At 40.6% G+C, this 576,716-nt stretch overlaps 3 protein-coding genes across 10 annotated transcripts in view; all 3 read left to right on the forward strand.

Annotated features, from left to right (window-relative positions):
* Nucleotides 1–46,724: 46,724 nt before the first annotated feature.
* TNIK (TRAF2 and NCK interacting kinase) lies at nucleotides 46,725–457,145 on the forward strand (the record flags this gene model as incomplete). Of its 8 annotated transcripts, XM_079704808.1 has the most annotated exons (33): nucleotides 46,725–46,781; nucleotides 140,823–140,888; nucleotides 292,587–292,643; nucleotides 309,492–309,617; nucleotides 323,962–324,072; nucleotides 327,516–327,606; nucleotides 330,194–330,324; nucleotides 345,143–345,197; nucleotides 347,156–347,234; nucleotides 355,424–355,599; nucleotides 359,913–359,979; nucleotides 363,280–363,484; nucleotides 382,447–382,557; nucleotides 383,403–383,489; nucleotides 384,573–384,761; nucleotides 394,197–394,361; nucleotides 403,011–403,250; nucleotides 405,902–406,008; nucleotides 412,621–412,784; nucleotides 414,807–414,904; nucleotides 415,774–415,797; nucleotides 421,362–421,546; nucleotides 431,963–432,092; nucleotides 437,755–437,919; nucleotides 440,031–440,142; nucleotides 440,932–441,102; nucleotides 443,231–443,374; nucleotides 445,967–446,101; nucleotides 449,314–449,414; nucleotides 451,683–451,832; nucleotides 454,119–454,278; nucleotides 454,517–454,656; nucleotides 457,062–457,145. In XM_079704808.1, 33 exons carry the CDS (start codon nucleotides 46,725–46,727, stop codon nucleotides 457,143–457,145), a joined length of 4,083 nt encoding a protein of 1,360 aa, XP_079560934.1. The 8 variants fall into 8 exon arrangements, with proteins under 8 accessions (XP_079560934.1, XP_079560935.1, XP_079560938.1 ...); XM_079704809.1 differs by lacking the exon at nucleotides 415,774–415,797; XM_079704812.1 differs by lacking the exon at nucleotides 394,197–394,361.
* Nucleotides 457,146–498,894: 41,749 nt separating this feature from the next.
* SLC2A2 (solute carrier family 2 member 2) lies at nucleotides 498,895–508,603 on the forward strand (the record flags this gene model as incomplete). Its single annotated transcript, XM_079704784.1, has 7 exons — nucleotides 498,895–498,987; nucleotides 499,892–500,054; nucleotides 500,541–500,728; nucleotides 503,173–503,277; nucleotides 507,343–507,444; nucleotides 508,112–508,315; nucleotides 508,403–508,603. 7 exons carry the CDS (start codon nucleotides 498,895–498,897, stop codon nucleotides 508,601–508,603), a joined length of 1,056 nt encoding a protein of 351 aa, XP_079560910.1.
* A 59,708-nt stretch (nucleotides 508,604–568,311) lies between these two features.
* Nucleotides 568,312–576,716, forward strand: part of EIF5A2 (eukaryotic translation initiation factor 5A2) — a gene marked incomplete at both ends in the record, with an annotated part of 12,039 nt that continues 3,634 nt past the window's right edge. The window contains 2 exons of the mRNA XM_079704292.1: nucleotides 568,312–568,476; nucleotides 569,025–569,129. Of these exons, the coding sequence (XP_079560418.1) occupies nucleotides 568,312–568,476; nucleotides 569,025–569,129 (270 nt within the window). The remainder of the gene's footprint in view (nucleotides 568,477–569,024; nucleotides 569,130–576,716) is intronic.

The following is a 576,716-nucleotide window of genomic DNA, read 5'->3' on the forward strand; positions in this document are numbered from 1 at the left end:
TCAACCGATGTGGGAGGTTAGGGGAGCTCATTTTAGGCCCTGGGTGCTCATCATTCAGCAGTGAACTGTGTATTGCAGCTATGAGAAAAGCCCATAGAGCAGCAGGCTCTCCCTCTGGGTCTCCCCATCATTTCTCCTTGGCCTAGTGCTCTCTAAGGTGACAACTAGACCCATTCCAAATGCCAAACCAGGAGCCAGCCCAAGTTTACTGAGACTACCACACGAGTAAAGATTACAACATTCTCAACAACATGCAACATGTTTGCCAGCCCAGGCGAATTTTTAGCTACTCCTTCCTCTCCTTTGGAAGTATTTTGGACATAAAATGAATGCAAGTAACAATCTCTTATATTTGTGGGACATAAATACTAAACCTGGTGGTAGAGCCTATTGGTTATTTTCAAAGCCCCACCACATTCTCTCTCTTTTTTTTTTTTTTTTTTTGCGATACGCGGGCCTCTCACTCTTGTGGCCTCTCCCGTTGCGGAGCACAGCCTCCGGACGTGCAGGCGCAGCAGCCATGGCTCACGGGCCCAGCCACTCCGCGGCATGTGGGATCTTCCCGGACCGGGGCACAAACCCGTGTCCCCTGCATCGGCAGACGGACTCTCAACCACTGCGCCACCAGGGAAGCCCCACATTCTCTTTTGAACTTTAAGTATTCTTCACATGTCCCTTGTATAGATCTTGAACGAACTTGGGGGTTTGCACTATCTGTTCTACAGTGTTGGGAACTCAACCAAAGAAAGGCTAGCAACAGAGTGGTAGATGCTGGGTCACTGGGACATGAGTAGACTTAAATCCTAAGCCATCTTAAATGACAAAGTCCTCCCCCTCTAAGGATAAACTCCTTCCAATGGTCTTTAAGGTGTACCAATAGGACAGAATAGGTCCCATCACTCATGCTAAAAATGGCAGCATTTCAGACAGTTTAGCTCTCTTAAGAGGAATCCTGGGATGTTCTTCTCCCCACTTTGCTGTCATTAATTCCTATGCATCTTGTAGCGTTCCACTTCGACAATGTGAACTCAGGACCGTGGCCGTCTGGCTCCCTGCTTTATCACTAAGTTCTAACACTTAAGTGGTGCTTAGTGATTATTAGCCGAATGAATATATGAATGAATATTGGAGCCAAACACAGCACTCACCTGTGTCACTTTCCTGTTGTGTTTTCGTGGGCAGGTTACTTGCTTAGCCTTCCTAAGCCTCAGATTTATCACATGTAAAGTGGTGTTAAGAGGCTCTAACTCAGAGTTTTCAGGGAAGAAAGTAGCTACATAGGATCAGCGACATAGCGGATGCTCGTTAAGTAAAAGATGAGAAAGGCAAGTTGGAGAAAGAGACAGCCCAAAATTCTGGCAAGGTGGAGTTCTCTCTAAAATGTGCAGAAGGAGACATATGGAGCAAACTAATTCGATTTATCTGCAGCTGGCAGGAAGGTGTCATGAGACCACTCTAGCTTTTTGGGTTCCTGCCATCTCAGCAGAGCCATTCCCTTCCTCATCTGGAGGGGGGCTTTTTTTTTTTTTTTTTTTTTTGCGGTACGCGGGCCTATCACTGTTGTGGCCTCTCCCGTTGCGGAGCACAGGCTCCGGATGCGCAGGCTCAGCAGCCATGGCTCACGGGCCCAGCCGCTCCACGGCATGTGGGATCCTCCCAGACCGGGGCACGAACCCATATCCCCTGCATCGGCAGGCGGACTCTCAACCACTGCGCCACCAGGGAGGCCCTGGAGGGGGGCTTTTAAAGTGCAGTCCATATGTCAGACGACAGCATGTTGTGGACCAAGCGTGAACTCCCATTACTAAGTACAGCTAATACATACTGCATGGGGTTCCATTATGCACCCCCCAAAAGATCTATCCAAGTCTTAACCCCTGGCACCTGAGAATGTGACCTTGCTTGGAAATGGGGTCTTTGCAGATGTAATCAAGTTAAGACAAGGTCGTACTGGATTAAGATGGGCCCTAAATCCAGTGACTGGTGTCTTTATAAGGGAAAGGAGAGGGAGATTTGGACGCAGAGACACACACAGGGAAGAAGTCCATGTGACCGCAGAGATAGAAATTGGACTGATGTACCTGGAAGCCAAAGAATGCCAAGGATTGCTGGCAACTACCAGAAGCTGGAAGAGGCAAGGAAGGATTCTCCCCTAGAGCTTAGAGCCAAAACCTTAATTTCAGACGTCTAAGCCTCCAGAACTGTGAGAGAATACATTTCTGTTGCTTTAAGCTGCCCAATTTGTGGCAATTTGTTATGGCAGTCCTAGTAAACTAATACACATACAAGTAGCTTTTTATTCTAGTCTCCAGGATTTGTTCCCAGCCTTTCCTGGAAAAAATTTCATATCCAGAACAAAATACTTCTGGGCAACAGGACATTTTCAGACATGTGAAATTAGTAGTCATAGGAGTAAACAAGGGTAACAGAGGAGTCATGTCATCATGAGGAAGCAGCAAAGGAGAGAGAGGCAAAAGGAACATCATCAAGGCAAACGGGGGCATAAGCAGGGTGACAGCAGGCAGTGTCAGCCAGAGCCGGCTTCCAGCTGAGAGGGGCCAGGTGGGGCTGGCCTTGACAGTTGCTGCAAAAGACAGGTGTCATGAAGTCAGCCTGACCAGGACAATTGCAAAGGTCACACAAGGTCAGGCCAGAAGCCAGGCCTGGAAATGTCGATGTCAGGCATTTGATCATTCTTTCCATCCTACGTCACAGGGGCTCTGGGTTTGCTTACACTTACAAAGGGTTCGTTTGGCACACCTGTGGAATTTTGACGTAAATCATTCCTGGAAAGCTGTGTTTCCTGTGAGTTTATGGTCTCAATCTATAATGGACCATTCACCAGCCACTAGGGTATCCCCTTCTATGGATATTACCTACAGGGCCTTGGGTCATCCCATCCTTCTCACCTCCTGTATCCTAAGATTGGAATCCAAACCCCCATGAGTGGGCTGAACTCACCAGGGCTCAGGGCCAGATAAAGGGAGCAGCATCGTGGGAGGGCCACTGGCCCCTCACAGAGACACACAGCAGACTGGTGCGTGGCCTGTTGTAACAAATGACCATGGCTCCTTCCCCGTTACCTCCAGTAAGGGAGAGAAAACTGTGCACCACACGTAACGTTAACTAGAGTTTCAACTCACACGGCTATTTTTGAAAGACACCAAGTCGATGGTTGATGGTAAATTTTATTTAAAAATTATTCTTGAGGGCCATCTCTGCACGGGTCTCTGGACTAAGGCTGTGGAACTTGTGAGTCAGAGATCATGACTGTTGGAGGCTCATAATTCTGTGTGGAAGAAGGAGCCATGTGAACATGTTGGAGGTGGAGCCGGATGAAGGGACAGGCAAAGGCCAGTGGGAAGGCGGGTGGAGGAAGGATCACTCCCATGGACGCACGGGCGTTCTGAGCGCCTACTCTGTGCCAGGGGCTGGAGACACTGAGAATAAGCGAGGGCCTTGCCTTGGGGAGATTGAAGGCAAAATATGTTCAACATAAGCAACCAATTTCTGGCCACTTGTCTCTCTCCGTCCCGCTCCCTGCACTTCCCTGTCCAGGTCACTCTGGCCTACTTTCTTCACAGCCTTCATCACTCTCTGAAACAATCTTGCTGGTTTATCTGTTACTTGTTCATTGTCTTTCTCCCTCTCTGGACTGTGTGCCCAGTGAGAGCTTACAGTATGCTCTCCCCAAACCCTAGAATGGTGCCTGGCACTTAATAGTTGCCCAACGAGGGCTTCCCTGGTAGCGCAGCGGTTGAGAATCTGCCTGCCAATGCAGGGGACACGGGTTAGAGCCCTGGTCTGGGAAGATCCCACATTCCACAGAGCAACTGGCCCGTGAGCCACAATTACTGAGCCTGTGCGTCTGGAGCCTGTGCTCTGCAACAAGAGAGGCCGCAACAGTGAGAGGCCCGCGCACGGCGATGAAGAGTGGCCCCTGCTCGCCGCAACTAGAGAAAGCCCTCGCACAGAAACGAAGACCCAACACAGCCAAAAAAAAAAAAAAAAGGTTGCCCAGCGAATATTTGTTGAGTGAATGAAATACAGCCCAACAGGAGTAAAAGAGGCCAGTAATGAAAAGAGATTAAGATTATTGTCTTTGAATCCAGACTCCCTGAGCTGCTCCCTCTACTCACTCTTTGACCTTGATCTAGTTACTTGACCTTCGTATGCCTCAGTTTCCTCAACTGCAAAATGGGATCACTAAAACAACCTGCCTCATAGGATTGTTAGGAGGATTAAGTGAGTTCATATATACAAAAAGCACACCAAGCAAGGATTAGCAAACATTTTTTTAACATCTTTATTGGAGTATAATTGCTTTACAATGGTGTGTTAATTTCTGCTTTATAACAAAGTGAATCAGTTATACATATACATATGTTCCCATATCTCTTCCCTCTTGCATCTCCCTCCCTCCCACCCTCCCTATCCCACCCCTCTAGGTGGTCACAAAGTAAATACTGCAGGCTTTGCAGGCCATAGGGTTCCTTTACAATGACTCAACTCTGCCCTTTAGCACAAAAGCAGCCACAGACAGTACATAAAGGAGTGTGGCTGTATTTCAATTAACATTAAGAATTATAGCACAACATATAACATAAGAATTATAACCCCAAATAATAATTTATTGGCTGGGGAACTCAAAGTCTTTCTTTTGCAACAAATTCACTGTGTGATTTCAAAACTCCCTAAGTCACAGTCTAGTCATCTGTAAATGGGGATAATAACTACTCTTTCCTAACTTGCTGGGTTATTTGGTGATCACATCAGATAAAAGATGAAATGAAAGTACAAAACCTACTATGTACAAGTAATGCAAAGCACAGTACAAATATGGTTCTCAAGCACTGTTTGTATCCCAGGTTGCCATGCAATAGGTTGGTCAGATACTATTATACTTGTTTTACAGGTGAGGAAACCAGAGATATTAAATGATTCATCTGAGGTCACACAGCTGATAAATGGGGGACCTAAATTTGAACCTAGAAAAATTTTATTGTAGCACAATGTTCGTCAGCAATAGCACAACACAACTCCCCATATATAACATGAACCTTACGCATAGAGTTTCTCTTGAGTTTTTCTCCTTCACCTTTCTTAAGTATCCCATTTCCCTAGGCTCATCTCAGGCCAAAGAGTTCCAGAAGAATTGTAGCAGTTCCTTCCTGTCCTGGTAGTTATCAAGAAATCATCATAAACTCAGCCCACACTTTTTGTCAAACCAAAAAAAAAAAAAAAAAGTAAGAAACAAAAAGAAAAATTCAGTGGTATGACTGTTCCTTAATTAGCTTTAATGCAAAAGAGAAGATTTCACAACATAATTCCAACCCTATCCCCTACTCCCAATCACACATTTTCAAGAGGTGCAAATAATCTATTCTAGTCAGTTTTTATGTAAGTTGAGTTGCATATGTTGTGTTATTGTAAGACACTTACTCAGCCTAAGTTTATAGTAACAAGGAGATGAAGCTTTTGGTAGATGATGGAAGACTTACCTTACTTTGATTAGAATTCTAGAGTCTGTGATTATGAAAACTCAAAACCCCAGCTTTCAGCTACTGTGTGAGTGGAGCTCACAACCGTGCTACCTGCCAGCTAAATGCCTGTGAGTGAATTGTCCAAGGGCTATGTATTTTTCACCCACTAGAGTAGCTAAAATGAAAAAGACTGACAATACCAAGTTTTGCTAAGAATGTGGGGAAACTAGAACGCTCTTACATTGCTCATAGGGATGCAAAATGTTATAGCCACTTGAGAAAACAGGTTGGTAGTTTCTTAAAAATTAAACTTACACTTCATATATGAACCAGCAATTCCACTTCTAGGTATCTACCTGAGCAAACTAAAAGTATATGTACACACAAAGATTTGCATGCAGACGTTCATAGTAGCATTATTCATAAGAGCCAAAGCCTGGAAGCAATTCAAATATTCATCATCTGATGAATGAATAAGCAAAATATTGTGTTTCCATGCAGTAGAATATTACTTGGGAATAAAAAGGAATGAACGGGCTTCCCTGGTGGCACAGTGGTTGAGAGTCTGCCTGCTGATGCAGGGGACATGGGTTCGTGCCCCGGTCCGGGAAGATCCCATATGCCGCGGAGCGGCTGGGCCCGTGAGCCATGGCCACTGAGCCTGCCTGTCCGGAGCCTGTGCTCTGCAACGGGAGAGGCCACAACAGTGAGAGGCCCGCGTACCACAAAAAAAAAAAAAAAAAAAAAAAGGAATGAACTACTGATACATGTAACTATATGAATGCATCTCAGAAAGAAATGAAAGAAGACAGACATAAAAGACTGTATACTTCCATTCATATGAAATATCTAGCAAAAGCAAAACTAAATAGCAGCAGAAAATAGATTGAGGAGCTGGGGGTCAGGGGAGCAGGGATAGACCATAAGGGGACATGAGGGGCTTTGAAAGTATTCTACATTTTGATTGTGGTGATGGTTACATGACTATAAATTTTCTAAAGCTCATATAACTACACAGTTCAAGTGGGTGAATGTTAAGGTATATAAGTTACACTTCAATAAAGCTATGAAACAGAAGTGTTATGTATTTTTTAAGTTCAGCTATATTATTCTTTTTCAGAGTTGCATATTTATTTTAGGTATAAAAATGCAAAACAAAAACCTTGATCCCACCCACCAGACATAACCACTATTAAATTTTTAATGAGTTAAGATTGAAAAAAATATTATACCCTGAGAGTTTTCACTTAATATTATATCTTGAGCATTTAAAAAAATTCTTCAAAAATCTATTCTTCAAAATATAAATTCTTCAAAAACTCTTCAAAAATATAATTTTGGGTGACTACAAAATGGTCTGTTGTGTGTGCTACAGTAGTAGACTTACTGACCAGCTCCCCTTTGTTAGACAGTTATATGTTTCCATATTTTACTCTTGGAAAGTTAGATTCTTTTTTTTTTTTTTGAGAGAGAGAGACTGCCTTTTTTTTTTTTTTTTTAATTTATTTACTTTTGGCTGTTTTGGGCCTTTGGTGCTGCGCAAGGGCTTTCTCTAGTTGCAGCGAGCAGGGGTTACTCTTCATTGCTGTGCGCAGGCTTCTCATTGTGGTGGCTTCTCTTGTTGTGGAGCACGGGCTCTAGGCACACGGACTTCAGTAGTTGTAGCACGGGGTCTCAGCAGTTGTGGCTCGCGGGCTCTAGAGCGCAGGCTCAGTAGTTGTGGCGCACGGGCTTAGCTGCTCGGCGGCATGTGAGATCTTCCCAGACCAGGGCTCGAACCTGTGTCCCCTGCATTGGCAGGCAGATTCTTAAACACTGTGCCACCAGGGAAGTCCCGTAAAGTTAGATTCTGAAAGTGTAATTTAGTTCCAAAGGTTATGAATAGATTTTGAGGCTTTTGATAGATATTTTAAAGTATCTATCTAGAATCTTTCAGAACTATCGTGTAATCAGTGTAAGAGAGTGACCATATATCACTGCTACTCTGGCACCACTGAGTGTTTTCTTCTTTCTCTGTTTCTTCAGAGATTTTAGACTTCTTTGATTTCTGGTGAGGTTGATTTTTTCTTAAGTGCTGTGGCCGTCCCTGGGGTTGTTCACACGCAGTCCAGTCCTTCTCCCACTGGGAACAGGATAGGTTTTCATTTCTCCCCCTTTGAAGATAGGCTCACTTTGGCCATATGACTTGCTTTGGCCAGTGAAATATGAGTGACGTGACATGTCGCTTCTGGCAAGGAGATTTAAGGGCCTTTGCAAAACTTGCCACAGCCCCTCTTCCCTGCCTGGATAACCATGGAAGCATGAGTCAAGATGACGCCTCTGCCAGTCGAGGTCCTTGAGTGACCCTGTTGACCAGAGGTCCCCACCCGACTCACATTGGGAGGTAGCATGAGTGAGAAATAAACCTTATTAAATCACTGAAATTCAGGGTTAGTTGTTACTACGTCATAACTGAGATTATCCTGTCTCATGTATTTTTGTATGATAATAAGGTGAAACTTTGATCCGTGTCCTTCCACTTTAGGAAAATGCATAAATTGGTACTAGGATTGTGTCATTATGAAACAAAGAAAACCATATGTCTTCATGGCCAATGATGTTTCAATTTGAAAGTAATTTCCTAATGCATTTCTATAAATAGAGCGAAGAAAGGAAGTTATTTGGTTCATAGGAATAAAGTAAACCATGGGTTTTTATGGAAATGGCACCAAAAATTCAGTAAGGAAGGGAAAAGTCAATTCTGGGACTCTGAATTGATCTATATTTAATTTGTTTTGTGTGTTTCTACTATTGTTACCCAGACAACATTGTGATCATTGTGATTTAATGAAAGCACCCCATGCTGCTTTGATGAGAAGTGTTTAGAGGGGGTACACAGGACATGTTGTAACAGTCATGCTGCTGCCCATGGATGGAGCATTTTGTGTTTGGATCTCAAACAGGAAGTCATTTTTCTTGTCAAAGGAAAGATAATAAATGATCTTTCCCAAGGCCACACAAGCAGAAACACACACAGGATGCAGAAGGTCAGGTAGAGCTCCAGTGGCAGGGAAGCAGAGCCTCACATGAATGGCAAGGAGATAATATCTTGCAAATAATATCAGTAGATAGATCAGAAATGTTCTGCCATAGGTATCAAGGGCCCCAAAGAAGTGGCCTCACAGTACAAGTAAGCCTGAGATTTAGAGCCAGAATCCACACAGAATCCACAGAGCTCATAAAATGTAAGAAGAAAAGAAATCACGCCAAATGCCACTGGCTAAGTATTTTCACCCTACAAAGTGCTAAAGCTCTCCTACATAGTATTTTTTGTTGTTGTACACAACATGTCGTGTGTGTGTGTGTGTGTATACGTATGTATTCATAGTCTAAGTACAATCATTCTCAAAAATCATTTTGCCATCCTTAAAAAGTCCCAAGTTTCAGAACTCTCTGGGCATTGCTATAGAGAGATATCTGGGCTGGTGGACTCTTTACATGACTATTACAGTCAAGATTCTGGTGCCCAGAATGGGAAAAACAATAAATAAACAGCACCTATACATCCCATTGTCCCTGCTAAACAATGTATTGCTTTGTGGGTTTTTTGTTTGTTTGCTTGCTTGTTTGCTTGTTGAGAAGAGCTATTGGTAAAGCATGAGTGATTTTTTCATTTACTATTGAAATATTTATAGTGACCTTGATGTGACTGATATAGGGGAAAAAATAACAAGTAGCAAAGAAATAGTAGGAAAATGATAGCTGGAAACAAGGATTTATAATGAACTTAGGTTAAAATCACAAAAATCAACAAACAATTTTTATGTTTGGAAGAATCATTAATGATTTTTGTTAATGATTCATGTTAAACATTAATTAATGATTAATCTTAATCATTAATTAATGATTCATGTTAATCATTAATTAATGATTAATCTTAATCATTAATATTCAGATTTAAAATTTTGATTTCAAAGCCATTTTTAGTGAGAATATAGGAGAATTTTTACTTTTTCAAAATCAGTATATTAGACCACATCTTTGCTGGATTTAAATAATCACAAACCATCTATTAAGCAGCACGACTGAGCACAAAGGAAAAAAAAAAACTACAGAACTACTTCTGCTAGAGAAGATGATAATAAAGAGATAAGAAAGCAGGTTAATTTCCTTCCCCTGTATATTTATAAGTAAAATAGGAATAATCCTTATGGTCATGGGGATTGATTTTGAAGGTCGTTACATCTTAATAATAACAACTAATATTTATTGAGTATCTACCACGTGGCAGACAATTTAGTCTTCACAAAAACCCAGTCAAATCAGCTGTGGTAGATGCTTACATCATGGTCCCCAATTAGCCACACCTCCCAGTATTCACACCCTTATGTATTCTTTCTGTGAGGACTCTGAGCTTGGCCATATGACTTGCTTTGGCTAATGAGACACTGGCAAGCATGATATAAGCAGAGGCTGGATAAGTGCTTAAACATTGGATTTGTCCTCTTGAGAACTAGTTGCAACCTAAAAAGCTCAGGCTAAATTACTAAATGATGAGAGGCCACATGGAATGAGGCTCTGGAGCCTGAGAGGTCATCTTAGATTATTCTAGCCCTAGCCAAGCTCCCTGAATGCAGCTGTATAAGGTATTCAAGCAAAACCAAAGGAAGAACCACCCAGCTGAGCCCCACCCCACAGAATAAAAAAAAAAAGTAATAAATAACTGTTGTTTTAAGCCACTATATTTTGGGGTGATTTGTTACAAAGCAATAAGCAACGGAAATATGGGTAATGTAATTTACAATCAACAGATATGGAAGCTAGAGCTCAGAGAGGTTAAATATATTGTCAAAGTCTTATAATATGATTGTAATTCCAAATGTACCCCATAAAATCTCAAGTCCTTTTCATTATACTCTCCTCTAAATTCCAAATTGAATATCTAAATCTCTCCTTAGCTAGATAATAGACACCTCAAACATAAAATGTCCCAAACCAACTCTTAAGTTCCCCCATCTCCTCTCTCTGGGTTCCCTACTTCAGTAAATGGCACTGGTACCCATCTAATTGCTCAGGCCAAAAATGTGGAGTTATCACTGACCTCTTTCATCCACTGACACCCCTCAACCAATCTCTTAGCAAATCCTTTCTACTCTGACTTCACAGGATCCTCTGAATCTGACCCTACTGCTCATCACCTCCTCCTCAGCTACCCCAGTGCAGGTTACCATCATGCCTTACTTGAACTGCCTCCATAGCATTTGGGTTGGAGGGGGTCGATGGGGGAAATGGCACCAGAGAGAGCCAAAGGCAGAGGGAAAAGGGGCAATAGAGCAACACCTTCTGAGTTAACAGCTCTTGCTGTCAACTGCCCCACCCTGCCCCATCCCTAGCACTCTTGGTTATCTTCAAGGAAATGAGGCTGGAATCTGGCAGCCAGAGAGGTCTGCTACCTCTCTCTCCCCTTGCTACAGAGGCTTTAGCTCATTTCTAGAAAAGCATAGCAACTGAATGTTTGTGTAACACACCCCCTGCAACTGATTTGGGAATAAGTTTCTACCTCTGACTTCAGGGAGATTACAAGGGTAGGGGATTAAGGTCTCCAGCAGGTGTTACCCTTCCTCTGCACACTAAAATGTTGCTTTGGATTTTGAAGATTTATTCCTCAAGGGAGGAGATTTGGACAGGGGAAGGTTAATTGACTAAGCAAGACCAGGACTTCCCATAGAGAATGTTCTTCAAAAAAAAAAAAAAAAAAAAAAGCACCAGGATGTGTTAGCCCAATAAATAATTCATCAAACTGCCTATTCACAGACTAATAGAAAAATATTGCAGAATGCCTACATGTCCATCAGTGTGCAGTTAAATAAACACTATGCAGATGTTACTTGTAAATATAGATTTATACATTAATTGTATGCCTTACACAGGCAAAAACATAATATCTAGTAACTTTACTTCAAATTCTATTAAAATCTCATGGCCTTGAAAAGGTGACCTGACATCTTGTAGGCCAGATCCAGGGCTGAATAGACACGTCCCCTGCCACTGAGTGTACAATAGCCAAACGCTCAAGTGACACTTGCTGCCCATACAGAGAAACATTGAGGGCTGTGATCCTCTGGGCCTGCTGGAATTCTCCTGACTTCAGGGTGCACAGCTGCAGCAGCAAATGCAAAGGCAGAATGTGTCTGCAGATGCCCCAAACCCAGTTCTATCAGCAATTCCCATTTTTATCTAAACAATTTCCTAATTGTTTGATATGCTTTTAAAAGAAAAAGGATGATGAAGTACTACTACTACTACTACTACTACAAGTCCTACTATGTTCCAGGAGTTAAGTGCTTTATATGCTATTTTCCCCCTATTTAATCCTTACAACAACCCTGTGAAGCAGGTTCTATTTTTACCCTTTTTTTTTTAGATAAAATGTCTGGAACATGAAAAAACACAGAATAAACAAAGTTAGCTCACAGATAATGCGACAACAAATTGACACCATGTAGCTCCTAATGAGCCGCACTCAGAGGGAAATAAAATCACTTCTATGGTTTTCTTGCTAAAAGTGCATAGCCTGAATTCAATCAAGGTCAGACAAACCCAAATTGAGAGACATTCTAAAAAATAGCTGGACAGTACTCTTCAAATGTGTCGAGGTCATGGAAGACAAAGATGTTGAAAATCTGTTCCATATTAAGGGAGACAAAACAAGACAACTACATGCAGCATGTGGACCTGGACTGGATTCTGGACCAGAAAAAGAACATTAATGGGGACAACTGATGAACTTAAGGACTGTGGATCAGATAATAGTATTTTGCTAATGTTAACCTTCTGATTTTTATCATTTCACTGTGGCATGAAAAATGATAACATTTGGGTAAACTAGGTGATGGGTATTCAAGAATTCTTTGTGCTATTTTTCTCACTTTTTTTTTTTTGCAAGTCAAAAGTTATTTCAAAATTAAAAGTTGAAAAATGGAAAAAAGGAAAAAAAGTTTTAAAAAATCCCCATGAAGTATGGCATCCCAGCAGGGAATCTCAGGAGACATAGGAGGTGGTACCAAATAAGGAATGGAAAATGAGAATGTTTCTCTTCCCACACCTCTTGATACCATTTGAGGTTTGTTCTTGGAGTGGTTCATCCAGAAGATAAATTTCTCTAGTGTAAAATTCTTGTGAATGACAGGCTGTTAGATTTGGAAGATAACTTAGAGGTATTCTTAGGGGCTTGGTTTTGCAAAAAAGACACCTGAAGCTCAGAAATGCATGGGGATGATGGACCTGAAGTCACACAACAGGAGAGCCAAGATTAGCGCCCAAAAAGTTCTTCTGGGTCATGGGATACTATTTCTGTTCCACCACTCATTTCTGAAAGAGGACACCTCTGTGCCAGATGAAACTCAAGCCCAGAATCCATGGTTTAGGGGCCTCATCCATAGCTCTGTGACTCTTTCTACCTACCCGCTAGAGGTTTACTTCTGCAAGCCAGATAGTCATTCATTCAGCATATATCTTTTGAGTCCCTCAACTGTCTGGTGCTGCTTTAAGGGCTACAGATAAAGCAACTATCAAAAACAAAGTTCCCAAATTCTAGTGGACCGGCCTGGGTACTGATCCATTTTCCACCACTAATGACCTGCATGACCTTGGGCACACTCATTTACAGTTTTCTGCAACATAGAGAAGATAGAATTACTGAAAGGTTGGTTGTTCCAAGTATTAAATATCACACCTAAGTTCTTAGGAGAATTGTCTGGCATGGAAATAGTCAATAAATGTTAAATATTACTGTTATTTTTTTCTCTCCAACTTGAAACCTTGTCAGTTATGTTAGTTGGTGGGGATACCCGGGAGTGCTCAGAAATTCTATAGAATATTTCTAAATGCATTGAAAACTCACATTTGGGAAGGTGAGTTTTTCCAACAGAGTGATTTTCCATTTCTCACTCCATTTCTTTGTTATTTTCAAAGGTAGATAAACAATAAAAAGAAAGGGCGAGAAAAGCCAGCTGAGAAAATTGGTGCTGAGCGAGGAATTCAAAAGGGAGTTGTAATATGCAGAATATCTGATAGGTTTTGTCTACATTCAGATGAGACAGTTCTTGGAGGCTGGTTGCATCTAGCCTCTTCATGGGCATAATTTTTTTTTTTTTTTTTTTTTTTTTTGCGGTACGTGGGCCTCTCACTGTTGTGGCCTCTCCCGTTGTGGAGCACAGGCTCCAGACGCACAGGCTCAGCGGCCATGGCTCACGGGCCCAGCCACTCCACGGCATGTGGGATCTTCCCAGACCGGGGCACGAACCCGCGTCCCCTGCATCGGCAGGCGGACTCTCAACCACTGCGCCACCAGGGAAGCCCCATGGGCATAATTTGAATGCCACTTTAGCCAACCCTTGATTATTTTCACAAATGGAAAGAATAATAGATACTGTACATAAAATGAGACAAGCAGAACCCACTAATGCTGCTTGGAACAAGCTTCTGGGGCTTGCTATATCCTGAGAACGTGACCATTGATCCTCTGGCACATTCCTTGTCACCTGCCTCCCCAGGATCAGGTCCATCTAGGTATCCACCTTCTTCCCCTGCCCCACCTTTTCCCATAGCACCCAGCAGAGGACCTCAAACAAAGAATGTGTTCAACAAATGTATGTGAAATAAATAAATAAATCCATTTGGGGGAGTCAAGCAATCAGAAAATAAAGTCTAATTGTAGTGAAAGTTCCTTCAATTCATTCAAAATTCTGTCTGTCCACACAGAGATGGTTGGAACTCAAGTGAATAGAATGTATTTCAGTTTCACAGGCTACCTATAGAACAATTTTCAAAGAGAGGGTATGGTCTTATAGTCTCAGTCACAAACTCTTTAGAGAAATGACACTAAATAAATCTAATCAATAGATCTATTTGGCTATATATCCTATAGACCTGTGAGCAGAATTCATTGGTATTACAGTATGTGTATCTTCATCTTCCTTGATAAGCAGGGATGAATCAGTATTTTTTAGAAGTGCCCCTGGTGACGCTACGGAGCAACCAGTGTTGAGACTCAATGCCATAGATGCATTACGTGGTCACGTACCCAGCCCAGCAGATCATGGCATTTGTCAAATCCCAATTTCAAATTTTTGGAGGAAAGAATCTGTGTAACTCAGCTTGGGTCAGGTAGCTACCTCAATTCCAGTCAAGTTGGCCAGGCAGGCAGAAACACATAGTGCAAACAGGTTTTCTAAGGACCCCATTCTTGTGATAGTCCAGGCAGTTCTTAAAGAAAATGGGGGAGTGCTACTGCAGGTTGGGCAGATACCTAAAAATGTGATGTGGTAAATATATACAGTTGTTTCTACTTGTTTCAGAATAATTTAAAGTAGCTTACAAAGACCAAAGCAATGTAAACACCTTTTAAAGCATCATTTGAATGAAGAGACCTAGTGGATAAGAAAAGAAGTTGTAGGAGGAATCAGATGACAAAGAGGTAAGGTTGGTGCTCCAAGCTATGACATGAGGCCCAGCACACTCAACTAGAAGTGAATCCCAAATTTGGCTGCGAGTTTCTTTGCAGCAAACACAAAGAAAGTAAATCGGGGGCTTCCCTGGTGGCGCAGTGGTTGAGAGTCTGCCTGCCGATGCAGAGGACACGGGTTCGTGCCCCGGTCCGGGAAGATCCCACATGCCACGGAGTGGCTGGGCCTGTGAGCCGTGGCCTCTGAGCCTGCGTGTCCAGAGCCTGTGCTCCTCAACGGGAGAGGCCACAGCAGTGAGAGGCCCGCGCACCGCAAAAAAAAAAAAAAAAGAAAGTAAATCGGCGACATGATTCATAAGATAAGACATACCAGTCAATAGTAAAAGGGCAGCTTTCCCTGAACAGAGATCTTAGAAGAATTTCTCTTGTGTGATTTAGTAAGCCCTATCCTCAATGATCTTCCTGTAGGAAATAGGGCAATGAATGGTTATGACATCATTCTCTGTAGGTCTATGACCTAAGGCCAAGGGCAGAGGGCAGGGCAAGTGTAGAGAGCAGAGTGTAGCATGTGGTCCGTGTAGAGTGTTTGAGGATGGGTCCCAACTGGTGGAACAGAGAACAACTTTTTTTGAAGCAAGACTTCATTTTCTTTTTTGAAGTGAAACCTCCTGCTTCAAATTTCCCTCAAGCCTGCCCTGTTTCCCTGTAACCTCAACCCCCAGCCCAGCCACAAACTTTCTGTTATCAAAGTTGGGTTGTTTACTTAACAAGAACCTAGTAGTTAGCTAGACAGAAACCACATTTGGGTTGGTCCCCTTAAAAAAGCTGTGAGGAAGTTCTTTGAGGTTCTCTATGTCACTGACATTAGTTGGTTTACAGAGGACAGATGAGCATTTGTGAAATGGGGACATGAAATGAAAAGGAAATAAAGTTCAACAGGGCACTGCCATTTTGGGTTCAGTTTTCAGAAAACCCACCCTATCATTTATCCTCCACCTACACTTGTTTCTGCAACAGACTTCATTCTGAGTTCCATTTTTTCTTATCCAAGCAGAAGAATTTCTATCTCCATGAATTGAGTAGGGTCAACATATTAAAAAGCAAAACAAAACAAAACAACTGTGGCAAAGAATGTCTGTTGTGTGGGCAAACAACATGAGGATGGGAGAGAGTCAGCCATGGGCCATTTGGAGATCATTTAGATAGTTGTCCATGCCTGCGTGCATCCAGAAATGGACTCCTAATCTGTGCTCTTCTTTTTTCTATAGATGTCTACTGGGTCCACTGAGAAAGCCTGGACCATCCTGGGGCACAGAGAAGGAGGCAGTGGCCTTGGAAGGGGCATGGGCCTTAGAGTCAGACAGGCCTGGGTTCTACTCCTGCTCTCTTTGATAACTCAACCTGTCCCAGCCTGTTTTACAACCTCTGAAATGGAATAATAATTCCTTCCTCTGGAGGTTAACCATAATGTAACAATGCCAAAGTTTAGAAGTCATACAGCACATAAATCAGGATCTGGCAAGTAAATAGGAGGTGCTCTATCAATGAAGGTACTTCATCTATCCATCCATCTACTTATTTTTATTCCCTTTTCCTGCTCTTTGCCAGATTTGAGTAACAGCTACACAGTCAAGCTAGAAACAAGACATGGAGTAGCCATGAGAGATTTTGTGGTAAAGAATCAGCCTCCTTCAGAAAGAATCAGTTCCAGAGGAATATTCCATGCCTCCAGTGAAGTGAATTCAGAGGTGCATAGCTTAGTATTTCCCAATCCTTTAGATGTTAAGAGCAATGGAAAGTGGGAAGGGAGCTGACTTTCTCCTCCCAGTAATGGGTGGTTCTCACTGCTTCGTTCACCCTGAATGTTTGTCTTGTGGCCCATGCACTGGCTCTTAGGTATCCACCTGTCCATCTGCCCTTGCCATCCTGTAGCATGGTTCTGGTCAAATACCTACTTCTATAGATACAGTCTTCTCACTCCCTACCCTTCAGAAAAGAGACTCCTAATGCTATTTGTCTCTATACTCTTGAAATGGGCCTATCTGACCTTCCTAGGATGCTTTTAATCCTTTATTTATAATATTAATTTCTTTCTGATTATCAAAGTAATATTTTATTATTATAAAAATCTGAAAAGTACAAACAAACCAAAAACAAACAAACAAAACTCAAGGAGGAAAGGAGCAAGTCCTGCTAATTGCCCCACCTAGAGATGTCAGGCCTGCTAGCATCTCCCTAGCCGTTTTGTACCCAGCACACAGGCATTCTCTTTTTTTCCCCTCAAAAGAATCACATAATGCATATCACGGTATGTGCTTTATTTACACAGCAATATATTGTAAGCATTTCCACCATGCCATTAAATATTTTGCTTTCTTCTTATTTGAGTCTTTTTTATTTTTCTCAGAACCATAGTGAGAGCACCAAATCAGGAAGTCAGGAAACCAGGGTCCCACTTGGCTGGGTGACTGGGCAAATTATCCAGTCTTCATCTGGATGATCTATACACTCTGTCTCAGCATCAAAGTTTTATGGTTCCAAGCAGAATAGTAATCTTTTCTTAAAAAACAAATGGATTCTGGGGACTTCCCTGATGGTGCAGTGGTTAAGACTCCGTGCTTCCACTGCAGGGGGTGCTGGTTTGATCCCCAGTCGGGGAACTAAGATCCTACATGAAGCCCCCTGGCAAAAAAAAAAAAAAAAAAAATTGATTCTGGATTTTAAAAACACAGACCTTCTGTAAAGCCCAGGTTTTCATAAGTTCAAATATATATAATCTTTGTGGGGGGAAAGATTGAGGACCATCAGGGGTCTTCCATGCATGCCAGAAGTTATTCAGAAAGGGAGGAAGAAGTGCTTAAAATGCATCAGTGAGGTATGGACCTCTCCCACTGCTGGCCTTGGTCACTGGTGTAAGTCTCTCCAGTTGCTGCTTCTGTGGCTTGTTGAATCTGAACTCTGGTCTCTACCCAACCTTGAGATCTTTATAGTTTACTGAGGCAAATTATTGTGGCTATAGAGGGAGCTGATGATGCCTCTCCTGTTACTTTAGCACTGTGACTACCCTCATAGAAGTCCTTCCGTGTGTTATTTGTGAAAAATGTTTCAAGAAGCTCCAGAACTTTGTTTCCTTGATTAAAAAAAAAAAAAATCAAGATAGATCCTGTGGCCAACTGAATGCTCTTTTCACCAAGCAGAGTTTTCACCATTGAACCTATATTTTTTAGTCATTCCATCAAGTCACAAATTCCCACTGTTCTAAAACCTAGTATTTCAAGGATTATTTCCACCAAAAATACTTTCTAACCTCTTTGATTAGGTTATAGGTGGTTAAATGGAAACAAATCAAGACAAATAATTAAAAAAAGATGAAATAAACAAGTAGTATTGCCAAGAGAAAATAAGGAAATAAAATCATATAAAACACACACACATACACACATACATATACTACATATATAATCACCATGTTTGGTGAAAACAATTTTTTCACATAAATATTTGGTGGAGTTCAGTGCAGAAGGTTTGGAATCTAAGGACCTACAGGATGTGTCATCCTGAGTAAGCTAATGAACACCTCATTTGTAAAATGGGACAGAAATACTGCCCATGAGGGTTAAGTGAGAAGGTGAAAGTAAAAGCAAATCTAACCTGTAAAGTGATATGCAAATGTGAAAAAAGCAAAGTTTCTTGCCGCTCACAATAGGCAGATGCAAAAGATGCCAATTCTCCAAATGATTTTACTTTCCTTAACAGAGGTTCCCCAGAATGAAGCTGCTGCGTTCTTTGGGTTTGCACTGCAGACTGCGCCAGCCTCAGCAGAGTCATCCCCGAGGCTGACTCACACATGGTCTAGTAGGCAGAACAGGAGTTCATGAGCCTGACCGTCTGACCTCACTTTTACCAGCTGCCCTTGCTCAGCTAGGTTACATACTTAGCTTCTTAGTGAGTCATTCTCTAAGATTCCAAACTGGGACAATCAGCTTTGTCCTCTACTTTACTCAGTGGTCAAGAGGAAGTCGGGATGACAACGGGGAGAGGAGGGATTTTTTGACCCTGGGAGACACTTCCTCTGAACTGGAGTGGCAGGGTGGTGCAGTGGAGAGTGTGCAAGAGTCGGGCCTGGGCTGCTTCAGCTGGTACAATCTCTGCCTGCTGTATCTCAGTTTTGTTATCTGGAAAATGACAATATTTTTGGCTCTAAATGAGTTGTTGGTTTTTTTTCAGCTTTATTGAGGCATAATTGACAAATATAAATGAGTTGATTATAATACTTATCCCTGATATTATACAATGTTTTAAATTTATATACATAATAGTGCTTGGTTTATTCTCAAAAGAATCCTGAGTAATAGATAGTGTGATAGTTATTAGTCTCGTACATTAAAGGTGAAGAAAGATGGGCTGTGATGGTTAATTTTGCACATGAACCTCACTGGGTAAGGGACGCCCAGAGAGCTGGTAAAACATTATTTCTGGTTATATCCATGAGCCTGTCTTCAGAAGAGATTAGCATTTGAATCAAAAGACTGAGTAGGGCTTCCCTGGTGGTGCAGTGGTTGAGAGTCCGCCTGCCGATGCAGGGGACACGGGTTCGTGCCCCAGTCCGGGAAGATCCCACATGCCGCGGAGCGGCTGGGCCCGTGAGCCATGGCCGCTGAGCCTGCGCGTTCGGAGCCTGTGCTCCAAAGCGGAGAGGCCACAACAGTGAGAGGCCCACGTACCGCAAAAAAAAAAAAAAAGACTGAGTAAAGAGTGTCCTTACCAATGCAGGGAGGCATCATCCAATCTTTTGAGGTCCTGAATAGAACAAGGTAGAGGAAGGGTGAATTCCTTCTCTTTGCTCGAGATGCCTCAGCCATCTACTCTTACCCCTGGACTCAGTATTCCTGGTTTTCAGGTGTTGAGACTCAGATTGAGACATCTGAGTCTCTATATCAGACTCAGATGAGCCCCCCGATTCTCAGGACTTCAGACTTAGACTGAACTACACCACTGGCTTCCCTGGTTCTCCAAGTGATAGCAGATCTCAGGACTTCCTGGCTTCCACGATTTTGTGAGCCAATTCCTATAACAGCTCTCCTCTTATATAAATATATTTGTATATATTCCATCAGTTCAGTTTCTCTGAAGACCTCTAATATATGGGCTAAGAGAGACTGAGCACTGAAGTGCTCTAGTGGTTAAAACTCTTCAGTAGTTCCATGTTGGCTTCATAATGTAATCCCAACTCCTCAGCATGGTCACTATTCTAACCCCTGATCATTTCTTCAGCTCCAACTCTACTCAAAACACCTGCAGTTTCTCCAAGGCAGTGGTTCTCAAAGTGCAGTTCCTGAACCAGCAGCATCACTTCGGCACTTGTTAGAAATGAAACTCTTGGGGCCCACCCAGATGCACTGAATTAGACATTGTAAGGGTGGAGCCTGGCAATGTGTGCTTTAACAAGCCCTCCAGGCGATGGTGAAGCATGCTCACTGTTAGAGAATCCCACTAAGGCATCCCACCCTCTCTCTCTTACCTCTAGGCTTTACCTCCTGCTGTCCCACCTGCCTGGAACACCCTCCAATCCTGTCTCAAGCTCCAACTCTGGCCTTCTCCTCACACTGTTCTCTGAGATCAAGGAGTATACTTTATTTACTCCTGTATCCCCAGGGCCTAGCGTAGTGTCTGGAACACAGTCAGTATCTAACAAAGTTTCGTTGAACGGAGAAATAAATGATTAAATGAATGAGTCATTGTGTGATACAACTACAACTTGCATCTGTGTCAAAAACTCAAACACTGAATAAAGACAATGCTCTATTTTGATTGATTAACTGAAGAAATGTGAAGAGTGGTTTCCAGCCATCTACATCTACCTACATGTCATGGTTTCCAAGAACATCACCACACTCAAAACTATGCTCTGCCATCATCAAAAATAATTTATTGTTGACTACTTAGAAAAGATCAATTTTCCTTTCTTCTCAATTATTTTTCATTTCAAACTTCTTTAAATAAAAATCTAAGATATTTTGGACATTTGAAAGATTAGCACCTGCACCATGATAGTCCATATATCCAGGGGTCCCCAACCCCCGGGTCTCGGACCTGTACTGGTCTGCGGTCTGTTAGGAAGCAGACCGCACAGCAGGAGGTGAGTGGCCGTGAGTGAGGGAAGCTTCATCTGCCTTCCCCATCGCTCCCCATCGCTCACATTACCGCCTGAACAATCCCCCGCCCCTTTCACCCCCCCATGCCTCCCCCCCACCTCCGTCTGTGGAAAAGTTGTCTTCCACGAAACCGGTCCCTGGTGCCAAAAAGGTTGGGGACTGCTGCATGTATCTACTACCTGGAAAAGGGTTTCTCAGACTCGAGACTAGGACATTTGCGTACAGATAATTTTTTGTTGTCAGAGGCTGTCCTGTGCATTGTAAGTTGTTTAGCAGGATTCCTGGCTTCCACCCACTAGATGCCAGTAGCACCATTACCCCTAACTTGTGACAGCCAGAAATGTCTCCAAACATTGCCAAGTATTTCTTAGGAAGTAAAAGCATTCCGCCTCCCCCATTAAGAATCACTTAGATCAAACAGCATTTTGCTATATTTGCTTTATTACACAATTTTTTAAAAAGTCTTTTGAAAATAAGTTGCATATATGCTGGCAGTTCACCTCCATATACTTTAGCAAGCATCTCCTAAAAGTAAGAATCTTGACCTACATAATTATACCATTATACATACAAGAATGTTTAGCAATCTCCAATATTATCTAATACCCAGTCCACAGACTACTTGTACAAAGTAATATTGGTATTTGAGTCTGGGAAAGGAAAATATAATTTACTGATTAATTCTGGTCCTATATCTGAGAAATGAATGATTATACAGTTGTCTTTGCTGTTAGGTTGGGTCAAGGAATTTGATTTCAAATGGCTTCTCTTAGCTTCAGTGTTCTGGTCAAGTTTTCATGGTCAAACTATGGCACAGTTGCATTAAGACACTTGGTGATTTTAAAAAAATAACAAAAATGAAAATAAAAGTCTTTTTAAAAAATGAACCACGGACCACAGGAATTGGCTGGCTGTATGCTTTGGTACTTTCGATCCCTAGATATTTGCATTTTCTCCTCCCATCATCTCCTCCCTGACCTCACTTTTTTTTCTATACAGCTTTGACAACTGATACATCATCCTATGGTTAATTCTTATTTGACTCCTCATTTCCTTTGCCCTCCCCCCCATCCTTTACTCTCAATTCTTGGCAAATCTATAGCCTTCAAAGAATTGAACTGTTACCTTCCTCTCACTTGCACCAAGGATCCTGTGATTTGCTGCAGAAAAATCATCCAGATTGATACCACTATAAATCCTGGTCCCCATATTCAGCTGGGCTTCCACAGCCTAGAAATCCTGTGGTGTCTCCCCTAATCTCTGCAGTGACCATTTCACAGACCTCAGACCTCTGCACACTCTCATTATAGATGACATCACCTCTTACTCCCTGAGTCCAGAGAAGTTATCTGAAAAGAAAGCCTTCAACTTCCAGGCATGCAACCCACAAATTCAGGTGCATTCAATTCTAGTCTTTACTCCTAGTTTCCTGCCTTTAAAAAGTTCTTTCTACTTCTGCCTAACACCCATGCCTTTTGCTCTGTTATGGAGTCTCTTTGTCCCTTTCTAGGGACTTGGTCTTCTCCTTATTCCTCCTCTCTCCTGTTTCTTTAATCACTTCCTTGCTTCTCCTTTATCTGAATATGCCCAGGTCTCTCTCAGCTGAAAAAGAACTCTTTCTTGATCCCATGACAGCCCTCAACTACACCCTGATTACTTTCATCCTCTTAACAGCCAAATTCTTTGAAGATATTTCTGGAAAAAAACATTCATAGAGTTCATCAGGTTCTCACTCCTTCACTTCCAAGGAAACCGAAAACCTCTTCTCTACCTATTTTCCTTGGGCAATCTTATCTACTCTTATGGCTTCAGTTGCCCTCCATGTGCTGCTGACTTCTGATCCTTCTTCTGAGTTTTCCATTTCCTGGATTTCCAATTGCACAAGCACCTCAAACTCATCAGGTCCCAGGGTCAACTTGTTACTTTCCCCCACTCTCAAACAAGCTCCTACATGCTTCCTATCTCAATGACTGACACAAGCCCCTCTTGATTGTCCAAGGCTAAAACCAGGAGACAACCTACATAGTTCTCAGTCTTACTCTCAGTATCCAATTGATACCAAGTGCTACAAGAATTCTACTTTCTAGAAGTGTCTCAGGCTCACACACTCAATGCCCACTGTGACCATCCGCATCCACATGCCTGTGTGATTCCAACAGCCTTGTAATCAAACTCTCTGTCTCCATTCTTGCTTCTGTCTAGTCCATTTGACAGGATGCAATCACCATAATCCTCCTAATCTGCTGATCTAATGACATCACTGGCTTACAACACATTAATGGTTTTCTGGTATCCTTAGGATAAAGTCCAAACTCTAATTTGGTCACCTGTCCTTTTGTTAGCTGTCTACCTCTCCAGACTCATATCAAGCCCCTTGCTCTCAACACCACACACTCATAGACTTAGTGCTCCAAACATTATTACTTTATTTATTTATTTTTAACATCTTTATTGGAGTACAACTGCTTTACAATGTTGTGTTAGTTTCTGCTGTATAACAAAGTGAATCAGCTATATGCATACATATATCCCCATATCCCCTCCCTCTCGCATCTCCCTCCCTATCCCACCCCTCTAGGTGGTCACAAAGCACTGAGCTGATCTCCCTATGCTATGTGGATGCTTCCCACTAGCTATCTATTTTACATTTGGTAGTGTATATATGTCCGTGACACTCTCTCACTTTGTCCCAGCTTCCCCTTCCCCTTCCCCATGTCCTCAAGTCCATTCTGTATGTCTGCATCTTTATTCCTGTCCTGCCCCTAGGTTCTTCAGAACCATTTTTTTTTTTAGATTCCATATATATGTGTTAGCATACAGTATTTGTTTTTCTCTTTCTGACTTACTTCACTCTGTATGACAGTCTCTGGGTCCATCGACCTCACTACAAATAACTCAATTTCATTTATTTTTATGGCTGAGTAATATTCCATTGTATATATGTGCCACATCTTCTTTATCCATTCATCTGTCAATGGACACTTAGGTTGCTTCCATGTCCTGGCTATTGTAAATAGAGCTGCAATGAACATTGTGGTACATGACTCTTTTTGAATTATGGTTTTCTCAGGGTATATGCTCAGTAGCATATACTGGGTCATATGGTAGTTCTATTTTTACTTTTAAAGGAACCTCCATACTGTTCTCCATAGTGGCTGAATCAATTTACATTCCCACCAACAGTGCAAGAGTGTTCCCTTTTCTCCACACCCTCTCCAGCATTTGTTGTTTGTAGATTTTCTGATGATGTCCATTCTAACTGGTGTGAGGTGATACCTCATTGTAGTTTTGATCTGCATTTCTCTAATAATTAGTGATGTTGAGCATCCTTTCATGTGTTTGTTTGCAATCTGTATGTCTTCTTTGGAGAACAGTCTATTTAGGTCTTCTGCCCATTTTTGGATTGGGTTGTTTGTTTTTTTGATATTGAGCTGCATGAGCTGCCTGTATATCTTGGAGATTAATCCTTTGTCAGTTGCTTCATTTGCAAATATTTTCTCCCATTCTGAGAGTTGTCTTTTCGTCTTGTTTATGGTTTCCTTTGCTGTGCAAAAGCTTTTAAGTTTCATTAGGTCCTATTTGTTTATTTTTGTTTTTATTTCCATTTCTCTAGGAGGGTCAAAAAGGGTCTTGCTGTGATTTATGTCATAGAGTGGTCTGCCTATGTTTTCCTCTAAGAGTTTTATAGTGTCTGGCCTTACATTTAGGTCATTTTGAGTTTATTTTTGTGTATGGTGTTAGGGAGTGCTCTAATTTCATTCTTTTACATGTAGCTGTCCAGTTTTCCCAGCACCACTTATTGAAGAGGCTGTCTTTTCTCCATTGTATATTCTTGCCTCCTTTATCAAAGATAAGGTGACCACATGTGCGTGGGTTTATCTCTGGGCTTTCTATCCTGTTCCATTGATCTGTATTTCTGTTTTTGTGCCATTACCATACTGTCTTGATTACCGTAGCTTTGTAGTATAGCAAACATAATGACTTTATTTAAGTGCTTCAAATGAGCTATCTGGTCTATCACTTTTTGAACTTTGCATATACAATTTTCTCTGCCTACAGATTAAAGTCAAGCACTGTCTTGAAACTGTTGGAAACTATTGAATACTCTGCACTATGATAGGCCAAAGCCTTTATATTAATAATAGAAGGTCCTTATAGTTTTTATAGTACCTCATACTTTTATTTTTTATTTTTATTTTTTTATTTTTTTGCGGTATGCGGGCCTCTCACTGTTGTGGCCTCTCCCGTTGTGGAGCACAGGCTCCGGATGCGCAGGCTCAGCGGCCATGGCTCACGGGCCCAGCCGCTCCGCGGCATATGGGATCCTCCCAGACCGGGGCACGAACCCATATCCCCTGCATCGGCAGGCGGACTCTCAACCACTGCGCCACCAGGGAGGCCCGTACCTCATACTTTTAAAAAAAATTTTTGGCTGCTCCATGCAGGTTGTGGGATCCTAGTTCCCTGAGCAGGGATCGAACCTGGGCCCTTGGCAGTAAAAGTGCAGAGTCCCAACCACTGGGCCCCCAGGAAATTCTCAATACCTCATACTTCTTTTGTAAGTAAAGTTTTGGTGTAGGAGCAATGTATACTCATCCCAGAAAATTTAGAAAGAGCAAGTATGCATGTAGTGTGTATATATAGAGATATAAATATATATAGACATAGATAAAGATAGATTTAAAGAATAGGGTCATCCTGTACATGCATATATTTTAAAACCAAACACTTTTCCTTGTTTTGAAAATTGTAGTAAATAATTTAACAGAACATCCAATTATATGCCCCTCATAATTAGAACAGTAGCAAACTGTAAGAAACCACCATAGCTTCTCATGAGAATTGTTTTTGACTTTCGAAGAACTTCCTGCAACTTTCCAGCTACCTTATTTTTTTTTATTGTGGTAAAATATACATGACATAACATTTACCATTTTAACCACTTCTAAGTGTACAATTCAGTGCCATTAAATACAGTTACAATGTAGCGTAACCATCACTACTGTCCATTTCCAGAACCTTTCATCATCCTAAACAGAAACTTTGTACACATTAAACAGTGACTTCTCATTCCTCCCTTTCCCTGGTGCTTGGTAACCTCTACTTGTACACATTGTTTGTAATTTTTTTCACTCAATTTTCCGATACCTTTAACTATTCTGCAACATAATTTTTAATGGATGCAAATATTCTGTTGATTATACCGTAATTTATTTAACTGGGTTTCTGTGTTTAGATTTTTAGATTAAGCCCAATTCTAATTTTTCACTCTCAGAACAACACTACACTGAACTTTCTTGCCTTATTGTTCGTTAAGCAGTTTTTATCTTCTCAAACCCTGCGAGGATTCAGAATCAATCATGTTATTGCCACATTTAAGATGAAATACTACGATGGTGAAACTACTCTGTATGATACCATAATGATGGATATGTTATTATATATGTGTCCAAATCCATAGGATGGACAACACCAAGGATGAACTGTAATGTTAACTATGGACTTTGAGTGATTATGATGTGTCAGTGGACATTCATCAGTTGTAATAAATGTACCACTCTGATGGGGGATGTTGATAATAGGAGAGGTTAGCATGTGTGAGGGTAGAAGGTATATAGGAAATCTCTGTACTTTCTCCTCAATTTTCCTGTAAGCCTAAAACTGCTCTAAAAAATTATCTTAATTATAAAAAAAAAAAAGGAAATAGAGTTCAAAGAGAGATTCTGAGTGGTCCAGTGTCTCAGGGCTGGGGAGGGGAGAGCTGGGCCTGGCACCCAGGGTTTCTAAGTGCATGCCACTGTTCTAGCCTGTCTCAGTCTCGTCATTTCTCAGCTTAGCAGAGATGGCAGTTTGGACAGAATGGAGTATCAAGGGATGACAAGTACGTGTGGAGATACAGCTGAACAGAGTTGCCAAGGCTGGGTTAAGTGGGAAGAGTGCAGGCTTCAGATAACATAGGCAGGGGAGTTGTGAAAGGCTCATGGCCAGCAAGTCAAACTGGGAAACCACAAGTCAAAGCAAGGGCAGCTAGTGATAGGGCTGCAACAAGCTCTGAAGGCAGCTAGGATGTAAGGATGGGCAGCACCCTGCTCCCCAGTCCTCAAAATCCTCCATGTGAACTACTTGCCAGCATGGAATTCTTAGCATCTGGAGTCCACCCCTGTACTATGTGCCAATTTGATCATGACTACAGTAGTAATAATCCTATTTTGGGAACTGTTTTGAACAAATCTAACACCACACATATTTAGCCACAATAAGGTTAAGTGGGCTTAGTTAAAATTCCAGTCTTCTTTGCTTTTTGGCCAAAATGATGTTATCTTGGTGGGAAAAAACTGGTATTTAAAGCAGATTGTCTTTGACCTTCAAACAAATAACTTTTATTATTACTTCATAAATACAATTTTTGTGTGGGGAAAAAAAAGTAAAACGTTAGATCCACAGTGGAAAAATAACAAGGGACTCTTCAAAACAAATAGTTTCTAACTTTTCAACCAGTTAATGCTGACTTTTAGCCATTTTTCATTTATATAATTTTGATTAATTTGGGCTTCCCTGAAACCAGAGACTGGGATGAGGACTTGTGAGCAGGGAGCTTATTTGCGAGGTGATCCTGGGAAGCAGAAGTGTGGGAGTCGGGAAAGAAGAAACGCCAATTAAATGCTTGTTAAGGAGTTGGTGGCTCACTACTGCTGAGCGTTTCTAAGGACCGAGTAGACCATGCCCTGGAATTGTCCCATCAGGGCACGGGAGGCTGGAGAGTTTGTCCATCCACTTCCAGCCCTATGGACTGAAGGTTCTACCTTCTTACTCTCTCCTTCCCTTGCACTTCTGAGCTCTAGGATCTGACTCAGCAGCTTCTGTGGCTGTGGAAAAACCCCCGAGGCTCAAAACAGATCCTGCAAAGCGTGTACACTCAAGGTGGGCACAGGAAATACGTACATGGAACTGGCCAACTCAGTTGCCCTGAAGTCAAGTGGGCTGAGGGCGTGTGATTCAGAGAGCACAAGTGTCTGTACATATTACTTTTTTTTGTGTGTGTGTGGTACGCGGGCCGCTCACTGTTGTGGCCTCTCCCGTTGCGGAGCACAGGCTCCAGACGCGCAGGCTCAGAGGCCATGGCTCACAGGCCCAGCCGCTCCGTGGCATGTGGGATCTTCCCGGACCGGGGCACGAACCCGTGTCCCCTGCATTGGCAGGTGGACTCTCAACCACTGCTCCACCAGGGAAGCCCTCAATAAAATAAATTTTAAAAAACCAACAGCGAATACTTAGAAGATTTAAAGTAACTTTCCAAAGGTTGTACAGCTAGGAAGTGGCGGTGTCACCATCCAAACCCAGGTCAATCTAAATCCGCATCGTGCGCTTTACAAGGAAAGGAGGATACCAAAGAGGAGGCAGAAATGAACACAAAGGTGAATCTTGAGGAGGACTGGAGTTCAGCTGTGGGCTTTCCTTTGAATGGCCTCATCCGGGACAGTGACTTTGCATACCTCTGGGCTTCGTTCACACTGTGTTCCCTGTGCAGGGCCTTCACTTACATAGAACACATTGTGAGTGGTGGAAGCCAGCTGCCTCCTCCAGACTGCCAGGTGACTGTGTGTGGTGAGGCTGGAAGGCAGGAAAGCGCTGGGACCAGAAGCTGGGGAATGTGATCAGGAGCGAATTAGAAATAAATGAAAGGGCAGACTGCAGCAGCCAGTTGAGGTAAGGAGCAGGAAAAGATGGGGGTTGGCATTGTCAGAAAAGGAAGGAAAGGGTAATTTTGGCTCTGTATACTTTAAGGAAGAGTAGCCTTGGGGAGCAAAATGTCCTACAAGTCCACAGGCTCAGAATACCTGGGAGGAGCTGGGAGTTCCACAAGGTGGGAGACAAGGAGAGGAAGGGAGAAGAAAGTCATAGAAGAACCTTGCCTACTTTGCAGTTCATCAAACACTATTTCTGAGTTGTTGATTTTGCTGTAGACGGTGAAGTGGAAAAGAAAATAGGTTAGCAATTGGTCTTTTCACTTAAAAAAGCAAGACTCAGGAAGTCTCGATGACTCAGTTATGAAAGTGATAATCGTTTTGAACTGTAACACATACAAGGGGAATTTTCTTTTTGTAGTTGTTTTGTTCACCGTTTGTCCAAAAAAAAAAATTTGGAAAAGGGAGCATATATATCTCATTTATGGAAGATGTGATTTCTACCCACAAGTTAGCTCAGCAATAACGTGGTAGATTTCTCCTTTGATTTTGGATGCCTGGGCTTTAAATGTTTCAACAGAATTCTGGGGGCCATTCTCCTGTTACAGGCATCACAGTGTGGTCTGACAAGTTTTCACTGAGTCACCAGGTAAATGAGTAGCAGATAGGGCCAGTCTCGAAATCCCAGATATTAAGGTTCAGTCCCAATGAAAGTTATAATAATATTTTTAAATTATGATAAACCCAAAATCATATGTGAAAGTATTCAGAAATTCTAAATAACCTTTTAAAAAAGATTTTAAATGGAATATAGATCAATTCAAAGACATTTGAGAAGATGTATTCATGGTAGTTTAAAATCTAATTATGCAGTTAATAGTGTATTAATAATTAGACATTCAAAAATGTATAGAGACATCACCCTTTACATACAGATGTCAAATCTAAGCTAGTGCCTCCAAACCATTTGAAAGCCATCATGCTTTCCAGGTGCATGAAACATGCCACCAAGGTTGCGGGTTGATTGTAGTAAATTTTTTTTTTTTTTTCTTGCGGTACGCGGGCCTCTCACTGTTGTGGCCTCTCCCATTGCGGAGCACAGGCTCCGGATGCGCAGGCTCATGGCTCACGGGCCCAGCCGCTCCGCGGCATGTGGGATCTTCCCAGACCAGGGCACGAACCCGTGTCCCCTGCATCGGCAGGCGGACTCTCAACCACTGCGCCACCAGGGAAGCCCTGTAGTAAATATTTTTAAGGAGAAAAACGCTCTACTTCGTTGTCGTACAGTAATTGCACTAATATTTCCCATCTGAACAATGCCTAGACATTTACACAGCTGTTTCACATGGATCTTCTTACTTACCCCTCATAGTAAAAATAGATATTAACATTATGCCTCTTTTACAGATTTTGGGATTGAACAGTAGAGTGAAATGAAGTGGTTTCCAAATATTTTGGCAGCCTAGCAAATTCTAATTAAGAAATCATATATATATAGCCAATGGGCCAAAGGTATCCCTCACCCCACACTGCTAGGGCCAACCATACCCAGGAGGTTCTCTCATTCACAGTCTGAAGATCACCAGCGTAATTTGGGAAAAAACTGTGAGTTTTAAATTCAGACAAGCCTCATGTTGAAACCTGACTAAATAGATACAAGCTGAATATTTCTTCGGATGCATTATTTAACTTTCTAATTCTCGGTTTCCAATTTGTAAAATTGAAATGATAATATTGTAGTGTTCCTTGCACTATAAGTTCCTAGGCTTAAACTTGACCTATCTTTGTCTCCCTAAAGTGATTCGCTCGAAGTATTGAAAGAGCAACTTGGAGAATCTAGGTCTTTTGCTACCAAATCTATGGCATTTTCTACTCTATCATGTGATTACAGATTGTATTGTCAGTCGAGTTTGGAGGCCTTGACAGTGGCAGTGTCCTCTTGCAAGGAAACATAGTAATGTGCACGTCCTGTTGTAGTAAGAGCAGCAGGGTGACAAATCAGTAGGCAACATTTAAAGCATGTTCTTAACCAGGTCTGAGACCCCTTGGATGAGCTCAAGAGCCGCATGAACTCCCCTGAAAATTTTAGATGTGTGCAGATGTGCATTTTTCTAGGGAGATGGTCCATAGCTTCAAATTATCAAAAGCATCTAAAATGTAAGAAAAGTTCAGAACGTGTGGACTCCGGTGTCATACCTTGATCATGGACTTTGCTGTTTCTTTTACAAAGAAAGCCAGAGGTTGTTTTCAGCTCTTCCAGTCTGTCAAACAGGGGCCCATGATTCCCAAACATTAGTGAGCTTAAGAATCATCTGAAAGTAATACAAATATGACTGGGTATTAGATGATATTAGAGACTGTTATTTTTGTTAGGTGCTATTCAAGAAAACTTTCCAAATAATTTAATTAATTTTCAATTAATGAATTAATTTTCGAATAATTTATTACCATAAAATGTTGCCACCATTCAAGGAAAAAGGTCCTACCAAGTTCATTCAATGATTCACTCTTATTTTATAGAAAAAGAGATTGATAACATATTCAATACAGAACAAATTAAAAAGAAAAACTATCTAAAGTTCACTGGACCTTTAACTAGCAGCCAGCTGGATGGGTCAGTAACTATTTCCAGAACAAGTTTTAATTTCATTAAAGTCCATCAGAAAAGTGCTTAAGAATTTTATCATGAATGTAAGTATTTTTGCAGAAGGTGGCTATGAATTACATTATGCAAATATGTCTGTCTCTGCCCTGGTTTGAGACAAGTTTTCTTTCTGATGTGATAGTGGCATTGTTGCTCTGCCCCCCCCTTTTTTTAAACTAAGATTTTTGTAAGTATTTATTGAAAGGAACAGATGTTTGTTCCCAAAAGTTACTGTAAATTTAAAATGAGAATGAGAAAAATCACAAGAGATTGGAATTACGTATTTTACTTTTTATTTTGATTAATTTCTATTTTTATTATTTTCCAGCTTTATTGAGATATAATAGATATATAACATTGTGTAAGTTTAAAATATACAATGTGATGATTTGATACATAAGTTTATATTGTGAAATGACTACCACAAAAGGTTAGTTAAAACCTCCGTCATCTCTTATAATTACCTTTTTGTGTGTGTGTGGTGAGAACCTTTAGGATTTACTCTATTAACAACTTTCAAGTATATAACACAGTATTGTTCTAGTCACCATTTTGTACATTAGATCCCCAGAACTTATTCATTTTATAACTGGAAGTTTATACCCTTTGACCAGCATCTCCCCATTTCCTCACCCCGCAGCCCCTGGCAACCATATTCTACTCTCTGTTTCTGTGAGTTTGCCTTTTTTAGATTCCACACATACATGAGATCATATAGCGTTTGTCTTTCTCTATCTGACATATTTCACTTAGCATAATGCCCTGAAGGCCCATCCATGTTGTCACAAATGACAGGATTTCCTTCTTTCTTATGGCTGAATGATACTTCATTTTTCTTTATCCATTCATCTGAAGATGGACACTTAGGTTGTTTCTGTATCTTGGTTATTGTGCGATGAACACAGAAGTGCAGAAATTTCATTTCCTTTAATCACATTGTTATTTTTTGTTTTGTTTTGTTTTTTGCTATTGAGTTGCGTGAGTTTCTTTTATATTAGGTTGGCCAAAAAGTTCGTTCATTCCATAACATCTCATGGAAAAACCCAAATGAACTTTTTGGCCAACCCAATATTTTGGATATTAACCCCTTATCAGATAGATAGTTTGCAAATATTTTCTCCCACTCCATAAGTTGCCTTTTCATTTTGTTGATCATTTCCTTTGCTGTGCAGAAGCTTTTTAGTGTGATGTAGTCCTATTTGTTTAGTTTTGCTCTTTTTGCTTGTGCTTATGATGTTATATCCAAAAATCATTGCCAAGATCAATGCCAAGGAGCTTTTTCCTCTGTATTTTTTTTCTAGGAGTTTTATGATTTCAGGCCTATGTTTAAGTCTTTAATTCATTTTGAGTTAGTTTTTGTGAGTAGTATAGGATAGGGTCCAATTTCATTCTTTTGCATGTGATATCCAGTTTTTCCAGCATCACTTATTGAAAAGACTATCATTTTCCCATTCTCGATTCTGTTTCATAGGTCTGTGTGCCTGTTTTTATGACAGTACCTACCGTTTTAAGTAATAAAGCTTAGTAACATAGTTTGAAATCAGGAAGTGTGATGCCTCCAGCTTTGTTCTTTCTCAAGACTGCTTTGGCTATTCAGGGTCTTTTGTTGTTCCATTTAAATTTTAGGATTTTATTTTCAATTTCTATAAAAAATGTCATTGGAATTTTGATGGGGGTTGCAATGAACCTATAGATGACTTTGAGTAGTATGGACATTTTACCAATATTAATTCTTCTGATGCATGAACACAGGATATCTTTCCATTTAGTTGTGTCTTCTTCAATTTCTTTCATTAAAGTCAATAGTGTTCAGTGTTCAGATCTTTCATCTCCTTGGTTAAACTTATTTCTAAGTATTTTATTGTTTTTCACGCTATTGTAAATAGGATTATTTTATTTCTTTTTCAGATATTTTCAGGTATCAGTGCTAGAAACACAATTGATTTCTGTATGTTCATTTTTTACCCTAAAATTTTTGTATCCTGCAATTTTACTGAATTTGTTGATTAGCTCTAACACATTTTTTGGTGGAGTCCTTAGGATTTTCTATATAAAAGATTATATCATCTTCAAACAGAGACAATTTTGCTTCTTCCTTTTAGATTTGGATGCCTTCTATTTCTTTTTATTGCCTAATTGCTCTGTACTATGTTGAATAGGAGTGGTAAGAGTGGGCACACTTGTCCTGATCCTGATCTTAGAGGAAGAGTTTTCAAATATTCACTGTTGAATATGATGTTAACTGTGGGCTTGCCATATTTGGCATTTATTATGTTGGGGTATGCTCCTTCTATACCTAATTTGTTGAGAGTTTTTATCATAAAAGAATGTTGTATTTTGTCAAGTGCTTTTTCTTCATCTCTTGAGGTGATCATATGATTTTTATCCTTCATTTTGTTAATGTTGTGTATCACATTTATTGATTTGGGTATGTTGAACCATCTTTGCATTCCAGGAGTAAATCTCACTTGATCATGGTATGATGGTATGATTGTTTCAGTGTGCTGTTGAGTTTGGTTTGCTAATACCAGCAAACTGAACTTTTGTATTTATATATGTCAAGAATGTTGGTCTGTAGTTTTCTTTTCTTGTGGTGCCCTTATCTGGCTTTGGAATCAGAGTAATGATATAAAATGAGTTTGAGTGTTCTCCCCTCAGTTTTTTGGAAGGGTTTGAAAAGGACTGCTATTAATTCTTCCTTAAAGGTTTGGTAGAATTCACTGCTGAAACAATTGGGCCCTGGACTTTTCTTTGTTGGGAGGTTTTTGATTAGGGACACAATCTCCTTACTCATATTGATCTCTTCAGATTTTCTTCTTCATGAATTAATCTTGTATGTTTCTAGGAATTTATTAATTTCTTCTAGGTTATTCAATTTGTTATACTCCTCCCCCTTTTTTATAATAAACTTAAAATTTTACAATAGTTTTAGATTTACCAAAAAGTTGTAAAGATAGTACATAGTTCCTATATACCCCATACCAAGTTTCCCCTATTGTGAACATCTTATATTATTCTGATACCTTTATCACAACTAAAGAACAAATATCCGCACATTACTATTAACTAAACAACACACTTTATTAAAATTTTACTAGTGCCTTTCTCATTATATCTTGTCAGGTGTGCATTCTATCAATAAGACTTATCACTGATCATGCTAACCTTGATTACTTGGCCAAGGCAGTGTTTCCGGTTTGCTAAATTTCTCTGCTGTAAAGTTACTTTTGCCCCCTTTCATATTTTATGCTTTGGAAGCACATCACTAAGCTCAACCCACACTCAAATCCCCCCCTTTTTTTTGAGATACATATTGAAATATTTAGAGGTGAAATGAAATGATGTCAAAGATTTGTTTTAAAATATTTTAGCAAAGAAAAAAAAAGCATGGGGGAGGGGCAGAGAGATAAGTAACTATGGTGATATACTGTTGACTGTAGAAGCTGGTGATGTATATACTAGAAGCTGCAAAGAATTCTATGTAACTTTTCTGGGCCATTTTCACTGAGAGATCACCAACAGCATCTATAAATGTCTAGAACCTCTGCCCAACCAGCTTTAGGATACTATTTCTTTTCTTCATAAACTGGAGTCTGTCCTGAATTCCTTCCACCCCTCTCAGCTTTTCTGACATCTGTACATTTAACCTAAGTTTCATTATGTTCATTTTGAAGTTGGATTTTGTCTCATGTTGATATGGACTGAATGTTTGGGTTTACTGCCCCAAAGATTCCTATGTTGAAACCCTAATCTGCAAGGTGATGGGACCTTTGGGAGGTGATTAAGTCATAAGGGCAGAGCTCTCATGATTGAGATTAGTGCCCTTTATAGATGAGACCCCAGAAAGCTAGCTTGCCCTTTCTGCCATTTGAGGACACAAATGAGAAGATGGCTTTCTATGAGGAAGCAGACCCTGACTCTGCCAGCACTTGGATCTTGGACTTTCCAGACTCTAAAACTGTCAGAAATAAATTTCCGTTGTTATAAGCTAACTAATCTATGGTATTTTGTTATAGTAGCCCAAACAGACTAAGATACTTACAGAGGTATAATCAATACTCACTATTCCTTTGGTCTAAGCAAAGACCTTACCCATCAAAGATGCTCAATAAATATTTGGGAATGGGAAAAAAAAATAATCTGGGAGGGTGCTTGTTTAAAAGTGAAGATTCCTGAGCCTTGTTCCCTCAATATTCTGGGAATCTACATGTTAATTAAGCCCTACTTCTCTTTTTGATACAAATGCCCATGGACCACAGTTTTAGAAACAATGCTTAAATTATAAAAGCAGGGACCATTTTGATGATCCCTGTATTCAATACACGTTTTTGATGAATAGATATATTAAGTGAATGAATCTATACTCTTTGTGAATAGATGCGAAAGGTGGATCCACAACTGATTTTTATTATCAGCTTTTGACACAGTCATAGCCATGGGACTCTTGGTTTGTTCTCAGAGTCAACTAGCTACGTAAAATCTAACAAATATAAAAATGTTGACACCTAAAGGGCTCAAAAGACTTGTCCAAATTTTTCTGTATTCAAAGGGCCAGTTCTGTCCACCTTTATCAGCTACTTCTTTACACTGATTTATTGATTAATCTTATAAGCACCACTTTATTGCAGGCATTATGCTAGGTACTAGAGAAATAGAGCTGAACAAGAGAAGTTGCTTGTGTTCAACAGCTGAATGGTGGAAAAGAAAACCAACAAAACACAATATAGTATCTTAAGTGTTATAAGAGAGATAACACATATTCCAGTGTAGACCACACAAGTCATCCATGTAATTGCATGAATCTCTATTAAATTAGAGATTTCTATTTTAATAGAAAAAATTAAAATTTTAAATTAGAGAATCTCTATTAGATTAAATCTCTATTAAATCTCTAGAGAGGTCTGGCCTCTGCCTTCTTTGGCCAAGTGACCAAAACAATTCCTCATTCCTTGTTTTGTCTCCTGGGTTCTCTGCCTTAAAGAACCCACTTGAGCAAACTTCTAGGCTCCATTTTTGGCACTTCTTCCCCCACTAGAGGCAATACCAGGCATGGCACACCCACTCCTTTAGCTTGGAGATCTCAGGCAGCCCACACATTAAGGGAAATATGATTAGTTGTGTACTTTACAGTTTCTTTTAGATAAAAAGCACAGCACAAGTGGATGGTATCTGGGGTGCAATATGGTGTAGTAGAAGGAACAGTGGATTGGAATCTCAGGGAAAACAATAACAGTAAATACAGTCTTTTTTTAAACACAAAGCTTTTAGTTCCCAAAGCTTTTTCCTGTGTTAACTCTGTGACATTGAGCAAGTCACATACTGTCTCTGGACCTTGGTTTCCTTATCTATAAAATGAGAGGGTTGGACTCGTTATCTCAAAGGTTCCTTCCAGCTTTAAAAGTCTGATAGAAACGTTTATGTACCTTATGACTTCATGTAAAGATCCAGCTGGGCTACTTCTCCCCTCTCCCAGCTCCGGGCTAACCTGTGGGCCTACGCCATTCAAATATATGGACATGAATTAAAAAGCTGAAAATTATTTTGTGTATGGTGGGGTAAGGGAGGCTTATAATCTAAAATTAAACAGGATACAGTTTTGTAGAAAAGTTCTGTAGAAAAACTGGGAACTAATTGAGATAGCCAGCAGGAAGCAACATACCACAGGCTTTTGACATGGTCCAGACAGGCCCTGGTGGTCAGAATAGATGTCCTTTTATCATTTCTATTAAAGTATGTTTGGTCATTGACCAGACATGTATGGAATGCTAACTGTTGCAAGACACTAGGTTAGGTCCTAAAAATATTAAGGAAAAATCAAGCTGGAAACTCCATTATTCGGCTAGAATATAATTCAACTTAAAACTGCTTTAAGATTTAAGAAGACCAAGTACTTCCAAAAAAATTATAAACAAACTTTTACAGTAAATATTGAAAGCTTACAGCTGCATATTAAAATTTCTATACATATTTGTTGCCAGAAATTTCTCAAAAAATGAAAACAGAAAATGCTGATTTGAAAGGGCTTGCCACATTTTTAGTAAAAATAGTTTTCTGTATTTGGGGAAAGTGTAATACTGGTATTTTAGATCAAGTGTTGTGTTTGTCTTTTAGATTAAAAGGTGCTAGATAATTAGGAAAATTGCTCTGAACCCATTTAATACAAAAAAGATATAGTCACTTGGCATTATTATTCTGAGGTAACTAGGTTAAAAAAAATCTATCTATCTATCTGGAACAAGAAATGAGAACTATAAAATAACTGTATTATTTTTCTTTTTTATTTTGGGATTTGATCTCAGTCAGTTCAACTCCAGGGATCATGCTTTTCACCTCAGATCATACTATATGGAACACAGTATATGGAATTTCAGCCTCCTAAACACTTTGAGGTCCATCATAGAAAGGGAAGGAAGAAAGGGTAAGAGAGAAAACCAACTAGAAAAGAAGAAAGAATGCCACCAAAGGGCAGATATGGGGTTTCTGTGAGGCTAAAAACAGTGGTAATATTAGCAAAGGCTACCAGGAAGCTCAAAGGATAGGGTGTGTAGTTGGACAATAGGAAGTTGGAGTTTTATTCTCTAAGGCAGAGCTGTTTAAGATGATGATAAATTTCTGATTGGATCCCTAGGAGTAAGTTTAACTGCCCAGAGAGATAAAAGTGATTCTAGTGAAGGAGGTCCAAGAATTGTGAATCTATTTAGATAGATCTGTGACATGAATATTGATATCTCTTAGTAATGTGGTCTGAGAATGTGGTATCCATAACTGCTGCCTTTTGGAAATTATGAAACCTTGTGCCTTGTAGCCTGGTCAAATTTTATCAATTTCCTATGGCAGATTTGTGTATTCTTGGGTTATTGGTGTTGTTTTGCTTTGCTTTTACACACTCTGATTCTAATAAGGCAATTTAAATATTTCTTCTTATTGTGATATGTTTGTGCTTACACCTGATACATTATTCTTGGGTTGAAAGCAACAGCATAAACCAACTCTGGTTAACATGAACAAAAGGCAAAGATATTGAGGTCAGAGAATTGATTGTATGGCTGGAAGGATGTGCTAGGCTTTAGTTTCCAAAATTACTGCAACAATTTCTTCTGTCCTACATGCTTTTCTACAATGTGACTTAGACACTCCTCCCATCTAAAGGTGGGATGTTTGTGTCTTCCTCTTGAATCTTCAGAGATGTGTGACAATGGTGGAAATGAAGTCATATGACTGCTGACGCTAGGCAGTCATGACGCTAGGTGATAGAGCTTCTGTCTGGTTCTCATGGGACGCTTGTTCTTGTAACTCAGCCACCATGCCATAAAGAAGCCTCAACAGCCCATGGAGAGACCAACGTGGAGAGGAACCAAACCTTCCAGCCACCAGCCTTGGTGGCCTCAGTGCATAGCCCAGGACCAAATCTGCTAGTTACATGAGTGAGCCATTTCAGAAATGGGTTCTCCAGCTGTAGCCGATGCTCTGTGGAGCAAATGAAACTTTCCCATCAAACCCTGCCCAGATTACAGATGTGTGAGCAAAAGGAAGAACTTGTTTTATTCACTAAGTTTTGAGGTGGTTTGTTACACAGCAATAGATAACTAGCACAGAGACCATGCTTGAAAATGGATTGGAAAAAGGCAACTTCTGAGAAATAGGAAGGAGGAAAGGACTCTAGTAAACACCTTATGGGTAGGGCACCACAATTGGAATGAATGGTCACTAACCATTTTCAGTCTGTTGCCATTCTTCTCAACTTCCAAGTTTCTGTGAAGGGGCCTTCTACTGTTCTGATTTCAGACACCTATCACCCTTTGGATACCAATGGGCAGAAAACCCAAGGAAGAGCTCCAATATCTGTAACCAAGGGGAAAGAGACAATTATTCAAAAGGAAATATGGATACAGGAATTTTTTTTTTTAAATCACTACTGTGGCAAATTACCACAAACTTAGTGGCTTTAAACAGCACAAATTTATTGTCTTACAGTCTGGAGGTATGAAGTCAAAAGGGGTCTTACTGGGCTAAAATTATGGTGTCTGCAGGGTCATATTCCTTTCTGATGGCTCTAGAGGGGAACCCACTTCTTTGCCTTTCCAGCTTCTAGAGCCTGCCCATATTCCTTGGCTTCTGGCCCCCTTCCTTCATTTTCAAAGCCAGCGATGTTGCATTTCTCTGTGTCTTTCTTCCATTTCATCTATTCCTCTAATTTTGATTCCTCTTCTGCCTCCCTCTTTCACTGTTAAAGACCTCTGTGATTATATTGGACCCACTTTGCTTAATTCAGGATAATTTCCCCATCTCAAATTCCTTAATTTAAGCACACATGCAAAGACCCTCTTGCCATGTAAGGTAACATACTCACAGGTTCTGGGGATTGGAACATGAACATCTTTGGCAGGGGGAGGGCATTAGTCTACCTACTGCAGGATACAAAAGCAGGATGGATGCTGAGTGGGCCCCACCACTCCACAAGCATGCCCTTTACACTACATATTCTGGTTTATATTTTTTCTTTTCTTCATTTAACTTGAATTCATCAAGTTATCCTTGTTTCTTTTTTTTTCGATTCAAGTAGTTTATAAGTTACACGTCTAATTTATATTTATCTATATGGTGACACATATTTATCTTGCATAATTGACTTACATTTTTTCTGTGTTTAGAGAAAGTATATATATACATCTCCAAATAAGACAAAAATCTTAACATGCTTTTCTCTCTCTCCTTTCCCTTTATCATGGTGATAAGATTATATTAGTTTTAGATTATCATTTTTTCTTTTTACTTTATGAATCAGCAATAAAACTTATTAAAACTTATTAAAAGTTTTAATTTTTATTTTCCATAACAGGAAGTGTTTGGTTGCACATAACAAAATATGCAACTAGAGAGAGCTTAAATAAAGAGAGAAAAACGTATGTCACGTAAAAAGAAGTTCAGAGGTTGTTCCTGGATTAATTTAGTGGCTCAGTGATGTGATTAAGGATCCAAGTGCTTTTCATATTTTGCTTTTTTTCTTAAGCTCATGCTAACCTGGTGATGGTTAGGAAGATGGCTGCTCCAGCTCCAGCTATTACATATCTACTGCTGCATAACAAATCAAGTGGCTTATAACAACAATAACATTTATTATTTATCATGGTTTCTGTGAGGCAGGGATATGGGAGCAGCTTGGTTGGATGGATCTAACTCAGGATCTCTCATGAGGTTGCAGTTAGGGCTAGCAGGGATTGTAGTCATCTGAAAGCTTGACTGTGCTGGAGGATCCACTCCAAGGAAGCTTACATGGCTGGCAAGTTGCATGAATGTCTGCAGGACACGGTAGCTGGCTTCCCCTAGAGCAGTGGTTCTCAACTGGGGGTGATTTTGCTTTCTAAGGGACATTTGGCAATGTCTGGAGACATTTTTGGTTTTCCCAAATGGAAAGTGTTATTGGCATCTGGTAAGTAGGGACCAGGGATGCTTCTAAACATCCAACACTGCACATGACAGCCCCCTACAACATGAGTTCTCAGGCCCAAAATGTCAATAGTGCTGAGGCTGAGAAACCGTGCCTTAGAGCAAGTGACCCAAGAAAGCAAGGTAAAAGCTGAAATGCCTTTTATTACCCAGTTTTTATTACCCAGTTTTGGAATTCAATGTCAATAGTGCTGAGGCTGAGAAACCATGCCTTAGAGCAAGTGACCCAAGAAAACAAGGTAAAAGCTGAAATGCCTTTTATTACCCAGTTTTGGAATTCCTCTGTATTCTATGTTGGATGGAACTACACAAGAGCACACACCAGGAGGTGAGGCTCATTGGGAGCCACTTTGGAGGATGGCTGCCACAGGCAGCAGGCTTTTCCTGGTCTTCCTCTCTTCTCTTGCTTCCTTCTTCTTCTTCTTCTTTTTTTTTTTTTTTCAGTTTTTTAAGAGGAAAACCATTCTTATACCCCCCTTTTATTTACTTAGTGTTGCATGATATATCCATGTCTAAACCAAGAATTAGGAGAGAGAATAGATAACTATGATGCGTGTAGACTAGTTAACATTCATTCTTTCTCTGGGGCTGGGGAGAGCCCATATTCCTGAAACACATGGAGGATAAATTCTCAAAATCAGAATTTTGCCGGTAAGGAAGAATGAGAATGACTTTGAGTGGGTAACAAACAGAGTTTGCTACTTTTGCTTACCATTGACTTTTGTATTGCATGTTTTCTTTTTTGATTCAGTTTTCCCTTTGGTGGAATACACTTTTCAATAATAATTTAAGAGATGATCAACCATTTGAATCCTTATGTATCTGAAAATATGTCATTATTTTGTATTCTCTCTGAAATGATAGTTTAGTTGGGTAGAGAATTCTGAGTTAAAAACAAGTCCCTTAGAATACTTTGTTCCATTTTCTACTAGCATCCATTGTTGCTGATGAGAAGTAGGTGATCTGGTGAGAATTTCCTTTGTATCCTTGATGCTCTGAAATTCCTTAATGGTGTGTTCAAGTGTGATGCTTTTTACTTATACACTAAACGAGAGCTTTTAACCTGAAGATATTGTAACATTTTGTCTCATGTCTTTGAGTATTTCCTTCCATCCATTCTCTAGCTCTCTTGTTAGAGAAATGTTGAAACTTCTGGATTTATTCTCCATATTACTTAAATTTTTGCTCATTGCTTTATCCTTTCTCCTGCAATCTAGGAGAAAACTGGGCCCAATCTTCTAGGTTACTAATTTACCCTTCAGTTCAGCCTAAGTCAGTATAGCATGGTGAGTAAGAGCCTGAGTTCAAATTCTGGTTCAACCATTTATTACTGTGTTGCCTTCAGTAAGTTAATTAACCTTTCTATTTTTTGGTTTACTCATCCGTAAAATGAATATTCTAATAATATTGCCTATTTTGTAAGATTATAAAGATTAAATAAGTTAATACATGAATGCTTATAAGAGTATCTGAAGCACAGTATTAGTTATTACTGTCCAACTCATTAAAAAATTTCAATAAATAAATTCTTAATTAGTCCTCTAACTAGTTTGTTTTCATAATAATCTGGTTGTTTTATGAATGTAAGATTCTGTATTATCCATCTGAGGGTAAAAAATATATATATAATAAAACCTATTTTTGCTCCATTAAAAATAACTTGAAGCTTTCAATTTGTTTATTGACTGAAATCAGTTTCTGTCTTGGACTTCCCTGGTGGCGCAGTGGTTAAGAATCTGCCTGCCAATGCAGGGGACACGGGTTCGATCCCTGGTCTAGGAAGATCCCACACGTCATGGAGCAACTAAGCCTGTGTGCCACAACTACTGAGCCCACGTGCCATAACTACTGAAGCCCACGAGCCTACAGCCCATGCTCCACAACAAGAGAAGCCACCGCAATGAGAAGCTCATGCACCACAATGAAGAGCAGCCCTTGCTCGCCACAACCAGAGAAAGCCTGCATGCAGCAATGAAGATCCAACACAGCCAAAAATAAATAAATTTAAAAAAAAAAGAAAGAAATTAGTGCCTGTCTTTCATAGTAATAGATTTCCACGAATGATTGGTAATTGGTCTACTTAGTGTTTGGAAATCTCACTTGCCTATCTGTGGTACCACTTCTAAGTCTGAGTGCTTGCTTTGCTGATTGAGGTAGGAAGAGGGGCAGGACAGGGCATGGTGGAGGTCAGGCAATGTAAGTATGTATAGTTTACCTTCAGCATGTGTGTGTGTGTGGTCTCATTTCTCCTGGAAATTGGTAGTAGTCCCTTGGGATGATACCTTGTTTCCTTGGCCCAAGTACCCATTAGTAACAATCCAAACTGAATGATTCCAAACATTTAGCAATATTTGCTTAAGATCTCTTTTTTAAAATAAATTTATTTATTTTATTTTTGGCTGTGTTGGGTCTTTGTTGCTGTGCGCGGGCTTTCTCTAGTTTTGGCGAGGAGGAGCTACTCTTCTTTGTGGTGCATGGGCTTCTCATTGCGGTGACTGCTCTTGTTGCGGAGCACATGCTCTAGGCCCACGGGCTTCAGTAGTTGTGGCATGCATATTTAATAGTTGTGGCTCACGGGCTCTAGAGCGCAGGCTCAGTAGTTGTGGTGCACGGGCTTTGTTGCTCCGCGGCATGTGGGATCTTCCCGGACCAGGGCTCGAACCTGTGTCCCCTGCATTGGCAGACGTATTCTTAACCACTGCGCCAGCAGGGAAGCCCTAAGATCTTTTCAAAAAAATTAAATTAGATACCATTGTTGGAGCCTCCTTTGTGCTTTCCCATCCTCTTTCTCTTCTTCCCTTCTCACTGCCCCGAAGTTCATGTTCTGTATGCTTCCTATGTCCTTGCTTTTTATAGTTATCTACATATTTAGACAGACATAAACAGCGTATCATATTGTTTTGCAGGCTTTCAAACTGCACATAAATGATAACAATTCTTTCAACCCTTCAGATTACACCAGGAAGAAAATCTCACTTTGGTCAAGTTTTGAATGCCTTTTCTGGCATTTGCTAATCTCTCTTTTAACAAATTAAAGACTCAGGATAGGTAGTTACTTAGAATTTAATAATATTGTTTTATTTTCCATTGTATTTATTGTAATGATTTCCTTCTATTTTTTAGCAGGTGTTGCTAGCTTTCCATCCACAGTAGTGACTTATGTTTCCTTTTAAGTTAAATATGAGAAAAAAAGAAAAGTGTTGATTTAAAGAAAAATGTTAAGTAAATAACAACTGTCCAGGAGGTTTACAGATATGGCAAAACATTAGGAGTTTTTACAGAAATGGCTGAAATTTGATATACACTCGACCTAAAAAATAAAGTTCAGTTTCCTTAAATGGGTATGCAAAGCTCTACCTGATCTGACCTCTACTTTCCTCCTCAGCCCAGTCACCACAATTACTTCACCTCCAGCACAAACTGCCTGGAGTTTCCTCCTTCCATTACCAGCTGGAGGGACCTTGGCTATTGTAATCTCTCCTTTTATGGTATTTCCTGCAACCAGCATCCCTGCCTCCACCTGACTCTCTTATCACCCTCTCAGGCTCCTAGGAAGCCCTCCCCCACTTAGTACACATCGCTGTACCGAATATACGGTTTTCTAATCGGATTCTAAACCCAAGGGTAGAATTTAGTGCCAGTACCATGACATCCTTACGTCCTGAATAGCTGATTAACGCTAAAAGAAATGACCTATTTGTGATGTTTCAAATAAAATTGGGGGTATAAAATGAAGGTTCCCCTTGAAAAAAATGTTTACCTCATTTTTCATATGTTTGGAGTTTTAAAAATAGTTCTGTTCATAGATATCAATACCTGATCCTAATTATTTTCTTTCAATACTGAGACAATACATTAACTTGTCATCTAGATTAAGGGTAAAAAAGGCACAGAGAAAGGAAAAATAAGGACGATGAGAAATGATAGGTTTTTACGTCACTTCGACATTACTTGGTGGCTCAGTTACTACCTCGAGCTGGATGATTTTATTAGAAAATGTGAGATCAAATCAAATGTTTTAAATATGACACATTTAAACGTTTGACGTTTTAATGGCAAAAGCTCCTAAACTGTTATGGCCACTGAGATGTTGGAACAATTTTCAAGTTTCATGATGCACGATGCATATAAATAAATACAATATTATTAACAAAAACAGCAGACCGCATACAGAATGCTGTTTGGAAGTCTTCTAACGTCTGCAGTCCTGAAGAACTAACTACATTGGGTTCTGTTCATTCATTCAAAAGCATTGCTCTGAAGCTGATATTCATACCACACGACTAAAAAACCCTCAGGACACTTGGCCAGAAGAAAATTCTCATCTTAACAGAGGTGCAGATAATGCTTTCGAAGCTACTGCTGTATTGGGAGAAAAGTTCAATTTTAGCGTTTCATCCTATGTATTTCGCGTGGCCAAGGCCGGACAGGAAGGGCTGTGCGAGGAGGCTGGGGGAAGTGACTTGACACTCCAGATTACAGAATGTCAGGTTTACCACTGTAAACGTACGGCCTATAAATGAGAATGCGGGTGGAGTGAAATCGCTCTCACGCCGTACATCTTCTGGGTTACATCTTATCCGCCAGCCAAACTTTCTCTATCAATCTGGGTAGGTCAGTAGCAGAAACACAGCCGGAAAGGACGATGCAGGGTCCTGAGGCGGCGTGTGCTGCCTTATCCAGTATTGCCTTCTGAATTACCTGAAGCATTCAAGCCATTGCACCCAGAGAACAATCCTCGTTTCAGTTCGGTCGTTTCCGTGGGGGAATTGCGGTACGGGTAGGTCCTGGGTGTGGCGAGGCCAAGAGGGAGCTCAGAGCTCCCAGCTTTCCCGCTTTTCGCAAACCTTCCCAGCCCGGAGGCGGCGAGTGACCGGCCCTCTAGAACTGCCATGCGGGGTCCCGGGGGCCGCAGGAGGACCCGACCCAGCGGCAGCTGCAAATTGCCGAAGCGGGGGTCTGGGCGCCCGGCGCGAGTGCGCTTCTCCCTCATTCGTTCCGTGGCTGGAGGCGGACCCCCTTCCTTGCACACAAGTCCTTATATGCACCGGTTGCAGCAGCCCGCGCTACTCCAGCCCCACAAATAATTAATGGGGGAGGGAGGGCGTCGCTCTTTTTCTTTTTCCCTCCGGATTTTTTTTCAACGTTGGAGGATTTGAACCCTGCCGAGAACCCCTCAAAATACGACTGAAGGGCCATTTTGCTGCAGCGCACGAATTGGACACACAAAAATAAAGTCCCCTTGTCCCTACGATAAGCACGGCAGGGTTCAGGAACAGCTCTTTAGATCCAGCCCGATTAGCCCGCAAAACCTGGGCTGAAAGGGTGCGCGCCCCTCCCCCATCCACGTTGGTGCAGAGGGACCGGGTCAGGAAGCGCGGCCTCTCCCCAGTAGGAGACCACGCCTCCTCCGCCTCTTCCCCCCCGCCCTCTTTACTCCTCCCAGGAAGCGGTGATAGACAGTTCTGTGTGGTTCTCCACCCCCACCCCCCCAGCTGAGTGGAGGAGTTGATGTGTCTCATTATAACAGCCAATGCAGCCGCCATCCACGCACAAGCAAAGAAGCATGTCCCATTTAAATACACCCACGCAGCCCCAGCGCCCTTAGCTGCTCAGGGCGCGCAGCCCACACGCACCGCGACTCCGGGCTTGGAGATCCGCGCAGCCTGGGCTCCCGGAGCCGGCGGACTGACGCGCGGAGGATCGCGATCAGGCGCTGTGGGGCCGGGGTGGGCGGGGGAGGCTGGGCCCCGGGCCTCTGGCGCGACACCCGCATGAGGACGCGAGTGAAGTAGACCGAGGTGGAATTTTCAACGGGGAATCTTCGGGGTGGTTTTGGTCCATTTCTCCCGCGAAGAAGTCGACATGGCGAGCGACTCTCCGGCTCGCAGCCTGGATGAAATCGATCTCTCGGCTTTGAGGGTGAGCGGAACATGTTTTCTGATTTCTTTCCAGTGTTTTGGGTCAGGGTGAATGGGCTCGGTGCGTGGAACTGGGGCTCGGGCTGGTGGGCAGAGGCGGGCGAATGCGACGCGAGGGAACCTTAGATTCGGGGGTTGCTGAGGTGCTCTTGGCTAAGCACCCGCAGCAGGGGCTGTGCAGTACGTGTCCTCCTTTGGTGGCAGCCAAAGCTCCCCTGAGAACTCGTGGAGCTTATGCCAGTTTCATCGTAGACCCGTGTAAGAGCATTAAAATGAAAGGCTCGTGTGTGTGTGCGTGCGTGTGTGTGTACACAAGCCCCGGGCAGTCGTCTAGTGCCAAGGCTCTAGACCCCACTGTCCCTTTCTGCAAAAAGAATAACAGCAGCGCGAATAAAGGCACTGGTCCCTCACGTTTTCCAGCTACCTGCTAGATGACATTGTGAGCCTGGCTGTCCCCGAGAAGCCTAACCTGCCGCTCCAAGGGGGCAGCTATTGCTATGCTGGTCTTGTAGCTGGCAACTGCCTCCCCTGCCCCCCCTTTTCTGCCGTCGGCGCCCCGACTCCCTCTCAGCGCTCTCTTAAACGCAGGTCTGCCGCTCACCTTTATTTATCGTTGTAACTCAGCCCTGCCTGTGCTTGCTGACTTTGTGGCTGTGACATTTCAGTTTTATGGCTGAACTTAAGCAGGTGAAAGGGATGTGTTCTCTGCTTTTCCCCAATCAGACCGGAACTCCTGGGAGTGTGAGTGAGTGTGTGTGTGTGTGAGAGTGTGTGTGTGTGTTTTCTCTGGGTCTGTGGCTAGTCCTTTGTAAAGCACCTACCCCCACCCCCCTCCAGACCCCCTGGTTTGCATTTACCCTCACGTGAATTGCCTCAGACGCCGTTTCATTGTATTGACTAAGACATCACTGATATAGAATCCATTTTGCTGTTGTTTTGAGATCGGAATACCAGGAATCCTAGTGCAGCCTCGACGCCTCCCCACCCCCCCAAGCCCAACACACTCCTTCGGGGAAGGGGGCAGAGCTTTCTTGCGATGTTAATTAGATGCTGCCTGCCTGGAAGGGGGGGAGGGGTGTGGGTGGCAGCAGCAGCGGGGGTCTGAGAAGGATGGGCTACCAATCTTAGCAAGGCTTTTTCCTCTCTTGAACTAAAAATAAATTAAAAAAAAAAGCGATTGTATATACATGAGGCAGGGAGGGTCGGTGAGACCGAATTGATGGTGGCTCTCAACACAGAGACAGGCAGGATAGGGGAAGCTTGGAAGTTCCCACGCCCTCCTGAAGAATACATTGTTAGATGCTAAATCTTGGGGTTGTATACCTGAATCTTCAGTAGTTGCCTTGACATTGCCTTCTCCACTGTTATTTTAAAGAACTACCTTTATGGTCAAAGTGGTACTTTTTCTTTAGTCTCGTTAATCCTCTCTCTCCTGACCTACCCTCCCCTTCTCCTTAATCCTTCCATCTCAGAGGTGAGGTTTCTGGGAGGCAGCCAAGGGGCTGAGAAGGAGCAGAGATGCCATTTGAAATGGCTTTTTTTGATAGTTGGGTAGCAAAAGCTCATTCATGTGTTATTACAGTAAGCTATTTCCCTGGCGCCGAAAGGCCACATTCAGAACCCGCTGCCCCCTGGGCAGCTGGGGGTGGAGGTTGGTAACGGGGTGGGTGCTTTGGTCAAGTCTGTGGCTTCCTGCTTTACAGACTGTGTGTGTTCATTTGCCCTACTTTCTGCGCTGGGAGTTTCTGCCAGCGGGTTAATCAGGTGGATGGATGGCCCAGACTTCAGGGTAGAGGAAAGTGGCAAAGCTGGGGAGGAGGACGGGGCGGGGGGATGGGAGTCTGAACAATGGGCAAGTCTTGCGATTTCCCTGAGCCGGAATCTCAACGTTGCTTCTCTAATGGACAGCGCTCTGATACGATTGTAAGTTGGGCTTGGTCTGGAGGTGTCCCTTGTGGGCTTTTTTCCTGGGGAAGGTTTTCAGAGATACCCAGAGCTTGCAAGCTTATGAGCAACCACAAGGGCTCCTCGGCCGACCTGGAGTTCGATTCACACCTGCGCTTGCGAGATCAGTATTTTGAAAAGATATCTTTGCACAATTCACTGAAATTGCTCTTTGTGGCTTGGGCTTTAGTGCTTTGCCACTGTATTTCTGCCTGTAGGAGGTGTGGAAAGAGGGAGGGCTACAGCCTCCAGCTAGCCCAGGAGATGGGGAACTGCTAGCAGGAGGACTTAAGTGCAGATGTGGGGACAATTGCTTCCCGGAGGTCAGGGGTCTGCGACCAGTCTTGTGGTGGGTAAGTTGTGCAGGCTTGGAGCTGAGTCCAAAGGCCACAGAGGTAATCTCCACAAATCAGAGGGCAGATGATCTTTTTCTGTTTTCTCAGATTAAGAGAGATGGGCTCATGTAGATGAGAGGTCTCATTTGTTCCTAAACCCTCAGGAAAGCCTGCCTGCTGAGAACTTCCTGGGGAATGCCTGACCCCTGAAATGCAGCCAAGGTCAGTGGCATCTAGGAGAATTTACTGCAGCCTTACCAGTCCCTTGCTGTTTTGGTGGCTCTTTACACAATCAATGCCCTTTTTGTAAACTCTGTGCTCAATGCATTAAAAGCAGATCCTGTCTGGAGAGGCCTTTATCCTTTCTCACTTTGGGGGCTTATTGTTCTCAGCCAGTGATCCCAGACTGGACCCAGTCTAAATTTTCCCCAAATAGCAACAATGCATAATTTAAACCAGAGCAACCAGGGAAGCACTGATCACTTAAATTATGTAAGATTTGGATGGTTTTAAAAAGTAAGAAAAGAGAGGATGGTTAGAAAAGAGGTGATCTGAATCCAGTTTTATTAGTCCTGATTTTTAGAGCTGTGGAGATAAACTAAGTCTTGAGGGAGAGGAATGATTTCATAGATGTAGAGCTGGAAGAGAATTGTAGAACACTTAGCCACTCCTTTCATTTAATACCTGGGAAGCTGTAGCCCAGAGAGGTCAAGTCTATTGCCCAAGGTCACACAGCCCCCTCCCTGCTTGGAGGTGGGGTGAGTAGGGGAGGGGAGAAGGGTGGTTTGGGGAGAGGATATAGGTTTCCTGACTTCTCATTCAGTGCTCTAAGTCACATTGTCTGTGGCTAAATCAGTTTTCAATAATACATTTTCTGCCTGAGCACAAAAAAAAATGGCAGAGAGGAATTATTTCACCCGGGTCATGGAATTTTATTTATCAAAAATAGAGAAACTGCTTCATGCAGGTAAGCTCATAAAACATTAAACCATGGAGCTTTAAAGTATCTTTGGAATTCATCTTGTCCAACCCCTTCAATTCCTCCTCTGCAGGCAAATGACTGTCTGAATCATCTAGGACAGATGGTTGTCCTGCATGGTAACCTCTCTCTCCGTAACCCTTTTCCATCTAAACATATCTCAAGGGGTTGGTCTAGACATACACATTATTCAGATGTCTCTGCATGCAAGGTTTATAGAGTTCTATGTATGTTTTGTATAACCTATGTGGATACTTATATTCTACATAGTTTTACGGATATAAACTATCCATGTGGGTGTATGAAATGTATGTATACATACATAGGCTATAGAAAACAATCTACTCATTCAGATGCAGGGCTTGAGTCATTCTTCCTTCAAGATATGACAGTATTAAAAGAAATGAAATGTGCCACCAGTATGCTTTATTGCATAGGAGGTGAGGTCAGCCCAGAAAGCTTTTTGGAGATTAGCATACACCTGAATCTGAGCACCATGGCTGTCCTTAGCTTGGCCCGCAGAGTAAGGCAGTCAAGGCCAAGTTTGGCCGCTGCTGACTTCATACTCTTAAGTTTCTGCCAGGACTCACACTCACTTTTCTATTTGAACAGAATTGGATGACCTCTGCTTGTCTTTCTCCCTCTACCCCTCACTCCCTGGTGGGCCTAGATATTTCTTTCTCCACTGAAACCTAGGTTTAAGAATTGACCTCATCTGGAAGACTTGCATGCATTCTTCCTGCTATGCTTTTTACGTTTGTATTATAAACGGTATGGGGTTTTCTTTCTACCTGCTCACTAAACTGTGGGCTCCTTGGGGCCAGAGGCTAGGTCTCGTTCATCTCTGAGTCCATAGTCCCAGTTAGTTGAATAAATGAATGAGTTAATGGAGTGGACTGAGCACTGGGTTCTGTGTCCATGTCTTATTAATTCTATGACTTTGGATCAGTCTTTTGTCCATAATTAACTCAAAAATGGGAATGATCACAACTGCTTGCCTTCCTCATACACAGGTTTCAAAAATCAATACGTATTTATGGCAGTGCTTTGAAAACTGTAAAGCACTACACAGATATGCTATTCCATGATTAAATAGAATTTTATGGGAAACTTGATTCCACCAACACTTGATCCCAATGATTGTGTGTAACAGAAAATGATCCTGAGAAAAAGATATCAGAAGGTCTTGCATCTTTTTAATAGTACTTTTTCCTTTGAATGTATATCAGTATGGCCTTATGTTGACCTCTCATGGTCTCTGTCTGACCCTCTGATGGCCTGGGTTGACCTTTGCTCGAGGTGAGTTCAGCCCAGAAACTTTTTGGAGAGTAGCATATTTCTAAACCAGTATCAAGTATCAGCATTATTCATTAAAAACTTTTTCTTTTCTTTTTTTTAAGACTTTTTCTCCTTTTTATGGATTAACCATTATGCAAATTAAAACACATTTATTGTGGCTGTGCCTTTTCAAAGTTTGTGTGTGGGGCAGGGAGTGGGTGCCTGAAATGATACACTATAAGTCCAGTATTTAAAACCTTCTGGTCAGAGGTCTCATGGGCTTCAAGAAATCTTGAAACATTAGTAATTCATTACCCCGGAGCAATTAATTAAATTTGGTCTTAAATGAGAATTTAGTAATGTTGCATGAATGGCTAAGATAACGGTATCTTAAAATGATAATAGCATAACAGTTTTTTAATTAGATACGTATGCTGTTTTTTAGAGATATTAAACAGGTGTTTTCTTTGCCATGATGTTGCCTCATAATAAAATAGGGTGTAGTGGTAGTTATCAGAACATCAGAGAAATATGTGTAATCATTTTCATTGTTCATTATTAACTGGAGTAATCTTTGTACAAAAACTAATATAAGTCACGGTTTGCTGTTTGCCAAATTATTGACTTAGGAGGTCATGCAATATTTTGTTGATTAAAGAATACCCAACACTTTTCTTTTATGGGTATATCATATTTTCCCCAGTTATCAGTAAGGCTCTTTGAGATCTCGTAATTTTGAGTCTTGCTGGTTGACCCTTTCTTCTTTCTGTGTCTCTGTCTGCCCTGGAATTAATCTTCCGTGCCCTTCTTGTTCTACGCCATTCCTTCTTTCAGTGATAGTGGTTCTAAAGCCCACCCAGCTTTGAGCTACTATGATCTAATCATGGCAGCCCTGACCAATCAGTCTGAGTCTGCGTTTCTCATAGAATTTGGGATAACTTGTGTCTGAAAGATGCTTTCATGTTCAGTCGGTTCTTCCATTTCTGTGGTGGGCAGGGGGGAGTAGCTCTGTGAGAAAAGGGCCTGAACTAGCAGCGTGCTGAGAATTCCCAGAAAATCTGGGTGATAGTTTTGAAAGAAATGTTATTCTGCACATAGAAATATAAGGTTCCTAGCGGAGAGTGAGGGGGGACTTAAATAGAAAATGTTGGATGAATTCTGCTTATAATTTCTTCCATTCTGGTTGGAAGCTGATTTCCCTCTAGAGAAAGATGATTCTCCATCCACTTTTTTTACATGCCCAGGATGCCTCTAGTTATCTCAAGGGGGTGCCTGGAAATTCTCAAAACACATTTTATTTTACCCCAACCTTAAACATCTTTCCTTAATATCTATTGCCTGGGTCCCCTTGTCTCCAGCCTTCTCCTGGCCAGTTTCCCTTGGGCACTGCAGCCACGTTAGTCTTCCTAAAGCACAGTTTCAGTCTGGGTTTTTTTTTTTTTTTAATTAATTAATTAATTAATTTATTTTTGGCTGTGTTGGGTCTTCCTTTCTGTGTGAGGGTTTTCTCCAGTTGTGGCAAGCGGGGGCCACTCTTCATCGCGGTGCGCGGGCCTCTCACTATCGCGGCCTCTCCTGCTGCGGAGCACCAGCAGGCTCAGTAGTTGTGGCTCACGGGCCCAGTTGCTCCGCGGCATGTGGGATCTTCCTAGACCAGGGCTCGAACCCGTGTCCCCTGCATCGGGGGGCAGATTCTCAACCACTGCGCCACCAGGGAAGCCCAGTCTGGGTATTGTTAATTCTCGGCCTTCCCCGCCTCCTCACAGTCTACAGAACAAAGACTAAACTCTTTACTTCAAGACCAGTTAAAATTCAGCTGGGCCCCACACCATCCCCTGCAGTTAACGACCGTTCCTTCTCACCTGCCATAGGGAACAGCTTCCTTCTCCCCATGGATGCTCTTTAGGGGGTGACCTGCCTTATTCTCTTTTTCTGTACCTACTGCCCCAGCACTCAGCATTCCAATGCCACCTTTTCCACCAAATTTGCCCTGATCCTTTCAGATAGAAATTAGCCCTCTCACTTGTAAATCCTCTCCGAACTGATCTCATAACTTTTTTTTTAGACCTCAGAACTTTCTGTCTTGGCTTATATTTACTACTAGACAGCAAGCTTCATGAAGGCAATGTGTATTTTTTTTTTTTAATTAATTAATTTATTTATTTATTTGGCTGTGTTGGGTCTTCATTTCTGTGCGAGGGCTTTCTCTAGTTGTGGTGAGCGGGGGCCACTCTTCATCGCGGTGCGCGGGCCTCTCACTGTCGCGGCCTCTCTCGTTGCGGAGCACAGGCTCCAGAAATGCAGGCTCAGTAGTTGTGGCTCATGGGCCCAGTTGCTCTGCGGCATGTGGGATCTTCCCAGACCAGGGCTCGAACCCATGTCCCCTGCATTGGCAGGCAGACTCTCAACCACTGCGCCACCAGGGAAGCCCGGCAATGTGTACTTTTGATTTTCTTAGGAATCCCACCAGGATGACCTCTGGGCCTCCAGGGTCCGGAAAATGTAGGTTGGGAATGGGAGCAAAGACTGCTGAATTGTTAAAAGTATGTTTAAATTTAAAAAAGCTTTTTGTTGTTCTCATTATAAAAGCAATGCATGATCATTGCAGAAAACTTGGAAAATGGAGAAAAAAAGAAAAGAATTCATGATTCCCAATGATAACCACATATATATTTTGGTATATGGCTTAGTAGTTTTTTCTACACATAGCTAAATGGATAGTTTTAAAAAATTAAGATTATGTTGTATATATTATCTACAACCTTTTTAAAAAAACTTAATAATCAGCCATTTTGCATACTATTAATGTCTATGGCAAAATTTTTAAAAATTCTTTATCATGGGGAGCTTAAAACTTACGGAAAAGTAGAAAGATTGCTGGAATGCTCTTACATTGCTGGTGGGAATGTAAAATGGTGCAGCCACTTAGGAAAACAGGTCGGCATCTCCTCAAAGTGTTAACTAGAGAGTTACCATGTGCCCCAGCAATTCCAGTCCTAGGTATATACCAAAGAGAATTGAAAACATATATCCACACAAAAACTTGTACACCAATATTTTTAGTTGCATTATTCATAATAGCCAAAGATAGGAAACAACCTAAACATCCATCAGCTGATGAATGAATGAACAAAATGCATTATATTCATAAGATGGCATATTGTTCAGTAATGAAAGGAAGTGCTGATACACGCTATACCATGGATGAACATTATGCTAAGTGAAAGAAGCCAGACACAAAAGGCCACATGTTATATAATTCCATTTATATGAAATGTCCAGAATAGGCAAATGCATAGAGACAGGAAGTAGATTAGGGGTTGCTGGCGCTGGAGGAGAGAGGGTATAGGAAGAGACTGCTTGTGTCCTGGTCGTGGTGATGGTCGCTCAACTCTGTGCATTTACTAAAAATCACTTGTATACTTCAAAAGGGTGAATTTATGGAATGTCAATTAAATCTAAATAAAATTATTTTTAAAAGTAGAGTAGTGTAATGAGCCCCCAAATTAACAATTTTCCACTTGTACCCAATCTTATTTTATCTACACCCCCATCCTCTTCCTCTCCCATATTATTTTGAAGCATCATATCTTTTCACTTGTAAATATTTCAGTATTTCTAAAAGATAAACAATCTTAAAAATCACATAACCACAATACCATAATCATGCCTAAGAAATGTAATTTTTAATTTCTTCATTCAGTCAGTGTTCAAATTTCTAATCATATGTTTTAAGGACCACTTAGCATTTTACTGTGGGGATGCATCATAATATATTTAACCAGTTCCTACTGATGAAACTTTTGGCTATTTCCAACTTTTCACCTCATGCAAATAGTGCTTTGATAATCAAACATTCTTATATATAAGTCTTTGTACACATTATTTTTATACATTATTTATCCTTATACATAAGTCTTTGTATACATCTCTGTTTCCTTAGAATAACTTCTTAGAAGTTCAATTTACAGTGAAAGTTATAAATGATCTTTAAGGCTCTTGACATTGTCAAATTATCTCCCAGTTTCCTGTGAGGTAAGTGTACAGATGAATGCATGGGGCTTGGAAAGATCAATTAATTTACCAAAGGTCATAAAGCTTCTAAATGGCCCAACTTACGATTGACCTACCCTAAAGCCAGTGCCCATAGTAACTCACATGGCCAGTATTTGACTCACGGCCCTTGTCATGACATCAGAATTATCTGATGTATTATCTCCCTGGGTTCACAGATTTCCCAGAAGACTTTCGTTTGGGGCATAGGATCTCTTTGATGAGCATAGTTGTGTCTTAAGTGTTATTTCCAAAATATTTCTTCCCTTGTGATTTTGTTTTTTAATTAACCAAGGTCAGCTTAGAACATGTTAATTGTTCTTTTTCTTGTCTAAAAACCTGAAAGCATAAAATATGAACCATTTTGCGATTAGCAGTGATTTCCTTTTACATTGTATATAAGGTACGTTTATGTTTAATCTGCCCTTCTCTTTGGAGAACTATCCAACAAGTGTGTTTGGAAGGCATGTGGAATCAGGCTCAAAGGTTTCCATTTTTTAAGAATTGAAGACCACTGAGTTTGCGATTATCACAGAAGATAGCAAGATGAGAAGACATGTTAGAAAAGGAGCCATTCTCAAGCTTTTATCTGCCAGATAATTATTAAAATCAAAATCTGGAGTTACACTTTTTTTCAGACAGATATAGATATTTTAAGATTGGAATGGAGAAAATGGAAGACGGAGTTGGCAGCCAAAAGAGTAAAGAGCCCTGTGTTTTTGACCACAGTCTACTTTCCACCTGGTTTATAAGTAAGAAACTTATAAAATCAACATAACTTTGTGGTTTTCAGTCTTGTGGAGGCCAACTGCCTTGATCTCACTAGATTTTACAACCTAACCCTCCATTTAAAATGCCTATGAATTATTTATACCTAGGGGAAAAATCTGAGCTTCACATGCACATGGTTTCATCATTTCTACTTCTAGGTGGTTTTTTTTTGGGGGGGGGTGCTTCCTGTAATCAAATTATAGCAGTGTGGTGGGTGGAATAGGTTGTAAGCAGTAATTGCAAACTGTATTTAAATAATAATATTTAGCATTTATAGAGCACTTTATATCTCAAAGTACTTGCAAACAATATCTAATTAAATACACTTTCTGATTATAATCTGGATATAAATGCACTTAAATCCAGAACAGGGTCATGAGAAAAGTATGCATTTGAAGTTAATGCTTTAAAAACCTATGCAATAATTGGAGAGTTAGAGCTTGGGATTCTGTTGGATTGTTTGCGTGCATCCTTTTGTTCAGCCTGATGGCAAGTTTAGATTATATCTGCACCTTATCAATGCCTCTGCTTGATTTCTGACCATTAAGAACTGAGGGTTGATCATGGCTTTGGTCCTTACAGACACTAAAATATTAATAATATATATAAGCTTTAAAATGGGCTCCTTCACCACATTTTGTGCCCTGGCCTCAGATGAAACTCCCATTAGTAAGTGAAATGAAGTGGGGTAGTGAGAGGGAGAATGGCTATGCATTGTGGTTTAGTAATTTCTATCTGAGAAAAATACATTAAACTGCGCAGTAGGATGCATCATAAAGAAATGCACTGGAGAAATGAAACATCTTTAGTCTCACCATAGTAATGATTTCTTGCCGTTTTGGGCATGTGTCTGTGTATTGTCCTCTTGCATGTACGTCCTGTGTTGGCAATTTTGAGAGTGTTTGGAGCAAGGACTAGCATGGCTTATCCATAGATAGAAGAGGATTCTGCGGCTGGTTGATTCTCAGTAAATGTGATCCTGTGCATTGTGATTTTCTAAGAGCTGGTTGACAGGTTAATTGCCTAAACAGTGGTTCTCAAAGTGAGATCCTCGGTTTCAGCAGCTTCAACATTGCCTGACAATGTTGCAGAGTAGGAAATAGTCATTTATGTAAGGTAACTGCAACTTTTTCTTAAGGCTTATGGCTTCAAATTGTGGAAGGCACATACTTTTAAGAATGTGGACTTTAAAACTTCACACTAATATTTTGTGTGTATGAATTGTTTGTAAGAAAGGGGAATACTTGAAATCGTATCGAGTATCACCTGATACCATTTCAGCTGATAATCCTGGACTGTTCTTTGCATTGCCTTTTTTTTTTTTTTTATTATTAGCAAGTTTATTCAGGGGCCAGAAAAAGCCCCATCTCCATGATCAAGAAGATGCATCCTTCTGGTGTTAATTTCCTGTTTTTCCCTATGGATCTGTAAGGATTCAGTTTAAAGCCCCAGGAGGTGCTGACATTTGCCTAGAAGCTGAAAAAAAGAGTTGTATTCACAAACTCTTTCATCCCTTCTTTTGTTTGCAGTCTGAAATCTTTGGGTTGTTTATTTTTTGAGGCTTGGAAAATGGAATGGACGTTTGGAATCTAGACAGCAGGTTAGAGGATTTCCTTACAGAGAAATCCCACAGACATTTCTTGTAACAACAATCCATAAACATCTCTGACCTAGCCACAAAGATGCCCTATGTTGTTATTTAATCTACAGTTCTTAGATAAACACACTGCTTATATTGCATGTCTTTTTATTTGGGGGAAGGTTGATGACGATTAAGGTTGTTAAGGCAGCTTTGTACACAACTTGATAATGAGCATGTATCAACATTTTATTTCATACTCACTGCTGGGGTAGATGCTTTTGAAAAACTGAATTCAAGGGCTTCCCTGGTGGCGCAGTGGTTGAGAGTCCGCCTGCCGATGCAGGGGACACGGGTTCGTGCCCCGGTCTGGGAAGATCCCACATGCCGCGGAGCGGCTGGGCCCGTGAGCCATGGCCACTGAGCCTGTGCTCCGGAGCCTGTGCTCCGCAAGGGGAGAGGCCACAACAGTGAGAGGCCCGCCTACCGCAAAAAAAAAAAAAAAAAAAAAACTGAATTCAAAGACCCCTCTTGGAACATCTATTTTAAAGGAGAAAGATATGGTTAGATAATAATCGGTAGAGTGGATATAAAAAATATCTGGGGCTTCCCTGGTGGCGCAGTGGTTGAGAGCCTGCCTGCCGATGCAGGGAACACGGTTCGTGCCCCGGTCCGGGAAGATCCCACATGCCGCGGAGCAGATTGGCCCGTGAGCCATGGCCGCTGAGCCTGCGCGTCTGGAGCCTGTGCTCCGCAACGGGAGAGGCCACAGCAGTGAGAGGCCTGCGTACCGCAAAAAAAAAAAAAAAAATTCTGGTTGAAGATGATTATGTTTTTTGCAGTATTGACAATTAGGGGGACATATCCAACTTTCTCAGGAGAGGTTTTAATATTATTAAAATATCAGGGAATTGTACAGCATTTAAATCAGAAATGTTAGTTACTCTTTAGATGGGGGAGTGAATTAATTGCATTTTTCAAGGTGTTCTGTGTGGGACCAAGTTTGGGACAGTTTCATTTCTAGTACCGGTGGTGTCTTAGGTTCTGGGGAAACTGTGAACTTGAATTGGCTTCTTTGCAGCCATTTGCACGGTTGAAAGTGTCCTTTGAGTTTGGAAATGCTGTGGTTTTCTATTTGAACCCCTAAGACTCTCTTAGAGGCCAGAGACTGAGTAGTCTTATGTTTCATAAGGTCAAAGCCAAGTGTTTGCTGTTCCTAAAAGGCCACCCCCTCTTCTGTTTTCTTTAACTGGTAATTCTAGCACCCGTCAGAGAGAATACAGTTTTCTTTCTGTGCAATCGAATAAATAAAAGCACTGCTGAGCTCTCCTGCAGTTTTATCCCCAGGTGCTGCTCTGGGAAGAAACTGCACACACTCTTTGGTGGGAACAATATGTATGTTCTCTCTGTGAGTGTTTCAAAGATGTAACTCATGCTGGTATTGTAGTCAGCATTTCTTGAATATAAACAGCTTTTATTTTTGGAGAAGAACAGATGTAAAAGTGTGAAATACAGAAGTCTACACATCTTGGCAGGGGGAAGGGAAGGAGGAACGGGGTTTCTTTAAAATCATGGTAACCCAATCTTAGTTACTCCTTTGTTTTCCTGAATGACTGAAAATTAGCAGGGGAAATCTCCTGGAACCTGACCAGCTGGGTACCTAAACCTCCACTTAGCTGATTGCACCAGAAAGAGTGCTAGCGGGTAATTAGCATAGGTCCTCCTAGGTCTTCATCTCTAGCAACAAAAAGAGTTCCTCCAAAGGAGGAAACCTGTAGGTGAAGAGAGGAGATCGTACACATTCAGTGAAATTTATATGACACTTTAAGTAAAATGTTAGAGAGTCAGAGATCCAAGCTCCAGTTAGGGTGGGGGGTTGTTTTCTAGATAGGAAAAGTGTGTGTGGAAAGTGTTTGGTGTCCCTCTGTGGTCTCTGAACCAAAGCTCTTGCCAGTCCTCTGGGTGCCCACCCCCTCTTTTATTTTGTGAGTACAGTATGTTTGTAAGAGGTACCTGGGGTTTTCAAAGCAGCAGGGGCATTCCTGTGACTCTTCTGTGTTCCCTTTAGGCCAGGTCTGTTTCTTTTCTTTTCTGGAAGCAGGGTCTCATCTTTGCAGCTCATCACTTGATATAATGCAAGTTGCATCAGATTTAAAGAAATAGTTCCCTGACTTTCTTTCGGGTTCCTGGCTGTGATTGCTGCCTTCTGCAAGTTTCTGCTAGTTTGTAGGATTCATAGTTAAGATTTTGTCCCCTGGGAAACTCTGTTTAGTGTGGGAAACACATGCTCGTTTGTCATGGTTCTTGATAACTCCCCTTTGACAAATATTTTTGTCAAATGTTCTATGATTAGGTCTATATAGTTTTTTTTGGTATTGCGTTTTGATACTAAATGATTTCAAGCATGTTTCAAAAGAACATCTCTGAGAATTTCTTTTCTAAATTTCAGTGAAATTTGGAATGTGAATAAATTACAAGGCCACAGGAACTCCCCAGTTCACAGAGATGCTAGTTCCAACCTTATTCAGGCTCTGCTTCATGCTGTAATAAATGTGAATCTGGATTTTAGAATATACTTGAGAATGTGGATAAACTGGAATGCTCATATGTTGCTGGTGGGAATGTAAAATGGTTAAGCCATGTTGGAAAACAGTTTGGCTGTTCTTGAAAAAGTTAAACATAAATTTATTATATGACCTAGTAATTCCACTTCTGAATACCCACCCAAGAGAAATGAAAACATATGTCCAGGCAAAAAAACTGTACATAGCAGCATTAATCATAATAGCCAAAAAGTAGAAATGACCCAAATGTCTAGCAACTGATGAAGAGGTAAACAAAATGTGGTGGAAGATGATGGAATACTCTTGAGCAGCAAGAAGGAATTGCTTCATGCTACAACATAGATGTGAAAGAAGCCAGACACAAAAGATCATATACTGTATAATTCCATTTAGATGAAATGCCCAGAAAAGGTAAATCTATAGAGACAGAAAGTAGATTACTGGTTGGTTAGGGCCGGAGAAGAAAGCAGGGAGTGATTGCAAATGGGCATGTGGGATCTTTTTGAAGAAACAGAATATGTTCTAAAATTGGATGGTGGTAACATGAGTGAATTATACCTCAATAAAGCTGTTAAAATGTAATATGCCTGAGACATTACTTCATAGTTGGACCAGCTCCATACACTATGAGGGCAAATTCCCCAGTCTGGTCACTCTGGTATTTCTAGGAAGGCCTTCTCTTCAATACCTTGAGGGATGGGGACTCTGGTCCTATCTTCTGCTTTCTGCTTACCTTCATGTCATTCCTTCTAGAACTTTATAATTCTTACTGTAATAATTTCCTTCAAGATAAAGTAGATGAGGCCCAGATAACTTATCTCTCCTTCCAAAGAAAGGAGAGCTTTGGAGCCAGGACTAGGGTCACTACAGTAGTTCTCTCTTATCAACGGGGGATACATTCCAAGACCTCCAGTGGATGCTTGAAACAGCAGGTAGTACCGAACCCTATGTATACTATCTTTTTGCCTATACACACCTACATATGACAAGTTTTATTTATAAATTAGGCATATAAGAGATTAACTACAATAAGTCATAATAGGCTCAAAGTGAGAGATTGGTTCAAGATGGCGGAGTAGAAGGACGTGCACTCACTCCCTCTTGTGAGAGCACTGGAATCACAACTAACTGCTGAACAACATCAACAGGAAGACACTGGAACTCACCAGAAAAGATACCCCACATCCAAAGACAAAGGAGAAGCCACAATGAGACGGTAGGAGGGGCGCAGTCGCAATAAAATCAAATCCCATAACTGCTGGGTGGGTGACTCACAAACTGGAGAACACTTATACCACAGAGGTCCCATCCACTCACTGGAGTGAAGGTTCTGAGCCCCACGTCAGGCTTCCCAACCTGGGGGTCCGGCAACGGGAGGAGGAATTCCTAGAGAATCAGACTTTGAAGGCTAGTGGGATTTGATTGCAGGACTTCGACAGGACTGGGGGAAACAGAGACTCCACTCTTGGAGGGCACACACAAAGTAGTGTGCTCATTGGAACCCAGGGAAAGGAGCAGTGACCCCATAGGAGACTGAACCAGACCTACCTGCTAGTGTTGGAGGGTCTTCTGCAGAGGCGGGGGGTGGCTGTGGCTCACCATGGGGACAAGGAGACTGGTAGCAGAAGTTCTGGGAAGTACTCCTTGGTGTGATCCCTCCCAGAGTCCACTCTTAGCCCCACCAAAGAGCTGGGTAGGCTCCAGTGCTGGGTCGCCTCAGGCCAAACAACCAACAAGGAGGGAACCCAGCCCCACCCATCAGCAGACAAATGGATTAAAGTTTTACTGAGCTCTGCCCACCAGAGCAACACCCAGCTCTACCCACCACCAGTCCCTCCCATCAGGAAGCTTGCACAAGCCTCTTAGATAGCCTCATCCACCAGAGGGCAGACAGCAGAAGCAAGAAGAACTATAGTTCTGCAGCCTGTGGAAGAAAGACCACATTCACAGAAAGACAGACAAAATGAAAAGGTAGAGAACTTTGTACCAGATGAAGGAACAAGGTAAGACCCCAGAAAAACAACTAAATGAAGTGGAGATAGGCCACCTTCCAGAAAAAGAATTCAGAGTAATGATAGTGAAGATGATCTAGGACCTCATTCTGGAAAAAGAATGGAGGCAAAGGTCAAGAAGATGCAAGAAATTTTTAACAAAGACCTAGAAGAATTAAAGAACAAACAAACAGAGATGAGCAATACAATTACTGAAATGAAAAATACACTGGAAGGAATCAATAGCAGAATAACTGAGGCAGAAGAACGGATACGTGACCTGGAAGACAGAATGGTGGAATTCACTGCCACAGAACAGAATAAAAAAAAAGAATGAAAAGAAATGAAGAGAGCCTAAGAGACCTCTGGGACAACATTAAATGCAACAACATTCACATTATAGTGGTCACAGAAGGAGAAGAGAGAGAGAAAGGACCCAAGAAAATATTTGAAAAGATTATAGTTGAAAAGTTCCATAACATGGGAAAGAAAATAGACACCCAAGTCCAGGAAGCACAGAGAGTCCCAGGCAGGATAAATCCAAGGAGAAACATGCTGAGACACATAGTAATCAAACTGACAAAAATTAAAGACAAAGAAAAATTATTGAATGCAGCAAGGGAAAAACGACAAATAACATACAAGGGAACTCCCATAAGGTTAACAGCTGATTTCTCAGCAGAAACTCTACAAGCCAGAAGAGAGGGGCACAATACATTTTAAATGATGGAAGGGAAGAACCTACAACCAAGATTACTCTACCAGCAAGGATCTCATTCAGATTTGATGGAGAAATCAAAAGCTTTACAGACAAGCAAAAACTAAGAGAATTCAGCACCACTGAACCAGCTCTACAACAAATGATAAAGGAACTTTTCTAAGTGGGAAACACAAGAGAAGAAAAGGACCTACAAAAACAAACCCATAACAATTAAGAAAATGGTAATAGGAACATACATATCGATAATTACCTTAAACATGAATGGATTAAATGCTCCAACCAAAGGACACAGGCTTGCTGAATGGATACAAAAACAAGACCCATATATATGCTGTCTACAAGAGACGCACTTCAGACCTAGGGACACGAGCAGACTGAAAGTGAGGGGATGGAAAAAGATATTTTATGCAAATGGAAATCAAAAGAAAGCTGGAGTAGCAATACTCATAGAAGATAAAACAGACTTTAAAATAAAGAATGTTACAAGAAATAAGGAAGGACACTACATAATGATCAAGGGATCAGTCCAAGAAGAAGATATAACAATTATAAATATATATGCACCCAACATAGGAGCACCTCAATACATAAGGCAACTGCTAACAGCTATAAAAGAGGAAATCGACAATAACCCAATAATAGTGGGGGACTTTAACACCTCCCTTACACCAATGGACAGATCATCCAGACAGAAAATTAATAAGGAAACACAAGATTTAAATGACGCAATAGACCAGGTAGATTTAATTGATATTTATAGAACATTCCATCCAAAAACAGCAGATTACACTTTCTTCTCAAGTGCGCACGGAACATTCTCCAGGACAGATCACATCTTGGGTCACAAATCAAGCCTCGGTAAATTTAAGAAAATTGAAATCATATCAAGTATCTTTTCCTACCACAACGCTATGAGATTAGAAATCAATTACAGGGAAAAAAATGTAAAAAACACAAACACACGAAGGCTAAACAATACGTTACTAAATAACCAAGAGATCACTGAAGAAATCAAAGAGGAAATCCAAAAATACCTAGAGACAAATTACAATGAAAACTCGACAACCCAAATCTTACGGGATGCAGCCAAATCAGTTCAAAGAGGGAAGTTTATAGCAATACAATCCTACCTCAAGAAACAAGAAAAATCTCAAATAAACAATCTAACCTTACACCTAAAGGAACTAGAGAAAGAAGAACAAACAAACCCAAAGTTAGTAGCAGGAAAGAAATCATAAAGATCAGAGCAGAAATAAATGAAATAGAAACAAAGAAAACAATTGCAAAGATCAATAAAACTAAAAGCTGGTTCTTTGGGAGGATAAACAAAATTGATAGGGCTTCCCTTGTGGCACGGTGGTTGAGAGTTCGCCTGCCAATGCAGGGGACACGGGTTCGTGCCCTGGTCCGGGAAGATCCCACGTGCCGCGGAGCAGCTGGGCCCGTGAGCCATGGTCGCTGAGCCTGTACGTCTGGAGCCTGTGCTCCACAACGGGAGAGGCCACAACAGTGAGAGGCCCGCGTACCGCAAAAATAAATACATAAATAAATAAAAATTGATAAACCTTTAGCCAGACTCATCAAGAAAAAGAGAGAGAGGACTTAAATCAATAAAATTAGAAATGAAAAAGGACAAGTCACAACAGACAGTGCAGAAATACAAGGCATCCTAAGAGACTACTACAAGCAACTCTATGCCAATGAAACGGACAACCTGGAAGAAATGGACAAATTCTTAGAAAGGTATGACCTTGCAAGACTGAACCAGGAAGAAATAGAAGATATGAACAGACCAATCACAAGTAATGAAATTGAAACTGTGATTAAAAATCTTCCAAAAAAAAGTAGCTGCTGCTGTTAATTTTTACGTGTCATCCTTGCGCAGGGACCATGCTAATCTTCTCTGTATCGTTCCAATTTTAGTATATGTGCTGCCGAAGTGAGCACTGCTGTTAATTTTTAAATAAGCATATATATGTGTGTGTGTGTAACTGAATCATTTTGCTGTACACTTGAAACTAACACAACATCTTTAATTAACTATACTTCAATTTAAAAAAAAGAAACTAAAAAAAAAAAAATCATCTATATTTTGAACCTAATGGGTTGAAACTGCAGAAGGGGTACTGGAAGGCCTCTGCCAGGGATTCGTGTTGGCCATAACATGTTTATTTTGAAGGTGTAGCTTTGGTTGTAACCGTTTTTAAGAAGGCACCTGGGGACTTCCCTGGTGACACAGTGGTTAAGAATCCGTCTGCCAATGCAGGGGACACGGATTCGAGCCCTGGTCTGGGAAGATCCCACATGCCGCAGAGCAACTAAGCCTACGAGCCACGACTGCTGAGCCCACATGCCACAGCTACTGAAGCCCACGTGCCTAGAGCCCATGCTCTGCAACAGGAGAAGCCACCTCAATGAGAAACCCGTGCACTGCTATGAAGAGTAGCCCCTGCTCGCTGCAACTAAAGAAAGCCCGCGCGCAACAATGAAGACCCAATGCAGCTAAAAATAAATAAATAAATAAATAAATAAATTTTTAAAGAAAGAAAGAGAAAAAAAAGTCATAATAAAATAGAACAATTATAACAATATACTGAAACAAAAATTACGTGAATGCGGTCTCTCTCTCAAGATATCTTGTTGTAGAAATTTAATGCCTTTTCCATCTCAACTAAGCACTTATCACACACTGTGGCCATAACTTTTGCAGTCTGAGGTGCAACAGCAAAACTAGTATGAATTTCTTTTTCCTTCTTTACAGTTTCACAGGTAGAAGATTTGTTCTTACCATAGATCTTAGCAACCTCTGCATACAATTTTTTTTCTTTCCTTATTAAGTTGAGGACTTTCACCTTCTCACTTAAAGTAAGCACTTTATGGCTTCTCTTTGGCAGATGTGAATGACCACCATGACTAATCTTGCATTGTGGGGCTATTATTAAGTAGAAAGGGTAACTTGAACACAAACACTGTGATAATGTGACAGTTGATTTGATAAAGAGGTGGCTACCAAGTGACTAAGGGGCAGATACACTGGACAAAGGGATGATTCAGGCCTCAGCAAGATGAAGCAGGACAGCGAGATTTCATCACACTACTCAGAGGGTGCACAATTTAAAACTTATGAATTGTTTATTTCTGGAATGTTCCGTTTGATATTTTCAAACCATGGTAGACTGCAGGTAACTGAAACCACAGAAACTGAAACTGTGGAGAAGTGGGGACTACTGTATTCCTGTCTGAAACCGTTCCGTACTGAACGACTTTCAAAATGTTTCAGGCTGCGCCTCGTCCCTGTGCTGGTCCCTCTGCCTGACTTCTCCTCCAGTCCCTACTGTTGACAGATAATTTGTCTTCCCACCCCTCCCCGAGAGGAGACTGTAATCTCTACAAAGACAGGACCTAGGTTTTGTTTTTCCTCATATTTAATTCTCAATGAAATGATTTCTCATGACTTACAGCCCAAGGCCAAAGTCTTTAATTTAGGAAGGCCTTCTATGATCTGACCATTCCTCACTTCTTTACAATATTAGCAGTCACCACTCCCTCTCTACACACTAACCCAGTGATTTTCAAATTGTAATGAGTTGTGGAGTCACTTCAATGGGTTACAGCCAGCTTTGGAAAAAAATGTATTAAAATGGAGTAGACAAATATTACTGTGCATGTACTGTATTGTGTATGTGTGTATTTGGTCACAATGTAGAATTGTAGAATGTATTTCTTACAGGGTACCAGGACCAGAAGTTTGAAGTTCACTGCTCCAGCTCAGTCCATAGGAATGCATGAGACCTATTAGAGGGATTTTCATTTACAGGTTCTAGTTCAGTAGTTAAGCCGGGGGCCCACAGATCTGTACCTCTGTGGCCCTCCCATAATTCAGATGTGTGTGGTCTGCATTCTAAGAAACTGTAACAGACCGCAGTTGCTAGTTGCTAGCTGATTCAGACCTCTTGTTCATTTATTAAACGCCCACTAGGAGATAGGATCAATGCCATGGCCCTGGACACAGTGGTGGGACACAAGAGCTACAGTCCAGCTGAAAGACAAAGAGTGTAGGCTGTGGCTTCTTCTGCTTGGGAACCCCCATCCCCCATCTTTGCTCCATCAACTCTGTGATTTTTTTAAATGCATTTATTTATTTATTTATTGGCTGCGTTGGGTCTTCGTTGGTGCGCGTGGGCTTTCTCTAGTTGCGGCGAGTGGGGGCTACTCTTCATTGCGGTGCATGGGCTCTAGGCCCACGGGCTTCAGTAGTTGTGGCATGCAGGCTCAGTAGTTGTGGCTCATGGGCTCTAGAGTGCAGGCTCAGTAGTTGTGGCGCACGGGCTTAGTTGCTCTGTGGCATGTAGGATCATCCCGGACCAGGGCTCAAACCTGTGTCCCCCGCATTGGCAGGTGGATTCTTAACCACTACGCCACCAGGGAAGTCCCTAACTCTGTGATTAACAGCAATTTGTCTTTCAAATTTCAACTCAGAAGAGTTAAACATGACTTCTGCTACTTTTTATTAAGTTCAATGACATTGGTATCTGGGTAGAGATTTAAGGAAGATGAGAAGCCGAAAGGAGCTATGATCACTTGAGAAAAGGGATCCGTGAGACCAGAGAAGCTGAGCTCTAGGGGTGACAGTGGGGGACTGAAAGGGTCAGTTGTCACAGAGGAATGAGTTGCTGGAAATGACAGTAGCCACCATAGCCATGGAACAGCCTCTGGGAGATGTGGGAAAGGAAAGAGGCTTGGGAATGTCCCAGAAATAGCAGAACTGGGAGGGGGCTCAGAGCCAATTATCATTGTGGTCATCCCCCAGGCTGGCATGACCTTGATCTCAAACAGAGACAGAGGAGGAGCCATGGACACAGTCATATTCTGCATAGGAAACCTGTAAGGAGCAGCGTACAGTCTTGTGCCATCTGATGTGCGCCAGTGAGGTTGGGGAGAGTATGATCCCTCCTTCTGAGCAGCTGGGATACAGGCTGGAACGGCCATGAAACCAGTGGAAACTGAGCGGAGGTTTAGCGTTTGGTGGCTGCTTGTGCCAGGTGTTGAGCCGGGGGCTGGCAGGCAGGTGGCACAGGCTGGTGGCTCATGCTGGCCTTGGTTAGGGCAGAGATTTGGTCCTCAGCTTTGCAGTTCCCAGACGTGATGTAGTCAGGGTACCAAGTTCCAAGTCACACAAACACATGGATGCATCTGACACTGATGTGGAACACGATTTATGTAATAATAATAATAATAGTAATACCAATATTAAGATCTAATACCTTTTTAGACCACTTGCCATGTATGAGGCATGGGCTAATTATTATAAAAGTCTGGTCTTATTGATGCTTTTTGTGATATGTACTATATTATTCTTCTAATTTTACAGATGTGGAAACTGAGGCTTAGGTTAAAAGACTTGTTGAAAATGATGGAGCCTGGTTTTGAACTCAGGGTGGTCTGATTTTGAAAAAAATTAATTAATTGGTTTACATTTGTATCCTTTATTATACCTATCACATAATTCATTGATGGGCACGCTCTTGGGGTTAGCCTGTTTGGATCCTGCAGCTTCACTGTGCACCAAATAGACAGGGGACTTGTTTTACCATTTCGTGTTTTTAGCCTGTAAGAGGAGAAATTGTGATACTGGGAAATGAAACCTTAAGAAAGTGCAGTGGGGGCTTCCCTGGTGGCGCAGTGGTTGAGAGTCTGCCTGCCGATGCAGGGGACACGGTTTCGTGCCCCGGTCTGGGAAGATCCCACATGCCGCGGAGTGGCTGGGCCAGTGAGCCATGGCCGCTGAGCCTGTGCGTCCGGAGCCTGTGCTCCGCAACGGGAGAGGCCACAGAAGTGAGAGGCCCGCGTACCGCAAAAAAAAAAAAGAAAGTGCAGTGGCTCCAAAGATATTGAAAAACCCATGTACCAGGCAGCTGTGAGACCTAATGTTGCCATTATTTGAACCCTCCTAGGGTCTTAGGAAGTTCAGTGGGAAGAAGCAGAGAGGGGTTTTGAGATGGTGAAATGGCCTTTAATTATTGCTTTTCTGTCTCCTCTCAGACTTTAAAGTGGTTCATTAACACAGCAGACTATAAACCTCTTTATAAGCACAGGCCCAGTAAATGAGACACCAGTGAATTTTTATTGGTGACAAGTCACAGTGAATGTACAGCAATTATATTCCCAATTTTGTGCCATGGACTTTAAAAGGCACTTCATGTGGGGCAGCTTCACCAACGACTAGCAGGAAGACAGGGTAAAGGACATTGTGTTACATCGTGGTACTGGATAGCTAGCTCCTAATCAGCTGGGTGTCCATCCCCTGGATTTCCTCAGCACCTGTCATTTGTGGCACGTTGTGGGCACTCGGATATCTGCTGAATGAAGTCATCTGAAACCTTCTAAGCTTACTTTGGAGAAGTGTATGAAAGAGAAAGATTCTCTCCCCAACCGAGGGGCATCGGATGAAGTTCCAGGATTGCCTCTTGGTGTGGTCAGCAGATGAGGGGTTTCAGTTACCTAATAAGAGCTGGGAATGATGGGGCCAGCCCTGGCAGTAGACTCACTGACTGCTGTGGGAGAGAGTTCTGCCCTTGGCTGGTCTGCTCCGGGACAGAAGGAAGGACTGAGCTATTCTTCGTTGGCTAAGGTGCTTGAGTATCTCATGCAGCTATAAATCCCAGAACATCCCAGAAGCAGAGAGGTATTAGCCAAGAACTAAGTCTTGGGGGCATAAGAAAAAAGCTCTTTTCCTTTGTCTATGCTGAAATCTGTCTATTTTGTTTGTTTTATTTTCAACTTCTAAATATTGATTAGCTTTAGTGAGTGCTTTCTGGATCTTGTGGTCCCTTTCTTACAGATGTAGGGGGATAAGGCCCATGGCAGTTAACTGGCATTCAGGGAACAGAGCAAGCTAGAGGGGGAGCTTTTCCCATCAGGTCTGCAGATTACAGTTCAGCAACAAGCCTATCGCCATGTCTCCATGTTCTCTACCGGGTATTGCCTGTTAAGCTTGGATACTTGTTTCTTTTACAAATGCAGACTGCTGCACTTCACAGTAATTAGCCGATATGACTGTAATGGAGTCTGGCTTCATTGGATAGAATCTTTGAAATCAAGTGTATTAAATTGACTCTTTCTTTCTCGGGTGATAATGAGTAGAAATTCCTGCTATAAACATAGAATTAATAGATTCTAAGCTTTTATAGGCTTTGGGGCAGTAATAAAAGGAGAGGGGAGGGACTTCCCTGGCGGTCCAGTGGTTAAGACTTCGCCTTCCAATGCAGGGGGTGCAGGTTTGATCCCTGGTCGGGGAGCTAAGATCCCACATGTCTCGTGGCCAAAACATAAAACAGAAGCAATATTGTAACCAATCAATAAAGACTTTAAAAATGGTCCGTATCAAAAAATAAATTAATTTAAAAAAAAAAGGAGAGGGGAAATGGCGTGTATACAGCCGCACTTGATTTCATTCTTTTTGAGATGTGTTGAGATTCTTGAGAACCTGGCCGAGTGATCCCAAGGGGGCAGATGTACCAAGGGCTCTGTGTGAGGATGGGAAAGGGTAGAGAAGTGGATCCCCTGCTTATTCCGATGCAGATGTGTGCTGGAAAGGTCAAATCTTCAACTTGTTCTCAGTCCTTCTAAAATCAGGGAGTGTCAATGAATGATGGTGGCCCCTGGCATCCGGTTGGGATTCTCCAGATGACACCTTGGCAGTGAATTCAACCAGAACATTTTTGGCAGTTCCACGGAGAGTAACCTGTATGAGAGGTGACCAAGACATAATTTGGGCTTATCTCATTTGTTTTCAGAGTCACAAGAAGCAGAATGGCTTAGAGGTTACATCAGGGATCTGACTCTGGATTTGAGTCCCGGCCCTACAGCTTAAAAGCTTTGCAACTTGGGGCAAGTTGTGTAAATTCTCTAGGCTTTCTCCACACCTGTTAAATGCAGATAATAATAGTATACCTAGGGATATTGTAAGAATTTAAAAAACATATTTCATTACAGCAGAAGTTAACACTACATTGTAAATCAACTATACTTGAATAAAATAAATTTAAAAATAAAAAAATCCGTATTTCATATAAAGTACTTAGGACAGTGCTTGCCATATTACAAATGCATGATAAAGTGTTCAACACACTCAATACCAGCATCATTTTTTCAAATAATTGGAAAGCCCGCTATGAATCTGGAGCAGAGAAAGCAACTGGGTGTATCTACGTAGGTAGGTTCACAAGGTATAGGTTCTGCTCTCAAGAAGCCCAAAGTGAGAGTTAGAGACAGATAGAAAAATAGATATATTCATTAGGAGCACTGGGGTGGATGGTTAGTTGTATAGAGGCAAGGAATGTGGGGGAAGTGGACTAAGATGGGTGCTGAGATGTCCAGGGAGCTGAAATACTTTGAAGAAGTTCACAAGGATTCTGTGGTGGGAGTGCCAGTGATACAAAACATTGATGTGGATGAAGTATGGGTTGTTCCTTAGAAGTAGGCTTTGCATCTTTCCTGTGCTCTTCTGCCTTGCTCTCCCCACCCCAGAACAAGCTTTCTCTCCTGCTTGCCACCCTCTGACTCCAGCCTTTCTGTCTTCAATTTTTCTGTTATAGGATATGAAAAAAATCATACGTGTACGAAGAGTTGTTTATTAGTAAGCAGCAGTGTATGTGTCCTGCTTTGTATGAGAAAGTCTAAAAATTGCTAATCAGTATGGAACTGAAAACTTTAAAAAAATAATTAATTAATTTGGCTGTGCTGTATGGCATGTGGGATCTTAGTTCCCCAACCAGGGATTGAACCCGTGCCCCCAGTAGTGGAACCACTGAATCTTAACCTCTGGACCACCAGGGAAGTCCCTGGAACTAAAAACTTTTAAGCTTTAAAATACCCTTGCTTCTGTTTCAGGAAATCTGTGAATACAGCATATTAGTAGGCCAAAGGATATTAACTCTGGAATTATTTCAACTGCCATCAAAGATATGGGTAAAATTTAGTAGTCATTCTTGATTTAAAGACAAAACAAAACAAAAAACACTACTCTTATTAAACTAACTCTTACTTTCCCTATTACTCTTATTAATAGGGGGGTTCTTCTTAACTTAGTAGAGAATGTGTCTGAAACCAACAGCCCACCTCATATCTAGTTGTTAAAAACCAGAAACTCTGTGGGCAACACTGTTGATTACCAGCCTATCAGCCATTCCCATCTCCTTTCTTGCTGTCAAAGCTCTGAGTTTGTTTCGGTTTTTACCCCTCCCATGTTCTCAGGGGAGTGGACCTCCTCCCCAGCCCCAGCATAGAGGGGGTGGAATAGATTAAGCCAGTCCCTTGGCTTCTGTTTTTTTGTTGTTGATGATGAGTTTAGGCAAGTCATGTGACACAACCCTGGCCAGTGAGGGGCCTGGGGGAATCCTTCCTGGGAGCTCCTGGGAAGGCTTTCCTCACTTTTACAAATGGGTTTGTACAAATGAGACTTTCCCTGTCCTGGACTTGGAAATCGTCTATAAGACTGTGATGCTTAGATTTGCTGGAGCCATCTGGTAACCATGAGGGGAGAGCTTGGAGAGTCACAGAAAAACGGACTCAGGTCCCTACCTTGTTGGGCAGCTGAATTAATCAACCCTGGAACTGGCCTGATTCCAGACGTCATATTATACTAGCTAACAATTTCCTCATTGTTTAAGCCACTTGTAGTTGTGTATTCTTTTACTTGCAGTTGCAAACATCCTAATTGATATATATTTCTTTTGAAATCAGGGACCACAGAAGGACGTTAGGGTTAAGATAAGGATCAATAATTACATAAAATCTGGAAATTCTAGCCATTTGAAATAAGGCAAGGCATAGAAGAAACAAGAGTTATAAGTATTAGATGATAGGGACAATATCGTTATTTTATACAAATGGTGCCTTTAAAACTTAGGAGAGTCAACTGAAAAAAATTATTAGAACAGTAATAATTCAGTGTGGTTGGTTACAAAATAAGTATACATAAATCAGTAGCATTCTTATTAGCCAGACAAAATAACCAATTAGAAAATACATTTGAAAAAAATGATTGCTTTAATAACAAAAATGGCAAAATATATGGGAATAAATTTATCAAGAGCTCTGCAGGACCTATTTGAAGGAAAATTTAAATCACAGCAAGGAGTATACTGAAGACTTGAGTCAATGCAGAGATACCCCATGTTCCAGGATAGCAGACTTAGTAATGTAAAGGTATCTATTCTTCTCATGTGAATATGGGATTTCAATAAAAATATCAAGCAGGAATTTGTTTTAGGACTTGGCAAAATGATTCTAAATGTCATCTGAAAGAATTATCAGACAAGAACAGCTTCCGAGCCTCCCGGTAAAACTTGTTTCTGTCATTTGTGTTTGTGTGTGTTATAAATGTCTACATTGTATTATTTGCTGTATAAAAGTTTTAACAGTTATAACTTCATAGTAGATTAAGATTTTTATTAATATAAAAACACTCTGAGGGCTTCCCTGGTGGCGCAGTGGTTGGGAGTCTGCCTGCCGATGCAGGGGACACGGGCTTGCACCCCGGTCCAGGAAGATCCTACATGCCGCAGAGCGGCTAGGCCCGTGAGCCATGGCCGCTGAGCCTGTGCGTCCGGAGCCTGTGCAACGGGAGAGGCCACAGCAGTGAGGGGCCCGCGTACCGCAAAAAAAACCACAAAAAACAAAAAAAACACTCTGTCCCAGGTAATGACTTTTTCTAGGAATTATTTTTGGTTTCTTGACTTTTTCTTTGTGTTTTTGCTTGATGTAGTTGATCTTCCTTTTTATTTCTAGACTTTGTCTTGATTTATTTTACTGTAGACAACATACAGTAAGATTTTGTTTTTGAACCTAATCTAAGGGTTTTCTTTTGTTTCTTTTTGGTTTTTTTTTTTTTTGAGTTTTCAAGAGAGTTAAACCATTTGGTTTTATTGATATGTTTGATCTTCTCTTATGTTTTTAATTCCACCTTCCTTAGTGTCTGCTTTGTTTTTCTATGTAAACTGTTTTCAAACATACAATTTAAATATATACTTAAACCTGTAGTTCTCTAATTATGCAAATTAATAGTAAAGTGAGATCCTTTAATGTCCTTGTTGCATAATAAAGAGTGAAACCTTATTTCTCCTACTCTGATCCATGCTTCTCCTGCACTTCCCAGTGTTTAATTCAACCTGATATTACAGATTGAGATCTTCTTTGATCTCAACTTAATACTATATCCTTCTTATTTTTAAAAGATTACATTTTAAATTAATATTTGAATATATTAAAACAATGTATTGTTTTTCAAGGATGCTTTTTGTGATTTGCATTAGATTGGTTACACTAAATTGGTTGTTTTTTTCTCTATTATATTCTTGTGTTCCGAATTATGATTTATCAGTTAGCTGGAATGTACACTTTCCTTTTATTTTTAAGGAATATTATGTATGTTTGATATTTTATGAATTCTGGCATAGCTTAAAATTTTTCTTTTCCCTTTCTTCATACACAGTAATTTGGGAATACAGTTATTTTATCACAACACTTGCCTCACAAAACTTTGGAGATGGATCACTGGCTTGTGGTGTTAAATATTGTGAAAGAGAGGTTTGGGGCTGGTGATATTACTTTATAGTTAACCTGATTTTCTGCCTGATTAGTTGTATGAGTTTTAAAAAGTACTTGAAATTACTTTTTTGGGGCACAGGTGGGGTCTGTTTTCAGTTATTTTGCTTGGAACTGAGTGCATTTTTGCTTCTGGGAACTGGTTTTGGTCCATGCATAAATATTTACCTTTACCATTTTTATTATTCTCTGTTGAATTTCTTCCTGTGGAATAAATATCTATTTGCTTTGTTTGGATCTCTGTCCCCTGTGGTCCCTTTATGTCTCCTTTCCTATCTTCATTTTTTAAATCTGCCTTATAAAACTGCATCTGGTAGTGTTTCATGTTTGTCTTTCACAGCATGGCTGTTATTTCCACAGTGGTAGTTCTGTCTGTACTACCTCTACTTTTCCATTTGCATTTTAGGCTTCCTTGTGTTCTTATTTCACTTCTGTCCTCATCTCAGGCTTTTCTTCCCTTTGGCTGCTTGCTTCAGTCTTAAGGAGACCATCTCCTCTTGCAGTTCTACATTTTGAGGACACCATGAAGGTGCATTCTAAAATTTTTATATGTCATATGTTTTTTATGTTTTCTTTTGAGTCATCAGGATGTAATGCAGACTAAGAGAAGTGGACTAATATCCCAGTGTCACAGAGTTATTATTGCTGTTGTATTTTCTGTTCATACATTCCCTAAAAGAGGTGATGAACCAGTCCCAGGATTTGCCAAAAGGCAAGGTGGAAGTTGCCAGCCTGAGTGGCAGCTTCCCGGTGTGTGACTTTAGTGAACTTGAATGGCAGTTTGCATGTGCTTGAATCCTGTGTACAATATACTTATTTTCTCTGTGACTCAGTTTTCTTATCTGTAAAATGGGGATAATGACTTTACCTATCTCAGGGCTATTTGGAGGGTTAAATGAGATGATAGATATAAAAATACTAATAAAAAATTAGCCTAAATGTAGAAATAAGCTACTGTACTATTGCTTACATAAAATAAAAATATGTCCTTAAAAGTTTTTTTTAGATTTTAAAGTTAATATATGCAGATTGAAACAAATGGGTGTTACAAAAATAATAAAGAAGGAGTGAAAAAATTATGTGTAATCCTCTCTGAGATGTAACTCCTCTTACTATTTTGGCATTGCCTTTTCCAGTCTTTCTGTTCATTTAAAAAACATGTATATATATATATTATATAGTATATATATAATATATATTATATAGTATATATATAATATATATAGTGTGTATATATATAGTATATATATATATAGTATATATAATATATATATAGTATATATATTATATATATACTATATATATATATATACGTGTGTGTGTGTGTGTGTGTGTGTGTGTGTGTGTATACATACACTAAAAAGATTGTACTGGTATGGAACCCTGGACTTTTTGGCAATAAAACTCCAAAGAGACTAGATGTACAAAAATATGCTAAGATCTAATACCACGGTTCACAGTAGACATGAATAAAAGAGTATTTTTTTAGGGATTAAATTGAACATATTGTAATATTCCAAGATATTTTTTACTGTTATTCATTTTTTTTTTTCCAGGAGAAAAAAAAGTTCATTCTGGGCCCTTTTAATTTAATTGTTCTTAAATATGGTTGTCTAAATAGCCAAAACAAGTAGGGTAGACCAATCAAATAAGTGTAACTCATTATTACTGAATTTCCTGAAAGCATATTAAACCTGGTTCAATTTGACTTGGTTCTACTTTTCATCTTATCTAACATACAAATTGTTTAAAATTACGGTTTGATCATCTTGTGGCAGGTATTTTTTATTTAGCTACCTTTTCCTGTATTCACCATTAAAGTACAACCTCAGGCCTTTGGAACTATTTTTCCAAAGTTGATATATAAAAGAAGATTCTCTGTTTATTTACTTAATATTAAAATATTTAGTGTTAGATAAAATAATTTATTTTCGTGTTATTTAATATTAAATTTAAAATATTTAAATAAGCTCTTGAGTAAAGCAACATTAATTTATTTTCTTGGCTCATGTTGACAACTTGCACACTTTGGTTTTTTTTTTTTTTTTTTTTTTTAAAGGAGGAAAGAAAGACAGTTTTTTTTTTTTTACAGGAGACAATCTAGTTATTTATTTATTTATGTTTTTGCTGTGTTGGGTCTTTGTTTCTCTGCGAGGGCTTTCTCTAGTTGCGGCAAGCGGGGGCCACTCTTCATCGCGGTGCGCGGGCCTCTCACTATCGCGGCCTCTCTTGTTGCGGAGCACAGGCTCCAGACGCGCAGGCTCAGTAGTTGTGGCGCACAGGCTTAGTTGCTCTGCGGCATGTGGGATCTTCCCAGACCAGGGCTCGAACTCGTGTCCCCTGCATTGGCAGGCAGATTCTCAACCACTGCGCCACCAGGGAAACCCACACTTTGGTTTTTTAGTCTAAATTTTTCCCCTAAAATTAGGGGGTGGGAGCAAAATTCACCTGATATTTAATGGGACGATACTTCTAAAACAGTATTGCAAACTCAAGTTTCTCGAGAGACAGCTATACACTAGATAGTGTCCTTGGTATTTTGCATAACATTTAGTTGGTAAAATAAAATAATGTAAGGCAGTATTTTATAAGTCAGTGGTTCTCAAATTTCAGCCTGCATTAGCCTCACCTGGAGGGCTTGGTAAAGCAGATTGCTGGACACTAGCTCTAGAGATTCTGATTCAGTAAGTCTGGGGTGATGCCCAAGAATTTGCATTTTAACAAGGTGACGCTGATTCTACTGGTGCCAGGGCTACACTTTGAGAACCAGTGTTATAAGTGACATAGGAGTGGTAAGGTCAGTAAATTCTAGGGGAGGACTATTGCAGACTGTTCTTGGTTGGGATGTGTGTGTGCAGTTCTAGGGCAAGATAAGGTAGATATGAGCAGGACCTTGATGGGTGTATATGAGAGTCTGCCCTCTGTGTCTGCTTGTTCCCTACCTGTGGATTCAACCAACTTCTGATGGAAAATACTTGGGGATGGAAATCCCAGAAAGTTACAGAAAGCAAAACTTGAATTTGCCCCATGCTGGCAACTATTTACATAGCATTTGCATTATATACATGGATTTTGGTGTCTAAGGGTGGAGTGGGGTGTCCTGGAACCAATCCCTCCCCTCAGATACCAAGGGTTGATTGTACAGGGTACAGAAGAGAAGCTGGAGGAGAGAACAACCAGAGAGTGAACTATGTGAGCAGTGGTGCAGAGGTGAGAATGGGTAAGGTTTGCCTGAGGGGTAGACAGACCATCTGAAAGGAGAAAGTGTTTTTTGCTGGACATTTGTAAAAATGATAGTAATAATAATAATAGGAATAAAATTGGACAACTCGGTAGAGACTGGATTTTTTAAAGTCTTTAATATTTTTTATATAACTTTATTTTATTTTATTCTATTTTTAGCAGATATTCATTTTTAAAAATTTATTTATTTATTTATTTATTTATTTATTTATGTTTTGGCTGTGTTGGGTCTTCGTTTCTGTGCGAGGGCTTTCTCCAGTTGGTGCGAGCGGGAGCCACTCTTCATCGCGGTACGCGGGCCTCTCACTATCGTGGCCTCTCTTGTTCCGGAGCACAGGCTCCAGACGCGCAGGCTCAATAGTTGCGGCTCACGGGCCTAGTTGCTCCGCGGCATGTGGGATCTTCCCAGACCAGGGCTCGAACCCGTGTCCCCTGCATTGGCAGGCAGATTCTCAACCACTGCGCCACCAGGGAAGCCCCTATTTATTTTATTTATTTATTTTTGGCTGCGTTGGGTCCTCTTGCTGCACTCGGGCTTTCTGTGGTTGTGGCGAGCGGGGACTACTCTTCCTTTTGCGGTGCGCAGGCTTCTTACTGTGGTGGCTTCTCTTGTTGCAGAGCACGGGCTCTAGGCACACGGGCTTCAGTAGTTGTGGCTCGCGGGCTCTAGAGCACAGGCTCAGTAGTTGTGGTGCACGGGCTTAGTTGCTCCGCAGCATGTGGGATCTTCCCGGACCAGAGCTCGAACCCATTGGCAGGCAGATTCTTAACCACTGCACCACCAGGGAAATCCAAAAGTTTCTTTTAAAAGAAAAGCAAAAATAACCAAAATCAGGCCTCCCTCATATACTCTTGTGCTCCCCCCTCCTTCTTCCTTCCTTTCTCTTTCCCTCTTAACTTCTGAAGTAATGTGGAGCCAGTAAATATCATTGATCAGATCAGCAGCATGATGCTAACTGTTTAAGAGAATTAAGCTGGTGGCCTTGTAAAATGAATTGAAGAGGGGAGAAGGGAGGATCCTGTAGAAATTCTAGGCTTAGGAAATAAAAGTTTTTATGCTGGGACTGTTAGATACTTAAAGTGAACAGGGCAGTTAGAATAAGGTGGAGTGTTTGGTTTGGGCCTGGGGAATTTGACGGGGCAGCCTGACTTCTAGCAGGAATGTGCAGTTCCTGGCTCTGGATACAGCGCTGGAGCTTAGGAGACAGGTGAAAACTAAATATAGAGATAAGACAATTGATGGATGGATTGATTGATTCATTTGTCTAATCACCAGTGTTCCAGGCACGGAACTGGGACGGTCTGAATGGCTATAAGTGTAAGGTCCCAGTAGTGTGGCTTCAGAGGGACAGAGAAAAGTCAGAGGCTGTAACATCTGAGAGAAGTAAAAGGAGGAGACAGTCAGAGAGAAAGGGGAGAATGTGGAAGGAAGATCACAGCCACCACAGTAAATCAGGATACAGCATCTTCCCGAGGTGAGCATCTGAGGAAGGAGGGGGTTAGGCAGTGCCAGATGCTGCAGCTGTAAAGGAATTGCAGCTGCTGGACTGGATGCTTGGAATGTCCTGGTGACCCTGCAGGAGTGTTGTAAGGAAGGGGAGAGGCGGTGTCTTTTGTGGGAGAGGAGGGAGAGTCCTTAAGGGAAGGCAGTGTTTACAGTTCAATTGTGCAGGAAATGTAGGGTCCAGCATTAGGACAGCAGAAAGCTAATGTGCTTTCTTTCCTCTTCTTAAAGTGAGGAAGACCTTTGGGTGGTTGATGACAGGGGCCAGGAAGCAATGGTAGGGCAGAGATAAAGGCGTGATCTAGCTGTCTCGCCCATTTCAGTAAAGGGCCACTCTGTCCTTCCTTGGGAGTCATCACTGGCTCTTCGCTTTTCCTACACCACACATCGGATCTATCAGAAAATTCTTTTGGTACTACATTCCCTTCAGAAGGGTATCCAGAATTGCAACCTTTCATAACTACTGACCACCAGCCACTGTCGTCTTTCTCCTGAATTGCTGAGATAGTCTCCTAACTGATCTCCCAGCCGCTTCCTTGACCTTGAGTCTGTCCTCGACACAGTGTCTGGAGTGATCCTAATGACCATTACGTTGGTCATGCCACTACACAGATTTCACCTGGGGTTTCTTCTCTTTTACTAGATCAGAGTAAATGCTGATTTCCTTACAACGGCCTACAGGGCCCTGGCACCTCCCACCCTGCACCCCCGTACACACCTCCCTCATTGTTGTGCTCTCATCTGCTGCCTTCCCGTCACGGGTGTCAGCCACACTGGCGTCTTTGCTATCCCTCAACCCTTCCAGGAATGCTCTTTTCCAAGTATCTGCTTGGCATCTCGCCTCTTTGAGGTCTTTGCTTACACACATGCCATCTTTTAAGTGAGGGCTCCAAGGACCTGCTTTCATAAATTGCACCTCTGTGGGGCTTAGCATCTTCTAACTCATGTAATTTACTTCTGTGTTTTATTTATTGACTGTCTCTGCCTACTTGGCTGTAAACTCCATGAGGGCAAGGATTTGTCCCTTGGTGTGGTTCATTGCTATATTCCCAGTGGCTAGAATGCCTCTTCGAAAGTTGGCTCTAAGTGAATTTTTAATTAATATGAGAGAACGTGTGCGTGGTAATTGAGGGAGATAGGCCTTAGAGGATAATGATAACAGCTACTATTTGTTAAGCACCTGACTCTGTTGATGTGTTATTGTATTTAAATTTTACAACTGCCTTACACAGTGGGCATTATATTCCATTTTAAAGCCAAGAAAGCTGAATATTGGAGAGATTAATAAACTTTCATAAGGTTAGTAAACTTGTACAAGTTCTTAGGTTGTGGAGGTACTCTAATATACCTGACTAAGAAAAGAGGATCAAAGGCAGAGGATTTAGTCTTAGAAATCAGGAAGAATTTTTCTCAGATGAGGAAGAAAGGTAGAGAAGATAGGTGAAGAAATTTAAGAGCTGAGATTGAAAGGAGAGTGTGTGAGCAATCTCTTTTCTGATGACCTTGATTTTTCTTAGTAAAGAAGGAAACCAGCTTATCTATTGAGATACAGAGGAGGTGACTGGGGATTTCAGGAGGGTAGGGAAGGTATGAAAATACATCTATCTGGGCAGTCTGCTGAAGGATCTACAGGAGATCAAACAGTAGGATTCTTGAGATGTATTTAGGGCCCAGTTAGAATAACCAATCAGTCAACAAAAGGATGTTAGCAGTGAATGGTGTCTTTGAGATCATTTAAGGTAGCTCCCGAATTTTATACTTTATCACTCTGTATCCCTTTTGTCTGCTATCTACCAAGACCAATGGTCACTTCGACTCATCTTTGAAGATCTTACGTCAATCGGTTTTCCTTTTTTTTTTGGTTTGTTTATTATCTTCATCATTCTTTATTTTTATTGAGTTATTATAACTGATATAACATTGTATTAGTTTCAGGTGTACAACATAATGATTCAACACTTGTATATATGCAAAATGATCACCACAATAAGTCTAGTTAACACCTGTCACCATGCATGGTTACAGTTTCTTTTTTCTTATGATGAGAACTTTTAAGATTTACTCTCTTAACTTTCAAATATGCAATACAGTACCATTAACTGTAGCTACCATGCTGTACATTACATCCTCATGACAATTATTTTATAAGTGGAAGTTTGTATCTTTTGACCACCTTTACCCACCCCTTCACCCCCTGCCTCTGGTAATCCCCAGTCTATTCTTTGTATCTGTGAACTTGTTTTTTGTTGTTTGTTTGTTTTTTAAGATAACACATACAAGTGAGATCATACAGTATTTGTCTCTGACATTTCACTTAGCATAATGCCTTCAAGGTCCATCCATTTCATTGCAAATGGCATGATTTCTTTTTTATTGTGCAGTAATATTCCATTGTGTATATATCCATTAATCCATTGATGGATACTTAGGTTGTTGCCATGTCTTGGCTATTGCAAATAATGCTGCTATGAACAAGGGGTTGCAGATATCTTTTCAAATTAGTGTTTTTGTTTTCTTTGAATAAATACTCAGAGGTGGAATTGTTGGATCACATGGTCGTCCTATTTTTAATTTTTTGAGGAAACTCCATACTGTTTTCCATAGTGGCCACCACTATCGTCATCATTCTTGAGTAATTTTTTGTCCAGGTCGACTACCATTCGACACCTGGATCTTGCTCTTCATTGCCCTGCCCAGCTCCAGTGACCATAACTTTTCCCCTCCTCAGTCACTGGTATCTGTGGCTGGACTTGAATAGTCTATGGCCTTATAAGGAAAGCAGTGAATGGTTGACAGTAGTCAGGTGTTGTGAGAAGGGGTCGACAGATATATACCAAGGAGACGAGTAAGATTTGGAGGGTCTAGAGAGAATGGTGCTCCAGTTAAAGTGGGGAGAGATTTGAGGCCAGATAGAACTGAATAAAACTTATTCCTGCTTAAAATACGTTTATATGTATTCCAAGATGATTTTTTTTTTTTTTTTTTTTTTTTTTTTTTCAGTACACGGGCCTCTCACTGCTGTGGCCTCTCCCGTTGTGGAGCACAGGCTCCAGACGCGCAGGCTCAGCGGCCATGGCTCACGGGCCCAGCCGCTCCGCGGCATGTGGGATCTTCCCGGACCGGGGCACGAACCCGTGTCCCCTGCATCGGCAGGCGGACTCTCAACCACTGTGCCACCAGGGAAGCCCCAAGATGATTTTGATGTTTAAAAAATATGCATTTTTACATTTATGGTGCTGTCATTTCTTATCTTTTTGATAAGTAGAACCCATTGTTCACATTAAAACTTTTTTGTTTAAAAATGGAAAAAGTTACCAATGAGATGTTTTCTGCATAGAATTAAGGGTTAATATTTACTCTGTAGGTCTGGGTAATAAATATAGCATGAGTGTTAAATATTAATTTCTTAAAATTAGAATTTGTAGATAAATTATGCATACTTATCTATATTTAGCCAAAGAGATGCTAAAAAGTTGGCATTTATATTTGTGTGAATTAGTGTTACTATATATAACATTTTGAACATCTATTTGAGAAAAATTGTTCATTTGTATAACCATGTTTCGTTATTTGGCAGGTTGCTTAAATTGTGGTTTTCATGGAAGTTAGTACATGCACATTAAAACCAAATATTAACTTCATTGCCTTCTTCTAGAGCACACAAATCAATCATATATAATTGAATGAGAGTACACATAAATGCAATATACCAGTTTGTATGAATTCAGATTAAGTTTTAATATAAAGAGTTTGGTTTTAAAGGATTTACGTAATTGTAGTCATTTCCTCTATTTAGTAACAGGTGCACAGGTTTATATAGCTGTGCAATAAAAAACTATTCACATATTGACAGGATGCCATGCATTGACTGATTTGCCCATTGGCCAAAATGTCTGCAGCTTTAGCCATGGAAAACAGATGGAAACTTCAACCTGGTTTAAAATGGCAGTTAGAATCACATATTCTCATTGGCAGTTAGAATCACATATTCTCATGGGATGTGATTAGCTTCTTAGTCTGCCTTCTCATTTATGCAGAGGAGGATTCCAAAGTTCTGAAGATTTCAAGTACTCAAAGCCAACCCATTTGGGAAGTGTTAGAGCACTAACAAGAACTCATTATTATGTCAATGAAGAGAATAGTTTCGTTAAGAAATTTTTTTTCTGGGACTGAGTGGTGGGAGAAGTGAAGAGATGTTGGTCAAAGGGTATAGAGTTCCAGTTAGAAGATGATTAAGGTCTGGGGACCTAATGTACAGCATTATCATATTTGAAATACAATAATGTATTTGAAAGTTGTTAACGGAATAGATCTTAAATGTTCTCACCACAAAAAAGAAATGGTAATTATATGACTTGATGGAGGTGTTGGCTAATGTTACAGTGGTAATCATTTTGCAGTATGTAAGTGTATTAAATCAACAGGTTGTACACCTTAAACTTGCACAATGTTATATGTCAATTATATCTCAATAAAGCTGAAAAAATACTACTAATTGAAAAAAAATTTTTTTATCACGGTTTCACCAGACTGTGAGCTCTTCAAGGGTTAAAGCTAACTAGGGTCCTTATTACTTATTCATCTTTGTATCTCAGTGTGCAGTACAGTTTCTGGTCCATATTAGGTATTTGATGAATGGATAACTACCAAAAATAAGTTGATTTTCCTTGTTTTTAATTTGAATTTTATTTAATTTATTTATTTTTTACACAACAGGTTCTTATTAGTTATCTATTTTATACATATTAGTGTATATATGTCAGTCCCAATCTCCCAATTCATCCCACCACCACTCCCGCACCCCCGCCTTCCCCCCTTGGTATTTTCCTTTTTTCTGACAACAGTGCTTTTAAAAAAGTAATAAAACAAAAGAAGATATTCCGAGAAAGTAGAGATTTTGAAAAACAGTGAAGAATTATTGAATTAAAGCAGACACCAGGGCTTCCCTGGTGGCGCAGTGGTTGAGAATCTGCCTGCCAATGCAGGGGACACGGGTTCAAGCCCTGGTCTGGGAAGATCCCACATGCCGCGGAGCAACTAGGCCCGTGAGCCACAACTACTGAGCCTGCGCGTCTGAAGCCTGTGCCCCGCAACAAGAGGCTGCAATAGTGAAAGGCCCGCGCACTGCGATGAAGAGTGGCCCCCGCTTGCCGCAACTAGAGAAAGCCCTCGCACAGAAACGAAGACCCAACACAGCCAAAAATAAATAAATAAATAAATAAATAAATAAATAAATAAATAAATAGGAACAATCATTAAAAAAAAAAAAAAAAAAGCAGACACCATTTAGCTGGTTTTTAAAAGCTATATAAATATTGTTTTCATGTTTATAATCTAATTTACTAATTCACAGAAGTAAATGGCCCGACTGTAAACAATGTGTGTATATGATTGCATGTATATAAGCACATACGTATTTGTGTGTACAATCAAATGGTGGGTGGGGCGGTGCCTATTTGTGGTGTATGACCATGGGCACTGAAAGGCTGATAAAACTATGACCTCTGACAGAGAAATGTGTCAAAGTTGAACCCATAGCATCACTTTATACACAGTACCATGCAAGGGCCATGGAAAGAAGTGTGTGTTTTCTAGGTGATAGCCTGGTAGGCTGTCTCCTGAGAGGACTCGCCTCACATGGGTGAAATTACCATGATGGGTCATTTCTGCCATTCAGGCTCAGGAATCTCACTTTGTGTTTTCTGGTGTGTGTGTGTGTGTGTGTGTGTGTGTGTGTGTGTGTGGTGGAATGTTCCGCATCTTGTACAGGATATTGTACCAATTTATTAATTTATACTGAGAACTAGAATGGTCACTGGTGCTCAGTTTATGTACAACTAGTGATGGACGTGTTAACTAACCTTACTGTAATCACTTTGCAATATATACATGTCAATTCATAATAAACACCTTAACTTATATACCTTAAACTTGTGCAATGTTATATATCAATTATATCTCAATAAAGCTGGAAAAATGTATGTGCAATAGTATAAGCATTTTTTTGACCTAAGTGGTGGAGATACTTAGTTTACTGTCTAGGCTAGGCCCTTTGTATTTTAGTGAGGGAAACAGGCACAAAGGCTGAAGTGGTTTGGACTCATGGCCCTTCCATGGTGGACCTGGGAGCTGGGGATTGATCTCTGACCTCTCACCTCCTGGTGTGGAATTCTTTCCTCTGGGTTCGCAGTGGAACTAGGCCTCTATGCTTGGAAAGCTGGGCACCACCTTGAGTGTTGCTGCCCTTTTTGCTACCTGCTTTTGTATAATAAGCAGTCTTACTGTTTTTTGTATGGAGAGCTGGAATAGTGGCAAAATTAAAGTGAAAGTAAATTTGTAAATTAGTTTGGGACTGAATGCTAGAATGCAAACTGCCTGAAGGCAGGGACCTGCTCTCCTCCTTCTTTGTTGCCCCAGAGGCCAGCACCGGGCCTGTCTTACCAACACTTATTAAATGCTGGTGGAAATAAAAATGTTCACAAGTCAGGCATGAATAAGTCAGTCAGCAAATGTGGGGCAATGAGTTCTGGGCATAAATCATTGAAGTATTTTGACCAACTGGAAATTTGTTGTTATTCCCCATTGGAACTACCTATGCTAAGGGTCATTTTGATTTTACTGATGTGCCTCTTCTTGAGTCACAGATGCACTCATAGGATGGTCAGCTTACGGGTAAGTGGCACTGATTACTGTTGTCAGACAATGGAAAATGAGTGTTTCTACTTATGCACGAGCTGCTAAAAACTTACAGGCACATTTAGTGCCCAAGCTTTGAAATAAATTTATTTCAAAACATAGATAGCCTGGTCTTCTACTGATGAAATCATAATAAAATCTACAACAGCCATCATTTATTAAGTGCTTGGTGTATGTTGGACACTGTGTATCACCTCATTTAATTCTCATGCCAACTGAGAATAACTGCAGTGCTTTCCCCCACTTCACAGATTAAGGGAACTGGGGGTTATAAGACTGGCCCAAGGCCACACAGCTATTGAGTGAGAGTGGTGGGGTTTAAACCCAGGGCTTTCAAAAAGTCTTTATTCTTTCATCTTTAAGTAGTAATCTGGGGCCATGATTGTTTATTTTTTTAAAAGAGTCTTATTGGGATATAATTCACATAACATACAATTTATCCATTTGAAGTGTATAATTCAGTGGATTTTAGTATATTCACAGAGTTGTATAGCCATCATCACCACCAATTTTAGAACATTTTCATCACCCCAAAAAGAAACCTCTTACTCATTATAGTCACTCCCCATTTCCCTCCAACTCCCTCCTCACTCCAGCCCTAGGCAACCATTAATTTTCTTTCTGTGTCTATAGGTTTGCCTATTATGGGCCTTTCATAAAAATAGCTTTATATAATATGTGGTTCTTTGTGACTGGCTTCTTTAGCATAATAGTTTCAATATCCGTCCATTGTTGTAGCACATATCAGTATTCCATTCCTTTTTGAATAATATACCGTTGTACATGTATACCACATTTTGTGTATCCATTCATCAGTTGATGGACATTTGTCTTGTTGTCCCTTTTTGCCTAGTATGAATAATGCTGCTATGAACATTTGTGTGCAAGTTTTGTGTGGACATATGTTTTCATTTCCCTTGGTTATAGACCTGAGGGTGGAATTGCTGGATCATATGGTTTGGGCCACGTTTTAACCTCTAAGGTTATGTGTAGATCATTTTGGAAGTTGCCAGAGTACCCAAGATGCATTCAGGTAACAAAATACGGAAGAGCTACCCAAAGGTTTATGCGGTATTTTTGAAGTTTGATAATCATGTTCCCTTCTCTGTCCCACATAGGAACACTCAATGGAATTACGGAATCTTAGAATTGGCAAGCAAGTGAGAGGTGACCTAGTCTAATCACTTTACTATAAAGATGAGGAAGCTGAAGCTCAGAGACTCACTTCTCAAGATTATGCAGCTGGCTAGACCCAGACCAAACACAGTCTCTTTTTCTCCCAGGGCTTGATTTCCACTGGGTTAGCCTCTCAAAGAGGGATTGGTTCTTAGAAATGAGGCTCAGTTGCCGAAGGAAAGATGCTTCATATATAGTTTGCCACTGGCCGAAATCTATCTGGAGTGACATTCTAGAACTAGGTCATTGTAATTCTTTGGGATATGCTATGTGGCCTTGGAGAAAGCTTGTCTTGCAAAGCATTTTGATTATAGGAAGGGGGTGCATGAGGCCCCAGCAAAGGTCTTGGAGGTTGACAGAAAAGAGTGTTAGTAAGTATAAAAGACATATAATTGTTGAAGTTCAGTGAGCAGTCTGATTTCAGTGAAGTAGGATGTGAATGTCTCAGAGCCTGATGATCCAAGAAATTTACAAATGTCAAGATTCACAAATGGAAATGGAAATTAAAAAAGCAAGGTGTGAGATGAAAAGCAGAAGGTTAAATGATTTTTAAATGTTATAACACCTTTCATAATACTGGAATCAATTCAATACGTACTAAAGAAATAAGCAACTGTAAAATTTCTCATTGAAGAGGGTGAGTGAAGATGCAGTTGATGTGAATGGAGAAGGTGTATAAATCATGATGTGAGGATGATTTGGTGAAACAAGCCTTGTTAGCAGAGTATTCAAAAGAACATACTAAATATTCCTAATGCCATCTCAATTTGAAATAAGATGTGATACTGACTTACTGAGTCACTTATTGAATTTTTTATACATGGAAAGAATGTCTTGATTTTCCAGTTTCTTCAAAAAACATTTTTTTGAGATGTGAAGAATAGTTTTATTGTTAAACATTTCATGAAATATATAAGAGGCTTGGCAATTGAATGTAAGCTGCAAAATATGAACGATGTATTAGTTCCTCAGTACCTTTTGTAGCACAGAGAGATTCAGGGTCATTTAAAAATTCAAGCAAATAAACAGTCATTACACAATCTAAATTCAAGAATATTAGTTAAAAATTTCAACAACCTATGTACCTATGAGCTATGTACTCCATGTGAGGCATTGTGTTAGCCTCAAGGAATGCCAAGATTAACCAGGTATCACTTCTACTCAAGGAATTTACAATTTAATGGTTGAAGTAGTATTTAACGAGAAGTATACTAAATGTTAATGGTGAGAGAGACAGAGAGAGAGAGAGAAATACACAAAAAGAATGATAGAAGTACAAAAGGCAGACAGGCTTAGGAAATACATGTTTCATAATCATCTTGTAAATAAGGATTTACAAGCCCTGTCTCCTCCAATTAACATTAAAGATGCCCTATGGAGTCTAAGCCCTGTTGAGCTCAGGATATAGATCTTATTGTGACCAGATGTATGTGACTGGAGAAGGACATGATGTATGTGGAAAATACATAATAATTACTTGTGGGTGACTAATGATAAATTGTATCTTGACTTTAAATAAAGCAAATAGGTGTACCTGATAAAGCTTTTGTAACCTATGCAGTCCGTATTCAACTTTTCAGTTCCTCAGTTTTATATATATTTTCCCAATCCAGGATCCAACCTAGTTTTTTTTTTTTTTTTTTTTTTATTGGAGTATAGTTGATTTACAGTGTTGTGTCAGTTTCAGGTGTACAGCAAAGTGAATCAGTTATACATATACGTATATCCACTCTTTTTTAGATTCTTTTCCCATATAGGCCATTACAGAGTATTAAATAGAGTTTCCTGTACTATATAGTAGGTTCTTATTAGTTACCTATTTTATATAGAGTAGTGTGTATATGTGAATCCCAATCTTCCAATTTATCTCTCCCCTCCTTACCACCTGGTAACCATAAGTTTGTTTTCTACATCTGTAACTCTATTTCTGTTTTGTAGATAAGTTCACTTATACCCTTTTTTTAGATTCCACATATAAGTGATATCATATGATATTTGTCTTTTTCTGCCTGACTTACTTCACTCAGTATGACAATCTCTAGGTCCATTCGTGTTGCTGCAAATGTTGCTGCAAATATTTTGTCCTTTTTTATGGCTGAGTAATATGCCATTGTACCACATCTTTATCCATTCCTCTGTTGATGGATGTTTAGGTTGCTTCCATGTCCTGGCTATTGTAAATAGTGCTGCAATGAACATTGGGATGCATGTATCTTTTCGAATTATGGTTTTCTCCTGATATATGCCCAGGAGTGGGATCGCTGGATCACATGGTAGCTGTATTTTTAGTTTTTTAAGGAACCTCCATACTGTTCTCCATAGTGGCTGTACCAATTTACATTCCCACCAACAGTGTAAGAGGGTTCCCTTTTCTCCACACCCTCTCCAGCATTTACTGTGTGTAGACTTTTTGATGATGGCCATTCTGACTGGTATGAGATGATACCTCGTTGCAGGTTTGATTTGCATTTTTTTTTAATCTAGAAGAATCTTCCTGTCTTTTTTGATTTTCCTGACATTAATTTTTTTGGGATTCCTGACCAGTTGTCTTGTGGGACGTCCCGCATTCTGGACATGTGATGATTTTCTCATAATTCCATTCAGGTTAAATACTTTTAGCAAGAGTACTTCATGGCCTATGTTGAGTAGTTCTTTTTTTTTTTTTTTAAATCAATCTTACTTTTTCTTTTTTTTAAAAAGATGTTGGGGGTAGGAGTTTATTAATTAATTAATTTATTTTTGCTGTGTTGGGTCTTCGTTTCTGCTCGAGGGCTTTCTCTAGTTGTGGCAAGCGGGGGCCACTCTTCATCGCGGTGCACGGGCCTCTCACTATCGCGGCCTCTCTTGTTGCAGAGCACAGGCTCCAGAAGTGCAGGCTCAGTAGTTGTGGCTCACGGGCCTAGTTGCTCCGCAGCATGTGGGATCCTCCCAGACCAGGGCTTGAACCCGTGTCCCCTGCATTAGCAGGCAGACTCTCAACCACTGCGCCACCAGGGAAGCCCCTGTTGAGTAGTTCTTATTGCATCAGATTGGAGCTTGTGATGTCACGTTGTTCTCCTCTCACTTGATGAATGTCAGCTTACTGTCATACATGCAAAACCCAAGAAATACCTTGGCCCTCTTTCCAGAAGGATAGCCTGAGGCATGTGATATTGCCTAAGGCACTTCTGAGAGCCCAGTTGGCTGGGGTGGGAGAGGTATGTAAGTCATTAACCTGTTCTTATCAACTGAATGGCATTAGCTCCAGTGATGTAACCTGTTTGTAACAGTTGAAATTGTGGTTGTTCTGGTACCAGGGATTCTGCCTCCTTGTGCTGTGTCCCATGCATAGCACTCATTGTTCTTTGCATTTATCCTAGTTGTGAGATTGGGTTTTGTTCTTTTGGTTTCATGGATAAGAATCTTTTCAAATTGGAAGAAGTAGAGGTTTTAAACAGGGAAGTTTATAGGCTGCATTCCTTTATTCAACACATTTTTATTGGGAACTTCCTATTGTCAGGCACCATTCTAAGTGCTGGTGAACTATACAAAGATCTGCCATCACGGGAGCTTACATTCTAGTGGAGACTACTGATAAACACAGGAGAAAAAATTTGTCAAATGTCACATAGTGTTAAATACCATGATGAAACGTTACAGAAAGTGTTAACAGAGTATGTGGGGGGGATGCTGATGAGATAAGATGGGCTGAAGGCCTTTTTGAGGTGACATTTATGCAGAGGTGTGAATGAAGTAAGGCAGCACGCCATGCAGTGGGGTGGTCCCTGAACAGGTACTCACATGGAGCATCCTCTGTATGTCTGAGGAGAGCCAGGAGACTGGCTGGGCAGCTGGAGGGCAGTGAGTGTGGGGAGCCTGGTAGAAAACTGGATGTAGGAAGAGTATTTAAATGCAGTCCCTGCTGAGTATGGTAACAGGAACCTCCTGCAGGTTGGAGCTGTATGCACCTACTTTACTGCAAGAAGAACAAGTATGGAAGACCCTGAAAATGGCTAGTGTAAAAATAGACTTTAACTGAGGTCCCCCACTTAGTCCCATGTGGTATAAAACTGCATTAAATAGCATTTGACAATTTTGCTTTTCATTCCTATCTCCAAGGTGATAGTACAAGTACTTTAGCCAAAATACAGTTACCAGTGGGTTCTGCTCTTTCCAGCTGGGCATCTCTTTGTAAAGATGTGCAAATAGTTTTAAATCCTGTGGTGCCATAAAAGGAGCATTGAACTAGGAGTTGGAAGATTTGAACCAACAAACTGGCATGAGGGAAAGCTCTCGAACCTTCTCTAGCATTCCCATTTATCACACTAAGATAAGCCCTCTGGGTGTCTGATGGGGCTGCTGGAAAGATGGAAGGGGATGATGGATTGGATGTGCTTTATAAACTGTGGTGCACTCTGCAAGTCTAGGGTATTATTATCATTTAGACCTTTATTATAGTTTTGCTAAACAGCAGCAGTCTATTATCTACCTCTCATTTGAAAGGGGAATGACAAATAGTTACTTCAAGGTAAAATGCTTCTCAAAGAGCAGAGTCTGATCAGTGCACCTTAAAGGACATAATGAATTATTCAGCTGTTCTTCAAACTGGCATATCTGAAGTAAGGAAATGATCACTTTTCACTCCCTTTTCAACCTCCTGGAAATCAGCATGCTCAGTATGAGATCCTATCTGGAGAATCTTCTTGAGTTTCAATGCCAGATTAATACACTAGAAACAGCTTTGTGCTTCTTGGAGAAATGGAAATTTGAGAAGGATTTGTGCATCTAACTGAGGCAATTGGCAAACATGCATTGAGTGTCTAACATAGATAGATGCAAAGATGGATGGATGGATGGATGGACGGATGGATGGATGGATGGATAGATAGGTAGGTAGACAGAGAAATAGATTAGATGGTTGATGCCCTGGGGGATAGAAAAAATGTGTGAGAAATGGATATTGATAATAATTGTAGCAGACATTATTAAGCAGTTATATGTACCTGCATGAATCCTCCCCCAAGCCATAGAAGGTAACTAATATTATTATCCTGTTTTACAGGGGAGGAAAATACTATTTAGAGAGGTTAATTTGCTTGCTCAAGGTCATAGAGCTAGAAAATTGGAGAGCTGGGATTTGACTTCAGATTTGCCTGTTATAAACCTATACCCTTAGCCATATATGCTCTCTCAAGCTGCATATGGTAGCACTGGGGAGAGAAGAATTTTCTCTAAGGGAAGTTACATAACAATACTGAACCATGCATATATGCAGTGGAGAGGAGAAGGCCACACATGTAGGACTTTAGAGGAAGAAGAGAATAGATTACTGGGAGCTGAACTGGTCATGGGAGGTGCCTTAGTTTGTTCAGGCTGCTATAACAAAATACCACAGGCTGAGTAGCTTATAAACAACAGAAATTCATTATTTTGAGATCAGGATACCAGTATGGTTGAGTGAGGGTCCCCTTCCGAGTCACAGACTTCTAGCATCTTTAGGTGGCGAAAGGGACAAGGGAGCTTTCTGGACTTTTATTTTCCCCCCTTTTAATTAATTAATTAATTAATTAATTAACTAACTAACATCTTTAGTGGAGTATAATTGCTTTACAATGGTGTGTTAGTTTCTGCTGTATAACAAAGTGAATCAGCTTTACATATACATATATCCCCATATCTCCTCCCTCTTGCGTCTCCCTCCCACCTTCCCTATCCCACCCCTCTAGGTGTACACAAAGCACCGAGCTGATCTCCCTGTGCTATGCGGCTGCTTCCCACTAGCTATCTGTTTTACATCTGGTAATGTATATATGTCTGTGCCACTCTCTTAGTGGGCTTTCTTTTTATAAGAACACTAATCCCATTAGTGAGGCCCACTCTCTTGACCTAATCACTTCCCAAAGGCCCACTTCCTAATACTATCATCTTAGGAGTTAGGATGTCAACATATGAATTTTGGGAAGGACGCAACCATTCAGACCATATCAGGAGGACTGACGGAAGAAGAAGCCCTTTAGCAGACACTTAAAAGATTGAGGGGACTGGAATGGGAGAAAATGAACAGGAGCTGGTGCTCAGGGGAACGGACCGGTGCAGATACAGAAGTGGGAAGGAGCAAGGTATATACAGCCAGGGACAAGTGGGCTGAGGGGCCCCATCCTTCCTAAAAGGAGAATTCCATATGAGGCATTAGGAGAGATAGGACTAGAACATAAGCCTGCATCTCTGCTGTGAGGTATAGAGGTGGCCAGGCAGCAGAGCCTGGGTTTTACTCCATTAACATTAGAGATCCTTTCACAGCCCTGAAGCCAGCTAGTGATTTAATGAGAGCTGTGTCTGAAGAGGACTTCATTTGGAATCAGATGTAAGAACCTACTAGAGTTGAAAAGTTTGGATATGAGTAAAAATATATTTTTGTATGATGTTATTACATATTTATGTATCTCTAAGGAAAAGGAAAAGGAAAATGTGTACTGATTCCTTGCGCTATGAACACAGGCTATACAGTCTCTCTCAGAGTTATACTCAGTCCATGTTTAAAACGAGGTCAAGGCTGTAGAGAGGGAGGCCTGTCTAAGGTACAATCTCCCTGCTGGGCTTGGCAAGGGGTGTTCGTGTTCCTGATGATTCTAGGTTTCCTTCTCTTTCTTGTGATTCATTTGTGTGAGCCTAATCATTTTCCCTCTGGTCTGCATAATAAAAATAGCTATTATTTGTTGAAAACTTATGTTCTGAGAATTCACAGCAACTGAAAGAATTAAGTGTTCTCTGTTTTGCTGATTAGGAACTGAGGCCCAGAGAGGTTAAAAACTAAAGTCACATAAGCAGCACAGTAATTGGTGGCGTTGGGAATGATACTAGCTTTATGTAGTCAGAAAACTCCTGTGTCTTCTTCCATCTTTGTGGTAGTTAAGAGTATGAACTTGGGCTTCCCTGGTGGCGCAGTGGTTGAGAGTCCGCCTGCCGAGGCAGGGGACACGGGTTTGTGCCCCTGTCCGGGAGGATCCCACATGTTGAGGAGCGGCTGGGCCCATGAGCCATGGCTGCTGAGCCTGCGCATCCGGAGCCTGTGCTCCGCAACGGGAGAGGCCACAACAGTGAGAGGCCCGCGTACGGCAAAAAAAAAAAAAAAAAAGAGTATGAACTTAATTGTTGACCATCCCCGCCCCCTTGCTTGCTAAGTGCTCTAGGGCAGGTTATTAAATGTATTTGCGCCTCATTTTCCTAATCTGTAAAATGAGGATAGTCTTAGTATCTACCTGGCATGTTATAAGGGCTCAAGTAATAGCTCTTTTATGATTAATTTTTAAGTATTATTTTCTATCACCAAATCCTTGTGTTGGCTGTAACTCTCTGGTGCTCAGACAAAGGCTCCAATTCTGGCACAAAGGGAAAAGGAACATCTTTGAAAATTCATTCCAGTTTGTATGTATTAATTTGAAAACTCTAATTAGCTGTCTATTTTTTCCCCGGGATTTTCTTAACCCAGTTTCCATGTCGATGCTGCACACCCTCTTCTCTGTACCCATCACAGGGATCGTCAGCTGCTGCTCCATGTTGGACTCTGGATACTTAAAGTTGGTGAAGCAAGAGGGAACTTGATGTTGCCTCACTGTCAGTCTTGCCTTGTCCTCAACAGGGAAGAACTGCCTCTCCCCAAAGTGAAAAGATTTATTCCAGTCCTACCTTATTTGGACCTTGTGGGGCAAGGACGAACTCAGGTGCCTTCAGGATGGTTTGAGATTTCTAGAGAAGTCACTCAGCAAATTTCTGGCTATTATGTAACCAGCCAAGCCAGGCAAAAAAGCTACCTACTTGGTAGCAGTTATCAGGAGAGGGGGAAGACAAAAGATTCAGAGAGAACCAATTCCCACAGGGCTTACTAGTCATCTAAAACTGAAAACTCCTCTCCTTGTCCTTTGTGTGTTCTTCTAGGGCCTAGAAGGCCAGAGATATTCATTAATGAGTCACTGGTAGGGATTAGCTTTGGTGTAATTACTAAGTTGGCCTTTCCAGGAGTTACTTCTTTCTTGCCTGACTTTAATGAGCAGTTTTATATACAGATATATTCTCCAGTACTGGTAGTATTGATTTCTGGGTCTAATTTAAAATAACCCGAAGTATGCCTGCTCATCTCAATGACTGTTCAAAACAGGAATTCAAACACAAGTTTGCATTGCTAATGGTCTGAAAATCTGTCCAGTACTAATTATCCATTCATTTCCACTTGGAAGACCAGCAGAAGAAGATGAGCAGTGAAATCTTAACAGCAATCAAAATTTTAAATTAGGGCTTCCCTGGTGGCACAGTGGTTAAGAATCCTCCTGCCAATGCAGGGGACACTGGTTTGAGCCCTGGTCCGGGAAGATCCCACATGCAGCGGAGCAACTCAGCCTGTGCTCCACAACTACAGAGCCTGCACTCTAGAGCCCGCGAGCCACAACTACTGAAGCCCATGCGCCTGGAGCCCATGCTCTGCAACAAAAGAAGCCACTGCACCGCGATGAAGAGTAGCCCCCGCTCGCCGCAACTAGAGAAAGCCCGCGTGCAGCAGCGAAGACCCAACGCAGCCAAGAATAAATAAAAAAGTAAATAAATTCTTTAAAAAATTTTGAAATTAAACCTATTGCAGCTCCATGAAAATACTAATGGTATTTTTTTTCCCCAGAAGACATGATAACACTTGCAAGAGGTATGTAAATTTGATGATTGTCAGTGATTAGAGCCAACTCTTTTACTTCTCTTTCTTTCTGATAACTTGCCCAGCCTTGGAGATCGGCAGTGAAATGAAAACACTGTAAATAGGTAACTCGCGTAATTCACCAATACCTCTTTTTATTTCCCAGCAACAAGATTGTGATAACCTGGGGGTGTGGGTATTCACATGTGCAGAAATCTGATCCACTGGAGCTCACTCTGCCATCAACCCTTTGTTTGTGATGGAGACCATGCAAGACTGAGTGTAGTGTGTTAATGCTGGCTTCAGTTCTCCTTTTGAGAAGTAGGGTCTATACCTCCTTCCCTTTGAATTTGGGTGGGTTTGATGACTGCTTTGCCATGTAAAATATGGCAGAAGTGACTCTGTGTCAGTTTTCTAGGCAACGGCTTCAAGAGAATGCAGCCTCCACTTTCTGTGTATTGGAACACTTGCTCCATGTAAGAAGTCTGAGTACTCTGAGACTGCCATGCTGTGAGGAAGCTCAGGATACTTGTTTGGAGAGGTTGCGTGGAACAGAGGTGCCAATCAACCATCTCAGCAAGGTGCCAGACATGTGGGTGAAAAGTCTTCAGATGATTCCAGCTTTAGCTGGGAAGTGAGAGCCCCTAGAACCATTGAAGATAATAAAAAGTGTTATTTTAAGCCATTAAGTTTTGGGGTGGTTAGTTATCCAGCATTAGATAACCAGAACAGGGGGATGTTTTATTCTTTACTGTCAGAGGAGAAAAGATGCTTTTGATGGTCTAGAATTGAGTATTTCTGTTTCTATAATCAGATGCTGGGACCTCTTTAGACTGATGTTATCAGGGTTCTTTTGAGTTTCCTAGAGGACCAAAGAACCCTGTATAAATTTCTGCTCCTTATTGCTGGATTCTAATTTCTTTCTTTTTCTTTCTTTTTTTTTTTTTTTTTTTTGCGGTACGCGGGCCTCTCACTGTTGTGGCCTCTCCCGTTGCGGAGCACAGGCTCCGGACGCACAGGCTCAGCAGCCATGGCTCATGGGCCCAGCCGCTCCGCGGCATGTGGGATCCTCCCGGACCGGGGCACGAACCCGTGTCCCCTGCATCGGCAGGCGGACCCCCAACCACTGCGCCACCAGGGAAGCCCTCTAATTTCTTTTTATTTAACTTCACCTTACTTGTTTGTACAAAGTTGTGGTGAATATAAGTTTCTATTCCTCTGGCATAATATCCGTGAAAAGCTAGTGTTGCACTGGCCAGAAAAAACACTGGGACAGGTAAGAAGAGCCTAGAAATTGGCAGAAAGGAGAGAGTAAAAATCATTGAAAATGCTGCTTGTACTAAAAAATGGAGAGAGAGAGAGAAAACTCCAGAAGTTTTGGGTTTGACTTTTTGTAACATTTGGCATGAATGAAAAGACAATTCAAAGTGACTGGTTCCTCTGAAACCCCATGTGGCGTGTATGGTGTTTAGGGGACCAGAAGATAAGGTCCCATCCTAAGCTTTGTGTGTGTCCATCCAGTTCATCATCTTCTCAACTATATGGGTAATGAGGGTCGTGGAGACCTTTGTTTGGTCTGTTTATTTTCAACAGCTTGGAATTGAAGACTATATATTATATCTAAAGTTTATATGTGGCCCTTCTATGAATCAGTTAGTCAGTGGAAATACATATCAGTAAAATAATGTTAGTGCTTTTCAGATTTAGTGTTTAGCTTTTTCTTTTCACTCATAGGTGATGGTAGATTGAAATCATGTTTTCCTCCAGATAGAGAAAGTGCCAAGCACTTTGCTAGGGATTGAGGATTCTAAGGCAAGTTTCACTCCAGAGGAACTCACAGTGCTTTTGTTTTTGACTCTTGTTTTTAATTCCACTATCTGTTTTCCAAATATCTAACTCCTTTTGAACGTTGGTGTAAGGATAAACAAATATCAAGTTGCTTGCTGCTAATATTTGTCTTTAGCATTTCAAATTCAGGTTTTCCCAAATTTTACCCCAGAGTATGAGCACAGAAATAAAAGCATTAATTAACAGCACAAAATGAAAATGAAAATAGCTACAAAGCGCAGTTTAGTTCCCCTTGGGGGATACTAATATAAAAGTATATCAATATGTAACAGTAAACAGTGGGGTAGAAAGATGCTTCTTATCCTTATTCCATGAAATTCAGTTGTGTGGGAGAAGTACTGATTGGTGCTAATAACTGTATTTCTTAATATTTGTATATCAGTTTAAAGCTTTCACATACATTAGCCTTTGTCAGTTTGCAGTCAAGAAAAGTGAAATTTAGAGATGTTTTGCTGGGCATACTACTGGTCTGGGGCTCAGCCAGACGGGAAGTTAAGAGAGCGTGGAAGAGGCCTCATAAGTGTTCTATGTCTGGTGCATACCAGAATCTTTAATATGTCGTTTCATTTAATTATCACGACAACCCGCTGAAGTAGGTACTGTTATTGCCATTCTCATCTGACCATCGAAGGAACTAGGGATCATGTAGATGAACACAACTGAGGCAGCTAATGAGGGCCAGAGCCTGGGTTTGATCCAGATCTGCCTGCTTTCTAGTGTCTTCTGTCCCAAGAGTAGAGAATCTCTGTCTTGGGACACTTAGAGGCAGAATGAGTCTGACACTCCTTTCCCCAAGCTCCCCTGTTGTAGAGGTCTCCTTGGTCTCCTTGTCAAAACTTCCTTTCATGGCTAAATGAGCCACTGTGGTCTTCTTCCTTCCTTGAAGCTAAAGCTTTCCTTATTAAATAATATGAGAAAGATTAGGGCTTCCTTAAATAAATGATCCACTTTTGCAAAATTTTCCAAATTGAGTGGGGGAAGAAAAACCCCTACTGTAGGATTTTAGTTCTCTATGTAGACTTTTTCTCTCCCTTCTGTCTAATGAAGAAATTGAATTTATACCAGGTACAGAACAAAAACATAATGTGAGAGATGTTATGTTCACCTTGTCCTTTTTTTTAGAAGAAGCTGCCACCAAAAGGATTTTAATGGAAATTGTATCTTGTTGTGATTCTTATCATACTGTTAGGATTTTCTCTTTCATGTTTAGTGGTTCCTGGGCATTGTTGTATCAGAATGAGTGCTTCAGAGTAGGTGTGTCCTTCACTGCAGGTTGTGAAAGCTGACTCAGAACCATAGTGGATGAAGGGGTTGGAGACAGGAAGCAGCCGTGAGGCACCTGAACTGCTTCCTTTCGGAATGGTCAGATGACACTGTGGATGCTCCCATGGGCCTCATGAGGCGGGTGGGTGCAGCTCAGGGCTCTGGGATGCTCATATGTGTCCCATACTGGGAGATGCGGGTGTCTCAGCGTGCACACTTAGGGGAGCTGAGGCACAGCAGGAACCACACAATACTTGTGAGAGTAAAGTTAAAAACATTAAACCTTTGGATGTTTCTGTTCCCTGGAAAATGGAGATAAAAGTTCTGCTCTTCTGCTGAAAGGCATTTACTGAGTGCTGATTTGCAGAGCGGAGGCGCTGCTTCCCTGCCTGCCTTCTCTCTTCTGCCAACGGAGAACAGAGTTTGGGGGAGTATCTATCTCCCAGCCTGTTTAAGAGGCTATGAACCCAGTAAAAATGGCTGTATTTATAATGGTGGCCAATTGTCCCCCTAACTGCACTGCATTAAAAATGAGGGAAAGTGGACCAAAGCAACAAGGCAATTTTCATTTTACAAGTAAAAGAGTTTCTAAATTTGGAACAGAACTGTGGAAAGTTAATAGAATCTTAGTGGTGTTGAAGGTCATCTGGATGGATGCTTGCTTTTTTTTTTTTTTTTTTTTTTTTTTGTGGTATGCGGGCCTCTCACTGTTGTGGCCTCTCCCGTTGCGGAGCACAGGCTCCGGATGCGCAGGCTCAGCAGCCATGGCTCACGGGCCCAGCCGCTCCGCGGCATATGGGATCCTCCCAGACCGGGGCACGAACCCGCATCCCCTGCATCGGCAGGCGGACTCTCAACCACTGCGCCACCAGGGAGGCCCTGCTTGCTTTTTTTTTTTAAACTTTTTATTTTATATTGGAGTAGAATTGATTAACAATGTTGTGTTAGTTTCAGATATACAATAAAGTGATTCAGTTATACATATACATGGATCTATTCTTTTTTTCCCCTTTATTGGAGTATAATTGCTTTACAATGGTGTGTTAGTTTCTGCTTTATAACAAAGTGAATCAGCTGTATGTATACATATATCCCCATATCTCCTCCCTCTTGCATCTCCCTCCCACCCTCCCTATCCCACCCCTCTAGGTGGTCACAAAGCACCGAGCTGATCTCCCTGTGCTATGCGGCTGCTTCCCACTAGCTATCTATTTTACGTTTGGTAGTGTATATATGTCCATGCCACTCTCTCACTTTGTCCCAGCTTACCCTTCCCCCTCCCCGTGTCCTCAAGTGCATTCTCTACCTCTGCATCTTTATTCCTGTCCTGCCCCTAGGTTCTTCAGAACCATTTTTGTATTTTTTTTTTTAGATTCCATATATATGTGTTAGCATACGCTATTTGTTTTTCTCTTTCTCACTTACTTCACTCTGTATGACAGTCTCTAGGTCCATCCACCTCACTACAAATAACTCAACTTTGTTTCTTTTTATGGCTGAGTAATATTCCATTGTATATATGTGCCACATCTTCTTTATCCATTCATCTGTCAGTGGATACTTAGGTTGCTTCCATGTCCTGGCTATTGTAAATAGAGCTGCAATGAACATTGTGGCACATGACTCTTTTTGAATCATGTTTTTCTCAGGATTTAATGCCCAGTAGTGGGATTGCTGGGTCGTATGGTAGTTCTATTTTTAGTTTTTTAAGGAACCTCCATAGTGTTCTCCATAGTGGCTGTATCAATTTACATTCCCACCAACAGTGCAAGAGAGTTCCCTTTTCTCCACACCCTCTCCAGCATTTATTGTTTGTAGATTTTTTGATGATGGCCATTCTGACGGGTGTGAGGTGATACCCCACTGTAGTTTTGATTTGGATTTCTCTAATGATTAGTGATGTTGAGCATCCTTTCGTGTGTTTGTTGGCAATCTGTATATCTCACACACATATGGTCACCTTATTTTTGATAAAGGCGGCAAGAATATACAATGGAGAAAAGACAGCCTCTTCAATAAGTGGTGCTGGGAAAACGGGACAGCTACATGTAAAAGAATGAAATTAGAACACTACCTAACACCATACACAAAAGTAAACTCAAAATGGATTAAAGACCTAAATGTAAGGCCAGACACTGTAAAACTCTTAGAGGAAAACATAGGCAGAACACTGTATGACATAAATCACAGCAAGATCCTTTCTGACCCACCTCCTAGAGAAATGGAAATAAAAGCAAAAATAAACAAATGGAACCTAATGAAACTTATAAGCTTTTGCACAGCAAAGGAAACCATAAACAAGACGAAAAGACAACTCTCAGAATGGGAGAAAATATTTGCAAATGAAGCAACTGACAAAGGATTAATCTCCAAACTTTACAAGCAGCTCATGCAGCTCAATATCAAAGAAACAAACAACCCAATCCAAAAATGGGCAGAAGACCTAAATAGACCTAAATAGACATTTCTCCATGTATCTGTTTTTCAAATTCTTTTCCCAGTTAGGTTGTTACAGAATGTTGAGCAGAGTTCCCTGTGCTCTACAGTAGGTCGTTGTTGGTTATCTGTTTTAAATATGATGCTTGCTTTCTTTTTATGACATTGCTGCGAAGATAGTCATCATCCCCTGTGCCCACCTTCCCCCCTTTTCATGTCTGGCCACTGTAGACAGCCCCCCTAGTTCTCTTTGACTTCTTTCACCCACTTTCTTCAGCTCAACGACTCTTTCTACTTTTCTACTTTTCCTTACCCCCTTTCACCGCCTAAACACCAGTGGAGACCCCTTCCCCCAGTCAGGAGGTCAGGCCTCCTGACCTTTCCTCCCCGACCCGTCCTGGAGGGGCCTCTCCCTCTCCTCTTTTACTTCTCCCCACTTCCATCCCCTCCACTGAGCGTGACTGGGAGGCCCCCTCCACTCCCATTCTGCCTCTCTCCCCGGCTTTGCTCTAGGTAAAATCTTATGCTCTCTATTATGATCCTTGTCAGCAATCACTGTGCTATCTAATGTGTTCAGTACAGACTCAGTGAATTGAGGACTATCGCACTTCTGAATGCTTCCATTTTCCGTCTGTAAAATGGGGACGTGGTCACTTACTCTGGCCAGTTAATTGGTGGGATGTTTTCTAGAGAGTCTTTGGCCCACGATTGCTCTGTGTGCAATGTCTGCTGCATGCCTCAGAGCTCTGGGTTCTGTTCAACCCCCGACTCTCTGGTCATCTTGCTCCAGATCCCTGCCAGGTACTCACCCTGGCATCTGATTTCTGTCATCTAGGGAGGCACTGTAATGGAATAGCCATAACATTCTGCGATGAAGGACAGTCTGCTGGCAGCAGGGACCACCGCTGAACCAATAGCAAGTGCCTGCTGTGTTTTTTTCTTCTAGCTCTTCTTTGGTCATCCACCATTGAATACCTAATTATTAACTTGGCTGTGTGTTTGTGATCCGGTATTATATACCCCAATATACTTGTCAACCTATGTTGTAGCATCAAACATATAAATTACCACAAAGTTTAGGCCACACAGTTTTACTAACCGCTGCATTTTCTCCAGCCCTTTATAGTCTTAGCTCTGTAGAGCTATGGTTCTTCTGAGGAGTCAGATGAATGATTTCTTGGCTATAGCTCAGGGTTTTCCTTAAATTCTTACTTACCCTCAACTTGGCCTGTTTTTTTCAGCATGAGCATGACTCTTGCGGTGTTCTACTAAACTAGTGCTATGTGACAACTGTGAATTTTTATTTTAAGTAGTGTTTTCTAGCAGGGTATCATACTCTTACTTCTGGAGATTAAAATTGGTTTTAAAAAATAGAATTTTGGGATGCTCTGTGGAAGTTGCAGGGGAGAAAATCTATGAGTCGTCTGCACTGGTTATCAGTCATGGCCAATGTAATCTGCTACATGGAGTAGAATAGAGTCAGCTTCTCCATTTTCTATTTTGAGTTGTTTGAATTAAATGGATCTATTTTCTCCAGATTGCTGTTTTACCCAGTGGTTGCCTGTATATCAGTGTTGCTCTGATCTTTCACCAAATTGGTATTTGGGAGTTCTTTGTACATTTACTTCTTTAGTCTTTTCAAGATATACACTGGTAAACTAAGAGTAGAAAAATTTTAAGACCGTCACGCCATCCAAACAAGATGGTCAAGTGTCTTATATGATTATTTCAGGGTTACTTTGTTTCCACAGAAAACAAGGGGTAGAAAATTGATAACTTATTAAATGCCCCTTACTTGAGTTATTAAAGTACTGGTTAGTTCGGCAAAGGACTAGTTATAGGATTGTTTCTATACTGTGAGATCACTTTTACAAATCAACAAAACAGTTATATGAGGGATGCTGACTTATATGTTATTTACAAAGCTAAAGAGAACATTTCTTTGTTTATCTAAAGCATTCCACCTACTGGTTTTTCAGGTGATTTATCTCTTTTTTCATGATTTATCTTTTAATTTAATTGATTATAAGTTTTTCCTACAAAGTTAGACTGCCTGCATTCAAATCCCCACACTTACCAATGTGTAACCTTTAACACATTGCTTACCCCTTTCTCTGTCTCTATTTCCTCATGTGTAAAATGGAATAATGACTCTACCTGCCTCTACCAACCAGTGTGGGCTTATAAAGTCAGCTTTATTGATTTTTTTTTAATTGTACTGTTCTGAGGACCATTATATCTGATCTAATGATTTAAAAAGAAGATGCTGAGGGCCTCCCTGGTGGCGCAGTGGTTGAGAGTCCGCCTGCCGATGCAGGGGATACGGGTTCGTGCCCCGGTCTGGGAGGATCCCATATGCCGCGGAGCGGCTGGGCCCGTGAGCCATGGCTGCTGAGCCTGCGCATCCGGAGCCTGTGCTCCGCAACGGGAGAGGCCACAACAGTGAGAGGCCCGCGTACCACAAAAAAAAAAAAAAAAAAAAAAAAAAGAAGATGCTGAGTTTCACATTTCTAATTGTGTTAAAGGTTTGAATTGAGCTGATATGTTATAGGCTTGGCATAGAGGAAATACTATCTAGAGTAAGTACTTAGCTGAGTGGAGAAACTGCCAGCCTGGCAACCAAAAAGTCCTGGTCTCCACCCTAAGTTCTGTCAATTAATGTGCTTGGAAAAAATCACTGCTCTGAGCCTTAGACTCCTTGTCTGTGCAAATGGGGAAAATAGTATTTTCCTTGCCAAGCTTACAGGACTCATAAGAGAATTAATTAGCATAATCAATGAGAGAACATATATGAACTCTCTTTTTTTAAATTAAACTGTGCACTCTGCAGTTGTGAAGTAGATTTGACTGAAGGCTGGCAGGAATTCGAGATTCCTCAGATTTTCTTTAGCTCATTTAAAAAAAAAATAAACTCAAGACTCAAACTATCTTTAGTAACAGCCAAACATGTGTGAGATCAGATTGCTCATGATTTCTTAATGAATGTGTTATGAAGATTCATTAAATTAATGAACTGATGAAAATTAGTTGCAGTGATAGGAAATAAAGTTGGCAAGTTTTCATTTTTATTCTTTTTACTTATTCCTTGTTCCTGAGAACAGTGGTTCTCAGAGGCTTTTGGAAATATGGCATGTGGGAGGGGGTAATTTTTGTTGTCATAATGAATGGGGCATCATAATGGCATTTGATGGGCAGTGGCTAAGGATGCTAACCTCCATGCAATGAGCAGGGCAGTCCAGCTTAACAAAGAATTGCCCTGCTTAAAATTCTAATAGTGCCCCCATCAAAAACAACTTGTTACCTGATTTCTTAAAAAAAATTTTTTTTTATTAAAAAAAAATTTTAAACTTTTTTTAATTTTTAAAAAAATTAAAAAAATTTTTTTGTTTTTCTTTGTTTATTTTGGCTGCATTGGGTCTTTGTTGCTGTGTGCAGGCTTTCTATAGTTGCGGCGAGCAGGGGCTACTCTTCGTTGCGGTGCGCGGGCTTCTCATTGAGGTAACTTCCCTTGTTGCAGAGCACGGGCTCTAGGCGTGCAGGCTTCAGTAGTTGCTGCACGCAGGCTCTAGAGTGTGCAGGCTTCAGTTGTTGCGGTGTATGGGCTCAGTAGTAGTGCGGCATGGGATCTAGGGTGCGAGGGCTTCAGCAGTTGTGGCACGCGGGCTCAGTAATTGTGGAACATGGCTTAGTTGCTCTGCGGCATGTGGGATCTTCCCCGACCAGGGGTCAAACCTGTTCCCCTGCATTGGCAGGTGGATTCTTAACCGCTGCGCAACCAGGGAAGTCCCTACTTGATTTCTGTATCCTTACATAGGTCCTACGTGTGACCTTTTAAAGTAGTACCCAGCCAGTGCCACTTTACAGAAAACAGGTGGCTGCACTTCATGTTTTCATTAATTGGAAATGCTTCTCTCACTTCTCTCATCCTCACTGATTTCATTTTCATTGCTGTAGTCATGTCCCGGGACGTTTTACCTTTGAGTCTCTGTAGGTGTGCACAGTATGAAGGCCAGGTATAGGTCAACAATTGTTGCTGTGAAAAACAAGACCAAGTAAAGCTACTGGCCTATCAATACCTTTTAAAAAATATTTAGAATTTACTTTCTGTTATTTTTGAGTAGGTAATACACTCCCATGGTTCAAAAATGATAACAACATAAAAGGTATACTTTAAAAAATCTCACTCCTATTCTTGTCCTAATCCACCCATTGTTTTCATCCACCTCCTATAAGAAGCCATTTTTATTAGTTTCTTACTGTGCTTCCATTGTTTCTTTACTTGAGCAAATGTGAATATATAGTAATTTACCTCTCTTTCTAACGCAAAGCTCTTATCTGTTTGTTTCCTTAGTTTCTTATGTGCTCATCCCTAGTGTATCCCTTTATTCTTGCTCATGTGAGAACTGCCAGTATATTTAGCTACAGCAGGTGTTTAGCTCCTCCATCGGCTTGGAGTCACTTCTTTTGGAGCCTTGAATCACCTCCAGTCTGGATGGCCTGTTGTCCTGCCGTCCTGGGCTTTCCTTTCCCCTTCATCCTTTGGCCCTCTCTGTTGGATCTCCTTTCCTCGATTCCATGTCTACTTTTTCTTAGTTTACTCCCTTATTTTCAAGGTGAGCATCTTTCAGGAGGTTTCAGAGAAGGGGTGGAAAATTTCAGACACTGCGTACCTGAGTATGTCTTTATCATGTTCTCATGTTTTCTGGATAGTTTTGCTTGGTAAAGAGTTTTATTTGTACTTTATTTGTACTTTATTTGTAGATGTGTGAATATATGGGTCATGTGTAAGTGTGTGACTTTATTTCCTCTAAAAGGTGGGAACATTAATTGATTTGAGCTGGATATATTTCAGTGTGATTCTGCCTACCCTGGAACAAAAAAGACTAATGAACAATATAGAAAAAATTCTGAATTTCAGGGAGCTAGCCTTTGATTCTAGTACCTTATCTCTCCTACTAGGAATTAAGGGTGTTTTTTGAGCATGAAAGAAGGATACTTTTAATTAGGTGATTAAGTGTTGCTGTAAGGATGTTATTGTACACATTGTTCATTGTATTACTGTCAATTTATGAAGGAAAAAAATGTTCATGCTTCAGTCACAGCAATACCAGTATTTCCCCTTAGTTTTGGAAACCATCAGTTATTCTGCGGATCCTGTTTCACTCTTTGCATTCACGGCTGTGTGATCACAGCCAAATTTGAGACCCACTACTAGGATTAAGAAAAGGGACCTGTTTGCATGTCCATTCATTTCCATTGGGCACCAAATAAATTTTCCCCTACCCTTTAGTTCTCTTTAGACTGATTGCCTCACTTTCTTATTTTTGGTCTGTTGTCTTTGCCAACCTCCACAAATCCTTTTCAAATGAGGTGGGAGCAGCAGTAATGGAACACACAGGCTCAGAATGTCTTACCCTAAAACAGCCTCACGTGGGCTTTCTAAAGGGAGCATTATTTTCCATTCTTTTATTTTAAGTCTTTTGGCAGTAGCCGTATTTATAGTAAAAATGGTACCAGTTATCTTTAGTCATTATCCCAAGAACGCTCAACCACCAACTATTCAAAAGTATGAATGGAAACCTATAGAAATATATGGTCGTTAGCATCTCTTGTTTGGGAGCTTTAACACCCAACATAGTTTGTGAATTTTCCTTTTAATTGAGCACTAACTTCTGACTTAGATTTCACTCATTCCTAAGAAACAGGGGTCACTTCACTTGTTTCCAGAAATAAATAACAACAGCAGTAGCAGCAACAACAATAACAGCTAATTTATTGAGCTCTTGTTTTGTGTGAGACACTGGGCTACGTTTACATGCATTACTTAATTCTTCCAACTGCCCTATGAGGTTGATATTAAATTGCTTCTTTCCTCTTTCATGCCAATTTCTCCTTAACTTCCTCCATTTATATTCATCTGACCATCTGCTTCTCAGTGGTCTCTGCGCTACTGAGCCCGATGGGGGAAAACGATTCCAGGGTGGACATTGGTGTTCCTAGATGTTCCATAAAATGGTGGTCCCCACCTCTTGCCCTCAGATGCCTTGCTCTGAGCGGCGCCCAGAGACCACGCTAAGACTTCACTGCTCCTAAATTTAGTCCTCTGCTCTTGCCTTCTCTCTCGGCATGACCTTATCCTCTAATTAAGAGAACTTTGAACTCTTTCCTCCTTCAGTTTCCTGCCCTTATGTCTATGAATGTGTTTTCTTCTGTACTCAGCATCCCCTCCTTTCAAACTAGTGATTCTTTTTTTTTTTGCGGTACACGGGCCTCTTACTGTTGTGGCCTCTCCCATTGCAGAGCACAGGCTCCTGATGCGCAGGCTCAGCGGCCATGGCTCACGGGCCCAGCCGCTCCACGGCATGTGGGATCTTCCCGGACCGGGGCATGAACCCGTGTCCCCTGCATTGGCAGGCGGACTCCCAACCACTGCGCCACCAGGGAAGCCCCTAACTAGTGATTCTTAACCAGCACGGTGCACCTGAATCAGTTGGAAACTTAAAAAAAACAAACAAACTCAGCCTGGCCCGTGTCCCCGAAGATGATGGTGTAACAGATCTTGTGGGGTTCAGGTGTGTGGTGGTTGTAATATCTTCTCGGGAGATTGTGATGTGCTCCCTGGGTAAGAATCAGTGGGCCGGGCTCCCCATGATGGAGTGACTCTTCTGTTTGACGGTGGTCCCCACTCAGGTTTTTGTTCCTAATCCCTCCTTCTGTTCTTCTAGAACTAGACCTGCTCCACTCATGTTCCCTTCTGTCTTGAATTTTCCTTGACCCCCCCACCCTTCCTTATATCCCTCACTGTAACTTCAAACACAGATTGGATTCTTCTCTTCACGCTTTGATGACTGGCCTGTGTCTCTCCTGCCATTCTCAGATAAGCCCTTAAAGAGTAGTTTATATTTTTTACCCTATGTGGTTCTGACTTCGGTCCAACCTAAATCATTCTGATAAGGAACATCAGTGCTCACTAGAAGCCAGATCCAGGGGGCAATTTTGGGATCTGTCCCATAGCAGCTTCCTTGGGGCATGTGATGCTCAGAAGACTCTCTTCCTTTGCCTTTTGTGACACCATCCACTCCTAGTTCTCCTAATTCTCTTGCTCAATCTCTTCCTTGTTTTTAGTGTTTCTAAAAGAAATAATTTTTTCAGAAAGACTAAGAATAAAATAGAATTTTACTTTATTTACAGAATGGGGTAGTGGAAGAGCGTTGTTGGGTAGGAACAGTCTTTCTGGCAGGGGTCTGGATCTGGCATTTTTTTGTGAGGAAAATGAGGACAGTAGGGGATGAATTTGGCATTATTTCTTAAAACCCCTCTAAATCAAATTCAGAAAACTTAAAGTTTTAGGTTTTTGGTTTAATCCTAGGATGACAAGAGAATTGTGGGTACAGAGGTTGGTTTCTACAATTCATGAAAACCAGTCAATCCTTAGATCATTTTTGAGTCTGGTGAATTTACTGGAAGCTAAGTTAGATCTAGGGCACCCTTGTGTGTATATGTGTTCTGGGACCCCGACAGTGGACCTGCTTCACAGAAACCTGTTGCGCAGTTACGTGTAGCCCAGAGCAGGACAACCCATCAATCAGCACTCTTCACTTCCTTATGCTTTGATTTTTGTTGCTGTTCCTTCCCTCTCCCCTCCACACAAAAGTAAAGCATGCTTCCTGTAGAAAACTTAGAAAATATTGAAAAAAGGATGGAGAATAAAATAAATTTTATTATCACCCATTATTTCATCACTCAGATATAGACACCTCTATACATTTTGGTATATTTCCTTCCATTATTCTTACTTATGCAAATACTCATATACATGTTTTTATCGATTAAATTTGGATCATACTCTATAGAGTGTTGTTTATTCTGTTTTTTGATAATGATCTTTATTATGTCATAAAAAATTCTTATCAACATGATTCTTTTCATGGCTGCCTAGTATTCTAGCATTGAGATGTTCATAATTTATTTAAGTAATCTCCTGTTGTTGAACATTTAGGCTGTTTCCAATTTGTGCTCTTATAAATAATGCTACACTTAATAACCTTGAACATAATTGCTCGTGCACTGCTGATTATTTCTTTAGGATACCGTTCTAGATGCTGAATGCTGCTGGGTTTCAGGGTAGGACCAGCACTCTTACGATTGATTGGCCTCCAGCTAAACCAGCCTCCAAGAGGGAGGGAGGTTCAGGGGCCGAGGGAATTTGCCTGCTGCTTAAATTTGTTCACATTTGCTTGAGGGCTTCTAGACTGCATGCTGGATTTCAAAATAAAGAATTTTTTCAGGAATCCATAAATGGCAATTTCTTCAGGAATCCATTAATGGTAAGCTTTGTCACAGGTGAAATTGAATACATAGGCTTCAGAATAAATTCCTATTTGCTAGAGACTGGTTCTGAATTTTCTCTGTTCTTTGCGTGCTCTGGGTGAGTTCTAAGCTATTTCAAAGAAGAGCAATGGAGCATCTAATGTTTGTCAGCCAATGTGCTTACCTCCAGGGATACAAAAGTAACTAAGCCCTCAAGGGGCTTACTCGCTGTGCAGGGCCAGACAGGGCCAGACAGGGCAAAGGCTTATTGTGGGTAAGAATCGCCGTGGGAGCACAGAAAAGTCTCTGATTTGGGGGGGCTAACAGGGCCAGGAAAGCCAGCAAGGGCCTGGAGTGCAAAAGTGATGCCTGAGCTGAATCTTGATGAATGAGAAATGTTTCTTTTTGCAGAGAAGGTAGATGCTCCAAGGGGAGGGAAGGGCATGTGCAAAACCATGGAACTATGTTGGTGACATGACAAGGCAAGGGAACCGTGCGTACATTCCCTTAGGTGGCATCTAAGCAGAACTTCCCAACCTTTGTGCCACACGAGGCAACAGGTCTGCATAGACAGTGATCCCGTCAGTCTCAGGGCTGAGCCCCTAGGCCCTGAGCAGGTTCACCCATTTACCTCAGTGCACATCATTGTGCATTGTGAAAAAGCTTAGGTAACATGATTTGGGCACATGGTACAAGGATAGTGGGGGATAGGCTAGAAAGTTGGGCTGGGAACAGATTGTGAAGGGCTGTGTGGGCTGTGCAAGGAGGAGTTTGGATTCCTTTGTCAGCTATTTCGGGATGTCCGTCTATTACAGGCCACTGTGGAGGTAGAAGATACGGGTCCTCAAGTCGCTTAACAGCTGGCATCCTTTTTTGCTATCTTAGCAATTCCACAATATGCATCCTTTCCCCCAAATAACAATTTGATGCTATTAGCTCTGCACACTGACCTGTTTCACGCCTCTTTGGGGAAAATATTGCAGTGTTGGAACTACACGGTGGAAATTTGCAGTTGTGAAGTCTGTTTTGAGCTGGCAAAAGGTGAGAGTCTAAGGAGGAATGATTTGAAAAGTGCTAATAGTAAAACATCAGTTATTTTTGTATCTCCCAAAGTTCTGTGCTATTTACTGTGACTGGTGTGAAAAGAATCAGTAAATGGGAAAATTGTGTTTTGGCCAACATATATTAAAGCTCCACATATCACTGCTGCATTTTCTTTTTCCAGCATTTCCTATTCATTACATCACACTTCGTATCTGAGGTCTAAGAATTCCTCAGCAGTGAGGTTGAGAAAAAAAAAAGTTAAGATTCCTAAAGGGATATTAGATAGCCCTTTGCTTTACTATATTTTTGTTTTGTAGATATTGTGAATCTAGACCATAGAACTAAGCAGAAAAGAAAAAAAATGTGCTTATGTCATGTAATAGAAATAGTTTCAATAAATAGTTTGATAAACTCTACACACTAGTGTCTGGTGTACATGGATCATCTGAATGAATTTGGATTTTAGGAAATTATATAAGTCTTTGTATATGTATTTTCTTTGAGGTATAAATATATGACAGTGATACCTCTGTTTTTAAAAGTAAATATAATTTTCTTGTAAGTTGTCATTTTGCACGTTTAATTGTTTCTGCATGGAGGGATTTCATTTTTTTTCTCCTGTTCTTAACTAATTGCACTTCAAGATTAGGGGCGTATGGAGTTCCCATGAGTAGCTGAGCAGTCAGCATATTTTCATGGCACTTGCCATGGGGTATTTAGAATCCTTGCTTTGTGGGACCGACCCCACATCATTCTGAGCAGCGGTACGACGTGAGTCTGAGACACTCAGAAATACCACATTAAAATTCAGAGGCACTTCTGTACTGGCCTACCTCTTAACCCGCTCAACATAGATAACATAGAGGTAAGTAATGTATTCCTTGGTCTGTCACCTCTCTGTGTCCATCATTCTGGCCATGATCACAGAAGAGGCGTGCGGTAGACCGTGGAAAACAAGGCAGGCGTTCAGTAGGAAAACCAGAAACAGGTGCCCTTAGCACTCTTGTATCGAAGGCTTTAGAGACTGACACATCAGACCCACACTGATTGTTGAGGGTGTGAATAGATTTTCCAGATGCCACATTTCAGGGACTCTGAGATGAAGCTTCTGCACGTTAATCTCTCTCCTGCCCCCCCGCCCCCGCCCCCGCCCACTTTCTGGTCATCATATGATGACATCATACAATGTCAGCATATTCCTGGCAATACAGACTCTTGGTGGGAAGTAGATTTATCTTAATTTTTATAAACATACTTGCTGGAAAATAAGTCTGAAAAGATAGACTATGCCTAATGGGTTGAGATTTCTGTAGGTCTTCAATATTGGTCCACTTTTATATTCCACCTTTAGTGGTTTCATTATTAAAATTACAAAAATTGTGGACGGGATCTAAAAGAAAAATGCTTTTAAAAGGATGTTTTGGGAGTCCAAGGAGTGAACCAAGAATGGTTAGGAAGTGGGGACGGCTTGATTCTGTTAAGTTCAGATCCTGACCAAAAAAAAAAAAAGACTGTAGTGATGGTTGCACACATCTGTGAATATACCAAAACCCCCTGAATTATACACTTCGAACGAGTGATTGTATGGTTTGTGAATTATATCTGAAGAAAATGGTTTTTTGAAAAAGGTAAGAAATGATAAGGAACATGAAATTCACGGTAGCGGTTGCCGTGGGCAATGGGAGGAGCATACGTCAAGGAGGGTGATTTCACAGAGTGGTCGTGTTCTGTTTCCGTAGCTGGGCAGTGGCTACATGGATGTTCACTGTGTCCAATTTATTTTATATATATATATATATATTTTTTTTTTTTTTTTTTTTGCGGTACGCGGGCCTCTCACTGTTGTGGCCTCTCCCGTTGCGGAGCACAGGCTCCGGACGCGCAGGCTTAGCGGCCGTGGCTCACGGGCCCAGCCGCTCCGCGTCATGTGGGATCTTCCCGGACCGGGGCACGAACCCGTGTCCCCTGCATCGGCAGGCGGACTCTCAACCACTGCGCCACCAGGGAAGCCCTATAATTTTTATTTAAACTATACACAGGTATCATAAGCACTCCTGGCATCTATTATATTTCATAAATAAAAAACTCTCTGATGCAAAAAAGCTGGTAACTCATAGAAAAGATCTCTTTTCAATATATAATTTAAAAAAATCAAACGTCATTCCATGGATACTTACTGCTTCATTCGACTGCCATCATCATCATTGTCATCATCACCATCACCGTCTTCCAGTTTCTTGAGTAGCTGGTGCATCTCCAGTGTCCTATGCAATGTAATGGAGCATGTAATGAGATCTCTGTGATTGGAGAAAGAGATATTAGTAATGCTGGTTGTAATAATAGAGACCATTTATTAGGGGCCTGTTAAATGCCAAGCACTGTTAGAGGAGCTTTATATGCAATCTTTAATTTAATTCCTAGAATGACCCTAGAAGATGTGTATGCTAATCCCTATTTTACTGATGTCAAAACTAAGGCTGGGAGAGATTAAGTAAAGTGTTCAGAATCACAGAGCTAGTTAAGTAGGAGAAAGATTTGGAATTTTAACCCAAAGTAATACCAGAGTCTGTACTCTTAACGACCATGCCATGTTAGCCTTTACACCAGTGTTCTGTGAGCTTCTAAAACCCATGCTCCACTTTATGAAAATATCATGCCCTCTCTTCCATTGAGAATCACTATCTTTTTTCTTTCTCCATCTGCCAAGATCCCTTTGTCAAATCTTATATTCTTTAGTTCAGTGAAAGAAGGAGAGTATTTGTTTTCTAGATATAAAATTATACTGAATATGCATTTTCAAATGACACATTTCCCCTGGACTTTTAGGCATGCCCTCTCCCCCCAACACACAACCTTGAAAGTTTTGAGCACAAGGCTCTTTTGCTAATCTCAGAATCCATTTTCACACTGGAAAGTAGTACTGGATCAGGGCCAGATATTAGAATAGCAGGTAGCTTTCACTGGAGAGTAAATAACAGAATTGTAGATTGTAAGAGAACTTAGAGATCAGCAGTCTAAAATTTTCATTTTTCGGACAAGGGGGACCTGAGACTTTAGGAGTAACCAAGAAGACGTGAAATCCTATCTGACTACTGATGACCTAGAAAATCATGAACTTTGTGAACTCGTGAGTCACCCTGTAAACTGAGGAAGAGAATGTCATGAGGTTCATCCATCCTTTCAATAATTTTGTTTTGATCTCAACCCCATACTGGGCAGCGTCCCAAGGGCTTTGTATCAGAAACATGCAAGATGCAGCCTTTGCCTTCACAGAAATCATGGTCTATTGGAGGATATAGAGAAAGAACTCCAAATTATGGATTGATAATGCTATAATAAAGCAAGGAGGTTGTGGGACATCAGAAGATGGACATTTATTTCAGCCCTGGAGAAGGGGAGTTATCAGAGAAAGAGATTTTAGGTAGTCGATACTTGAGCTGAATCCTGAAAGTTATATGGAATTGAGAGAAATTTGGTACATTGAGGAAAATGCTCGTAATTTGGCAGGAGGCAAGAGGAGATGATGCTGAGAAAGTAGCTCTGGGACATGTCATGGGCCTCTTACTCCTTCCTTACCCACAGCTAAAGGGAATTCATCGGCTCATTTAAATTACGGGAAGGGTCACATGACCAGAGAGATCGCTCTGATGGCAGTGTCCCAGGATGCTTTGGGGAGGAAGGACAGATTCAAGGGGAAAGATGGTTTTACTCTTGAGAAGTATTAAACAGTTCTGCGTGGTGCATATAATTGATTGTCAGATGCTATTTTATGTCCTAAAAGAAGAAAAACAGTATTTTAATTTTCAGCTGCATTTCAGTTCCAGAGATGATACAATGTGAAAACAAAAAAATGTATTTTAGAATTGATGAAAGGCAGTCTTAAGTACTTAATATATATTTGTCAAAGAATGGCTGAATGATTTTTTTTCCATCAGTGTCCTGTGTAGACTTGGAATAAAATAAAATACCTGAGAAATGAGCAGTACATTTGGCACATGAATTGACACATTAAAATTATTAAAGAAATGACTGATTCTTTTCCTTGAACACTTGTCCTCTTGTGGGTGTAACAGTCACTCTTGATAGAATATTTTGGAAAAGAGATTTCAGAATTGGCTGAATGAGGAAGTGCTCTTGGTGGTGGTGGGGGGTGACATTATTCCATTTAGATTTCAGGTCAAATAGTGAAGCTGTGTGTGTGGACCTACAACTGTCTCCCTAGGGGACCATCATATGGTTCAAGAGGCGGTGTTTAAAAATCAGTGATAAGGGGCTTCCCTGGTGGTGCAGTGGTTGAGAGTCCGCCTGCCGATTCAGGGGACTCGGGTTCGTGCCCCGGTCCGGGAAGATCCCACATGCCGCGGAGCGGCTGGGCCCGTGAGCCATGGCCGCTGAGCCTGCGCGTCCAGAGCCTGTGCTCCGCAACGGGAGAGGCCACAACAGTGAGAGGCCCGCATACCGAAAAAAAAAAAAAATCAGTGATAAGGTCCTGGCGTGATTAAAAAGAAGTACCCAAGGATAATTTACAGGTCTGCCCTTGGGGGCCCTCCTGGCGGGAAATTGCTGTTTGTATGCTTAGCTTATGTTTTTCGATGATTGTTCTCTCTTGCTGCAGCTGGGTGTTTCCTGATCCTCGGGTCCATCGTGTCTGCTCTTCCCCCACATTTGCTCAGTGGGATTCCAGCCAGGAATATCTAAGAGACAAGGGCAGCTGGGTCTGCACTGACCTCGAGATTGCATTTTGCTTCTGTTGCTGTTTCGGCTCGGTTCACACCATTTGGGGGCTCTTCTCCAGGCAGAATGCAGCAAGGCTGCCAAACTTGGATACATTCTTCACATTCTCCATGTGTTTGTACTTGTGCAACCCGAGAAAGCACACTGAGCCTGGAGAGAAGGGGTGAGGGAGGTGGTGGAAATGCTGTCCGCCCTTGATATACTGATAAGGGGGCCCTTTTATGATGGTTCCTAGAAATGTGACTTATATGGGCATGCCGCACCGTGTAGAAGCAGTGAGGACACTGTTTATTGGAAAAGAAGACAGAAAGGTTGTGGAACCTCTTTCTTTGGGACAGACTAGGATGGCTATTCTTGTGCCCAGTGAAAGGGTTGAAAGTTTCCTCTCTTAGGAGACTAAAGAATGCTTTTAAAAGATCCTTGTGTAGGACAACTGTATTTTCTTAACAAGGAGTTAGAATAATTGCTGACTGTCTTCGGGCAGATCAAGGATGTTCTCTTTTCATATACTGAAAATGCCGCACGTTAATATGTCAATATGCCTTTCCCTTAGGTGGAGCCCCGTGGACCTTTTGTGGGCGTTTCTGTCGCTACCTTTCATCTGGTCTTGCCTACACCAGCCCTCTCCTCCCTTTGCTCACAGCCACCCGTTTGGATATTGTGACTAGAGCTTGCTTTAAATGTCCAGCTCTCCACCAGGTCCCTTCATGTGTCCTTCATCTACCCCTGACCTGAACCTTCCTGCCCAGTCTTTAGTCCTGCCAGGTGACTCCTACCATTTGCCTTTGTCCAAATGCTGCCTTTCAGCATCTGGGCCCAAACTCAGGCCCCTAAACAAAATATTCCTTGCTTCTTGCCTATTGGAAGGAATTTCTCCTTGCTCTGAACTGCCATGGCTTCGTTTGTGCTTTTTTTGTGTGCTCCTTAATTAGTTTCTGCCTTGCATGATGGATACAGGCATTAATTTTTCCTGGAAGCCAGACATTCTGTTGAAAAACTACCTGGGGCAGATTTCCCTTTCTTTAAAAAAATGAGAAAAATGATAATATGTTAACTCCAAAACCCCAACCAATTTCCTAAAGTGTAAATAAAACACAGTAGAAATATCTGTAACTAAGCTCCTTTGTTAGGATATAAAATGCTTAAACCTCACTAAGGATTGTTTTGTACATAGATATGCAGTCAGCAGCCATCCCAGACCACTCTTTGTGCTGACTGAGTTTGGCACTTTCCAAAATCTTCTACATGTCACTCTGATGTTTCACCAGTTGAGTTTGAAGTATAAGTTCATACTTATCTCAGATCATATTTTGTTTAAAATATTCTTTTGAGTTTTGCAGTAAAAAAATTTTTGTATGTATGCATTGGCCAAGATATTGTTTATTGAGGTGTGTATAGTCTCTGAGGCTTTAGAATTGAAAATCAAGAGGCATCTAGACATTTAGGTTGCTTCCATGTCTTGGCTGTTGTAAATAGTGCTGCAACGTAAATGTCCACTGACAGATGAATGGATAAGAAGATGTGGTGTGTGTGTGTGTGTGTGCGTGTGCGCACACACACACACAAAATGGAATATTACTCAGCCATAAAAAGAATGAAATAATGCCATTTGCAGCAACATGGATGGACCTAGAGATTATCATACTAAGTGAAGTAAGTCAGACAGAGAAAGACAAATATCATATGATATCACTTTTATGATATGTGGAATCTAAAAAAAATTACAAGACAGAAACAGACTCACAGACATAGAAAACAAACTTATGGTTACCAAAGGGGAAAGGTGTGTGAGGAGGGATAAATTAGGAGTTTGGGATTAACATACACACACACTACTATATATAAAATAGATAATCAATAAGGACATATTGTATAGCACAGGGAACTCTACTTAATATTCTGTAAAAACCTGTATGGGAAAAGAATCTGAAAAAGAATAGATATATGTATATGTATAACTGAATCACTTTGCTGTACACCTGAAACTAAGAAAACATTGTAAATCAACTATACTCCAATATAAAATAAAAATTAAAAAAAAAACTTACTCTAAAAAAAAAGAGGCATCTGGGAAGCTGTTAAGGAGGGAGATGGTCTGCAGGTATGTCTGTTATTGTGTCTCAGTTTTCTCTCCCTCTGTAGTCCCTAAGCTCACTGAGGGCAGGAGGCACACCCGATTGATCTTTGTGTTTTCTGTAAGACCAAGCACAACTACCCTGGGTAGTTGCTTACCATATTTTGGAATGAATTCGTTGACTTTGAACAGACTTGAAGGGACATTTTGAGCTGTTACTTTGTTAGAATTTTAGTCAGTTATCTTCAGCAGTTATGAAGTGTTGGGAACTTTTGGATCTTGAAGTTCTTTTCTCTCAGTCATCGAGCAGATTTTTCTTGGTGTCTGCTATAAGTTTGTCAAAGTCTTGTTGCCCCACATCTTATGGCCTTATATACAGACATTAAAAAGTTGTCTTACAAGATTCTTGTGACAGAAAACAGAAATAGATAGTTATGAAATGGAAGGTGCTTTCTTTCAGTTGACTGATCATGGTTATTGTTATATACAAACACCCCACCCCCTAATACACGCACATAGATAATACAAGACAGATAAAAAAGATAAAAATAGTTTCTGTCCTTAGGACTTAGAGTCTAGGTGAGAGTGAGTCATCCAAGCCAAGGTGATCTGTGCGAGATGAGTCTTAGAGATTGTGGCTGCATCCTGTGGAAAGTTGTGGCTAAGGAGCAGGAAGGCCCCCATACCTCTTCTCAGGTGACTCAGGCGTGTAGGCAGCTCAGAGTTTGTTCTTCTCTTATGAGATGTGGGTGAGTGTACCACTAGCCCAGTTCGTGTTGAAGGATTATTGAAGGGTCAACCAAGATTCTGGATATTAGAGCCCTTTCAAATGATCAAATGTTTGGATTTTCTTCCTTTAAAAATGCATGTGCTGGGCTTCCCTGGTGGCGCAGTGGTTGAGAGTCCGCCTGCCGATGCAGGGGACAGGGGTTCGTGCCCCGGTCCGGGAAGATCCCACATGCTGCGGAGCGGCTGGGCCTGTGAGCCATGGCCGCTGAGCCTGCGCGTCCAGAGCCTGTGCTCCGCGACGGGAGAGGCCACAACAGTGAGAGGCCTGCGTACCACAAAAAATAAGAAAAAAATGCACGTGCACAAAACATGGCCTCTGGTTCCAGGAGGTTCACAGGCTCTAATGGACACAGGTTAAGATCTGTTTGATAGATTATAGGGTAGAGGAGGAAAAATAATTTGTTTCCTCTACCCATCTTAGGTCTGTTGGTGGGACCCTACAGATTAGATTGACAAGAGAGATTAACAAGACAAAAACATTTTTTTTTAAAAAAACATGTACATCATGCATACATTCGGGAGAACTCAATGATGAGTAACTCAAAGGGGTGGTTATAACTTGGGTTTATATGGCTTATTAACAAAAAAGCAGTACATTTGTAGAGAAGAGAAAAGACAAAGAAAATGGGTTTTAGGCTTCCAAGAGCTGCAAACTCTGGGAAGGTAAATATACAGGGCAAGCCAATGGAAGTCAAGGGTCTGTTAGTTAGATTTGTTATTTAAATTCCTCTGGTGCCATCTCTGGGCCAAAAGAATCTAGAGTTGTTTCTGGGGATTAATAAGAATCACACTGCCCCTTCCTGGAGAGGGCAGAGTGTGTGTGTGTGTGTGTGTGTGTGTGTGCGCGCGTGCGTGCCTGCTTCTTCAGTTATCTTCAGCTCAAAATAAACCTCATGTCAAAGTGGCATATTTTGGGGTGGCATATTCTGAACCCCACGAAGCAGCTACAAACTAGCATACTCATGAAGGGCGGGTGTTAGGTTAACATGCGTCTACTCAGCTAGTTAGGGAAGCAGGTTGATGGTCTTGGACTTTCACCTGAAAGATGTTGGGGTCACCAACATCACCCAGCATCAAGTGCTTCGTTGGAAGCAGAGACCAAATGCAGTGCGGCAGTTTGTTGGCAGCTTCTGCGAACCTAACCAAGGCATCTAGTTTTATTAATTGAGTGGCTATGTGGGAGACCCTGTGAAATAGGGGCTGTTCAGAGGGGTGTGTGAACCATAATTGCTCAGCCCAAGAGGGAATGATGGTGAGAACTGAAGGCCTAGAAAAGAGATCACATGTGGTTACGGTGACACAAAACATAAAATGAGGCTGTGATCTTGCTCCATTATTATTTATTATCCACTTTCAATCCTATTTGTGTTGCTTTCAAAGACGGTGTGGCAACTCTTAACATGGAGTTAACACCGAGTGGGGATCTGACAAGAGTATATTCAGTTGGGTGGCGTTTTAATTAAAGTGCTGAGAATAATTCCTCTTATATGTGGCTGATTGTGTGCACTTTTGGGCAGGAAGAGAGGCACCTTGATCATCAGGCTTTGCTTGACCTTGGTCAGTCAGTGCCAGAAGGGGACAGTTAACTTCTCACATGTTGCATGAAAGTTGGATTTGCCAGTCATGGCTTGGCCATGGAAGGTGCACGGAAACCTTAACTCCCTTGGTAGTGAGGACCACTTCTGTTGCACACCATTCACGCTGTATTCCTGTTATGTTGTGTTGTGCTGCGGTGCCGTTCACATAGGACGCCAAGTGAATGGTGCCTTTTGGGGTTGTGAGCAGAGGTGCACCAGGTTACCAGTCTCAAGATGGACATAATGCGTTGGTGGAAACAAGAGGTTCCTCCAGGGAGGGGTTGGCGGGACATGTGTAATGAAGTCTCAGTGATGGGTGACTTTGATGTCTTGATGCTCACTGCTTTGCTGGATGGCAGTCATATTGCTGTTTCATTGGAAACCCTGAGCAGCTCTCTAAGGACTCATTTCAGTACCCTGGGAGGTAGGAGTCCACATGTGGGCTGCTCTTCAGTTGTAGCACGAACATTACGTTTGTAAAAGAATCTTCTGCGGCCACATATGTGGCACAGAGCAGGCTGCTCAGTGTTCCATTAAATGATTCATAGGTCCCCTAATGACAGACTTAATGGGTGTGCAACATCTGCCCATTAAGAATATGTGCTTGGAGACACTCAGAAGTACCCACTGCTGGTGCTCTACAAATGCCGCCACCTCCCGGTGTCTGTTCCTGGAAGACTGGGATCGTGACTTTTCATCCATGGCTCTCCCAGTGCACAGTACAGAGCTGGCGTAGAGCAGGCACTCGGGAAATATTTGGGGAATGATTTTTTCCAATGTGCCATTGAAAAAATTGTTCATGAGTGCTGATGCAGAATTTGTTGAAATGAGCTTTCTGTTTCAAATTTCCTAAGTTACAGCGCTGACCAACAGGAGTGAACTTAGTTTCTGATACTGCCTTCCATGACTGCAGTCACATCCTCTTTGTTGTCTGAGCAAAAGGAAGGAAGATGCCACTTTCTGAGGCCCTAAAAAGCGCTAGGTATTCTGCTAGATTCTTTGTAGGCAGGTTGTAGGTCAGTCCAGTCCTGACTTTAGTCACTTGTTTGCTGTGTTTGGGCTTCAGTTTTCTCATCTGTAAAACTGAAATACTCAGGTCCACCTTGTAGAATTCTTGCCAGGATTACAGATAATACATGTAAGTGCCTTTAGCACATAGTAAGTGCTCAAGAAATGAAAACTATCATTCATTCAACACTTACTGAGGAGCTCCTGTGAGTTTTGACACTGTTAGAAGTTAGAGATACCAATAGGACTCAGAACTGTTTCAAGTAGCTCACTCACAGTTTAGAAGGGGGAGTCAGACGCTTGAGCACATAATTACAATACATGGCAGGTGCTGTAGTCATTTTCTAGAACAAATACTGTGAGAACAGAGAGGAGGAGCACCTAAGCTCTTCTGGGGAAAGGAAGTGGGTTTTAGGGAGGGCTTGGCGGACATGATGCTTCATCTGATTTGAGGGTGGAAACCAGCTGGTGAGGAAGATGCTTGTGAACAGACTAATTGAAGCTGGTTAAAGTAGAGCAAGGGGGTGGTGTATGTGTGAGGGTGTGTGTGTGTGTGCAGAAGTGGTAGGGGAAGGAGTGTCTTCTGTGGTAGACACACTTTCTTCCCAAGAAATTTAGGAAACTCAACAAAATAAAATAGCACGCTGAAACTCACATGGGTAGCAAGTAGCCTGGCCTAAAATTGGAACTGAAATGATTTGTGCAATGCCACTACTCCTTCCTCCTTTTCATACCTAATTCTAAATATATGTAAATTACATTCTTAAATGTGTTTCATATTACTTCTTAGAGCCCCAGCCTTTTCAGGAGGAGAGTATCTCTAGTTAATAATGTGTGTCAATGGCAAGTCCTCTGTTATAAAGACGAGGTTCTAAGCCAGACCTTTCAGCAGTGGTTGTTTGGGTGAGTGAGATCTGCTGGGCTTCTCCAGCAAGCCAAGCAGCCACCTTGTGAGGAGGAAATGAAGACCTGGCCTTGTGGTCAGGAGAGATGAGATGGTACTAAGAGATGGAGGCTAAGGGCAGGTTTACCAGCTCCGCCCCGGCCAGTATTTCCATTGAGTACTTTAGGGCATACAGAAATCACAGAAATGCACACAGGCTGTTTATTTATGTTATATTATTCCTGGAGAGGGTTAAAGTAAGTAAACATATTAAATACCCACGTCGTTCTCTGGTAGGAACCCTTTCTCTGCGTTGGAATGATCTGCCCCATCCCCCAGTCCTCTGCCATCATTATTGATTAATAATGATTGTACAGTCATTGCTTTGGTTCTCCTGGAGTCCAAGTTCTGAACTACTAAGCCATGTTAACTGTACATTTTGCCTATGGAGAACTTGCACCTATAAGATGCAACTAGTACAAGAATTAGTGTCTTCTTGCCAGTTCTAGCTAGAACTTCACATGCCTCATTCTTAGTGGTTAGAATCTCCTAGTACTACAGTGGCTTTGGTACAAGTCAGATGGTTCTACTCAAGAGGGAAAGTTTAATGACATGTAGATTTTTCAGTTGTTTTCATTTTAAATTCATTGTTTGACTTAATAATCAACTGCACAAAATTCTACTTCTTTCTAAAAATATCTTCAGCCACGTATTCCCCAAGTCTCTTGTCTCAAATAAGCATTTGAATATAGTGGCTGAGAAGGGCACATGAGAAGGCTGTTTGAAAGAACTATCCCTAGAAAGATTTGGAACAAGTGTGGAAGATGTGAGAGAGAGCTTATATCAGGTTTTGGGGATGTTACCACAGGCTCGTTTTAGGTACACATTCACTGGCAAACAGTATGTCAATGAAGTGGATACTTTGTCTACAAATATTATATGCTTAGCATTGTGCTGTATGGTATGGTCACCTACTGAGTGGAATTCTGTGTCAGGGTGAGAATTTCTGCAGTAACAAAGGATGCTTACCTACTGGGTTTCAAGTAAGCCTTAGTTTACTGATCTCTGAAGCACTCCTTGGACAGGGAACTGGTATTTTAATTGTTGGATGGCTGCTTATTCTTCAGAATTGAATCTGCATTCTTCTTGATTAAATTACTTTAAGCCTTTTAATTGTGAAATATATACTGAAAAGTGCAGAGAACAAAAATGTTTAGCTCATTTAATAAACACCTGTGTGATCATCTTTCTGTTTGAGAACTAGAATCATCCTATTTGCCTGACAGAACAACCTCACTAATCCAAAGGATTGGGAGGAGCAGGGGGCATTTTTATATTGGTGAAAAGTAAGACAATAATAATTTGTAGAGTCTTAATCCCTTTTAAGTTTAGATGATACCTGTGAGGTACTAGAATGGCAGTGTTAACACAGGTTGTGGAGTCCCGGCTTTAGTAGAGATGTCTGATTGCAATTAGCCAGTGATCGGATGTGAATGGCACTTGACTGCAATGTTTTTTAAAAAAATAAGTATTCCTTTTATTATTTTTTAAATGTATTACTTTCTTAAACCCTATTCTGTATGAGCAATAGAAAATTAAACTGCTGTCCAGCTGTAACTTAAGTAATTGCAAGTTCTGAATGAATAGAGGTGAAATAAAGGGCATTGACTCTATTAGAAAATTAGGGATATGGGTAGTATAGGTGAACAGTATACTTCCAAATACTGCATACCAAAACATCCCTGTAAGTGAAAGAGAGTAAATTTGAGCCCCTAGAGATGCTGGTGGGCTGACTGAAGTACCTCCACTGGAAACCTGAAATTTATTAGAAGCTTTCTGCTTTATCTTTAACATGGACACAAACTTATCCATTTTTTATTTCATATATTAAAATAAATACGTAAGTCCTCAGGGAAAATAGGCTTTCCAGGAAGATGCATCGTATTCGAATGTGGATTCACAGATTCTCTGGCACCTAGCTGTGTACTCCTGAGGAATGCATATCCGTATCTTCATGATATATAAAGTCTGCCTTACTTACTCTTTATTTCACCAATGAAAAAAGTAAATAACAGCTTATATATGTTATCTTATTGTGAGTCTTGGTAAAATTATTTATTTACCTAACCAACATTTATTAAGTGCCCTCTGTGGCCTGGATACTGTGTGAGTTGCTAAGAATATTAATAGGAAGAGAGCCTGGCCCCTGCTTTTTGGGAAGAGGGAGCATGGTTGAGTGTGGAGGGACGATGAATGTAAACAAATTACTACAGCAGTGTAACTTATATATTTGTTCCTTTGTTGCCTGGGAGAAATAAGGCTTCAAACATGGCATTTTGTTTAAAAAAATACTGGCTTTTTATTCGTTATCCCATGTGTGTCTGCCACTTTGTGATAGCTATGTGGGTTCAGTGCTTGAAATCTGTTTGCCTCATGAAATGCGTATGGACCCAAGGTTTCTAGAAATAATCGAAATCATGCTGAATGAGGGTGCGGTCCTATGAGTGACGTTTCCAGGTTCGGATTATTTCTGACGGAAGTGATACATGCAATTAACGTGTATCCTTTTAAAACAATACCATTAGGGGGCTTCCCTGGTGGTGCAGTGGTTGAGAATCTGCCTGCCAATGCAGGGGACACGGGTTCGAGCCCTGGTCTGGGAAGATCCCACATGCCACGGAGCAACTGGGCCCGTGAGCCACAACTACTGAGCCTGCGCGTCTGGAGCCTGTGCTCCGCAACAAGAGAGACCATGATAGCGAGAGACCCGCGCACCGCGATGACGAGTGGCCCCCGCTCGCCACAACTAGTGAAAGCCCTCACACAGAAATGAAGACCCAACACAGCAAAAATAAATAAATAAATAAATTAAAAAAATACCATTAGAAAAGAGATTTCTTCCCTCTGCTAATCTTTCCTTGCTTGTGCACATCCTGTGTGTACTTCCAAGTCCAGCCTGGTGCCCACCTTTTCTTTTCAGACTTCCTTGACTGTGTTGTTTGTATCCATCTCCCCCCTCCTCCCCGCATCTGAACTCTCTTGGCATTTGCATTGTGTTCTGCTAAACTCCATCGTGTCTCCTTGAGTCGGGTCCTTGACAAATGGGTTCCAGCAAATGCTGCCTCCTTATTCCTCCGACCCCACAGTACCCTCCAGTCTCAGGCTCCTGCCCCAGTAGACCTGCCTGGCAAACTGGAATCCTCAGGACCCCCTTAATTGTTCTTTCCTAAGCTCTGGAGCTGAGAAAGCCCCAGGTCTGCTATGAATACCTTCTCTTGCGGCTCATGCTGGCGGCCCCTCCCATGCCTTCCTCAGCATTTTCCAAGCCGTAGGTACCCTCAGCTTAGGTACCTTACCATGACCACTGCCTGAGCAGACAGAGCCAGCTGCCCCCTTTATCTCTCTCCTCATTCCTTCCATTAAAACTCCATCCTCAAATCCTATAAAATGGAATAAGCTGAACATTATTTTGTAGTGGCCCTAACATGCAGTTTTGTCCTTCAAGGGTGGCCACCCTTGAGAGTGGGTTCAGGAGTGGAAAATTTGTGATGGGCATGTTTTATTTTTGTACTAATGGATAACAACCCAACTTCACCCTGGCAAAATTCTTTCATGCTTGTGTTTCATTTCAACTTTAGTACAACCCTGAAAGGCAGGCAGGGAAATGGTATTCTTATTTCTACTTTATAGGAGAAAAAACCAAGAACTAGAGAATTTCAGTGGATTTGGTCAAGGTCAGAAAAAACTGTAAATGATGAAGTCAAGTTCAGAACTATGATCTTCTAAACCACAGTCCTTTCATTTCTCTTCATTTCTGTTACATTTGTTTTCCTCTGTTATTACTAATTAGACATGCTCCTTGAAGGAAGCTCATGTCATGATATCTGAATCCTCCATAACACCAGACAACTCAATTTTCATTCCATTTTATATTAGGGAATTATTAGTATATTAGTAAATTATTAAACGTTAGTATACTCTTATCGTTAGTAATAGTTTCCTCATTTAGTGAGGATCTGTTAGGCATCATGCTCCTTGCTGGGTATTTTCCACAAACTTTCCCTCATTCTCACCATAATTCTGCTAAGTAGGTTTGATCAGTACTTTTGTAACATCAATCTTCACTCGAATCACTTGGGATCTCATTAAAATGTTAATTTTGATTCAGTAGTTTTGGGCAGAGCCCAAGATTCTGTATTTCTAACCCCTCCCAGGTGCAGCGGACCCTGCTGGTCATGGACCACACTTTGAGTAGCATCTGGTTGCTAGGTGAAGAAACTGTGGCTGAAAGAGATTAAGTAATTTTTCAAAGATTACACACCAGGAAGTGGCAAAGCCCCACTCAAACCCTGATCGGTTGGTACACAAATTACTACTCATGCTCCCATGTCATACTACTGATGTGTCAGGCATCACTGTTAAACATCTTGGGAGATCAGAGATAATGAAGACATAGACCTTGCTCCCTGAAGAGTTGCCTTCCAGGGCAGTAAGACAGACACATTTCAGGCAGCTTTGGGGATGCAGTTTAATGTGTTTACACTAATGTAATGTTGGGAGGGTCTTAGGTGTGAAATATGACTTGAGTTGGACCTCAAAGGACAAATAAGACTTTGACAGAAATGGGAACAAAGGACTTTCTTGACAGCAAGAACAAGGACACAGAACGTAAGAGCATCTTCTGGGCCTGGTGAGCAGTTGGCTGTAGCTGATGCATGGAGACAGGCTGCCTGTGCTTTAAAGATACAGCCTGGGGTTGGATGGTGAAATAGAATAGGCCAGGGGAGCCACTGGGGTTTGGGGGAGGGGTCTACAACAGGACATTGTATGTACCCAGGAGATGGGCCCTGGTCAATTTAATGTGATCTAGTTGTTAGTAATCCACTGCCCATACTATGCTGTTGACATCTCCATAGAATTCTGTGGCCAGTTACAGGTCACTTACTCCACGGTGGCCTTTACTGTTGTTTATATAGAGCCATCTTAATAAAATCTCTTTGCTGGTGGCAATAAAGGATATATTACTTTTTCCCCCCATTCCAAATTTTTCTAGGCTATGAAAATGCTGTTTTTCCACAGACCAGTAATAAACATTCTTCTTAAAAGAAGCACTGTTCCTTCGGTAGCAACTTGTAATGGGAAAAGTGGAATATAGACAAAATGCAATCCTGGTCTGAATGGAGACAGGTTTTCCTTTGTGTGAATAACCAGCATTCCTGTCAGGTTGCCACGGTGATGCTGAGATTATAACTGTTCATGCCAGCAGTCAGAGAATGTTGCCCAATTAGTTATTCTCAACTGCTAGGTTACCTTGACAGTGGCTCAAAAAGCAGGTTTTGAGTTTAAGGCACTCAAATGAGCAACAGAGGACTCGTAGTTCTGCTGTTCTCAGTGTGGTACTAGGACTACAAGCCCCAGCATGCCCTGGTTTAGTCCATACAGGATGTGGTCAGCCACGAGAGCGCAAACTCCATTTTTCAATTCGGTTCCCCCCACCCTCCTTAGTAACAAAGGGTTCCAAGGATTCCTGTGTCACCAGTCAGCTTTGTAAGGGTTTTCATTGTTTCCAGGGCTGCCTTCAGATGTTTCAGGTTGGAGACAGTGGGGAGAATGTGCGTTTTGGCATTGGACATTGATCTTATGTAGGTTACTCTCTTAACCTCAGTTTTCTCTCTTGTGAACAATCTACCTTACAGGATCAATGCAGAGATCAAATAAAATAATTTTTGCAAAATGCTCTGTACAATGTCTGTGGTATAGGAGATACCTAGTAAAAAGTGATTCTTCTGAAATATTGTTTCAGAAATCGTAAAACATTATACAGTGAGATTATTATCACCATCTTTGGGTCATTTCTGTCAGCCAGAACAGGCTAAGACGTGCTGTGATAACAAATAATCTTAGAGACTTAATACAACTAAAGTTTATTTCTTGACCATGCCACATGTCCAGAGCCCGTCAGGAGAGACTCTGTTCATCAGCTACCCAAGGATACAGACTAGAGGAGGCTTCATGTCCACACATGCTTCCATAGTTATCAAAATATCTCACACTAACAATCAAATATTCCCTCTGAAAGTGGCACATCACTTACACTCACATTGCATTGGCCAAAGCAAATCATGTGGCCACACCCAACTTAAAGAGGGGTGAGGAAGTGCCATCCTGTAATGTGCCAGTGGAAGGAGAACAGGAATATCTGTTGAACAACTATAATATCTGCAACCTCTACCAAAACAAAGGCTGATGAAGAAGAGTACTTTAAAGAAGGACTGTTAGTTTAACATAAATAAATAAAAATATCTGAACAGTAAACTTCAAAGTAAATGAATAAGAATTCAGCTGTATTGGACAGAAAACCCTAAATATTAGAGAGTTTAGGAAGGTATAAGTTTATTTCTCTCTCAATTTAAAGAAGTCCAGATATAGGCAGTCCAGTGGTGGTACGGTAGTTCCATGGCCATCAGAGACTTAGAATCATTTTATTGTTCTGCCATAACAACCTAGCGTGAGGCTTCCATTTGTAAATTCACCTCAGGGTCAGAAATGGCTACAGGGCTCCAGCCATCGCATCTACATTCCAGGGAGCTGGAAGGAGGAGGTTGGAGGACAAAAGAGTGCTTCTCTCAGCTAAGTCAGCTCCATTTGAGCAACCCTTCTGAAAGTCCCACACAATAATTCTGCTTACTCATCACTGACCAGAACTTAGTCACATATTCACCCCTAGGTTCAAGGAAGCTAGGGCATGTAGTTTTTGATCTGGGTGCTTTGTCTCCCAAATAAAATTGGGAGTTTTTGTTACTAAGGACCAAAGGGAGAATGGACATTGGATGGCACTGGGCAGTTCCTGCTCTAGTAACTTAAGATGGAAGCTTTGCTTAAGCATGAATGAGAAGGGAAAGATTGCTGTGTACCCTATCATTTTCTAACCTGTGATCCACAGAACACCAGTGCTTAGAGAGACACAAGGGTCCCTTAAAAAGTGTTCTACAGCCAGACAGGTTTGGGAATGTGGAAAGCTTGGCCCTCTCTTGGAGATTTCCAGGGCATATTAATACATTAAAGGCTCTGAGAGGCCCTGCAATAAAGAAAGAGCTAAATTGCTAACCTTTTAAACTCAGTGTTCCCAAACCTCTTTGACAATGGAAATTCATCGCCTTTGGAAGTCTGGAGGGACACAGAGAAGTTTAGTTTGAGCTTCTTGGATTTGCAAAACTATTTAGACCCTTGAAAAGATGGTCTAAAGCCCCCATTCAAAAAAGTATCCACCCTGTAAAACAAACAAACTTGTATATCCTTAGTGCTAGCCTAGTCATAGGGACAAAAGCCTTGAAGAAAAAAAATAGACCAGATGCCAGTGAAGCCTTGTCAAAAACAATCTGTTTAAGGGTTGTTGTTAACCAGCCATCTGTGCCATTAGTGGCGACACCAAATGATGCACTGGGATGGGCTCACACTGCCGTCTTCCAGATGACAGACCCCTGCCCCAGGCTGATGTTGATGGGCTCCTGGCTGTTTCTCCATGGCTCTTAGCTGTGCTGCCGCTCTCTGGAAGTGAGAGTCATAGGGGATCCAGCCAGCCAATACTAACCTCCTCATCCCACAGAGAGGGCCTGTTGTCCACTGCATGGGTGCTTATAAGTGTGAGGAGAAAGGCTCAAAATGCTTTCAAGCAAATGTGTGCCATTGGTCTGTTGGAAGCAGGCGGTAAATGAGTACCTTTGGGGGAAGGGTTAAGGCTCCTTTTTCCAAAATGGAACCTTGGATGCTTTCCTAATCTTTCTTACTTAATTATTTAGGTAATCAGTTCTTGTCTTTAAAGTCCATCTGCTGCAGTTGCTCTCTTTTTTCTTCATCTAAGCATCTTTGAAAAGGCAAAATGCCAAAATCTTTGCTAGTCTGGTTCCCATCATTTCGACCTCGTGTTGCTGGAAATGCTGGAAAGTTACCTTGTCCTGACAGGCCTAGAGAGATCCCATCTTTGCATATCTGTAAACTGTATGATACCTTTCCCCAAACAGCTGTATAATCTCTGAGACAACCTGATGGTGGGAGGGAAGGGGCCGGGGTGGGAGGCCTTTATGTACATATTGACCTTTAGAGCAACTTAAATGTTCGAGCTGGAACAGACTGTGGGAGAGTTGAGGCAAGTCCTGGATGGTGGAGATCCCTTCCTTGTCCAAAATCTGCCATGTGACCTAGTATCCTGGAGAATTCTCTCCGGTTGCTTCATGGAGTTATGTGCCTTTCCCTAACTGCAGTTGTGTTGGAAATTGTCCCTGAAGAGAGTGGTGGGTTCTGTTTATTCCACATGTGCACAGGCAGGTTTGTGGCCACAGCTCAGGGACTCCAGGTCAGGAAGGGTGAGACGGGCTGTCTGGGAATCCCAAGAGTTGACAAAGGATTACAGTACCCAAGTCAGAATAAATTTCCAAGTTACATTATAAGCCTTTCTCAGCTCTCTTTTTAATTTTTTGTTCCTAATTATGCATGCCCATTTTCCCGATATAAGCCAGCAAACAACCATCAACAATTATGTAGAATTCTTTGTTTTCTCTTCTCTTGTAAGGAAATACAGTTGATCCTTGAACATCCTGGGTTTTAACTGTACAGGTCGACTTCTAAGCAGATTCTTTTCAATAAATACCTACTGTAGTACTACACCATCCATGGCTGGTTGAATCCATGGATGCAGAACTGTGGCTACACAGGGCCAACTGTAAAGTCATATGAAGATTTTCAGCACCCCTAACCCCTGCATCGTTCAAGGGTCAACTGTAATTTGGAGCTAAGCTAAATATGAGTGTGAATATACAAGGTCTGTAAACTGAGAAAAGTATATTTTGAAAAATCCCATTCATCTATGCTGATATGTACTTGTGAACAAGTAAATTCATTGTTTCAATGATATCAACTTGGCGATGTGTGATAAATCTTGTTACATCGTTTCTGGGTGTGAAATAAATTCACTTTTCAACACAAGTACCTGGAATTTACACCTGAATACTGGTGCCTACATTCTCCCTCCCCCCAGCGCCAGTTCCTGCTCTCTTCCCTTCTAGGTCCACTGTTTGAAAGACAGTGAGGGATTACTTTGGTTTCTCAAAGGATTTTATTGAACACAGAGAAAGACTAAAAGTCAAAGGACTTGGGGTCTTGACCTTAATCTGCTACTAACTAGTTGAGACCTTGGACACACCACCTAGACTCTTGTTGGAAAAACCTATGATTTTATGAGTATATAGGACTTGCCTGCGCCTCACTTTGTTCTTCTGTAAAAAAAATGAGGAGAGGGATTTTACTGATACAATCTCAGAAGTCCCTGCTCCAGATGTCAGAGATCTTATCGTAAGGTGGCTTTTGGTGGTGGAACTGGTGACACCAGTGGGGACATGATTCATCCAGCAGCTATTTATTAAGTCTATAATTTATTAGGTCTATATTATATATTTATATTAAATCTATATTTATGAGGTCTGTAATGTCCCAGTCACTGATCTAAGTAGTGGGGGCACTGCAGTGAACCAAACCAGTATAAGTCTTTCCTTCTTAGAATTTGCATTCTACGATAAGGAATTATTAACAAACACTTTTGAGTACTTACATTATGCCAGACATTGCTTTAAATGTTTTCTATATATTAATTATTTTGTAGTAATCCTTGGAAGTAAGTACTACTATTATCACTCTTTTACAGTTGAATGATACAGATACAGTTGAGGCACAGAGAGATTAAATAATCTGTTCAAGGTCACAGCTAGTAAAGGGGAAAGCTGGGATCAGAGTCAGGCTTTCTGGCTGTAGTCTATGGTCGTAACTACTATAGTTTACTGCTTCTCACTGGCAATTGATTGGTTAACTTAAAGTAGTCAGTATTCATCCTAGCTGATGGCAAAGTAAGAAAAAAAGAAACGGAAGCTTTGGATGGAAATCTCAGCGCCCACTTGGTCTCCGTGTCTGGGACTCCAGGCTCTGATGGGAAGGAGGGGCGTCGAGCAGCTGTGGTACATTTTACTTCCGGGTTCCCAGCCACTTGCCTGGTTGCCTCTGCCTGGTTTGAGGTTGTTGGCGCTTCTCCGGCTCCATGGTTAAACTGCAAGGCCTTCATCAACCCCACAGCCTCAAGGTAATTTCAGCATTGGCCATTTGTAGAGAAGTGAGAAATAGTGATGGGCTTGGATTAAAAATATCTGGATTTGGGCTTCCCTGGTGGTGCAGTGGTTGAGTCCGCCTGCCGATGCAGGGGACACGGGTTCGTGCCCCGGTCCGGGAAGATCCCAGATGCCGTGGAGCGGCTGGGCCCGTGAGCCATGGCCGCTGAGCCTGCGCGTCCGGAGCCTGTGCTCCGCAACGGGAGAGGCCGCAGCAGTGAGAGGCCCGCGTACCGAAAAAAAAAAAAAAAAATCTGGATTTGAATTCTGCCTCTACTACTGACAATACTGTCATCGTGGGCAACTTTTTTTTTTTTTTTTTGCGGTACGCGAGCCTCTCACTGCTGCGGCCTCTCCCGTTGCGGAGCACAGGCTCCGGACGCGCAGGCTCAGCGGCCATGGCTCACGGGCCCAGCCGCTCCGCGGCATGTGGGATCTTCCCGCACCGGGGCACGAACCCGTGTGCCCTGCATCGGCAGGCGGACTCTCAACCACTGCGCCACCAGGGAAGCCCCGTGGGCAACTTTTAATGATACCAGCAGCAAGGGCAATAATAGCAGTAGCTTTTTTGTTAAGCACTACTGTGCATCGTGCTAAATGCTTTATATATGTTGTTTCTGATCCTCCGAACAATCCTCATGGGATGTATGTTTTTCCTCACTTTGCAGTCTGGCCTTGGCTGCTGTTTCTACCACATACTATTTAACCTTGAGCAAGTTAATTCCTTGAAGCTTTTGTTTCATCATCTGGAAATTGGGGTTAGTAATATCTACTTCCCACAGTCGCTATGAAAATTAAATATGAAAATGTATATGAAGCATTTAGGCCATTGTCTATCCCAGAGACGGTGATAATGACCATTATAGCTTAAGGTCTCACCCCTATTAATCTGAAGAGCCAGGTTTCAGATCTCATTCTAGAGGCTGCTTCTTGAGGACAGGCGGGAGATGCAGCATCCCGAGTGGAGCAGGTAAGCCGTGGCAGGCGTGGGGAAGCTGGTCCACTGCCGCTGGCTGCTGAGTATGAGTAGCCGGTGGAACTGGGACCCAAACAGGAAGTGGGGAGGCTCCGGTCCCCCTGACCCGAGGGCTAGCAGCTACCAGCATTGAGGGCCGTGTCCCTTGAGGTTTGGCCGGGACCATGTCCAGAACCTGTCAGAGTTAGTATTGGTAAAATGACGCCAATACTTTCTAGCCAAGCACAGCCGTAAGGGGCAGTGGGCATCCTGGAGTCAGCCTGCACTTAGCACCGCCCTTCCCAGAGGACAGCCAAGGACCTGTGGCATTGGGGAGGTGCCCAGCTTGTGTGGGATACAGCCTTGCAAAGACCGCAGGCCAAGCGGGACTCTCCCATTTTACAGATGGGGAAATCAGAATATGAGAGGTCAGATAACACTAGCAAGGAGCAGAATCCCGACGTGAAACCTGACATTTTTGCACCAATCCTCTGATAGCTCTGCAGAGCTTAATTTATATAGATGATCAAGTGAGAAAATTCAGCAACCAGTGTTTTAGCTTTATGTTATTTTTGTATGTATTTTTTACTTGAATTATCTGTCCCATTTGAGAGGCATGGCTTGGGCAGTATGTTTATGAAGAGAAATCTGGGCTGTTTTCTAGATCCCCCAGGAATATGCTCTCAGAGCACCTTTAATTTTTCCTGCATGTCGCTTGTCATTGTAATTTAATGACTGTGTACGTGTAGTTATCTGCTCATGTCTATTCCTTCATCAGACTGGAAGCACCAGGAGACAGGGCCAGTGTACCGCCTGCTTCCACCCCAGACAGTAGGTGCGTGGGAGGGTGCCGGTAGTGCCCAGGGACTGAATAAACCCCATTGTTCAAGACCGTTCGCTCCTCAGACCCTCACGTTAGTAGGGAAGGTCAGTGAAAAATGATTCGAGGGACCTGGCCTGGCTGTGAGTGCAGCACGGACTAGAACTGGGGGTGCTGTGTCGAGTCAGCACAATGGTTCCCAGTGCTGTACTTGCTTTGGAATAACGATGGTGTTGAAAAGCCTGAAGGCTCAAGATAAATATGGAGAGTTCTCCTACTGTTCCTGTTTTCTTTGTCCTGTTTTGCTTTTGTAAGCATATGCTTGTCAGTTAGGGCTGAAACCGAACAAATCAGCTGCTAAATATGGTTCTAAGAGAAATAACATTTTGGTCTTTTTAAGGCCCATGCATTTGGAGTAAGCACAGGCTTTTAGCAGATGTCAGTAGGGAATCTGCGGGTAGGCAGTCATTCTGGGAGCCGTATCAGCCGTCCATATTCTGCGAGGGTTTATTTCACCCTGACACAGAACTGGTGACCTCAAGTGAAAGATCTGTCACAGAATGGCCATGTCTTGAAGAAGAGGAGTTTGGGAGAAGGGTTGTCTAGAGTCTGTACAAGCTCCCAATTTCTCTCTTGATTTCATTTTCAGAGAAGGGGGAAAGGGCTGGGAAGAATATGTATCATCTTTTATGATACTAAGGAAGTAGTCATCCTAGTTATATATTTAGGTTTGGCTTTTCCAATCTTTGGGATTTAGTCCAGAGATGTTATTTAGTATTCTGATAAATCCAGTGTCATTCAGGGGACCTGGAAGAATAAAAGTATAACTCAGTGACTGGGAATATTAACTCCTAGATCTTAAATCACTCCACCCTGCTGAGAAGTCAGATTTGAGCCTGCCAATGCCACCTGAATTTCATCAGCTGATAGACAAGAGAATTTATTCCAGCATCCCAGGAGCCCTGAAAAGTTAATGCGTCTTTCCAAATGTCTCACTGATTTCTAAAGAGACACTTGTTTGTCCATAAATATCTGGCTCTGTTTGTTAAGCATGTGGCGATCTTGGTTAATAAACAATCGGTGTTCTTTTACTGCCTTTATGAATTGAAAATATTTGAAACACACGCTGAATTTTTCTGCAGCATATTCCTTGTGTATTAAATGAATTCTTTTTTCAAAGGGAAAAAGAAAAGGAAGGAAAGAGGTTAATATTTATTGAAGTCCTATTAAGTATCAGGCCCTGAGCTAGTCTACACACTTTCACAGTCTTCACAGTAACCCTGCCTGGCACATACTATTGTTCCCTTTTTAGAGATGGAGAAACTGAGACTCAGGGCAGTTTTGAAACTTGCCCAGGGCTGGAGAGCTAGCAAGTGGAAAATCAAGGGCCGGGAATTCTGATTCTGTGAAGCTGATGGGGTGGTGAGTGGTTAAGGGCCTGGGGTTTGCAGTCTGACCCATCCTGGCTCAGCCACCCATTGTTGGTGTGACCTCGGCTTAGTGCTTACTTTCTCTGAACCTCCGTTTCCTCCTCTGTAAAACAAAGACAAGGACAGCAACCACTTGAAAGAGTTGTGATAATTAAATAATCTATCCATGGAAAGTGCTTAGAATAGTACCTAGCACATAAGTGCTCATGAAATGTTAGTGATTATTGTGATTTTTATTATTATGACTAATCAAATTTGCCTTCATAAGTAACTTGCTGAAAAGTTACATTTTCTTTCATGGAACAGCATGTCTTTTGATATGTCGTTATATTTCATTATGAAATAATGTAACCTGCTCTATCTTAGAATTAAATTTTCTTTTCAGCCTCCCAGCAAAGGTTAAGATCTGAATAAAGGCATGTGTAGCCAACAGGGATTCCTGACTTTGGTAAATGTCAATGATTTGCTCATTTCTCCTTGGTGTATGTAACCTTCTTCCATGCTGCCCATCCTGGCTTTACCAGCCTCTAAGCAAATATGAGAGGGAGGATTAAGCTGATTCTTTTCTCTTACCCTTCCTGTCTTTGTAACATGATCATTAGGCACAGCGTCTTCTCCTTGTTGCATTGCACGTGGCCGCATCCTGACAGCCTGTCTTCTCCACGTACCTGAGGCACAGCTTACAACAATGGCCCTTATGAATTTTCTTTAGAGCTGGAAAGACCATAGGAGCTTATGCATGTGACAGTTTTGTGCAGTTGGGAGCCGGGTCAGGGGTGTGTGGAAGGGGCAGTGGCTGGCACAGCTATGTCTAGATGGAAAAAGAAATGACGTAAGCTTGTTAGACCTTTGGCTCTACGTTCTGATCCCATTTTTTGTGACTTCCTCTACTTATATTGTGGAGCATTGTGGGACATCAACCTTAGTGAGTAAACAGTTATGTCTAGCAGTTGTGTGTTGGACACCATGCTAAGTGCTGGAAACACTAAGATAAATATGCTCTGTGCTTGCTCTCAGGCCATTTGTAATTCATCAAGAGAGAGAAATGGAAGAGGGGACCTCACTGTGTGAGAGTGGTTATAATGGAGCCATGCACAACGTGCTATGGGGGCAGAGAGGCGGGGGCACTCATTTGAGACAGGCTTCACAGAGGAGGTGTCACACTGGACCTTCAAGGATGGGCTTTGCCTCATAGAGAATAGTAGAAGGAATAATCGTGGCAGGCAGACAGTATGAACCGAGGCAGAGAGACATGGCTAAGTGTGATGTGTCAGGGAAGTGAGGTTTGAAGTGGTTGGCTGTACCACAAAATGATGGAACATGAAGCTGGGAATGAAAGCTGGGCCTAAGAATGACAGGACCTTGACTTTCAATTTGAACCACCTTGTGTAGGATTTTAAAGCGTGGTGTGTTGTGTTTAGGAATGTCTATTTTAGAAAGATTGGTGTGAAGGATAGGTTGAAAGGAGGAGAGAATTGATTGAAATAAACAGTCCCAGCAAGAGATGGTGAGGGCTGTTGTATGAAGAGGGTGGAGTAGACGGATATGGTGGACTTCTGGAGATAAAATCCTTAGCACTTAGTGAACAACAGGAGCATGGAACCTTGGGGTCAGCCAACCTTTAAGGTATGGGCAGGAGAAAAAAAATCTCTCTGAGAGACTGAATGACGGACTAGAAAGGAGGGGGTGGATTTCACCAAGAGTGGCAATGCTCAGCAGTGGCAGTGCCTCAGAGGGAACAACCAGGACAGACTGAGAAGAGACCATGACAAACGAGAGATCGAGGTCACTGGTGAGCCAGGAGAAATTACTTTAGAGTCCTGCAAGAATGGAGCACACAGCTGAATGCTTACAACATTCAAGCTGTATCAGTATTCCCCAAGAAAGTCTCTGACAGTTATATGCATTTGTGTAAGGGAATATTCACAAACATCCAGCTGTCCAGGTACTTGGATTGGGGGAGAGGGAATAGGCAAGCTTAGAGTCAGTGCTAAGTTCAAGTGTCCCTGAACAATAGCTCTGCCTTGTGCTTTCTAGGGTCTCAGAGAGCCCCCTCCTTGCAAACACCATGACTCTAATTGTGTCGTTCTGTCTTATTACTATCTGCATACTGTAGAAGGTAGATGCTTGGAGACTTCTCTTCCAGTTCCAAGTGGGTCCTCATTTCTAGCCAGGATGCTTGTAGTGGATGCCATGGTGTGTCACCCCGATTCCCTGTCCACTGTTGAAGTGCTCATTATCCACCTGCTGGGAGTGTAGGCGGCTAGCGATGGTTCTCACCTGGGAATTGTCCTCGGCTGAAGAGTGTTCCTTCACCCAAGATCATAACCTCTGGGACGGGGATGGGGGACAGCCTGCACGCAATGACTAGTCAATGGAGGTGGGGTACAGAGGCCCCCATGCCTCAAGGTAGGGTAATTCTGAAGAGTCATCCCAACTCCAGAGCTCCTGTGGGAGCAGATGAAGTCTTTGTTCCACTGCATTGCATTGAGTTCCTTCATCTGCTCAGTCCAGGCCTTCTTCAGTCACTCCCCACTGGCGTTGATTATGAGGCACATCCCAGTTAACCCTCTGTGTAAATCTCGGTGGTTCTCAGAGTCTGTTACCTGGGGAACCACCCTAATTTGACGACTGTTTCCGGTTTGGTTGCTTACCCAAGGCAGGATGCCAATCAAACTCTGTAGTCCCTCTGACTTTTGCTTCTGAGCCCGTTGATGTGTCCAGTGGGAAGAGCCTCTCTCCCAGCACCTGGAATGAAAGTCTTGGCATTGAACCTTCTTGGCTCCGACTAGCTGGACCAATATGCCTATGAATGGACTATTTGAGGAGAGGAAGGAACCTAGGAGTCAGCTGCCTGGCTCATATTGAGACCTGCCCATTACACCCCAGCCCTGAGGAGAGGTCTGTGAGGTGGGACAACCCCTGGGTGTAGAAGTGGGTCCCGCTCTGCACCTCCCTCTCCTGCCACCCTCCTTACACTTCCCGGGCTCCTTACGGCAGCTGGTACTCACCATCCTACGTCTCCTTTCTTTTGTTCATGTTTTTTTTTAAGTCAAGAAAAATGAATATTGAAAACACAATTGAGGGGCTTCCCTGGTGGTACAGTGGTTAAGAATCTGCCTGCCGATGCAGGGGACATGGGTTTGAGCCCTGGTCCGGGAAGATCCCACATGCCGCGGAGCAACTAAGCCCGTGCACCACAACTGCCGAGCCCGCGCTCTAGAGCCCGCGAGCCACAACTGCTGAGCCCTGTGTCACAACTACTGAAGCCCGCGTGCCTAGAGCCCGTGCTCCTCAACAAGAGAAGCCACCGCAATGAGAAGCCCGCGCACCGCAAGGAAGAGTAGCCCCTGCTCACCGCAACTAGAGAAAGCCCGTGTGCAACAACGAAACCCAATGCAGCCAAAGATAAATAAATAAATAAATATTAAAAAAAAGAAAACAACACACAATTGAGATATTTCAAGCAAATGTAGGACCTCTCTTGAAATTTGTTGCAGAAACACCACTGCGCAAACTACTGGGAAGCACAGCTTAGAAACAAACAGCAGCTTCCACCATTTGTGGGCTACTTCTCCCCCTTTTCCTCATTTCTTTCTAATTCCATTCATAATAAAACCTGCTGCTCTAATGGCCTAGTAGTTTAACAAACACGATTTTTCTTTCCCATCTTGAGGCACCTCCCAGGTGGCCTTGACAGTGACTTTTAGCTCTGGGATCTCCGTCTGCAGAGCTCTAGGTCCTTTTCCCATGTTCTCCTGTCTCATGGTTCCATCTGGGATGATGTCCACACCTCCCTGACCAGGTGGGGCATAGCTGGAACTTCTGGACTTCTCCATCTGTCGAGACATGAGTCTGGAGTGGGGTTTCTTGCCTTCCTGGCTTTATAACAATGGATAATGCTAATTGCAGTCTTTGTGAGTGACTAAGTGCTTCAGCTGTTGCTGTTTTGTCTTATTTTTTTCTTTTTAAATTTGTTTTCTATGTGAGATCTTTGAAGACACATCACAAAGGGCTCTTCTTGGGCCTGATTTGCTGAAGACTGTCACTTTAAAGAGCTCTAACTTGTCACCTCCAACTCATTTGTCCCCTTCCCTGTGAATAGCAGCCCCTCTCCTTTAAATGCTACTAGAGGTGTGGGATTCCTCAGCTTAAAAATGATTCCTGTCAGATATTAGGTTTGCCGACTACGTGCAGGTGTGGTGCTAGGCCCTCACTTACTCTTCCCCAGAGCTCTGCTGGGTAGATGTCCTCCCCGTTTTATCTGCGTGGAGACTGAGTTGCTCTCCCAGGGGAGAGATCTGGGATCACGCCGCCAGACAAGGCAGAGCTGGGGCTCAGCCCAGGCCTGTCTGAAGCTAAAATCCAGGCTTTCCCCGCCTGCTTCTCAGTCACTGTCACACCATATGGCAGTGCTCGTAAACCTGTTGACTGGAGAGGGGAAATGCTTTTTAGGCCAGAGGCTGACGTTTTTTTCATTTGTCCCCCAGAGTTCTTTTCAAAGTGAGTCCGTGCCTAACATTTAAAAATGAGATCTCACATGAAACAAAATGTTCAGTTTTTCTTCAAAAAAATCTTCAGACCTGGCAAGACTGTGCTCATAGGTTGACATGACAACGATTGGTTCCAGCTGGCCCCCCTGCCCCCCAAAGGGGACGTGACTTCCTCAGTTTGTCCCAGGCCCCTGCGGCCCCCTCACTCTTTTCCGTTACTTGCCTGGCCTCTGTGGACATGTATGTTTGGGATTCGTGAGCTAGGCCTTTCAAGAAATCATTTCTGTCCAGTTAGGAATCAGAGGAGGCCAAAGGCACTTTCTGTCTCTGAGTTGAATCTTATAGGCTTTGATTTTTCTTTTCGACTTTTGGGGATGGTAATTCGGTAATAATATCCACGATTATTGGATATTTATTGAGCGCTCTAACACAGCTGACTCTGAGGGTTAGCAGACACCTGTTCGGTGCTAAGAACTTGCATAGTTCTCCAGTTTCGTTTGCATTCTAGATCCTGCCCGGGACTCTCCAGGTCCTGCAGGAACTGGAGGCCAGCCGCAAAAGCGTATTTTGCAGAGGCAGCATTGTCGAGAGGGGAGATGAATCCAGAGAAATACTTTCTGAGAGAGGAAGTTAGGTTGATTCCATTTTCTCTTGGAAACTGTTGACTTCTGCAGGGAAGATTGCCCCACAACACAGGAGCACTCCTTTCTGAACTGCCAGTGTTCCAACACAATGAGCAGCTCAGAAATGTCAAACAGAAGGATCTTCAAAATTAGAACCCCTTCAGGATGGTGAGCCTTTCAGTTTAGCCCAATGTACCTACAAGTGTATTTCCATTTGACAGTGAAAAATGAATTAATTCTTTTTTTTTATTGTTTCAACGAAGTCTTGTTTCCTTCTGTCTGATTTAAACACATCTCATAGAAATGTAAAATAGAAACAAATAGATTTTGACTCATTTCATAGCTGCAGCTGAATTAAATTTTAATGCTCTTTCATATTAACATATGAGAGCCCCCCCAAAGCTTAAGTTGTTATTTATTTGCTTATTTTAAATGCGTATTTGCTTTTGATTAAGACAATGGCTAGAATATCGTTTTGACTTTTTATTGTTTATTTTCTTTCAGGACCCTGCAGGGATCTTTGAATTGGTGGAACTTGTTGGCAATGGAACATACGGACAAGTGTATAAGGTAAGTTCCTTGAGCTTGAACATGGCTTATGTGTGGTTTTGGTTCATGAATGCTGAATAGTAGTGCTGTCTGTTCTCACTCATACATGTCTCATAACAGATTTAAAATGAAATAATATACTTGTTAATTGACTCTCCATCTTTTTAAATGTATCTGTAGTCCCACTGCCTAAACCGGATTCTGGGATTTGGGCATTTCCCTTCATTATATATTATAGAGCTTATTGCTGACACATGCATTCTGATGGTGCATATCTGAAGCTCTTTAAATGTTTTGTTTCTTTACTTTAATCACTGCCAGAACTGGTTTTCAAAGGCGCGAAGGATGCTATTTACTTTAGAAATTTAAGCTATTAAAGTATCACAGCTGGAAAAGTAGATTTGTTACTGGCCTAGGGCATGAGTTAAATGAATTTAGTGAACAGTGTTAGGAGAAAACTGGCCACCTCATAAAGAAAGGCCTAATGGCAGCAATGACTCTTACAAGATAGGAAATACTTAAAAGTTAAACTTGAGCTGAGATTGAGCTGAGGAATGAAAAGTTCTTCTTTCCCTTTTACTAAATTTTTGCTTACAAATTCACTCCAAACATGCTTTTCAGAAAATGATCTGAAAAAGTGATTGTTTAGAAAAGTGGGTTGATTCTCCTGATTATCAAAATAAAATGGAAATTAACTTTTTGGACTAAAGGTCAGGGGGTTTTAGTGAATGAGCTATTGAAATAAATGCCTTCAAAACAAACCAATTGTTTCCGCATGATTATTTCAAGGGAAATATCAGTCAATTCCTGAGTGGTAGTGATATGGGATGGTGTTTCACTACAAATTCTCTCTTGTTGTTCTGTTTAAAAAAAATTACTTCTTTGAGTCCTAAACTTCTCTTAGTTGATTAAAATTATTGTAGAAGTCATCCAGATTGTAATATTTCCTATTCTACAGAATGTCAAAAGTATATGTGTGTGTATATATATACTTATATACTTTTATATATATATATATATATATATATATATATATATATATATTTTTAAGCCTTTATTTACCAGGAGGTACCCATTGGTGTCCACTCCAGGGGAAAATTTCTGTCTGGCAAGAAATGATTATTTCCTAAAATGTCAACCCCCTTCAATTAGACAGAATGTAGTCTCCTCCAGCTGTTCACTTGACACTGATCCTGTCTGACATAAGAAAGAAAGGTGTCTCAGCAAATGCTTTTAAATACTTTCAGTGAAGATAATCAGGTTGGAAGATTGTGCTATTGCATTTTGAGAAGTTGGATCGAACTTGTGAATTAATGTGAGCTTATGAATTAAGCCCTGGTTTAGGTAGAGAATTACTTCTGATTTGCTGTCAATTTGGAGAAGCAACTCTGTGTAATGCTATTGGTTTTATAGTGCCATTCCATTGTCCTGTGCTTCCCACCTGTAGAATACACATCTGGGAGATGATTCACAGCTTTGTCCACTAATCTAAGAGGTGGACTGTACCCTCTTGCAAGGGAGGATAACAAAGAGATAGGATTCTCAATTAAGGATGAGAATGTTTGGAAAATCTAAAATTAGCCCTAATTTCTTGTTACTTGAAAAAAAAAAGAAAAGGAAACAAGTCCCAAGAGGTCTCAGATCTTCAGAGAGGAAAGAAATTCACCAACTAAGTTGTTAACACTATTGTTCTAAAGGGTGCCCTTCTCATAGAGGTTGATACAGAAATTTGGCCTCTCTCAAGCTGAGGGGAGACTGCAAAGATGGCCATGGTGATCACACTGGACTTTGAGACGGGAGGCTTGGTTTCTTTTACCAGCCCTATGTATTGTTTTGTGGCACAGCAGCTTTTCTGTGCATTAGTCAAGTGAGGGTGTTTGCTATAAATGTTTTGGGGACTTGGAATGATTTACCTGAAGGATTAATCCTCCATGCCCAGTTAAGGGTTTTGTTTCTAGACAACCCAGATGATATTAGGTGGCACCCCCTCAAGAACAGAGACACCTGGGTTTTCTGGGTCACTAATCCAGTCCTGCTGTTACTCTGAGCCCTGAAGGATTAAAGCTTAATAAACTGCAAAACCTGAACTCAAATACACGTGAACCCAAAGAGAAATAATTTAGGAAGTGATTGTCCACATTATAGGTTATATTTAACTTTTATGGAATAGGTATATTTCTAAAATAGTGTAAACATAAATATAAATTTTAAAGCCCTAGGAACAGATTTCTATACCAAAAAAGTCTGTGATAAATACTTTCTTTACATTAAATATTAAACCTTTGATTTTAATTTTTTGTAACCCTGGCTTTTGTTGTTCCTGGATTTCATAAAATGAGGTATAATTTTATGAACAATTATACAGATGTAGCCTTTCTTTTCTGGAAAGATTCTTATAAGTTTCTTTTAATAAGCTGTCCTAAGAGAGTCATAATATAATTTTATTTACAAGTAGTTTTTAAGAAGTAGACTTAATTCAATAAACAAAAGTATACATAGATATTAAGAGAGTATTTCTTGAAGTGTATCTCATATAAGCCACTTAAATCTAGATGTGGAAACATATTTTATATAAAGGTCATTAATAACATTTAGCTTTTCAAAGTTGCTTCTAGCCTTACTCCCAAGTCTAGCTTGGTCTGTCTCTCCTTGGAAGGTTAGATTTGTTTATTATTTTGGTCCCAGGTGGTCAAGTGGTAGTTCAGTATCTGTTTTTTGCTTTATTTACTAGACAGATTGCATAAATAGTGAAGAGTAAAGAGGCTCTGTCAGGGTTTTTAATGAGGAAATCATCTTCTTGGGCCTATGGCTCCCATGAAAAAAATGAACCAACCAAAGGCCACATACCCATTTGCTAAAGGCTTTGGCTGTTTATTGGCATGCCACTTATTGGGACCTAATGGAATCCAGACACATTTTTGTTAAAATAGAGTAATTATTTTAATAGGTCCAAATAATTGTTTAATGTTTATTGCTAAAACACCATTAAATCTTAGCCACAGATTTCAAAAATGAATGTTAGTCTATCCTGTTTCTTAATTTGCCCTTTGGAACTGTATATTGGTTATTGCAGAGATGGAGATGTACTTTATTCTGGGGTGATAGTGTGAATTGGGAATATGGTGGATTCCTCTGTATCTCTCAGGTTTCTCTTAAAACCTCCTCTAGGTTGTAAAGTATGAAGTAAAGAGGCCATATTGATGTTTATAGTACTTGTTGAGAGAGAACACTGTGACTGAGTGTGTGTGTGTGTGTGTGTGTGTTTTCAAAGGGTTGCAAAGGTCCTTGTAGGTCATCTAGCCCAGTCATGCCTCTGCCAGCGTCTGTTCAGCCCATCCTTGATCACCTCCACTTGTGTGGAATCCACTACCTCCCAGTCATTCCATTTGCCTTCAGTTCCCTTTGAATGTTCATTATCATGTTGAGCCAAGATTCTCCCTTCCTAAAATGTTTAACCAGTTCAAGCTCCTTTCACTCCCTCGGAGCTATTTAAAAAAATAAATGTAATCTTCTGCCACAAGAACATAGTCCTTCAGATATTTGAAGAAGACTTCTCCCTTCTTCCCCCAAACACATACTTTTGTCTCCTCATCTCCAGGCAGTGTAGCCACAGTTGCTGAATTAATTCTTCGTATGACTTAGACTTGAGGTCCTTCATTATCCTGGCTTCTGCCCTGAAACGATTCTAACATATTAATAAAAATAATACTTCATACCTTAAAATAGTTTTCTATGTCATGAAATATTTTGTATGTATTATCTGATTTCTGATTTAATTTCAATAATAATTTCATGAGAACCTTTTTCTCACCTCAGGGTCTTTCTAGTAATAGTTTCTTCTGTCTAGAGCACTTGCCCCTCAACCCTCTCATGACTAGCTTTCTCTCCTTCAGGTCCCAGCTCAAATGTTACCTGCTCAAGGCAACCACTTTTCATCCTTGTATCTAATAGAGCCAGCCACTGCCACTGCCTCCCTCCTCCCAATGACTTTCTCTGTCAACTTGTTTTTTTGTCTTCATGGCATTGCCACTCTCTGAAATTATTATACTTCTTTGTTTATGTATATATTAAACAATTTAAATGCATAATAAGGAAAAAATAAGAGTAGGGACCTAGTCCGTCTAGCCATCACTGTATCCCCCATCTGGTACATAGTAGATGGTGACCTGTGTGTGGCCCAGAATTGAGCTCTGTTTTCCTTGATAATTCTATGTATATTCATTCCCAGTTTTTTCAGCATTTCCCATAAAATATCAGTCTGCTTACTTCAGATGTACACATTTGGACAAAAGTCATCAGCAGAATTCTCTCCCTGTTTTTTATGGTAAGGGTGTGGATTTTATGTTAAATTAATTATTGATAGTCTGTAGAAGCAAGACATATGCTGGAAATTTACAAATGAGGCAAATCAATTTTCTGGGGTTCACCCTCCTGGCAGAGGTTCCCAGAGTTTACTATGCAAAACAAATATTTGAGAAATGATTTAAAATGTAATTTTCCAGGCCTAACCTTTCAAATTTTGATTCAGTAGGTCTGTCTGGGGTCCAGGAATCTGTACTTCTGATAAGTGTATGGGTTCATTCTGACGTTCAGGGCCCTGGGGCCACACCTCCAGAAACTCTGCAAAAATGGTTATAGATTATCCTGTTGTAGGGCCACTTGAGTGAATGTTAATCCTAATGTTTTTTTGTTATCATTTACTTTAGGGTTTTTGTGCCGACTCTAACATGCATAAACTGAGAAAGGTAAAAAAAACGCAAAATCTGGACCTGAGATGTGATGCCAGCCAGTTCTGACATACTCATTCTGAGATTTGACTTTTGCTCTTTTTATTTGACATGTTTGTGATTACAGTTTAAGGTGGTTTCTGAGTAATTCAACTCAAGACCTGACAATTGATACGGTCAAAACTGAACTGGTATAGATAGAAGAATCTGAGCCTGTTGCATGAGATTTCCTTAAATCTATATATTGCGATCTCTTAATAAATTTTCTGTTGAAGTGAGACAAAACATTTTAATAGTAGGCTTATTAATAGTCTTGCTATGGAGGTGATTCTATGACATACTCAGGATGCAATGTAGCTTTTCATATTCTGTTCTAATGAATCATGAATTATACTATTCACTTCTTGTTTGGTAAGGAGTGAGTATGGGAGAATGTTGTGTTTCTTAAATAATAGTGGCATTTGTTTTTTAAACAAAAATTCAAATATAAAGAATATATTATTTCACATTTGTTGAGTGCCCGTGACAAAAGCCCTGTGCTTTGTGTGGGAAGAATGCAGAGTCCACCAAGGTGGTTCCTACTCTAAAAAGTGTGCAGTCAGATTAACTAATTAGGACTCTGAATGCTTACTGTGTGCTAAAGCTTTTCATATATGGTGTCTTAGTTACTCCTCATGATTTTATAGGGGAGGAAACTAAAGCACATTTATTAAACCACATTATCCCTTCAAGGCAGGGTTTCTCAGCCTTGGCACTGGGTTGAGAAACATTGGGGTCAGATAGCTGTTTGTTGTGGAGGAGCTGTCCTGTGCATTGTAGGATGTTTAGCAGCATCCTTGGCCTCCACCCATGAGATGCCAGTGCACCCCAAAGTCCTGACAATCAGAAATGTCTCCAGACATTGTCAGCTGTCTCCTGAGGGGCAAAGTTCTCCGCAGCTGAGGACCACTTCTCTAAGCGTAAGAGAAAATAGCAAAAACTCTTAAAATTGATGTGCGAACAGAGACAGTGAGAGTGTAGAATATAGAGCAATATGAGTCAGAGTGGGGACCTGAATGAATTGTGGGAAGGGGATTTGGAAAAAGCTTAGAGGCCTTGGCATGTGCATATGTTGGGGTATAATTTAACATTTTCGTAAGTGGAAAGGAGTGTAATGGAAAGGACTTAGGAGCAGGACTGAGCTGGCGTCCAGTCTGTTTCTGCCTCGTTCTAGTTTTGTGAAGATGGCCAACTTGCTCTCTGAGTAACTGTACTGTTAGTAATAGTACAGTGTAGGGTTGTTATGAAAACTAAAGCGTAATGTGTGTGGAATCCCTAGCCTAGTGCCTGACACATAGTAGGCACTCAGCAACCTTTTCTTCTTCCCAAACACATGCACCAGGGGGAGCCTAGCTTACCAGCTCTTTCCTTGGTCTTGGTTTTGCAGAAGAGTTTCTGATGTGCAAGAAGCATTCATAGAAGATGAGGTCAGAAACACACACATCTTTGTGCTTCACCTTCTACCTTTGAGTTCTTGGTTTTTTTTTTTTTTTTCAAATTTAAAAAAAAATTAATTTATTATTTATTTTGGCTGTGTTGGGTCTTCGTTTCTGCGCGAGGGCTTTCTCCAGTCGTGGCAAGCGGGGGCCACTCTTCATCGCGGTGCGCGGGCCTCTCACTATTGCGGCCTCTCCCGTCACGGAGCACAGGCTCTAGACGCGCAGGCTCAGTAGTTGTGGCTCACGGGCCCAGTCGCTCCGCGGCACATGGGATCCTCCCAGACCAGGGCTCGAACCCGTGTCCCCTGCATTAGCAGGCAGATTCTCAACCCCTGCGCCACCAGGGAAGCCCGAGCTCTTGGTTTTTTTATGTATGTTCAGAATTGCATTATTTACATTAAGTCCAATTCTTAATTCTTCTTTATGGCATTTGATGATATAATTGCCATTCAGATACTATCGTTGGTCTTTGTTTAAAGAATGCCAATTTCTCAATAATTTGTAAGAAGAAGTAGATTATAATTGGTCTTTGTTTAAAGAAAGCCAATTTCTTAATAATTTGTAAGAAGAAGTAGGTTATTAGAGGACGTAAGAAGAATTGGGTGTAGCTCTCTGGGATTTTAGTGAGGTGAGAGTGATTTTTAAATAATTATATATTTTACAAATTTGGGGGGAAGAATCAACAGTTTTTCCCCTTAAGATAGTACAAGATCTAAGTAGAGAGCCCTTTTTATGAGATTCGTAAGGAGAGTGGGGTGGTAAGGACCTCAGTTAGGAACTGAGGATCTCTCTTTATGGGTTTGGCTCTGCCTCTAACTTGCTGTAGCTTTGAGCTTGCCATATCACCACTTAGAGCTTCAGGTTTTCTCATCTGTAAAATGAGGATAAAAATGCCTTTCCTGGGCTTCCCTGGTGGCGCAGTGGTTGAGAATCTGCCTGCCGATTCAGGGGACACGGGTTCGTGCCCCGGTCCAGGAAGATCCCACATGCTGCGGAGCGGCTGGGCCCGTGAGCCATGGCCACTGAGCCTGTGCGTCCGGAGCCTGTGCTCCGCAATGGGAGAGGCCACAACAGTGAGAGGTCCATATACCGCCAAAAAAAAAAAAAAAAAAGCCTTTCCTGATATATCCCATCAGGTTACTGTGAGATTGAAATGAATTAGGGGCTATGAAAGTATTTTGTTAAATTTAAACTGCTGTGTACACTTAAGGTTTGATTCTTGCTATTGTCTTTTATTTTATTACAAGGTAGGGGGCAGAGTCCTGTATACAGGGACTAAGGAAGCTTAATCCTGAGTCAACCTTTCTCTTCTTCATCCTTATGCCCATTAAGCTGTGTGTTACCAAGTACATGAAAGTCCCCTCTGGGTGGCCTGACTCCAGCTACAGATTCATTCTTGCACCCCTTCTGTTTTGTGATCTTCAGGCAAACAGGGTCATTGGATTGAGTGGAGGTCTCTCTGGCTTTGCCTTTGCCTCACTGACATTTGTTAGCTAGACAGTCACATTTCTCAAAGTGTGTTCAGTAGAGCCCCAAGATCAGCTCTGTGAAAAAAGAATAGAGTGACTAAAGAGGTTTCATTGTGCTCCTAACCATCCCTTACTCTTGAATATTAGCATTTATAGTACTTGGTTCTACCCAATATTTCCCCAATTTATTTAACTGTGGAATCTCCCCTTTCCTCTCACTACCCAAGTAACTGCTTTTAATGCCTCTTGGAACTATTCCATAGAACACAGAAAATCAGGATGGCTTATGTCCGGGTACCGTAGCTGAGTGCCCATCTCCCCATTGCCGCAGCCTCCGTATCATCCTTTGCATCAGGGGCATTTTATATAAAACATGGCTGCAGGTCTATCTTTCCTGTTTCCCTATAAACCAGGCTCTTGGGCCAGGTCTAGTATGTCGATCACCTTTAAAAATAATTTTCATACTGTTTATAGTAACAGATTATCTATTAAAATTGATATAGCCCAAGGGTACTAGTTGGTTCCATTCAATTAAAAAAAGTTGTACCTGCCAAAAATACCCAAGCACTATTTTCCTAGGAGCGCAGAAATTGTGATTTTTGACATCAAATAGACATGTCTCTAAGATGCTGTAGCACATACAAAGCATTGTTCTTAGTCATAGGTTCATTTGACTATAGCTAAGACTTTAGGATTATTTAGTTATTATTATTTAGTCTCAGAAGGTACTTTCATTGCAGTTGGCCAGAATTATAGGTAACAATTTTACTCCTGCCCCATAAGTAGAACCATTTACCCTTGAAATGGGTTGGCTTGATGAGCTTTTCATAAATCCCCATGTTCTTTGCATCTAATTTGGCTCAAGATGATGTCACCTCATGCTGTGATCGTTGGGTGTAATGAATTAGATGGCTGCCATATAAGCACAGAGGGAAGACCTTTGTGAGCCTGTGTGCCATATACATAAGGAAGGTCACTTTCTCTGCTGGGTGGCCAGACCTCCGGAGTTGCCACTAAAACTTGCCACAGGGGACTTTGTAGGATTTCTTTTTGCTACTAGTGTTTCTCAGCCCTCACTGTTTATGGAAATCATCTGGATAGCTTTGAAAAACTAAACATATCTGGGCCCTTCTCTAGAGATTTGGTTCTAGTAGGTCTGGTGTAGGACTGTGTAAAGCTGGTTTCCAGCACTTCCCAGATGCTTCTAATGCAAAGCCAGAATTGAGATACACTGGGCTAAGGTCTTGCCTCTCAGGTAGCTTACAGGATCTTTTTGGTGTCTTTGCCTTTGGGGAGGAGTCTCTTCCACTCTTTTTTTTTTTTTTTTGTGGTACGCGGGCCTCTCACTGCTGTGGCCTCTCCCGTTGCGGGGCACAGGCTCTGGACGCACAGGCTCAGCAGCCATGGCTCACAGGCCCAGCCGTTCTGCGGCATGTGGGATCCTCCCGGAGCAGGGCACGAACCCGTGTCCCTTGCGTTGGCAGGCGGACTCTCAACCACTGAGCCACCAGGGAAGCCCTCTTCCACTCTTATCTCTATCCTGGGGTTTTGTTTACCTTGTTTGTTCATTTATTCAACATCAGCCTTTAGAATAAGCATCTATTATTGGCTTGGCACATGTGTGCCACCTTTCCTTAGAAGTGTTTAGATTATGTTAGTTCAAAATTCTTCCCTTCCATCTCATATCAGTGAATTACCAAATAACTTGGTGCACAGCACCCTGGTGACTTGTAGTTTTTAGATCTCATAACACCCTTAATGATTTGGTGATTATAAGGCAGTCTCAAGTAATTAAACAATCAATAGTAACTATGTAATTATTATTTGGGGTTTTTTTGTAACCTGTGAAATGAAACTCCATCAGGATTACAGGCACAGAATTTAGGGCCATGCACAGTTTTAACTCTTTAGACATGGGAAACATTTGAGACTCTCTTAAAAAGAATAATTAATTGGGGCCCTGGATTAAATTTCTTATCTTTGTGGTTTAACCTCAAATATAATTTTATTAAGTCCACTTGGATATTTTGCATGTGCAAAAATAAGTATGTACTGTTTGGCAAGCAAGTATGTGTTCTCTATTAAGTAGGAGCCCTGCTCGGTGGTGAGGATCTGGAATGGGGGAGTGAAGCCTTGCCCGGGCCTCCAAATTGGGCAGAGTACAGCCTCTTCTGTCGAGTGCTGTGGCCTTGGGCATTGCTTCTGATTTTGGTCCTGTTGCTTACTTTCCCAGGCAATGCACAGAACTGCTGTGTGTCTTGTTCCCATCTACAACAAAGGAAGAGAGGATAGCAGCTGGCTCACTGAGAACTCTTAATAAATACAAAATAGCTACCATAATAATAATGGTAATAATGAGATCATCTTTCTAGACTGCAGGGAAGAGTTATGAACTAAATTATGTGAAGAGCTCAGTCTCCTTTAGGGGGAAGGTGCTCTATTGTTTTAGAAAACTTGCCCATGATTACATAATATAGCCCGTTGGGACATATAGTCTTTGGCAGGCCACTAGCATGTTCCAGATGATGCTTTTCTTTAGAGTATTTCTTGAGAAATTCAGTTTTGTTCTGTGCATCACGTTCAGGAAGGCAGTAGGAGGCTCTCAGTTGAATTAACTAGAAATCTTACTACTTTTTAGTTTTGCCTCGTACTTTCTCTCTCCCTCTCTCCTTCCCCCACCCTCTCTTATTGTGGCAAAATATCCATGGCATAAAATATTGTTCAGTAGCATTAAGTACATTCACATTGTTGTGCAACCATCACCCCTATCCAAATCCAGAACTTTTCACCATCCCAAACTGAAACTCTGTACTCAGTAAACAGTAATTCCCTACTGCCCGCCCCCGCTCTTTCCCCCAGCCTCCAGTCTTCCTTTTAAAAAGTATTCCCAGTAAACTTAATTGTAGAAGTGATGGTTTCCTGGAGAGTTTCTTGTAACACCTGCTCTCCAACAAGGCCGGAAGGGTCCTGCATATCTGCGTGTCCGTGTGTGTGTTCCTCAGGATGACTCACTGGCTGCTTTATCCTCCAGGTGACTGACTGCCCAGCATCTGCAGAGCAGCATCTTGTTCCAGGAAGCTGAAACCGGCTGAAGCTCTTGACTTTTTTTTTTTTTTTTTTTTTTTTTCGGTACGCGGGCCTCTCACTGTTGTGGCCTCTCCCGCTTTGGAGCACAGGCTCCGGACGCGCAGGCCCAGTGGCCATGGCTCACGGGCCCAGCCGCTCTGCAGCATGTGGGATCTTCCCGGACCGGGGCACAAACCTGTGTCCCCTGCATTGGCAGGCGGACTCTTAACCACTGCGCCACCAGGGAAGCCCAGCCCTTGACTTTTTTAGCCTGTTTATGTCTAAATAAAATGATCCTTCTCGGGTGGAGGTAGAAGTAGAGGTAGAGGTCAATCAATGTGCAAGCATTTTCTATGAATCCTAACAGAGTGTGGTTAATGTTTTCTCTATTAAACTGGGCTGTGATTATTTTTATCACACTTTAATAATGAGATTCCCCTTTACCTTTAAATGTAGCACCTGTTTTCTTTTTTAGTAAGTACATTTTTTTCTTCCACATGAAACTCCAGTATTTCATATGACAGCAGAATGTTCTGGAAGGAGGTGGTCAGGGTGTCCCCGATGCAGCTGTCCTTTCTCCAGTGCGCTACTCCCCTGAACACCCCTCCTGCATCCATCCACAGAGCAGCACTGCACTGAGGTCCCCAGGCCCAGATTCCTCAGGACGCGACCTCTGTCTCCCTGTCCAGCCTTGTCTCGGGCGGATCCTGACTCACCCGTGCGCAGTGCTGTCACAGTGCTAGCAGTTTCTGTTTATCTGTGCCACCTACCCGACAGCCTTAACCCTTGGCTCAGCAGCAGCCCTCCTTCTCTGCACCCTGGGACACTTGCTGACCTCTCCTCATCATCCTGCCCTCACTGTTTTGTAATGTTCTGTCTGGCTGTTTCCACTCTAAACTCTGAGCTCCTTGAGTTCTGGAACATTACTTTACTTTTTCTCTAGCGCCAATACAGAGTAGATGGTTAAAAATATCAACTTAAAAAAAAAGGATACCACTTTCACGTTTTGCTGAGCTTGGAATGCCCTATCTCAGTGGAATATGTGTCATTTTTGCTTAATCTCAACTGTTGAAGCATATACATCAAGGGGACTGACCCTCAATATAATATTTAATACTAGCCAACAGCTGCTAAATACTGATAAGTTACATCAAAACAGTGTCCACCTACCATGCATTATAACAGAAAAAAATAGGGTAAGGAAAAAACTGTTTCGCCTTCTTTTTGAAACTAGTTTCATGGACATGATCTAAAACTGTCCCTGTGGCTAAATGGCTACAGGCCGTTTAAACTTGTAAAGACCCTGTTACACACTTCTGGGAACAGAGGTGGGTTTTCTTAGGTTTTCCTTTTGCTCCCCTGTCTCCAGGACTGTGGAATTGAACATCAATATTGATGATTATAACAGTTTTTATAAAACCTTCATCTTCATTATTCTATTTGGCCTCGTAAGTGAGATAGAAGAGATATGATTATCCCTGTTTTAAAGTTGAAAAAGTTAGGTCTCAGTTTATAAATGACTTTCCTGAGGTCAACAAGTAGGCGATAGAGCCTGACTCGTGGTCACATAGCCTAAATTCTCTCAGCTCCACACACAAGTTCCCCAGAAGGAAATCTGGGGCGGGAGCAGGGGATGGAGAATCCCCCTAGATGTCTGGCAGGGATTGGTTTTGCCCTGCTCTTGCACTGCATGTTTAGAATTCATTTCAAGTAGATCCCTGATAAGTGTGAATATATAATATAAAGCAGTGATGACATAACTTGTTTCAATATATAGTTGGTCTAATCTTTATATCCAGAATACTGAAAGGTGATTGATGGTTGGGTGATTAATCACTGGTTTCTTACACTATGTTTTTATACACAAGCAAAATTGCTATTTCCGCAGAAATATAGGAAGGGAATTCTTTTCCATCTACAAAAAGGAACTTGGGCTTGTTACATTTTACAATGTAAAATGCTGCTGTGCTGGTCATCTGAGGGAGTTGGTTGCTTCTTTTTTCATGACTTGTTTTTGGTGGGAGGGGGCAGGAATAGCATATTTCTAGACTTCTTCAAAAATCAGCTCCAATATCCAGGTGCGTGATTTTTCCTCCAAAAGACTCTGCAATCAGACTGGAGCTTGATAAATGTTTGTTGAATTGAATTGATTTATTCTCTCAGCTGCAGTCATGTACTTTTGTGAGCAAATGGATGAATCTTACTGCTCTGGAGACCAGGCAAATATTTGCCAGTGCATAATCTGTACTCTTCTCTCCAGTTAGCTGTAACCTGGTGTGGCATTGTGGTAGATTGTTTACTCTTTGCCTTTGTGTTTTCCCCTTTTAGGGGGGCCTAGGTTTGTGTGTTTGGGGTTGAGGATGGGGAGAGAGAGTCAAACACGATAAAAGGACAGAATTTCTGGGTAATGTAGTTGAGAGTGATCTGGCAACAGTATCAAGATACAAACTATTTGTTGAATAATTATCATGACTGCAGGTTGGGAATCTCTCTGTGGAGACTCTCCATTTCTGTTTCCATTAAGGACCACACTAGTCACGTTTTTTTTTTTTTCTTTTCCTGCAGATTTTAAGTAGGTAGTGCCCATGATCCAAGAACTCCAGCAATGCCTCTAAAGGCTATTATCAGCTGCTTCAATGAGAAGTTTGACCTGTATTCACCTCATTCTTTCTCTTTATGTGTCAAAAGAGTGAAAGTTAGTGAAAACCAAAGACAATGAGTCTTTTTGTTTGGATGGAGGCAGAGTTGATTGTATATTCTCTTAAAAGGAGTTTCAAATTAAACGGATTCTGATTTCCCCCAGCTAACCCTTCTGATGATTTTAGCAGAAGAGGAATGTTTTGTCACCTAAATGTTTAGTACTTTGGGTTCTACAATTTTGTACCCACTTACCCATGTTGAGAGATCCTTCAGAACTTTCAAAACCTTTCATTCCCTGAAGAAACCTATCACGGAAGCTAAGCACCCAAGCTGCCCCCCTCCCCATAAGGATGTGCCCGTCTGTGAGTGCTGAAAGGAGGAGGTGATGGGCACCCAGCCTGAATGGTCTGCAGCAGGATGGGGATGGGGTGGGATGAGGAGATGCCTGATGAGGAGCGGAGGCTGCCCTCTTCCTTGGGTCTCCAGCTTACCCGTTGCTCAGGACAAGACTTGCTTGAACAAGACTAATGACTACAGTGAATCATCTGAGTAAATATGTTCTAAATTTAAGGTGTGTCCAAGAAGCCAGTGTTGGAGTGTTGGTAGGGGATAAGGAAAAACACAAAATAGGGAGGAAAAAACAACAACAAGGCTGCTAGCAAAACCCAAAACAAAAATAGCAGCGTCCAGAACAAAAAGCTCGTTATTTGACCATTCTTTTCCAGTCCAGAAGCAAAGGAGATTTATGAATACCGGTTCAGCTGATGAGTAATACCATGGTCAGTTGTGGTCTTTGAAGTTTGTCCTAAATACTACATATCGTGGTGTTTGTTCTCCTTCAAATCCATATATTTGTGAACATGTAAAAGTAAGACAGGTACTGATCGTGCTTCCCATAGCACTCCAGTCACAACTTCCATCACCCTCAGCATTCTGCCATCTGCATGATCAGTGTTGAAGAGATTCTTTATTCGTGCATTGGTCTCCAGGGAGCGTCTTGGCATTTCCAAGTCTGTGGTCCTCATGTTGTTGTTCTAACACTTGAATCCAGAGATTGGCTGGGATTATGATACCCATTTGCTGACTGAGACCATGAACATCCAGAGGTTTCAACGTCTTACTCAGGATCTTGCCTCTCAGGAAGGGTGTGACCCACAGAGCTCACAAGCCCACAGAGCTCTGCTAAGGAGCCCTCCTCTCTGCTCTCTGAGGTCCTGGTTAAAGCCCAGAGGTTTTCTTTCCAGATTTCCTTGAGGAACACAGCTCAAGGAGCTAACCACCTCACGTCTGTGGGCACATGAGGTTTAACTGACTTCTCTGTGGCTGGGGTCTCTTCCAGCGTAAATATGGGGGAGAAAATCCCCTCTTCACAGTTTGTGTTTTGGGTTAAAATAGAAGCAGTTAAGTGCCTAGTGTTGAATATTCGTTAAAAAAAATGAGTAGATGTACAAGGGTATGTATATCTATTTGGTGTTGGTGTTGACAGGGTTCTATGCTTTATTGGAATTGGATTTCTCCCTAAGAAGAGGTAGCAGTTGAGGACAGTTCCTGGTGGTGCAGTGTCACCCTATGATATATATGTGGCCAGAAAAGCTGATTTTGTTAGAATAATGGCTCTTCATACTAACATACACTTTTGGAAGGGATTTGGAGCGTGGAGGATATTTACAAAAAATTCTCCAGAATAAAAGTTGTAAGAACTAACAAATATCAGCTTTGCTTGGATGAAGGACTGGAGCATCTCGATGAAATGCTCAAAGCCTAAGAACTGACTTACAGGTAAAAACACAGCCCAGTGACCTGTGTGCCGTGGAAGGTCACATTGAGGAAGAATGTTTCTATCTTTCTAGATTTGAACCTTAGAGGTTAAGATGCATTTAGAACTCTTGGTAGTTTGTTAAAGAACAGTCTCCTTATATCTGTTGCCCTGGGTCCTCTCTTGTGGTTAGGAGTTTCATAGATTTAATTTGTGCTTTAGGTGGCAGTATGTTTTTTTAATTGAAATATAGTTGGTGTACAATGTTATGTTAGTTTCAGGTATACTACATAATAGTTTGACATTTGCATATATCATGAAATGATCACCGCCATAAGTCTAGTAACCAATTGTCCCATGCAAAGTTATTACATTATTATTGACCATATTCCTTATGCTGTATCCCTGTGACTTATTTATTATATAAGTGGAGGTTTGGACCTCTTTATCCCCTTCACCTATGTCCCCTCTCCCTCTCTCTGGCAACCACCCGTTTATTCTCTGTATCTATGAGTCTGTCTTTGTTTTGTTTGTTTGTTTTGTTTTTAAGATTCCACATATAAGTGAGATCCTGTGGTATTTGTCTTTCTCTGTGTGACTTATTTCACTTAATACCCTCCAAGTCCATCCATGTCGTTGCAAATGGCAAGATTTCATTCTTTTTTATGGCTGAGTGATATTGAATTATATATATGTATGTACCATATCTTTATCCATTTGTCTATTCATGGACACTTAGGTTGCCTCCATATCTTAGCTATTATAAATAATGCCTCAATGAACATTGGAATGCATATATCTTTTTGAATTAGTGTTTTTGTTTTCTTTGAGTAAATACTCAGAAGTGAAATTGCTGGATCTTATAGCAGTTCTATTTTTAACTTTCTGAGGAGCCTCTATATTGTTTTCCATGGTGGCTTCACCAATGTGCCGTCCCAACAACAGTGCACACCTCACCAACACTTGTTATTTGTTGTCTGTTTGATGATAGCCATTCTGACAGGTGTGCAGTGGTATCTCATTGTGGTTTTAAGTGGAAGTTCTTGACTTTTCTTGTGGTTCATGTGTCTCTTTAAAGCTCAAGGACTGACTTTGTTCTCATAACAATAGAAGCAGTACTGGTATGTAAATATATATGTATAGTGTATATATATAGTACTTATGCCCATTATAGGAAAGGCTCCATTCCACAGCGTCATGAGGTAGATAACTTAATACTTATGACCCCTGCTCTTCAGATGAAGAGTCTGGCCTTAGACAGCTTGACTTGCCCTAGGTCACTCCGATAACTGGAAGTTGAACCCACCTACAACCTTTTGACACCAAAGACTTAAGCAGATATAATTCATTGGAAGAATGAAAGCAAGGTGGGTCTGAACTCAAGCATTCAGTGATTTAACTTGTAATTAAAAAATTTCTGGCTTAACAGAGATCTATGGTCCCCAGTTCTTAGGGTCCCTTTTAAAGTGGAGAGATAACACTAGCCAGCCATTATTCCTCAGCATTGTTTATATACTTTATTTCTCCTCTTTGACCATTTTAAAAAGGTTAAAGAGAATTATTTTGCTGCTTACAAGTGACCTAGTAATTCTGCTAATATGTCAAAATAAGTGTACTTTAAAATATCCCACTTAAGAGGACAAATGACTTAATGGTAGAAACCCAGCCAAAACATGTTGCTATTCTAGAAGGTTCTTTGTCTTGGGTCAATCAAGTAAGCTTGACATCACTTCTGCATCTCTGAGTACATTAAAAACTTATTAATTTTCAAAGAGGAGATGTGGGCTGAACCTGACCTTTTAAAGTGTCTTACGAGGAAGAGTTTTCCAAGTAGTTTCAAACTATAAACAGAAATTTAAGAAGTTTGTTGAAAAACCTGTCCTTAACACAGAGATAAGTCACACACTTGGATCAGTGAAGGGGAGAAGGCAGATCTTCTTAGCTCTGGCGATAACCATGATGACGGAGCCTTATAATCTTCAAGTGCAGACTACATACAGATTGGCTGAGTATGTACAGAGACATTTGGCTGCTACTATGCCTTGGAGGTTTTCCTTGGAACTTTTATAAATTCAGTGATAGTCGTAAAATTCTGTCCTTTAAGATATTGCAGAACTTTCTCTGGTGCTGTTATATTTCATATTAAAATAAAATAAAAAGAAAAAGACCATGAGAGTAAATGAATTCTATTCTTCTCAAAATAAAGATTCAATCAAATCACCTACTGGAAATATGAAAAGGTGATGCATAATGCAGTTTTTGTGTGAATACTTCATATGATTAATCACAGAGTATCTAAGATGGCTTTCTTTCAAGAGAGATTTGTCACATGTTTTAGGGTGATGGGATAGAAGCTAGAATCATTCACAGGCACATATACACACACAAATATACACACACCTACTTCTATATCTGCATGCATATATACAATGTACATACAAACACTCTTCCTATGGTTCTTGGGAATAGTAAATGAGATAATGTACATAAAGCATATACGGCATGTAATAAAGTATCCAGTAAGTGGTAATTATTATTATAAGAAGCAGCAGAGCAAAGTGGTTCAGAGCATAGGCTTTGGCATTAGATCCCTTGAGTGTAGAATCTTGACTCTGCCACTTACTGGCTGTTCGACCTAGAGTTAATTGCTTAACCTTGCTGTACCTTGGTTTCATCTGCTGAAAAATAGGAATAATAATAGTACCTATTATTCATAAAGTTCATATAGTTCATAAAGATTAAATGAGATGATACATGAAATGCATTTAGAAGAATTTAAAAATAAAATGAGTACTCAAAAAAAAAAAAGTGGGGCTTCCCTGGTGGCGCAGTGGTTGAGAGTCCGCCTGCCGATGCAGGGGACATGGGTTCGTGCCCTGGTCCGGGAGGATCCCACATGCCGCGGAGCGGCTGGACCCGTGAGGCTGGACCCGTGAGCCATGGCCGCTGGGCCTGCGCGTCCGGAGCCTGTGCTCCACAACGGGAGAGGCCGCAACAGTGAGAGGCCCATGTACCGCAAAAAAAAAAAAAAAGTGTTATCTACTTTCTATATACAGTACATACAGTCTGTTATCTGGAGTCCCAGTTAAAGGATTGAGTTTCTTTAGACATTTTTTTTTTTTAAGGAACAGAACTTTAAGCTTTTTACATGGAAATCTTTCACTTTCTCCTGCTTATTTAATTGTAATAGTTAATTTTTCTCATCCCAATTGGATTTCAACAAGGGATAAAATCAAATATGATCTTGGGTGGCCTCGGCCTGCAGTGGCTTGAAGCAGGGTTTCCGTTGCTGGCCAGAGATTGAGGTTGGGCCACGGCAGTGAGAGCGCTGAATCCTAGCCACTAGACCACCAGGACCAGTGGCCAGTGACAAGACCCTGGCCCTTCGTCTTTGCAGAAAAAAATTCCTACAAAGACGGAAAGTAGTGAAGCACGTAAAGTGTTTATTTGGAGGAAAAGTAGTACGTGTGGATAGACGCACGGGTGAACTCGGAGAGAGAGAGCCGTACCCTTGTGGTAGTTTGAATCACTTATATGGGGCATTTCTTCTGGGCTTCTTTTGGCCAATAGTCTTGCTTTGTCTGGTTCTGAGTCCATATTTGGTTCATCTCAGGCTCCTTCCATGTGTGCACGTGCATCTCTTAGCCACGATGGATTCTAGTGAAGAGGCCTGTGGGTAGGTTGACATCACCTACTATGGGGTGGCACCCCCTCGCTTTTTGACCTTCAAGGAGCCTTTCTGTGTGTGTGTAGTTGGGAAGGCCTCCTTGACTTCGAGAATGAGGAATATATGGTCTTTTTTATCTCTTACCTGGGCAAGGCTCAGCTTCTCCTCCCTCCTTGCTATTTTGGAGTATCTGTCCACAAGGGACGAACTCCAGCTGCTCGGCCTGGGGCCCATCTATCTGCTGCCTCAAATCCCCCTTGAGAGACGTGAACCCCAAGAAATCTTTATTGGGAGGAAGAAGGGTGGAGGTCTGTCTTTTGTAGCTTCTTTAGACTGGTATGGGGCTCGTACACCCTACCTAGTGGGATCACAGAGCTCTCTCCCTGTCCCATTAAAGGGCCCCGGGTGACTTCTGTGTTGCTGTTCCAGTAGGATCTGTTCCGAGGTGTGGCTAGAATCTCTGCATCACTGTCATCTTGTCTGGGAAACCGTTCCTTAGAAAGAATACTTGAATCTGGTATTATTTAATCTCTTCAGATGTTTTACGGAACTCCTTCATTCTGGGAGTTGAGATTAGCTGTAAAGTAGCTCCAGAAAATACTTCAGCATCCTGGGTCAAAAAGACCAGTTCCCTTATCTAGATTCAGATTCAAAAATATGTACTGACTACCAGCTTTGTTCCGGGGGTTAAGAACATGACTTTGGGTCTAAGCAGACCTGAGTTCAAATCCTGATTCTTTTTATTACTAGCTACAATATTTTTGTCCAAATACTAGGTGAGGATGATGGTATAGCTAATATTGGCAGAGCTGAATGAAACAACTGAGAATCTTATTTACTCTCCTCAAAAATGTTTGCAGTAGTGTTGTGTTCTATGTCTTATTTGTTTTGCAGTTCTGTAAATGTTCATGAGAAATATATAGAATTTTCTCTGGGCAGCCCTCTTGCAGATCCCTGGGAAAAATTTCATTGGCCATTAAAAACAACATAAGGCCTTCTTGCTTTGAGAGTAGGTAAGTCCCTTCCCTCTAAGTTAACAACTCGAAGACATACAAGAGAAAAAAGAAGCCCTAGAATACTACTTTTCGAAGGTCCTGGATGCCACTGGCTGCTTCGAATTCAGCAATGGGTCTATGCTGTGGGGAGCTAAAGCATGCAAGAATGGATTGATTTCAAGTACTAGTGGGGAAAATATCCTTCCCTACCTCCAAAACATGACCGAAATGGAATGGATTTTTGGAATGTTAGACATTACTAGGCCAGAAAATGATTCTGACTTTCCATCATCGTATTTTGACAGGGCCCCCGACAGGTAGTTTTGGGAAAAATGTGTCAAATTTGTGTTGAGCAAGTGTAAACAATCTAGTCATGTGATACTGCCTCTTGGGAATCAGGAGGTGGCTTCCTCCAGACCCCGGAATGATTAGTTTATGCCCCAAAGCTGTCTGACCCTTGTAAAATGATCCCAGCTGGATGGACTGGACTTGCTGATCTCATTTTTACATGAATGTCTTATTCTTGTGAGGAATCTTTATCACTTATCTGCCTCTGTCTGTACAATGCAAGACTTATGTAGGCCCATTTCATGTGCCAGTAAAAGGAGATGCTTTCTTCCAACCAACAAATATTTCTTGCTCTCAACATTGTGACCTACTAATTCTGAAAAACAATTATGATATATGATTTAAAATGGAATTAAGCAATCAGACCATTATCCGAATTTCTAATTTTCCAAAAAGGAAACTTTATTGCTACCATGAATGGGAACTCCATTATTTTTAATTACACTTTAATATGTAATACATACTTTTCAAATTAAAAATGTTAACCATCGTCCCATCACATCATGGTGTTATTTGGACCACCATACTTTAAGAAATATTATTGTCACCTGTGTTTTGAGGTTTACCAGCACAGCAATACCAACTACCCAGGGTCACAGTGTGATTCTCATGGACCTAGGCTCTTACTTTTGCCTTCGTGGTCTCCTGACTCCATAAAAAACATTTTAAGTTAGATTTTACAATTTCCTTGGCATAAAGACAAACATATTAATATTATATATTAAAACATTTACTTTGACCTAAGAGTTAATTGTTTTCTTCTGATTTTAAAATTTGTAGGACATTTTTGTCAGCTGCAAAAGCATTGTGGGTCCCAGGTGCTGTACCCACAGTGCCCTGTGGAGGAGTCGGCCTGTAACTATGCATCTCCTGATATCAAGAGGTCTGGGGGCTTCCTTCAAGGTGGCGGTGGGGAAACCACAAAAATGAAATATATTTGAAATCTTGTGTTTTAGCTTAAATTCGGGTGGATTTTGCCTTTTATACATCGGAATAGTTATTGCTTCAACTTAAAATTATCTGAACTTAATTCTTATAGAAAGGTAAATTTAAGGGCCTCCCTGGTGGCGCAGTGGTTGAGAGTCCGCCTGCCGATGCAGGGGATACGGGTTCGTGCCCCGGTCTGGGAGGATCCCACATGCCGCGGAGCGGCTGGGCCCGTGAGCCATGGCCGCTGAGCCTGCGCGTCCAGAGCCTGTGCTCCGCAGCGGGAGAGGCCACAACAGTGAGAGGCCCGCGTACCGCAAAAAAAAAAAAAAAAAAAAAGTAGTTTCCCACCCCTGCTGGGCATAGCATTACCAAACCAGGTTCATTTGCCCAACATGCAGCAAACCAAATGCAGAGATGCTGAGGTTTGCAGCAGAGAAAGGCTTTATTCACGAGGTAGCCAAGTGAGGAGACAAGTCTCAGGTCCGCCTCCCAGAAGGTGAGGGGCTCCGGATATTTATGAGATAAAGAAGCACGGTGGCCTGAGGCGTGGGGAGCATGGGGAAAGGTGAATGGAGATAAGAAAAAAGTGAGGTAATCGTCGTCTGCACAGGCACAACTAAGCTAGCTACTGGCTTCGTCGTGGGACGCATGTTCAGAATATGGTGGCCTTAGCACGCTCTGAGGGTACAGTTTTTGTCCCTCTGACCTCAGAAAGTCACCTAGTGGATACTGGTGCTTGCCCAGTTAGAGGGTCAATGGTCCTAACCAGTCTTAACCAAATGGCCTGAGCTCAAACTGGACACAGTTGACTCAAAATTTCTGAAAAACAACTTGGGCAAACGTTTTATTGTTTAGGCTATGTGAATATGCTTGAAGGACTTGCACATTTTTGTAAGAGCAATTAAGGCAAGTTTGATCAGCAAAGGCAGATTACAGTTTATTATTTATTAATGGCTGACTGATGACTACCCTCATCAGTTTCTATAGGATGATGTGCCCCCTGGGAGTACATTGTCTCTGGTTTGGAAACCCAGGCATAAGACATTTAAGGCTTAGAAAGCTTTTTTTAAAAAAACAAAACAAAAAAAACCTATGGTCAAGGGTAGGAATTGGGTTTATGATGGATTTATGTCAGAAACAAACTACAGGTATTATCCTAATCTGTTGTGACCATAATCGGGTGATCTTAAGGTGAATAAAGTCCATTAGGATTCTTAGACGAGCCTAGAAGAATCTATAAAGCACTGTTTGGCTTCAAGCTCATTTGTAAGCACCTCCTTTCTTAGGGCCTCATGAGTGATTTAGACTCAGCTATTTCTGGCAAAGAGGAAGAACAGTCACTCCTGATGACACTAAAATTCTTCTTTTCACCTGCTCCTTTTTAAGAAGTCACTTCCCTAGGTTTCCTTGGTATTTAGAGGAGGACGGTTTTTCTCTTTGTCCTCTCATTACTGTCTTATCCAGGACAGGCTATTATAAAAGCTTTTTGTTTGTGAGATCAGTTCTCTGATTTCTAACTTCCTCTCTCAAACCTAAATTCCACACTTGAAGTTCTCCCAAACTGCTGCTTCTGCTGCTCAGATGTCTTTGTATTGTATGCTAAATGCAAGGGTCTTTATTTAGGTACTTTGCTCTCTGGAAAGAAAATCCTAATGGGTCACCCAGTTTGCTGATTTCTCTGTAGGTGTGACCAGCTAAGTGCCACCATGATGGAGTTGAAACAGAGTCATTTGGATCAGGAGCTCATTTGTCCCGAGTCTAACGTAGCCTACAGGCTTCTCTTCTAATTTGTTTTGTGATAGCCCCTTCTTAGCCAAAGGCCAGCTTTGGGGCCACTGAGGACTTGATTACCAGGGATCTAGATACTACTTAGAACCAGCCTGACTGCCAAAGAGAAGAGACATACTGTGCTCTGTGTGATTGGTGCCTGAGATAGGATGTCTTGTTCTTTTTTTTTTCTCCAGCAAGTGAACCAATGAATGAAGGGCATTATTATGACTCCATAAACCAACTATGAGTCACCCATAACATCTTAATCTCCTGAATTTGATTTCATCACCAAGCTCGGCTGACTCTCCTTTCTTATTTCTTCTCAATTCCCTCTTCTGTTTTCTGTCTCTACCACCCCTCTCCAGGTCCAGGCAATGCATATCCTCTCATCCAAGTGCCTGCAGTGGATTTTCCCCTGGAGTTATCCCTGCAGCCCTGCATTCCCACCGTGCAGCCAGAGAGGTCATATGAAAATGTTTACTTGACTCTGTCTCTCTCCACCTAAAAGCCTTCAAATGGTTTCCCTTTTGATCAAAACCAAACTTAGTCTACAAGGCCCAGCATGATGTGACTACAGCTTCTTCTCCAAACTCAGTTTTCATTGCTTTAATTAATTAATTTTTGGCTGCATTGGGTCTTCGTTGCTGCGCGCAGGCTTTCTCTAGTTGCAGCTAGCAGGGACTACTCTTCCTTGCGGTGCGCGGGCTTCTCATTGCGGTGGCTTCTCTTGTTGTGGAGCATGGGCTCTAGGCACACGGGCTTCAGTAGTTGTGGCTCGTGGGCTCAGTAGCTGTGGCTCGCGGGCTCTAGAGCGCGGGCTCAGTAGTTGTGGCACACAGGCTTAGTTGCTCCGCGGCATGTGGGATCTTCTTGGACCACGGCTCGAACCCGTGTCCCCTGCATTGGCAGGCGGATTCTTAACCACTGCACCACCAGGGATGTCCCTCATTGCTCTCTTTTAATACAGCAAACCCAATTTGTTCCTGCCCATCTCAAGGCCTTTGCATATGCTGTTCCTTCTTCCTGGAATGCTCCTTCTCCTCTTATTAACTCCTTCATGTCACTTCCTCACAAAAACCTTTCCTTATCCTCCAGAAGATCCCAGTCCCTGTTTTCGGTTCTCATGCCCCACCCCCCCCAAATCCTTCAGGGCGCTACACTCAGATTACGTGGCATGTATAGTGGAATAATGCCTTTCTCCTTTATCTGACTGCAAGCTCTGTGAGGACAGGGACGTATCTACTTTGCTCATCATATTATTCCCAGTAACTAGCACAGTACCTCGTAAAGACTAGATGTTTAATCAATAAAAGAATAAGTAGAATGTAGTGCATAGATTATGTGCTTTGTATGTCCATGAATAAAGTGTGACACTTACATATTGGAGTCATCTGAAAAGATTTAATTATGGACCATATCTCTTACAGGGCAGAGGGTTATATGACATATTTTCAATGATTTTGCTTCATAAATGGTAAAAATCAATGTTTTGGGGCTTAAAAGAGTGGTTATTTATCTACAGTGGCTCGATTCTGCAGAGATTGTTAAGCTTTTAGAGGAATTAGTGATCAACCGTGTCAAGCGTGGGCTGACTGCAGTGCCTTTGTGCCTGCTGTCCCATCTGCCTGGAATCTTCTCCTCCAGATACCCCTGCTGCTTGCTCCTTCACTTCCTCCAGGTCTCTGCTCAAATTTTTATTAGGGGCCTTCCAGACCACCTCTTAGAAAGTAACACCTCACACTCTGGACCTCCTATCCGTTGTTCTCCTCACTGTGTTTAATTTTTTCTTCCATAGCAATCATCATTAATCTGCCATTCATTCATTCATTCATTTCAGTTTCTGTCGACTAAACTCTTCCTTGAGGATAAGGACTCTGTTTAATGAGTACTCTATCTCAGCATCTAGATCAATGCTAGATACCTAGAAGACATCGAAAACATATTTTTTGAATACGTGAATGATCATGGTAAAGAAAACCTCAAAATTTTATTCCTTTGTTTCTAAGGAATAAGGAAGGAAAAAAAGTCCACTTTCATTATTGATCTCTTTATGCCCTTCACGAAAAGCTGCGTCTTCTGGGTTTTCTCTTTGCTGATACAGGAAAAGCAACTCTGGGTTTTCAGGTGGGCGCAGAGGTCGAGTTCCCCCCCACCAGATTGTGTGCCCCATTTCATCTCCTGGCAGTCTGTTAGAAATCGCTAACTCTTAAAGACTTTTGTTTCTCAGATTTTTTCATGAGCCTCAGATACAACTATAAACACACACTTTTGCCTTGTGGCTAGAGTAAAAGAACTTAGGATATTTTCACCTAAAAAATAGCAGCTTGCTCTTCATTAAGCGGCAGCCTACTGCCTGCTTCTGTATTCAGTCCTTCTCCCGGCAAGAAATATAACAAAGGAGGAGGCTGGTGGTCACAAGCCAGGACATTGCAGGGTTCATTAATTACTTGGAAAATGGTGCCTGGGTTGCAGCCAGAATCCCAAACAAAGAAAGGAAATAGCTCCTGTTCTCCAGTTGACAAGTTGTTGAGTGAGGTAAGAATGAAAATCATTTGGGTAAGTTAAGAAGGGAAAAAATCAGATGGAAGCAGTATTTTTGTTCAAGAACAAGGATACAATTAAGACATATTCCCAACCCCAAGGGGTTGATTCATATCAGTCGAGACCATGGAAATCATTATCTGCTCCTGGTCATGAGACGAATTCATTATCTCTAATAAAGGGATTGGGAACTCCAATTTAGGAAAAGTGTTGATGGTGTCAGAGCTGGGGCCCGAGTACATGATATCTGTACAAATGAGTTATTCATCTCAGCAGCTTCTGTGTTGGTTGGATCCTTATGGCAACTATGTTGTAAATATACAGAGTTAAATATTCTTACATAAAATAGTATCTATAATTTTGGTAAGGCTAATAATCCTAAACCATCTTAGCAAATTTGTTGTTATAAAATGGGGATAGTTTCAAGTAGGAGTCAGTTAAGAAAAATGAGAATTTCTTAATGTTGACATGGAAAGAGATGATTAAGAAAAATATATTTAGTGGGTTAAGTAGTGGAATTTTGTTGTGATTATATTTGGGGGCAATGTTCACAAAACTCAGGCGTTGGCTTTTATAATTCTGAGCTGTGCAAAATACAAAGGAAGGTCTGATCATCTAGTACTTGCCTGAAATGAGGCCATCAGTAATTCCTTTCTTGGGTGTGATTTACACAGTTTTTAGTACTGATTGGCCATAATATAAAACCGTTGCATTAGAAAAAAAGGAAAATGAACACACACACACACACACACACACACACACACACACACACACACACACACACACCCCACCACCACCACTATCACCACAAAACCCCTACACCTTCTTGTGGCTGTTTCATAACCTACAAAGAATATAAAGAATACTTGTTTATTCAAAGAGGGAGCTACTTTTGGAGTTTGCAGGCAATCTCAAGGTCAAGCCCTTTGGGAGGAGTTTACGAAAACTGCCCACTGAAGGGTCATATGTTTAACTTCCCTGACATGTGAATGCAAAGTGAAAATTAAAATTGTGCTGTAGTCATGCAGAGAGAAATGCAAACAGTCAAGATTCAGGCATTAAAGGAGAATTGTTTGGTTTGGGGGATCTTTTTTTGCATTGGGGGCTTGGAGGAGTTGAGAAATGAAATAGTACTATTTCTAGGAAGAGGCAAAGACTGAGAACTGAATTGAGTAATGGGAGAGGAAGGAAGAAACACACTTAGTTTGAAATGTTGATTTCTGCTCAGACCAGGCATGTTGAAAGCTTGGTCTGAAAATTGGTTGGGCAGATTCATGTGACAAAGGGGCTGCCCTTTTCATTTTACTGAAACGAGTGAGGCATTTAAGCTCATTTGTGCCTTTTGAGTAAACTACCAAACAATTCTTAAATAGCTGACTTGGTTGTGATGAGATACTGGGTCTGAGATACAATCAGAATAATCATTGAAGAAAAAGACTAGATGAGCTTCCCTGGTGGCGCAGTGGTGGAGGGTCCGCCTGCTGATGCAGGGGACACGGGTTCGTGCCCCGGTCCGGGAAGATCCCACATGCCACTGAGCGGCTGGGCCTGTGAGCCATGGCCGCTGAGCCTGTGCGTCCAGAGCCTGTGCTCCGCAACGGGAGAGACCACAACAGTGAGAGGCCCGCGTACCGCAAAAAAAAAGAAAAGAAAAAGACTAGAAATCCCGATTATGATACATAACTCTAGGCGACCCTTGGAGAAGCAGGAGAAAATAGGTGCAGTATAAATGATCTCTAATGGAAACCATGTGGCATGCACAGTCACGGTGCCCATCAATCTACAGGTTGACTCCGAAGAATCTGCTGAACAAGGCTTAAGTGAAACAAGGCTTTGTTTCAAAAGGGTGGAAAGCAGGTGTGGTGATAGTCATTACTACTGTTCATCCCCCCATTCTGGGTATGCGGTGGTTCTCACATGTCCTCATCACCTTGTCGGTGGTTGGGGCTATGTGACTAGTTAATGACCAATGAGTTGTGGGCAAAAGTGATGGAGTGGAGCATTTAATTACTGGTCTCAGTGCCTTCAGACTTCTCTTTCCCTTGGTCAAGGTGACCAACAACCTTAGAGATGGTGGATGCTCAGTGAGCCTCAGTGTTTTGCTTTTTAATTAAATGAAGTTGGTATTTTATTCAGTTTTCATTAGTTTTCCCCTAATGTCCATTTTCTGTTCCAGGATCCCAGGCAGGATACCACATTACATTCAGATGTTATGTCTCCTTAGGCTCTTCTTGACTATGACAGTGTCTCAGAGTCTCCTTGTTTTTGATGCCCTTGACAGCTTTGAGGAGTGCTGGTTAAGCAGTTCATAAGATGCCCCTCAATGGTCTGATGTTTTTTCCATGATTAGATTGGGTTTGGGGTGGGAAGATCACAGAAGTAAAGTACTCATCACATCATCTGAAGGGCACACACAATCAAAATGACTTGTCCCTGTTGCTGTTCACTGTCATCACCTGGTTGAGCTTCCTCCACTGTACATTTACTCCCTTTGTTTCCATGTTGTCCTTTTTGGAAGGACATCACAATGCCCAGCCCGCACTTAAGAAATGGGGACTTATACTTATCCTTGAGCACAGAGTATCTGCATACATTATTTAGAGTTATTCTGCACAGGGGATTTGCCTTTCCCCCTGACAGTTATGTATTTGTTCATTTATTTAGCTCAGTATTGACACACGGATATTTTTATATTTTGAGTTATACGCAAATACAACCTTATCTATTTTGTTGCTCAAATTGTTCCAGCTTTGGCCATTGGAAGCTCTCAGTAGTCTGCTGTGTCTCTTTGGCACAAGACACCATTTTTTAGGAGGGGAGCACTTCCTTTCTTTTTGGCACCACAAGATACTTCAGAGCGACTGCAGTATGCAAAGCCTTTCTGTCAACCTGTAAAAAAAGCCATGTATTCTCATTAAGAAAACAAAACTCTATCAAGCTAATGAGATTCTAGAGTTGTTTGTTTCAAAGTGTAATGTAGATCAGTGGTTCTCAAACACTCAGGTGTTTCTGGGTCCAGCAGCATCAGTATCAGTTGCAAGCTTGTTAGATATGCATATTCTCTGGTTCACCCCTTGATATAATGAACAGAAACAGATGGGGACCCAACAGTCTGTGTTTCACAAACCCTCCAGTGTATTCTGATGCACTCTGAAGTTCAAGAACCTCTGATCCAGACTACATGAATTTTGTGACTGGCAACATAAAAGACACAAACTCAGTGAATCTTTTGGTTGTCTTAGATTATTGTATGTTGTTCCAAAGCAAACCTTAAAAAACTACTCTAAACCAAGGTGGTTGGTTTTCTTCATATGGAAGATGTAAGAAATCTTGAAAATATACTGATGTGAAGGAATATTTCTTAGAGATGGGGTACCAGAGCTTGCTGGGCACTGTGTCCATTTTATAGACCTCAGAAGCAGCTCTGTTAACTTCAGGAATTCCTCCATTAGGGTCAAATAAGATGGTGGATTCAACAGTGCTTGGTGAACCAGAATGAATATCTGGGATTATTTTTGTGTTGGGCCTCTCCTCCACTAGATTTTAAGCACCATAAGGATAAAGACTTTATTTGGGTTGTAGCAATCGCTAGTGCCTAGAACAATGCCTGGTCTATACATGGATGAACTCATTGAATGTTTGTGGAATAATCACATTATTTTTCAGTCTTTTGTTTCCACATTGTACCTTAGGACTCCTACCTCATCTGCACACCACCTGTACTGTTCTATTAAGTTTTTTAAGAATTGAGAGAGAATTTACATACAATGAAATATACAGTTCTTCAGTGTACACTTTAATGAGGTTTGACAGATTCATCTATAGTATACTAATTTTCTTGAAGTTGACAATTTTATTCAATTTACAACGATATCAATAGCCATGAACTTGTGGTTTTGTAATCTTTGTTATATATTTTCTAGTCAACATTAAAATCAGTGCATATTTATTAAAAGAGAAATATTCATCCTAATATTACCCAAAGTGCTCACTCACCTAAGCTATTTTGAGTAGCATTGCAGAGAAAGGATTGTCTACTGCAATGTGAAACTGCAAGCACCGGTTAGTGGGTGGGGAACGTTTGAGTGCAGTGTGGCGTCATGGCAGATTGGGCTCCTGCAATCCCCTTGGCATAGCCTGAATTATCAGAGAAATGTCTGAGTCTGTTGTCTCAGTGAAACAACATGTTTGATACACCGGACTGGAGATACCTCACGCACTTCCATCTGCCTCTTAAACAGCTTTCTTCATTCATCCATCTATCCTTCTTCGTCCAACTTTTGTTCTGCCTTAGAAGAGGAGGACAACTTTTGTTTCTGAATTTATAGTTGTTTTTTATTTTAAAAGACCACGGGTCTTTATGCCATTGTGATGAGAGGGACAGGGGAGGGACTTTTGGACCAAAGAAGGGATTGTTTCCATTGGACTGCCTGGTTATTTCTTCCATGATACCTTTGGAAGAAGTTGACTGCTTTGGAACAGTTTGGCACATTCTGAAAATTAGTTTTGCTCCATAGGCATCTTTGGTACACCAGTTACATGTAGGCTCTGTACAGGTACTCCAGGACTGTCCTTAGGCAGCTGATAGCCTTTTGGGAGAAAGGAGTAGGGTCTGCAAGTAAGTATAATTAACAGAGCATAACATCAGGCATTCCAGAAGACTTGAGCTGTGTGCCATGTGATCAGGCTGTACTCTGTTCACTAGCTTGAAATAAGATGGGAGTAAATTAAAATTCGAATAGTATTCATCTTGTTTTATTAAATTAGGCTTACTGGTAACCACAGGCTAGTAATTCAGACCCCAGTGGCTGAAAAACTTGAGACAAGTGCTGTCAAGATGCAGTTGTGTCTGCTTTAGTATGTGTTTGCAACAAGAAATTTACTGAGTTTTCATATTATAAAAGTAATATATGCTTGTTGGTGATATGTTAGAAATTTAGAAATATGCAGAAAAATGTTCATGAAAAACCTTAATCATTCATAATTCAACTGTTATTGCTGGTATTTTTTTTAAAAATGTGTTTTCCCATAGTTAGAATCATACTGTGTGTAAATCTTATAACTTTGTAAATATTATAAGCATTTTCTTATGCCGTCAGTATTCTTTATAGTATTTTGATGGCAGAATGCAAGCCCATTGTGTGTATCTGCCATACTTTATCTAACAGTTTTATTATTCATTCCAATTTCTTGCTGTCACATCTTTGAACATAAATCTCTATGAATTTTACATGACTTTTGTATATAATTATATAAAAATATTTCTAGATAAAACCAGGGAAAGACCAATTAATACTGCCAAGCAAGGCAAGCTGGGAGGGTCTGGAATTCATCCCATGAGCTGGTGTGTGCCAACAAACATACCTTGCAGGTGCTGCCAGGAAGCTTAAGTCTGGTGGTCAAGGCATACAATCTGAAAGTTACAACAGACCTGATTCTGGTTGTCACCTGGCATTAGGGGATCCAGAAAGCTTGCAGACTATCCCAAGTCCTCTTAGATGGTCTTAAGACTGGGCAAGAGGGAGTAAGTATCAGGAGGTCAAGTGGGAAGCAACGTGGCCATCAGTCAGCCTGGGATTCAGCTGAAGGACCTCAGTCTCATCAACCGACAAACATTATCCAGGGCCTGCTGTGGACCAGGCACTGTGCTGGGAGCTTGGGAAACCTCAGTGAACAGACAGACACCAATCTCTGCCTTCATGAAACTTACATTCTAGCGAGGAAAATCTTCCTTGGACAGGCACTGGCAAAAGCAAGGTGGAACTCTGGTTCTTGAGGAACTAGAATATTGAGTGTATTCCAAGGGAGTCTCAAGTACGGGGAAGGAACAGAGCTGATTATCAGAATGCACAAGGCCACAGCCAAACTCACAGCAAGGGTGACTTATCATTGAGTCACAGAAGAGGCACCTGAAAGTGCACCTTTCTGGTGTAAGGTCACATTGGACTAAACAATGAGCACCTGCCTCAGCCTGTGAATGGGGGTCCAGTGCTGGCATCTGGATGCCAAAAGCTGGTTATGGGAGATGGAAGTTAGTGCCAATGACTAAAGTGGAGAATTCAGAACTGTGTTACAGCATCTAGCTTCCTGCCTGGCGTGTATCATAGTAGGTTTTGAATGAAGTGTTGTTGTAGCAAATACGTGAATTTAGGAAAAAAGAAAGATTAGCATTATGGGCGAGGCATGGAAGAAAGAAAATAAGACTAAAAGATAGTCGTTAGGAGTCTGGGTTCCAGAGCCAGACAATCCTAGTTTCAATTCTTAACTCTTCCATTTTCAAGGTCTTTGAGATTTGAACTCATTACTTAATATCTCTGAGTCTCAGTTGCCTCATCTGTCAATTGGGCTAGTAATAGTAATACTAACCACACTTTAGGGTTGTGAGGCAGTTCTTACAAAGAGCCAAGCATATTTCTTGGCACACAGTAAGTGTTCAATAAATGTTAGCTACTAAAAACAACAGTAATAATTTTTTAAATGAATGTTTTTTGAGGGGATATTATGAATATATTACACATTCTGTGGTGAGGTCCAACTTTCTTTTTGATCAGTATCCTGACCTTAGAAGATGGAGAAACGTTATTGTTTCTGTAGAGAAGATGAACTATGATGGAATTTGATACACACACACCTCTGTACCTCACCTGTTATTCCTACTGAAATGAGGGCTTCTCCCAGCTTAGAGATGAGGCAAGGAAAAGTAGAAGGATTAGCATGTGTGATATTATTCAAAAATTAATTGTTGGTTGACTGAACATAAAAGACTTGGAGGGGGAAGCCACATGATACATGTATCTTCCTTCAATCACATTATGATAATAATTACAGAAAAATGGGTCCATATAGGAGAACCTGGTTGAAAAGGCAGATTAAGCTGCTAAATGGCTTTATTGTTCTCTTTTATGGGAACAACATCTCTCCCATCTGATCAGGCTAGGATGGTATAAAAGAAAAGAAGACCCAGAGCTAGGGTCACTATTTATTAATGTTGTATTTTGGTTTGGATTCCGCTCGTTGAAACAGTGTTGATCCTGAGGGCATTTTTAAGTTATCACATTGGGAAGAGTCTAGGAATCTTTGTTTGCACAGAATATCTTGAGAAAATATTTCTAGAAGTGAATTAAATAGCCAGGCATTTCCTTTGAGCAGGTGATCTTCTACCTTTGACTACTGAGGAACTTGGGCCTGGATAAGAATTCTGTTAGGAATGATGCTATCACAGAAGATGCATTAAGGCAGGGTGAGAGGTATATGTAATTGGCATCTGTTTTTATGGGTAGGGAACACTTAGGTGGGAATAGGGAGCTGAAGTTTCACTGAAAGTTTTGCCCACGCCAAACTCCTGATTGACATATGCGTTGTACCATTCACAGCAACATGGATGGACCTAGAGATTATCATACTAAGTGAAGTAAGCAAGACAGAGAAAGACAAATGTACGATATCAATTATATGTGGAATCTGAAAGAAAAAGATATGAACTTATCTTTAAGACAATGAACTTATTTACGAAATAAATTTATTTACGAATAACTTATTTACGAAAAACTTATTTACGAAATAAGACAATGAACTTATTTACGAAACAGAAATAGACTCATAGACATAGAAAACAAAGTTATGGTTACCAAAGGGGATAGTGGGGTGGGGAGAGATAAATTAGGAGTTTGGGATTAGCATGTACACACTACTATATATAAAATAGGTAACCAACAAGGACCCACTGTATAGCACGGGGAACTATACTCAATATTTTGTAATAAACCATAAGGGAAAAGAATCTGAAAAAGAATATATATACACACACATATATGTGTTTGTGTGTGTGTGTGTGTGTGTGTATTTATATAACTGAATCACTGTGCTATACGCCTGAAACTAACCTGACATTGTAAGCACCTATACTTCAATTAAAAAAAAAAAACAAGAAATATGGCATTGTAGCTGTCTCTGCATCAATAGGATGCCTAGATTTAAACTGTTTGTACATACATGTATGCCCCTGTGCCCGGTGTTGCTGTGTCTTCATTCATCCTTTGGACTCCGTGTCCCTTCCTCACACTTACGTATCGGCGGTCTCTTGCTGCCTCCCAGCTCAAAACCTGTTTCTATTTCTCCCCCTTCCTAGGACTTCCTCCATGTAGGCAGCATGGTGTGTCCCTCTGTTCTCACCATGAGGCTGTCATCCTTCTCTCCATCCAGTTGAAGGGGTATTTGTGTCTTTGTTGTTGTTTTTCTTCTTAGGAGCCTTCTGCCTTGGCATGAGATTATCGTGGATGGACTCCTGATAAGTCAGGCTCCCCCTGGAGCTGTAATAACACTGGTCTCCTGTAGTCATATTAACCTTTATGCAGTGCTGGCACATTCTCTTTCCTGTTTGACTGGCACAAAGTGCTCTGAGGTGGGCAGTACGTACTTTATTATTCCCATTTTATAGAACAGGAAACTGTCTTAGAGCAGTGAGGTCACGACTGCTGGAAGGGATGGAGCTGCTTTAGAACCGGAGGCTCTCCCAGGCAGGGAGGGAGGGGGCCCATGCTCCTCATCCCTGTGAGGGTTTCAGTGAGCATGAGGCCATTAGAAAGAATCAACAAAAAGGAATTCTGGGGACTTATTTTGATACACTGCCCTGGAGCACAATCTCTATTCTTGCCCCAATTTGCTGTCCTTAAACATGATAATATGTTCAGGCACACCTCATTTTATTGCACTTCTCAGATATTGTGTATTTTACAAATTGAAGGTTTGTGACAACCCTGCATTGAGCACCATCTTCCCAACAGCACTTGCTCACTTTGTGTCTCTGTGTCATATTTTGGAAATTGTCTCAATATTTCAAACTTTTTCGTTATTGTTATATTATGATGATCTGTGATCAGTGATCTTTGATGTTACTATTGCAAAAAGATTACGACTCACTGAAGGCCCAGTGAGTTGATGGTTAGCATTTTTAAGCAATGAAATATTTTTTAATTATGGTATGTACTTTTTTTAGACATAAAACTATTACATACTTAATCGACTAAAGTATAGTGTAAATATAACTTTTATATGCACTGAGAAACTAAAAAATTCATGTGACTCGCTCTATTTTGTTATTTGCTTTATTGCGGTTGTCTGGAACCAAACCCACAACATCTCTGAGGTATGCTTGTGTTTTGGTATTGTTTATGGCTGTAGAACTAGAAAAATTGACTCAGAGATGCATCAGAGTTGGTTGGTAAGTCCCCTCAAACTTTCTGTGTGTCTGGAAATCCCAGGGACATTTATTAACTGACTCTGCCTATCTCTAATGCAGAGCCCTGACCTGAAAATAAATCATAAAATGTATGTCATCAGGTCCCTTGGAGAAGCCTACAGGCTTGATTCTTGGAGAGTCTTTCAGGCCTGTACTCAGAGCCATATGCTTTTTTTTTTTTTTTTTTTTTGCGGTACGCAGGCCTCTCACTGCTGTGGCCTCTCCCGTTCCGGAGCACAGGCTCCGGATGCGCAGGCTCAGCGGCCATGGCTCACGGGCCCAGCCGCTCCACGGCATGTGGGATCTTCCCGGACCGGGGCACGAACCCGTGTTCCCTGCATGGGCAGGCGGACTCTCAACCACTGCGCCACCAGGGAAGCCCTTCCTTCCAGTTCTTAAAACCCTTCTCATTTTGGAAATCCAAGCCCTGCTGTGGGTCCTCCAGTTCAATCCCTGTCCCTCTTCCTCACCAGCACCTGCTGCATTAGTTATGCTAAACTACTTGTATCTTCTCAAAAGCACCTTGACACTGTCTCTTTGTTTGCATGGAGGGCCTTCTGTCTGAAATGCATCTCTTCTTTTTGTCTTCTAGATGAATTTCCAGTCGGCCTTGAGGTGAAACTTAAACCTCTCCTTTTCTTCCCTGACCTCTTGGGCCTCTTTCCTGAGGAGGTAGTCAGTCACCTTCCCTTCCCTGAGCTCCGCTGTGTATCTCTGATACAGGATTTATTAGACTCAGCGCTAATGGTGTGCTTATATGCTTTTGTCACTATTCTTTGATTTTCTTGAAGTTGTCATTTTGTTCAAGACATCACTGAATAAACAATGATAAAGGAAATGAACCCATCTGACATCAGAAGTTACAGGAAGGAGCTAATAATACCCTGTACCCAGGGACAGATAAGACAACTGATACTTTATTTTCCCAGGTGCAGCTGTCCAGACAGGACATGTTACCCTGGGTGCAGAGGAAGTAAAATCATACTATTAACTAACTTCACCTTCGCCTAACATTTACCAAGCTTGTGCTGCATGCCAGGACCCATGAAGGACATTTTCACATTCAAGATCTCATTACAACCTCCTGGTAAGCTTGTGAAAGATGTCTTGTTATCCCCATTTTACAGATAGGGAAACTAGGACTTAGAGGGCCTAGGTGACAAGGCCAAAGCCAAAAGAGAGGTAAAAGCTGAGTCTGGACCAGAGGTTGTGGATCTGTCAGGATCGACTTCTTTGGCAGAGTTTTTAATGCTATATATGCCTTCTTTTTTCTTGGCCCTGTGCTGGGCTAAGGCTTTTGGGTTTGGAGCTTCTGATGGACCTTGTGAAGTTCCTCTCCAGTTTGTGGAGGTGGGGTGGGATTCTTTGTGGAGGAGGCACTGATGCTTGAGTAGTCCAGGGAGTGATGATGGTTGTAATGGTGGAGATGGTGTGGGGGAAGAAACAAGACCATGGCACTGGAAGACTTGCTCTCAGGCTCCAGGAGGACTTCTGGGTTGTCCGGCTCAGTCAGCCAGGGAGGGAAAGGGGATGGCAATTAAAAGACAAACACACTACCCCAGGGTAAAAATTACCTTTGGCAGGAGAAGTTCCCTGTGTCATACCTCTCTTGTAACTGAGCATTGGTGCAAGGGGGAAGGGCACTACATGGGGCCTTTCTAGAATTTCCCATCTAGAGAATTGAGGAAACCTTTGAAAGACCTTGCAGTAGGATGGGGCTTGGATTAAAAAAAAAAAAGATGGGGCTTGCCAGGCAGGTAGTTCTTTTTCTTTTTTTTTTTTTTTGCGGTATGCGGGCCTCTCACTGTTGTGGCCTCTCCCGTTGCGGAGCACAGGCTCCGGATGCGCAGGCCCAGCGGCCATGGCTCACGGGCCCAGCCGCTCCGCGGCATATGGGATCCTCCCGGACCGGGGCACGAACCCATATCCCCTGCATCGGCAGGCGGACTCTCAACCACTGCGCCACCAGGGAGGCCCCAGGCAGGTAATTCTAATAAGTAAAACCCGTCAGTCCTCTCAGTCAAAGGGGGCTTGGCTACTCATCTTCCACTAGTTATTGCTGTGGGAATTTCGGCACAGCGTTGTCAGATCTTACGATTTTTTTGAGAGAAGCCAGATTTCATGTTAAATTTCCAAATGATTAAATTTGAATTTAAAATTAAAAAGCACAGGGAACTCTACTCAATATTCTGTAATAACCTATATGGGAAAAGAATCTGAAAAAGAATGGATATATGTATAACTGAATCACTTTGTTGTACACCTGAAGCTAACACAACATTGTAGATCGACTATACTCCAATATAAAGTAAAAATAAATTAAAAGTTAAATTACATTAAAAAGAGACTCCATCCTCCTCCCTACCCTCCCTCTTGTCAAACAAAATGTCTTCAAGAATGTCACTGCTGAACGATTCTTATTTCTATGGAACTCACCTGCATATCACAGATTACCAGCACTACATCCCCCCCATCCAATATTGCTTTCCTGTCATTCTGCCCAATAAAATGCCCTCAACTTTGCAAATGACTCCTAGGGAAACAAAAACCCCAGCTGAGGTTTTTCCAGTATCATCATAGACAATATCCAGGTATCTCTGTGTGTGTTTCTTTTGCTGGGAACAGTCTTGGGCCAAACTCTTGGTAAACTCTTTCTTCGTCTCAGCCATCTCGCCCCTATTACTCCAATTTCAGTGGGTTTTGTTTGAATACATGCACCTGGCTTTTGGTTTAGCTGAATCAGGAGGTGGTTTGGCGGGCAGAAGGATTACCCGGAGACATTTGGGCATCTCACACCTTTCTTTGGCTCTAGCAGCCCTGATTCACAGTAGATATTCAGTCCTGAGGCGCTTTCCAGGAAGAGCCATAGCATGTGAAACTGGCAGGGTTCCAGCCACTGTGGAAGGTTGTCATATGTGGCGGCAGCGCTTGGAGCTGAGGTTGGGTGATGCTTGCTCTTCAAGAGTAAGTTAATTTTTTGGAAAGCAGTTTGGCCGTGTCTAAAAATGTGCATCCATCTCTGAAGAAATGATCAGAAATATGCACAATTATATTGCTTGTAAAACTAATTCCGGTAGCTAAAAATAGTAAACAAATTAAATGATTCACAGTAGGAAAATGATTTTAAAAATTTGGGCTTAGCCATATGATAAGTAGCCCTTTAAAACAGTGTTTATGAGGAATTTTTTTTTTTTTCCGGTACGCGGGCCTCTCACTGTTGTGGCCTCTCCCGTTGCGGAGCACAGGCTCTGGACGCGTAGGCTCAGCGGCCATGGCTCACGGGCCCAGCCGCTCCGCGGCACGTGGGATCTTCCTGGACCGGGGCACGAACCCGTGTCCACTGCATCGGCAGGCGGACTCTCAACCACTGCGCCACCAGGGAAGCCCTATGAGGAATTTTTAATGACATGGGAAAATGCCATATTAATCCAAAGAAAACAGGATATGAAACTACATATACACACAAATTTAGATATAGGTATATGTATACCTATTTTCATAGCTGTTTTTCTTTTCTATAATTTTTTGTATTTTCCCTAATATTCCACAGTTTTAAAAAACTTTTAAAGTATTACTTTTTTAAAAATAAACTTTTTATTTTAGAATAGCTTTTCTTTTTCAAAGAAAAGATAGTATAGAGTTCCAGTATACCTTACCCATTTTCCCCTATACTCTTTATAAAATTAGAATAAAAGTTATTTTTTAAATGATAAAAAAGAGCTTTCTGTGGCTTATATTATCACAAGCCACATAATTATTTACTTTAAAGGAGGTTTTTAAGGGAAAAAAATTAATGTTCTTCATTAAAAGGCATGTGGGACCACCACTTATTTATAATGCTACATTTAACTGAGATCTCAAGCATTTCATAGGTACTAGATGGAATGTTAGAACATTCAGAGACCCTCTTTGACTTTGCTATCTGTCCTGAAGTGATTTAAAAGAATCTGTTGCTTATCATTGACTTACTTTTGGATTTGATTCCAAAATAGACTTGTATTTAAGACAAAAGAAGTTATTCATCCTGCCTCTTTGAGTTAAGTATTTATTATTTCTTCTCAAACTTCCTTAGTCCTATAACAGTCAGTTTTGTATGGGTCTGTAATGGATATGAGTTTAAGATCCAGTCATCTGAAATTGAATTTACCAAGTGGGTGCTATTTTCATACTTTGTTTTGACTGATCAACTCACCAAAGCTGAAAGCTAAAAATAATAAACCCTGTCATTTTAGCAAGTCATCAGAGGAAACATTAAGAAATGACAGCAGTTGGTATTGAGTAGGTTTTCTTTGCTATGTTGTTCCTGAATGGAAGCTCTTTAGGAAAGGGCTGGGAGAGGCCCTAGATCTGGGGCAGCCCCTTTCTTCACTCAGAAAGGGGAGGATCTGGTTCACTCAAGGGTTTGGGAACTAGTTAATGATCCCTAGTGCTTTGCTCTCAGTCAGGCCCTAGAACATGTACTGCAGTTTCAGAAGATCACAAAATCTTGTTTTCATGTCGCAGTTTCAAAGGCTTATATTATTCAATTCAAGAATTTTGTCACAACTGGTACCTGCATAGCTTGAATTTTTCTGTTATTTTGTGGGACGATTGTTTATGTCTTTTGTCCCTATATTTTGAAGTGAGGCCAGACAGACCCATCCCACCTACTCACCTGCATTTACTCTTCTTTGGGTAGGAGACTTGTGGGTGTTTTATCGCAGGGGTCTGTTCAGGTAGGAAGAGGGTGTTGTGATGAATCATTCGTTGTCATCATAATTGGGATGGTAGGTCTGAAGGACAGAGCAGTGAAGGTTCTCCTTTGGGTTAGGTTTGGAGAATATAATGGCAATATCATTTATCAGATTCTCCCAAGAAGATTTTGTCCCCCACGTTCTCCACCTGCAGGTTAAAAATACCCTAATTATGAAATGTCCCCATCGCTCCTCCAGTTTATAAGGCAGAATCCCTGGCATGTCAAAAACAAAACCAAAAACCCACTCTTTGTTTTTAGAATACTGGTGCCTTCTCCGTTAACATTCTTAACTAATGGAAAATCTATACATTCTATCTCTAGAAGGCCAGCTGGAGAGGGAGAAGAATAGAAAATTAAGAAACAATTTGGTTGGTTATCATTAATCCTCGTTTAGCTCTGTGGGAAAATAAGCTTTTCTTCTTCCATCTTTGTTAGTGGGTAGATTAAATTGGTTAAGAATACTGCAGCCTGTGAAAGAAAAAACAGTGGCACTTTACAAAGATACTCCAAAGCAGCTGAAAATATTTTTTCCTTCAGCTGCTGTCTAAGATTAAATGGCCCTTAAGTGATTTGGGGTCAGTATCTAATAAGCATATTTTGGTCCCAAATGAAAAACCAGCACAACTAGGCCTTCTCCACAGAGCATAAACCTAGGTGTATCTACTGGTACTTCTTAGGAAAAGAAGATCATTCAGTGTTTTATTTTTGCAAACCTTCAGTTGCTAAGATCTGAATCATCTATTTGGGGCACTCAGAGCTGCCTAATGGAAGCTGCATACTTGAGGGGAATTAAAAACCACTTTCCTTCCAGCCTCCGCATCCCTCCCCCGTCTGCAACAACCTTTGACACTGCATAGATTTTGAAAGTAACACTGTAAGATTAGTGTCAGGGGTCTTTCAAAGGATGCTTGTAACTGAAAATCTGTTTTCTTATCCCTCAAAGCTGAAAGCCATAAAGAAAAGGAAAGAAAATGCTTTTAATGAACAGTCTTTGCAGAATCAGCTCCTTGTAACTTCCATGGTTCACGTGAATCAAAAATAGCTGAAAGTAGGTCATATTGTAAAAATGAATTAGGCTTCGCTTCACATTTTATTGACTTTACTAGACTTTTTTTCATTCACAGTGGCTGATTGTTAGCTAATGACTGACCCAAATAAAAAGGGATTGATTCTCTTATTTTCTTTATTTTGCCATCTCCTCCTTCAGAGTATCAGTGGAACCCACTATGTGCTAGGGGTTTTTCCTTTTTTTGTTTCTCATGCTCACGACAACCCTGAAAGTTGGAATTTTTATCCTCATTTTATCTATGAGGGAACCGAAACTCATAGAGTTCAAGGTAAATGGCCCAAGGACACAGCTCATTAGTAAAAGATCTGAAAACTGGACACATTTCTTTGTCCAGAAGCCCTGATGTTTTCAACTACATTCTCTTTATTTAAAAAATTTTTATATTAGATATTTATTAGTGAGAAATAAACTGAAATAAAATTGCCAATCTTAACGCCTCATAAAACAATGAAAAATGTTTACCGTAATATTAAATAATTTTTGAAAATGACAATAACACAACATTTATTTGAATTGAGCCTTAGTTTGGTCCAGGCACTGTTTAACTTTCACAGTGACCCAGAGATTGGGTTCCATGTTCTTGCCATTTTACTGATGAGTCTCAAAAAAGTTAAGATGCTTGTCCAAGGTCACAAAGTCAGTAAATGGCAGAGCCGAGACTCACACCCTGCTGTTGTTGCCAAAGTCTTGGCTCTCTGTGCACCAATGCCAAACAGAAATACGGAGGCAGAGTTATGGAGGAGAAAGAAAGAGTGGCTTTATTTCTTTGCCAGGCAAAGGGGAAACACAGTAGGCTAGCGCCTCAAGAACTGTGCCCCCCTCCCTGGGGAATAGGGAGAGGTTTATATAGTCAGGACTCATGGTCAGCGGTATGTGATAAGGATCAAGGCAGTAACAGTCTTGCATTCTTCTTTCTTCTGCAAGGTTTCAAAAGGGTGGGGTTGCTGACAAGATTAGGGTGTGTGCAGGGTCTCAGGTGGTCTCCTAATCTTGATGAGCTTCCCTGATCCTTTTAATCTTGCCTCAGGTGGTTTCCTGGCTGCTCCTCCCTTGAAAGCAACTGTTCATATATACACTAATATGTATAAAATAGATAACTAGTAAGAACCTGATATATATCAAAATAAATAAATAAAATTCAGAAAAAAAAGAAAGCAACGGTTTGAATCTGCCCTTTGGAACTCAGGGGCAGTCATGGAGGCTGGAGTCTTGCCTACGAGAAATGGGGGACAAAAAGCCTCCATGCCCGGGACACCCACAGGGCCCTGCTCAGCATCACTGTCTTCATAGTCCAAGGGCTTTATCTCACTACAGCAACTTGAGTTTAACATAAAAAGTGGTCAGGATAAATGGAAATGAAATGAAATATTAGTCTTGTGAGTTCATGTCCTTATAATATTTTATCATAGAAAAATAATATTTGGGGACTTAAGTATCAATAATTTTCATGGGCAAATCATTACAGAATGTGTTTTTCTTCTAACCCTCTTATTGTGAACAAATTTTAAAGTGGTCTTGAAGGGTTACCCTTTCTCCCTCTGAAAGACTGGTTGAGGATGAAGTTGGGCTCTTGCAGAGTGGGGACTAAGTTCCCTCCCTGCAGGGGTTGAGACTGTGGCCTCAGAAGAGATTAGAAAGATCCTGGTAAAACACTGAAGGCAAACCTAGACTTTCTCTGCTTACAGCCAGTCCTGCACTGAGCTAATAGGAGAAGGGTGACCCTCTCAACCTTCTCCTCCTGCTTAGGACATGCTTTCCCATGTCATGTGCTCGTGATTTGGTGGTGGGGAGGGGTTGCTTCTGTAGGCACCCCACCAGAGTGAACTGGCCACCATACCACTTTATAACATCCCTTTGAGGGGAAGCAGGCCCTGAGTTACATGTTTTTAGAACACAGCTCCTATGCAAGCTCCAGGCTTCCTATATATATGGTATTTTAATCTATAAATTTGCAAATAAAAGACAAAGTATTCAGTTCAAGTATATTTTTCTGAACATGAGAAATTAAACATTTTCAGGGCAACTCTTTTACTGCATCTTTACTTTGGTGGCAGATTCACCCAGAATGAAGCAAAACACCAAGCAGTATGAAATAAAAACTGTCCAATCCGAAGAAAACCCTCTCTTATTTGTGTAACCAAGATATCAGGGCCCAGTCCATACCCACCTTTTATGTAAGGCCCCCCAAATACTCAGGTTATTTAAATTCACTAATCTTTGAGAAGATGGGATTGGTCATTTATTCATTTAAAATATTTATTTAGCACCCACTTATGTGTCAGGTTCTAAACCCTAGGGATACATGGATTTCATATGAGTGAGATAAATAGACAATATACAAATAGACAAGTAATTTTTAACAAGTCAGATGGTGAAGCTGCTATAGAGAAAAATTAAATAGGGCATAAGGAGTGTTGTGTGTGTGTGTGTGTGTATGTGTGTGTGTAGTAAGGGGTTCTTGCTTCACTGAAGGCCTCAAGAATAGTGTAACATTTGAGCATATACATAAGGGACTTGAAGGAGCAAGACTTCAGGCTATCTTGAGAAAGGCTGTGGTAGAAATAGCAAGTGCAAAGGCCCTCAGGTAGAGTGGTGGTATTGTATTGAGAATCAACAGGGAAGTGGCAGTCTCAGACAACTCAGATGGGGCTCTTCTGCTCTGACTGAGAGAGGATCCTCAGGCTGGGCTTCCTCAGTGACTTCCTGTGACAGCCCAAGTCCACCCTATGACTGCCTCTATCCTCAAGGGGCAAAATAACTCCTTTAAAGGGGTTGGGGAAAGGTCAACAGAAGCTATACCCAAGCTGGAGAGGGTGGGAAGCCAATCCATTTACATATTTAAATACTCCCTTCACAACCCATAAAATGCATATCATTTTAATTGAGCATTTAAATCTTTCTCACTGGTAGGTATTTCAAGCATTTCAGGCTTTATGCCAATTATTGCATCATCTTAAAAGAGAAGCTTTTAAATTAATTAAACCCATTACACTTGAATATCTGATTCTTGCCAATACATAATTTAAAATCCTCACTTCAAAGTAATTTGGTAAAGTTTACTAACCCTATCAAAATGTCCTAAACTATGCACCTGGAGTAACATTACCCAGTTTCTGGATAGGAGCCAAATGGCCCTGTGAAAGGACTTTTCATTGTAGCCCCAGGAAGGCAAGTCTGAGGTGTGGTCTGGCCTCGGTCTTAGAGATTCTGATTCAGTGAGTCTGGAAAGGGCACAGGATTCTTTTTCCAAACAAGTGATTTTCTTAATGAGCCAAGTTTGAGAGCCACTGATCTGGGGTAAAGAGCATATGGATTCTATGTTGTACAGAAGAACACTGTGGGCCATCAATCTGGTCTGGCTCAGATGAGGAAGGGGCTATCATTGCAACTTCTTTTATGTAGCTGTATTAGTTAGGGAAGGCTCAGCTATGCCGCAGTAACAAATAACCCGCAAATCTCAGTGGCTTAATGCTCTAAAGTCTATTTCTTGATCTTGCAAAGTCCAGGGTCATTGTTTTGATGGGTGACTCTCTTCCAAGCAGTGCACACTGGTGACTTTGATCCAGTCACACTGTCCCCTAGGGCCTCCTCAGAGACTCCTGCAGAGACAGCTGAGGAAGGAGAGTGTCCATCCTGTGGGTCATTTTAGGGACCAGGCCTGGAACTGTCTAGCCCTTCTGTTCATATTCTATTAAGCAGAACTTGAGCCCTCCTAGATGAAAGGGGCCAGGAAAGGTAGCTTATGTGCTCAGTAGTCAAGAGAAATAGTTGATGTTGGCCATGGCAACACACATAGCATTGGGTCTGCAGCCACAATCTATAGTCCTCTCCCTGATGCAGTTTGCTACATGTTCCCAGTGTTTTTCCACCCAGGTCTGCTGGATACTCCAATCCATTATCTGGATTATTGACCTCTCCGCCCTCAACCCTAGTTTGATGTAGCATGAAGAAGAACCCACCCTGGTTCAAACAAATCCCACTGAGATATAATTGCATAACAGGACTTCCCTCTCCCAACCCCAACCATTCCAGACATCATTTCTGCCTTGAAGTAGGAGTCTCATCCCAGGGATAGCACAGGTTCTTTCCTTTCTTTACCAAAGATTCTCTAAAAATTCATCATTTTTACAATGCTTCTTGTGTTTTTGGTGGCAGGGATGTTTACGGTCCAGAGCAGACATACTGTAGGAGTGGATGAGTCTAAGTATGGTGTTTGTGAGTTGAGGACTTTCTAGACAGTCTAAAAATATAAGCAGATGAGATATGAATCCTAGTAAGGGCTCATTCAAGGGCAGAGATGGTTTGCCTCTATGGTATGACAAAGCATAAGTACTCAATATGAACTAATGAATTAAACGATATCATTACCTATAGTTCCACAGATTTGGGTTTCTCAAAGGATGGTTAGAACTGGAAGCATCAGCATCACCTGGGAACTTTTAAGAAATGCACATTCTTAGGCCCTATCCCAGACCCACAGAATTAGACATTCTGGGCACAGAGGGCAGCAACCTGTGTTTTGACAGCCCTCCAGGTGATGTTGATGCACATCAGTGTTTGCAAATCACTGGCATAGATTTTACCTGTTGATTGCAGTTTTATCTAAATCTAAGTAGTAATTAAGTAGTCTGAATGGGATTTCTTTTCCTGTGGGAGAAAGAGATGGACATAAGCCTTTTAAGACTCTTGTTAGAGAAACTGCTACTCTTTTAGATTAGGTGCCTGCTTCTTTTGTATGTCTGCCTACAATACTCTGTAGTGAGAATCAATATCTAGAAAGGTAGCTTGAGGCAGTTCAAGTGCCTAAGATTATCCATTATTTTTTATGTGTACTACATAATCAAGCAGAAGAAACAGGATAACAAATTTAAAAAACATTTAAAAAGCAAACTGATTCAAAACGCCTTTGTATTGGGTTGGCCAAAAAGTTCATTTGGTTTTTTCCGTAGGATGGCTCCAGTAGCTCTTAGTTGTCTTTAACTTCATCTGAAACAATTTTGTTAGATTGTATTGTGACAGCTGTCATATCAGCGTGCATTTTTTAAGAAAAACTTATCAATTGGTGAATTTTTGTGTAGCCATTTTAATATTGAAGATGGAAGAAAAAAAGCAACATTTTCGGCATATTATGTTTTATTATTTTAAGAAAGGTAAAAACACACAAAAAAGATTTGTGCAGCGTGTGGAGGAGGTGCTGTGACTGATCGAACGTGTCAAAAGTGGTTTGCGAAGTTTCGTGCTGGAGATTTCTCGCTGGATGATGCTCCACGGTCGGGTAGACCAGTTGAAGTTTATAGCGATCAAATCGAGACATTAACTGAGAACAATCAACGTTATAGCACGTGGGAGATAGCTGACATACTCAAAATATTCAAATCAAGTATTGAAAATCATTTGCACCACCTCGGTCATGTTAATCGCTTTGGGTTTGAGTTCCCCATAAGTTAAGTGGAAAAAAAACCCTTCTGGACCGTATTTCCATATGCTATTCTCTACGTAAATGTAATGAAAATGTAAACAAATTGTGATGGGTGATGAAAAGTGGACACTGTACAATAAAGTGGAACGGAAGAGATCGTGGGGCAAGCGAAATGAACCACCACCAACCACACCAAAGGCCAGTCTTCATCCAAAGAAGGGGATGTTGTGTATATGGTGGGATTGGAAAGGAGTCCTCTATTATGAGCTCCTTCCGGAAAACCAAACAATTAATTCCAACAAGTACTGCTCCCAATTAGACCAACTGAAAGCAGCACTGGATGAAAAGCGTCCGGAATTAGTCAACAGAAATCACATAATCTTCCATCAGGATAACGCAAGACTGCATGTTTCTTTGATGACCAGGCAAAAACAGTTACAGTTTGTCTGGGAAGTTCTGATTCATCCGCCATATTCACCAGATATTGCGCCTTCAGGTTTCCACTTATTTTGGTCTTTACAAAATTCTCTTAATAGAAAAAATTTCAGTTCCCAGGAAAGACTGTAAAAGGCACCTGGAAAAGTTCTTTGCTCAAAAAGATAAAACATTTTGGGAAGATGGAATTATTGCCTGAAAAATGACAGAAGTAGTGGAACAAAACGGTGAATGCATTGTTCAGTAAGGTTCTTGGTGTAAGTGAAAGATGTGTCTTTTTACTTTAAAAGCTGAAAGAACTTTTTGGCCAACCTTAGTTTTCCTCTTGCTTTTTACTGATTACTTTTGGCCACTCTTCTCTTTGTCGATCCCAAACTCTGGTCATGATGACTTTTTAGGGCCCTGAAATGTGTAATCCTATTTATTGGAAGCATTTCCAACTCTCCTCCTCTCCTGCCCCATAATATGCCATCCTAGATGAACAGTACCAGGGGGACCCTAGGACGCGATTATGGACCTCAGTCATTGTGATGTCTGGAGGATGGAGGGGATGAGGCTTGGGAACAGAGTGGACCCAACCCTGCAGGGCTCTGGGAATTGCTCTGGGAATTGCTTTCTGGCACAAGTCCCTGATGTCAGCAAGGTTTGCTTCTTTTTCATACAAGTGGTGGAAGCAGATTTAAAATAAAAATGCCTGACCTCCTGGCCCTTCTGCAAACATCAACTAATGAATGAATCAAACCTCAAAATAAGCCCCTTCCAAAGTGGTCTTCTGGCATGTTAGAGAACTGTTGTCTGCTTCCCTGAATCTTTAAAATGCCACTAACCTTGGCTGTTTTTGTGGGCCACAACTAAAGCTGCCAAATAAAATACAGGACACTCAGTTAAATTTAAATTTCAGAAAAACAAAAATAACATTTTAGTGTAAGTATGTCTCATAGCCAGTAAGTATGAAATATTTGAATGTGGACTACTTGAATATAGAATGTGTGAACATTTGAATTTTAGGTAAACAACTAGTTTTTTTCTAGTCTTAAGTATATTCCACATTGCATACTTAGTTATGGGACATACTTATACTAAGGAATTAATTTATCTGAAATTTAAATCTACCCAGGCATCCAGAAGTATTACTTGTTAAATATTTTTTATTAGCCACAACCCATGGCAAAGAAGTACTTGGAGGCCACTAAGATGTCCAGGGCTTCTTACCAATCCCTAGACATAGCCCCAAGTCAGCAAAGGCATTTGGCCTTTGGACTCTTTGTTTATGAAGCCATTGTTACTTTATCACTGCCCCTGTGGTTTTGGGCAACCTCTCCTTTCTCCTCTCTTAGTGTTCAACTTCCTGGTCTCTGCCTTGTTTGCAGAGAAAGGCTGACCTATTAGAAACAGCACCAGCCAATCTGAGTTCTTCCCTTTAACCAACTAGTCTTGCCCTGAAAACTAGGTTAATCTTTCCATTTTGGAGCTAGGTACTATCTGGATAGTTGTGGGTCAAAAAATCTGGTGTTTCTGAAAGCTTAGCTAACTCCAGTTCATTTTTATGATTTTTATCTTTGGTAAATCACAGAACCTCTCTTAACTCTCAAACCGGGTCTTTGTGTAGGTGAAGGTGGCCATCTAATTACCATCAATTAGATGAATGGAACACCTGGCCCCCACCAGCTCAGGTCCTAATGAGAGAACCCGTGTAGATAGTGTCAGATACAAATTGCTGAATGGGACTGTCAGCCTTCTAAGTGAAAACAGAGACCTAGCAGCAGCCATGTAAAGTCATTTTGTTCTTTCTGTCCTAGATTTCAGTTGCTGCTTCTCTCCAGAGACTTTTTAGGCTTGCTTAGTTCTCTATCAAGTCAACAGGAACATAGGACACTGAGGAAGCCTGGAAGAGTGAGAGACTCTGACCCAATTTGAATGTCCCCATAGTTCAGTTACTCAAAAGAATTCAAGCCTTAAAGGCACAGAACCTTGAAGTCACTAGAGCTTCACCCAAAGTCCTCCCAACACAGGGACTGCAGAATACTGCTGAAATCATCATTTTCCTGTTCCTCTCCTTCCCTTTCACTTTGTGTGTATGGGAATTTCAAGCGTATAAAAACCATAATGTGGATTTATTTTATTTGGACACGGAGTCTTTGCTATCTGGGTGGAGTTCTGCTGACCAGCTGTCACTGCCAATGGCTGCTAGGATTGCCTTGTGGAATTATGCAGGGTGGTGTTTTGCTTTTAGTTTTAAATGCCATTGTATGGTTACTAGATGGGTAGTAGTCTCGTTTCTGTTTTCCATGGAGGGGTCCTAGTTTTGGTTACACTAAAACCAAATTAGATTAGATACACTAAAAAAAGAGAAATTTGCACTCACAATCTGTTGATGGTGCCCAGCACTCACACTTTGACATTAGTCATAAACTGGATCGAGATCTCATCAGAGGCTCAAATGCTCCCTTTGCTCTAAATCACAGCTTATAAAGAACAGAGTGTGAGAACACAGAGATAGTGAGGTGGTGGCAGTTTTTCTCATTGCTGCTTGATTTTGGGGGTGGACAGCAACTACACACTGTTTTAAGAGTTTTCAACATGATGATACTGAAATTATTTCAAATCTTTTCTAATCCCACCCTACCCCTCAGACCGTGTTTAGTCCTCCAATCTATACTTTTGTAATTTCTTACAGTGGTAACGAATATATTGGACTGGGAATCCCTGAGGGCAGAGTTGATGTCCACCTGTTGACTTTGGAATCATCATTGCCCAGCACTGACCGGGAACACAGATGCTCAATAGAAAGATGAATGAATTAGACTTTAGAGCAATGTAATCCATGGCACCCTGACTTCAATAGCAGATTGTAATACGCAGTGTTTTAGGACTAATCAAGTTTTAGAATGTCACAAAAGAGAAGCTGGAACTTGGTCCACATGGAAATTACCTATTTCCTGGTTAAGAGACCATTTTCTACTCCTGCCTCCCTTCCAACTTCTGGTCATCTTTACCCCCTGAAAGAGGGTCCACATGACATATAAAAAAATCTTTCATAAGTAAGATATTGGGAATATAAATCTCACATACTAAAAGAGAGGTTGGCAAGCTTTTTTTGTAAATAGCCAAATAGTCAATATTTCAGGCTTTGTGGAAATGGGGTTTTTGTCAAACCTACTCAATTACTGCCCTTGTAACATGAGAGCAGCTATAGACAATAGGCAGAGGAATGAGCATGGCTGCGTTGCAGTCAGACTGCATCTATGGACACTGAGATGTGAATTTTGTATAACTTTCACATGTCATGAAATGTTACTCTTTAAGAAAAATTTCCCCCAAACATTTAACAATGTGAGATCATTTTGAACTCACTGGCTATTACAAAAAACAGGTGGTAGATTGGATATGGCCTGCTGGCCAGAGTTCGGCGACCCCTGCACTAAAAACAAACAGTACCAAAGTCGAAGCTTTGCTGGGAAAAAGGGACATTTTTGCTCTACCTGCCATATAGCTTTCCTACATAGCTAATCGCTGAAATGAGACACAAAGGAGCTTTTTCCTACTGTCTTATTTTTGTATCACTTTTTGTTTAAGTATGCACGCATGCATGCTTGCCTCTGTGCCCATGTATGTGTGTGGTAGAAAGACCAAGTTTTCATATTGCATTCGATATATTTCCTGAGCCATTTGGGATGGTGAAAGGGAATTGTGGAAAATACAGTACGATCCCAGTTTTTTTTTAAAAGCACATTATGCAAAAAATGATGTATTTTATATATGCTTGTAAAAAGTTCTGGAAGGTATTTACTAAATGATAACAGTGGTTACCTGTGAGAATTGAGAGCAGGACTGGTGAAGGGGCGGTACTTGACCTTTTTCTGAATTGTTTACATAAAAATGATCCTTGCATTGTTTGTGGAATTAAAATTAGGTGTTTAATTTAAAATATGTATTCATGGAAAAGTAAATGCTGCCTGCTTCTGTGACACTGTAGTCTTTTCATATTGATCCTTCTTGAAATATAACTTTTCGGAAGTCCCTTCATCTAGGAGAGATTTGATAAATAGAACTGTTTAGATTTCGTAGGAGCAAGACTATCTTCTCAAGGGATGCTAATAATTAAAATAACATGAAAGTACAATAAAATCCCACAATCTACTATACTGTGGATCCAGTGCGTATACTCAGAGTTTCAGAATGCATTTCTTACTAACACACAAAAGGCCTTTAAAGCAGGTGGTGTCTTTGTCCCCTGATACCAATGTGTTTTAATAAGCTTCCTCTAGATTTTCAAAGTCTTTGGTCAAATTGGAACTGACATTTATGCTAATTAGCTGGGTTTGGGAGCCGAAAACAGGTAAAATTGAATTACAGCGGGCTCCAAATTATGTTTATTTTCAAAATGATGGCTCTGAAGAATATTTGGTTCCATTTGTCAGTTATTTCCTATCTTGCTACTTCTACCATCCTTTCCCTGCCTCGTGTGTTAATCTGGGAATCTGAAATCTTTTTGTCTGCCTGTAATGTGATAGGCTGTTTTCCTGTGGTCCATCTGTCTCCTACAGGAGGTGAAAGTACTTTTCAGAAACGTCTTGGGTTGATGTTATTAATCTTTATAAGCAGAGAGATTCCCTGAATAATTTAATAGCCAAATGGCATGAGGGGGACTTGGTATGAAAATGAATTTTTCTGTCAGCTTTAAAAATCACAGCATGGCCAGCCTTTCATCCATGCAACTCAAATATCAAAACACTGGATGTTTATTCTCTTTTATGCAGGTTTTTCTATTTTGCAACACCTAAGCTGAGGAGGAAACATTTAGCAAATTTGAGTTTACTTTTTTTCTGTTAAAAAAAAGAATCACAACAAACTAACCAGCAAGAAGAAAGGCTTTCTTGTTCTCTGAAGCAACAGATGCTGCCTTTGACCTTGGGATTTAAGGGCAAATCTATTCTGTTTACATGTCTTGAATTTCTTGGATTTGCCAGTATGAAGGCAGCAGTTGGGAATGAGTGCTTTTGAAAGTATATGAATGATTAAAAAAAAAATTAGTCTGCACAGCTGTTGTTAAAGGAATGGTTGTTCTCCCCTCTCCTTCTAGTTCACTAAGATACAATTTTAAAAATTATTGTTATTATTTTGTCTTCTTTTCTACTTTTAATTGGAATGATCCTACTTATAGGTGTCACAGCCTCTGGGTATCTGGTCTTGCATCTGACACCCTGCTTCCTAATGAAGGTGTCTATGGAGTCAGACACATGTGATTTACAGCGTCCCCTTGGTCCTCCATGTTGGATAAGGACATACAGCCAGTCCTGTTTAGGCAAGCCAGCAGGAGTGGGAGTATTAATAACCAAATATGTTTTTTTCTCCCTGACACAGCCTCTTTAGAATGCCATTTGTTTGCCTTCTCTTTTGGAAAGTCATTTACAAAGGTGGCAAAAGCTTTAGAAAAAAATATGAGGACCAGGTAAAATTACTCTGCATGAGGTATGCCCACTTGGGATTAATATTATTTCATTAGAAGACCATTAGCAAGTTTGTTGTTGTAGTTGTTGTTTGAATCAAAACCAATAGATATGCATTAAATATTTTTGCTTCATTTTTCATGAATCATATATTTGAGAAGGAAATCTTGATGATGAGAAACTCTTACTTTTGAGCCACAAAGAATTAGTGTCTTTATGCTTTCAGATAGTACTGAGACCAGAAATACTTTTTCCCTCTAAGTGTCATAAAACTCAATCACATCTCTTTCCACATTACCTTTTCAACCTAAGGAAACTGACAGTGACATAGATAAATCAATTTCTTTGTTTCCCTTCATAGATAATTTTACTGAGTTTTTTTAAAAAATAATCTTCTAGATTTAACCTTTTATTTGTGGACCATTACAGTGAAGTCCCTAATAGCAGTTTATATAATTTTATTAGTCACTCTATAGACAGAGGACAAGACATATTAGAATGTCATCATAGATATTTAGCTAGCAAATTTAAATCAAAACATCTTTGTTCTATTAACTCTGCCTGCTAATTAAAGAACAGGTAAGCTGCTTAGGTATAACAGGTCAATGTGGAAGAAGCCAGGGGGCTCATGGAAGGCCCCCTTTTCTCTGGCTTGATCAGTAGTAAGAGAGCAAATATACCAGGGAGGTCAACTTCCTCTGGGAATGAGGTTCTTTTGCAGGCACTGGGTGTCAAATACTTAGTGAGTAGCCACAGGGTTGACTGTCCTTTCCGATGCTTTCAGAGTCATTTTATTCTTAAACTTCTCAGAATCCCTACAAATTTTGGTAAGAATAGATGTTTGAAATTTCAGTGTTTAGAATACTGATTGTCCTTATAAGGAGATACTTGTCACCTTGCCTTCTCAAATTGATGCTTCTGGAAGGCAGCATCAGAATATCTATTAGGGTAGTTGGCATATATGTACAGCAAGGTGGTTATAACCTTCTGGAGAATTTCTTTTCTTTCTTTTTTAAAAGGTTTATTATTTATTTATTTATTTATTTAATTTACTTTTGGTTGCGTCGGGTCTTAGTTGTGGCATGCGGGATCTTCGTTGTGGTGCACGGGCTTCTCTCTAGTTGTGGGGTGTGGGTTTTCTCTCTCTAGTTGAGGTGCAAGCTCAGTAGTTGTGGCATGCGAGCTGAGTTGCCCTGCGGCATGTGGGATCTTAGTTCCCTGACCAGGGATTGAACCCGTGTCCCCTGCATTGTAAGGCGGATTCTTTACCACTGGACCACCAGGGAAGTCCCTGGAGGATTTCTTAATGATCTTTTTAGGGCATTTTCCTTGTTAACTTCTGGTACCTTAAGAAGGTCCCAGTGCATTTCACTTAATGCCTTGAGAAACTGAAGCTATAAAGGAGCTTTAAGAAACTTGATTCTCTAATCAACTGTTCAGAATTCCATTTTATTGGTTCAGGAATCCAAGATGGGTGCTTAAAATTTGTTTATCCAACCAACCAATTACCTAGTCAACCAGCCAACCAGCCAACCAACCAAGCTTACTGAATATCTTGCCTTGGAATTCTTTCCTAAAACCTTCCCAAATCTTTTCAACAGTTCCAAGGAAAGATGATAAATGTGTGTTTTACAAACTGTAACATTTAGACTTGTTAATTTATCAATAATGGGAAAAACAACCCTAACTGTCATTTTAACATGTCTTCATGCTTAATTTTTTCCAGACTATGGTTAGAGATCAGCTGGGGAGAATTCTTGCCCAATAGTGAGATAACATTTTCTTAAAAATTATAGAATGTTGCCCATTCTGTAAAACTCTAAAGTAAAAAGTATAAAGCATTCCTCAAGACAGAATTTATTTCCTGATGTTTTTTACATGTAATTTTTAACATTATGGGTCTAGTATAAATTTTCTTTTACACTCGTATTATTGGGATATTTGTAGGTACAATGTTAATTTTTGGAGCCCACGAGAATGAAATATATTGCATAAGTTCCTAAACTAAGATGTCTTAATTTGAGAGTTTATAAAAGAAGTCTAGTGCATTTTAGAAGTTGCTTTTTTCAGTTAAAAATTATTTTGGTCTTTTGGCAAAAGGATAAAGTTCATAGGCCATGGGAGAAACTGCAGTTTAAAAATAATTAGCTTTGAAGATTTATTCTAATCTGTCTTTGTTTGAGTAAGAACATGGCTGGGAGTTTTAGGAGAATGGGTTAAAAGAGGAAATTTATAATATTTCCTAATAAGAACTAGATTATACATAAAATAGGAATTGACTTTAAACATTTTTTGCTTTGGGGCTTCCCTGGTGGTGCAGTGGTTAAGAATCTGTCTGCCAGTGCAGGGGACACGGGTTCGAGCTCTGGTCTGGGAAGATCCCACATGCTGTGGAACAGCTAAGCCTGTGGGCCACAACTACTGAGCCTGCACTCTAGAGCCCACAAGCCACAACTACTGAGCCCGCATGACACAACTACTGAAGCCCACGCGCCTAGAGCCCGTGCTCTGCAGCAAGAGGAGCCACTGCAATGAGAAGCCCGCACACCGCAACGAAGAGTAGCCCCCGCTCGCCACAACGATAGAAAGCCCGCGCAGAGCAACGAAGACCCAACGCAGCCAAAAACATAAATAACTAACTAAATAAAAATTTTTTTTTTTGCTTTGAATTTCTCTAAAACTTTCTATGTCCACCTAAACTTATGTGGTTTTTTTTTTTTTTTTTGGCCACTCCGTGTGGCTTGCAAGATCTTAGTTCCCCGACCAGGGATTGAATCTGCACCCCCTTCAGTGGAAGCACAGAGTCCTAACCACTGGACCGCCAGGGAGTTCCCTAAACTTATCCTTCTTAAACAGAAATTTAGGAGCATTAGTACCTAAAAATCTATATTTTGGAAAATGATTTCTTGGACTCTGTTTGGGATGTATTTGTTTTTGCATATGTTTAAATTGTGCTATGCTTGTATTTTGACTAGACATTAAATAATTGAAATACTCATAGTAGATAATTATACAGATTGTCTTACCAGGTTGGAGTACAATGGCTAACCTGTTTCCAAAGATATCTTTTTTTTTTTTTTTTTTTTTGCGGTACGCGGGCCTCTCACTGTTGTGGCCTCTCCCGTTGCGGAGCACAGGCTCTGGACGCGCAGACTCAGCGGCCATGGCTCACGGGCCCAGCCGCTCCGCGGCATGTGGGATCTTCCCGGACCGGGGCATGAACCCGTATCCCCTGCATCAGCAGGCGGACTCTCAACCACTGCGCCACCAGGGAAGCCCTCCAAAAATGTCTTAATCCTTTCGTGTGGCCAGGTTTAGGCCAAACAATGTAGTAGGAAAAAACATAGGTTTTAGGTGGAGACAGACCTAGCTCAAACCTAAGCCTCTTGTTAATTAGCTATTTAACTTCGTGTAAGTTATCTAAGCCCACTGAAGCTCAAGAATTATATACTTTCTAAATGTCAGACACTGTACTAGGAATAAGCAAGCACTTTTTCTTTTCTTTGGGAGGTTACTGTCCAGTGGGAGAGGTAGAATCATAGGCATAATTTTAATATATGTACTGGGTATGCGCAAGGTCAGAGAAATGTGCTCAGAGTACCATGGAGTTGGGACCCTCCTGCCTGACAGCTCACATTTATTGAACATCTAACTATGTGCTAGCATAGTGCTAAGACTTAAATACCAGCATGAGACAGATAAACACAGTCCTGACCCTGTCTTGGAGCCTAAATAACAAAGAGATGACTGTAAATTAGAAATTCTGGGGCGTACCTTGTAGGGTTTGAGGATGAAATGAGTTGTCTTTCTCCTTCGTGCCATCTCCATCCTGCTCACGAGACCCCCTGCACGCACCCGGTGCCCCATTTGCTTAAGCAGAACTTGCTGGCTGGGGCAGATTCTCTGTGGGTAGCTGTTTCTCTTGGTTAACAGTTCCATATCATGAATTCCTTTATAGGTGAATGGTTGAATACTTCTATCTAAGAATGTTTGCATTATTACCAAAGACCTTTAGAGGCAGCAAGACCATAAATAAATATCTCTTCATTTGGCAGAGTTTCAGCCGCTGAACAGATCTCCATGGGTAACTGGGGTGTCTCCTTCAGGTCCCACTGTAATGGTGCCTGGCTGCTCTCCAGATGTCACTGGTAAGATGTGGGGTCCCTGGTGCTTCGTGGAGAGAACAACAGATGGTAACCCCACTCCGTCTCAAATGTGAATGTTATTGGTCTGTGGGCTTGCCAAGCTCAAATGCAAACCAAAGGAAAAAAATCAGTCTTGATTCAGAAGTTGGAAAGCTTTGCTACAGGCGAAAGGTCTTCTTACTGCTTTGATAGAAAAATCCATCTTCACCTGGGCTTTCAATTCCAGGTTACTGTCCTGAGAAGAGGTTTAGGATCTGTGACATCACCCTATTTAAGTACTTCTCAGATATGATCTTTTGATTATAAAAGATATATAATTGTATAGTTTATATAATAAAATAATATAAATGATATAAGTAATTAATAACTATAAAATGTAATCACTTATGTATAACTCTTAGTTCTTTAGGCAAATAAATATGTAGTAGATTCACAGTTAAATATAAAATACTCCTTGTAGTAATATAAGAACTATCACTTAGGCAGGAGGATAAAGAAAGAATATAAGCATGAATCATATCTATATATTTTTTCCTTTTGAAGCACAGGTAGGATTGCATCATTTCCTTTTTAACAAAGACCAGTGGCACCTTATTGCACTCAGAACAGCCTGTGCTCAGAGGCCTCTATGAGCTGCCTTTCATCTGCTTTTCATCCCAAGTACTTTCACATCCTTTAGGTACCCTTTGCTTCAGCTTATCTGGTCTATCAGCTGTTCCCCTGAAGACCATGCTTTATATCTCGAGGCCTTTGCTCATACTGTTTGGTCGTAGAGAATAAATTTTACTCCTTATCCATTTATGAGATTCTACTAATCCCACAAGACTGAGTTTAAATGCCTTCTCTTTCATGAAACCTTCTGCAGTCCTACTAATCAGAATCAATGATTTCTTCCTTTCTGTTCCTCATTGTGGGCCTATTGTGTGTCTCACTGTTACCTGTATAGGCTTCTGTCATTCCTGCTTGTATTTAATTAATTCATTCACCCATCCATCCGTTCATTCAACAATTATTTCCTGAATGCTTACTGGAACTGTGCAAGGAGATGGGAATGTAATGGAGAGCAGAAAATAGACGTGGTGCCTGTGCTCTGGGAGCTTACAGTGTTAAGGCAGAGATGGGCAGTAAGGACACAGTGAAACTCACAGAGCTAAAACTGCACCTGTGATAAGAGCAAGGGAGATAGAGAGATTTGTATATCTCGGTCTCTCTAGACTGTAATCTCCTTAACCTCAGTGACAGCCTCTTGCTTGGTAGAGAAGGCAATAAGATAAGCCAGCTATGACCCTGTAGTGGGGTACACGCTCTCTGTTGTGGTTGAATTGTGTCTCCCCAAAAGATGCGTGGACGTTCTACCCCCCAGTACCTATGAATATGACTTTATTAGGAAATAGGGTCTTTGCAGATGTAATCAAGCTAAGTTGCGGTCATACCTGATAAGGTTGGGCCATAATCCAGTATGATTGGTGTCCAATAAGAAGAGGAGAAAAGACACAGATGCAGAGGAGAATACCATATGAAGACAGAGGCAGAGATTGGAGTGATGAGTTTACAAGCCAAAGAATGCCAAGGAGTGGTGGCAGCCACCTGAAGCTGCAAGAGAGGCAGGGAACAGATTCTCCTTCAGAAGCTCCAGCAGGAACCAGTTCTGGTGACACCTAGATTTTGGACTTCTAGCCTCTAGAACTGTGAGAGGATAAATTTCTGTTGTTTTAGGCCACCCAGTTTGTGTTAAGTTGTTATGGCAGCCCAAGAAAATGAATGTGCTCTCATAGAGGGAAGTTCATATGAACTAGGGCCCAATGCAGTCATGTTGGGTAAACGAATGAATTTGGATGAATGATTGAATGAATGAATAGAGTATTGTGTTTGCTCTGTTCAATGCTGAAAGACCAGGGTGAGTTCAGGATATTTTTTCTGTTCCACCTCTCTTTTAGGAGTAAAAAATGTGAATTCACAGTTAACAACATCATCATCAGTTGAGGAGGCTGAACTGAATTACTTAATTGCCCACAGGGCTCTGTCTTTAGAAATAAAGTTGTGTGTTTTGTCACTGTGGCTAGTGAGGGAATTTATTTATTTTATTTTATTTTTTAATAAACTCTATTATTCAGAACAGTTTTATTTATTTATTTATTTATTTATAATATTTATTTTATTTACTTATTTTATTTATTTGGTTGTTCTGGGTCTTGGTTGTGGCAGGCATGCTCCTTAGTTGTGGCACGTGTGCTCCTTAGTTGCAGCAGGCAGGCTCCTTAGTTGCAGCTTATGGGCTCCTTAGTTGTGGCATGCAAACTCTTAGTTGCGGCATGCATGTGGGATCTAGTTCCCTGACCAGGGATCGAACCTGGGCCCCCTGCGTTGGGAGTGTGGAATCTTAACCACTGCACCACGAGAGAAGTCCCTGGTGAGGGAATAAAAAAAGCTAAAATCATTATATGTTGAAATAGTAACTCTACCCCTTCTCCCTCTAAAGTAGAATCTTAGTCCTTATGTCTCCATCCCCTGCTTCCTCAGGCAATTTGTGTTTGTCCCTCCAGTTGAATGGCTCACTTTAGGATAAAGCAGCAATTATACTTTTTTTTTTTGGTTGTTATTAATGAGTTGTTCGAATTTGTGTTTCATTTTATATTTTCAGAGCATTTTACAGTTGTTGTTTAAATTCCGTAGTCCTCAGGAATTCATGATATTTTAATTTTGTTTTATTTGTGAAGGAAGAACAATGAAAGGAACAAGATGTTCAGTGACAATTGAAAGCTATACTAATCAGATGTTCATTAATCTGAAGTACTATCCCACCTTCTTCTGCCTGGAGGCCCTTCAACTCCTTCTGCCTCCTGAATCCTTCTAACTCTTGATTCATCACAACGCCAAGTCTGTAAAGCTTCCATGACCTTCTCAAGTCTCACACATCTCCATTTTACTTACTTACTTATTTATTTATTTTTAATTTTGGCTGCATTGGGTCTTCATTGCTGCGCACGGGCTTTCTCTAGTTGCGGCGAGTGGGGGCTACTCTTCATTACGGAGCACGGGCTTCTCATTGCAGTGGCTTCTCTTGTTGTGAAGCATGGGCTCTAGGAGCGTGGGCTTCAGTAGTTGTGGCACGCAGGCTCAGTAGTTGTGGCTCATGGGCTCTAGAGCGCAGGCTCAGTAGTTGTGGTGCACAGGCTTAGTTGCTCCGCAACATGTGGGATCTTCCCCGACCAGGGATCGAACCCGTGTCCCCTGCGTTGGCAGGCAGATTCTAACCACTGCGCCACCAGGGAAGTCCCTCCATTTCACTTTATTATATGAAATTTTGTCTGTGTATGTTTTCCCAAGTAGATTTTGAGTCCTGGGAGGACAGGTAACCAAACTCTCCCAGTAGGCATGCAGGAACCATCTCTTTCATGAGTGATCAAATAAATGAGTCAATGAATGAGTGAAATTCCTAGAAATTCCTGAGTTAGGCCAGGAATCCCCTGACTTTTAGCAGCCACTTCCCTTTTTATATATCTAGGACCATAACCATGGAACTCTGCGGTGAGTCCCCATGCAAGTCACACAGGGGCAGGAACAGGATGTCAGTGCCAGCCTGGAGAACTTCCAGGTCAGCCTTTAGCTCTACATGGATCTCCTAGTCTTGTTGTCCATGAAGAATTGAGTCAGATATTTTCATAGGCTCTTCTCTTGAGACCATTGCTCAGAGGTGCCAGCCGAAGGTCGCAGGGTCGTATCCAGATGGGGCAAGACTGGTCACCGTTGTGGTTCTTCGAACAGGGGGATAAGGCTGAAGTCGAGTCTCCTAATCTGGAAATCCCTGATGCCCGGAGCTTACAGGCTGCATCAAGGGGTAGGGTTGTCAGGTGACTCCAGCAACAGAGAACGCAGTGGTCCCTTACTCTGGAGAGTGTGGCTCATTTTCCTTATGTTCTTTACTTCTCATCTCCACATCTGCAAGATGATGAAAATACTGTGATATGACACGAAGTGTTCAGCATTTATTGAGCGCCTGAAACATTCAGGATAGGATGTTTAAGTTAACTTGCAGCCAGGTTCTCCCTCCACGTACCCCACTCCCACCCCAGCACCTCCTATGCAGCCTCCCACATGTCAGATGATAGTACACATATCAAATGAAGACCAGTTCTCGGGACCACGGTACAGCACCAACAGAAAGGAATGGTCCTTGAGCAGTTAATTTCGTACAATAAATGATTTATCGGAGGGAATACATTTTCAAGAGAGAATTTCTATCACGTTTATTCTCAAGATTCGGGTGGTGGGATTGCAGCTCTCAAGGGGATGGATCTGCTCTTCGTGTATTTCCTCATTGTTTAAATGTTGGTACCCTTTCTCTCCCACTTCTCCCTGAAGCCAGAGCCCTGCTTTGAGGAAGCATGGCTACATCTTTATTATTTCACAATACACTAATTTTTTTTTTTTTTTCGGTACGTGGGCCTCTCACTGTTGTGGCCTCTCCCGTTGCGGAGCACAGGCTCCGGACGCACAGGCCCAGCAGCCATGGCTCACGGGCCCAGCCGCTCCGCGGCATGTGGGATCTTCCCGGACTGGGGCACGAACCCGTGTCCCCTGCATCGGCAGGCGGACTCTCAACCACTGCGCCACCAGGGAAGCCCCACAATACACTAATCTTTTATTATTATTAGTGAACATCATGCTGTTGGGATTATTTTTACGTGGAAGAATACTCTCTTATGGCATATCCCTCCAATGACAAAAGGAGCAATTATAGATTTTACTTTCTAGGATTGGTAGATAAGGAAAACAGCAGTAAGCTGTTTCTGGGACCCTCTCTGCCACTCAGTCTGTGTGTCCTTCATCAAGTCACCTAATCTCTCCACATTTTTTAATCCACAATTTTCCTAATCTTTAAAACGAGCCGGTTGAATTTGAGGGTCTCTGAATTCCCTTCCAGCTCTACTGTTCTGTGATTTTTTAGCTATGTGTAATTCTAGCCTTTTTCTTTTCTTTTTTTTTGGTGGGGGGGGGGAAGCTAAAAGTTGGTAAACAGCACCACAAATAATGACAAAGATAAATTTCAAAATTGAACAAGCTGAAATCTTTAGAGGCAATATTCCTGGTTTTGAATTTATAAACTACCTGCTGGTAAAAATCTCTTGAGTAGTTTCTAAACATTTGTATTCTTACTTCCTTCATTTTCAAAACAGTCTCCGTGATTGCAAAGTGAGTTTCCTGGAATGTAATCTCTTATTCTGTGTAGCATGCTGGGAGCATTCAGGATAGACTCGGAGAAGTTAAGCACACAAGATCTTGAAGGTCAGAAGTACATTTAATGACACACTGTGGTCCAATACCCTCGTCTTTAAGCATTAGTAATTGCCATGGATACTCAAGGAAGTGTCCCACATGGGAGCTGCTGGACTTGGGCCACAAACCAGAATTCAGGAATATGCATCTTGTGAAAGCCAAAGTAGTTTGTATTGTCAGAGACACATCGGTGATGCTGCAGAATGAATGAACTGGGCATTGCACCATTCCTGCTGGAAAAAAGTGGGGCAGTTTATTAAGTTTCAATACCATAGAGGAAGGAAACTGGTAAGTTTACTGGATATATTTTAGAAATGTGAAAATTGACAGTGAAACAGAAAGGAGACCTCCAGTAAAGGAAGAGTCCTGGGACAAAAGGTTGGAAGCATTCAGTTAAGAAGATCTTCTGACCTATTGGATACCCACCAAGAAAAGTGCAGTTTGGGCAAACACATCCTAGGTGGTTTGTGTCTGTAGCAGTTAAATCCTCTGATTAACTTCAGTTTTCTGGGACCCATCACAGAGCAGCTGTTCTGGATAGTCAAGCTACCACCTTCTAGTTCCAGTGTTTTTTAAAATTTGAAAATAGAAATATTTAAAATGCTATACCACATATAGTTACATAGATTTTCCTTGTTATAAAAAATAACATTTTCTGATAATTTTGGAAGAAGAAGAAAAATACAGAAGGAACTCACCATTGGTAATCCCAATATCCTGGTATAACCTTTTGATGTATTTCCTTCTAGTCTTTTTTTTTTAACCCATACTTTAAACATAGCAGATATACAATTGTGCACACAATTTAAAAATCATATATGCCAAGCATTATCTGGCGTTTTTTGATCAGGAGTGGCCTCTAGGGACAGCTGAGGGCATGCAGATCAGTGCCACAAAATGCCTCCCCTCCCTCTTCCTTTCCCCTCAGCCCAGCAGGTGGTGTGTGGGCGGGTAGCTTCCTGAGGAAGGGCTGCACTCTCGGAGACACCCTGCCCACGGTGTGCGGGCACCTTCCCTCTCCATCCTCTGGGGGAAATCACATGTACTCTTGGGGGCTTTGGCACTTTCTGGACTTGCATGTAGGTTAGTTCCTGAAATTTTTCCTGCCCCTTCCAACCCAGCTATAAAAATTGAGGTGGCTAAGCTTTTGCTTATCTAAATTGCAGCAGAGATGATGAGGAAAGAGCACAATATAAATGATGGGTTTTGTTCTCTAAATTCCTTTGTAAAGAAAAGGTATTATTTGATGTGTTGTTCCACTTAACAGAACTTGTTAAAATCACAGGGAAAGCCAGGGGGAAAAATGCTTGGAGAACCTTTACAATCACTATTTCTGGGTCAACTGGTGTCAAGTGACACATGTTTGGTTGTTGGTGTCGACTGAAAAAAAAAACCGCCCAACGTGATTGTTATGAATTAAGTTTTATTTGGGGCAAAATGAGGACTATAGCCTGGGAGACAGCCTCTCAGATAGCTCTGAGGAACTGCTACAAAGAGATAATGTGGGAGGTCAGTATATATGTGATTTTAGTGAAGGGGATATATGTGCAGTCAGGCACATATTTTGGCAGAAGCTTGCTCTAGTCTCGAGGAGCAGGTGTCTCCGTTAATGATTTTAGTGCTTTTCTAGATATGAGAAGATACAAGAAATTGGGCTCATAAAATCTTCTCCTGAAAATATCTATCTATCTGAAGTCCTCTTCTGCAAGTTTTTCCTAGAGCACAAAGTGCCTCATTCCTGATCTCCACCCTGAACTCCTTTCAGGGTGTGTTGAAGGTCAGAGACTACAGTGGCTAGTGACTTTATTCTTGTAGAACCAGATGGCCAGTGACAATTTTTAGTTGGGACTGGGAAGGTTCTTGATGTTAAGAGGTAGCTCTCAGGAAGCAGCGTAGTATGGAGGAGCCAGCACGAGTCTTGGAATCAGATAGACCTGGAATTGAATGCTGGTTTCCCTTTGCTTCTCTGTATGATCTTGAGTGTGTTATCTAACTATTATGACCATCATTTTCTTCATCTATGGACCACAGATGGTGAGGCATACTTCCCAGATGGTTAGGGAGCGGAAATGACAATATGTGTGGAGTTCCTAGCACATAGTAGTTACTTACTTCGGGAACTTGTTTCTTCTGTTTTCCCTGGAGGTTTCTGGGAAGTGTGCAGAAGGAATACATTTCATCTTCAAGGCAGTGAATGATGATAATAAAATGCCACATAAACACCTTGCACAAAATATTAATCAGCAGAAAGGTTCTCATCATATATTATGATATGAGTTTTCTTTTTCTCATATTACAAAGATTTGGGTGAGAAATTCACTGAATTGAAAAATATTTTTCTCTGCTGTCAGAACGTGCTTTTATATTTGTGAATAAAGCTTGCAGTGTACCTTTCTATTACATTCTCACCACTACCGTCCTTCCAAAATTTTCATGAGTGGGAGTGGTGAGTGGATATTGGGATTTGGGGGGTCACTTTGAGTAGAAAGATATACACATTTGGGGAAACATCATGATAGTTGGATGATATGGGTAGAACACGTGTTTCATAAGAGCTTGATATATTCCTGGAAGGAAATAAAAAGGTAAATATTTTTGCTTCGTGCTTGTAGCAACCATTCCAAAGAGCAGCATCAGCCTTTTTTCCCTCTGCTTATCAACATATAAGATGAGGGACTACCATATGACCCAGCAATCCCACTACTGGTCATATACCCTGAGAAAACCATAATTCCAGAAGAGTCATGTACCACAATGTTCATTGCAGCTCTATTTACAATAGCCAGGACATGGAAGCAACCTAAGTGTCCATCGACAGATGAATGGATAAAGAAGATGTGGTACATATATACAATGGAATATTACTCAGCCATAAAAAGAAACGAAATTGAGTTATTTGCAATGAGGTGGATGGACCTAGAGTCAGTCATACAGAGTGAAGTAAGTCAGAAAGAGAAAAACAGATACCGTATGCTAACACATATATATGGAATCTAAAAAATAAAAAAAAAAGGTCATGAAGAACCTAGGGGCAAGACGGGAATAAAGACACAGACCTACTAGAGAATGGACTTGAGGATACAGGGAGGGGGAAGGGTAAGCTGGGACAAAGTGAGAGAGTAGCATGGACATATATACACTACCAAATGTAAAATAGATAGCTAGTGGGAAGCAGCCGCATAGCACAGGGAGATCAGCTCGGTGCTTTGTGACCACCTAGAGGGGTGGGATAGGGAGGGTGGGAGGGAGACGCAAGAGGGAGGAGAAATGTATATGTATAGCTGATTCACTTTGTTATACAGCAGAAACTAACACACCATTGTAAAGCAATTATACTCCAATAAAGATGTTAAAAAAAAGTGGGTACTTAACAATTACAATAAAATGGCAAGTCATGCTCATAAACAACAACAGAAGAGATGAGGGACTAGTAGATTTTTATCATAATCTTGAAAAGACAAGCTTTATTTAAGTAATAAATATTAATGTTACCTGAGATTGCTTAATAATAGTGTATAACAGGAAAAGGAATTGAGAAAATTTCTCAGAAAAAAAGTTAAAGAAATTAAGCAAAATTCCTTATTTTCCATCCTAGCTATTTATCTCACTTTTCTAAGCTCCATGCATTTCCTCTCAATAAACTTAAGTATGTCTTATTTCCCTTGGTGAAGTAACTTTATTTTTATCATTAAACTCATCCTGAAGGGAAAGACAGAAGTTGTAATACGGAAAGTCCAAAGTTCAATTCCGTCTTTAGAAATGGGTGACAGAGGTTCCTTCAGAAGTCCCACCTGCCCTGCGGAGCATCTTTAGTGATACTCAATGTATCATTGAACAGAAAATTCAAATTTTGTCCCTTGAGAAGAGGCATCAGTTTACGAGGAGTGATTATTAAACGCTATTCTACTAGATGGGGTAGTGGAACAGATAAAGTCAAATCCTTATTTTCTTTTCTCTCTTAGCCTTCAGGAAGGTCAGAACCAGATTTAATGCCGTATAAGTAGTAATTGTAGCTTTATTATTTTGCTCATTTGCTTCCCCTTTTCTCTCTCTCAGATTTTTAATTTCTAAATTTACAGTCCTATATTCATTAACTGATTCAGTCATCAAACATATTTTCTGTGCTAATTATAAGGGAAAGAAAAAGACCTATAAATCTCAAAATCATGGTGGGTTGAAACCCTGTATGTAAACAAAAACTAAGTTCAACAGAGTCTGTATTCCATCAAGCCCTGACCCACCATCTGTCGAGGGAGAAGAAGCATACCAGACCTAACACAGGGCTGCACAGGGGAACCTTTTAGTTTGCCAGGCAGAGAGCTATGGGAAAGACATTATAGGAGAAGCAGTAATGTGTATCTTTTGTGATAGATCACTTAACATTTTAAAAAGAGCAGATAAATTGTAAATAATCGTGAAAAATGAGTAAAGAAGTAAAGGTGATCATTACAATGGGGACAAGTTAAGTAATAGGCAAGGAGGTATGTGACTACGAGCTTCAGTGAATGACCATGTAGATAGCATTTCAGAAAAGAATTTATTTGTAAGAACAGAATGGAGGAACAGTGGACGGTGAATTAGATGAATGCCTTCTCCCCAAGAGGAGAAAAAGCAGTTCCAGGCAAGGAAAAAGCCAAATAGTGGTAAGAGCTAGAGATCGCTGGAATTCTACCACTTAAAGGAAAAAAGTTCAAGGATGTTTACGTTTTTTTTTTTTTTTTTTTTTTTTTTTTTTTGCGGTACGCGGGCTTCTCACTGCTGTGGCCTCTCCCGTTGCGGAGCACAGGCTCCGGACGCGCAGGCTCAGCGGCCATGGCTCACGGGCCCAGCCGCTCCGCGGCATGTGGGATCTTCCCAGACCGGGGCACGAACCCACGTCCCCTACATCGGCAGGCGGACTCGCAACCACTGCGCCACCAGGGAAGCCCTACGTTTTTTATTTTTAAACACCCAGCTGCTTGTGTGACACCATGTTACAAAGTTATTAGATTCTGAATGAAAGGGCTCTCTTAATAAGACTTTTACCCCTTATAAAATTTGGTTTCAGAATCCCTTTACATTCTTAAAAATTATTGAGGACTCCGAAAAGCTTTTGTTTATGTGGGTTATACCTGTCAATGTTTATTGTATTATCAAAAAATGGGAATTTATATCTGTCTTTTTTTTTTTTTTTTTTGCGGTACGCGGGCCTCTCACTGTTGTGGCCTCTCCCGTTGCGGAGCCGCGCAGGCTCAGCGGCCATGGCTCACCGGCCCAGCCGCTCCGCGGCATGTGGGATCCTCCCGGACCAGGGCACGAACCCGTGTCCCCTGCATCAGCAGGCGGACTCTCAACCACTGCGCCACCAGGGAAGCCAAAAAATGGGAATTTATAAAATACAATGAGGAGTTTTAAAGTACAAGAATATGCAGGCAGCCATTTCAAACAAGGTCCTGTATAGCACAGGGAACTATATTCAATATCCTGTGATAAACCGTAATGGAAAAGAATATAAAAAAAAAGAATGTCTATATGTGTATAACTGAGTCTCTTTGCTGCACAGCAGAGATTGGCACATCATTGTAAACCAATTCTACTTCAAAAAATTTTTTTAAATAATAAATCATTACTTGTTATGAATTATTTATTATAGAGTGATGGTATCATCTGGAGGGATGTAGCCTCTGAAAAACTCCATTGTACAATCATGGAAGATGAGAGCGAAAAAGGCAAGTTACACCATAGATAGTTTGACTTCATGGACCCTCCTTCCCCGCTGCCGCTCCACCCCAGAAAGGAAAGGTTCTCAGAGACCCTCACAGGTCCCCAAACCACTTTGAGAACCGCTCTACACCATCGACATAATAGCCATTTATACTCAATTTGAGGTGACTGTACTAATTCAGTAAACTATCATTCACTTGTTTTTCCAAAATGAATAACTTTGTATGAAGGGTTAAAAATAAAGAAGGTTGAATTTCACAGATTGCTTTGTGGTCCGGCATTGGAACTGCTGGTAGTAAAAAAGGAAGAAAACTACAATAACAACAACAACAACAACAAAATTACATGGTTTCTAACTTTTCAATTGTTTTTAAACATGTTAAATTAGATTTATAAGCCAACTGAGTGGAGAGAATGTATTTTCGTCATATACCATAAGCAACTTCTTGACCCTGGGAGTAAGTGAACATGGAATGTGTGTGTGGTCCCCAGACTGGGGAGTATTTAAGAAGAGGCCTTCCCTCCAAGTCCTGGTTTATGTGGATGAGCCTGGAGGCAGGGTTTGGATTGATCACCGTGGCCTGCCAAGCTCTTCCAGCTTTCCAGGTTCTCCCCAGAGAGGTAGCGCGGAATAGTAAGTCTGTCCCCACTGCACCCTCGCCCCAGCACCACGCATAGACTTCTGTGTCTGAAGAGTTCAAAGGCCAAAAGAATGAATTAGGAAACAGGGTTTGGAGGCTTATGCAAAGGAAGGTTTGGCATTAGGGCAGATTTTGTTTTAAGTATTTTAACATCTTTATTGCAGTATAATTGCTTTACAATGGTGTGTTAGTTTCTGCTTTATAACAAAGTGAATCAGCTAGCTATACATATATCCCCATATCTCCTCCCTCTTGCGTCTCCCTCCCACCCTCCCTATCCCGCCCCAAGGCAGATGTTTTTGACACTAGCTGCCCTTTTTCTAGTCGACCTCTGACTGTGACCGTGAATCCCACTGTCAGTCTTTCTTCTGAAGATGCACAGATGAATCTCCCTAAAACATGAAGCACACTGTTGACTTTGTTCTTAGGGCCTGTGTCTGCTAAATCTGCCCAGTCAGTTCCCATTGCTGCTGGCCGAGATTTCCCCATCACCACGACAGCAGAGCACACATGCCTTCCCTCTTTAAAGAGTTTGTTATTTCAAGAAAAGCTGAGTATGGAATTGCTGGGAATCACTGCTGCTGGGTCTAACCACCGAGAGCAAATTTTCCCTACTGGTTGTTTTTCTTTCTAGTTTCCTGGGCTTTGGTGATATTTACATTTAGGCCCTGTCATTTCACTGTTTCATGAAAATCCACTTGAGCGAGACACTTGGCATCCAAAAATAATTTTTTTTTTTTTTGGTTCAAGTTGAGTCCAAATGTCTAACAGTCTCACCATTGATCACTGAAATGGAAAGATTTTAAAATTTTCATCTGCTTATTTTTTCTGCTTTAAATCCGATAACAAGTCATTTAGCATGCCCTGAGGGGCATGGCTGGCATCTATAACCTATCTTCTTAATTTAACGTTGCTTTCTACTCCACACTATCAGATCTGTGATGCAAAGCTATTGAAAGAGTTCCAGATGAATTTCCAAATTTCCACTCAGTGTGGCCTTTTTCTTCGTGGTCTGGTTGAACAGAAAGAAGGAAAACAAGAAAACCATATGTGCTGTATAATGGCCTCACTAAAGCAAGGTCACGTTTAGCTCTCTAAGACCGCCGTTAACCTAAGTTGTCTTAACCTAAGTTAAGACGCTGTTAAGTGTTTGTTAATGTTGTTCCAAGCCCCTTTCTTACTTAAGCTTGCCCATGGCCCCATCCTTCTTAGCCCCACTGTCGTGCATACTCCTTTGCTTTCCCAGTAGGGCTATCATATGGAGCAAGGATTTTTCTCCCACTCCTGCATGCTCATCCAACTGGGCTTGCCTCCTCCCTGTGGACATCCACGCTGTGTTCTTTCTGTCTCACCTTTTACATAATTCCTCTCACCTCGATTCCCCTCTGGATTTCCCTCCTGCAATGTCCAGCTTAGGCTCCACTTCCTCCTGGGGCTTCCTCAACTAAAATGTGAGTCCATATTGCTTGACTCTTCCAGGTCCTCTGCATAAATCCAGTCTACCTTCTACATTATCCTGCAAGTCCTGGTGCCTTCCTCCTGGGGACAAGACCACAGGCTAGCAATGACATTCTGCTTTACCAGACTCAGGTGGAGCCAGGAAACCACGCATAGAGTGTTTACTCACACATGCTAGCTTTTGAAGAGTTGGTCTTAGCAGAATAGTTCCATACACATGTTTGACAGACAGGAGACAGCAAAGGAAAAATGTGTGAGTTGGACCTTGGGGTGCCTAGTTCTAAGCTTTTTGTATGAAGTTTGTGCCATATAAAGCCCCAAATTTTTGATGGAAAGACAAGCATTTAGTCCTATAATCTGAATGTTTTGAAATGTTATATATTCTATATTTCTATATAGAAACATATTCTATTTACATATATATATAATGTATTTATGTATTTAGAAAAGTAAGGATATGTGTTGGGCTGTTGAAAAAATATTTTTCCTTATGTTGATTGAAAGGATACATTCTAGTCCTACAGTGATATCAGATACTTTGATACCTGAAATGTGTTTCATAATGTTGAGTAAAACATCACAGATTATTCATTTAAAAAATGCTAAAGCCATACATTAGGCCAAATAGAGTCTGGAATTTTGGTGTGGGAAAATGAAGGAGGAGGGCTGACTGTCTCCAGTTTCACATTTTTTCCCAGTAGGAACTACCTTTTTCTTTTTATTATTGGACAATAAAAGATGAGGGAAGGGTCATTTTGATTCTGCTCAATTTTAATAGGAATATTCCTTTTGAGCTGTGTGATAAACAGAAACTTTGACTTTATGAATTTGGTGTTGATTGGTGTTAGCTCCACTACCTTTGTTATAAAGGCATTTTTTATAATGTTAGTACTAGACAATCTGTAAAGAAAAACAATCACTTCATAAGCTGAATCTGATTTTGCATTATGTAGCTGCAACTGGAAAGACTGGTTGATAATGAGAAGGAAACCAGATGACCTGAGCAAGAGAGGTTTGGGCCTGATGTGGAGCAGATGGTGGAGGAGATCGAGACCGTAGGGTAGAAATATCTCGGTGTCTTCTGCAGGTGTAAAGGGCTTTATGAAAGGGCAGAGAAAGGGTGGAAGGTGGGATCCTGAGTTGTCATTCCTTTATGTACACATCACACAAAATCTTTCGATTTTTCTCTTTAGGTACCGAAAGATTATTTACAAAGAATTCATGACTTTCCTTTGAAACATGTAATGTATTCATTCCTATGTGGACTTCTGCCAGCATTTCTTATTGACTATTCAGCAGAGAATTCATAATTGAAAAGAAATTTTTTTTTTTTTTTTTGCGGTACGCGGGCCTCTCACTGTTGTGGCTCCTCCCGCTGCGGAGCACAGGCTCCGGACGCGCAGGCTCAGTGGCCATGGCTCACGGGCCCAGCCGCTCCGCGGCACGTGGGATCTTCCCGGACTGGGGCACAAACCCGTGTCCCCTGCTTCGGCAGGCAGACTCTCAACCACTGTGCCACCAGGGAAGCCCTTGAAAAGAAAATTTTAAAGTCTAATGTTTAGGTTCCTACCTCAGCCAGGGCTTGGTTGGGAGCATGTTTGAGGGCATAGGCACACTCACCCACATTGTCCCAAAGCTCAACCAACACTGTCCTCGAAGTGAGTTACTGAGCATTTCACACTATTTGGTTGGGGAATTTGTGCAACTTTTCATTGGCCTAGATAAGTGAGAAGTTGTCCATTTTCTGAAGCATACTTGTTTTAAGTCTGTAGGTATAGTAAAACAGATGACTCTCTTCAGGTATGGCACTTGAAGCATCTTTCAAAGTAGGAATGCACCTGGGGACTGTCCCATCGTTCAGGTGAGGCCCACGTGTCACAGAGGAGCTTGTGAGGCCAAGAGCACAGGCTTCATCCAATTGGCCCCTTAGCCTTTCTGATTTCTGTGACCCACAACTGTAACCCAAGCTCAGCAAGCTGCTGTTTTTTACATTTTTCTCCTACTTTATTTATTTATTTTAAAATACATATTTATTTATTTATTTTTATTTTTAGCTGCATTGGGTCTTTGTTGCTGTGCGCGCGCTTCTCATTGTGGTGGCTTCTCTTGCTGTGGAGCACGGGCTCTAGGTGCGCCGGCTTCAGTAGTTGTGGCATGCAGGCTCAGTAGTTGTGGCTCATGGGCTCTAGAGAGCAGGCTCAATAGTTGTAGCGCTCAGGCTTAGTTGCTCTGCGGCACATGGGATCTTCCCGAACCAGGGCTCAAACCCATATCCCCTGCATTGGCAGGCAGATTCTTAACCACTGTGCCACCAGGGAAGCCCCCTACTTTATTTTTAATGGAAACTTTCAAATTAAGCAGAAGAACTGTGAACATAGTACAATGCACACCCACATAATTTTCATTTTAATTTATCAATTTTGCTTTGTGTCTCTTCTCACATATAATTATGTATATTCACACTTTTTTTTTCCCTGAACCATTTGAAAGTAAGTTGTAGACACCATGCTCCTTTAACCCCCTTAGTGCTTCAGCATTATCATCGAAGAACAAGGACCTATCCCTGTGTAATCACGAAATCATCAAGTGCCAAGGAATTTGACACCAATATATATCGCCATTTAATACACAGTCCTTATTTAGATTTCCCAAGTGGTTCAAATAATTATCTGTACAACTGTTTGGTTTGCTCAAGGATCGTGCATTGCCTGTAGTTGTTCTCTTGCTTTAGTCTTCTTTAATCTGGAATAGTTCTCCACTTTTTTTGTCTTTTATATCACTGCAGTGCAGTGTTGAAAAAGTTTTCACCAGTTGTTTGGTGCAATGTCCCACAATCTGGATTTATCTGCTTTCTTCCTTATGATTAGATTCAAGTTAATTAATTTTGTGAGAGTAACATGTAGACAATATTTTGTCCTTCCTGTTGCATCATATCAGGAGCCACATAATGCTTGTCCCATTACTGGTGGTGCTGAGTTTGATCCCTTGGCTAAACTGGTACCCACTAGATTTCCCCATTGCAGAGATTTTTCCTTTTCCTTTTTGTAATTAATAAGTAACCTGTGGGGTAATACTTTGAGAACCGTGCGACTCACTTGTTCCCTTCCAAACTTTGACCCAATGGTTTTGACATCCATTAAGAATCCTTGCCTGAATCAATTATTATTTCAATGGCTGCTGAAGTCCAGAACCTTTTAACTAAGCACTACTGGTTACTGTAAGAATCAAGGAAGCTCCAAGGAAATAGAGCTTTAAGGCATTAAAAGCGCCAAGGCACTGATTGACCAAACATATACCTATTCGTCCTCATACGCTTTCTGCCTAGCATCATGCATGGCACAGAGAGAGACCTAGCTGAACCTTCGTGGTTGAGAGAATAATAAGAAGGATGGCACTTTACTATTTCTTTATTTTTTTTTTTTTTGCGGTACGCGGGCCTCTCACTGTTGTGGCCTCTCCCGTTGTGGAGCACAGGCTCCGGACGCGCAGGCTCAGCGGCCACGGTTCATGGGCCCAGCCGCTCCGCGGCATGTGGGATCTTCCCGGACCGGGGCATGAACCCATGTCCCCTGCATTGGCAGGCGGACTCTCAACCACTGCACCACCAGGGAAGCCCCTACTATTTCTTTTTAATTAAATATAACATTTTCTGCTTAGAACACTAGTTATTTCTTTCAGAAAAACATGGATATTTGAGTGCTTTGTCAATGTGCTCTGTGGTTTTTACCAGCCTGCAGCATTTCTTCCACCACCATCATTTTCACTAAAAGTACAGATTTCTCCTCACCATTCTTCTCCCAGGATCATCTTTAAAACAACATATTTCCAAGTCCCATAAGGAAATAATGTGTCTCTTCCAGAAATAATGTGAGATATTTCCCCCCTTTCTCTTCCTGAGAAAATCTCTCCCTTACAACCATCAAAATATGTCATGTTGAGTTTTACTCCCAATAGGATATTTGTAAACTTGAGAGGAGCAGAACTATACTACCATTTTCTGTGGTACCACAGGGCATGGCTATACTGTGTAATTGCCAACAGAGAATGCTGTGCATGGTTGCACCATTTTAATAAGTACAATAGGTTTACCAGTCACAAAGTTACTATAAATCTCCTCGTATCCAAGGGCTCAAGCCAGGGTGTGTTTCTGGATCTCACTGCCAAGTCAGAAATATTGCCTGTCTTGTAGACCTTTTGGTTTACATCTAAAGATGGAATCCTGTTTCTCTTTGTAGACCCTCTTTCTCACGCAGTTCCTGTTGCTTAGTAGTTAATAAAAGAATTTGTGTTCTATTCAGGTTATTAATATTCAGGAAATTTAGTGTTATCTGATTGTTTAATTTGAAAGAAATGATTCATCCTTGTGATATATGTTTCTGGCTCATCAGAATGGTAAAAATATGAAATGCCACAAATTGTCCCTTTGCTCATGAGGTAGTGTACTGACTTTCTTTTATGGACTTTTCACCGAAGTCTGTGGCCACCACTCAGCACACTTCAGACTCTGTCACCTTGTGTTGCCACCAAACATCTGAAGCTGGACCTGGGTTGTTGGAGCTTTCTAACTTTTGTAAATCTTATGCTAACTTTATTAAAATGTTGAAGAGGCTAAAGTGATGGGAAATCAACCTGGCTCATTTGTTCTCTAACTTCAAGTTGGAAAGCTATTTTATAGTTCTGCGTGAAGCCCCATTTCATTCTTTCAAACAGGAGAGAGATGTCCCCCAGCACACAACTGTCTGAAGCTGAGCAGCAACTAGTTTTCATAAAAGCTACCTTTAAATGTGTTAAGTGGTCAAGCAGTCCCCAAGCAGCAGTGTCGCGGCTAGTAGGGCAGTTACTGCACTGGATCACCACACTTCCATAGATTTGGCTCCTAAGGACACAAGGAGCTCAAATGGCTTCAGACATGTATCCCTTAGACAGTGAAAGTGAGATCAGCGTGGTGTCAGCGCCCTGCCTCCCTGGTCCCATACACAGGATGACACTGAACTGGAGGGACCAGATGACAGGTGGCACGGGCAGTGGGTCGTTCTGTCCTAGAGGAGCCATCTCTAAATTACAGCCAAGTAGTGTTACAGACACGGAAGCCTGCAGCTGTGCCCTCCCTGCAGGGTAGGGGCATGAGGTGGAAAGTCCTGTATTCAATTGAAATGAGGGAGAGGGTTGGGAGACGGCCTTGTGGCAGGCTTCCACCCGACTGGGAGGTGGATGAGGACCTGCCGTGTGACAGCCCCCCACAAGGCTGCTTATCTCCCTTCATTTCAGCAGGAATTGCAGGGCATCCTACCAAGGCTTGGGTCAGACAGCAGATAAGCTTTGCCCCCCGTGGCCGGTTGGAGACGTGCTCGGTTGCCAGGGTGCCGTGATGGAGCCATTCCCTACACATTGCCCTCCTTCTCATCTCTCATTGTGGGAGGAAGTTGCAGAAGTAAAGCATCTGGAGTTCTGTGAAGCTGGTTAGGTGAACATTTTAAGGTTTTTGGACTTGGAACATTATTTTATTCAGGATAGGAGAGATGGGCTGCAGGAACAAATAATCCCGTCTTCCCGTGGCTTAACACACAAAGATTTGGTTTTTGTTCACTTTACACATCCAGCAAGAGTTGTCGGTGGTGTCGTACCCCATACAGTCATTCAGGGGTCGCTGCTGGTGGCAGCAGCTTTACCACCTTGTACCTCTAGTGTCTCAAACCTTCAGTCCCCACAACAAGAAGAAGGCACAGTCAGAAAATCTCGTACCAGCTCTTCTACACTTTGGCCTAAAAGTGACACAAGTCACTTCTGCCCACAGCTTATAGGTCAGAAGTATCACATGGCCCAACCTAACCGCAAAGAGGCTGGGAAGCATGGGGACAGACAGATGGAGAATTTGGTGAGCACACTGTCTTTACCACAGGCACCCATCTCCCCAGAGGCAACCCACCAGCCTGGCTTAGAGCTTTAACAGGTAGATATTGACCCATAGAAGTTCCGTGAGTGTATGCTTTACATTTTACAAAGTGTTTTCACAATAAATGCCCAAAGAAAGAGGCAAAGAATGAGAGATTCAGAGAAAGGGGCTTGCCCAAGACCCAGACAGTGAAAGATGGTGTTCCTGCCCTCAGAAAATACCCTTGGTCCATGCGTACTGCTTGGATGGAAACCAACACACACTTTAGCCTGTACTGATTTTGGTAGAGGCTAGGAAGTTAATTCTGTACTTGTTCATATTGAATGGAAATTAAGAGGTAGATGAACACCATCCTGAATCATCAGAGACACTGCTACTGTTGAAACAGTTTGCATTCACCAGGCTGACCCTGGTCTAAAGTATAAGGAGGTAAACCTCTCTCTGTAGGTGAAGGAAATGAAACGGTATCTGTATGGCAGGTGCAGAACACTTTCTTCTCCACATAAGTCTAAGTAGAGAATTAACTGCTGCTCTTCAGAAGTGCAAAACAAGAGAATGTAATCATTAGAACTGTCATTATATACTTTCTCTTCTTCTGATGCTGATATTAGCTGGTTTAAATGTATTTTTAACCTTTACTTCAGTGATCATTATTAAATTTTTAACATAAAATTCAAACTGATTTCATTTTTTTTTTTTTTTTTTTTGCGGTACGCGGGCCTCTCACTGTTGTGGCCTCTCCCATTGTGGACCACAGACCCCGGACGCGCAGGCTCAGCGGCCATGGCTCACGGGCCCAGCTGCTCCGCGGCATGGGGGATCTTCCCAGACCGGGACACGAACCCACGTCCCCTGCATCGGCAGGTGGACTCTCAACCACTGCGCCACCAGGGAAGCCCCTGATTTCATTTTTTTACACTTAAAATAATTTTTTAAAAAAATATATTTATTTATTTTGGCTGTGTTGGGTCTTCGTTTCTGTGCGAGGGCTTTCTCTATTTGCGGCGAGCGGGGGCCCCTCTTCATCGCGGTGCGCGGGCCTTTCACTATCATGGCCTCTCTTGTTGCGGAGCACAGGCTCCAGACGCGCAGGCTCAGTAGCTGTGGCTCACGGGCCCAGTTGCTCCGTGGCATGTGGGATCTTCCCAGACCAGGGCTCGAACCCATGTCCCCTGCATTGGCAGGCAGATTTTCAACCACTGCACCATCAGGGAAGCCCTACACTTAAAATAATTTAAAAGAACAAATCCAGGTTAATTTAGCTGATGAAGACATATGAAACAAGTAATAAAATTATATTCAGAGTTCATTTTTTCTCGAAGACATGATGGAAAACAGTCTGAATTTTATATGATCTGTCAGTAATAAAAGAGATGTCCAGATTTTGTTGGGATACAAGTAAAAATGATAATTTGGGGAAAGTGTTTCAAATAGCCTTTCCCTGATATACACAATTTTGACATTATCATATTCAGCCCTGACAGAGATCACCCGTGAGTCAGTTATATTAATATAACTCAGGGGGAACCAGCAGTTTATGTTGGCACTCTTGGAGCTCCAGTGGGAAACCATCTTTTTTTCTCAGTGCATTACTTACATGTGAAAGGTGAGGTGAGGATGAAAAAGAAAAGTATATGCTGAACCAACACATCACCTTCCTAGTCTCCTCTCTTTGTGGGCGTGGCATCTGTGTTTTGATCACTCCAGATGTTGAAGAGTCAATGGGAGAAAAACACAGCTGTGTGTTGGTGCTTGAAATGGAATGCGGTACATCCCTTCCCTTGTCCTCTCCTCCTCTAGCCTCCAATCGCTCCCCTTTTGGAAAGAGGAGGTATCGAGGGGCTGGCATCTCAGAGCAAACACTGAGAATGACACCAAATTATAGCTATGTCCAGACACCTAGGACCTCGACTGGCCTGTAAGAGGCAAGGACTGCAGTGAAATACACGTCAGGGAATTTGATTTCTTCCTAGGTCTGAACAGCTGAATGGTAGAAGGGAAAAAAAGGTAAAGTCCTTCTTGTTATATTACTAACATCTGAGAACAGGGAAGCTGAAAAGAAATTGTGCTGCAAAATAAGGACAGAATTCCCAATGTGTCCTCTACCATTTATCTCTGGAATAGAAGAGAAAATTGTTCTGTAAAAGGACTTGGCAAATTATTTATGCTCTAGATAATAAACAGTGTCCTTTGAAAATTAGTTTTAAAAATTTCAAACAGGGCTTCCCCGGTGGCGCAGTGGTTGGGAGTCCGCCTGCCGATGCAGGGGACGCGGGTTCGTGCCCTGGTCCGGGAGGATCCCACATGCCGCGGAGCGGCTGGGCCCGTGAGCCATGGCCCCTGGGCCTGCGTGTCTGGAGCATGTGCTCTGCAACGGGAGAGGCCACAGCAGTGAGAGGCCCGGGTTCAGCCAAAAAAAAAAAAAAAAAAAATCAGACAAATATGAAAGTAGATAGAATGAATTACTTATATCTTAACCATCTTCAATAAATCATCAATATTTTGGCCATCCTGTTTCACCTACTCTGTCACCACCCCTGCTTCCCTTTTATTCTTTGGGTAGAGAATTTTAAAGCAAATTCTAAATATTATGTAAAGTGACTTACTCCAAATCTCATAGCTAGAAAGTGGTGAATCCAGGACTCAAACCTCTGGCTCCAGCACCTCGATCGTGCTCTGCAGGAATAGACAAGGCAGCTGAGAAGACCACTTAGATGGTGTTGTTCTTAAAATCAATGTAACAAACAAACAAAGCGTTGTGGGGAACCTCCAAACTGTCTGAATCTAGGTGCTCCACATATTTTCTTAAAAGGGTGTGAGTGTGTGGAGCGTGGATTTAAGATTCAGTATCAGAAGGCCACTGGATAGCATTTTATTGATACACTCATGAAAGACTTGTTTATTGCAGGGGCTGCTTCTCTTCTGAAGCATATTTATAGAAATTAATGCCTGCTGATGCACTCTGCCAACAGTTCGCGAGTTTAAGATAGCGGGTGTCAAGCATCGGTCACGTGCGAGTGAAGGCCAGCGCCCATGGGTGCCTTCCACTGTGCTCTGAGAAGTGTGAGGAGTTGACTGTTTAATTACAGCATTTTGGGAATGAACAAAGTTTTGACACTTATTATTCTTGATTGTTTAAAAATATACTGTTTTTAAGGAAGATGTAGGACACAATTTAAATCACTGCTAATGTCTCAGTGGTGATGAATCAGTCATTTGAATTTGATTCAGTTACATTTACTGAGCCCAAACAGACAAGTCAGACCCTGAATTTAGTCCTCTGTGATCTGTAGATGTCAAAGAAAAATCCTGGAGAGGGGTATGTCCTGCTTTTAAAAAGCTGGCACCCTTTCTTGCATGAGGGAGTAGCCAAATCAGAACAGGCCAGATACCCAAGAAGAGGGGTTGGTGTAGCGACAGCCATCCCATCAGGAAGGTCCCACCCTCCCTGTTGGTCTCCCTCCCTCCCTGGTCGGAGGTGGTCCAGGCAGGAGCCACAGTTGTAGCATCTTACTAGGCCACAATGGAAACAACATCGTGAGCTCCAGGAAGCCACTGTGTAAAATGTTCTTAATTTCCCTGGAGGGAAGGGAGGAAGAGCTTTCAATTACCTTGAACACTGGTTACTTTCTCAGGTTAGCTAATTGGACTCTTCAATAGCAAAGACTTTGTGGAGAGGGTGAGAGGCAAGATTGGTAAATGGTGATTACCAAACTGCTAGGAAGGAAATGGGGGGACGTGAGCCTTGAGCACTGTGGAGCTGGAGTGAGCACCCCAGGTTCCTGTGTGGGGAGAAGTCTGCTGAAGTGGAGAGAACAGTTCTCAGGATGGCCTGTCTGTCTCTGCATTTCTTGGGTGGAAGCCTAATACTGGGGGCTAGAAGGTGAACAGGAAGCAGAGACACTAATATCCAGAGTCATCCTTACAAAAGGGAGGTTTCTGAGACAGAATGGCTCCTTCCTCCCCTCTGCTTTGAAGGGACATAACCTAGTACAGAGCTTCCCAGATTTTAGTGCAGTTTCCCGAACTTTATGCTCACCAAAACCCCAGACTCTCTTTCTCCTGGGCATAGAATTAGACCCATTTCCTGGCTTCTGAGAGTTAAGTGTGGTCATAGTCTGAGTTCTAGCCAGTGTAATGTGGGCAGATGGATCTACATTTTTTCTAAGCCTGGCCAATAAAAACCTGCCATACTCTATGACATGTGTGTTCTCTCTCTTCCCTGACTGCTGGCCAGACATGCTCAAAGTGATCTTAGAATTCATGTGTTGAACTTGGTAGAGACTTTGTCATTCCTAGTCTCTGAACGAACATGTGGACAACTATGATAGATCAGAACATCCAGTTGGAATTTTCATGAGCAAGAATTAAGTTCTGTTGTGTTGAGCTACAGAGATTTGGGAAATGGGGGATATCTCTTATAGCAACTAGAATTATCCAGTCTACTACAAATCTTTTTCCTATTCTTATCTGTATATGACCAATACTGTCATTTATTATTTTATAATCAATTCACTTTTTGTGAATTTGACTTTTAAATTAAACTTCATATGATTATCACAAATGGAAAACAGTTATCACTACAAATAGAAGGTAACTCTAAAAATACACCAAGTGTAAACAAAATAATGTTATTCATTTCTAGCTAGATGCTATTGCCTGGAGAAGGTTCTTCACATGAGACCTGCTGTCTGTATGTTTGAAAAGGGGGAAATTAGCCACTATTAGAGGTGTTAAAGGCATATTAGCACCAAACTGAGATTTATTCCTTGACAGAATCAGAAGAGTTGTGATTCAGTGTTATTTAATGTTGTGTCTCAGCCACCTGATGTCATCTGGTTTACCAGCAATGCACACCCTGCTCTTAGGAAACAAAGACCTACTAAGCAGAGATCGGATATAAATGAAGGCTTGAGGGTGAGCTGAAATGCACAATAGAAAATGCTCATTGGCCATCATAAGTAGACCCAACACGATGTGACTCTTGTAAAGGGTTGGGTAAAATGAGATTAAAGTGGGTAAAGAAAGACTTGGCAGCCTGTGGTTCACCATTTAAAGTTTGATTATATACGTATATTGTTTTTTGAGATTTTTTAAAAATTGAGATATTTGTGGTTTCCACTCCTTGTATGATAGAATGAGCTTTGAACTAACCTTCCACAGATAACAACTATGACTCAGGACAAAATATTACAAAGTAGCTCCCTGAAAGTTCTTGAGAGTGAAAAAAGGCAAGCAGGTTTTGTAGAGCAGTGGGGCATCTGAAAGAAGGGCATATTAGTTGTCTGTTTTTGTAGCTTTGACTTCAAAGCATTCTTCGGTTGTTGCCTGGCCCAGAACAGCTGAAGCTCTGATGAAACGTGCTATCTTTCTTGCCTGGGTTACAAAAGGACGGAGGCTGGAGTGACCATAGCTACCTGAAAGTAAGGGGGGTGGGTACCAGAAAGAAGAGAGTCAGACAAGGAAAGCCCCAGTTGTATGTGACTTTGCCCAGGTCTCTGGTTGACAAGCATTGGACAGACACAAAGCAGCACAGTGAAAGTAAAAGAACTTAACTGAGATTTGATCTGTTACCTACAGCAGGCAAGACAAAGTTTGCAGTTTAACAAAGTTAATTACCATTAACATAAACATCAATACTGTTCACAGGAATATAACAAAATGAAGAGTCTTCACAAAGTAGTATTCACAGTGTTCAGTATACAATCCAGAATTACTTGGCCTACAAAGAAGCAGGAAACTATGACCCATTCTCAAGAGAAAATGGTCAGAAGCCAACCCTGAGATGATCTGGTTGTTGGAATTATCAGACAGTGATTTTAAAGCAACTATTTTAATTGAGATAAAGGAAAATATTCTTGTAACAAATGAATGGAAGTATAGGGAATGTCAGCAAGAAAGTAGGAAACATAGAAAAGCACAAATGGGAAATTTCAGAACAAAAAAATACAATATCTGAAACAAAAATATCCTCCATATGGACTTAATAACAGAATGGAAGTAAGAGGGGAACGATTCAGTAAACTTAAAGATAAATCAGTAGAAACTATCCCTGAAGAAAAAAAGAAAAAAGGGATTAAAGAGTGAACAGAACCCTAAGGGACAATATTAAAGTCTAAAATATGTTTAATATCCCAGAAGGAAAGGAGAAAGAGAATGGGGCCAAAAAAAGGTTGAAGAGATAATAGCCAAATTTTTTTCAAATTTCATGGAAGACATAAATTTATAGATTCAAAAAGCTCAGTGAAACCCAAACAAGATAAATACAAAAAAAAAAAAAAATACACCAAAGCACACTATAGTCAAGTTGCTGAAAACTAAATATAAGAAGAAAATCTTGAGGGCAGTCAGAGGAAAATGGCACACTACATACAGGATAACTGATTCAAATGACTGTGGACTTCCCGTCCAAAGCTGTGAAGGCTGAACGAGAGTGGAACAGTGTATCTTTAAAGTTCTAGGGAGGGGGGACTTCCCTGGTGGCGCAGTGGTTAAGAATCTGCCTGCCAATGCAGGGGACCCGGGTTCGAGCCCTGGTCCAGGAAGATCCCACATGCCACGGAGCAACTAAGCCCGTGTGCCACAACTACTGAGCCTGCGCTCTAGAGCCCACGAGCCACAACTACTGAAGCCCGCACGCCTAGAGCCCGTGCTCTGCAACAAGAGAAGCCTCCGCAACAAGAGAAGCCGCGCGCACTGAAACGAAGAGTAGCCTCCACTTGCCGCAACTAGAGAAAGCCATGCACAGCAACGAAGACCCAATGAGGCCAAAAATAAATAATAAAATAAATTTATTAAAAAAAATAAAAAAGTTCTAGGGAGGGGAAAAAAACCCTGTCAAACCAGAAATCTACGTCTAGTGAAAATATTCTTTGAGAATAGAGGCAAAGATATTTTTAAATAAACAGAAACATAAGAGACTTCATTGCCAGCAGATCTGTATTATAAGAAATGCTGAAGAAAGTTCTTTAATCGGTAGAGAAATATTATGAGAAGGAAACTTGAATTTTACAGGAAGTAATGTAAAACATCAGAAATGGTAGATACCTGTATAAATAAAAAAGACTATGTTTCTTCTCAATTTGATTAAAATACATAAGACTATTTACAGCAAAAATTGTATCATTATCTGGTGGGCCTTTTAATATATGTAGATGTAATACATTTGACAACCATAGCATGAAGTACAGTGCATTGGGGGAGGGGACTTTAAATGGAATATATGGTTGCAGGGTTTCTGTATTTTCTGTGAAATTGGTACTGTATTAACCCTAAATAGATGGTGAAAGTTTAAGGATTATATTCTCTAGAGCAACACTGAAAAAAAATAGTGCAGAGAGCATAGCTAAAACCCCTCCAATGGGTATATTAAAAAGGAATTCAAAAAATTAATTGAAGTGTTTGTTTTATGGATAGACTAACATGGTTAGAGAGCAGGTCTTTTTTGATTCTGTGGGCTTGTCATAGAATCATCATATTTGATTTACCATTCCTTCCTTCTGCTTCTGTGGCTGCTTTCATTGAATTAACTCTTCCCATAGAGGTACTGCACTTTGTCACCGTGTTTCCCCATTCCCTATTAATGTGTGAGCTTCAGAGTTACAGTGCTGTTCCTTCAACACTTAAGGTGATGAGGATTAGGAAGTTTCAGATGAAGAAAAATATTTAACACATGTCTTCTGTAGCATACAGATTGTCCTCTCTTAAAGATAACCTGCTGGCAAGTTACAAGCCAAAGATTACTATGGGGGGCTGAGAGGTAGCTCATAATATTATTAGTAGTGGATAACTGAGATCTGATATCCAGAATATTTGAGTTTTCTTAATTAAGTCGATTTTGTTACATAATAATCACTGCCATTTATCACGTACCGGTTATGTGCCAGGTACTATACGGGACTTTTTACCTGTCATATATCATTTAAGGTTCAAAATAATGCCAATGAGAAAAAATTATAATTGCACTATTTTACAGATGGGGGAATAGATGTAGGGAGGTCAGGTAACTTGTCTTAGACCATGTAGTTAATGATGATTGGCTGGGATTTAAACTTACCCTTCACACACATCGCATTTCCTCCCATTTGAAGTTTTCAGATTTAAATGTTGACATCTGCTTTGTCATCATCATTCATCCACAGATATTTTTGAGGACTTGAGAATAACAAGTTGCAACAAGTTACATGATCCAGTGGTGATGGTAGATGGTACATGCCTTCCCAAGAGCCCAAGATGCTAGAAGCTCTTTTTCCCATATTCCTCTACTTCTATCTTAAAATATTAGCCTACTTAAATCTCATAGCATTTGTAAAATTACTTGTTATTTTCTACTATACAGAGGAATAAACTGAGGCCCAAATGAATGGTAATGTAAGAGCTAGGTGTGAAATCATATATCTGGGCTCAAATCTAAACTGAAGCCTTCTCTTATACTTTAATTTTGAATCCCTATTCTAGAACTTCAGTGGTAAGGACATGTTTTTTGAAGTGTTCCAGGATTGAGCTGGCTCCTGGCAAAGTCAGGGTAGTGAGAGGATGGGAATAGCATTTATATAAGCCTGTCACATTTTCTCCTGTCTCATGTCTGGACTGCCATGGCAGGATATCAGACCGGTAGTGACATTTATAGGAGATGGCACATTTTTAATTGGAAAGACGAAGAGTTTTTAAGACCTTACTAAAACCAAATTCCAAGTTTACTTAGAAGTCTAGTCTTTTAAAGGTGTGAAGTAATCTTAGAGAAAGCCATTCTCATACTCTCTTTGTACAGGTGCTTTCAAGACCAAGAGAGGTTTAATGTCCACTTCAGAGGGAGGGACAATTAGTCATCCTAGAACCAGAGCTACCATTCAGATGTCCTAACTCCCAATTTAGGGCAATCCTAACCACATTTTATTTCCACTTCCCCTTAACCATTCTTGAAGTAATGAGCTCTTCGAGAGGTTTCCCTTTATTCTTCTTGAACTACCTCTGAAAGGGCACTTATAATGAAAATGTACATGTTACAACTTAAATTTTTTAACCCACCTTGGAACAAGTTATCATTTGAAGGAGATTCATAAGTTTAAAGAGGGGAAGAACTGTAAAGGAGGAAGTTCACTGACTTTGGTAATCTTGAATGTTTTTATCAGTACTGGCAACACTAACCTTGAATGAAACACTCAACAACATTTAAGACCTTATTTGACCTGCTGTTGCCTTAGATTTGATTAGAATCAAAACTTGTAATCTTTTAAAGCCATATCACTGTGAAATATAGTAAAATTTCTAGTAAGTTTCCAAAATACATCATTTTCACTTAAGTGGAAATTTTTAGAAGAGATGGTTGTCACCAAGCCAATCGTTAAAGCCAATAGGCACATAATCCTGTTAGATTCAGGTTCTGTACAACTGGGGTGACCTTCTTAGAGTTTGCGTTAAAAACAAAGGAAAATTCATAAAGTGAATTGATTAGATATACTAAGGCTATTTTTTAGATATAATGAATTTAAAGTTTAGCTATATTGAATTTGAAAAACGTCAATGATAAAAATAGGATTTGACATTATATACTAAGGTAATAGAGTTGAAAACTTTCTCAACAATTAAAGTGAGAATTTTAATCTAGTTTTTGCTAGGAAAAAAGAAAGATTTGCAACAGCATATAATATCCGGGATTATCCTGATTTGGCTTGAGGACCGTAGAGGATGCCCCTACATCTGCCTTAGCATATTCCTGGAAACAATAGCACTGAGTGATTTATCCTAAAGCAGATATGTTTTTCTGTGAGAACAATATTATGAAGAGGAGCAGCTTTTCTGAATAAAGACTTGGCATCGTATAAACCATCTTACCAACAATAAGCTATAAAAACAGATATGAAATATAGAGTACAACTCTAGTGTCATAAAGCTTCTACAGTAATTGATTATTACAAGAGATCTCCCTGTACTAGAAAATGGTACACAGCCCTACAAATGACAGCATTGTGTCATAAGTGAGACTGTGTAAATGGAAGTACTTTGCATGGCTGTGGCTTGTATTTGGTATCAGGTAATGTTCCTTGAGTCAGAACACATATTAAAACATCTGTTTGCTTTCCAAGGTGATGTTTCTGCCTTTAAAATTTTATGTCTCAATTTACAATGTATACTTTGTTGTTGTTGTTGTTGTTGTTGTTTTGCGGTATGCGGGCCTCTCACTGTTGCGGCCTCTCCCGTTGCGGGGCACAGGCTCCGGACACGCAGGCTCAGCGGCCATGGCTCATGGGCCCAGCTGCTCCGCGGCATGTGGTATCTTCCCAGACCGGGACACGAACCAGTGTCCCCTGCATCGGCAGGCGGACTCTCAACCACTGCGCCACCAGGGAAGCCCATACAATGTATACTTTTGATATGAAAGATTATAAAAGAATTACATATGATTATGAAAGAATGACATAGACTTTCTGGAAGACGTAGGCTTCTTCCAGAGATGTCGGAATAGGTTCCCCACCTCTCTTTAATTTCCAGGTAATGAGTCAAGGCACTCGTGAGTTACCTCTTACTCTCAGTTTGTGTTCTAAGTACTTACTACAGGAGGGCCTCCTTAGGTATCGGTTATGGTGCTGATGATGGTGATGATGGAGAAGGAAGAACATTTCTGAGAATAACAGATAACTCGGATCTCCGACTTTCCCTTTACCATCTTAGTTAATCCAGATGCGCTATTTCAATGGCTCACCGTCAGCATATTCCCCTCTCCTCCCACCAAAGGGTAACCAGGAAATATTGAATTAAGTGTTTTTTTCTCCTTCCTAACCATAGGGTATATTTGAGATCTCCCAGGAAACCTAAGGCGAATAAGACTATGTCCTATTCCTGATTCTTTGGGAATGGAGTGGACCAGTCCACTCAATGACCAAGTCCCCAAATAGCCAATTTGTCTCAAACTGATTTTCATAAAGAATTCTCCTAGAGCAGTGTTTGTCAAGCCTCATGAAGCACCAGAGCCACCAATACCCAGGCCTCATCCCCAGACATTGTGGTCCAGTTGTTCTGTGGTGGGGATGGCAGGGTTTTTTTTAAAGCTCTCCAGGAGAGTCTAATGTACAGCCAGGGCTGAGAACTGCTGCGATACGCCTTCTTGTCTGCCAAATGGAAGAATAAGGATTAATTTTATTAACATCTGACAAATAGATTGAAAATGAAAATGGGTGCTTCTTAATAATTATTATTATTTATTCATCACCTACTCTATTACATTATCTCTACACTCTTGCTTTCTCATCAACTTTTTTCTTTGAGTAAATGCAGTTAAAATTAGGCAGCTAGGACTTCCCTGGTGGTGCAGTGGTTAAGAATCCGCCTGCCAATGCAGGGCATATGGGTTCGAGCCCTGGTCCGGGAAGATCCCACATGCCGCGGAGCAACTAAGCCCGTGCACCACAACTACTGAGCCTGCACTCTACAGCCTGCATGCCACAGCTACTGAACCCACGTGCCTAGAGCCCGTGCTCCGCAACAAGAGAAGCCACCACAGTGAGAAGCCCGGGCACTGCGACGACGGGTAGCCCCCGCTCGCCACAACTAGAGAAAGCCCGCGTGCAGCAACGAAGACCCAACGCAGCCAAAATAAATAAATTTATTAAAAAAAAAATCAGGCAGGCTAGTATATTAGCTACTGCTAACAAATCCAGCAGCCTGAATATTGCTGAGGAATTTCAATGGCTGATGTGTTTGTCCCAGCCTTGGGTATAAATGATACATTATTAACAGCTTATAAAGATAACAGTTTTATCAAAAATTTATCTGCTTGAATTTTATCATTGAAGACAGGTAATTCCTGTCTATAGAAGATAAATAGTCTATATCCTTTAAATAATTTAAGGCATATTTCATGCTAATATTCTGTGTTTGCCGAACGTTTTTTCAATGAAAAAGTGTTTACCTAATATCTTAAAGCAGGGCTATTATTAACTTAGTTCTCAAGGAAAGAAGGTTTTAAAAATACTTTTCCCTACTCTACATTTTTCTTACTGTAAGCGTGTGACAAAACCTTGGCATCTATTCAGAATAACTTTTCTGCTTCCTTTCTGCCTCTTAGTCAATGCGTATTTTATCTGAATTCGCCCCCTTCCACCTCCTCACCCTTTGGTAATCTATAGGAAACCAGACCTTACTAATTTGAGTGTTTGCTCCCCAAATTACTTATTATTTTATTAGTTCATATTAGCTAGAGCTTGTGGAGGATTTGTATGACTCTATGGGTTATAAAAAATGTGTAAAAGACAGGCCTCTTAAATAATGTGCAATTTTGAGAGAAACTGCAAAGATAGGGGAATTTTTTAAAGACTGGCTATTGGCAATAGATTGCTCATTATAAAAGGCTGCATGTGAGGGGACATTTTTGGCAAAGGGGAACAATTAAGTAAAATAATTCGGGAATGGAAACCAACTGTGGACAGAGAGGGTTTCTTCTATTCATGTACCTATCTATTGCCCAACATCCATCCAGATGTTGTTTTCAAAGCTAAGTTTTGTGATGCTCTAGGATGCTCAGGGGCTCTGAAACTTCAGTGTGCGTCGGAATCTCTTGGAGAACTTGTTAGTACAGAAATTGCTGGGCCCCTTCCAGAAAGTCTCAGTCATAGGTCCGGTATGGGGCCAAGACTTTGCATTCATGAACGAGTTCCCAGGTGATGCTGATATTTCTGATTGAATAATGAGCAAATATTAGTGAAACCCCGAAAGTTTGGGTCTGAGAGATGAGATATTGATACCATTCCATTGAATGAAGTTGTGCCACAACTCTGTCCTGCAAGTAACCCAAATTATGTCCACCTGAAGGAACCTTTGGGGGTTGTGGGAGACCCGAAGATGGCGGAGAGGCAGTTCCCATGTTAATTCTGGGGAGATGGGTCTCCTTGCGTCCCCATGCAGCGCCATATCTGCCTGGCTTCCTCTAGTCCCTGTCATTTGAGGAACTTCTGGGAACCAATTACTGGTGTTGCAGTGCCTGGCAGTTTACCAAGCCTTCCAGAACCCTATTTGGGTGGTGGGAATTCCTGTTCCTCAGCTGCCGTCCCCATGGCCCTGTATCTATAACGTTTCTTCCCAGCTACACAGAATTCTACTTCCTCCTCTCCTTGGTTTACAGAGGACAAGAGTTATGGTTTCTCCTGAATGTCCAGCTTTGTCTGGCTGCCAAAAGCCTCTCTTTTTCAGAGTCTTTAATTGGTAGTCAGCAAGACTGAACTCCTCAGCAACTTGGTGAGAGAGAGCATTCAGTGATGGTGATGGTTATTATTTTGAAGCATTAGCACCAAAGTTTGAAATTCTCCTAAGTGAATAATTTTGGGGGATCTACTTCCTGTAGTTATACAATTGGCTTTCTCATATGTGCATTGAGGTTGCCAAATCTCATATATAATCCTCATCTCCCATCAAAAAAGAAAAAAGGGTAGTTCTATTTTTGTGGAAAAAGAGGAAAGAATCCAGGAAACATTTCAGAAGACTGTTTTCTTAGCTCCTTTTCCTGGTACATATGAAATTCAAGGAGAATTTGGTCAGTTGCTAACATTACATGAGATTTTTAAAAAGTATAAAATTTAGCTTCCCTCCACTCCTCCACATGACACTAAAAAACTTCCAGTTTACACAGTTTAGATAAAATTATTCTTCTATAAAGTCCTCTATTTTCTTATTCATAAGAGTTTCCATAAGAAGGTAGTGTGGAAGGGGACCTGTGTGTGCTAGGGTCCCACTCTCGTTGTCAGTTGACATAAGCTGGGTCCCAGTGTCTGAGGAGCCCACCTACACCATTCCCCTGGAATAATTAAGAACAGCATTTGTCCAAGTCTGTTAGAAGATGAGGGTTCTATTCACCTCCAGGTGCTGTCTCTCCTCTTCCCTCTCTTTCATGGAGTTTGACATTCTAAGTTTCTGCTTTGAATCTTACAGAAAGAAAGTAGTTTGTCTTTTTCCTGAGATTTTTACATCATTTGTCATGAGCTTCAGAGAATAGTTTGGTATAGCTGTTTTGATATCTCTATTTTTCTTTTCAGTTTCATTTGTTATTTTAAAAAGCTTCAAGATACCATTAGGAGAATCCACAGATAGTTCCTTTGGCAGAGATGGTGGTTAAAAAAATACTTTTGGCCCTGCCTCAAGTCAGTGACCTATAAATACTCCTGCTGGCTCTTCTTTCTCTTCTTTGTGACTCACTGGGATGGAGATCTTGGCCTGATGCTGTGAGCAAAATGTTATTTTGATGATAACCAAAGATTGTAATATGTACCAGAATTGAAGACACTGATTGTGGCCTGGATGATTTCTTGTAGCCCAGACACTCATTGTCTAGATCACATCTCAAGCCTGTGCTATGAGTGGGGCACAGCATGCCAGTTCACATAATCACAGTTTTTTAATTGTACTGTACAATGGCAGTGAACATTGCCCTTACTGACCTTCAGGTATGGAAGATCCAGAGGGCTGTCTGAGATGTATATAAATGTGTATATGTATGTGTGAGAGAGCGAAGTAATGTATAGTTTGTACAGTTTTAGAGTTAACTGTTGAGATATCAGAAATATTAATGATATTTAAAGTGAATTGTTTGCTCATTTGGACTAGGCACTGTGTTAAGCACTTTATGTGTATTAACTTATTTAATCCTCACAACAGGCCTATGAGGTAGATTCTGTTACTATCCCCATTTGCAGATTAAGAAACTGAGACTGAAAGAAGATAAAGAACTTTTTCATTATTTCACACAGGGTAAATAGCAACATCAGAATGTGAACCCGTATCTATCTGGCTTGAAAGCAAAGTTCTTCTGCACTTTGCTACCCTGAGGAAATTTCTGTTTGTGGTCTAACATGATCAAAGCTTGTTGACTGTGTAATGCCATTCCTCTTCCTCGCCAACTTTGGATTTTTCATATGAGAAAGGGCATGGGAGGCTGCTTCCTGCCTTTTTTCCCTCTGTTCTAGTGTTTCACCTTCAGAGTACTTTTATTTTTTTAAGGCACAAGAGAAATAGAAAGTAGCTCCCATCCAAGCAAAATTGGGGGACTAGATCTCATCCTTCTCAGTTTAACCAGAATATTATATTTCCCAATAATAGATAGGAACTATTTGTATTTAATGCTATGCATTCTATGAGGGTATTATTAATCCCTTGCTTCTTCATAGGGATACTTCCTGGAAGTGTGGCTGAGACTGTTTATTCAGTAGGTTCCCAGCACCATCTGTTTTACTGACTGTTCTAGATGTCATCAGGTATTTCTGTAGAGCTGTAGTCAGCATTATAGTAACATGAAATATCTATCTCTCTATTGTTATTACAGTAATTATTGTATGTGATTACATTAATATTAATTATTATAATTAGTTGACTGCATTAATATTAATACATAGTATATTAATGTTGATACTTCATATTTATTGGGTAACAAGTATTAAAATATTAGCCCTAATTTATAGTAACAGCATTTAAGCTGAAGTTTATAGATACCTGATATTAAGAAAATTTTATATAATATTATGCATTAATATTGATTTCTTTTAAGGTGAAGAATGCTTTTATTTCATCTTTTGATACATCTCTGAAGAATTGTTCTTTTGGAGGCAGTTTTAATTTAGAGACAGTTTGGACTATATAGCATCATGATAATTCTCAAGGTGGGATCAAAAGGAATAACAAAAAGGAGCTAACATTTGAAATGTCTGGAAATAACAATAATTGCTATTTATCAAGAATTTACTGTGTGTCAGGCATAGTGCTAAACATTTTATAAACCTCTTTTCGTATAAACTCTATGAGCTATAATTATTTTTATCCTTACTTACAGAAAATTGACATTCAGAGATTAAGCATCTGGTCCAAGGGCACAAGGGCACACAGCTTCTAAGTGGTGGACCCTGGAAGCTGGGACCTTGCACATGATGCTCAATTGCTTCTTAAAACCCAAGAGTCTGTTACCCTGTACAAAAGTCTCATCTACAGTGATCAGATAGAACCACAGCAGTTGTAAGAGCTCTTGAGGCTCAGTTGATGCTTCATGTGATTATCTGGATATTGGGCAGGGGCAAGACCGTCCAAGAGGTGCAAGGCTGAGGGATGTGACCCACTGGTGCGAATGATATGGAGAGTTAGTGCCTTTCTATTCGTGAGTGTCCTGTATCCAGGCAGGAACAGGCAGGCCATAGGTTCTGATTTAAAAGGGAAGAGAATCCAGATGGGAAGGTACTTGGCTAGTTGTATTTAAGTAAGCTCACATCTGTAAAACTGTAGAAACTGTAACTGTTTTCCCAAAGGTAGGAATGGATGGTGATCTCTCTAGTTTCGTGAATCTTTTTCCATGTGGTGGATGGGTTATAAGCAGGTATATATTAATACCTGGAAAGGCAAGGTTGATTCTCAAGGACTCTAGCACCAGACTGCATGGGCATGAATCCAAATTCTACCTCTTATTAGCTTTGTGGGCTTGGGCAATTTATATCATCTCTCTATGCCTTAGTTTCCTCATCTGTAAAATGGAGAGGATAATAATAGTATCCCATCATAAAGTTGTTTGTTGTATCAATTAAATTAGATAACATGTGAAATGCTTAGAACAAAGCTATTGTTCTAAATGTTAGTGGCTCTTACCACCACCACCACCATCATCATTGTTGCTGATGAGAAAGATGTTAAGTGCTTGGATAAAGCAGCTCAGACAAAGCCCTGACCAAATTATGAACCATTTTGAGAGTCATGAAAACAGCAGTTATGGAAATGAATGCCAGTAGCTAGAATTGCCAAAAGGGTGACTGTCTGGCACAGTCGTATACTGGTAGTGGGAGGGCAAATTGATATAATTCTTGGGAAGTCAGGAAATCTGTTATCAAAGGTTCTAAAAAGGCGCAAGCCCTTCAACCTAGTTTTGCTTTTAGAAATAATTTGACATGTGTCTAAACTGAGTACAAGGATATTAATTGAAGATATTAAAGATAGAGATTTATGTTTATGGACATGGAAAGATGTAATAATAATAAAGTGAAGAAAAGCAAGGTACAAATACTATATATAGGAGTCTCCTATTAAAAACATATGTCTTAGTAGATACCTTCAAATGAGTTTGTTTTTTAGTTTATTTAAAGCCAGAGGTAATAAGTTAACATCCTATTCTCAGAATTGGCTTACCCTTTTTTTTTTTTTGCTAGTTATACACAGTTTTGTCCATAAATGTCTACATATAAACTTTTCATCCAAATACTAAGAATGATGAGATCCTGCTTTTTTTTATGAGTCTTTTTTTCTCCTGTGGAGGAGAATTATGTAGTACTATCTTTTTCATCGACATTCCTGAGGGATGCTGCCAATTCTAATCAATACAGTAATATTTCTCACCAACTTGGGGAAGTGCAATTTTAAAAGACTCCTCCTACCCTGAAATTTTGATGCAATTCTAAGGGAATGAATCCTACATATTCTATCATCGCACATCCATTGAGAATCGCTGATATGGAATAAAGATTTTTGTCACAAATGTAAGTTCTTTTGAAGGTCAAATGAGTTCTATGCAGAAAGACCTCCTATAATACTGAAGAGGTATGACTGTTTGATGTTCACTTTAAATACACAATTTAGGTAAAGTCAGCCCTTGTCATTTAGAAGGAATACTGCTATTTTTTAAATGTTTTTATTAGCAGACCATTACTTTATTTCCTATTTTCTCTTCTGATAATTTGGATTTATGTCCATGCAATATGGCAACTTAAAGGACTGTGATGAAAAATTCCAAGGACATGGCATTCAGACCACTGTATCTTTAAAAAAAAAATCTATAGTATGTATTTTGATGCCCAGCTGCTGCGTCTTTGATCTAGAATGCTGACTGCTTGTGTTAGTTGATGTTGATAGGCTTCATTCTAATACCTACTTTGAGATACAGGCAGAAATTCATTTTTATGTGTGCATGTAAAGGTTGCTGTTTTTTTGACAGGTAATGTCCAGCATGTAGCAATAAAAATGCAAGAGCCAGGTTCTTACTGTTATCTGAAAGGTCAGGAGAATTACAATGTGATGACAGACTCTTCCCATTGCTGTATAATGGAGACAGGGATCTTTAACATGCCCCAAATGAGAAAACATTGGTCATCAAGTCTTGGGACATGATTTCTATTAGGTGAGCTATGCTCATAAGAGAGGCAGCCCCCAACTTAGAAACTGACTCTTCTCTAAAAATCGAGTTGACTGTAGATAGCATTTTCCCAGAAAATCAGTGTTACAAGTCAGGGATCAGTGAAAGTTTTCTGTAAAGGGCCAGATTGTAAATAGTTTAGGTTTTGTGGGCTATGCAGTCTCTGTTGCAACTACTTACCTCTGCTGTGGTAGCAGAAAGCAGCTCTAGACAATGTGTAAATAAATGGGTGTGTGATTGTGTTCCAATAAAACTTTATTTATAAACACAGGCAATGAACCAGATTTAGTTTGTCAACACTTGTTATAAATGACCATTCATTTCCCAGACCAGATCACAGAAATTTATTTATCTTGTAAGTTGTCAATACATTGTACATATACAACAATACTATTTTTTTAAATTAATTTTTTAGTTATAATAATGCTAGTACACTCACAACAAACAAAAGTTCAGGACCAGATGGCTTCACTGGTGAATTCTACGAAACATTTAAAGAAGAATTGATACTAATCCTTCTCAAACTCTTCCCAAAAATTAAAGAGGAGGGAATACTTCCAAACTCATTTTACGAGGCCAATATTACCCTGCAACCAAAACCAGACAAGGACAGCACAAGAAAGGAAAATTACAAGCCAGCATTTGTGATGAACAGAGTTGCAAAAATCCTCAACAAAATATTAGCCAACCGAATTCAGCACTATCATACACAATGATCAAGAGTCATTTATTCCAGGGATGCAAGGATGGTTCAACATCTGCAAATCAATTAATGTGATACTTACATTAAAAAAATGAAGGATTAAAATCATATGATCATCTCAATAGATGCAGAACACACTTTTGACAAAATTCAACATCCATTTGAGATTAAAAATCTCAACAAAGTGGGTATAGAGGGAACATAGCGTAACATAATAAAGGCAATATATGACAAGCCCACAGTTGACATCATTCATACTCAATGGTGAAAAGCTAAAAGCTAACCCTCTAAGATCAGGAACAAAACAGGATTCCTTATCCTGCCACTTGTTTTCATCATAGTATTGGAAGTCCTAACCAGAAAAATAAATAAAAGGCATCCAAGTTGGAAAGGAAGGGAAACAGTCACTATTTGTGGATGACATTGATTTTATATATAGAAAACCCTAAAGACTTCACTAAAAAACTATTAGAACTAATAAATGAATTCAGTAAAGTTGTAGGGCACAAAATCAGTATGTGGAAATCTGTCGTGTTTCTATACACTAATACTGAACTATCAGAAACAGAAATTAAGAAAATAATCCCATTTACAATTGCATGAAAAAGAATGAAATACCAAGGAATAAATTTAACCAAGGAGATGAAAGACTTGTACACTGAAAACTATAAGACACTGATGAAAGAAATTGAAGAAGACATAAATAAATGAAAAGATATTCTGTGCTTATGGATTGGAAGAATTAATATTATTAAAATATCCATATGACACAGAACAATCTACAGATTCAATGCAATCCCTATGAAAATTCCAATGGAACTTTTCACAGACATAGAACAAGTAATTTTAAAATTTGCGTGGAACCACAAAAGACCTTGAGTAGCCAAAGCAATCTTGAATAAAAAGAACAAAGCTGGAGGCATTATGCTCTCTGATGTCAAAATATATTACAAACCTATAGTAATCAAGACAGCATAGTATTGACATAAAACCAGACACATAGATCAGAGGAACAGAACTGAGAGCCCAGAAATAAATCCATACATATAGTCAATTAATTTATGACAAAGGAGCCAAGAATATACAATGGGGAAAGACAATCTCTTCAATAAATGGTGATGGAGAAACTGGACTTTAACATAATAAAGGCCTTATATGACAAGCCCACTCAATGGTGAAAAGCTGAAAGCTTTTCCTCTAAGATCTGGAACAAGACAAGGATGGCCACTCTCACCACTTTTATATGCCCAGTCTTGCCACATGCAAAAGAATGAAACCAGACCACTATCTTACACCATACACAACAATTAACTTAAAATGGATTAAAGGCTTGACTATAAGACCTGAAAGTATAAAACTTCTAGAAGAAAGCATAGGCAGTAAGCTCCTTGACATCATTCTTGGTTTTGATTTTTTGGATTTGACCCCAAAAGGAAAGGCAAGGAAAGCAAAAGTAAGCAACTGGAACTACATCAGGCTAAAAAGATTCTGCACAGTAAAGGAAACCATCAACAAAATGAAAAGACAACTTGCTGAATGGGAGAAAATATTTGTAAATCATATATCTGGTAAGGGGTTAATATCCAAAATATATAAATATCTCATATAACTCAACAACAACAACAAAAAAACTACCCCATTTAAAAATGGGCAGAGGACCTGAATTGACATTTTTCCTAAGAAGATGTTCAGATGGCCAATAGGTACATGAAAAGATGCTCAAAATGACCAATCATCAGGTAAGTGAAAATCAAAACCACAATGACATATCACCTCACAACTGTTAAAATAGCTAATATCAAAAATACAAGAAATAGGGCCTCCCTGGTGGCGCAGTGGTTGAGAGTCCGCCTGCCGATGCAGGGGATACGGGTTTGTGCCCCGGTCTGGGAGGATCCCATATGCCGCGGAGCGGCTGGGCCCGTGAGCCATGGCTGCTGAGCCTGTGCATCCGGAGCCTGTGCTCCGCAACGGGAGAGGCCACAACAGTGAGAGGCCCGCGTACCACAAAAAAAAAAAAAAAAAAAAAAAAAAATACAAGAAATAACCAGTGTTGCTGAGGATGTGGCAAAAAGGGAACCCTGTGCACTGTTGAGAGCAATGTATTGATAAATTGGTGCAGTCACCATAGAAAACAGTATGGAAGCTCTTTAAAAAATGAAAAATAGAACTACCATATGATCCAGTATTTCCACTTCTGAATATTAATCCGAAGAAAAGGAAACCACTAACTCAAAAAGATAGATGCACTTCCATGTACATTGTACCATTATTTACAACTGCCAAGATATGGAAACAACCTAAGTGGCCATCAATGGATGAATGGATAAAGATGTTGTACACGTATACAATGGAAAACTATTCAGTCACAAAAAAAAAAAAAAAGAAAACTGCCATCCATCAATATGGATGGACCTAGAGGGCATTATACTAAGTGAAATAAGTCAGACAGAGAAAGATAAATACCATATGATCTCACTTATATGTGGAATCTGAAAAAAAAAGAAAAAAGGAAAAAGAAAAAAACCAAGATCATAGATACAGAGAAAGACCGGTGGTTGCCAAGGATAGGGGGCTTGGGTAGACAAAATGGGTGAAAGGGGTCTAAAGGTACAAACTTTAGTTATAAAATAAATATGTCATGGGGATGTAATGTACAACATGGCAACTATAGTTAATAATACGGTATGGGATATTTGAAAGTTGCTAAGAAAGTAGATCTTAAAATTCTCATCACAAGAAAAAAATTCTGTAATTATGTATGGTGATGAATGTTAACTAGACTTATTGCGGTGATCATTTCACAATATATACAAACGTCAAATCATTATGTTGTATACCTGAAACTAATATAATGTTTTATGTCATTTATACCTGAAAAAATGCCAGTATGCATCTAAAAGCAACGAACTTCTACTTACTACTTCCTAGACTTGTACCCTAATATAACTGCTTATTTCTCCTTTAGATATTTTTTCTGCATATTGCCTTCAAATCTCAACGTCACAGCTTTTATTGTTGTTTCCTAATTTATTAGTTTTAGACATCCATTGCCTTTCTGCTAAGATAGGTGAGAATTTAGTTCAGTGATATTCTCATGTGCCCATTCTTCCATACACACAATGTAATTGTTATTTTTTGTTTCTCTACTTGTTACTGAAATAAATATTCATACCAAGAAGTTCACTTCTTAAGTACACAGCTTGATGACTTTTTACTAACAGACTCTTTTAGATTCCCTATTTTGTAAAATTAGGACCTTAACTCACCTGCATTCCCCACCTCTTTTTATTTTTGTGTAACAAGGCTCATAGAATTTCATTTCTGTAGCTTTCTATTTTCATGGAATTTCCAAATGCTATTTTTTCTCCTGCCCTTTCGCCCTTTAATCACAACTTCTGTTTTGTGATTCCCACAACAGGGTTTACTTCTGTGTAAAGTAAACTGTGCCCTTTTTCCCCAGGTCCTCCTCCCCAGGGTCCTTCATCCCTCTGCTCTTTAGGCTTGCTGCTCACCTGTCCTTTGGGTGTTTCCTGCTTCATATCTACTGGTTCAACAAAATCATCCTGTCTTCATTCAATGGCCACTCCGTCGTTCTGGTTGTACATATCTTCACTTACCTTTCTATAAAAAGGTGTCAAGGGCCTAACTTCGTGTTCGAAGATGTTTTTATTCTATTCTTATATTGGATTGATTATCAGGATGAATATAGAATTCTAAGATGAATGTCATTTTCCTTTGGCTCCGTTCTTAGGGATTGGGAGGGTGACTGGTAAGAATGGGGTAGAGGGAAAGAGTGACTTTTCAGTGGGAATGTGATTTTTCTTCAGTCTTCCAGCCTCCCGAAAAGTCTAATTCTTACTCCTCTGTGATTTCTGTTCCCCTTAGAGGACCAGTTTTCCTCTTTTCTTCTTTTTATATGAAGGCACATTTTGTGATGACTTCAAATTCTGAAATTACATCATGATTTTATGAGAAATGAGAATATTTTCTGATTCATCCTCTAATTTTTAATTTAAAAGTAATTTTTAATTAACAGGATTTTTTTCTTGCTTGCTCATTCTCTTTCTGTAGCATTCTTTTCTTATTTTATGGATATATTTTCTTGACTCTCATTGGGATATTTGAGGTTCTTTTCTATTGCCTGTTTTATTTGTATTTTCTTTAAGACCATTTTTCTCCCATTTATTTATCTTGTTTGTGTTCTTCTGTGTTGGAGGTTTGCCTCATTTATCATGTTTATCCATTCATATTGAAGAGTGACGCCATTATCCAGTGGCTTTGTGATTCTCTATGTGAGCTTTATGTGGAGTCTTTTTCTCTGAGGCATTCCAATTTCTTCACTGAAGATTGCTATGAATTTCTTTTTTGGGCGGGGATGGGGTGGGGAGCAGGGGCAAGGTCTGGCATGAGGGAAAGAGAATGTTAGCTGGCAGGATGGAGGGGCCACATGGTTGGGGTAAGTGATTGGTTGTTGCATATACAGGCTTTCAAATAATTTCTTTTTCCTGCCCCTCATCTCACTCTCATCCTTTGTCCTACAAGGAATCTCAGGTGTTGCCAAGTTCTGCAAGGTCAGTTGGGTCCTTTCCATGGATTTCCTCATTGTGGACTATTCTGCCATATTTCATTATCACTCTTCCATCTTTTTTCTGACTTCTAGGCTTGTTTGGATCTCTTACCTTCGCAGGGCCCTTTGCATTTAAAAAAATGTTGTGGATTTATGTGATTTTTAATCTTTTAACTCTCATTCTAGTGGGGTTGATTGAGAGAGAGACAACCAACTTGTGTGGTCAATCAGAAGTCACAATATTGTTTTCTACACCTGTAGTTTGAATTGCTTTTAGACAATATTTTATTCTATTGTCCATTTAATATCTGTATATGGATTGGCCTGCCAACTTGGCCTTCATCCGTGTGAGAATTAATTGGAACTCAGGATTCTAGGACCATATTTCTAGACTACATTATAACGTTCCCCCTTCTACTTCCCTCTTCTTAATCCCTCCTCTTATCTCGTGTGATGCTTGGCAGAAACTCAGGGGGGTGGAGGAGGTCGCTCCTTATTCATTAGTCAGCCAAAAGCTGTCGGTCGCTTCTGAGATGATTTCTACTCCTTCCTTGGCCCCTATCCCTACACTCAAGCTGAGAGAGAGAATGGGTTTATCCATAGCTTTGATAATAAATTGTATTTTGATACATTAGAGTGGCCTACACATGATTGTGTCTTGCTTTTTGGTCCTGAAAATTCCAAACACCCCAAATTAACTGGAGAAGTACAGAAAATTAGAATGAGGATGTTCATGTGTCTTCTGTGCTTTTCCCTCTGCTAAGGCTTTTCCCTGCATGCTAAAGAATGTTCGCTGGCTGGTCTCCCTGTGGGATATAGGACTTTGGGCTGCTTATTTCACCTTAAACACAGAGTGCGGCATTGCTGATACAGAGCCTGCTAACTCACTCCCTTTCTCCCATTTTCTATCGGGCCGTTATGAATATACATGTCTATGTTTTGCAAGAGGATGGAGAGAAATCGGGGGTCTGGGGTGTCAGTGCTCAGCTCCTTAGGAAGACTTATGTCTTATTGATGTTCCAGGCTTCTTCATGAAAGTTTAAAGTAAATCAAGCTGTTAATTCACAGATTTTCTTACTCCAGTTTCCCTCCTGAGAAAACTAAACATTACAAATAGTTTCTGTGGTTCATTGTCAGTTGTCAGAAAGTCTCTATCATTCCCATGCCAATTTCTTTAGGTTCTAGTCACATTTTTTATTACATCAAATCACATTAAATAACAAGTTTTTGGTTTGTTTGTTTTTTTAAGTAACACATACCCAAGTGGTAAATTTTGAGCTTCTAGGGTAAAAAAGTTATTAAAAAGCTGTAGACTTTTGCTTTTTTAACTGAAGGTAATTTTCTAAGGCTTTTTACAAACTCAGAAATTGTCAGACCCAAGGTTCCCATGAGGCTTCTCAGATGTAGTCCTGGTGGTGGCCTGTCACATGGAATTTGAGGCTCCATCTAATTCCACTTGAACCCTTTACTCCCTGTGTGGGTGTGGGCTGGTCTTCATACTTCACTACATCCACATCCCTTATTTGGATAAGTGTCCATGTGAGCACTGCACATCATCCCCTTCTAAGTGCTTGTGGATTTTCCAGGAAGCTTGTCCAGACTCATCTTCAGAAACCTGCAACATATTTGCTGTTATGGGAAAGCATCTAAGTGGTGACCCATGTCCAGACTGTGATGGTCTTTCCAGTCCATCCCTCTGGACAGAACACTTCTGTCTGAAATGAGAGAATCTCTTTGAGCACAAAGTAGGCTACTGTGTATATTAAACCAAAATGTAATGAGAACTGCATGGTTGAACTACATGGTTTTAACCTTGGGGAATGGTTAAAAGGGAGGCAGAGGCTATCAAGTCGAAATACGCATAATTCTGTTGACTACATGCTACTCTTGTCCCATGATCTAGCACTCAAATTTGACCTCCGTAAATAGATGCTGGGGACTCCTCTTGGAGATGGCTTCCTATGGCAGCCCTGGCCTTAGCAGGTCCCAATTGTGTGCATTCAGGACCACTTGTGTGGATTTAAAAAGGAAGAGGGACTCATCAGACATTTAAAAAGGGATTACTGCTAATGAAAATCCAAACGAGTCCCTGGAAAATTACTTTTCCTGTGTATTTACTCATGCATCCCACACTGTTGTGCCCACCATAGAATGGCACTGTGTGAGATGCAGTAGGTAGCTTAGATATGGGTCACAATCCCTGCCCATCAGGGCACTGACGAGCTAGGGCTGACAGCAAGGCAGGTTTTGAAAATAACTAAATAGATTTAAAGTGCAAATATAATATATTCGAATATAATATGGTATAATATTATAGTATTTATTATATTATGATTTTATATTAAGGTTAAGTTGTCAGACCAACCCCTATGCAAATATAATAAAATATTTAATATACTCTAAATATATAATAACTTTAATTTAGTGCAAAAGGGGACACATTTAAATTGAGTGAGTAGACTCATGTGTTACCACTGCTTTCTCATAATTATGTAAACAAATACAAACTGATTTTTGGATAAGGTTTGGCAGCATTCAAAATACAACTTTTAAAAATCTTTAATAGGCTTCCCTGGTGGTGCAGTGGTTGGGAGTCCGCCTGCTGATGCAGGGGACACGGGTTCGTGCCCCGGTCTGGGAGGATCCCACATGCCGCGGAGCGGCTGGGCCCGTGGGCCATGGCCACTGGGCCTGTGCGTCCGGAGTCTGTGCTCTGCAATGGAAGAGGCCACGGCAGTGAGAGGCCCACGTACCGGGGGGAAAAAAATCTTTAATAGACATTTCCAGCTTGTGAAAATGACATAGGCATAGTTTAAAATATGTTGTTGTTTTATTCACTTTTAACTATCACTTTTTATCTGAGCATATGTGCATGTGTTTAAATGCAAACAAATTGTAGAGAAGGTACAGTGTAATCAGCGAGGCATGGAACATTGCTCTGATTCACTTGACCTTCTCAAAATCTTTTCTGATTTCTTCTTCCTATCCTCATGTAGAGTAGTTAGTGTGAAAGTCAATCTTTAAAAGAAACAAACAAAATACCAACAATAAAAATCTCTCAGCAAGGGCTCAAATTGTAGCCAAGTCAAAATGAACAGAGTGCATTTTGTGAATCAAGAGCCTTGGACTCTTTTAAATTCTTCTTTAGCTGTGCCTGGAAATTTTTTTCCCAGAGTATTCATGATCCCCAGTAGGGACACAGGATCATGGCAGGTATTGCCACATGTACTGGTTAACATTAGCTGCTAAGCAAACAAACCCTTAGATGGCTCATATATAATAGAAGCTTATTTCTTGCTTAAGAAAGGTCAAAAACAGGTGCTCCTTGGAAGAAGAGCAGCTATTTTTCCAAAGGTGATTCAGGGACCCGGACTCCTTCCATTTTGTGATTCTGCCACTTAAAAAATATATCTTGCAGTGTCTGTCTGCTTCAAGCCAGTGGAAGAGAAAATACTTGGGTGGGGAGAAAGAGACTATATTGGTAGGATATTACAGCCAAACCTGGAAAGATTGTACATCACTTTTGTTCACATTTGATTGATTAGAAATATGTGTCTAGGCTTAACAGCAAGGACACAGGGTATTGTAGCCAGCTATGCTTCCGAGTTTGGAACACCTAACCAATCTCTGTCTCACCAAGTTTTGTGTGTTTTCAGGCTGTGTACACAAAAGTGGATGGCTCTGAAGCCTTTGGTATTAATTCACAGCTGGCTCTTACCTCAAATTTCCTCTTCCCTTGGAATGTGAGTATGTGTGGTAAAGGTATACTGCCCTCCATAATAAAAATAGAGCTTAGTACCAGCAAAGTTTGTGCTGAAGGAGAATCTTTTGCTGATATAGGTCCTTCACTGACTTTGATACTGCTGCGGGGAAGAGGTGAAGAGTGTTCTAGCCAGGTGGTACTGCCTGGAGCTGATGGTGTGTGTCTCCTCCGGAGCTGATGGTGTGTGTCTCCTCCCAACTCTGAGTTTATTGACAGCACATTGGTTGCTTGAAATTGGCCATGGCAATAGCATTTACACCACAGAAATTGGCAAGCACTAGGGGTGTTTCCCCTAGAGAGCTGGTTGTAAACGTTTACCATCACACCACTGTTCATGCTTTAAGACGGCTGGAATGGCTAAAGGACACTTTACTGAAGACTGGAAGGGAGCATCAATCAACACAAGATTAAACAAATTAGGTAAACTTAAGGTAAAAGCAAGAGAATAGTCTGGCTTCTCCCTCCTCAGCCTGAGAGCAGCCTCTTCAAGAACTGTTTCTTCTTGGCTCCCCAGCTGTCTCCATGTGTAGGGTGCCATCTTAGGAGAGGCCCCTTAGCGACTCGTAGCTAAGGAACTCTGACCCATGATTGAGATGTGGAAATCCTTTTCCCATTTGCTAAAGGCCTGGCTTCTGGGTCCTGGACTTCCTCAGAGGTTGACACTACAATTACCTTCTCTGTCAGTGAAGCCCTTGGTGCTCACATCTTGCCTACAGACCCTCAACAGGAGGACTTTGGCAATCCCAACACTAGCCATGGCTCCAGTAGGGTGGAATGAGGGAAAGTAATGGGCAGTTCTTTAAGTCATGCATGTGCTTGCATGGCAACCAGGGACCAGCAAAGGGAGCTAGTTTGTCTTTTCTTTCCTCTTGATGTCATCACGCAGCACCCTTACCATAACTAGATGGCGGCTGTAATCTTGTGGACTCCTTCTTTTGACACATTTGCCTGAATTTTCCAGGGAGAAACAATTCAACAATTAAATTCAACACATGTTTTGAGTGCCAGTTTTGTACAAGCTGCTTCAGAGCATACAAAGGAGACTTTGAGTCTTATAATTGAATAGTGGGGTTCAGGCAAGTATCTAACACTCAAGGGTAATTCTGAGAACGAAACTTAATTGGAACTTAATTAAAAAATTTAAATTTGCTTGTAAGCAGATGTGAGTATTAGCATCCCAGGCATCAATTACATTTTTTCCTTTTTAATTCAATTTAAAAACTATATACAGTAGGTTGTGGAACACTGTTCTAGGCACATTCCTGGATACAAACATGATTAAGACATGGTCTCTGTTTTCTAAGAACTTAATATATACATAAATAACTAAAGTCAAAACAGTCACAAGCACTTTAATAAAAACAGCCTTCCTGTAAAGAGTGCTTTGAAACTATATGGGAAGTAGAGATTAATTTTGGAAAGAATTTTTATGGAGGAATTGTTATTTGGTTTTGATCATGGAGAATAATATTTTAACAGATGGACATGAGTGTTTCCAGAATGAAGGTCGAGTTTGAGCTCAGGCTTGGAGACAGGAAATGGAAGGTGAGTTAGGGGGTGTATATAGGGCAGGTCGTGGGAAATGACCTTGAAAAGCTAAGTCAGGGTCTTATTGTAAAGGAGTCTTAGTGCCAGGCAAGGGAACTTAAACTTGATGTTCATGATCTGAATGAAGCCAGTAACCATTTTCTTTTTTAAAATAATAACCAGATTGGCTTTTACAAAGATTAGTCAGATGACAGGATAAGAGGATGAAGAAGGCAAATGATAAGAATAATGCAAACATGCAAGTGATGTGTAAATGCCAAAACTATTAGAGTAGGCAACACAGTGGGAAGGGAACACATTTAGAAGCAGAGTCATTACAGGACTTGAAGACAGGCTTTGAAACCAGACACGGTGAGGATAAGATTGTCCTTAGGGGAAGCTAGAACCCAACCCGTCCCTGCTACATGTAGTGTGTCTTGATCTTGTCTCAGGAGCCATGCTCAGAGGATGCAGGGGAAGTGACAAATAGTCTCTGAATTCATCTTAGTAGAGGAGGCAGAAAGGTGAACGAATGAGTGTTGTATTAAGAACATTTACAGGGTCCAGCTGTGGAATGAAATAACAGAAAAATGAGGACCATCACTCCAAATCCACCTATGAATGTGCCATTGTCTATTGAAATCATTTTATACCTGTTAACTCAATTAACCTTCCTGATAGCCCTATGAAGCAGGATCTTTTATCACCTCTATTACATAGATGAAGAAACTGAGGCACTGAGCATGAAAAAACTTCCCCGGGATCACCCAACGAGGTGATGGTAGAGACAGGGTTCAAATCCAACTCCATGCTCTTGGGTTCAAACCCAAGAAGCAGGATTCAAACCCAGGTGTAACCACTGCACCCTGTCAGGAGTTTGTGTGGTGGGCAGCTGTAAGAGGAGCCAGCAAAGTTGGGGAAGGGTATTTCAGGAAGTGAAATTAACATGTGAAAAGGCAGAGAGAGAGTTCAAGGATGAGGTTGAAGATTAGAGATGAGTTTTATTTGGGGCATCTTTTGACTGCCATTGTGATATTTAGATGGGATGCTCTCACTAAGGAGATGGGTGGTTTTGGAGAAGTTACCAGGCGTCTTCCCTTTGGCCTCTCTCCTGTCCGTGTTGGCAGACGTTCTCTAGTGCATTCCATATATGTTTCATCTCTATGTGGGCAGGGAAGTAGATCTCAAGGAGGAAGATGTAGTACACCTGCTAGCTCTTTCCTAAGGGGTTCAATTGTTCAGTGAGAATCCACTCCAATTTAATAATTGCACAGTATTTTCAATAACAGTGGATGCTGTGGGAGTGCTGCCATGACCCACTTGCCCCCAACCCTTGAGGAACTCACAATTTGGTGGGTGTCCAGCCCAACTGTGGCAGTACCTGAGTAGCTCCTTCCAAACTTGGAGAGGTAGGGTTAACTAAGAAAAAAAACCTTATCTTCTCAGTTTCCAGGACAGAATTGAACTCCTTAAAATGAGTGTGAATGTGAGTGTGTGCCTGTGTGTGTGGTTGTGAGTGTATTTTCTATTGAGGTATAGGAATCAGCATAGATGATAGATCTCATAGGTGAAGAAGTGAAGATCCTTCTAGATGTTCATTATTTTCGAAGTTCTCTGAAACATACAAAACACATGGAACTCTTTGTGGCCCCTGTCTTAGAACAGTTGCTTTATCTGCGCCTCCTTTAAAATGTTTTCACTCTGATCTTAATACAGGAGTGAGAAAAAACCATTTCAGCGGTGATTGTCATACACACCACCTTCTTGCTGAAGATGAAAGAAAGTGGAACTCCAGTCTCTCCAGCATAGGTCATTCAGTGGTCTTCTTGTAGGAAGTAATAAAAGAACACCAGCCATGGCTGTGGTTTGTGGAGTGACTATCCCCTAATAAGAGAGAAATCATATTTTGAGACAACCAAAAAAAAAAAAATTGCCATTGTACCCATGGTTTTGTTCAAAGTGCTACCACTGAATTAAAGCTCTCCAAGAAAATTAAGTATTGAGGCGGAGAGGGGGCATTGTGTGATGTATGTTAGCTAAAATACTAAACACTCCAATATAACATCAATATATAATTTGTATGGTTACAAATATTACTGGCATAAATAATTCATGCTGTTGCTTGTTATTCACTTGATTCACAGCGTCTTTGTCATTTTTATCAGTCATGATCCATTGCAATCTTGCACATTGTGTTTAAAGAATACTTGGGGAAATGTTTCAACTGTGTGTCTGGATGGTGCAATGTATTTATTCATTTAGTCAGATGAAATGAAATAGTGTTTAATATGCATGTCTGCATTATACTAGATACTCTAAATAAATTACAGACAGTATTACTTTCATTGTAAGAAAAATTATAGTTTGATTTTTTTCAAGAAGCCAAATGCAGCCATTTTGTACTTTTAATTACAATTTTTTGAAGCTTTTCAAATAAGCATTGAGTAATCCTGAAAAGTTTTGTATTGAGTTGTCAATACGAAAACTTTGGTACCTTGAGTGGGCTATATCAAATGAGTTGAATTAGTCTGAAAAAATAGAAAAGTTTTTTATGCATGGGGTTAATATGCTGGAAAGTGGAAATTGCTGTGACATAGGCGTGCCTTTGTATTTGCGGTGCTCCTTGTAGCAGCTGTTATTCTGGCCACAGAAGCATTCCTGAGAGCTGCCAGCTCTCGTCACTGGCACAGTGCATTTGGTCCCCTTCCTGCTTTCCTCTTCCAGTCCTCTCTGCAGCTCTCTGGAGCTCTGATCTTCAGCCTGTCCAGTTCCTCCTCTTGTGACACGCCACCCAGGTCTTCTCACTACAATTACCTTCCCCCTCACCTTCTCCCAAAAGAAAACTCCAGTTCTTTCCCACAGCTGGTCTCTGCCTAAGCTTATATCTCAGGGGGTGATTGAAGTAATTTATGTTCGGGTTTGGGTGACTGGTGTCAGAGAAAACCAGAACTGGACAGTAGTGAAAGCAGTAAAAACAGATTATATTCAGGACTATGGCAGTAAGGGAAAAGAGCCCTCAGTATAGAACTGGGCTCCCCTCCAAGTACCACAAAAATAAGTGGCGATTTATAGTCGAGGAGCAAAGTAGTGAGTCTTTGGATGGAAAATTACTCAAAGGGTAGGGTGATTCTCGCTAACTGACCTAACAGGATTCTTGCAGACTGCAGTTCAGGGTCATCAGTTATTAGCTGGGGGACGGTGGTGGGTGAGGAAGGTGATCATATATCAAGGGTAGGGGATTCTGGCTAAATCACTGATAGAATTCTTGCTAAAACTGGGCAAAGATGGACATGAAAGTCCGAAAGTTGAGATCTAGTTGGAAAAAGGATATAGAAGAGCTGGACTAAACTTTAGTCAAGGAGATACTCATTGTCACTGGTAAGCATATTATTCTTAAAAGAGGGGTTGTATATTAAATGAGGAGCATATCAACTCGACATCAGGCTCAAGTTTGAGACAGTCTTCTGAGAGGACTCTTCCGAGTGCAGTCCTGACTAATGCCGTGCAGTGGGAGAGTTATGTTAGGCTTCTTCTGATGAAGAGGGAAAGGGGAGATGAGGGTTCAGGGCCATTGTCAAGGTTTGCAATTGGCAGAGACTGGCTGTGCAGTCTATGTCTATCTTGCATATTGTGGAATCCTCAGCCCCCAGGGACAAATAGGGAGAGCTCAGTAAATTTGTTAAATGAATTAATTTCACAGGGCAGGAAACTGGCACATAGAGAGGTTGGAAAACCTTGCTCTGTTCTCTTACACATTTCAGTTCTATGAAAAATTACCTTTATTTTTCCTGCCCTCTCCAAAGGTTATGGTCACTAGATAATTGTCAGTACCTTTCTCATGGGTGGCACTGTATGTAATTCCTCCGTACGAGGAGATAGGTTGATTGTCATGTATTTAGTCTCTGGAATCAGAAGGATGAAGACAAAGCATTTTACTGTCATATTAATTTATTGTAGCCCAGAGAGCTGCCTTGAGAGGAAGATTTTTTGAACTCATGACCATCTCCCATGACTGGAACATTCAGGCTGTAAACATTTAGCCAGCGGAGGAGGGATAAATTAGACCTGGGATTATCTGACTCTGATTTCAGGCTCCTGTCTGCCCTGCCACACTTCTTTTCTAAATTAAGTGTACTCCCTTTACCGGATCTTATTTCACTTCGGAAGAGCTTGGCCCCTCATCTTCTGTTGGAATCTGCTGAGCCAGGAATCCTTTGGTACTGTATCGAACCAAGCCAGGTGAAGAGAGTGCCCCGCCCCGGCAGCCTTGGCTGCCTTTCTGAGAACCTTCTGGCTCCTCTAAGCAAGATGTCAATTCTGTATTTACCGACTCTCACATGGTGACTCATCCCTGCTGCAGAGAGTGAATACCACTGTAACACCAAGATGGATTGATCCCAAACTCTCCTTTAATATACACCCTGAATAATATTTTTCCCTATTAACCCTTAAAAATGAAAAAAATAAAATTAAGTTGCATCCCAAGAAATATAACATGGATTATCTGTGCCAGCTTCTTATCACTAGAAAAAGTCTAGTAAAGCTGAAAATGCCGTTTGCCGTGTCTAGGCTTGCCATTCTAAGAGAGGCATTTTAAACAGCAATCTGAGAGTGAAATGTTTTTGGATTTTGCACTGGCCAGGCTGTTCTGAACAGATTCTGGGTGAGAATAGTCAAATATGACAATCATCTGCTTTGGAGAACAGAACGAAGCCCGTTTCACTTAAGCTGCAACTGAGTTTTCAGCTTGGAAGCCAGTGGCTTCTGGTTTCTCAAAGGCCAGGGGAAGGAAGTGTTTTCAAGGCATTCTCTAAATTTTTTCAGGTTTTTTCCAAATTTCTATTCAGTTCCCTTTGTGTAAAATGTACCCTTTTCCAGCTAAGATCCAGATTTTCCCATGTAACCATCCAGATTTCACAACTCGGTTGGATTAGACTCTTGGCAAATCTCAAAGTGTGGTAGAGCAGGGCTGCATTCTCAATTAGCAGGAGGACAGAATAATGAGCGCTGAGAACCCCAGACAGGGATTTCAGATAAAGAGGAGTCCAGCCCTTGTTCCGTGTGCTTAGGTGACGGCTTTGGGGGTGACCTTAGCAAAACCCATTCCTCCTTTCTGTGGGAGAAGATGGAAGGACACGAGAGGGGGAGATGCTCCCAGAAGCTTGGTAGTGGTGGTTGTTCTTTAATGCTCCCAAGTATTAGACCCTAATGTAGGCTTTAATAGCATTTCAAAATATTTATGAATCCTCTACGTCCTGAGCAGGTACGCCCTGAGAAGGGTGGTGAAATGACAATTCCTAGAAACGTGAGCAGCTTACATTATTTTTGTGTCCACTTGGTAAAATTCATGTCCATGGTCCTTTGTCAACAATGGTCAGATGTGTGGAATAGGAAGCCCCTTCTTTGCCTCCTTCCTTCCTTCCCCTTTCCTTTTCTCCATTCTCTTATCCTCTCTCCATCCTTTCTTCCTCCTTCCTGCTCTCTTTCCCCTTCTTGCCTTCCTCGCTTTCTTTTTCTCTCTCAACTCTGATAGCTCTCCGGGATCCTGTCCCATTTGCACCTCTTGATTCTAGACTGCATTTGGAGGTATGCTAAACCAGGAAGTATGTTAAATTCAAGCTGCCAGGACAAGCTGGCTGCCTCTGGAGGCCCCCGGGAGTTGCAGGGTTACTGAACAGGCAACTGTAGCTCCTTATCTGATAGTTCTTGCCCTTTTCGAGACTTTACAAAGGAAAAATGCTTCTTTACAACAAACACCTAGTGATTCAGGCCAGTCTTTCATAAGACTCAACCACTGCCCAGTCTCTTTTTTAAAGTCTCCCTTTCCTCCTGTTTTCTAATTAACCTTGATTAAATTAACATTGGCTTGCTGAGTCAGTGGTAGCATATTCACAAATGAATCACCTTATGAGGATGATTTTAATTACCATTTTCCTGCAACCTTTAGCCATTCTTGCATATGTGTTGGTTGGGAGCATGTGCTGGAATTGAAAATGCAAAGAAATTAAACACTTGAAGAGTGGCACTCTTCCAATTTTTTTTTTTTTTTTCACAAGACAGTTTTGAAATCTGTGTTTCTACCAGGATGAATGCAGATCTGAGACTGCACAGTTCTCGGAAATACCTGTTGTGTCATTAAAAACAAAAGCATCAAGTTCGACTAAGGAAGCTCTTCTAGCCTGTGGCTTTTCTGAAAAGAAGTCAATATAGGTTTTGAAAATGAGCATCCACACATCTGAGCATTCACTGCTTAAAAATCCTATCCAAATTGGTCCTAAGTCACAATTCCTCCAGATTTTCTTTTATTATTTGAAATATTTTCAGTATTTGATTCTTCAAATGGCAAGCAGCTGTCCAATTTCCTTGGATTCTGTCATTTGCCAGCTTTCCCTTTCAAAAATACACTTCGTGCACCATATTCTGCTTCTTGGTGCCCGCATTTTGGGAGAACCGGGGTTCACTTGCACGTTCTCACGTTACGTGAGGAACAGCAGCAGGGGCCTCCCTTCCTCTAGTAAATGTTTAACGGGCACATATTTTGTGTGCCCTGCCATAGTAGGCACTGACAAGGTTCCTGGCCTCACAGAGCTTGTGGCCCAGGTGTTTAGGAAGGTAAGAGCGGCTGTTCTCAGTAGTTGGCAGCCCCTAGGGCCTCAGTCCACAGCCTCTGAAGGGAACCCCACCACCACCCCCCAAAAGCGTCTCCGCTGTCTCATGGCAGAGCTCTGAATGCTGTGGGTGAGCCTGGGGACCATTCCACAGCATTTCTGCCCCTGTTTCCTCACCTGTAAATTGAGTTGACCTAAACTTACCTCTAAGATAGATCTCTGTAATCTCTAAAATGTAGCTTCATTCCTCTGTGTATGCAATTGTACTTTAAGCTGCACTCATTCATTTATCCCACAGTGTAAGCTAGTTTTTAGGGTCTCCTTCCAATTTGAGAGCCTCCTGAGGTGAGATTTGCATAAGGAATGGGGGTTGGGGGGCTTGGGCATAGGGGAGGGAGAACACTATTGCAGACAAACTGCCTTTTGTTTCACAGTCTTCCCGAGTGCTAATAAGAGCTCCCATACTCCTTAACATGTCTCATGTGATCTGGCCCTAGCTTTCGCCTCCACCTTCACAGCTCTCTGCCTCACACCCAACATCCAGCCTCACTTAAACACTGTGTTCCCACATGCACCAGGCCTCCTCTCACCCCTCACATCAGGCCCTTCTACTTCAAGTCTCAGCTTCAGGGTTGCTTCCATCAGGAAGCCCTCCCTGTACCACTTGCTCCAGGCCAGGGTAACAGCCCCATATCTGCCCTCTCTTAATCCTTCGGGCTTTCTCCTAATAATGGCTCGTCAGAAATGTTGTAATATCTTTTTACTTCTCTGTGACCTTCACTGTACTGTTTGCTCCCTGAGGAAAAGAATTGTGCTTTACTACATCATTGCATATAGACAATGCCTGCCAGACACTAGGTACTCCATACATGTTTATTGAACAGGTAAATGAGTAAGTGGAGGTTTTAAAAAAATGAACATTTTTGAAATTATTTGTTTCTGAAATTATTTTTAAGTCATTGAAATATGAAAGCCATACTCTTTATTTTCTCCTCAAAAGTGTTTTGCTCTATTAACAGAAATGCAATCTGGCACAGTCAGTACTTGTATTTGTCCTAACTAAGGCCCTTTCTCTTAAACCCCTCTAGTTTTTGATTCATTCCAAAAATTAGATTTTGAAAGCTTTCAGGCATACAAATCTCAATTTGCATCCCCCAACAAACAAAAACCTCTCTGGTCACCTGGCAGAGTTTTTGCAGGGAGCGTCACATACATCATGGCTCTACTACCTAAAACAGTGCTTCATGTGCCTTCCTGAGAATCCCACACTTCTTTGAGCTAGAAAGGACTTTAAGACTTACATGACACAACTCACTTGTTTTTGAGTCTGGGAGTAGCATGGTGACTTTTCAAGGTGACAGAGCTTATGAATTGGAAGGCTTTCAGCTTGTCTGTAGGCTGGTTTACTTGGAGGCTCAGCATGGCTGTTCAAGTTCAGTGTGTCACATGTAGTTGCGATGACGTCCACAACCTAAGAGGGGCTGTTTCTTTCTATGGGTGTTTCATCAGCAAGGCATCTTTTCCCAGAAAGCCTTCAGCAGATTTTGCCTCCTTTCTCATTGGCCAGAAGCGGTCACACCCACTCCTAAGCCAGTCAGTTGCAAGAGGGCTAGGATTATCAAGATAGGTCAGGATTCATACCTTTACTTGGAATAGTGCCGTTTCACTGAGGGGTAGATACTAGAACAAAATTGGGGTTCCCTTATCCAGAAAGTAAGGGAGAATAATTTGGTTTTGGTAGACAAGCAACTGCTTAGCAGCAGACCTGGAGCTTGAATTCGTTTGTAATTCTCCATAGATGTATTCGTATAACTGCTTTCCACAGTGCTTCAACCACAGGGCTTGGCAAATGCTACTCCCCTTGGAATGCCGGGTAGAATAACTTCAAGGTTAGGATTGGGTGACTTCCATTCTCACTTGTCAATTCTGCCTGGAGCTCGAGAGAAGCTGCCTCCAGACATTGATCTTTCATCTTCCGGAGTATTTTTAAGAGTTGGGTTAGAATTTTTTGTTTTACTTATGGGCTCTGGGGGGCAAGCAGATAAATTGAGATGTGGGATGCCAGCTTTTGTTCTTTCTGTCAGTGTCCAGATGCATGTGATGAAGAATGGCATTCAGGCTCATCTCAGGAGGTGGAGTGAGGTGGGGTGGGGTGTGATCGGGGGGTACATGAGGAAGACAGGCAGAAGCTGAACCTGCTTGTTTTATTAAAAGGTCAGGGAAGTCGAACAGAGCAGACAGTTTTTACAAGCAGAACTAAGGAAATGGAAACCTCTGGGTCAGTCTGCTCTTGCTCTAGGATGGTTAATCAGCAGCGTGGTGACACATCCCTCCGAGAGGCCTATGGTGAGCAGAGTTAGGCCATGCTCCCGCTGTCTCCAGGATGGTCTACCACAGACCCCACTGCTGCATTAGGATCGAAAAGGTTACAAACAGGAATACTCATGTTTTATCCCAGTTATTCATACTGTGTTACCCAGGAATCAGCTCAAATGTTACCTCTTCAGAGAGACGTTTTTGTACCCAAACCAATCTAAAGTTGTGTGTCCCCTCCCTCCAAACCATCTTGCCTCTGTGTTTTGACTCCAATTTTATTTTCTGAATACCACGTATGTTGATCTGGAACGATCTTCATTTATGTATTTACTTGTGTAACTTCATTAGAACGAGGACCTTGTCTGTCTCACCTGCTGCTCCTGGAACAATGACCCGTAGGATAAGTGCTCAGTTGTTCAATAGATGAGTCATGCTTTATACAAGGAGGTCATACTTTATCCAATGAAGGCAGGAAATTAAAATAGATTTCTTTACCTTTGGTATTATAACATGGCCATTTTCCTTGATTTTTGCAAAAATGATATTTGTTTACCCATCCACCTAACAAACGTTTCTTGACTACTAACCGGGAACTATCATTGGTGCTGGGGCCCTTGTTCGAAAGTAGACTGACATTTAGTAGGGAAGACAGACATTTACATGTAAATATGAAGATATCATGATTAAAATTATATACAAGGAAAGGAGGAAACAACTGATTGTCCCTGGGAGGAAGTGTGAGGAAGACACCAAAAATAATACTTGGGCTGGGTCATGAAATATATATGACTGTTTACCAAACAAAAGTAGGGAGAGCAATCCTGGCAGGGAAATCAGCACGAGCTAAGGTGGCATGGCCTGGAAGGATGGGAGAAATGCTATAGCCCTAAATGGCCAGAGAGGAGCCTTGCAAGTGTGAAGGTTGGGGGGAGGGGACATGGTACCAAAGCTGAGATTTGAGAGCCTGGCAAAGGCCCTATGGGGATAGCTTTGTATATTACACTAAGGATTTTGACTCTAATCTGTAAAATGCATAAGAATAGAATATGAAGAGCTATCAAGAAATTTTAAACTATGCAATGTACTTATCAGTGTTGTGTCTTGAGACATCATTTATGAAAATATACTGGTTAGATAAGAGTAGAGCTGGCTTGATTTATGACTTCTCACACAGGCCTGTGCTGATTTGTGGGCCATCATCTATCTGGTAGGAGGTTTCTAATGGCAGCCATCCTCTCCTCTCCTCTTCTCCCCTCCCCTCCCTTCCCCTCCTCTCTTTGCTCCTTTGCTTTCCTTTTTAAAATCAGTGCCTTTAATAAAGACATTGGAAGCCTAAATATGGAATTTATAGATAAGACAAAGGTGGTGAGGATCACTAATCTAGGGGTTGATAAAACCAAAATGATCTAATTGGGCGGAGGTACTGTGAAGCAAGGTGACATTGTATAGGGCCAAATGCAACACCCTGAAATAAACCTGAGCAAGTCAGGAGGAGGAGAAGGGGCAGCCTTACAACTAAATCTTCTTAGAACTGCCTGGGTGCCCTTCATCTCAGGAGAATGACGAGCCCTGCTTGTCTCTGCCCAGCACTAAGATTGTGTTTGGGTCTCCAAATCTTAGCAGGGATATTGACCATTTGGGGGTACTTCCAGTGAAGGAAAACAGCCAAAATGGTGAAGAGTCTGGGATTCATATGATATATAATAATAGTTACAGAAACTAGGGATCATTATTTGGGGAAAATATCATCTGAAACATGAGATCAATCTCTGAAATGTTTGAAAGACTGTCATGTGTGAGAGGGCTTGGAAAAGCGTTAGGAGGACTTAGCAAGTCAGTAAAAAGGCACCAAGTGTCTGCTATGTGTCAGGTGTTCTGCTATGGAGACTGGTAAGAATCATTCCCTGGTGTTAAGGTACCCCACATCTCTTGGTGTTTGTTGGGTGTTTGTAAGTGTGTTTCGGTGTGCCTGTTGAATGAAGGAAGTAAGAGAAGAGGAGAGTGGACAAATTTGGGGGCTATGTTGTAAAAGATCGCTCATGCCATGGTTGGGACCTAATCCCAAATGCCTCAGCTCTGCTGGGTTTAATGAACTAAGTTTCCTTTGTATGTTTACTTTGGAATATAGGGAACATAGTCCTAATTCTGAGTCTCTATATAACGTTGGAAATGGTGATGAAGGAAATATTATTTATGGTGTAAGATCTTATTAGCATTTGCTACAGAGATAAGATTGTATGTTGGATATATATCAAGTCCTATATTGTATGTATGCAAGAGATTATATGAAAATCTTTGTTAGTTTTGAGTATTGCCATGAGAAGAGCTGCATTTATGCAGTACAGAAATGCTGAATACCTCCAATATGGGTATGATTATTTGCATGTGATGACTTAGAAAAAAAGAAGAATTCATTTACTTTAAAGTAATTGGGCCATGTAAATAATATATTTTCATGTTTGCTTGGAATAACTATGCTCCCCTCATCACACCTAAAACTTTAAAATGAAAATACCACAATAAAAACACATATATGACCATTGGTGGAATTGGTACACAAGAATAAGTAAGTTAACTTCTTTAACATCTCCTTAAAATGTACCTGTCACTATTCTGGGTCCTTTATATGTGCTACTCATTTCATGAACATAGAAGCCCTAAGAAATAAGTACAGGTGAGGGTCTGATGCTCATGGAAGTGGAGTATCTTCCCAGAGTCACATGGCTTAGTGCCTAGCAGACCAGGAACTTCAGAGCCTTTGTATTTTCCATTGCAATCAGGAAAGCTTTAGGGATGCAACTGGGATGACCAAGGCTGCACCTGGACCTACTGGAAGCTCTTGAGGTATACAATGTTAGTGAAAACAGTCAGCAGAATTATAGTCCAGAATTTTTTCCGTTATGTGTCTAGCTATCCTTTGCATTAGCACCGTTTCAAAGAGATAAAAAGATTAATAGATAGACAGATAGATGACAGGCAAATGGATGGGTTTATGTGTGGCTGGACAGATTGGCAGAAAGTTGTAAGTATCAGTAGTCGTGGGATGTTAGGTTAAAGTTAAAATTATATATGCTAACTTCCCAAGCTTATTGCCACCTTTGCTTCTCTTCAGCATTGTGTAGAAGGCAATTTGTGAAACGGACATGTAATCTTTCTTGTATATCGTATATTCTTCTGTGAAACTGTATTATAAAGATGTTTTGATTTAAATCCATCAGTCCCCTCCCTATCCCTTTATGAAATATAGTAGGTTAAAGGGCAAGCTGGTCTATTCCTTTATGAAATATGTTAAGTTAAAAGGCAGGCTGGTCTATTCCTTTATGAAATATGGGAAGTTAAAAGGCAGGCCGGTCATCTCCAAGCATTTTCATTCAAAATAGCAGTGTTGAGGAAAATAGTGGTAAATACTACTGATATTCTTTTTTAAAAAAGAATTAATTAATTTATTTATTTTTGGCTGCGTTGGGTCTTCGTTGCTGCACACGGGCTTTCTCTAGTTGCGGTGAGCGGGGGCTACTCTTTCTTGCGGTGCGCAGGCTTCTCATTGCAGTGGCTTCTCTTGTTGCAGAGCACGGGCTCTAGGCGCATGGGCTTCAGTAGTTGTGGCACGCGGGCTCAGTAGTTGTGACACCCGGGCTTAGTTGCTCCGCGGCATGTGGGTTCTTCCTGGACTGGGGCCCAAAGCCATGTCCCCTGCGTTGGCAGGTGGATTCTTAACCACTGCGCCACCAGGGAAGTCCCACTACTGTTATTCTTACTCCTACCATTACCTGTCCCACCCACACTAGAGAAAGGGCTTCTGCATCAATCCTTATTTAAATCTCACAAAACCCAAAAGTGGCCAGGTTTACCTTTGGTTTGCAAAAATTAAGCAGGCTGCTCAAGGACATGCACTGGGGGCAGAGCAGACCTTAGACAGAGGCTCTGAGGTCCAGGGCTCTGCTTGCCTCTCCACTCCACAACACTAAAGTGGACTGACCGTGTCTTTCTATCTGGTGAGTCTCCATCACTTAACATTGTGTCTTGTGCACAGTAGGCCTTTGATGGTGGAAGAAAGGAAAGCAGACAAAATCTCTATAAAATATGATTCATATGCTTTAAAATAATCTAGTATTAGTGGTCCTAGATTTTTATTAAACACTTAATGTAAAATAAACCCTTAGTCTAGGAAAAGATTTAAAAGTAAGAATCTGCAATATTTCAGTAGTAACCCTAGTTATACTTAAAGCAGTTGGTTTTGGAAAAACACCTCAATTGACCCAAAGGGATTTTGTAAAGCATTTTAGCCATTAAAGGAAAGGAAAGTTCTACTGAGTTTTTTAAATGCTGTGTGAGCCCATTTGTTTAAACTAAACCCTGAAGTGTCTTAGATTTTAATGAAACTAGCTGAACATTTAGCTAAAAACAACTCATTGGGAACCAGATGGTGCAGCTGCCATTGTGAGCCAAGCTCAACTCTCTTGTTTTCTGAAGTGCATGTCAATTTAGCTGCACAGAACTCACAGGACAAAGACACTATTAATTCTGGGAGCCTCTGTACCCTAGTCACCCTCTCTACCCCATCCCTTCCAAATCAACACATCCTTCCCCTCTTGGAAAGAGCATTGGGTGAAGGACGAGGGGAATGAAACAGGCAATGACAGAGTTCAGAACGATGACTCCATGACATGATAAAGAGCGCCTGGCTAAACAGTGCAAGGAGTGAGTGCTATTCAGTTGTGGCTGCCACTTTTCAGTGTTTGACTCAATTTCTGCAAACTCTTGACCTTTAGCCATTTGGTTAGACAGGTGGTTTGTTTTCTTTCCACTCTTTCTATACAGTAATCTACTGGGTTCTTCCTTTATATTTATGGGTACTTGGGTCTTCCCAGCACTTGAGGGGAGCAAACTGCAAAGCACAAGAATTATTTCAACCCTCTTTGTTCAGGGGCTTAGTGTTAGAGACTCATCACATCTTCGATGGTCATGGCTAGACTCCTGTGAGGGTCAGCTTCTAGGCCACCGGGCAGAGCTTTCAGAGGTGGTTATCAACTGCCATATGACAACTACCAATTCTTCCTTCATCCTAAAACCTAAGGCTTCTTCCATCATCCATGAGATAAGTCCCTAATGGTGGCCCGTAAAAGCACAACATGACCGAGTCCTGCTTAAAGGTGTCAGCACTGTGCCTGAATGTTAGGCCTTGTCTAAACTTTATTCCCTAAATATTTCTTAAGCACCCACACTATGTGCCAGGTACACACATACACACTTAAAGCACATAGTCATTTGCAAGACATAAGCTGTGCTCGTGGAAATCACAAACACAGGTCATTACAAGGCTGACAGACTCATGGACATTTGTAGGGAGAAATCAAACTTCAGTGGTGTGTGTGTGTGAGAGAGAGAGAGAGAGAGAGAGAGAGAGAGAGAAAGTGAACTGAGCAGTCCAAGGAGTAGGCAAGGATCATTGGTTACTGCATTTGTAAGGAGACCACCATCAAAGAAATTGTCTCTGCTTATACTTCACAGGGAAGATAAACACCACTCCCACAGTTTCTGAGAGGACCAGGTGAACAGAAAGTAAAAATCCTGGGAACTAGGCTGAAAGGGCAGAGAAGGGGCAGGACAAGGCATGGTGTCCCTGGAAGAAATGGAGAGAAGCCCTAAATGGGGTTGGTGTGAAAGAACTTCCCTTTCATCTGTTGTAAGTTGGAACTTGGCTGACCTTCACCAAGAGGAGCCTGAGCGGTGCTTTCCTTTCCCAGCTCCACGGGCAGCTGGTGCCGTGGCTGCAGGCAGTTGTTTTGAGCCCTGGCTCCCCATTGGCTCTCCTTTCTTTGACTGACAGGGGGCCCTGGAAATAGGTGAGGGGAATTAGAAAACAGCTAGAGGGAGAAATAAATGAGTCATCTTCGCCTCTCCTAGGCCTTTATTATTTGCATTTTCTCCCTGAAAATTGATTTGGGTCAGCTGGGAAATCACGAGCGGCATAGTGTGGCTCTTCAAGGGTTCCATATTTATCGATGCCAAGGGCTCTTTGGAATGTGCCTTTCCTTTGTTCTGTTCCTCCATAGTGGTGGGAGTTCTAGATAAAATATTAACCTTAAAGGTTTTTTTTTTAAAATCATTTCCAGTTACACAGAAATATTAAGAGTTATGTCCACGAAGCCTTGGTACAGCTATATTTTACTGCCCACGTGTCTTCCCTGAGGTGACACATATGCTTTTCACTTTGCTGCCATTATTCCTCATGAGATCTTGGGGGCATCAGTCATCTCTGTGGTGGAAAAATGAAGACTAGGGAAAAAAGCACCGGTCCGTAAGCACGGATGATGTGTTTGTCTGCATTGGTAAGGGACAATCTCCGAATGCAAAAACCAAAAAAGGCTCTGACCTGTACCTCTGGAATGAGATTCATCAGCAGTGAAACCAGAACCCTGACCAGCAGTTGGTACTGCAGAGGTGTTTGGAGAAGCTGTGCTGCTGTCAGCATACGCAGAATTCAATCCCCAGGGGCAGTGTAGTGCGATCACAGAGTCTGGGCTGCGATGAAAGAGTAGGGATGCCTGCCCTCCAGAGCATCACATGAAGTGCGGCTTAGTTTATGGCAAAGGTGAATGGGGTGCTAATGTTCCCAGAGAAGACGCTCTGGGCAAATGGCCTCCCTGGCTCTCTTGGGTACCTGTGAGAACCCAGGCTGGGCTTTACAGGCGGCATGGGTTCTCAAGTACCTGAGATGCCCAGCTTGCTTTTATTGTCATCAAAGTGTTATTTTCCATTCTGAGAAGCCAGATCACAAGGACAGGGTGCTGTGATGAGCATACATACAATTAAATTAGGTCTATGGTAATAACAATTGTCATCATATCTTGAGGAGCTGCTTTGTATTTTACATGGACCATCTCCAAGCGCCTATCTGAGATGGGAGATGCTATTATTCTGAGAAGAGGAGACTGAGGGTCACATAACTGGTAGAGGTAGAACTGGGATTTGCATGCCTGCAATGCTGAATAAATTCACTTGCTGCCATAATGTGGACAGGTATATGTAATGGCTTAAATTCCTTTGTTGTTGAGCATGTGGAAGGTGAACTGCCAGTCCTACAGCAGCATGTGCCCTGGTCCTCCCCACACACAATTCCCTGATTCTTCAAACACTCCAGACCTCCACAGAGTGCCACACAGCGGTGAGCAGCATCTTCATTTGAGACGGAACAGGTCTAGAGCTGCCTCTTTCATGGCTTCATTCTCCTCCTGACCATTTCAAGGCAGCCGTTCATTATGTCCTCCCCACTTTAGAGATAGAATAAATAGTTTCTTGTGGGTGCTGTTCAAGTTTAAAGAAAGATGGAAAGGATGTTCAGACCTGGGGAAGTGGAAGTATCTCTTAGCGGTAGAGTTATTATTTTTTTTTTTTTAATTTTTTTTTTTTGTGGTACTTGGACCTCTCACTGTTGTGGCCTCTCCCGTTGCGGAGCACAGGCTCCGGATGCGCAGGCTCAGCGGCCGTGGCTCACGGGCCCAGCCGCTCCGCGGCATGTGGGATCCTCCCGGACCAGGGCACGAACCCGTGTACCCTGCATCGGCAGGCGGACTCTCAACCACTGCGCCACGAGGGAAGCCCGGTAGAGTTATTTTTTTCCTGATTTTTCACACCAAACTGGAAACATGCACCGTCACACACCCATTCCTTGGTGAAGTGCAGCAGACTCTCTCTGCACGAAGGAGGCCAAAGGTATTGTACTGTCCTGCATAAGCATTTAGTTTGTTTTGATCCTTGGCCTCAAACTCCAGTCTTCATCCCAGGTAGCCTTCTTCCATATGCCCTTCTGGTGTCATATAGAAGCCCAGGCATCAGAATGGGATGGGTTCCGAATCCATCCATCCCCACTAGTAGAAATAAATGGCTTCTCTTTTGTATCAGTAGGAAGTAAATCAGATGGCCCTTCAGCTCTCCACCCTCTTTAAAGTGGTATCTGACCTTGAAGCTTAGAGGAAATCAGCTAGAGGTGAATATAGTATTTCCTGAGGTTTCATGGACTAGCTCCCCAAGAGCCCTTTGTCCTTCCCGTCTGTGGCTTTGGTTTCTGAGTGTTTGTGAAGTATCGCAGAGAGGAGCTCCCCAAACATCTCACTTAGTTAAGAAACTAGAGTCTCCCCAGGGGGACGCCCTGGCTGTTTCCCAGCAAAATGCTCCGCCTCCCTGGACTGTAGTACATAAGCTAATCAACCTCTTGATAGATTTTTTTCCTTCTCCTTATTTTAATTCTCAGCTGGTATTTCTCTAGGCCCTGGGCCTTGGGAATTGTAGAGTCATTTGTTGAATTTCTGGCAGTGTGAGAATTTCTAATAGTCGGCTTTTGGTTCTCATGCATGGTGAAGTAGAGAAAATAACTGAGGAAGGAAACAAGACTTGGAAACATCCTGAAACAACAACCATGCTTCAAACAGGCAAGGCGGTGAGGCTGTGGACACTTTTCCTTTTTGCCTTGTGGGGTTTATGTTTTCCTTCTCTTTTCCCTGCATGGCAATGTAGTGAATACCTGTCTTACGGGCTGCTCAGAATACTTTGTTGTCTACTCCTTACTGTGGTTCTACAGAACCACCTTCCTGCTTGTTCCACCTGGGGAACTAGATAACCCTGTATCCACTCTAAATATGAACCCAAGGAGATGTGACAGATTTCAAACCATCGAGGGCTCAGAAAAGGCAGAGCAAACTCTTCTGGTGTTTATGACTTTTCAGTGTCCTTTTAACAGAAGGACATTTCTGAAGCACTAAGCCACAGCCCCACCTGTGGTGTCTAAAGGTACCCGGGGATGTGAGCCACGACACCTAAGGATATACAACAAAATCAGCTTTGTTCCTTTGGGCCTGTGACACAAACTATTCCTTTGCCCATATTCAGGCTCCTCAGCTTGAATTCATCTCATCGTCTGACTTATCAGACAACTTTGTATTTCCTCTCTGCTGCTTTTGAAGAGTCAGTAGAGTGGATAAGTGGTTAGGCTACCTGTGAACACCTTCTTTGGAAATTTGCCACTGCAAGGTATCTTACAGTCTGTTGATGAGCAGGTGATGTCTAGGTAGTGAATAGAAAAATAGCTAAAGCTTGTATCTGGAGCTTGCAAAACAGGGAACTTTCAAAATGATTTGTAGTTTGTTTCTGAAACTGCCTTGGCTCTACCTAAGCTGGGGGGAGCATTGCTTATCACCAGACAGCATTTGTCACCCAGATTGCTTTAGAAAAATCTACTGTTTCTTCATGGAGAGTTAGGGGATAGAAGTTGAGGGATCTTTTAGGTTTATTTGAACCTGGGATTTTCCATAAGCCAAAGGAGTGATTAATAGCATCTCCATCAGTATCACAGGTGTTGTTGGCCAGATGTTTCTTTCAAGAACTTCACTCCTTTATTTTCTAAATTGAATTGGCAATAAATAAAACACATTGCAACTTCAAAATCAGCTCCAGCCCGGCAGAATAAGATGTAGTTACAAACCAAAATTAGGGGATGAGGCTGAGGTGGGACGGGTGTTGCAAATTCAAAGTGATCTTTAGATACATTAAAATGGCTTTCTCATTTGGAATCTTTGGAAAAGCCATATCATTAATCTACATACTAAATCCCTTTTCATTTTGCTTCTTAGAACACAATTGTTAAAGCCATTACCATACTTCAAATGAGAAAGTACTTATCTTGCTTATTTGAAAACAGTGAAGAATCATAAATATTTTCCATAAATAACATTTCTGTGCTTATATTTTGCATATCACATTCTGATTCTGAAATAGAATTAAAACAATGGGTCTCTTTGGTGTGTTATCTGCCCACAAACTTTATCACAAAATGATGGATTAATGTTATAAAACTAAGATTTTCATTTAGCCCTTAAATCTTAGTTGGAAAAGGATGGATAGATTATGTGTCTCTATTGGTTAGCAGTTGAAAGTCTTCATCCAGTAGTAGAAATTTGATTCGTAATAATATTGTTTGTTTTCCACCAAAAAGAGAGGCTTGTGGGTTTATTAATATCAACACAGTGTGAAACTTCTGGGTGATGCTTGTATCTAACTTAATTTATTTTGGTGCTGTATATCCAGAAACTGAATTTACAGTTGCAGGGAGTCTGGGTTTATAAGAGGAAGTTGTGAGCAAATGTTAAAACCCTAAGAATTGAGTTCTCCGGTAGTCTGGGTAAAGCCTGAAATTCTGTAAATTGATTAATCACCCCTTCATCTTGTGGCAGCCTGATAGGGGAAGAGTGTGGGTAGTTTTTGGGGTCAGAAGAATTGGAGAATGGACTTTAAGAAAGTCAATTCATCTTTCAAAGACTATTTGGGGATTTTATTCTATAAAATGCCTTTAATAATGGATAGCCTACATTAAGAAGATCAGTGTTAATGAGCTACAGAATGTCTTTGTTGTGTTGTTATACAAGTGCTAGAAGTTACTATCATTTCTTGCTAAAATGAACGTATCCTTATGAAAGAGGATACTTAACGTAGTTACTAGTCATTTGTATTTTGGTGTGAATTGAGGATTTAAGAGCAGATTTTTTTTTTAAAGTGAAATATGAAGAGAGATTGAGATGGCTGGCTGGCTGAGCCATGTCCAGATCCTGAAAGTTATGAAGCATTTCATAAGTTTGCCAGTTGTGTGTTTTTATTTTTTTTTAATTTTTAAAATTATTATTATATTTTGGCTGTGTTGGGTCTTCATTGCTGTGCACGGGCTTTCTGTAGTTGCGGCGAGCAGGGGCTACTCTTCGTTGCGATGTGCAGGCTTCTCATTGCGGTGGCTTGTCTTGTTGCGGAGCACGGGCTCTAGGTGTGCGGGCTTCAGTAGTTGCAGCATGCGGGCTCAGTAGTTGCAGCACACGGGCCCTAGAGCACGCGGGCTTCAGTAGTTGCAGCGTGTGGGCTCAGTAGTTGCAGCGTACAGGCACTAGGGTGCGCGGGCTTCAGTAGTTGTGACACACAGGCTCAGTTGTTGTGGCTCGCGGGCTCTAGAGCACGGGCTCAGTAGTTGTGGTGCACGGGCTTAGTTGCTCCCCGGCATGTAGGATCTTCCCAGACCAGGGATCAAACCTGTGTCCCCTGCGTTGGCAGATGGATTCTTAACCACTGCACCACCAGGGAAGTCCCCAGTTGTGTTTTTTTATAAAGAGGTTATTTAAACAATGGAAGGCCAGCTGGTTACATCTTTTGTTCTGTTGAATTCTCCGGAAGTACTTATTAGTAGAATAAAGACATTTCCTGCCATTTTCCAATCTTCGGTAACTAGTTTTAAACTTAATTTTGTGGATTTTGTTCTTTAACGGAGAAGGTGGCTGGATTCATTGCTCAGATTTCCCTGTGGGGAGGATGGTGGAGAAGGTTTGTCACTCGCCTTTACTCTAGGGTTTTGGTGGCCCTGCCAGCCTACATTTCTTCCTAGTTGTGACATTTGACAGAATTTTAAAAAATAACTGCCCTTTGGTATCTTATATTCTTGAAATCAGATCTAAAAGAAGGAGGGTTAAAACACCCATATGGTCCCAAGCTCGAGCTCAAGGTTGGGGTAACAGAGAAGCATGCCGAGGCTTCGTGGCAGATTTTGCTTTTAGCTTGATTTACCAGACAAACCAAATCCGAAGGTGGAAGAATGGAGCCTGAGTGAGGGACCTGGAATGAGAGGCCTTCGCAGCCTCCTACAGGCTGCCAGAAGGGCTGCTCTAAAGTCCTGGCTTAATATTCCCAGATACTTTTGCTAATTCAAAAAGTGAAGGAGAGTGGCTTACTTCTGCCCTGGTAAAACCATGCATTCTAAAGTATGAAATGCTTCACTACCCCCTCCTTCCATTTAAATTTTCTTTAAATGCCCATTTTCTCTCTCTGACTTGGTGAAATCCCGGCTGTTGATTTTCACGTTCTAAGGGAACTGGATGGTGTCACTTGGACCTAGTGTTCCTCCCAACCCACCACCCTTATCCCTTTTTCACTTTCTTACAAAACCCAGATTTGTTTTCTCTCTCCTAAAGAGATAAACTAACCAAACTGCTTTCTTACATCAAAGTTACATTATGAATGCCAAAGAACCAATTCTACGCAATGATAGACAATATTGCTCTGATTGAATTCACACTGGCAGGCCACATGCTGGCTTTAGTACTTTCCCTTCTAAGTGGGGAGAGCAGTGCAGTGCTACCACCATTATATTTTAATATGCAGGCTACCTACCTTGAATTATCAGAAGACAAATGGAAATTTATGACACTTTCAGGGACAATATAGTACAAGATGCTGGTTCTTTTCATGAGTTTGTTTCCATCTTCTCCTCTTACCCCACCCCCATTGTTTAATATCATCTGTTCATATAAATGAATGCGTAAATTTTCTACCAGCTGCGCAAATCCCTTTGGTTTTCTAGTTCTTATGTTCAGAGTATTTATGTAGAGTTAAAATTTGAAGCCTATTCAGTCATTTCTTCAATACCTACCGTATGCCCGGCACTAGGCTGGAGCCAGGTGGCGAGCATAGGAAAGGTATAGAGGCATTCTCTCTCCATATACTGCTTACAGTGAAGAAATTTATGTAAACAAACACACACGCAAACTAGAGAGTAACACAAGAGGTTTTACAGGTGACCAATTAAGTAAAGAGAAGACATGCAGACCCCAAAATTTAACTGTGCAAATCAATGTCCTCCCTTCAGAGTAGAGGACTATACCTTTTTCTTTCAAAAATAATGCAATTGCCTTATGTAGTTGAGGGCTACCTTCTTTTGGAGATGAGGTGCACAAACTACCAAGTAGCTTTTTGGTCACTTATCATTTTAGCTTTACAGTGCGTTTTTTTTTTTTTTTTTGGCGGTACGCGGGCTTCTCACTGTTGCGGCCTCTCCCGTTGCGGAGCACAGGCTCCGGACGTGCAGGCTCAGCGGCCATGGCTCACGGGCCCAACTGCTCCGCGGCATGTGGGACCCTCCCTGACCGGGGCATGAACCCGCGTCCCCTGCATCGGCAGGCAGACACCCAACCACTGCGCCACCAGGGAAACCCTACAGTGCCTTTATTCAACATGATCCTTCTCCTTCTTTACCTGTTTGGAAAGATATCAGACTCTTTTAAAAAATCAAATATGCTCTCTAACAAATATAGATGGGTCATAATTCTTTTTCAATATTCAGAGGAATGTGGTGAAAGCAGTTTTAAAATGATTTAAACATCAATGGTATTAATGCCTAGGGACAAAATCCATTTTCAGTGCAAGTCCCAGTAGTTTTGTTAAATAAAATTGGACACAATATTTGTATTAAATATCAAGTAGTCTAATAGGAAATTAGAGTTCTTGGTAATTTAGGCCCCAACTAAGCACATATATTCTGTGGGTCTGAGTTAGATGAAAAATCTCATAATGAGTATCATGCAATGCCCTTGCACCTTGCTTCCACCCCAGCCCTAGGTTGCTAACCTGCCTAGGCCAGAGGAAATTACCCCAAAACAGTGGAAGGAAGGTTGATAACTATTATGGCATTTCCTACTTTTCACTTCTGGGCCCGGCTATCAGTACAGATCATCAAAATCATGCCCCAAACACGTTCAGACATCATCTCAGACCTCCAGCAGCAAGAGTGACAAGCCTCATGCTGGAACAGACCAAAGCAGTCGACACTCTTGAAATCATCATCTTTTAAAAGTGTCAAGAAATTATCACTTCTCCCTCCTACAGTAAGCCCTTACATCTGTGTCCTGGCCTCTACTATTTGTCCAGGTCTGCCCAGGAAAACCATGAAGGTTACAACATGTGCTCTGGTTTATCTTCAATACCCCATTGCCCACCTTTAAGTTGTCTGGCAGTCGATATATATAGGTGATACCTTTTGTTGGGTTTACTGGTTTTCCCGCTGCAGTTTAGATGAGCTTCAGCTATTCCATGGTCAGACAGACATTTTCAGATGCATCATAACACATTATGCTTGTGGTCTTTTGCTAGTTGGTGCCTTTGAATAAGATACACTGTATTTGACAGTGGTCTTGAACACCATCAGTGGATGATTGCTGCAACAGAGAATTGTAAGGAAAAGAAAAAGTTTCCAACACAAGCGTCTGATATCCCAAATGTAAAGTAATAATGGAAAATTGTAGCATTTTCAGAGCATCGTACATTTTACAAACTTTCTTCTGCCAGCTCATTTAGTTCTTACAGCAGCCTTAGGTATCATTACTCTTGTTTCACTGGTGGAAACTGAGGCCCAGAGAGATCGTAGTGATTTGCTGGTGGTCACGCAGCTGGTGGGTGACAGTGCCTGGTGCAGAACTAAGATTCTCCGAACACCAGGGCAGTGTTCTTCCTTCCTCCCACAGCTGAAGGAGTTGGAGTCCTTGCTGTTCTCTAAGTTGCCTGCGTGGCCTTGGAGGAGTAGGCTGGAAGGGGTTAATATCATTGCGCACAAATGTCTCTAACAGCTCTAACATTCATTTTTGCTAGTCTTTCAAGTCTACCGGGTTTGAGCGCATGAGATTAAAGAAAAGACATAATTCAGATTTGCAGGAATCCCTATCCCTGAACACTTTGAGGAACCAGGGCTTGGATTACATCTTAGAATTTTTAAAGTGCTGATGCTATTTAACCCAGCCTCATTTCTGTGAAGACACTGTCTCATCTGTCAACACCAGTTTCCCAGCAAACAGGGCCAGCTGGTCTCCCCAAGGTCCTCCCCATGAACGTTAGAGGGTGCTGATGCTGGCACAAAGCAAGGCTTCTATCCGGGCATGAAGAAGCTTCCTCTGAGAAGGGAGTGATCAGTGTGGACCCAAGTAAGTGGGGAGTTTTCCCGAACATGTGACCTCTGAGATGTAGAGCAGAAGTTGGGTGAAATCTGGATGGGGAGGTAGTAAAGGCTGAGGCATGGAGAGGGTATGTGGGAGTGGCTAAGAGCCAGGCCTTACCACCTGTGTGATCTTGTGACGGTGCCCCACTCTCCTCATCTGTAGAATGGGGATGGGGGATGGTAACAGTACCTACTTCACGTGGGTGATGTGTGGATTAAATAGCAGTCCAGGTAAAGTCCTAACCTGGCAAATAATTACTCAGGAAAAGCAAGCTAGTAGCTACTAATAGTGAGACTAGGAATCCCAGGAACAGTTGGAGAATCTTGATAAGCTGGGTTGGATGGGCCTTGGCTGACAGAGGAAAACCCTGCTGCTTCAAGAGTGGGTGAAATAAATAGCTATGGTATAACCGTATGTGAGAATGGGTGAAGAATATGTTTTCCTGCAGGCTCCTCCCTTTAATATATAGTAAAGGGCAGTAATAGCTAATGTCATAGGTAGCAAATTTGACATTTTTTCATTTGCCTTTTGTAATGAATTATTCCAGATTGAATTATGTTTACCACTATCGTTCCATTTGAATATGCCTGTTAATGTATAATATCCTAAGGGCTGCCCAGGATGGGGTTAGCAGTAACTAACTGCAGTAGGGCTCTAATTTGCCCTTTATGTCCACCGCCAGCTTCCTTAGCTTCCTTGGATTTTCTGGGCTCGAGTGATTCTTCTTAAAGAAAATGGCAGCCCCATTTACATTTGAACAAATCAGGTGTTCACTTTTGGGTATATACCTAAATATACCTGGATTGGAAATATGTGATGTTATATCTCCTTATATTCCTAAATCATCCTAAAGCAGCCTGGTACTTGATAGCTAGTGGGGTATAGTGTACTGAAATAATGGCCGACCTGCCACTTCAGGCTGGATTTATGTTTCATAAGCTAAAATGGTTCTTAACTATTTTTGTTGCCATGTTAGATAGCTATTTATATTTAATGCTTTTATAATAAGAAAACACTGTGTAAAAAGGTACATTTTAACAGAATTTCATAAGCTTCTACACTAGAGGTAATAACCAGAATACTGAAAATAATACTGTCACTTTCACTTGCATTTTAAGTCAGATTTATAGCTTTCTTTTATTTATAACTTGGTTCTAGACTGAAAGAAAAATCATCATCTTATTATTTCTTATTCAAAGGTTGGAAGAAAAGAGTACCAAGTGAAATGATTTTGTATGAAAAGATCACAGGATTTGGCAGCAAAGGTCTGGATTAAAACCTTGGCCTTGCCGTTAATTAGCTGTGACTTTGAATAAGTCACCTAATCTTTGGCTCACTAGTGAAATGGGATAATATTGATACTATAATTGTATTACTATGACCTGTAACAATGCCCCGCTCTTGTGACTCACAGCCTGGACTTATCATGACCCAGGTCTGTTCTGCTTTTAAAATCTTAAATATGCAGCATCCCAATCTGAGAACACAGTCTTTGACGCTCCCGTTTATACTCCCTCACACCCTGCACACCTGCTCTTTATGAATAAACCCTCTGGTCCCTTCTGTCAGTCTTGAAACTTTAATAACTTGTCTATCCAGCCTTGGGCCCCATGATTCCTTATTTTAATCATTGTAAGCCAACATGTGCTATCTCCTGTGCCCTTTGTCTTCCCGAATATCCACCTTGCAGACACCTTACCTTAGATCAGTCCAACCATTTGCTTCCTTTTTCTGCATTTGGGCTGCACGACACAACTCAGGGAAAAGCGCAAAACCCAACCCCAGTGGCACTCGGTACTACTTAATCATCTTTGGTACTTACCTACTCAGTTCCTTCTCCTGTTCCTGGAAGAATTACTCCAAAACTTTTCCTCTCCTCCCTTCTACTGCCCCTGGCTTCAGTACTCTCTGCAGGTGTCCTTCCTTCCTGCCTCTTGGAGAAAGAAGAGCCAGTGGACAGGTATCCCACAATGCTTCTCTCTCCCTCCACCAGCTCATCTTTGCCCACCCACATTCTTACCTTCTTCTATCCTGTCTTGGTGCAAGACCTTTCCCTTCTTCTGTTCAAGACTGGTCCTCCTGCATGGGTGTAGGCTCCCTTCTCCTGTTTCTGGGGCCTCGCTCCTCTCTCCCTGTGTTGCCTCTTTCCTCTCAGCACAGACTTCTTCAGTGAGACCTCAGTATCAGTGTCTATCTCTTTCCAAACTGAGCCAACGTTTTTCTACCTTCTTTGTCTCCCCTCGGTCACCTCCCATTTTTTCCCTTCCCTATGTTTAATCTGGCTTCTGTCTCTGCCTTATAATTCCTGCTTTTACCCCAGAGACCTCATCATTGCCAGGTTAAATGAGCCCTTTTCAGTCCTTATTTCACTCGGTCTCCTGTAGCATCCAGTTCTGACTATACCCTCCTTTTTGAAACTCACCACACCCTCCTTTCTGAAATTTTCTCGTTCCTTAACTTCCTTTGACATTGCAACTTTCTCTTTTCTCAGCCTCTGGTTATTTTTTCTTTGTGTCCTTTGTGAGTTCTTCTGTCTCAGTAAGATCAGCTCAACCCCCTGAAGCTTAGCCTCCTCTCTGGCTGCCTAGTGGGCACACGAGTTTGGTGTTCATCAAGCCCCTGAAACCTTGTAGGTTTCAGACTGAAGTCACCACCTCCCCCTTCATGTTTTCCTGTGAGTCTTCTGTCTCAGGGAGTGGTACCCTGACCCACCCAGATTCACACGCCAGAAATGTCAGCTCCTTCCTGTATAAAAGTCCTGTTGATTCTACTTCTTATTTATCCCTTGGATCCATTCTCTTCTCTCTGCCACAGACTTTGTTTCAGATCCTGACTGGTTTAATAGTCTCCAAATCATGGTAGAGGATGGATGAACTGAGTCCTGGAGCTGATGGTGGTGCGTGAGGAGGTGAGGATGGGGTATGGAAAACAGTGACAGTGTGTCCTTTCTGGAATCCAATCTGATCCTGTGACTCCCAGCATAAACCCTTTAATGTCATACTCTTTAGTATGGCATGGGAAGTTCTTCTTGATTGGGACCCTGTCTATTTCTCTAACCGTATTTCCTGCTGTTTTCCATACACAAATGTTGTCACAGCCATACACAGATTCTGGCTCTTCCTAATACTTTGACTAATACCTGTGTTCAGTGCCTTAAATGTCCTTCCCTGTCTTTCTCCTGATCTAGTCCCTTTGATCATTTAGGACTGAATTAAAGTCTTAACTTTGCTACCATTCCTGTCCAGCCCAGTCTGTGTTGGCTGCTCTGGCTCCGATTCTGTGAAATATATGCGCATCTGTCTATCATAATATCAGTTTCTCAAGCTGAGAGTTTCTGAAAACTCCATTTTGAGAAATCATAGCTGAAAACCCCAAATCTTGAGAGAGTAACTAGTGCTAGAAAGACTAAGTTTGCAAGCAAACTCCTGAAAGCCCTGTGAAATATTTTTTGGTTATTAAATGAAGCAATAAAGAAAATGTAGTAAGTGAAATGACCATCAATGAGAAGCTATATATCTTAAATAATAGATATCTCGGACAAGGTGTGTAACTGCTTTGTATCTTAGTTTCCTCGTCTGTAAAATGAGGATAATACTAATACCTACCTCATAGTTGGTCATGTTGAGTTAAGATATGTAAAAGGCTTAAAACAGTGCCTGACATAGTAAGCACTAAGTAGGTATTAGCTATGAATGATACTTTTCACTTACCATCTATGATGACCACATACTGTTTATTATTTCCAGCCCCCGTATTTTTACTGATGTAATTAGAATCTGTCTTGTTTTGAAGTGTGCATATGAAGACACATTTTCTTTTTTGTTGTTTTGTTTTTTTAAATTTAATTTAATTTATTTTTTATACAGCAGGTTCTTATTAGTTATCTATTTTATTATACATATTAGTGTATATATGTCAATCCCAATCTCCCAATTCATCCCACCACCACCACCCACGCCCCCCTGCGCTTTCCCCCTTGGTGTCCATACGTTTGTTCTCTACATCTGTGTCTCTATTTCCACCTTGCAAACTGGTTCATCTGTACCATTTTTCTTGATTCCACATATATGTGTTAATATACGCTATTTGTTTTTCTCTTTCTGACTTACTTCACTCTGTATGACAGTCTCTAGGTCCATCCATGTCTCTACAAATGACCCAATTTCGTTCCTTTTTAATGGCTGAGTAATATTCCATTGTATATATTTACCACATCTTCTTTATCCATTCACCTGTCGATGGGCATTTAGGTTGCTTCCATGACCTGGCTTTTGTAAATAGTGCTGCAATGAATATTGGGGTGCATATGTCTTTTTGAATTATGGCTTTTTTCTGGATATATGCCCAGTAGTGGGATTGCTGGATCATATGGTAATTCTATTTCTAGTTTTTTAAGGAACCTCCATACTGTCCTCCATAGTGGCTGTATCAGTTTACATTCCCACCAACAGTGCAAGAGGGTTCCCTTTTCTCCACACCCTCGCCAGCATTTGTTGTTTGTAGATTTGCTGATGATTCCCATTCTAACTGGTGTGAGGTGATACCTCATTGTAGTTTTGATTTGCATTTCTCTAATAATTAGTGATGTTGAGCAGCTTTTCATGTGCTTCTTGGCCATCTGTATGTCTTCTTTGGAGAAATGTCTATTTAGGTCTTCTGCCCATTTTTGGATTGGGTTGTTTGTTTTTTTTAATATTGAGCTGCATGAGCTGTTTATATATTTTGGAGATTAATCCTTTGTCTGTTGATTGGTTTGCAATATTTTCTCCCCTTCTGAGGGTTGTCTTTTCGTCTTGTTTATAGTTTCCTTTGCTGTGCAAAAGCTTTTAAGTTTCATTAGGTCCCATTTGTTTGTTTTTGCTTTTATTTCCATTACTCTAGGAGGTGGGTCAAAAAAGATCTTTCTGTGATTTATGTCAAAGAGTGTTCTTATGTTTTCCTCTAAGAGTTTTATAGTGTCTGGTCTTAATTTAGGGAAGATACATTTTCTTTGACTGCTTCTCCAATCCAAGTGTTCAGTGGCATCTAATTTATTACTCACAGTTGTGGAGTCATCTTAGTTTCCACTGTTGTCTCAAACAAGTACCTTTTTATTTGACTTGGGAAGAGTTTGGATCATGTTTATCTAAGCAAGTCCAGCTCAGAGTATCGTAGTACGCATTTCTCATCTCCCTCAGGGCTCAGGATTTGCTCTGTCCCGTGACATCCAGAATGTGGCAGAATAGGCTGATCTGGGTTCATTACCCTCTTCTGCAACATTCTCTCTCTTTCCCTGCCTCCCTCCCGCCCTCTCCCTTTCCCTCGCCTTCTCTCTCTCATTCACACTCTTTGCCATCTGCCTGAAGTTCCACTCTCCCGTTTTCCTTGCCTTTACTTCCTTCATGGTTTCAAGACAGCCCTATAGAAACACCTACTTCTGCTTCTTTTCTACTTCCCACCTCCAATTCTCTTTTTCTTACCATTTCCCACAGGACTTGATGTTCGTTTCCTTAAATTAAAATATTCACAATATTAAAAACATATAATGTAGGAAAGCTGTGACTTAAGTTCCATGAGGGCAAGAAATAGCGTTTTATTCATATTTGTATTAGTAGGTATTCAGAGGAAAGTTATCAATAGCAAATGAGATGATCTATGGGAAAGAAATGTATAAATTGTAAAAAAACAAATCACTGTACAGATTTTTAACACCTAATCTGGGTTTCCCCTTTTCCATTATGGAGTACTATAACACCCTCATCATACTAAAATCCTGAGTATCTAATTCTGTTTTTGTAAAAATATCTTAAAAAGATGTCCCAACCTCCCTAGGTAACTCTGACCCTTTCATCAAGTCTACTTTATAAGAAAATTTAAAATTTTAAATTATGAGTTAAATTTATTGTTTCTTTTATTTTTCATATAAAAGGTGATCCACTGTTCTAGTGACATTCATATAGTTGATGCCTGTTACTATATATTTTTCTCATCCTGTTTCTTAGCCTGTGATATCATGAATGTGTTGACACCTTCCTCCAAATCATTCAGATCACTCTCACAGGAACTTCTAACTTCTCTAACTTCAATTTAGGTTGTGGAGTTAGTATTGTGGTTTTTTTTTGCCATATGCGGGCCTCTCACTGTCGTGGCCTCTCCCGTTGCGGAGCACAGGCTCCGGACGCGCAGGCTCAGTGGCCATAGCTCACGGGCCCAGTCGCTCCGCGGCATGTGGGATCTTCCCAGACCGGAGCACGAACCCGAGTCCCCTGCATCGGCAGGCGGACTCTCAACCACTGCGCCACCAGGGAAGCCCCTAAGGTCTTTTTTTTATAGAACCCAAATCCCTACACAGCTGGCTCCTTTGTACACAATGGAGGTTGACGTTTCAACAGATCTGAATTCCTGTTTCCTCTTATTCCAACTTCTTTTTTCCAAATCGTTTGCTTTAATACTGTATTTCCTAAGAGTATCTGAGAATATTGGTAATCCAGAAAGAAATTGTTCATAAATAATTAATGGTGCAGTTAAATGCAAAATAGTTAACAAACTTATACAAATCTTTCTAGGTAGCTTCCTTGCTCCTTTTTCATAATCTCATAGTACTTTCAGGTCTCTTGTTGAAGTCTAGTCAAGTTCCTATGATATATATAGAGAGAACCAGTAAGTTGTTGTTATCTTACTGCCATTGAATTAATTTTTCAAGTAATTAATCAAATTTCAATTTGATTGAAATATATCAAATAGAGGTGTATCGATTAATAACATACAATCATAAAGTTCATTTCCATCTGACCTTTGTAACACAGGCCAGTAGATTAAATTTCAAATTGAAAAACATGATATTTTCTTAATAGCATCTTCCTCTAAAACTGTGGCAGAAATAATATGTGACCAGACTGGAGAGTGATTCTGTACTGGCAAATATAAACTGAAATGCAGGAAGTTCCTTGCTGTCATTTATCAAACTGTTTGAGAAAAGTTTTGTTTTTTCAGGAAAAGTGAATATATTTGAGAATGTATTATAATGTTGATTATTTGAGTAAAAAAAATCTTTGATGAGAATAGTAAGCACTAAGCACAAAGTTAAAATTGTATTATGGCCTTTAAAAGACAGCCTCTCTTGTGCTTCCCTGGTGGCACAGTGGTTAATAGTCTGCCTGCCAATGCAGAGGACACGGGTTTGAGCCCTGGTCGGGGAAGATCCCACATGCCGCAGAGCAAGTGGGCCCGTGTGTCACAAGTACTGAGCCCCTAGAGCCTGTGCTTCCCAACAAGAGAAGTCATCTCAGTGAGAAGCCCACACGCAGCAACAAAGACCCAACTCAGCCAAAAAAAAAAAAAAAAAACCCTCTCTAAAATCTCAATCCTCTTCAATTTTTTTCTGCAGTAGGGTTGTCCTTGGAGGACCTTGCAAAATAAATTAGAAAAGAATATTCTGGATCTAATAAAAACAGTTCTCTCTCAATGAGATAAGGTGGATTTCTTTCTTGCTATTTTTCTTTAAGGTAATTATTGTGTCTTGTAAGGACCACATATATTAGAGATTTTCTTTTTAATGGTGTCTTCACCAAAATAAGATGGCATGACTTGAGGAAGCCTCTGAAAGTGAAACAAACAGGAAGCAAAACCGTATTTTTATAAATCTTCTTTTAGGAGTAAACTCTATTAAAATGAACTTAAATTAGCACAAGAAATTTTAATAATTTTAATAGTTATGATTATTATGACTCAGACACTCAGAGACTGACACAGCACTTTATATATATAACAGGTGCTCAGTAAGTAGTCTGTGAATTTAAATTTTAATTACAGGCTGCCATGTTGTTCAAGTCCAGGAAATTTCCATTTATATAGAAAAAAATGGGATTGGTGTTTCTTGGAGTTGTGTAACAATGTGGCTTGTGACTAGGGTAAGAAGGGTTTTTTAAAACTTATTATAATTATTATGCCCATTTTATGTGAAATTAGATTTCCTTTATAAGACCTTTCTTTGTAAAAACTTGACCACATTCCAACGTGTCTGAAATCCATTTCCATTTATAGAAATGAGGTCTTTTTGGAAAGTTTTTTATGGTCTTATTTTGCTTAATAAGGGAATCTTGTACTGATTGTATTTGTGATATATCGTGAACCCCTGAACAGAAATTGTCAAGGTTAGACAACTCTATTGGACGTTATCATGAACAACACAATGAAATGTTGACTCAGTCAGTTGAGTCATAAGAACTCACTCTATCTGGTTGCTCTTGTTTGCATTTTTGTCCTATAAAACAGGCATAGCAAGTATTTATCTTTCCCTTCTTTATAAAATGCATGAAAAGGTAAAAGAGATTTGCCTAGAGCCTTACTGAAAAATTGGAAACTGATCAAATTCTGAATAGAATGTATGTACTGTTACCCTTCAGCTCCACTGCATTTACTATCTTCCGAGGATTTTTCGTTGATTTTGAGTTTGTTTTCTAAAAGGTATTTTTCTCAAAGAGAAAAAGTAAATATTAAAACATGTAGAAACAGAAATACAATGTTTTAAAAAGTGTAATTCAAGCCTTTTAAGCATAGTATGTACAGCTCTTATGTAGTTTTCAATGGTCGCATCTGTAAATTGTTGAATGTCCATCAGTGATTAATAAATTAATACATTGTATTATTACTGGCATTAAAATACTATCATTTAATGGTTTGCTAAATCTAAGACAGATTTTTCTGGTTAGGAGATCTTGAGATGTCATACGTCACACTTTAATAATAAAAACTATCAGTTCAGTTATTTGCTTAAATGAGCACCATTTTGATTTTCTGACCATCCTTACTAAAGACAGAAGCCGTGGATGAGATAAATCATTAATGTTGCAAATGCAAGACTGCTGGGCTAAATACCAAAGAAATGCAGATGGATACTGATATTTTGGCTAGTAGGCAAGTACCTAAGGCCCAAGGTGACAGAAATCAGGTCCTGGCGACTAGGTTTACGTTAGATTTGATATTTGAATCTTTGGCCATATGCCTACACCTATTCCACAACTGGAAATGAGAAAGAGGAGGAAGGAAAGGCAATTCTTCATTCTTTTGTGCAGGTGACCTTAGCTGATTGAGGTCTTACAGGTTTAGGTGAATGTACTAGCTCCATCTTTCCACATTTGTGTCAAGGAAAGTTTATCCAGTGTTCTCTTTGGTTCAAAAAGCACAAACAACCTCATCCTTAATTTCTACCTGTAAGGTTGATCTGTTGGCTGCTGCTAGCAAGAATATAATTTGAAGATGCAGTCACCTCCACTTATATACTTTGTAATGTTTCCATACTCTTATATTATATAACTTTTCAATCCATGTTGCTAATATTTAAATAGAACAATTATATATGTTTACACAAATATATCTTCCTAGACAAAATATACTCTGATTGTCAGGCATTTTATTTTATAGCTCTATTCTTTACCCTTTAGCGTTAGGGAGAATTTTAAATAGAATTAAAAAGGAGTAATGCATTTTTGCTTGGTTTACTTTTATGCAAGGCCAATCTGAATGGAAAATATGACCTGCAAAAAATTTGCTTCTCTGAGCCTCAGTTTTCTCATTTGATGACAGTACTTGATCTATCAGTTGTATGCCTCCGAATAAGAGATGATGAGATTTTTTTATGAGAACAGAGGGACCTGAACAAGTGTTGCCACCAAGGTTGGGGATTCATTCTTACAGCCTGTATTGATTGAGTGCAGGCACTGATCTGCCACTGAAGACAGAGAGTGAACAAGACAAAGAGAAGTGTCTGCCCTCCATTCTAGAGTGAGAGCTGCCCAATGTACAAAATAAATAAAACTTATCATTTGTTCGATGACAATAAAGCAGGGGAGGAGGATAGTAAGAGCTAGGGTGGAGCTGAATTTTCAGATAGGATGGCCAGGGAAGGACTCCCGAGGAAAGGTGACTTTTGAATCGAAATCTGAAGCAAGTAGAGCAAGAAGGAAATGTAAAGTTCCAGGGCTGGGTCAGGGGTCGGGGGGAGGCGGACAGCAGGAGGGCAAAACAGAACCTTTTAAGTAACACTGAAAACACTGAAATATCATCATCATTTACCCAGGCACTATACCATGACTGTATGTATGTATGTATATATATATATATATATATATATATATATATATATATATATATATATATATATATATATTATTGAATCCTCACAACAAGCTAGCAAGCAAATAATTTTATACCCAATTCACAGATAAGGAAACTATCCACCAAAAGTAATTCTAGACCCAGGAAGTCGTACAAGGGCTCCCCACACCTCCTCCAAAGCTTTTCCTCTTAATTTCCATACTCATCTCTCAGGTGCTCCAAAGCTTCTGCTCAGTTTGGTGATTTTCTCTGAGACTAGGTGAAATCCCTGCTTGAGATGAGAAGATTGGTCGAAAAGTCAGCCAGATGCTCTCCTTGTCCTTCACACAATCCCTGATCAGTCAGTCTAGGCTGGAAGCATGAAACTGTGGTGAAAGAGAAGAATTTCACTGGAGTGCGGGGAACCTCACCCTGCTTGAGAGGAAGCTACCTGACAGGTCACAGTTAGATCGCAGCTAAATTTAGCTGCAAATCAATGCACTTATTAACTAGTCAGCAACCTGCCCAGACCCTAGGGCACATCACATTTACTTAAGAGCCCTCTTTCTTTCTCAGGTGTCAACACCTTTCGCCCAGCATTATTGCTCTGGAGGGAGGGTGGAGGCTTCTGAGAGGCACATGAGCAGTTCCTCCCAGCAGCTTGCGTCACAGGGATGGATGTGTTTGCTGACAAATTGCTGTAGTCCGTGTTGACCACCACTTTGAAAGATTATAAGTATGTAAGAGCCTTCCTGCATTTATAAAATGCTTTCAGTTTTCAAATGTCATTTTTGTCCTCTTGCCCTCCTACCTAAAAAATGATTTGCCTTCGCTTGGAAAGCATAGCTGCTAATGCAATCTGTGTTGCTGACACAGAAGACCTCCGTTGGCAGGAGAGAGGTTTTAGCCTTTGCAGAGATCTGGGTCCTCTGCTGTTGCATGTGGAACCATGACAATGACATAATCATTTCATACACTGTGCTGGATCCATATTTGGGATGTTTTTCTTTGGCCACTTTCAAGAAACTTGAGCTCTTTAATCCTCAGTTGCCTAAAATGGGTGAATGGTGTCATTAATAGAGAATAATGTTGGTCATCTTATTCTTTCTTTTAAAAAAAAGAAATCCACTTTCCTTATTTCTTGGAAACAGATCACTTACAACAGCTGCAAGATTCCTACATCCCTTCATTTGAAGAACCTATGTTGGATAAAGGCAGATATCTTTATTCTTATATAGTTGACCTTTATATTTAAGCATAAAGTTTCATCATGAATTCTATTTTAATCAAACAAAATAACGTGTTCCTGGATTGAGCTGCCAATAGCTAAAAACTGTAACTAAACATTGGAGAAGGGGGAAAGAACACACACACACTATGGAGAGTTGAGAAGATCTTACAGTTGTTGAGAAATGAAAATAGGATATTCTTCCCAAAATTAATGTAATTAGCAAAAATTATACTTCTGTGCCCAAATTTTAAATATAAACCAAATTTTATTTAGCCCCAATATTACTTTGTCAGTTGTTTTTTGAAATTTAGAAAATGCTGCTTCATTGGGAGACAGTGAAGATTTTAGAATTGGCCTCCTAACACACACAAAAGCCAGACGGAGAGTGGCTTCACAGGCTATTGGGTATTACCTGTGTTCTAAAAGGCCATGGATGTTGGAATTTGAGAAATATGCCCCTCATTTGTAAGTACTGCTAACTAAGCAAAGAAAGAACAGTGACACCTCCACTCCTCCCCACCTCCACTGGAGATCCCAGAGGGCAGGGCCTTATCTTTTGATCTTTTTAACCTTAGTGCCTCTGGGGACTATGACATTTACCAGAATTCAGCATTCATTGAGCACCTATTAAATGTCAAATTCTTTTAAATCGGGGTTTGTCAGTCTTGGCCCGGTTGACAATGGGAGCCCAATAATTCTTTGTTGGGGGTGGGAAATGTCCTGTACATTGTAGAAGGTTACCATCTCTGGCCTCTACCCACTAGATATAGGTAGCAGCACTGAACACTGGTGACCATCAAAAAATGTCTCCAGGCATCCACACATGTCACCTGGGGTGGAGCTAAAATTGGCCCTTAAAAGGTGTGAGGTAAGGGAGGGGATATGGGAACATATGTATATGTATAACTGATTAAATTTGTTATAAAGCAAAAAATAAAAAATAAAAATTAAAAAAAAAAAGGTGTGAGGTAAAGAGGGTTTTTTTTTCTTTTAGGCTAAAGCATAGATAACTATTCAAAATCCCCACCCTCGCCCCCCATCTATATCTACATACACACACGCGGGCACACACACACATATTCTTGCAGAGTTCTTACAGAGGAGGCACTTGGTTGAGAGCACTCATTGCAGCCTTTCTTTCGTGGAAATCATTTTGACTCCAGTAAATTGCTCGCTAAATTTCATCTGTCGCCTGCGTTCCTGCTCAGATACAACTAAAGCCTATTGAAATTGATTTTTGTGTCAGCAACAGAGCAGGGATTCAGTAAGAACATGAAAGCTTCCCTCTCATTACTAGTCTTTTTTTCCCCGTATTACTTTAGATTTGGTGGGCCCTAATTATATTCCAGTGCTTCTTCTGCTGACACTTCTTTTGTTTTAATTAAAACTTCTGGAGGTTTGAGGACACTGCGGGAGAGGGTTTATGCATCAATAGCCCTGATGAAGAGTCAAATGGGCCCCTATTTGTGCTCCTGCCGCCCCAAGAATGACGTCTGGGAACGCTGTGGTCCTTTGCCTTTGTTTTTCTCTCCACCTCGGTGCGGTCCTTTCTCTTCCCGCACAGCTCTGAGCTTCCAGACCCACTCTTGCTGCTGCACAGACGTTCTAAATGACCCAGATGGCGCTGTGGGTGGACTGGTAAAGCCATAAATTAGGTGAAATGAAATGCAGTACTGTCTTTTTATTATTATTATTTATCTCTGCCCCCGTGCCTGTTGGTGCCTCGTGGTGCAACGCCAACCCTGCCCACTCCCGACCAGTGGTTGTAAATCTGACCACAGGGGCGGGTACTGTAATTGACAAACCTATGCAAGGCCTGGAAGGAAGACATCATATATCTTCTTAATCTGCAGCTGGGAGGTGGGATCTACCAGAGGTCCTCAGGGAAAGACAGAGTTGCCTCGTAAAATAGTCCGTAGAGAGGGAGCTATTGATTGGAAATCTAAAAAAAATGAGCTACCCTTCCCCAAGACGTTGGATCTGTCCTGCCTAGGGTTAGTACTCTTTCAGGAAAAGTGGGGGCAGAGATGGAGGAACTGTAGCAGGGCAGCATCTGGGCCTTGCTACTCTCCTGTCATACCTTTCTCTTCCTCAGGTAAACTGTGAGATTCTGAAATGCAGAATGCTAAGGTCTCCTCAGGTCTCCAGGATTACTCCACGGCCCGGTGTGGGTGTTCACACTTGGGAAAGAACAAAAGCGAAACCTTCTTGAGCAAAATACTCACATCGGACCAAGTGGCTTCTTCCTCCAGTCCCCGTACCGCGAGCCATTCATACAGTCTCTCTTCCTGCCCCTCTTAAGTAGGCATTTCCCCCAGTTCTATCAAGCTTCTCCCAGATTAAGCCATGATGGGTCACTGGAGTCTCTCTTCTCTGTGGTTAGAGGCAGCTTACAGGGTCCACTAGTCCTAGAAACTTCACGTTTCCCAGCGTGATTTAGCACCTACTCTTTGTGAGATGCTGTCCTTGACGATGTCAGAGGATTAAACAGACACAAGGCAGAGTGCTCTGAGGAGCTTTCACTTTCGGTTCTAGCGTGTAGAAGCCATGCCTGATGGACTTAAGGTCCAATGGCCTTAGAGACTAAGGAGGAAAGAGAAATTGGTTCCCATAGCATTCACATGGGTTATTTATTGTACGCTGTTGAGCACTGTATACATTGTTACATTTAACCTTTTAGGGACAGCATCAAGAACAGCCCATCTTTGTATCTTAAGTGGATGCCTAGTGTTTCTACCATACTGTCCCCATGTGTTCTAAAACACCTGTGCCTGACTCTCAGATTTCATAGGGCACTAAAATCTCACCCTGGCACCCCAATGAAAAACAAAAGTAACTATTGGGAACCAACGTAGGGTTGTTTACTTTTACTTTTAAAAAATTGAGAACATGTAATTAATGGACATTTTAATGCCCAAAATCCTAAGAAGGCTGCTTAAGTTGAATACTTGTGGCTTTCTGGAAAACTGTCATGAAGTTCTTATTTTTCTCCTTTTACTGAAATTGGGTAAAGACTTCATCCTAGACTGGTGTCCAGGAACCAAGGCTTTTAAACGCCATGCATATCCCCGCGTGTCACCTGGACTTGGGGGACAGGGAAGGCTGTCATGCTGGGTGGGGAGAGGTAGAATATTGGGGAGGCCAGGGAGCTGGCCGCATGCAAATATTCTATCCCCAGCCTTTGAACCCTCATATCTAGGGGGCTTTATCCTCCCAGAAGTTAATGTACAAAAGCCACAAATGATTGTGGTAATTCTGTGGCATAAATTAGATGAGAGCCAGTAAGATCTTCTGTTCTGTGCTCATTTAGGGGGTTGAGAGAGGAGATTATTGGGCAATGTGTTCTTGGCTTATGGCCATAACCAAGAGACTGGTTCTGCTACTTTTTTGAGCTCTCATCACCCCACAGCCTGTCTGCTCGTCACTGCTGTCACTTCAGCTGTGTACGCCTTTCCTCGGTACAGGCATCAGGCTCCCTGCCACGGAATCTGCATACATTAACTATTGTCTGCTAAAAATTGTGACTGTTTGATTTTTTTCTTTTAATCATCCATTTTGATTTTTATAAACTGGGCCAAACTGGCAGCCATGAAGACAGAGGAATGCTAGTTTCTAACAAAGAAAAATGAGACACAGTCTTTTCTTCCCAGCCCTGTGTCTGTGAGCAAGCCTCAATTCTCAGTTGGCCCAGCCCCGAACAATCTTGAAAACAATCCATTTTCTGCTTCTCAGAGGTGCCAAGCAGAGGAATTCACAGTGAGTGGTGTTGAGATGGAGAGCTGTTGCTTGGGAACTGTCCTGTATCGCTACCTTGCTTCATCTTTGCCACAGTCTGGGAGCAGTGAGGGCTGGATCACAGCTCTGTCTGTGTGGGCAGGAGGATTTTTTAAGCCTCAGATGAATGGCACATGCAGGCCAAGGAAAAGTAGAGGCCCCATTAACCTGGGGAAACTCTAGAAGCAGACACCATGCCAAGCATATTCTTGAACATTCTTGTTCCTTGATCATAAGGATTTACAAAGTCTTTTCATAAAGTTGCCTTGTCTACCTCTTTGCCTCAAGACATGTTGTACCAAAGAATGGTAGCATTCCTGAAGATGTTCAGATAGATATCTTAACTATGCTTTAATCTTAACTGTGAGTGGAAAATCAGAGTTCATCTTCACTCTCAGAGGGAAAGCTAAGACCAATTTCTAGTTTCTCTGTGATCTCTGCAGAGGGGAAGTACATTGGCCTCTCTATAGAGTTTAAGGGAACTTCATCCACTAAAGTCATCTTCTAATTTATTTAAGGGTGAACTGATTGTAATCCCTGCTTACAACCCCACCTCATCTGCTCCTGTACACTTTGTGGCTGGATAAAAATGTGTGTGTGTGTGTGTGTGTGTGTGTGTGTGTGTGTGTGTGTTTTGGCAGGGGGAGGGGAGGGGAACGGAAGAAACTGATGTGGACATATGGATGGTATTGACCAAGAACCTGAATACGACCCTCAAAGGTCACTACTTCATGCAGTCCATGATTTCTCAAATGTTTATTGAATCCCTGCTGTGTCAAGCACTCTGGAAAACATGGGGGTAAATATATATCCCATCCATCCCCAAGTCTTGTTGATTTGACCTCCTGAATATCTCTGGACTCTCTCTACCTCTCACCTTCTCCATTATTTCCATCCTAGTTCAAGTTGCCATTAGCTCTCAAATGAATTACCAAGCAGTACTGTGTTATTCTTCCATTATCTTTTCTAGTTTCCTCTATTCCCTGTCCTGCATCCAAAGTGATTTTTTCAAAATGAAAACTTGATGACCCTACATTCTTTCTTCAAACCCTTCAGTGGCTGCCCATTGGTCTTAAGGTAAAGACAGAACTCCTCAGAGTGGCCTGTGAGGCCCTGCATGGACTCACTAGACATGTACTGTCTACTCCAGCCATACTGACCTGCTTTCAGTTACTCAAATGCTCAAGCAACTACACCACAGGACTTTTGAACATGCTGTTCCCTTTATCTGGAATATATTTCCCAATGCTTGACCTAGTTTTTTCTATTCATCCTTTAGGTCAGAGCTTTTCTAAAAACTTCCACCCCATAGTAAGAAATATTATTTTACATTAACACTGAGAATACAGATAGGTAGGTAGGTAGGTAGGAAGATATAAGGATGATAGGTAAATAGATGGATGAGTCTTTGATTGAGTTCCCTAGGAAACAGATTCTCAGGGCAGAGATGTGTTTGTAGGAAGTGTTTTGGGAGGTACTCTCAGGATCAACACCAATAAGAGAGTGAAGACAGATTTGGGCAGAGGAAGGTGTTGATGGCAGTTTCAAAGCCCCAGGCAACCCCCCAAAAAAGGAGCTCTGGAGCTGGGATGGCCCTTCAAAGTTTTCCACTTTGATGTAAATGATGTAGGCTTTTGTATTCCTACATCAACCAATCATTGAATGTTTGCTGCCTCCGGGTCAGGGGTATTACCTTAGGCAAGGAGCATGACCTTGGGTCCAACTGCTCTCTTTGACTAAGGGTATTTCCTGAAGAAAGACTCAGAGTAGCCCAGTCCTGAAGGAGGGAGCTGGGGAGCACACCACAGCATCCACTACAGTCAATTCCTTATGATGCTTGGATCCATCTGCTTTGCATAATAAGTTCTGGAAACACTTCCTCTGGAATTCTGGCTGGTCTCTTTTCCCAGGCAAAGTTGTGGGAAGAAAGCCCCCGCCATTACATATTGTCTAATGGTTGTACCTGTTGCTCATCATATCCCTCCTCTGCTACCCATTTTAATCTCCCCCACCTTGTTTAGCATCTTTGCTGGTCTATATGGCAATCTTGTTGGGGTGACACACATATTTATTCCTGAGAAGTCCAAGCTCCTGCTCAACACGCCTGTCTCAGGCTTGACTGCTGCTGTTGTCCATTTACCAAAAAAAAAAAAAAAAATGTGTAGAATATAAAAAGACTCTTATCTTCTTCAGCCTGAGGGTAGAAAAAGATGAGGACCAGATCCAGGAATTAATTATTAGGGTAAAGCAAAAGTTGAATCCTCAATTCAAGCCTGATTGGGAAGGAATGATTTCTGAAACTTGGAATGGAGACGTCCAGGTTGATGCACTTAAAAGCTTGAAACCTCTCATCCCTGGCATCCTCTGCATCTACAGAAGTGATGTTCCCATCCTTTTTTTTTCTTTTGGCCATGCCGTGAGGCATGCAGGATCTTAGTTCCCTGACCAGGGATTGAACCTGTGCCCCCTGCATTGGGAGCACAGAGTCTTAACCAGTGGACCACCAGGGAAGTCCCGATGTTCCCATCTTGACTGAAGATACTGCACAGACCTTGGAATTTAACCTGATTTCCCTTATGATTTTCACACATTGCCTTCAGCTGATCAATAACTGTAGCTTTCCACTGTCTTTCGCTAGTAGTCTCAGCAAAAACCATCTGATTCTACTTTTTTAAACTACTGTTTCCTCAGGACATCGCAAAAGTCTGAAATATTGGACTCACCAGTGTGTTCCCTGGCACCTGTATCCTACTTCAGTTCCCCACTAGTGACCATGTTGACAGTGACACTGCTACAGCATGCCAGGGGCTATCAGTGAGCCACCTGCCACCAGTGATGGGAGTCTTATTGACAGCTACTCTGAGAGCCTGTCTCCTCAGGCCATTCCTGGTACCAATTGTCTTAGATGGAGTTTCCCCAGGAACAGATCCTGAGATGATTTATATGTAGGAATTTTACTGGGGAGTGTAGGATCTACACCTGTGAAGAAAGTAGCATTGTGTAGAGGAAGAAGTTTAACTGTAATACAGTCTCAACAAAGACCTCACCCATCCCAAGGAGAGGTCAGGAGCTAAGCGGACTCTTCAGAATTGCCCAACTCTAAGACTAAAGGCCTGAGCCTTTATACTTCTGTATCAACCAGAAACTGGATTTGGCTGTCTCCGGGATGGACCATGACCTTGGGCTGAGGGCAATTCCCAGAGAGGGCCTTGGTTGAGACCTCTCAGAAACTTCAGTCTTGAAAGGAGAATCGGGTGGTAGTCTACAGTATCAGTGATAGATAGGTGATCGATGTAACCGTAACAGTTAATCCGTGAAACAACAGCTGCCATTATTACATGTTCTACACTGTGATTTTTTTTTCTATTTAATTTGATTTATTTTCATGGTTCTTATGGTGCACATTTTGAAAATCACAGTATTGGATTACGATCAGTAGGTTAGTGTAGGATGCTGTGAAAACACACAGGTAAGGGCATTTCCTTGCAATCAGGAAATTGAAGAACTCTTACTCAATAAAGGTGAGATCAAATCTAAGCTAAGCACGAAGAGCTAGAAACACTCTACCTGTGTGAGTCCTTGGATAAGGAGGAATGGAGATGGTGGGTGGAGTGTCTGCGTTTTCCACAACCCTGGTTTGCTCATGTGCTCCGCTGGAAACAAATTATTTTGGTGACCTAGAAATGAAAGGATTCTCTCTTCCAGACTTGCCTCAAGCTAGCAGTTCTAAAGCCATCTTGCTGTTCCTTAGAAAATAACAGCAATAGCAGAGCCCAGGCTTGCATGGCTATTTCAGACAAAACCATTATTTTTCTCTTGTACTTATTTTAGGGAGTAGGTAAAGGGGCAACATAGTCCCTTGGTATCTGTGGTGAAGTGGAGGTCAGGGCTGGGTATGGTTCCAGGACCCCACTTGGATACCAAAATCTGTGGATGCTCAAGTCCTTTATATAAAATAGCATAGTATTTGCATATAACCTATACACATTCTCTCGTATAGTTTAAATCATCTCTAGATTACTTATAATACCTAATACAATGTAAATGCTATGTAAATAGTTGCTGGCATGCAAAAGTTTTGCTTTTTGGAACTTTCCAGAATTTTTTTCCCTGAGTATTTTCTGTCTGAGTTGGGTTGAATGTATGAATGTGGAACCTGTGGATACAGAGGGCTAAAGGTACTATAATCCTTGAAGGTACTATAATCCTCAAACGTGAGGTAGAAGAAAAAAAAGAAGGGGAGCAGAGTGTGTGTGTAAATCTGTCTAAGCACTGGAATGGAGTGCCCCCGCCTGTTGTCCAACCCCAGTTCATGTGCCTGATGCACAGTGAGACCAAACAGATCAAAATGTCAAGAGTTTGGAGCAGAGAAGGGTTTATTGCAGGGGCCAACAAGGAGAATGGGTGGTTTGTGTTCAAAAGACCCAAACTCCCCGATGACTTTCAGGCAAGTGTTTTTAAAGACAGTGTTGGGGCTTCCCTGGTGGCGCAGTGGTTGAGAGTCCGCCTGCCGATGCAGGGGACACGGGTTCGTGCCCCGGTCTGGGAAGATCCCACATGCCGCGGAGCGGCTAGGCCCGTGAGCCATGGCTGCTGGGCCTGTGCGTCCAGAGCCTGTGCTCCGCAACGGGAGAGGCCACAGCAGTGAGAAGCCCACGTAATGCAAAAAAAAAAAAAAAAAAAAAAAAAAGACAGTGTTAAAGGAGAGGGTCATAGGATACGTGGCCAGCTTGTGGACCTTCTTCTGATGAGTTCCTGGTGAGGTTACAGGGTGGTGTTTCTGAAACTTAACCTTCTGGTTCCAACCAGTCTGGGGTCTGCATGCTTGTGGTCAGCATGTAGTCACCATCCTCCACTTGGGTGGGGGTCTTAGTTTCCAGAGAACAACTCAAAGGTACGCATGAGATTGTTATCTATCCTCCTCTGGGAGGAACTAGGTGTGCCATGACACTATTGTCCTAATCATTAACTTCTTGACCCTGCTCTTTGGAACTCAGGGAAGGCCTGGGAGGAAAAAGCCTTTTTCTACAAACAAGAAACGGGAGACACTAAGGGGCTTTTGTACCCAGGAGGGCCCCACAGGGTTCTTCTTAGTTTCAATTCCCTCTTTTCTTTGATACTCTTCAGTCTTGAGGGGAACAGGTGTAAAACTAGAAAGGGAATAAAGTTTTGGATAGAGAGCTTAATCATAAACTCGGCAGAGGAACTCTGGTTTAGCGACACTCAACTTCACGCCAGCCGAGTGACCCCACAGCCTCTGCTTTCCCTGATTTGATTTGACGGGTTTTTTTCTTCCTTTCTTTCAGAGGGCCTTTTTATGCTTGAAGTCTTGATTGAGGCTTTGGGTCCCACTGGAATACCAATTTTGTTTTTCTAGATTTAGTCTGTTATTTTTGTTATTGTTGGTTATTTCAGTAGAAAAAAAAATCTTACTTCATTCTTTTATTAAGAAATGACTCAGCAATTGCAATGTGATGGGATATTTTTCCATAATTTTCGTGGATAAAAAATTTTAACTCTTTGTCTCCTTTAAAGTTTCTTTTCCCCCAGAATTTCATTTTTACTCCTTGGTTGACTATGTAGTTTAGATCCAAACTAGGGTCTATGATTATATTTTTAATTTCTCTTTAAGTGGAAATAAGTTAAAATTAGGAGTAGTATTGAATTTTCACCTCAAAATTCTCTTGTAATAATAACATCCTCCCCATTGCCCTCAAATAAAAAAAAAATTAAATCCTACATGAAACAGAGATGAATGGTTCATGTTTAATTCAATTTAAGTGAAGTTTGAAAAGGTTTGTTTAAAAAAATTGTTTAAATTTTAGTGATAAGAATTTCTAATTCATGGGCGATTGGGATTGACATGTATACACTGATGTGTATAAAATTGATGACAAATAAGAACCTGCTATATAAAAATATAAATAAAATAAAATAAGAATTTCTAATTCAGGAGCTGGAAGGTAGAACTGGAACAGGTGAGAAAGTGTCCTGGGTTTAGGTCCCCATTAGTTGTGAGATATTAGCCTCATCTCTAAAAGAAGGATTAGATTAGGCACCTTAGGGGCTACTCCTACTCAATTTATTTGTGACTTTATGGAGTTGTCACTTTAAACACTGTCTAAACAGTGATGTGCCTCAGGTTTCTAGTGATCTTTAGGTCAGCTGATTCCTAGCCATTCCCTCAAAGTCTGCCTTCATCTGGATCCTAATTTGGTTTGGCATTCTCTAGTGATGGAAAAGGCAACTCACGCTGGGCAGCCTCCTTTGTGGCTCCCCCACCAAAGGTTGACAGCTCAGCAGCCTTCCTGTTCCAGAGCACAGGACGCCTTTGCTTGGGACTGAGCTGAGGCTGCTAATTGTTCCACCTCCAGGATCTCATTTAAGCCCAAACTGCCATCCCAAAGGTGTATTATTCAGTCATCTGTCAGACCCATTGAGAATGGTTATTTCAGCTTGGAAGGGAAATTTTTAAATGGAGGAGAAGTAGGTGGTTTTCTTTTCTAGTGTTATGTTATAAGCAGTTGCTAAAACAAAAGCAAAAACAACCCTGTGTCTTAAGTTCAAAAACGTCACAGCTATTTAATTTATTTATTTCAAACCAAGAGCTGCTCAATGCCCAATGCCATTTATATTTGAAATGTAAAGTGGATTGTATCCTGTCCATTCCCTCCCTGGCTGCTGATGGAAAGAACTAGGTGTTGACATGTCCTTGTAACAAATTATTCGCTCGAAGAAGATTCCCTGTCACTTAAGGAGTTAAAAATAGAGTGTAACATTTCTCAAACTGTGTTGGCTGAGGTGACTTCAGGAGCTCCCCTGGGCAGTTAGGAGGCTGCTCAAACCCCTGCTTGAACAAGGAGGTTGGATGCCTTTCAAGATTTTTGGTGAGAAAAGGTTCTGCTGCAAATGGAACCAGAGGTGAAGCACAGGAGAGAGGGAAGGAGACCAGCTGGGAGGGGGTGCAGATTAATGGTCCTTTGGGCTCAGTGCTGTAGTAGAAACATGGAATGTTCATTACTAGCACAGAGGCCAGGGGTGAATCTACAAAGTGAGTAAGCTTACTGGGGAGTTGGGAGTGAAGGGCATTCCAGGCCAAGAAAACACACCATCGGGGAGACAAGAAACAATGCAATACCTTTAGAGAGCGCAGTTTAGTGTCGGGGACCACAGCGTCAGAGCAGGTGGGAGCCCACCAAGGTGGCGTGGCAGACAGGGGGTCAGTTCTTAGAGGTCCCCGCAAGACATACCCAGGTGTTCCCCTTTCCTGGCTGCATGGCACCATTAAAAGAATTTCAGGGTGAATCAGCTGTGTGACATCAGCCAGACCCTCTGTATTTGTCTGCAGTCCCTTACACTCCTTTAGTACTTTAGTAGAGAAATAACCATTGTTTAAGGTATGATTTGTGGCCCTTACTTTAAAGACTTTCTATTCTCGAAGAGAAGCTAATGACTCCTTTGTTAAGGTCACCATTACAACATAACAGACTTAACTGGGACCTGGACAACCCTGGAGGTCATTCAGTGTCTTATCAACAGAGGGCACTGTTGCTACTTCACCTTTGTGGGAGATTGACCCAGGCTCTGCAGGAAGTTAGTATTGCTGGCCCCCGGGTACTAAGTGGCAGTAATACTACTCTCCCCACTCAGTCATTATGAAAACTAAATTCCCAACTAATTTTCCTAAATTTCCTTGGGGTGGAAAGGGGGGATGTTAACAGTGACACCTACTCCCCCCCATCTCTGACCACTGAGCCCAGGCTCCCCACATTTTGCAGATGAGGAAACCAGGGTCCAGATGGGTTACATAACTTGCTCCCAGTGAACCAGCTGGTCATGGGCAGAACCAGGCGTCTGGAATTCCGGTCCAGGGCTCTTGGTGTGGTAATGCTTCAGCCCCCTTCCTCAATTTCTTGAAAGTTGAAGTACGCCTGTGACCCTATTAGGTTACTGATTTAATGTCTTCTTCTTTGTGCTCTTTTCTGAGTGAGGAGGAAAGGGAGGGAGCAGAATGGAGGTTGAAAGGTGAAGGAAACACTATCAGAATCAGGTAGATCCATACACAAAGCTGAGATATATGAGAAGGAAAGGGGCAGGCAGCACCAAAGCTACCTCCTCCAGCTTCAAGTGGACATGACTCCACTACCTGCTGTTGTTGTTCATCCATAAACAGGCCACCCCATCTACGGGCTAGGCACCCACTATTCCAGGCACTGGAAATACAATGATGAGACACGGTCCCTTCCTTCATGAAACATAGAACTTAAGAGGGAAGACAACACTTAAAATTAATCACAAGACAGGACTATAAATAATTATAGCCAGCATCTGCTGACAGCTATTCTGTGCCAGGTACTGTCAAGCGCTTTATATACATTATCTCATTCAATCCTCCTTGCAATACTATGAGTTAGGTACTCTCATTATTTCCATTTTTCAGACGTGGAAACTGAGGCCTAGAAGGTTAAGGGATTTGCCTAAGGTCATGCGGCTGGGATTTGAATCCAGCTGATCTTGGAAGGTATATTATACTGCATAATAGCAATGGTAGGTAAAATGTATTGTAGAAGCCACATAGAAAATGCATTTAGAAGTAATGGATATTGACCCTCTTTGCCACTGTCTGAGAGTCAGATGTAGACTTTATGTTTCTCGAGGAGCAAGTGCAGAGAAAGCTCCTCTTTGGGATTGCCCCCTCACCACACCCTGTTCTCTTCCAGTTCCTTGTGGTTGATGCTTCCCTGTGGTTGCAAAGACCAGGGATACCTACTCTGGGGAAGCAGTTCCTTATGCTCAGTACTGTCTCTTTGATCACAAATTCGGATTGATTGCTATCTGTTTTGTTTTAGGCCCCCTTTTAAGATGAAGAGAAATTAATAGTCTGAGGTGAAGAGTAGCAGAATCATATCCATTTGAGACTGTTACACGATATTTTAATAATCAAGGAAACTAAAGTTTCTGCACATACCAAGTGTTTTCCAACCGAGGAGATGCTTATGTCTCCTCCACCCAGATCTAGCTCCCCTTCCATGTAAATCCTCCTCTCACCCAACCCCTTATCTAACACCTTGAAGAGGAGGTAAAACCAAATTATTCGAGATTGTCTCTTTTATTTAACTTGACAACCACTGTGAAAACAAACCCAACAGACAAAGTGATGGAGATGTTTTACAAAATAAACATTAAATAGAGATTGATCTTCAAAGCATTTAAGATTTCTCTGTGTGTGTGTGTGTGTGTGTGTCTGTCTGTCTTCCCCATTGACACTCTGTAACATTGATCTACGTAATTGTTCTTTACAGTTGAAATCTAATGCTAATATTGCTCATCAGAACTGAAATATTTAAAAAAAATTTTTTACAGGGTCGTCATGTCAAAACGGGCCAACTTGCAGCCATCAAGGTTATGGATGTCACAGGGGTAATGTATCATTATCTTGCCGTCTCAAAGTTATATATTTGTAACAGAGAAGTTGGTGATAGAGAAAAATCATTTTTTTGGAAATAGAATTTTTTTAGACATCCAAGACCTTTCCCCACTTGTGCTTAACATAAAAATTAAGAGTATTTAGCAGCTGACAGAGATGACCATGGGTAAATCACTCTAATTAAATTAGATACCTACACACTGCCTTATGTAGTCAGAATGAAGAACATGTGTGCCAATAATTTACATAAACACAGCCAAGGACATTTGCAGATGAAGACAGAACAAGGATTTGAAGGTATTAAGAGAATAATACTGAGATTACACAAAAGAGGTGCGTCTTAACAGTTTTCCCCAAAGTCCACCTAACACTGGAGTAGACAAGAGTTTGGATAACTCTAAAATCCTAGTAGGATGTGTAACATGAATATTTTCCTCCCCAAAATGTTATAGACCAAATAATCACAATAACTACAAATACTTATTATAGAGCAACACTGAAACAAAATTTCTGCCTGGATTATCAAAAGCAATCTAATGAATAGACTTTATTTTAAATACAATCTTACGCTTTCAATCCTTTTTGCTAGGTCTATTTAAAATATTTTAATGCCTTTTCTAGAGTACAGAGCAAAAATCAGACTTGAAAGGACTTATTGGAAATCAAAAGCATGTTAATGATTTTCTATTGTCCCCAGGGATTTTTCTAAGATGTCTGTCAGCTGTACACAAAAGCTAAAAGACCAAAGTCTTCCGTTTGGCCCAGAAGTGGATTATTTAATGTAAAGAGATGTAGAATGAATGGGTCACACAAAGGTATCAAGAACCAGTATACAAATAAGAAAAACACACAGTATGTCCGTAGGCCAGACTTCGGTCCATACCTTCTCTGGTCCAGTTTGCTACCTTTGATAAGTATACATTATATGCTACACTATTAACCATGATACTAATTTCACTAATTTTCATTTATACCACACATTGTACTGTCTTCCTTTCCTTACTTATTATTTATCTGAATTCCTTGTTAAGTTCTATGCATTTTAAAAATTATATGCATTTTTAACAAGAAAAAATTTTGTTCCCATATGTTTAGAAGAACTTAGATAAAGTAATCCTTCCTTTTATTTGTCCTAAATGCATTATTCAAATTTCAGAGCTTGCAAACCAGTTCAAATATTTCATCCCAATTAGTTTATGAATTCACCTGGCCTTTACTGAGTAAGAAAATACATGTAGATTATATTAATACGGTTTAGGTTCTGCCACTTGCAAGAGAAAACTCAAAATAACAGGCTTAAGTATGATGGAAGTGTCATGCTCTCTCATGTTAAAGGAGTCTAGGGGCGACAGTCCAGGGATGTGTAACAGCAATGTGATAGAGTAGTCGGGTGTTTTTATCTTTCTGCTCCATCATTCTGACACATGGCTTCCACACTTAAGGTTAGTTCTGTGATTTAAGGTAACTGTTGGATTTCCATTGATCACATTCTTTGGCAGGCAAAAAAAAGGCAGTGCGGGGAAGGGGGGGGAGTGGGTGAGAGCAGAGGGTACAGAAGACAGCCCCTTCCAGTGAAATTTTTTCTACTCGCATACAACGTTTCTATTTACTTCTGCAGTCATTGGCTACCTAGCTGCAAGGAAGCTGGGAAATGTGGTCTTTCATTCTACCAACCTGTCCAGTTAATTTGGGTTCTATTATTAGTCAGGAATGAAGAGAGAATGGATACTTGTATTGTTAATTAGCAGGGTCTGACACAAAAATCAAGATCAGATACTATCGGTCTCTACATAGAAACCTATTAGAAATGTGCAAATCTTTTACAAAGCTCCCAGCACAAAACAAATCAGAATTTTTTTGCAATTCTGCTAAAGTCATACTACTGTATTTTCCTTGAATTGAATAGGATCTCCACATAATGTGATGCACTTGGCAGTTGAACAACTAATGGATGTGGATGGAGCCCAAGACATTAATTCTGTAAAGTTCTGTTGTGTGGGTCTGCAGACTACAGTTGAGTTCCACTGACGTCATTAATCTCAGTGTACAAAGCTGTATATTGATGCACAAAGTATGACCTGAGAGCATTGAATATCACTTTCTCTGGTTCTGTTTGTGAGATTTTAAATTGTTCAAAGAATCATTTACTATTTCTAGACCACCTTGCTTGGAATCAAAAAAGTTACACAGCAATTTATCCCAGAGTATGTATTTTCAGTTTAAGCAGTGTCAGTTAGCCTCTCTAAACTGGGTTTCACAAGGCAACTGAGACCTACAGAAAATGATTTAGAGTCTGTTTTCTCAATTCTCCCCATCATGGTACAGAGCTAGCACCATTTTCAATGCATAGGAGAGTCAGTCTATTGCTTACAATGGATGCTTTATAGTATTTAGGCTTAATTCTCTCGGGGGAACCTCTGTTGAAAGGGCTGGATAGTTCCTTGATTTAGGCACATCATTGACCATTATGTAACCACTGACCCCTAACAAAGGCAAACATGGATACACATCAGGAAATGGTTTTCTTATTTCCCATGGTGTATGATCCAGCATCAAATGACTTTTGTATCACCCCCTTACACATCACAGTCAACATAAAATTTCCTTTGTGAAACTCATGTGGTGTCCTCAGAAAACAATCTATTTCATTTTGTCATGTTGTCTTTTGTGTATTATGGAACGCTGTAAAAGCTTCTTACCAATTATTATAATTGTGCTCATTATAGCTGCTCTGAGATGAATTCTCAAAGGTCATCTTTGTTAATTGTTTGCAGTGATCTACTGCGAAGTTACTATAGTTTATCGTAATGAATTTGATAAAACTATAAGCTTGAAATCAATTTTTAAATTATTGTTTTCTTTCTATACCATTTCCATTTTTAAAAGAAAATAACCATAAAGAAAACTGGATATAATGCTTATGTTCTTCTGTTTTACTGCTGAGACACTTCCAAATTTGCTAATATTTGCTTCAGAATTAGGGCTTAAACTCAGACTCAGTCTTTGAAGTTCTTTTAGTTTCTGAAATAATTATGAGAATTTCTGCATTTTGTCGCTTTCTGGGGATTTCTTCCCAGCTGGACTTGTGTACTTTAATCATCTAAACAAAATTGGGCCCTCTCGGGTAGTGTTCCTCAAGGTGGACAACCAGCATTTACGGACCGTCAGCACCCCTGGGGTGTTCATCAGAAAGGCAGATTCGTGGGCTTGCTGCAGAATTTCTGGGTGGAAGAACCTGCCTTTTCTACAAGCTCCTCAAGGAGCTTCATGCACACCAAAGTCAGAGGAACACTTTTCTAGGGACTTGTATTTACTGCTTTCTGGCTACCAAGTATGAAGAGACCATGATTCTTTGATAATCCTGCAAATAATACCCATCTTCATTTGAACCAAAATTCCTGATGTAAACTAGTCCCTTTACAATGATACCTTGAAGCCCATGTAGGAATTAATAAGATAATAACTTACTGTCATAGGCTTTCATCTTTACAATGACTGGTTGTGATCATTACTCAGGACACTTTGGGTTGTAGTACCAAAGCCCCACTCAGACTAGATGAAGCTGAAAACAGAATTTATTGTCTTGTGTATATTTTATTTTATTTTATTTTATTTATTTATTTATTTTGCCGTACGCGGGCCTCTCACTGTTGTGGCCTCTCCCGTTGTGGAGCACAGGCTCCGGACGCGCAGGCTCACCTGCCACGGCTCACGGGCCTAGCTGCTCTGCAGCATGTGGGATCTTCCCGGACCGGGGCACGAACCCGTGTCCCCTGCATCGGCAGGCAGACTCTCAACCACTGCGCCACCAGGGAAGCCCTGTCTTGTGTATATTTTTTAAAAAAAGAAAAAAAAAAGAAAAGGCTCAGCAAGATCTGGGAAGTCACATGACTGATTAGGAATTTTGTATCTCTCCATCTCTGGGCTCTCCTTTCTTTCTACCAGCAGCTCCAGGCTCATGTTCTAATTACTTCATTACCCTTAGTCCCAGCAAGAGTGCCAGTGTGAACATCAGTGGCCCAGCTTGGGTCACCTCACTATCCGACAACCAAACCCTGTTTCTCTCCAGCCACATCTGGGTTGGGTGCCTGGCCCTGGAACCTACCACAGGGACTGAGAGTTGGAAAGGATTCCTCAAACAAAAACCTAAGAACTGTTAAAGCAAAGGGTAGGATAGATGCTGGGCAGGGAAAAACAAGAGAATTCACTGTATTACTGTAAGATCAAATCATTTTAGTAGATGTATTTAAAACTGACTTAGTCCTTAAGTAAAGTGCCTCTGTAGTTACGTTTTTTATATTTCAGCCTGAAATAATAATAATGGTAGCTAACACTGATGGAGTGATTATTATGTGCCAGAACTCTTTACAATATTTTCTATATTGATTCACTGAATGCCCTTAACAACCACCAGACTCCATTATTAGTTCCAGTATAGAGATGAGAAAACCAGGCATATTAAGTATCTTGCTCAATGTAACATGTAAATGGTGGAGTGAATATTTCAACCTGAGTATTTTAACTCTACTTTTTAAGTCCACCCTGTTTCTCACACTGCCATAGGTCTTCATTTAACATAGAAGGATATTTAGTGTTTAATTAAATTAATTTATTTAATAAACATTTACTAAACACCTACTTTATGACAGACACTTGAAATTCAAAAATGACAAAGTGGTTCTTTGCCTGAAGGGGAGCTGACAATAATACAACCTTGCTCTAAATCTTTGTAAGTAAAGCTAATCCATTTTATAATAAAGTCGTACAAGTCATAAATAAAGTTACATATAAAGTTTGATGTGACAGTGAGGGGCAGTAATTAAGCCCAGGAGGACAATCAGACGAGAACGTTCCTGGCCAAGAAAATGATCTGTGCCAAGGCATGGAGGCTGAGAGAGGTGGAACATGTTCTGGAAACTATCACATAGTTTAGTTTTAGTATAAAAAATGTGCTGAGGAGAGAGTGATACAAGGGGAATCTGGACAAGTTAGGGTCAGGTCATGAGGGAATTGAATGCTGTGGCAAGGACATTACAAGGTTTTCAAACTTTTTAATTTTCCCAATAGAACCCTGAGAGCAAAGAGTCTTAAGCAAAAACCCATTAGATAGAAGAGATACAAGGGTTGTTTTTTACAAGGGGCGGGAGGCTGTCAGTCCTGGCCCCGTCCCCACACCACTGCTAGAGCCAGTGTGGAAGCCAGAAGTTAAATAGCAAAGTAACAGGATGGGATTTGCCTACTAGAAGGATCCATCTTAAGCCCTGCTTGATTGAGTTTCTATTTCTGTCTCACTTACTGAATTCCTGTAGGTGAAGCTTTCAGCCAGTCTCCATCCCTCTTTGAAGAGTAAGGAAGCAGCCTTCTCCCAGTAGTTTCTGGTAGAGTGCTTTGCCCAGAGTTAACGGGCTCATTGAATGTTTGCTGAAATTGGACCAAAGAAAAAAAAAGAAAAATCTTTTCATCTTCGGTTACTGGGAGAAATCAGGGGACATGCTGCTCTAGGCATATTTGATTCCTCCTTCCCAAAGGGAGGGCAATTCAGTGGAATGATTGGTAGCATAGAAGGTAATATTAGTAACAGTAATAACAACAACAACAGCCAGAGTCAAAAATAAAGATGGCTATCATTGATTGCTTATATGTGCCAAGCATTGTTCTTAGTACTTAATACAATATACACTAACTCATTTAATTCTTGAAACAATTCCCATTAGAGGAGCAGTGCTAATAATATCCATTTTACAAATGAGGTATTAATTGAAAACAAAAAATCCTGAATAACTTGCCCAAGCGCCACAGACAGTAAATGGCAGAGTTGGAATTCGAATCCAGCCAGTCAGGGTGTGCCCACCTTCCCCACGGCCCTGTTATAAGAATGAGGAATGGGAGTTGGGAGTTGGGGGCATCACCAGAGCATGGCCTTCAGATTCAGATAGAGCTGGGTTCACACCCACTCCTCTCCTTACTGCCCTTGGGCAAATTTTTTAACTTTTCTGAATCTCATTTTTCTTATCTGTTAGATGGGAATACAAACATTGCAAACTTGTTTTGAGACTAAAATTATATAATGTCTAGTGCTTGGTACATAACAGTTCCTCACTACATATTAGTCCTGGTAAGAGACAGTGAATGGGGCAGGCAGTAGGAGTGAGGAGAGGATGTTATAATGTGCATTGGACTTCTGTAGCTGGGGATGGTAGCCTGTGCTATGAACCACATGCCATACATGCCATATGTGGGTTAGTTCATTGTCAATATATGTAAATAGTTTGACTCAGCCCTGTCTTCACTACCTCAGTTACAAAGTTATTAGTCTTACCCTGAACAACAGGTAACTGTCAAAATGACTTAGTATAGAGCAGGATCCAGGGCAGAAAGTGGGGCTGGATTCCAGAAGCTGAAGACTGAAATCACAATAATTCATTTATTCATTCACTTAAGAATGAGTGAATGTGCTATGCTCTGGGGTGATAGCGGTGAGTAAGACAGACACAGGCGCTATCTTCTGGAATCTTACATTCCAGTGTGAGTGAAAGACGTTTAACAAACAGTTGAACAGTTATTTGACAGTTCTGATGAACTTCCAAGGACTGTACAGAGAGTATTAAGGGAGAATTTAAGAAGGAAACTGACCTATCTAGGTGGCAGTACGTTCGTTCCCTGATTAAGTAACAACTACATGAGATCAGAGGATGGGTAGATATTGGTGAGGTTGGTAGGGCCCGAGAGGGGCGTTCCCAGCTGTGGAAGCTTGACTCTCAGCAAAGCCTGGGAATCCCCACCCCAGGATCTTCTGCTGCAGAGACCCTTCTAGACACCTCTTTGGGACTTTTCAAGTAAATAAAGTTAGCAGAAAGACCAGTCAGATAAAGCACATGATGAGAATTTTTTTTTTTTTTGCGATACGCGGGCCTCTCACTGTTGTGGCCTCTCCCGCTGCGGAGCACAGGCTCCGGGCGCGCAGGCTCAGCGGCCATGGCTCACGGGCCCAGCTGCTCCGCAGCATGTGGGATCTTCCCAGACCGGGGCACGAACCCGCGTCCCCTGCATCGGCAGGCGGACTCTCAACCACTGCGCCACCAGGAAAGCCCTGAGAACTTTTAACAGAGAAAAGATAAACAGATTTTTTTTTTTTTTGTCTCCATAATACCCTCCACCTTTGGGGCTGTTTCCAGGGTCTCAATTCTGTGTGTTGTACAGCACATAGAACTTGGAAAGCTTCTAAGTTCTAAAAATGGACAAGCTGAGCTGCTTACTCCATGCACACTTCAGCATTTCTCCTTACATACTGATTACACCCCTTTTGGTGGCTTATGCGTGTCTGGGTCTCTGCACATGTGCATGCGTGCTGAGTGGGTGGCCTTGTAGTATATGTATGCATGCATGCTCCAGAGATTGCTTAAGAGCAAAAAATGGGCCTGGGGACTCCTGTCTATACCCCACACTAATGAAGGTGAACACTTAGGTGCACTAGTTGTTAGAAGTGTTTTTCCATTGTGACGGTTTGTTTTTAGTAGTGCCTTTCATTTGTGTACCTCAAAGTATTTGATCAAAACTACAATTTGTTCTTTTATCCCCCTAGTGGAATCGAGATGCATGAAGGTAAGGAGATTGACCCACAGAGGTTGGGGTGCCTGGAATCATTAAGCAGGCCATTCAAATCCAGATTTGTTACCAAGTTCCTCAATCGTGGACAGTGGGGGTCTCCTTTTCGTAGATCCGTGCTCTCCTTTGCATGCCAGCACATCTTTCCCATCTCACATTTAGGTCCCTCTTTTGACTTTACTTGGTTCCCTCTTGTTGAGCTCTTTTGAGGCTTGACCTCCTCATCAATACATTGGCTTTCTGAATGACGTGAAGCTCACCTTTAGTTTTCCTTTTATGAAGAGTCCTCTCTTTCTCGTTTAAAGCCTGCTGACTTTAATGAGCCCAGAACAGGAACTGTGCATTATCCATCTTGGTACCTCCTGCAGAGCCTGCTGACCTAGGACCTGTCACGTAGTAGATGCTATACAAAATGATATTATGTTTGTAAAAACAAGAGACCAGAGAAAATATAAAGACTAGAAAGCCAGATGAAGAAAAAACAGATCCAAATTACAAGGCACAGGGAATTTGATAGTTATTTTTTCCGGTAACCAAAGACAAAAGGGAAGACATTCTCATTTACACTGTTAATACCATCAGAAAAGAAGACCCATTCTGATTCCTGTGGGCTGTTACCTGAATTGTAGGTGGAGGATTCTTGAAGATATAAGCCATCTCATTTATTTATTTATTTTAATTTTATTGAAGTACAGTTGATTTACAATATTGTGTTAATTTCTGCTGTTCTGGAAAGTGATTCAGTTATATATATATATATATATATATATATATATATATATACACACACACATATTATATATTTTTTCATGTTCTTTTCCATTTTGGTTTATCACAGGATATTGAATACAGTTCCTTGTGCAAGTAGGACAAGTAGGACCTTGTTGTTTATCCATCCTATATATAATAGTTTGCAGCTGCTAATTCCAGACTCCCCAAACTCCCAACCCTCCCCCACCCCCCCGACCCTAGCAACCACAGGTCTGTTCTCTGTGTCTGTGATTGTTTCTGTTTCTTAGATAGGTTCATTTGTATCATATTTTAGATTCCACGTATAAGCAATATTTGTCTTTCTCTTTCTGACTTCACTTAGTACGATAATCTCTAGGTCCATCCATGTTGCTGCAAAAGCTATCTCATTTATCATAGATTTTAAATGAATGACAACATTCCTAGGGTTAAAACCTGTTTTTAAAATTCATAGTCCTCTTGGGAGTCATACATCAATGCAGGCTTGGGTGTGAGAAGGATGCATGTCACCCTCGTGTTGTCTGCTTCTCTAAGGGATACTACTTCCTACTAAAGAGAGAGCAGGTTAGCCTAGTGGTAAAAAAGAGCACTGCAAACTGTCACTCATCTGGGTTTACCCTAGTTTTGACACTTCCTGTCTCTCTTACCCCAGGCATGTTGCTTAACCTCCCCTTATTCCACATGTATAAATATGGATAATATTACTTCTCTCATACATTTAGTGTGAGAAGGAAATATAGTTATTTATAAAGCATTTGAGGGACTTCCCTGGTCGCGCAGTGGTTAAGAATTCTCCTGCCAATGCAGGGGACTTGGGTTCCATCCCTGGTCCGGGAAGATCCCACATGCTGAGGAGCAACTAAGCCTGTACTCCACAGTTACTGAGCCTACGCCTCTACAGCCCTCAAGGCACAGCTACTAAGCCTGCACACCACAGCTACTGAAGCCTGTGCGCCTAGAGCCCGAGCTTTGCAACAAGAGAAGCCACCGCAATGAGAAGCCCGTGCACCGCAACAAAGAGTAGCCCCCGCTCGCTGCAACTAGAGAAAAGCCCGCCGGCAGCAATGAAGACCCAACACAGCCATAAATAAATAAATAAATAAATAAATAAATAAATAAATAAAGCATTTGAGAGCAATATGTAGAACACAGTGTTTAGTGCACATTGTTACTACTACGACATCTCTTGTAGACATTTTTCATTTTCTCTCCATAGCACCAACGATTCCCATAGGAGACAATATGCCCTACCCTGTCCAGCTACAGGGCCTTGGTAATCGCTGTTTCTCTGCCAGGAAACCAATCCCTCCTCAGTCACATCATATTATACTTTTTCTTTCCCCTAACTGGGTAACCTCCCGCATGGCTTTTAAAATTCAGCTCACACTTGGATTTTTCGGCTCTCTCCCCTCATGCCCCTAATTACATCAGCTACCCATACCTCTCAAGTTAGTAATTTTGCATGTATCTGTATCATTCTTTGATTTCCATTTGTGTTCCCCACGAGACTATAGTAAGTTTCATTGTGGAAGGGCTTGAATGTTTTATGTCCATTGTTGTATTACACTCGGCCCTCTGTATTCGCAGTGTTAGTTGAATCTGAGGATGTGTAACCCACGGATATGGCAGGCCGACTGTGCTATGCTACTTTACATAAGGGACTTAAACATCTGTGGATTTTGGTATCCATGGAGGATCCTGGAACCAATCCCTTATGGATACTGAGGGACGACTGTATTATATTATTATTATTATTATTATTATTATTATTTAGCATTGTGCCTGGGATAGAGTAGCAGATAAATATTTATTGAATGAATCCATTTAGTTTAGGGTTAACATATACAACAAATCCAAGTGCTGCTTGCAGTATGCTGTGGCAAAGACCCAAGTTCTATCAGTGCTGCAATGAAGAAATATGGGCTTGAGCAACTCGTTGAATCATGCTAGACCAGTTTCCTTAGATCTGTAAATATATAGTTTGCAGGTGCTTACCCACCTTGAGATAATTTTAGAGGATCCATACATGCTTAAGTCTCATTTAATGTTTCATATATTTTAATATTTAATAAACTGATTTTTTTTAAAACCCTCAAACTCAATGTTATATACCAACTTTGAACACACTAGAAAATTGCAACTTCTCAAGGGGGAGGGAGGGTGGGGGAGGGATGGATTGGGAGTTTGGGATTAGCAGATGCAAACTATTATATATAGGAAGGATAAACAACAAGGTCCTACTGTATAGCACAGGGAACTCTATTCAATATCCAGTGATAAACCATAATGGAAAAGAATATGAAAAAGAATATGTGCATGTATGTATAATTGAATCACTTTGCTGTACAGCAGAAATTAACACATTAAAGTCAACCGTATTTCAATAAAATAAATTAAAAAATAAAAGAAAACAGCAACTTTTCAATTTGTAATCTGGGTTACTCCATTCGTGTGCAGAATGTCATTCAGTATGAATTTTCCCCTGAAATTTTAAGGCATGCTTTTTAAGAGTAATTGTTACCACTTACAATTACCTATCTGAGGAAATGTAGATTTTCTCTATCCTTTGGAACCAAAACAAAACTGAAAATTAATAAGATATTGAAGCTGATATGTGACTTTTTCTTTCAAAAATTCTAAATTTGTCTTCACTAAAATAGCCCCTTTGTTGTCATTGATTAACTTTATATCTAGATATTACATAGTTTAATTTTTTTAAGAGTTTAGTCATCCTTTGTTTCTTTTCTTTTTTTTTTTTTTTTTGCGGTACGTGGGCCTCTCATTGTTGTGGCCTCTCCCATTGCGGAGCACAGGCTCCGAACGCGCAGGCTCAGCGGCCATGGCTCACGGGCCCAGACGCTCCGCGGCATGTGGGATCTTCCCGGACCAGGGCACGAACCCGCGTCCCCTGCATCGACAGGCGGACTCTCAACCACTGCGCCACCAGGGAAGCCCTGTTTCTTTTTTTTTAACTATTTATTTTATATTGTAGTATAGTTGATTAACAATGTTGTGTTAGTTTTGAGTGTACAGCAAAGTGATACAGTTATAAATATACACGTATCTATTCATTTTCAAATTCTTTTCCCATTTAGGTTGTTACATAATATTGAGTAGAGTTCCCTGTGCCCTACAGTAGGTCCTTGTTGGTTATCCATTTTAAATATAGCTGTGTGTACTACATATAATAGTTTAATTTATAAAAATAAATGTTTACTGATTTTAAAAGTCTAGTTTTTGTTGAGGCTGTATATTGGCATCCTGAATAAAATTTCTGTTGGAGAAAGGGATTTTAGTGCTACAAATTATTAAATTTTTTTAAAATCACATTTTAGAAGATGTTAGTAATCCCTACAAATTCTAATAGTCTATGATTCTTTAACAATAACTTGTCTTCAATTTTTTGTCGCATTCAGTCAGCGACGAAGGTGAAAATGGTAGACATGTTAGCACAAAAACCTGCCTAATGCCAGCAACCACTGTGGAGAGCAGGACAGGTGAGCAGGAACAGAAGTGGTTCTAGCCAGTGTCCGAACATCAGGGTGTAGTCGCATTTATGAGTCTGTACACCTCATACTTCCTTGAGAGCTCGAACTGACCAGTGCCTTGGATTGTTGTAAGAATTACACAGGTTTATTTCTCTTCCATGGGTTGAGAGCTGAACGTTGGGCAAAACCCTTTGTTATAGAGCACACTAATATGAAGTGTCTCGTTAATTCCATTTTTAAATCCTACTATATTATAGGTGCTTAAAGTATATTCCCCTGTGTAATAAATATGCAACTTAAAGTCCCTCCATTATCCCCTGGAATCATTCATAAGCAAATATTAGTGTGTGCTAACAAGCTCCTTTAATTGGAGGACCAAAGGCAGGTTTCTCTTCAGCCCTGGCTTAAGGTGCTCCTAAACTCTTCTTTCATGATTTAGCAGCTTTGGTTTTATCACCGTAGGTAATTGCCCTTCTTCTGTCTAGGAGTTTTCAGTTTAGAATTAAGACCACTGACTTTGAAGTCAGACGAATCTTGGCTTTGGATCTTAGCTCTAACATTTAAAATAGGAATAAACTCTCTGAAACTCATTTTCCTTATTTGTTCAATGGGATCATTAAAAACATGTATTTCCTAGAGCTGTTTTGAATATTAAATGAGATAATACACATACAACCTCTGGGACAAAACATTACGTAAGGTTGGCTTTGGCTATATTTTATGACCACAGTTGTGGTCATCATATAGTCATCAGAGGTGGTCGGTGGCTTGAAAACATTGTCTGGGATCACCCGTTTCCTTGCATTTGAAAACCACTGTCTCTTCACCTGTTTTATCATCTTGCAGGAGGCTGGTTCTCGTTTTTCACATAGAAGTGTTCTCTGCAAGCAGTAAGAGAAGTCCACCCCTACACACAAATACTTTTCAAGTCTCTGCTGCGTCGCATTTCCTAATGTCCCATTGGCCAAAGCAAATCACATGGCCAAGCCCAGAGACAAGCAGAGGAAATGGACTCCACCTCTTCAGGTGGGAGGCTGCCACATATCGGGCCATTTTTCCTTTTAGTCTACCACAAATAGTAAGCAATAAATAGATTCTTGTCATCTTGAGAAAAAACAATCTTCTTTATGTTGATAATAAAGCTGTGCTTACATAAGCACTTAATCATTTCTAAGCCTTAGGAGGTGACTTTGATAGGTATTCTTTTTCCCATTTGCAGGGGAAAATATCTGGCATTCGGAGAGTTTAAATGGCCGTGCCTGACTTTACATAATAAGTCAGCTTGGACAAGATTTTTTTTTTTTTTTTTTTTTTTTTTTGCGGTACGCGGGCCTCTCCCGCCGCGGAGCACAGGCTCCGGACGCGCAGGCTCAGCGGCCACAGCTCACAGGCCCAGCCGCTCCGCGGCACACGGGATCCTCCCGGACTGGGGCACGAACCCGCGTCCCCTGCATCGGCAGGCGGACCCTCAGCCACTGCGCCACCAGGGAAGCCCTGGACAAGATTTTGAAGTCTTCTGATTGAAATAATGGTTCTTCCTAGAGTATTGGACTTAGCTTATTAAAATTACTCCCTTTTAACATTTGTGACAATTTGGTACCATTACTTTGTTTTTCACTATGACCCAGTGGTCATTAGTTTCCCAGTGAGCTTGATCCCTGTGCTCAATTCTCAGGACATAAGAATAATCCATTTACAAAATAGAAGATAAGCTTCTTATAACTTTGTAATCTAATCCTAACCCCAGTTGTTGTTTTGTCCTTTTGAAAGCATCGTAACCCATCTCCTTCAATGAGCCAAGAGGTTGGACTGCTTATGAAGGGGTTAAATGTGTTCTTATGGTCATAATAAGTGCCTCCCTTTCAGTTTCACTGAGTAACTTACGGCCATCATTGCACTAGTCTTGAAATCTGGATAAACAGTAGCCCTGAAGGCCTGATGAATTTCACGCTCACTTACAAGGCCATATAAGATCAGGATCAAGGTTATATATTAGAGCTACGTAACCATGATCCACAGTGGTTCCATAACTGTGTTTGGAATTTAAACAATTTAAACCTAAAACTCAAGTTACTTATATTCCTGCCCTCTCCTACCTTTGTTATTTATTTATTGGTTGAGAAGATTAATAATAATGTTTAGTTTGTATTATATTTTATAACTTTCACATACTTCATTTAATTTTCACAGAAGATTGGGACATATAATAATATTGATACTATTATAAAATCTGTATCTCCTTATAGATGAGAAAAATTAGGCTCCAAAAGGTAGGCTGCCTTCCTGAGATCATGCGGCCAGAAAGGAGTGGAGCTCAAGCTGAACGTGCACCCCACCTGCCACCCCTCATTTTCCTGACTTAATGCATATGCTTTCTTCATTACCATGTTGCCTCAGTTTACCTTTGCAAAGCCATGGAGAACATGCTGACTTCATTCTGGTCTCCAGTACTATTTATTTTGGATTTAATTATATACTAAATCACACTGTTATTTAACTGTTTCATAAGTTCTTGTTTCCTTAATGATATGGTGAGCTTCTTTAGGCACTTTTTCCTCCTCTCTTTCTCCCGCATCAGCCACCATCCCGTTGAGAACCTGAGGCAGGCAGCAAATACTTGTAGAACCAGCCCCGCTTCTCACTAAGAATGACCCAAGCTGAGTCTGTCCGGCGGCCGCTGGAAAATGACGGGTGTTTTACTGTCTCATGTGCTTGCCTCTTTAATCGAAAGCAGATGCCAGACTGCCCCAGAAACCCTCAGGTTTGTTTTCTCCGCTTTTATCTAGGCTTCCCTAACGTACATCTGCTCACATCCTATATTCATCCATGATTATCAGGCCCCGCGTGGTGGGTTTAAAATAGCTAACATGCACACTTGTCAGACATTTGGAGGCCTGCTGCAGGACCCTGCAACAAGTTGAAGGACTGTGAAGGTCATTCTCTCCTAAGGATTGCAGTGAAGGTGTAGGCAGTTTCTGACAGCCGCAGGGAAGATTCCTTTGGTCGGCATGTGCCATCCCCTGCCCCCATCCCAGCCCCTCACTCCTCTACTTTGTTAAGGCCACGTGCTTCTTCTTAGCTCAGCGTCCCAAGCATACATTCTATTTTGAGACTACCTAGTCTTTGACTTAGTTAAGCCACGTCATATGTAACATACTGCGTTCTTCTAGGTTTGCAAACCTCCATTGCTTTTTACTAAACCTTATTTTTGTGTGGTCAGCAAATGTCAGCGTTTCACCACTCTCCTCCTCTTGTTTTTACCAGTTCCTTTCAAGCTGTAAGGAATGCTGCTGTAAGTGGTTGGAACTTTTGTAGGTATTCATTCTTTTATTCATATTTATTCACAGGCAGTTTGCTTGATGCTAGGATGTTATTTATAAAGATCAAAAGCAGGCAGGATCTCTGTGTTGATAGTTTTTATGGATTGACAAGGAAGAGAGGCTTCAATCAAATGTTTAGATAGATAAATGTGGATTGCCATTCTGGTAGGTGCTGCAAAGGAAGAGACACGTGACGATCCTTGGGGCTAGAACCACAGGCAGGCAGATCAGAGAACTTTGCTGGGGAAGGGATCCTGGAACTGAGATCTGAAGGCAGAAGAGAGCTTACAAGCCATGGAGAAGGGAATCAAGTAAAAGGGCAATTATGACACAGTATGACCCATACCTCTGTTCTAGTACCAACAAATGTGTGTGCAGGTTTGGGGGTGGACAGGATATAGTGGGGAGACTTGACATTACCCGAGAGAATTAGGGAAAACATCCCTCAAGAGTGTCCATTAAACTCAGTCAGGAAGAATGAGTCGAAATTATGTGAAGAAGAGGAAGGGGAAAGAAGACACTCATGGGAGACCACAGAAGGACCCAGCAATGTAGAGACCAAGTAGCTGGAGGAGGTGAGGGTACGGACAGGGACACGCCATGAATGGTCTTTCAGGTAATGGCCATGTAACATCTTACACGCAGAGATTCTTACTGCTGCATCTAAAACAGTTTTCCTGGGCTAGAAATTTTTTCCACCAACCTCAAGAATAAAATACTATGTAAAAGTCCAATTGATGTGTACACTTCAAAGTAAAATTATGAAGGACTTCCCTGGTGGTCCAGTGGTTAAGACTCCACACTCCCAGTGCAGGGGACCTGGGTTCGATCCCTAATCAGGGAACTAGATCCCGCGTGCTGCAACTAAGGCCTGGCACAGCCAAATAAATAAATAAATATTTTTAAAAAAAATTATGGGAGGACACACACACTCTTCACCAGTGATGTCAGGTTCTCTTAAAAAGGCCCAAGTTAGTGGACTCCAAATTGAAACTGGGAATGAGTGAAATCTGAATTAGGAAACTTACTCTGTAGGAGGGTTCTTTCTTTTCACATTCGTGGCACTACCACATGTCCCCTTTCTTTTCATGTGTACTTTCCTGAAGGTGAGATGGGTACTCCTGCTTTGTGAACATCCTCAGATGGAGGGAACTTACCCTTGCTCCCTTTCCCATCTGACTTTCATCATCTTCCATCAGGGACTTCAATAAAAGGAGACTTCAAAGAAAATGAACCTAACAAATTTTAAATCGAAGAGCCTGTATTTTTTTTCTTTTCACTTTTCTTAACCTTCCCTATACCAGGTATGATCAGTGATAGGTACTTGATGGACATAGTACCCAGAGGCCTAGAGTGAGTTTTATCTTAATAGCTTGTCTACCTTAATCTCTTCCAGGTGAAAGGATGAGGAATTTTTTTTTTTCCTAGCAGGTTGCCTGCTATATTGGTTTGCTGTACAAACAGAAGACCCCCTTGGACTGCCAATGTGTTATCTTGTAAATTTTTTCTTTGTAGTCAAGGAAGAAAGTCAAGTTATTTGGTAATTATGCTTGTTTGTTACCACAGAAGAAAAAACTTAAGAAAGAAATTATTGCATAGTTGATATAGATGGTGATGAAAAACAGAATCCTACTAAAGACACTGGATTTTCATGACAATATTTATTGTTCTAATATAGGATGAAGAGGAAGAAATCAAACAAGAAATTAACATGTTGAAGAAATATTCTCATCACCGGAATATTGCTACATACTATGGTGCTTTTATCAAAAAGAACCCACCAGGCATGGATGACCAACTTTGGGTATGTAGTGCTGCCCAAATTTGCTTTTCTTACATAGAAAACACCCAGGACTGAATAGTGCATTTCTCTATCCTCATTACTAAGTTCAGTTGTTCTTTGAAATCCTTTACTCCATGATATCCATAAATTGTGTTTTCGACGTTTTCTTCCATTTCCTTGAATAACTGTCTATCTTCTGTCCCTTAATGTGGACCATCCCTAAAGCTAGTTGTTAGGTTCTCTGTTTTTTTTCCCACTAATGACTACCTTTATTGAGTTTTTATCATACTTTAGGTACCATACTGTTTGCTTTTTATGAATTTTATCATTTATTCCAGCTCTTTGAGGTAGACATTATTATTATCTTCATTCTTTTGGATGACAAAACTAAGGTTTACAGAGAAGTAAACTCATGTCCTGTATTTTGGCTTAAACATCTTTGCTGCAGGCAGTTTCACCACAAGCAGTTTCGCCACACAACTAATTGGCCATAGACAATTTTGCTGTAAAAGATAAAATAATGAATATAAAATAAAGGACAAAAGGAAACGAAAAACTAATAACAATTTTTAAAAGATTTTACTGTGAAAAATGAAAATTCAAAAAATATTTGAATACATTTAAAATGTGTATAGATCTATGGTTATAGTTGTATTCAGGTATATTTTAGAGAAAGCTGGTATTGAATTCAGGTATGTTTTAAAGACTTTTGATGTCCGTCATTAAAGATTCAGGATCTAATATTGAATGTAAGTTCTTTACAATATAAAAAATACAAAAAATGCAATAATCAAAGTAAAAAATGCAAATAGCTAATTTAAGAAATATATGATGAGAAGGAATTTGGTAGCCTTTAGAGATGAAGAGTTTTTATAAATCAATAAGAAAATATGTGAAATGATTAATAGAAAGATTGAGTTAAGACAAGGCAGCAATTAACAAAGTAATAAATATCAATTACCAATAAAGATGTTTTTAAAGTGTAATCTTACTGGCAATATAAATGCAAAAGAAAACAAGAATTAGATACCACTTCTTACCCAGGAGATTGGCAAAGATTATTTTTAATGATATACTCAGAGTGGACATTCACGCCCCCTGCTTGTAGAAATGAATGTTGGTACAACTTTACACAAGGACAGTTGGAACACACACACACACACACACACACACACACAGAGAGAGAGAGAGAGATATCTATATCTATATTTAATCTCCCAAAGAAAATGCCTTACTTTTGACCCAGTATTTTCACACACAGGAATGTATCCTAAATGAATATTTGGGTAACTACATAAAAATATATGTAGATGCTAACTAATAGGGAATCACTTAAGTAAATCCATTAAGGGACAATATTCAGCCAGTTAAAATGATGTAGATCTATGTTTACAAATGGATGAACATGAGCAATTATAGTAAGGGTTTTTAAAAGCTTTTTTAGAGGCTATGATTAGATATAGTACATTTTCTTTTTTTGTCAAAAAAAGAAAGAAAAAGGAAAAAATATATATACATATATTAACATGACGGGGATGTCTAGAATAATGTACGCCAATAATGTTGAAGATATTTGTTTCTGGGTAGTAATTTCAGTAATTTAATTTTGGAAACTTTTTTCATGTCTTTCTTAATTGCTTCTCATTGGGCTATCTTTGCTCCTCATATAGACAGGCTCTGAGGACAAGGAATGTGTCTTCTGCATCTCAGTGTCTTCCTCAACACTAGGAAGGGGCTGGGCATTTGATGCTGACAAAATAGTTGTTTTGTTTATGAAAGTGATATTATTGGTACAAACTTAGTGGCTATTATTATGATGATGATTATTATTATTACTACTACTATTGCTACAGGTACTTGTGAGAGTTCAGTTTCCCTGTGGCCTGCATGTTCAGCAGGATATGATGAGATGGCACAAGTTTAAATATCTCTGTGTTCCCAAAGGACTTTTATACTGCCAGGAATCTAACATTTTAGCAATGACCCCTGCCTTGCTTCAAGCTGCAGCAGATGACAAGAGGAGAATGATAGCTATTTTGATACTGTCTGCAGAAGCATTTTTTGGTTTGGTCAGAGCTATGGCTCCAGATTAAAAGAAAGCATTAATACAGCTTTGGAATCACCTCTGGCTTATCACCTGAGGTAGTACAACTATTTCCAGATGAGTCACACATAACTATTAATATCATTCCTTTTGTGAGATGGGCCAGACAGGATAGTTTTCTTATTAGGCTGAACTATTAAAATTTGGGTATATATATTACAAATCATTGGTTGAGGAAGGAGAGGAGTGGTCAAGCAGGGCTTGACTTGTTTTCGCCTTTTTCCTAATGCTGAGATTTTTTTAAGCTGGAAAGAAAACTAGTTGTCATTTATTTTACTGGATCCCAGTGAAGCTAATTGTCTTTCTCAGAGCCTCCGAGCTCATTAATGGATGGACACAGGACAAGAATGCAGATGTCTTGAAATGTGACAGTTTAGCTTGGCCTGAAGTTCTGCGAAAGACACTGGAAGTTTTGGGGTTTTTAAATTTTTTTTTTTTTTTAAATGAGCAAAATCTGCAGTCCATTTTCAGACTGGCACTGGAAGAAAGAAGCAAGCCTGTTTGCATCTGCATGGCACAAACAGGAGGTTTTATGCTCTGGAAACAAGTCACTGCCCACCATTTCGCACCCTGGCCAGTTGCTCTTCCCATGGAGATGGCTGTGGTTGCTGGGAGCTAGGAGTCTGCATGAGTATGTGTTCATTTATTCATCCATTCATTCATTCATCCAACAAATACATATCAAGCACTTGCTAGACGCAAGGCATTCTTACGGACACTTACGATATATCAATGAACAAAAGTGATAAAAGCCCCTACTTGCATGCAGCTTACATTCTTGCTACAGACCACAAACAATAAACATAATAAGTCAGAAAGCTACTCAGCATGCTGGAAGAGGATAAATGCCTGGAAGAGCAGGGAAAGACGAATGAGGATTGCAGGTAGGTGCTGCAGTGGCCAGGGGAAGCCCCATTGTAGATAACTCGAGGAAGGGCATTCCAGGCCCGGTGTTTTCCAGGAATAACAATGAGGCCAGTGTGACTGGAAGATGTGGGAATGAGACCTGGGCCAGATCAGGCAGGGCCTTACAGGACATTGGTAGGATGTCAGCTTTTACTCTGAGTGAGCTGGGGGCCACTGGAGGGTTTTGAAGATGAAGGGATGGAATCTGACCCATAGAGTGAAGGGGTCCCTCTGGTTGCTGGGTTGAGACTAGACCAGATGGGGGCCAGAGGAGGAGCAGGAAGGCCAATGAGGAGACTGTTTGAGCAAGCTGATCCGCTTCCTGAATTTCACAAAGGGGCGTCTACAAGTAGTGATCACTTCCAAACCTGCGCCGTGGCGGGAGGAACTCTGCCTTCACATTCCATTTTCCCCACCTGCAATCAAATGCTGGTGGCAAAATGCAGCAATTATATGCCCCACATTCTGCTTGGTAGACAGAGAGCCTCCCTTTTGTCAGATTTGTGCCCATGCAGAGGACTCTTCTGACTGTCCCCACTAGAAATGGTCCATTAGCTTCTATGTCACTGGGGATAAAAATACAAAGCTATGAAATGCCTCATGGGTACAGGAGCATCATTTCTTTTTCTAGTTGTTCTTCTTCTATTTGATGGCAAACTAAGGAGGAACTTAGAAAATTAAAGGCAGAACGGAAACATAATAGTTGGTAAATTAACACCAGATCACAATATTGATGGGAACTTGGCTATAGAATATAATAGTGTGTACTTGTTCCAAGGCCTCTGACTCACTAAATTTGGGCCATTCTGTGTTAATAACAATGGCAAGTAATATTTATCACCTACTTACGATGTGCCAAGTACTGTATTTGTTTGCATTCTCATATTATTTCATTAGATCTTCACAATCCCTCTACAAATTAGATATTCTCATTATCCCCACTTTACAGATGAGGAAATTAGCCTCAGAGCAGTTAAGAAGTTTGCTTAAGGATTCACAACTAGTGAGTGATGAAGCCAGTGTATTAGCTAACCCCAAGCTGCCTCATGCTAGAATCAAGCCCCTGAACCCTACATTCTTCTCCTTTTTGTTGTGAAAAATAGTTCCAATAGTTGGGAAAATAGCTTCAGAGGTTGGTGTTCCAAATAGGACTAAAGCTTTGCGTTTACACAAATTTATTTTGAGTTCACCGTTCATCTTCATTTGTCAGTTTCCCCAGCTTCCAAAGAGGACAGCAAGACCTGCTAGCTGCTACGAAGACAGTATTTCTTAAGTCTAAGAAATATACTTTGAAAAGTACATTAAACCTTTTGGGAGTGTTTTAGCAAATAATTGCAAAGGTCACAGATAGTTGACTCTTTGGGCTAATGGCATTCTGTTAGGATTACATTTATATAAAAATATTATTATGGATTGTATAGAGACAGAGCCTGTAGCAACCAAGAGCAGCACTCTAACATTTATTCCCAGTTTTCAGGTGACAGGAACTATTCCCCAGGTATTTCTTTTGCAGTGGCTGGAGGACAGAGGTTTGCACATAGGCCACCAACCAATATATGTGCTGTTTCAGGTGTCTGATTGAATTATAATCTGTGTGAATTCTATCAGTCTTGTCGTAGAGATAAACTGTTGTTTAGTACCAGCTCTTTGTGGAAATACAACTACTTCTGATAACGGCCAAGTAATTCTCCCTTATCAACTGCTCAGGGCCTGACCCGGAAATCAAAAAAGGGAGCTCTTTCAATAAAGATTCCGATCTCTCAGAAACAAGGCGAACCCTGACACACAGCATGGCCATCTCATTCTGCTGCATCTCAGCAAAGAGAGGCTCTCCACTTTGCTGCGTGCCATTCAGACACCAGGAGTGAGAAGGCCTGTGTATTAAATGGGTTAATTTCCTAAAGTTAGAAAGCGAAATCACACATATTTTGCTACCTTTTTTTGATACCACCTCAACAATCACAGGGCTAGACTATCTTATAAAAGGAAAAACATTTCTGATTAGCTTCCAAAATGTAGGTTGGTCAAGTGGCATAGCAGATTATTATACTGAGATGACTCAATAAGCCATTTATTAGACTGTATCCCTGAAGACTTGCAGAGCTAAGCATTAAGAAATTATATTGTGGGGCTTCCCTGGTGGCCCAGTGGTTGAGAGTCCGCCTGCTGAGGCAGGGGACACAGGTTTGTGCCCTGGTCCGGGAAGATCCCACATGCCGCGGAGCGGCTGGGCCCGTGAGCCATGGCCGCGGAGCCTGCGCGTCCGGAGCCTGTGCTCCGCAATGGGAGAGGCCACAAGAGTGAGAGGCCCGCGTACCGCAGAAAAAAAAAAAAAAAAGAAATTATATTGTGTGCATTTAGGGGAAACATTCTAGCAGCTGCCTGAGACCTGGCCTGGAGTCCTGAGACCTGGCCTGGAGTTCTGAGACCTGGCCTGGAGCTCAGAGACCTGGAGTCTCACCTTGAGCAGAGGCAGCATCACTGTCATTGGTTTCTTTCTTATAAAAACGATAAATTTGGACGAGATCTGAGTTTTCAGATTGGCGACCCGGAGACTAATTGCTGCCCAGGTAAATGGGTTTAGTTTGGCCCACATAAGGTGGTGGTGCTTTAATGATGCCAACGTTAGAAAAAAATACAGCAGTTCCACACAAAAGTCTGGATTCCTTGAAAGGTTTTGAAAAATCAGATGATCTGGAACTCTTGGGCCTGAATATCAGCAGCATGTTAGAGCAGTAGCTTGGCTGTCTAGAGGGCACGCGCCCACTCCAATTGCACAAGAGGCCTGTCACTGCCTGCTGTCTTCCATGCACGCTCCACTTCATGCACTGACATTGCTTGTCCGCACCCCATGTAAGATCATCTGGGAATGAGATACTGGGATGAACCAAGATGTCTTTCAATCACCAATGGGGGATCCTTTCTAGAATCTGCAGTGATGTTAGCCACAGCCCCCGAAATCCAAGTTTCTTATAGTTTGGATTTACATTGCTGTAGCATCTTGGTTTGGCAAAAAGCATACCTACTAACATTTTTGGTTGTCTTAAGATTGAAATGTAAAGTGCTGCAGATAGCACCATTAAAAATCCAACCACCTGTAGCTGAGTCTCCTGAACAGTTCATTGAAATTTACTCTTTTCTTAGTTCTATGCATCAGAAATGAGGCTTTCATAGGGCAGAGGGGGTTAATTAGTGTTTGATAATTTTATTACTAAAGAATTCTCTTCCTTCATATATACAGCCTAGGTCACTTGTCTGGAGAGGTGATTGAATCTTACTATCTGTGAGTAGAAATTTGTAAAGGCTGAATTTGGTAAATATAGAAGCATGCCTGAAATAGTAGGAGGAGGGATTGTAAACAGGCTCCCAGTCCTGGAGCTGCCCCATTGCATGACCCGTAGAGACAATGTAAGTTGCTTACATACAAACACAGAGCTAAAGCTACACCTGATTTAATAGTTTGCAACTGGGCTTGAGTTCAGCTTTAATGGAGTCATTTTTATGAATGAATGGGTGATTAATTCTTGTCACAGGACAAGAATGTGAAAATGATTTCTTCTTTTATCCCAATAAATTTCATTTGAACTGTGCTTAAACTGCTTTTCACCTTAGCAAAAGGAAGACTTTATATATGCTTACAGTTACTCTGCTAATGGTCTATACAACCCTCTGGTTCCTATTCTAGATTAATTTTGAGCCAAAGCCAATATGCCTGTTTGTGTTGCACTTCTCAAACTTCTCAACTACCAAGTCTCTTAGTCCTAAGTCCTCTAAAGCCAGTGTTGCTTTTACTTTTCCTATTTTTAACTTTCCTGAAAACTTGCTCCCCTATCCCCACCCCAAATTCTTCTAAAACTAGCCTTTAAGGTTAGTTTCTATGATTGAGTCCATGACTCAAGTGGACATGTGGTGATTTATCCCTAACAGGAAATACCCTCCAGAAGATCTTGCATGCATACTGAGAAACTGGAGCACCAGGTACCAAATCCAAGAGGCAGCTAACTTCTCTTTCTTTGAATGCTGTCATGCTGACTCTAAGATGGCTCTCTCCTTAGACATGGGCGACTACTGAGTATTTCTAGTTGTCCTTTGAGCAGGCTTCTTGTTGCTAAAAATACCAGCTGGCTTAGTAGATTCAAACTGTGATTGTCATTCTCAACATATAAAGTTGTTCATATCCAGAAACTTTATTGACAAAACCTGAGACTTCACATCCTTGGGGCTCATCTTTTTATGTTTGGAAGACTTAGAATTTGTGGGACTTAGAATTTGTGGTTATAAGCATTCTGTTTTCAAGTCCAAGAATATAATTCAGAAGCCAAAGGAGTTTTTGTTTCCCCAAATACATGCTAGTTTAAAAATGAATGCAAGGGACTTCCCTGGTGGTGCAGTGGTTAAGAATCTGCCTGCCAATGCAGGGGACACAGGTTCGATCCCTGGTCTAGGAAGATCCCACATGCCGTGGAGCAACTAAGCCCGTGTGCAACAAATACTGAGCCTGCACTTTAGAGCCCGCGAGCCACAACTACTGAGCCCGCGTGCCACAACTACTGAAACCCGTTCACCGAGAGCCCGTGCTCCGCAACAAGAGAAGCCACTGCAATGAGAAGCCCACACACGGCAAGGAAGAGTAACCCCTGCTCACCGCAACTAGAGAAAGCCCGCATGCAGCAACAAAGACCTAACTCAGCCAAAAATAAATAAATAAAAATAAACAAATAAATAAAAATTTTTAAAATTAATAAAAATGAATGCAAAAGCCAGTATAGGTTGCTTTTCCAAATTTGAAATTCCCCACAGTTTTGCTTTACCTTTGCATCAGTTAACTGAAATGATAAATGTATAACCACCAATTTTTGTACTTCCATACACACATTTTATATTGTGCAACTTAAACTACCTTTGGCAAATGAAGCAGCATTCTGTAACAAAGTACTGAGTTTGGGTTTTGTTAACACCTTCATAAATCATGCAGATGGGATCTTTGGCTATTCCCAGCTACACATGATAAAAATATCCTGTGCCTTGCTGATGTTTCTGGACCTTCAAGGTCAATAGGCTGATCCTTTGCAGACTTGTGAATTCTTGGAAGTTTATCTTTCCTCTCCTTTTCTTAGATTGCATCTGCAATTGCTTGGTGCAGACTTCTTTCATCTTAGGTCGACTTTCATCCTCCCTCTCCCTCCTCTTCCTCACCCCTGTCTCCCACCCCTCCTTTTACTATAAAAGAGAAGGAATCTGTTAGTAGTCATTTTTCCTGTGGGTGACTGACTAGTGACATTTGGGGGGAATATGTTCTTGTCAAGATATTCTAGGCTAGTCCTGCAGTTTTAAAATACCTTAAAGCTTTGTTTCTTGTTATAGGAACTTAAAACCAATTAACTAGCAAGTGAGTGAATACTATAGGGACCCCAGAAATCATCCTAAGCCTCTTAGGCTGGCTCTGCGAATAAACCTTTTAAAATTCGTTCAGAGGTGACTCGCGTTGGAAAAAGCAAGTTAGAAGTGACCACATCTGCTGATTCCAAACCCATGCCCCTCCCGGTTAGGGGGTAACCTCAGGGAAGACTCACCTAGTGCTTCTGGGACTCCTTCTGGGATCAGCTGAGGCCAGAGACTCTTTTCTTTTCTTTTTTTTATTGGAGTATAGTTGCTTTACAATGTTGTGTTGGTTTCTATTGTGCAGCAAAGTGAATCACGTATACATAAACATAGATCCTCTCTTTTTTTGGATTTCCTTCCCATTTAGGTCACCACAGAGCACTGAGTAGCGTTCCCTGTGCTATACAGGAGGTCCTCATTAGTTAGCTCTTTTATACATAGTAGTGTATATATGTCAATCCCAATTTCCCAATCAAAGACCCTTTTCTTAAATACCGTCCTGAAGGAGGGGGAAAGCACAGGAGGGCATAATAAGTACCCCCTTACCCCACAACCTCTAAGAGAAAACATCCTGCTCATCAGACAAAAGTATGTGATAAACAACCATGCAAATTGTGAAATATGTTAGAAGCCTTTGTTTTTAAAAATTAACCATTTTAATTTAGGTAGAAATAACTACCCACATTCAACAATCCAGGCGACCTTTTCCCTAACAGTTGGGTTGCACTACACACTGTGCTGCTTTTTAAATATTTCCACCTTGACAAGGTTCCAGGTCCAGCCCAGGCCCAGCCCCCATCGTGCTTGAGCGCAGTTCTGTCCTCACTTTAACTTAACCTTCCTCCTTTCTTCCCAAGGGACATGCATGTGTATTTTCATTTTCTGACCCAGTTATGTAGGTGATATGGAATGAGAATTTCAAATATAAGATTCTCTTTAAACCTCTTACACGCTCTTCCAACCCTCCAAATAAAAAGATCCAGTGTTTGAGGATGCACTGCTGTGTCTTCTTGCTGTGTGATACAAGCTTGAGAAAAAGACATGTGTCCTTGGTACTCTTTCATTAACAGAAGTTTTAGAAACACATGTGCACCGTGCCGTTTATAGGTGCTCTTTCAGCCATCTCCTCACCATCCAAGTGAAGTGGACCTTGGGGACCTATTAATGCTATCTTCCAAGTTGGAAACTTTTTTTTTAATAAATACAAACGGGCCAAAGAATGGATAAGTAATAGAGTTTGAAATTTCTGGCTACCAGAAGCATTCCATTCTGTAGAACACAGTGTTCACATCACACATATAAGGCTGATGCTTTTATTTTGTTTTAATAGTGATGGTGGTGGGGTGCTGAGCCCAGCGGGGTTAGGGAGCGTGCCCAAGTTCATACAGCTAGTACTTGAGAAAGAATGATGCTTTCAACCCTACCCTAGTTACTTAACGAGTATATATACCATGGATAAGGCTGCAGACCATAAATAACCTTCATTTCCAAATAAATAAAGAAAAGGGAATTGAGGAGAAGGAGAATTAATGAAACAATAAGTGCAAATCACTCAGCCCAGTGCCTGGCACACGGTAACTTAGTAAATGTTAGCAAGCATTGTTGCCCCAGTGTCAACTCTTTGAGGACTTTCTTTCAGGAAGAATATTAATGATGCATTATTTCTTGCTTGTGAGATGTGAAGTTATTGACTTATCACTGCTGGGCTTGGCATGTTGAGCCCTGTTTCTGTTTATTAATGTGATGAGGTAACTTGTGGTGAGGGAGTGTCCCCGCTGTGTGGTGGCAGTAATTATCAGTGTTGCTGTGAGGCTGCAGGAACCGATTGCTAGCAAAGGCTGGTTTCTTTCTTTCTTTTTCTTTAAAAAAAAATCCCATTACATAATTTAACAATCATTTTGTTCCGTAGTGAGATGAAAAGAACTTAGCAGCCTTCAGCTGGAGCTGAATGGAGAAGCAAATTATAGAAACTACTGACATTAGTGCCTGGCTAGAGCAGGATTGTTTCCTACTGAATATTTGAAAGTATTTTGTCCAATCTAATTTTGAAAGACTGGAGTCACTGGGCTTCCACTGCTTTCCTTGGGAACTATGATTATGTGGCTAATAGAGCTCAATGGTGGGACATTTTCTTCAGCTGATACAGGAGCAATGGATGCACTTGCAGGAGGTCTGGTCGCTGTGTTTTTCAAGATAGGATTTGGAGAAGGGGCACAAACATGTTTTGCTCACTTGAGAAAATGTTCTTTTCTTTCTACCCAAAGTTGTTTCTTTGGTCCATCCTGCTGCTGTTAAACCACAATTTACATAACTGAGATTTTCTTTAACTTTGTATTTATATATCGAGAATCCCCAAAATACACAAAAGTAGACAGAACAGTATAATGTGCCCAAAACTAGCCCCAACAGTCATCAAACCAGTAGTCAATCCTGCCCCATCTACACAGCCATCTACTTCCTCCCTTCTATTATTTTGAAACAAATCTCATCATCTTTAAAAAAAAAAATTCTGGTAAAATACACATAGCTTAAAATTTACCATTTTAATAATTTTAAAGTGTATAATTCAGTGGGATTAAGTATACAATGTTGTGCAAACATCACCTCTGTCTAGTTCTAGAACTTTTTCATCACCCCAAAAGGAAACTCTGTACCCATTAAGCTGGAACTCCCATTCTTCCGTCCACCTAGTGCCTGGAAACCACTAATCTGCTTTCTGTCTCTGTGTATTTGCCTATTCTGGATATTTCATATAAATGGATTCATACAATATTTAGCATTTTTCCTCTGGCTTATTTCAGTTAGCATAATGTTTTCAAGATTCATCCAATGTTGTATCATGCATCAGTACTTCGTTCCTTTTCACAGCTGATAATACTCTATTGTATGGCTATACCACATTTTATTTATTCATCTGATAATAGACAGTTTGGTTAATTCCACCTTTTGTCTATTGTGAACAGTGCTGCTTTGAACATTCATATGCAAGTTTTTGTCTGGACACCTGTTTTCAATTTTGGGGGGTATATACCTAGAAGTGGAATTGCTAGGTCATGTGGTATTTCTATGTTTTAACTTATTGAGGAACCATCAAACAGTTTGTCTCCGTTTACATTCCCTCCAGCAATATAGGAGGGTTCCAATTTCTCCACATTTTGCCAGCATATTATTTTCTGCTTTTCTTTTTTCTTTTAATTATAGTCATCCTAGAAGGTGTGGAGTGATATCTCATTCTGCTTTTGACTCACGTTTTCCTAACGACTATTGATGTGGAACATTGTTAGCTATTTGTATATATTCTTCGGAGAAATGTCTATTCAAGTGTTTTGCCTGTTTTTAAATTGTGTTGTTTATATTTTTGTTGTTGAGTTGTAAGTGTTCTTTATACAATCTGGATACTAGACCCTTATTAGACATGTGATTTGCACATACTTTTCCCATTCTATGGGTTGTCATTTCACTCTCTTGATAGTATCCTTCAATGCACAAAATTTTTAATGTTGATGAAATCCAATTTATCTCTTTCTTTTGTTGTTTGTGCTTTTGCTGTCTTAGTTAAGAAACCATTGCCAAGTCCAAGGTCATGAAAATTTACCCCATGTTCTCTCCTAAGAGTTTTACAGTTGTAGCTCTTATAGTTAGGTCTTTGATCCATTTTGAGATATTTTTTGTATGTGGCATGAGGTAAGGGTTCAACACCATTCTTTCACATGTGGATATCCAGTTGACCCAGCACTATTTGTAGAAGAAACTATCATCATATCGTTTTATCCATAGTACTCCAGTATGTTTGTCTAAAATATAGGACTATTTTTTCACATATCCACAGTACTATTATCACACTTAAAAAATGTCAACCACATTTCCTTAGTGTCAGCAAATATCTAGACTGTAGACTGTCTCAAAAATTTTAGCAGCATTTAAAAAAAAATCAGTATCCAGATAAGTTGCATCCATTGCAATTTGTTGATATATCTTTTTAAATGTTTTAAAATCTAAAGATTTCCCCTCCATCTCTCTTTATCTTTCTTGATATATATTTGTTGAAGCAAATGGGCCATTTACCCTGTGGAGTTTTTTATTCTAGGTTTTGTTGATTATATCCCCATGATGTAACATGTTCCTCAGTCCTCTGAATTTCCTGTAAATTGGTAACTGGAAGTAGAGGCTTGATCAGATTTAGTTTTGGGTTTTTGTTTTGTTTAGTTTTTTTGTTTTTGGCAAGACTACTCCTGAGGTGATGTTGTGTTATTCTAATCAAGAAGCAAATCATAACTGGTTATTTCTTTTTTTTTTTAATGTTAGCAGCCACTGATCATCAGTGCCTAAATCCACTAGTTTATTAGAGGTTGTGAAATAATGATATTCTAATTCTATTATGTCTTCTTCACTTTTTAAATGGAATATTTGTTTTTTGTGAAGAGAAGTTTTACCTCTTTTATTATTTAATCACTGTGGTAAAACTTGTATAAGAAAGGCAGTGTAAATTCTTCATTCTTTCCCTTTATCTACCAGTCTCAATATAAGAAGTTGGTTCTTCGTTTTCTTCAAACAGTGCCAATTATATTCTTTTTAAGAGGTGTCTTTATTAATGCATTTAGTTCAGCATATTTAATGTGTTTCAAGATATTGCAGTTTTTATTCTTACTGATGCTCAAATTATCCCATCTTTGGCCAGTGAGACCTCTTAAAGTTGATTCCTCAGTCCTCTCTAACATGATATTGTAGTCTTTGATAGCTTCCTGGCTCTCATATATGGTAATTTTACAACTCTTACTGGGTTGGAACGAGGTCTATTGTGACATTTTCAAATTTCCTTACAAAAGCTCCTGATCAGTCTCCAGCGGTACTCTGGAGAAGATTGGAGGGTTTCATTACCCTTTGTAAAATCATAAGAAGATAAATCAGAACAGACATTAGAAACTCATTCAGGAAACTCATTTCATGAGTTTTTATTGTTTCAGTCAGACATGCAGGAAAAAAAGGGAACATTATTTCTGCCCAAAGATTTTACAGCCTGATGGGGTATCTTTTAGGACCTGGTGACATGGTGCTGAGGTTAGGAATGTACGTTTGGACAAAGCCAAAACCATCAATGTGATTTCATTATGGCCCCATTTTAGTTCTGTTTCTAGTGTCAAATCAGAGATTGATTGCTAGTCATTCTAAATTATTGTCACAAAAAGATGACTTTTGTGGCAGACTTTTTGAAGAAGAGGGAGAATGTATGGAAATGGATGTGTTTCTCTAAACCTAGAAAATGAATGTAAAAGCAAATGGATAGCTTTTCCTCTTCTAGTCTCTACTCCTCCATTAACTAAGGGAGATGTTCATTTTCTGCCTATTTTATAAAGTTGCTGAGTACTGTAATGAGTTTATATTTATAGAGAACTTGGAGCTTTTGAGATGAAAAGTGCTAAATTAGGGCTTATTGTTTATTGAATTTATTTGATATGTCCAGCCTCCTGGGAACATTTGCTGAAGTTAATTAAAAGCAGATAGTCCTCACTCTGACAGCTTACAGTGCCACTTACAAGCCAATAACATAAACAGTATGCACTTGAATTGTTCTGACTTGGGATTGCCTAGACAACCACAACTCTTTCAGACAGGGGAATGATGCTACTTTTATAGGAAAGATGAGTTTGACCATTGGATAAAAACACAGGGATATTCTCAACTACATCTGTACCACCTAATTGCCCTCATTTAAAACAAATACTTAGAATATGAAGATTTTCCTAGTTTTCCAGCTATAATTTTCAGGTTGGAAAATTAAAAATAATCTTTCCTTTCTTTCATTTTGGGAAAAAATTAAGATAAAAATTTATGTTTTATATATCATTTTATGGTCACTTTTTCTTTGCAGGAAAGGCATTCCAAAGCATCCAGGTGGGACACCTTATGCTTTCTTAACTCATTGGAAGCCGTGAAGTGTAATGATAACAATGGCATGTTTGCTTCCTTTGCCAGTTGGTGATGGAGTTTTGTGGTGCTGGCTCTGTCACTGACCTGATCAAGAACACGAAAGGTAACACGTTGAAGGAAGAGTGGATTGCATACATCTGCAGGGAGATCTTACGAGTAAGTGACAACACGGGATACCTTGGGAGGTGTTGAACTTTGCACTGACCTTCCACTAATTTGTAAACGTGTTGGAAACCTCCTTAGAGCTTTATTCTGACAGTGTTGGTGGCAGTGGTAGTGTGTTGTGGTCTGCTGTAATGGAAGTGAGAGCCATTCTGAATAGGCGTGTGCACTCTCATTTGGAGGGTTAATTGGGTGATCTCTCTTAACCTGGGATTCATTTCCTATGGGGTTTCCAATTGGAGATCTGATTTTAGATCACAGAGATAGTGTCCCCCTTAGGAAATGGATTATTTAGGGATATTTTGATCACTCATTTGAGTTTTCCATTTGTGAAAGTTTATAACTAATTTAAGGCTCGTGTGACTTTAGCCATTTTAGTACATACAACCTAGTTTGATTGATTTTACCTTAAAAAAAAATTCTTTGAGACAATATCTAAAACCAGTCAAGACAGTGGACAAGAATGTGCCCATTTGCCCAGTTTTGCCCACAAATCCCACAATCAGACAATCTAGACAATAGTGTCACATATTTTCTGAGTTCACTTCAGGGAGAAAGGAGGTAATTGGTCATATTTTAGTTTGTTCAGATTAGTTTAATTATCTCTTGCTACTAATAAGGAGGCTATTATATGTCCACTGAGCATTCTTACTAGATCTGCTTGGCAGCTATTTATTTATTTATTTATTTACTCTGCCTTCTTAGTATAAGGGAACAAAAGGTAAAACAGTTTGCATGATGTGTCCAAGATATGCCTTTGAGAGACAGATTATGTGCTGGGGAAGAAAGGGAAGGAGGGAGGGAGGGAGGAAGGCATTAAAAAATTATGTTTATCCCTTTAATTCAACCCACATTAGGAAAAAAACCAAATAGAAAATGAAATTTTAAAATGATAACACTTGTGTTAGCATAAAAATTCAAATACTTAAAAATAAATGTACAGAAACATGTGAGTGATTTCTACACTGGAAACTACAAAATATTACAGACAAATTAAAGAAGACATTAACAAATAGAGGTGTATATACTATTTCATGAATTAGAACGCTCAATATTATAATGATGTTATTGCTCCCTAATCTGATCCTTGGTATCATTAAACTGCCTATCAAAATCCTTCTAGGTACATTTGTCGATCTTGACAAGCTGATTTTTAAAACATTGTATGGAAATACAAAAGGCCAAGAATAGCCAAGGCAATTTTGAGGAACAAAGCTGAAGTATTTATGCTGCCAGTTACCAGGACTTATTATAAAGCTGCTAAGTAATTTAAACAGAGTGGTATTGTCACAAGAATAGACAATGGCCAATGAAACAGAATGGAGAGTCCATGAACAGACCCACTCATACGGACACCTGATTTGTGACAAAAGCAAGAGCTGCAACACGTAGGGAAAGGGCCTTTTAATCAGTAAATAGTGCTTGATCAATTGAATATCCATATAAAAACATGAAGCTTATACCTGCTTTGTATCATATTTAAAAATTAATTCCAGGTGGATTATGGTTATAAGTACAAAAGATATAAAAAATAAAGCTCTTAAGAGAAAATATAGGATAATACCTCCGTGGTTTGGAGTAGGCAAAAAATATTTCTCAGAGCACAAAACAAAATTTGAGGGAAAAACAATGAGGTATGCTTGCTGAACTCCTTCAAGTCTGACATGTATCTCCAAGTATTGATGTGCCATTGTGTAAAGTTAATTTGGATTTCTGTTGTAGAGTTTTACTCATTCAGGAAAGCATGACAGATTATTTAGTCATCCAGACCACCCCATGGGTGCCAGGAATCTACTGAGTCTCCAGGGCTGGTTCTGCCCACTCTGGCTTTCTGCACTCCTGGGTAACCCTACTGGGGATCAGTCATGTGATCTCCAGGGTTCTAAAAGCAGCAAGGATGTTTCACCCCATGAGTATCTCTCAATAGCTGGTTTTAAAACGTGTGAAAACATGGTTTTCTTCCTTCTTCCAATATGTTCTCCCAAATGATAATACTGGTATTTGAGATATAGTGACTCATTGGAAGGGACATTTGATCACCCAAAGGTCCCTAGCTGCAAGAAGTTTCAGAGAAGACCCTCCATGCATTTTATGATCTCATTAAATACAACCTTTGGCTCACTTCCGTGCTGTGGTATCTGCTTCCAACCACTTTGATGGTAAAAGAAGGAAATGGATCTTCAGTCCCTCTTTTAAGGATTCATGGAGTGGTAATATACTGTGAAAACTATACATTTTAATCTATTTGATGCCTACCTCAAGCCAAATCGACTAGATAAAAAAGGTGATTTTATAAGACCCAAACTAGTGCCTCAAACTGTCCTGTCTTATGGTTTATGTTTACTGATATTCCTAAACACAAACATGGATCTTTTGGGGCATTCATATTCTCATGCTGAATTTTCTCAACAAAAGGGGATTCAGATATCTAGTTTTTTTTTTTTCTTTTTGTTTCAACTTCATCTTTCATACCATGGTTTTGTTATTGTGGAGAAAAAATTAAAACTACAGAAAATCATAAAGAAAAAACAACAACACTTGGGTATCCAATACCTTGAATTAACAAGTGTTAGCATAACATGATTTACTTCAGTACTCCATTTTTAGATTCTTTTAGGTTACAGTTTATCTGAGAAACATGAGACCACCTTAGAACAAGTCTGTAGGTTTTCGAACCCACACCACAAAAAACCCCCCAAAATCAGAGTAATTCATGGAGAAATGGAACACAATCAGGTTGAGATGTCACTGAATAATTATTTCACATAATGAGCACAAAGTCACAAATATAAAGCACTAAAAATGGCAGTGATGAACATTAACAAAGGAAATAGAAGTTGGCTGTTTTCCTTTTTTAATGTAAGACATTGGCTAAAGCCAATGGGAAATTTCTTGGCTGGTCTGAGTAATATTTTATTGTGCTTAATTCGAATTGTATAATAACTTTTAAATTCAAAAATTGCACAAAAAAGTGGAGGGTAACTTTTAACTTTTAAATTCAAAAACTGCACAAAAAAGTGGAGGCTTCAGTTAAATCAGATTTCTGTACAGACTCTGTAGATATTACTGTTACCAACTGGCAAATACACGTGGTCCTTCACGGTACTGTTAGCTGAAACATGTGCATGTTGAAACCGTGTCATGGCCTGTGTGGTCTCTTGTTACCCGAGATAAAAGCTGATGTGCAAGCGTTTCATTTAACACCATACCTGGCATTGCAATGACCACCTGTATATTTCAGTTTATATTGATCATTGCCTGAAGTTTAGAATAAACATTGTGCTCCATTTAGAATTATGACCACATGAAAGATATAAATAAAATAATGAAAGTATCTCTGGGTGAGTTTAAATTTTTTTGATCATTAACATCCAAAATAATTTTTTACATCTGGATTTATATTCCTATTAACGCTTCTCAACTCTCCTTCATTCCAGGGGCTGAGTCACCTGCACCAGCATAAAGTGATTCATCGAGATATTAAAGGGCAAAATGTCTTGCTGACTGAAAATGCAGAAGTTAAACTAGGTAAGAACAGAATCCAGTGAGCCTAGGAATTGCAGAAAATGATAGGATTGTTTCAGCTGTTTTTTTTTTTTTAAATAATGAATGTAAAGTTGTCGCTGTGGATTGGGAGGTCATTGTACCTAGAACAGAAAGGAAAATGTTTCTTTGGCTATTTAAAAAAAAAACATTTTCTAGGGCTTCCCTGGTGGCGCAGTGGTTGAGGGTCCGCCTGCCGATGCAGGGGACACGGGTTTGTGCCCCGGTCCGGGAAGATCCCACATGCCATGGAGCGGCTGGGCCCGTGAGCCATGGCCGCTGAGCCTGCGCGTCCGGAGCCTGTGCTCCACGGCAGGAGAGGCCGTGACAGTGAGAGGCCCGCGTACCGCAAAAAAAAAAAAAAACAAACACGTTTTCTAAAAGCACTTTGAGGAGTGAATTGGTATACAATATGGTAAGCAGATCCATGTGCTTAATCGGTGTGTAGAAACAACTGAGTTTGTTTTTTTAAGCAAAGACCCTTTAGATTAGAAGTGACTGACCTTGGAATGGTTTCCCCTATCTTACAGTTTGTTTATATTGTTGCTGCTATAACAGACAAAGATGAAATTTTTTTAATTAAAAATATCCACAGTTAGACATTCATTATTTAGAAAAATGAATTCCTGCTATATTCCCATATGTTTTAAGTTATATTTACATCGATTTCATTATTATCTAGGGCATCTGTAGAAAATGGATGCTCAATATTCTACTTCACGTGCATACTAATTATCCCACTTCCATCTGCAGAGTTATCAGTGAGGGAACCCTTTTCTCTGGTCTATTAGAGCCCTTCCCACAATAAGTCTGGGATTATCCAGATAAGGTAGAGAATCCCCACATGCATTTGACTACTTGATGTATATGAGTAAGAGCATAGATTGACAAATACTCTATAGAATATACAATTTGTTTCCTACAAAAGAATCACTGTCCATATGATAGTTCATTTTCAAAGAGATTTAAATGTCTCCTATGGTTATATCGCAAACACTTGCTCTTGCCTTTTTTGTTAAAATATACAATTTCTGTTTTTTTCTTAGTTAGAATTTGGGGCCAAAATTTCATCTCATGAATATTCCCTTTTAAAACAAAAGCATACATTAGGTAGGGAAAGCAGTTATATATGTACTGACTACATAAGCTATCCTCAGAATATTCACTCATCACTAATTAACAGTTACTTGTTGAGAGAATATTATATGCCATGTCCTGTACAAAATGCTTTTAGGTAGATTATTTCACTTAAACATCAGAATAACACCATGTGAATCTCATCATCCTCATTTCATGGATTCGGAAAATGAAGCTCAAAGAGGCCGATCTAGTAGCCCTAGGTTGCATCACTAATAAGTGTCAGAAATGAGATGCAAATTTAGGCAGTCTGACTCCAGAAACTTAGCTGTTAACTACTTTCTTTGCATCCTCTAAATACTATCCTTTATGGCCCAAGCTTGACTTTTATTTAACACCTCTTTTTGGCCCCCAGTGTAGCCCTGATGTAACCATATATAACCCCCTGTGCTTTTCTCATTGGTACGCTTTATCCATTTATACATGAAGTTTAAAAGTATACATTCACTAGAGATTATCATACTAACTGAAGTAAGTCAGACAGAGAAGGACAAATATCATATGATATCCCTTATATGTGGAATCTAAAAACATGATACAAATGAACTTATTTGCAAAACAGAAACAGACTCACAGACATAGAAAAAAACTTATGGTTATCAAAGGGGAAAGGTTGGGGGGAGGGATAAATTAGGAGGTTGGGATTAACATATACACACTACTACATATAAAATAGATAATCAGCAAGGACCTAGTGTATAGCACAAGGAACTCTAGTCAGTACTCTGTAATAACCTATATGGGAAAAGAATCTGAAAAAGAATAAATATATGTATATGTATAACTGAATCACTTTGCTGTACACCTGAAACTAACACAACACTGTAAATCAACTATACTCCAATATAAAATAAAAAATTTTTTTAAATATAAACATTCACAATAGTGAAAAGGAAGAAGCAACCTGAGTGTCCAACAGATGAATGGATAAACAAATTGTGGCACCTACATACAATAGACTATTATTCGGTCTTCAAAAATTCAGAAGGAAATCCTGATGCGTGCTGCAACATGCATTAACCTTGAGGATATTATGTTAGGTGAAATAATCTAGTCTTCAAAAGACTAATACTGTATGATTCCACTTATATGATGTATCTGTAGTAGTCAGATCCATAGAGACATGAAGTAGAATGGTGCTTTCCTGGGCCTGGAGGCCCGGTGGGGTGGGGAGGGGAGGAGAAAGAGAAGTTAATGTTTAATGGCTACAGAGTTTCAGTTGAGGAAGATGAAAAAGTTCTGGAGTTGGATGGTGGTTATAGTTGCACAACAATGTGAATGTACTTAATACCACAAAACTGTCCACTAGAAAGTTCTTAAAATAATAAATTTTATGTTATGTATGTTTTACCACAGTAAAAAAAATACACTTTCATTTTATCACTGTGTAAGACCTTAGATGATAGACTTTATTCATTTGTCTTCCCTTAACTAGTGGACTTTGGAGTCAGTGCCCAGCTCGATCGAACAGTGGGCAGGAGGAATACCTTCATCGGGACGCCCTACTGGATGGCTCCAGAAGTTATTGCCTGTGACGAAAACCCAGATGCCACATATGATTTCAAGGTATGACTTCTTACTTCTTCATTACGTTTCAAAGCGTGCCTAACATCTCACCCTAAGACTGGTAGAGAATTCTCTCACGGCTTTGGGCTTGTGATTTATATAATCCAACGGGAAAACTAAAAAACATTACTTGAGTTTAAAATTAGAAGACATCCAAGTGAGAATCTTTGTAATGAACTCATCCATCATATCTGATTGCCTATTGGTAAAAAATGTTTAAACCATTTTCTATATTCTTTTGAACTTCTCTTGCTTCTTATTAGAAAACAGATTTCTATTTTGGTTGTAGTTTAGATTTTTGGCAAAGTATTTATATTCTGAGAGCTTTTCATGTTAAAAGAAACCAAGATATGAGTTTGTTTTGGGGGCTCATCTTTTTCTGATTAAAAATAATCATATTTACTCATTTCTACATTGCTCAAAGTTTAATTATTAGAGTTTCTTTTCAATGAGAGAGAACCAAATGGGATGTTGGTAGCTACTTTATGGTGTTTCTGTAGCCTGTTGCAGTGTTTCATAGAAATCTGGTTTGTGGCTTGATACTTTGTACCATAAACTAGAAATTTGCTAATAAATTCAAAGCAGTGTTTAAGTAGAGAGGTGGAAGTTGTCCCCTTCTCCAAGAAGCCCTCCTCTTTTCCATTCTGTTAGGCAATAATCAAACATAATTTGTGTTTACTATCCCATCGATAGCTGCAATGTCAGGTGACATTGTTGTTGTGAATTACAGCTGAAAGTTGGAGGTAAATGGGATGTAGGAACTGTGGGTGTTCAGATTATCCAGTAGACAGAGAGACACCCTGTGGTCTCTGTGTAGATCACAGGACAACCTTGGGGAAAACCTGATAGTCATTTCATAGGTGAATGGACCTTTTTTTCAATTATTTGAGGTAACATTGGTTTATAACATAAGTTTCATGTATACAACATTATAATTCAACTTCTGTATACCCTACAGCGTGTTCACCACCAGAAGTCTTGTTTCCCTCCATCACCACACAACTGATCCCTTTTCCCCATTTTGTGCCCCCTTTCCGCTATGGTAACCACCAATCTGTTCTCTGTAACTATGTGTTCGTTTTTTTTTTGTTTGTTCATTTCTTTTTTTCTTAAATTTTTTTTATTGAAATATAGTTGATTTACAATGCTGTGCCCATCTCTACTGTACAGCAAAGAGACTCAGTTATACATACATACATATTCTTTTTTATATTCTTTTCCATTATGGTTTATCACAGGTTATGGCATATAGTTCCCTGTGCTATACAGTAGGACCTTGTTGTTTATCCATTCTAAATGTAATAGTTTGCATCTACCACCCCCAAACTCCCAGTCCATCCCTCTCCCTCCCCTCTCCCCCCACCTTGGCAACCACAAGTCTGTTCTCTATATCTAGGAGTCTGTTTCTGTTTTGTAGATAGGTGCATTTGTGCCTTATTTTAGGTTCCACATATAAGTGATATCATATGATATTTGTCTTTCTCTTTCTGACTTCACTTAGTATGATAATCTCATGTTGCATCCATGTTGCTGCAAATGGCCTTATTTTGTTCTTTTTTATGACTGAGTAGTATTCCATTGCATATATGTACCATGTCTTTATCCGTTCATCTGTTGATGGACATTTAGGTTGTTTCCGTGTCTTGGCTATTGTGAACAGTGCTGCTGTCAACATAGGGGTACATGTATCTTTTTGGTTTTTAACATCTTTATTGGAGTATAATTGTTTTACAATGGTGTGTTAGTTTCTGCTGTATAACAAAGTGAACCAGAAGCTGGGATGAAGTGAGAGAGTGGCATGGACATATATACACTACCAAATATAAAATAGATGGCTAGTGGGAAGCAGCCACATAGCACAGAGAGATCAGCTTGGTGCTTTGTGTCCACCTAGAGGGGTGGGAGGGAGACGCAAGAGGGAGGAGATATGGGGATATAAGTTTATGTCCATTTATTTCTTATATTCCACATATGGGTGAAATCATACAGTATTTGTCTTTCTCCATTTGACTTATTTCACTTACCATAATAGCCTCAAGGTCCATCCATGTTGTCACAAATGGCAAGAGTTCATCTTTTTATGGCTGAGTAGTATTGCATTGTGTGTGTGTGTGTGTGTGTGTGTGTGTGTGTATATATATATCACATCTTCTTTATCCATTTATCCATTGATGGGCACTTAGGTTATTTCCATACCTTGGCTATTGTAAATATTACTGCAGTGCATATATCTTTTCAAATTAGTGTTTTCATATTCTTTGGATAGATACCCAGAAGTGGAATAGCTGGATCATGTGGTAGTTCTAGCCTTAATTTTTTAAGGATCTCCCTACTGTTTTCCATAGTTACTGCACCAGTTTACATTCTCACCAACAGTGTACAAGGGTTCCCTTTTCTCCTCATACTCTCCAACTCTTTGTTATTTCTTGTTTTTGTTTTTTATAATAGCTGTTCTAACAAGTGTGAGGTGATATCTCATTGTGGTTTTGATTTGCAATTCCCTAATAATTAGTGATGTTGAACATCTTTTCATGTGTCCGTTGGTCATCTGTATGTCTTCCTTGGAAAAAATATCTATCGTCTCCTCTGCCCATTTGTTCAATTAGATTGTTTGGGGTTTTTTTGTTGTTGAGTTGTATGAGTTTTTAATATTTTGGATATTAACCTTTCGTAGGATATATGACTTACAAATATCTTCTTCTATTCAGTAGGTTGCCTTTTTGATTTGTTGATGGTTTCCTTTGCTGTGCAGAAGCTTTTTAGTGTGATGTGGTCCCACTTGTTTATTTTTGCTTTTGTTGCCCTTGCCTGAGGAGACATATTCAAAAAGATATTGCTAAGGCTGATGTCAAAGAGTGTACCACCTATGTTTTCTTCTAGGAGTTTTATGGTTTCAGGTCTTATATTCAAATCTTTAATCCATTTTAAGTTAATTTTTCCGTACCATGTAAGATGGCAGTCTAGTTTCATTCTTTTGCATGTGGCTGTCCAGTTTTCCCACTACATTCATTGATAAAACTTTCCTTTATCCACTGTATGTTCTTGGCTCCTTTGTCTTAATTAGTTGTCTGTATGTGTGGAGGGCTCTCCATTCTGTTCCATTGATCTGTGTGTCTGTTTTTATGCCAGTACTCTGCAGTTTTGATCACTATAGCTTTGTAGTATAATTTAAGATCAGGGAATATGATAACCCCAGCTTTGTTATTTTTTCCTCAGGATTGCTTTGGCTTTTCAGGATCTTTTGTGGTTCCATACAAATTTTAGAATTTTTTATTCTGTTTCTGTAAAAAATGTCATTGGGATTTTGACAAGGATTATATTGAATCTGTAGATTACTTTAGGTATATGGACATTTTAACAATGTTAATACCTCCAATCCATGAGCACAGAATAGTTTTCTATTTCTTTGTGTCTTCTTCAATTTCTTCAAACAATGTCTTATGGTTTTCAGTAACAGTTTCACCTCCTTGGTTAAATTTATTCCTAGATATTTTATTCTTTTTGTTGCAATTGTAAATGAGATTTTCTTAATTTCTCTTTCTGCTAGTTTGTTAGTGTATAAAAACGCAATAGATTTTTGTATATTTATTTTGCAACTTCACTGTATTTGTTTATTATTTCTAACAGTTCCTTTAGTAGTGTCTTTAGGATTTTCTATGTGTAAAATCAATAGAAAACCAATGTCATCGGCACATAGTGACAGTTTTACTTCTTCCTTTCCAATTTGGATGCATTTTATTTCTTTTTCTTGCCTATCTGCTCTGGCTAGGACTTCCAATACTACGCTGACTAAGAGTGTAAGAGTGGTGAGTGGGCATCCTTGTCTTGTTCCTGATTTTAGAGGGCTAGCTTTCAGGTCTTGACCACTGAGTATATTAGCTGTGGGTTTGTCATAGATGGCCTTTGTTATGTTGAGGTACGTTCCTTCTATATCCATTTTATTGAGAGTTTTTTTTTTTTTAACCCAAATGGATGTTGAATCTTGTCAAATGTTTTTCCTGCATCTATTGAGATGATCATATGATTTTTATCCTTCAGTTTGTTAATATGGTGTATCACATTGATTCCAGATGTTGAACCTTCCTTGCATCCCTGGAATAAATCCCACTTGATCCTTTTAATGTGTTGTTGTTTTGGTTTGTTAATACTTTGTTGAGGATTCTTGCATCTATGTTCATCAGAGATATTAGCCTGTAGTTTTCTTTTTTTGTCTGGTTTTGGTATCAGGGTAATGTTGCCCTCGTCAAATGAATTAGGAAGTGTTCTAGCCTCTTCAGTTTTTTGGAAGAGTTTGAGAAGTTTAGGTATGACATCTTCTTTGAATGCTTCATCAGTGAAGCCTCTTGGTCCTGAACTTTTGTTTAGGGAGATGTTTTTGATTACTGTTTCAGTCTCCTTACTAGTGATTGGTCTACTCAGATTTTTTATTTCTTCATGATTCAGTCTTGGAAGGGTGTATGCTTCTAAGAATTTATCTATTTCTTCTAGACTATCCAATTTGTTGGCGTATAGCTGTACATAGTAGTCTCATGATTCTTTGTATTTCTATGGTATCTGTTGTAAGAGAAATGAACTTCTCTTTCATTTCTGATTTTATTTATTTGAGCCTTCTCTCTTATTTTCTTCGTGAATCTAGCTAAAGGTTTGTCAATTTTATCTTTTCAAGAACATAGGCGCATGGACTTTTCTTTCTTTCCTTTTTTTTTAACGTTTTTATTGGAGTATAATTGCTTTACAATCGTGTGTTAGTTTTTGCTTTATAACGAAGTGCATCGGTTATACATATACATATATCCCCATATCTCCTCCCTCTTGCGTCTCCCTCCCACCCTCCCTATCCCACCCCTCTAGGTGGTCACAGAGCACCAAGCTGATCTCCCTGTGCTATGCGGCTGCTTCCCACTAGCTATCTATTTTACATTTGGTAGTATATATAAGTCCATGCCGCTTTCTCACTTCATCCCAGCTTACCCTCCCCCCTCCCTGTGTCCTCAGGTCCATTCTCTAGTAGGTCTGCGTCTTTATTTCCATCTTGCCCCTAGGTTCTTCAGGACCTTTTTTTTTTCCTTAAGTTTCCATATATATGTGTTAGCATACGGTATTTGTTTTCTTCTTTCTGACTTACTTCTCTCTGTAGGTGCATGGACTTTTCACCAAAGTACTTTAATGATCACCTTGAAACACCCTCATCTTACAGCTGTGGAAACTGAGGTCCGAGACCTTCGCTAGTGCACACCCCGTTAGTGATCTTGTCAGAGACTTGATCCCACATCTCCCACTCTCTGTTTAGAGCTCTTTCCAATATATTACCCTGCCTCGCTCGGATGCAATCCTATATAAGTATCCAGTTTACCAACAAAACAGCCTCTGAAGAGTATATTTAAAGAATTCCTCTATTAAAGAACATTTTTAGTTCTCCACATGTGGGGTTATTATGGAAATCAGGTCACAAAGATGCAGACATTGCAATGTCTTTGGGACCCAGTGTCTCAGGGCATTGACAAAATTATTTGCTTCTTTGGAGAAATGCAAGCTTGAAGGTCTGAAAACAAAATAATCTCCTGTAAATTTCCTCCTTCTTTCAGAGTTAGTCACTGTAATAACCTGACACCAATCTGTCTGGAAACAGCTGCCAAGTTAAAAATTAATCTCCTGCCAAAATAAATGTCATTTATTTAAACTGCTAATGATAAGCACATTTAAATAATTTGATTTGAAAATCCCTTCAGAGGAGCCACTACAAAATATATGTCACAGACCAGATACGTGTATCATAATTGGCTATAAGCAATTCTTCAAACTATAGTTATACCTAACAAGTGCTAACTAGTCTACATCTGGGCCACAGATATTTTAGACTGCTTTATAACATACCATGGAGAATCAGAGTGTTTCAAACTTTCAACCTTAGCTTAGCCTTTTAAGTATTTTGGCTGGCTGTAGTATATATGGGACTTTTGTTCTATGGCATAACATTGATCCCTGTGGGACATCCCTGGCAGTCCAGTGGTTAAGACTCTGCACTTCAAATGCAGGGGGCATGGATTCAATCCCTGGTTGGGGAACTAAGATCACACATGCCACGTGGCACGGCCAAAAAATATATATATATATATATATATATATATATATATATATATATATATATATATATATCCCTGTGATGTAGTTGTTTTCAGTAGAGTAACTAGAAGAAGACTTCCTCTGGTGAAGCCAAAACTTGGAATTAAACTGGTGTCTTAAACCTCTTTGTTCAGATTAGGACTAAGAAATACAGTTTGGGGTCAGTGAAAAAATTTTTGAGCTTAATGCATAACCCTAGGTGTGGACAAAGCCTGATGTATGAATAACCACAGGGGACATCATGCTGCACAGGGTGATTTCAGAGGTGCTGGAAGTCCTTGTGACTATGAAAGTATCCTGAGACATTAATAAGTTGAAGATTAATTTCTGTGCCTTTTATTAAAAAATAAAGAATCCTGATGAGACAACAGATTCAACTCTATCAGCCATTTTCAACCTTAGTACAAATTAGTTTTTTAGGATTGTCATAAATGTAGGTTGTACAAGAGGAAGAAGAAATCGTGGCAAAAATATGAGCTTCACTGATCACTTGTCCTGGGAGCATGACAAAAGGGTAGTTTAGGAAGACCAAGCAGAAGGGAAGATTTGGGGGTTCTTTGAAGGTTCATTTTAACTACTTTGTAGTTTTACTGTGGATCAGAGAAGAAGCTATACTTTAATCTTTCTACTTCTTCTTTGGCATCAGATCCTATACTTTTTTCTGTTCACTATTCTTAGGAATGTAGCCTGTCACCAGGAGACAGCTTGACAATATACTGACTTTCAAAACCCTTTATTCATTCACTCAGCGTGTATTTATTGAATAACCACTATGCAAAAGGAATTAGCCAAGCTCTATCTGTATGTGCAGTTTTCATCTAGAAAGTCCATTTGCGACCCCCGTCAAAGTTAAATGGTTTGTTACTGTGTGTTTGGTTGTCCATTTGAGCCAGAGTGTATCCCAGCCTCAAACTGATGTCAGCATTTTGGGCTCTCATGTGCTGTAGATACTTTCAGCCTAGAGGGCATGTTTAGAATAAAAGATGACTTGAAGGCCACTGGGCTTTGTTAGGTTTTCTATCACAAAAGCCCTTTCTTTAAAATAAAGACAAAATGCAAAAGAGTATAGTTTGGTTTTATTACAAATATTTGATTATTTCTTAATTATTTATTACTTTATTTGTCTACAATGTCTTTAGAAACTGCTATAATTTTTTTTTTAAACTGGAGAAATTCAATAAAATAAGAGCCTCTGTGGAAAGTAGTCTGAAGAGTTCATGCTTTTTTTTGCAATCTGGTTTTGTCTGATAATCTACTGGGCACAGTAAGTAACTGACTGAAAATAACCCCTATCCTAAGGAGGAGTGCCAGAATCTCATTTGCCTGGTGTGTTCACTTTCCCCTAGAGGCCCTTCCTTTCTTGTTTTCAGAAAATCTGTCAAAACACTTCAAGCAAAAGGAAAGGTTTCATTCTCCTGATAAGTATGTGGGGCAATAATGAAAGCTTTCTCATTTAATAATAAGCATTCAAAAGACTTGAAATTAATAAAACTGTTCAAAATTCCTAGGCTGTTTAAATTGTTATTTTTTTTAACTTGAATTTCATTTCAGTTGGATGGGATTTGCCAAGTATTTTATAGTCCTATGTATTTATTGCTTTAACAGAACCACTCACTAAAGAAAGTTCTCTGTGGCCAAAAGCCCATTCATAGGGAATTGGCTGAATAAAGACTGGCACATCTGTCCACTGGAATATTACGCAGCCATTTGAACAATGAGGTAGTGTATATGTTGAAGTTGGGCAGATCCCAAGATACAGTGTTAGGTACACAAAGCAACTTACAGTATAGTACACATAATAGACTCTTATTCTCCCCTACCCCATGGATAAATGACATGTGGATGGAGAACTTAAACTTTTTATTTTATGTATCTTTCTGTCCTGTTCTAATTTTTTACACCATAAATGGTCATGCTTTCATAGTGGTTTAGTCAAGTAAAGGAAGTACAGTGAAATGGCATATCCCCTCAACCCCACCACCCATCCTCTGGCCTGATCTGTGCTAATGTCATTTGTTATTCACCTAAACTCTGTTTATGAGACTGTGCACACGGGTGCTGTGGACCATTTAAAGTCATAGGTGTCTCCTGCAGGGTTTGGGTCAGTATTGTGCTCTGGCTGTAGAGGAAGTACTCATTCTCCTGTGTTATGGGTAATTGGCTTTATTCAGGCAGAATGAAAAGAACCCCTGTAGGTAAGAGGCTCGACTGGAGATAAAGGGAGCAACCTGACTAGTCAGGGGAGCACCACCAAGATGTATGCAGGGTGTCACGTAAGAGGATGATATTCACATCGCAGAATGGGGTTTACCTCTCAAATGAGACCTGGCCTCTGTCTACTGAAATTTCAACAAAGGTCTCATGCCCATGCGGTAAGAAGGAAGGATGATACACACACCGTTATTATTACGAGCGGAAACAAACTTCTATTAAACGTATTTCTCATGCTCCATGTTCACACCCACCTACACAGCATTCCTTAGTCAGACATATCACCACCCCCTCTGGGCTCCAGGCTGATCCCCAGGTGAAGAGAATAAGCTATTCTTCCAGCATTTTCCCTCTGGTCAGATAACAAATGTAGTTGAACAAGGGACTCTATGGGAAATGGGATTATGAATAACTAACTGTGCTTGATTATCCTCAGTCACCCTGAACTCACCACCCTGGTTCTGTTTATGTATAATGTAGTATATAAGTATATGGCATAGGGAATATGTCAGCGTTCTGAAGTTGGACGGAACTGGTTTAAAATGTAGACTTCATCTCCTTGCACTCTATTCCTTCAGGGAAGTTATTTAACCTTTCTGAGTCTCTGTGGGAATAATGATTGTATATTACAACGTTATATTAGAGTAAAGTGAGCTAACATATGTAAAGGAATTAATTCAATGCCTATTTGGTAAGTACTCAATATACGATAGTTAATATTTGTGTTTATGTGTCATGTGAAGGTACTGCCATTTGGAGCCATTTTGACCTAAAAGAAACCCCAGCAATATCATAGGATTTGAACTGCCTGTTTGCATTATACACCTCTAATTGTCTGCTTACATTGAGCCAGAATCTGTTTCTCTATAAATTCTATCTCTAGATTAAGGTGCTGCCCTTAGGGACCCATACAATCAATTCAATTTCCTTTTTCCAGCTGGAACATTTCCAAAAACTGAATAAAGAATAAATTACATGACAAAAGGCTAATTTCTGGTCTTGGTAAAATGGCTGATTTCTTGGTCTTGGTAAGTTAAAACTTGGTAGAATCCACTGCACCAGTTATGCCTGGTATGAAGCTATTGTCTGTCAACTCTAGACCACCTTGCTACCCTCTGCTGTGGGATGATGGGGCCAGGATTCAGCTAACCCCATTTCTGCCTGTCCCTCTGAGTAGACTGCAAGGCTGGAGAAGGAAGGACACGCCCTTTCCTGTTTGCTTCCCCTAAGCTTCCTGTTTGCTCCTGCATCATCCCAGCAACTTCTTTGAGTACCAGGGCTCCTTGTCAGCTTACCTGACTCAAGTTTGCTGGTTGAACTGCCAGTCAGTGATAACTGGACCTCAGACTTTGTTAAATACCCACTATAGACACTGCGTTATGTTACGAACTTTGCAGATATTATCTTACTGAATTCTCGATCAACCCTGCAAGATGGGTGTTCTCTTTGGGCTACAGGTGAGGAGATGGGTTCAGAGGAGTCGAGGGGCTCGCCCCAGCTCTGCTGGCTGCACAGCATGTGTTCTTTCTGCCTCTTGGCGCACGCTGGGGCTCTGCTCCTCGGCCCCCTTGCCTCTCCTTCCTTGTGTGGCTGAGCACAAGGAAGTGTTCTTTTCTTCAAAAAGTGAAGTGTTCTTTTCTTCACTTGTTGAGCAGCCTAGCCCCAAGAGGAATGCTCTATCATTACGTTCAAGCTGCCTTCGTGCCAGCTGGCCCCTCACCAGCCAGAAGTTGTGTGCTTGCCTCTGCCTTCTCGGAGGCACTAGAATTTGTCTCTGTTCTGTTTGTAATGCACACAGGACTGGGCTATTAATCATGCCACAGGCCAGGCTGCACAGCACCTCTAGAATAATGAATTACCCAGCTCCTGCCAAAATGAGTCCCACCACGGCCACGAAGGAAACTTATCTCTCCCCGACTCTCTCCTCATCTTGTTCCTCCCACTTCCCTCTCTCGTCTCCTGTGATCTGTCTTGACAGTTGTAATTGGAACATTTTCTCCCATATTTAAGTTCTGAAGTGTCTCTGGGACTTTCTAATGTATCCAAAGGCTTAAACAAGGCCCGTCAAGGACGTTTATTGCTTTCTAGCATGGGCAGTTAAGCGTAGCTTACAAGCAGCTCTGGGTATATAGGGCCAGGAATATAAATGTTCCTTTTGGAAAACAAGAGAATCCCAGGGGGAAAAAATGATCTTAATGATGATATCAAATGAAGGCTTAAAGAAGAAGTAATTTCTGGCTTGGTCACGTGACAAAGGATGCACAGGAGTTGGGATGCTGTGACCTTTGGTTTGAAGGGGTTGTTTGGGAGGTTTGGGGAAAGCAGCCTAAGAGAGGATCTGACATGCTGTGTACTGAATAAAGGAAACATCTCTCTTCACTAACCCTTCCCTCTTCCTATGGGATAAATCCAGGATCACCTAACAACTGGGACCTCTCTTTTTCCTTACTGTCGAAATACACTTTCTCAAATTACTGCTCTATGCATATTATCACTAAGAAATGCTTTTAGCCATACTTATGTTTCTTATGTCACTGGAATTCTGGAGGCAGGCAGTCCAGGGTTGGTGTGGTGGCTCACTGATGTCTTCAAAACCCAGGCTCCTACCTTTCTGCCCTGTCATCATTAATTTGTTGACTTATTGCCTCATGGTTACAAGATGGTTGCTGTAGCTCCAGGTAGCATGTTTTTATTCAAGGCAATAAGAAGTAGGGAAGAGTTGTCAAGACACCAGCTATATTTGTCACTTATTTCAGGAAAAGCAAAAGCTCTTACAGAAACTCCCAGAAGATGTTTGCCTGAGTCTCATGAGGTCACATCCTTAACTGCCATCCTTAGCTGCAGGGAAATCTGGATAAACAAGTTTAGCTTTCCTATACTCTGAAATGGAGGCAGCAAGGGCAGTGGGGGCTGAAATGCCTGTTGGGTTAGCCAACAAACAGTACTGGCCACAACCAAGTAGAGGGAAATCAAAGAAGACTACACTGGGCAGGCAAAGGCAGTCTCACCTCACAGTAGAGGAGAAGAAAATGATTAATATTCTTGAGCCCACTGTATGCCAGGTTTTGTGCTAGGCAGCATACCTACATGCATACATGCCACAGTTGAAAGCTAAGCTCTGAGCAGTCTTCTGGATGCGGTTCAATTGGGAACCTGGACTTGAATCCGGGTCTGTCTGACTTGAAAGCCTATTCATGCTGCCTCTAGAAAAAGCTGAGCACTGGTTTGGGGTGTGCCTCATGGAATCTCAGCACGTTCATTTGAGTTGCCACACCTTCAATTACCTGTAGACAAAGTAGGAATCTGAAGCAATTATTTTATGGGCCCCAAAAGGTTTTTTTAAGTGAATTCTCAGGTCCTTACAGTGTGATGATAGTTAAAAAAAGAACTAGCCTGGGAGGCAGGAGACCAAGCTCTGATTAAAACTTGGTGCTGAGTTGCTCTGTGATCTTGGGTAAGTCATTTTTTTCTCATCTGGGAAATGAAAGGTTGGACTAGATGATCTACAAAAGGTCTAACAGCCCTAAGACACTTAGGTTTTGCTCCTTTCTCTCATGCATCTTTCATGTGTTCATTATTTCAACAAGTATTTATTAAGTGCCTACTATGTGCCAGGCACTGTTCTGGTACTGTGGACCAGTCAACAAAGCAAAGATCCCTGCCCTTGTGGACTTCATGTTCTAGTGTGTATGTGTGTTGGGGACAGGGACACAAACAATGAACAAAAAACGTAATAAATTTGTGACAAGTCAGTTACACAGTTGTCAGAAGATGACCAGTTGTCTGGGGAACAAAAGTGGGAAAGGGGAAGGGATCTGGCAGTGCTGGGAGAGACGTTCGGTGGTCCTCACTGAGAACACAGCATCTGAGCAAAGACTTTATGGAGGGGAGGGAGTCAGCCGGCTCATAATTGGGCTCGGTCCCTCAGGCAGAGTGAGTACCAGGAGTTTGCCTGAGTTTCCTGAGCATTTTCTTCCCCTTTCTGAGGACTGGCCTGGAGCCTTTCTCATCCCAGTTCCATCATTTCCTTTCAGCTGTGTTGACTTTCAAACCAGCTCAAGCTTCCTAGACTTAAAGGCCATTTAAATTTGACTTTGCCATGGCAAGTAGGTCCATAGAGCCTGGCCACCACCTTCATAATTTGCACCTCGGTTCACACTGCAGAAACACTCGGTTCCTCGAGATGTTGGGAAGGTGGTGGGAGAACTACCAAGGCCTGGAGTCTTATCAAAACAGCCCAACCCACCAGTTCCAGACTGTTCTTGCTGCATTTCCTGTTGAATGCTTCCTGCACACTAGTGACTCAGGGTTTTCATCATGTTCCCCAATGATCGTCTGTGTCAGTCAACCATAACGTTCCAGGTACAAGAGAGCTGTGTGGTCATCTTTACCAGTTACTGCTCCTGAGCCAGCCTGTGATGGGTGGCCTGGGCTTTCCCCATTAGCTGCAGAAGGAACCGCAGTGAGCAAGGCCAGCAGCCTGCGGGAAGACTCAGCCATTTGCTGGGCTGTGCCGACTGTGTGTGTGTGTGTGTGTGTGTGTGTGTGTGTGTGTGTTCAGTGACAACTTTGAATACACTTGAAATGGAAGAAAGAGAAAGGACAACAGTTGACTCCTTGAGTTGCGTTCTATTCAGAGAAGTTACTTAGAATCTGTGGGCAGTGGTTTTGTACAGGTGCATTGTTATCCCCATTTGGACTGAGAACCTTTATGAACTGTAATATTTATGTGGACAGGTTGATGGCTTGTGAATTAAAGAATCCCCCCTTGGTCCTAGTGTGGGGTTAGCGTGTGCCCCAGCTGCCTGCTCTAAGGTAGATCGCACTTTAGGCAAGAGTCTAGACCCCATAGAAAGCCCCCTCTAGGTTGTATGGGCCTCGGTCCAAATACTGAACAAGGCTGGGTATCGCCCACTGGATATTGAGAAGTTTGGTCCTAGGGAATGGCTCAGGGTGGACTTCATAGTACTCTTCCAGTTACATATCCTTTCTGTGTGGGCTTGACATTTGTTTGATGGGAATAGCAAGGGAACTGAACTTTGATCTCTGAAATCTGAGTGAGGTTATCGGTGAGAGTTTGAAATTAGGTACGAAATGCAGGATACATTTAAAATGAAAGGAGGGTGAAAGTCTTCCTCAGGACTGTGGGCCATTGAACTGAATTTTACATGTGTTTTCTTATGGTTTTCCCATCTTTTGATTTGTTTCCCTCCTATGCACTATTTAGAAACTACTGAGCCATGGACACAGAGTAGGGGAGAAGCATAGTGCTAGAGATGGAGATTGCACAGGTTGAGGTGGAGACATTAGCCTAGAAAATTCTGATAAGAGCATAAAAGTCAGTCTGAGAATAAGAAAGATGATAAGGGTATAGGATTTCTATTTTACATATTTGTCTACTTACAAGATAAAAGATATTGTTTATTCATTCAACAAATATATCAAACACCTACTACTACTGTGGCCGGCTCTATTCGAAGCACTGAGATACAGCAGTAAACACCACCATCCAAAAGCTTCCCTGTCCGCATCTTGCTTGGTTAAATGATATGAAATTGCTGTTTCTGTAGGTTAAAAACAATTGATTATAAATACAATATGATCTAGCATTTACTCTATGATCCAGCCATTCCACTCCTAGGTTTTTACTCAAAAGAAATAAGAGCATACATCCAAACAAAGACTTGTACATGAGTATTTGTAGCAGATTTATTTTTAATAGCCTTGACTGGAAGCAGCCCAAATGTCCATCAACAAGTGAATGGATAAACAAATTGTAGTATATCCATACAATGGAACACTACTGGCAGTAAAAGGACTGAAGTACTGATACACGCGGCAACATGGATGGACCTTAAATACATTGTGCTAAGTGAAAGAAACCAGAGGATTTCATTTTATACAAAACTTCAGAAGATGCAAACTAATCCATAGTAACAGAAAGCAGATCAATGGTTGCCTTGGAACAGGAACTGGGGTTGGGGACAGGAAGGGCAGGAGGGAGAGACTGCAAAGGGGCAGGTGGGACCTTTTGGGGTGATGGATGTGTTTGCTGTCTTGATTGTGGTGATGGTTTCACAGGTGTATACACACATCAAACCCTTTCAAATAGTACACTTTGAATATGCACAGTTAATTACATGACAATTATACCTCAATGAAGGTGTTAAAAACAGTTGAACAGCAGCAATTTCATATGTTTCAATCAATAGACAAATGTTAGAGATAAGTTAATGTTTGAAACCTTATATTTATTTTTCATACCTGGATTGAAAACTCACCATGTGTCAGGCACCGTGAAAGTTATTGTCAATGGAAAGCGAATGAGCTGTTCCTGCTTTTAAGCTTAGCGGGCAAAATCAGTTTGTAAAGAGACAGCTGGACAGCTTTCCCACAGGCAGTTCTGAAGCAATTACCAGATTTAACCAAGTTATCCTCTGTTGACTGCATTTACGCATGTGTCTGTGCCTTCCTTCTTTTTCAGAGTGACTTGTGGTCTTTGGGAATCACCGCCATCGAGATGGCAGAAGGTGCTCCCCGTAAGTACCTTCCTCTGGGTGAAATCTGTTACTGGTCTGCCCTGCAGGTACTGACGCTTCCTTGCCAGGAGCTGCAGTAGCTTTATTTCTGCTACACCAAGCCCTGCATGGACTCAAGCTGGCATATTGAGAAAGCAGAGTCATCTTAAATCAACCAGGAATCCATTCATTTCAGAGGGGTGTGAGGATCTTGTGTTTATGAGGGGAAACAAGAAAGCAAAGGGAAGCAAACTTTGAGAGTCTAATCTATTTACAGATCTGGTGTGTGGTTTATTCTTGAACTACTCTTCGCCTGTAGTAAAACTGCGACCAAGCCACAGAGGCTGTAAACGCCAACATAACAAAAATTCACAGCCGATTTTCAGTGCATGGGTTATATGAACACTGGCACTCCATTTCTCTCACTCCTATTAAAATACCGCTGTTTAGAGTTTTAGATTTCCCTGCTTATTGGAGGCAGAGTGGCCAGGGTTCTGCCTATCTGGAGAACCTCTCCAGTTCCTGGAGATCTTGAGCACAGACCCCACAGAGAATCTCCCCAGCCCCATGGTCACCACGAGCATGCACCTCAGAGACTCCACGCAGGAAGTGCAACTGACCAGGGGCAGCTGCTGCCATGACACCGAGGCTGCACCTCCTGAGGGCCACTCCGCACCAGTGACCGAGCGTGGCAGGGATATAAGGCAGACCCTTTCCTGGAAGACAGGGATTCCTTAGAAGGCAGCTTTCACTCCTTAGTTTCCCTCCTTGGTTTTCTTAGAGTGTGGGACAGCCTAGCACACCCCACCTACTTTTTCTCCCTCCCAGCACACTTCATAACAATCTGACAACTCTCCCAGCCTTCCCTCGCTCCCTCTCTGTTCAGACAAAAATTTCCCCCAGTAATATTCTCTCATGTTTAATACCACCTTGGTGTCTGCTTTCCAGAGGACCCGGACCAAAGCAGGCCCCCTGTTTGTATGACGGGTCATTGTGCTCATATGACTTTTTACCCTCAAGTTATCATAGTTTTCTTATTTCTCATTCCAGAGTTGGTAGAATTCATCTGTAGCATGACTGGAGTGTTTATTGACAAAATCCCCTCATCCACAATGCTAATAGGCATTTATGAATCAGAAAAATAATATTGGCAGTCTTGAAACCATATCATCATTCTTAATGAGTAGCAGAGAGGGCTAAAAATAAATTTCCACCCACCGAATCCTTTAGCTTTGGGGGAGAATATGTTCTTATTCTAGGCACAAAGGAAAAGATACTCCCAGATGAAAAGTAAACTAGTGAAATATTCTGATTAAGATAAGAATGTATGAGTGTTTTCACTAAATGTCATCTTCACAATTTGAGCTATTTTTATCTCTTCTGCCAGACTTCCTTTGCCTTAATCCTCTGGTCTTCCTGGGGCCATTGAACAATACAAAACCCCAAAAAAACCCATCATGAAAAGCCATTCAGAGTGTTTGGAAATACAGATAGAAAGGTGTTCTGGTCTAGTGCTTTATACTCCAAAAATCCATGAAGGTAACATTGCATTTCCAGCATCTAAGAAATAGACAGTGGATTATCAAATATCTTTTATTTTATTATTTGGGATTTTACTAATTAAAAATAACTTACTATCTCCATTGTAGCTGTTATCTTGATGTTGTTTACTTGGAGTCTTAGATGGTTATTTATAGTAAAGCAAAGGTTGTTGAGCCTTTAACTTGTTGTCCTTAAAAATGAAGTGAAAAGTAGACATGTTAACAATCTCTAATTGAAATGTGTTGGATTATATGAGACTCCTATAATCAGCTCATTTAACTGCTCACCAGACGGAAGCTTTATGATCTTCTGACGCCACTCACTGGTCATGCCTGGACTCAGGGAGCCATTTGGCAGCATTAGCAGCACAGCTAGGACGGGCTTGGCCTGGGTTTGGCCTCCTAACCCGAGCTGGCCCTTGTTTTGGTCTCTTGCAGCTCTGTGTGACATGCACCCCATGAGAGCCCTCTTTCTCATCCCTCGGAACCCAGCGCCTCGGCTGAAGTCTAAGAAGTGGTGAGTTTGGTCTTCAGTGTTTTACAGGTCTAAGAGCAGGGTTTTCTGTGATTCTCTTTTGGATGAGCTCAAGTCCTTAGGTCCTGCTGACAAGATTAGACTAATATGTACTAAGACTTGGTGAGTGATTATAATGTTATTCATCTTAAAGGACATATTGAGGACCTACTATTTGCACAGTAAGTCCTCATCTTCACACCTTCAAGGTAAGGAGGTATTAGCTAAAATGGGTAGCAGAACCCAAGTAATAACATGGAAGCACTTTGATTTATTACTCCGAGTAATATCTTTCCTGGTAGCGCAGAACATCTCATCAGAAAGGGTGATAGTTTGGAGTCAGCCCATTAGATTGGATGACGTTCTTCTGTTCCTTAAGACATTAACTCCCTAAATGTGTATACACGCTCGGTAGTATGTGAGATGATTTTACTGCTCTGTGCATGAGCATTTATAATTTTTATCTTTGCTATTGCTTTCTCTTTATGGCAGGTGATACTGGCTTCTTATTTGGGGCAGTGATATAACTTTTCCATCTAATAAACTAATTCACATAAAAAGTGACTTAATTTAAAGAAAAATGCTAAGTTAATACTTGTATGGGTGGTGAAGTGTAGGGTAAAAATTGTGTTGGTAGTGTATGATTGACTAGAGTTTGGGAACAGAGTTCTACAGGTTAGGCCAGGAGCTGGACTTTTGACTATTTTGTGCACTTACATCAGGGTCTTTGTATCTTGTCATTCTGTGACAAAAATTCATTGCTCCTCCCCTTCCCCCTGTGGATATGGTATATCCTCCTTGGTACATTCTCAATTCTGATTCCCTTTGCCCTCGGCCCAATTCCTGGACCATTTATGACCTCCTACCCTTTTCTAGAGACATATTCTAGGCAGCTTGAGCCTGAAGGGACAAGACTCTTCTGCCCCTTTTCTTTTTCTTTTTTTTAAATAAATTTATTTATGTTTATTTTTGGCTGCGTTGGATCTTCATTGCTGTGTGTGGGCTTCCTCTAGTTGTGGCAAGTGGGGGCTACTCTTCGTTGCAGTGTGTGGGCTTCTCATTGCGGTGGCTTCTCTTGTTGTGGAGCACGGGCTCTAGGCACGCGGGCTTCAGTAGTTGTAGCATGCGGGCTCAGTAGTTGTGGTTCTCGGGCACTAGAGCACAGGCTCACTAGTTGTGGCACACAGGCTTAGTTGCTCCGCCGCATGTGGGATCCTCCCGGACCAGGGCTCGAACCTGTGTCCCCTGCATTGGCAGGTGGATTCCTAACCACTGCACCACCAGGGAAGCCCCTCTTCTGCCCCTTTTCATACCACTTCGTGATCAGGTCCTTGACCGAGGCCCTCATGTTTCTCATGCACCCACCCACAGTTTCACCCTCCACTATACGAGAGCAATCTTAATTAATACCATCATCCAGGAATGACATAGCGACCCTGGTCGAACAAGAGAAAGGCGTACTGCACAGAGGGAGGGAAAGGAAACAGCCAGAAGAGACGACAGCCTCGGAGTTAGTTGCCGAGGGCTGCACAGGAAGAGAGTGAGAGTTGCTATTGGTAACGAGGAGGCAGAGCATCCCTCCTCCCCTCTCCGGAGGGTCACTGTGGTGTGAGACAATCACTCTCTCCCCAGCAACAGCCTTCCATTGGGCACCACACAGCACGTGATCCACAGGCGCCCAGAGGCACTGCTTCCTCCCTTCTCTCTGGAACAGACTCCTGGGGAGGAGTTGGCTCGGTTCTGTTCCTTGGAAGTGTCAGTGGCACTGTGAAGCCCTCCGCTAGCTTTCTGCTTGTGTTTCATGCCAAGCCTCCCGGGAAGGGGGGTGGGAGGGCTGCTGAGTCCAGTGGGCTTCACCTGCCCTGTCCCCTCCCTTCCTCCTCTGCCTTCACTGCTGCTGGACAAAATGACCATCCACACGTCTGCTGTTTGCCTGGCACGGTGTGGCCACACACCTCGTTTCAGAAATATTTGTGTTGATTGCCAACTTTAAAAAATCTGGCGGTGGAGCAGTCCATGGAGATTTCTGACCTTTTTTGACGAAGGTGCAGCAATACTGTCCTGCCCAGTGGTTCCTGCTCCCTTTGAAGGTGAGAGCTTGTGCTTCTGCCCGTCACTGCCTCTCCCAACCCAGAAGCTGGTATCTGTTGGTCACCCCACTTGTCCTGTTTCCTTTTTACCCCTGGTCTGCACCGCCCTTTGTGTGACCCGTCTGGCCCCCAGAGAAGTGAGTGACTGGCCCGGGCACTACAGTTTCTGTTGACCTTGCTCCAAAAAGGGCAAACCCTGCACTGACCTTGTCTGAGAAATACAGACCTGGGGAGAAACACAGGCTAACTTCTCTGCTGTAAACCCTTGGCAATGAGAGCTCATTGTGATAATGCTGTAGGGAGCTGCATCCGTCCAGGAACAGTGAGGAAGGAGAGCAGGTCACCTTCATCTCACCAGCCTCCTTGCATGCCCTTGCCTGGCTTGGAAGGAAAGCCAGTTACAAGCAGGAGTCCCACACTGCCAGGCAGGGGATGGGAAAATGACTTGACTCTTGGAGAGCAAGTGGGAAAAACAAAAGCCCTGGTGATAATAGACTTTTTCACTCAGAACCCAGCCTTTATAAAGATGGCTGTGCAGCCTCGGGCCACAGGACACTTGGTGTGGCTCGAATTTCTCTGCCATAGAATTCCAGTGTTTAAGTGAAAATACTTAGGCACTTCAGAGTACTTGTCTTGAATGACCAGGTCCAAAGTGATTTCAAATAGAATCGGGTTTGAGAGGAAGTGAAATATTTCTGCCTGTTTTCCTTTTCCTTCTTTCTCTCCTCCCCCATCAAAAGAAACAAAACTCTAAAATGTTCTTTTATATCCAGCTCTTCTCTACTTCAATGAGTTATCAGATGAAGTACACTGTTCCTAGTGTGTATTCCAGCATATGACCAAAGGGGGCGCCATTGTGGCAGAGACGGCAGTGAACTCTTCATTATAAGCTGAGGGTCATTTCCAAGGAATGTGACTGAGTCTACAACATACAAGGCATATGTATGTTGTAGACTCAGCAACTTATATGTATGTATGTGTATTTAAGATATATATATAAATTTAAACTATATATGTAAAGTATATATTTAATCTTTTTTATATATTTTTTATTGAATGAAGGAGTCTTTAAATTCTGTAGTGCTTTACGATTTTCAAAAGTTTCACACACATGATTTCGTATAGTCCCATAATAACCCTTTTTATTCTTAACCACAGCCATGCCAGACAGATGCTCTGAGTCCTCATTTTATGAGTAAGAGTCTGAGGCTTAGGTAGGTTACGCTCCTTGCACTAGGCTGTACAGTCTTCGTTTGCCAAGTTTGTAACCCATAGTCTTTCTACTGTACCATTTGACCTCTTAAAAGTTCAAGGTTAAAGTGGTAGAGAAGGAGCTGTACTCGTCCCTAAGTGTGAGCACTTGTTCCTTGAGCCTTAACATTAGGGAAACAAAGACAGTCACACTGCTATTTTCCCCTTTTGTTATGGGAGGAAAGGAGCGCATCCCTGCAGCAGGAGCCGGGCCCTTCCTCCCCCATCAGTGTAGTGAGGAGAGGCCTCGGGCTAAGGAAGTCCTGTGGTCAGGGCTCCAGTCAATGTTCATGTGGCTCAGACCTTTGATTAGGCCTCCAGGGGGGTTACAACCTGAGTTGAATCAGAGGAGAAGGATACTCTCACCATCTGTCTCCATGTCAACAAATGACCAGTGCGGTGAGATTCCCATGTTCCCCTCCTGTCTCTACTCCTGCTCTGTGTGTAGTTGGATTCAACCCACATGGGTAACCATCCCCTTCAAAAGATTTCCTCTCCCTTCTCTTCCCACAGTGCTCACCCCGGCTCCCCTGCCCTCACACATATACTCCATGCCGTAGCTTCCCTCCAGGGGTCTCTGGAGAAGGATGGAAATGACTCTGTTCCTGAGAGAGATGGTCAGTCTTGTCCTTTTCACATGCCCTTTAAATGTGAAGATTCCACACAGGCAAAGCAGCACTCGGTTGAGCTCATCAGAAAAGTCCTAACTGCCTATCACTGGAAAGAGGTATAAGATTCCTGGTCCAAGCCACTCATGCTCCAGATGGAGACTGGAGGCCTGGTATGGTTAACTGGCTTATCCTGAGTCCCAGGTTCATGGCAGCCTGGAACCTCAGCCTTCTGCTTTTACTCCAGAGCTTACAACCATTTCTGTTATTTTATGAAACACCAGTTCTGATTCTTGCTGGGTTATCAAGCACTTCTGTTTTTGAAATGACAATGCTCTTGGGTGAGGAGGGGACTGTAAATAAAATAATGATAATAGAAAGGAAATACCAGAAAATACTTCAAATAGACTGAATTTACTACTAGTAGTGTGACTTTGGACTTTATTGAAATCAAAACAAAAGTTATTACACAAACTTTTAAAAAATTAACCGTTTTTTGCAGTCTCCTTAGAGATAATGATCCTGGTGACTTTTCCTGCTAATGCATCTAATCCTAGTATATGTAAAATAATTCCCTTAAGGAACTCTATACTATTTGCTTCAACCCAAGTGGGGAAAATCACCTTCAAATTTCTTCTCGTAGCCCTCAAGGCAGATCCTCCTGTTCTTGAAGCCTGGTAGTGGTCAGAGACGCTGGGACATTGTCATCATAGTAATAGTAATAATAATAACAATCATAGCAAACACACATACAGCATTTATGATGTAACAGGCCCGGTTTTAACTCATTTAATCATCACAACAGTCTTTTGAGATAAGTACTAACAGTATCCCCATTTGCAACCAGGGAAACTGAGGCACAGAAAAGTTAGGGGATCTGCCTAGAATCGCACAGTTAGTAAATGATGGAAACTGAAAGAGAGAAAAAGAGTAGTTCTGGGCAAGTGCAAATTTTAAAGATCAAATTGCATGTAGGGAGTCTGAAGATTACCAAAAACTTTTAGCCCAGCTCATGAAAACATTACAGTGATTAATGTCATAATCGTTCAGGCATTTTTAATTCCTCTAACACAGTTTAATACATAAACAGGAAAAATCTGGGAAGATAAAGTGTTCAGTGACACTGGTATTAGAAGAACTAGTATCTCAGACTGTAAGTACCAGCCACTAACATTTATATCTCGGTGCCAACCCTTGGGAAATTAGTACTACTAATCTTGAGCTTTTTTTTTTAAAGTGACAGAACTAAATTACCAGCAGCCAAGACTGAAACAATAAAGTTATAGAAATGTACTTTAAACCCATTCGGCCTCTCGGCAAAGCATCAGGTGATGCTTAATGTAGGTGAAGTTTTTTTTTTTTTTTTTGCGGTACGCGGGCCTCTCACTGTTGTGGCCTCTCTGGTTGCGGAGCATAGGCTCCGGGCGCGCAGGCTCAGTGGCCATGGCTCACGGGCCCAGCCGCTCCGCGTCATGTGGGATCTTCCCCGACCGGGGCACGAACCTGTGTCCCCTGCATCGGCAGGCGGACTCTCGACCACTGCGCCACCAGGGAAGCCCTAGGTGAAGTATTTTTACTTTTAATTAAACATGCAATTAAGCATATTGATTCTTTGGTCACACTAACTTAAATGGAGACAATGAATCTTTCTTTGAAGATTTGTTTTAAGTAGCATTATTTTCTCTTCACTGAGAACCATTTGCAGATGACATGGGATAGACTGCCAGCTTTGTAGTTCTACACGTCTTGGCCCATCCTTTGGGCCCCAAAATATTCTCTTGAATATCTCTTGAGGTTCCTTCTCACCAGGAGAGAGAATGGAAAAAAGACTCTGCTATAGCTGTTCCCATTAAACTCCCTGAACACTCTCTCATCCCGGAGATGTCTCTGACTTTTGTGAGGTGTCAGTAACGGGGAAGGGAATGTTCAGTCTATTGAGTCTGGATCTCTTTTTAAATTGGTTATGATTTCTTTTACTTATCATCCCCTAATGAATAGTTGCCCTCTATAAAGAACAAACTTTTTCTTCCAAGTTGCAAGCAGAAAAAAAAGAACTGCCATTTGCATTCCTCGTGAATATTTAATAGCTTTCTGTCTTCATTTGTTTTTGTTTTCACCTTGTTAATGCTGATTTTCTACCTAGAAGAGTACTGTGTGGAGTTTGTCTATTTCTTTATGCAGGTTAACCTTATTCTTTTCATTTTATTCCTTAGGACAGTCCATTATTTCATTATGGTTTTTTGTGTTTATTTGTTTATTTTTTTTGCAGAGTCCCTCCTTAGATGATATCACATTAGTGCCTCCACAGATTAATCCAATGGATAGAAAGAAAGTGTATGAAGTGATATCTTCTCTCTAAGCCTTCATCTCTGTCCCTCAAAGGACGCATTTGAAGCCACATTACAGCTCTCGTCCAGAATTCTCACCCGATAACCATCCACGCATTCATCTGTTTGTCAGACACGTAGTGTGCTCGTGATAGGAAGGTGACTCAGGCAGCTCCCAACTCTGGGGAGAATTTCCAGTGTCAGGGAGGCAGGGCTATGAGCTGAAGGACTTAAAGGGAGGTGCTTAGAATGTCCGTCCTACTGTTCTTATGTCTAGTCCTCAGTGTTTCCAATCCTGATTCATCCTGAGCTGACCTTCAGGTGACCTTTACTTCTATGTAAAATAATTTAAAAGCTTGAACATAGCCTGGAAATTTAAGGAGGAAAAAATACCAGTAGTTCAGTACTACTTTAAAAACATGGAGTAAGGTGAAAAACTGCTTTGACTGGGGCAGAAATGGAGAGTGGTACGTATAGCAGTGCCCTCTCCCATTTGAATCTTGAAGAACACACTCACCATTGTGTTCTGTGTGGTGAAGACACCTTTCAGGCCTGAAGGATATATATACAGGGCCCGCTGGGAAGTTTGGGGAAGCTTGCGCAAGCTTGCGTCGGGGATCTGCTCCTGTAACTCCCCAGTGCTCCACAGGAGGGCAACAGAGAGCGCAAAATGGATTCATTCCTGAGCAGGGTTGGGCCACGGGGAGGGTGAGCAGGGTTCCCCCAAGGTCTCCAAGGGTGATGTGCCCTGCTGACAGCGGGGCACCTCGGAAAGGCATGCTGTAGAGTCATGAGCTTAATTATTTATGATGCTGGACAATTTCTTGGAACTTTCAGACAGAACATGCATGCCCAACTCATGAATCATAGCTGAAGTCATCATTAGTTTCTACCACGCTATGGACTTGTGCCCTATTCGCGGGTATCTCTCACAGCTTTCCCCTGCCCCTGTGCGTCTCTGGCACAGGGTTTATCTCTGAGGAAATGGTGCCTTTCTAGAAAGAGATAAATTTGCTTCTGGGTATGAACTTAGTCCCTATAAGTTAAGTTTCCAAGTCTGTGGATTGATAGCAAACATACACATACACCCTGTTCTTATTCATTGGAAAACAAAGTTCAAAAGTGATTCAAAACTGCCAGTTAAAAAATTTACCTAATGTTCATTTTACCATTTAAGAATCTTGCTCATTCCTACATAATGTACTCCCCCTTACCTGTCCAACCCTGGTTTTACTTTTCCCAGCTTGTATTTTCTGCCACATTTAGAGAACTCACCTCAATGTCCCCTGACATATAGTATGCTCAATCCCAGCCTTAGTTTTTCACTGATTTTCTACTTCCCTGAACTATCCTTTCCCAAGAGTGATTTTTCTCCTAATTCTTTTTTTTTTTTTTTTCGCGGTACGCGGGCGTCTCACTGTTGTGGCCTCTCCCATTGCGGAGCACAGGCTCCGGATGCGCAGGCTTAGCAGCCATGGCTCACGGGCCCAGCCGCTCCACAGCATGTGGGATCTTCCTGGACCGGGGCACGAACCCATGTCCCCTGCATCGGCAGGCGGACTCTCAACCACTGCACCACCAGGGAAGCCTCCCAAGAGTGATTTTTCTCCTAATTCTTTAAGGCCCAGCTCTGGTTCCCTCATTCCAATAGACCTTCCAGGTGTGATTCTTATCGGGGTCTTTCTCTTCTCTGGTGCCTGTTGGTCTTCTGTGTGATATTATGGATAAACTGTGCAAAAATGCTTTCGTGCTATAACTACCATACACTGCCTGAGTTGTGTGTTGATGGCAATGATGCCTTTGAACCCCACTGTGCCAAAAAAGAGCTAGACCGACTTTGTGATTGGTTGATCCCTAAAGTTTGCTTTTCTTTTGATTGTCTTTTAATCTATGGGTTCATCTCTTCTGTTTGGCAGGTCAAAAAAATTCCAGTCCTTTATTGAGAGCTGTTTGGTAAAGAATCACAGCCAGCGACCAGCAACAGAACAACTGATGAAGCATCCATTTATACGAGACCAACCTAATGAACGACAGGTCCGCATTCAGCTCAAGGACCATATTGATAGAACAAAGAAGAAGCGAGGAGAGAAAGGTGAGACACACGTTTGTATTTCAGCAAGGGAAACAAAAGACCAAGTGAGTCATGGGCTCTTGAGGTATTGGAGGTACGGTGGGGATTTCAAATAGGACTGCATTGTTCTTTAGTGTGAAGGGCTGCCTCTGAGATCACAGCCTGTGGGCATCACTAGGAGGGAGGCTGCTGAAATGGAATCTTTCATGAAAGAATAGGACCTCGGGAAATATTACCTTTTCCAGGCACTGAACAAAAAGTCATGTTGAGTGATACTATAAAGTGGTTTAATACGACAAGTGATTTTCTTAATTCAAATGAATATTCATGTTTCAAAGACTCAACATCTACAGAAGACAGGCAACCTTAAAAAAAAAACCATCTAGTTGACATTTTTCAGTACTGGCACTCTTCACCATTTAAGTTTTCGTGCTCTGAGACTCATTTCTAATTTAGTTATTTGGAAGTCAGAATGACTTTTATTATAGTCAAAGCGATATAAAGAAGTTGCCAAGCTGCTGTATGGAACATCACATTTTCTTCTTTATAGATTCAAAAACTCTTTTCTCTTATGGCTCTAGCTGTTAGACCATACTACCTTTTCACTGCATCACTGGAAAAGACATGAGTGCAAACTTGGGGCCCTGGGACTGTGCCCAAGTTGTTTGAATAGAGACTCAAAATTCCTTAACTAGCATCCTGACCAAGGTGAAAACTCACGTGGTCTGGGGCAGGTTTTATGACTTAGTTGGGTAGGGAGGTAGGGAAGGTTGAGGATGGGAAGGAAAGGTGGGGATGCAGAGAACAGACAAGGTGAGAGCTCCCTGGTGGGAGGAGGAGGGGGCAGCTGGCCCCGCTGACAGTGAGGGGGCGATAGAGGGCTGGCCAGGTGAGCACTGAGCATGCGGGTGGGGGGTGGGCAGGTAGAGAGCAGAGGGGGAGGCCAGGGACTGAGGGTGGAAGGTACATGGTGATGTGCTTGGCTCCACTTCTGTACTCTCCATCTTTCTCCTCTGTTCTTCATGATCCAGATGGAGCGGGGAGGGTGGTGGGCAGCACAGAAGAGAGGGTGCTCTCCTTTTGTTTGAACTTCCCCTCTTCTTTGCCTCTGCAGTTAATATCTTCAGGTGGCAAGGTATGAGCAGGGTCCTAGGAGTGGGGTGGTGAGCCGTGTAGGGGTCAGGACTGGGCAGAGGTAAGCTCAGCAGAAGCTAAGGGAGGAGAAATCCTTGGTGAAGCTTCAAGGGAAGAGTTCCTTCTTTGCAGCCCGCCTCGGGGATGCAGGAAAATGTGTGATCAGGTTAGACTCAGGAACGGGAGGTTATGAAGCTAATCCAAAAAGGAGGCTCATCTTCAGTCGTTAGTGGATGGAGAGGGATGAGGTATCAATCAGGGCCCAAGGAGTTGGGAGGGTAGCCCAAGCTGGAGGAACTAAGCTGGAGAGAAATAGATGAGTCAGGTCAAAAAGTGCCAGGATTGATTTTTCAACTGCTACTTATTAATAGTGGTCTTGGGCCACTCCATGAAGTCAGGCTTTTAACGGGAAGAGTTTAGTGTTAATCAACTATACTCCAATATGAAATAAAAAGTTAAAAAAATAAAAAATTTAAAAATAAAGATAAAGGGAATAGTTTAGGGCAGTGTGTCAGACATGCAGCCCATTAAAGGTCAACTTTTCTAAAAAGAAAATTTATTTTCCTATAGGTATATAGAATAGGTTAAGTACTCGGACTCTTCTTTTCAGACTCAAATTCTGAGTTCAAATTCTACTTTTACCCCTTAATGGTTATGTGAACTTCACCCCAGTTTTCTCATCTTTAAAATAGGAATGGGGGTATAATAATAATTAGTATTGTCTGGCATTTTTGCAAAGATTAAATGAGATGATGCATGTAAAATGCTTAATACAATGTCTGGCACATAGATGTACTGAATAAATGTAAGCTATCCTTATTTAGACAATTCTTATTGACCTACAATTTTTCAGCACTGTTCAGGGGTTACTTTCTGAGATCATGTGACCTCTGCCTCTGCCCTGTAAGAGTGGGTAAAGCTTGTGCCTTGGATTGTTTTCACATTTTGGGGGCACAAACTCTAAAATGTGACTTAGAACTCACCACCCCATGAAAACAGACTATTTTTAATGTGTTCCCTCTCTGCAGGGTAAAGAGTAAGATCCTTGGGAGTAGGCAGGCTTACTCGAGAGTTGCATGATGATTTAAGGAACCTCATTCTGTTTAGGCTTCGAGCCACCAGCAGCCTTCTTTTTTGTCTGCTCCCCAAGAAGGAGTGTTGCTCAAAATGAGACTTCATTCCAGTTGCTCGGTTTGGTTAAATGACTTAACTTGCTCCTACTAATATTTTTTCATTCTCTTAAGTAGTTCTAAGACCAGCTTCTGGTAGAATCAAAAATTTTTAATGTGCATTGCTTTGTGATTTTTTTAACCTGATATTATTTTTTCCTTCAGATATGTTGATACATGCTCATTTAAGCCACTAATATAAAAGCAATCACGCTGGATTCTGGTGAAGTATTATAGTTGAGGAGATTGACAAATGAAATTTTTACCCTAGAGAGGAGAAATAATTAGATTAATTGTGTGCTTCTTTTCCTTGCTATAATTTACTTTACTAGATAAAATTCTGCATTTTACTTTGAACTCTCTGTTGATTCATTTAAGGAAAGTTTGCAATATTAAACTTTCAATGTGGAACACTGAAACACTTTATGAAGGTTCTTTACATTTTCATAAAATAATACTTTTTAAAAAGTAGCCTGAAAACTTCATACTTATTTAAACATGTGAAGCTAATTTTTATATGATTTTAAAAAATACTCTTGAAGTCATTGTGCTATGGCTCCCTTTCATCATCCCTTTAATGGCTAAATAGTATGGAAAGCAAAATGTGTTTATGATCAAATTCCATAGTTCTCATCATGTGACTGCTGTCTCCTGGTGGTAACATAACCAAATTGCAATTTCAGTTTCTTTTCAGGGGTGTACAAATGTCTTCAAAGTTGTATTTACTAACACATAGCTATCAAGGGATGATAGCCCTGTGACAACCTCCCTGCTTAAAATGAAAATCTCTTCCAAAGTCTCCCCATTGCCTACGGAAAAGTCCTCAGCATGGTATATATAAAGATCATTAAGCTACATCAGACCTGCTGGGCTTTCTCACTCCATCTGCTTTCTCACACCAGCCATTCACAACTCAGTATTTCCTGAACATTCATGCACTATAATACTGTTAGCCTTACTCAGGTGGTTATGTTGCTTAGAATGCCCCTTTCCCAGCACTTTCAGCTGCCATCTGCCTAAAAAAGGGCTACTGATCTTCCAAGGTCCAGCTCATTTCTTCTTCAAAGACTTCACTGTTCCCTTCCCCCATTATGACCCATGGACTTAGCCGCTTTTTTCTTTGATATCTCATTGCTCTTTTTATGTAATTCTATTTAGTATATAATGTGTTGGAAAGAATGCTAATTATAAAGTTGGAGAAATTCTGGATTGAATTCTGAATCCAAATCTCAGATTTATTGGTAATATTACTAAACTGCTTATAATCTCAGTATCTTTGCTTGCAAAATGGGTATTATGTTAAAGGATTGTTATGAGAAGTACATGAGAGAACATAAGTATCTAGCATAGTGACCAGCATGGGCGAAACCCAATAAAGATTAGTTCTCTTTCTTCGTAATCATGGAGACTCTGATTATTTACTTATCTATCTTGACCATTAGATTCTAATCTCCTCCGAAGCAAAGACTCGATCTTGTTCATTATGGCATGTTAACTTGCTTAATATATTAGGGAATTAAATGAATGTCCCCAGTGGGTCAATCAAAACACATTTAACTCTATATTTTTAATAGCACACGTTGTCAAAAGTTTCTGTCTGGTATTAAGATATCTAAAGGCAATTTGTGAGTCTATGTAAGTCATAATAAAATTCCTACATAAAAAAATGATTACTCCTGTCAGTAAGTTAACAGTGGCCCAATAAAAGATTGGGTTAGGTGGTCCTATAATGGGAGTTAACACAAACTGAAAAGTTACGTTTCAGCTCCTTGTCTTCACTTTCATGTGAATGCCACGCATTAGGGAGAGAATCTAGAGTCGACTGGGGCAGTCTTGGATGTTAATTCCATGTGCTTGAATCTAGCTGGTGGGCACTGTTGGATCACAAGTCAGGAGGCCTGGGGCCTGTCCCAGGTCAGCATTAAGGGCAACTCTTTGGGCCTCTGTTTACTTATACATAAAATGAGGGCATGAGCTTTACTGAGCTGTAGCATCTTTTTGCACACTAATATTCTGTGGATCTCTCTTTAGATGAGACGGAGTATGAGTACAGCGGGAGTGAGGAAGAAGAGGAGGAGAATGACTCAGGAGAGCCCAGGTAGGCGAGCAAGAGCTATCTTCTCAGTTTCACATTTTGCACTGTGGTTGTGTGAAATTCACATCCTTTTGATTTATAGGTTCATTTTTAAGAGTCCAGCAGGGTGGTCTTATTTAATTTATTGCCCACAAATGTACTCATTAATTTGGGAAAATTTCCCTAGGCAGACTCTTACAAGAACATGGAAATCAGGATATAATTTATCTTGTCTTTCAAGATTTATTTCCTTGTTTCCTCACATGTGTAACATGTAGAATGGGTAGGAGGCAATTATCTGGGTAATACAGGTCTAAAAGTGCCTAAAACTGCAACTTTCTGGAGACCAAAGTGGTATTTTTGGACTTGAGTTATCTAGTCCATTACTTCATACCTTTGAGACATGTAGGTGGCCACTGTCGTCGTCACATGGCGTGTGTTTTCAACACAGCCTAATCCAAGAGGAAACAGTTTCCAGGAAATCAAATTACACTCTAGAGGTGAACCCTAAATAGAAACTTTCACTCCCATTCCTGTTGTCATACGTTGGCCCCCAGAATCAAGTGCTTCTTTATTATCATCATCCCTACGTTTTGAATTTCACTTGACTTTGTTTCTGACTTTCTTCTCGTCTGTGTTCATAAGTAATTAATGCCAATGTGCTCACACTGCCAGGATTTCTCTTTTGTAAGAGAATTCAGCTGATGGCAGTTTGGTGAATCAAGGGGCATGGGCATGCACACCAGGGCGGATGCACTGTACATGTGAAGTGAGATTACTGGGGGAAGTGCACAAAGCAGAAGGGTCACTGGGGTATATGGGTCCCCATCCTCTAGCCATCCAAGGGAGGGACCCAGTACTCAGTAAGGAGCAGTTCTTGTATGACTGAGGCAGAGCTTCTGAACCAGGGAAGGGGCCAGTTCAGCCACTGCTGCTAGAATAAGCTAGTGCACTCCTTTTTCTGAGCTAATTCAGACCTACCAAGCTGGATTATTGCTAAAACTACTGGAAGAGGATGGGATTGAGGTTACAGGGCCATCAGTTTTTCTCTCTTCACCTGTTACGGGAATTTTCAAGGTCAAAGACTGAAAGAGAAGTCTTTCCTTCCATCTGGACACTTAATATGTTTTCTGCCCCTAGTTTAGCTGCATAAATATGGTGACTGCCAAGTAGTGACATGGAAAATGAACATTCTTGTAAAGCAAAGGGCCAAATGCCTTGCTTTCAGAGTCGTACGCTATTTTTCCAAAGCTCACCCAGACAGACCTGTCAGCCCTTCTGATCACTCTCCATGGAGCTGAGAACCTCACCTTAACTAACACTTGCTAAACCGCATGTTTGGAGTCACTTAGTGGATGACCTAGCCATCTCTTAACGTTTCTATAATTGTCACATGTCTTTATATCACATCGAAGATTATGTTCCAAGTCCTATTTTCTGGACGCATCTAATTAATTTTCATGAAATCCTGTAAAATAGAAAGGGATAGTGGTTATCTCATTATAGAAATGAGGTAACAGCCCAACGGTAGCAATCAGCTCACACACGGAGTTAATGATTCAGTCAGTAATACATCTCGGGTCGCCTGACATTGATTCAACATCGGTTAATATTAATGGTTCGTCCTCATGTGCATGGGAGGCTGGGTTCCCTAATCCCCACCACCTTTGCACAGACCATGTGGCCTGAGTAGATAAGCCCCTCCTTTGGGGGGTTGTTTAAAGTTCTACACAAAGGCTGTTGGTTTTAAAGGAGGCTTATTAGTAGAATCCAAGCACTGTCTGTGAACCACGCCTTTGATGTCATTTTACGGCAGTATCTCACATAGCACGCTACCCACTCTCCAAGACAGAATGATCCCCTTGTCAACCACCAAACCTGCTCCTCCCCTTCCATTCCCCATCCCAGTTTGCATCACCACCACAGCCCAGACGCCAAGAAAAAACCTGCAAGTCATCCCTCACTCCACACATTAGATCCATCAACAGGTTTCATTAACTCTCTCCCCAGATGCCTCCTCCATCCCCACCTCCCCTACCTGGTTAGTCTCTACCCCAGAGCCACTGTAGCAGCAGCCCAACTGGTGACCCTGCTTGCCCTTGTACCCACTGCAGAACATCATCTATTCAGCAGCCAAACAAATCTGATCATGTTACGCTCCTGTTAACAAGCTTTCCACGTGTGGCTTCCACAGCCTCATGCTTTACCCTCTCTGCTCTGTCTCTGACTTCCTCTTGTACCGCTCCCCCTCTCATTTGCTCTGCTCTGGGAAGACTGCCTGGGCTTCAGACCCTCAAAAAGGCCACCCCTGTTGCCACGACAAGCCTCTAAACTTGCTTTTCCTTCTGCCTGAAAGGTTCTTCCCCTACCTCCTCGTGTGACTGACTCTTCATCATTTGGGGCCTATCTCCACTATCAGCATCTGGGAGAGGTCTTCCCTGATCACCCCATCTCAAGCAGAACCCTCATCCTAGCCCCAGTGCCTTGGCACTGTCCGTTTTAAACTCTTACACTTTTTTTTGTCTTCTATAGAGCCTATTAATATCTGAAATTATGTTATTTGTAATAATTTGTCTGCCTGTCTAATTATTTGCCTGTCCCTCTTCCCCACAAGAAAATAACTAGAGGGAGAATTTGTTTAGCTACTGTATCCACTAGAGCCTATTATAGTGCCTGCCGCATAGTAGGTACTCAATAATTATTTAACGGATTTATTTCAAGGGGAAGCTGCCAGAAAGATTAAAAAGGCCAGGTCTGTATGAGTAAGTAGGAACCATTTCCCTCCTCCTTGCTGGGCTGCAAGCAGAACCAAGGAGTCTGTAGCTTTGTGCTGTTCAAGGCGGTGATGTGGGTGAAGACGATGTACCCATCCAAGTAGAGCAAGCTCCCTCACCGCTCCAGATTATTCATTTTTATTTGCTGGCTTAGCTCTTGCCTTTCTTAAAAGTGAAAATAAGCTGGCCTGGGGCTCAGGGCTTGCGTACTCACTACAGCTTTTAGAGATAGAGGGCGAGGGAGTGGTGTGGACGGTCCGGGAGAGAGGTGATGACTTCAGGCATGTGACATCTCTGCGGCGATGGAGCGGCATAGGCATGCAGTAGTCACACTGAAGGAGAGGCTGGACTCGGCGTCTGTTACGTGGACTCTGTTTCTTTTGAGGGGTGAGCAGTGGAATTAACGGAGGGTCTGAGAGCCCATGCTTGAGCATGTGGCCTCTTTCCCCGCAGGTGGGTGAGGTACCCGCCTGCCTCGCCTCCGCCGGGACCCCCGGTAGCGATGGCCACGCCCTGAGCGGGAGCCTGATCTGTCTCTCCTGCCACGCAGCTCCATTCTGAACCTGCCTGGCGAGTCGACGCTGCGGCGGGACTTTCTGAGGCTCCAGCTGGCCAACAAGGAGCGGTCTGAGGCCCTGCGGAGGCAGCAGCTGGAGCAGCAGCAGCGGGAGAACGAGGAGCACAAACGGCAGCTGCTGGCCGAGCGCCAGAAGCGCATCGAGGAGCAGAAAGAGCAGCGCCGGCGGCTGGAGGAGGTGAGGACGCGCTCGGCCGCCTTTGCGACCCGCCCCTTGTGGCTGCGGTCCCTTTCTGGGTGTCCGCCCGGGGTCCCGCCCGTGAGGTCAAGGCCATAGCCTGCTTGGAGCGCACACAGCTGAACTGCAAAGGAGGCTGCAGCCAGACGCTCTTACAGGCGGGGGACTTCCCTGCTGGGGGTGGTGTAACCTTGGTGTGGTCACATCAGGAAAGCAGGTGAAGGCTGCAGCCCCTTCAAGTCTTGCTCAGGTATCACCTTCTTAGTGAGGCTTCCTTGACCCCCTCACTTAAAATCGCAGCCCCTCTCTACATCATGTCCTGTTGCTCTTCCCTGCTTAATTTTTTTTATATAGCTCTTATCACCTTCACACGTGTGTACTTTTTTCTTTTTTTTTTGCGGTACACGGGCCTCTCACTGCTGTGGCCTCTCCCGTTGCGGAGCACAGGCTCCGGACGCGCAGGCTCAGCGGCCATGGCTCACGGGCCCAGCCGCTCCGCGGCATGTGGGATCCTCCCGGACCGGGGCACGAACCCGCGTCCCCTGCATCGGCAGGCGGACTCTCAACCACTGTGCCAACAAGGAAGCCCCACACGTGTGTACTTTATGTACTTTCGTATATCTGTCTCTCCGCACTAGAATGTAAGCTCCCTGAGGACGGAAGATTCTCTCTTTTATCCCTATGTATCTCTACATCGTGTATCTAGACAGTAGTGTCTAAAACAGTGCCCATCACACAGTAGACACCTCCTAAATATTTGTGGAATGAATGAACTAATATACAAGTGAATGAGTCAATGACCAAGAGGTGAAGTACAGGTGTTGACTAGACCACAGTGACCACAGTGAATAGGCAGAAAAGCGAGACGTCAAATATGGAAAAGCAGGGCCTGCCTATTGTTACTCCTTTGTTACTCCTCTGAACACTGAAGAAAGCATTTCCTGAGTCCTTCCACGCACGCCTTGGTACCCAGGGCCTGTCCTGTAGCTAGTGGGCAAGACTTGCCTTCACCAATAGGTGTGCTGTCATCTGTGTGGGAACCCGTAGTGCCAGCCACACTTTCCTGCATGGCTTACCCTGGGCCAGGCTCTCACCTGTGTGGTCTTACAGACGTTTATTAAAGCCTCTTTCCCAGAACTTTGGTCCAGGGCCTCCTTCCTCTGCCAGATAAATCAAAACCTCTAGACAGTTAGGAAACTGAGAGACCATAGCTGTTGGGGAAGTTGGATGGCAGACTAAAGCTTCACTAACGGCATGGTAATGGGGGAGTAATTTTACAGTTCTCCCAAACACCGTCTTGCCCCTCATTAACGGTTTACAGCAATTCATTTGCTCTGTCAGGTGGCCACTGCAGTTAGAGGGTGGTGAATTGCAGACTCCAGGAGCGGCTTGCTTTTTAAATCGTACATCCAGGTCCAGCCTTCCCGGATCAGTGAGGGCTTCCGTTCCAGTTTGCAATAAATCCCATCAACCTCATTATGTCCCTAGAGTATTAGTATGCAGACCGGCAGCAGTCATACCCAACAGTTACAATTATTGAGTGACTTCTGTGTGCTAAATACCAGGTGGGGTGCTTTGCTTACATCCAGGATGTCACCGCTATCGTGGATTTGTGTATATCCATGATCTCTCGTGCAAAGTGTGCATATCTCCATTTAACAAAGAGGAAACTGAGGTTCAAAGAGGGGAAGAAATTGGTCCCACGTCACAGAGCCAGTACGTACAAAGCCAGGATTCACACCCAGGTCTCCCTTCTCCCAATGGCCATGCGGGCCCTGATGCACTAAGGGTAGATATGTAATCAGAGCCGTGAACTGTGATCCTCAGAATTGAACCTTATAAGCGTCTGCAAACAGCAGTAGGGAAATGAAGGACTTTCCAATCTAAGTAAGTAAGTCTAGGACGTTGTTGGAGTGACGAATGCTCAGCCCATAAAAGGTTTGAAGGTCACCTACCATCCTGTATTCTCAGAATTACACTATAGTAGACGGAGGCATTGTAGTGCTGAGGGGGCAGACGCCTTCAAAGGAGCAGGCAAAGGCAGGGTGAAGGGAGGTGGGTGGTAATTAGGCAGCTCTCAGAAGTAAAGTACAAAGTGTAGGAGTGGAGGTGCCTGCCTCACCTCCGGTTACTCTCCTGGGCACAAATTGAAATTCTGACAGGTCCTTGCAGCTGTGCCTCGGTGTCGTTGCCTTCCGCCCACCCAGGCCGGCTGCAGCCTCTTGTACTGGCCCCCAGCCCAGTGCTGCACCATTTCCTTCGGTCTCTCGGGTCTCCTGAGGACCACGTCCTCTGCTGTCTGGATCCAAGGCTTACTCCTTTTAACTTCTGATCAAACCTCTCTCCGCAGCCAGTACCCTCTCAGGCTCTGTCCCCCAACCCTGCCTTTCCTGCTTCTTTCCTGATTTGTGGTTTATTCCTTCCAAGAGCATTTCCCGAGGCCCTCACCTCATTGGAGCATCATGCCCTGGAAATCTGGACCATTTGCCTTTCCCTTGTCTGGCTAATGAGCTCCTTGCCTGGTGATTTGCTACACTTAGTTTCAGGCTAAAAGCATTTACCAAGTAACCCTAGAAAATCCCCATTGTCATCCCATAAAACGTTTAACATACCAGAGAATGCAAACACGTGTACACAGACACACAAGCACACTCTTATATGAATTTCCTTCTTTTTCTTTTTTTAAATTTTAACACAAGAACTCTTGGCCTTTGAACCTAGATCCTTAGTTGGTACAGTCTTTTCAGAGGATGCATTGTATTGTTTTGGTTTTATTTTTTTAGATTTTCTTCCTCTTGTACCTGATTTGATCTATTTAAACATTATATGTTTTTTTCATCAAGTTGCTCGAATAACAATTTCTAACAGTGAGGAAGCACTTAACCATAAGACAGGTACTCTGTTCAGTACTTCATGTGAATTGTCTCATTTAATCCTCACAAGAACCCCCAGTCTAAAGATAAAGCAACTGAGTCTCAGAGAGGTTAACAACTTGCTAACGGTCACGCAGCTTGAGACAAAACGAGGTTTCAAACCCAGCAGATTGGACTCCAGAGTCCAGCCACTGTCACTGCATCTGTCCTGCCTCTCCCCCGGCAAGCCAGAGTCAGTGTGCTTTTCCATAGTCTTCACCTGGCCTCTGCTTCTGTGGTCTTTTACACTGAGAATTTAAGGATTTCTGAGCAAGGTCAAAGAAGCTGCACTCAGCAGGTGCTCATCTTTGAGCTGGACTCTGACTCTCAGGCTCCCAGTCAGAGCTCCTGCCAAGGCCTCCTCGTGTCTGTTCTTTTGCTGCATTTTCTGGAGCCTCTATCTTGGATGTTTTCAGGCTCAGTGGGGCACAGGCATCCAGCGGGGCACACCCTCTATGTCCCCACCCCACGGGCACAGAAGGCGTGCATGGAGACACTTTGCTCTAGGCATCAATGTGCATGCGCCCTAGCTTCTCACCAGAAGCAGGAATGCTTGTGACCACAGGGCATCAAGAGATTTTACCCACTTTATCTTTTGATCCTTTATCTTGCCCCTATTGCACAATAGAGAAAAAAAGAAATACTGAATTCTCAGATGACTGTAAGTTCTGAACCCCTAAGTAATGACTGTCCCCGCCGCCCAGGATTCCTCTCCCGCCTCCGGTCCTGCTGGATCCCATCCACGTCTGCTGCCCTGGCAGGAACTTGCACTACATTGTCACGTAGAAGCAGTTAAAGCCCGTAGTTAGGCTTGTGAACTTCGCTTCATTGTGAGCCAGGTGGCCTTGTGTAGGCATCCTGGGAAATACATTCCTTTTCCAAATAAAGGCCCTTCAGACACCCCTTTGGTGACCCGAGGCTGTGTAGGTTGTAGCCTTTGACTTGCTCAGTGATCTCAGATGTCACCTCCAACCAGAGTTTCTAAGGAATCCCTGTATGCTCTTTGCTATTTATAGGCAACCATGTGGTTTTGGCTAGGTTCTAAACCAGGATCTGTATATTCTTAGAAGGACTTTGTACACTGAATGTAGTCATTTATCAGTTTCATGAAAAGGACGTGGCTTCAGGCCAATTAAATGCTAGGTACACGGCACCGCTTTTGACCAATGATAAAGTACAATTTATAACTAAGTTCCGAGAGTCTGATTAAATCCAGCTAAGATGAGTAAGTCCATCAATAGTGAGAAAAAGTATATAGAAGGCTTCTTCTATTTTTATTCAGCTCGATAGAAGTTTCTGGCACTTGGCCTAGTCAATGCACAACTTGTTTTACTCTCCATCACAGAGTTAGGGTCCAGGAATCAGGACCCTGAGGTGCTGGGGCACCTACTCTGGTCATCTTTTCAGACCAACCTTGGGCAGAAGATTTGTGGTGATGCTTGATTCTGCTCAAGAGTTTTGAAATGATGTTAGTAATTACTATATATATTTTTCAACTTGCTGAGAGCTTTCTTTCTATACCTTCATTGTGGGGAGAGTATCTTTGAGTCACAGAAATGAGTCACATTGACCCCAGGAGCACGAACCTGCTCCATGGTAGCAAGTTGTATTCTTCGGAGAACTGTATTCAGTTCTTCAAGCCACCGAGATCTCATTTGGTGCCCTCAAGGCAATCATAACATCATCCAGTTGTAAAAACAACCAGCTCTAGCTGAAAGATATTATACTGCTTTGGTTCTATCACCAGAAAAAAAAAAGTTAAATACCACCAGTATCTTACTGGCCAGTAATAGTTGAGCACTGACGTACAAAATGAGAGCCTGGAGTCTAAAATTCCCTATAAGTCTCTAGCTTTTTATTGTGAGTGACTGGGGCTTTTAAGGACGTTGGGATCAAGTGTCTGTTTAAGTGTATGGTAGAATTAAAACTTTTGTCCTATTCCTACTGGCAGTCACTTAACAAATTTAGTGGATGCATAGCTCCACTCTGCGGACAGCCATGCTGGACCCTGGCAATGGTCTGCCCTTGTGAAGATGAGATCTGTGAGGGAGACAGGCATTCAGCAAATAATCACCCAAATAACCATTTTCACCATCATTGCCAGACTGCTGTGGTGGAAAAGAATGGCGCACTAGGGGAGCAGACCACGGGGTTGGGAGCCTAGGCGGGCGTGGAGGCCTGTCGGTCAGCGTTCAGCTGAAGGCGGTGAGGGGCATGCGGGGGTGCTAGGCAGGGAAGCCAAGGCACTGTGTTGCTGGGCTTCGTAAGCCTGGTTAAGGAATTTCATATTTTGTTCTAAGAATAGTGGGAAGTCATTGATATGTTTCAACCAAGGGGATATGATCAGATCTTCTGGGGGTTTTTTTGTTGTTTTTCTTTTTTATGTGACCCTTTTTTTCTTACTTTGTATTGGAGTATAGTTGATTTACAATGTTGTGTTAGTTTCAGGTGTACAGCAAAGTGAATCAGTTACACATATACACATTTCCACTCTTTTTTTTTTTAGATTCTCTTCCCATATAGGCCATTACAGAGTATTGAGTAGAGGTCCCTGGGCTATACAGTAGGTTCTTATTAGCTATCTATTTTATATATAGTAGTGTGTATGTGTCAATCCCAATCTCCCATTTTATCCTCCCCCCCCCATCCCTTGGTAACCATAAGTTTGTTTTGTACATCCATGACTCTATTTTTGTTTTGTAAATAAGTTCATTTGTGCCCTTTTCTTTAGAGTCTACATATAAGCGATATCGTATGATATTTGTCTTTCTGTCAGATCTGCGTTTTTGAAATGAAACTTGGGCTGCAGGGAAAGTGGTTGGAAGGAAGCAAGAGTGGATAGGAGAGACCAGTTAGCCCAGGCCAGAGAGGGTGGTGCTTTAGGTGGATGGTGGTTGGGTGGGGATTGAGGAAAGTGGGCACGTTTGAGAGAGATGGAGCCTATAGAACATGCAGGATGTGGTGGTTGATCAGATGTCTTCCATGAAGGAGCACAGGTGGTCACAGAAGGTTCTCCGATGTCAGGCTGGAGCGTCCAGGTGGAGGGCCAGGTTTGGGAGCAGTAGGATAAGATCAGTTTGGAATGTAGTGAGTTAAAGCTGCCTATGAGGCAGCCAGTGGTGATGCCACGGATGCAGTTGGATTATATAGTTAGAGCCAGAGAAGAGGGGTTGAGGATGGGAAGAAAAATGGGAATTACTGGTTTATGGTCATGGAAGTAGACATCGAGAGGAGGAGAGTCTAGGAACTAGACTCTCTGAGAACTAGAGTAGGGGAGGAGAAGCAAGCAGAGAAGACTAATAAGGACGTAGGAGAGTTGAATGTTGTTGCAGAGAAAACTGCGTATTCAAGCGGACGATGGAGTTACGGGACCAGCTCTGCAGAACGCTGCCCAGAGGAGTAAGCCAACAGCAGCCCTTCATTTCAGTGACAAAGAAGACATTTGAAAGGTAGTTTTAGTGTAGTAATCTCTAGAAATGTATCCGTTTCATCTCTGCTTTGGAGAGAAGGAAGCAACCTGCTCGGGAAGTCAGAAGGTCTAGATCTGAGGGCCACCGTGCACCACCTGCCTGCCTGGGCGGCTCCCTAAGTCTCCCCAGAGCCCCACTTCCTAAGCTCTACGAGGAGGCTTCTAAGAAAGCTTGTTCCCACCACCAAAGTTGTTCTGAGGATTAACCAGGAAAATGGATGTGAAAGACCTAGCTTTGTCAACCGCCAAGAGCTAGACAGATCTCGCTTTCAACTGACTTGTCAAATCCAGGTTAAACGTGACTAACAGGACCCACTCATGCTTCCGTTTGGAGAACTTTTCGTACTTACATGCTCATCCATTGTGGTCAACTTTGCTCACATCATCTCTCAGTATTCACTTTCACTCAGGGTGACCAGGCCAGTTTCACACAAGCTGTGGCAGCTGGAGCCCAAATGCAGAAAAGCCACTTGTGGGTGTGGTTACTCTTTGGGACCTAAGTAGTTTCTCCCAGGTGCTTTCAGACCAAAAAGGGGAAAAGGGGGATCAAGGGGAAACTGCAGAAGAGTCCATGAGCAACAGAACATTTGGGGAAATTCTGCTGAGAGTAGTATTTTGGCTGATGTTATCTTCCTTATTAGATGTAAGTTCTTTAACTTTCCTGTGCCTCAGTTTCCTCATCTGTAAAACTAGAAATAACAGTAGCATTTACCTCCCAGGGCTATTGTAAGGATTAAATGAGTCAATTCATAGAAAGCCTTAGAATAGCAGCAACACTTAGAACATACTCAGTAAATATTAGTTGTTAGTATTGTTGGAGTGGGTGCCTTTGTCTGGAGTCCGAGGTATAATTTCCAAAAGTTTACTCTTTTACATGCGGCAGTAAAACCTTCTTGAATTTATTAAAATAAATGTACCAACAGGTAAACTTTTATTCAGACCTTGGGAAGAATATTTATTTATAATACTAGTAGGGATTTGGTTATGTCAATAAGAGGAAAAATATATATCCAGTTTTTAAGTGGCTGGCTAGAAGATTAGTGTAGGGGCAAAGCACACCGGCTTTGAAGCTGTGGAGACCAAGGCTTAATCCTAGCTACGTGACCTAGGGCAAATTACTTGCCCTCTCTGACCCTCAGCTTCCTCATATACACAATCAAGATACTGTTTACTTGGCAGAATTGTTGTAGGGTAAATGTAGTCATAGGTACAGAAGGCTTGGCACAGCGCCTGACAGAAGAACAGACTGACATTGGTGGGTGAGTATTTTATTGTTATTTTGCAACTGGTGATTTCAATGTTGTTAGGTTTTTTGTTTCATTTTAAGGGTTTTCTGAATAGATGGCATCTCCCATTGCCTGTCTTCCTTCATTCTCTAAGGTACCTTCCCTGTTTACTTTTCCATCCCTTTTTGAGGGCTCTTCTCTGAGAGCTCTCTTGTTCTTGTCTTGCTGGGGTCTGCATCTACTGTCAACATAGCTAGCAGTCCTGGCCTTCCAGCACAGGGAGGCAGCCCATTCTTCATCCTTCTTGATGCATCTCATCTTATAGGATCAGCTGCCACCTTGAAAGGTCTCCTCCTCCCAGCCAAGCCTCAGAGGACCCTCCCCTGGGGAAACTCTGCTTTTTGATGGATGCTCTCATCAGTATTTCTTGTTGTTACTTCCCACACTGTGTAATTATGATCCCATCGTCGCCACCAGTGGCTGCATCAAGTCTCACATCCTACCAGCATCTAAACAAAACCCCTAAGAAGGTAGAGCTCTTGTGATGCCTGGAGAGTAAGCTTCTGGGCACCTGGGACACAGCACCTTGGGAGTGACCCTTTCTCCAGGAAGGAAGAAACAAGACAGTCAAGGGTACAGTAAGAGATTGCCTAGGTTTGAATCCCGGCTCTGCCACTTACTGCCTTTGTGATCTTGGGCAAGACATGACTTCTCTATGCCTCCGTTTGCTCATTTATAAAATGGGAGAGTAACAGTTTCCAGGATTAAATGTTTCTACATACAAAGCACTTAGAACAGTAGCTGGCACCAAGTACCTGAATAATCAAGAAAAGAGTTGCCCATAAAAGGAACATCTTTCTTTCCCATCATCTGCCTGCTGTGGCCACCCTTAGTCATTTCTTTTCCAGGTGAGGGCTCACAGCTGACTGCGGCTTGAGCAGGCAGGAGACAGGGAATGCTGCGTTCTCATGCACAGGCCATACTCCCAGGCCCTCAGCCGGAAGAAAACACCGTGAACAAGAATAACTCTCCCATTTCAGGGCCTGGAGTGTTAATTTGTTGGCACTGCTGAGAAGCAGCCTTTAATTCACTTAATCATTCACTGTAGGCATCCTAATGAGTCCTGCGAGCGGCATCCGCTGGTCGGGGGCAGGGCAGCTCTTTCTTCCTGGATGCTGTTAGCATAGGCACCAAGATTGAATGCTTACTAGCTGGGCTTTTTTTTTTTTTAAATAACATCTTTATTGGAGCATAATTGCTTTACAATGGTGTGTTAGTTTCCACTGTATAACAAAGTGAATCAGCTATACGTATACATATATCCCCATATCCCCTCCCTCTTGCGTCTCCCTCCCACCCTCCCTATCCCACCCCTCTAGGTGGTCACAAAGCACTGAGCTGATCTCCCTGTGCTACCTGGGCTTTTGCTCTGTTATTTCAATAACTGAACAGAAATTATGAAACAGATGGGAGCCAGGCTGGCAAAGTGGATGCTTACTGTCCAGGGCAGGGCCTGCCCACGGCCTCTGACGAGGTCCGCATCAGGCATGCGTGTAATTCACACACGTGCTTCAAGAGGTCGTGTGGTTTGCATGGATGTATGGAACCCTGCTTCCCAGTGGATCCCAGAAGGATTCCCTGTTCTAACTTACCTGCCATGCTTGCAGGAGTCTGGCTTTGTCCGCTTGGTCACCTGGGTCCTGTGATGGGAGGGGCTTCCTGCCCAGGTGAGGAGGTTGGGCTGAAAATCCTGTACTGCAGCCTAAAATGCTACTGATATTTGAAATCCTTTTGCTCAGACCCCTTTCTACACTTTCAAGGAATGGGAAGGATATGCTCGTATTTTATATTTATAGCATTTCATACTGGAAGAAAAAAAGAAAAAAACAGCATTAGGCAGTTTCTGGCCCTGGGTGTATGTAGGGCAGCTTAGGTGGATGACAGGGGTTGCTTTTAAGTGACAGTGAGGAATGGGCATTACAACTGCCTTCAGTCGTCTGGGGTCTTCATGGAATCTCTTTTATTACATCCAGTCTGCATCTCTTATGTTACACCATCATTATTCTTAGCTGTTCCCAACCATAGAACTACGATAACAAAATAGTTTCACAGAAAGTACTATTTCGCATGACATTTAAATCGAATTGTTTTCATTTCACTCTTGTTTTCTTCAGTCAATGAACGGTTTCATGGAATCCTAGAGGTTGAGGAACATAAGAGACCTCAAAAGTGGTCTAAGCCAATTCTTCTCTCAGAGCAAGAATCCCTTTGACAATACTCCTCACAGACATTTAACCTGTTTAACATATTATCTCTGCTTATACTTTTAGAGGCTTGAGGCAGCCTATTCTATTTTTGAACAACTCCTACTGTTAGAAAATGTATCCTGTTATTGATTCAAGTCCTTGTGCTATCCCTGCATTAGTACAAATTATACCAAACAAAACTAAAATGCCTTCCACCTAAGCCCCAGAAATGGTTGAAGGCAATGATAGTGTTCTTGCCCAAATGTCACCAGTTCCTGCAACCTTGCTATATATGATGTAATTTAGCATCTTCACCATCATCCCAGATGTGCGGGAGTGGCCCTCTCTGTAGACATTGTATTAATAAACTGGTTTATAATGGGCTTGTTTTCATAGGACTCAATATGAAAGTCTCATATTAAGTCTTCAGAACAATGACAGAAGGAATTTGAGAGTTACATCTGCACTTGACTTTTACACTAACCTACAGAGTCATAGGTGCTCAGGATGTCCATTGGGCCATCTTGCTCCTCTATATGATACCCAGGAAAACCAACCATTCTCCCCAGGGAAACTGCAGCTCTGAGGTAAGCTCATAAATAATCACACTGACTAGCATCCAAAGAAGAGGCAGGACCAGAATTCTTCATGAAGGCTCCTCACAGCTCAGCCTGTTTAGAACTTTCTTTCCCTGTACTACCTGCATAAAGACTAGCTTGGCCCACATGTACCCAGACAGTGCTTAGCCTTGGGGCTGCCTAGTGATCAAAAGTTGGCTAGGGAGCCCAAAAGAAGAGTCTCATTTAAGCTGTTAATTTTCCAGGAAAGCTCTGAACGGGTGGGTTGGATGGTTTATCTTTTTTTGTTGTTGTTGTTATTTACAGTTCCAGCTCTTTTTTTTTTAACATCTTTATTGGAGTATAATTGCTTTACAACGGTGTGTTAGTTTCTGCGGTATAACAAAGTGAATCAGTTAAACATATACATATGTTCCCATATCTCTTCCCTCTTGTGTCTGGATGGTTTATCTTTAATAGTGTAAAGTACAGGTAAAAAGAAAAGAATGAGGTATATCTAGCTGGTCTAGTTTTCTCAGTGGTTCTCTGATTACTGTTTCTGTGAGGAAAAGACAGGTAACAGAGTGAAGGTAGAGGGGAAAATGGCCACTTGAAAAAGCATTAATAAAACATCCTTCACTTTGTATATATAGACATCCCAAATCCATAGAGGCAGCATGGCAAGAGCCAGATGCAGAGTATCGTTCTGGCTTTGCACTTACCAACTGAGTGAACCTGGGCAAGATATTGGCCTGTGTGTGCCTCGGTTTCCTTATCTGTCGAGTGGGGATAATGATGGCAGTACATGCCTAAAGGGTTGTGATAAGAACTAAATGAGTTACTATGAGCGAAGGGCTTAGGACAGTGCCTGGCATCGCAGGAGACATTACCCAACTGTTTGTTCTTATCATGAATAATTATTATTCATTTTTGTGATTCTGATTACTTTGTAGTGAATTCAGAGGTGCCAGACTGCTTGACCATCATTCTCATTCTCGTCCTCCCTCTAAAAAAAAGGCTTGGAATCCCAGTGTTAGTTGCCCTGCAGTGGGTGGTATGCAACGGTCTTTCCAAAGCTGAAACTTTCACAGATGTTAAAATGGGCAAATGGGATACCCAGAAGCTTGAATGCTTCTTGTCACAAGTATAGCTCCTGCAAAGCTTATACAGAACAGTCCTATTTAAGTGAGGGGGCATTTGTGCTGTGCGGTCGATTTGAGAGACCATGCTGGGGCCTTTCATTTCGAATGTCTTTGAACAGAGAGAGCCCCTGTGTCAAGGGGAAGGTTTGAGGTACTTCCCAAGGAGCCTGACTTGATCCTGCACTGGCTGCTGTGCTGTCCTCTGGAGGCCCACTCTGGTCTTCCACAGTCAGTGGGGTCTCCTCTCACCACTTCCAGGAAGTCACCCAGGATGAAAAGAAGCAGAGCTCTCCAAGAACAAGCCAGAATTCTGCTTCACTTCCCTTCTCATTCTGAATTGTTAGTCGATTTTTGCTTTGCGATGTAGCTTATTCTTGCTTAGACTCTTAGAATGAACAGACTTGTAAGATCACCTAATCTTCCCCCTCATTGAAGGTTTGGGTTAAGGTGACTCATTCAAGGTCATACAACATTCACTCATTCATTAAACAAATATTTATTGAGACTGTGTGGTATGGTCTGCAGTGTTTGTATCAGTGGCAGAGCAGGACTGGAATCTCAGTCCTATTATTTCTGATCCAGTTCTGTCCCTCAGGTCCTGTGGCCTCTCATACCTACTCCCCTCCCCCAGTGATATGTCACTTTGCAGCTGTGGGATATTAATTCCCAAATGTGAATGTTACCTTTGAGTCTGTATAATAGGAAACACAATGTGTGTAAAAGATAGAAGGGCCCAAAACCTTTACACAAAGGCAACTAGCCTTGTTTTCCCCAAATCTACCAGAATGTTGTAAGAATCAAACTCAAATTCAACCTGAACATTCAGCAAGTAGAAAAAAGCAGCAGAGTATCCTATCTGGATCGGATGCCTCTCCAATTGATAGAATACTCTGCCAGGTACTAGGGACTGGGGGGATAGTAGGGCACAGAGTGCTCCACCATTTTCCAGCCGTGTGACATGGAACAGTATACTTCTCTGAGCTTCAATTTGCTTATCTGTAAAATGGGAATGATAGCAATAAACTTCAGAGTCACATCGTGGAATTTAATGAACTGAAGCATGCAAATCACCCAGCTCAGCAAATACCTGGCACACATAGACAGTGCCTGTTACAATGATTTGTATTCATTCCATGATTTCCCTCAACTTGTTATGTGGCCACTGACAAGGAATTGAACCTTCCTGAAAGTCTCTAAATGAGGGAAATAAAGAAAATGACGTTTGCATCACCCAACAGGGCTAATGTGAGGCTCCAATTAGAATAATATAGAATGAAATACTTCTTTGGGTAAAAAAAAAAAAACAAAAAAACCCAGAAAAACGAAAAAAGAACACCATACGCACAGATTACAACCCTGTGCTTTTCCCAAAGATCCTGTAACCTTAGAATGATGGGTGAGCTGTATTTAGCCATATTTGCTCTGGTCCATGATACAGAGTTTTAGATTAGATAAGAGATTGGGCTAAGTTTCCCTGTAGGTCCCAGCCAGTTCTAGACATGTTACTGTAGTTCAGTTTAACCACTTCTCCAGTGAGAGGGTGTGGTAGCATCAGAGCAAATTGATCCCCACTTCTGGGAAAATGACATTAACCACATGCTCAGCTGACAGACACAGAGGTGGCATCTTCATGAGTTTAAAGAACCCAAGGACAAGTCTACAGTTTCTCGTTTATCTCCATTTTGATCTTCCCAAGGGAGATTTTGAGGTTTCAAAAGACATGGAGGGCCAAGCTATTGTTTGCCTGTGTATACCCTTCTTTATGACTTTTTTTCATTCCAAAAAGATGCTTTAAGGTGGCTTACAAAGATTAATGCAGAAACTAAAAATAAAATAAACAAGAAAAATAAAGTAGAAAGGAGCAATAGAGTTGAAGAGAAAAGCAAGAAGAAGCCAGGGTAGAGTCAGTTCATAGAACGCCTATACAACGTGGTGTCTCTGGGTGCCAGAGGTGGGCCCCCGTCTGACTCTGAAAGTCTTAGCAGCTAAGGAAAGAGGCAGACTTGAATGGGTCAAGATTCATGTTGTCCAGATTAGAGTAGACCCATTGCTCAGGCAAGCTTTCCGAGATCATTGAAAACCCGTGCACTCACCTGGGAGTGGTTGAACAGTGCTAGGAATAACGTCTGAGTTATTTATATGAATAAACTCAGCACGTCTTAGCTTTTTTCCACTCTTCTCATAATACTGTAAAATGCAATTCGTATTCTAACAGGTCATCAAAGTCACTTCTACGGGGCCAGAGCACCCTGGTGCAGTACACACCTTTCTACTGGTTAAACTTAATCCAAAAAGAACATTTAAAGGAATAAAAGGAAAGAAGGAGCAACTTCATGGCCTTTGTGATGAACACCCATGTGTATTATTTCTCACAACTTTAATGCAATTTGAACAGTTAAGGGCTAAGATAATATGCCCTTGAAGAGCTGAAGGGGACAGGATTATTTCCTCCATTAAAATGAACATACTTGAAAGTACAGCCACACAGCCTTCACCTGGCCGTGGCCTGAGGGGAGCACCCACTGGGGAAGATAAAAACTGTCCTAAAAGGATCATTCTTTAGGAACACCAGTAGAAGGCAAAGGGACAAAAAGACCCCTATGATCTACTCCATAGATCAAGGCAACAATGATTTTAGCCTGGAAAATTTCAGAGTAGGTATTATCAGTCATTCCCCAACGAGAAAAAAAATTAAGAAACTTGTAAGAACCTATTGAATGTCTAGTTTTATGTGCTGTAATTTTTGGAGATGGCTCCAAGAAGATGTGGATGAAAATGTACTTCTAGGCAGTTCAGTATATTTGGGGCGGGGGAGTGGGGAGTTCCTGCTGAGAGTTTAGAGTAGTTGGTTTAAGCTATTCTTTTTTTTTTTTTTTTTGTGGTACGCGGGCCTCTCACTGTTGTGGCCTCTCCCGTTGCGAAGCACAGGCTCTGGACGCGCAGGCCCAGTGGCCGTGCCTCACGGGCCCAGCCGCTCCGCGGCATGTGGGATCCTCCCGGACCGGGGCACGAACCCGTGTCCCCTGCATCAGCAGGCAGACTCTCAACCACTGCGCCACCAGGGAAGCCCTAAGCTATTCTTTTTTGACAGAACCACTATCATCTTTATGCATAACTCAGTGACATTTAGAAAAATTTTTTGAAAGTTCTTTCGGTAATTATTTGCGCTGTGGGTTTTATCTTATTTTATTTATTTATTTATGCATTTATTTTTTTTTGGCCACTCTGCGCGGCATATGGCATCTTAGTTCCCCGACCAGGGATCGAACCCGGGCCCCCTGCATTGGAAGCTTGGAGTCCTAACCACTGGACTGCCAGGGAAGTCCCTAGAAAAATTTTTATTTCTTCCCTTTTCTACTCCATCCAGCTTAGACTTCTATGCCCTTATTTTCTTTTCCTGCCTTTCTCTAAGATGGAAAATAAATCCCATGCCAGTGCCAATCGTGGGTGGCTCTCTTTTTAGAAAAACATTCCAAGCCTTGTCTATGCTCAGCATAAAAGAATATTCTGGGCCGGGAGGGCGTCAAAGGGTGAAGGGGTGGTCTGAGGTTCTGCGAGCCTTTCTCCTCTTCTCTTGCTGCCGCATCTATAGTATATAAAACAACAGACATCAGTGGTATCAGGCCCTTTATGGGATATAGTGAGAGGTAAAAACCAGAGTAGAGCAGAGACCCTGCCCACGATCTAGATTGCAGAATAGATGAGACATTTCAAATAACCATAACATAAGGCATGGTGTGCTATAAGCACTGATAGGAAGGGAAATGTACCCCCCCCCCCGAAAAAAAATTAGGATGGTACTGAATTGTCTGCTTTTGCCACAAGTTTCTTACTCGGTTCAATTGAACAAAATCTCTGCACCTGCCAGGCGCCAGGCCCCCCATGAGGGGCTGGTGGGTCCAGTGGGGGTCAAGCACAGGCCTTGCTCTCAGATTGCTACTTCTAGCAAGAGTCATCAGAGCTTTGTAAAGGTGTCTGCTTGAGACCAGGGACTTGGTCTTTCTCTGACATGTTTTGATATGTCCCCTCAAACAGTCCCACAGCCAGGAGGAGAGAGAGCAAACAATTTTCCTGGAAAGGTGATTAACATGGAGGCACAGCAGCTAGGAATTGGCAAGGTGCCTTCCGCAAGGTTGGGGAAGTGATTTATTTTTCCAGCCTCACCACAGGAACCAAGGCCCTGGCAGATGCCTCCATGCCTTAGCAGCAGCTGATCCAGATGAGATCATTATTAATTATTAGTCACTTTAGAGTGTCTTTTTCAGAAACTACAGAGTTCTTGGGAAGCCCAGACTCTCCTGAGTTGCAGTCAACACTATGTACACCTTGCACAGGGACCTGAGTGGCCTGTAATTATAAAACAGTATTGATTCCTGGAAAGGGGGTTGAAAATGTACAAATCCTTCACATAAAAATCAGCTAAATCTTCAAAAGCCTTGATTATATTTTTTCCTCAAGAAGGAGACTGATGGTGGGAGTAAAAAACTTGAAATGTTAGCTAAATTAGGGCTGTTTCCTGCCAGGAGCCAGATCTGTACACATAATTATTTTATTCTCTGTGCTGGCATTGATTCACTTTGGTTGAGTGTTGGAAATATCTCTGTTTTGGGTCTGTAATCCAAATTATTCAGTCAGTTCCTATGATGATGTTTTCTACTCGCATCTTCCTGTATTATTTTTCTGTAAAACAAATAATCACATGTCTGGAACTCGACTCATCCCTGCCCCCCAGCACACCCCTCATTCCCATCCCTAAACTTGTATATCACACCACCTGCCATGCTCCTGGGCCAGAAACTTCACTCACCACTCACCCTCACACACCCATAGTCACCAAATTCTGCCCGTTTTATTTTTGGCCTAATTCTAATTTCTGCCTTTAAGTTGGCGTCCACTACAGTCCTGTTGGAATGACTGGAAATCCGGATAGTTTTTAGTTTTTCTTCCTTTTGGCTGCATCTCAGCAGCAATGACGAACATGGATTCTCCAGCTGCCTTTGCTTAGCTCATGGGTGCCCTGTCATTTTCTGTCTGGATCCATAGAATGGCCTCACATTGCATTTTCAGCTTCTAGTGCTGTCCATCCCGTGGCGGGTAGGAGCTCCCTTGAAAATGCAGGTTTGGTCATGGCATTTGATGGCATATAGTCTTCCAACGGCTCCCCATTGCCTACAATCTAAGATGGACAAACAATTCTTGATCTGGAAGTGATAGACATTGAGTTTCAAAAGATGCAGTTTATCTCCCAAGCCTCAGAGACTGTTGGAAGAGAGCGGGTCTGGAGGATTGCAGGCACCAGCCACATCAGGAAGGCCACCTCATTCGTGGGCTTCTTTGGCACTTTGACTGTCTGTGGTTGGTTTAGCTGGGCTTGGGACAGAGAGTTTTTGTACTAGAAAGCTGTTTCCCAGGTTTTATAGAGCTAACTTCTCAGTGAGATACAGTCACGGTCCGTTTTAGTTTGGATACCTCATGCTTCCTCAGCAAGGCAGTGAAGTGCTGTTGAGACTGTTACAGGGGAATGGACCCTCTGATCGCCCCTCCAAACCTTGTATTTGAGGAAGAAGAAATCCTAATGCCAGTACGGGGCTCCAACACAAAGGGCCTGCAACATTTCTCAAAAGAGGCACTACTGGCATGTGGTACGGGGAAACACTTTGTAATGTATGAGTGTCCCACACATGCCAGATGCTCCAAGGATTGGGGAATGGCACCATCCCTACCTAGGAAACCTTGGCTCCTGTCACTACTCCTAAGATATTCTCCTTACTGAGAATATAATGAAGGACTGGATTAATAATTATCTGTCGCTCCTGTTCCCTCTTCATCTTCTGTATTGATTGAGTTCAGACTGGAGTCATATTGCCTGTCTTTGAAATCAAGCTCCACCACTTACTGAGTATGACCTTGAATGTGGGCATGACCTCGGACAACTACTTAATCTCTCTGTGCCTCTGTTTCCTCATTTAAAATAGGAGATGGGCCTCCCTGGTGGCGCAGTGGTTGAGAGTCCGCCTGCCGATGCAGGGGATACGGGTTCGTGCCCCGGTCTGGGAGGATCCCATATGCCGCGGAGCGGCTGGGCCCGTGAGCCATGGCTGCTGAGCCTGCGCATCCGGAGCCTGTGCTCCGCAACGGGAGAGGCCACAACAGTGAGAGGCCCGCGTACCACAAAAAAAAAAAATAAATAAAATAAAAAATAAAAATAAAATAAAATAAAATAAAATAGGAGATAGTAGTATTAGTAACATCTACCCAAAAAGATTTTTGTGCAGATGAAATAGGATAAAGCATGAAAGGTGCTTGCCATGACGTCCACTTTCAGAGGCATAATGATTGTATGAGATGATGGTGGCTCCTGAGCTTAACATCATACTTGAGTGACAAGTTGAAATCGACACTCAAAAGTGACTGCCCCAGGGCTTCCCTGGTGGCGCAGTGGTTGAGAGTCCGCCTGCCGATGCAGGGGACACGGGTTCATGCCCCGGTCCGGGAAGATCCCACATGCCGCAGAGCGGCTGGGCCCGTGAGCCATGGCCGCTGAACCTGCGCATCCGGAGCCTGTGCTCCGCAACGGGAGAGGCCACAACAGTGAGAGGCCCGCGTACCACAAAAAAAAAAAAAAAAAGTGACTGCCCCAAAAAAGAAAGGCAGCAGGGTCTATCAGAAAGTGGAGTGACCAGGTGGGAGTCAGTAGATTCTGTTTTGTCCACAGTCACAGTTACTGTGTAGCCTTGAACATGTCACTTCCCTTCTCTGGTGTTTGCTTTTTTTTTGTGGTCCACAGGCCTCTCACTGCTGTGGCCTCTCCTGTTGCGGAGCACAGGCTCCGGATGCGCAGGCTCAGCGGCCATGGCTCATGGGCCCAGCCGCTCCATGACATGTGGGATCTTCCCGGACCGGGGCACGAACCCATGTCCCCTCAATTGGCAGGCGGACTCTCAACCACTGTGCCACCAGGGAAGCCCCTGGTGTTTGCTTCCTTGATCTATGATACATTTGCCCTATGTGGTGTCCAAAAGACTGAATGGCATGAGCATTGCGAATGTGCTTTAAAGCCTGTAGCATCTCACAGTTTGATGATATATAATAAGTAACTGGTTATACATCGGTGTTCTACCTACCCCTGATTTGGAAACCCTCATCAGCCAACTGGGAGGACGCATTGAATGGGAACTTCTTGGGAGACGTATAAACCTGGGGAGCCCACCTGCGTGGTAAACACTGAATTGCCCTCTATCAGTCCATCCTGGCCAATGCGTCCCCCAGTGGCATAGGCGAGGAGCCCTCAGGCATTCAGGCATCTCGTTAAGAGCTCACAGCCACGGTCCTGCAGCTCTCCCTGCTGGCTTCCCGACACCCTTCGCCACTGCCCGTTCCCTTCACGGTTGTCTGCTTGTCGCCCCACAGCAACAGAGGCGAGAGAAGGAGCTGCGGAAGCAGCAGGAGAGGGAGCAGCGGCGTCACTACGAGGAACAGATGCGCCGGGAGGAGGAGCGGAGACGCGCGGAGCACGAGCAGGTACAGCCGGGGCCCCCCAGGCGACCCCGCGGGAGCGCCAGCACCAGCCGCCTCTGGGCTGTGGGTCACCTGCTCTTAGGTCTGCTCAGGTTAAGCAGGTTTTTACTCTTTCTCAAGCAACTAGTCTCACCTATTCAAGAAGTCAAACGCACAACCTTGGCAAAGCCCACTCATTCAACCTGGCTTCCTCCCCAGGCCGAAGTCCCCTGACGCACCTGGATCTCGCGATTTTCCCAACCCTGGGCATCTACTTTGAAAGTAGCACTGGAGCGTGATAAACAAGCCAAGTGCTCCTCTTTCATCGCTTCAGAAGAGCTTTTCTACTCAGGCAACTCTGGTCTCCAGGACTTGGAGCCATCGATGCAGGCCCTTTCTCTCTTTGTTAGAATCACATTCTGACAGTGCAGTGACACTGCAAGATGGTTCCGTTACAAAGGCAGTGCATGATGGCATGCAACCATTATTTTACCCCTGCTGCTTGCACAGGAGCCTCTGAACTTTATAGCATTGTTAATTTCAGGTAGCCCCTAAAGAGGGAACCTGTCATGAAAAGTTTTTAAATATAGCTCGATTCTCCAAACCAAAGAGTAACAGCAAAGCACCGAGCCATCTCAATCCACTGCAGTTGCAGGTCGAGGGCTTGTGCTTTTGACTGCATTGAAACGCTTTTGCTTCGGTGCGGGGTACCTTTCCTGTTTAGTGAGGAGGTGTCTGGGTATTTTTTTCCCTTCCTTCCTTCCACACTTCACTTGGCAGCTCTTGTCACCTTTGAAATTACCGGTTCTTTTTCTCTCTCTCTTTCTCTTGTTGTGTTCCTCTGAATTCTCTGCCACCTACCTCTCCAGGAGTACATCAGGCGACAGTTAGAGGAGGAGCAGAGACAGTTAGAGATCTTGCAGCAGCAGCTACTGCATGAACAAGCTCTACTTCTGGTAATGGGAAAGCCAAGGCAGCTGACCTGCTCTGTGTTCATCGCGCACGTGTGTGTGTGTGTGTGTGTGTGTGTGTGTGTGTGTGTGTGTGTGTGGTCTCCTCTAACATGCCAGTCAGGAAGGAGGGGATCCTCCAAGCCTCATGGACCTGGAAAATCTCCTAAAACTTAATTCGTTTCCTGACCCAGTGTGCTGAGTCGATATGTTTAATATACTTGTTATGCATTCTTTATTAACTCCAGCTACTTGTGAAACTTTAACATGAATCCAACCTTATAATAAGTTCAGACTGTTTTTGAGACCCACTCTGTTTATTGCAGAGTAATGTTTGAGGTCATTTGCAACATGCTGGAATACAATCACAGCAAAGCACCCCTCTTCTGTAAGAACCCGTTCAGCTCTGTAGTCATATTTCATTTGCAGGCTATTAGTTTTACCCTTACGATGGGAACATTTTGTGTTCCCTGCTCAGGCGGCTTCCACTTGAAGTACTTTTTATTATTATTATTGCACTGCTCTCCAAATGAGCTTCTTGGTGTATCTTTTTTTTAACTGAACTTTTTATTCAGTGGCACTGTGCTTTTTTTTAGCCTGTACATGGTTTTTGCTAATGGTTTCGTTGGTCCAAGTTTTGTTAAACAAAAGATGATTTAGGCAGTATCTTTAGGTACTTATTTCGTTTTGTACTTAATTGTACATGTTTGAATGATTTAATTACTAAACCAGGAAGTGGACGATTCCTTATAGGGGTTGCGTGCTGACCATCCAAATGTCCTCGTTATTGCCACTTTCTTGGTTACAATTCATCAAGGGCAAGTCACTTTGCAAAGGGTGGTATTCTGTAGGGGTTGCCATTAAAACAATAGTGTTTTCATTAAATGCCACATTCTGTGCAGATGCTAACCCAAGGCTGTAGTTTATCTCTATGGCACATCCTGATGTCCTCTTGTGGTTCTGTTGGTATTAAGGTCCTTTGTTATTTATCATCTCTTTTGGTTCCATTGCATGCTTCACTGGTACTGGCCAATGGTTTCCGTATGGTGATTTAGCCTTTTCTTTGTTCTTCTTTCCTGATCTGGACAGGAATATAAGCGTAAACAGTTGGAAGAACAGAGACAAGCAGAAAGACTACAGAGACAGCTAAAGCAAGAGAGAGACTACTTGGTTTCCCTTCAGCATCAGCGGCAGGAGCAGAGGCCTGTGGAGAAGAAGCCACTGTACCATTACAAAGAAGGGATGAGTCCTAGTGAGAAACCAGCGTGGGCCAAGGAGGTAAGTCAGCAAGCAAGTACAGCCTGTACCTATGCTGTATTGGGGAAATTGGCCATAGTGAGTTTCTCCAGTAGAAATAGAGAGTTAAACAAGTGCTACAAAGTTGGAAAATAATTCATTATGAGACACACATGCTTTGCTTTGGGAAGAACTGTAACATTATTTCTCTACCTTAATCCATTTGTTCTTTTTTTTGTAAGTAACAACAGGAAGTAACAACAGGAAGTAGAAAATCCTTTTCCTTCTTGGAATCCAATTGAGTTTGTGGCAGGAGGATTTTTAGTGACTTTTTCATGGAAGAATATGACTTAAGACTTAAGGAATTCTAGGTAGGATCATTTCCTATCCATACCTAGACCCTAAAAGTGATCATTAGTATTGTCACTAACATTCCATGTTCTGTGGTAACAGTGAACACACAGTTGGACCCAGACTTGTAATTGTGGTTCACTTACCAGGTCAGAGGTCATTTATATTTCTTTTGCAAACACTTTCAAAGTAATGGTCCTTCATTTGCTTAACTACTAGACTAAGAAAGAATTTTCAGGAACTTGACTCTGTGATGAGCTATTGAAAAATCTCATTAAAAATTATTTGAATAGTAGGGAAAAAAAAGGTGGTAACCAAATGAGTAAGGCAAACAAACAAAATAATAACTCTTGCCAAGATCAACAACCCTTCCAGGAAGTCGCTGTGTCATCTCATATGCCTGACACCCTGGTTTTCAGTTCTGTCATTAATGTGGCAACTAATGATTTCCTTTATTTTCTTGTGAGCATAACTAGTCATTTGAAAGGGTGATTTATATTACTCTGCATTTTCTTCTAGTATCTTCAGATATTTATAGCTAGAGCTTATTTCAAGTTATCTAGACTACAATATTCCAGAACCTGATTTCTTATGTAAGATCCTATTTGTATAATTTTTAATTTTCTGCTCTATCTTACATATGTATAGAAAATGCTTGAAATTATGTTGTCCTAATGCTAATAATGGCTGTTTATGGGAAGTAGAAACTATAGAGTTTTTTTCTTTAAACTTTTTACTACTTTTATGTATTTATGTTTAAATCCTTTATAATGATTTTATACTATTTTTACAAAACTAATAACTTTTAAAACTTAAAAACTAAATCTGTAGAGAAAAGTCATTCAGTGTCAAGAACGTTTTTGATCACTTTCCCTTAGAGTCTATGAATGCGATTTGTATTTACCTATGTCTGTGACAACTGCCTCTTTCTCCCAGGTCAGTAATTCAATTTTGTGATCCTACTCCCAGGTACAGCACCAACCCCTTAATAACCCACCTGTTCTTCCAGCTAAGCACAATCACTATGCTGTTAAACAGCAGCTGATGTGGTTCCTGGCTAGCAGAGATGTGTCACCTGCCTCCACTGCTAAACCATTCTTTAGCCACATCAAGCTGAAACCCTTAGCTAAGCCAGACTCACAGCTCATGATCATGGCAGGTATTGAGAGGCTGAAAAACTAACTTAGCCTCTCCTAAGCTAATGCCAGTAGCACCTGCAGAAATTAATGATTCCAGATCAAGACCCTTGTTTGAGCATCGCTCATGGAAGAAAGACGGACCAGCTTATCCTATTAGACTTGGTCTTGAAGAGCAACTGAAGCCTCAGGGAGCCTCAAGGACCACAGTGAGATCAACAAAGCGATCTCGCTCCCAAAGATGTAGCCCAACTCGAGAGTCAGGACTTAAGGTCATTTGTGTGTCCTCTCCCAGCATCTCCAAAGTGATGAGCCCCCAGTTATCCATTACAGCAAGTAAGGAGGGCCTTAGAGACTCATGTGTACCTCGGGGCAGGAGGGGCATGAATTCATGCATCCATACAAGTACCTCGACTCCTCTAAGAAGTGCTGCATCACTAAATGACCTCTCTTTGATGCATGACCACCTGACCTTCAGTGCTCCCAGCCCCAAGCATGAGTTTAGGAAACAGACACCAACAGATCCCATTGGAGAAGACCATGATACCTTGCAAAGCATACCAGAATTTCTTCTGTCCCTTGTGCAGCTCCCTCATGCACAAATGTACCAGAAAAGGCAGGAGGGGGAACATAAAGCAGTTTCCACTTCCTTCTTTCCACCTCTACCCAGCATGTGTTGATTTGAACTTAAACATTTTGACTTCATTATTTTCTAATTACTATTTGTCCTCATCATTAAATTTCCTGGCCTGTCCTCTCTCTTCAGAACGAATTCACAGTTCCCAAGCTTTCAGAAGCCATGCCGTTCCTGGAGGCAAATCTTTGCAGATATCATCAGGGCAGTTTTGTAGACCTCTTAATTCCCCTGTGCTTCTCAGCCAGGCTCCTAGCAGTAAAGGAAACATAGCCAGTGGGAGTGCAGACAGCATGGCTGTGTCATCAAGCACACCCGATGTGAGGTTCCTGGGCCATCCTAAGTCTGGGCCACATCTGGTGGGTGACATCTTCCAAGGTCCCTGGCTTCCTGACAGCTGGAGTTCTTCCTTTGGGCTTCATGGACTTTTAGACATGTGGGAACATTCTTTTAGGATTTTAGATTTAATCCTATCCTCCTGGGTGTGTTTAACATAATCCAGCTTCCAACTAACCACCTATCCATGAAACAGTTCCCAAGTCTTAGAGTGGGTATTCATATTTTAGAAGAAAGATGAAACATTTAGATGATAGAATGAGTGACAGTGCTAAATTGGGGATTGGAGCAACTGGTATACAAATAAGTACAAATAATTGTCTGCTTTAGTTTAATTCATCATTTTTTAACACCCACTTCTTAAAATGGGAATAAAAATGAGTGTGAGAATCCTTATTTTCCTGATCTCTCAATGATTCTAATCAGCAGTGTATGAACTTTTCTTCTAGAGCTTTATTTACAGGTTTCTTTTCTTATAGTAGGAGGTAGGTGGGGTTGAAAGGAGCCAGACAGTGAAATACATTTCAAGACTTTAGATATGGACAGAATTTCTAGCTCAGCAGTATCTTAATTATCAACCAATAAAAATAACCTGGGTTAAACTCTCTTTTGGAGGTAGAATAAAAGTACCATTTTCTTTTTCAAAGGCATCCTCTGCGAGGATATAAATTTGAAAATATCCTCACCAGGGACGGATAGGCAGCAGCTATACCATGGTCTCCTGTGATAGAGGGTCTGGGCTTTTTTGCCCCATATACCATTGAAGACACCACCGGGCCATCTTCCACCCACAGCAGCCTCTTCTGTAATCTCCTCCCATATTTGTTTTCTAACTCAGCTCTATACCTTCTCATCAGGGTGGTTTTTCCTTCTTTGATTACTTTTCCATCCACTTACTTTTCCTTATTTCCAATCGACATTTTTTCATTAGCAGTGTAATATTATTATAATGTTTCATCCTCCATGTTTTCGTTGTTTCATTTTGTAAAACATAAATCATCACATTTCTCATTTCCTTTCTTATTAATCTGTCGGATGTAGTAAGAACAAATGAAAATACTTGGTTATTGGCAAATCTTGAGCTCTTCTCTCTCTCCTTTTACTGAGTATTCTAGTTGTCCTAAATGTTACATTGACTTTCATTTTCAGATTTCAGCCAGAAAGGAACATTAATGTCTCCATTAAAAGGAGGAGTGGGGGGCATTCTCACCCCTTTCAAATTCTCTGCCATTTCTAGATTGGAATGGAAGTCAGATTTGTTTTGTGAAAACATCAATATGATATTCTGTTAAAAATCAGCAAAATTTGAAGGTTTTTTTTCCCCCACTGGCACTTTTTGAAAGATGGATATTCCTTTTCTTATAATGCCCTTTCTTTATAATGGTACATATTCCTGTTTCTTATAATGGCATGTGATTGTCTTGGCCTGGCAATAATTTTTTTTTATTTTCACCAGCACACAGCAGTGACAGAATGCTCTGTCTACATGAGTATTGCATGAGATGGTATTTTAATTTTTTTTTAACACTTCATCACGTTCTTTCTCTCTGATGCATGCCAGTCATCTGGGCATGGTTTTATTTGGCAAATGATGGGCCAAGATTTCTCTTTATATCCCATCAGCCCATTGGACTTTGAAATCCTTGTACATAAGAACTCTTCTCCACTTGTTTTCTCTGCTCTACATTGATGGTTTTTTTCTTTTTATATGAATTATTTTATATATGAGGTCCCATATTACTATTTAGAGAGTTTATGGCTCTTTTCCCATCTTTCTTCAGTTTCTACTTATCTCTCTTAAGATTTAGCATGAGAGAGACCTGACAGGAAATAGGAAAGAGCTTATTTGAGTTCAGGTTCTTCCACTTACAGTCTTTGTGACCTGGAAGTCTCATAGTCTTCCTGAGGTGCAGCCTCCCCACCTGTACTTCCTGTCTCAAGGTTGGGAGGATCCTGGGCAACCATGTATGTGAATGTGCCATTGAAACTGTAAGTGCTGTACAAATGCAAATGAAATACATGATTCAACATATTTCTATTTTGCTCCCAAGGCCATTGTTGCCCACAAGGAATAAGTGTTTTGCCCCTGTTGTTTCTGGTTGGGATTTCACATGAGCAGTTCTCATGCATCTCCCATCTCTTCCACTTACCTCTCCCTGGTGATAGATACACAGTTTTTAATTTCCCATCTCAGCTTGCCAAAGATTTGCCTCATTACTTTTAAGTTATGTGCTCCATTCACATGAGGATCTGTACTTTTCTGTGCAATCAGTGGTTAGGAGTAGATCTTGGAAAAGTAGTCCAGGCCCTTATCTTTAGACAAGATTACATTTTAAGCATTCCCTATGAATGAGAGCCTCCCCTGTCCTCAAAGGTGCCCCAGAGAAGGGATAGCACCAGTCTTACTCAGCAGCCATCTGCCCATGTGGTTTTGCCAAAAGACAACATGACTCAACTCTTCATATGCCCTGTGACTGCAGGGTCAGAGTACCTAACGAGGACTTAAAAATCACTGGACTTCTTTCTCTTCCTCCAACATTGCCAGTAAAGACAAAAATCAAATTGTTTTGTCCAGTTGGGGAAAAAATATTCCCATACGATTGTGTTCAATTCACCACATATTAGCTCTTAAGGCAGGCCTTCTAAGAGCTTCGTAAACCCCACAGACCCTACAGTCATATAAAGTATTATTAAAATGCACCCATATGACATAGTAAATATATTTTGTCGTCAACATTTTAAAAATTAGTTCTATAATTTTGTTTTGAAATTCTCTCTCAGCAGCTATCATTCATTATTGCTAAGTGAGACACTGGAAGCTATAAATTGTTTTCAAATGTACAAAACAATTTAACAGTTGACATTGATATAATGTTTACACTTATATATGTTTCAATGTATTTTTATTTATTTTGAAATTTTTTCAAATCCTGTAATTAACGTGTTTCTTTTCAGGTCGTCTGTATTCATGCGACTTTTATATATCTCAAAGGCCTTAGACATCACTCTTTTAGAACCCAGTGGATAATACAGTCCTGCCTGGAGCAGAATTTTATTTCTGAGACCACAGTTATTTTTTCTTTCTCCCCGTAATGCTGTAATAAATAGTATAGCATTTCTGTGGAGGTTATCCAAACCTCTCCAAAGTTATTTTAGTTTTGATGTTAAAATGATCCTTTTAATAAGAAAAGAACCTGATTCTATAGTAAAATTGATCAGTCTCTTCTAGTATTGTTCTCTGTATTTATTGATAATCCCGTCAAGTGTGAAATCCTTTGTTATAAATGTCTTGTTGTTATGGTCTAGCACCTGGACACTGTTTATCTGATGCTACTAGAACACTCTTTTTTGGTGGTACTTAAGATATTTTACAACTTCTTGGCAGCAGGAGGTTGGAGCAAAGGCTCAGCTAATAGATTTTATTCTTTTTAGTATCATGAAAGGCAGACTGAAACATATCTTGATTGTAAGCCAGTTTTTAATCACAATATATTCTTTTTTTTTTTTTTTTTTTTTTTGCGGTACGCAGGCCTCTCACTGCTGTGGCCTCTCCCGTTGCAGAGCACAGGCTCCGGACGCGCAGGCTCAGCGGCCATGGCTCACGGGCCCAGCCGCTCCGCGGCATATGGGATCCTCCCGGACCAGGGCACGAACCCGTATCCCCTGCATCGGCAGGCAGACTCTCAACCACTGCGCCACCAGGGAGGCCCACAATATATTCTTAATCTGGGGGAAAACACCTTCTTTTTTGTCTCACTCACTGTTCAGTTAGTAGACATAAGATGTGATGAATCAGGAGACAGGCCTTTGCCCAGTAGCAAAATAAGCAGAAGGGCCAGCTTCCCCTCTGTCCATTTGAAACTGTTATTTGGATGTTTAATTTGATATATTTTCTCCAATACCCTTTGGTGCAAAAGCAACAGGCAGCATTATCTTCCTAAAGACTTTAGGACAGGGCTTCCCTGGTGGCGCAGTGGTTGAGAGTCCGCCTGCCGATGCAGGGGACACGGGTTCGTGCCCCAGTCCGGGAGGATCCCACATGCCGCGGAGCGGCTGGGCCCGTGAGCCATGGCCGCTGAGCCTGCGCGTCCGGAGCCTGTGCTCCGCAACGGGAGAGGCCGCAACAGTGAGAGGCCCACGTACCGCAAAAAAAAAAAAAAAAAGACTTTAGGACAAAATTTTCTTGAGACAAAGTAGCCGGATGCCTCAGTTACACCTGTCGCATAGATTTTCAAATTTCTTTGGACAAACTTCAACCCAGGAAATTTCACCACATTGGACTTATCCTGAAATAATCTGCTGAGTATAAATTATTCACACCATATATTTTATGATGGCACAAACTGAGACATAATGATGGTAGGATTTAGTATTAAACTAACTTAGAGAAGGCCTAGGAAATGTTACTAGAAGTACATTAGTGATAGCTACACTTGACTAATCAAACCCATTAACTGCCTGTGAAAATTAGCACCCCACTTTGTGCCCCATTCATTTCTAACAACAGCTTTAGGGCCCGTGTGGCCCATGGTCCTATTAGAGACAAAGGTGCTGCCTTTACTGGAGCCTTGTTACTGGCAGTTGCCAAAAAAATTCTTTATCTCAAATATAATTTCTTTGTTCAAGATGGAGTCTTGGGGGACAGACTTTTAGACTGTTATTTTTAATGTGCTGTTTCTGAATGTGGGTTTAAAACAGTCTGAGGATATTTTACAGCTAAAAAAACAATAATAGCAAGTACTCTTCACTCCCTTATAATATTTGGTTCCTAAATGTCAGGTAATAAGTGGCTATAGTTTGGATAGCCAGGCATTTATCTGAAAATGAGTCCAAACCTCTTGGATTCCTGACCTCAGACAGCAATGGTTTGGATGGTGAGAGTTCAGATAGTGAGGGGTACTTATACATGTGATTTATCTATTTAATGATCTTCCCTGGAAATAAGAAAATGGTTAATATTTGACTAGTTCCAGTCATCTGGAAAGAGTCACCTTCTTTTCAAAGAGTCTAGTATTTGGAAAAGCAATACATTGCATGCCTTGGTCTCAGTTTATCTGTGGTTGTCTTTGCAGGACTTTCTCTTCTTTGTGGTCTTATCTCAAGTCGGGCTTTGTTATTTCCTTTTGCTCAATGCAATAATAGCCCATTATTGCTGACGTAATACTTTGCACACATACGCATACAAAGTATACATGTTCTGGTTTATATTCCTGGCTTTTTGCAGCTAATCTTATTTGGTGTGTGGTAAGCTTCTGGGACGTGGAATTTCAAAACCAAAGTCAACTAGATGCCAATTGTATGTACCCTGCACAACCACGGTCAGGGAAGAGGTGTTCAAATTACCACTAAGTAAAGGCAAGAGGGTGGTTTTCTACACTATGGCACATCTTAACATGTTAACATGTTTGTAGTTGATTTGAGAGTTTTAAAAACAGACTTATTTTGTATATGAGACTGAGTCTGCCTCTAGGAAGATTCAAAATAAGGTAGGGAAGATGGGAAAGAATAGCTCTTTTGAATTTTCCTTTCCAATCAGGAAGTAAAATAGATAAAAAAGCTCTTAGCTAAGACATACAATATGTCTTGAGGACCTGCATGTGGGTTCCATGACAGGCTCTTGCAACACAAAGATAGTGAGTCGGCAGAAGAGAGTTACGGGTCATCAGGGTGGGGTGCATTGCCCCCGTGAATTTGGAAATTACAACTGTCAAATTGACCCTAAAGAAATAGAGGGCAGGACAAGGTGGACCTGGAAGAAAAGTGCTAGACCTCATAAAGCTGTCCAAGATTTTAAATCATGTCTTGCAGTGTACATTTTGTTTATCTAAAATTTCCTTTAATTTGTCCTCTGCCACAGTCTGTCTGCAGCAAATAAGTTACCAAGGGTAACTTTTGCCTGTAAAGAGAGCCTTCCCTGTAAAGCACTTCTGATCAGTTATCCCCTCTGGGCTGAGAGAGACTCTGCAGAAAGGGAATGACAAGGAAATGAAATGTCCAGAAAGGAGAGGAGGTTGGAGGAGGAAGAGGAGAGGAGGAGTAGCAAGAATGAATGCCATGTGTGGAGAAACAGGCAGGAGAAGGGTAGAGGGAGGTAGTGGAGCCCAGGCTGGAATGGAAAGAAGGTGCTGGGACAGTGTATTCTAGAGAGCCGGGAGAGACACCTGAAAAGAAAGGGAGAAAAAGAGAGAAAAAGAAAATGAGACGGGAAGTCAGTTTAAGACAGGCCAGGGCTGCCCTGGTGGCGCAGTGGTTGAGAGTCCGCCTGCCGATGCAGGGGACACGGGTTCGTGTCCTGGTCGAGAAGATCCCACATGCCGTGGAGCGGCTGGGCCCGTGAGCCATGGCCGCTGAGCCTGCGCGTCCAGAGCCTGTGCTCCGCAACGGGAGAGGCCACAGCAGTGAGAGGCCCGCGTACCGCAAAAAAATAAAAAATAAAAATAATAATAATAAGACAGGCCATGCTCATTGAGTGTGCTGCCTGAGAGGCCTACTTGCCCATGACTAGGGCATGTGAAGAAATCAATGGCGGTGAGTACACTCAGCTCATCCTCCTGCCAGCCCTCCTGTGTTCTTCCCTGCCCTGTCCCATGAGTCAGCTCAGAGCAGTTTTCTATTTTCCCCAAGCAATCGTAATGCCTGCCATAGTTACCTCTCTCCCTCACTGACCCCTGGCTTTGTGACTGATTAGCAGGACTGTGTTCCAGCTAACGCACGGTGAACTCTTAAGCAGATCCCTAATTCCCAGCCAACGGAATAGCACGAGATAATGGGTGATGGAAGGATGATGGCTTAAGTGTGCTGTGAGTTCTTCATGCTAGTATTTACTCTGACAGAAAGAGCTTTTTGCAAACTTCTGTTGCAGAGCAGATAGGGAGAGCTTCAGCTTTCTAAAGTGATTTGATCAGAGGGATGCAAAATGGCTGTGCAGGTGACTACAGAAAGTCCTAACTAGGAAGTAAATCAGCTTCCATCCATTGAGGTACTCTCTTTTTCTTTCTTTTTTCATTTTTTGGCTTCTAGGTAGAAGAACGGTCAAGGCTCAACCGGCAGAGTTCACCTGCCATGCCTCACAAGGTTGCCAACAGGATATCAGACCCCAACCTGCCCCCACGGTCGGAGTCCTTCAGCATCAGTGGGGTTCAGCCTGCTCGGACACCCCCCATGCTCAGACCAGTAGATCCCCAGGTACATCCTCACTTCATTCCACTGGCTTTTTTCAACAGGTACACAGTAAAGTCTAATAAAAGCCTAGGGAATTGTAACATGGATTCAGGCATGGGTCCAACCAAGTCATGGCTTTTAATATCAAATCTCTAGTAAGATAGGAGACCCCACTGGATGTGAAGGGCAGGAGAAGGAATGAGAAAGAAAAAAGCACCATCCTTAACTTTAAGCCAACCACAAGGTCACTTCTTGGTAAAAATTGCCTCTCTGGAGACCCGGAGGAGTTCCTGCCAGGTCAGAACGAGCATCCTTTTAGTTATAATTACCAAAACTAAAATCTGTGTAGACCTTTGATACGTATAAACTATTATATTATCTTTTGTTCCTTGGGACTTTCACATGAGCCTGAAACTGGAAAAATTAAATGGACTAGGTTAAGTAAAATTGTGTCTTCTAAGCCAGTGGTTTTCAAAGTGTGGTCACTGGGCCAGCAGCATAGCATCAGCCAAAAACTTGGTAGAAACGCACATTCTGAGGCCCACCTCAGACCTACTGGTCAGCAGCTCTAGGGTTGGGGCCTGGCAGTCTGGGGTTTAATAGCCTCCAAGTGATTCTGATGCACTTTGAAGTTTGAGAACCATTGTTTTAAGCTATTTGGAAAAGAAAAGAAGATATCTTCACTTTTAGATAAGGAGGAAGTTTCTGGAAGTTTTAGAGGATTTTATATGTACCAAAAATGAAATAGGAATTGAAATGAAGTATGAAATTTCATGAAAAATAAAGGTAATATAGATGTTTTCACCCCAATGTCTTAAACTTCTTCCAGGTATCCACCTGTGTTAACACTTCCACAGAATATTCTGAAGTCACCTTTGAAATATGTAATGCTAATTGAACTGGAGTTTAAGAGTAGATACAATCCAGGAGTCTTGGTTTTAAGTTTGCCTTTAGTATATGAGGTCCAAGATTTTTCACTACCAGCCAGCTTGGCACTTGTTTGTTTTTATTTGTATATAATGAGTCCAGGCCTAACCTTCCATGGGGTACTTTTTTTTTTTATAGAAATCATGCCAATTATAAACCATGGTTATAAGCAGACTCAGTCTGCAACCATAACTGCTGCAAATTTCAAGGTTTTTTTAAATTAAATTTATTTTTTTTTATACAGCAGGTTCTTATTAGTTATCCATTTTATACATATTAGTGTATACATGTCAATCCCAATCTCCCAATTCATCCCACCACCACCATCCCCACCCCCACCCCCGCTTTCCCCCCTTGGTGTCCATACGTTTTTCTCTACATCTGTGTCTCAATTTCTGCCCTGCAACCGGTTCATCTGTACCATTTTTCTAGGTTCCACATACATGCATTAATATACGATATTTGTTTTTCTCTTTCTGACTTACTTCACTCTGCATGACAGTCTCTAGATGCATACACCTCTCTACAAATGACCCAATTTCGTTCCTTTTTCTGTCTGAGTAATATTCCATTGTATATATGTACCACATCTTCTTTATCCATTTGTCTGTTGATGAGCATTTAGGTTGCTTCCATGACCTGGCTATTGTAAACAGTGCTTCAGTGAACATTGGGGTGCATGTGTCTTTTTGAATTATGGTTTTCTCTGGGTATATGCCCAGTAGTGGGATTGCTGGGTCATATGGTAATTCTATTTTTAGTTTTTTAAGGAACCTCCATACTGTTCTCCATAGTGGCTGTATCAATTTACATTCCCACCAACAGTGCCAGAATGTTCCCTTTTCTCCACACCCTCTCCAGCATTGGTTGTTTGTAGATTTGCTGATGATGCCCATTCTAACAGGTGTGAGGTAATACCTCATTGTAGTTTTGATTTGCATTTCTCTAATAATTAGTGATGGTGAGCAGCTTTTCATGTGCTTCTTGGCCATCTGTATGTCTTCTTTGGAGAAATGTCTATTTAGGTCTTCTGCCCATTTTTGGATTGGGTTGTTTGTTTTTTTAATACTGAGCTGCATAACCTGTTTATATATTTTGGAGATTAACCCTTTGTCCATTGATTCATTTGCAAATATTTTCTCCCATTCTGAGGGTTGTCTTTTCATCTTGTTTGTAGTTTCCTTTGCTTTGCAAAAGCTTTTAAGTTTCATTAGGTCCCATTTGTTTATTTTTGTTTTTATTTCCATTACTCTAGGAGGTGGATCAAAAAAGATCTTGCTGTGATTTATGTCAAAGTGTGTTCTTCCTATGTTTTCCTCTAAGAATCTTACAGTGTCCGGTCTTACACTTAGGTCTCTAATCCATTTTGAGTTTATTTTTGTGTATGGTGTTAGGGAGTGTTCTAATTTCATTCTTTTACATGTAGCTGTCCAGTTTTCCCAGCACCACTTATTGAAGAGACTGTCTTTTCTCCATTGTATATCCTTGCCTCCTTTGTCATAGATTACTTAATCATAGGTGCATGGGTTTATCTCTGGGCTTTCTATCCTGTTCCATTGATCTGTATTTCTGCTTTTGTGCCAGTACCATATTGTCTTGATTACTGTAGCTTTGTAGTATAGTCTAAAGTGAGGGAGTCTGATTCCTCCAGCTGTTTTTTTCCCTCAAGACTGCTTTGGCTATTCGGGGTCTTTTGTGTCTCCATACAAATTTTAAGATTTTTTCTTCTAGTTCTGTAAAAAATGCCATTGGTAATTTGATAGGGATTGCGTTGAATCTGTAGATTGCTTTGGGTAGTATAGTCATTTTCACAATATTGATTCTTCCAATCCAAGAACATGGTATATCTCTCCATCAGTTTGTTATCATGTTTAATTTCTTTCATCAGTGTCTTATAGTTTTCTGCATACAGGTCTTTTGTCTCCCTAGGTAGGTTTATTCCTAGGTATTTTATTCTTTTTGTTGCAATGGAAAATAGGAGTGTTTCCTTAATTTCTCTTTCAGATTTTTCATCATTAGTGTATAGGAATGTAAGAGATTTCTGTGCATTAATTTTGTATCCTGCAACTTTACCAAATTCATTGATTAGCTCTAGTAGTTTTCTGGTGGCATCTTTACGATTCTCTATGTATAGTATCATGTCATCTGCAAACAGTGACAGCTCTACTTCTTCTTTTCCAATTTGTATTCCTTTTATTTCTTTTTCTTCTCTGATTGCTGTGGCTAGGACTTCAAAAACTATGTTGAATAATATTGGTGAGAGTGGACATCCTTGTTCCTGATCTTAGAGGAAATGCTTTCAGTTTTTCACCATTGAGAATGATGTTTGCTGTGGGTTTGTCATATATGGCCTTTATTATGTTGAGGTAGGTTCCCTCTATGCCCACTTTCTGGAGAGTTTTTATCATAAACGGGTGTTGAATTTTGTCGAAATATTTCTCTGCATCTATTGAGATGATCATATGGTTTTTCTTCTTCAATTTGTTAATAGAGGGTATCACATTGATCAATTTGCATATATTGAAGAATCCTTGCATCCCTGGGATAAATCCCACTTGATCATAGTGTATGATTCTTTTAATGTGTTGTTGGATTCTGTTTGCTAGTATTTTGTTGAGGATTTTTGCATCTATATTCATCAGTGATATTGGTCTGTAATTTTCTTTTTTTTGTAGTATCTTTGTCTGGTTTTGGTATCAGGGTGATGGTGGCCTCATAGAATGAGTTTGGGAGTGTTCCTTCCTCTGCAATTTTTTGGAAGAGTTTGAGAAGGATGGGTGTTAGCTCTTCTCTAAATGTTTGATAGAATTCACCTGTGAAGCCATCTGGTCCTGAACTTTTGTTTGTTGGAAGATTTTTAATCACAGTTTCAGTTTCAGTACTTGTGATTGGTCTGTTCATATTTTCTGTTTCTTCCTGGTTCAGTCTTGGAGGGTTATACCTTTCTAAGAATTTGTCCATTTCTTCCAGGTTGTCCATTTTATTGGCATAGAGTTGCTTGTAGTAGTCTCTTAGGATGCTTTGTATTTCTGTGGTGTCCTTTGTCACTTCTCCTTTTTCATTTCTGATTTTATTGATTTGAGTCCTCTCCTTCTTTTTCTTGATGAGTCTGGCTAATGGTTTATCAATTTTGTTTATCTTCTGAAAGAACCAGCTTTTAGTTTTATTGATCTTTGCTATTGTTTTCTTTGTTTCTATTTCATTTATTTCTGCTCTGATCTTTATGATTTCTTTCCTTCTGCTAACTTTGGGTTTTGTTTGCTCTTTCTCTAGTTCCTTTAGGTGTAAGCCTAGATTGTTTATTTGAGGTTTTTCTTGTTTCTTGAGGTAGGCTTGTATAGCTATAAACTTCCCTCTTAGAACTGCTTTTGCTGCATCCCATAGGTTTTGGATCATCGTGTTTTCATTGTCCTTTGTCTCTAGGTTTTTTTTTTTTTTTTTTTTGCATTACGTGGGCTTCTCACTGCTGTGGCCTCTCCCGTTGCGGAGCACAGGCTCTGGACGCGCAGGCCCAGTAGCCATGGCTCACGGGCCTAGCCGCTCCGCGGCACGTGGGATCCTCCCAGACCGGGGCACGAACCCACGTCCCCTGCATCGGCAGGCGGACTCTCAACCACTGCGCCACCAGGGAAGCCCTGTCTCTAGGTATTTTTTGATTTCCTCTTTGATTTCTTCAGTGATCTCTTGGTTATATAGTATTGCTTAGCCTCCATGTGTTTGTGTTTTTTACGGGTTTTTTCCCTATATTTGATTTCTAATCTGATAACATTGTGGTCAGAAAAGATGCTTGATATGATTTCAATTTTCTTAAGTTTACTGAGGCTTGATTTGTGACCCAAGATGTGATCTATCCTGGAGAATGTTCTGTGCACACTTGAGAAGAAAGTGTAATCTGCTGTTTTTGGATGGAATGTCCTATAAATATCAATTAAACCTATGTGGTCTATTGTGTCATTTAAAGTTTGTGTTTCCTGATTAATTTTCTGGTTGGATGATCTGTCCATTGGTGTAAGTGAGGTGTTAAAGTCCCCCACTATTATTGTGTTACTGTTGATTTCCTCTTTTATAGCTGTTAGCAGTTGCCTTATGTATTGAGGTGCTCCTACGTTGGGTGCATATATATTTATAATTGCTATGTCTTCTTCTTGGATTGATCCCTTGATCATTATGTAGTGTCCTTCCTTGTCTCTTGGAACGTTCTTTATTTTAAAGTCTATTTTGTCTGATATGAGAATTGCTACTCCAGCTTTCTTTTGATTTCCATTTGCATTGAATATCTTTTTCCATGCCCTCACTTTCAGTCTGTATGTGTCCCTAGGTCTGAAGTGGGTCTCTTGCAGACAGCATATATATGGGTCTTGTTTTTGTATCCATTCAGGGAGCCTGTGTCTTTTGGTTGGAACGTTTAATCCCTTCATGTTTAAAGTAATTATCAATGTGTATGTTCCTATTACCATTTTCTTAATTGTTTTGGGTTTGTTTTTGTAGGTCCTTTTCTTCTCTTGTGTTTCCCACTTAGAGAAGTTCCTTTAGCATTTCTTGTAGAGCTGGTTCGGTGGTGCTGAATTCTCTTAGCTTTTGCTTGTCTGTAAAGCTTTGATTTCTCCATTGAATCTGAGTGAGATCCTTGCCAGGTAGAGTAATCTTGGTTGTAGGTTCTTCCCTTTCATCACTTTAAATATGTCATGCCACTCCCTTCTGGCTTGTAGAGTTTCTGCTGAGAAATCAGCTATTAAGCTTATGGGAGTTCCCTTGTATGTTATTTTTCGTTTTTCCCTTGCTGCTTTCAGTAATTTTCTTTGTCTTTAATTTTTGCCAATTTGATTACTGTGTGTCTCGGCATGTTTCTCCTTGGGTTTATCCTGTATGAGCCTCTCTGCACTTCCTGGACTTGGGTGACTATTTCTTTTCCCATGTTAGGGAAGTTTTCAACTATAATCTCTTCAAATATTTGCTCACGTCCTTACTCTCTCTGTTCTCCTTCTGGGACCCCTATAATGTGAATGTTGTTGTGTTTAATGTTGTCCCAGAAGTCTCTTAGGGTGTCCTCATTTCTTTTCATTCTTTTTTCTTTATTCTGTTCCATAGCAGTGAATTCCACCTTTCTGTCTTCCAGGTCACTTATCCATTCTTCTGCCTCAGTTATTCTGCTATTGATTCCTTCTAGTGTAGTTTTCATTTCAGTTATTGTATTGTTCATCTCTGTCTGTTTGTTCTTTAATTCTTCTAGGTCTTTTTTAAACATTTCTTGCATCTTCTTGATCTTTGCCTCCATTCTTTTTCCAGGATGAGGTCCTGGATCATCTTCACTATCATTATTCTGAATTCTTTTTCTGGAAGGTTGCCTATCTCCACTTCATTTAGTTGTTTTTCTGGGGTTTTATCTTGTTCCTTCATCTGGTACATTGCCCTCTTCCTTTTCATCTTGTCTCTCTTTCTGTGAATGTGGTTTTTGTTCCACAGGCTGCAGGATTGTAGTTCTTCTTGCTTCTGCTGTCTGCCTTGTGGTGGATGACGCTATCTAAGAGGCTTGTCCATGGGGTACATTTTTATAGAAACTTCTCTTTTAACACACAAACTTCCTCTTTATAAAGCCCCTAACGTTGACCTTTTAGGATACTTTTGCCTGGTAAAAGGGGGAAGTAGAGGGAAAACTTATGAAACTCTATTGAAGTGACTAGGAAATGAAAATGTAGATATCCTGTGACAGCTAATGGGATTAAACATTCTTCAGGAGCTTCAATTTTTTTTTATTTTGGGGGCTCTTTTAAAGTAGGTTTGAGTTTTGTAGTACATTTTTAAATTTTTATTTTATTGAAGTATAGTTGATTTACAGTGTTGTGTTAGTTTCTGTTTTACAGCAAAGTAATTCAGTTAAACATAAATATATTACATTCTTTTTCATATTCTTTTCCATTATGGTTTATCACAGGATACTGAATATAGCTCCCTGTGCTATACAGTAGGACCTTGTTGTTTATCCATTCTACACCTGATAGTTCGCATCTGTTAATCTCAAACTCCCGATCTGTTCCTTCCCCAACCCCCTCCACCTTGGCAACCACAAGTCTGTTCTCAGTGTCAGTGAGTCTGTTTCATAGATAAGTTCATTTTTGTCATATTTTGATTCCACATATAATTCCACCTTACTGTATTTGTCTTTTTTTCTTTCTGACTTACTTTACTTTGTATGATAATCTCTGGGTCCATCCATGTTGCTGCAAATGGCAATATTTCATTCTTTTTTACAGCTGAATAATATTCCATTGTATATATGTACTACATCTTCTTTAGCCATTCCTCTGTTGGTGGACATTTAAGTTGCTTCCATGTCTTGGCTGTTGTAAACAGTGCTGCTATGAACATTGGGGTGCATGTACTACATATTTGTAAGATAGGCTTCGTTTTCATATTAATACTTAATATATTTAATGATATTTACCCTTAATATAAATTTGATTGGTTACAGTTCTATTCTGGTTGAAGCATAACATTCCACTGAACTGGACTTTGAGAATTTCCTCTGAACCATAATGAATAACATTGCAGGTTTCAGACCCAGGATGGTCTGAAGAGGCTGGGGCAGGGCTGCTCCAGGGATAAGACCTCAAGGGCAAGAGGAACAGGGCCAGGCTGGTGGAGGAGGGCTGTAGAGATGCTCCCCACCAGTCTGGACACTGAGATTTCAATCCAAAGAGGGTCTGGTAGGTCCCTTGTACAAAGCAGATACTAGATTAATGTTTGTGAAATTAACAGTTTAATTTAGAAAGTACTCTAGGTGTTTTCCCAGCCAAGATTGACTGAGCATCTTCACATGCCGGGCACGGTGCTAGACTCAGAGATAGGAGGTCAGACATGGCTCTTGTCTCTGAGGAGCTTACCTATGTGATGGAGGGGGACTCAGGCTCACATGAGCACAAACAATGAAGTGTAAACAGTGCTAATGGTAAAGGGTACTCTGAACTCAGGATGTTCATGATTTGTCTTAAAAAGCCACCCTTCTGCCTAAAGACTACATTTCTTCCCTGCATGAACAACATCAACACATGCCAAATTGTGAGACTTACCACAACTCTAAAAGAAACGTCCTGGTGTCGAGAGATATATAATATCCTAGCTGGTAAGAGCCAGTTCACCAGAAAGCAGGATAGTGTAGCAGTTAGACTGTGGGGTTACAATACCGGAACTACAATTAAGCATATGTGTGGGTTATAATCCAGGCTCTGGCACATATTAACTGTGAAATCTAGGTTGTTACTTACCCTCTCTAATCCTTACATTCTCATGAGGAAAATAATTGTGTCCATCTGATGGTCGATTTAGTGAGTTCACAAGAAGTAAAATGTTCAGAGCAATTCTTGTTTCACAGAGCACTCTCTGAAGTCAAAGTTAAGAGGTTGAAAGGAGGAAGTTTGTAACATTAGAAGAGAAGTGCTTATAAATATACTGTATTGCTGCTCAATAAATGTTCACTAAAAATCATTATCATGACACTTATTTCACTGACTTTTTAGCAGTCCCAAGTCAATCATTTAACTCTTTGCCAGGAACCCTGGTCCAGCCCTCCAGCTCTAAATGGGAAATTGGGGGGGGCGCTTTGAAAAGCATGCTGCAGGGAACTGTAATGGGCTCTGTGTACTCTGGTTCTTTCTCCCTAAAATTTTATTTTCCCTTCCCCTGAGTGAGGTCCTAGCTGATCTGCTTTTTCTTCTAATAACACTGCTGTGATGTTGGTTTGATGCTTAGATCCCACATCTGGTAGCTGTGAAATCCCAGGGACCTGCCTTGACCGCCTCCCAGTCGGTGCACGAGCAGCCCACGAAGGGCCTCTCTGGGTTTCAGGAGGCTCTGAACGTGAGCTCTCACCGTGTGGAGATGCCGCGCCAGAACTCGGATCCCACCTCTGAAACCCCACCTCTCCCCACTCGCATTGAGAAGTTTGACCGAAGCTCTTGGTTACGACAGGAAGAAGACATTCCACCAAAGGTAATATTACTGGGGTTTTTATCGACATCACTATCATTGTCATCATTGTTTGTTATTATTATTACTATTACTATTACTGTTATCATTGTTATTACCCCTGTTCCAGACCATTCATAGTATTGAAGAACCTGGCACCAAAGTACTGTCCCTTCTCGCGTTTGTTTTGGTCCCTCCTCATTCCCAAGCTAAGACTTGGATTGTCGTTTATCATTTTTGATCTCCATTTTCCCCAAAGAAATGGAGGCTCAGGTAGACTGAATGACTTGGAAGCATATATCCTGTATCCAGAACTAGAACTCACAACCACAAGCATTCCAAACTGTTCTTTTAACTATCCATCTTAAGAAATAGAATAATATGGATATTTTCATCAATGACTTAATCTATGTCTAGACAAATTTAAAATTTCCAGATTAAAAAGTAAGGAATTTTTTTATTCCTATTTTTAATAACCCAAAGTGAAAACAGGTTTCAAATGTTCAGAAGATAGTAATGCTCTTAGAATATTTTAGTTGGCTCCACTTAAGGAAAGCTCCTTCTAGGCCAGGTTGTGATTTAATTCCAGCCTTAATTGATTACTGAGGATTAAACTCTAGGGTAAAATGACCAGCCATTCCACTGGTTTGGTTTCATTTGTTTTGTTTTGTTTTTGCCTATACCAAGTTGTTGTACATTCCAAAAAATGTCCTAAAACGTGGCCATGCATCTCACTACAGACAACCTGGAAACATCAAAATACTGTAGAAATTTTTGCATCAGATTCTTCCCGGTTCAGGATTCCCCTTTCTCCTGAACTCAGCATAGGAGCTATGACAAATGGAATGTCCCACAATTTCCAGAAATCGATGCTATTGTTGATTCCAGAAAAAAATAAGACCTTTTTACCCAATGATTTTCAAATATTTTTCCTCATCTTCCTCTCAGAAGGATATTATACCAGGATTTCCATTATTTTGAAAGTGAAATTAGCTGATAATGGCTCTTTTGTTGTTGTTCTCATCTTGTGGAAGCAGAGATGCCATCAGAAAAGGTTATTTATGGAGCAAAGTTCAATCTGGAAAATAGGACGGGCAGAGGAGCAGACAGGAGAGCCGGGGAAACATTTGACGTTATTGGTCCACTCTCTAAAAACACGCAGGCACACACTTACAACTCTGGGAGAAAAAATTTAGATCAATACCAACATTTTAGGTTTTAATAATTCATTAGACTCTCTCTCTCTACAACTATTTCAGTTGACCAAGTGAAAAAGAAAAACTAGTGATAGTAATATTTAATTTGAGCAGGTGGGAACACTGATTTGGTTATTCTGCTTCACTTCACTGACATCTTTCTAGGTCTTTATCTTAAAATGTATTATAATAACCAATAAGATCCGTATTAGTGTTAAATATCATTTAATATACTAAACATAATATTAAAACAAAGCATAATTTAAAAATACCTAGTATGAAACATAAACCTACTTTAAAAGGGCCTCTAAAAATAAATAAAAGTTGAAGCACCTGATGAATGTTTAGCCCAACCAGCTGTCACAGGAGATGTACATTTTCATTTCCTAGTCACTTTTCTTAAAGTAAGTTTTTCCTCTACTCTCCCCTCATGTTGGACTCCTTTGGTGCACTTACCAGTATTTGATTTCATTAGAAAATGCTTTATAACATGAGGCATACTTGAATTCTACCTTAGGCCCTTGACAGATAAGGTAATGGTACGTTTTCCTACTGTACCTCACAGTCTGACTGGTATTCACATCGTTTTTTGAAGACCTTCCAGTATTTTCAGTATTAGTCCTGTTTTGTATTACATTTGCAAATTGACCTTCCAAAGTTCAGTGTTGGTGGTTTGTTTTTAATTAGAATTGCAAGTTGATTAGGAAGTGGAGCCGTTCAGGATCTATTGCAGTAGTTTTTCTGAGCTCACTAACATGTGGCTTATGTCCCAAGTTCTAGCCTGATACCTAATTTCTCACCAGGTTTCTTAATTTCCTTACCTGTTTATCAGTTGTATTGTGAGTTAAAAATGGAACTCGGGGGCTTCCCTGATGGCGCAGTGGTTGAGAGTCTGCCTGCCGATGCAGGGGACGCGGGTTCGTGCCCCGGTCCGGGAAGATCCCACATGCTGCGTAGCGGCTGGGCCCGTGAGCCATGGCCACTGAGCCTGCGCGTCCGGAGCCTGTGCCCCACAACGGGAGAGGCCACAACAGTGAGAGGCCCGCGTACCGCAAAAAAAAAAAAAAAAAAAAGGAACTCGGTTTATCTGGATGTCTCATCAGATGCAATTTCCAATGACCAGCTGAGTTGATGATACCCCAGAGAAATTCCTGATATCCACCACTCTTGTGCAAATGAAGGAAATCAATTATTTTAGCCCAGTAAATCAAAATAATTCCCTTGGTCTGTTTCTAAATTTGTTTTTAAAATTGAACACTTTGTACTCCCTAATGGTGGCTGAAATGTGCCTCATTGCCTTTCGTTTGATTTTATTTAGGGAGTTAAATATTTCTTTGAGAAATGCAAGATGTTTCTTTCCTGTTTCTGATAGTTCTGTATCTCCTGGCAGATCTTAGGGAAGGAGTAGGTTGCTTTTCAGGCAGAACCCCGTGGAAGCTATTTTATGGAAAATATTTCTGAATTCTGGTTTTCTTTCAGGTGCCTCAAAGAACAACTTCTATATCCCCAGCATTAGCGAGAAAGAATTCTCCTGGAAATGGTAGTGCTCTGGGACCCAGACTAGGATCTCAACCCATCAGAGCAAGGTAAGGGAAGGAAGATGCGTAAGTTGAAGGGAGAACTCCCCACCTACCATTGTCATTGTTGCTTTCCTAAAAAAATGTTTTTGTGCTTTTTTCACTTCAGAGGCATGTTGGCTGGCCACCCAGACTGTAAGCTTTGGTGGACCAGACACACGTCTTTTATTTCTTCAGTAGCCTTTCACAGAAATCAGTGTACAGTGAGGGCTCATGAATGAACGAGTCAATGAATCACAGAGTCAACGAATGAATCAGCCCAGAATCCAACCAGGTTTACCTTACTTGGCAGTTTTTTAAATGTGGGAGTAAGACTACAAATAGAAGTCTGGGTGCAGCGCCCCTGACCGTTACTTCAGAGACCATTTCATGAAGCCAGCCAAACAAAATGGCCTGATCTGAGTTGATTTTAACATCAGGTCAAGAACTGTGCCATGGGAGCTATTGAGACAGTACAAAGTATTGCCAAAGAAATGCTGGAGCCACCAGCTGCAGAACTTCCCTAGTTTGGCAAATTACAGAAGAACTAGTTCTCATGAGCAAATCACCTCTGGCATTAAGGAACATCACTGAAATACAGTGAGGCTCCCACTGTTGCTCTGTGCTCTCCTAGAATTTTCTACCAACCCTGTATATTCCTCCAATCAGGAAGTTGCATCCACCTACTGGTTGGTGTCGAGGTCTCAAGAGAAGAAGCTGGAAAATAAACAATATCCTTACAGTATCTGAGCAGATTTTATGTGGTAACAGATGCTGTTTGCTGCTATAGTTCATCAAGCTTCCCTCAGATTTTTCATGAAGAGTACACTCCTTTTTAGGATGAACTGAAATAGCAAATGGCCTCTGCTGAGACTATAAAAAGGAACTTGGGCAGGCTGTTTTATCCATCTTCATTGTGTTCATCTTCATTGTGAGGACTCTTGCTAGTCAAAGAGAAGGAGAGACTGAAAATGAAGGTTATGACTATTTGTACAGATCCTAAAATATGGAATGCTTTTGATCATAAAGCTTTCATTTTCCTCTTCACATGAAAAGCCTTAGGAAGGGGTCAGTCCGTAAATAAGATGGAACTGCACTGAAAACATTCATCCCTTGAGGGCAAAGAAGCTAGCTCTTCTGAGTGGAGTTGCCAACAAGCAATTTTTGTCCAGTGACTCATCAGGTTCATGCTGAGCTGGTGCTGGGAGCAGCTGAGGAAGCCTGGAGCGGACTGTGACCAGGGATCTTAAGGAATGTCAGCCTGGATTGCCGGCCTGAGCTTTATCAGTCCCCCTCTTCGAGCGGTGATAAGCCCCCAATTATCAGTGCTTCTTGCCCATTTGAACCCTGCCTTCAAGGCTGTGTTCATTAGATCAGTTGTTTAGAACTTCAGTTGCTATAGATCAAGCATCATTTCAACTTTAAATCTTTTTCCCTCTCTCAACCAAAAAGAAAGAGAACTGTCATTCTATAGCCAAATAAAAAGCAGCTCTTTGTTCCCTCTGAAATGTTATTTTAATGATATTAAGGCCGTAAGATAACTGGTGTTTGATGGTCAGCGGTTTGCAAAACATGTGCTTTTCCCTTGGAACCTCTTAAACATTGTACTTTTTACAAAGAATGCAGACCTTGTGAAGACAACTAATGTTTTTCTGCTTACAGAAAAGGTAGAGAGGAAGTGAGCTAAGAGGTAATAATTATTTACCTGCAATGAAAGTCAGAGGCATTGCAGGGGAGGAGGAGGATGGAGAATCCCTATCTCTGCCTTGTGGAACAATCTGCCCAACAAGGCTGTTCCTTGCTGTCACGTATCTCTAAGTGACCAGCATTTAAGATGTGAATCAGACTTTGCAACTCTAGATTGGATTGCACTTTAAAACGTTTTGGGATTTGGTATATTTACTGTGCTAGAGATGGCTTTAGTTCAACTTTGTTGCATAATAAAGCGTGCCAAGACATAGTGGCCTGAGATAGTAACGATTTATTATTGCCCACGATTCTGTGGGTTGGCTGCAAAGTTGTTCCACTGGTCTCACCTGGGCTTGCTTATGCAGCTGCACTGAGCTGATAGGTCAACTGTACCTTCACGTGGTCTTTCATCCTGGGCTTCTTGACCGTTTGGTGATTTCAGGACAGCATCCCAACAGGGAAAGCCCCAATACACAAGCACTTTTGAAGCCTTTGCTTCTATCATCTTTACTGATGTCCCATTGGCAACCACAAGTCACATGGCCAAGCCCAGAGTCAGTGTGTAAAGGAAATACACAGGGGCACAGACAATGGGAGATATGATTCACGGGCAGTGGGAGCAGAATGGGAGGGAGACTGTTACTGAACACAGAGACTGTCTTACTTTCTATTGGTTCTAATAAAGTCCTCATAGTCCTTTTTGTACCATTTGTCAGACAACTGCCCATCCATAAAGCCATAAAAAAAAGGGTTGCTTTTAAATATTTTTTCCTTTGCAATACTGTATAGACTCCCAAATGCCTCATACTGCCTTAAATGTCAAGGTGAACAGTTGAGTTTAAATCATGATTTGATTTGTTCATTTTTTTAATTTCTGTTTTAAAACCTTCCATGCACTTTAACATTTAACTTTGATTCATGTGTTCTTTTAAAGCACATTAAAATTTGATTAAACAAATACATTCAGAGTATGAAAAGATATAAATTAATCCAATAACACCCAGTCAAAACCCAATGACTAAATGCTTAATTTCAAAAAATAATTCTCCATCCCATCCCAAACCTGTCTTCTTATGCCTTGTTTGTTCTCATTTGCTATGTCATCAAAGAGCAAAGTAAAATGAATTTTGGTGGGCAGCCAGTTAATTATAGACTTGGCCCTAGTATTTGGGCCAAGAAATCACTTTGTAATCCTAATTTTCTGTTTTGACTTTTTTATATGACTCAAGTAAATGGAATAATTTTCACTTTACTGTGTGTTTTATAGACCAAACAGTATTCTCTGCAGGATGGCAAATGTCTGAGCTAAAAGTTAGCATTTAAAGAAATCTATATGAATGTTTTCAAGTTCTTACACATTTGGATCTGAGTAGGCTCAGTTAGTATATGAACAAGGGAAATCTGTTATTTCATGGAATTCTTCTGAAATTGATCCCTTCTAAGAGCATTTATCTCAGCTCCCTTGGCCCCTAGGCCAGACTAAATTACAACATAATAAGAAAGAGAAAAATATGAACAGTGTGACATTTTCTCAAAACACTCATATTTTACCAAAAAAGCAAATAAGGTAGAAAAGCATTTTAAAGGTTTCCCTCTTTCTATGTGTGGTTACATAGAAACTAAACACTTCTTTCAGACTCCAGCAGCAAAAATAGCACCCTATTAAGATCAGCACCCACACTGGTTAGCTCCAGTTGGAGGGGACTTGTACTAACAAGGCCCAGATCAGGGATTTAATGCCCATGGGATCCAATTAACTTCACACTGACAGAGGCCCTTGAGCCCCAGTCAGAGACACAGGCTCATCCACTCGCTGGTTCTGCTGATGCCCGGGCCACTCTTTTATGCCAGGACAACCCTGGCCTGGGCCTTATCATCTAACGTGGCAGCAGCCTCCTATCTGGTCCGCCTGCCTCCGTCCTGACCAGTCATTCATAAGCCGGCCCTGGGAGGCCCATGTTCTCTGCCAGACTTTAAGGCCATTGCTGCATAGGCCGCCCATTTCTTCTGATGACCCACTCTTCCAGGGTTTCCTAACGCAGACTTGGTACCCAGTCAGGGTGGTGTCCTCTTTACGTCAACAAGCCCCAGGAAAACCCCAGTAGATGTCTGCTCTCACTCTTCCCCCACCCCTCTGAAGCCTAATCAAGTCCTGTCTCCTTCCTGACACCACTGTTGACCGCTCCAGGCTGCATGCCTTGTTTCATAAACTCCAACACCATTTGCAGATGCTCGCACAGCATATGGAGCTTTGCCTTGCTGGCTGTTGTCTCCACCGCACATGTCTCATCTCTAGGATTATGTTGTACCTTGACTGTCTGCCCTGTGACCTGTACTGTCCTCCATCCCTCAAACTGGTCCACTGGTCTCACAAAGCAGGTATTTAATAGAAAGGTTTTGGTTAAATGATCAAAGGAGTGCTGTATTGGAGCAAAGAGCTGGATCCTGCCACCACACCACAGCTGCCAGGGAAAATACTCAGAACTCACTGAACTGTATTCACTTCATAGATTTTTTTTTTCATACAAAGAACACTACATTACATCTCCACAAAATGAGAGCAACCACCAAGAAACCTTAGTATGCCCATCACCCTTGACCTGTAATATAATTTTTAGAAAAAATATTTTTAGAATTTATTAATTACACATAAATAATTCTTGACCACTACTGTTTAATGAAAGAGGGCAATGGGGAAGAATTCATTATTTGGGAATGAAAGGAGATAGGATTGTTTCTTTTTGAAAAAAAAAATGAAAAATTTGAAAGGTGGCATATTGCAGAAGTATCACACATTTATCATTTTAGGTATTCTCTGAACAGGAGGGAGGGTATTTCCATTATGGATCCAAATCTATTTCAATCAATTAAATGCTAGCAGTTTTCACAAAAATAATTACTACTCAAAGGAGTGCCATAAAAATATCAAGAATTTTTAAAGTTTTCCTTAAGTTTACCAACACTCACTTCTGCAGTCAGTTTTACTGTTAGGTTGACTTAGCAACCTCTTTACCATAAAAAATTTAAGAGGTGAATATTGTCATAAATTCTACATTTGTATGATCAAAATTAATAAATTATAAGGACATATTTTATTTTCACATGTTTTCCAGGACCACTAGCCATGTCTTCCAATAACCCAATATTTAAGAATTTTTGCAACTCGACCAAATATTTTCGCCAAATACGTTACTGCAAAGCAAGACTGTTGTGTTTTCAGAAAAAAATTATTTGCTTTAGTTGCTGCTTTAATGATGCCATTTTGTGGCCAGATTTTAACAGACCAAACTGCAAGTGTCTCAAGGGAAGGGACCATATTATTTTCACATTTATACATGAAGCATCTGACACCCAACACAGTGCAGAGTACCTGTTACCCACTTGATACTCCTGAAATGGGCAGAGCAAAAGGAAAGCATAGAATTACATTTTTTAAATAACATCTTTATTGGAGTATAATTGCTTTACAATGTTGTGTTAGTTTCTGCTGTATAACAAAGTGAATCAGCTATATGTATACATATATCCCCGTATCTCCTCCCTCTCGTATCTCCCTCCCAACCTCCCTATCCCACCCCTCTAGGTGGTCACAAAGGAGCGAGTTGATCTCCCTGTGCTATGCAGCTGCTTCCCACTAGCTATCTATTTTACGTTTCATAGTGTATATGTGTCCATGCCACTCTCTCACCTTCGTCCCAGCTTACCCTTCCCCCTCCCCGTGCCCTCAAGTCCATTCTTTACATCTGGGTCTTTATTCCTGTCCTGCCCCTAGGTTCTTCAGAACCTTTTCTTTTTTTTTTAGATTCCATATATATGTGTTAGCATATGGTATTTGTTTTTCTCTTTCTGACTTACTTCACTTAATTTTTAAAAACTGCACTAAAACAACAAAATACAATTTTTTCCAAATTAGTTAGCTGTTCATAATAAAGCCTGGCAAGAATTCAGTGAGATGGATCGTCTCATACCCTTCAGTGAAAACTGGCAGTATGTTTATACATTCACATACATATATATGTGCACATACATACCTAAGTTCATGTCCTTCCACCCAAGAATTCCAGTTCTAGGAGAGATGTGATTGTGAATATTTGTATGCATCTAGATGGTTATTTCACTGTTATGTATAATAGCAATGTATTGGAAGCACCTAACAATAGAAGAATGGTTGAACTAATTTATCTATATAATGGGATACTTTGCAGCTATTATTGTTTTTAGAAGCATAAGAAGCTGCTCTCATTGCAGTCTAAAGGGGAAAAAAGCAAGACACAAAATTGAATATACAGTATGCTTCTATACATACAAAAGAAAAAAGACTAGAAGATAATATTCCATCCAGTAAAATATAGTTGAATATCTCTTGATTCAGAGGTTGCATGCATTGCTTCCTTATTTTTATCTTGTAATATTTTCAAGTGTTTTACAATGAGAATCGGAAAAGGGGTTTAAAAGAAAGCCTCCTTTTTTTTTTTTTTTTTTTTTTTGCTGTACACGGGCCTCTCACTGTTGTGGCCTCTCCCGTTGCGGAGCACAGGCTCCGGACGCGCAGGCTCAGCGGCCATGGCTCACGGGCCCAGCCGCTCCGCGGCATGTGGGATCCTCCCAGACCAGGGCACGAACCCGTGTCCCCTGCATCGGCAGGCGGACTCTCAACCACTGCGCCACCAGGGAAGCCCAGAAAGCCTCCTTTGAAGATTCACCATTTCAGAGCTAATACGTTTGGTGTGATGACCCAAGAGTTGCGTCAAGAGTTCTTCCCGTCCAGATGCAGAATCTAGCCAGGAGCTCCACAGAGGATAGCATGACTATCATTACCATTGACCCCTGTAATGCAAGGTCATATAAGTACTCTCTTTACCGCTTTGTACTGGGGATGGGACTAGACTATGCTTGTGTCTACCAGTGGCAAGGTCTTGAGAGTGTACTCTCTGTGCTCTGCTGTCCATGCAGCAACCCTGACCTCCGGAGAACTGAGCCCGTCGTGGAGAGCCCCTTGCAGAGGACCAGCAGTGGCAGTTCCTCCAGCTCCAGTACCCCTAGCTCCCAGCCCAGCTCCCAAGGAGGCTCTCAGCCTGGGTCACAAGCAGGATCCAGCGAACGGACCAGGGTTCGAGGTAACGCTTTCCCCTACCTTTCCAGGACAGCATTCCTTGAGGAGGAGAGCCATGCACAGGGAACCAGATTACTTACTGACTTCTATGACTTCTGGTCCTGGCATGGCCACCACTGTGTGATGCTGAAGAGCCGCTTAACTGCTCTCAGCCTCCATCTCCTTAGGGGAGTGGACCACCATCCCCAGTTATATGTGTGACATCAGTGTGCTTTCTAATTGCAGATACCAGTGTTCTCCAGGGAGATCACAGAATATTGGTCTTATTTGAAAATGTAGTCATCAGTCACCTGCATTTCCATTTCCATTTGATTGATTGGTTAGAGTTTCATGGACCCCCAAGTATCCTCTTCCCCTTGTGTCAACTGTGTTCAGAATACAAGGTATTTTTCAAAGGGAAAGTTAATAATGGCTAATGTAGAATAAACATACACTTGAGAGAAGATATAAAATCTATGACTTAAAAAGTATACTTGACTCTTCTGGTTTTTCCTGTTTGAGAGGTAAAAATTAGCCTCTCTGACCATTTAATTCAAGTCATTCTTCATTGCTTAGTTTTCATTAATGAGGAAGCTTGTGAAAAACATTAATGTGTCTAGCTAATTATACATGATAACCTATTGTTTATAGCTAATCAAAATGTACTCTTTCTGCATAATCTTCTTCAGAAGATAATTTTGCCTCCAAGTAATAAAGACCGGGATTTTTTTAAAGTGCAATTTGGAAAACACTTATCAATTACTCTGCCTAATGAAAACCACCAGTTCTTTATTCTCTCTTAGCCTCTTCATTAGACACAATTATACTTTACCTCCTAATATTTATTTGAGTAAACTCACTGTATGTACATTTTGGAAAGGTCGATGTCAGACATGCAATGCTTGTGTCTATGAATTGGGATAGGGACTGGCCTGTGGCTGCCCCTATGTGCAATCTTCTGACATCAGTGGCACCACCCAGAGCTATGTATACTTTTGTTGCCTTGATCCAGATATAAAGTTAATTACTTTGGAAAACTGCCATTCCCTTACCTTTTTTCTATTCATAAGCAACTTAATTTGCTTAGTTAGAGCAAATGCTAAAGAAAACCAAACTTAGGTATACCATTTTAATTCTCTGATCTGGTTAAGGTTTAATTCTCATCTTCTTTCCTTTGGCCTTTAGTTTTCCTGGGTTAAAAGCACTCATATCCCTGGTGTATCCCTACCCAGGAAAGACCACTTTGAAACCAAACAAAAGAATCTCTCCCACCTTAGATTGCTTCTTCTCTACCTATAAGCTCATAAATCGGAGGGATGCTCTTCACTTGTAGCTGTCAGGCAGCCCTCCCCCAGCCCTTGCTCTATAACCTCTATTCTAGGACCCTTCCGCTTTATCACCAACACTCTCCTTCCTGCCCTCACCCTAGACAACTCCCCTTTCCTCCCCCCATTTAAAAATTGTTCCTCCAAATAAAACAGGTTTCTATTTTTTTCTACAACGTTTTGTCAGAAAAACTTATCCTGATGAGCAAGTGGTAAAAGAAGAAATCAAACATAGAATGCTAACTCCGAGGCTGGTTTAGTATAATAATTGAGAATAGGACTTTGAGAAATCAGACAGAATCCCAGCTCTGCACATAACTTCAGTGTAACCTTAGGCTAGTTGTGTCATCTCTCTGTGTTCAACTGTCATACAGGAAAACAGTGCCACGTCATTGGGTTGGAGCAAGGATTCAATGAGACAATTGACATAGAAAGCATTTAGCACTAAGCCTGACACAAAATTAGTGCTCAGCAAATGGCGGTGCTGGCTAGTTTTTCATATAATTACCAGTGACCTCCACGTTATAAGACTAAATGTGTATGGCTGATTTTGTTTGCCTGAACATTTACTGTTTTTTCACGGATGTGCTTGAGGATTTGCCTAAGTGAATGAGGTGTCCGCTGAATCATTTCCAAGGCTGACTCACCACAGAACTCCAGAACTTGAGCCAGCACCTTCTGACGGTCATTATCTTTCTTGGCCCTCTGTTTTTTTCCTCTAGCCAACAGTAAGTCGGAAGGATCACCTGTGCTCCCCCATGAGCCTTCCAAGGTGAAACCTGAAGAATCCAGGGAAATTACCCGACCTAGTCGACCGGCTGTGAGTGCTTTTCTCTCAAACAGTTTTGAACTCTTTTAATTTCCCAGAGAACCTGCAGGATAAAGTGGTTGGGGATGCACTCATGACTATGAAACAAAAAATGTTGAGATTAATAAGAACGGATGCTAGAAGCATCTGGAAGGAAGTCATACCTGATTAGGAAAGAAATGAACAGATCTTGGATTGCTTATCTGCCTTTGGTTATTTTGCTGATCATTAACACTGTTACAGAATAAAACAGGAAGAGAAATAACTCACATTATTCCATAATTTCTACTCAGTAGCTTTAGCAAAAAGATGTTGAAAGTAACAATTAAGAATATTTGGGCACTTCCTGTGGATTTTTCTTGTATATTCTGACCTTTTCCTATATTATTTTCCACATGAATTAATATTACAATTTTTCTGCTGCATTTCTGCTGCTCTAGGACTGTATTTCCTGGACCAAAACTTGATAAGCATGGTCTGATAGGGGGCTGACAACCTGAAATCTAGCTTCATTGCTGTAACACATCAGACCCCAAATAGCCTTAAAGAAAGAAATAAGAGGATGGAGGCTGAAATTTGAAAGTTGGAAATTAATTCGGAATGAGTTATTGTCCACTTATTTTATTTAAATTTTCCAAGAATGTTTTCTGTGAAATGGATGTGAAGATGTTTTCATTTATTTTTTTACATTTTAAAGTAAGGAAGTACAGTGAGGGTAACAATGAAGGGCATTCACACCATTCTGGGTTGAGGTTCTTGTTGCCCTTTTTGCATTTATCAGTTGTGTACTAACAATTTCCATTTTGTGTCTAACCTGCTGCCTTTCTTCCGGCTTTTCCCCCTCCCGTGGATTCTTCTGGATTGGTTTCCTCTTATCTCAGAGCTATAAGAAAGCTATAGATGAGGTTAGTATTACCTTTTTGCTTGGTCATGCTTTCACAAGATGTAAATATAAACTGATTTCCTGAGGCTGATATTCAGAAAGGTGGCCAATTGGATCACAGATTAAAGTTCTTTCCTTTGGAGTGATCTGCTGAGAGGAGAGCCCTTTCACAGAAGCCAGCCTGAGCCCCTCAGACACTGTGTATAGCTCCAGAGACCTTCCTTCTAGCCAAAATGTCACTTTTCCAACGTTCCAGTCTAGCTAAAGATAAGCATCGGTGCTTTGTTATTGGCACAGTTTCTCATTCTAGTATCTTCCAGTAGCAAAGCCTGAGCTTTTAACCTGCACTCGCCAGCCTTGCTAGGGGATGGCAGTTTTACTAACAAAGAAAAGAGACATCATTCTAGGGTCGTCCAAATTTATAGTGTGTGATTTGTGAACAAGGAGTTACCGGGTATTGTTAGATTAATTTGTGGCACATTAACTACAGCATCAGCAGCAACGTCAACTTTAGTTAATGAATCCTGGCGAATTAAGTAACTTTATTTCCTTATCTGTGGTGACATTTTTCCATTAGAAAAATATATGGCTTTGCCAATCTTAAGTAGCTTGCTAAGAAGGATGACTGCCTCACTGCTGTTTGTCAGACCTGCATGAATACGGCATAGTGGAGTTGTTTTGGAAGAGAGAGGCCTTCTGCAAAGCGTACTAACTGCATGGAATCTGAAGGCTAGGATTATGGCTTTAAGGCTGAGCACCTTTTTTGTGAAATGATATGGAAAAAGCACTGGCTTTGGGAGTGAACAAGCTGCATTCAAATTCTGCCTCCCCCAATAAATAACTGGAGGGGCCAGTCTCATGAACTCTCTGGGCAGTTTCATCTGTAAAATGGGGATAAAAACACCTGCCTTTCCTCACTCACAAGACTGTTTAGGTTCACTCAAGATCATGAGTGTGAGAGCATTTTCTGAAGTGTGAAGTGCTATGTAAAGCCAGGGCCTGAGGCGTGGAGCTATTCTGGTGGAAGAAGCATGTTTCTATGTCTCTGATCTTTACCAAAAAGCATCACTTTTTCAGAATTATGACCGCCTCACCATTCAGAGTGATTTAGGAAGTCATTATCATAGATAAAGAATTATTGCTTATAAAAAAAAAGATTCTACATGTCTACAGTGTGTGGATGGCATTATAGAAAGAAAAAAGGGAAATGTTTTTAATTGCTCTGTGCTACAGCCTTGCCCCTTCTCCTCATGAGAGTGAGAAGGACAGGGATTATCACAAGTGTTATCAGTTTTCTCCCAAACAGTTCTGGTGCTCAGGCTGCCAATAAAATGGTCGTGCGTGTGCACAACTCAAGGTTTCCTCTTATGAGTCCAGAAATTAGCTTGGAGGTGGCTGTCATGAGGGAGAGGGCTCTCATGGATTTCATCTGGTTAACCCAGGATATTTTAGGCCTTTTAAAATTGCTTTATTTATTTCAGGATACTCTAGCACACTGGACAGAGATGAGAGGTAGGCAACAGAGGTAGAAATAATTGAGGGGGTGTAAGCTGTACACCAAAATCTCTAGAGCCATGGATGACTGGAAAAAGGCCTCCAGGTGATTCTTCTAACCCTACCGCTTGAGTATCACTGATCCAAACCACAGGATTCCTTGGTCCTACCTAACCCAGTGGTCCTCAACCAGGGATGAGTATCCCCCCCAACTCCCCTTCCCTTAGGAGACATTTGGGAAAGTCTGGAGTCAGTTTGGTTGTCACAAGTTGGAGGTGGGAAGCGGTGCTGCTGGCATCTTGTGTGTAGAGCGGAGAGATGCTGCTAAACAACCTACAACGCACAGGAAAACAACCTACAATAGAGACTTATCCACCCCAAATGTCAGTAGTGCCACAGTCAAAAAACCTTGAGTTAAATCTCTCTCCCATCTCCATTCCTAGGTTTTAAGATGGCTTCCATCCACCGTGACTGATATGCCATTTACATAACCTGAGTTTGAAATGAGCAGTCTTAAAATACCAAAAACATATTGCTTAGTATTGATAATTTAATTAGTTCCATAAAAGTCTGTCTGGGGGAGTGTCCATGCATTTGGCAGTCCTTCTTATGGAGTATGAGATTGTGCAGTGTAGTCTGTGATTATTTAATACAACCCTCCAAAATAAATATTCTTTTTACTTTAGCACAATTAAATAGATGTCATGAAGATTAGATACATAAGCAAACACTGGTTTTACCACCACTTTTTTATTGTATGTAGAAATCTGACAAATTCCAGAGCACATCCATAGACTGGACAGAACTGGAACAAACCTTTTTTCCCTCAGTTGAAGATATCGAAGTCAAGTGACTTCCCCAAGTCATATCTTTAGATTTCCTAAAAAGGAAATGAATTATTTTACTATGTAAAGAAAAAAACAACTTTAAAAATTTTAACTCTTATTTTAATAGTTTAAAAAATTGAACTAAAATGTGCATAAACTATATTGTTTTTAAAAAGATACCCAAAAGAGCACCTTTTAAAGCAGAGTATGCATAATTGTCAGATTAAATAAGCCTTTTTGAAAGAAAAATTATATCAAGTTGATTCTAAAAAGTGTTACATTAAAGAAACCTTTGGGTGAGAGCCCCTTAACTATCTTTACTCTGTAGTCAAAAAGCTTAACATTTTGCCATATTTCTTTTTCAGTTATACATTCTCAAATATTTTTATTGTAAATAGCACTTTTTTTGTCTTTTTAATACTTTTTAGCTCCAGGCTTGAGATAGTCAAGCAATAAATTACCACAAAAACTCATTATATGGAGAAGATTGGTATTGTCAGAAAATAAAACATATGAAAATGGATCTGAACGCAATGGTGTCAATTTTAGATCATGTCTATTTCCTATAACTTTGCTATTGTAAGTTTTTCCAGGGTGGATGGATAAGGAACAAAACTTCAGCTAAACACACAGACTATGGGCAATGGAAGATTAATTTTCTTTGGCTGGGGTATTAGTTTTGAGTTACTCATTATTGGTACCTTGGGATTTTCATATATGTCTCACCTGCCAAGCTGTTACCAATTAAACTTAAAAGGAATTTGCAATTATTTCTAAAGTTTCAGGAAAGATAACTTTTTAATAACACAGAAACCAAAAAAAAAAAAAAACCCTCTAATTAAAAGTGAAATTATAAAGCAGGTCAGAGCTTTAAAAGTGTTCCTAAATACAGTGTTTGGAGAAATTTAGGTGATTTTAACAAGTGAGAGTTACTTTAAGTCAATGGGCTTTGGACCAGCTAAATATTTCTAAATAGTTTTGATTTTTTAAAATCTTCTTTGTCTTGCTTTGAAATGTCAGCGATAAGGAAAACCAGTCCATGGGGAAAATGTATTATTAATTTAAATAAATCATAGTTAATATTATTATATTTTACTCAGAATTACTGACATTAGAAATAAACTCTCTTAACCATATTCTCTCTTTAAATTATAATAAAATGTGTTTTTAATGACAAGTAACATTTTAGATGCTAGTTGTATTCTTTGATGAGACATAACATGGTCCTAACATAGAGAAGGAAAAATACAAAATAAATTTATCTAATTTTTTAATTATTTTATTGGTTTGGAGGATTATAATGTCCTTTTTCATTAATTGCTTTAACAAATATCTAAACTGTATTTTCCCAGTGTGCTCAAGTGTAGCATACCCTTCACTTTCTCATCAATTTGATAAAGATAAACATTGGCAATTGTCAAGAGGAAATAAGAAGTAAAAAGCTGAAATCTGAACATTAGCTTTTCTTATTTTGACCCATCACCAAAGAAACCGGAAATAAATTTGCATAAAATTCTGGGTGGTAATTTTCCTCTTCATTAATGGTGTACATTATATTTAAACAGTTTGAGTCTTTTAAATGCAATTTTATTTTCATTTTCATGGATGGGATAAAAATATCCACTGAGATTGAGGCCATGTGTGGGTGCATGTGTGTAAAAGCCCAGCAAGCATGTTTGGGTGGAAAATGCACAATTTGAATTTTCAAGAGCTTCCCTTTTCCAAGGGCTTCAATTCAAATGACTACGGAACAAATTGTAAAAGTTGTCATTGCTGTCCCTTTGATTTTTATGAAATTAGAAAGAAGTAAATCCTTCACTTAACACCTTGAACCTTCTAAATTTCTAGACCAAATAAAAAACCTGAAGCATTTTCTGTCCTTAGTCTTAATCAATACATTAATGCCTCACATATAGGCAACAGTAAAGAAACAGGATGATCTGTTGTCTTCTCAAAATAAAATTATATTTATAATTTAGTTACACACATTTATCACAACTTTTCTTCTAACTCTCAGGATAGATTATCAGATGTCATTTAGATCACCTATATTGCTCTAACCTTACATCAGGTGAATTGGGCAAATACATTTCTGGATGGAAATAAAGAGAGAATATGGCCATAAGAAAACTTTGGGATTTAGTATCTTCAAATGAGTTTCTTTCTCCCTAATCCCCTGTCTCTCACTGAATGCTCTGATTCCCACATGGGTCACTAATACAGGGAGAAATGGTAAGACTGATGTCAAATTGCTTTTTCTTCATTTGCATGCTGTGTGCCAAGGGCAGTTTAACCCATGCAAATTAGAGCGGCCATGCTTTAGCAGAACTGCTTCCCTCTGCATTGCTCTGAAAGCATGTACAATAAAAGGTAGTCAGATCTTCAGCACACTGCCTGCCATGTGCCTGGTGATTAAATACCACCTCATCACATCCATAAGGCTAAAGGTTTCATCATATTCATGGAAAACTGAAAATTTACCTCTTCCTTTTGGTGTTTGCACATTCATTTCAGTATTCTTCGCCAGAGTTTCTGCCAGGTGACTCAATATAAAACAAAAGAAAATGAAACACCTATCATTCTGGAAGAGAACTCTTTTTTGTTTTTGTTTGTTTGTTTTATTTTGTTGTTGTTCCTCTTGATTAACTCAGCTCTGTGGCTATAAATTTCAGTGGCACTGGGCTTTGGGGTGGGCCGTTATTTGATGTGGTGCCTCGGCTCTCCAGGGAATGATGACACACTAAGTGAGTCATTGTAGCAGCTGGAACCTTGGGAATTGCTCTGTTCTGTGACTGATGCTAGATTTTGGTACAGTAGCAATCATAAGAGGAGAAAGGCCATGACTATGGCTTGGGCAGGAGTCTCAAAATACTGGGGAATAATTTCTAATCCTGTGGGTAATTAACTGTGAGGGTGGGTGACCAACTTCACCTTCCCAAAATAAAATGTGAACCCAGTGTTTGTATATATGTGTACACACACAGTGCACATACACATATATACACATGCAGATTCAGAACCGAACAGTCTCAGTCTAGCAATTGGTTGTGAACAAAGTTTAAATTTATTTCATCTTTCTTTTCTAGTTTCTCTGCGCTACAAACATCGTTTTCTTGGTTTCATGCAGTAACTATGTTTGTAACAGTTCTATAGAGAGCTATTTTTTCTTGTTTATTTCTTGTTGCTTGAGCCGGAGACTTGCTGAGAGACGTCACTTTGGTCGTATCTATAATTCATATACGCTGGACACACTTTTCTCTTGTAGGATCTGACGGCATTAGCCAAAGAATTAAGAGAACTCCGGATTGAAGAAACAAACCGCCCACTGAAGAAAGTGACGGATTACTCCTCCTCGAGTGAGGAGTCGGAAAGCAGTGATGAAGAGGAGGAAGATGGAGAGAGCGAGACCCAGGATGGGACGGTGGCTGTCAGCGACATACCCAGACTGATGTAAGAGACCTGCATTTTACAATATTGTTTCTGTTTTTTTATGTTTTGGTTTTTTGGCCCCGAGGCCTGTGGGATCTTAACTGACCAGGGATCGAACCCACACCCCCTGCATTGGAAGGTGAAGTCTTAACCACTGGACCACCAGGGAGGTCCCTCCCGAGACCTGCTTCATCATTGTAGGCCAGGAGAGGTTAGGTCTCCAAGACAAAGGACAGGAAATATGAATTAAATATAAGATCATTTATGAGTCTCGGGCAGGATCAGTTGACTTTGGGGATTCACGTTTTTATTAGAGCATAGTTCTATATTCACCCCTCTCCCTAGACACAGTTACTTAGAATATGTAGCATTTCTAGGACTGCATATGCTTTGTCTAAGCTGTTGTGGCGTTCACCATCCCTTGGGTGATGCTTTCTTGATTCCTGTCATCTCTGAGCAAGTGATACTGACAGCCACACCCTAGAACTAAAGAGCAAAATTATAGGCAATGGCATTTAGGGGTTAAAACTGACAACATGAGACGTATATTTCACTGTCACCACCACCACTAAGGTGGAATGCAGGAGGCAGCATGGGTTAGCATCCCAGCAAAACAATCAGGAGTTGAACAAACCTGCCGAGAAACTTCTGAGTGTTTGACTTAAATACACCCCTGATTTTCTACTTCATCTTCTCCATTGTCTCTTTTATGTGATCCTTTTTGCTGCAGCCTGTGACTTCACCACATACAGTCTTCTTTTTTAGATATTTATAGCTACCTAGCTTTCCCTTAGTATTTATAGCCTTTACTTCTCTTTTCTTTTTTTAAGTGAGAGGGAGGCTCCCTTTTTCTCATCAGACTAGATCCTAGAAAAGAACCTCTCCTCTTCCCCTATTACTTCCCCAATTCAAACAAACATATTCATACAATCACACTCACATACATCTCTCATTTCCTCTCCCAAATAAACACAAGGTGTCCAGCCCTGGTTTGCCATAACTTTGATAAAGAACAATGCTAACTTTTCCATCTTCACTTCCATTTCTTTGACTCAGCTACCAATGTTGGTCATCGCACCACGTTTACTCCCTATAGAGAAGATGTCATTTCAGGCCACAGATTACAGTCCTGTCCAGCAGAGGTTGGCGAGACAGGGCCTCCCAGTCTGCAGGAAATGTCATCCATTGATTAACAATCGTTACATACAAGCAATTCTGGAGACAAGTCCAATTATCATAGCTGAAAATCCATACTTGTTATTTTACTGCTGATTACCCAGTTATTGACAGCCATAAATATGCTAAAATATGACATTTGGAAACAAATTGCATTAAATTGCTTTTTTAACAGCAAATAAAGTTGTTCTAGAGGCAAAATCACTAATCCAGAACATTCCCACAAAATATGCTGGTCCTTTCAGTTTTTGTCTTAACTCAGCTTTGGTTCATTCTTCTAACAGATGTTTGAATTCCCTTTAAGCACTGAGCATACAGCTATGAGGGTGGATTGTGAATTTAAAAGATTGGTAAGACTTCTACTGTGTGCTAGACCCCATGCTGAGGGCTTTGAGACATTCAAAAGTGTGTACATGAATTCTGCCTTCCAAAAGTTTACATTCTAGTTGGAGAGAGACAAAATTATACATGGAGAAGTTCAGAGTAATATAAATAGTTGGAAGAATAACCAATAGCCTTGGAAGAGATGTTAAATCGCAGTTGGTTTTTAAGCTTCCTGTCATATTTTGTAAGACTCTTAGTGGTATTTACCCTCGTATCTCTAAAGGCAAGTCCATCTCTTCCCCCACTATGGAAACACCCACCTTTCTAAAATTGCCTAAATATACCATGCTGTGCTGCACTTTCTCTGCTGTCTGGCACTCTCGTGTTCCTTTAGAAATCACCTCTCACGGCCCAGCCCATACAGGCAGAGCCCATCCCTTCCTGCATGGTGTCTCCTGTGCATTCCTGCCATTTCATGGAGTACCTTGAATCAGGTTATTTATTACATGTTGTCTCCCTCTCTGGGCTGTGAGATCCTTGAGGGTGAGAATTGAGCCTTATTTACTCTCTACTCTTAACACCTTGCCTGGTGTCTGGAATAGAGTTGGTCTTCAGTGACTTTGATTTACACTTAACTGCACTGCACTGAAATTGCAGATCCTGGCTTCAAAGTGTTTATAGCCTAATCCAGAGGAAAGACGTGTACACAAATAACTGTCATCAAGGTAAAAAGGAACATGGAGTGATGTTAGAATCCCAGGTGGGGGGAGTTGAAGTAAAAGCACAGAAGGTTAAGTTTGGTGGGAATATAGATGGTATGAGGGGAGGAAAGTCTGGACTAGTGAAACCAGACCGGTATCATGTAGCCAGTGGGGAACCGTCAAAGGTCTCCTGAGCTGGGGAGTGACATGATTGGTGCCATGTTTGAGAGAAATCATTTCATCAAAGTGATTTGGAAAGAGAACAGGCTAGATACTGGTAAAGGCATTCAGAGGATCTATTACTGTAATCCCAAGAAGTAATAAATGGGCTGTCATTGAATACTTATAGTGGAGGCAAAACTTGACGTGGCTCTTGAAGAATTGCTAAATTTTAAACAGATTGACATGACTGTCCATTAAAGAACATTTAAAATATATAATTGTATATGAAACGTACTCAGAGAAGAAACAGGATACAGATGTGTGCATGTGTATGTGTGTGTTTATTCCAATTTGCCAAATATATGCACTTTTGTGAATATAAAATATTGGGTTGGCCCAAAAGTTCATTCACGTTTTTCCATAAGAGCTTACGGAAAGACCCGAACGAACTTTTGGGCCAGCCCAATATATACAGTCTGTGCTGCTACAGCATGAACAGTTGTATGCCTGAGAAACTTCATACTATTAAAAAATCCATTGTTTCTTTAGGAATAAGACATTTCTGAGTTAGACTCCTTCTTACATACATTCTTATCTATTTTATTTTCTACTGTTAAGGTAAACCTTCACATTTTGTGCTGTATTTTTTAAAGCAAAAAATTAATATATTATATTAATTATATAAATATATTGCAACACAGTTCACTATCATGAAGTCTCTACAAAAGAGCTTTTTAGAAATAGAGCACAGCCATTCCGACAAGCAGCTGGAGATCCTGATGTACAAAACGACAACTTCTTCTATGTACACTGTTGGCTTCATATTAATAGTATGAGGTTTAACCTATAAGAGTGCACATAACTAAGATTGTATTCCATAACTAACCAACTGCACTATTTCCCAGTGCCTCATGAATAGAAAAATAATGAGTGAGGGGGAATTATAATAGTAGTTACCTGTGGATTATACAACTCAAAAGGATTTTTATTTTATGTATAGCCCCAATTTTATGTTAAGCATGCACTATTTTTATAATCAGGAAAAAAATAAAAGCTTTATAGAATAGGAGGGAGGGAGTGAAAGGCACATAAGCTGATTTGCATCAGCCCAAGCAAGCTGAAGAGGCAACCTTTAGTATCAGTATCTTCCCTCAAGTGCCAGCACATGCGTCAGATCGGTACATATGAGGCGTGGTCTTCATCATTAGGACCATCTATTGCTATTTCAGTCCCTGAATTTTGCACAATCTCATAAAATGCAGTCTGGACAGTGAAAGCCACATGTCTTATGCCCCCTCTTTCCCAGTCTCACTAGAAAGCCATGGTTCTGGCCCTGTTCACCAGCCAGGCTATTGTTGTGCCCACGCCGCCTCTTGCCTGCCATCCTCTCAGCTGTCCTGTCCGTTGGTTCAGTCTTTGGTCTGAGTAGTGTTGTAGAAGTGGGGCTGTGGTCATGCTGTATCCCTAGTGCCCTACAACTCTTTTCATTCCTAGGCCCCATGACTGTCACAGCATATGCTCCAGCCAAACTGACCTTCTCATTATTCTTTCCAAATGCCTTACACTTTTCCAATGTTGTCTTTTCTTGGAATGACCTTCTCTCCCTCTGTCCCACATTCTCACTTACATCTGCCGTGCATTTGAGTATTTGCGTTGTTTTTATGCACTTCCAGATGCTAATCTCTGTAGTTTCAGGAACCGTGTCTTCTTCAGCTTTTATATCCACTACCCAGTGCCAAGCCAAGGGCCTTTCATGTAGCAGGTGTTCGATAAATGTATATTGAATTGAATTAAATCAATACCTGCAGGAACACTTTGACAAATCCAATAAGAGATTATTGTTCTAAACATGTGACCTAATTACAGTAAATTTTCTATAGTTTTCTTTCTAATTAGTTGATGTGTTTTGTTTTTCACAGTCTTTATAGAAATTCAGACAACTGATTCTTCCTACCCAGACTCCATATCAGAAAAATAATTTTTAGGGCTTTCCTGGTGGCGCAGTGGTTGAGAGTCCGCCTGCCGATGCAGGGGACGTGGGTTCGTGCCCCGGTCCAGGAAGATCCCACATGCCGCAGAACGGCTAGGCCCGTGAGCCATGGCTGCTGAGCCTGCGTGTCCGGAGCCTGTGCTCCACGACGGGAGAGGCCACAACAGTGAGAGGCCCGCGTAACGCAAAAAAAAAAAAGAAAGAAAAAGAAAAATAATTTTTAGAACAAAGGATTATTTTAACTGTAAAATGTTATAGTTGTTTTAGCCTTAGCGGGTTTTTGTTTGTTTTTTTTTTCGTGGTACACGGGCCTCTCACTGTTGTGGCCTCTCCCGTTGTGGAGCACAGGCTCTGGACGTGCAGGCTCTGGACGTGCAGGCTCAGCGGCCATGGCTCACGGGCCCAGCCACTCCACGGCATGTGGGATCTTTCTGGACCGGGGCACGAACCCGTGTCCCCTGCCTCAGCAGGCGGACTCCCAACCACTGCGCCACCAGGGAAGCCCCAGCCTTAGCGTTTTTAAACCATTGCCTTTTAAAATTATTAATAAACTCTATTTTTTAGAACAGTTTTAGAGTTACAGAAAACTTGAGCAGATAGTATAGAGTTCCCATGTTACTCCCTCCACCGACTCCCACCCCCTTACCCCTCCCCCACAGTTTTCCCTGTTAGTAACACTGTACAAAGGTTATATAGAGTGAAGCAGAATCCTGGGGACCAGTAGCATTTAAGAGGAGCTTATGAAGAAAACAGAGAACAAAGGGATAAAAGGAAAACCAGGGGAAAGTTGTCTCAAAAGCCAGAGGAGTACAGAAGAATGGGGCGGAGTGGTCAGTCATATCAGACACAGGCAAGAGACCAAACACCATGTCAAAGAGCAATCATTGAAACTGAGAGCTTAGAAATGACTTAGGGAGTTTCCTTAAGGTACTTGAAGTCAAGTATGAGAAGTAGTCATCTGAGGAGTGAATCAGAGTGTGTTAAGGAATAAATTGGAGAACTTTGCAAGGAGAATTTTAAGGAAAGAGAAATGTAAGTGTGGGTAGTAAATACAGAATGAGGGTCAAGAGAGATGTTTTAATGAAATGGGAGACAGGAGAGACCTTATCTTGTTTATTGATTGGAAGAAAGAGACAGTAAAGAGAGAAGGATTGTGAAAACACGGGAAGGAGAAGGAGAGGAATAACTTCCAACTGACGTCGGTCCTCTGCTCTTCTATTGAAGCCTTCTTACTGAGTTAGAAATACTGCATTATTAAACTAATTCTTTTGTCTTTTGCCAAGCACTTTATGTACCTTATTAGTCTCTCAACCTCCATTAGATTATAATCCTCTGGAAGTTTAGGGTTATGTCTTATTTTTCAGATATTTATTCTAGCGTCTGGTACAATGTATATCACATAACAAACTTTTAACAAGTAAATGAATGAATGAATGCACAAAAGAATTTCTAAGGGGTTGATGAAGATTGATGTGGCAGAGTTGGGAGCTTGGAGCCATAAAAGAAACATACAGAGACAGAGGATGAAAGGACAACCAGGGCAGTAAGAAGGACAGAAGGAAGTGTTCAACAATGACAGACACAGCAAGGTGTCTTCTTTTACGATTTAAAAATTTTCTGCAGTCCCTGAAACATGAACTGTGGGCTGCAGTTTGCCTTTTAAAAGAAATATGTAGAGAAGTACTTTGGAGCACACAGAAATTTATGGGAATTTTCCATCATCAAAAGCCATTACCTTGTATCAGATGACATGGTAGCAGAAAAATTAGTGGTGTGAGCAGTTAATACAAGGTACACAGAATGAGCAGGTATATACAGAAGATTCACAATACAACAGACAAATCCTGCACAATAGAACAACCTTAAACTAAGAGGAATTGCTCACTATTTTAGAAGAAAATTGACAAAGGAAGGAATATAGATTATCATCTTTTAGTCAATCTATGAGGAATATTACTAGTAGAAATAATGTAGAATAAAACTCAAAACAGCCCAAAATGATCACTATAAAAATTTAGCATAAATGAAGCAGTTCTGGCTCATAAAATTGAAAGTATAAAATTGATCAGGAAAAAAATAGTCTCAGAAAAATATTCAGTGAAACGTAAAACTGACAGTGGTTAACACTATACACTAACACTATTGATTAAAAATTGACAGTGAATCAAATCTTAATAAAATTTACACCTTTAAAATTGGACCTGGTAGAAGTAGTGAACACAGAGCCTTTGAAAGATGATATGGACAAAAAAGCTGATAGGTGTATGAAATTTTTGCTATAACATTTACATAGAAAAGGATTGGAACCAGTGATGGTAATTTTAGCAAAATTATGATGAAAATGCAAAAATTAGGGAAGAATTTAACTGAGGTATGTAGAAAATTAATTAAGGAATTGTCGGATTGGAAAGAGCTCTAGGAAATACCTTTTTCATGAAAATTTATCCATGTTGAGATATTTCTGATTAAAATGTTTGGATACAATCAGAACACCACACTATAAAACTCTTAGAGGAAAATATAAGGAGAACACTTTTGACATAAATCACAGCAAGATCTTTTTTGATCCACCTCCTAGAGTAATGGAAATAAAAACAAAAGTAAACAAATGGGACCTAATGAAACTTAAAAGCTTTTACACAGCAAAGGAAACTACAAACAAGCTGAAAAGACAACCCTCAGAATGGGAGAAAATATTTGCAAACGAATCAACGGACAAAGGATTAATCTCCAAAATATATAAACAGCTCATGCAGCTCAATATCAAAAAAACAAACAACCCAATCCAAAAATGGGCAGAAGACCTAAATAGACATTTCTCCAAAGAAGACTTACAGATGGCCAAGAGGCACATGGAAAGCTGTTCACCATCACTAATTATTAGAGAAATGAAAATCAAAACTACAATGAGTTATCACCTCACACCAGTTAGAATGGGCATCATCAGCAAATCTACAAACAACAAATGCAGGAGAGGGTGTGGAGAAAAGGGAACACTCTGGCACTGTTGGTGGGAATGTAAATTGATACAGCCACTATGGAGAACAGTATGGAGGTTCCTTAAAAAACTAAAAATAGAACTACCATATGACCCAGCAATCCCACTACTGGGCATATACCCAGAGAAAACCATAATTCAAAAAGATACATGTACCACAATGTCCATTGCGGCACTGTTTACAATAGCCAGGTCATGGAAGCAACCTAAATGCCCGTCAACAGACAAATGGATAAAGAAGATGTGGTACATATATACAATGGAATATTACTCAGCCATAAAAAAGAATGAAATTGGGTCACTTGTAGAGAGGTGGGTGGATCTAGAGACTGTCATACAGAGTGAAGTAAGTCAGAAAGAGAAAAACAAATATCGTATATTAATGCATATATGTGGAACCTAGAAAAATGATACAGATGAACCAGTTTGCAGGGCAGAAACTGAGACACAGATGTAGAGAACAAACGTATGGACACTAAGGGGGGAAGTGGCGGGGGGCGGGTGGTGGGATGAATTAGGAGATTGGGATTGACATGTATACACTTATATGTGTAAAATAGATAACTAATAAAAACCTGCTGTATAAAATAATAAATAAAATTAAATTTAAAAAAAAGAATCAGAACACCATTGGGGTAAAAACAGACGTGGAGCCAAAATATCTTTAATCTTTGAACTCAGGTGAGACTCTGAAAGAGAACTTGATTGTACAGTGTTAGCCTGGTGGCAGCCACCAGGTCCATCTAACCTCTGACAGTGGCAAAGAATGCCTGAGTGATGAAGGAAAGTGCCTCCTCTCCTAGGAGACTTTGGCTCTTGATAAATGCTTCATTTACTGATTTATTTGTTTTATACCACCTTACCTTAAACAAGAATTTAAGGCAACTAAAAATAAAATGCATACAAGATAAAACAAATTTTCAAATAAATGAGTGAAGAAATCAGAGTATTGAGAATTATTCTGATTTACCAATCTAGCAGTACACCAGGAATTCATTGCAGAAATTTCTTTTTCCGTGTCTCTTAAACACTATTAATAGCTCCTTTCTGGGAGTGAAATATTGAAAATGCTTCTTTGGAGTTTCTTCCCAAACACATCAGTTCTAACCTGTACTTAAATGTATTCAATCCACTGCTCTAGTTTAGTAAGTAAGTGTCTTCCTGTACATTTTTTTGTCTGGATTCACCTCTTCATATTTTCGTCTCTCCATTTTGGATAAAACTCCTTGACAGGTTTCTTCTCTGTCTCAGAGATGTCATAAGATTGGTGTGTTTCTTAGATTGAATATTCCATCAAGTCCTTGGACTTTGATAGGATCCAAGAAACTGAAGATGCCTTTTTTTTTTTTTTTACTTTTCAAAAAAATTTATTTATTTGTTTATTTATTTTAACATCTTTATTGGAGTATAATTGCTTTACAATGTTGTGTTAGTTTCTGCTGTATAACAAAGTGAATCAGCTGTACATATACATATATCCCCATATCCCCTCCCTTTTGCGTCTCCCTCCCACCTTCCCTATCCCACCCCTCTAGGTGGTCACAAAGCACGGAACTGATCTCCCTATGCTATGCAGCTGCTATCCCACTAGCTATCTATTTTACATTTGGTAGTGTATATATGTCAATGCCACTCTCTCACTTCGTCCCAGCTTACCCTTCCCCCTCCCCATGTCCTCAAGTCCATTCTCTACACCTGCATCTTTCTTCCAGTCCTGCCCCTACGTTCTTCATAACCATTTTTTTTAGATGCCATATATATGTGTTAGCATATGGTATTTGTTTTTCTCTTTCTGACTTACTTCACTCTGTATGACAGACTCTAGGTCCATCCACCTCACTACAAATAATTCAATTTTGTTTCTTTTTATGGCTAAATAATATTCCATTGTATAAATGTGCCACACCTTCTTTATCCATTCATCTGTCGATGGACACTTAGGTTGCTTCCATGTCCTAGCTATTGTAAATAGAACTGCAGTGAACATTGTGGTACATGTATCTTTTTGAATTATGGTTTTCTCAGAGTATATGCCCAGTAGTGGGATTGCTGGGTCATATGGTAGTTCTATTTTTAGTTCTTTAAGGAATCTCCATACTGTTCTCCATAGTGGCTGTATCAATTCAATCATAGCAAGATCCTTTTTGACCCACCTCCTAGAGAAATGGAAATAAAAACAAAAATAAACAAATGGGACCTAATGAAACTTCAAAGCTTTTGCACAGCAAAGGAAACCATAAATGAGACAAAAAGACAACCCTCGGAATGGGAGAAAATATTTGCAAATGAAGCAACTGACAGAGGATTAATCTCCAAAATATACAAGGAGCACATGCAGCTCAATATCAAAAAAACAAACAACCCAATCCAAAAATGGGCAGAAGACCTAAATAGACATTTCTCCAAAGAAGACACACAGATTGTCAACAAACACATGAAAGGATGCTCAACCTCACTAATCATTAGAGAAATGCAAATCAAAACTACAAGGAGATATCACCTCACACTGGTTAGAGTGGCCATCTTCAGAATATCTACTAACAATAAATGATGGAGAGGGTGTGGAGAAAAGGGAACTGTCTTGCACTGTTGGTCAGAATGTAAATTGATACAGCCACTGTGTAGAACAGTATGGAGATTCCTTAAAAAACTAAAAAAACTAAAAATATATTGGGCATATAGCTGGAGAAAAGCATAGTTCAAAAAGAGTCATGGGGCTCCCTTGGTGGCGCAGTGGTTGAGAGTCCACCTGCCGATGCAGGGGACACGGGTTCGTGCCCCGGTCCGGGAAGATCCCACATGCCGCGGAGCAGCTAGACCCGTGAGCCTTGGCCGCTGAGCCTGCACGTCCGGAGCCTGTGCTCCGCAACGGGAGAGGCCACAACAGTGAGAGGCCCGGGTACCGCAAAAAAAAAAAAAAAAAAAAAAGATGAAAGTGTAATGTACTTCAGGCCACTGACCTTTACACTTAAAATGGTAAATTTCATGTTATGTATATTTCACTACAATAAAAAATATTACTGTGGACAGGAAACAGGTGTTCCCTAAACATACACTGTCGTGAAAGTTGTTCCTTCCCGTTTCAGACCCACAGGAGCCCCCGGGAGCGCTGAGCAGTACAATGTGGGAATGGTCGGCATGCAGGGGCTGGAGACCTCTCACGCAGACACTTTCAGCAGCAGTATTTCAAGAGAAGGGACCTTGATGATAAGAGAAGTAAGTTGGTATAAAAACTGTAGAAGAAGTGCATTTCTTAATTGGTTTTTATATTAGAGCTTTCACAGAGGATGCTTACTGCTTGTATTTTAGGGAATGGGTGGGGGGAGGGAGAAGGACCCGTGTTTCTAAATGGTTGAGTGATTTTAATTGTCTTCCTCCTTTCCTGCATCCTTCTGAGCTTAATCGCATTTGTCCAGATTCTTCAGTGGAAGCTATGCAAATCGGAATATAGCATTTGAGCCTGAGGATATAAGACTGGCAAACCCAGACGTTTCCTACCACAGGAAAACAGAAATGAATGGTCTGTCCAAATAACATCAGTGGCCTTATTATGCCTTCTCCTCTCCATCCAAGGTTTTATCCTTGTGGATTTTATGTAGAAAATGCTCGGTAGTTCCAAGAAATGGTGATATCATCTTATCTAGTTAAATTAACATTAAAGACTATTAAGCTGTACTGGTGAAAGAACAAAGAAATCCGAAGACGTACTTAAAAATGCGCCTTAGCACTTTGAGGAATTTTGTCTTTTTAAACTCTAGGAACATCATCTGGGGGCAGGGAACACACATTCCCTTGCACCTGTCGCTCCAACATGCACTACTTCCCCATTGTATCTGTGCCGATAAGAAGGGCCTGGACACATTAGAACCCGTCTTTTCTTCTTTTTCACGTCATCATCACCGTGCAAGCAGGTCTTTTCTTGGAAGGAAAGTAATGTCTGGTGACAATGGGCAAAAGTTACTTGACCTCTCCCTGCAACAATTTTGTCATCTATAAAATTTCTTAAGTAATAGTATATGACTCACAAGATGATTGAGGGGATTAAATGAGTTAATGCATGTAAGCATCCAATAAATGTTACCTATTTTATTTCACCCTCTCCATAGCGTCAAGCTCTCCTTTTACTTGTTATCGCTTCCCACTCTTCCTTCTGAAACACAAACGTATATCATCTGTCATTCCCATTCCTCAGCTAGGGTAGATTGGAAAACAGTAATAGCAGGCTTTGGTCTCCAAAAAGGCAGAGGGCATCTCATTTTTGTTAGAAAGAAAGGAACTGTAGTTTTGAGATGAATAAGGTCTTTGAAATAATAATGGGCAGTAGAGCTATAACTGGAAGACTAGTTCACAAAGCAACTTGCTAGAATTTCGTTTTATAGCCTTGCCGAATCTTTCAAGTAGACTTTAAAGAGTCCTTTCATGGAAGCCTGAAATGAAAAATGGACTTGGCTGCTGAAGTTGACATTGTGTCGTGCTGGCATATAAATCTCCCAGCGTGGTGAATGGATACTTTCAATGCAAGTGTAGAGGGCTTCTCTCACTAGACCTTGCCACTTGGGAAAGCATGAGGGGAAATGTTCTGGAATGAGTTACTCTCTGACTCCAAATAAAAGGACTCCAATTTCTAATGTGGTTTCAAATTTGCTTGAATCTTTAGGACAGAGTCAATACCTTGACGTGGATATTTGGAGCCACATTTTGATTTCAGTTGCCAGCCACATCCAAATGGCTCCATATTGTTTAAAGCATTCCAATACTCTATGACCACAGTCAATCACCTTGAAAATTGCATTCAGCAGTGTCATATATCAATTTGATCTATTGCGGGCCCTAAAATCTTTTTGTCCTCTCAATTTCTGAAGTGTTCTTTTTACAAATGTGGGCTTTTAAAGTAACAACCTGACTTGAAATCCATTAAAAGTATGTGTATTGGGCTTCCCTGGTGGCGCAGTGGTTGAGAGTCCGCCTGCCGATGCAGGGGACACGGGTTCGTGCCCCGGTCCGGGAAGATCCCACATGCCGCGGAGTGGCTAGGCCCATGAGCCATGGCCACTGAGCCTGCGCGTCCGGAGCCTGTGCTCCGCAACGGGAGAGGCCACAACAGTGAGAGGCCCGTGTACCGCAAAAAAAAAAAAAAAAAAAAAAAAAAGTATGTGTATTAAAAAGATAAATACAAATTAAAGTATGACAAAAGGATAAGAAAATAAAAACTCTTTATGGTTCAGTTCCCCAAGATGAACATCAAGGAGAGTCACTTAACTCGTACTTCTTGTTGGAGTAGACCAGATGCTTCTATAGGGGCATGCTGGCTCTCCTACCCATGGTCTTATGTCAGAGGCAATCCCCCTTGTAGTGCACACCCCTGCCCCTGTGATTCTACCTTTCCCCCTCCTACAGCCCCACAGGACCTTTCTTTACTCTCCTTCTAGAATACACCACACCAGCTGTCATCTACCACTTTGTCCACAGGGCCCCATCTCCTGGAAGAGCTCCTCTGCCTCCCCCACTGCAGCCCACTCTTCACCCAGCAGACCCCTGGGGGTCTGGTTCAGCTTCCCTTCCTCCTTGAAGCCTCTCCTGGGACTCCGTGGGCCTCTGTCCATAGCACCTTCCTCATTGCCCAGCTGGTATCTCTCCAGGGTCTGTCCACCCACTGAACGAGGATACTAGCTTACCGTCATGAAGGCTCTTTCGGTTACAAGTACTAGAAAAAAGAACCCACTTACAACAGGTTAAGAAAAAAAGGCGGGGTAGGTATCAGAGATTCCGAGGTGTTTCCTGGAAGGAATCCAAAGGCAGAAGGCAAGTTATAGGGTTGGAACCAGAAACTGAAAAGGGATTAGGAGCTCAGGCAGCTTCTCGTGTGCAGATCTCTGGCTCCCTCACTGCCTGTCTCTCCTTACCCTCATCTCTGTTTCCTCCACTTTCTCCCTTGTTCTCTCTGTCCACACACCAGCTTCCTCTTCCCCCTCAAGCACGTGCTCTCACGTCTCCATACCCACCCTCCCAATTGCAAGGTGTTCACCACATCCCAGTTCAGCTGCCCAGCAGAGACTGACCAGTATCTCTCAGGCCTGACTGGAAATTCCAATGGGAATCTGATCGTGCTTGGCTCAGGTGTCCACTCCTGGTCCAGTCAATCAGCTGTGGCTGAGAGCGGAGCCACATAGGACAGCAGCCACCAGAGCTGGGCTGTGCTTCCAGACAGCCTTGGTTCAGACCCTGATTTCACCACTTACAACCCATGTCACATGGGGCAGGTTAATTGAATTCTTTACACTGAAGCTTTTCCATATGTAAAATGGGGATAATATAAGCTAGCCCCCGGTGGAATTGTGAGGAGATGAACCTAAGGTGCTCAGCGTGATACCCAGCATCTACTGATACTCAGAACATCCAAGTGCCCACCGCCATGGGACTGGTGAGGGCATGAAGATCGTAGAGCTCTTTGGGGCTCTGTTAATGAGATCATAGAGGACAGAGCTGCCGTTCATTTATCTTTGTGTTCCCAGCAGAATGGCACACAGAAGGTATTTAATTCTAGAGGGTGCTGGTTGAATGAACAAAGGGGTGATGACTCAGAAGTGGGAAGATTCAGGGGTCACTGCTGAATTCCTTCAAGCTTCTCACTGTCTGGGCCATTTCCCTTCTGAGCCTCTTCAGGTCTTTCTTTGATAACCAGTGTGTCTGCATTAATTTTTGGCTTGAGGCAGAACACTGCTGATACAAGAGAGACCACAAAACTCTAAAGAGACAATGTGTGATTTATGCTACTGGAAAGTTGGAGGGAAATGGTAAAAAGCTTTTCAGTATTTGAACAGAAGTAAGAAGGTGGGAGAAGCTGCCCAGTACACATAAAAGAGGGGATAATACAATAAATTAGGGCTGAACCCCTTAAATGTAATTTAGAAGATGAAATGTTTAGATGAGCACTGTGACAAAATGAGACCAGAAAATGCCCCTCTCCTGAACAGTTGTGGGCCAGAAGTATTGTGCCCAGAGACACAGAGGGCGCTAAGGCTATCCAGTTATTTCTCAAGCTTCCTAGTAACATCAATTACATGCACCCCTTCAGGAACTTGGGAGTCTGTTTCATCTTTCCCCCAAAAGTGCCTCCTTTCACTTCCAGCCAGAGGCAGGTACAGAGCTATAACTGCAAGACCAGGACAGGCTCCGGAAGGAAGAAGCCAGGCCAGTGAGGCGGTCAGAGAAACAGCACGAACCCTTGCCATGCCAGCCCCAAACAAGGCAGGGAGTGTGTCTCCCTTGCTCCTGATTGATTCCTTCATGTTCAGCAAAATGCTTCACACTTAGTAGACACTCAGAAATGTTGGACAAATGAATGAAAAAGAGAAAAGGCAAAGAGGGACTCATTACTTAATCAGGTCTGCTGTAAGAAACCTCAGTGAGCCAGTCATATAAATGTGAAATCAGAAAGTGCAATACTAGCCAGGACTACAGTATGGGCACTGGCTTTTTGGGAGCAGGATTTTCTTTTAATTCTGTATGTCGTCCCTAGCATCTTTGAGAGGAGGCTTTGCTCTCCACGGCAATGATTTCCAACGTGTTAGGTCATGCAACCTTATCAGTAAGCATTTCAGGGACCGCCACATAACACAGTGTATTTATTTGTTTACAAATTATGCATTTGTCCTACTGCACTAACATTATATACTTTATAAAATACCTTTAAAGGACATTAAAAAGGAATGCTATAGGCTGCCCTCCACAGCTCTGGTGGCCGCCTGGAGGAGATCCTGGAAGGGGAAGGGAGGGGGGAGGTGGGCTCTGGGGATGGGTGCAAGGACCCAACCCGAGGGGGGAGGGTTTGGCCCTTAGGGGAAGGCTGACCCAGCTGACTTAGTGGCCCAGAGTCTCTCCCTCGCTCCCAAACCTCAGAGGAAGGCTTTGCCCAGGGCACAGATTCCTCAAGGGCCTGGATGGCTCTGGAGGAAGGGCCACAGGGCCCGAGGACTGGGTTCCTGCCCCCGTTTGCCCACTCGAGCTTCTGAAGCAGGCAGTGGCGTCCAGCCAAAGCAGGCACACTCCGGGGCTCTGCTGCCTTCACCATCTTGGGCTGTGTGATCTTAGACTGCTTATTTAACGTCTCTGAGCCACAGTTAATAAATGAGATAATATTTGTGGGGGGAAACAAGGATGCTATAAACAATATTTCAGATGCTTTGCCAGTCATGATAACTTCTTTTTTTTTTTTTTTTTTACCAGCTCCTGGCACAAGCCACCATAGCTGCTTAACGAGAGATTCAACATTAGTGATAGTGGATGTAAACTCCTATTTTCAAATAATCTTTAGATGATTTCCATGTTTTCTTTGTAACTCTCATCAGATATGATGAGTTAATCATTGGTTTGACCTCGTGACTGACAAAGAACCCTGTGAGTTGGGAATCATCTCTGCATTTTCTTGGAGTACACTGGGCGTGAATGATTAGTGTTACATCTCATCCTATCCTAGGCGATAGTTTAGGTGATGTCTCTGTTTTGTGGGTTTGTGTCTTTGTAACCTGGTGATGTGACCTGGTGTGCATGCACAGCGCACACACACACAATGCACGGCCCCCGTAGTGCCCCTCCACCCGCAGCATTCCTGTCTTCCCGCAGGGCACCTCCTCATCGTATGTGACCCCTGACAGCCCTTCATGCAGGAGCATAAGGCCCCAGCGTCAATCCGTGTACTAAATATTAGCAAAGCTTAACTTTTTTCTTATTTTCTTAGATAAAATAGAAATCTGAATATCTTCCCACTCCCCAGTGGGACGGTTTGCAGGCCACCGCAGCTGTGCTGTGTGAGGGGTGACATCGCTCTGTGGCCTTTGCCTTCCCTCTCTAACGGCCGTCATGTGTTGTGCCCCCTCAGACATCTGGAGAGAAGAAGAGATCTGGCCATAGTGACAGCAATGGCTTCGCCGGCCACATCAACCTCCCGGACCTGGTGCAGCAGAGCCATTCCCCTGCGGGAACCCCCACTGAGGGCCTGGGGCGCGTCTCCACTCACTCCCAGGAGATGGACTCTGGGACTGAAGTAGGTGCTGGGCAATAGCCACGACAGCTCTGTCCTCCAGCAGGGGGTTCTGAGACCCCGGGCCCCTCGAGAAGGAGGCTTTGCCAAGCTCCCAGAAGCGTGTTTGGTTGGGTTTTATTATACTATATAACTACTTATGCATATGATCAAATGGACCAAATCCTAGAAGCAGAGCAGTGAAAAGTTCTCAGGTAGCATCTGAACCAAAGCCTGTTTTTACAGAAGCAAATAGTGAGGCTCAGAGAGGTTAAGTGCCTTGCCTAAAGGCACACAGCTGTTTTGTGACAGAGCTGGGAGCAGAACTGAGACCTCCTATCTCCCAGGCCAGGAAAGGAAACTTCAACCTATAGAGATTCCAAGGCCAATAGTTGAAGTTCATAGTTACATTAATTTAGTCAAACTAAGTTTGACTTAGGTGAAATAAGGTTGACATGATTTGTTTATGAAAAATAAAAATAGATACGTTCTCAAAGTGTTCATCTTCCTAAACTCCAAATCGCACAAGAAAGGGAGAAGTGGGATATTATCTTTCCTACACAGAAAAGAGTCTGGGGAAGAAAGCCAGAATAAACAATCTGCCAGGAAGTGCTTGTAGATTTCATTGACCGAGCTTGACCAGTCGGATGAGATCACAGTCGGATGAGATCACAGTGCTTGGTCATGTTCCATTAATAGTCTTTTGAATCACACATAGACCCTACATGTGTTTATAATGCACACAGTTTATAATGCTGTTTTTGAGGTTGTCCATGCACTGAGTTTTTATGATGCACCATTTGGATTCTAAAGCTATAGAGCAGGTGAACTTTGCTGCAAGGAAAAGAACATAGAGCACTGTTATAGCTTCATGCACGGTGGACGGTTGTTTTCTGCCTGACTTTGGGTACCAAGGAGGACTCCGTGCGTTCAGACCCTACTTCACATTCTGCTGCTTCCCCAGCTCGAAGTGGGAATGTCAATACTTGCACACCTCCTTCATAGACTTCTAAAGATCAAAGGAGAGAATGTCTGTGAAAGTGCTCTATTTGGGAGGGGTAGTCCTACCTTATGGAGGATGAAATTGTTTTGATTTCATAACGTGAAGGGGAAATCTTGCATTAAAGTCAGATTGGGCCTTTGTGGTTTTCTCCTTATGTGTTTAGGGGTCTTGGGATACTGGTTTTATTTTTAAATAAAAACCTGAAAAAAAAACTTAAAAAATTAAAACTTAAAGACATTTATCCCCCCAAAAGATGCTTCTTATATTGAATGCAGATCTGTTTATAATATTAAAAGGACTTGAGTGTAAGTAGGAGTGGAGATAGACAAATTTGGGAGATGGATATTGAAGCTCCTTTGACAAAACTCAAAAATGGAATATTGGGACATGAAGCCTTGATAGTTTACTGTTCCCTAGTTTAGTTCTGACTTCATATCTTAATTGTGCTCTCTAAGCCCTTGAGATTATTTTTTAAATAAGCCCTTAAGGTCTATTGCCTGCAAACCTAATATCTTCACGAAGTTCCCACATAGGGCATATAAGTATCCTTTTAAGGAAACTATCATGGAAAGGAAAAATCTTCATTCCCTGGATGAAATTGTCCCTGAATTGCAGATTTTAAGGCTTCTTGAGCCAACACCAATCCACCTGCATCACCAGGCCAGCATGGAAGGCCCCAGAGGCCCCAAGAGGGAGTCTTTGGTTGATCATGTGTTCAGGATGAAGTGCTGCTGTGCTGCTATGCTTACTTAGTTTACTGCCAATTTGTGTCAGCTTTTCTTAAAACCATTTGGTCAATAAGAGATTGCTTTTACTTCAAGGGAGAAATAGGCTCTGTCACTACAGCCATCTTATCAGATATTAAGGTGCTACATATGGTCCATAATATAATTTGCTCACCACAATTCTTGCAGTCTGATGATTAATGAAACCCTGCAAAGACATAATGGTTAGTGAGGAACCAGTATCAGTAGAAGCTGGAGAGAGAGGCACACACTTCGACTTGGGGGTCAGAGTGTGAACAGTTGGATGGTTTGAAGAGTCTCTAATAATTTTAAGCAAAGTATTATTAGCATCGTTTGTTGCTACAGTATTTATCTATCTGCTCTTCTTAATCTTCTTGCTTATTTAGTATGGCATGGGGAGCAGCACCAAAGCCTCCTTCACCCCCTTTGTGGACCCCAGAGTGTACCAGACGTCTCCCACTGATGAAGATGAAGAGGATGAGGAATCATCAGCTGCCGGTAAGCTAGAAGGCCCCGATGTTTTAGAAACAGCTTGGTTTTCCTTTCTGATATGACCTGATAAAAAATTAATTATTAGTTCAATAGTTAAGCCATTAACTGCTTAGGCCCTGTCTTAAAGGGAAGACTTTTTTTTAAATAGGATTCCTCAAACAAAGTTCTTTCTATTTTTTTTCATCTCTTCTATTTTGATTCTGGTAGGAACCCAGAGGTATCCAGGGGCCCTAGGAAAAGCTGTTCCTCAGAGATCTCCAAACTCACCACATATTTCTCAGAAGCAATTTCTGGGTACAGTGCTGTGCACGCAGTAGACAAAATAAATGCGTGTTGAGTTGTGTTGAGCTCTAGGTGTGTGCTTCCCACTTCAAAAGTCTGGCTGATTTAGAGGACAGTCTTGCTTTCTAGAATTCTGCAACTCACTAATCATCAGACTCAACTTAGACCAGTTTGTCAGTTGATAATGTGGAATTTCAAAAAGTTAATCTGTCCTGCATATATTACAGGAGATGAGGATGGTGTGTTGAATTTTATGAGATGAATATTAATTCCCTAAACTACTCAAGTAGTGTCTATAAGCCTGTTTTACTAACGGATAAAACACTGCTTTTATGAATGACATACTTTATTCTACTAAAAAAGTGTAAAATATTTATAGTTTCAGTGTTTCTTTGCCTTTACCATAATGCACACTAAACAAGGAGAAATCGTAGTTATTTGAAGCCCCTTTTCCATATCTCCATTGGTTATATTTTAAGATGCCACTGACTTCTCTGATTCTTTTTCTCAAAGCTCTGTTTACTAGCGAACTTCTTAGGCAAGAACAGGCCAAACTAAATGAAGCAAGAAAGATTTCAGTGGTAAACGTAAACCCAACCAACATTCGGCCTCATAGCGACACACCAGAAATCAGAAAATACAAGAAGCGATTCAACTCAGAAATACTTTGTGCAGCTCTGTGGGGTAAGTTGGTGCTTTTTTACCATTCATTAATGAATTGACCCTCAAACAGGAATCTTACTATCAGAAAAGTGCTGATTGAATCATGGGTGATCGAGACCCGATTTGGGACTGTCTCTGCCTCAAGAGAGACCAAGAGCAATTTTATATTTAGAAAGAACTGATACCCTAACTGATACAATTTTATATTTAGAAAGAACTGATACCCAGGGTAGCAATGAGATTCAGAGTGACCTTGTCACATAACAGTGATGGGCTAAAGCCAACAACAGAACTAACTACCACTTAATATACGCCCACTCTGTGCCCAGCGCTGTGTGATGTGCCCCACGTCCTGTCTCTGTGATCCATACAACATTCTGCAAGGACAATAATGGCGTGACCTTCATGTGACAGTTGAAAAAGCTGCACAGAATATTTTAGTGAATTGCCAAAGGCCATACCAGTAGTAGTAGCAAGATAAAACTTGAAAAGGACAACAAATGATGAGCCTTCCCTTTTAGTTCAAAGCATCAACCTGGGGCTTCCCTGGTGGCACAGTGGTTGAGAATCTGCCTGCCAATGCAGGGGACACAGGTTCGAACCGTGGTCTGGGAGGATCCCGTGTGCTGCGGAGCAACTGGGCCCATGAGCCATGGCCGCTGAGCCTGCGCATCTGGAGCTTGTGCTCCGCAACAAGAAAGGCCGTGATAGTGAGAGGCCCGCACACTGCGATGAAGAGTGGCCCCCGCTTGCCGCAACTGGAGAAAGCCCTCGCACAGAAACGAAGACCCAACACAGCCAAAAATTAATTAATTAATTAATTAATTTTTTAAAAAATCAACCTGCAGTTCTTGTGAAAAAGATCTACAGATTTTAGCTGACCTCAGACTCAGTATAGGTGTGATGAGATTCTATCAAAATCCTGGTCTATGTTACCATAAACATGACATACAGATCAAGGAAGGACATGGCTCATCTGCACCCATCTAAAATACTACACCTAGTTTGAAGCACCACAATTTTACAAGGGCAAAAGCATTTGAGTTGTTAGCAGGGATGAGCACAGAGCCTGGAAACCATTTCAGGGGAGTAAGGCTCTGTCCTCTGGAGAAGAGACTATTAGAAGACAACAAGATAACCGTGTTTCATATTGACTAACATGTGGTTGAAAGAGCAGACATTCACGTTACTTAGAAGACAGATGTGCAGTAAGCAAAAGAAGTGGAAAAGTTACCCGTTCATAAATATAGGCCATTGCACAGCTGAACTCACAATGTGAGCACGTGTCTGTGTGTATGTTGGGAGTCAGGGGTGTTTATTTGCCTAGAGATGAATTTTCAAGATTGTAACTATCCAGAGAAGACCACTTACCTACCAGAGTTTTTGTAATAGGAATTACTGCATGGGAGATGGGCTGGACTAGAGTTAGATGCCTGAGAAGTCCCGTATAGCAGCGGTCCGCAACCTTTTTGGCACCAGGGACCGGTTTCGTGGAAGACAATTTTTCCACAGACGGCGGGGGGCAGGGAATTGGGGACCCCTGCCTTACAGTCAATATTTCTGTGCCTCTTGGGCTAGTAATACCTGCACTTGAATTGGCTTATTATTTCCCTAACAAAGAGCAGAACCTTAAAGTATGGGATGTAAATTAAACTTTGGTGTGAGAAGGAAGAAGGACTTTTCTTCCAATAGAGTATGGGAATGGGGCACTCAATTATATGTAGAAGGTGGGTAGGCTAGAAATCACTGCATGAATAGGAGTGGGGTGAACCTTGGGGAAGTCTCAAGGTATGATTTATAGAGAGAGCCAAGAAAAGGGTGGGTGTTACAGGAAAGGAATAAAAGCAGATTGTCCTGGCATCACATCTGTGCCTCAGGCTCCTCTTGAGAAGAACTCTATTTTAGGTAGTAAAAGGCTACATGTAATGAATGCTGCTACTACTTTATAAAAGAAAACTAATTTCATTACCAGAGGGACAGTGATTTAATTACTGTCTCAGAGCTACTACTTCTACACTCCCTACTGTAGTACCTGCTTGCCCATTAGTTTATATTTACAAGTCACAGTTTCTTAGGTTTTAAAGGGACCCTGGATGCAGAAGAGTAAAGTCCATAAGAGTCAGTCTTGGGATGCTTCTTAAATTTGCAGGTGTAAACCTCCTGGTGGGAACTGAAAATGGCCTGATGCTTTTGGACCGAAGCGGGCAAGGCAAAGTTTATAATCTGATCAACCGGAGGCGATTTCAGCAGATGGATGTGCTAGAGGGACTGAATGTCCTCGTGACGATATCAGGTATGTTGCTGGGGTGACCAAGTCCTCCAGGTCTGCACAGATGGAAAAGGTGATCACCTCACTTCTGAAGGAATAGTAAGCTCTGCCCTTCCCAGCCAACGAGCAGCACGATAAATTATGGCAGTAGGGCCAGAATGACATCACCCACGTTTTGTAACTCCAGAGATTCTGACCTTCAAAGGGAAGTCTCTCACCTCTGCCTGAAATCTGAATGAGACAGAGACATACCACCACGGCTGTGTACGTATGGGCCTTCACCCTCTGCCAGGACTCAGCAAGGATCCTTTTAAGGTGTCTGTACTCCAGTCATTGCCGTCCACTCTCAGATGGAGAATATAAAAATGTAGGCTTCTGGATGAATTGGGAGATTGGGATTGACATATATACACTAATATGTATAAAATAGATAACTATTAAGAACCTGCTGTATAAAAAATAAAATAAAATTCAAAACAATAAATGTAGGCTTCTGGGAGTGAGAAATTTTGTAAGCAGAAATTTCTCTGGTCTCTTTTCTTATAAGAACTGCTTTAGTTTATAGTTCACTGACATTTTAGCAAGTGCAGCTGGCCCATTGGGTGATTGAGTCTGCAAGGAGATTGGAAGGTAGGAATCATTGCCACCCTCTGCAGCTTTCCACTTCCCAAAAAGAGCTTAAAAAAAAAGAGAGACAAAAGTGAAGGCCTTACTATTGACAAGTTAAAAATGTAACCTGAAGGAGTCTATGTTCTTGCAAGTTTTTTCTTTCGGATGGTGTTTGAAGGAGTTTAATAAATAATACCTCTCTTTTCCCCTCCCATCCCATCCAGTATGAAACCGACAGTACCCCTGCACATTAGAACCACCTGAGGAGGTGTGAAAACTCCAGGATGCACCCCAGACTAGCGGGTCAGAATCTGGGAGTGTGGCCCAGGTCTCAGAAGCTTTCATGGCTCCTGACGTGTCTCCACTGTGCAGCCAAGTTTGAGAACCAGCCATTGTTTTACAAAGAGAAACATAGGGCTCCTCTTGGGTTGAACCTTGAATAAAGTTTAACTCTTCAGCTGTACTTCTGTTTTGAGAAAATGCCCTCATTTGAGGCTACAATTTCCTCTTTTGCCTGTCCATTGAATGCTCAGTTTCATCTCTTTTTATTCTCCCCAAATAAGGGTTTGCCAAGCAAATTCTTCTTGTATTATCATTTTTGTTTAATTCAGCGTACTCCTTTATTCTGGGTAATGCGTTCTTGATTGCAATACCCCCAAATCAAATTTAAAACCGTACGTCTGCCAGTCACCTACCAAAAGTGGAAATGATATCAGAAAATTCATGTTCAGACTTCATTATGTTGCTAGTGACACATCCCATTTTTAAAAGTGTAACCATTTCTTATTATCATGAGGTTCATAGGTAGGGAAAGAAGAAAATAAAAACAGGAGCCAAATTTTCTTGAACTGCCCTCGGATCTGTGTTGGCACAGAGGAGAAAGCACCAGCCCTCCTGCCCATCCTAGCTATAGAAATCAATGCATATTCAAGGCTTTTGGTTATAAAAAGGAATAGTAACTGCACATGGTTCCCTTAATTTAGGTTATAAATGTACTCTCCTGTCAAATCCAGTGTGCAATGCTTTAATGAATTCTTTTCTTCTGGTATATATCACAGCTGCAAAATATGGAACATTTTTTGACACCTAAGAGAAGTCAAAGGAAAATAAGTCCCCAAGAAGTATAACCCACAGGCTTAAATTACTGATCACTTAGGAAAAGCCACCCCAAGGGACATCTTCTTATCTGGTACTCAGATAATCTCAATATATTAAATTTTGCTCCTCAATTTAAAACTACTCAATGTTTTTAAGACGTTTCCTTATCATACTAAGAATTCTTTACTCCATGATCTCTTTCCCATCATTTACCAAAGGGAACTTTTGTGTTTTTTTCCAAGTACACATCTTTTTCTCCGTTCTTATTTTTGTTTGACACTCCTTTTAGGGATCTCAGCACTGTAAACATGTCCAAGAGTTATTTTCTGAGCCCTGATGGCCATCATTGAACTTGTTTCTCATATCTCCTTAAGAAATTCCTTTTTCTGTTTGGTAAAATGAACCTACTACCAGCTGTCGTCTTTAAAGTAATAGAGGAGGCGAGTAAGGGGGGCTCTGCATTAACATATGCTGTTGGGTAGAAGGTGAGGGAAAGGTAGTCACACATGAGTATGCTAAAATGTCCAGTTGTCAAAACTCCTTCATGTAATTAGATCTGGAATGTTTTGGAACACTGATCAACCATTCCGTTACAGAATTAGGTCTTACTGAGCAGACACTGCCCTTTGCACTGGGAGGAGAGAATAAGAGCACCTTTGCTCAAATAAGAAAGCACCAGAAGGTAAAGACAAATTATGCAATGGTTATTTGCCCAAAACACTTGGACCTGTCTTGATCGTAAGTTCTGGCAGAGACAATACTTTGATGATGCTGGAGACACTGGTTATTGTGCCTTCACACATACACAGACACACACACAAGTGTAAATAAAATAAAATGGAGATGGAGAAGGACTGAGAGAAAAAGCTGCCTCAGGGCCTTGAAATTAAAGTTCTATTACTTCAACAGGAAAGAAGAATAAGCTACGAGTTTACTATCTTTCATGGTTAAGAAACAGAATATTACACAATGACCCAGAAGTAGAAAAGAAACAAGGCTGGATCACTGTTGGGGACTTGGAAGGCTGTATACATTACAAAGTTGGTAAGTCTGAAGACATGGAATTGTTTGCTCAATCCAAATTACTCAGTTAAGTTTCATTTAGTTTTTTTCCATCAGATATTGATGATGCATTTGTGACCAGTTTAAGACACTGCTGGAACCTTAAATATACTTGCATTATTTCCCCAGAAAGTTAGATTGATGAAGTTCAAAGAATGCATTTAGAATAAAGTCTTAGGCTCCAGTTTGAACTCACTCCCAAAGACCCATTAAAATAACCATGAAGAAATAAAAGTGCTGTAAACCTACAAGGACAAAGGGACCAGGAGAAGAGAAAACAGATAAGAGATGTCAACAAAATTGAACAAGAATTGTTAGATGACTAGGAACAGAACTAGCTGACCAGGAAATGCTGAATTCGAAGTCGGCTGTGAGGAAAGTCATCAAAATCAATCCAATCACTCAACAGCACCCAGAAAGGCCCAGGACCTGAGGCCCCAGGTGTATCTGAGATGGAGGTGGAGGGTGGGATTGAAAATGGGAGGATTGTTGGAAAGTTGATGAACAGTAAATCCTCCAGAACCCAGTCAGGCAGCCACCCTCCCTGACAGCAGCAGAAGATGAAAGGTGGGCACAGCCAATCTGTTGATGGGGAATATTGAATTATAAGGACACACTAATACACACACACACACACCTCCTTCCCCTGTTTAGCACCCCAAATGTTGCCAGCCATGCTTATACTCCCAAGCAAGAGATTGAAAGATGGTCTTTGGAGAAACTAAATGGCCAGCAAGAAAAGATGTTGAGGTACTAATATTTGAAATGCCGTGAAAAGAGCATGCTATCTAACCACCTTAAAAGTGAAACCCATCAGTCGATAAGCCCACTAGAGCAGACAGTGGGAAAATCCACTAATGGGAAGGAAACTTAAACAGAAAGAAGGGACTTTAGAGGAAACAAGGATAATGAGGAGTGGAACAAAAATTTTTTTAAAGAAACTATCAATATAATAACTTCAGAGAGTTTAGAAATACTGTTTCCATAAAAGAAGAATAGGTGTTATTTTTTTTAAAAAGATGGAACAGGGTTGGAGAATGTCATTCAGAGACCAAGGAAAAAAATCTTGGAAATTAAAATATATTGGCAGGAATAGAAAATGCAGTAGAAGGGTCGGAAGACAAAGATGAGAAATGTCCTAGAAAGTAGAATGAAAAGAAAAGAAAAAAGAGAGAATGGGTAAGAGAATAAAAGTTTCGGTCCAAGTGGTTCAAAATGTAAGTTACATGAGTTTTAGGAAAAAGATTAAGAAGCGGAAGGGGAAGAAAGCATCAAAGAAAGAATACAAGAAAAGTTTCTAGAATTAAGACCTCAAAATCTCAAATTAAAAAGATTCACTGAGTACCTAGTATAGTGAATGAAAAAAGACTCACAAGAAGACATAGCAACATGATATTTCAGCACCCAGGAAATGAGAAGGCTCTTAAAGCTTTCAAATTATAAGTAAATAAATAAACAGTTTACATGTAATAGACACAGAATTAGGTGGCCTGGGACTTGCAGCAGTACTAGAAGGTTAGAAGACAATGGAGGGGACTTCCCTGGCAGTCCAGTGGTTAAAACTCCATGCTCCCACTGCAGGTGGCGAGGGTTTGATCCCTGGTCAGGGAACTAAAATCCCACATGCCGTGCAGCACGGCCAAGAAAAAAGAAAAAAAGACAATGGAGCAAGGCTTTCAAAGTTCTAAAGGAAAAAAATTTTTCACTTAGTATTTTATAACCCGTCTGTATTAGCCAGGGCTCTCCAGAGAAACAGAACAAGCAGGATGTGTATATATAGAAAGAGAGACAGAGAAGGAGAAAGAAATTAGTCCAGGCAAAGTGGGACAATGGAGGGTTCAGGAAGAGGTACCTACAAGAAAAATAAAATGTTACTAATAGATCACCTGCCATATTTGACTGTACTGACAGCACTAACAAAAAGTTTCCATGTGCTTAGAGATACATACATAGAAAATAAGGAAGTGAAAAAAATTTGAAAGCAAGAAAGGAATTATAATAATGGTATACTACATGCCTCATCTATGAACAATAATGATTTAAACACAGGATTTTGACTTAACCAAAACTTGTAAATATAACTATATTGGAGGTGTGGGGAGGAAGAGATGTGTACGTTTGAGAGAGAGATCTAGAGAGAGGAGATTGCTGTAAGAGACTAGACCCTTTCCATTCTCCAGAGTCAGTAGGTAATATCTACAGCTGAAAAAAGTTGTAAATAACATTACCAGCATGTCATTTAGAAATATGGAAATAAATCACTGAAGAAGTATTTGAAAGTATATTAAAGACAGAATAGTAAACAGGAGAGGCATGCTACAGAAAAAGAGCTCAGAGAACAAGAATTTGGTCAGTTATCCTGGGCTAAATTCTTTAGGACACAGAATATTCTGTTTTTTTCAAACATTTTGTAAATAAAAAGACTGCCATGTGTACTGTCTTAGTCTGTTCAAGCTGCTATAACGGAATACCACAGACTGGGTGGCTTATAAACAACATAAATTTATTTCTCACAGCTCTAGAGGCTGGGAAGAGCCAAGATCAAGTTGGTGGCAGATTCAGTATCTGGTGAGGGTCTGCTTCCTGGGGCATAGGCAGTGGTCTTTTTCCTATAACCTCACATAGCAGGAAGGGAGAGGGATCTCTCTGGGGTCTCATGTTAAGGGCACTGTCCTTTTTGAATTCCTAATAACTGGAATCCAAATTTGAATAATAAGCGAACGGCAGCCATTATGTCTCTACCCATTTGTTGATTTTTCTACCATCTTGCCATATCAGCTCTCAGCTGCTTACATGTGTGTCAACATAAAAGCCAGGCAAGGAAACATGAAGGATTTTTATACAGATTCTTCTTAGAATAAATAATTCACATCTAGACCTAGTGCTTAGAGGCAGTCCTAAGCCAGTTACATCTTTAGATGAAGAAAAGAGCCTTCAGTATGAAGCCAAAGGCCCCAAGTATCCTGCAAACCAAGTACATTAAAGGAAGTTAAATCTATATCTATGAGAACATCCCACACCAGAGCATTACCCTCAATCAGGATGATATATATGTGTGTGTGCGTATGTGTGTATATATATATATATATATATATATATATATATATATATATATATAGTGGTTTACACATTCATTAATACAAAAACTTGAATAAATTAATGAACTATTTTAATTCATAATTTTTCTATTACAGTCAAATATGAAAGGATCAAATTCTTGGTGATTGCCTTAAAGAATGCTGTGGAGATATATGCTTGGGCTCCTAAACCATATCATAAGTTCATGGCATTTAAGGTAAGTAGGCATGTGATTACCTAACAAGGGCTTGTTTTTTTATATAGTTTAGGTTCCCATCAGTTAACAGTGGTTAACTTACACATACACTAGTACCAATTTTTCTGTATATAATAAACCTCTTTTAAAAGTGTAGGAGCTCTTATTTGTTATTCTAAAAGTAAAAACTAGGTATTAGTAAATACTGTTAATTAGTCAAATTAAAATTTGGGTACACCCTCCTCCATTTCAGGTCTATGCATCCTCATCTCTAAGTGGCATTTAGTATGGAATGGTGACCAGGCAACGCATTCATTATGCTAGTAGGCAATGAGATTTATTATACACCCACCTAACTAGGGCACTCTCTTGATATTTCATCTGAAAAAGGCAGATCAACAACAAGCAGCACTGAAGCTCAAGGCTGAACTGAGTCTCTAAATCTTGTAATCCTCGTAAGCCTTTTGGGGAAAAGTCGCTAAAACTCACTTGATGCTTATATATCCCCATTGCTGTTGGACTTCTCTGAAATGAATACTGAATGTAGTCACATATGGAAATGGCCTAGTTTCTCTGCATCCTTCAATTTTCATTGCTGTTTCATTTTTTACCTTGTCTAAGTCTGTACCCACCGTGGTTGGCTTGATAACTAATGAGCTTCAACAGAAGTAGGATGGGGAAATGCTGGTCCCATTGACTCCAGATCATGAAAGCTGACCCCCAAATGCCAGAAGGACCAGTGCTTACAGGCACTCTGATGTTTTCAGAGCTGCACAGTCTACCCATAGCCAGTGTGAATTTACCTTCTGTTCATTCTTACTCTCTGCCTACATCTCTCTTTCTTTATATCTCCTTGGCCCTCACTTTTTCTCCCCACCTTTATGACTATTATCTTTCTTTGACCCTTTATGTATTTTCTGTTGCCACATATGCCACGTGAGGGCAGAAGCTGCCTTGGGAACATTACAAAGCCCTCTTCAGAGTTGAATCACCCCCGCTTCTATCTTGTTCCTTTAGCAGGGCAAGGAGTTCATTTGTGATGTGCTCAGGAAGATGCGAAATGGGCCCCACTCGTTAACCCCGCTTTTATGGAGAGAAATGTTTGGAATGCATTGGGTTAGTAATAACACTTCAGGGATGACTCCTGACAGCTACGGCTGTGCGGCTGTGCTGCTGTCCTGCCAAAATCTCTCTTCACAAAAGCTTTTCAATCAAGATCCCGTTCCCATTCCGGTTCTGAAGTTACTGTCATCAGTGTACTAGCCAAAGTGCAGGATTGACTGCAAAATGCTTTGTTGAGCAAACCATGGCCAGCCTAGAAAGAGGGAAGAGCAAAGGCAAGGACTCGAAGAGGAAAGACTGGAGCTGGCAGGGGGTCGAGCCCTCCCGTGGGACAAGGAGATGAGGCTCGAACCTCCCGTATGTGAGAATGATGTTAGCAAAAGAGAAGGAGGGAGGGGTCTGTTAGGTGACGGTGGCATGGTAGCCGAGGCACTTGTGGTTTTACAGATTCTCGCCCAGACTCCAAGGCCAATACAGGTGGAGTGTGGATTAAATAATGGCAAAGGAAAACAGAGGAACACTTGACAGTTAGTTGGGGCTTAGACTCTGGAGTCTCACACACAGAACTTTGATAAACGTGGCTGGAGTTCTTTTTTTCTTTTCCCTTTAAACCCAGCTAGCCAACGTAAACCGTGAGTCTTGAGATGAATCATCCCCACCGTCCTCTATCGCCCAAACCCAAGTCTCAGATCTCAACATTAAGTTTAGAGAAAGCGCCAGCCTGATGTGTACTCACTCACCCAGGAGAGTCAGAACCAGAGCATGCCTGTTAACCCTGAACAGGCTTAGCACAGGGCTGGCCCGCCTGCCCACCCAGTCTGTCTCTGAAAAGGTAGTAGCCATGCCTGGGCCTGGCTGTCCCTTGGGAAGGGGAGGGGCCAGAGAGGTGACTGGACCTTCTTCTTGGGGAAAAGGCCAGAAATAAACAGGGAAGAACAGCAGCACCCAGACACCAAGTTTTTAATATATGACGATACTATCAAAACTGACAACTGTCAACCAGCTTCTCTGCCCTGGAGCACAAGGGGTAGAAAAAGGGGAACAAATGGATGCTAGACTCTTCCTCCCAGAGTCAGAATATGAGTAGCCCTAAAATTGAAAGAAAGATTTCCTAGCTTTTCAATTTAAGAAAGTCAGACATTAACTTCCACAGGAAATGGCTAAAGGAAAAATTTATTAAGATAACGTCTTTGAATGATGTGGGTACTCATGGGGTGATTTTTAAAGTCTTTTGCAGATCTCCAGCACAAGCCACTGCTTGTTGATCTCACAGTAGAAGAAGGTCAAAGATTAAAGGTTATTTTTGGTTCCCACACTGGTTTCCATGTAATTGATGTTGATTCAGGAAACTCTTATGATATCTACATACCATCTCATGTAAGTTCCTGGAAGCAGACTGTCAAGACTCTCTGTTCCACAACCTGTGTGTATAGATTTGTTTTTGTACATTTTTAGTGGAGGTCATGCTAACTTTTACTAATCAGTAAAGCAGATGGACTTATGGTCTTCACTAAATAGATGAGGCTTTTAAGACATAAAACATGTAACTTTAACTGATTTTTATGGCTGCTTAAAATTGAGTAACACGTAATAGCAATTATTTGCCATTTACTGGACATGTTGTCTCATTGGATTTTACATTAAAATACATACAGTGGTTTTCGTTCAAGGGCATAGATTCTGTTTTTTAAGCAAGACTATAGTAGATGAGCATCTATTTTTAGTTTTTGCAGGAGATTGGTTCATTTTATGTGGGAGAAGTCCAGTGATCCTTTTTCTGCTATTGTTCCTCTCTTCAAGTGGAGGACAGTGTCACGTAGCGGAATCAGACACCCTGGAGCACATGCTCTGGCTCTTGCACCTATTCGCTTTGCAATAGTGGACACATTAGGCAGCCTGTCCAACCCTCAGCTTTCACATCTGTAAAATGGGGCTAAGAGGACCTATCACATAGGATTATCGTCAGCATTAAGTGAGGTCATACATCTAAAGTAGTTGGCACAGGGCCCTGCAAATTGTACTATTAATATTACTATACTGACACATTGCCTAAAACATGACTTTTAAGGGACGTGCTGCCCATGGTTTCATGTAGTAGGATGAGTGCAGTGTAAATTGTGTTTCCTCTAATGTATGTAGTCCCAAGGCTAACATACAGTAGAAATTATTCATCAACAAAGTCTGAGACCTAATCTGTTGCTGTGTGGTATTTTGAGACTTTAAAGACTTTACTCCAAAGGAACACAACAGTTGAAAAAAGTTGTTTTGGTGCACGACACACATACGTCATTGGTTGTTACATTACAGCTTTTCTTGTGTGTGTATGTGCACACAGGACTCACAGCCCGTGCTCTTGGTGAGGGGACTGGGCTGTCCCCATGATCATCCTCCATCCCCTCATTCCTGTCCACCATGTACCTACTGGACAGCCATGACATTCTCAGCCAGGGGATCGCAGCAGCACCACGTCTCTTTTCCCAGAACAAGTCAATCTACACTTACCTGAATAGTATGATTTTTTTTTAGTGAACGGTAATTTTTAAATTTTTTTCTCAACAAGCCATTAATTTGGACTACAGTAAGTCCCCTACATAAGAACGAGTTCCGTTCTGAGAGCAAGTTCATAAATTTAGTTTGTTCCTAAGTCCAACAAAGTTAGCCTAGGTACCCAACTAACACAATCGGCTATGTAGTACTGTACTGTAATAAGTTTATGATACTTTCCACATAAATAATAATACACAAAAAACAAACAAAAAAATAAAGAAAACATTTTTAATCTTACAGTACAGTACCTTGAGAAGTACAGTAGTACAGTACAACAGCTGGCACTTCTTAGCAGTACCAGCTACATGACTGCTGCTTTTACGCTTGCTTCTGGACATCCTGGGCTTGAAATAATGATACTGTACTACTGTACTCTATACAGTACTGTAAAAGTAAAGTACACAAAAGCACAACCACTTGTAGAGGATGCACACACGTCACAATGTACACCAGGCACGTGAATATTGGACATGCGAACACACGTTCGCACCTTGGAAAGTTCGCACCTTGAAGGTTCGTATGTAGGGGACTTATTAGGCATACAGATAAACAATCTGTATTGACTGTTCATAGCCTGTTTTGGTCCCACCTTTTGGCCCCACTTGGGCTGTTTCCATCAGATCCAACTGGATTGCATTCTCCTCATCTTTTTTGGAAGTAGATAGAAAACACGAGATTTTCAATGTCCACGGGAATGTGCTCAAATCCCAATTCTACCACCATATACTAGTGCAGCTTTGGTCAAATTACATAACCCCTCTGAGATGCAGTTGCTTCATCTGTAGACAGAAATATCTAGCATGGGGAGCTGTTTTAAAGGCCAGAAGATATACATGGAAAGGGCCCACGCTTGGCACAGGGCAGTTGCTCCATAGCTGTAGTTGTTGCTTTTAGAACAGGTAAATTGGATTCTCAACCTAGTGCCTAAGTTTGTATTTACCAGGGTATTTGACAGGTTGGTGGTTAAATTAAGCAAAGCCAAACGTCAGTCTCTAGAATGTAAATGGAAAAGGGAAAAGAAAAACTTTTTTTTTCTTTGCAATTCTTAGAGATTAATAGCTAAGATACTGTCTTATTTTTAAAAAGAATAATGCCTGGCTTTTCTTTGTCTTCTAGATTCAGGGCAATATTACTCCTCATGCCATTGTCATCTTGCCTAAAACAGATGGAATGGAAATGCTTGTTTGCTATGAGGATGAGGGGGTGTATGTAAACACCTACGGCCGGATAACTAAGGATGTGGTGCTCCAATGGGGAGAAATGCCCACGTCTGTGGGTAGGTTAACCATTCCTTATCTCCTTCAGCAGTTACACCCCCCAAATGAAACGAAAGTCAAGAAATGTGAAACAACCATTTGATTCCACAAAAAAAGTCTGTGAATAACACTTGTAAGACTTGCTTTGTCTGTTTATCTCAAGTCGTTTGTCATTTTTGTGGTTAAGATGTGAACAGATGCTGTGAGTTATTGCCCATCTAATGTTTTTAATGCAGTTTTGGAAATTCCTTTTGACAGCCTACATTCATTCCAATCAGATAATGGGCTGGGGCGAGAAAGCTATTGAGATCCGGTCAGTGGAAACAGGACATTTGGATGGAGTATTTATGCATAAGCGAGCTCAAAGGTTAAAGTTTCTATGTGAAAGAAATGATAAGGTAAATCCGTTTCAACATTTGCATTAGTGTTTGCATTTTAAGAGACCACCAGGTACCTGTGAAACCTTCATTTTCCTTTATACTGATTTGAATCACATCTGTGTTAAACAATCAATATTATCTTGAAATGGCATTATTTGGTTTGATTCATGTGAATCCTCAAAATATATTATTCACGCATCAAAAAAGACATAAGGGCTTCCCAGGTGGCGCAGTGGTTGAGAGTCCGCCTGTCGATGCAGGGGACATGGGTTCGTGCCCCGGTCCGGGAAGACACCACATGCCGCAGAGCAGCTGGGCCCGTGAGCCGTGGCCACTGAGCCTGCGTGTCCAGAGCCTGTGCTCTGCAATGGGAGAGGCCACAACAGTGAGAGGCCGTGTACCGCAAAAAAAAAAAAAAAAAAGACATAAAAACATCTAAAATATTTCTTGTAAACTCTTAGTAACTTGTGTGGCTTGCAGGCCTTAAGATGACTCAGCAAATACCCCAAATTCTCCTAAGCACTTAGAAGAGCCGGCCTCTCATTAGTCATCTCACAGTGGGTCAACTTTATACCCCACTTTTAGACTTTTCACAAAATCACTATTGGGACGTAACCCATCACATTATATTCGATTTTAAATGTAAAACATTTGACACGTAGAAATATAAACTTTTTAAAAGTGTCACCCATACCTTAAGGAATGCACAATCACAAACTCAACTAGTGCCATGTCCTGTGTCATTCCAGCCATGTTTCTTCTGAAGTGTCATAGGGGGACTGTTTTCCAGTGAAATCGGCGGTGTTTGTCTGGCATGATGTCGCCCAGAAGGCCTATTCTGCCGCAGTGCTGCTTCTCCCTTGCCCTCCCTGTAGACTAACCCAGAGTTTTTAGTAGCTAAGCTATACTGTATTTGTGAATTCGTCCTTTGGGACTATGGCCAACTTAGAAATGCTGTCCCCAAAACAGCAGACATAAACATCTATAGAAAAGAACGTGACAGGTTGAACAGACCTGCATCTCTTGACTCACTCCCGTTCCCCAGAAGCCAGGCTGGTCTTAGTCTGGCCCTGGAGTAGCCAAGTACTCTGACCTGGTATGGTCTGGTGTGGTCTGGGTGTACAACAGCTGGGGATGGCAAGGATGGTCCCAGGCCCTTATCAGAATACACCAGAAAACAGACCTGACCCCTAGTAAAATTCCAACCCCCGCCTAGTCTCTGGGAATCATAAGACTAGGAGTGATCTGGGCATGGACACCCACACTCCAGTTCATTGAAGTCCCACCCCAGAAAGCCAATTTCAAGTCACGACCACACCCTCAGCAGCAGGCTGGGACCACACCAGCATCTGGGGCCCGAGGTTTAGAGCCAGGGCTCACAGAACCTGGAGAGAACAGCAGCCCTTTCTTTCCCTCATTGTGTTCCCATGGGTCCTCTGTGCTTCCCCGTTTCGATTCACTGACCCTAACAGTAGCTTTACTTACATATGTAGCATTAGCTGAAAGATGAGCATTTCCACAGAACTTCCTAAGAAATTGTTGGGAGAGACAGCATTCTTCTGAAGAAACTGTGGGAATGAAGTAGCAGAGACTTTAAACTAATGACAAAAGTAAATGCCTTGGACCAAAGTTTTGTGTTGGCTGACTGAAGGACTTGGCCACAGCCCAGAATATTATTTTGCTGGGCAGTGGTTCATTGATGTTCAGCTCAAGCAAGCTGTACCCCAAATTTTGCTCGCTTCTCTCAGTTGTTTGATAAAATGATTTAGTAGACCCAGACCGAATGGGCTGTGGTTCTCCTTACTAATGCCATGGTCTCCTTTGGCCTAAGATATGCATTCATCAGCAGAGAAACCAAGCATTAACTCTTGGAATGCCAAAGTGAATAGGCATTAAACACCTTACCCTATCTGACCAGAACCACTTATTGTTTTTTCTTAATTGAGAAATGAAGTTGTATAGTAGTCAGTAGGCCCCAAATTCCCCCTTGACTTTGGAAATGTGAGAGGATTCTCTTCATTCCCAAAGTCTGCCCTCTTGTTATTAGGGGAGAGAAAAGGGGAGCCCCTGTGGCTTTCCAGAAATTAACAAAGGACATGTTGTGTCCTAGACCAGAAATCCAGCATATTATCCTAGCACGAAACTCCCTTGTAAAAAGTGAGCATTACAAATCAAGATATAGCCCCTTCTGGGTCCCTGAAGGCCAATGCCACAATCAGTCATAGTAACCTTCATAGGAATAAAGGCAGGAATGTTTACAGAGGATGCACTGTATTAAAAGGCACTTTATAAACACCAGCCATTAAGTCTTAAGAGCTGACACATGGCAAGGATAGGACATGTGAGAGAAAATGGATGGACGGTTGAAGAAAAGAGGGAAAGAAACCATGCAGTTGAACTAACTTCTTTTTAATTTCAAACAGGTATTTTTTGCATCCGTGCGATCTGGAGGAAGTAGCCAAGTGTTTTTCATGACCCTCAACAGAAATTCCATGATGAACTGGTAACAGAAGAGCACTTGGCACTTATCTTCATGGCGTTATTTCTAATTTAAAAGAACATAACTCATGTGGACTTATGCCAGTCTAGAGGCAGAATCAGAAGGCTTGGTTGACCATACCACTTTACCCTTTTCCTCTCCCTCCACCCGTCCCAGTACAGTCCATCTTTCAATGTTGCAGCCTGGTTGAGAAGGAGAGAAAAAGGTGGCAGGAATTTCCCGGAGATCCCCAAGAATGCTGCGTTGTCTGTGGACAAAGATGGACCATGTGCTCTTCGGAGTTAGGGATAGAAACAAATATTGTGTGCTCTTATGATTAAGCTGTGTTCTGCTGGGTTTTTGAGTTTTATTTTTTTTGTTGTTTTTTTACCTTTTTTCTTTGCCCCTTTACTTTGTAAGAATGGGGAAAGAATACATACTGAGAAAATGTCTGTTTTTAATTCTGTCTGCCTGCTAGCTTTAAGTATACAATGTGTTGTAAAATTTCCAATTTCAAATGGTGAGAGACAGCACAATAAATGTACCTTATCTCTTTACACTGAAGGCCATAACTACATAGTGGGGTAATTGTAGAACTCTTTTGCCTTCACGAACCCAAAAGGTTGCTTTTTGATAGCAACTGCTAATGGATTTTTAAAAGAGAAGAAAAATACTAGTTTTCCCCTCTTTCGGGAAATAGATTTTAAATGGCTAAACTACTAGCCTTAGACTAATAAAATCAACTACCATTTTTGTGAGTCTGGCAGGCCCTATTTTATATGGCCCTGTACAGAACAGAGTGTGTTGAATGGGATAGTAGTGCCATTGAGTTGAGTTGGCTCTAGTGAATGAGGGACTCTATAATACAACATTGCCTCAGCGATTATGCAACAGATCAGGGCAAAAGATGGGATGACAGAGGGGGTCAGACAGAAAGAGCTTCTGGAAACAAGCTAAAAATGTATATACACACACACACACACACACTTTTTTTTTTTCCAAATGCACAAAACTTCCCAGCTAAGAGGTCACTCTGTTCGGGCTTCATTAGGAGTTAAGACTTTGTTCTTTCTGGGAATTGGAGGATAAATAAGATCCAAGCTCTGGTCGTTCCCACCTTTCTCCTGAGGGTGCCACTTTCCCAAGATGAAAACTGTGACTGAAAAAAAAATAATAATAAATGTTTCTGAGCTGCCTGTGTTCTCTCTGGGTTGGTGAGAGAAGGGACTAGACTACTAAGCCTGCCTGAGACCCAGTGGGCATCATCGGTTCAGATGTTACAGAACTTGAAAGCAAGGCTTTGGCCAAAATTCTGAGACCCTAATCATTTTACCTTCCTCCAAATTACCCAACATACGGTAAACAACATTTGTGCAGAATATGTATGTATTTCGTTCAGGTTGACTTATGTCCTTATAGACTCTTACGCGGATGATTTGAACTTTTACGTGACTGTCTGGGATTTTTTTTTCCAAAGCTACCAGCATGGCCGCCTGTGGTATCAAGGTGTTGCAAAACGATATCTGTGTTGCGCTTCCTGTTTTAACCTACCTCGTTTCGTTTGTTTTGTTTCACTGTTCATCACAGCAGTGTTATCTCCAGGAGACATATAGAGAGCTCAACTGGCAATCTCAGGTGCACTTAATATTTTAAAATAAAACAGTAGTTGACCAAATTGTTCTTCTTGAAAAATTGGAAAACAAAAAAATCCAACAACAAAACTAATGTGGCTTGTTTCTGGAGAAAACAGTTACTCTAAACAGATCAAAAAACAAAAAATCTATGATCCTACTGATTTTGCCTAAATACATGAGCAGCTGATGTACTATTAATGAGAACGAAATACACATTAGGAAAACGGCGCCATTTCAATCTGGTGGCTTGGGCAAGAGGGGGACAGGGAAGGGGAAATATTCTAGTTCTGTTATAGATGATTCTGCCCCTCCTGTAAAGGTGGTTGTCATTTGCATGTATTTTAAGCAGGTAACACAGGTATGGAATTGAGGATTATCTTCAGGCGATCACCAAGATGTCCTCACTGTGGTCCCTTTAGTGCTCAAAAGCAATGCTATCCTCCCGTTCTCATTTTTACTGCTAAGGTTCTGCTGCTGGACAATATTAGCTTCACAAATTCCGTGCAACAAATTCAGCAATAACGTTTTGGATTGAATTTAGCAACTACTGTAATTGGATGCTGACGTGGACAAGATATATTGATTTGGGGCTCATCCCCGCATGTGATTGCCACCAGCTCTTTATATTGCTGCTGTGGTATTTTAAACCAGAAGCTTCTTTAAATTATGTTGCAAACTGATCTTTGTTTTTATGTTTTGTTTTGTTTTTATTTCTAAGTGGTAAGTTCGAAACACACAGCTTTAAATGATTTTTTTATTGTGGGATTTGGGGTACAGTTAAGAAATAAAAGGGAATCATTGTGTTTAAACATAAGGTAGTTTGTGAATGTATTTTTTAAAGCCTAGATTCATTGAAACAAAAAATCATAAGAGAACAATATTAATGCAGTCTTGTTTACAGTATGTACAGTGACATAACATAGAACATGAGCTTTTCTGGTGCCAACAACAATAAAACACAGACGTTAAACATCAAGCCATGCCTTTTATATTTTTGTACAAATATCTTACACAGAGTACAAGGCAAAACCAAATTTAAAAAGGGCCCCCCACAAAGCTGTGCTCCTTAAAAGATTTCTAAAGAATTCTTTGAAGCTTTTATCTCCAAAAATACATTTTCCTCCATCAGGACTGGCCCTAGCCCTGAAATACTGAGGCCTAGGTCATGCAGAATATTTCAGAATAACTATTCTTGGGCCCGTAACAATTCCCAACTTTTGGGTTTGCTTTAATTCTTTATTCTTTTTGGGGGGAGGGGGCAGGGGTGAGGGAGTGGTTGTGCTTTTCATCCCTCTCAATATCATCTTAAAAATAAAATGAGCCACTTCCAGAGATAAAATCCCCAGCAGGAAAAAATAAAACTAAAAACTGAAACTAGTTTCAAGACCAAAGAAATTTTTATTAAGATTTCTATACAAAGAGAAACTGAGCCCTCCCTCCCCCAAAGTAAGTTTCTCTAGATCTTTTCTGTCCTTGCTACTCTCAATTGATAATCATGCAGTCACATCCACTGCAGCTGCTCACACCATCGTCGTGGCCAGGGTCTGTCAGGTGACTATCATTGCTGAGTGCTAGTCCGGGACGCTAGAGAAGATTCCTCCATGCAGTGGGTAATGGGAACAGCGGACCTGTAAGATCCCTTCAGATGGGGAGAGTACTCTCTCTCCATGCCAGTTACATTCAGACCATTGTCCTTGCACACAATATAAGTGAAGACAGCTTGCACTAAGTGCCACATAAAATCTAATGACTCTATTTAGATATCATTTGTCTTGAAGACTTTCGAACAGTGCTTCAAGAAGACTTAGAGCTACTTCAACAGTATAGGTTAAGGCACAGATGACATCCCACAAGGCCACTCAAACAGGGACTCCATTTTTCTAACACTTTGACACAGCTTTCCAAGACACGCTTCTTACATACGTTGCATCAAGTACACATTTTTTAAAAGCATCTTAATTCCTGGTTGTCAAGACCTACTAACAGTTTTCTGTCTGCTCATGTGACTTATTGGTAATTGGTGTCTCTGGTCCCTCCTGTGCAGTAGATTAGAAAGAGATGTGAAATTCAGGCCGGAGCCATTTTGGTTTTGTCCATTGCCAGACAAGAAGCGGCTGAAGTCTGACCTCACATTCCATGAAGTTTAAAAAAAAAAAAATGTTTTCCCTACTAGTATGTGTCCCACTTCCTGTCACTGTATTCTTGAAATGTTGAAGAGCTATTTGTGTTAATAGTGTGTGCTGTCTTTGAAAGTCTGCTTGAACAGGCATCACTTGCATTTGTGCTGACTGCTTTAAGGTATAAGATGTGCTACATTATTTTTAAGAAAGAAGATGCAGTTACTGATCAAACTTTTTTAACCTTCCGGAGGAAAATAGGAGAATATCCATAACATGCTGATGGCAATTCTGAATGACCCTGCCATGCTCCCGATGTTCCCAAATCTCCTGATTCTATGTTCTGACCATCTCAACAGTTTCTGTGAATTATCAGTTACCTTTTAGTTCATCCCACAAAATTTTAAATCTAACTATAGCAAAGAATAACAAACACATCCAAAGCTGGCTTCCCTGAGACTATACAGTTACAAAATAAAATCAAAAAATCTAAATTTGATTTCATTTACCTGCCAGCATTTCTCATAAATACCATTACATTTTGGCCTTGATCAGGATTGCAATATCGAGAACCTTAAAATGTGCTGCTCTCCTTTTATGGGTCCCAAAATGGGTATAAACTGATCTTCTTTCAGAAGCTCCAGCAAAAAAGAAAACCTGAGAATTTGCAAGTTCAAAACTGACCATTTGTACATGTCTACCAAATATTTTCTAGTGTTGTTTGATTTGCATACTGTATCATTGTTCTGGGACTTTTTCCATAGACAATTAGAATATTCAAAAATTTGCATAGCATCAAACAGTATGAGACCATAACTCTCTGCTTTGAACTTCATTATTCTAGGCTGTCATTCCAGAAAATGCAGAATGCACCAAAATAAAATTCATAAAAGCATTTTAAAAGCAAAAATCCCTGGATAAGTTTTGAGATATTCTAAATTCAGACCAAAATCTTTGACTCTGTCCATGATGCCAAACATTTGGATGAAGACTAGAAAATACAGTTTAAAATAGAAATGTTCTAAAGTTTCCAGATTTTTGCTTTGAGTAGATATCTTCAAACTAACTCAACTCTTTGCATGATAGGGTTTGGTTTTGATGGTTTGTTTTTATCACACTAAATTGCATTGCACAGTTGAGGATGGGCAAATACTGGAGGAAAGGTGAGTTTTCATTTCCAGCAATGGATCATTGTTTGTCCATAGCAAATATCCATGCCCCAGCTGCCTCTTCCTCCTATCTCTTCCCCCGGGGTTAGTATTAAGGAATAGTAATTCTGTATTATGGTTTATTTAAAAACCTCAGACATCACCCTGAATCAGAATTTCAAGTGTTAGGTGACAGCAAGAAATAAATCTGCAGCAGGAAAAAAAAAAGGATGACAGCTTGGATGAAGTTTAAAATTGGATGTTGTGAAACTATTTTTGTGCATTTTAGCCGTCTTTTTTACAATGTTAACATAACTGTAGAAATGCCAAATTTATAATATTGGAAGGGAAAACTATCATTTCGCTATGCCTACAAGTGTTTACATTGTTTAAATCTCCAGTTTTCTAAAGTGTTTTAAATTGTCAAAAACGTGCTGAAACTGGATAAGTCTCACCTGTGTCAGGGTATTAAAAGAAGAAAATCTTCTTGGATATTTTCTAGTCTGAACCTTTTGGTTACTTTCAAGTATTTTTTTTCCCCCTGCATTCAAAAAGCCTTCAGTTACTGTTGTCTAAGTTTGTTCCAAGCTGTAGTTAGAAATGATTTGATAGGTTCTAAGCCGGGGTTTTCCCATACTGTGACTGCCACACCCTGGAATATACTATTATATGTTATCTCTATCAAAATGTGAAAAATAAAATATTGATAGTAGTAGGATGCCTGCTTGTTCTTCATTGCCACTTCCAGACTATTATCCCTTCTTCCTCCTCAACACTTCAATGCTTTGAAGCTCTTGCCCTCAGCCTATAAGTTCTCCAGTTACCTTCGGTCACTCCCCCTCTTTGCTTCAGTATCTTGGCTCTTAGCTCACTGTCACCATCTCCAACACCACCCTTGATTAATTCTTGGTGATTTCAAGAACCACTTAGAGAATCCCTGGCTTCTCAGTTTCCTGATCTTGAACAGTGAAACTTACCATTACCAATTACCTCACCACCTCCTAAACTGGCAGCAGGCAATTCCCATTTGCTCTAGGTGAATCCCATCCACTGTCACCAAATAAAGGTCATCACCCCAAAAATCTTCTGTGTTGCCAGCTTTACTCATTCTATTGGAGGGCTGCACTGCATTCGTGCTGCAATCTCTTGTGTTATAAACACCCTGGGCCCCACTACCATCCCTAACTGCCATCTTACTTATCTGTTCCCCTTCACACACAAAAAACAAATCAGCTTTTCATCCCCACCACAAGCAGCTCTTGCTAAGGACACAAGTTATATCCACACTGTCAAATGCAATGGTCAGGTCTCTGACTTCGTGCCGTTTAACTTACCTGCAGTCTTTAAGACAGGTAATAACTCCTTCCTTCTTGAAGTATTGAATAGTTTCTCAGCTCTAGGATATCCCTCTCATGTTCTCTCACCTCTTTGACCATTCCTTATTGGTCTCCTTTGCTGAATTCCTAGAGTGCCCAGCACTGGACATCCCCTTTCTAAGTGATCTCTTCTAGTCTTGGGGCTTGAAAAACCATCATATTTTTATCAATACTCATATTTTTATCTCCAGCCCTAATCTCTTTCCTGAAAGCCCGATTTATATGTCTAACTACTTACTTGGCATCTTCATTGGATGCATAATTGACATCTCAAACTCAACATATTTAAAACTACACTAATTTGCACCCCACCTACAGATCTACTCCCATTACAGTCTTCTCTATGTCAGTAAATGGCAACTTTGTTCCTCCAGACCAGAAGATCTTATCATTTCCCTTCATTTTTCTCTTTCACATACCGGATGCAATCCATTAAAAACAAAACACCTTATTCCCCCGCACCGGCCCACTTTAGAAAATATCCATAATCCAAGCTGAGACCATGCCACATTTTACCTGAGATGACACTTTTAAATCATCCACTAATATACCAGTTTATGCCACTTTTCTGCTCAAGTGCTCAGTGTCTTCCCATCTCACTCAGAATGTCAAAGTCCTACAGTGGCCTATAAGGCCCTAATAAATCTGACCTAGCCTTTGCTCCATTCCCAACCACCACTACTTCTTCTCTGACCTCATCTACTATTACCCTAGTTCACTTTGCTCCAGCCACACTGCCCTCCTTGCTTTACCCAGGAGACCCTCAAAGCATGCTCCTGTCTCAGGGTCTTTGCCCTGGCTGTTTCCTCTGTCTGGAAAGCTCTCCATTCATGTACCTGTATCATGTGCTCCCCCCTTCCTTTGGGTCTCTGCACAAATATTCCTAAACTATCAGAAACCTATATAAAATAATTTCCAATCCCCCACTTAGTCTCTGCCTTTCATAGCGCTTATCAACATCTAGTTTGTTCACTGGCCTATCTCCAGTACATATAATAATGCCTGGCAAATAGTAATCACTCAGTAGGTATTTATCGGATGAACGAATGAATGAAAATAAATAACAGAGTTTGGGGATTTTTTATTAAGGTATAAAACTATAAGTTCATTTTCATTTCAATATCAAAACAAAAAGCTGTGTCCAAAGTCTATATCATAAAAGCATAGGTCTGCTTTCATGTAGATAATGGAAAACCTAATGGATTTCCTTTCCTGGAAGGCTATTGTGGATGGTAAACACCTCGCTATAATCCTGGCTGTACTTTCTTGCTCCATGAATCATCTTAACAGGCCAAGCTGCAGGGTTGGAAGACAGGCTGTCATATAGAACCTTGAGAAAAATGTATTTCAAAACCATTACATTTATACAGATAACGATCCATTTTAAGCTACTGGCAGTGCAATAAGTACAGAGTTACTAGAAGTGGGAAGAGGATACTGAATTTTGTTTTCTGGTCTAAACGTTTAAATATGATAACAACAAATTTTTTTCTAAAACAAGAAATAAACAACATTAAAGGTATTCTGCCAAATGCAGCTTCAAGAAAGCCTAATGACATTTGGGTCTTATGATTCTTCCAAGTGACAATAGTTCTGAGGCTTCCCTGGGCAGCCTCTAACATCTGTATATATTCAGCTCCACTGAATGTTGTTGCATGAAGTTTTGTTGTAGGAAATTGACACATGCCTTCTGATGAATTTATTGTTTCACTCAGTCTTGTAAAGGTCACAGCTTGTAGTTTCAATTTGTTCAATCATGTATTTTCCTGCTCACTTAATAAAAGAAATATTTTCAAAAATAAAGGAAGAAGATAATGAAATGATGTAATATGAAGCAATGTAACAGTGAAAGAATTTTTTTATTCCTCTATTATTTTCCGTGTCTTTTCACAAATCTGTTGAGATGAAAGATAATATATAATTCATGCTAAATAGCAAGGGTGATGGTCTTAATCTTTTCCAGGACCAAAGCGATTTTTGGATTCCATGGTACTTAGCTGTAGATTCCTGGAGTCCTTACAAAAGATACAGAGCATTGGTTCCAGGTACAGACAGAGAATGTGGAACAGATGCTGAGAAATGCCCAAGGTGTCAGTCATCGTGAACAATCTAAGCATCAAAAATTCCAGTTGTATAGACACCATAAATGATTTTAAAATAAGTTCTCAATAATTTATGTGAAAATATTTGAGTACTGGTTTTCTTTAAAGTTGAATATCACCAGCTTGAAAACATGTTTTTATACATCCATAAGCAACTAAGTTCATGTTCCATGACAATAACAATTTGAAAGAAGATCACCTCCAGCCAAGAAAAATAGTCGTCTTGGTTTCCAAAGTTCAAAGTTAATTTACCAGATGGTGTCATGAGGACATGGACTAACAATATCATGGTCTGACCAAATATTTTAGCCCTACACCCACTGCTGCATGATCTCGGGTCATCTTGTATTGCTAAACTCGTTTAGTAAAAGAGATGCCAGTTAAGATTGAGGAATTTAGGGCTAGAAGGCATCACTGGACCAGAAAGAAAGAGCATAGCCTTCAGGTCAATCTGATGTTTTCCCCTATCTCACCCTTCCTCCTCACTAGGACAGCCCTTCATAATTAGAGGCCCATCAATCTGGGCAGGCCAAAGTTATCACCAGTCCAAGACAAAGGACAACACAGTGAGCTTTCCATAAAGCTCACTTAAAGACAGTCTTATCTGGAGGCAGCATGTTCTCACTGTATAGTGAAAAGATGTATTTGAGAGTCTGGTGATAATATATACACATTCATTTCATTAAATGTTCTGGTTTGGCAAAATTAAAAATCAGCAGCCTTCTTGTTGGTCCCCACAGGATTTGGGGTTGTATGGGGTTTTGTTTTTGAAATTATCCTACTTAGTGAAAAAATTTTTAATGTGGTAATAACTGCTCTAGAGTACTTACAGAAGTCCAGATCTTTGTTTAGTATAGAAATGTACTGCCCATCTCAAAAACTGAAGGGATAAATATAGAAAGGGAGGAAAAGGGGAAGAGCATGATCCAGCATCAGGAACAAAGCAGATGCCCGTCCTGGTGTCCATATTTAGACTTCTGTTCCTGGCTTTATCCAGGTAAGTGGTGGTTAATTTCAGGCAGAATTCAAACAACTTCCACAGGCCTAAATACCAGCGCAGAGTGAACATGCTGTGACAGAAGACATTGCACAACACAGAAGTCATCAACTAACTGCATCCCAGACACCTAATAAGCCTGAGTTTCCCAATCATTTTAAGTATGATGACTTCCCATCGTAACCACCTACGAAACTAAAAAGCAGCAAAAAGCTCAGTAACACTTTTAAATGAAACTGCAATTTATAAGCCACATGCATTTGAAAAAAAGTACTTATACATGTGAGTCATTTAGTCTACAAACAGTACTTGGTATATGCTTGGATACTGGACTCTTTGTTATAGATCCACAACCCCAAGCCCTGCTGAGGTCCCTGGCCCATAATTTTGAAAACGTAACTATAAGCATTTTCCCTAAGAATCTTCATTTGTATATTGGTTGTGTTTTATGGCAATGTTTAATGTGTATATATTAACAGTCATTGGTTCCGTTCACCTTAATAAAGCTGCCTTATCACCTTCAAGTATCAGAGAGCTCAAAAAAATTCATCACAGTATTTTTACTTTTTGCCTGTTTATATGCCATCTTATTTTTTAAAGTGCTTGAGACAGCCATGATCTGACTTTTGACAAGCCACCAACACAAACCCACCTGTGTAGAGAAAAGCAAAGCAACCATTTATTTACCAGCTGCTTAATACATAGCAGGCCTCACTACTGGATGCTAAGGCAGAAACAGCTGATGAAGAAATGATCCCTGCCCCTAAGGTGATGCAGTCTCCTTTTGCTCCAGGGAAGGTGGGGAAGGCAGGGGAGGAATAAAAACAGGCACAGAGACAATAGCGAAGGAAGCAGAGCCCAGCATTTGACAGAGGAATGTAGGGACCACTATGGGACTGAAGAGAAGGGACCCTCTGCCTAGAATGGTTATGGAGGGCTTCCAGGAGCAGGTGGCCTTTACCAGGTTATGGGACAGGAAAAAGGGAGAGAGGCATTCCAACAAGAGGGAGAGGCTTGAACAAAGGCACAGAGGAATGAAGAGCATGTGGGCCTGGAAATGGCAAGTAGTTCAGCATGACTAGAGAAAGTGCTGGTGGAGCAGGAAAAACAATCACCTGAGTACATGAGTGTGGAGCATATTCTTTACACCCCTATGCCAGTCCTCTAACATAGGCCCCAGGGCTTTCAAATTCCTGATTCAGCCAGCTGCCTGGCCAACGTGGGCAATGTTTGATGAATGAATCACACCGCCAGTTAAGAACGCAGTGATTCCTGTGTGTTTGTGGTGAAACCCGTGAGAATGGATCATTTCGTGCATGTAATTCCCAGCATTCTTTTAGTTGCTGTCTGTAGGACTAAGTCCCCAGATTTCTTCACTGAAGCCCAGCTTTGAAGCATGAAGCTGGCCCGGGCCCTACTTGCCCAAACTCTCCTGGTCATAGGAATCACCTGCATGCTGGTTACTCAGGCAGACCTTCTGGAACACCCCAACTCTGCTCTGAGCAGTAGTCTGTAATTTGGGTGCCTGTGGTCTTGAACCACCCCCAATCCCACACTTTGAGAGACACTATACTTCTGGAGTTTTCCTTTCTTCCCCTTTGAACAATTCTGCATGTTTCCAGTATGTCTAGACACCAAAAGTGTGTGCAAACAACCACCCTGTTTCATGTTATGCAAGCGTCTTGGTACCATCTTTTGTCCCAAGTAGGGATTGCAGCCAAATGGGACAAGCTATCTGGGCCACCAACCTCACTCCTCATCTACCATGCTACTTCCCTTCGTCACTGGGGCACACTCCTCCTCGCAGCTGGGAGCTTTGCTACCCAGGGGGCCTGAGCCTCCTACTTGGAGACGCAACATTGCAGCACATGGCCTCAGCTCAGAAGGCCTTGCCGAAGACACAGGACGCCTACCTGCTCTCCTGCTCGGGCCATTTTCTTCTTGTTTTCTTGAAGTTAATAACACCTTTTACTTTTAAAATATACCCTTTTAAAAGTACATTCTATTGCTATGATTTTTGCCTATTTGCATACACTTTGCTGTTCTTATATGGCTTTGAACTTTTCATACTGACCCTCTTTCTATCTCAAAATTTCAAACCTCCATTGACTTTTACCATCTTTTTTATTGTCTCTTAGATTTAGGTTGAGATAAAAAATTTCTATTGTTACTTTAATACTTGTCTTTTTATACTCAACTTCTAATTTCTCTTACTTAGCTATTTACTTTTTTAAAACTTTTTATTGGAGTATAGCTGATTTAGAGTGTTGTGTTGATTTCAGGTGTACAGCAAAGCTATTTACTTTCTATTTAACCTCTCCCTTTTATTTTTATTTTATTTTATTTTATTTTGGCTGCGTTGGGTCTTTGTTGCTGCGCGTGGGCTTTCTCTAGTTGTAGCGAGCGTGGGCTACTCTTCGTTCCGGTATGCAGGCTTTTCATTGCGGTGGCTTCTCTTGTTGAGGAGCATGGGCTCTTGGCGCAAGGGCTTCAGTAGTTGCAGCATGTGGGCCCTAAAGCACGCAGGCTTCAGTAGTTGCAGGGCGTGGGCTCAGTAGTTGTGGCTCGCGGGCTCTAGAGTGCAGGCTCAGTAGTTGTGGTGCACGGGCTTGGCTGCTCCACGGCATGTGGGATCTTCCCAGGCCAGGGATGGAACCCATGTACCCTGCATTGGCAGGCAGATTCTTAGCCACTGAGCCACCAGGGAAGTCCAACCTCTCCCTTTTATTTGGCAGCTGTATTGATTTCTACTTCTTTGTGACTTTAAATCCTTCTTACTTTGCTTTTCTCCTTTGAATATTCTTATGCTTAAATATCTCCATTTACCTTTGTATGTTATTTGCTTTTACCCTTTTTCCTCTTTTTATTTACATTTTATGCTTTAATCTACATTTATATTCTCTCATTACTCTTAATTTCTTGGTCTCTTGGTTTGTTTCATTGGTCTTGCCTACTTTTTATATGTTCTAATTATTTGTTTCATTATGCATTTTAATTTTTTCCAACATATTTAAAAATTGTCCCTCATTTAAATTTTAATTTAGAGCTCATTCTGTTTAACCCCCTCATTTTGTGAATGGGGACACTGAGCTGCAAAGAGAAGAAATAACTTGTTCAAGATCTTAGGGTGGGCAGTGGTGGAACCTAAATAAGAAGCTGGCTCTTTTGGTGACCAGTCTGGTGCTCTTTCAACCAAACCACTCCATCAACAATGACCCTGCAAAGAGCACCCATCCTCTTTAAAATAAAGAACACCTGAGTAGCATCTCATCCAAAAGCATTTGGTTCCTGAGACATCAGAGTCAAGACTGTGATTCAATGTCAGTGATCACCCTGGGAGAAGGTTTTCCTTGGCCTTTCACTAAAAGGACATGAGAAAACAATGGGAAAAAGGGAAAGCTGAGAACTGGGACTTTATTTGTAAAATACATGGAAGAACAGAATCTAAAGTCAGAACACAATGTGTGAGCTGGGTGACCCTAAGCAAACAGACATCTCTGAGCCTCTGTTTTCTTATTTCTAAAATGGGGATCATGAGGCCATTCCTACCCTACTCACATTTGTGTTATGTTGATCAGATCAGATCACCAATAAAAAAGCTCTTTGTAAACTTTGTGCATAGTTGTTGTTATAATGCCCATAAAATTCAAGAGAAATGTTAGAGGAATAACTACATAAAAAAGAATACCATTTTTACTTTTTAAATATGTATATTGGTTTATCTAAAGAGGGAAAGAATAACGTGCCTTTGCCATTCTCAATACCCAAAATCATATTTTTCCCTTTTTCCTTTTTTAAAAAACCAAATTACCTTTTTTTGACATTCTGTTGTTTGATGCACTTTTCATTTGGTGCTCTTGGGTTTATAGTCCTGTGTTATATGCCTGCTTCATTCCTTAAGTTTTGATGGTTAAAAAAAAGTGAATAGAACTCTACCTTAATGAAAGATACTTTATAAGGAAGTCTGTCTTTAGACTCAGATTTGATCTTACTAATCAAGCAGTGACTTCTGTGGCAAACTCATGGTTTCTCCCCCGATCCAGTTCTCGCTTCCACATTCCCAACAGCACTCTGCTACAATCTTTGTGGAAGTTAACAATGACAATCGGAAAAAACATTACCTTGTGCATCTGGTATTTGAGACGCTTTTTTATTTCATTACTCAGTAAACTTTTCAGACAGCAATCTTTCAGTGCCTTGGCATCTGGAGCAGTTATCTCCTAGGCAGAGCTGGCTCTGCAGCAGCAAATTAATGGATTAAAATGCTAAGGGAATTCTCACTGGCAAGAAATCTGTAAGGACAATGGATGAGTCAGGTCAGGTGCTACTGATGAGGACAAAAGGATCACGGACATTCTAGTGTTGGGGCCGCCTCCTAGCCAGTGCTATAACCACCGGAAATGAATTTGTCACTCAGGACACTTAGCTATGGGAACACTCGACCATCTCTTCGCCCTTCATTATGAAGCCATCAGCAAGAAACCTATCCCTATCCTTGCTGTGATCTTACATGTCTTGGAAGGACAAAATTTCAGGGAACTTAGAGCCTAACCCTTCAGAGACCACAGCTCCAAGTCCCTGAGTGGCTCAAGGTGGGCTGGAGGGCTGCATCAGCAGTGGAACAAGAAGGCTCCTAGGACAGCACTCTTTCCTCCCCACCAAGCCACATTCCTGACCCTCTTCATCTTGCTCCCGTCAGTGGCAAAACAAAGGCAACAGAGCACACCATAAGGCTTGGTTGGAATCTTACAGTTGGGTCAGGGTGAGAGACTCTGTGCTCTTGCTGTAGCAGAACAAAGCAATTTCCCCCTTCAGTTCGCCATAGGTCACCTGAGGAGCCTTTGGGAAGAGAGAAGAAAAAGGAGCGAACAGAATTGAGAAGAAAGGCAGGACGCAAACGTGGGGTAGACTCCAGCTGTGAGGGGAGACCGTGGCCACCACAAAGGAGGGCTCCATTCTGCAGCTGCCTTGGACATCCCTAGAGGCTCAGAGGATTGCTTCTAGGACAGTGGACACTGTGTTATCTACTGCATGGAGGCACCAAGGCACTGAGCTTCCATTTTTGATGTACTCATTTGACTCACCGATGAAAAATGAAAACAACTTCCTCTCCCCACCAACCACCACAAAGTGCTTCCCCAAACCCACTTGCCCTGTCCAAAGAGGGAAGATGATATCAAGTTGTAAGGGAGAGAGAAATTCTATTTGGGTTTATTTTTACCAGTCTTGCCACTGACTCTCCAAGTCTCTGAACAGATGCCAGAGCCCACACTGGGTGTTGGTAAGCACTGGGGATTTTCTGAGGAGAATGGGGCTAATAAATTGAAGCTGATTATGTCTCTTAAAGATCTACAAGACAAAAAAGTACCTAGTCAACAACTCACCCATCACCGAGTTGCACCATCTGCTTGTTACAGTACATTCCTGGAACTCCTCTATGTCTGGTAAACAGCTGTCACGAGAACCATTTCTCCCTGACACTGCTTCTTTTATTGGTGACCTATTGGTCAATAACACTGAGCAACATTGTTTGTTATACCTCAATGATGACCTCATGATCTTCACTCCCACTTTTTTATGTCAACCACATAAGCCTCCCTTAGTACCCCGCAAACTAGCAGCAAAAGGTACTGAAGGCAGCGGTAGAAAATAGCACACTGTCGGAAAATGATTAACCTGCAGACATTAAAGAGACACAAACTCATAAACAGAAAGATGCCCTGCAGAGTATTGTGGCCGTTTAGGCACACTTGATTGAAAAATTGTTAGGAACAGAGAATTTTAATTGACTTATTTTAAACTCAGATGACTCAAGAATTGCAAACAAAAATTTTCTGCATGCAGTAGCACCATTCAATTTAGACTGAATTGCCCAATGATTAATTAACTTGGGGCAGAGCCCACTGATAAATTACCATAGATGCGCGTCTGTCAAAGGAATTTGTCACAAATTGTCAAACCTTCCTTACGTGAATGGCACAAATCCAGGGAAGTGGCCACTCAGTAGGTGGCCCCTTGTCCTTTTAATGAACCAAGTAACACAAACTCCAGGCTAAAACAAGAGAGCAGAGCTCACATAGCTAGTCAACCCTGGGAGTCACAGGACCCTATACTAACTTTTGGAGAGGATGTTAAATTAAGAACAAATCATAGAAACTGACAGCAGAAAAATAATAACAGCTGTCATCTACTGAGAGTTTACTATGTGCTGGGCTTTATTCTAAGCACTGTATCCATACTATCTTATTTAACCCCCGCAAAAATCCCACGAATCCAATACAATCTCCATCTTACACATGAAGAGACAGAGATTATCTAGTTTGTTCTACAGATGAAGTCTAGAGAAGTTAAGCAAGACTTACCCATAGTCAAAAAGCCAAACGCTCTGGAGAGGGAGAACCCAAAAAACACCTTTTGACCCCAGTCCAGTGCTCCAAACCCTTGTGAGAGGGTGACATGAATTCATTTTACAAGGTTCCTTGGGTTCAGAAAAGATATAAAACCATTCCAGGAAGGGAAAACTTTTCATCCTTTCTAAAGTGATGTCCACCAGGCTAAAGGGGTCAGCCAGATATCATCGGGTCTAGCAGAAGTGGTGACACAGCTGTTCTTCTTCTCATGTTCTCTCTCAGACAAGCATAGGCCTGGGGTGCTGGGAAAGGATATCCAGACACCTGAGGAATTGTGCATCATTTGTCTATGGCTTCTGTGCCATACCAAGGAGAGCAAATAAAGAGGAAGCTTTTTTTTTCTCTTTTCTTTTTAATAAATTTATTTATTTATTTATTTATTTATTTATTTTTGGCTGTGTTGGGTCTTCGTTGCTGTGCACGCAGGCTTTCTCTAGTTGCGGCGAGGGGTGGGCTACTCTTCGTTGCGGTGCAGGGGCTTCTCAATGTGATGGCTTCTCTTGTTGCAGAACATGGGCTCTAGGTGTGCGGGCTTCAGTAGTTGTGGCTCGCAGGCTCTAGAGCTCAGGCTCAGTAGTTGTGGCACACAGGCTTAGTTGCTCCATGGCATGCAGGATCTTCCCAGACCAGGGATTGAACCCATGTCCCCTGCATTGGCAGGTAGATTCTTAACCACTGCGTCACCAGGGAAGTCCAAGAGGAAGCTTCTTGAGGAGTAGTAGTTAAATTAAAGCCTCATCCTAACATGGCAGAGAGGACAAATTTGGAGAGGAGGCAAAGTGACAGAAACAATTAAGAGTAGAAGATTCAAAGGGGATGGTGGATTGGAAAGACACCTACCAAACTGAAAACAGAGACATCTCTGAGGAGCTATCTTGGTTGAAGGTGGTGGTAGAGGGTTATTTCAGCTTTATCTGTATTCTACAAAATTTTCTCAATGACAGTGGTCTCATGTATTTATGTTTAATTTGCTATTAAAATGAAGTAAATATTTTTGAAAGGAGAAAAAGAGACAAAGGAAAAGTGAGGACAGTGCCTAGACTTGTACAGCTATTGGGTAGCTTTTCATCTGGTACCTGAGACTCCCAATGTGGGTCATTGAAAGGCTGTTAAGGTCAGTGTATCTGTCCAAGAAGTAGACAGTCACAGCCCCAGTGACCAGGGCTACTTCCTCTTCCCTGCACCTGGGGCTATAGGTTTGCCTTTGGGAGGGGGTTAAGAGGTCCCACAGGCCTCTGTGTACATTTGGGTTTATCACCTAAGATTGTCTGAGTGTCTCCAGGTGACCACTGAGCTAGCCAGAAGAATCTACTAATCCCTTCTTATCCACCTATAGATTCATTGAATTGACGCATTAACAGCCAAGTTTAAAAGAAAGAAAAGAAAAGGAATGAAGGAAATACGGCAATTTATTGGCTGTCACAGACAGAACTGGCACAACCTGCCCCATGTCCTTCCTTCTTAGTGCCAGCACAGGACACTCTCCTTAAGATCCTAGCAGGCTCCCCTAGCCATGGATATGGCTGAAGATAGAGACCATCACTGACCTTGGACAAAGACTTGACCTCGCTGGACCTCTGCCAAGGCTCATTTCCAGGGGAAGCCCAAGAGGTCAGTGTGTGTCCCAGAACACGATCAGGAACAATATGCCAGCCTCAGCAGGCCTTCCTGGAGACCTGGACTCCATTCCTTTTACTGTCCTCCATCTTTCCTTTTTCACTCATTGTCCCACCCAACCCACACTCACATTACTGTCCGTCAGAGAAATATCTACACTTAATCAAACCCCTCCCTCAAGTCTATTACATCAAAGCTCAGACTTCAGTGCTCATTGGATTATTTATTCCTAAAACCTACTCTAAGAAATAAGGGTCTAATATTATTGGCCCAACTGTCTCACATTGCTTAGGGACACAAAGTTTAATTAAGGCTTGAATTTGAAACATTTTGTGGCCACTAAATTGTCTCCAAACTATTTACTTAAATTGTTTAGGGTCTTCTAAAATTAAATAATCTCAAATCCTTATTCTCAATACATTCAGTAAAGTCCTCACTTTATCTTTTCACAAGGAAAGCTATCATAGGGATTCTTATTAAATGGGTATTCTCCATACAACAGATGACTTTCTATTTGGATTGTAGGTAGAACTGAAAGAAAGAGTGAGTAGGCATGAGGGTCTCTAGACTGGGCGGAAAGCGTGACAATGCTTTTATAGTTTAAACAACTGTTCGCTCTTACCCTTAGGGGTCAAGAATCCAGTTATTAATTGTTGAATAAGTTGGGCCATACAGCATATGAATGTAAAGAGAGCCAACGTTCACTGTGGAGTAGATCACATGATGACAAGCTTCAAAAATGTCTTGCAGAACAGTAACAACGATGGTGGGCTACAGCAGAAAGATCTGACGCTAAAAACCTGGGTTTATATGGAACCTAATAGGTTGTCATTTGGGAAAGTTTGAGTGCTCTCAGTGTAGGCTCTAAAACTTGGATCCCCATCCCTATAGCATGTAAATTCTTGGAAGACAGGAATCTTATCTGAAGGGTTCACTGTTGTCTCCAGTTCTGGCACATAAAAGATAATCTACAAACACCTGTTGAAAGGCTGAATGAGTAATCACAGCTTTTCCACTAATTAGCCATGGAAACTTGGGATAGATCCTTCAATGCTCTGAGGCTTAGCCTTCTCACAGGTAAATGAGAATATTTTATTTAAATGGTGCTATAGGAATGAAGTGACAATGTGTGAAATTCTGAACCATGGTAGGTGTTCAGTAGTTTAGAAAGAGGTGGTAGGAACTTGATTGTTAATTATTTTCCTAACTCCTAGTTCATTTGTGAAGTTGCCTCTTGCCTTGCTGGTTGTTTGTCTAAAAGTTGAAGATAGGGCTTCCCTGGTGGCGCAGTGGTTGGGAGTCCACCTGCCGATGCAGGGGACGCGGGTTCGTGCCCCGGTCTGGGAAGATCCCACATGCCGCGAAGCGGCTGGGCCCGTGAGCCACGGCCGCTGACCCTGCGCGTCCGGAGCCTGTGCTCCGCAATGGGAGAGGCCACAATAGTGAGAGGCCCGCGTACCAGAAAAAAAAAAAAAAAAGTTGAAGATAATCTTCACGCTCAAAAGACCCAAACCACCCCGAAAACTTTTGGGGAAGGATTTTTAAAGGCAAGGTGAGGAAGAGGGTTGAAAGGTGCCTGGTCGGCTTGTGGACATTCTTCTGATTGGTTGGTAGTGCGGTGACCGGGTGGTATTTCGGGAAACAACATCATCAACCTTCTGGTTCCAACTAGTCTGGGATCTATGTGCTTGTGGTCAGCATGCGGTAAAGTTTAACTTCTTCCACCTGGTGGGGGTTTTAGTATCTGCAAATCAGCTCAAGGGTATAGCTCAGGATATTACCTATAACCCCCAAGGAGGAACTAAAGGTCCTTGACTTTGTTTTATGGCTAAACTATGATGATCTTCTCTTGCTTGACTATTTTCCTTTGTTTCTGCATTGTCTCACTTCACTGATTAAATTTGCTCTTTGGAACTCAGGGAGGCTAAAGCTTTTTTACAAACAAGAGGGAGAGGACACGGGGTGTGTTGTGGTTAGGAGGGGAGCCTGTTCCCGGGAAGACCTCGCAGGGTCCTGCTTGGTTTCAGTAGGACTGAGTAGCTGAAATTTAAATTTTTAATTAATTTAAGTTTAAATAGTCACATGTGGCTAGTGGCAACTATATTGAACAGCACAGATGTAGGATATTTTTATCATCACAAAACATTCTATTGCACAGGGCTAGTATGGGTGGTTCTTAAAGCCATTATATCTGATGAGTTCATCTACAGAATGAATGTAGATAAAAAGAAGAACAGGCCAAGGACTGAGCCCTGGACAACAATACCATTTAGAAATCTAGGAATAAAGAGGGAGTAAGATAATAAGAGGCAGTGGCCGTTGAGTCCAAGTGATCATATTGTCATGAGAACAAGAGAAGAAAAAGTTTTAAGAAAAAGGATAGTGCTCCAATGGATACAGAATTGTCCATTAGCCTTAGGGAGACGCAGATTTTTGGGAAACCCATAAAAAGCTACTTCAGAGGCACGGTGAGGGACAAAAACCCACTTAAGTTGGATTGAAGAGGAAAGGATGGTGAGTAGTGAAGTGAGTGTAGACAATTTTTCAGAAGAGTTCTACCATGAAGGGAAACAAAACAATAATTCAATTAGAAGATGAGCAAAAGATATGAAGAGACATTTCACCAAAAAGGATACACAGATGTCAGATAATTAAATTATATGTCCAACATCATTAACCATTAAAGAAATGTAAAATAAAACCACAGTAAGATATCACTACACCTTTCAGAATGGCTAAAGTAAAAAATAATGACAACATCAAATGATGAGGGTGCAGAAAAACTAAATCACTCATACATTCCTGGTAAGAATGTAAAATGGCAGTTGCTTAAAAACTAAATGTGCAAATACCATATGACTCAACAACTGCACTCATGGACATTTATTCCAGAAAAAGAAGACTTAATGGCTACACAAAAAGGTTTTCCTTTATTTACATGAATATTTATGGCAGCTTTATTTGTAATAACCCAAAACTGGAAAGGACTGAGATGTCCTTCAAAGGTTAATGATTAAACAGGTTGTGGTACATCCATTCCATGGAACAATACTAGCAATAAAAGCAAACAACTGATACATGCAACTTAGATGCATCTTGAAGGAGTTATACTGAGTGAAAAATACCAACCTCAAAGGTAGCATGCTGTGATGATTAATTTGATGTCTCAACTTGGGGCCACAGTACCCAGACATTTGGTTAAACATTATGCTGAATATTTCTCTGAGGGGTTTGGATGAGATTTATATTTAAATCAGTGGACTTTATAAAGACGCAGGCATAGAGAATGGCCTTGAGGACACGAAGGGGGAAGGGTAAGCTGGGGCGAAGTGAGAGAGTGGCATGGACATATATACACTACCAAATGTAAAATAGATAGCTAGTGGGAAGCAGCCACATAGCACAGGGAGATCAGCTCGGTGCTTTGTGACCGCCTAGAGGGGTGGGATAGGGAGGGTGGGAGGGAGACGCAAGAGGGAGGAGATATGGGGATATATGTATACATACAGCTGATTCACTTTGTTATACAGCAGAAACTAACACACCATTGTAAAGCAATTATACTCCAATAAAGATGTTAAAAAATAAAAAAAAATGAAAAAATAAGTCATCAGAATGTGACTTGAAGGGTTTACAAAGTGAACCCTAAAAAAACCACCACACAGAGCTGTTTCACGCAGCCCAGAGGGGATCTCTGGGTGATTCTGGACACTGGCGCACCTCATTGAGGGGCCCCCATCCGGACAACAAAGCGAGAAAAGCCTGACTTTATCCCACAGCCAGGGAAACACGAAGACGCCTTCATGCAATCGGACCCGCAGCTCCTCGGGTGGGCGCTAAGGCAAACTCTCCTGAGAGGCCGAAATGCATTATCACTTCTCCGGAGGCTAAATCCCAATGCAATCACTGTAACAATTCCTCCACCCTACAGCCAGAGATAAAGTTTCAGCCATCCCTAAAATGTGCAGAGATTACTTATTTCTGAGTAAGAGAACAGGAGAGGTCTGGGCTAAACCAGTGGAAACTGGTCTAGGTGGCTTAAGGTCCAGCGTCCCGGTTAAGCGAGTGGCAGGGCGTGCTTCCAATGGAGAAAACAGCTCCCTTGCGCGCTGTGCGCGGAGCTCCGACCCGGCAGGAGAAGTTAAAGGCTCCCCGGCCCCACGCAGCACTCAAGGCCATCTCTTAAAGGGAAGATTCAAAAAACAAAGGTTGGTAAACAGAGGGAACTATCATTTTTGACAGCCGCACAAAGACTTTCTGGCAGAGTTTCCTGTCACTGGAAAATGATTGCTAAGGAATCGTCTCCTGATTAAATACGCTCAGACAATTGGTCGTGCGCATCACCAGCTGAAACTGGAGCAGAAAGCCAGGAGCCGGCTGTTTACTAACGGCCGTGGCTACCTGGGGTCTTTAAATTCTGATTTCAAAACTGCTCCCCAAAGCTTGACTCTGCAAGGGAGAGTGCCTTATGTTATGATTCAATGGGTTAATCCATGTAAAGCGCTGAGAGCAGCACCTGGCACTAAACAAGAACTCAATAAAGCTTAACTATTTTTGTTAGTAATATTCATTCATGCCTTTCCACTAAGAAATTACTGTATTGCTGTTTATGGTTACGTTTCTCTCTCCTTATGCATTATGAGCTCCAAAGTGTCGTATTTATATCATGCATCTCAGAGCCTGGGACTGTGCTGGGCTCAATAAGAGTTTGTGATTTGAATTGAATGATACTCACTTGCATTACCTTGCAGAAGTGATACAAATGAAAAGAGTGGGGAAATAAAAGACAAATGAAATCTGAGCCTCCTTTACCTCCTCATTCTGTTTCTTCATAACACCCCTCATTTATGGGGCTGTTCGTTTCATCTTCCCTGCTGGACACTGGTTCCAGCTGAGCCTCAGTGGAACCAGTAACACGGTTTGCCAGGCACAGTTCAAGCTCAACCAATTTCGATGTCACCTGCTCCCCCCCGCCAGACTGGACATGGTAGAGGATGTGCAGACGGGCACAAGCCCAAGCCCTGGGAGCTTTATTTGAGAGCTCCACTACTGCCTCCTTCAGGTGCCTCTTGACATACACCGAACCAGTAACTATAACAGCAAAAACAAGAGCAACCAACATTTGCTGAGCACCTATTATTCACCATGCTAAACACTTTCATATATTACCACATTTAACCCAACCAATAAACAAAGTGTATATTCTGTTATTTTCATTCTATCAGGTGAAAAAACTAAGGCACAGAAAAGTCACAATGAGCGACTTGTTTAAGGTCACAACACCAGTAAAATGGTGAGATTCAAACCCAAGTTCCTGACTCTCCAAACGCATTCAGGTAACCGCTCAAGCCTACAGTGACCTCTGGCCACACAGTCCAGCTCTGAAGCGCAAAGCACCACAGTACTCTTTCTCTGCAGGGCAGTGCATGTGCCTCCCACGCACCTGTCTTTCTTTTCCCCACAACATGGCATGGCATGCCATGCTTCTCTCATTTTCGACAAAAGACCCCAAAGATTTCTTTTTTCACCTGCCCCTGGTTACTTCCCCATTTAGAACGTGCCTTAAAACATGACCGCCTCTGGCTTCTAACTTACGCCTAAGGGACCTGCTCCCATTTTCCTTCCTGGTGGAACAAAGGCATTGAAGCCACAAGTCACAGAGGCAAAGCATTTATTGATTGGATTCCCATCAATATTTGCCCTCTGCCCAGGATTAGACTTGGCCTCATGCCTTCTTTGCCTTGCTCCTCCTACTCTAATGTATAACTAGTCTCAGGAAGCTGGAGGAGGACAGTCAGGGACTGGCCACTGTATCTGCCACACTCACTACAGGACCGGGAATTAAGAGGAGGACTCCAACCCACAAAATGACAGAAGATAAGGTACAGTCGTATTATGTCCATTTGAGGATATGAATAGGGAAATCTGTTGAAGTCAGTGAGCATATTGAGGATTTGGGGGATGTTGGGTGTAACTATCACAGATCAAAGCTACTTCTCTTGGCCGATTGATAGTTTGGCTGCTAAAAAATCATATTTTTTATTCAGTAATTGGGACTTTAAGGATATTTGCTCTCTTTTCTGACTAGTCTGTGTAATGTTTTCTCGAGTGGTACTACATAACCATATTATGGAAGGAATGTGCAAAACAAGGCATATTAACCCAAATCTAACTAATCGTGAAACTGATCTGAAATCTTCAAAAATATCAATATTTGAAAAACAAGGGGTGGAAGGCCTGTTTTAGATTAAAGGAGACTAAGAAGAACTGATGACCAAATGTACCAAGTGATCTTAGATGGTGGAAGGAAGAAGAAAACAGCTCTAAGGGACAATATGGGGATAGTGAGAAATTTTGAAAATGGTATATTAGATAATGTTTTATAACTATTACATTCTTGGGTATGATAATGGTATTGTAATTATGTAGGAGAATGTCTTTGTTCTTAGTGAGTACATGCTGAAGTATTTAGGAGTGAAGTGACACAAGTATCTGCTACTTATTTTCAAATGATTCAGCCAAAACAACACACACACACACACACACACACACACACACACGGAGAGTTAAATCTGGTAAAGGTTAACCATTGGTGAACACAGGTGAAGGTTATGGAGTGTTCACTGCACTACTCTTTCAACTTCTCTGTAGATATACTTTTCAAAACAAAAACTTGAAAATAAAAAGGGTATAGTGCTGTTGCTGTCTTCTAAGTATCCCCCAACCAAATGCACCCACCTCTGCACACAATCATACAAGTGGGTAAATGCATGTTAGAGTAGGACCTCTAAGTTCTGATCTGGTGTAACTTACTCTGCTGAGCCATCTTTCATATCAGTAAGTGACAAGGCTAGGAGCACAGTCTTTGCAGTCAGGGGCCGGGATTTGGAGTGTGCTGATACTACTTACCTGCTGTGATACTGGGGTTAAGTTATTTAACTGGCCTATCCGCTAATTGAGATTTTAAGGATATTTTCTCTGTTTTCTGACTAGTCTGTGTGATTTTCTTGAGTGCTTTTCTCTATTGCAACAAATTAAGAACACATTGGGATATAACTTAAGGGTATAGTATGAGATATACAGGAATTATAATAGTTCTCTACTGTATGGGAGTAATTAAATGAGATAATATTAGAGAAACTCAGATGACAAACATTTTAATGTCAATAGTTATGTATTTATATAATGTGTATTTAAGGAATTACTAGGATTTCATGATTTCCTATAACAGCCCAGGATACAGCTAAAGTAGTTAAAACTTTAAAAACAGTATAAAGACAAATATTAAGTTAGTAACTATACAGATGGTCTGTAGATTTGGCAAAAATTATGAAGGTAGTGTTCAAACAACTGAAGCTTGGTAGATATTGCAAAAAGAAAGGTGCTTAACCACAGTGCCTGGCACATAGCCTATAATCAAGTTTCATATAGAGCTATCATTAAATTCCCTTAGGGGCCTTTAGAAATTGTGTTGTAGTACTTCTCTTGAGAATTAAGGAATTGCCTAAAAAGGGAACCCAGAAAGAATGAGAACTGATGTAAAGCACAATGTTATAGCTTTGTAAAACCACCTAGACTTTGAAAGAAGAGAACTAAGCATGAGACTGAGGGTTAGGAGACCTGGGTTCTCACTCTGGATATACCCAGTAATGCACTGTATAATTCAAAAGACTTGGACTCAGATTCTTCAACTAAAAAAGGAAGAGATTAGCCTAGAATCCATTGCTCTCAAAGGTCCCTTTCAGCTTGAAAATTCTATGGCTTGAGAAGCTCCTGGACTTTTCCAAAGTTGGGTGCAAGATCACCTTTGGGTTGGTGTACATAGTATTTTGTAGAGGAAAGAGTACAAGCTCTGCTCCCTACCTAGTCAATCAATAGAGGCTGAAAATCTGCCTTTTTGTTTTGCAGTGGGAGTTTAAGATGAGCTCTGGTTTCCAATACAAGAGTATCTGTTATTCATCAGCTATGTGTGTTGGGCATACCACTTCATCTCTGAGCCCTGGTTTCCTCACCTGTAAAATGTGGATAATTTCATGTACTTTGCAGTACTGTTGTGAAGATTATTGGTGATTTCTAAAAATTTGACAGGTGGTTGTTTGGCGAGAGTGATAAATGAGATGATAATGATGTGATTAAAGATCAGTTGTTTTTTAGCCCTTTCACTATTTATAGGAAGACCATAGTATGTATCTTATTCAGCCTTTATAACAATTCTATGCATTAACTATTATTATACCCATTTGCGGGGTAAAGAAACTGAGATTTGGGGATGTTAAGGGTCTAGCTGGGACTCTTCCAGGTTTTCTGACTCCCAAACCTACTTGTTTTTCCTAATAGACTCCATCTGATTTCTAAGCCACAAAATAAACACCACATCTGTTTTTTTTGTTGTTGTTTGTTTGTTTTTTGCGGTACGCGTGCCTCTCACTGTTGTGGCCTCTCCCGTTGCGGAGCACAGGCTCCGGACGCGCAGGCCCAGCGGCCATGGCTCACGGGCCCAGCCGCTCCGCGGCATGTGGGATCCTCCCGGACCGGGGCACGAACCAGTGTCCCCTGCATCGACAGGCGGACTCTCAACCACTGCGCCACCAGGGAAGCCCTCACAAAAGCTTTTTATGGGTGTGTGAGGAAGGAGGGGATTTGTGTGGTGAGTGGTGGGAAAATGGAAAATGCACTTTGAACTGGTCGGTGTTTGGTGATTTGCTTCAGCATCACAATTGGCAAATCCTATAAATATGTGCACTCTTAGTTTTTTTTTTCAATTTAGAAAGATTAGGATCCTAGAGTTTCAGACCTGTTTGACTTGTGAATGTTTGTTTCTGATCAATGAGAAATGCAAAATAACCAAGTAATTAAAAGCATAAATCTTGGATCCAAATCATTTACTCTTTTTTTTAAGATTTATTTATTCATTTTATATTTTACTATTTTTGCATTGGGTCTTTGTTGCTGCACACGGGCTTTCTCTGGTTGCGGTGAGCAGGGACTACTCTTCGTTGCAGTGTGAGGGCTTCACATCGTGGTGGCTTCTCTTGTTGCAGAGCACGGGCTCTAGGCGCACGAGCTTCAGTAGTTGTGGCATGCGGGCTTCAGTAGTTGTGGCTCGTGGGCTCTAGAGCGCAGGCTCAGTAGTTGTGGTGCCCAGGCTTAGTTGCTCCGCGGCATGCGGTATATTCCTGGACCAGGGCTTGAACCCGTGTCCTCTGCATTGGCAGGCGGATTCTTAACCACTGCGCCACCAGGGAAGTCCCAAATCATTATTCTATCAATACAAGTTACTGGCTGTAAGGCTTTAACTAGTCTAGATATCTATAAAATAGGGATACTAATGGTACTGTCATGAGGAGTGTGGTTGGCAGAATAATGGTCCTCAAAAGATGTCCACAACCTTGTCCCCAGAACCTGTGAATATGTTACCTCACATAGTAAAAAGGGCTTTACAGATGCCATTACCGTTATGGACCTTGAGATAGGGAGATTCTGGCTATGAAGATGGAGGAAGGGCATGACTAATCAAGGAATGCTATAAAGCTGGGAATGGCCCTTGCTTTACAGCTAGCACAGACCCTGCTCCTTCAACCACAAGGAACTAAATTCTATCATCAACCCAAATTTTCCCCTACATCCTCCAGAAAGGAACACAGCTTGCCAACACCTTAATTTTAGTCCGATGAGACTAGTGTCAGACTTCTGATCTACAAAAACTGTAAAATAATAAATTTGTGTTATTTAAGCCACTGCTTTGTTTGGTTATTTGTAATAGCAACAAGAGAAAACTATTACAGGTAAATGACACAATACACATACAGCCGTGAATGGCATGCAGTAGGCAAAATAATCAGTATTAGGCATTGAAGCTCTGTTTGCATTGCACCTAACATCAGATTGTCCAGATTGTAGTAATGGAGATTATCAAGAAGGGGGTTAAAGCCTGCGTAAGGCACTTCTTGGTCCCCTCATTACTACTGATGCTATCTGTAAACGGGATGAAATTCTCTGTCCTTGGAAACAGCTTAAAGGGAAAAAGGATTTAAGGAGAAATCACCAACCAAGTGAATGGAACCTCATTTTAGCTTTGGCTGCCTGAGCCACTGTGTTTTAGATGTCTCCAGTTCCGTTTTAGAGGATAATTCAAAGTCTCTGGTAATCCCACACACCATAACCATACTGTGTGTGTGTATTTGTGTGTGCAAGCACTCACACATGTGCACTTTTTACATATATTTTATTTATAATTATTTTACTATTGATTATTAATAAATAGCTATATATGTATATATGATTTATATCTAATAAATACAAATGTGCATTATATAATTCTATGATATATAAGATATTACATATATGCTTCATAATTATATGATATTATATGGTTCTTTGGAGATATATATATATCATATTAGCATACAATTTGGGTCAGCTTTGATGTCTTGTCTTTCAGGGAACAAAGTTACTGGGAGGGAAAGTCTATATAGGGGCCACCTGCAGTTAATTCTGAATTGGTAGAAAGAGAGGGAACATACAGACTCCCAATCCTCACCCCAGAGATTCCAATCCACTAGTAGATCTGAGGTGAGCCCCAGGAAGCTACACATGTAATAAGCTCTTCAAGTAAAGTCTGGTTTTAGGACCACTAGACAGTAACTTCAAGGGCTCTCAGGGTGGTCCTGTGATAATACTTTGTTGATGATGACACTGTGAAATTTCTGATCTCCAGCTTAATTGGGGAATAAGGAGGTCTGGTTAATTAGCTATTCTTCATGCTGAAGTAGGGGAATTTACAATTGTTTGCCAATTTAGAGAAAAACTGAAGATTATATAGGGAAAGTGGCTTGGGTCACATACCCACTAAGTATCAGAGTGGGAACTAAACGCTGTGTTGATATGACTCATTAATTCATTCAACAAAATTCCTACTGTATCTCATGTCATTTACTTTAAAATTTCAAATTACATAATTATACATGAAATATTTTCCTTACAAAATGTATAATAATATAAATAAAAGAAAAATACTCTTTTACCCCACCTCTCCAATCTCACATTCCTCCTCAAAGGTCATCCTTTTGTTATTTCTTCTTCAAGAAAATATTCTATGAGTTACATAAAACACACACAAATCTAATAACACTTAGGTTTAAGTCTTTTTAAAAAAATAATGAGATTTCACAATTTCCTTTGTCACTTAAAAAGTCAGTGTATAACAATCACATTATTCTAACTGCTGCATAATGTGTTGTATGTATCATGATGTATTTGAATCTATTTGGCCATTCCACTGGAAGACATTTAGGTTCTTTCCACAATTCTTGCTATAACATGCACAAAAATGCTGCATCAAATATCCTTATATGTGACTCTGTATGCATGGTATGATTTCTCTAAGATGGTTAGACATGTAATTATAAGTTGAAAGGGATGGATGCCCTGCCACTTCCTACAGTTTTTTGTAGCTGCATGAAGTTCGGGAGAAAATAATATCCCTTAATTCACAACTCTAGGTTCAACAAGTTGCAGATCCTGAAAAGTATTTTACCTAGATGTTGATGTGGATTGTGATGCCTCTTAGATGAGTTTTGAGGTGTTTCTGTATCATGGCAATGTCCAGGAGAGCTCCCTATCTCTTTGTTACTGGTGTCTTATTTGACTTTTCAATGATTTTTAAAATTTTATTTTAAAACTGTTTTTATCTTGGCAGTGTCCTTTAGTCAGCAGCAATTCTAGTTCACAGTCCTGATTTCGAAGCTTAAAAGAATATATACACATATATATGTGGGAAAGGATGTCTGGTTCCTCCCCTGGACGAAGCTGTCCCAGATTTTTGCTGCTTTAGCAGTGTAGGGGAAATGAAAGGTGCCCACAGTCCCATATGAATGAGCCCTGCCAGGAGCATAGGGCACACAGTGAATGAGTATCAAGGGGCAAGAACCAGCCAGTGGAGCCTGTCAGAAGTCCAAGCTGCAGAGTGATGGGACGATGGTAACTGGAATTGCCTGGTGTTTCCCAGCCCTGTGTTTCATTCCCCACAGGTCACCAGGACCTTGGTTTTTTCTGTCTTCACTGCCGTGCTGGGTTCCTTCCAGTTTGGATATGACATTGGCGTGATCAATGCACCTCAACAGGCAAGTGAAACATGCACAAGTTCTCTTTTTGCCAATTTCTATCAGTGACAGAAAGGTATCTGCTCCGCATCCAGAGAGATAAGGTGTGTCCACGTGGGGAACACGGGATAATCCTGGTCTTCTGTCAGGTTCCACACACGTGGTTCCAAGGCTGATAACTTGGCCTTGACTCCTCACTTTAAACCCTCACAGAAAATGAAAGAGTAATAAATAATCCTTGATCTCTGATTCAGCTATTCGCTGAGCTCACAGAAAACTCCAGCTAGAATGCCACGTGCCTAAGGATTTTTTTAAACAAAACTTAAGAGCTGAGTGAAGCATACATTCAGAGCTCCCAGACGCACAGGTGGAAATGCCAGGGAATAAGAAGAAACAATGGAAGGATAGGGTTGTTTCAGTGCACAAACATGTATTGAGCACCAGCTCACTGTGCGTCAGGCACTAAGATATGCTCTCTCCCATTTGACTCGCCCAACAACCTTATTATGCCCATTTCTTGTCCAGATTAAAACATTTTGGAACCTTGCGGGGGTGGGGGGTAGGCAGGGGAGGGGATGGAATTGGATGAAGGAGGTCAAATGTACAAACTTCCAGGTATAGGATAAATAAGTACTAGGGATGTAAGGTACAACATGACAAATGTAATTAACACTGCTGTGTGTTATATATGAAAGTTTTTGAGACAGTAAATCCTGAGTTCTCATCACAAGAAAAAAAAAAGACAAACAAGCAAACAAAAAACACTTAGGAGCCCTAACACTAACAAGATTCTAGTCCTTCCCCCTACCCCTGTCTCCCATAGGTGATCCAAAGTAAAATAATACAAAACTTTTTTTTTTTTTTTGATGGTTAATTTTTTTTTATTAGTTTCTGCTTTATAACAAAGTGAATCAGTCATACATATACATCTGTTAAAACTTTTAAATAATAGTCAAGAAGGCCAACAAAGTTTGGGTTTTCTCCATGTTGACTATTTGAATGGGTATTTTTTAAAAATATTGAATAATTTCTATCACTTTTGTCATTTACCTTGTGCATCCCTACTCTGGTTTCCAGTGAACAGACAGGAGAAGGATATCATTTTTCTCAGATCCCACAGCCCGTAAGTGGGGAAACCAGGACTTCGTTCCCTCTGCTCTGAATCAGACAGTCAGGTCGTTTAGGGTGGGATTGATGTCTTATTCTTCTTCCTAGCACCAGTGCCAAGCACAATGATTGATGTAAACAATAAAGCGTTTAGTGAATGGAGACGAGAGAGAGAAAGAGACAGAGAGAGAGAGAAGAGAAGCTAGGGGAAGGGGTGGCATAAGGTGATGGTACAAGCATTTGTTCAGGGCCTTCTATGAATCCATCATATTTCAGCTGCTTCTCTTACGACACTGGATTCCAAGGAAAATGTAAGAGACTACAGGGTTTGAACGTGTGAAATGTGTACTTGCCACAGTCCATCTGCTGAAAAGCGTTGCTCCTTGAACTAAAAGATGTGCCCTGGTTAGGTACCACATATCATCATGAGTGTGGCAGCCCTTGCCAAGGCTGAGAGACTTAGGGAATAACTCTGCGGGCCATATTATTTTTTCTGTGGGTGATGACAACACATGCTAATTTAACAGGATTCTTGAAATTTGGAATTGATAGAACCTTTTCTCTTCTTGTGGGAGAACTTTTCAAATCCTTATTTAAAGCATCCTCTTCAGTCTTGGAGGGAAAATTAATCTAAGGTTTCCCCTCCTCCAATCCAAGTCCTAGAGCCAGACCTAAACACAGAGATCCCCCACCGGCATCTGGCTTGGTGCCCTCTCTATAACCCCTTCCTTCTGTATGGAAAGAGCTGCTTAAACACTATTATGTAAGAAGAGTCATTCAGGCCCATTTGTTTTTATGAGCAGAATGACATTTGGAATTATTTTAGGGTATTTTAAAGTCACACTTTTTTTACGAGTATGAAAACTATGCATGCCTGTTGCAGAAAGTTTTAGAAGAAAAAAATTCATGATTATTCATGTAGAGCAAACTGCTGAGAACATTTGGGATATTTCCTTTCAGCCTTTCTTCTGTGTATATTATCCATATAGAGTGACCTTCCATGAGGTAAATGTCTGGATCAGACTTCTTTTATTGTAAGAGGATATCATTCTCTCCCTCATCAGCTGATTTTACCACATAGCACTTTGCCCAGGACTGGCAACCTAGGGCAGCTGCATTCCAGGTCCTTGTCAGAGGTCCTCCCAGCTCACTGCTGCTGAATAGTGACCAAATCATCAAGAGGAATGACACAGAAGGAAGAGAGCCTGAAGCATGTGCCTTTACTCGATGATACTTTTGTTTGATCTTTACCTCTACTGAAACACGTTATAAAATATGGCACTGTGAAATCTAGTTTTGAACATTGTTTATTCTGTTACATACTGAACTCTGTGAGGACCCATACAAGAAACTTCCTTCAGGTCTCAATACCTTCTCAGGTACTACTGAGTTGTTTTTGATCTTCAGAATTCACCAGTATATATGAATGGTTTCCTCTCTTTGCACTGACTGCTAGGAAGCTTATTAATAAATTTAGAGCTCACCTTAAGCAAGGATACAGCACCTAGTGTTTGAATTTGTATACCAACTTTATTTTTGGCCTCATCTTTCCCAATCTTTATTCTTATACCTACTTTTATGTTTCTATGAAAATATTTACAGAAGCCAATTTAAATCCTGCTATGCAGGGGTAACAGTGGAGTGAAAATATATCTTTTCAACCTGCAGGATATTTTCAATTTGGATAGTTGCCAACCTTTAAAACTTGAAGAATTTTACATAAAATTCCAGCTTTCTGGCTTCTCGTTAAAAATTAAAGGTCATAATAGACATTTCTCCAAAGAAGATATACAGATTGCCAACAAATACATGAAAGGATGCTCAACATCACCAATCATTAGAGAAATGCAAATCAAAACTACAGTGAGGTATCACCTCACACCGGTCAGAATGGCCATCATCAAAATATCTACAAACAATAAATGCTGGAGAGGGTGTGGAGAAAAGGGTACCCTCTTGCACTGTTGGTGGAAATGTAAATTGATACAGCCACTATGGAGAACAGTATGGAGGTTCCTTAAAAAACTAAAAATAGAACTACCATATGACCCAGAAATACCACTACTAGGCATATACCCTGAGAAAACCACAATTCAAAAGGATACATGTACCACAATGTTCATTGCAGCACTATTTACAATAGCCAGGACATGGAAGCAACCTAAGTGTCCATCAACAGATAAATGGATAGAGAAGATGTAGCACATATATACAATGGAATATTACTCAGCCATAAAAAGAAACAAAATTGAGTTATTTGTAGTGAGGTGGATGGACCTAGAGTCTGTCATACAGAGTGAAGTAAGTCAGAAAGAGAAAAATAAATACCATATGCTAACACATATATATGGAATCTAAAAAAAAAAAAAAGGTTCTGATGAACCTAGGGGCAGGACAAGAATAAAGACTCAGACGTAGAGAATGGACTTGAGGATGTGGACAGGGAGAACGGTAAGCTGGGACGAAGTAAGAGAGTGGCATGGACATATATTCACTACCAAATGTAAAATAGATAGCTAGTGGGAAGCAGCCTCATAGCACAGGGAGATCAGCTCGGTGCTTTGTGTCCACCTAGAGGGGTGGGATAGGGAGGGTGGGAGGGAGGCGCAAGAGGGAGGGGATATGGGGATATACGTATGCATATAGCTGATTCACTTTGTTACACAGCAGAAACTAACACAACATTGTAAAGCAATTATACTCCAATAAAGATGTTAAAAAAAAATTAAAGGTCATGCAACACTAGTCTCACATTGCAACTTCCTCCTTCAGATGGGACAAATAAATTCTGCCAACTCACTATTACATTCTCAAAATTACAGACAGTATTTCAGTCCTCTAGTCATCAAGATCCTTCTTGCCTCCTTCACTTGTTTGTTCCTGCCTGGTTCCTGTTGGCACTGGAATCTGTGACCTCTGTTTTATAGGATATGGTGAACTGAAACAACTATATGCGTTAGTATGTGCATAACACACATAATTGAGATAATCCTGTTTAAACACCTAACAAATATTTTAAAGGAAAAACAAACAAAAAATATACAGAATATTTGGAATATTGGAGCTATTTTTCTTTATTTTATCTCCTTAGGTAATAATAACCCATTATAGACATGTTTTGGGTGTTCCGCTTGATGACCGAAAAGCTATCAACAGCTATGCTATCAACAGTACAGAGGAACTACCCACAAGCCCATTCCTGGGGGACCCAACACCAACCCCTTGGGCTGAGGAAGAGCCTGTGGCATCTGCTAGCCTCATCACCATGCTCTGGTCCCTGTCTGTGTCCAGTTTTCCAGTTGGTGGGATGATTGCCTCATTCTTTGGTGGGTTGCTTGGAGACCAGCTTGGAAGGTAGGCAAATTTCATAAACAAGCAGAAACACAGAAACGTCAGCATTTTGGGTGTCATAATTTGTTTAGAAAGAAATCATCTTTCCTTTTGTGGAATAGTTTCAGAGTTGTTTTTTCAACTCACGACCCTATGAGTTAGGTTGGTATTGGACCAAATAATGGAGAAATCTGTTGCAACCATCGGCTTAATAGTGGAGGCATTTACAGCAGAAGTGAGTTTGGTGTGTATTTCTAGATAATCACTCTGATTCTCTGACTTTGTAACTTGTAAAACATATTGAGAAACCACTGCACAAGTGGTTTACTCAGGAACTCAGTGGGGAGTCAAGCATGGAATTTTTAACCTGGGAGTCGATTGTTGGCTTCATCAAATTGCTCCATTTCTCAGACATCCAGGTTTTCATTTTCAGATTAGAGTTTGACATTTGGATCAGTCAGGTCCTAAGGTCCAGTCAATATCCCCAGCTCCCAGTTGCCCAATATACTTGGAGTGGGGTTTCTAGCTGCTGCTCCTTTTATCTCAAAGCCCCAACAAGGGGCTGAAGCAAGTGTTGTCTCCATTTCTCTACTTTGGTTTCTATTATGTGTTTTGGATTAAAAACATCAGTGGAACTCCTTTACACTCAAATTTCATTTAGTCATGTGATGTACTAAAGCTCTTGGATCCCCCCACCCCCATAGAGAGGAAGTAAAACAGAAAATAAAACGGTTATTTCTTTAGATTTATTTTCTGCTCTTTGCATCCATCTTTTATCACATTTTTCTCATGATAAAAACATGCAAATATGGAAAAGTTAGAAAATGCAAAACCTTTAAAGTTCTAAATGATATAGGCAACTATCTTAGTAATACTGGATTACAATTCATTTAACTATTTTTAAAAATATTTATTTATTGTATTTATTTCTTTTCCTTTTTTTTTTGGCTGTGTTGGGTCTTAGTTGCAGCACACAGGATCTTTGTTGAGGCATGTAGGATCTTTTTTGTTACGGCACGCAGTCTGCTCAGGTTTCTCTCTAGTTGTGGTGTGCTGGTTTTCTCTCTCTCGTTGAGGCGCGCGAGCTCAGTAGTTGTGGCGTGTGGGCTTAGTTGCCCTGCAGCACGTGGGATCTTAGTTTCCCGACCAGGGATCGAACCCGCGTCCCCTGTATTGGAAGGTGGATTCTTTACCACTGGACCACCAGAGAAGTCCCTCATTTAATTATTAAAATCCCTACTTTTTATTTTCTTGGCCACGCCACATGGCATGTAGGAATCTTAGTTCCCTGACCAGGGATCGAACCCGCGCCCCCTGCAGTGGAAGTGCAGAGTCTTAACCACTGGACCACCAGGGAAGTCCTAAAATTCCTACTTTAAATTATAGTTTTCCCTCTCTGGTTATTAAATTCTGATAAGTTCTTCCTCTTGTACTGGAGCTTTTATACAATAAGACTTTAAGAATTTCTCTTAAGTAATGGGTAGCATGGTAATGCAAGTTTTATTCTTACTCTTATTTGAGAGGGACTTCCTCTACCATAAAAGAAAATGGTCAGTTCTTCAAATTTTTATCAACTTACTGGTGTTTAGCTGATCTTTAAATCAGTATCTATAAATTATGCAGGTTATTAACTGGCTTTAATTATTTTAAAAATTTAAAAATCATTTCAATTTGCACCAAGTTGGTTTAAGCAGTAGTTGGAAATTTTTCTAGATTAATTATGTCTAAAATAAATAAAATTAAGCAAAGCTAAGTTAAATTTTTAAATATGGATAGACCGACTCTTTTAGCAGCTATTGACGTTTTATACTTCTTCTCATCACTGAAGAAAAAACTTAAGCCTTTGTCCCTCATTTAGAGAAGAGATTCTAACAATCCAGTGACTTACTCTAAAACATTTAATTAGTGTCCTGGTGATGGAATCAGGATGCTTGTCTTCTCAAGTCTTAGGATTTAGGGGCATCCCTGGTGGTCCAGTGGGTAAGACTCTGTGCTGCCAAAGCAGAGGGTCCAGGTTTAATCCCTGGTCGGGGAACTAGATCCCACATGCATGCCACAACTAAGAGCCCAAATGCCTCAACTACAGATCCCACATGCCGCAAGTAAAACATGCCACAATGAAGATCCTGCTTGCTGCAACTAAGACGAAGCGCAGCCAAAAAAAAAAAAAAAAAAAGGTCTTAGGATTTAGCATCAACAATGGTCATACCCCAAAACAATGTCAAATGACCATTTATCAAATTATTTATTGTGAACTAAAAGTGAGGCTTCCTCCAACTCTCAGTAGAAAAATGATCCTCCTTGAAAATAGCCCTAAAACTAATAATTTTAACTTCAAAATTAAGACAAAATAGTTCAGTCTCTCTCACAAAACTATTTTTCTAGGGAGATTCACTGAGAAATAATATAATGGTCCTTGTTGCCAGGGTCATTGCTCTACTAGTTAAAAGTAAATAAAAGTGTACTTTTCCGTTACTGCTTTAAAAAGCATCTTTCCTTGTAATTGTGTTAATAGTCAATAGATGTCTATAGCCACTATTTTATAGATTTGGGTTCTCAAAGTCAAATTTTACTTAAAATTTAAGTACCAGGGTAAGGTGGGGGAGACCATGATCTGGGCAATCCACACTACCATGAGTGAAGGAAGGTATACACAGCTTGCCTTTGAATATGTTCTTTCTTTTGTATCAAAAATGGAACTCACCAAAATAAAGCATTAACCTTTGGTTTCACACAGATCAAATCCCAGGTCTGTCACTTAATAGCTATGTGAAAATGAGCATGTTACCTCAGTTCTCTAAGACGTTTCCCTCTATCTGCAATGTGGGGAAAAAAATACCTCCCTCGTGGCATTATTGTAAGGATTAAATTAAAATGAATATAAAAGGTTTAGTACACTGCTTGGCACAAAGTGAGCAGGCAGCAAGTGTAGATGATGATGATGAAGAAGCCTATACCTACAGAAGTATTTAGAGCAAGATTTAAAGAAATATACTTAGACATATATTTCTTTCTCCCTGATTCAACCACTTCGTGTATTTTTAGATTATTTATTCTTGGCCATTTCTCACGTCTGAGCAGAAGTTAAAATCCTTTAAGGTGTATAGAATGCTCCAGCATCCACCGGTGGTAAGGAAGAGGGACTTTAGAGCAATCCGGCATCAAAAATACTTTCAGGCTATCTATCTCTTTTACGACTTTTTATCTTTTCCCTGCCTAATGGAATATACTATTAGCTAGCTAGTAACAGTTTCCTAGAGTAAATTATTGAATTTGCCTGCCCTCTGTCCTTGTGCAGAGAAAAAGCGCTTCACATAGAAACACCCCTGTCTTTTTCTACTATGCAGTTTTGAAGCTGGTCAGCTCTAAAGCACTCTATTTACCTGTCTTTGGGTAGTTGATAACTTGCATATACTAGCTTGCCGTTACTGCTCTAATGAATTACTACAAACTTAATGGCTTAAAACAACACAAATTTGTTTTCTTACAGTTTTGGAGACCCAAATTCGGTTTCACTTGGCTGAAGTCACAGTGTCAGCAGGGCTCATTCTTTCTGGAGGCTCTGAGGAAGAGTCCATTTCCTTTCCCTTTCCCAGCTTCTGGTGGCCACTTCTGTTCCTTGGCTTGTGGTCCCTTCCTCCATCTTCAGAGCACATCACTACAAGCTTTATTTCTTTCATCACATCACCTTCTCTTCTGCCTTCCTAGTATAAGGATAGTCGTGATTACATCATTGGGCCCGACTGGATAATCTCTTCAATTCAAAATCCTTAATTTAATCAATCTGCAAAATCCCTTTGCCATATAAAGTTCCCAGCGTCTGAAGATTAGGATGTAGACTCTTGTGGGGTATTATCCAGCCTATCACATGGTTTTTTGGGCAATCATTGCAGTCTGAGATTATATAGTTTTATTTTCCAGAAAAAAAATTTGTTTGGTGTTTAAGATACTTGCTTAGAAAAAGCTCACCTATTAAAGTTTGAAACACTGAAATAGAGCATAACAAGATACTTACATTTCTTTGTGGGACAAAAATTTTCACACTTGTTCATTCAAATTCTTTTATTGGCCTTAGCATCGACTGAAGTTTGAAGAAGGTTTTTGTGTACCTCACTTTCCCATTTAACAGGAGGAAGAGTATCAGATACCTGCAAATGTCAATTTTCATATGATTAATTTTGAAAATGATGTTTTTGTTGCTATTGTCAGCTTTATTACGTATTTTATATTGGTTGACATTAACTCATAGATTCTGGAAATATGCTGGCATACAATGATAAAATAGGGATAACTATAGTTCTCTATGATAAGGCTTAAAGTAAAAGCATGTTTTAATTTATTGCCAAATAATTCATACTAAAGAAAACTTAACTTTGAAAGTTCCTTTCATGATCTATATCAACTAAAAACTTGTACCATTAAAAGAAAAAAAAAGGGGGAGTCATAGGTTACAACTACAGAATTAAATTTAGCTATCACCAGGCAATTATTCTTTAAAACAATCAACTTCTAGAAAACTTAATTGTTAACTATTTGAAAAGGTGTCAGAAGTGTTATCTTAAAGCAAACCAGTCATCATCACAATTGAATCATCTCTATCAAAATGTGGAGATCGGGTACATGCAACCCAAATTCTCCCATTATATATATATTACTTACTGTTAATGCTTTAACCCACAGACAGATCAAAGTAGTAATCATGGTTTAAGATTCCCTAACTAGCTCTATCAGCAAATTAAAATATTCAGTCTTAGGTAAAAATCTCAGCATGCTCTGAAAGCAAATAATTTTATCAAGTTTTGATGCTAAATTTATAATCCTTGCTTTTCAAATTTTCAGAATCAAAGCCATGTTGGTAGCAAACATTTTCTCATTAGTTGGAGCTCTCTTGATGGGCTTTTCGAAATTGGGACCATCTCACATTCTTATAATTTCAGGAAGAGGCATATCAGGACTCTACTGTGGTAAGTCATGCACACACACACACACGCACATGCACACTCCCACACAAACACATACACACATCTGAAAATTATTCTGAAGGCAGATGTGGTTACATGTAGGGAATTTTTTTGAGCCTCGAGTGACATCATGAAAGGGAAAGGCAGTAGCATAAAGTTGCAGTCCTGAGTCAGGGAGGTTTGGGACCAGTAAGTGGAGTTGTAAGGGTATGTTCTTATCCACAGCAATGACAACATTTCTAGGCGTATGATCTAAGACAAATTATTTAACTTTGTTTCCTTACCCAGTAAGTGAGAAGGATAACAGTATCTACCTCCTGGAGATGCTTGTGAGAATAAGTGTTCAGCATAGAATCTGACTACAGCAAGCTGCCAGATGTGCTAGCTGTTATCATTACTCCTGTTGTTCAGTAGACAGTGGAACACTGCTATGCCCAGACCCCTAACTGTACCCTTATGGCCTCCCTGGCCACTGGTGTCTCTGTCTCTCCTATCTGGAAAGACCCTGACATCCTGGCCCATCTCTCAGACCACATTCCCTAGCCCTAAATGCTTCCACATGTAGCTGGTTGAAGGGTTAAAGTGGTGCTGACCATATAGGGAGAGGGAATCAGGCAGAATCAGTTGGTAGAGGAGTTCAGAATGGAGGAAGGGTGCTCCTCCTAAGAACTTCACATCTAAACAGCTGAATCACTATTTCTTTTTTTTTTTTTTTTTTTTTTTTTTTGCGTTACGCGGGCCTCTCACTGTTGTGGCCTCTCCCGTTGCGGAGCACAGGCTCCGGACGCGCAGGCTCAGCAGCCATGGCTCACGGGCCCAGCCGCTCCGCGGCACGTGGGATCTTCCTGGACTGGGGCACGAACCCGCGTCCCCTGCATCGGCAGGAGGACTCTCAACCACTGCGCCACCAGGGAAGCCCTAAATCACTATTTCTTGGAGACAGCTTTTCAAACTACCTGAAGCAACTTATCAGCAGGAAGGGAGGATCATGCATTCTCTAAAATAGTCAAATCTTTTGCTTCTCAATCCCAGTGACACCCATTGTCCCAAATCATAGCCACTAATAATATCCATTGGGGGTGGGAGAGGAAAGGTGAGGGCACAAAATGGTATATAAAATATTTTTTTAACACTTTTACCTGCAAAGAGGAAAAGACTATAATTCCATGAGTCTTCAATGATCAGTTGAAACAAAAGTCTAAGATTACTTGTCTCTTTTTGTTAATCTCAGTGCTAATAAAAATAACTGAAAGGGTAGCTTGATCAAGGTAAAGAGTCACCCCACTTGTTGAAAAAGCTTTGGATTCAGAGTGAATCGATTCTGACACTGTCTTTGTCTGGCCTTAGTAATTGAATGTGAGACTCAGTTTCCTCTTCTGTAAAATGCAAATAATAACACAATCAAAGAAGTCCAAATCATGATTCTTCTATCTTTTCTCTCTATTTTTTAAAATATAGCAAGAAAAAAATTACAAAATACTTTTGGTAAAGTTGAAAATAAATGCTGTAAACATAGCATGGAGCAACCTATCACTAGCATAACCAAGCAACTTGTACTCTCCAACCACCTTTTAAAATTATGTCCAATCCTATTATAAGCATTAAAATTGCTAAAAATTATAGGAAATACAATTTGACTTCAGGTTCATGTGACTTCAGACCTGTGAGCTTATCTGCATTTTCTGTTCTTGGGGTATAATGTTAGGCATTACACAAAAATAGTACAGCCTAGAATAGGACCAAACAAATGGGGTTTTTCCCCCTTCTTCTTTAAGATCAACAGACCACTCATTAGAGTTACATGTAAAAGCAGAAATTCAGATGCTGTATCAATCATGCAAATGTTCATGTGATATTAAGAACAATTTGAAGCATTAAAAAATATTGAAAAAAATATTGAAACAATTCTTCAAAGCATCTTTCATACATTTGATAGGCAGGCCGTCTCTCTAAGAGGAAGCCTCTGACAAATCTTACTTTTAAATTCTTAAGAAAATGCCAAACATCGCATTCAGCCTTGCTCACTGATAGTCTCTGACCTTTTTATGCACTCAGCAAATGGCTAGATACTCCACCATTTCCAACATAACTGCATCTGCATCTAGGAGCACTATAGAAGGCAGAATGGCCTAGAGTTTTTCAAATTTCTGTATTCCTTTAAGCACCAGAAGTCTTTATGCAAATAAAATCTTTTCTGAAGCCTATTATTTGGAGAGAATAAAGCTAGGTTTGCTCTGGTTGGAGTGATTGGGGGAAGAGCCTCTGAGTTCCTCAACCCCTTTCACCTTCCCCCTTGGCCTGGCCAACTCAACTGTGACCTTGAGGCACCTCCACGTTGTGGAAACTCAGACAGGGCTTGTAGTTCTCCACTAACACTCTATTGCACTGTGATCTTGGCTAAGTCGTTTCTCACCTTTATCAAGTAAAGAAGTTGGCCTAGATAAATTCTAATTTCCTTTAATCCCACAAATCTAGAGTGAGAATATTATTGTGTTTTTAAGAATATTGTTAAAGCATTCTTCAGTCTCTTTTCTGAAGGTAACCTAAGGCATTATGATACAAACTCAATATTAACATGGATTTTTTTAAACTAAATAAGACAATGCTATGAATAATTGCCAAATGCATGACTAACCATTCCTTTCTATTTGTATATCCAACTACAACTTCATTTGGAGTCGCACCAACAAACATTCTTTGTGTAAACTGTGTGTAATTGTTGGTGACAAGGGCACTTCCTTCCAATGAACTCAGGAAGGGAGTTTCAGCAGAATATTGACTGTACTTAAACAGAATTATTGTTATTGAGATAGTCCTGGCTACACTTTAACATTTATGTTCATGTTTCATTCAGGGTTAATTTCAGGCTTGGTTCCAATGTACATTGGTGAAATTGCTCCAACCACGCTCAGGGGTGCTATTGGTGCCCTTCATCAGTTGGCCATTGTCACAGGCATTCTTATTAGTCAGGTAAAAACTCCCACCCCCTACCTCACCCATCCTCTACTTTACCCAACTTCTCCTTCCCTGATTGTCCACTCTCACTGTAGAACAACACAGAGGAAAAAGGCAGTTCCACAGGTGGTAGTGGAGGTGGTATAGAGACATAGGCTTTTTAGCTCAAAGCTAAAGTACTACTACTCCACTCTTCACTTTTACCCTTGGAGTTGTGGTGGGGTTGGCACTGGAGGTGACCTGGTAAGCCACGTCTTGAACTGCTGGAGCTATTCTAGAATTAAAGTAGTCCATTTAGATTTCAAGGAATAAAAAATTTCAAAATTTTGCCTACTCAGATTTCCTTTGTTCTGAGCATCTTACCTGCTCAAATTTAATATGCAAATGCATACAATAGCAGTTCTTGTTCAGCTGGCTCTATTCTTTCCTTCTGGCCTACGTTCTCAGAGGGAGTCCTAGAACCTCAAACCTATGGCTATCCAGAGGATAAACTACTTGCAGTAGGGATCACAAAACTAGTTCTCATCAGATTAATTGTTTTATCTATGTAACCCCATTCTATTTAAGTTCTGGGTAATCTAAGAAGAAATTTTTTTAACAAAGGTCCAAAGGTGCATGATTTTTGCTGTTGTTTTAGATATCAAATGTGTGCTTAAAAGTTTGGTTGATTTGCATCCTAAATGTCCCATAGGAGTTAATGAAAACAAATCTAGGTGAATTCTTTGTAGAACAAAGAGTCCATAATTCAGTTCAGATGAGACACATTAACAGTAGTTTTCATCTTGTGCATGCTTGTGCATACGTGAGTCACAGTTGTCAGGGATTACTATCAAATAGCCATGTGCTTTTTCAACAAATTGTTTCAGAAGGCAGATCCAAAGTGATGTACAGTTGATATGCTTCCTCCCTGACTTTTCAGATCGTTGGCCTCGACTTTATCCTGGGCAATCATGAGCTGTGGCACATCCTGCTTGGTCTGTCTGCTGTGCCAGCTGTTCTCCAATCTTTGCTGCTCTTCTTCTGTCCAGAAAGCCCCAGATACCTTTACATCAAGTTGGATGAGGAAGCCAAAGCAAAGAAAAGTAAGTCTATGGGTGGTTTTACATTCTTCCTATTGTTTTGGAACTATCAGCTAATGAGAAAGAGTGTGCATGAATGGATACTCATGAAATTGGTACCAGTGCTTTCCAAATGAAGTCAGTGATTATATGTAAGAAGAATATGCAAGATCACTTAATATGACTGGTGTATGCCTTTTGCAACCATAAACATTCACACAAACCCAAACAGAAAATCCACATACAGAGACTTCTAAAAGACCTTTCCTGCATTATCCTTCTATGATAATGAGGATCACAGTTTTGTTTGTCATAAGATGAAGCGAAATGTTCTGTTTTTTGAGAAATAAAAAAGCAGGATTTAATTTAACAAGAAAGAATTTCCAACACCCATGCTATTAAGCAACAGAAAGGGCTATGCAGAACTGTAGCTCTTTCATTAACATAATACAAATAAATTTATTTTTGTTTTGACCTGAGTTGTGTCAACCTGATCGTTTTGGGGGACAGGCTTGAAAAGACTCAGAGGAAGTGATGATGTCACCAATGACATCACTGAGATGAGAAAAGAAAGGGAAGAAGCATCAAGTGAAAAGAAAGTCTCCATAATTCAGCTCTTCACCAATTCCAGCTACCGACAGCCTATTCTAGTGTCATTGATGCTGCACATGGCTCAGCAATTTTCTGGAATAAATGGGGTAAGTTTAAGAACATCCCCTAACTCTTAAGAGCAAAGTAAATTAAGATAGATGAGGAAAGGGGTTTAAGTTTAAATAACTAAAGGATACTTTAAAATGTTGACATCACATGTCTTACTGCAACAAATATATTGAATGAGCATTAATTTTTTGTCTTGACTCATCTGCCTTCTAAAATCAGCTTACAGTTTTTTAAAATGTCAATAATCAATGGTCTGCATGTCTATTAAGATGAAGGTTAAAAGGCAAGTCATAATGAATACAAAAGAGGGAAAAGGAGAATAAATATAACTAGAAGACTAAATTACAAGGGGCTTCCAGAGTTGAGTATCAAATTTAGGATTTCTGATAGCCTAAGCAAAAGCAGTCCATGATTCCCTCTGTCTATTTAAATGAAGTATACCAGATAGCCTTGTGCAAAGAAGTTTCCTGCCATCCAAGAAACTTTCACTCTATTGGGGGAGATAGCACACAAAATAAACAATAGAGTGAACTGATATGATATTGGTGAGTAAGGGTAATAGAAAAGACATGACTGAAAAACATCCTGTGTACTAAACTAGCTAGCATTTAGGTTTTGAATTGAAATTCTCGTATTATTCGGACTCAAATTGTTCTACTGACAATTAGCTACTAGAAGAAAAAAACTAAGCATTTGTTAAGAAACTAGATAAAGAAAATCACTTATCCCCTTTCATTGCTGTTAAAAATGTGGTTTGGGCTTTTATAGTGAGCCAATCCTAGATTCACAAAGACACTTTGGGGGTGACTGATGAATGGGCAGAGACTTGGGGGAAGCAAAGAAAGCAAACGTTGAAGCATGAGTTGAAGCAAAAGAAGACCTGAGCCTCACTCCACAAAGTGAATGCTGCTCTGCTGTGGTCTCCATCCTCCTTTAAAAGGTCCCTGATACTCATTTTTTATCTCTTAACTCTTTATAACTTTGGGACTCAGTGACCAAATCTGTATCCTCTCTCTCAGCTCTGCTTGTATATCCAAGAGCACAACACTTAATCTCTCTAAACCTCCCTGCTTTAGCTTCCATCCCAGTGCCTGACTTAGAGGCATCCAGGAAGTGTTGAACCACGCGCTGTCAGGCAGCCTAAAACGGTGGGCTGGTGCGCAGTGAGTAATCCACTCCTCCCTGAACACAGTCTCAACAGTCCTCCTGCGTCAGCCATGTCTGCAGGGAGAGGCACCAGCAGCAGGACATGTTATGTGGGAAAGGAACTGATGGAAGATGATAGAACAAAAAAGATGATCTAAAAGACTATTATAAACATAAGGACATAACCAAATAATAAAGCCTATTAGGGAGGTTGTGAATCAGATTTCTCCATCCACTGAGACTGGTGGAAAATTTGGGGTTACATGCAATGACAGCCAGAACTCTGATACACACTGGTGAGAGTACAAATTGACACAACTTTTAAAAAAAATTTTTATTGAGGTATAATTGATTTACAGTGTTGTGTTAGTTTCAGGTGTACAGCAATCTGTTACAGAAATACATATATCCACTCTTTTTTTAGATTCTTTCCCATATAAGCCATTACAGAGTACTGAGTAGAGTTCCCTGTGCTATACAGTAGGTCCCCATTAGCTATCTATTTTATATATAGTAGTATGTATGTGACACAACTTCTTTGGAAAACTGTTGGGCAGTATCTATCAAAGCTGAGAACATGCATACACTACAACCCAGCAATTCTATTCCTAGGTGTAAATGTATACATATTTTACCAAAAGGCTTGTACTACAATGTTCATAGCAGCACGATTCATAACCACTCTAAATGATAACTACCTAAATACCCATCAATAGTAGAATGAGTAACTAAATTGTGGTATATTAATACAATTATACACTGAACAGCAATGATAATGAACAGCCTGAAAACACAACAATATGGATAATTCTCACAAAAGTAATGTTGATGCCAGATACAAAATACACACAAAATATGTGGTTCCATTTATATCACGTACAAGACTAGGCAAAATTTATCTATAAGGATAGAAGTTGAAAGAGTTTCCTTTGAAAAAAGGGTGACATTTAGGGGGCTTCTGGAGGGCAGGAAATGATTTATTTTTTATCTAGACTATACAGGTGTGTTTAGTTTGTGAAAATTAATTGAGCTGTACACTTAAACGATATGTGTACTTTTTTGCATGTATTTTATACTTTAACAAAAAAATAAAGTGCAGATGTAGAGTTTTCAGCTAAATATAAGGAGAACTTTTAAGTGACTGGAAGCTTTACACAGTGAAGGAAGATTGTGGTTTCTCCTTCCCTGGAAGAAGAGGGTGGATAAAACCTTTTGGGAGTTCTAGGGACTCTGGTTCCATTGAAACACCTAAAAATAAACAAACTAAAATAATTCTTGCTTTAAAGCCATGAGTGCTAGGCTTCTTGATTAAGGCTAAACTATTATTATTTTGCAGATATTTTACTACTCTACCAGCATTTTCCAGACGGCTGGAATCAGCCAACCTGTTTATGCAACCATCGGAGTTGGTGCTGTCAACACAGTTTTCACTGCTCTCTCCGTAAGTAAAATACTCTATATAAATATTCTGCTTGTTCCTCAGTCCAGAAATGGGAGTAAAATAACCTTGTAATATAAGTGACCTATGACTTATTGTCCACGTGTAGTGGGTACGTAGATAGAACCAAGTGGGTCACAGGGAGAATCCTATATGTGAATAACCAACCATTGTATTGAGATTAGGCATAACTGAACAGGTGGATCACTGGTTCTCCTTATCTGCTGAAGATGTCATTGGTCACTCATTTGTGAATTAGTAACTCACTTGGGGACACAGACACTTGGTATTTTTGTGTAAATACCTGGGCTCTTTCTCCTTTGCTCTGTACTTAAGCCCCTTGATATTAGCAAACAGCTTGTCATTTCTATCAGCATTGGATCCTAGATCCTCTCCTTCCATGGTTGAACATTTTTATCCTGATATCTTAGAAAAAACATTTTAAAAATAAACATGGTCCTCTCAATTAGATAGCTAAGCCTCTAGCAAAATTAAACTGATTCAGTAAATTCTTACGATGTTAGGCCATTGGGCAGAACTTCCAGGTAGTTCACAAGGCCATGGCTTCTGGTGATGTATATGACTGTGGTATTATGAGAGGACGGAATAGAAGCGGTTTATAACTTGAAATGTTATTGCTATTTTTGAAATGTAACTTGTTTCAACTGTCAAATGTTGTTATATACTTTTGAAACTTTTTCTCAACAAGGGAAGAGGTCATATACTCTTCTTAAGACCAAATACCTTATCTAAGGAACGATTCAGTATATTGACAGTAATAATATTTAATATAACAATCTAAGAATTAAAGTAAACAAAAAACAACAACAAAACCCCCCAAACTTCCCAACTAACGTAACTCACTTTAAAATGAGGATAATTGAGCTTATTTTTATCTTTGAATACAGATGTTAAAAAAGCTTGTGCTTTTTAATTTTGGTCACAGTGCTATATACTCAATATACTTTAGTCACTTGTTTTTCATTCTCAGCGCATGGACTTTTAACTGTTACCTAGAGTAGTCAATAAATTACAGCCTGGCTACCTAGATCAAAAGGCAGGTTTGTCTAGACCACATTAAATAGAACTGGACCTTGGAAAGAGAAGGAAGAACAGATAATAAGGGAACACCAGTGCTTCCGTAGAAATGCCTTTAGAGGTAATGCCTGTTCAATCCAAAAGGCCACTCTAAACCAATAAAGGCCTGGTACTAGGATGGAATCCAAGGGACTATTCCCATTCTTTTGTCTCCTGAGATAATATTTTCGCAAATCCCACTTCAACATATTTTTCTCATATAGAGACTATGATTAAAACATTTTATGTATAACAGGATTTGCTATGTAAAGCATCATGTTATCAAGATCAGGGTAACCCAAACTCTAAGAATGCCTAATGAGAAAACTACTGCAGAATTCCATTTGTGTCCTCCCCGCCACCAGCCAACCCCAGGGAGTGGGAAGAGTTGTTCTGAAAATAGAGCCTTGATTATTTTGAATCTACCTTTTTTGAACTCATCCTTTTATTCTGTGAAAGTTTTTGCATGACTGACATAATTTTTTTTTTTTTTCGCGGTACGCGGTCCTCTCACTGTTGTGGCCTCTCCCATTGTGGAGCACAGGCTCCAGACGCGCAGGCTCAGCAGCCATGGCTCACGGGCCCAGCCGCTCCGCGGCATGTGGGATCTTCCTGGACCGGGGCACGAACCCGTGTCCCCTGCATCGGCAGGCAGACTCTCAACCACTGCGCCACCAGGGAAGCCCCCTGACACAATTTTAAAAAGTCAACTCTAAGCAACTAATTAACCCTCCAGGACTACAGATAACAGTTAACATTTTTAATTATATTTATTTTTGAAAAGTTGTTTTAAAGTTCAAAGAAGTACAAAAAGGACAGCCTCTCAGTCATCCAGTTTCTCTCGCCAAAATCAACCAAGGTTACTGAATTCCGTGTATCCTTTCAAATAAAGATGTGCAATTAGGAATATGTACTGATAACATTAATGTTTCAACAGTTTGGAAGGAACATAATCAATCTTTTTTTTCTGGATGAGTACTTGGAGAAAGAGATAGACTTTCCTAACTCGATGCTGAATTATATTCCACATTTCCAGATTTTCTTTTAAACTAATGAGCTGGTAGAAGGGAGCCTGTAATCTTGAGTGAGCAAACAAAACAGGAAGAATATAAAGGGAACTGGAAGGCAGCACAGGTCTAGAGGAGAAAGAGTGGCTCCAAGTAAGCATCCAGGATCTGAGTGATGTACAGTGTCTGCAGCGAAAATGAGAATTAAGGTCAGGTAGACATCTCTGGCCCCTGACCAAATCTCACCCTGTATCACACCCCTTCCTGAGTGTCACCTAGCCCCAAGGAGGGAGTCCAACTCATTTTTCAAGACATGTAGTTTTAGAGTTTATAATCCTATTAGCAATAATTGTTCAGAAATAGAAGAAACAGACACAGTAAAAGCCCTTATTCCTGAAGAAATCCTCCAGTTTTCTTGGCAGCTTGACATGGTGTCATCAAATCAGATTTAAAAGTCATAATTAAAGAGTCAAAATATATAGAGAAATTTTATGAACTTGAGAAAGGTTTGTTTTTCCCACTTTTTTCTCAACAATTAAACGTGGGCTCCTTGCTTCCCTGGTGGCCCAGTAGTAAAGAAGCCGCCTTCCAATGAAGGGGACGCGGGTTTGATCCCTGGTCAGGGAACTAAGATTCCACATGCCACGGGGCAACTAAGCCCGTGCGCCACAACTACTGAGCCTATGCTCTAGAGCCCGTGAGCCACAACTACTGAAGCCCACACGCCCTAGAGCCCATGCTCCGCTACTACTGAGCTCGAGCGCCTCAACAAGACAGCCCACATACCACAAATTACAGAGCCCACACGCTCTGGAACCCGCACGCCTCAACTAGAGAGAGAAAACCTGCACACCACAACTAAGAGAGAAGCCCACGCACCACAACGAAAGATCCCGCATGCTGCAACTAAGACCCCACAGAGCCAAAAAAAATAAAGAAAATTAAAAAAAAATTTTTTTAATGTGGCTCCTTGCTTACCACCCTGAAGTGATTTGAAACTCTAATATGAAATGCCTCTTAGTTGAAAGGGGCTTTCATTGTAGGTGAAAAGAAATGTTTCTCAGATATTTTCAGAGCCAAAGCTCACTATACTAAGGGTATTGGATTGCTGTTGATTTACTGATAGATTTATGAGCCTAACCAATTTACTCACTGAAGTGAGAAATTATGACAGGTAGTTTTTGTGTGTGTAACTCACCAACCTTGGCAGTATTCCAAGGATCAAGCAAGAGTCTATTCAACAAACTCTGGTCCTGGCTCATTGTAAATCTTAACCATTAGTGCAAAGATCCACAGACCCAAAGGAATCGATGCCAAATCTCCTGAATTAGGATAAGAAAGCACTTTAACCTTTTGCTTTAAAGTCATACCTTTTCAAGTGGATAGTTCATTACCAGCACCAGGTACATTTAGGCTCACCAGAAAAATGCGGACCTGACTATTTTGGTAAGGCCATCAAATTCTGTATGCTTCCCCTGAGTGGACACAGTTTGACTTTATTTGCAGTAAGAAAGTTGGATGAGAATAGTTAACACATAACAGTTGTACTGTTTCAGGGGTCTACAGTGCTCAAACCCTTGCAATTATAACTTAGGATAATTATCAGAAGGGAAATTAACGTTATTTTTATGTAGGACCTTCGTATTTTAAGTCTACAGGAAATATATTGGGAGAGATCCAAGAGGTCCAGTCTCTAAATATTGCACCCAAGGTGATAAACATCAGGTGGTGGTAATGCTATGGTTCTTTCTCTAGAATGGCCTGTTCAAATCAACGTGACGAAAGGAAGCCAGTAGTTGTTAATCACCTCTGTTCACTGAGAACAGCTTTGCCACCCCAGGCAAGAGTCATCCCCCTCCTGAGTTCCACATCTGTAAAACGGAATAACAGAACGGCCTCTTTCCAGCTGTATAAATTAAAATGAGCTCTTTGGCAGTAAAAAACGATTTAAGTATAAAGCCAATATGTTTTAAAATTTTCCTAGGTATTCCTTGTGGAGAAGGCAGGGCGACGCTCTCTGTTTTTAATCGGAATGAGTGGGATGTTTGTTTGTGCCATCTTCATGTCGGTGGGACTTGTGCTACTGGTGAGTTTGGTGCCTGCACTGAGATTTTTGGTTACCATATGATAGCACTTCTGAGCTGCAGGTTAAACGTTTGAGATTGATTTACGAAATAAAGCAAGAGGAACAGCATATAATACAAAGGAGAAATGTAAAGAAAAAGAGAACTAGTTTAGGGGTTTAAATATAGAACATCAGCAGGTAAATTGTGCTTGTTACCCAGAGAGGCAGTGTATATAATAGTAGAGCACAAGCTCTGGGATTAGCCCAACCAGGTTCTAATCCTGGCTCTGCCACTTGGCTGCCTGTGTGACCTTGGACAAGTACCTAGACCTTTCCAGCCCAGCACCAGCATCCACTACTTTACAGGAGGTCATCCATCCTGTCTAGCAACCTTGGTATGAGTAGAAGCAAAGGCCACTGGATCCTTGCTTTTCCTCTTTCACAGGAAAAGAGTGACTAAGAGTCATGGAAAATCCTAATCCAGAGGATTTCCTATAACGCAAAAGATTTAAGGATGACTAAAACTAGAATAAACTTGTCTATGACTAGAATAACTTATACTTAATTGAATATAAACACATCAGGAAGGGAGCTATGTCATCTCTGAACTCAATGAGAATCTACCTAGCTAAAGGAAGAAGCAGTCAATGTCAGTTCCACTTTTGGTTTGTTTTTGTTTTCTCCTCAGAATAAGTTGCCTTGGATGAGTTACGTGAGCATGACAGCCATCTTCCTCTTTGTCAGTTTTTTTGAAATTGGACCAGGCCCCATCCCCTGGTTCATGGTGGCTGAGTTTTTTAGTCAAGGACCACGCCCTGCTGCTTTAGCAATGGCTGCATTCAGCAACTGGACCTGCAATTTCATTATAGCTCTGTGTTTCCAGTACATTGCGGTAAGCAGCCTAATACTGTACAAATTTACTGAACAGAAGATAAGGTTGAAGAGCTGCTAATTGGAACTCTGTTTATTCTCTGTGCAGGACTTCTGTGGACCTTATGTGTTTTTCCTCTTTGCTGGTGTAGTCCTGGCCTTTACTCTGTTTACATTTTTCAAAGTTCCAGAAACCAAAGGAAAGTCCTTTGAGGAAATCGCAGCAGAGTTCCGAAGGAAGAGTGCTTCAACCAAAGCACCAAAAGCTGCTGTAGAAATGGAATTCCTTGGAGCTACAGAAACTGTGTAAAGATAACCTGCTTTTTGACAGGAACAGAAACAGGAGGGAAGCAGTGTTTTTTAAATGACAAGTTTTTTGAGAATTTTATATCTACATCTTGAAGTACTGTTTTATTTTTTAAAGAGATGTTATAGGCTTTGATCAGAAATCTTATCAAATATTATAAAGAAAGTATTTTTTTTTAACTTTGAGAATCTATTTTGGGTGGTAAGACTCTATAATTAAGTAAACCAAAAAGTCTAGCTCATTTTGGTACACTATATGGCAAGTACATTCTAATGTTCTTAGTGCTGTCCTTTACAACAAGAGTATCCTGAAGTTGAAGCAGTTTCAGAGTTATTGCTTCATTAAGCACGTGACTAGAAACCTGAAGACACAACCAAAATTTACATATTTAAATACGATTAAGTTGGAATTTTCCTACCTGCAGACCTCATATCAATACTAAGGGAGATATGACTAGTGGCAGTAAGGTCCATGTTAAAATTGATAACTTTTCCAATTTTTCCCCTCAGCTTTTTTCTTGTGCATTAGAATTTGTGTTGTGCTTAAAAAGTTTTTTCTGTTATTTTTCATGTGGAATAGTTTATTAAGCACATTAAAATATGGTTATAAAGAAAAACTTTTATTTTGGGTAGGCTTACCAAAATCTTTCAGTATCTGGGGAAAAAAATTTTTTTTTGTTACTTTGATGACCAAATGGTTTTTGTAAGATTAAACACTAAAAGGTTTTACCTGGTCATTTAGCATGGGTTATCAGTTAATATTAACAGCTATTATAAACCCATGTTAATTCCTTGCTGGTTCAATCCTTTGAGCTATAGTTTGTTTTGCTTTTTAGCTGAGCACAGCTTGGTTTTCTGAGTTGTGTTATAAAATATACTCAAACAGTGATAAATCAAACACTTTGTATATCTCCTCAAACCCCAAATAAGATAGAACAGTCTAACCTAGGAAGTTGGAAGTAAAAGATTGCTCTGTTTGTTAAAAAATATTTTCTGAATTCTTATGTTTTAAAATAGAGTTGAAAAGGTAAGGTTGGAAGATCCTAAGGGCAGCCTCCTGAAAATTCATGAATGTTTAATTTCAGACTTGATCAATATCCTTTTTAAATTTTCTTGAAAAGACTTGAGTCCCCTAACACAAAACAATCATCCCATTTGACGTTTCCTTTTTTGCCTTAGCAGTATATGGATGCTATCTAAGCTGTTCTATTGCAATTGCTACCATTTATTGTACACTACCTATGTGCCAGGCACTGTTACAAGTGCTTTTATGTGGACAAATTGGAAATACACAGATAATTGAACAGACTTTCAATTACAGTCAATTTTGCAACTATGGAAATACAGTTCTGATGGATACCAAAGGCTTAGCAGGGAGCTAAAGTATCTTTAGGCTGTTTTCCTCACAAAGCAGAGCACTGAATCAATCTTTTTTACATTTGCTTTAATGTGCATAAAAGAAAGGCACTTTTTAAAAAGTTCTCTTTAAGAGTGGGAAAAACAATACTGAACACTTGGTGGGGGGTTGTTTGTTTTTTCTTTTTTTTTTTTTCCTTTATTTCTCTTTCCTTTTTTTGACCAAATGTGTTTCCCTTTACGTAATTTGACATTCCAAACAACATGAAGTTATTTCTTTTCACTTTGATTTTTGTTTCCTCTGGGCCAATTTGGGATAAACTACTTTCACTTAGGACTTCAGAACATAGTCAAAGTGAGCTTAAATAGTTCAGTAGACGTCTTTGCTAAACTGTGAACTCTGTTAAAAAAAAAAAAAAGTAGGGACTCTGAATAGGGCAGGAGCAGGAAAATGGCTCATCTTGCGGCTCCTGTCTTCTTCAGGATGCTGATGGCCTTTGAGAAACCCAAAGTTGCACTGGTGAAGAAATTTAACATATTTATAGGCGATGAATGTGATTTATTCACATTCTTTAATCACTATTCCTGACCTCATTTAGAATAAAGTAGTAAAGGTTTAAATAAAGAACCCAAAAGACCCCTTTTAAGTTTTACTTAATTATTCTGATTGACCACAAATACCAAATATTCGGACCCTGAAGTTTTCTGCCTCAGAGAAATGTAAATGACATGCATTGTTTCCCTTTCATAATTTTTTCCTTTCAGAGATACAAGTGAGTTGAAAAGAAACATTAAGATGAAATGAGAGGCTAAGACAAAGGAACTAGCTTAACATGATTAAAAAAACTCCTAGGTTTTCAACAATATTCATCATAATATATAATAATATCGACACTAATTAATTAGATTTAATCCCAGGGAAATTAGACGTGTGTTTGAATGTTTAATTTTCATAGTACGCTATCATTCTTGTGGAATTATTTTCATACTCTAACATCCTTACAAACGTGGTTTTCTCTTAGCTTGCTCGGAGTATGATTACACTTCTGATTTGGCCACTCATCTGCTAGATCTAGTGTTGCCCACTGTCATGACACCAATGCAAGGATCTTCTCTCACTTCCTTCTCCCCACTCTCCTCTACGTGATCAGCACAGTAATGCATGCTGAGACACAGTAAGAGAAAGCCCCTCCTCAAGGAGCTCAGTCTATTGAGGAGCTCAGGAAGACCAGGGTATAAACATCCCTATCTGCATCTTTTTCCTTCCATGAACCTCAAACTGAAGGCCTCTTTTGTAAAGAGGGCTCAATCATATACCTACCTCAGAGAGTTGTTGTGAGGATTAAATGTAAAGTGCTAAGCAGAGTGTCTGGTACAAAGGGGGTGCTCAATAAATGTTACCTAGAATTAGTACTCATGAAGATACTGTTAGGATACAGGACTATCATATATAAGATAGTTCCAATTTTTTGTTTTGAATAAAAAAAGTTTTATAAATTCAAGATAATATTTTCTTATTTCAAGCAACAGTCTCACGATGACAAGGGAATGGTAAGAATTAGGGTAGATATTAGGCTATCTAATTCTTAAACCCATACCTGATATTTCTAAGTAGGTTATAAGAGTTTCTATTGTATTTTTTAAACTTGTTTTTGCCAAAGTTATTTTTTAAGAGGTCTATATGTAATATTATTTCTTTGGATAATACTAAGTACAAAATAAAATGCTATATATCATATTTAAATGTAATTTAATAGGATTAAATCACAGGGCAAAACCAAACCTTGATAATCCTCAAAAATTGCAAAAGTGTATAGACCAATATACATGCATAAGCTACTTCTTCTTGCTAGCTTATTGTTGCAAACATAGCAAATAAAGCAGAATTAGGCAATATCTTGTGCTTACAGTGTCCTAAGCAAAGGTGCTGAGTAAAGTATATATAATTTTTCATTACAATTCTGTATTAGTGACCTGAGGAGAAAAGGTTTATTGTCAACCACTCTGAGCCATCTGCTGGTGTTTTTACTGCTTTCTAATTGAGTGCACATTAGAAAGAATCATCATGAAAATAAACTTGTTTTATTAGTATGTATACACTATTAATATCTATACACATACATAAACTATATGAATGTATACATATTTATAGTATGCATACACTATAGTTTTATGTCAATAAGTATATTTCCAAATACTGTGTTGTTTTATTTTATGTAGAAAATAACCACATTTAAGAAAATTGATATTGGTTTATTGTATATACTCATTTCCTTCTCACAGTATCTTTCCTATTCTCATTTTTAAGATACTAAGTGAGTTACATTTTAAACCAAAATTTTATTTCCATCAAGCAATTGTTTTGATTATCAGTAGTAGAAAAAACTAACCTGTAGGCTAGGGAAGAACAATTGAAGAGGAATGAATGACTCCCTTTGATGAAAATAGAAATAATTTAATTCAGTAAATATTGAATTGTGCTCCTATTATGAACAAGACACTTTATTAAAGTTTTGTAAAGGATACAAAGCTTAGAAAACATGGTCCCTATCCTCATTCACCTGCATACTCATAAAGGGGATAAAATTTGAAAACAAATAGTTATAGTACAAAGGAGAGAAAAGGAAAAACTGTAAGTTAGTGGTTTTAAAATTTTTAAGTTAATATCTAAAATTTTCCATCGTATGTTTAAATAGCTGCAAAGGATATAATTTTTCAAAATATAGTATATATTTACATTTTAAAATTGCTATGCTCTATTTATTCAATAGCATTTAATTACCATAGAAATTTGTTACTCACCATAACCATTTAAAATATATATATCAATATATTTTTATATTTAACAGTTGGAAAATTTACTGCATTATTTTCTATTCTCATATTTCTGTTCCATTTCCCCCAAAGAATTATATCCTAAAGTAATAAATATATGTGCTTTAAAATATTTTTAATGATTCTAAGTTTCTGCAACAAAAAATATCTATAATTTGAATTTTAATTTTTAAAAATGTCCTATGTCTACAAAGGTCAAAATGTTTAACCTCTTTTTCTTTTCTGGATTGAGTTAGCATTTATGATAATTAGTAGCACATAACTGATGAAAATTATCCATATTACAAATTTTGATAAAATTATTCATTTTTAAATTTTTTAATTGAAGTATAGTTGATTTACAATATTGTGCCAATCTCTGCTGTACAGCAAAGTGACTCCGTTATATACATTTATCATTTTAAAAATATTTATTTTAGAAATTCATCTCAGTGAGAAGTATGGGTTTTCTTCAAATAATTTAAATATTAATGGATAGGGGCTTCCCTGGTGGCGCAGTGGTTAAGAGTCCGCCTGCCGATGCAGGGGACACGGGTTCATGCCCCGGCCCGGGAAGATCCCACGTGCCGCGGAGTGGCTGGGCCCATGAGCCATGGCCACTGAGCCTGCGCGTCCGGAGCCTGGGGTCCGCAACGGGAGAGGCCACAGCAGTGAGAGGCCCGTGTACCGCAAAAAAAAAAAAAAAAAAAAAAAAAAAAAACAAAACTAATGGAGAGATATTTCTTATTGCCAATGTGAAAGTGTTCAACATAAATCCTATCATTACTTTTTGTTATTATAGATGTATTGAAAATCTTGTTTTCATAAATAATGGAATGGAAGGACCAATGTCATTTAATTCTATAACTGTTTCTAAGTTATAGCCAAAAAGCACATAAAAATTAATCATCAAAGTAATTTTTAATAAACTATCAGCTAATAACTCAATTGGGCCCTTTAATTTTGTTGAAATCAAAGAACCTGTGTTGTGAAAGGACTTGTTATCCAGTTGTTAAAATTATTCTCTCCCTAGTTTCTGGGCAGCATACCAAAAAGGCTTTACCAAGACTTATTAAAAGACTATTAGTTATATTGTTGAATCTTTCACTTAGAGGCAACTTCCTTAACATGATATACTCAGAAGGGTTTGGGAGAATTGAAATATTATTAATTTCATGCATTTTCACATATATGTGATAAAATTCTTCTATTTTATCACATGCTCTAGTCACATCAAACCTCAGATGAGAGCTCATATACAGCTTGTTAGCTTGTTCAATTCATGGAAAATGTCTGTTATAACCAATGGGCAAACTCAGTCCTTATTGTCAAACTAATTTTCTAAATCAGACACTTTCTATCTGACTTAATTTTTCACTTCCAATGAGCACCTTAATACTCATTCCTGTGACAGTCATCTCATGTCTGAATTCCAGTGCTTCCACAGGTAAACGTAAATGAGACATGGGTACTGGTCACAAGTCTGTCTCCTGCATTTCTTACAGTTGCTTTATATTCTTTACTTTTACTGGTCTTTCCTTCAGGAGCAAATGCACTTTGAAAATAATTGGGTAAGGTCTGCTAAATCAAAGGGGTCAGTACCCTGTTCTACAATGTCTGAATTCAAAATATCCTAACTCAGGCCCAAATATACTATTTCTTATGCCACCTTAATTAAGGTAGGCGTTACAGTTAAAATCATTTCCAAGTATCCTTTTTTTTTTGGCACTGCTGAAGGTTTGAGTCTGGAGCAATGCGCCACGGTGAAAGTCAGGATTCAAGGAGGACTATACTTGTCTTTTGTAAAGTAGGAGAAGGATGACTATGAAAGAGGTGTTGGGCAAAGAACTGGCTTAATGCCCAACTGCAGGCACATTATTGAGCATGAAAACATATGTTTTTGTCCATGAATAAGAGATAACATGCCCAACTCTGACAAGTTATTATAAGTTATTAACAAACTAAATGCTAGGAAGAGGGAGGAGGAGAGGAGAGGAAGAAATGAAACTTAAGAGGATCAGCCCAGAAGATCCAGCATCTAAACAATGGGAGCTCAAAAGAGAAAAAAAAAAAATCAAAATAGAAGGAAGGAAATTATCAAAGACAAATCATACTGGAATTTTGCTGAGCTGAAGAACAAGGCTTGAGATTGAAAGTTTATTGTGTGTGAAACACGAATAAACAAAGCACAAAATTTCATCATGAAATTTCAGAGCACCAGCAGTTAAAAAGTACATATAAAAGCATCTAGAAAGTAAAGACAAGTCACATACAAAGAAACAGGCTTCATAAAAGCATGTCATATCTAAATAGCAACTGTGAAAGCTAAAAGGCTATGGAACAATACCTACAAAATTCTGAAGGAAAATTATTTCCAGCCTAGAATTCTGTTCCCAGACATATTACCAGTTGAGTGTAAAAGTAGAATTAGGCATATTTCCAGACATGCAAGACTCAAAAACTTACCTGTTCTGTACCTTCTCTCATGAAACAAGTGGAATGTGTACTGTGCCCAAAAAAAAAAGAGAGAGAGAGAGAGAAAGACATGGAATTCAGCAAAAGGAGAGAATTAAAAATTTAAGTCTCAAGGCAGGAGTCATAGGTGACAGCAAGCTCCAGGGCCTAGAAAATAACCAATTCAGATTAAAGCAAGAAAAAGAAGGTTCCAGGGGAAAACAAAACTAAAATATTCCCTGATGTGTTTGGCCATATGAAGATAATTTGGAACATTTAGAAAAAAAAATAGTGCCAAGCACATAGAAAACTAAACAAATGCAAATAGGAGGCAATTATGAATTCCTAAGGAGAGAGTACGGTAGGGAGCAGCATAGAAAGGAAATGTCCTAGTACACTTCTTGGCTCAGTGGTGAATAATTATTCACATAATTATGTAAAACACTGGATATTGTTAACAATTCTTGTTTTCAAATAAAATTTATAATAGTACTGGACTTCCCTGGTGGCGCAGCGGTTAAGAATCTGCCTGCCAGTGCAGGGGGCACGGGTTTGAGCCCTGGTCCGGGAAGATCCCACGTGCCACGGAGCAACTAAGGCCATGCGCCACAACTACTGAGCCTGCGCTCTAGAGCCCATGAGCCACAACTACTGAGCCTGCGCGCCACACCTGCTGAAGCCCGCGCACCTAGAGTCCGTGCTCCCCAACAAGAGAAGCCACCGCAATGAGAAGCCCACGCACCACAATGAAGAGTAGCCCCCGCTCGCCGCAACTAGAGAAAGCCCGCACAGCAACAAAGACCCAATGCGGCCAAAAATAAATAAATAAAATTTAAAAAAAATTATAATAGTACTGTATTCTGAGATATGTGGAGAAGGTGAGAAATTGTGAGAAAAAATCTCAATTATTATTTATCATAATAAGTTGTCGACACATAACCACCAAAATCTATAAAGCAAAAAATATCCATATAAGCCTATGTGCTGGTAATTTTCCCTGTGCTTCTGCAGATCTATGTTTACCCTTTCCACCCTACTCTGTGACTCAGAAGGCTGATCTCATCAGACTGCATCATCTAGGCTCCTTGACTTTGGCTTCTAGCTGGGTTTGCTTAATGGGCTGCCCTAGTGGGAAATGGGAGGATAAGAAGAGGCAGAAAGAAGGCTATTGTTTCCTTCACCTTCCAGCCTCCCACTCCTTGGGCAGTGACTGCACTCCTCCACTTAAGGCCACAGCTCCTGTACAGTTACAGCTACAGTTCTTATTGGGTTCTGATAATCATTCCCCCGAATCTTGCCTCTTTTAATCCTAGAGTTGGTAATGGCATCATACTACTGTTAGTTCCACTACTGCTAGTCCCAGGTGCTTTACCATCCCTTGCTGTTTCCTTAACTCGGCCCACTCCTTTATAAATCATTTCTTCATTAAGCTTCTTTAACCTCCCCCCCTTTTCAGGGGGCCATCTGTTTCTGCTGGGACCCAAACAATACAGCATATGAATTAGAACATGGATATTAAAGCTTTAAGAAATAGTTAAAAACTTTTCAAGTATTCACCTCTAAGAAGACTCATGGTTGAAGACGGATGGGGCAAGAAATTATTGTGTTTTTAAAAATATGTAATATAAGCCTGTGCTAGTCTTTAATCTTTAAGTTATAGACATGCATTATTTTATAAAAATTAAGAAATTATTGAATAACAATAAACGTTTTAAGTTAAACTATTAAATCAACTGAAAAAATGCTATATAGCACAAAAATGGATGAAATTATATATACACAATATATTTTAGATAGACGAGAGAGATTGAGAGAGTAAAGAGGGGTAGACGGCTTCCCTGGTGGCACAGTGGTTGAGAGTCCGCCTGCCGATGCAGGGGACACGGGTTCGTGCCCCGGTCCGGGAGGATCCCACATGCCGCGGATCGGCTGGGCCCGTGAGCCATGGCCGCTGAGCCTGCGCGTCCGGCGCCTGTGCTCCGCAACGGGAGAGGCCACAACAGTGAGAGGCCCGCGTACCGCAAAAAAAAATAAATAAATAAAGAGGGGTAGAAAGAGAGGGAGAAGAGAGAGGAGGAAGAGAGGGAGAGAGGACAAGAGAAGAATGTACAGTGGTTAGTGGTTATCAATAGGTGATAGGATTTCAGGTAGTGTGTTAGGGTTAGGGTTGGTGTTGGGGTTAGGGTGTGTGTGTTTGTGTGTGTGTGTGTGTGTGAGTGTATGGTCCAAGTTTTCTTCATTGTGCACGTATATTATGCTTATGATAGGCTAAAAAAATGTGGGGGAAATTAACCTTCGTTTAGAAATAGATGGTAGAAGAAAAGGGTCTGCAATTTGAAGAACAATACAGGACTTGATTACAATGGGAGAATGTGTGAATATGTTTGTAGACTAAGAGAAAGGAGAAATAAAGAAGGAATTTCAAGATTCATGAGAGAGGATAAGTGAAGCATGGGAAAGTTTGAGATAAAAATCACAGGGAGTGCTATTAGAAAGGAGGAAACAGAAAGGTGAGAGAAAAATTTAAAAAGGAAAAATGATATGAAGACATTTTGAGGCAAAGAGTAAAAATGTTGACGTTTCTTGTATCAGGTTGACTAGCCATTTTCTGCAGAGAAAGTACTAGGTGAGCTCCTACCCTGAGCAGGAATCTTAGAGATCATTGATTCCTGAACCAACTCCTATAAACCAATTGAACCCTAATGCTAAACCCTGATTATAGAGTTATCAGCTGAGTCATCTTGGGCAGTTCACATAATCTTCTAAAGTTTCAGTCATTTGCTCTTAATGTAAAATGAAAATAAAGATAGCACAGATTCTCCTTAAATTATAGGACTTTGCAAGATGCAAATAATAATTGTTAAAAAATTTTTAATGAAATATGCAAATAATTTAGTTCTCAAATGATGTATTTGTCTGCTTGGACTGCCATAATAAAATACCAAAATATGCCAAAATAAAATGTGTGACTTAAACAACAGAAATTTATTTCTCACAGTTCTAGAGGCTAAGAAGTCCAAGATCAGATGGTCACCTTCTCCCTGTGTCTTCACATAGCAGAAAGGGTTCTAGTGCTTCTTCCTCTTCTTATAAGGGCACCAGCTCTATCCAATTAGGGGCTTACCCTTATGACCTCATTTAACCTTTATCACCTCCTCACAGGTCCCATCTCCAAGTATAGACACTTCGGGGTTAGGGTTTCAACATATGAATTTGGGGGGGACACAAACATTCAGTCCATAACAACAAATGGTAAAGAACTTTTACCTCCAGGAGAGAAAAACAAAAGACACACTGAGGGAGGGGTGGGGTGGAAAGAGGACCAGCCTGTCTTGGAGGAATTAACATGTTTTAATATTATTCTATTTTGAAGAATGAAAATGAAGCCCATTTTTGCTTTCTTTTGCTGGTGTCATCTTTAATCACACTTAAAAACTTTCCCAAAGCATCTACCCATCAATTTCTTAAAGGACTCTACCTTTTTTTTTTTTTAAATAATAGTACATTTTGGAAAAGGAAAAAGACTGGGGGCAGTATGTGTTGCAGATATTGGAATTTAGGGTTGCCAGATAAAATACAGGACACTGAGTTAAATTTGAAGTTTGGAATCTCATGCAATATTTGAAACATGCGCATGCTAAAAAATTATTCATTGCATATTTGAAGTTCAAATTTAACTGAGTGGCCTCTATTTTCATTTGCTAAATCTAGCAATACTAAAAACTTACCATTATAAAATCGTGGCATGTATGTACAAATACACAGACTGGCAAAATAGAATTAAAAACTCGGAAACAATCGCAACTATATAAAAGTAATTAACGTTTGATAAAATGGGTATTTCAAACAAAGAGAAAGTATATATAACTTGATAAATGTTACTGAACATATACACACCAGTTAGAAAAAATAAAGTTAAATGCCTACCTCACACTAACCAAAGCAATTTGTTGCAAATGGAGAAAAGTGCTAAATTTAGAAAACAACAACTAGAGGACCAAAAGAAAATGTGGATGAATACTAATCTAAGCTAGGGTGTAAAAGATCTTTCTAAAATAAAGCAAAATAGTAATAATAATAATAAAGGGAAAAAAGATAGCTTTTTCTACCTAAGTATTAAACATGTGTATGTTTTTTAAAAATAAATAAAGTGGGGGGAAATTGTCAACATATACAACAAAGGGCAAATATTCTTAATGACTAAAGAATGAGATGCCATTTTTTTCCTGCCAATTTGGCAAAACTATTAAAAATGGTACTACTGAGGCTGGCAAGAGTGCTAAGAGAACAAAGGCCTGACACATTGCTTGTGGAAGCATAAATTAGTATTATCTAGAGAAAACATCCTTCAGAGATGAAAGGAAAGAAAAAACATTTTTGGGTGAAGAAGAAATAAGAGATTTTTGTTACCAGTAGACCTGCTCTAAAAGAAATTCTGAAGACATTTTCTTAGCATTTCTTCATGCTGAAGTGATAATACAAATTATTATGATTGTAGTGGTGGTTTACTTGACTATATATTTCTCTAAACTTACAGAACTGTATACCAAAAAGAGTGAATTTTACTGTATGTAAAATTTATAAAAAGTAAATTTAGTGTTTTTTAAAATTTGGATAAAACAAAAGACAATGAATTTATCATCTCAGGTCACTCGCGGAGAGATTTTTTTCCATTTTTTTCTACCTATGGTCAGTCATCAAAATATGAATCAGCAGAAGAGGAATATGCCAATCATCAAAATCCAGAGATAATCCTAAAGCACGATTTGAGCTTCTCTTCAGTCTCTGAGCTGACATTCAAAACCTCTTTCCAGAACAGCCAATGAGGCTTGACAGAGTTTCAGCATCATTGCCAGACCTCCCCAGGTGGAGCCATTAACAATCAGTGAAATGGCCCAAAAAGAGAGCATTGAAAGGAACACGAGTTTCAAAAATCTGCTAACTGCATTGTCAATTTCTGAATGATTGAGAACTGAACAGAGGGGCCATGGTACCACTTTCCCTGTCTCACACACCTACCACGCTCTGTAGCAGAAATCAACTCCACAACAACAATCTCATGTTACTGTGTAACCCTGAGGAGGCCAGGATGAGGCTGTCTCTGTCTGGAGTTGTGCTGATTGTCACCCGTCAATCTGTAGAGTCAGGAATGTCTGTACCCAGAGCCTCTGGCAGCCAGTTCTACTTTAGACTTGTTCCCAAGTGACACTGGTGATTATTTTTATCTCCTAATGTTATTGTTTAACTAATTCACTAATGATTAAGACAATTTTGAAGACTGAGCAAGCCCCACAAAAAGGCTGTTGCACTTTTGTTAACATGCAAAGGGCGTCCACTGCCTGCAGTTAGCTAATAATGCATTATAATTAATAGTACTTGGGGAAAGTATCCTGTCAGCGGGAGCCCTGAGGTTGTTTTCCTAACGTGCCAAGATGATCTCCATTAGGGTTTTTCTGTTTCATTGGATTAAGTGGTTGGTGCTGTACCTACTCTGATTCTTTTAAATTCTAAAAGTAATTTGGGTTCTGATTCCACAAACTCACAGAATTTTCTTCATTAGCATTTTCTTGAACTGACATGTGGGGTGCTGTGATGATAAAAGTGGATAACCGCCTTCTTATTTACTCACCTCCAATTCTGCCTTGCAAAAGCACATCTATCTCAGCAGGAGGGCATGGGCAAGCAAAACCCAGGGGAAGTCAGAATAATGATTCATCTACCCCATTAAAGATTTCTCCATTTGCTTGCTTCATCTCATGCTCTTCTCACAGTTGTTTTTTTTTTCTTTTTTTTTTTATTCCCCTGTGTATAGGATCTGCTGTGTTCCATTATTCTTAATTGGTGTTAAAAAGTATATTTTGTATGTAGGGAAATCAATCTTGGATGTCTTATACAATTAACTAGTACATCGCCTAACACCACTTTGCTGGAGTAAGAAACATGTCATGATGGTTTCTGACACCAGAGCTGTTCGGTGAAAGCCAAGAAAAAGAACAGCAAATAACAGGGTGACAAGATAGCCAAAGACCCGTCCTCATCTCCCACATCATTATGACTGTAAAATAAGAACACACATAGAAATATTTTTGGCAATTTAGTGCCCGTCTCCAGATTCCCCTTCCCATCTCTGCCGTCCTCCGTTGCCCACCCACATTCCAGGGGCAGTGGAAGAAGAGGGATGAACAGCATACATGTCCCACACACCACACTTTGCAAAAGCAAAAAGCACCTAATTATGTAAATATGATGGACCTATCAGAAGTGAAAGAATGTGAGATGAGTTATACATACTGTGAAACAAGAATCATTGTTCTTTTGGTTCTGCAATTATATTTCATTTTTATCAAGTTAGAAATCAAATACACAGGAAACCTCTAATAACTCTTTCAGTTCACGTGATGGCGAGTCTAGCTGTGTAGCCTGTGCTGTGGGGTAGAGTATCCTACGAATGTCAATCAGGTCAATTTGGTTGATAGTGTTGTTCAGGTCTCCTATTTCCTTACTGATGATTTATTCCTTTACCTGTTCTCTGACTGCTGAGAGAGAAGTATTGAAGTCTCCAGGTGTAACTGGATTTGCCTAGGTGCATGACCTGTGCCACCATCATACATACACCTCCCCAAAATTTTTATTATTCTAAACTCTACTATTATGATGATAACCATTTAAAAATGAGGAAACTGGGGGATGGGGAGGATAAGTAAACTGTACGAGGGCACTCAAATAGGAAATGTAGGGCAGGATTCAAACTGAGATAACTTGACTCCAGAGTCCCTGGGACTCTTCAACCCCATGATATTCTGTATCCTGTCTCGTCTGTGAATTTCAAGAGCAAGTCAGGTGAGGCCATGACTTTATTCACCGGTTACAAGGCATCTGCAGCACAAGTCAACTTCTAGCGAAGCTCAAGCACCACCCCGCCTTCACATTCTCCCACTTCCACCCCGACTCAACACAATCCCATCCTCCCCCTCAAGGAGCATTAGAGGGGAAGCTCTGAAGGTATGGTGTTAGGAGTTGCAGCTTTCAGTGGGCCAGAAGAAAGTAAAAGCCCTTGCTTTCGCATGAAGGGCTCTTTAGGGTTCTTTCTTTCTTTCCAGCTTCTCTCGGTTCTTAGCTTCCTTGACTTTGTTCTGTTCGGGATGCTGGTGTGGATAGGTCTGAGCCCTGCCTTGAGAGGGGCCTCCACCCTGAAGAAGCCTAGAGGTGGGGAGATAGAGCCAGTACTGCTTTGAAGGGTAGCAATTCCCCTGTCTTTGCTTCTTTCTGTCATCAGTGTGGAAAAGACCCCAAAGGTCAAGTATGGAGTGTGGGCTTTGAGGAAGGACCTGTTCTCAGATTAGCTTTAGGCTAGAAAGGCAAAAGGGAGTCCTCCTGGTTCATTCACAGTTCACTGAGTTTAGCAAGGCCAGGATGTCTCAAAGGAGTGGGGTCAAAGTTATACAGGAATAAGTAATGTGTATCATCCTGGAATATGGCTTCTGTGTAGAGATCTCCTTGGGACACTGTAATGGTGGGCCACTGGCCACTTCAGTTTTCATCAGAGAAAAACTCAAACCATAAGATTCTCCATGGGAATGGAATAACCACTTCTAAACCTAAGAAATGTAAATTCCCATTCAGAATACAGCTGAAGAACTGTTCTGCTGTAGGCCTCAAAGATATTTTTCAGACCTGAAGGCCCTTCTGATGTGGATTAGGGCAAACTTTGGATCCAATGCAAGACAAGCAGGCCAGTACATCTGATATCTTGAAAGCAAGAGATAATCAGTTGAAGAAGGCACTTTAGGAGACCAGCTGCCAAAGGCACCCAGACAAACCCAGCAAAGTAGTGTTTATTTTGGTGCATTTACCACAGAGTCTGACCTCAGCCTTGTGGGCTCAGAAAGTCAGTCCCATAGGGTCCCAGAGCTGCCTGCCTGGCCTCAGGGATGCAGTGCATGTAGAGGTAAAGAACAGGGACTCTGAAGCCACAGCACCTCAGTTTGCATCTGGGCTTTACTCTTTACTAGCTGCAAGTTATTTAACTTCCTTGTGCCTCTGTTTCCACATTTAAAAAATTATGATAATAATAGTTAGCTACCTTCTAGGGTTGTTGTAAGAATTAAATATGAGTTAATATTTGAATAGTGTTAAGACTAGTGTCTGGCACATAGTCAGTGCTTTTTGAGTGTTATTACAAAATTAATAAGAGACTGGTCAGAATACCATAGTGGCAAATTATTTTACAGTGAGAAAACAGAGTTGTTGAGCAATCTGGAATTTCGTATTGACCTGACCTGGCTCCAAGGGAAGCCAAAGCAACATGGTTTTTACTGAACATGGAATGTTAGCAAGCAAGGGGAGTTGTTATGACCTGAAGTGTCTAGTAGCATTAGGCTCTGAGATTGTTTCAGATTGGAACATTCCTACTATAGATATGTTAGTATATTTATCAGGCAAGGATTATGGGCCTGGGCGTGTGCGTGGGGGTCATCTGGTTGCTATATGGTTATTTTGCATATCTCTACATTGATATATTGCAGCAGTTGTAATAATGACGATGATGAGAATAATAATAATTTGGTGACTACTTCGTATGTCCATTATAAACGTTTTCTCATTTATTCCTCACAACACTCCTATAAAGTAAACACAGATGAGGAAACCAAGATTTAGAGAGATAAACACGGTCTCTCTGCACTTCTGCCCTTGCAGTTTCCTTGCCTGGAACACACACTTGCCAGTCACCTGGATCACTCCTATTCATCCTTCAAGATTCAGTTCTAGTGTTCCCTATGCTAGAAAGCAGGCCCAATTACCCTTCCTGAAGCCTCCTCTGGGCTAGGCACCTTTCCTGTCTTCCCCCAGTCCTCTGCATGACCTCTGCAAAGCACTCACTGCATTGTATTAAAATGTTCGTAGCTGCCTCTTCCACTAAGGCAGGATGTGCCTTGTTATGACTATATCTTCTTTCTTCCCAGAGGTGCTTAATATCTGGCAGAAATGATTATTCAGTAGAGTGAGTACAGTGCCTCGTACTGAGTAGGTACTCAAATACTTGGGGAGTCACAAATTAGATAATGGTAAAGGCTTTAAGTATCAAACGGGTGATGGACTAAGGATCCGTTAAGGTCCAGTTGTGAGACACCACAGTTTTGAGATTCAGATTGGAGCCTGGCTAGCTTGAATAGATGATGCCAAACTTCACAGAGAAAAGAAGTGATTTCAAGAGGAAGATAAGGAAGTCAGTTTTGAGTTCAAATGAGCAAAAGAAATTACCCCTTCTAAGTTGGTAAACGTATCTAAAAGTGGAGGACCCACTTTTTTTAAAAGGAAAAAACCCCACAGTATATTATAATGTTATCCTATACTACACTAATTCTAATTTTCAAATGTAAATCTCTATACAGTTGCTAGGAATTATAATAGTTCGACCCTAGAAATAATCCAACTTGAGTCATATCCTCAAAGAATAAGCTGCTCAGTTACATAACTCAGATTATATATTGAAAGGCTTCATGCCACACAGGAGGGGAGGGTGAGCCCATCCGTATTACCAAATGGCCACTGCAGCAGTAGCAGTGGGCCTGCAAGTTTCCATTCACAGCTTTGATTTACCGTTGACCTCTACTGACTACCCCCGTGATCTTCACCAAGGTGTCTCATGGAGTAGTCATTCTTTTCTGTCATCTAAGGGCTTCATGAATTGTAAATCAATTCAAAACTGATAAACACACATCAACTCCTACTTAAACTCTGTTCCAAAGCATAGTTGTTTCCATTAGTCTAAAATCTGTTATAAACCTTTCACACTAGGAAACCCATGGTGAGACTCTCTCTCAGTAGAAAGCATATTTATTTCAGTTAAGCCTTGGAAACTAGCTTAAAAAGTAACATGGTTTCTTTTGTCTTGTTTCTAATGCTTCTTCATTGCAGGGGTCTCTGGCAGAAGGCTGTTTTTGATTGTCATAATTAGATTAGATGTCATAATCTAAATGTCATTGCATGTATGGATTGATTCAATAGTAACAAAGGAGAATGGTCGCCAATTCTCTGTTGTTGAGCAAAGTTTAATCTGAGTGTTGTGAGAATATTAATTCCTTTACGGAATTTAATGCAAGACAATGTGCTCATGTTCTTACGCAAATCTGTAATTTCAAACTGTGTTTGCCAATAACAGTGTCACTATAGTACAAAATCAAAGTTTAATGTGTTTGTGTTCACATGCTTTCAAAATGAGTTTCAGAGTCCACCTGTAGTACAGATAAGCTCTGAAATCTGCTATTCTGGATTTTATCCAGGGAACTCTCTGCAAACAACAGGCTGTGTGGTTATTTTAACTTGTGAAAATCACCCCTCCTCAGGCTGTCCATTTCTGTTAGACAGCTCTAAATACTGGAAACTACTTCATTAAATTGAACCAAAAGCTGCCTCCCTGAAATTTCTTCCATTTTTCAGGTGGGAATATCTTCCAGGTAAAAGTTACAGGGGCCCAATTTCAACCTATCACACAAAATAACTTTCTAACAATCAAAAGCTTTGGTGGACAGTGAGCTCCATATTATTAGCATGACTATTGCATGAATTGAGTGTACATGAATTGCATGTATAGATGCTCCTCAACTTATGATGAGGTTACGTCCCAATAAACCCATCATAAACTGAAAACATCGTAAGTTGAAAATCCAGGGCTTCCCTGGTGGCGCAGTGGTTGAGAGTCCTCCTGCCGATGCAGGGGACACGGGTTCGTGCCCCGGTCTGGGAGGATCCCACATGCCGCAGAGCGGCTGGGCCCATGAGCCATGGCCGCTGAGCCTGCGCGTCCGGAGCCTGTGCTCTGCAATGGGAGAGGCCACAACAGTGAGAGGCCCATGTACCGCAAAAAAAAAAAAAAAAAAAAAAGAAAATCCATTTTATACACCTAACCAACTGAACATCACAGCTTAGCCTAGCCTACCTTAAGCATGTTCAAACACAGGACATGTAGGGTATCGGTTGTTTGCCCTCATGATTGCATTGACTGGGAGCTGAGACTCACTGCCACTGCCCAGCATCATGAAGGAATAGCATACCACATATTGCTAGCTTGGGAAAAGATCAAAATTCAAAATTTGAAGTCCAGTTTCCACTGAACACCTATCACTTCTGCACCAGTGTAAAGTCAAAAAATCTTAAGTCGAGCCATCGTAGGTCGGGGATCGTATACTATATGCCAGACCCTCTTTACCTATATGAAATCTTCTATCACAACAGCATCTTTAAGTGGGCACTATTATTATCCCATTTTAGAGATTTTTTAAAAAGCACAAGGATTTTAAGCAACTTGCCTGAAATCATACATGCAGATACTAAATGAGTAGAGCCAGGACCCAAATCCAAGGAATCTAACTCCACTGACCATACTGCAAAGCCCTGTGTATTACATCACCACTTGACACAGAAAATTCTAGCAACAAAGAGGCTTGAACTAAATGACATCTGAAGTCTTTTTCCACCCTGAGAATATATGGCACAGGAAATTCTCATGCAATGTGAACATTTCCCCTTAACTACACTTCGTCAGAGTCTGGAATAATTGCCTCTCTTATGTGCCCCCCTGGAATTGTGTACTTCTTCTATAATGGCACCTATCCAATGACTTTATTTATTGTGTTTCTCTCACATAAAACTATACTTCCTAAGATTAATGACTACTTGTACTTTCTTCATCATTATATCTTGAGTACCTTGCACAGATCCTGGCACAAAGTAGGCAATCAATAATTATTTGTTAGATAAATGAATGAAGTATATAATGAACCAATGGTAACATCCTATTGTTCTACAATTTTAATTGCTGTCTTACTACAGAAATAGATACTGGAATGAAACCTAGGGAGAAAAAAAAAGATATACACACTTGAAGCTAAGGGTCTTTAAAAAGCATATCCTTTTATGCTTATTGTATGTTACTTACTAATAAAAGAATATAAATATTTAAGAATAGGAGATTATTTAAATAAATTATGATCTGTTCACCCAGTGGAATATTGGACTTCTATTAAAAATGATGCTGAAAAAATAATAATAACATGGAAATACATTCTCAATATATTAAATTTTTAAAAAATTAAACCCATTTTTTGTGCATGTCAGAAAGGAAAAGAGGAACAAAATGGTATATACACATAAACATTACTGAAAGGATGTTATAGCCTTATATAGCAATAATGTTTTTCTCTGCTGTAGAATCAGAAACGAATTTTTTTACAGGTGAAGAGTTTATTTCACTTATCTCTATTTTCTAAATTTCTACAATAAACACGTATTACATTAGGAAAGAGAAAAATAAAAAGTTTTTGTAAATGCCTTGCACATGCTGTATAACTATTCTTAAATTCATGGGCATCAACCAAAAGTTCAGGGCAACCTAAAAGGAGTTTCCAGCCGTTTTCTTTAAAACTACTAAGTTCATCTGTTTTGCACTGACTATTAATAACGTAATACAACCACTTCTGCTTTATCTTAAAATTAATGGTATTTATTTGCCAACTCAGTGTAACAGCTTGGTATGCACTTTCTTTTGGAAGTTTCCCATTTGTAACGTTAAAAACAGGAAAAATGTCAGCTGGTGAATGCATTCTTTTTTTTTTTTTTTTTTTTAGTTAGAGGGTAGATGAATAGGGGTGAGAAGCATTCTGATTGTCTAGAAACAAAGCTTTAATGAAGATGTGTCAGAGCATTATTAAAGTGTGGTTCTACTTTTGCAGAAAAAAATCTAAAGATCAGTTTATATAGCTTTATTTTTTACCTTATTGAAATATACAGAACTTTAATATGCATATATTGTCTCTTAGTTATAATGTGTGTCTGCATTGCTGTTTAAAATGTCCATTCACTATGTAATGTAATAAAAGAGAATCTTCAAAAATGTATTTAACATGAATGTTATCTCTAGGTGTTGTCATCATAAATACTGGAATTTATTTATTTTTTCTTCTAAAGAGATTTTAATAATTTTTTTTTTTGCTTTATAACAAATTTAATCAGTTATACATATACATATGTTCCCATATCCCCTCCCTTTTGCGTCTCCCTCCCACCCTCCCTATCCCACCCCTCCAGGTGGTCACAAAGCACCGAGCTGATCTCCCTGTGCTATGTGGCTGCTTCCCACTAGCTATCTACCTTACGTTTGGTAGTGTATATATGTCCATGCCGCTCTTTCACTTTGTCACAGCTTACCCTTCCCCCTCCCCATATCCTCAAGTCCATTCTCTAGTAGGTCTGTGTCTTTATTCCTGTCTTACCCCTATGTTCTTCATGACATTTTTTTTCTTAAATTCCATATATATGTGTCAGCATACAGTATTTGTCTTTCTCTTTCTGACTTACTTCACTCTGTATGACAGACTCTAGGTCCATCCACCTCATTACAAATAGCTCAATTTCATTTCTTTTTATGGCTGAGTAATATTCCATTGTATATATGTGCCACATCTTCTTTACCAATTCATCCAATGATGGACACTTAGGTTGTTTCCATCTCTGGGCTATTGTAAATAGGGCTGCTATGAACATTTTGGTACATGTCTCTTTTTGGATTATGGTTTTCTCAGGGTATATGCCCAGTAGTGGGATTGCTGGGTCATATGGTAGCTCTATTTGTAGTTTTTTAAGGAACCTCCATACCGTTCTCCATAGTGGCTGTACCAATTCACATTCCCACCAGCAGTGCAAGAGTGTTCCCTTTTTTCCACACCCTCTCCAGCATTTATTGTTTCTAGATTTCTTGATGATGGCCATTCTGACCGGTGTGAGATGATATCTCATTGTAGTTTTGATTTGCATTTCTCTAATGAGTAAAGATGTTGAGCATCCTTTCATGTGTTTGTTGGCAGTCTGTATATCTTCTGTGGAGAAATGTCTATTTAGGTCTTCTGCCCAGTTTTGGATTGGGCTGTTTGTTTTTTTGTTATTGAGCTGCATGAGCTGCTTATAAATTTTGGAGATTAATCCTTTGTCAGTTGCTTCATTTGCAAATATTTTCTCCCATTCTGAGGGTTGTCTTTTGGTCTTGTTTATGGTTTCCTTTGCTGTGCAAAAGCTTTGAAGTTTCATTAGGTCCCATGTGTTTATTTTTGTTTTATTTCCATTTCTCTAGGAGGTGTGTCAAAAAGGATCTTGCTGTGATTTATGTCATAGAGTGTTCTGCCTATGTTTTCCTCTAAGAGTTTGATAGTGTCTGGCCTTACATTTAGGTCTTTAATCCATTTTGAGCTTATTTTTGTGTATGGTGTTAGGGAGTGATCTAATCTCATACTTTTACATGTCCCTATCCAGTTTTCCCAGCACCACTTATTGAAGAGACTGTCCTTTCTCCACTGTACATTCCTGCCTCCTTTATCAAAGATAAGGTGACCATATGTCCGTGGGTTTATCTCTGGGCTTTCTATCCTGTTCCATTGATCTATCTTTCTGTTTTTGTGCCAGTACCATACTGTCTTGATTACTGTAGCTTTGTAGTATAGTCTGAAGTCAGGGAGCCTGATTCCTCCAGCTCCATTTTTCGTTCTCAAGATTGCTTTGGCTATTCGGGGTCTTTTGTGTTTCCATACAAATTGTGAAATTTTTTGCTCTAGTTCTGTGAAAAATGCCAGTGGTAGTTTGATAGGGATTGCATTGAATCTGTAGATTGCTTTGGGTAGTAGAGTCATTTTCACAATGTTGATTCTTCCAATCCAAGAACATGGTACGTCTCTCCATCTATTTGTATCATCTTTAATTTCTTTCATCAGTGTCATAATTTTCTGCATACAGGTCTTTTGTCTCCTTAGGTAGGTTTATTCCTAGATATTTTATTCTTTTTGTTGCAGTGGTAAATGGGAGTGTTTCCTTGATTTCACTTTCAGATTTTTCATCATTAGTATATAGGAATGCCAGAGATTTCTGTGCATTAATTTTGTATCCTGCAACTTTACCAAATTCATTGATTAGCTCTAGTAGTTTTCTGGTAGCATCTTTAGGATTCTCTATGTATAGTATCATATCATCTGCAAACAGTGACAGCTTTACTTCTTCTTTTCCGATTTGGATTCCTTTTATTTCCTTTTCTTCTCTGATTGCTGTGGCTAAAACTTCCAAAACTATGTTGAATAAGAGTGGTGAGAGTGGGAAACCTTGTCTTGTTCCTGATCTTAGTGGAAATGGTTTCAGTTTTTCACCATTGAGGACGATGCTGGCTGTGGGTTTGTCAAATATGGCCTTTATTATGTTGAGGAAAGTTCCCTCTATGCCTACCTTCTGCAGGGTTTTTATCATAAATGGGTGTTGAATTTTGTCGAAAGCTTTCTCTGCATCTATTGAGATGATCATATGGTTTTTCTCCTTCAATTTGTTAATATGGTGTATCACATTGATTGATTTGCGTATATTGAAGAATCCTTGCATTCCTGGAATAAACCTCACTTGATCATGGTGTATGATCCTTTTCATGTGCTGTTGGATTCTGTTTGCTAGTATTTTGTTGAGGATTTTTGCATCTATGTTCATCAGTGATATTGGCCTGTAGTTTTCTTTCTTTGTGACATCCTTGTCTGGTTTTGGTATCAAGGTGATGGTGGCCTCGTAGAATGAGTTTGGGAGTGTTCCTCCCTCTGCTATATTTTGGAAGAGTTTGAGAAGGATAGGTGTTAGCTCTTCTCTAAATGCTTGATAGAATTCGCCTGTGAAGCCATCTGGTCCTGGGCTTTTGTTTGTTGGAAGATTTTTTCCACAGTTTCAATTTCAGTGCTTGTGATTGGTCTGTTCATATTTTCTATTTCTTCCTGATTCAGTCTTGGCAGGTTGTGCATTTCTAAGAATTTGTCCATTTCTTCCAGGTTGTCCATTTTATTGGCATAGAGTTGCTTATAGTAATCTCTCATGATCTTTTGTATTTCTGCAGTGTCAGTTGTTACTTCTCCTTTTTCATTTCTAATTCTATTGATTTGAGTCTTCTCCCTTTTTTTCTTGATGAGTCTGGCTAATGGTTTATCAATTTTGTTTATCTTCTCAAAGAACCAGCTTTTAGTTTTATTGATCTTTGCTATCGTTTCCTTCATTTCTTTTTCATTTATTTCTGATCTGATTTTTATGATTTCTTTCCTTCTGCTAACTTTGGGATGTTTTTGTTCTTCTTTCTCTAATTGCTTTAGGTGCAAGGTTAGGTTGTTTATTCGAGATGTTTCCTGTTTCTTAAGGTGGGATTGTATTGCTATAAACTTCCCTCTTAGAACTGCTTTTGCTGCATCCCATAGGTTTTGGGTTGTCGTGTCTCCATTGTCATTTGTTTCTAGGTATTTTTTAATTTCCTCTTTGATTTCTTCAGTGATCACTTCGTTATTAAGTAGTGTATTGTTTAGCCTCCATGTGTTTGTATTTTTTACAGCTCTTTTCCTGTAATTGATATCTAGTCTCATAGCATTGTGGTTGGAAAAGATACTTGATACAATTTCAATTTTCTTAAATTTACCAAGGCTTGATTTGTGACCCAAGATATGATCTATCCTGGAGAATGTTCCATGAGCACTTGAGAAAAATGTGTATTCTGTTGTTTTTGGATGGAATGTCCTATAAATATCAATTAAGTCCATCTTGTTTAATGTATCATTTAAAGCTTGTGTTTCCTTATTTATTTTCATTTTGGATGATCTGTCCATTGGTGAAAGTGGGGTGTTAAAGTCCCCTACTATGATTGTGTTACTGTCGATTTCTCCTTTTATGGCTGTTAGTATTTGCCTTATGTATTGAGGTGCTCCTATGTTTGGTGCATAAATATTTACAATTGTTATATCTTCTTCTTGGATCGACCCCTTGATCATTATGTAGTGTCCTTCTTTGTCTCTTCTAGTAGTCTTTATTTTAAAGTCTATTTTGTCTGATATGAGAATTGCTACTCCAGCTTTCTTTTGATTTCCATTTGCATGGAATATCTTTTTCCATCCCCTTACTTTCAGTCTGTATGTGTCTCTAGGTCTGAAGTGGGTCTCTTGTAGACAGCATATATATGGGTCTTGTTTTTGTATCCATTCAGCCAATCTGTGTCTTTTGGTGGGAGCATTTAGTCCATTTACATTTAAGGTAATTATCGATATGTATGTTCCTATTCCCATTTTCTTAATTGTTTTGGGTTTGTTATTGTAGGTCTTTTCCTTCTGTTGTGTTTCTTGCCTAGAGAAGTTCCTTTAGCATTTGTTGTAAAGCTGGTTTGGTGGTGCTGAACTCTCTCAGCTTTTGCTTGTCTGTAAACGTTTTAATTTCTCCATCAAATCTGAATGAGATCCTTGCTGGGTAGAGTAGTCTTGGTTGCAGGTTTTTCTCCTTCATCACTTTAATTATGTCCTGCCACTCCCTTCTGGCTTGTAGAATTTCTGCTGAGAGATCAGCTGTTATCCTGATGGGGATTCCTTTGTGTGTTATTTGTTGTTTTTGCCTTGCTGCTTTTAATATGATTTCTTTGTGTTTAATTTTTGACAGTTTGATTAATATGTGTCTTGGCGTATTTCTCCTTGGATTTATTCTGTATGGGACTCTCTGTGCCTCCTGGACTTGATTAACTATTTCCTTTCCCATATTAGGGAAGTTTTCAACTATAATCTCTTCAAATATTTTCTCAGTCCCTTTCTTTTTCTCTTCTTCTTCTGGAACCCCTATAATTCGAATGTTGGTGCGTTTAATGTTGTCCTAGAGGTCTCTGAGACTGTCCTCTGTTCTTTTCATTCTTTTTTCTTTATTTTGCTCTGCAGCAGTTATTTCCACTATTTTATCTTCCAGGTCACTTATCCGTTCTTCTGCCTCAGTTATTCTGCTATTGATCCCATCTAGAGTATTTTTTATTTCATTTATTGTGTTTTTTTTTTTTGTTTGTTTGTTTTTTGAGGTACACGAGCCTCTCACTGTTGTGGCCTCTCCCGTTGCGGAGCACAGGCTCCGGACGCGTAGGCTCACGGGGCCAGCTGCTCCGCAGCATGTGGGATCCTCCAGGACCGGGGCACGAACCCGTGTCCCCTGCATCAGCAGGCGGACTCTCAACCACTGCGCCACCAGGGAAGCCCTATTTATTGTGTTTTTAATCGATGCTTGATTCATCTTTAGTTCTTCTAGGTCCTTGTTAACTGTTTCTTGCATTTTGTCTATTCTATTTCCAAGATTTTGGATCTGGGAAATAGAATCTTGGATCATCTTTACCATCATTATTCTGAATTCTTTTTCAGGTAGACTGCCTATTACCTCTTCATTTGTTAGGTCTGGTGGGTTTTTATCTTGCTCTTTCTCCTGCTGTGTGTTTTTCTGTCTTCTCATTTTGCTTATGTTACTGTGTTTGGGGTCTCCTTTTTGCAGGGTGCAGGTTCGTAGTTCCCGTTGTTTTTGGTGTCTGTCCCCAGTGGCTAAGGTTGGTTTAGTGGGTTGTGTAGGCTTCCTGGTGGAGGGGACTAGTGCCTGTGTTCTGGTGGATGAGGCTGGATCTTGTCTTTCTGGTGGGCAGGTCCACGTCTGGTGGTGTGTTTTGGGGTGTCTGCGGACTTTTTATGATTTTAGGCCACCTCTCTGCTAATGGGTGGCATTGTGCTCCTGTCTTGCTAGTTGTTTGGCATAGGGTGTCTAGCACTGTAGCTTGCTGGTCGTTGAGTGAAGCTGGGTGCTGGTGTTGAGATGGAGATCTCTGGAAGATTTTCGCCGTTTGATATTATGTGGAGCTGGGAGGTCTCTTGTGGACCAGTGTCCTGAAGTTGGCTCTCCCACCTCAGCGGCACAGCACTGACTCCTGGCTCCTCAATTTGGGATGATTTGTTGTCTATTCATGTATTCCACAGATGCAGGGTACATCAAGTTGATTATGGAGCTTTAATCCGCTGCTTCTGAGGCTGCTGGGAGAGGTTTCCCTTTCTCTTCTTTGTTCTCACAGCTCCTGGGTCTCAGCTTTGTATTTGGCCCCGCCTCTGCGTGTAGGTCCCCGGAGGGCGTCTGTTCTTCGCTCAGACAGGACAGGGTTAAAGGAGCAGCCTCTTCGGGGACTCTGGCTCACTCAGGCCGGGCGGGAGGGAGGGGCACGGAGTGCGGGGCGAGCCTGCAGCGGCAGAGGTCGGCGTGACGTTGCACCAGCCCGAGGCGCGCTGTGCGTTCTCCCAGGAAAGCCGCCCCTGGATTCCGGGACCCCGGCAGTGGCGGGCTGCACAGGCTCCCGGAATGGCAGTGTGGACAGTGACCTGCGCTCGCACACAGGCTTCTTGGCGGCGGCAGCAGCAGCCCCAGCGTCCCACGCCCGTCACTGGGCTCCGCGCTTTCAGTCGTGACTCGCGCCCGTCTGTGGAGCCCCTTTAAGCAGCGCTCTTAATCCCCTCTCCTCGCGCACCAGGAAACCAAGAGGGAAGAAAAAGTCTCTTGCCTCTTCGGCAGCTCCAGAGTTTTCCCGGACTCCCTTCCGGCTAGCTGTGGCACATTAGCCCCCTTCAGGCTGAGTTCTCGCCGCCAGCCCCAGTCCTCTCCCTGCGCTCTGACCGAAGCCCGAGCCTCAGCTTCCAGCGCCGCCCGCCCCGGCGGGCGAGCAGACAAGCCTCTCGGGCTGGTGAGTGCCGCTCGGCACCGCTCCTCTGTGCGGGAATCTCTCCGCTTTGCCCTACCCAGGTATGTGGGGAGTTTCTTGCCTTTTGGGAGGTCTGGGTCTTCTGCCAGCGTTCAGTAGGTGTTCTGTAGGAGTTGTTCCACGTGTAGCTGTATTTCTGGTGTATCCGTGGGGAGGAAGGTGATCTCCGCGTCTTACTCTTCCGCCATCTTACCCGGAAGTCCTGGAATTTATTTTTAAATTATTGAATATAGTAGGTGTGTTTAAGATAATAAATCAGGGCTTCCCTGGTGGCGCAGTGGTTGAGAGTCTGCCTGCCGATGCAGGGGACACGGGTTCGTGCCCTGGTCTGGGAGGAGAGCACATGCCGCGGAGCGGCTGGGCCCATGAGCCATGGCCGGGCGGGAGAGGCCACAGCAGTGAGAGGCCGGTGTACAGAAAAAAAAAAAAAAAAAAAAAAAGTTAATAAATCAGCCTCCAAACAGTAATCTTTAATTGATAATCATTTATTAACATGCTTTGAAAAAAATTGTGAATTAAACAAAAAAAAGTTTTTGGTTTTTTGCTAAATATGAATAAATTACCTGTATAAAATAATTAGAAAGGAATGGGTACAACTTACTACCCATGTACTCAATTTATCTTTTTTTACCCAATCCTTTAGTTGAAATACTGTATATAGGCATGTGTAAGGGGAAGGGGGTGACTCTTGGGAAATATTTTTTCAAAGTGGAAACAAAAGCACCATAGACCATCATCACCCAAACTTGACTAAAGTGTTCAGAGGCTACTGTGCTAGCATGAATCTCCTCATGCTTTTACCTTTCTCCACTGATTGTAACAAATGCACTAACTCCCACGAAGTGGTTAAAACCAACCAACCAAACGAGAAGCAATAACAAATTCTTTATAATAACAAGTACCATGGAAAAGAGAAACAAATGCTTGTAGAAATGAAAAAAACAAACAGGGGTAAGGCAGTGATAGTTTCTGGCCTAGAACTATATAATCTGGGGGGGAAATTATATACAAAAATTCCAGACAAAAACAGTTTTTCTAAATGTTTTCTTTAGGTCTTCCTATTTTTTCCCTCCAATAACATCAGACTTGGCAATTTCTAAAAAATGTTATGCCAAGATTTCAACTACTTAATTTTTTTCCCCTGCCATAACAACAAAAAAGAAAGGGTGGAGGGCTTCCCTGGTGGCACAGTGGTTGAGAGTCCGCCTGCCGATGCAGGGGACACGGGTTCGTGCCCCGGTCCAGGAAGATCCCACATGCCGCGGAGCGGCTGGGCCCGTGAGCCATGGCCAGTGAGCCTCCACATCTGGAGCCTGTGCTCCGCAACAGGAGAGGCCACAACAGTGAGAGGCCCGCGCACCGCAAAAGAAAGAAAAAAAAGAAAGGGTGGAGAGAGAAAAACAGGGTAAGAGAGAAGGGAAAATGTGGTGGGTGAGTAGTGCCACTGCTGGCTCTTATAAAGAATTCAATTGTCAGTGATACGGGTAATGATCAGGAAATAGTTTTTTAATAAGGAGGGGAGGATGTGCAGAGGAGAGTGCTCCTGTGAGTCTCTGAGAACTGGCCCTCCCTCCACCTATTTGTGGGAAGGGTTAGACTTCAATGTCCAATATTGGGAGAAGGAATAGAGAGTGGTGGGAGTGATGGTCCAGATGTGAGCATGAAGTAATCAAGAAGGTAAACAGCTCCATCTCTCCAGAACTTGGAGTCATATATATACACAAAACCTGGGAACAATTTATCATCATTACAAGACTTCCCTACAAGCCACAGAAATTCTTTGCATTACAAAAACACAGTATTTAGTTAAACCTCCTTCTCAAAAGGTTGTTTATATTGAGAGACAGCAATGCGTTTACAAAACAAAACAAAACGAAAAAACCAAAGTATTTTTTTAAGACAGAGCTATGGTAGGTAAAAGGCAGTAACTTGAAGAAAAAAAATTACGATTGAGAGTTATAACATTAAAAATAAGCATATAGTGGGTGTGCAATACCTCTGAAGATACTGTCCATCCTAAGAAATAGTGCCTAGATATTTAGCTGATGTGGATAGAAGATATATTGGGTTGGCCAAAAAGTTCGTTCGGGTTTTTCCAGACCATGAAAGCCCGAACGAACTTTTTGGCCAACCCAATATTTGGAGTCCAATCTGGGTGTACAGGGATTGTCCTCGGAATAGCACTATAACTAAAGATAAGCAAATCTAGTCAAATATGAGCAATCTGATTGCTTGGATACTGGGATGTGGCAAGGAGCGATATCTTTTTGGAGCATGTGAAAAATATATATATTAAGAACTACACAGAGCAACATGGATGAATTCCACAGGCCAGTGTAGAGCGAAAGACACCAAATACCAAAAGGTCCATAAAGTAAAGCCCATTTACATGATGCTCTAAAGTAGGCAAAACAAATCTGTGTGCCACAATTAAGGATACTGGTTTTGGGGGAGGCAGAGGATGAAGTCCGGTTTTGACTAGGGGGACAAGAGGGAAGCTACTGCACTGCTAATAATGCTCTCTAACTTCATTTGGGTGATAGCAATATGACGTGTATACATTTGTAATAGTTCATTGAGTTCTTAAGTATAAACTTAAAATTTGTTTACTTCTCTGTGAGACTTTACCAAGTTAAGGAAAAAAAGAAACATAAGCACTTCGCAAAAATGGAACGCTGTATTTGACAACCTAAATCATTCTGGTTACCAGAGAGACCCACCCCATTATCAGACGTGTGTAGTGCAAATATTCTTATGCCCTTCGGGACATTTCCATCAGGATCATTCCTCTCCCTTTTCTCAGTCTCTTGAGTAGCCTTCTAAATCCTTGTTCAATCTCCCGGGAAGGCTAGCACAACTCTGGAGCCAGAGAGACCAGGGTTTAAATTTTGCTCTCATCACACTGACCAGTTTGGGGAGCTTGGGCATGTTCTCCATGCCTTGGTTTCTTCATCTGTAAATGAAATGCTAAAATGTAAAGCACCTGACACATTGACATTTTAATAAATGTTCACTCATTATCTCGTTTCCCTTCCTAGGAGTAATAAACGCAAATTATTCTGGTCACTGGTATGTACTCTCCTCCTCTGAATAATACTTCAGCATTCCTGTGTGTAGCTGTCCTGAGAGCTGATCCTCCACTGGAGAGACTGGAATGTTCCCATCTCTGGGCTGTACAAAGTTGAGGTCAGACCCCACTGTGGAAAAGGCAGCTTTGTGAGGCCCCAACTGAGAAACCTGCCTGCCTCCCCTCCATCCACTCCCCTTTCTACAGGAACAGCTGACGGACAAACTTTCTTAGGTGACTGATGCTCCTTTCAACCTGATCGTAGAGTGTGCTTCTCCCACACCACCTTCCTGTCCCTTTACACAAATAGTTCCCCAGAACCCATGATGAGCTGCCACACTGAGATCAACCCAAAGCAATCCGTACCCTCCACACATTCCCACCACTTAGCTTACCTGGGAGTGTTTCACAAAGCTCATCAGGCCATTTGAATTTGTATATTCAAAGATAACATTCTGGTGATAAATTCTAGCATTTTTTGTAATTTAAAATAAGAATAGAGTAACTGCCTTCTTGTGTGGCTGGCAGCCTGCTGCTTGCAAAATATCTACAGCTACTGCTGCCCAAATTACTGAGTACTGTTTACCGCAGACAGTGGTGGTGTGGCTTGGATGGTGCTAGGCCACTAAGGATTGCTGTGTGCCCCGTGGCCTCTCTACCACTCTCATTTCCTAGTTACCAATGGCAACTACAATCAAAGTGCCTCTTCAGTGTAACCACCAGCATCTTTTGGCCTAGTGTGGCCTAGCTGCTTCAGCTGAGACAATAGCACTAATATGTCACTCATTTAAGACAGTGGTTCTGAACCCTATCTGCACATTAGAATCACCTGAGAAGCTTAAAAAACAATTACCTTTGCCTGGCTCCCCACCTACTCCCATACTGCCCGGGATTCTGGCTTAATTGTTCTGGGATGACATTGGTCATGGTTACATTTTAAAAGTTCCTTAGGGGAATCTAATGTGTAGTCTGGGTTCAGAACTACTGATTTAAGAAGTCTAAAGTCTATCCACCATATATGATTACTAGGTCTATCTGGGTGGTGAAGTTACATACAAATTCTATTCTCTTTTCTGTTGTTTTTGTTTACTGTTTTCCAATCTTTAAAATGTGAAAATGTTTAAATTGCATATTAAAATTTTTTTTTTCAAAAATGAAACCTACCAGTAAAACATGAAGTTAAATTTTTATTCCCATTTTTATTAAAGTCATATCCCTACTTTGGAATAAATTTGAGGTACATTGTAGAAATAATAATAAATGACAGTTATCTTTTAAAAAATGGGATTAATATAAACTATACATACTCCATGTATTTAACATGGTATCATGATTTGAAGAGTTATTTTAGAATCCTCCCTACCCACAAATAGCTCCACAGTGTCAGAACTCCCTTTCATTACCCTTTCCACTCCTTCTCTAAGTTAGATTCAGGCTCTTACACATATCTGGACCCCCCTCAGGCCCACTCATCTTAAGGACCTATCTCTACATAGACAGGAAGGATATAAGAGATCCTTTTTTGACGAAGATTGGGCTTAAAATCACTTACACAAGATGCTCTGTTTACTGATGGCTTGACTTGACTTGCGTAGGTCTGGAGCATATGCCTACCAACTATAGATAATGAAGTTTTCCAGAGTCCCCAACAGGGGAGAACACTCTTTGGTGAGATATATACTGAGAATTTAGGGAGAGTTTACATAAAAAGGCATACCAGTCCTAGTTCCTTGATGAACTACAAAATGCCTCTCACCTCCTTTCCTCTCACTGGGCAACTCTCCTTTCTTTATTAAAATTGACATCATCATTTATTATCCCATACTAGTGTAACTGTTCATATGAAATAGCTCTCCACATCAAAGAAGTATCGGTCTAATATGCCAGTAGTACTAATGTTAAGAAACCCTAGCTTACATATATGACTTTATTTGTATTTTCTGAATGTTACTTTACTCACTTGTAAAATGGGAATAAAAATACCTTCAAAGTATTTTCTGACCCTCAAAAATATAAATGATTTACTCAAGACCACCTACTCAGTAAACAATAACACTAAGTATTATTCCTAGATTTCTAAGTGTAGTTATCTTCCTACTACATTGCAAACGTGGTATCTGCTTGATTTCTGTGGTTCTCCTACTTGTACTCCTGTGTCCCTCTGTTCCTAAGCACGGTAACTGCACCTCTTAACCTTCTTTGGGTTCCTCATCTTTTCTGGCCTCTAATACCGTCTTCCCCGTGTCATTGTTTGGCTCTTCCGGTCCCCTGGTTCTGTGTGAGGCCCAAGGACCAGTGTTACAGACTGAAATTTCTTCCTGTTTTACTGAATTTTATGTATACAGTAGAATAACTTTTGAGATACAATTATTTTCTAAAAATAAATTTTGTTATTGTTTTCTTAATTAGCTCATCATTAAAACTTAAAAAAAAAAAGCAACAGAGAAAACTGAAAATAATCTCCAAACTTAGAAATACCTCTGCCATCACATTCAGTCTTTTTCCTATGCATATATATTTTTCCTTCCATTACAAGGTATTGTGATGTCAACACTATCCTGTAAGTTTTTTCCATTTAACACATCAGGAACCTCTATGTCACTAAATATTATTCCCTAAATATTTAGAGAATTCTCAATTCACTAAATATTATTAATGGCTTCATAGCAATTCATTGTATGAATTTGTTTAACCAACCCTGTATTGTTGGGTAGTTAGGTTATTTCCAACTTTTATCTTTTATAAACATGCCCTGCCAAATATTCTTCTAACAAATCTTACAGTATTGTTATCATGTTCTTACCTAGGAGTAGAATATAGGGATCAAATGACATGCAAAAGTTTAATAGTTTTCACATATAGTGTCAAATTGAATGGAAATTTTACTTCAAATTGGTTAATAAGCCATGGACATCCTTCATCCAGGTTGGTTTCTCACTATAGTGGCCCCTCATTGCATATCTGTGAAATGAAAAACCAGAGTAAGGCTGGCAATTGATGGTGATTAGTCAGCACTTTCACCACTACTGTAAACTAGCTTTGAATAATCTTGAAATTCAATTCCACTGACCTTCAGTGAATGCCACATAGCACAAACATAAACACAATGTGGAGACTATAAAGACAAACTGCCTACCTTGAAAGTGTTTATAATTTAATTATATAATTATTACCTAATACAAAACGTGAAAATAAGAAAATTACAAAGTGCTGTGTGAAGATTTCTAAATGGGTTGTTTGGGAAGATTACATAAAGAAAATGAATTTAATCTGGGCTTTGATGTGAAAAAAGTCAAACTTTGTCTAGTGTTGGGCAGAAGGGCACCTTGGGTATGGAGACATATGAAGTGAAACACTCAAGGGCAACAAAGTGTCTAAAATTCATTTTAAAAAAAGGACAGCAATCAAGGTGTCTCACGAGTAGAGATAATGCAAGGCAATAATGGGAGATACCCTGGGGAAGCAGACTGGTGTCAAACTTAACACTTTGCTGAGGAGTAGAAATTATTTGGAATGAAATGGGGAGCTGGTGAAGGGGAGAGAAATGTTGCAGGAAGGTCACTGTGTCAGCAGTGTGGATCAAAGCAGTCTTTGGTGTAGGGAATCATTATAGCAGCCCCAGTGAGAAGTAAATAAGGGCCTGGAAACAGAAAGGGACAGGAGAGAGGCAGACTGAGACAAAGAAAATTTATAGCTGAGACTCTTCAATTTATGTAGAACATAATAATGCAAGAAAGAGTAAACACTGGCAAAATTTAAAAGCTGGATTTATAGTCTGTGACCCTTCCCACCCAAATTTTTCCTAAATAAATATCCAATTAATTGTCAACAGGCTGTTGGCCTATTTATTTAGCTATATTTGAAAAGCACGAGCACCACCTGGTGACAATAACTCAGATTGCCCCCCCAAACGTCCTGAATTCCATCTTTTTTTCTTTCAATTTTTCGTATGAAAACATTTCACACATACATAAAAGTTGAAAGAATACTAAAATAAACACCCCTATACCACCCTATACCAGCATCTTTATTTACCAGTTGTTAATGTTTTGTCACATTGGCTTTAGCTCTTTCTGTATGTGTATATATGTTAAGCCCTTTGAAGGTAAACTGTAGACATTGAAACACTTCAACTCCAAAATTTTCTGCATGAAGTTTCTAAGAAAAGAATATTCTCTACATAAACATAATACCATCACCTTACCTGAAAAATTAACAATACTTCTACATCATCATATAATATACTATTCAAATTTCACAAAAATTGTTTTGAAGTTTGTATTTCTTAATCTAAGATCTAATCAAGATTTATGTTTTACACTTGATTATGATTCTAAGTACTCTTTTAATCTAGAACAATTTTCACTACTTTTTTTTTTAACTTCCCATGACATTGCCATTTTTTTAAAGCATCCAGGCCAGTTATCTTGTAGAATGTCCCATATTCTGGATTTGTCTTATTATTACCCTCAAGATTAGATTCACATTAAATATTTTGACAAGAATACATCATAGGTGACTTTGTGTATTTTTTATTGCATCACTCCAGGGAACATAATATCTGGTTGTCCTACCATTGGTGTTGCTAAGTTTGATCACTTGGTTAAGTAGTGACTGCAAAATACACCCTACGTAAGTAATCTCATGAGTGGGGTGTTACTTTGAGGCCATGTGACTATCTTGACCTTAACAAAATTTTAGCCAAAGGTTTTAACATACAATGACAATCCTTACTTGAATCAGTTTATTATACTTGGAATTGCAAAATGATGATATTCTACCATTCTTTTGACATATATTAAACAGAAACAAATTAACCTAACTATAAATCAATCTGATAAAATAACAAAGGAGAAAATAATTGAGATTCAAGTAGATTTTGACCAAGTACTCTGTACATCCTTAGTGTAATATATTCTAAAGACAAAAGGAACTGAAAAAGAGATCTTAAACTTTACTTAGTTAATACATTATTAGTAATTATACAGGTATTGTAATTCTGAAACTTTTTAATGTAGTTGTAGAATAAAGCAAATAAGCAAGTATATTCATGAAATTAGGAAAAAAGATTTCACTGTAAGATAAAAGAGATACACAAATAAAATAAAATCAAGTATGGAAAAATGCTATAATGTTACATTAGAATTAGAAATATCAATATTACCTCATGATTTAAGAAAAAATTACTTCTTGGTTCTGTCCACTAATCATTTAAACAATGGAATTACAGTAGCAACAGCATACCTAGCACCCAGATCTTGGTTTTTGATATGCTTACTAGTCATTTGAATATCTTCCTTTGTGAAGTGTCTGCTCAAATCTTTTCTCTGTTTTGATTTTTGTTTGTGTCTTATGATGGACTTCTTTCTATGTTCTGAATACGAGTTCATTATCAGATATATATATATGTTTCGTGAATATTTTCTCCCATTCTATGGCTGTATTATTTATTTTATTTTATTATTTATTTATTTATTTTTGGCTGCATTGGGTCTTCGTTGCTGCGGGGGCCTTCTGTAGTTGCAGCTAGCGGGGGTTACTCTTCAGTTTTCTTTTGGTCTAATAGTCCTCTCAATTACTGAGAGAAGCAGGCTAAAGTATCCCATTATGATCATGGATTAAAATTTTTTTCCTTTTACTTCCGTGAAATTTTGCTTTATATTTTTTGAGACTATGTTAACAGGGGGAAAATATTTTGTAACATTATACCTTCCTGGTGGATTAAAACTTCTGTCACTGTGAAGTGGTCCTCTATCTCAGTGATGTTCTTTAATATTTTCATGATACATCATTTTTGTTTATTTATATTTAATCTTTTTGTATCCTTATATTTTATTTATTTTTTTTTTATTTTATTTTTGGCTGTGTTATGTCTTTGCTGCTGCTCACAGGCTTTCTCTACTTGCAGCAAGCGGGGGCTTCTCTTGTTGCAGAGCACAGGCTCTAGGTGCCCGGGCTTCAGTAGCTGTGGCTCGCGGCCTCTAGAGCGCAGGCTCAGTAGTTGTGGCGCACGGACTTAGTTGCTCCACGGCATGTGGGATCTTCCCGGACCAGGGCTCGAACCCATGTTCCCTGCATTGGCAGGCGGATTCTTAACCACTGCGCCACCAGGGAAGTCCCTGTATTATTTATTTTCTTAATGAGCAGTTTTAAACTATGATGAAGTGCAATTCATACATTTGTCTTCTTTGACAATTACGCTTTTCTGTGTCCTTCCCAAAAAACCTTTGCCTACCAGTAAGTCACAGATATTCTTCTTATATTCTCTTCTAAAAGCTTTATAATTTTACTTTTTATGTATAAGTCTATGGTCTATGTAAAATAAAATTTTGGGTGTACATCTTTTATTAAATACCATCAAGTGCTTAATCATCTCCAACTTTGTTTAGATATTTCACATTTGTTGACTACCATAAAACAAACATTAAATGTCAAAATAAATTTTTAGGAACATGAGTTTTTTCCTTTTTTTTTAAATTGAAGTATAGTTGACATACAGTATATCAGTTTTAGTTGTACAACATAATAATTTGACATTTATATGCATTACAAATTGATCACCACAATATGTCTAATAACCATCTATCACCATACAGTATTATTGACTACATTCCCTATGCTATACATTACATCCCCGTGACTAATTTATAACTGGAAGTTTGTACCTCTTAATCCTCTTCACCTATCTCCCTTACCCACCAACCCCCCTCCCATCTGGAGATCATTAGTTTGTTTTCTGTATCTATAAGTCTGTTTCTGTTTTGTTTGTTTGTTTTGTTTTTTAGATTCCACATATAAGTGAAACTATACAGTATTTGTCTTTCTCTATCTAAACGTACTTCATTTAGCATAATGCCCTGAAGTTCCATCCATGTTGTCACAAATGGCAAGATTTCATTCTTTTTATGGCTGAATGGTATTTCATTGTAAATATATACCACATCTATTTTTATCTAAAGTGAGTCTCTTCTCAGCATATACATGGGCCTTGTTTTTTTTATCTATTCAGCCACCCTATGTCTTTTGATTGGAGCATTTAGTCCATTGACATTTAAAGTAATTATTAATAGGTATATTTATTGCCATTTTGTTCATTGTTTTCTGGTTGTTATGTAGTTTTTCTCTGTTCCTTTCTTCTTCTCCTGTTCTCTCCTGCTGTGATTTAATGACTTTGTTTAGTGTTGTTTGTATTCTTTCTCTCTCTCTCTCTTTTCTTTTTTTGTATCTGTCATAGGGTTTTGGTTTGTGGTTACCATGAGGGTCATGTATAGCAACCTATGTATACAATAGTCTATTTTAAGTTGTTGGTTGCTTAAGTAGCACTTTAGTGCCTCTCTTATAGATAGCATAGAGTTGGGTCTTGCTTTTTTTATCCAATTTGATCATCTCTGCATGAAAGTTGGAGTGTTTCTAGGTGCCTTATTATAATCATGAAATGTAATTATTAATATAGTTTAAGTCTATCATTTCACTATTTTGCTTTCTACTTGTGCTACCTGGTTTTTGTTCCTCCATTCTTCCTTTTCCTTTTTTTTAGTGAAATATTTTAATTTTAAAAATTTAATTTACCTGCTGCTTTTTAGTTATACCTCTTTGCCTTAAATATTTAGTAGTCACTATAGAGATTACAATATATATCCTTAAATTTTCTCAGTCTACTTAGAGTTAATATTACTTCACATAAAATGTGGTAACTATGCAATCAGTTGGTTCATAAAACCCCTCATCCTTTAGGCTATAGTTGTAATATGTAATGCATTACATTTACATATGTTATAAACTACAAAAGAGTATTATAATGTTTGCTTTAAACAGTTATATGTACTTTAAGTATATGCTTATGTGTACATATATTGTATATATGTATACTTGTGTATATGTATATTTTAAAATAAGAGGAAAAAATAATCTTGTGTTTACATACATATTACCTTTTCTGATGCTACTATTCCTTTCTGAAAATCTGAGTTTCTTTCTGGTTTTATTTCCCTTCAGCCTATAGAACTTCCTTTCACATTTCTGCATTAAGTTTTCAGTGGTTCCTATAGGGATTAAAATATATATCCTTAACTTTTCTTGATCTACTTAGGTCTGCATGTAAAAAATTCTATTTTACCTTCATTTCGCAAGAACATTTTTACTAGAGAGAGAATTCTAGTATGACAGTGTTTTTCTTTTATTCCTTTAAAAATTTTGATCTAGACTTCTGCCTCCAGTCAAAATTTTGTAAAAAGGATGAGATTTACTCTCTGCCTTAATGACAACAGGAACGAAAACCACCCAGACAAAATACATCAAACAACAGTTTTCAAGGTATTAGATAAGTAGAGAACAGAGAACAGTAGTCCCCAACAGACAGAAAACAAACAAGGGAAACTAAGGGAAAAAGTCAGAGCCCAGCAGTCTTCCTAAGTTGAGGAGATGGAGCTGAGAGTACAAAGAGGCCACAGCAGCTAGAGTTCAAAGGACAAAATACTGGAGAAGAGAATGCTACACAGAGAAAGAGCCCCAGAGAGCCCATCGAGGATTCCCATCAGTATTCAGTGCATGTGTGTAGGGAAACTACCTGAAGCCATGGAAAGAACCATATAAAAGGATTAAAGGGAAAAAACTGCCTGAATCTTACATACACCTGGGAATAGTGACTGTTCCCACCAGCCAGACTGCAAAAATTTCGTAATTCAGGGGCACTGGGTAAAGCACTCAGGAAGGTGCTGTTTCAGTAGTGGGAATAATTAGCTCTAGACTGAGCACTGCTCTGACCCAGGTAGTAAATCATGAGAGCAAGGCTTGAAAGGATCAAATTGCTTCCAAGTAACTTAATTGCATCCGAGAGAAAAACTCAAGAAGGTTTACAGGACCTAACAAGGAAAAGTTTACAATGTCTGGCAATCAATCAGAGATTACCAGTCATGCATAGGAGCAGGAAAACACAACACATAAAAAGGAAAATAATCAATCGCTAGAAACAGATTCAGAACTGACAAAGATGTTATAATTAGCATAGACATTCAAACAGTTTTTACAACTGAATGCCATATGTTCAAAAAGTTGAGTAGACACTTAGAAATACAAAAAAGATCCAAATCAAACTTAGGATCACTGTGATGAATTTCAATGAATGGGATTAATGGCAGATTTGACATTGTAGAAGAAAGATAAATGAATTTGAAGGAATAGCAATAGAAACTAAAATGAAACATACAGGAAAAAAAGAATATATATACACACACACACACACACATGCACACACACACAGTGTATACACGAGTTAGTATACATACATTTATTTCCTAGTTACGTCTAAAGCCTAAAAGCAGCAAGCATACCTAATAGAAACAAGATCCTGATTTGTAAATAAATACCATTTGATTCTGGGGCCAAGCAGGAAAAATACAAGATAAGCCTGGTGCATCGTATAATCCCAGAAAGTGAGGAAGTACTTATTTAAAAAAAGAAAAGTACATGGGGGCATGTCAAAAGGACATAGGCTCTCAATAGCCAAAGCTGGAAAAATTTAAACTACAAAATAGTGATATTGTTGATTATATACCAAAGAAAAAAATAAATATCCATGAGTCCTGTTGATGAAAATAAGCAAACAAATAGAAGCGACAAATCTTTACAGAAGAATTTCAAGTAATAAGTTAAGAAGGGATGAGGGAAATAGAAAATCACCATTAGAATACCACAGTAATAGTTGTTGCAGGCAAGATCCACAGACGAATGCTATAATTTGTAGGAGAAGCTTTAAGGAGAGACCAGACAAGTGCATAGCATTGAAATATCTACCCCAATGTATTTATTAATAATTGTGGTACATTTTTAACATATGTCCATAAATTCTTTGATATTTCTCCCACCAAGAGGTGGACATGAACTCCTCTTCTTGAGGATATGCTGGATTTAGTGATTTGCTTCCACTGAATGGAATATCGAAAACATGGCCTAAAATCTTCATTGTGTTTTCCATGGAAAAGGCAAGGCAGGGCAAGGGAAACAGCTTAGGGTTGACTAGTGTGAATAATGTCAATAGGCTCTGAGCTATAGGATGTCTGGTACCTGGCCTTGGGTGATTTTAGGCAGGAGAAATATTGGATTGGTATATGAGAGCTAGATAAAGGAGGTGGCTCAGGGTATGCACCCAGATTGGTTCCAAGGTTTATAAAATGATTTTCATGTGCCTGTGAATGCTGAATCACAGTGGAGATGCAAAGAAGTTTGGCCATTCACTTGGCTCTGTGATTAATGGATGCCAAATAGATGAATACAGAATCTAAGAAAATACAGAACAGAAAACATCACATTAACTCATACTGAGGAACATTTTTCAAAATACCGTGAGCAGTACTCTTCAAAACTAATTCATGAAAAACAAGGAAACACTGAGAAACTGTTACATATTAGAGGAAACTAATGAAATAGAATGGTGTGATATCCAGAATTGGATCTTGGAACAGAAAAAGAAAATCAATGGAAAAATTGATGGAATCTCAATGAAATTTCTACTTTAGTAATAATATTGTACTAATGTTAATTTCTTAGTTTAGATAAATGTATAGATAATATGGTTATGTAAGATATAAATATTAGGGGAAACTCGGTGAAGGGTATATGGGAACTCTTTATTCTATCTTTGTAACAATTCTATAAGTCTAAAATTCATTCCAAGTAGAAAGCTTACATATAAAAAAGTAAAATAACTTTCCCTTGACTTCACATCTGACTCTATCTGTTATTATATTTCTCTCCTTTTCTTAGCAAAAATCTCTGGAGAAAACTTTCTAATCTTGAATTTTTTTCTAACGTCTCCGTTGATAGTTTTTTTGTGTGTGTGTGGTACGCGGGCCTCTCACCGTTGTGGCCTCTCCCGTTGCGGAGCACAGGCTCCAGACGCGCAGGCTCAGTGGCCATGGCTCACGGGCCCAGCTGCTCCGCGGCATGTGGGATCTTACCGGACCGGGGCACGAACCCGTGTCCCCTGCATTGGCAGGCGGACTCTCAACCACTGTGCCACCAGGGAAGCCCGGGAAGCCCTCCATTGATAGTTTTTAAACACAGAAACAATATTCAAGGATTCTTGAAAAATAATTGTTCAATTTATTAAAATTACCAATTCAAAATCCTAGTTGTTCCTTAAACTTTTTCCCTTAAGAGTTTCTTATTTAGGTAAAATTTACATAGTAAAATGCACATGTCTTTACTATATGATGACTTTTGATAAATGCATACAACCCAGGTAATCCACACGTTTAGACATAAAACATTTTCATCACCCAAGAAAGTCTTCTCATGCCCCTCTGCCATCCATACACCACCCCCTCTCTTAGAGTAATTTTTTTTTATTCTCTCAGAATTAATTTTTCTGATTTTTTTCCCACCATAGATTAATTTTGCCTATTCCAGAACATCATAAAAAATACATTACAGTATGAATTATTTCATATTTGGCTTCTTCCATTTAGCATAATATTCTGGCTTCTTTCACTCATCCATATCACTATGGTTATCAGTAGTTTGTCCCATTTTATTGCTTAGTAATGTTCCACTTTATGAATACAACACAATTTGTTTATTCAATAAAGATAAACATTGATGGACATTTGGATTATTTCCAGGTTTAGCTATTATGATGCAATAAGCTTTCATGTACAAGCCTTTCTGTAGACATTTTTTTTATTTTGGGGGTTAAGTAACTAAAATTGGAATTGTTTTGTTTTATAAGAAACTCAAAAATGTCCAAAAGTGGTTGTACCATTTTATAATCCCAGGAGTTACACATCCTGGCTACCATTTGGTCTTTTCAGTCTTTTTAATTTTCATTATTCTGTTGGGTTGATAGTGGTTTTTCACCATGGTTTTACTTTTGCATTTCCCTGCTAACTAGTGATATTAAGTACCTCATGCATTTAATGGACATTCATATATTTTCCTTTGTGAAGTATCTGTTCAAGTTATTTGCCCATTTTTTTATTGTTTGCATTTATTATTAAGTAGGATTCCTTTAATTAGGAGGAATGTAAGCCATTTGCCATATATATTTTAATAGACTTGCTTTTCTTTACAAAAGTTTTTGATCTACAGAAAAACAGATAATATATTACAGACTGTTTCCATATACTCCCTCACCCAGTTTCCCCTATTATTAACACCTTACATTAGTATGATATTTTGTTAAAATTAATGAACCAATATTGTTATATTATTCTTAACTAAAGTCCATAGTTTACTCAGGCTTCCTTGGTTTTTTTTTTTTAATTAATGTATATTTCTGTTCCAGAATCCTATCCAGGATGTTACATTACATATTTGTGTCATGTTTCCTTGGGTTCCTCTTGGCTGTGACAGTTTCTCGGACTTCTTTTATTTTAATGATCTTTACAGTTTGGGGGAGTACTAGTAAAATATTTTGTAGAATGTCCCTCTACTGGAATTTGTCTGCTGTTTTTCTCATGATTAGACCAGGGATATGGGTTTTAGGGATGAAGACTTCAGTGGTAAAGTGCCATTTTCTTCACATAATATCAAAGTACACATTATCAATATTGTTTATCACTGTTGATATTGGCCTTGATCACCTGGCTGACGTAGTGTTGACAAGTTTCTCCAATGTAAAGTCATTGTTTTTACCTCTTTCTATACTGTACTCTTTGGAAGATAATCACTATGCACAGTTAGGATTTATGCTCCCTCTGTTTGAGGGCAGAGCATCTACATAAATTATTTGGAATTTTTCTACAAGGGAGGTTTGTCTTTTTTCCTCCATTCACTTATTTATTCAATCATTTATTTATATCACTATTATGGACGCATGACATTTATTTAATACTTAGGGTTATAATCCAATAGTATTTCATCTGTTGCTATTGACCTTGATCACTTGGCTGGGGTAGTGTTTGCAAGGTTTCCCCACTGATACTTTTTCTCCCATTCCATAACTCATAGGAAGAAAGTCACTATATGAAGCTCACACTTAAGGAGTGGGAAGTCATGTTCCAGTTCCTTAAGGTTGGAACAGCTACATAAATTATTTGGAAATCTTCTGTCCTGATAACTTATCTATTATTCAACATTTATTTACTAATTTAATCATTTGTTTATGTCAGTATGTACTTATGAATATTTATTTTATACTTTGGGTTATCATCCAACGTGACTTTATTTTGTTGTTCAAGGTGTTCTAGCTTTGGCAATAGGAATCTACTTCAGTTGATTCCTGTGTACCTTTGACATATCCCCATCAATGTAAGCCTTTTTCTTTTCATCCTCTTTTTTGGGTTTTGTTTTATTTTGTTTTTTGAGCACTTCCTTACACTCCGGTTCTACAAAATGCTCTAGGTTTACCTTGGGTTATTTCCTGCCCTAGTTGTAGAATCAGACATTTCTCCAAGAAGCCCTAGTTCCTTTTATTGCAGAATGATATTAGAAACCAAGATCTGGGCAACAGATTTGCTTATTGCTACCTCCAGGCCTTCTCAGATGACAGAGCTAGAAAATATATACATGAATATCAACCTGGATAATATACACATCTACAAATGTTTCTATGTATGTAATCATGTGTAGTTATACTAAGCTAAACATGAGTCCATTCTGATGTCTCCAATTCTTATCCATTACTACATAGATCATTCTAGTCTCCTCCCCTGTAATTTTTTTTTTTTTTTACATCTTGCATCTCCCTCCCTCCCACCCTTCCTATCCCACCCCTCTAGGTGGTCACAAAGCACCGAGCTGATCTCCCTGTGCTATGCGGCTGCTTCCCACTAGCTATCTATTTTACATTTGGTAGTGTATATATGTCCATACCACTCTCTCACTTTGTCACAGCTTACCTGTAAATTTACACCTACACAATGAGAAAACTGCCTTCTGTCCTGCACCATCCATTTACTTCATTGTTCAATTCAGAATACATGTATAGCAGTATCAGGATTGTTAATCTATGTCCCCATGGTAAACACCTTTATCAACTTTTATCAACTAGAGTACAGTGCTTATGTGCAATTCTTTTTGCCTTTGGCCTTAGAGACTCATTTCCATAGTTACCTAGATCAGCACCTTTCCCACCACATCTTTCACTGGGGTTGTTTTATACATTGTAACACAGATTCATTTGTAATGTCTGCATTCCTTCCTGGATCCACCAACCTCCTAAATGAGTTCTTTTAATTGCATAGATTAAGTTTAATTCTAGTGCTGTGAAGTTGTATGAGTTTTAACAAATGCATAATGTTACACATCCACCATTAGAGTATCTCACAGAATAGTTTCACAGCCATAAAAAAATTCCCTGTCTTCAACTATTCGACTCTCCCTACTTTCCCCCAAGCCCCTGGCAACAAATGATCTTTTACTGACCCTATAGTTTTGTCTATACAAGAAGGTCATATAATTGGAATCATTTTCAGACTGGATTCTTTCACTTAGCAATATGCATCTAAGGCTTATCCATGTCTTTTTCATGGCTTGATAGCTCCTCTATCTTCATCAGTGAGTAACAGCCCATTGCTTGAATATTCCACAGTTGGTTTATACATTCACCTGTTGAAATGTATCTTGGCTACATATATTTTTCTTATTATTTTCTCCCAGTCTATAGCTTGAATATTCATTTTGATAAGAAGTTTTATATTTGATGAAGTTTAACATATTTTTTCTTTTATGGTTATTGTTTTCTATGTCTTGTCTAAAAACTTCTTTGCTTACTCCCAGGGAATGAAGATATTTACCTATATTTTCTTCCAGAATTTTAAGTTTAGGTCCATGATCTATTTTTGATAAATTTTTATGTAGCATATGACTGAGGTTCTTCTTTTGTTGGTGGAAATGCACAACTGGATCATGGTGATGGTTGTGCAACTCTGTAAATGTACTAAAAAAAGCACTGAATTGTATACTTGTAATGAGTGAACTTTATATAGTTCAATAAAGCTGTTCCAAAAGGAGGAAAAAAAAAAAAGACATGGTTGTTTCCACCTTTTGGCTATTATGAATAGTGCTGCTATGAACATTTGTGTACAAGCATTTGTTTGAATACCTGTTTTCAGTTCTTTGGGATGTATGCTTAGGAGTGGAATTAATGGGTCATATGATCATTCTATATTTAACTTTTTGAAAAACGACAAAACTATTTTGCGCAGAGCCTGCAGCATTTTACATTCCCACCAGCATGCACAAGGGTTCCAATTTCTCCACTTCTTCAACAAAAAATACATGTTGTTTTGTTTTAAATTACAGCCATTCTAGTGAAAGTGATTGTGGTTTAGATTTGCACTTCCCTACTGACCAATGATGTTGAGCATCTTTTTATGTGCTTTTTGGACATTTGTATAGTTTTTAGAGAAATGTCTGTTCAAGTCCTTTACCCATTTTAAAAAATGGGCTGTCTTTCATTGAAGTTTTTTTTTTTTTTTTTTTTTTACTGTAGCTTTATAATGTCTTGAAATCAGGTTGTGGGCATTCTCCAACCTTCTTTTTCTTCTTCCTTTTTTTTAATCATTAAGATATTTGTTTATTTGCTAAAAATATTAAACCTGTTACATGTTAACATACATAACTTTTTTTTTTTTTTTTTTGCGGTACGCGGGCCTCTCACTGTTGTGGCCTCTCCTGTTGTGGAGCACAGGCTCCGGACGCGCAGGCTCAGTGGCCATGGCTCACGGGCCTAGCCGCTCCGCGGCATGTGGGATCCTCCCAGACTGGGGCACGAACCAGTGTCCCCTGCATTGGCAGGCGGACTCTCAACAACTGCGCCACCAGGGAAGCCCCCTGATGTCTTTTTATTTTTTAATTTATTTTGTATTCTTTGTTCTTTTTATAAATTATTTTGGTTATTCTAGGTCCTTGGAATTTCCAATAAAATTTTAGAATAAGTTTGTCACTTTCTATACAAAAACCTACTGGAATTTTTATTAGGATTGCATTTAACCTATAGATCAATTTAGGATGTACAGACATCTTAACAATATTGTGTCTTCTGATCCATGAACATGGTATATGCCTCCAATTATTTAAGTCTTCTTTAGCTTATCTCCAGAATATTTTTATTATTTTATAGTCTTCAACATATAGGTCTTACACCTATTTTATTTATAAGTAAGTATTCATTTTTTGATGCTATTATAAATGGTTCCCTTTTTTAAAATATTTAATTTCTAGTTGTTTGTCACTAACATGGAAATATAATTGATTTTCCTATTGGCCTTGTACCCTCACTTAATAATCTAGTAAACTCATGTAGTCCTCTTTTTATATATTCTGTGGAATTTTCAACTAGACGATCATGACATCACGAATAAAGTAACTTCTGATCTGTATACTTTTTCTTATCTTGTTGCACTGGGTAGGATCTCCAATACAATGTTGAATATAAGTGATTATAGTGGACATCCTTGTCTTGTTCCTGTTCTTAGAGGACATGGTAGGCAGAATTCTAAAAATGTCCCCCAAGATTCCCATCCTCTGATTATTCAATCAAATACAAGCATACCTTGGTTTATTGTGCCTCATTTTATCACCCTTTGCAGATATTGCACTTTTTACAAATTGAAGGTTTGTGGCAACACTGTGTTGAGCAAGTCTATTGGTGTCATTTTTCTAACAGCCTTGCTCACTTCATGTCTCTGTGTCACATTTTGATAATTCTTGCAATATTTCAAACTTTTATTATTATATTTGTTATGGTGATGTGTAATCGGTGATCTTTGACGTTACTACTATGACTTGTTGAGGGCTCAGATGGTGGTTGGAATTTTTTAGCAATAAAGTATTTTTTAATTAAGGTACGCACATTTTTTAAGATGTAGTGCTATTGCACACTTATTAGACTATAGTATAGTGTAAGTATAACTTTTACATACACTGGGAATCCAAAAATTTGTGTGACTTGCTTTATTGTAATATTCACTTTATTGCAGTGGTCTGGGACCAACCCTACAATATCTCCAAGGTATGTATGTATGTCTGTACTAACCTAGGTACTGCTGTGTAGGACTCTGAAGATGGAATTAAGGTTACTAATCAGCTTAACCTTAAATTAGGAAGATTATTCTGTTGGGCCCAGTGTAATTACATATGCCTTTAAAAGTAGAAGAAGAAGGCAGAAAAGTCAGTCAGAGAGATGCTGAAGAAGGAGCAGTAGATGAAAGACGAAGAAGAATGGGTGGTCAAAGAGATTCAAAGCATAAGAAGGACTTGACTTGCCATTGCTGGTTTTGAAGATGGAGAAAGGGAGCCATGAGCCAAGGAACACAAGTGACCTCTACAAGCTGAGAACAACCTCCATCTGACAGCTATCAAAGAAATAGGGACTCCAGTACTAAAACTGCATGGAACTGAATTCTGCCAACTGAATGAGCCTGGAAGTGGATTCATCCTTAGAGCCTCCAGAAAAAAACAAAGCTCTGCTGAAACCTTGAATTTGGCCTGCTAAAATCCAGAGAAAAAACTGTGCAGAGCCACACTGTGCATGTACTTCTGATGTACAGAACTGTATGATTTTAAAATGGGTGTTATTTTAGGGCACTAAATTTTTGGCAATTTGTTACTGCACAATAGAAGAGAAATACAGAGAGAATACATTCAGTCTTTCACTGTTGAATATGATGTTAGTTGTCCACCCCACCCCACAGGTGTCCTTTATTGGGTTGAAGAAGTTCCTTTACATTTTTAGTTTGCTGTTTCTCTCAGGAAAGGGTATTGAATTTTGTCAAATGCTTTTTCTGCATCCATTAAGATAAGCATATGTTTTTCAACATTTTTCTGTTAATATGGTTAATTATATTGATTTTTATATACACTTTTTATTAATATTCAGGAAAGTCATGATAATAAATGGAGTTTTTCATGTTAGGCATACAAAGGAGTAGGCTTGCAAAAGGACCCTCACTATGGTATGGCAAAATTATTTATGCTGAGTGGATGAGTATTGATCCTTACTTTTTATCTTTTCCTAAGTAACAGCTTTATTGAGGTATAATTCATATACCATATAATTCCCCCTTTAAAGTACACCATTCAGTGATTTTTAGTATATTCAGAGTTGCACAACCATCATATTATCTATTTTCAGTACATTGTCATCACCTCAAAGGAAACCCTGTGCCTATTAGCATTCATTTCTCATTCTCCCCTCCACCCAGGCCCTGGCAACCGCTAATATATTGTCTGATTCTATGTATTTGCCTATTCTAGACATTTCACATAAATGAAATCATTCAATATGGAGGCTTTGTGGCTGGCTTTTTTCATGTAGCAAATCTTTAAGGCTTATCCACAATTACTATTTATATTGGGTTGATCAAAAAGTTCCTTCTTTTTAAGTAAAAATAAAAGACACATTTTTCATTTTCACCAGGAAGTTTATGGAACAAAATATTCACCATTTTGTTCCACTACCTTCTGCCATTTTTCAGGCAACTTCATAATTCCATCTTCCCAAAACTTTATATCTTTTTGAGCAAAGAACTGTGCCAGGTGCTTTTTACAGTCCTCCAGGGAATTGAAATTTTTTCCATTAAGAGAATTTTGTAAAGACCAAAATAAATGGAAATCCGAAGGTGCAATGTCTGGTGAATACAGCAGATGAATCAGAACTTCCCGGCCAAGCTGTAACAGTTTTTGCCTGGTCATCAAAGAAACATTGGGTCTTGCGTTATCGTGATGGAAGATTATGCATTTTCTGTTGACTAATTCTGGACGTTTTTCATCAAGTGCTGCCTTCAGTTGGTCTAATTGGGAGCAGTACTTGTTGGAATTAATCATTTGGTTTTCCAGAAGGAGCTCACAATAGACGACTCCCTTCCAATCCCACCATATACACAACATTACCTTCTTTAGATGAAGGCCAGCCTTTGGTGTGGTTGGTGGTGGTTCTCTTCCATTCCACAGCATTGTACAGTATCCACTTTTCACTGCCCATCACAATTTGTTTTAAAAATGGAACGTTTTTGTTACGTTTAAGTTGAAAATCACATGTGGAAATATGGTCAAGAAGGTTTCTTTTGTTTAACTTATGTGGAACCCAAACATCAAAGCAATTAACATAACCAAGCTGGTGCAAACAATTTTCAATGCTTGATTTGGATATTTTGAGTATGTCGGCTATCTCCTACATGGTATAACGCTGATTGTTCTCAGTTAATGTCTTGATTTGATCACTATCAACTTCTTCACCTTGTCTACCTACCTGACAGTGGAGCATCACCCAGTGAGAAATCTCCAGCACAAAACTTCTCAAACAACTTTTGACACGTTCGATCAGTCACAGCACCTTCTCCCCACACTGCACAAATCTTTTTTTGCGTTTCAGTTGCATTTTTACCTTTCTTGAAATAATAAAGCACAATATGCTGAAAATATTGTTTTTCTTCCATCTTCAATATTAAAATGGCTACTCAAAAATTCACCAATTTTGATAAGTTTTTTTTACTGCATGCTGATATGACAGCTGTCACAATACAGTCTAAGAAAATTGTTTCAAATGAAGTTAAAGACAACTAAGTGCTACTACAGCCATCTTATGGAAAAAACTGAATGAACTTTTTGGCCACACAATACTTCATTCCTTTTTTATTGTTGAATACTCCATTATATAATAGCATATTTCCCTTATCCATTCATCAGCTGATGAACAATTAAGTTGTTTCCAGCTTTAACTATGATGAATAATGCTGTTATGAACATTAATGTACAAGTTTTTTTGGGGGTGTACATTTTCAGTTCTCTTGGGTATGTAACTAGGTGTAGAACTGTTAGGTCACATGCTGTCTCTATGTTTGATATTTTGAGAAACTGCCAAACTGTTTTCCAAAGTAGCTGCGCTATTTTACAATCCCACCAGCAATGTATGAAGGTTCCAATTTTTGTACATCCTTGTCAACAATTGTTATTGTCTGTATTTTTATTTCAGCCATCCTACTGGGTATAAAGTGGTATCTCATTGTGGTTTTGATATGCATTTCCCTAATAACTAATGATGTTGATAATCTTTTTATGTGCTTAATGGCCATTTCTATATCTTCTTTGGAGAAATATCTATTCAAATCTTTTGTCAATTTTTAAAATTGGGTTGTCTGTTTATTTTTGAGTTGTAAGTGATCTTTATATATTCCATATACAAATCCCTTATCAAATATATGATTTGCAAATATATTCTCCCATTGCATGGTTTTCTTTTCACTTTCTTGATGGTGTCCTTTGAAGTACAAATGTTTTTAATACTGATGAAGTCCAATTTATCTGTCTCTTTTTCTTTTATTCCTTGTGCTTTTGGTGCCACATCTAAGAAACCATCACCTAATTCAATGTCATGAAAATCCATTTACTCCTACATTTGTTGATTTTTAAATATTGAACAGCCTTTGCATTCCCAAAGTGAAACCCTCTTGATTTCTTGATCATGATGTTATTACCCTTCCATATGTATATGGTGAAGTCAACTTGCTAATATTTTGTTAAGGATTTTGACATCTATCTTCATAAGGAATATTAGATTATAATTTTTTGTAATTGTCAGGAGTTGGAAACAGGGTTATGCTGGCCTCAAAAAATGATTTGTGGAATGTACTCTTCTCTAATATCTAGAAGAATTTGTGTGAAATTGGTGCTATTTCTTTCTTAAAATTTTGATAGAATTCATCAGAAAACATCTGGATTTCTTTCTGGAAATATTTTTGATGATGAGTTCAATTTTTAAAAATAGACGTAGGGCTATTCTGATTTTCTGTTTCACCTTGTATCCATGTTGCATTTTTTAAGGATGTGTTCATTTCATCTAATTTGTTAAAATTATTGCCATAAGTTGTTCATTGTACTTCTATATTACCCATTTATTTTGAAGAATCTATGGCACTAGCCCTTCTTTCATTCCTGATGTTGGTCATTTGTGTATTCTCTTTTTTTGTTATTTAGAACTCTATCTAGGGTTCAGCATTGGCTATTTTCTCTATTTTTAAAGTACCTCATTGATCCTGTGTTTGTATTTATTCTTTCCTGCCTTTTACTTACTCTAGATCATGGATTTGTGAACTACAACCCACAGGACAAATCTAGCCAACCTCTCACAAATTGCTGAGAGAGGTATTTAAAAATACCCAACTGTGATTGTGAACCTGTCTATGTTTCCATTTAGTTCTATTAGTTTTGCTTCATGGGTTTTTAAGCTCTGTTATTAGGCATATACACACTTAAATTACAGATTTTCCTAAAGATTCAATCCTTTTATCATTATGAAATGTCTCTTTTCCTTTGGTAATATTCTGTCTTGAGGTCTACTTTATCTGATATCAATATAACCACTCCTACATTTTAATGCTAACTGTCTGAATGGCATCTAGTTTTTCATCCCTTTACATTCACCTGTATGTGTCTTTATTTTTAACGTATTTCTTGTCGTTAGCATGTATTGTGTGATTCTCCAGTCTTACAATCGCTGCCTTTTAACTGGAATATTTAATCCATTTATATTTAATGTCATTATTGATAAGGTTAAATTTAGTTCTCTCTTTTGCTATTTGCTTTCTATTTGCCCCATCTAATTATTTGACACTGATAATATATTTTTAATCTAGCATATCCAAAATATCATTTCAACATGTAATCAGTATAAGAAATTATTAATGAGATATTTTACATTCTTTTAAAAACTTTATATTGAGGTATAATTGACAAAGTTGTAAGAAAATTAAAGTGTCCATCATGATGATTTGATACATGTATATGTTGTGAGAAGATTCCTCCCATCTAGTTAATTGGCACATCCATCATGTCATATGTCATACATTTATCTTTTTTTTTAAATAGTCCATGTATAATGAAACCTAAATGCAGTAGTTTTCTTTCTACATCTGGCTTATTTCACTTAGCATGATGCCCTCAGGTTTATCTATGTGTCAAAAGTGGCAGGATATCCGTCTTTTGCGTGACTGAATAATATTTTATTCATTGTGTATATATACCACATCTTCTTTATCCATTCAGCCACTGACAAACACTTAGGTTATTTCCATACCTTGAATATGTGAATAATACTGCAATGCACATGGGAGTGCAGATATCTCTTCAGTATCCTGTTTTCATTTCCTTTGGGTATATACACAAAAGTGGGATTGCTAGATCATATGGTAGTTCCATTTTTAATTTTTTGTGGCACCTCCATGATGTTTTCCACAGCAGCTGCACCATTTTACATTCCCAAAAACTGTGCACAAAGTTTCCCTTTTCTCCACATCCTGCTAACACTTGTTATCTCTTGTCTTTTTTATGATGGCCATTTTAACAAGTGTGAAGTGACAATCTAGTGATTCTGACTTGCATTTCCCTGATGATTAGTGATGTTAAGAACCTTTTTATGTACTTGTGGGCCATTTGTATGTCTTCTTTGGAATAGTGTCTATTCTGTTCCTCTGCCTATTTTAAAATCAGATTGTTTGTTTGTTTGTTTTGCTATTGAATTGTGTGGATTCTTTGTATATTTTGGATACTAACCCCTTAACAGATGTATGATTTGCATACATATTTTTTTCCATCCCACACGTTGTCTATTCTGTTCCTCTGCCTATTTTAAAATCAGATTGTTTTTTGCTATTGAATTGTGTGGATTCTTTATATATTTTGGATACTAACCCCTTATCAGATGTACGATTTGCATACATATTTTCTTCCATCCCACAGGTTGTCTTTTTATGTTGTTGATGGTTTCCTTTGCTGTCCAGAAGCTTTTTAGTTTGATGTAGTCCTACTTGTTTTTCTTTTGTTACTTTTGCTTTTGATGAAATATCCAAAAACAATCATTGCCAAGACCAACTTCAAGAAGCTTACCCCCTATGTTTTCTTCTAGGAGTTTTATGGTTTTGGGTCTTATGTTCACATCTTTAATCTATTTTGAGTTGATTTTTGTGTATGGTATAAGATAGGGGTCCAGTTCCATTCTTTTGCATCTGGCTATCCAGGTTTCTCAACACCATTTATTGAAGAGACTATCATTTCCCCATTGTACATTCCTGGCTCCTCTGTCATAAATTAACTGGCCATATAGCATGGGTTATTTTCTGGGCTACTTTTCTAGTCCATTGATCTATGTGTCTGTTTTTGTACCAATACCATACTGTTTGGATTACTATAGCTTTGTAATATGGTTTGAAATCAGGAAACATGATGTCTCCAGCTTTGTTCTTCTTCCTTTAGATTATTTTGGCTATTTGGGATATTTCCACACAAATTTTAGGATTTTCTATTTATGTGAAAAATGCCATTGGAATTTTAACAGGAACTGTATTGAATCTGTAGATTGGTTTGGGTAGTATGGACATTTTAACAATATTAATTCTTCCAATCCATGAGCATGGAAAACATTTTATCTGTGTCTTCTTCAATTTCAAAGTCTTAGAGTTTTCCGTGTATATGTCTTTCACCTCCTTGGTTAAATTTATTCCTTAGAATTTTATTCTTTTTGATGCAATTATAAATGGGATTGTTTTATTATTTATTATTTTATTAAAGTATAGTTGATTTACAATATTATGTTAGTTTTAAGTGTACAGCACAGATTCAGTATTTTTGCAGATTATACTCCATTATAGATTATTACAGGTAATGGGTATAATTCCCTGTGCTATATAGTATATCCTTGTTGCTTATCTATTTTATGTACAGTAGTTTTTAATCTGTTAATCCCATACCCAAAATTTGTCCCTTCCCCACCACTTTGATAACCACAAGTTTGTTTTCTATATGTGAGTCTGTTTCTGTTTTGCATATACATTAATTTGTATTATTTTTTTAGATTCCACATATAAGTGATATTATACAGTATTTGTCTTCCTCTGTCCGACTTATTTCAATAAGCATTAATATTCTCTAGGTCCATCCACATTGCTGCAAATAGCAGTATTTCATTTTTATAGCTGTGTAATATTCCAGTGTGTGTGTGTGTGTGATGCCATATTGTCTTAATCCAACCATCTGTTGACAGACACTGGGTTGCTTTGGAGATTGTTGTTTTAGTTTCCCTTTTTCACAGTCCATTGTTAGAGTGTAGAAACACAACTGTTTTTGAATATGCATCCTGCAACTTTATTGAATTTGTCTATTAGTTCTAACAGTTTTTTTGGTGTTTCGGGTTTTCTCCGTGTAATATAATGCCACCTGCAAATAGAGACAATTTTACTTCTTCCTTTTCAAATTGGGTGTCTTTTATTTCTAGTTCTTGCCTAATTTCTCTGGTTAGAACTTCCAGTACTATATTGAATAAAAGTAGCAAGAGTGGGCATCCTTGTCTTGTTCCTGATCTTAGAGGAAAAGCTTGTAGCTTTTCACCATTGAGTATAATGTTAACTGTGGGTTTGCCATATGTGGCCTTTATTATATTGAGGTACATTCCCACTATAAACAGTTTGTTGAGAGTTTTTATCATGATGGATGTTGAATTTTGTCAAATGCTTTCTCTGTGTCTATTGAGATGATCACATGATTTTTATCTTTCATTTTGTTAATGTGATATATCACATTGATTTGCAGATGTTGAACCATCCTTGCACCCCTGGAATAGATCCTTCTAATGTACTGAATTCATCTTGCTAATATTTTTGTGGAGGATTTTTGCACTACGTTATTTTCCTTTCTTGTAGTGTCCTTGTCTGGTTTTGGTTATCAGAGTAATGCAGGCCTCATAAAATGAGTCTAGATGTGATCCCTCCTCTTCAATATGTTGGGAAAGTTTATGAAGAATTGGTATTAATTCTTCTTAAATGTTTGGCATAATTCACCAGTGGAGCCATCTGGTTCTGGACTTTTCTTTGTTGGGAAGTTTTGACTACTGTTTTAGTCTCCTTACTAGTAATTCATCTGTTCAGATTTTCTATTTTTCATGATTCAGTCTTGGTAGGTTGTATGTTTCCAGTAATTTATCCATTTACTCTAGGTTGCCCAATTTGTTGGCATACAACTGTTCACAGTAGTCTCTCATGATCCTTTGTATTTCTGTGGTATCAGTTGTAATGTCTCCTCTTTTGTTTATAATTTTGAGTTTTCTCTCTTTTTTTCTTGGTAAGTGTAGCTAAAGCTTTGTATATATTGTTTATCTTCTTTTAAAAACCTGATTATTTTCACTGACCTTTTCTATTGTCCTTCTACCCTCTGTTTCATTTATTTCTGCTCTAATCTTTGTTATTTCCTCCCTCTAGTAACTTTAGGCTTTTTTTTTTCTGGATTCTTGTGGTGTAAACTTAGGCTGTTTACTTGAGATCTTCTTTTCTTCTTAATGGAGGCACTTATCGGTATAACTTCCTTCCTAGGACTACACTTGTGGCATCACATAAGTTTGGGTATGTTGTGTTTCCATTTTCATTTGCCTCAAGATATTTGTTATTATTCTTTCAATTTCTTCTGTGATCCATTGGTTGTTCAGTAGCATGTTTAATCTCCACATACTTGTGAATTTTCCAGTTTTACTGCAATTGATTTCTAGTTTCATACCACTGTGGTTGGAAATGATGCTTGATATGATTTCAATTTTAAATTTATTAAGATTTGTTTTGTGGCCTAAAATATAATCCATCCCGAGGAATGGTCCACGTGTTCTTAAGAAGAATGTGTTTTCTGCTGCTATCAGGTGGAATGTTTTGTAACTGTTAAGTCCATTGGGTCAAATGTGTAGTTTTAGTCCAATGTTTCCTTATTTGTTTTCTGTCTGTATCATCTATCCACTGTGAAAGTGGGATATTGATGTCCCTTACTATTATTGTATTGCTGTCTACTCCTCCCTTTAGGTCTGTTAATATTTGTCTTATATATTTAGGTGCTCCCATGCTGGGTGCATAAATATTTACCAACGTTAATCCATTTTCTAGGATTGACTCTGATATCATTATATGACTTTCTTTTCCTCTTATTACAGTCTTTGTCTTAAAGTCTATTTTGTCTAAGTACAGCTACCCCAGATTTCTTTTGGTTTCCATTTTCATGGAATATCTTTCTCCATCCCTTCACTTTCAGTCTGTGTCCTTAAAGCTGTGAGTCTCTTGCTTTAGCATTAATCACCATCTATATACTGATGATTCACATATGTCTATCTCTATTTAATATATAACTCTCTCCCACAGGAACCTTAAACTTGATCTACCTAAAAGTGAACTCAATTTTCCCTGGAAACTTGTTTTTTCTCTTATATTTTCTATCTCAACAAATGGTGCCACCATCTTTCCAGTTTTTAAATTGACTCTTTCCTCTTCTTCACATCCTGTGTCTCCCTTCCCTTTTGACCCTCAACATTCAATTAATCATGACATTCTTTCCATTTTCTCTTACAATTCTCTTAAATCTGACTTCTCTATATTCTCATAGCCACCACCTTTGTTCACCAACATTAACTATTTCTTCCTAATTGGTTTCATATTTCCAATATTTTCTCCCCCTTAAAAATTCTCCTTATCACAACCAGAATGGTCTTTCTAAATAAAAAATATGTTCTTGTCATTTTCTTATATGTACCATTTCACTGTTTCTCTATTGCCCTTGGGAGAAAATCCAAATTCACCCATTTCTTTTTAGAGTACACACCAGTCACACTAAACCACATGCAGTCCAGGATGATGCCACAATTCTGACATCTATAGGCCTTTGTACTCCCAATCCTTTTGCCTAAAATGACATTTCCAAAATCCTCCTCATTGCTTTCACTCATTTTTCAGATCTCAAGTTAAGATATCACCCCCAGAGAAGTAATCTTTAAATCTTCTAGACCTGTGATGTTTGATATGGTAGTCACCAGTCACACACAGCTATTGTGCACTTGAATATGGCTAGTCTTAATTGAGATGTAGTCTATAGCAGGTTTTGAAGGCTTAGTATAAGAAATGTACAGTTATCTTATTAATAATTTTTATATTGGTGACATGTGAAATAATATTTTGAATGTATTGGCTTAAATAAAATATATTATTGAAATTAATTTCATCTTTTTTACTTTTTTATGTCTACAATAAAACTCAAAATTACATGTTGTTTGCATTATATTTCAACTGGACAATACCTAGACCAGATGAGGACGACCAAGCCCTTTTTTCCAGCACCCTGCAGTTATTTCTTTAGCAGTATTCTATCTGTTAAAATTGCTAGATGGTGTCCTGCACTGGACAGCAAGCATCTAATGAACAAGGGGCTATCTTGGTTAACAGAGTAATTCCAGTGCTGAGAGCGCTAAGATAAAAAGTCAATCCTCATTTTTCATGGATTCCATATTTGTGAATATGCCTGGTCACTAAAATTTACTTGTAACCCCAAAATCAATACTCACTGTGCTTTCGTGGTCATTTGTGGACATTCACAGAATAGCAGAAGATTTGAGTCATCCAATACATATTTTCCTAGCCAGGTCAAACAAGGCAATGCTCTGCCTTCTTGTTTCAGCTATCAAACTGTAAACAAATGTTCTTTTCACAGTCTATTAGTGCCGCTTTTCGCATTTTTGTGACTTCTGTTGATGACTTGGCTATTTAAAATGGTCCCTGAAGTGGGAAGTGGGAAAATAGTACTGAAGTGGGAAAATAGTACTGAAGTGCTGTCTAGTGTTTCTAAGCACATGAAGGCTGTGATGTGCCTTACAGAAAACATATATGTGTTAGATAAGCTTCCTTTGGGCATGAATTACAGGGCTGTTGGCTGTGAGTTAAATGTTAATGAAACAATATATATTAAAAAAAGTGTCTTCAAACAGAAACACACATAAAGCAAGATTATATATTAGCTGACCAAAATGTCATGCTCACAGGAACGTACTATGTACTTCCTCTAGTAGCAATAGTTCAGTATTTGCTAATTCAATGTTCCAGCAACTTTACTAGAATCAGCTATGTTGAATGAATGACGCTGGATCATTTGACCAAATCCAAATCTTGTGTGAATGCAGTATATGGTGGTATATAGGCAGCATGTGGTAGTATATGGTGGTAGCAGTGACTGTGGAGCCAAACTGCCTTAGAGTTCAATCCTGGCTCTCTGACTCGCTAGCTGTGTAATTTGGGGCAAATTACTCAACTTTTCTCTGCCTTTTTCCACAACTGAAAATGTAGACTAAAGAGTAGTCGCTAATGGTTGCCAGAGGCTGGGTGTGGTGGGAGGGGACTGACCACAAAGAGGCACAAAGAAACTTCTGAAATGAGGGAAATATCCTACATCTTGTTTATGGGATTATACTGGTAGTTACTTAGCTGCCTATGTTTTTCAAAACTCATAGAACTAAAAAGGGTAAATTCCACTTTGTATAAGTTATAACTTAGTAAATTTGAAGTTAAAAAAGGAGTAACAGTAAAAATTAAAGGAATAATGCACTACCTGCTTACATAAATACTCTTTAAATATTTGTAACTGTCCTAATAATAACAGGGAAAGGTTAGGTGGTGTAAGGAAAAGCAGAGCGGACTCATGAACCAGGGTTCTAATCTGGCTCTTTCACATATTAGGTAGAGGCTGAGCTCAGTTTAGAGAGTTCACTTACTTATTGTAAAGGTTAGATTAGACAACATGTGTGAAATATCTGTGAAAAAACTTAGAGCCACATAGGAAAGTGAGAAATGGGATTTTTCATGAGACAGCAATACAAAATCACAGGGCCACAGAAACTGTGGTAAAGGTCACCTCTCCAAGGTAGGAGAATGTGGTGGGTTGTGAAACCACTGAGAAAAGGAGAACGCATCTCTTTCTAAGAATCTCGATCCTAATCCTATTCAAATCGCTACTGGCTCCACATTGATTCCAAGACAACCCAACTGATCTAATGAGGTACGGACATACCTCAAACTCAAAGGAATGCCAATGCCAGGAGGAAGGAAGAGCTGCGTCTGGCAGAACATCTTTCTGCTGGACAATGCAGTAGGAGTCAGACACCCATTCTCCTCCAAAACTCCGTAACAGCCTCTGATGTGAGGAGTGAGTTAGGTCATTTCACCGCTGCTTTTTAGGTCGCGGATGTCTCAGGAGTTCCCACCCCTGAGCGCGCTGCTGATCCTGGCAGAGCGGCAGCGGCAGTGGCTGCTGGAATCTCATCATGGGTGGCTAGGGTCCCCCGCAAAACCCACAGTGGGAGCCACGTAATAAAATACTGCACTCGCGCTCTTCCTCGAGGAAGAAGCATGGTTTTCAACGCCAAGTAGGGCTGCAAGTTGGGCAAGAAGTTGGAACACAAAGTTCCCTCCACAGTCACGAGGCACAACCGTGGAAGGCCCATGCCTCGCGAGTTCTGGCAGCCGTCACATGACAACAGCCACGCGCCTGACGTCAAGGGCCACCGAGTGCGTGGCTTGGTTCCCGTTAACTTCGACTGGGACCCAAACAGTAAAGAACCTAAAAGTTTGAAGGAGCAAGCTTCCTTGCCGACGAGTTTACCCTCAGCAACTGAACTCCAGAAAGTGCTCTTCACGCCGGAAGTGCACTAATCCACGGCACGTGGGGTTGCCAGGGCGCTCTTCACGTGACTGGGAGGAGCCTCGGGAACCTTGTAGCCAATGGTAGCGCGAGAGGGCGGTGCCTATGACGCGCCGGGACCTATCCCGGAAGTAGGGCTGATGTGGGGGCGGGAAAGGGCGGGGAGGCCGGGGTGTGGGAAGTGTGGCGGCCCCGCCCCGTCTCTTGGAACTGCCGAGGTCGCCACCGCTGCCGCCGCCGCAGCTGTGGGGGACTGGCGCGGTTACGCAGGCGAAAGGCGCTCTTTCCCTGCTGAAAGGTGAAGACTCTGGGAAAAGGTGGTGGGGCTGCGACCGGAGCGAGGCAGGGCCGGGGAAGGCGGCCGGAGCCGAGCCCCGACCGTGGAGAGGAGGAAGGATGGAAGGGGGACCGAGGCGAGCGCGGGACCCGCCAAGGCTCAGGCCCGTGAGGCGCCGGGCCGGGCCGGGGATGCCGGCAGGACAGGGGGCGTCTGAGAGGTCGAAGTGACGGCGCTGCGGGCTGGGGGGAGAAGTGCGCTGCCCCTGCCCGAGGGCCAGGTGCTGCTGGCCGGGTCCTGTTATCTCCATCCTTCGTGGGGACATGAGGCCTGGGCTGGGCCCCCCGCAGTGAGGATCCGGGCGGCGGCGGAGGGCCGGGGCGCGGCGCGGTGCGGGAAAGTCACCGGCTCCTCCTGCAGTGGGACGGTGGGGGCCGGGATTTGCTGCCCCCAGCGCGGGTGAGCGCCCTGGGCGGGTATCCCCCCCGCCTCAACGAGCTCTTCTGCGACTTCCCTCCCACCTCCCCACCGAAGGATGGAAAAGTTTGTAAGGCCGGAGTTAGAAAGTCCCCACTATTCTGGGTGGGTGTTCTATAAATGCAAAAATAATAGATCCATGATGCGTGGCTCGTAACCTCTCCGAAATGAGGCGTTTCCCTGCCTGCATGCCAGTTGTTAAAAAGCAAACAAACTTTTTACATAGTACCCTCAGAAAAGCAACCATCTCCCCAGCCCACCATGGCGGACGAAATTGATTTCACTACTGGAGATGCTGGGGCTTCCAGCACTTACCCTATGCAGTGTTCGGCCCTGCGCAAAAACGGCTTCGTGGTGCTCAAAGGACGACCATGCAAAATAGTGGAGATGTCAACTTCCAAAACTGGAAAGCACGGTCATGCGAAGGTAAATGCCCTTCCAGGTCTTTCTTGGTGTTGGGATTTTGATCATTTGTATTCCATTACAGAACATGCAGTTTCTGTAATTATAAGTGTATAATGACACTTTTTTTTTTTTCTTCCCACAATTACTGGGTGATCAGCTATTTGAATACTGAAAGGTAACATTTCCTTCTTGGGCCCTTATAATGTTTCATTAACTGGGAACTGAAACTTTCCTGAATCCTAGTGACTTAGACAATCTATTCAGTTTACAAATGAGAAAACCTGTTCTAACATCATTCTAACGAACCTAAATTCATTTTTCTTAATCACTCTTATGATTGAATTACTAGACTATATGATATTGGGTCTGGATATGTCATGATACTGTTTAGTTTTTCACTGCTTCTCAGTTGTATGACCACTACATTTTTTTTTTAAGAAAGTAAAATTAGATGACCTTGGAAGGAGAAAGAATCTGTCATAATCAGCTTTAGTATTATGCGTCTGTGTATGTAATGAGTGATATCTTGGCAAAGATTAAACAGTTTCCTGTTCTCCCGTCTCTGTTAGGTTCACCTTGTTGGAATTGATATTTTCACGGGCAAAAAATATGAAGATATTTGCCCTTCTACTCACAACATGGATGTTCCAAATATTAAGAGAAATGATTATCAAGTAAGTACTAATTTCCTTTAGAATGCTGCTTGTTTCCCGAAGGTGCAAATACTTTCTACTGTCCATTGTAATTTAATAAAACCCACAAGTAGTTTTGTAGGTTTTTCTAACCAATTGTTAAGTACCACTTATTTTAGAAATTGAAGAAATAAATAGTGCTATTTAACACTTGTACCTTATCTAGGATGACTGCTAGTTTGCCACTTTTTAACATTATTGCATTTTTAAAAATTTGAACACTTATTATTTCTTAAATCAAGTGACTCCATATTGTGAGTCCAATGTTTAGTAAAATTACTATTTTCTTTGTTGTAAATTATTTCTCTTTGTTGTAAATACTTTCCAGGTATTTCTTTTCCCTTACCAGACCTAAGACTCTCAAGAAATTATTGGAATTCATGTTCCACCAACCAAGTTTGTGTGTATTAGTGAATGTGTGTCAGAATTTGGTATTCTTAAATAGGGAAATAAGTTGAAAGCCATAAATACAAAGGATAAAGTGTATGGTCACTGAATATGGTGAAGAAAATACAAAAACTTTGTAATTGTTTTATTTGTATTCAGTGACCATGCTGTGATCTTTTGTTAAATTATAGGTATAAACTGCAAGTTTTAGTTCCAATTATGCATTTGGATAAGTCATGTTTTATGATAGAGTTTTCTTGTTTGGAGTATTGATGGCAACCAAACCACTGACCTCATAGAATGTGGGAGCTCAGATTAATCATAACTAAAGTCTTTCTTGAAAGTCTGCAATTTCTTTATCAAGCATACTATATATAGAACTCTTTTCATTTTACATAGTGAAAAATACAAGTGTGACACTCAAATTCGTTTTACCCAATTTAAACTTGTCCCTTTCTATACCTCATATTGTGTTGTATAATTTTTAAAGAATGTCACCATTAACTGCAATTATGCAATGATTTCCTTTTACTTTTTGTCCATATGTAAACATATTTTTGCACAGTTTTAATCTAGTAAGCAGTTTTATATTTTCATTTTCCCACTTACAGATGTTTTCTAGGTTGCTTTGGAGTCTTCATAGAAATTTGAGTTGTCTTAGTATAATAATAGCAAGATTTTTTTTAAGTCAGGCAGATCTGAGTTTTGATCTAGTTCTGCCACTTTCAAGCTGGGTGATGTTGGACAAATTATGCAACCTCTCTGAGCCTCAGTCTTCTCATCTACAAAGGAGGGGTAATATGAAGATTAATGAGAAAATGTACTCCATAATTCCCTCATAAGTAGATATGTACCAAAAAGTAGTTTTTTTTTCTGCTTCCCCTTTTCCTATATAAAAACTTCACTTAATCCTTCCATTATTCTTGGAGCACCTAATTTAGACATGGCATATAGTGGATGCTCAATAAACATTTGTTAAATGCATACATGATTACTCAATGAGGTAAAGATAGTACAGCCAACTAAAGCTAAGCATAGAATTTTCTTTTGCCAAAAATAGATTTCTGTTTTTATCCTTAACGTGTGAATGCTTTGAATATTCAATATTCATTAATATTCATTCAATATACAATGCTTTTGCCCTTGAGTGTTTCAGAAAGATGGTATCAGTAGTTCAGATGACTACTACAGTGATCAAATTAGCCAGTCATTGATTGGAGCTCAAGATTTAACATAAAGGAAAATTTTGGTTTGGGTTTTATTTTGAGATAAAGCAGGACCTGGACTAGGATGAGGGGTATGAGATGAGTGAGGCCCTTGCCTCAAGCACAAAATTTTAAATAAAGACAGTACCAGAAACAATGCCAAGCCACACAGGGGCCTGATCCTGTCTGATATTTTGTTCATTATAGAATTTATGCATTAATTCTAATTTTTAAAAATATTACATTAACCTGATCACTGAGGGGTGTGTGTGTGTGTGCGTGCGTGCATGCGCCACCTTAAATTTTGCACCCAAGACGAGTGCCTCACTTGCCTCGCCGTAGTCCCAGCCTTTGGTATGTAGTCTGTGTTCCAGAGCGGATAAGAGAATGACTCAAGCCTAACAGTCTGGGTCCAGATCCTTGCTTTGGCACTTACTAACTGCATGACCTTGGTTGGCAAGTTATTTAATGTCTCACCTGCCTTTCTTTATAAAATAAGGATAAGAATAATAAACTCCTCATGGAATCACTGTGAGGTTTAATTAGTTAATTCTTAGAATAGTGCCTTGCAGAGTGAGCACTCAGTGATCACATCCCTTCATTATCAAATCACCATAGAATACTTATTTCTGTTCATTAAAAAAAATTAGTTCCATGAGCCTTTCCAGTTATATTTATTGTCCTATGGTGGTCTTCACTCACCTTTCCAAGTGCCTTGATTAAATTTCTACTTATTATTTAGCTACATGTAGTCCTTTGTATTTGCTGAATTCAGTATTTCAAGTGCCAGTTTGACAGTCAGCTAAAGTGAAATATATATATCTGTTCATTATAATAATTAAAAAGTAAGTCTTTGTTTAGGAAAAGAAATGTATCAATATTTACAATTTTAATCTTACATATTTTAACGTAAGTTCAGAATGAAAGGAAAATTGTCTCCTGAATTCCATTCCAAGATGTAGCTTGGATTGGAATTGCTAATTTCCATCACTTCTCCCAAAAGTAGTTACGGTTATCTGGGGCTCACTGATGGTGTAAAATACAAATACACCCAGACACCTTTGGGAATCCCCAGACTCTTAAATATAGAAACACTTGTTCAAACTCTGGTACGCACTTGAGTCATATTTCTTTAGAAAGTTCTGTGTTCCTGTGCACTACACCACAAGTTAAATGCCTTTTCTGCATTTGCTAAAGTTTTACCTGTTATTTAAAGACCACTTTTCAGAAGGAAAACTAATCACTACAGGACATGTTAAAGTGTATATTGTGCATCTTTGGATTATTGATGAATTGCCAAAACAGTGAATATTAAATCCTAGTATATTCTTCAAATAAGTGGTATGTCTTTTGGATGTGGAGTTGAATTTTGTTGTTGCAACTAAAATAGGACAACAAAGAAAATAATGATGCTATGAATTCCTTGTGCCTAAAGTCTTTTTATAATTTATACCTCTTCTGTGGAATCTTTGTGTTCCCTGGTAAAAGCAGTCTTTCTTTGGAGTAGAAAACCTCTAAACCAGCAGATCCCAGTACTGCAGGGACAAGAAACAGATATTTTGCTACAGTATCATTAAGGGTAATAGTGAGAAGAGTCTCCTACCTTTGGTTCCTAGACCTGTGTATTCTACCTGTGGGAGAAATAGTACCATATATTGGAATATATTTAACCTGTAAAACAGCACCGAGGCCCAGAGAGTGTCATTCAGCAGGAGGCAAAGATGAGTCTTCAATAGGCAGATGCACACAGGCAAACTGTCTTAGAATGATGGAGGACATGGACCAGTGAATTCTCTGAGCATTGTCCTGTTGTCTTTTTATTTTGCCTGTCAAATGAATTTTTTAGCTAGAAATGATACTATGTGAGGTACTGACAGTAATGTTACAGTTTACAAATCCACAGATGAGATTTTAGCAGAAGCACTGAAGGCAGCAAAGGCAAGTTTATATGTGGAGTAAGGACCTATTATAGTGAGCACAAACTGCTGCCTCTTCCATGATGCAGGGAATACAATGTTACCAGGTAGCTGGCTCTTCCCCCGGGGAAATGGTGCCATATCAGGGACTCTGTATTGGTCTTTGCTATGAGATACCAGCAGTGGCTGTAGTCAGATCAGCCTTGGTGAGAGAAAACCGGTGTCATTGAGCCCATGCCACCATGGCCAATTGTTCGTGAGCCAATTGAACAAGGACTGGGAAGACTACAAAAAGAAGCTAAATGACATTCACAGGTAGAATCATCTTGTCACCTAATTGTCTGCCTCCTCGGTAGCATGTCCCCTTGGTAAGCATTTATATGGACACATTCTCTAACTATTTGGAGAGGTCCCTCCACGTACCACTTTCCCAGACCTTATTGTCAGCAATTTTCCCATCTTTTTCTTTCAGTTTTGTTGACCTTCCATCCATACTCTTAGCCTTTGCCCATAATCAGTATAAATCCAAACCTTTGGTTCTCTCTTCTTTCAAGTCCAGTACATGAAGTTCTCATCCCCACTGTCTTTCAGGGCCACCTCTGAATAGTTGCATCAGACTATGCATAACCATCTAGAAACCATTCTGAATTTTGTTTTTCAGTCAGGTGGTCATAGGGAACTCCCCAAAAAGTCATTGGTACAAGTTGAGGGAGAAATTGTGGATGTTGCAGAAGAAGGTGCTTCCAAGTCTAATACAACTTGTTGGTGTCTTCAGGAGCTGCTCAAGTTGATCTCACATATGCAGCTTCCACTTGATGATGGAGTGCTGCTGTGCATACCCAACTTTATAGCTTGGTGTGTCAGATAACACTCTAGTTGATGATAGTGTTATTTCCTTGTGTTGTCTGCTAACAATGATCAAACATTCAGTTCCCCCCAGGGACCAGCAGCTCTAAAGGAGTAGTTTAAGAGTGCTGCGGGAAGAGGAAAAGGAAGAAGGAGAAAGGAGGAGGTCTTACCTAAAAGTCTGACTGTTTTGAAATAGATTGAGAAATAAAATTAAATTCGTAAATTAGGGCTAAGCCACCTGTAATGATGCTATTCCTTCTCCAGCCTTTTTCTGTTGTATACCAATAATACAAATACAAGCAAAAAAGTTCCCCCATAATTCTCCTTTTTCATGTTCTTTCTTACCAGACCACATCATGGATAGAATCTGCAGTCACTTACTCTCCCCATATCCTTCCTTTCAGTTCATGCTTTGCTTCCTCAGCTCCCTGTACCCCTAACTATTTAGTGGTTACAGTGCTCTTTCTAGAATTCTGATATACCATAGCATTTTTCTTTTTTACTTTTTATTGTGGACATTTTCAAAATATGATGAACCTCACGTACCCATCATCCATCTTCCACAATTATCAGTACATAACCAATCCTGTTTCATCTGTACCCCACCATCTATTTTTATTTCCTGTACCCTCTACCTCTTGGTTATTTTGAAGCTAATCCCAGATATTATATCATTTCATTTGCAAATATTTTGCTACGCATTTTTAAAAGGTATGGGCTGTAAAAAACAGAAAGCATACTGTGGCACCCCCAAAATTAGTAATTCCTTAATATCTTCAAATATCCAATCAATATCTACATTTTCCTAATTGTCTTTGTTTTTTTTGTTTGCATTTTGCTTTTTCAGATGTGATAGTTACTGTTTTTGTTTTACAGTTTTTCTAAATCAGGATCTAAAAGTCCACGCATTGAAATTGGTTGAGGTATCTCTTAAATCTACTTTATAGGTTCTCCTCTCTCAGACATGCATTTGAGTCTCTCTTCCCTCTCTTTCCTCCCTTCCTTCTTTCTCCCTCTCTCTCTCTCTCTCTTCCCCTCCATTTTTGATGAAGAAACTAGATAAATTGTTCGGTAGACTTTCGCACAGTCTGTATTTTGCTAATTGCATTTCCTTTGTCCCACATATTTCCTGAAAATTGATAATTAGATGTACAGACTTGATCATATCCAGTTTAGATTTTTATTTTCTTCTTCTTTTCTTTAACAAAAATTACTCCATAGGTGATATTCTGTGCAACCATCAAGTAAATGAGTCTGATGGTTTCATTTTTTTTTTAATTTTTTAAAATTTATTTTTGGCTGCATTGAGTCTTCGTTGCTGTGTGTGGGCTTTCTCTAGTTGTGGTGAGCGGAGGCTACTCTGCATTGCCGTGCGCAGGCTTCTCATTGTGGTGGCTGCTCTTGTTGCAGAGCACAGGCTCTAGGCACACGGGCATCAGTAGTTGTGGCACGTGGGCTCAGTAGTTGTGGCTTGTGGTCTCTAGAGCACAGTCTCAGTAGTTGTGGTGCAAGGGCTTAGTTTCTCTGCGGCATGTGGGACCTTCCTGGACCAGGGCTTGAACCCGTGTCCCCTGCACTGGCAGGCAGATTCTTAACCAATGCGCGATGAGGGAAGCCCCTGATGGTTTCTTTTTTTGTGCTGTTATTAGATATGTAAAAATTGCCTCAATCCATTAATTTATTAAAGGAGACAAAGTAATAATCTGTTACTTTTTTTTTTCTTTAAAAGCCAGAACACTTCTATAAGAGAAAGTTTCCTTCAGCTTTTTTGTTTACCCTGTGGTACAGTATATAATAGGAAAGCCAATATAAATACTTGATTCTTTCCCTTTAAGTACCAGTTTTCAAAATTAGTTGGTTTCCTGGCATCTACTGAAGATGACCAGTGAAATTTTTTTTTTCACTATGAACTCATTTAACACATTTAAACACATTTATGCTTCAGTCCATTGTAGTTATTATCATTATTGATTCTCAAATTGTTCTTTCTTTATTCCAGACCTTATTCTGGTTAGCTCCTGAATCCCTTTGATATGGACCTAGTGGTCTTTAATAGCACCATGCTTTCTGATCTTGTATACTTCCTACTGTGGACCTGGAATTATCCATTTTCCCAGGAGCCCTATGGAGAGAAATAGCACCATACATTGGATTCTTTTAGTAGGAAATGACAGATACCACATTCTGGTACTAGTATTTTGGGTGTATGGTATAATTTCAAATGTCATTCAGCAGCTTGCTACACCACTGCATGCCTGACTCCTCTATTACAAGTTTTCTGACTCTACCCTCTCCTGTCTCCTTGCTTGCTATTTGCAAAATGATTGCTCTCTCTACCAAAAAAAAATTGTTCATAAACATCTCAAAGTTATCAAATAAGTAGATTGCTTACAGGTGAAGGATCAGAAGGAAATATTTAGAATTGACTTATAACTGTTTTCTTAACATCCTCTCCTTCCAACTCTACAGCATCAGAGAGGGCTTTGAGGGAACATTGAAAAAGTTGCACAGAAATATGCTTGAAACACAAAAATGACACTGTTAGCTTTTTTTTTTCAAGATTGAAAATTACAAAAGGGGAAGTGGTACCTTGAGAGAGGAAGAATCTTGCAGATACTACCTTAACCAGGTGATCAAAGTTAATATCACCAGTAATAGGACATAGTGACATAATTTGCCTCTTGATGTGATACTGAGGACACATACATGTACTAATCCTTCCAAAAATGCACTAGCTGAATCATTAGGAAACAAACTCAAACTGAGCAACATTCTATAATACAGTGAACCTGTGCTCGTCAAAAATGTCAATGTCATGCAACACAAAGGGTCAGGAACTGTTCCAAATTAAGAGACTAAACTGACCTGACAGCCAGATAAATACAAGGCATGATCCTGGAGTTGGAAGGGAAAAATTGTTATCAAAGACAATATTGGGACAATTGGCAAATTTGAATATGGACTATATATTGAATAATATGTTAGCAATATTGAATTTCTTGATTTTGAAAAATAAACTGTGGTTATGTAAGAATATGTCCTTGTTCTTGGGAAGAACACACTGAAATATTATTGCTGAAGAGTCATGATGTTTGAAACTTACTCTCAAATGGTTCAGCAAAAATAAGAAAAGAATAAGAATGTATATGGTATGCATTTTATGTATTCCATATATACAGAGAGGGGAAAAAAAGCACATGTGGTTAAATGTT

The sequence above is a fragment of the Hyperoodon ampullatus genome (genome assembly GCF_949752795.1).
Source record: "Hyperoodon ampullatus genome assembly, chromosome: 5".
Lineage (NCBI taxonomy): Eukaryota > Metazoa > Chordata > Mammalia > Artiodactyla > Ziphiidae > Hyperoodon > Hyperoodon ampullatus.